We start from the raw sequence: 576716 nt of genomic DNA on the forward strand, positions 1-576716 counted from the left end.
ACTCATGAGTGCTCATAAGTTCTGAGTATTGGATTCAACCCGCGCTCATTTGAATCACTTCATGGATTTTATCACGAGTGATCATGAGACGATAATATCTTATATTCTTCAAACCTAGAGATATGAGTTGTTACTATGAGTTGGTTATACATTGATTGCACGAAAACGCATTTGGTAACTCGATGTTATAAAACGTGCCTTTGTGTATGATTCAACAAGTAGTAGAACAAGCCATATGAGTCGAAGTTTATCCATTCCTTTTACCTTCGGGATAAAAGCGATATATGTGGGCCCCTCGATGATTTAGCGATGACACATGTGAGTGCTTGGCCAAGCCAGGACTGATTTGATTTGTTCAATCAGTTAGTCATCATAAATCGAAAATCGGGAAACAACAAATGGACAGAGAGAATTATTATAATCCATGTCTCAGTCCATATGATATCTAGAATGGAGGAATATATGATCCCTTATCTAATGGAGAAGTCATTGACAAGGTCAGAGTTCCACAGCGGCTTTAAGAGCTACGATTGCCAGTTAGGTTTTGAAGTCATACTCAATAATAGTTTTAGACTTATCCAAGTGGGAGACTGTTGGATTAATGTCTAAGTCCATAACTATATTTGGTATGTACTTGACCCGACCCGGCATGGTCCATTTGGGTTGCACTTCACAGGCACAATTTATATGGATAGTTTTTTCAGAATAATATATTTATGATTTATATTAATATATTATAAGTTCTAATATATTAATATGGAATCATATTATTTAATAGTATTGATCAAGAATTAATTTAGAATTAATTAAGTGATAAAAAAGAACTAATTAAATATGGACTCTTATATATATGGAATGGGCCAAGTTCATTTAGGTTGGGCTAAGCTTTCATGGATGGTCCATGGAGCTTTTAACCAATGGATCCTATGTAAATGAAAGGTCATGGGTATTAGGGTTTACATGGATGTAACCCTAATCCTCCATAATATATAAAGGGGTCCTTGGCTCACAAAATTGGCACAAGTGTGTGAAAATAAGAGTGGGCCGATTTTAGTGTGCATACATATTCTCTCAAGTTCTTCCAAGGTGTTTTGGTGATTTGTGATTCTATTTGAGGCTTCCACACTATTGGGGCTAAGCTCTTAAAGCTTGAAGACATCAAGCTACATCAAAAGGTATGTCATCTAACTAGAACTTTGTAGTATAGGTGCTTCATAATATGCTAGTTAGGATGAAACCTTGGAATAGTTAATATTTGCATGTATAATAGAGAAAACATAGATCCAAGGTTTATAGGGTTGCATGTACACCATAGGAGTGTTAGAATGCTCAAAACCCAACAACAATGACATCCCGACGTTTTATATAATGAAACACATTTCTTCAGAAATGCTTTGATAAAATCTTTATCATATTTTCTTTTGGGAACAAATTCCGCAACACTTTCTTTAAAAAGTTACTCTGATTTTATTATAAAGCATAAAGAAAATTGGTCTTTCTGTCTGTGAAATTGGGGATGTCACACCAACCACACATAAACCTTGTCGACATATACATAGAAGATAAGCATACATATAACTAGTCAATAGACAATTAGAGAGATCTTACAGATCACTAAGCATAGCATCATCCTATGTAACAAGATACAGATCTAATAGATCACTACAACATACCAAAAAACGATAAACCAGGATAACAATCCAATGAGCTGGCATTGGTGCTTTCGACCCGAAAGTACAGTGAGGAAAACTCACCTCACAATCTGAACAGAAGTTAATGAGGTCCCGACTCCGAATCTCAGCTCTCTAACCGACACCAATTCCCAACAATGGCCAATTTCCACCAAAATCCCAAAATAGCCTCAATGTCAAACTTGGTCAAAGTCAAGTGGCCAAACCAACTAGGTCAACTGAGTCAACAAAACCGAGTCAACTCGACCGAGTCAACTCAGGGTGCGTACGTATGGCGTACTCTGGAGGTATGTTGGGCGTACATGCAACCTTGCAGTTGACCATCATCGGGGTGGTTGACCTCGTATGCAGGGCGTACTCCGAGTACGTAGGGTGTACGCTCGCAAGTTCTAAACTCCATTAAGAGCTTAATAGCTTAATCTCTTACGTCCATAATTCAAGTCTATGGCTAAAATCCTCCTAAGAGTCATACAGTCTCCAACTTTATGACCTAGCATTTCCAATAAGTGCTAAATACAAGGTCTTATTCCACTAAGACCTTCTAAATGATGCATGAAGCAAAATTAACCATTTGGAACCCATTTTTTTACTTAAGACCCCTCCTAGGGTCTGAAAGGACAACTCAAAGGTCAAGAACATGCCATATTCGAGATCTAATGTTTTGGGACCAAAAAGTTCCATAAAGACATCCAAAACTAGATCTATATGCTAGAGGAATAAAGTTATAAGCTTTTTACCTTAGAATGGTTGCAAATGATGTAGAAATCCCAGATCCAAGTACTTCACTCCTTCAAGATGAGCTTGGATTTCTTCCTTCTTCTTCTAAGGCACCAAAAACACACTTCTAAGCTTAAAAAGGCTCCTCAAGGTGAGACAAGGGTTGCACAAATGTATGAGAGGGATGGAGGCAGATAAGGTGAATGAAATGAGGCCATAAGAGTGCTTAGATACTAGTCACACCCTAAAAATTAGGGTTTCCTTATTTGGAAAGTACGCCCAGTATATACTGATGTACGCCCAGTGTACACCACGTACGCATGGCGTACTCCAAGGCCAAAATTACAAAAATCTCATTAGGGCTCCTTTTGCACACTTTCTTGAACTTAGGGACCAAAATTCAATATGATTAAATTATAGGGTTGAATTGAGAAGTACCTTAACATCGGGATGTTATAGAAAATATAAGATTTTTTATGTGAAAATATGTTTTTTTGGTATAAATATGATTTTTTTAAAGAAAAAACATATTCAAATTTTTTTTGAGAAAAAAAGGGTTGTAAAAAAACTAAATTTAGGATGCATTCATAACCAAATTTTGAAATCTAGGCCAAAAGGGTAAAAGTTTGACCAAATTTGTAATAAAATTTAAAATCTAAGCCAAAAGTGTAAAATTTGGACCTGATTTATAATAAAATTTGAAATATGGGCCAAAAGTGTAATATTTGAAAATTAGATGACCTGTTGACCTAGTAAAATGGTTAAATTGAATACGATTACTGATTTTTAGGTCTTAATTGAATATATATATATATATATATATATATATATATATATATATAAAGAATTTTTTTGAAGTTTTTCCAAAACGAAAATAAAATACAAGTATGAATTTTTACTAAAATATTTGTTTATTAACTAAAAACCCATATATATCTAAAATTGGTTAAAATTAGTTTAAAGTTTAAACAATATACATGCGTGAGATATGTTAGAATTGGGTTTAACAAGTCGTGTTACAATTTTTTTTTTTGATAAATGTAGATTTTCATGACACAAATTTTTGTGTAATACCGGTTATATAACTATAATTAATTATTAAAGTATTAAGACTGAAGATACTAAAATAAAAATTATATAGTTTGTAGATGAAAACCACATCCATAAATAATTTATCATTTTGTTCTTTGTTAGAGAATGACAAGTTGAATAGTGTAATTTTTCTTAATTGTTATCGTAATCTGAGTATCGTCCTCAAATATGGAAATAAATTGCATGTTCTTGACATTTATTTACTTGAAACACCTCTTGATTTGCTTCCATTTGTAATCTCTGACATAATAAATATGATGGATAAAATATTATTGTGCGTCTTATGCTTCCGTTCTCCAACTCCAGATGGACTTGGAGAATCTCAAAACATATGAAATGCTTGAGTAGCTGAACAACACGTTTCTACAACAATCCAAATAGGAGCCTTTTGATACTTTCAAATCTCTCCATACAAGTAAAATGAAGTTCAATCGGTTGCCATTCATGTTTTGAAAATGAATAGTTACATTTACCGGCTGAAGAGGCTTGGTTGTCCTATGAGCATATACTTGGTTGTCATATTGATTCTTAACTCGTTGTCCAAGTTATATGACAATTGTATCATGAACTATAATATAAAAGGACGGAAGAAATCTATCTCAAAATTGCATTTGATGTTCAAGAAATACTAAGAAGTATATTCCAACTATGCTCTTTGATAATAGAACCACATCTTTATTGAAAGAGAGAAATTACAAGTGTTCTTGATAGAAAATATTAGAGCTACAAATAAGAAGAAGAAGATTAAATACTAGAAAGAACCAAAACCTAATGTGCTAAAGACTTAAAAAGCCCATAAACAAGTAGGTTACCCCCCCCCCCCCTCTCAAACTCACAATGGCACAACAATAAGCATTGAGAGTTTGTCAAACAAAAAATGAAACCAAGACGCCGATAGAGCCTTCATAAAAATATATGCAAGCTGCAAGGTTGATGGACCAAACAAAAACGATATGTTCCCGAGGTATAAGTGATGACGGGTGAAATGTCAATCAATGTCAATGTGCTTCGTCCGCTCATGAAAAACATAATTCTTCACAATTTGTATTAAAATTGTGTTATCACAATGAAGGGGAGTAAGTGAAGAAATGTGAACCCATGTATCTGCAAGAAGCCATCGAAACCAGATAATCTCACATGTAGTCATAGCCATAGCATGATACTCGGCTTCCGTGGAAGATCTAGAGACAACGTCATGTTTCTTGCTCTTCCATGAAATTAGAGACTGTTTAAGAAACACGTAAAATCTAGTGGTGGTTTTACGATCATGACGATCACCATCCCAATCATTATCATTGTAGGCATGTAAATCAATAGATGACGTTGAGGGAAACAAGAGGGTCTGGAATTGAGTGCCATGAAGATATCTCACAGCCCCCCCCCCCCCCCCCCCCAAATGAACATAGATAGGAGTGGTAACGAACTGATTGACAACATGAACAACATGAGATATATCCGACGAGTAACTGTGAGATAAACCAAACTTCCCACAATATTCCGATAAAGATTCAGATCAGAAAAAGAAACACCATTAGTAGGAGACTACCGTGCATTGGTTTCAAGAGGAGTATCTATAGTCTGATTGTTAGAGAGGCCCGCCCATGTAAATAAGTCAGATATATATTTAGTCTGAGAAAGAATATACCCTTTCTTGGACTGATCTACCTCAATACCCAAGAAATAACGCAACAATCCCAAATCCTTCATAGCAAATCGATGAGCTAGATTATGCTTCAAAGACTCAATACCACCATGGTTATCACCAATTATAATCACGTCATCCACATATAAGGACATAAGAATTCGTCCTGCACTCGTGCATTTAATAAACAAAGCTGAATCATGATTTCTTTGGACAAATACAAGAGAGGTAATCACTGTGGAAAATTTCTTAAACCAAGCACGAGGTACTTGCTTGAGACCATACAAAGCAGAGCGAAGCTGATAAATCTCACTCGGCTGGTGCTGAATTCCTGGGGGAGGAGACATATAAACCTCCTCATGGAGGTCACCATTCAAAAAAACATTTTTGACATCTATTTGAAAGATCTTCCATTGTCGAATGAATACAACCACAATCCTAGTATGGACTATCATCATCTTTGCCGCTGGGGAAAAGATCTCCTCATAGTCAAAACCGTACTGTTATGAATACCCTTTTGCTACAAGTTTAGCCTTATACCGCTCAACAGACCCATAAGATTTTTTTTATCTTGTACACCCAATGACTACCAATCGTATGTTTTCCAGGAGGAAGGGAAACCAAATCCCATGTATTAGTCTGATAAAGAGCAGTAAGTTGCTCAGCCATAACATTCTGCCAAAGAGGATCTAATACAACCTCTCTATATGATTCAGGCTCAGACAAATGGTGGATGTTGGCTATAAATGAAGCAAATGATCCTGCGTATTTATAGTAAACACAATCTGGAGGCTTGGTGGACTTGATAGGACGAGTAGACCTCCTGAGGGGTGGTGAAGGTGGGTCTTCAATATCAACTGTCGAAGGGGAAAACTCAGGAACATGAGGAGTTGAGGAATTCTATGAAGAAGTGGGCTTGTGTCACACCCCAAAACCAAGAACGGCGGAAACGTTCAGGGGTGGAGGACGTCATGTGAAGTATCATAACAGTGCAAAGTAGTAAACAAGTAACAACATCATCCATTGCATTAAAAGTAAAGTTTTTAATACATGAGTGTTCTATCATAGTAATAAGACACCAAAATGTGTAATCAAAATAAAAGACGAGTCTTGACTGTGCTCCGTGTTCTCAAAACCTGGTCATCGTACCTGTCTACTGGTGACCTGAGAATACAAGTTATTTTGAAAGTGTAGATCAACATAAAGCTGGTGAATTCATAAGTATTATGGTGTCATTGATTTGAAAAGCTGTTATGAAAGACTTGTAAATATTTGATGAAACATTTAGTATAAGTGTGAAAACCCTAGAAAATCCCATATTTCCTACTAGTATAAAAAGTAGTCTTCTACCAAGACCCGAATGCTTGAAGGTTGCCTTTCTGTATAAATGAAAGTTTTTCCCATGTGCGACTATTATTATAAATATATAGTCTACCTCATCGTTTATGTGAATGTGTCACAAAATAAAAGTAAAAGGGAAATTATATAATCATTTAAGTATTATCCTTTGGTACTAGGTTAAACACGGCAGAGTAATTGCCGAATAGTATTAACCGTAGACATCCGTCGATGTGCGTTTTCCCTTTGTAGCTAACAGCTGGGTGTAGAATGGTTAGTCCCATACATATATAATAGTATCTACACATATAATATGTAATAGTATCTCATCATATAGTATCTACGTAACAGAATCCATGTAAAAGTATCCATGTAATGGTATCCATGTAATAGTATCTCTTCATATTGCATGTAATGTATTAGTATAGACTCATGAATGAACTGATTCTTGTGTAATTCCTTGTAATAGGAATAGTAATTTGTATCCCCTAAACTATACCTATAATAGTTTACTGGAATGTAAATTGAATGTCCAAGTAGGTTTATACACCCTTGCTACACAAGAGTGTTGGAACTGAAGAAAGAATGAAAGCTCTCATAACAATACATATGTATATGAAACATAAGTGTATAGATATGGTTTTTAACAATAAGTTGAAAGAGGTTTTGTATAACATTTAAGAGTTCTAAATAATAAATAATAATGACTTGATGTCATTTTATAAAACATTTCAAAAGTAATTCATTTGATAACAAAGTATAAATTAACTGAAAACCATTGTATTTAACACATTCTGAAGTATGTGAAAATCAGTTGGGTGATAACACAGTTATAAATCACATGTGATTGATTCTATAACTTCATGTTTTCTACTTGTATCCCCCCCCAGTAAAAGCATTTAAAATCATTTAAAAGATTGATTAAGGGGTATGAACTCACCTGTAGTGGGTGGTTGTGTATGAACTGAATGATGTAGGATCCTAAGTGTCAAGTGAAGACTTGTACACACTCAATGATCCTAGTTAACATATAATCACATATATGTATCCAATTAGTCATAAAACAACTAATTAACCAAGTTTAAGACATCCCAAGACATGTAAAACACTTGATTTAAGTGCTATAAGTCATAAGGATTGCATCTAAGGGGGTAGGACCTTGCTATTGAGTTTGGGGTTCAAGGGTAAACTCCCTTGGAGTTTACGGTTTTGTGACCATAACTCATTGAGTTTACGGTCGTAAACCCATGAGTTTACGGCCGTAAACTCATGTTTCTTTGACCATTTTGTGTTTTGAAGCCTTAAAGATCACAAGAAGCATTCCTACTTCATGTTTAAGCCTTAGGAAGAGATTAGGGCACCATTTCACTCCTTTTAGGAGTTTACGGTCCTTAGACCATTTCCCTTTGGGTTTACGACCGTAAACCCAAATGATTGATGGTCTTTTGGTTGTTTTGAGTCCTAAGCACAACAAGGAAGGGGTCTAGACTAGTTTCCAAGGCTTAGAAGGGACTAGGGGACACTTTGGCACCCTTTTTAGGGTTTACGGTCCAAGAATATCTTGGACCGTAAACACCTTGATCTTGTGTTTCTTGGGTGTTTTATTGATGTTTAGAAGTGTAACAAGCTTTATAATACACTAGGGTAGGAGTACTTACTAGGTAGAAGCTTGAAAAGGTGCTAAAAGTCCAAGAACACTAGTGTGTGTTCTTGGTGAAACTTGAAGATCTACACTTTTGGAATGATTTCACGGATGGAATCATGTTAGATCACTAGATTAGGGTAGATATCAACTTATTAGGGCTAGAAACACTTACAAGTTGAAGATCTTGAAGAAATGTTGGATGATACTTGAGAGAGAATTTGGTTTTGGATCTTGAAAATGTGAAAAGTGGTAAAATATGACTAAGTGTCATATTTATACCCCCTTTTAGGGTTTACGGCCGTAAACTCCGAACTATTGGAGTTTTGGGACATTATTGTTGCACAATAAACCCTAGGGCATCCTCTCTCCTGTTATCTCCTGAAGTACTAATCTTAAAATACTCAAACTTATTCCAAAAAGCTTGAAAGTTAGCAGAAACAGTTCTGACTTCTATTGAAGTGAACGGTTGTACAGAATAGAAATTTCAGGTTGTCACATCATCCCCCCGTTAGAAGGAATTTCGTCCCGAAATTAGAGTTTAAGCAAATAAGTAGTTACAAATAACTAAGTAAAAAGACGAGGATATTTCAGTTTCATCTGATCCTCTCGCTCCCAAGTGAATTCAGGTCCTCGCTTGGCGTTCCAGCGAACCTTCACTATCGGGATACGGCTTTGTTTCGTTTGCTTGACCTCCCGGTCCATGATCTCTACTGGTTCTTCCACGAAGTTGAGGCTCTCGTTGATCTCGATCTCGTCGAGTGGGATTACAAGAGTCTCGTCGGACAGACACTTTTTCAAGTTCGAGACGTGGAAAGTAGAATGTACGTTACTGAGTTCGCGCGGTAAGTTAAGTTTGTACGCTACAGGGCCGATTCTGGAAAGAATCTCGAAAGGCCCTATGTACCTTGGATTTAGCTTTCCACGCTTTCCGAAGCGTATCAAGCCCTTCCAGGGTGAGACCTTCAATAGAACACGGTCTCCTACCTGGAATTCCAACGGTTTCCTTCGTTTATCAGCGTAGCTTTTCTGTCGGTCTGTAGAGGCTTTCAATCGTTCACGAATCTGAACGATCTTCTCTGTCGTTTCCCGAATGATCTCCGGACCTGTGAGAGTGCTTTCAGGAACTCGTCCTTTAGCTAACTGGGTATCACCCACTTCAGCCCAGCACAGAGGAGATCTGCACTTTCGGCCATAGAGGGCTTCGAATGGAGCAGCCTTTATGCTCGTGTGATAACTGTTGTTGTAGGAAAATTCGACAAGGGGTAAATGAGTATCCCATGCTTTCCAAAAGTCGATCACACAGGCTCGCAACATATCTTCCAAGGTTTGGATAGTCCTCTCACTTTGTCCGTCGGTCTGTGGATGGTAGGCTGTACTCATGTCCAGCCTAGTTCCTAGGGAACTTTGTAGCGACTGCCAGAACCTCGAAGTGAATCTACTATCTCTGTCTGAGATAATGGATATGGGAACAGCGTGCAGTCGTACAATCTCCCGAATGTAGGTCCTTGTAAGCTTCTCCATCTTGTATGTTTCTTTGATAGGCAGGAAGTGTGCGGACTTGGTCAATCTGTCGACGATGACCCATATGGTATCAAGTCCACCCGTTGTCTTGGGCAACTTGGTTATGAAGTCCATAGTGATCCGCTCCCACTTCCATTCAGGAATCTCAGGCTGTTGCAGTAGACCTGAGGGTTTCTGGTATTCGACTTTAACCTTTGCGCAAGTAAGGCATTTACTTACGAAGGTAGCAATCTCTGCTTTCATGTTAGGCCACCAGTATAGCTTTTTAAGATCCAGATACATCTTATCTGAACCTGGGTGGACGGAATAACGAGTGTTGCGTGCCTCGGTCATGACCAAGTCTCTGAAGCCACCGCGTTTCAGTGTCCAGATCCGATCCATGAGGTATAAGGCTCCGCCACCCTTGACTTCCAAATTCTTATCCATCCCTCTTAGGGTTTCACTCGCCACATTTTCAGATTTCAAAGCGTCGAGCTGAGCCTCCTTAATTTACGTGGACAAGTGTGAATAGATAGTTAGAGTTAAAGAGTTGAATCTACGACCAGAATATTCTTTCCGACTTAGGGCATCAGCTACTACGTTGGCTTTACCTGGATGATAACGAATTTCACATTCGTAATCACTGAGTAGCTCGACCCACCGTCGTTGTCTCATGTTGAGCTCCTTCTGGTCGAATATATGTTATAGGCTTTTGTGATCTGTAAAGATAGTACTTTTTGTACCATACAGGTAGTGTCTCCAGATCTTCAGAGCAAACACAACTGCTCCTAGTTCAAGACCGTGGGTGGTGTAGTTGACCTCGTGTGTCTTCAGCTGTCTCGAGGCATAGGCGATGACCTTACCTCGTTGGATCAGAACACAGCCGAGCCCTTGATTTGAAGCATCGCAATAGACAACGAAGTCTTCTATCCCTTCGGGGAGGGATAGTATTGGTGCGGTGCACAAGGCTCGCTTGAGCGTTTGGAACGCTCTCTCTTGCTTCTCTTCCCAGTCAAAGGCCACGCCCTAGAAATTGACGAATTTCTGTAGGTGTCTTCGGTGCTGACCAGTTCTCAATGGCCTTGATTTTGGAAGGGTCCACGTGAATTCCCTCTTCACTAACTACGTGGCCCAAGAATTCGACTCTTCGAATCCAAAATTCGCACTTGGAGAACTTCGCATAGAGTTTCTCCGATCGTAATGTTTCTAAGACTTGACGAAGATGTTGACTATGTTCCTCCTTACTACGAGAGTAGATGAGTATGTCATCGATGAAGACGATGACGAACTGATCCAAGTAAGGACGACACACCCTATTCATTAAATCCATGAATACTGCGTGCACGTTAGTTAAACCGAATGGCATCACTACGAATTCGTAGTGCCCATAACGAGTTCGGAAGGCTGTCTTGGGAACATCCTCCTCTAATACTCGTAGTTGGTGGTACCCGGATCGTAGATCTATCTTCGAGAAGTAGTTGGCTCCTTGAAGTTGATCAAATAAATCGTCAATACGGGGTAAGGGATAACGATTTTTAATGGTAAGCTTGTTGAGTTCCCTGTAGTCGATGCACATACGAAACGATCTGTCTTTCTTCTTGACGAACAAGACCGGTGCTCCCCATGGTGAGAAGCTTGGCCTAATGAATCCCTTCTGGAGAATTTCGTTAAGCTGACTGGAAAGTTCCTGCATCTCCGCCGGTGCCAGACGATATGGAGATTTGGCTACTGGAGTAGCCCCTGACACTAAGTCGATTCTGATCTCGACTTGGCGTTGTGGTGGTAATCCCGGAAGTTCTTCTGGAAAGATGTCGAGAAAGTCGCGTACTTCTGGGATGTTCTGAATATCTTTCACTTCTTGACTCGTATCGACGATGTGTGCGAGGAATGCATGATATTCCTTTCGCAAGCACTTCTGAGCTTGTATGCACGAAATGATGCGAAGGTTCGTACTAGGTTTGTCGCCGTAGATAACTAGAGTTTCGTTGTTACGAAGGTTAAGACAAACTGCTTTTTCAAAGCACAAGATGTCGGCACGATGAAGACTCAACTAATCCATGCCGATAATGACGTCGAAACTTTTAATCGGGACCGGCATGAGGTCTATCTTGAAAGTATGGCCATCTAAAGTTAGAGTACAACCTACGTAAGTGTAGTTAGTACTTTACGTTTTCCCGTTTGCCATTTGTATAGTGAATGATTTATCTAGTGCACGTGGTTTTTGTTTAAGCAAGTGTGCAAATTTTTGGTTTACGAAGCTTTTCTCCGCTCCACTGTCGAAAAGTATGCAAGCATATGAGTTATCGAGGAGAAACGTACCAGTAACTATTGTAGGATCAGCTGCGGCTTCCTCGTGGCCTATGGCTAGAACTCTTCCTACTCTGCCAGTTATCCCTGCCTTAGGGCAGTTCCTCTTGTGGTGGCCCACTTCGCCATAACCGTAGCAAGCTTGGCCCACACCGGCGTTAGGAACTTGAGCAGTCGGCCTTACTGGAGTCTTGCAGAAACGGGCAGTATGCCCCCTTCTGTTGCAGTTAGTGCACTGCATTTCCCGGCAAGGTCCGTTGTGATGGAAGGTGCATTTGTTGCACCTCAGAAGATTACCGGCATAAGGCTTCGCTGGTAAGGGATTAGCAGGGACAATAGGAGTTACTGTGGTAGCATTGATTGTAACTAGTTGTTGTCTCTTTGAGGATTCTTGCGAAGCCCCGCCTTTCCTCTTGTTCCACCCCTTTTTCTTGTTGTTGTTGTTGTTTCCCTTTTGTTTCTCAGGTGTAGAAATCGTTGGGTTCTGGTGGTTTCCGTGATCTATAAGAGATTGTGCCAGCTCTTTGGCGCTGTCAAAAGTAACAGGCCTGGATGCTAACATACTTGACTGGATCTGGGGCGACAGTCCCCAAATATATCTCTCTATTTTCTTGCTCTCAAGAGCAACCATATCAGGGCAAAGAATTGCCAGATCACAGAATCTATTAGTATAAGTTGATATGTCAGAACCAACCATTTCAAGACCCCAGAGTTCCTGTTCGAGTTTTTGAATTTCCCCTCGTGGACAGTACTCTCTCATCAGCATGGCTTTCAAGTTTTCCCAACTTATTGAATTTTCCACTATTAGAGTCAGTGACTTAACGTGGCCATTCCACCAAGTTAAAGCCCTGTCAGAAAAGGTACAAGTAGCAAACTTGACCTTATTGTTCTCTGGGCAGGCGCAGATTTCAAAGACTGCTTCTGTCTTTTCTATCCACTGCCTTAAGATCATAACCCCTCCAGTTCCATTGAAATTTCTGGGTTTGGCATTCGTAAAATCCTTGTAGGTGCATTCCCGGGGGTGCCCATGGCTCTCGCCATGGTTGGAAGGAGGTGCACCTATTCCCGATCCACTAGGGACAGGAGTATTGATGTGTGACATGGCAGCCGCTACGGCCGCCGTGACAGCTGCTTGGAACATAGCAGCGTCGAACTGAGGAGGTGGTGGAGGTGGTATCGGTGTCTCGTTATTATTGTTACGCCTCAGATTTCTGCGAGGAGGCATCTTTTAACTATAAGTTTAGAAAGATGAAGATATTGATAAGAATTCAATAGGAAAGTTGATGAAAATGACTCATGGACTAACTCTTCATAGTCCAACAGCACGATTAAATGTAGATCTAGAACTAACAGATGATAGCATTTGGATAACAATTTCCATGAGATCAGGTACCTGTCAATATTACTGGAATTACAGATGTAACAAGTTCGGGAAAAATGGCCTAGTAGGAGGCCTTACATCAACCAAGATGGAAAATTTTTACAAGACTACGACCTAATCAAGACCTAACAGGTCTAAGATTTACCAAGATAGGAAATTAGACCAGAGTTTTACATAACTAGGTTATATCCAAAAGAGAAGTCGATGAGATTCTATCAGCGACGAGAACTACTAGAGTGAGTTCTTGATTTCGACAGAAGGCGTTCTATGTCCCTCACACGCCTGTCAGATCTTACTTACTGAGGTCGAAGTTCCCTGACTTCGGCTTGGGTTCCAGCAAGTTCTCTCTGCAGAGCTGCATTGTGGACCAGTATCCTTTCATGAGCAGACTCTAGTTGGCGAATGTGGACTGTGTTAACGCCACAGTTGGCGTCAATCTCCATGACTCAGTCGATAGCGGCTCGACCCTGTTCGGTGTTCCGGGAAATCCTACGAACCATGATGGGTAGGACCCTATTAGCTGAACCTCCCTCAGTGAGGTTGTAGAAGCTTCTGTCTCCATTGTAGGGAAAGGGTTGACCCTGTTCCTGACTCCATCTATTCAAGTTTGTGGCCCACAGAGGTGTGGGTCCTTGAAATGCTAGGCGAGGGTTTGGGTCATGAGCAGCTGGGGGTAGATTGTTGACTTCTGGTTCTGATTCAGAACTATCAGAAAAGCCTTCAGCTTCGTGATCATCCAAAGGAATTGGGTGATCATTCTCTAGCTCTTCTCCGAGCCATCCAACATTGTCGTGGTTAGGGTAGTACGGGTCGCCGTGGGGATGGAATCCAACCATGATATCTACGCGAGAAAAGGGATATAAGAAGAAATTAATAGACGTACTAACTAAGATAATTATAAGATGATCTTTATCAGTTACTTCAATACTTGTTTAGTGCATACCAGTTTTATGTACTCAGGACAGGATAGACCTTCGAATAAGTGACCCTAACTCTAAGCCTACAACCAAACAAGGACAAGAAGTAAAGAAAAGATTCACAGATTCTAAGTCTATGACGTCCTAGATACATATAAACTTAGTGTATCCACTCAGCAACTATTGACCTACTGATAAAGACCTTTTAGTTCTCAAATAAGTAATTATAGTAACACCTTGGACCGTAAACCCTAAAAAGGGTGCCAAAGTCTGCCCTAGCCCTTACAAAGCTTTGGAAACTAGCCTAGACCCCTTCCTTAATGTGTTTAGGACTTGAAAACATCAAAAGACCATAAATCATTTGGGTTTACGGCCGTAAACCCAAAGACAAATGGTCCAAGGACCGTAAACTCCCTAAAGGAGTGAAATGGTGCCCTAATCTCTTCCTAAGGCTTATACATGAAGTAGGAATGCTTCTTAGGACTTGTAAAGCTTCAAAACTCAACATGGTAAAAGTACCATGAGTTGACGGCCGTAAACTCATGGGTTTACGACCGTAAACTCAATGAGTGATGGTCACAAAACCGTAAACTCCAATAAAGGGTCCCCTTGAACCCTAAACTCAATAGCAATGTCCTACAACACTTAGATGCAATCCTTAGGACTTATAGCACTTAAATAAGGTGTTTTACATGTCCTAGGATGTCTTAACTTTGTTAATTAGTTGTTTAAAGACTAATTGGATACATATATGTGATATTATATGTTAACTAGGATCATCGTGTGTGTACAAGTCTTCACTTGACACCTAGCATCCTATACATTCCGTTCATCTAAACCACTCACTACAGGTGAGTTCATACCCCTTAATTAACCTTTTAAATGTTTTTAAATGCTTTTATAGGGGGGGGGGATACAAGTTGAACTATTATAGTTATTATATCAATCACATGTGATTAATAACTACCAAACAAGTGGATTTCTTACTTTTCAAACTGTATTATCAAACTGTTTTACTTCAAACTGTTTTACAAACTCTTTTACATATCAAATACTTTTATTAAACTCTTTTAACTTATATTCTGTGTATCTATATGGATATAATTATATAAGTAGGATTGAAAGGACTTAGGACTGATAGCTCACCTTACTTCCTGTTCCTTGTTTGGTTGTGGACTTAGGGTATTCGGGTTATTTGTCCGAAGGTCGTTTGAATCCTAGTTATATATCATGTATATGTGTATAGATATAAAAGGTTACTTCTTTCATTCAGTTCAATGCCTTTGGGTAGCAAAGGTATACAAACATGTTCATATACACAAACAACATTACTAGTAAACTATAATAGGTATAGTTTAGGAAGATACTATTACTAGAACAATGAAACATACAATGAGTCAGTTCATTCATGAGTAATACATAGTGATGAGAAACAAACATAATACATAGTGATGAGAAACAAACATAATACATAGTGATGAGAAACAAACATAATACATAGTGATGAGAAACAAACATAATACATAGTGATGAGAAACAAACATAATACACAGTTATGAGAAACAAAACATACAGGCCATACATCCCCGAGCTTACCTGTGATATCCAACAATCGTAATACTTTTGTTTTTGTCGTTGTGACACTGATTTTAGTATGAATGCAAGCATGTATACTTAATTAAATATATTATTATTTAAAAGTATAAACTCATGGTCAGAGTATTTTAATCCCAATGTATTTATAGTCTGTATATCTTTTATGGGTTGATATACTCAATTCACTATAACCAAAGCTCTAATACCAATCTATCACACCCCAAAACCAAGAACGACGGAACCGTTTAGGGGTGGAGGACGTCATGTGAAGTATCATAACAGTGCAAAGCAGTAAACAAGTAACAACATCATCCATTGCATTAAAAGTAAAGTTTTTAATACATGAGTGTTCTATCATAGTAATAAGACACCAAAATGTGTAATCAAAATAAAAAGACGAGTCTTGACTGTGCTTCGTCTTCTCAAAACCTGGTCATCGTACCTGTCTACTGGTGACCTGAGAATACAAGTTATTTTGAAAGTGTAGATCAGCATAAAGCTGGTGAATTCATAAGTATTATGGTGTCATTGATTTGAAAAGCTGTTATGAAAGACTTGTAAATATTTGATGAAACATTTAGTATAAGTGTGAAAACCCTAGAAAATCCCATATCTCCTACTAGTATAAAAAGTAGTCTTCTACCAAGACCCGAATGCTTGAAGGTTGCCTTTCTGTATAAATGAAAGTTTTTCCCATGTGCGACTATTATTATAAATATATAGTCTACCTCATCGTTTATGTGAATGTGTCACAAAATAAAAGTAAAAGGGAAATTATATAATCATTTAAGTATTATCCTTTGGTACTAGGATAAACACGGCAGAGTAATTGCCAAATAGTATTAACCGTAGACATCCGTCGATGTGCATTTTCCCTTTGTAGCTAACAGCTGGGTGTAGAATGGTTAGTCCCGTACATATATAATAGTATCTACACATATAATATGTAATAGTATCTCATCATATAGTATCTATGTAACAGAATCCATGTAAAAGTATCCATGTAATGGTATCCATGTAATAGTATCTCTTCATATTGCATGTAATGTATTAGTATAAACTCATCAATGAACTGACTCTTGTGTAATTCCTTCTAATAGGAATAGTAATTTGTATCCCCTAAACTATACCTATAATAGTTTACTGGAATGTAAATTGAATGTCCAAGTAGGTTTATACACCCTTGCTACACAAGAGTGTTGGAACTGAAGAAAGAATGAAAGCTCTCATATCAATACATATGTATATGAAACATAAGTGTATAGATATGGTTTTTAACAATAAGTTGAAAGAGGTTTTGTAAAACATTTAAGAGTTCTGAACAATAAATAATAATGACTTGATGTCATTTTATAAAACATTTCAAAAGTATTTCATTTGATAACAAAGTATAAATTAACTGAAAACCATTGTATTTAACACATTCTAAAGTATGTGAAAATCAGTTGGGTGATAACACAGTTATAAATCACATGTGATTGATTCTATAACTTCATGTTTTCTACTTGTATCCCCCCCCCAGTAAAAGCATTTAAAATCATTTAAAAGATTGATTAAGGGGTATGAACTCACCTGTAGTGGGTGGTTGTGTATGAACTGAATGATGTAGGATCCTAAGTGTCAAGTGAAGACTTGTACACACTCAATGATCCTAGTTAACATATAATCACATATATGTATCAAATTAGTCATAAAACAACTAATTAACCAAGTTTAAGACATCCCAAGACATGTAAAACACTTGATTTAAGTGCTATAAGTCATAAGGATTGCATCTAAGGGGGGTAGGACCTTGCTATTGAGTTTGGGGTTCAAGGGTAAACTCCCTTGGAGTTTACGGTTTTGTGACCATAACTCATTGAATTTACGGTCGTAAACCCATGAGTTTACGGCCGTAAACTCATGTTTCTTTGACCATTTTGTGTTTTGAAGCCTTAAAGATCACAAGAAGCATTCCTACTTCATGTTTAAGCCTTAGGAAGAGATTAGGGCACCATTTCACTCCTTTTAGGAGTTTACGGTCCTTAGACCATTTCCCTTTGGGTTTACGGCCGTAAACCCAAATGATTTATGGTCTTTTGGTTGTTTTGGAGTCCTAAGCACAACAAGGAAGGGGTCTAGACTAGTTTCCAAGGCTTAGAAGGGACTAGGGCACACTTTGGCACCCTTTTTAGGGTTTACGGTCCAAGAACATCTTGGACCGTAAACACGTTGATCTTGTGTTTCTTGGGTGTTTTATTGATGTTTAGAAGTGTAACAAGCTTTATAATACACTAGGGTAGGAGTACTTACTAGGTAGAAGCTTGAAAAGGTGCTAAAAGTCCAAGAACACTAGTGTGTGTTCTTGGTGAAACTTGAAGATCTACACTTTTGGAATGATTTCACGGATGGAATCATGTTAGATCACTAGATTAGGGTAGATATCAACTTATTAGGGCTAGAAACACTTACAAGTTGAAGATCTTGAAGAAATGTTGGATGATACTTGAGAGAGAATTTGGTTTTGGATCTTGAAAATGTGAAAAGTGGTAAAATATGACTAAGTGTCATATTTATACCCCCTTTTAGGGTTTACGACCGTAAACTCCAAACTTTTGGAGTTTTGGGACATTATTGTTGCACAATAAACCCTAGGGCATCCTCTCTCTTGTTATCTCCTGAAGTACTAATCTTAAAACACTCAAACTTATTCCAAAAGCTTGAAAGTTAGCAGAAACAGTTCTGACTTCTATTGAAGTGAATGGTTGTACAGAATAGAAATTTCGGGTTGTCACAACGTGTCATGAACTGGAGGATCAGGCGCCATAGATAAATATCAAGCTTCTATATCCACATCAAAAGGATCAATATACAGAAAATATGACGTCGTTACAATGTGGGCTATAACAGGAATCGAGTAGAAAGCAATATGTTCGAAAAAATTGACATGTCGGGAAAAGCATATAACTTTTGAATCACAGGATCATAGCAATGATATCCTTTCTGTCCAACACCATACCCCAAAAATACACAGCTAGCAGATTTCAGCCCCAACTTGTGCCTCTCAACATGAGGACGAGGAACATAACAAGTACATCTAAAGACTCGTACAATAGAGTAGTCTGGTAGGTGACCATATAACTTCTCAAAAGGAGTCATTCCTGAATTCAATGCAGTAGTGATATGATTAATCACATAAACAACATTTAAGACTGCTTCTCCCCAAAAGGCACTTTGGACCTACGCAAACAAGAGCAATGGGCGGTCTGTCTCAACACTATGACAATGTTCTGGTTCTGTCACACCGTTTTGATGAGGAGTATCAGTTCACGATGACTAGTGTATGGAACTTTCGGAAGAAAGCAACTAAGTAAAATCATTTTAGGTATATTTATCCCTAGGTAATACCTGAACCACTTTATCACAACCGAATGTTGAGTTTTAACAAGAGCTCTAAAATTGTTGAAAATGCCAAGGAAATCAGATTTGTGTTTCATAAGATACACCCCAGTATAGCAAGTATAACCATCTTTAAAAGATACATTATAGGTTGACTCACCCTTTATGGATACTGGTGCAAGACCCCACACATTAGAATGAATAATATCAAAAGGAGCAATAGAACAAGACATACTTTTACTAAAAGCTAAAACATATAATTTTGTTAGTTTACAACCACTACAACAAGAAATATCACAAGTATTCAAATGACCCAAAACACCACTAGATTCTAGAAAATTCAAACATGATACAGACACATGTCCCAAACGAGAATGCCAAAGATGAAACTGAGATGGAAAAGGACTCAAATGAAAAGAAGACAAATCAATGTTGGAGGAAACAACATCGGACACCTTGAGAACCTCCAAAAATGAAGTTTTCCCACCCTATGACCAATCCCTATCACCTTCTGGGTGTGTTGGTCCTGTATTAGAAAAACATAATCAGAAAAGAACACCCAATTACCAGACTTACATAACTGGCTGACCAAAGCAAGATTCAAATTGAGTTTGAGAATGTAATAAACATCAAGGAGAGAAATATGAGGGGCAGAAACAGACCCAACACCCTCAATTGTCATATATGTATCACTAGCAGACATAACAAAGGTAGATGACATGTGTAACAAAGAAGTAAACGATGGCAAATAAGGAGACATGTGATGGGTTGCACCAGAATCTAAAATACAAAAATATGAAGATATACCTGAGATATCAAATGGAGTAAGACTAGAATGAGACATAGATGTAGACATGGCAGCAAAATTGGAGGCCAAATACTCTCTGAAACTCTCAAAACCTTGGGATCCAACGTATAAGGTGGAATGTTTCCAACATAATCAGTGTCAACTAATGGAGAAGAAATAGCAGCAGTGAAATGTGGAGGGCGAGGTGTCCATGGAGGAGCACCAAAGGAATGTGGCTGAAACTTCTTCTGACTAGAACTGTCTGTTGTTCCGAATGAGTATGACTAGATTTATGTTTGTTAACTAACAATGGACACTGAGCTTTCCAATGATTTTTCTATTTGCAGAAGGTACACTCATCATAAGCAACCCTTGGAGTTTGTCGCGACTAATTAGTGGAAACATCAAGCACACCAGGAGTGGAAGTAGGATTGGAGATTGATTTATACAATTTATCTTCTTGTGACTTGGTACGATTTTCTTCAACAATCAGTCCATGAACAACAGAATCCACTGAGGGAAGGGGGTAACGATGAAGAACCGTTCCATGTAAGCCTTCAAAATCGAAAAGCAACACCATCAAAAACTGAACCAAATGTTGTTTTTTCCTCCTATCAATATAAGAATCAAAGTCTTTTAACTCTTTAGATTCAATAAAAGCCAATTGATCCCACAAATCAGACATGACAACATAGAAATCTTAAATACCCATATCATTTTGTTGAAGGGAAAAAATGTCATATTCTAACTGATGTTGCTTAGGAAAGTTAGACTGTATACAGTCTCTCCAAATGATTCCAAACTTCATTTGTTGTGTCATATTTAGCCAATTTCATACCAATAGACTGTGTGAAGTATTTAAGATAATTACATGTTGTATATTCCTATTATATTTGTTCCTAATATCTATGTTAAATGAACAATATATACGTGTTTGATTTGATTTTAAATTGTATATGTCTTTTTATTAGCTATAAATATATTGGGTAAACATAGGTAGATGTAAGATGATATAGATGATGAGAGGTGAAAGATGATATCGATGTTGAGAGATGAAAGATGATATAGATGATGAGAGGCCTTGACTTTAATGATGATCCAGTTGTCTAGCAGATTATAGATGACGACCACGGACTATTGTAGACAGTCCAGTGGAATGCTAGCAAGCTCGCAGCCTGTAGGTGTTTTTGAACTAAGTGTTCATTAGGTGTACTCCATCCCCCCATGGTTTTCTTATTGACATATAGTGCTAAGGAATCCCTTGAGCATTATTGTCTGTTCCGAAGATAATCGTTAGGATAGGTCCCTCAAATTAGATGCTTTAGGGACAGTGAGTGACGATAACGGGAATGGGTAATCGGGTAGAATGATTTTATAAAAATATATAATTAAAAGAATTTAATTATTGTGGGTTGAAAAGCCTATGTGCTCACTAGGCCCCCAAGATTGATCCATTCAGTTTAGTACATTACAGGTAGTGGCACAAGAACACAGATGTGATGACTGGACAAGATATTTATGGATTTTAGGCCAGTAGAATAATAGATGTTTGTAAGGCCTATGTTATTCTCGTTTATGCTTATGTACTGTATTGACGTTGACGTCCCAACATTTTTAATATAAATAAAAATAGATTTCTTCGGAAATGTTTTAATCATATTTTTGGGAACAAATTCCACAATATTATTATTTAAAAAGGATACTCTAACTTTAAATATGTATTAATAAAACAGTCTTTTCTGGCCATGAAATTGGGGATGTCACAGTTGGTATCAGAGCATTAGTTAAAGTGAACTAGGAATTTGTAGGATTTCTAGACTTCAACTTAGAATGCTAAGCGATGATTGTAAGATGAGTGTCTGCTATATTTTAGGTAGTATGCCTGAAATGACACATGAACTAGCTTATTTTAGGTAAGATGCCTAAATTGCTTTTACGTGCTAAATGATTTATGTTATAAGATGCCTTATTTGATTTAGGATGCTATTATTTGTTCGGATCTATGGTCTATTGCTGACCGGATCTAGAAATTTATGTGTTCAGGATTCAAAACATTTAACTACGATATTAGAACTGACATATAACTTTTTGGAGTAATAAGGACATTTATATGTTTATCGCAATAGATATTTCCCCATCTAATTCTCGTCACTGTAGACCGAACGTCTTCTTTGGTGTATAGAACGTCATGGTAAGAACGCGTAGCAGATTAGGAAACCCTAATGGAAATCAGCCTCACGAGCCTCATGTAGTTAAGCATGCACCAGGAGTAATGCATGCACAATATCAACTTACGACGACATGAGTCCAAGCAATGATCTGGGCTATGATTGTTGAGCAAAGGGAAGAGATGAGGCAGCTAATTCATGATAATGAAAGAGAGCCTACAGAACCCGTTGTACAACGAGAGTTGGAAGAAGAATAGTCGGAAGAAGGAAATTACAGTCAGACTATTAGCCAAGTTGAACCAAGAGTGGTTAGAAGGAACCAACCAAATGGAGAAGATGATGGACGTGGTTGCAAGTATAATGACTTCATGGCAACTAAACCACCCAACCTATCTGAGAACCCCACGCCTGTGGAAGTCATGAACTGGATCTCCGAGATGGAGATGGTGTTCGACAGTTGTGACTGCAGTAGGAGATAGAAGACGATCTCCGATATCCGACAGTTGAAGACGTAAGTGTTGAGTTGGTGGAATCTATTGGCAGACTCGATGCCAAGGGGAGAAGCAAAAAGGATGTAATGGGAGGATTTTATCATGCAGTAGAGTGTTAGTGAGTATGCCGCCACTTTCACTGAGAAGATGAAGTTAGTACCTCATTTGGTCCCTACCGAGCTCGCTAAGGTTGAAAATTTTGCTAATGGACTACTGGCAGACTTTGGTCCAATGGTAAAGATAGCAAGGACTTTGGAGGAGGCCATCTGGCAAGCAAGGAACGTGGAGACCCGGATTAGAGAAAATGGTTTAGAGAGGGCGGAGGTAGGAGAGAAAAGAAAGTTTGAAGGATCATTGAGATCCAACAAGAAGAGAAGATTTTCAAAATATAGATCCATTAGTAAGAAGTTTGGAGGTGGAGGAGAAGCAAAATGGTGTGAGAAGTGCAATAAGAAACACTCTGGGAAATGTGGCGAAGAGTTGACCTGTTTCAAGTGCGGAAGGACGGGTCATTATGCCAATGAGTGTACATCCAACAAGAAGATGTGTTATGGATGTAATGAAGAGGGGAATATAGCAAGGGATTGCTCGAATAATAAGGAGGCTACAAAGCCTAACGTGCCACCAAGACCAAAGGCTAGAGCATTCCAGATGACACTGGAAGTAGCTAGGGATGAAGCAGATGTCGCTTCAGGTACTTTTCTCGTAAGTGATTTGACTGCCAATATGTTGTTTGATTCCGGAGCTAATTACTCCTTTATATCGCATAAATTTGGTAGAAGACTAGCGTTGTCTGGAGATAGACTAGATAGTGCTCTAGTAGTAGAGGTAGCTAGTGGAAAATTCGTACCTGTTAGTGAATGCATTAAGAACATCGTCATCAATTTAAATGGTAATATATTCTGTAAGGAATTATTACATATTGAGTTAAACGGCTTCGACATAGTGTTAGGCATGGATTGGCTTAGTGCAAATGACGCCAAAATCAAGTGTAAAAAGAAGATTGTAGCGATCAAACCGAGTGGAAGAAAACCATTTATGGTATATGGGGATAAACGTAGAGTAAATTCTGGAATCATCTCCCTGATGAAAGCCATTAAATGTTTGTCTAAGGGATGTACAACACATCTAGCATTTGTGATCAATGCAAATAAAGAGAAGAAGGAGATGCAGAGGATGTTGGGTTTTGAGCATTCTAACACTTCCTAAGTGTACATGCAACCCTAATAAACCTTGGATCTATGTTTGTCTAAGGTACATGCAAAATATTATTTTCCAAGGTTTATAACCTATCTAGCATGGCATGGGGTACTTTTAAACATAAAAGGACTAGATGAATTACATACCTTTTGTTGATTGTTGATTCCTTGGAGTTTGAGAGCCAAGCACCAATAATGTGAATGCCTCAAATGGAAATCACAAATCACCACAAACTTGGAAAATGTATGAGAGAGTATACTAACACTTAGAAATCGGCCACCACTATTACACACACACACTAGCGTGTTATTTCATGCAACATGAGCTTGTTTATATAGTGTGCATGGTTAGGGTGAAACCCTAATATCCCATGTCTTTTCCTTTCCAAGGATCCATGGGTTAAAAGCTCCATGGATCATCCATGGACTTCCATATAAGCTTAGCCCATTAACAAATGAGTATTAGCCCACACCATATAAATATAATAGCCCATGATTTAATTAGTCTTCCTTTTAATCACTAAATTAATTCATAATTAATTCAAGATTAAAACTAATTAAATAACATGACTTTATATTAATATATTATAACTTATAATATATTAATAAATCGTAAGTATACAATTCTCATAAAATTATCCATAAACAGTTTGGGTGAAGTGCAACCCAAATGGACCATGCCGGGTCGGGTCAAGTATATACCAAATAAGTTATGGACTTAGACACCTTATCCAACAGTCTCCCACTTGGATAAGTCTAATAACTGTATTTGCGTATGTTACTTCAGGAACCAACCAGCAATCGTAGCTCTCGAAAACTCTGTCGAACTATGAAGCGCCATTTTAGATAAGTGATCATATAATCCTCTGTTCTCATGATATCAGCCGGACAAATACATGGAACAATGTCGTTCTTATTGTCCAGCAGTTTGTTTCCCGATTTCCGATTTGTTTGACAAAGAACTAAATTGAACACATCAATTAGGTTCTGACCGGGCCCGGTACATAGGTCAAAACAAGATCATCGAGGAGCCCAGATATCGCTTCTAATCCTCCAAGGACTAGAAGGAACAGATAAACTTCGACTCATATACTTGTTTCTACTACTTGTTGAATTATACACAAAGGCACATTTTATAACACCAAGTTACTGATGCGTTTACGTGCAATCAATGCACAGCCAACTCATAGGTAACAACTCATATCTCTAGGTTTGAAGACTTATATGATATTACCGTCTCACGATCACTCGAGATAAATTCCATGAAGTGATACAAGTGAGCGTGGGTTAATTCCAATACTCATAACTTATGAGTACTCATGAATGTTGTAGCAACCATTGCTATGTCTAAACACGTTTAGCCATCTACAAACTCGATTCATGACAATCTTAATTCATACCTACTTCCAACATATGAACGACTGTGGAGTGTTTAAATAACTTAGTCATTCGGAAAGAATAACCTAGCTATTCTAGAAGTCAAAACATGCAAAGTGAAACACAATAATAATCGAATCCAATATGGTCTCAGAACCCTTTTGAATATAAATAAAACCACCTTTTATTTATCACCATATTGATTACACATTATAAATAAAACCACCTTGTCATCAGTCATTACAGAGGATTCCAAAGGAGATCAACTCTATGGAAACGAACTATCATATTCAAAGTACATTGCTTTGAACATTCTTCTTGCATAAAAGTTTCTAACTTTCTCATAGATTCTTAATATCCAACTCCCAATATGGAAAATTTCCATATTCCTATTTTGATTATCATATCTGAACAAGAGCTACCTCTTTTCAGAATATATCCATATGGTCCTTCCAAAATTTAACACTATACTTCCAACTGTCCCTGAGCAACCAATCTTTGGTGAGCCTCAGACTGTCCTCGACAATTTCTTAATCACTTTAGTCATATCCCGTTCTAGACTTTTCCCTTCTTAATGCCCTAAGCATGTGGAAAATTTAGAAAGGATGAATATTATAGCATATGCAATCGATCCTATATCCGAAGCATATGGGACACGATTCATGATGTTTCTCATAAAGACATGATACCAGACCAGTCTTTTGCTACAATATTTTTTATTTGCCATGTTTTCAAAATTTAACTATGGAGAGGGATGCTGTAATCATAATCGAATTTTTTTTTTTTTTTGAAAACGCAATATATATAGAATTTCTTTAAGTTGAACCATTCCAACATAAAATACATATATATATATCCTTGACTAAAGATGATTAAAAAACTCAATCTAAGCTTTTAGAATTGAAATGAAGTATAATTTCCTCTCCCTTAATTATAGCAAAACAACTTTTTCAACCCCTACAACATTACGAATTGAAACTTTTGTTTCTCTATAATTAACATTGCTAACTTGCAACACTAAGCATAATAATCATGCTCCCACTAACATGATGATTATCAGCATAACACTTATGCTCCCACTAGCTCTGACATATTTCCAGAAATCAGCTGGACTTCTGAAATTTAGATTCGTACACCCTTTCTTAGATAGCTCACATGTGTGTCTAAACAATTTCCAGAACTATGAAAAGGGATTCCGTAATCATAGTCTTAATTGTTTAGACCTTTGCCATTTCTCACAAGTCCATGTTAGTGTGCCGGTTAACCACACACGCTCCACTAACGACTTTGAGAATGCAAACATCACAATTGCTATCTACTTAAAATCTTCTTAGTGAAAGCATTTCCTCACCATCATTTTCATGAATCGGAGAGAAACCTTATGACACTTAGATTTTATGGTGTATGAGTTCCTATCCATGTGAATTTGTCAAAACCATAATCACAAGACAAGGTTAGTAACAAATTCATCCTTACATGGATTGAACTTGTTCAATCTTAATTTCTTGTCATCTGGTAGCACAAGGCCCACCAATGCTTCCAAGTTGTTATGCACACAGTTTAGAACTAACAGAACTCATATGCATAGTCAACTTAATAGGAACAGACACAGAAACAAGAATTATGTCAACTTAATAGGTTTCAAACCTTAAGTCGTGTGCTAGTGATAAAACTCAGGTTTTACTCCTGATTAAATCTTGAAATCCTTTCAGGATCTTTAAGACTCCCACTGTCCTCTTGACATATAAGTTTCCCTAGTCAAGAACCATTCCTTGACAAAACAAATATTCAAGGGATAGTGCAGATTCTTATTAAGATAAACACTTCACACAATTGGTCTTAGTTGGTCTTTGTCTTATCCAAGACATCACAACTTACCAATTTCAAATGTACAGGAGTAGAAAACATTTTACACTACATTTGATAAGTGTTTTAAACCTTACTTTATGTCACTCAATGTTACAATCTTGGATTATGACTCTAAGAGTTGTTTTGGAACGAAGTATGATCCATCTTCTTGATTTTAACCATTCCAACAATTCATGACCCCTCATCTTAGTCATAACAATGCACTAAGATGTCCTTAGAGTATGAATTTGTGATATGGTTTCATAATCATTAAGATGATCATAAAACCATGTATGATCCATCTTCTTGATTTTAACCATTCCAACAATTCATGACCCCTCATCTTAGTCATAACAATGCACTAAGATGTCCTTAGAGTATGAATTTGTGATATAGTTTCATAATCATTAAGATGATCATAAAAACATGATACTAAAGTACTCTCCCATCTTTTCAGATTTGAGAAACTTTTATCTTTCTGCCAAATTTGATTCTTCTCATCCGTTCTGCCATACATTGAAACTTTTCCAATGTTACAGAATTATACTTAACCTTATAAGTATAACCACATTTACTAATCTTTAGTAAATCATGACGAATTGATCTTTGTGGTGGACCTTGACCAGCACACACCCAGTGTACCTAATTCCTTAGTCCTTCAATTGACTCACATATGCATGTGATCAATGAATTAGTCTCAATTTTACAAAGATGAAAATTCTCATTCATCATACAATACAACTTGTATGATTCCAAGTTTCTGTCTAACTGAAGCTTGGGTGATGAGAACCTTTCCTCATTTGGTAAATTTAGACACTACCACAAATGAGATAATCAAACTCATATTTCCAATATTGCTAGAAACATACAAACATCAATTTTCCATAAATGCCATTGTAAGGGGATATAATATAAAATAAACTAAACAAAACTTTTATTTCTTTATAAAATGCGGAAAAATATTCCTTACAATGCAACTTTAAATGAAAACTATGCTATTACATATTTCTTAGCAATCTATCATAGCTTTTAAGTAGTGGCTCAAAAATCCGATCCTCGAACCATGCGATAGAAATCCATCTTCGTGATCAGATTCAACACACTCTTCTTTTAACCTTCCTTTTGCTCGATCCTGCTAAACATCAAGATGCAACCTAGTCACATCATGTAATAAGAATCAACAATTAGGAACTTTAACAAAGTTAGATAGTGGACTTACCTGAAGCCGAGTCAAACATTTTGTCTCTACTTGCTTTCAAATACTTCAGGTATTCAGGGCAGCTTCGCTTCCAATGTCCCTTCTCATGACAATAAAAACATATAGACTCTTTGGGAATGGTACACGAGACAATCACAGACTTAGCCTTTCCCTTTACCTTTTGGTCAACCGGGTTGACCAAGGCCGATCCCCTTCCATTGGGACGAGAAAGCTTTTCTGGACTTCCAATGTTACCGTTGTCCATGTCCATGGAAGTTTGAGAAATAGATTTTCCATCAATGTATGCTTGACCATTGCGCCAAATCATTGCTGATTCAGCAGCAACAAGCAAATAAGAAAGATCTATTAGGGTTATGTCAGGATCTGTCATATGGTAGTCTTTAATAAACTCACCATACGACTCAGGAAGTAACTGAAGAACCCAGTCAACAGCGAACTTCCTTGAAATAACAGCACCCAACATTCTCAACCTGTCTATGTGTGACTTCATTCCTAAGACATGAGTGCACACAGGTCTTCCATCTTTATGTTTCATTTCTAGTAGAGCTTGAGTGATCTTGAACCTTTCAAGTCTTTGGGCGTGTGGGTCAGGGAGAATAAATGGAGGAGGTGGGAGGAGTGAAGCATGATGTTGAGGGACATCATCTTCAAGAGGAAAGCTTGTTTCAAGTGATTTGGGAAGATCATAGTTGTCTGAACCAGACATCTACAATGGGAGAAAATCAAGTTAGTTGATTCAAGTCCTTAATATAACACCCAATATGAAATATTAAGGCTAGGACCCAACACAATATTTTATAACTTGGAAGAGGGATGCCGTAATCCAAGCTATAAAATATTTGAAGGTAGGTGAATGACGATTCACCAATTTCCACCATTAAAAACGAAATAATTTATTAGGTTTTAATTGGATTTGAAACTCCTAGATCTTTTGAGATTCATTGAACTTTTCAATGGCATGTTTCAATCTCGATTGTGCCCTTCAAGTTTTGTGACTGGGATGCCGAGGATCACAAAACAAGGTGTGAATAACCATGCAAACTCACTTGGTACCCTTAATATTATCACCTAATCGATGTGCGGGTTAACCACACACGCTCCACCGATCTATGATAAACATTAAGTCACCCTTCGTGATCCTTACTAGTCCAAGTTAGTGTGCCGGTTAACCACACACGCTCCACCAACGACTTGGTAAGGTACAAAGTGTGAATTTCATGGGTTAGCACCATATTCACATTTTCCTAAAGTAACTAAGATTGGGAATTTATAAAAGGTTTAGTTACTTTATAATATTCATTATACTTTTAATGAGAATTTAAAGTCATTGTCCTACCCGTTCGGCTAACGACCCTCCACCGATCAAGGAAGCGGTGGGTGAGAATGGACACCCATTAAGTTGCCATTTTATAGGCAACAACCTTATACCCCCCTTATAGACCGACTTCGTGAATGAGGCCTACTAACGGTAAAACGACTTGATCTTATACATATATATAATAATTAACCATTAATGTTATAAATAGTATAAGGGTTGAATTTTAACTTTTAAAACTCTAAGGGTTTGGATTTAAAGTTTATTAAAGTGTGTGAAACTTTACAAATTCCAAAACTTGAGGGCAAGTTTTGTAACTATCCAAAACTTTTCATTTCATAACTTATGAATTAAAGGTTCATAAAAATGAAGACTCTTCATTTTATGTAACTTATGTGTTTTAAATGTGTGTTTAAAAGAAGTGACCTTTGGAAATCCATAACTTGAGGACAAATTATGGATTCCATTAAAACACATAAATGATCAAGAATTAATCCTAAACAATTCAGCAAATAATTCCTATCATCTTCTAAATTCATAAGAACATGAACATGATCATCAAAGTTTCAAGAATTATATGAACACATACAAAGCATGAAATTTTGATATAAGCTATTGTAAATGGATTAGAACAACCATTACACCAACTAAAACAAGTTTTAAAACACCAAAACAGTTTAGGGTAATGTTTCTAGTCCATTTCCAGCAGCAAAAGTCGAAAATCTGCATTCTGAGGCTCCTACTCGCCGAGTGCACGAACCTACTCGGCGAGTAGGATGAGTTTACACATGAACTCGGCGAGTCCCCCCATGGACTCGGCGAGTTCATCAGTCAGACAGCAAAAAATCGACTTTTTATCACTATTTTGCATTAAGTATCAAACAAACAAGCCTAGGCTCTGATACCACTGTTGGGTTTTGAGAATTCTAACACTTCCTAAGTGTACATGCAACCCTAATAAACCTTGGATCTATGTTTGTCTAAGGTACATGCAAAATATTATTTTCCAAGGTTTATAACCTATCTAGCATGGCATGGGGTACTTTTAAACATAAAATGACTAGATGAATTACATACCTTTTGTTGATTGTTGATTCCTTGGAGTTTGAGAGCCAAGCACCAATAATGTGAATGCCTCAAATGGAAATCACAAATCACCACAAACTTGGAAAATGTATGAGAGAGTATACTAACACTTAGAAATCGACCACCACTATTACACACACACTAGCGTGTTATTTCATGCAACATGAGCTTGTTTATATAGTGTGCATGGTTAGGGTGAAACCCAAATAACCCATGTCTTTTCCTTTCCAAGGATCCATGGGTTAAAAGCTCCATGGATCATCCATGGACTTCCATATAAGCTTAGCCCATTAACAAATGAGTATTAGCCCACACCATATAAATATAATAGCCCATGATTTAATTAGTCTTCCTTTTAATCACTAATTAATTCATAATTAATTCAAGATTAAAACTAATTAAATAACATGAATTTATATTAATATATTATAACTTATAATATATTAATAAATCGTAAGTATACAATTCTCATAAAATTATCCATAAACAGTTTGGGTGAAGTGCAACCCAAATGGACAATGCCGGGTCGGGTCAAGTATATACCAAATAAGTTATGGACTTAGACACCTTATCCAACAGAGGATACCAGTGGTGTGTGACTTTACAAAAGTCTTTCTTCAAGATCTTCCTGGATTTCCCCGTGATAGACAAGTAGAGTTTATGATGGAATTGTTACCAGAAACCACACCGATAACCAAAGCACCTTACCGATTATCACCAACAGAGATGAAGGAGATAATGATGTAGCTTCACGAGTTGTTTGACAAAGGTTTCATTAGACCTAGTCCATCACCCTAGGGAGCTTCGGTCATATTCGTGAAGACGAAGGATGTGAGTATAAGGATGTGCATAGATTATAGAGACCTAACAAGGAAACAGTGAAGAGCAAGTACCCATTTCCAATGATTAATGACTTGTTTGATCAACTACAGGGTGCAAGCTATTTCTCGAATATCGATATTAGGTTGGGAGATCATCAAATAAAGGTGAAAGAGCAGGATATAGAGAAGACTGCTTTCAGAACGAGATATAGATACTCTGAGTTTTTGGTTATGTCATTTGGACTAACCAATGCTCCAACATCATTTATGGATTTGATGAATAGGGTTTGTAAACCTTTCCTCGATAAATCTCGTATACTCAAAGAGTTAGCAGTGGCATGGAAAACACTTATGCGATGTGTTAGAAGTTTTGAAAAATGAGAAATTGTATGCAAAGTTCTCCAAATGTGATTTTTGGATTTGGGAAGTCCAATTCTTGGGTCATGTGGTTAACCAGGAAGGAATAATGGTTGACCTAGCAAAGATTGAAGTTGTGATGAAGTGGGAATGACCAAAAAGTCCCACCGAGATTCGAAGCTTACTAGGATTAGCTGGATATTACAGAAGGTTTATCCAAGGATTTTCTTTGATAACTGCTCCATCGACAACCTTGATATAGAAATGACCTACATATACATGGAATGGGGAGCACGAAGAAGCTTTTAAAAAACTAAAGAAGAAGTTGTGTGAAGCACCAATTCTTTCTTTACCTGAAGGAGTTGAAGAATTCGCACTTTATAGTGATGAATGTGGAGTTGGGTTAGGTTGTGTTCTAACCTAGCAAGATAAAGTAATCGTCTATGCATCTCGACAACTGAAAGAGCACGAGAAGAACTACCCCATTAATGACCTGGAGTTGGCAGCGGTGGTATTTGCATTAAAGATATGGACGCATTATCTTTATGGCACGAAGTGTAAGCTTTTCACTGATCGTAAGAGTCTTTAGTATCTCTTTGGTCAGAAGGACTTGAATATGAGGCAATGACTCTGGCTAGAATTACTCAAGGACTATGACTACGAGATACTCTACCACCCTGATAAGGTTAATGTCGTAGCAGATGCTTTGAGTAGAAAGATAAACCTGGAAAGGAAAAGGCCAAGAGCGTTGAGGATTGAAATTGTCTCATTGATTGTCAAAAGCATTAAGAAAGCTCAGGAGGAAGCTTTGGAAGGAGATAACCAAAAAGAAGAGCATTTAGGTAAAATGTTGGAATTCGGTATAAACAACCAAGAGTTGAAGGTATTCCAAAACAAGATTTGGATACCTAACATGGGAGGAATGAGAGATCTGCTTATGTAAGAAGCTCACAAGACCATGTACTCGATTCATCCAGACAACACCAAGATGTATAGGGATTTAAAACCTTATTACTAGTGGTCGAAGATGAAGCTTGATGTTACAAAGTATGTGGGTGAGCGTTTGACCTGCGCAAGAGTTAAGGCGCAACATCAGAAACCGTATGGGATTTTGGAGCCGATAATGATACCCATGGGTAAATGGGAAGACATCACCAAGGATTTTGTGACTAAATTACATAGGATGAAGAATGGTCACAACATGATTTGGGTAATCATTGATCGATTCACAAAAAAGTGCATACTTCATAGCGGGCAATAAGAGAAGGTCTATGAATAAGCTTGCAAATGTCTACGTGAAGGAGATAGTAAGACTTCACATTGTTCCCTTAACGATTATGTCAGGTCGTGACAGTCATTTCATTTCAAGGTTTTGGAAAAGACTACAAGAGGAAATGGGTACGAATTGTGTTTGAGTACAGCCTACCATCCACAGACTGATAGTCAGGGTGAAAGGACATTTCAAACACTGGAAGATATGTTAAGAGCATGTACACTGGAATTCCAAGGTAATTGGGATGAGCATCTACCTCTAGTAGAGTTTTCCTATAATAATGGTTACCATTCGGGCATTAAGATGGCACCTTATAAAATCTTGTACGGATGAAAGTTTCATACGAAATCTTGTTGGTTGGAATCCAGAGAGAAGCGGTTTATGGGTCCTGAGATAGTCCATCAGACTGCTGAAAAGCTAAAGGTGATTAGGGAAAGAATGTTAATAGCTTAAGATCGTCAAAAGAGTTATGCTGACCAGAAGCAACGACCAATGACCTTCGAAGTCGGAGATTTGGTGTTGCTTAAATTCTCACCGTGGAAGGGACTTATAAGATTTGGAAAGAGTGGGAAGCTAATGTTGGATTAGTGTCTAAGCCCATAAATATAATTGGTATGTACTTGACCCGATTTGGCATGGTCCATTTGGGTTGCATGGCATCGGAACAATTGGATAGACAAAATGAGAAAAAAAGATACTAGTGATTTATATCAATATATTATAAGTTCTAATATATTAATATGAAATCATATTATTTAATTAGTATTGATCAAGAATTAATTTAGAATTAATCCAATGATCAAAAGGAACTAATTAAATATGGACTCTTATATATATGTGGTGGGCCAAGTTCATTTAGGTTGGGCTAAGCTTTCATGGATAGTCCATGGAGTGTTTTAACCCATGGATCCTATGGAAATGAAAGGTCATGGGTATTAGAGTTTACATGAATGTAACCCTAATCCTCCACACTATATAAAGAGGTCATTGGTTCATGAAATTGGCACTAGTGTGTATACACAAGAGGGCAAAAACGGATTTGGTGCATGTATCCTTATTCTCTAGTTATTCCAAGGGTTCTTGGTGTTGTGTGAACCATTTGAGGTGTCACACTTGAGGCACTAGGATCTTAAGCTCCATGGAATCAAGCTACTACATCAAAAGGTATGTCATTCTACTAGCTTCTTGTAGTATAGTTACTTCTTATTATGCTAGTTAGGATGAAACCTTGGAATATTGAATATTTGCATGTATAATAGAGAAAACATAGATCCAAGGTTTATAGGGTTGCATGTACACCATAGGAGTGTTAGAATGCTCAAAACCCTTCAGTGGTATCAGAGTCTAGGCTTGTTTTCGATTATACTTGATGCAAATTGCCGAAAAAGATGAAAAATCGATTTTTTGGATGTCTGGGCTGTGGACTCGCCGAGTCCATGAAGAAATTCATCCTACTCGTCGAGTAGGTTCATACACTCGACGAGTAGGAGCCTCTGACAGCATATTTTCGAGTTTTAAGGCTGGAATTGGTCTAGAATCATTACCTTAAACTATTTTGGACTTATAAAACCTGTTTTTGATGTGGTAATGATTATGGTAAACCAATTTCAAAGTTATTATCAAAATTTCAAGTTTTATGTGTGTTTATATGATTCTTGAAATTGTTGATATGATTGTTCATACACTTATGAGTTTTGGTAGATCATAGGAATTATTTGCAAAATTGTTTGTTAGTTAATTCTTGATCTAAATGTTGTTTTAATGGAGTCCATAACTTTTTCTCAAGTTATGGATTATAAAAGTCATTTCTTTTAAAGATCCTTTTAAAATTCATAGGTCACATAATTTCAAGAGTCTTTCTCATAAAATAGTTTTATGGACTCCATAACTTGTCCACAAGTTATGGATGTTCAAGAGTCTATTCATTAAAGTTTTTAAAACCTTAATTAAACTCATAAGTTATGAAAATCCAAAGGTTTTTGAATTCATTCCATAAGTTATAAAAATGAAGAGTCTCATTTTTAAATGCTTTAAAGTCTTCCGTAACTTGTCCTCAAGTTATGGAACTTGAAGAGTTTTTTCATTAAAACTATTTTAAACTCATAAGTTATGGAATTGAAAAGTTTTTTAATAGTTCAAAACTTGCCCTCAAGTTTTGGAATTTTTAAAGTTTCCCCTCATGAACACTTTAATTCCAAGTTAATCCCTTAGAATTTTAAAAGTTAAAATTCAACCCTTATACTTTATAGTATTATAAGTTAATAATATATATATATATATATATATATATATATATATATATATATATATATATATATATATATATATATATATATAAGAGCAAGTCAGTCTTACAGTTAGTAGGTCTCATTCACGAAGCCGGTCTATAAGGGGGGTATAAGGTTGTTGCCTATAAAATGGCAGCTTAATGAGTGTTCACTCTTACCCACCGCTTCCTTGACTGGTGGAGGGTCATTAGCCGAACGGGTAGGACAAGGACTATAATTCTCCATTCATTAAAAGTATTAATGATAGATACTAAGTAACTAAACTCTTATAAATTCCTAATCTTAGTTACTTAGGAAAATGTGAATTTGGTGCTAAACCATGAAATTACACTTTGCACTTTGCTTAAGTCGTTAGTGGAGCGCGTGTTGTGAACCTGCACGCTAACTTGGATTTAAAAAGGTAGGCAAAGGGTAACTAATGTTTATCATAGGATCGGTGGAGCGCGTGTGGTTAACCGGCACATCGATTAAGTGATAAATATTATGGGTACAAAGTATATTTGCATGGTTATTCACACCTTGTTTTGTGATCCTCGGCATCCCAGTCATAAAACTTAAGAGGGCACAATCGAGATTGAAACATGCCATTGAAAAGTTCAATGAATCTCAAAAGAGTTAGGAGTTTCAAAACCAATTAAAACCTGATTCCCATTTCGTTTTTCATGGTGGAAATTGGTGAATCGTCATTCGCCTACCTTCAAATATTTTATAGCTTGGATTACGGCATCCCTCTTCCAAGTTATAAAAGTATTGTGTTGGGTCCTAGCCTTAATATTTCATATTGGGTGTTATATTAAGGACTTTAAATCAACTAACTTGAATTTCTCCCATTGTAGATGTCTGGTTCAGACAACTATGATCTTCCTAAATCCCTAGGAACAAGCTATCCTAATGAAGATGATGTCCCATGGTTGGCTCATGGAAATCATACTTCACTTCCTCCAATTATTCTCCCTAACCCACAAGTTCTTGAATAGTTCAAGGTCACTCAAGCCCTATTGGCAAGCAAGGTCTATGTGTGCTCACATCTTGGAGATGAAGTCACATATTGACAAGACGGGAGAGTTGGGTGTCAAAGTCTTGAGAAAATTGGTTGTTCAATCACTTTCTAAGTCACATAGCGAGTTTCCTTTGGGACTACTATGAAACAGACTATGACATGACCCTTAATGATCTTATCTATTTGCTAGGTACTGCCGAATCAGAAATGATTTGGATCATTGGTAAAGCAGATTTGATTAGAAGATCAACTTCCCAAACTTCCATGGACATTGACAATGGTAACATTGAAAATCCAGAAAAGCTTTCTCTTCCCAATGGAAAGGGATCGGTCATAGTCAACTCGGTTGACCAAATCGTAAAGAGAAAGGCTAAGTCTGAGACAGTCTCATGTACCATTCCCAAAGAGTCCATATGCTTATATTTCCAAAGGAAGGGGCATTGGTTGCAAAGCTGCCCTATTACCTGAAAGATCATAAGGTTGGTCAAGTCAAAAAGTTTGACTCTACTTCAGGTAAGTCCACTATCTAACTCTATTAAGTTCCTATTTGGAGATTCTTATTACAAGATGTGACTGGGTCACATGTTGAAGTTTTAAGAATCAAAGAAAGGAGAGGAAGCTTAAAGAAGAGTAATCTGATTCTGATCGCGTAGATGGATTTCGATCGCATGGTTTGGTGATCAGAATTTTTAAGCTGCTGCTTAATATTTGTGATAGATTGCATAGGAATAGATAACAACATAGTTTTTCATATGCATTTGCATTGTAAGGATAAGTTTTTCCGAAAGTTTTAAATAAAATAAAAGTTTTGTTTTTATTTATTTTAAGTATCCTTACAAGGGCATTTATGAAAAATTGTTGTTTATATGATTCCATTGATAGCAACACTGGAAAATGGATTTCATTTTGTCATTTGTGGAAGTGTCATAATTTACCAAATAAGGAAAGATTCTCATCACCTAAGTTTCAGTTGGATAGAAACTTGGAATTATGCAAGTTGTATTGTATATTGAATGAGAATTTTCATCTTTGGAAAATTAAGACTAGTTCCTTGTTCACATGTATATGTGAGTCAAGTGAAAGACTAAGGGATCGAGTACACATTCTTGTGCACTGGTCAAGTCCACCACAAAGATCGATAAGACTATTCGTCATGATTTACAAAAGTTTAGTAAATATGGTTATACTTACAAGTTTAAGTATAATTCTGTAACATTGGAAAATTTTCAGTGTATGGCAGAACGAATGAGAGGAATCAAATTAGGCAGAAAGATAAAAAGTTTCTCAAATCCGAAAAGATGGGAGAGTACTTTAGTATCATGTTTTATGATCATCTTAATGATTGTGAGACCATGTGACATCCCCATTTTCACGGCCAGAAAAGACCTATTTTGTTTATGATTTGTTTAAAAATCATATTAACATTTTAAATAAAAGTGTTGTGGAATTTGTTCCCAAAATAAAATATGATAAAGATTTATCAAAGCATTTCCGTAGAAATGTATTTCATTAAAAACCTCGGGATGTCATGTTCGATACAGATCAAAAGCATAAACAGTACAATATAAGCCTTACTACATTTATTCATATCTACAGGCCTATATCCGTAATCTCTCATCCCAAACATCGCATCTATGCTCGTGCACCATTACCTGTAATACAAGAAACTGAGTGGGTCAGGCTTGGGAGCCTGGTGAGCACATAGGGTTTTCAACCCACAATAAATAAGTTTATTAATTTCATCAACCAACAATAACCCAATTACCCGTTCCCGTTATCCTCACTTTACGTCCCTAAACACCTATCATAAGGGACCTAGCCTAAGGATCATCATCAGGATGGACACTACTGCTAAGGGGGTTCCTCAGCAATAAATGTCCTAAAGGCAACCATGAGGGGGATGGAGTACACCGGTGAACACATCGTTCACAAACACCTACAGGTTGCGAGCCTGCTAGCGTTCCACTGGACTGTCTAGAAGAGTCCGTGGTTCTCATCCACACTCCGCTAGATGACAGAATCAACAACAACAACATCGAGGCCTCTCATCATTTTATCACACATCGTCTATTACATCTACCCTTGTTTTACCCCAACATTTTGTAGATATAAAATACATATACAGTTTAAATTATTTAAAACATGTATAAAAATCTTTCATCAACATAGACAACAAGTATTCAGACAATATGCACACATAGCACGTAATTTATATTAAATACTTCATATCTATGTGTAAGATGAAAGTGACTATGCACTCACCTGTTAGGGTAGTGACTCGGTACTCGGACAGCGCTTCGTTATCTCAAAACAATTTTTCCCTTAACAAAACCTAGTATCAATACCACTAGGGTTTAGTCTAACGTTAACCGTGACTAAATAATAGTCTAACTATTATTATTATATAAGCGTTAAACAATAATTATATAACCCATAATAATAGCTCAAGTACTTATTTAAAGGTCCTAATAATGTTACTATAATTAAATAAAAGCTATATTAAAAATAGCGTAGACATAGCTCACTTACAGCGGGTTTTATAGAAAACCGGGCTTCGCTTGGAGCAGCGTTTCCGAACCGAAAGTCCCTTTTTCTCGGGTCTCCGGGAGCCTTGGGGCTTCCTTCGGGTGCTAGGGGGTTTACCTAGACTTTAGGGGGGGGGTTAGGGGGCTTAGAGAGAGAAACTAGTGAGAGAAAGAAAGAATGAGAAATGTGTGAAGAAAATGAGGGTGGGAGAGGTTCTATTTATAGGGTGAAATATGGCTGAACTTGGCGCCACATGTCACCATCTGGTGGCAAGACTTGGGGAGAAAGCAATGGCCAAGATTCTGCCACGTCACCCATTTACGCACAACACACTTCCGACTTCTAAAATCCGTAACTTTCACATACGAGCTCCGTTTTTGACGTTCTTTATATCCACACGTAGGTAAAAATAAGATCTACAACTTTCATTTTGAATCAGTCGGCTAATTTGTGACATCCCCTAATTTCTCGGCCAGAAAAGACCGATTTAATTTATGCTTTTTAAAATAAAATCAGAGAATTTTTTTTAAAAGATGTTGCGGAATTGGTCCCCAAAACAAAACATGATAAAAGTTTGTCAAAACCTTTCTTTAAGAAATATATAATTTCCTTTTATATCAAAACCTCGGGATGTCATGTTCCGATACAGATCAAAAGCATAAACAAGACATTATAAGCCTTACAACAGTTATTTATAACTACTGGCCTATAATCCAAAAATCACTCATCGTCATCATCCGACTATGCTCGAGGTCCACTACCTGTAATATAAAAAGCTGAGTGGGTCAGGCTTGGAAGCCTGGTGAGCATATAGGGTTTTCAACCCACAATACATAATTTAATATGCTTAAACATCAATCAATCAACCGAATTACCCCAACCCCATTATCTTATTTATTTCTTAAGGGTTTACCCTAAGAATCAACTATCACTCTTTCCTAAGGATTCATCCTAAGGAATAGACACAAAGTCACCTCGTCACCGGGGTTTATACAACGGGCACTAAGTCCATAGCTTCCAAGGTTTATTCAACATATGCTAAGTTCATAGCTCTCATTTATCGAGAGTATTATTTACAGGTATTCCCCCTTGCAATACATGTCAATGGGTTTTCAGAGTACAGCAAATGAACATATACTTCATTACACCTGCAGGTTGCGGGCCTGCTAGTGTTCCACAGACTGTCTAGAATAGTCCATGGTTGTCATCCATACTCTGCTGAATGATGGGGGCCAACATTTTGGCTAAGTGATTCTCTTAAATTTCACCACTCACCCTCAACTCATGATCAATATTACTGATCACCTCCTTTATCCAACTCACCTTTCATCACACCCACTATTTCATCCACCCATGTTTTACCCAACATTTTTCGTAGATAAAAATACATATACAGTTTAAATTATTTAAAAACCTATATAAATCATTCCTTCAACACCCATCTCAAATAAACAAACAATATATATTCACACAGCACGTATTTTATGTAAAATACTTCATATCTATGTGTAAGGTGAAAGTAACTACACACTCACCTGATTTAATGAAAATCGGGCAGCAATTCGTTTCCTAAAACGATCGTTTCTAATAAAACCGGGAGTTTTATTGAGAAACCGGGCTCTGCGAGGGTCGGGCTTCGAAACCGAAAAGATAAATTTTTCGGGCTTCTCGGGCACTTCGTGGCGTATTCCGGGTGTTAGAATCGATACCGGGGCTTCGAGGGAAGTTGAAATGAAAGAAATATTGAAAAAGGGGCTAAAAATGACAAATTTTCAAAGTATACCCGGGAGGTCTCGCACCCTCCTATTTATGGGGGCGAGCCTCCTAATCCAACGGTTGAGAAGCCTCCAGATGGCGAAGATCCGAAGCTCGCAGGAGAGGGCTCGCACGAGGGCTGCACGTACGAAGGGTCTGCTGGCAGCCGCTTAGTGGACCGCGGTCTAGTCCGAAGTAGGGATGGTTCGTGGCACCTGCGAAGGTTTGGACGCACGAGGGAAGAGGCACGCGTCGCACGTCTACTGGTCCGAACCTCGGACTCGAGAAAAGTGTAACACGCCTCGCCAGCTGGCCTCGGTGACTCAGCAGGTTCCGGACACGCGTCGGATGCGAAGTGAGGACACGTGGCCGAAGTCCACGTGTGCGAAATTCCTCGGTTTTGGGGATTTCTCTCGATTTTCGCGCCAAAACTTATAAAATCCATAAATTTCGCATACGAGCTCCGTTTTTGACGTTCTTTATATGTACGCGTAGGTAAAATTACGCTCTACAACTTTTGTTTAGACTTCGTCGGCTAATTTTGAATTTAATTTTATATTTTTGTTTTTAACAGATCGGGACAGGAAATCCGTTAAAAATTCATAACTTCTTCATCCGACGTCCGTTTTCATCAGACTTTTTACCGTTGTCCTACTAAGGACGAGACCTTCGATTCTCATTTAGGTCGTGTTGGCTAAAAATCACCCGATCTAAAATTGGAGTTTTTAACTGTCTACTGCTAAGGTGAAACTTCGAAAAATCATAACTTCCTCATACGAAGTCAGATTTGGGCATTCTTTTTATATCTACTATCGGTTTAACGAACACTACGAGTTTCATTTATATCACTAAGGCTAAAAAGTAGTTTATCAAAAACTCACTTTTTACGGCATTCGGCACCGTGCCGGTTTGTCGCGAAACTTCGACAGGTCATAACTTCTTCGTTATAACTCGGATTTCGGCATTCTTTATATATCCGTAATCCTTATCACGACCACTACAACTTTCTTAATAGATATCGGCTTTATCTAAAATTTAATTTTTGACGCTTATTTTTATTCTTAATTAATTAAACCCTAATAATTAAGCATAAAACACATAATATTCACATAATTCCTTTTCATTTCTTCAAAATGAGTCACAAAGGTTAACCTAGATTATCATGTCAATATTAGTGCCTAGCCTAGAAACACGGGCATTATAATTCTCTCCTACTTAGAATGATTCCGTCCCCGGAATCACACATCAACAAACAAATACGGGTAGCGACTCACCATGTCACTCTCCGTTTTTCCCGAGGTTAGATTTGGCCCATTCGTATGTTTCCAACGCACAAGCATTAAATCAACCATCTTACATTACAACTTCTTAGTCTTACGGTCAACGATTGCCTCAGGTTCTTCCATTAACCTCCTGTTTTCATCCAACCTTAATTCAGAAATGGGAATTATGTCGGGCACTCCTCCCGTGACTTTTCTCAAATAACACACACGAAAGGTGTTATGAATACCCTTTATTTCTTCCGGTAATTCTAGCTTGTAAGCTTGATTCCCGATTCTCAAAAGAACTTCAAATGGTCCAATAAACCTTGGACTCAACTTTCCCCTTCTACCAAATCTTATAAGTCCCTTCCACGGCGAGACTTTAAGTAAAACCGAATCTCCAACTTCGAATGATATCGGTTGTCTTTTATTGTCAGCATGGCTCTCTTGAGCAGCTAACATCCTTTACCTAATCACTTTCAACTTTTCAGCAGTCTGATGGACTATTTCAAGTCCCATAAACTGCTTTTCCCCAGCTTCCAGCCAACATGACGGCGTTCGACACTTTTTACCATACAAAGCGTGATAAGGTGCCTTCTAGATGTTCGAGTGGAAACTATCATTATAGGAAAATTATATTAATGGTAAGTGTTTACCCCAGTTACCTTGGAATTCCAGGGTACATGCTCTCAGCATATCCTCCTAGGTTTGAATTATTCATTTGCTCTGATCATCGGTTTGCAGATGGTAGGTTGTATTCAAACACAACTTGGTACCCAATTCCTCTTATAAACTCCTCCAAAACCTTGAGGTAAAACGGCTATCACGATTAGTTACAATTGTTAACGGAACACCGTGAAGCCTCACAATTTTCTTCACGTAAGAATTCACAAGTTTATCCATAGACCATTTCCCGTTGGCTGCTAAGAAATGTGCACTCTTAGTGAAGCGATCAACGACCACCCAAATCATGTCGTGACCGTTCCTTATTTTGGGCAGTTTAGTCATAAAATCCATGGTAATGTCCTCCCATTTACCCATGGGTATATGTAAAGGTTCTAAGCTCCCATATGGTTTCTGATGTTGTGCCTTAACCCTAGCACAAGTCACACACTCAGCCACATACTTAATAACATCTAGCTTCATCTTCGACCACCAATAATAGGGTTTTTAGATCCCTATACATTTTCGTACTGCCGGGATGAATCGAGTACATGGTTTTGTGAGTTTCTTCCATCAGAAGACCTCTTACTCCTCCCGTCTTAGGTATCCAAATCCTATCTTTGAATACCTTTAATCCTTGACCGTTTGTATTAAACACCAACATTTTTCCCAAACGTTCCTCCTTTCGGTCATTCTTTTCTAAAGCTTCCTCTTGAGCTTTCTTTATACTTTTCACAATAGTCGAGACAACTTCAATCCTCAACGCTCTTGGCCTTTTCTTTTCAAGATTTACCTTCCGACTGAGAGCATCAGCAACAATATTCGCTTTACCCGGGTGGCAAAGTATCACACAGTCAAAGTCCTTGAGTAACTCTAGCCAGCGCCGTTGCTTCATGTTCAATTCCTTCTGATTAAAGAGATATTGAAGACTCTTATAATCAGTGAGAAGTTTGCACTTAGTACCGTAAAGATAATACCTCCATATCTTTAAGGCAAATACTACCGCTACCAACTCCAGACCATAAGTGGGGTAGTTCTTTTCATACTCCTTCAATTGCCTCGATGCATTCGCTATCATTTTATCCCTTTGGGTCAGAACACAACCTAACCCAACTCCAGAGGCATCACTATAAAATGTGAAGTCATCAACTCCTTCAGGTAACGAAAGAATCGGTGCTTCGCACAACGTCTTCTTTAACTTCTCAAAACTTCCTTATGCTTCTCATTCCAAGTATAAACAACTCCTTTATGGGTAAAAGCTGTTAATGGAGTCGCGATCGAAGAAAAGCCTTGGATAAACCTTCGGTAATATCCCGCTAATCCTAAAAAGCTTCAGATCTCCGTAGGAATTTCAATTGTAACCTTCGAGTTACAAAGTAAATCCTTGTCGAGGACTCCTTCTTCTTCTTAGAATAAGTATTTTCCTTCATTTATAGTAACAGACCGATGGGTCATGTTCTAATGATCTTTCATTGTATAATGCGCTACTTAGCCTCAGATCTCCTAGGGACAAATTTCAGAACAAACTAAACCTATCTTCATGTTCTAATGTGATACAATCACAGTTCAACATGTATCATTTCTAACTATCAACTTCTTCAACAATGAGTGCGATACTTCTATTGATCGCTTTGAGCATCTTTCACTTCAATCATTTGGCTTAAGTCAAATGCTACATCGAACTTGGTTCTCGGAACCACGTAACAAACTTATCGCAGTCGGACTCAATTTGATATGACCACTAGGGTCGGAATAACAATCATCTTCTTAGTCATTACCGAAACGATGGTAACGACAGACTAGAATAAGACGGAATCAATTACTAGTTCCTTGGTAACCTTGTGACTTTCCCTGATCCAAGTGTGAGTCCTGTGCTTCCAGTAGTATAGATCTCTACTACTATTCACACCTACTCATACTCGTCCCAAGTACTGTCTCGCAGTCCCCAAGTCCTAAAATCACAAAACAATTTAACACATACGAATGTGTCCAATTAATCATAAAATTTTCCTAGACTCTACTAGGACTTCTTCCATGCGTATCTTCAACGATCAATTCTACTTCAACTTGGTTGGTGATGGAAATTCCAGACGATGGGACAACTTTAAGAATTACACCAACCATTCCATTCATCAGATGACAAAACCAGGGTTTATATTATTTCCTTGAAACGATTACACAAAGGTTCAAGTTTACCCTATACTATGCCTCTAATAGGCTAAACCACTTGTTACTATTCACATTACTACTTCGTAACTTGATCTTCAGGTATCAAGTCTTTCCTTCTACTTCCTAGCGTTATTAATCGCTTCGTCAAGGATATTCTGAAATTCCCTTGGCGTTGGCGGTGCACTTGGCCTTGTTACTTCATTGTTCCTCGGACAGTTCTTAGAAATATGGCCTTCTTCTTTACATATATAACACACCCCCTTGAGAATCGTACACTGATTTGCGTAATGCCCTATTTCTCCACACCTAAAGCACTTCACCTTCCCGTCACAATTCCCAGAGTGTTTATTTTTGCACTTCCCGCACCATTTTCCTTTATCTCTTCTTTTGCCAGACTTTGAGGATATGTTGTTCTTGTTGGGCCTTGAAGACCCCTCAAGTTTCCTCTTTTTGTCAACTTCAACCTTGTTGGCGGTCCTGTCATTGATCATTTCTTCAATAGACTTAGCAACCCTAATAGTTGCCTCAAGAACAGATGCCTGACATACTGGCACAGTAAGTTCATCCTTACTTTGTTGAAGTAAACGTTTTGTTTCTTCCATCTGTTCATCTAACATCATACGCACCATTGCCTGCACCCCAGCCATCGTGATTGGCTCAGGCTGCGGATTATCGTTTCCGAATTCACTTTGCGTACTTGTCATTTCGATCTATACACCAATTGTAGGTGAATTTAGATCTTTATTTTCGATAGACGTTAAATCTTCGTTATTACTCCGAAACGTTTATATGTTAGTTCTAATATCGTAATCATACGTTTAGAATCCTACACACATAAGGTTTCCAGATCCGGTCGGCAACAGACCATAGATCCGAACAAATAATGGCATATATGGCAAACATATAGCATTTAGCACATAAAAGCATTTTAGGCATCTTTCCTAAAATAAACTAGTGCTCGTGTCTAAAATATGGTAGGCACTCATCTCACAATCATCACTTAGAATTCTAAGTTTAAGTCTAGAAATCGTATAATATTTCTTAGTTCGCTTAAACTAACGCTCTGATACCAACTGTGACATCCCCTAATTTCTCGGACAGAAAAGACCGATTTAATTTATGCTTTTTAAAATAAAATCAGAGAAATCTTTTTAAAAGAAGTTGCGGAATTGGTCCCCAAAACAAAACAAGATAAAAGTTTGTCAAAACTTTTCTTTAAGAAATATATAATTTCGTTTTATATCAAAACCTCGGGATGTCATGTTCCGATACAGATCAAAAGCATAAACAAGACATTATAAGCCTTACAATAGTTATTTATAACTACTGGCCTATAATCCAAAAATCACTCATCGTCATCATCTGACTATGCTCGAGGTCCACTACCTGTAATATAAAAAGCTGAGTGGGTCAGGCTTGGAAGCCTGGTGAGCATATAGGGTTTTCAACCCACAATACATAATTTAATATGCTTAAACATCAATCAATCAACCGAATTACCCCAACCCCATTATCTTATTTATTTCTTAAGGGTTTACCCTAAGAATCAACTATCACTCCTTCCTAAGGATTCATCCTAAGGAATATACACAAAGTCACCTCGTCACCGGGGTTTATACAACGGGCACTAAGTCCATAGCTTCCAAGGTTTATTCAACATATGCTAAGTTCATAGCTCTCATTTATCGACAGTATTATTTACAGGTATTCCCCCCCCCCTGCAATACATGTCAATGGGTTTTTAGAGTACAGCAAATGAACATGTAGTTCATTACACCTACAGGTTGCGGGCCTGCTAGTGTTCCACAGACTGTCTAGAATAGTCCATGGTTGTCATCCATACTCTGCTGAATCACGGGGGCCAACATTTTGGGTAAGTGATTCTCTCAAATTTCACCACTCACCCTCAACTCATGATCAATATTACTGATCATCTCCTTTATCCAACTCACCTTTCATCACACCCACTATTTCATCTACCCATGTTTTACCCAATATTTTTCGTAGATAAAAATACATATACAGTTTAAATTATTTAAAAACCTGTATAAATCATTCCTTCATCACCCATCTCAAATAAACAAACAATATATATTCACACAGCATGTATTTTATGTAAAATACTTCATATCTATGTGTAAGGTGAAAGTAACTACACACTCACCTGATTTAATGAAAATCGGGCATCAATTCGTTTCCTAAAACGATCGTTTCTAATAAAACCGGGAGTTTTATTGAGAAACCGGGCTCTGCGAGGGTCGGGCTTCGAAACCGAAAAGATAAATTTTCCGGGCTTCTCGGGCACTTCCTGGCGTATTCCGGGTGTTAGAATCGATACCGGGGCTTCGAGGGAAGTTGAAATGAAAGAAATATTGAAAAAAAGGGCTAAAAATGACAAATTTTCAAAGTATACCCGGGAGGTCTCGCACCCTCCTATTTATAGGGGAGAGCCTCCTGATCCAACGGCTGAGAAGCCTCCAGATGGCGAAGATCCGAAGCTCGCAGGAGAGGGCTCGCACGAGGGCTGCACGTGCGAAGGGTCTGCTGGCAGCCTCTTAGTGGACTGCGGTCTTGTCCGAAGTAGGGATGGTTCGTGGCACCTGCGAGGGTTCGGACGCACGAGGGAAGAGGCATGCGTCGCACGTCTACTGGACCGAACCTCAGACTCGAGAAGGGTGCCACACGCCTCGCCAGCTGGCCTCGGTGACTCAGCAGGTTCCAGACGCGCGTCGGATGCGAAGCGAGGACACGTGGCCGAAGTCCACGTGTGCGAAATTCCACGGTTTTGGGGATTTTTCTCGATTTTCGCGCCAAAACTTCTAAAATCCATAACTTTCGCATACGAGCTCCGTGTTTCGAAGCGATAAATTTTCCGGGCTTCTCGGGCACTTCGTGGCGTATTCCGGGTGTTAGAATCGATACCGGGGCTTCGAGGGAAGTTGAAATGAAAGAAATATTGAAAAAAAGGGCTAAAAATGACAAATTTTCAAAGTCTACCCGGGAGGTCTCGCACCCTCCTATTTATAGGGGCGAGCCTCCTGATCCAACGGCTGAGAAGCCTCCAGATGGCGAAGATCCGAAGCTCGCAGGAGAGGGCTCGCACGAGGGCTGCACGTGCGAAGGGTCTGCTAGCAGCCTCTTAGTGGACCGCGGTCTAGTCTGAAGTAAGGATGGTTCGTGGCACCTGCGAGGGTTCGGACGCAGGAGCGAAGAGGCACACGTCGCACGTCTACTGGACCGAACCTCGGACTCGAGAAGGGTGCGACACGCCTCGCCAGCTGGCCTCGGTGACTCAGCAGGTTCCGGACACGCGTCGGATGCGAAGCGAAGACACGTGGCCGAAGTCCACGTGTGCGAAATTCCTTGGTTTTGGGGATTTTTCTCGATTTTCGCGCCAAAACTTCTAAAATCCATAACTTTCGCATACGAGCTCCGTGTTTCGAAGCGATAAATTTTTCGGGCTTCTCGGGCACTTCGTGGCGTATTCCGGGTGTTAGAATCGATACCGGGGTTTTGAGGGAAGTTGAAATGAAAGAAATATTGAAAAAAAGGGCTATAAATGACAAATTTTCAAAGTATACCCGGGAGGTCTCGCACCCTCCTATTTATAGGGGCGAGCCTCCTGATCCAACGGCTGAGAAGCCTCCAGATGGCGAAGATCCGAAGCTCGCAGGAGAGGGCTCGCACGAGGGCTGCACGTGCGAAGGGTCTGCTGGCAGCCTCTAAGTGGACCGCGGTCTAGTCCGAAGTAGGGATGGTTCGTGGCACCTGCGAGGGTTCGGACGCACGAGGGAAGAGGCACGCGTCGCACGTCTACTGGACCGAACCTCAGACTCGAGAAGGGTGCGACACGCCTCGCCAGCTGGCCTCGGTGACTCAGCAGGTTCCGGACACGCGTCGGATGCGAAGCGAGGACACATGGCCGAAGTCCACGTGTGCGAAATTCCTCGGTTTTGGGGATTTTTCTCGATTTTCGCGCCAAAACTTCTAAAATTCCATAACTTTCGCATACGAGCTCCGTGTTTTGAAGCGATAAATTTTCCGGGCTTCTCGGGCACTTCGTGGCATATTCCAGGTGTTATAATCGATACCGGGGCTTCGAGGGAAGTTGAAATGAAAGAAATATTGAAAAAAAGGGCTAAAATGACAAATTTTCAAAGTATACCCGGGAGGTCTCGCACCCTCCTATTTATAGGGGCGAGCTTCCTGATCCAACGGCTGAGAAGCCTCCAGATGGCGAAGATCCGAAGCTCGCAGGAGAGGGCTCGCACGAGGGCTGCACGTGCGAAGGGTCTGCTGGCAGCCTCTTAGTGGACCGCGGTCTAGTCCGAAGTGGGGATGGTTCGTGGCACCTGCGAGGGTTCGGACGCACGAGGGAAGAGGCACGCGTCGCACGTCTACTGGACCGAACCTCGGACTCGAGAAGGGTGCGATACGCCTCGCCAGCTGGCCTCGGTGACTCAGCAGGTTCCGGACACGCGTCGGATGCGAAGCGAGGACACGTGGCCGAAGTCCACGTGTGCGAAATTCCTCGGTTTTGGGGATTTTTCTCGATTTTCGGGCAAAAACTTCTAAAATCCATAACTTTCGCATACGAGCTCCGTTTTTGACGTTCTTTATATGCACGTGTAGGTAAAATTATGCTCTACAACTTTTGTTTAGACTTCGTCGGCTAATTTTGACTTTAATTTTTATATTATTATTTTTAACAGATCGGGACAGGAAATCCGTTAAAAATTCATAACTTCTTCATCCGACTTTTTACCGTTGTGCTACTATTGACGAGACCTTCAATTCTCGTTTAGGTCGTGTCGGCTAAAAATCAATCGATCTGAAATTTGAGTTTTTAGCTGTCTACTGCTAAACTGAAACTTCGAAAAATCATAACTTCCTCATACGAAGTCAGATTTGGGCGTTCTTTTTATATCTACTCTCGGTTTAACGAACACTACGAGTTTCGTTTAGATCACTAAGGCTAAAAAGTAGTTTATCAAAAACTCACTTTTTACGGCATTCGGAACCGTGCCGGTTTGTCGCGAAACCTCGACAGGTCATAACTTATTCGTTATAACTCGGATTTCGGCATTCTTTATATATCCGTAATCCTTGTCACGACCACTAGAACTTTCTTAATAGATATCGGCTTTATCTAAAATTTAATTTTTGACGCTCATTTTTATTCTTAATTAATTAAACCCTAATAATTAAGCATAAAACACATAATATTCACATAATTCCTTTTCATTTCTTCAAAATGAGTCACAAAGGTTAACCTAGATTATCATGTCAATATTAATGCCTAGCCTAGAAACACGGGCATTACATAATTCTTGACCAATCTTAAATTTAACAGTACGAGGAGATTATATTGTTAAATGTCCGCGTACAATTCATAACTTCTACATACAGACTCCGTTTTCGTCTGTCTTTTTACCGTTGAGTTCCTATTAATGAGATCTTCAATTCTCATTTAGGTCGCGTAGGCCAAAAACCGCTCGATCTAAAATTCGAGTTTCGGGCTGTGCACTGCTACGCCAAATCTTAGAAAATTCATAACTTCCTCATATGAAGTAAGATTTGGGCGTTCTTCTTATGCACGCTCTCGGTTTAACGTATACTACAACTTTGCTTTAGATTACTAAGGCCAAAAAGTCCTCTATCGTAAATTCACTATTTACGTCACACAGTGTCGTGCCGGTTTTGTCGTGAAACTTCGACAGGTCATAACTTCTTCGTTATAACTCGGATTTCGGCGTTCTTTATATTTCCGGAATCCTTGTCACGACCAATACAACTTTCTTCATCGATATTGGGTTTATCTAACACTTTATGTTTTTACGCTTATTTTTATCCTTTATTTATTATATCATTATAAATAAATAATAAGCGTATAAAGGCACATAATTCACATAATACTCAGAGTTACAATAGTTGACCTAGACTATTACATCATATGATAATGCTTAGCCCCGAAACCCGGGCGTTACAATAGTTGACCTAGACTATTACATCATATGATAATGCTTTGCCCCGACTCATCATGTCACTCTCTGTTTCCCAGGTGAGATTCGGCCCATTCAAATGTTTCCATCGGACTAGCACTAAATCGACCATCTTGCGTCGTAACTTCTTAGTCTTACGGTCAACAATTGCCTCAGGATCTTCGATTAGCCTCTTATTCTCATTCATCCTTAACTCTGAGATTGGAATTATGTCGGGAACTTCTCCCGTGAACTTTCTCAAATAACACACATGGAAGGTGTTATGATTACCATATAGTTCTTCGGGTAATTCGAGCTTGTAAGCTTGGTTCGCAATTCTCTAAAGAACTTTAAACGGTCCAATAAACCTTGGACTTAGCTTTCCTCGTTTACCGAATATTATAAGTCCCTTCCACGGTGAGACTTTAAGCATAACTGAATCCCCAACTTGGAAGCAATGGCTTTGCATATGAGTTCTGAGAGTTCTCAATCGGTTGCATAACAACTTGGATGCAATGGCAGGCCCTTGTGCTGCCAGGTGGCACGAATTTAAGATTGCATAAGTTCAATCCATATGAGTTTGGATTTGTCACTAACCTTGTCTTGTGATTATGGTTTTGACAAATTCACATTGATAGGAACACATACACCATAAAATCTAAGTGTCATAAGCTTTCTCTCCGATTCATGAAAATGATGGTGAGGAAACACTTTCACTAAGTAGATTTTAAGTAGATAGCAATTGTGATATTTGCATTCTCAAAGTCGTTAGTGGAGCGTGTGTGGTTAACCGGCACACTAACATGGACTTGTGAGAAGTGGAAAAGGTCTAAACAATTGAGACTATGATTACGACATCCCTTTTCATAGTTCTAAAATTGTTTAGACACACATGTGTGCTATCTAAGGAAAGGTGTATGATTTTGATAAAGTTTTATCAAAGCATTTCGTATCAGGAATCTGAACTTTGGTAAGAAAGTCAATAAAGTATTGATTTCTAGAAGTCCAGCTGATTTCTGAGTACATGTCAAAGCTGGTGGGAGCATAAGTGTTATGCGAATACTCGTCATGTTAGTGGGAGCATGATAATTATGATAAGTGTTGCAAGTTAGCAATGTTAATTATAGAAAAACAAAAGTTCAATTGGGAAAATTTGTTTTGCTATAATTAAGGGAGAGGAAATTATACTTCATTTCAATTCTAAAAGCTTAGATTGAGATTTTAATCAAATTTAGTCAAGTATATATATGAATTTTATGTTGGAATAACTCGACATAAGGAAATTCTATATATAGGGCCATTATTTGCGTTCTAAAATTCGATTATGATTACGGCATCCCTTTTCATAATCTGAATTGTGAGAACATGACAAATAGAAATAGAAATATTATAGCAAAAAGACTGGTCCAGTATCATGTCTTTATGTGAGACATCATGAATTATGTCCCATATGCTTCGGATATAGGGTCGATTGCTTGTACTATAATATTCATCCTTTCTAAATTTTTCCAAATGCTCAGGGCATTAAGAGGGGAAAAGTCTAGAATTGGATATGACTAAAATGATTAAGCAATTGTCGAGGACAATCTAAGGTTTACCAAAGATTGGTTGCTCAGGGACAGTTGGAAGTATGGTGTAAATTTTTGAGAGGACCATATTGACATATTCTGAAAAGATGCAACTCTTATTTAGAAGTGATAGTCAAAATGAGAATATGGAAATATTCCCATAGGTGGAAGTCATTCATTAAATTTGTGTAAGATTAGGAAACTTAATGCAAGAAGGATGTTCAAAGCAATGTACTTTGAATTTGAGACTTCGTTTCCATGGAATGATCTCCATTGGAATACTATGTAATGACTGTTGACAAGTCTTTGTGACTTTGTGCATAATTATTATAAGAGGATCATTGCATATAAGTTTCAAATCTAACAGATTTCGGTAAAAGGTAGGAATTTGGAATTCTTACATTTACGGTAAGGATTTGGGATTGTGAAATGAGAATCATTGGAATTATGTTCAATCGATATATTTCACAAAGTAAAATATCATAGACAAACTTAGTGTGCATTCTTGGTGTATGGCATAACTAATGTTTAGACAAAAATAGTATGCATACTTGGTGTATGGCATGACTATTGTTTAGAAAAACATAGTGTACATGCTTGGAACATGGGACAACTATTGTTTTAATTCAAGTATAAAGTTGATAATTTGAAACAATATACAATGAATGATGTATAATCAATATGGTGATAAATAAAAGGTGTCCTATTTATATTCATAAGTTCTGAGACCATATTGGATTCAATTATTCTTGTGTTTCACTTTGCATGTTTTGACTTCCAGAATAACTAGGTCGTTCTTCCTGAATGACTAAGTTATTCAAACCATCCACATTCGATAATACGTTGGAAGTAGGTATTAAGGCAAGACTGTCATGAAGCTGGTTTGTAGATGTCCAAGGTATTGGACATAGCAAGAGTTGCTACAACATTCATGAGTGCTCATAAGTTCCGAGTATTGGATTCAACCCAGGCTCATTTGAATCACTTCATGGATTTTATCACGAGTGATCATTAGACGATAATATCTTATATTCTTCAAACCTATAGATATGAGTTGTTGCCTATGAGTTGGTTATAGATTGATTGTATGAAAACACATTGGTAACTCGATGTTATAAAACGTGCCTTTGTGTATAATTCAACAAGTAGTAGAACAAGCATATGAGTCGAAGTTTATCTATTCATTTTACCCTTTTCGGGATAAAAGCGATATCTGTGGGCCCCTCGATGATTTAGTGATGACACCTGAAGTGCTTGCCCAAGCCTGGACTGAATTGATTTGTTCAATTAGTCAGTCGTCATAAATCGGAAATTGGGAAACAACAAATGGACAGAGAGAATGATTATAATCCATGTCTCAGTCCATATGATATCTAGAATGGAGGAATATATGATTCCTTATCTAATGGACGCGTCATAGATTTGTTCAGAGTTCGACAGTGGCTTTAAGAGCTACGATTGCTAGTTGGGTTTTGGAGTCATACGCAATCATAGTTTTAGACTTATCCAAGTGGGAGACTGTTGGATTAGTGTCTAATCCCATAACTATAATTGGTATGTACTTGACCTGATTTGGCATGGTCCATATCGGTTGCATGGCATCAGAACAATTGGATAGACAAAATGAGAAAAAAAGGATACTAGTGATTTATATTAATATATTATAAGCTCTAATATATTAATATGAAATCATATTATTTAATTAGTATTGATCAAGAATTAATTTAGAATTAATCTAGTGATTAAAAGGAAATAATTAAACATGGACTCTTATATATGTGGTGGGCCAAGTTCATTTAGGTTGGGCTAAGCTTTCATGGATAGCCCATGGAGTGTTTTAACCCATGGATCCTATGGAAATGAAAGGTCATGGGTATTAGGGTTTACATGAATGTAACCCTAATCCTCCACACTATATAAAGAGGTCCTTGGTTCATGAAATTGGCACTAGTGCGTATACACAAGAGGGCAAAAACGGATTTGGTGCATGTATCCTTATTCTCTAGTTATTCCAAGGGTTCTTGGTGTTATGTGAACCATTTGAGGTGTCACACTCGAGGCACTAGGCTCTTACGCTCCATGGAATCAAGCTACTACATCAAAAGGTATGTCATTCTACTAGCTTCTTGTAGTATAGTTACTTCTTATTATGCTAGTTAGGATGAAACCTTGGAATATTGAATATTTGCATGTATAATAGAGAAAACATAGATCCAAGGTTTATAGGGTTGCATGTATCAGACTATTCAAGGTTCTTCGGAGAGTTAGGAATCAGGCTTATAAGTTGGAATTGCCAGAAGAACTGGACGTTATTCATAACACATTCCACGTGTGTTATTTAAGGAAATTCGCTAGAGAAGTCCCCGATATAATTCCATTTTCAGATATAGGGATTGATGAAGACAAGAGGTTAATGGAAGAATCTGAAGCGATTGTTGACCGTAAAACAAAGAAGTTACGAAGTAAGATGGTTGATTTAGTGCTTGTGCAATGGAAACATTTGAATGGACCGAACATCACCTGGGAAACAGAAAGCGAGATGAATAATCGCTATTCACATCTCTTTGCTGATGCATGATTCTAAGGACGGAATCATCCTAAGGAGGAGAGAATTGTAACGCTCGCGTTTCTCGCTAGACATTAATAAGATGATGTAATAGTTAGGGTCAACCATTATAACTTATTTAATAAAAGTGAAATTATTTGAGTATTGAGTGATTATTTGTAGTATACGTGTTTATAACGCTATAATAAAATCAGAATAAAATACGCATCTAAAATAAAATAATAATTAGGTCGAATACCCTTGATGAAAGTTGAAGTAGCATGATAAGGATTCTAGAGATATAAGGAACGCTTAAATCAGACTATAACCAAGAAGTTATGGTCTGTTGAAGTTTCGCGATTCAACCCGATTTGGCAACGCGTGTCATAAAAAGTAATTTTTTGTTAGGTTACTTTTTAGCCTTAGTGACCTAAACAAAAGTCATGAGAGGGTTTCCCATAAGTTAGAGCCCATAAATAAAGCTCGAAACCGAATAATTAGGGTTTTGATCTACTGCGATTACGCCTCGCGTATCATAACCTACACCATGCGTAGGTTACTAAACCCACCTCTAACATTTTAGCATTTGTGCCCTACGTAAATTTCCTATGCCCTGCATAGAAGCTACACCCTACGTGACTTTCCTACGCGGTGCGTTGGACAAAACCCCCAATTTCCACTTCAACTTCAAACAACCATAACTTCTTTGTTTCAATTTCATTTTCAACGTTCTTTATATGCACAGGAAGGTATTGAAGAGCCCCACAATTCTATCTAATTTCTTTTTTGCTTAGAACATACCAAACTAAAATACTTAATTCATTGAAGAAGTCCGAAACATCACTTTTCCCATTTTACCTTTGACTCCAAAACACAAACCAAGGGCTTGGATCACATAACCATTATTATAAACATCCAATAAGGTCTAAACCCTATTCCCTTGAAGCCCAAGTCCTTTACTTGATCCATTTATTGTCCACAATCCTGAAATAAGAAACTTCTCGAAGCATGATGTCACAACAGACGAACAACAACCGTAATAGAACCGTGCCACAAATGACTGTTACAAAACCTTCTAACAACATATCAAACCTCCGCTCTGATACCATGATAATAGAACCACATCCTTTTGAAAAGAGAGAAATTACAAGTGTTCTTGATAGAAAAGCTTAGAGCTACAAACAAGAAGAAGAAGATTAAATACTAACAAGAACCAAACCTTAATGGGATAAATACTAAAAAAACCCATAAACAAGTGGGCTAATAACATATGGGCTAACACTCTCTACATTCCTGATGATTAGGGAGGATGGTGATAAAAAGAAGTCATATTTGAATGGAAAAGGCACGATTGTTTAGCCAAAGGTCTCTTCAACCGAAAGAAAAAATAGAACACTGATAAGGATGTCAAATGTTAATACCATGATAAGAAAGGCCAATGCAAGAGAAAATGTCCTAACTACATTGTTAAGCTGAATAAAGGCAAGGATAAATAGTCTAGAAAGTCGTGCATATGTCTACCAATCTATGTAATAGAACTGTAACGACGTGAATTGTCAAAACAATTTTTCATTGTCAAACATAACACATCTTATAAAATAATCTGAAAACTCAAATGTACCAAATGTTATCTCAGTAAAACATATCCCAGAATCTCAAATACATAATACTCTATCAGTGTGTACACATCATGCCGGCACCTTCCCGCGATCCTCGCTAGTACCTGAAACACATATCACATAACACGGTAAGCATAAATGCTTAGTGAGTTCCCCAAAATACCACATACAACACATACGCCACTCGAGGATATAACTCGGTATGACCCTCCGGTCGATGTGTCTCAGCGGGAACCTCCAGTCACTTCGCTCGTTGGACCCTCCGTTCTGGTCTAGCTCGTTGGACCCTTCGGCCTGGTCTAAATCGTTGGACCCTCCGGTCCGGTCTAATCGAGGAACCTTTGACCTCGTAAGTCATTGGACCCTCCGGTCCGTTCTATATAACACATAGCATACACATAACACAATGCACATAATCTCAATCATACACATAACACATAAGACCCTCCGGTCTGTACATAAATACCACTCTAGGTAATGTATAGTGAGAAGACTCACCTCGTATGATGTCTAGTAAACTCTCGTGCTCGATATCCTCGATCTAGCCTCTGCCTATTAAATGATAATATCTCTAATCAATACTCTCTTATATTCTCATTTCTAAAGAATGGGTAGAAGACCCTTCAACCCCTCCACGGCCTCTCCTGAATCAGTTTGACCAAGCCTTGAGGTCAACTGAAGTCAACTCCAGTCAACGGTCCATCTTTGACCAGACTCGTCGAGTGCACTCGAGTGACTCGGCGAGTCCATGCGTGTCCACTAGATCCTCCTAAGGCCTTACTCGATTCGTCGAGTTAACCTTTCACTCGACGGGTTACCACTGATCACGAATCGCAGGGCAACCCGATCCGACTCGTCGAGTCCTCTTATGGACTCGGCGACTTTCCTCCATGGCATTACTCATGTGACCTTCTGAGGTCAGATCTATTTCTCTAACTTATAGATTTGGCCTTCTAACACCCAAAAATCACGTAAAGGTCTGAACTTAGTGTCCATGCATGGTGTATCTTGCATTATATACCATAGAAACCCCATTAATGCTCCTTAGCTTCAAAACCCTATGATTACTCGACTAAAGCTTGATACTTTCTGGCTCTCCGGACCTAGAAAGGTCCAGATCTATAACACAACTAGGAAGAGGGATTTGATGCACTCAAGACCCCAAAAATGAAGTGATTCAAGCCCTCACCCCAGAAATGGAATCTACACAATAGGGAAGAAGAGGGTTCGATTTGGTACCTCAGAATGAAGCTCCTTGCTTGACTAACTCAGAACAACAACCTCCTCCGGTCCTTCTTGCTGGAACTCTTCTCCTCCTTCGAAAAATCACACCAAAAAGCTCAAGATAGCTCTTCCTCTCACTCTACACACTCAAACTAGCTAGGGTTCTCTCTTCTGGAAAGGTAGCCGCAATTGAAGGCCATAAGTGCCTTTAAATAGGGCTCAGGTCCAATGATTTAGGGTTTCTGTTCACAGCACGGACTCGTCGAGTCGACTCGCTGACTCGTCGAGTCCATTCATTAATCCTAGTCATCAGTCACGATCCTACTCGGCGAGTTTAGGCGTCAACTCGTCGAGTCCCTCTTCTTGACTCAAAAATAAATACTTAAATTATGATACCTGGAAATCCGGATGCTACAATTCTCCCCCACTAGAATCAGACTTCGCCCTCGAAGTCTCACTCTACAAACAACTCTGGATGCTGTTCCCGCATCTCCGCCTCCGGTTCCCAAGTCAGCTCGGACCCTTTCCGATGTTGCCACTGGACCTGAACCACGGGCACCTCTTTGTTCCTCAAAACCTTGATCTTCCGATCCAAGATCGTGATCGGCCTCTCAATGTAATTCAGACTCGCAACCACCTGAATGTCCTCTAGCGGCACTACCGTCGTCTCATCGGTTATACACTTCCTCAACTGGGATACGTGGAAGGTATCATGGATCTGACCCAACTCCTCGGGTAGCTCTAAATTATATGCTACCTTGCCCACTCTGGCGAGCGATCACCCTGAAAGGACCAATGTATTGGGGCCCCAGTTTTCCCCTCTTCCTGAATTGGGTCACTCCTTTCCAAGGAGATACCTTAAGGAGTACAAAGTCTCCAACCTGGAACTCGAGCTCGGATCGCCGTCTATCCGCATAACTCTTCTGGCGGCTCTGGGCTGTCAGTAACCTCTGTCTGACCTGCTGTATCCGCTCAGTCATCTTAAGCACTATCTCAGTGCTACCCATCACTCGCTGCCCTACCTCTCCCCAACAGATGGGGGTCCGACACCTCCTCCCATATAAAAGCTCAAAGGGAGGCATACCAATACTCGAATGGTGGTTGTTGTTGTAAGAAAACTCAGCCAAAGGTAGGTATGTGTCCCAACTTCCGCCGAAGTCCATAACACATGCTCGAAGCATGTCCTCGAGTGTATGTATCGTTCGCTCACTCTGGCCATCCGTCTGTGGGTGGTAAGCAGTACTGAAGTGCAATATCGTACCCAACTCCTCATGGAACTTCTTCCAGAACCTGGAAGTGAAACGTACATCTCGGTCTGACACAATCGAGGTCGGCACTCCATGCCGCGACACCACCTCTCTCACATATATCTCCGCTAGCCTCTCCGCGGAAGAGCTCTCACTGATAGCAAGGAAGTGAGCGCTCTTCGTCAGCCGATCCACAATCACCCAAATTGCATCAATACCCCTCACGGTCCTCGGCAATTTGGTGATAAAGTCCATAGAAATCTATTCCCACTTCCACTAGGGAACCTCTAGTGGCTGCAACTTTCCATGCGGACGCTGGTGCTCGGCCTTAACCCGACGACAGGTCAAGCACCTCTCTACTACCCACGCAACATCCCTCTTCATACAGGGCCACTAATAATCTCTCTTCAGGTCCAAATACATCTTAGTGGCCCCGGGATGCATCGAAAATCTCGATCTATGCGCCTCCTCCATCAGAGTGCTACGTGCCCCGCCCGCATACAGCACCCAAATCCGACCACGAAAGGTCATAAGCCCTCGGCTATCCATCAAAAACTCGGATACCTGTCCAATCACTCGCTCTATCTTGCGGTTCTCCGGTGTCACAGCCTCTGCATGGGCCTCTCGAATGGTATCCAACACCGGAGTCATCACCGTAATCCTCATACATATATCTCGAATTGGGGCACTCTCCGCCCTGCGGCTCAGAGCATCGGCTACTACGTTAGCCTTACCTGGGTGGTACAGGATCTCACAGTTGTAATCCTTTACCACATCCAACCATCTCCTCTGGCACATATTCAGGTTGGGTTGATCCATCAGATACTTCAAGCTTTTGTGGTCCGTGTATATGGTACACCGAACCCCATACAAAGAATGGCGCCATATCTTGAGGGCGAACACCACTCCCCCCAACTCCAAATCGTGGGTGGGATACCTCGTCTCATGAGGCTTCAGCTGCCTCGATGTGTATGCTATCACGTGCCCTCTCTGCATAAGCACCACACCCAACCCCGATATAGACGCATCACAATACACCACGAAATCCTCCATTCCCTCCGGAAGGGCTAACACCGGGGATTCACATAATCTCTGGCGAAGAGTCTCAAACGAGGTCTGCTGCTCGGCACCCTAAATAAAAGCAACACCCTTCCGGGTCAATCTGGTGAGGGGAACGACAATCTTGGAGAAATCTATGATAAATATCTGATAGTAGCCGGCCAACCCCAGAAAACTCCTGATCTCGGTGGGGGATCTCGGCACCTCCCAACTCATGACAGCTTCAATCTTGGCCGGATCGACCAATATCCCATTCTGATTAACGAGATGTCCCAAGAACTGAACCTCTCGTAACCAAAAATCACACTTGGAGAATTTGGCATAAAGCCTCTCCGATCTCAACACTCCAAGGATCTCCCTCAGGTGCTCCTCATGATGCTCTCTGGATCTCGAATACACTAGAATATCGTCGATGAACACAATCACCGATTGATCCAACATCGGCCCGCATACTCGGTTCATGAGGTCCATGAACGTCGTTGGTGCATTGGTGAGCCCAAAAGGCATCACCACAAACTCGTAATGCCCATAACGAGTCCTAAACGCTGTCTTCTGGATATCCTCATCACGCACCCTCATCTGGTGATATCCATACCTCAAGTCTATCTTTGAAAACCAAGACGCACCCTGCAACTGATCGAACAAATCGTCGATCCTCGGTAGTGGATAACGGTTCTTGACCGTCAACTTGTTCAACTCCCGGTAATCAATGCACATCCGGTGTGAACCATCCTTTTTCTTGACAAAAAGGATCGGCGCTCCCCACGACGAACTACTCGGTCGGATGAATCCCTTCCCTAACAGCTCCTGAAGCTGCGAGGATAACTCCTGCATCTCCGGTGGCGCAAGGCGATAGGGTGCCTTGGCAATAGGTACCGCCCCCGGAATCAAATCGATGAGAAAATCCACCTGCCTCTCGGGAGGCACACCCGGCAGCTCCTCGGGGACAACATCCGAAAACTCTCGCACTATCGGTACCTCACCGAAAGAACTCGGCCTCTCTGCGGCAACTCGTGTATCCATCACATAGGCTACAAACCCTCTACAGCCCTGATGTAGACTCTGCCTCGCTCTGGCAGCCGAACAAAATGCTGACCCAGATCGGGTACCCTCGCCATACACCGTAAGTACTCCTCCAGTAGGGTCTCGTATGGTCACCAACTGTCGCTCGCAGTCTATAACAGCTCCAAATCGGCTCAACCAGTCCATGCCCACGATGTCACAGACATCCCCTATCGTAATCGGTACCAGATCTATCGGGAACTAAATACCGAAAATCTCGAGTACACATCCTCGAATCACATCAGTAGCATAAACCGCTTGCTCGTCAGCTATATAAACTTGTAGAGGTCGACTCAACGCCTATCGTCGGATACTGATGTGCTGGCTAAACGCTAATGACACGAAAGACCGAATTGCACCCGAGTCAAATAACACCAAAGCAGGTACAGAACTCACAAGAAAAGTACCTATGCATACCACAATATAAGCACAATATCTCAAACTCAGTATAAGTAAATAAAAGAATGCATACCAGCCACGACATCGGGCGCTGCGCGGACCTCCTCCACTGTCAACTGAAAGGCTCTCCCGTGAGCCTTCGGTGCCTCGGCCTTCGGTGGTCGGGCCTCGGTAGCTCTAGCAGCAGGTGCAGATCCCTGTGCTGGTCCTGCAGTAGCTGTGGGCACTCGGCCTTCCGATGGCCAATCTGGTTGCAGTGAAAGCAAACTGCAAACCCCTTGGGGTAATCGCTCGCGAAATGCCCCTCCTTGCCACACTTGTAGCACACCCCTGCTCTGCACACTCCCTCATGGCTCTTGCCGTACTTCCCGCAAGTGCGGCCCTTCGGACCTCCAGATCTCGAATCAGCGGGCTTTGCCTGCTTGGCTGCCGGCTGAGACTGTGTCGGCCGCCTATCCCTCCTCTGAGACTCGGCGTCCTCCCTGGCCTAAGTCTCTAGCTCAATCTCCCTCTTCCGGGCATTTTCCTGGAGCTCGGCAAATGTCCGATATGTCGAGTTCGCCGCGAACTCTCGAATGTCTCTCCTCAGTATGCTCATATATCGGCTCATACGTGCCTGTTCAGTGGACACGTGCTTAGGGCAGAACAACGCCCTCTCATGAAACATCAGTGTGATCACAGTCACAGACTCTGTCCCCTACTTGAGGGACAAGAACTCCTCCGCCAACCGTTCCCTCTCAACCGGGGGAGCATACTCATCTCGGAACATGGCGGTGAACTTCTCCCAAGTCACCGCGGTAAGCTCTGCTGTGGTGAAATCAGCCGTCACAAACTTCCACCAATCCTTCGCCCCCAAGCGAAGCTGGTTCAGCACGAACCGTACTCTCAGATGCTCCGGGCAAGAACACGTGTAGAAGCATCCCTCTATGTTAGAGATCCATCTCATTGCGGCTATCGGATCCTGAGTCCCATCAAACTATGGTGGCTTCGTGTTGCTGAACTCTCGGTACAGCAACGAGTCACCTCCCTGTGGCCTCGCCGCAGCGACAGCTGCAGTGGCTGCAGTAGCAGCCGCCTCAGTAACAGCAGCATATCTCTCGTCAACTGTCTCAATCAGTGTGGTCTTGATAGACCCAAACATCTCCGGAATGGCCTCCCAGATCGCCGCGGCCACCTCGTCATGAATCATCCGACGAATCTCCTCGTCGCTAACGCCGCTGCCCTCTGGTGTGTGGCGTGTCCCAACCATGATGTCTCTGAAACACAACACATAAGAAATCAGAGACTCGCTCGAGTATACTCGTACTCGATGCTCAACCCTACTTGTTCCTTAGTACCCTACAGATTGTTACTTGGACTGCTCACTGATCCGGTGTTTCCAGTAGTACGGGCCCTATACTACCTTCCACACCGCATTAGTATTCACCCTAAGTCCTCCTCCTAGGATCCCAGATCACAAGTACACTATATCTCGCTTAACACAGGCTACCCTCCAGTAGACCACTCATAAGCTCCTCGCTGCTACCTACTCACTCTCGCAGTAACTCATAGTAGCAGTAATCTCCTAGGCTAAGGCATCACAAATCACGCCACTCTAGTCCTAGATATGAATACCTAGCCTACTCTAGCATGCATAGCATATCCAATATCTCATAACACATAATATCTCATAACACATAATGTAAGGGTATTTTGGGAAATCACCGTTCGGGCGTTGGCTGATCGTACACACTGCTCCGTTCTGCTTTTCTCAAAAATCTTTTACTCTTTTAGAAAAATTGTTTCTTTTATGAAATTTTTTCTCAAATCCTCAGTTTGAGTTTAGATACGCCCAAAGGTGCATCTGAATCCCTCAAACCAAGGCTCTGATACCAACTTGTAACGACGTGAATTTTCAAAACAATTTTTCATTGTCAAACATAACACATTTCATAAAATAATCTCAAAACTCAAATGTACCAAATGTTATCTCAGTAAAACATATCCCAGAATCTCAAATACATAATACTCTATCAGTGTGTACAAATCATGTCGACGCCTTCCTACGATCCTCGCTAGTACTTGAAACACATATCACATAACACGGTAAGCATAAATGCTTAGTGAGTTCCCCAAAATACCACATACAACACATATGCCACTCGAGGCTATAACTCGGTACGACCCTCCGGTCGATGTGTCTCAGCGGGACCCTCCAGTTCCGTCCCTCGTTGGACCCTCCGATCCGGTCTAGCTCGTTGGACCCTTCCACCCGGTCTAAATCGTTGGACCCTCCGGTCCGGTCTAATCAAGGACCCTTTGACCTCGTAAGTCATTGGACCCTCCGGTCCAGTCTATATAACATAGCATACACATAACACACTGCACATAATCTCAATCATACACATAACACGTAAGACCCTCCGGTCTGTACATAAATACAACTCTAGGTAATGTATAGTGAGAAGACTCACCTCATATGATGTCTAGTAAACTCTCGTGCACGATATCCTCGATCTAGCATCCGCCAATTAAATGATAATATCTCTAATCAATACTCTCTTATATTCTCATTTCTAAATAATGGGTAGAAGACCCTTCTACCCCTCCACGACCTCTCCTGAATCAGTTTGACCAAACCTTGAGGTCAACTGAAGTCAACTCCAGTCAACGGTCCATCTTTGACCAGACTCGTCGAGTGCACTCGAGTGACTCGGCGAGTCCATGCGTGTCCACTAGATCCTCCTAAGGCCTTACTCGACTCGTCGAGTTAACCTTTCACTCGACGGGTTACCACTAATCATGAATCGCAGGGCAACCAGATCCGACTCGTTGAGTCCTCTTATGGACTCGACGAGTTTCCTCCATGGCATTACTCATGTGACCTTCTGAGGTCAGATCTGTTTCTCTAACTTATAGATCTGGCCTTCTAACACCCAAAAATCATGTAAATGTCTGAACTTGGTGTCCATGCATGGTGTATCTTGCATTATATACCATAGAAACCCCATTAATGCTCCCTAGCTTCAAAACCCTATGATTACTCGACTAAAGCTTCATACTTTCTGGCTCTCTGGACCTAGAAAGGTCCAGATCTATAACACAACTAGGAAGAGGGCTTTGATGCACTCAAGACCCCAAAAATGAAGTGATTCAAGCCCTAACCCCAAAAATGGAATCTACACAATAGGGATGAAGAGGGGTTCGATTTGGTACCTCAGAATGAAGCTCCTTGCTTGACTAACTCAGAACAACAACCTCCTCTAGTGCTTCTTGCTAAACTCGCTAGGGTTCTCTCTTCTGGAAAGGTAGTCGCAATTGAAGGCCATAAGTGCCTTTAAATAGGGCTCAAGCCCAATGATTTAGGGTTTCTGTTCACAGCGCGGACTCGTCGAGTCGACTCGTCGACTCGTCGAGTCCATTCATTAATCCTAGTCATCAGTCGCGATCCTACTCAGCGAGTTTAGGCGTCAACTCGTCGAGTCCCTCTTCTTGACTCAAAAATAAATACTTAAATTATGATACCTGGAAATCCGTATGTAACAAGAACTTTAAGTTTTATCATTTTATTTACTAGGTATTTGATACTTGTTTTGGAACTCATATTAGAATAATGAGTAGGGATAGGAAAGACGAAACCAAATAAATGAGATTTGGATTTATACGTTGACAATAAGAAACATGCTCTTAATAATGTTTTGGAATATACAACCTTAAACTAGCAAGTGGTCTTGTTTTGATTTGGCTAATATTAAGGTTCTAAACTAACAACTAACTAGGTGGTCATGGGTTCAATACCTAATGGAGGAGAAAAATTATTTATTTTTTCCTAAAAAAAACGTGTCCCAAACGTGGGGGATTTGTAGTCATATTGATCGTCTACATTCAAAATACTTTCTTCAAATCTCTAACAACATAAACCCTTTTATTTCTTTCGAACTCATGAACACCTAAAATATGTATTTTCATTGTAATCCTTTTTTTTTCCCCATGTTTTCTCCTACTTTTTCTTTAATTTATTAAAGTCGGATAGTTAAGTTTTCCGGATTACTTAGTTAGAACTTAGTTGTTATTAAAAAGATAAACAAATAAATTTTCTGACTATGGATGATCTTATATACATTTACCCACAAATGAGAAACACGATATTTACGTTTGAAAGATAATTTTAAGGGAAATGTTTACAGGCTTTAAAAAAAATCTGAAAAACAAAGTACTAACAGTTTAACTAAACACCAAAAAAGTAATTATTGCCATTTTACGGCACATCCAAACACTCTTTTCAGTCGATAAAAAAAAAATACTTTGTTACATATTAGAAAATCCAATTTGAAGAAAATAAGAAGGAAAGTGATGAAGACTCACGTGTGAAATAATTAGTGCGCTTTTAGGATTTATCAGTTAAAGCTTAGTTCTCATGAAAAATGTCAACAAATAATTTTTCTTACTATAGATGCTCTACACATTTACCAACAAATGAGCAATATTATATTTACTTTTTAAAGATAATATTTAGGCAAACGTTTACCTGTTTATTTTTTCTAAACTAATCTGAAAATCAAAGTAGAATAGTTTAACTAAACATCAAAAACTAATTATCAAGATTTTACGGCACATCGAAACAGTCTCTGGAGTCGATGAAGAATAATTTGTTACAAACATAAAATCCATTTTGAAGAAAATGAAATGGAAAGTGATGAATCAAGACTCACGTGTGAAATAATTAGTGCGCTTTTAGGGTTTAGAAAAGTAAAGTTGAAAAATAGTGTTTGTAGGGTAACATTTAAGTGACTTAACAATTGAGTTATATATATATATATATATATATATATATATATATATATATATATATATATATATATATATATATATATATATATAGGGAATGGTTATTTGGAAAACAAAAAAACCCTAAAAATACATAAAAATGCATAAAAAAAATACCTATAGATCACAAAACATTTTTTTTTACTTTTTTTTTTTGAAAAAATTGCAGGTTTCTAAAGAAATTCGCTGAAAAAAATTTTGAAATTTTTTTTTTTTATTAAAAAATAAAAAATTCAGCGAATTTTAAAAAAAACTGCGATTTTTTATAAAAAAATTTTAAAAAAAGTTTTGTGATGTCTAAATATTTTTTTATGCATTTTTTTTTTATTTTTAGGGTTTTTTGTTTTCCATAGAATCTAAACCTATATATATATATATATATATATATATATATATATATATATATATACACACACACACACACACACAGAGATTCATTTGAGACCATGATAATTTTATGATATAGGAATGCGATCCGAGCAACTTATCTTGTAAATCAAAAAACTAAAAAAAAAAGAATTGTAAAACGCAAAATAAAAAGAAAAATCTGGAAAAAATAATCATTTAAATTATCCAAAAATAAAATAAAAATAAAAACATATCATTTTTTTCGAAATATACGTGAAATATTCTAATTATTTATTACACTATAAATATTCAAATCGAATTTTTAGAATGTTAGAATATCTAATACTTATCCAAATTGTTAGAATTTTAAAATATTCTAATATTCTATTAGAATTGTTAGATTTATTATAATATTATAATATTCTATTATAATTGTTCAAATATTTATAGTTTAATATTTTGCTAGAGTATTCTAATAATCTAAAAATTCGATTTGAATATTTACTGTATAATATTTTACGTATATTTCAAAAAAACTGTAAATCTTTTTAATTTTTTTTTTGTTAATCTAAATGAAGAAACTAATATTTAAAAAAATCAAAAATTTTCATTAGTTTTGCATTTTAGAAATATTTTTTTATCTCTAAAATGGATGGGTAGGATTACGTCCTCATGTCTCACAAAATATGATGGTCTAACATGATCCTAACTATATATATATATATATATATATATATATATATATATATATATATATATATATATATATATATATATATATATATATATATATATATATATATATAGGAATCCGGTAAGGAAACTAATTTCGGTGAGAAGTGCGAGGACAAATCTCGACCAAACGAGTTCATTAAGGGCATTTTTGTCACAAAACAAAATCAGGAAGGTTTGGGTTTAGGCTTATATTTAGGCATGAACGTTAAAATGGATTGATTAGGCTTAAAACATATGCATTGGAGCCCACTACAAGTTACTTCAATTATCAACACCATCATCTTCATAGAGCTTCGATTATAAATCATGAAGCAAAGAAGTTGATCCTAAATTCAACTAATAATCTGAAGATTATGATTTGATCAAGTAAATTTGAATTAGATATAACATATTTTCATCCATTGATCTCATCTGAAACGTTATTCATCATCTTTTCATGGCTCTGTTTTTTTTTCTCCAAAATCGATTTTTGAAATCAGGTTAATTCAGTTAACACATAATTTTGTGTTTTTCTCAAAATAATTAGATTGATGTTTAGTATGAATGAATGTAATTTTTCATGAAAAACATGATTTAAAGTTTTATTCTTTCATGAACTCATGTTTTTTTTATTTTTAGGTTAAAAAAACAAAAATTTTAATTGAAAGCATGTGACATCCCCAAAATCACGGCCAGAAAAGACCGGTTTAATTTATGCTTTTAAAATGATTTCAGAGTAATCTTTTGATTAAAAGAGTTGCGGAATTTGTTCCCAAAACTAAATATGATAAAACAAGATTTACCAAAGCATTTCATAAAGAAATGTATTTTTATTATATAACAAAACTCGGGATGTCATGTTCCGATAAACAGACCAAAAGCATAAACATTACAATACAGACCTTACAACAGTTATATAAAACAATAGGTCTATAATCCAAAAATAACTTGACAAGTCATCCAACTTATGCTCTGGCGCCACTACCTGTAATACAAAGAAAACTGAGTGGGTCAGACTTGGGAGCCTGGTGAGCATATAGGGGTTTCAACCCACAATAAATAATTATATTTAATTCCACCAACCAACAATAACCCAATTACTCATTCCCGTTATTCTCACTTTATGTCCCTAAGACAACTAACATAAGGGACCTAGTCTAAGAATATTTCATCGGGGCGACAACACATGCTTCGGGGGTTCCTTAGCAATATAAGTCAAATAAGGCAACCATGAGGGGGATGGAGTACAACGAATGAACACCCAAGTTCATTAACACCTACAGGTGGCGAACCTGCTAGCGTTCCACAGGACTGTCTAGAAAAGTCTGTGGTCGTCATCTAAACTCCGCTAGATGACTAAATCAAAAACAACATCGAGGCCTCTCATCTTTTTATCACAAGACAACTATCTACCCATGTTCTACCCAACATTTTAGTAAATAAAATATACATTTTTATACATAGTTTAAAACCTGTATAGTATGTTCATTCAAAACACATTCCAGATAAAAGATGAGACACATAAACATAACACCTATTTCATAGAGAATAAATCATATCTATGAGATTAGAAGATAACATCGATACACTCACATAACACATATACTTAGTACGTTAAATCGATACTTGTATAAAATCGTGCATTTGAAAGAGATTATGTACCCCCTTCAAATCAACACCAATATATAAACACATAACACGTATTTCATAGTAAATACTTCGTATTTATGTATTAGAAGAAAGTAACTACACACTCACTTGATCAGAAGATGATCGGACAGCACTACGGCTTGTAGAACTAGTATTCTTCGGTGAAACCAGGATCACTTTACACACCGGGCTTCTCGCGGGCAGAGCTTCGGCTCGGAAACTCTTTTCTTCTCGAGATCTTCGGGCTTCGGGACTTGCTTCGGGTCTCGGGATTATACCGGGGCTTCGGGAGTACTATTTTGCACGTGAATCGAGGTAATATGGGTGAGAGAGAAGAGATTTGGCAACCACAAACGGCTGCCCCTACAAATCTATTTATAGGGCTGTTTTCTCATTTTCCACGTCGTGGGCACTTCTCCCACGTCGTGGGCTTGAACGTCATTGCATGCGTTATCGTCCACTTGATCTGTCAGGCTCCAGAAGGCGTCAGAAGCCCTGCCACGTCGTGGCCACTGTTGCCACGTCGTGGTATCTGACAGTTTTGGGGTTTCGCGCCCCGAACTTCAGAAATTCATAACTTTCGCATACGCACTCCGTTTTCGACGTTCTTTATATCGACGCGTAGGTGAGATTATGCTCTACAACTCTCGTTTAGACTCCGTCGGCTAATTTTGACTTTATTTTTATTATATTTTTATTATATTATTTTTAGTAGGCCGGGACAGGAAAACTCCGTTAGAAATTCATAACTTCTTCGTCCGACGTCCGTTTTCGTCTGTCTTTTTACCGTTGGACTACTATCGATGAGATCTTCGATTCTCGTTTAGATTGTTTCGGCTATAAACCGCTCGATCTCAAATCGAGTATTCGGGCTGCATACCGCTAAGTCGAAACTTCGGAAAATCATAACTTCCTCATACGAAGTCAGATTTGGGCGTTCTTTTTATGCACGCTCTCGGTTTAACGAACTCTACAACTTCCGTTTAGATCACTAAGGCTAGATATCGCTCTATCTTAAATTCATATTTTACGTCATTCAGCGTCGTGCCGGTTCTGTCGCGAAACTTTGACAGATCATAACTTCTTCGTTATAACTCGGATTTCGGCATTCTTTATATATTCGGAAACCTCGTTTCAACTACTACAACATTATCCATAGATATCGGATTTATCTAACATTTCATTTTGACGCTTATTTTCATACTTAATTCAATTAAGACACACAATTAAGCACAAAACACATAATACTCAAACATTTCATCATTAATACTTCAAAAGAGTTACAAAGGTTAACATAGACTATTACATCAACAATATTGCCTAGCCTGGAAACGCGGGCGTTACAAAGCATGATGCTCATCATATTAGTTATATTAATTTAATAAATTCATTGCTTTTATATGGGGTTTGTATGTTTGCAAGAAGATTTAGCAATTTTTTTTAAATTATAAAAGGGTTACCAATTTATATTTGATGGCGCCTTTGCAAATGCTTCATGAAATGCCTAAGAGATTTCATAATTTCTATAGTTGTGCTTGTTTTTCTCAGTTCAATTTGGTGTTTAGTGGGTGTTTTTTGGGTGTGTTTTCTTTCAATGACATGCAAATATACATGTTTATGGTGTTATTTGTCATTTTATTGATGGCTTGATGGTTCAACAATCTCCATAGTCATGCTCATATGTTCTAAAATTTATGTTTGGTGGAGTCTGTATCTTTGTATAACTTTGTTTGTGGTGGCCTCCATTTACTTCTATGGTTGGTTCTTTTAAGACTGTATTTCATAGATCATGATAGAGGGAATATGCTTTCTCTTGGGTTTGTTTTATTGTGATATGCCATCATTGGTGACTTTGGTATCTCAGTATCCACTACAAACTGAGTTCCTACTATTGCTTTTCTATTATTTACTATGAGGGCTTAAAAATGAATTTATATTACTTTTGACAGGTTAATTATGATGGAATGTCCAAAATTCATAGCAATTTTGGCTCGTAAAGTTGCTCTTCTAATCATCATTATATATTAAAGTCAGATGTTATTACTCATGGGGACACCGTCATTTACAAGGTTTTCAAGATGCCTAATATTCATCAAATAGCTTCATAACTGCAAGGGTTCTCAGGATTTTAAGGCGACCTTGTTGTCAAGATTAGGTTATGTATGTTTATGGTTCGAAGTTTCTTAACTTATCACATGTTTGAATCATTTTATTATTGGAACTGTAACATTGTATAGCTTTAGATCATAATATATTGGAATCATAACATTTTTGAATCACATAATTGATTTTGTTATATTGTTTGGAATTATATAAAATCATTTTATTTGTTTATCATCTCATTTGTAGAATTGGATCATATAACATTTGGATCATAGAACTTTTGGATAATAATTTTCTTTTTGGAGCGTAAATTGTTCGAGCTGGATCATTGTAGAGTTTAAGATTATAATATATTTGTAGATTTAAAACCGGAGCATTGTAATGTTTTGGATCATAAAAATTTTGTATAATATCATATTGGATCACAATAATTATTTATTTTTATCTCATTATTTGTAAAATTGGAGCATAAATGTTTAAATAGTATTCTTATGGATCATCTTAATCTAAGGGTTTTGAACATTTGAATGGACAATCCCCTACAAAAATATGTTTTGGATTAAACAAGTATGATTCATGTCAGTTTTTAAGTTATGAATTATATCATATTTAGATAATATACTAAAAATATTTTTTTAATTCATAAGTTGATTCACAAAACTAGATAAGTGATCTATAAAGTTTTTTTGATCCAAAGTTTCTTAGTTTATCACATGTTTGAATCATTTTATTGTTGGAATTGCAATATTTTAGTTTTAGATCATAATATTTTTGAATCGTATTATTTTTGAATCACATAATTTATTTGTTAATTTTTTTGGGATCAGATAAAATCATTTATTTATTTATCTCCTTATTTGTAGCATTGTATCATAAAACTTTTGGATGATAATTTTTGGAGCGTAAACTGTTTGAATTTGATCATTATAGAGTTTTAGATCATCACATATTTGTAGATTTAAAACTAGAGCGTTGTAATGTTTTGAATCACATCTTTGCATCATATCATGTTGGATCACAATAATTATTTATTTTTTATCATATTATTTGTAACATTGGATCATAAATGTTTGGATATTTTTCTTATGGATCATCTTAATGTCATAGTTTGAAACATTTGAAATGACAATGCTCCATAAAAATATGTTTTAGATCAAGCAAATATTGTTCATGTCATAATTTTAAGTTATGGGTCATATCACAATTAAATCTTATCCTAAAAATAATATTTTGGATCATGACATGATTCAAAAAATCATAATCTAGATAAGTTTTCCATAAAGTATTTTTGATCCAATAAAAATAATAGGAAGCAATGAAATTTTAGATCATTACTATCATGTTAAAATGGACAATTATGTTATTGATGACCAATTTTTCAACCTAGGTAACATGATCCACAATTAAAAAGGTCCATAAGAACAAGATCCAAAATATGAGATCCATAACATAAAAATATGTCGTGAATTATAATTTATATTATATACAACTACTGTGTGTTAAATATTAGAAAAATACATTACTAAAAAAAAGTACCGTAGCCAAGTTCACAAAGCCAAATAAGCCTATCCAATTATAATTGTTTCTTAACAACTTAACATGAAAACAACAAAAATATGCAATTAACAACAAAAAGTAAGGATGAAATTGAAATAAAAAGTGTTTATTAACCAAGTTCATAAGAGAACAACAATCATAAAAGTCTGTTTCCTTGAACCCTAACTTGAACTTAATGCAAATGTGCTTCACCATAAATCGTTTTTGTCTTGTAGGTTGTCAAATTATTATAATCCTCCAGAGTTTTCATAAATGTAGATTTGAAAAAATTAAAACCAGACAACACCATCTTAGAAACGTAATTCTTCCCTCTACTCCATGTGCCTCGTCTGAAATAAAACACAGTCAAAATTGTTATTTTTTAAACAAAATATATATTTTCCACTTGAAATCTTAGAAAACACAAAATATAGTAATTCTTATATGATTTTATGTTATGGATCATAATTCATAAAAAGTTGGATTATTTTTAGTTTTGGATCATAATAATTGAATATATATTACTATTTTTTTGATATTTCTACCATTTACTCCATTGGCCTAAAATTATTAGCAAATGGATTTCAAAATAGTAAGAAGCACGAGCATTCATCTTGGTGTAGTTGAATGGTTATTTAAGGGTTTGTTCTAGAACAATAACAATTTTATAAAATAAAAATCCAACTCCTGCATGCCAACTGCAAAAAAAAAAACTAACCACTGGGACCTGAAAATTTATGCCTCATCATAAGATGTATCTTTTGACCATCATACCAGCAACCATGACCACAAGTAGTAACGACAATTATCAGATTCTAGGATTTTAAAATTTAAACATCAACACGATGACCTCAAGCAACAATATGATGAGCTTTAATATTTGAACATTTGAACATCAATGACCAGTATACGTCCACATGAAGACAACATAATATTTGAATTAAAATTATGAACTTCTCAATACTCCTCAAAGCACCAGAGAATCTGGATCAGTGAGAAGCAACATGACATCCTTCCAACACATCGATCCAACACCAAAGATAAACAACACATAACTACTATCAAGTAGTTCACTTAAATCGTATATTTAAAATATTACCTAAGCCTCCAAGAATGTACCAAGTCAAAAAGTATGAGAAACAAAAAGAACCAGAAACCCCAAAGATTTCATTATAGCACGAGTTGACTGTAATTCTCCCAACTAAAACCATATGTGATAATGAGCACTTTAGCCTTGAAAAGCCAGCAACCATGAAGAAGAATGAAAATACTCACACATACACATAAAGAAATCACTCACTAAAACCAAAATCATAGATTTGATCATACGTAAAGTTTTGATACAAACTCTATTTTTATTTTGAAAGTAATATGTTGGTAATTTACCTCTTGAATATGTATCTATCATTTTATCTAACAAGTTAATTTAAGGAAAAAGCAATGATCATTGTCATATGGAGCATTATTGTATTAAGCTTCACATTGATGAATTCAAAATTTTCAAGATGTTATTTCTTTGAAACATTAGGTGGAACATCTTGTGAACATTATTGTATTAAGCTTCACTTTGATGCATTTATCTAAATTTTCATCCATAATATTTTTAAAAACTAAAAAACTGAAAAAAGAATTGATCTTAGTATTCACTCTCATATATATTGAAGGTCAAATCGACAAGAAGATGATACTAGGGCTTCAAAAATTACAAATCGTAACTATATTTAGGGTTTATCATAACAAATTACATTCCATTATAGATTATACTCATTATCACCTGTAAAGTTACCTAACTACATCAAATCAAAGAAAATTAAGCAAATAAACATCAACAAACAAATAGTTGAGATTAAACCTAAACGAATATAAAAAACAGTAGAAATTAAAAACAAAAGCTTACCTGCTTCCATAACTTGAAATTGAACCAAAATGAAGCTTGAGCACGCAGAATTAAAAACGATTACAAGATCAGGTGAAAGCTTACATGAAAACGTACTTTACCATGAGAATTCTCCATGAACTTAGACAAAGAGGGGGGGGGGGGGAGAACATCAGCTTCACTGTTCGTCCAGATAGTTAGAAATTAATTGTAACCAGTATACCTTTGAAACTTTTGCCCAAAAGAGGATGACCACATAAATTTGGGGTTATTTACAAAATCACCACCGTGTCCAGACTAAAAAAATTCTAAAATCAGAAAGAAAAAAAAGCACAACCATTCGGTAGTTGAAAGGCTCATATTTTTCCTGTGACAACCTAGAGAAAACGTCACCAACTGCCGTTAATGTTTAATGATAGGACGTAAAGATGTAATAATGACCACTTTGTAACCACCCAATATATTTTAATATATCCAAAATTTTTGTCCTTAATTACGTCAACCTTTAGGCTAGAAAATAAGTGCGCAAAAAGTTGCGTCATTTTGAGAGCATGTTAGCATATTTTGACTCCTTAAGCCATTGCGATTCTAGAAATATAAATTGGGTAAGAATCCAACACAGTATAGGTGAGATATGACATTTATAGTAAATGAAGATCTACTTAAAACGTCACAACGACGAAAACTACAAGGAGATTGGTTGACTTTTGGAGAAAGTCACCAACTAGACAATCATAGTACTACTTAAAGTAGGAATTATGAGGCAAAGACGCCTACAACGGACGTTATATGAGAAAGTTATGATTTTTATAAAATTATAACGGTAATAAAAACACGTCGAAAAATGAAAGTCAAAACTAGACAAAACGACCAAAAGGAAAGTTGTAGAGAATGACGATACCTACAAGGATATATAAGAGTCGTTGAGAATGGAGTTCATACACGAGAGCTACGGAAATTCAAAATTGAATTTTTACCGTCGTGCGCACTCGCGCGCAGTGCGCCGCCCCAAACCTGATACGTCTGGATACGAGATGATGTGGCACGCTGAGACGACATGTGTCGTCATCGTATGGTTCAAAAAAAAATTAAAATTTAAAAAAAAATCAAAAAACCAACTTTTTTTTTTACTCCAAAATTTCCAAATTTCAAATAATATACCAAAATGTTCATATTTTCATATTTTCATATTTCCAAATTACAATTTTTCTTATTTTCTAAATTGGAAGTACTTGTTTTTCTTAAAATATATTAATATTTAATTAATTTTAATATTTTATTAATAATCTATGGTCCCCGATTAATCCCCGCCAAGACCGATTAATCCCTTAACACTAACCGACCGTCGAGCTACCGTCAAACGATATTTACAACCTTGATATATATATATATATATATATATATATATATATATATATATATATATATATATATATATATGAGATAAATAATATAGATAATAAGTAAAATAGTATAAATACAACGCGAATAACAACGTGACCGACCATGGGAGGCCCCCACGACAAGAGTTAGACGAGACATGATTTATCAACACGCTGATAGATTTTCAGATAGCGCCCGTCCTATAATCGTTAATTCTTAAGTGAGCGAGAGAGATATGTATAGAGATCTATACATGATTGACACTCCCACTTGTGGTTGTTATCTACAACCCGACGACAATTCGTAGCAGGCATAACTTTCTAAACACACAGCGGCATCCGATGAAGAGTCGTGGATTTTCGGGATCAACAGTCATAGCTCGATTATAGGAACTCATCGTAACTTTGTAAAAATAAAACTAGATATCATAAACTAATACTAGGAACCACTCTAATTAAGTAGTGATAGTACACAAAAATTCGAGAAAGCAAGTTTAGGTCAACCAACATCTAACTATCTTAGACTACCACTAGGAACCTACCTATGGAAGTAGTGATATTACTCACAAACTCAAGGAAGTGAGTTTAGGATAAACAAAATAACTAAAATAACCACACACGTTTTATAACAATAAAACTTCTCGACTCACCAACATTATGTTGACTTCTCAAACCACATGTATTCTCAAGAGAATGAACCCGTTTGAAGTAGGAGATAACCCCGGTGATGCATCCATGAATTTATGTGTTTTGCTTTTGTACTTTGCTTTCGTAAGCTACTTGTATCTTGGACAATTATGTAATATCTTTTATTTATTGAATAAAATTCTATGTTGTTTAGTACATCCTATGTATTATTCAACGCATATCTTGGCCTAAATCCCAACATCCTAAAGTCACACAGCCTCGCGCTTCCGCCACCGGCCAGGGGTGTGACAGATCAGTATCAAAGCTACATATTATAGCAAACTAGTAATTCCTTATGAAAGAAAACTATAATCTAGGACTACACTCTGATTAGGTTTAACCTTTTAAGCATAATAATAAGTATTAATATTAATTACCCTACTTCTTGACTACTTATAGGAGAGGTGACTAGTTTGAATTATCACTTGGGTTGTTGGATTTTAGAATGACTATATGCTAAAATGGTCCTACCCTCCGTTACTTCTCATCTGGCTGATCCTTACTTGATAGTCTTGGATTACAAAACCCTAAAGTACACCCAACCCAACAAAGATTAAGAGCGATATAGATACATTCATATAAGTGTACCTACTACCTAACAATACGAACCGACGAAGTCGCAACTCAGGATTTTAGTTTAAAACCCATATTTAGAGTTGGTATAGTATAGCGGCCATACCACGAATAGACCTAGATTGTGAAACTAAGTTTTCTTCTGGTTCGACCGATGCACGACCGAACTTGGATACGGTGGTTGGAAATCTAAATGATTGAGGACTTCTATATTGGATGCATAGGCAAGGATTGCATACTCAGAGGCTTCTCTTAGAGGCTTCTGCGTCTGGGAATTTCTAACTCAACGACATCTATAACTCACGACATAGTGGGGGGACTCAGGATTTATGGGTACAATCTATTCCATACTTATAATTGGATATTATATAGTATTTAATTGATCTTCACATCTCTTATAAACATATTCCTGTTTGATGTCTTATGCAGGTTTGTCGAGAGCATGGTAGGCGATGGATCGTGGATGGCAACTTCCTCATTAGAGGAGGAGCATACAGTATTTGATGACTCGGACCCTGTCGATACCCGGGAGACGAAGGACGGTGATGATATGGAGCCCAATTATACTCTAGCTGAGCACCCATTAGAGCCATGCCTATCATAATACTACACACAGGCTGGGCTAGAGCTTCTTAGTTTCGAGTACGAGCCCGATGAGGACAAGGAGGACACTACCACCTCACCATAGAACTCACCACCCTTCCCCACTCCTTCACATCGGTCTTATAGGAAACCCAAGAGTACTCGGGTGAAGCATACCCTGAGGAAGGTGTTGGATTAGGTGTCTAAGCCCATAACTATAATTGGTATATACTTGAATTGATAGTAACAAAGTCATTTTGGGTTGCCCTCAAAATTAGCAACTGGACAGATGATTTTGGAGAGAGAGGTTGAATTTATTATTTGATTAAGAAATTGAAATAAATAATTTTTTAATATATTATGAGAATAATATATTAATTATAAATAGTAATATTTGATTAATATTTAATCAGAAATTAATGTGAATTAATTTCAGGATTAAAAGAATTAATTAATAGTGTAGGGACTGAATTATAATTGTTCAATAGTTGAGCAAGAGGCAATCTAGAACCCTCCATAAGGGATGGGATGATTTCTTGGAGCCTAAGGGTTTTAGAAGAATCCCTAATGGATAAACTATTAAGTGGATAATTACCCGATTTAAGATTATTTGGGCTTATCTAGGGTTTCCTGATTGCACTATAAATAGGGCTGTAAGCCTATGAATTTCGGCCAACTATTTCTTTGGAAGACCTGACTGAAAATTCCATCCTCTCTCCTCATTCTCAATCATCTTCCTTTGCTAGTGTTGGGTGTGAACCATTAGACGCACGACATTTGTGGCGCTTGCTCTCAAGGCTTCAACAACACAAGATTTTCATTGTTACTACTACATAACAATTGAGGTATGTTTTTCTTAACCCTAATTGTGTATTTTGATTATATACTAGTATACTAGGGTTTTTTACTTTGTTGTTCAATTTGTATGTTCAATTAGAGAAATCGTAGATCAAATTATTTATGGTTGCATGCACTCATAGGATTGTTTGTTATGCCCATAACCCATCAGTGGTATCAGAGCGTAGGTTTAGTTTTCTGTTGAATTGATACAATTGTGAAGTTGAACGAGGAGGAGAAAACAGAATCATCATTCTGTTCTTTAAACACGACGTGGTGTTCTTCCAACACGACGTGTTGGCCTGAAACATGGCGTGTTGATCTTCAAATATGGCATGTTTTGCTGTCAAATCCGATTTTTGTGCCTTATCTGCCTAATCTGCTTTTATTTGATAATTACTTGCTATACTTATCCTCCAAATTCGATCTTTGTGTATCTATGATGATAAATTAAAAGCCTAGAAGGTAGGAGATAAACATTTGACTTAATTAATTATATTTTGTTGATTAATATGATTATTTTACGAGTATAAATAAATCTATATATTAATTGAATTAAATAATTAATTTCAAATAATAGTTGGTATTTTGAAAAGTTTAAAATACATCCATATGGATCTTATTATTATTTTAAATACGTAATTAATTAAAGGACAATTAATAAATTCATAAAATGGTTTAAATTTAATTAAATTAAAAGTTTACTTTATTAAAAGATTAAACCCTTGCAATTGTTAAATGTTTTAACATTCACCTTATACTATATATATATATATATATATATATATATATATATTATTAAAATTTTAATATATATTATACGTATAAGAAACATTAGTCGAACCGCTAGTACGCTTCATTTACGAAGCCGACCTATAAGGGGAGTTTAAGAAATTGGCCTATAAAATGACCGTCATTGGGTATCCACTCTTACCCACCGCTCCCTTGATTGGTGGAGGGTTGTTAGCCGAAAGGGTTGGATATGACATAATCTCATTAAAAGTATAACGATATAAAGTAACTAAACTATTTTAAAATCTCACTCTTAGTTACTTTAGGAAAAATGTGAATTTGATGCTAATCCATGAAATTGCACATTACACTTTATAAGTCGTTAGTGGAGCGTGTGTGGTTAACCGACACACTAATGTGGGACTAATAAAGTTGGTAATAGGTGTCTCGAAAATTATCGTTGATTAATGGAGCGCGTGTGGTTAACTGACACGTTAAAACGAGATGATAAATGACATCGAGAGTGTCAAGCTAATTTGCATAGTTATGACATCTCGTTTGTGATCCTCGGCATCCCAGTCATAAAAATGAGAGCATAATCGAGATTAAGCATGTCATTGAATAGTTTAATGAATCTCAAAAGATCTAGGAGTTTCATGAGATTGAAATTGGTAAAAGCATTACCTACGTAAAATAGATTCGAATTTGATTACGACAACCCCTGTTTAAAGTTCGAATCGAAAATATGGATCTTAACCATAATTTAAATTTATGGGTTAATAGTTAAGGATTAAAATCAACTAACTTGAATTCTCTTTTCTCCTATTATAGATGTCAAGTTCAGACAACAATGGTCTTCCTCTTTCTTCTGGAAATGTTTTTCCCTTATCTGAAGATGATCTTCCACATGTTGATCAAGGTGAAAGAATGTTCCCTTCTTCGAAATTCGAGATCATGCTTCTTCAACTCTTCTTCCTCTTCCTCCAGTGACACTTCCTAAGTCATGCGTTCTTTAAGTTGAAAAGTACGAAGTTCCTCAAGCCCTGTTGGCATGTAAACATCAATATGGAAAGTCTGTGTGTGCGCATATTCTGTGAAATTGTACATTAGAAGATTAGGGATGTTGGGTTTCGTTTTCCCAAAGGAGCTGGCCATTGACTTGGTTCTACTTTTGCTTCCTGAGTCATATAGTCAGTTCAGTAAAGACTACTATATGAGTGACCACGACGTGACTCTAATTGATCTGACACATATATTGATTGTTGCTGAAATAGAAATGCTTAAGAGCACAAGTCAAGCAAATTTTTTTGAAGGATTTGTCTCTCGAATTTCCATGGACATTGATAATGGCAACAATGGTATTCCAGAAAAGGTTTCTCTTCCCAATGGAAAGGGATCGGCCACGGTCAAACCATTTGATCATATGGTAAAGAGAAATGCCAGTTCTGAGATAGTCCCATGTGCTGACCCTAAAGAGTCCCTATGTTTTTATTGGCAATTGAAGGGACATTGGTTGCGAAGCTACCCAGACTACCTGAAAGATGTTAGAGATGGTAAAGTCAAGTCGTATGACTTCACTTCAGCTCTATCCATTATCTAACTCTATTATTTTATATTCCTATTCATAGATTCTTAATACAATGATGTGATGATCACATTTTGATGTTTTGCAGGATCTAAAAGAAAGAAGGAAGCTTAAGAAGAGTAAGCTGAATCTGATCATGAGAGATGTATTTCTGTCGCATGGGTCGATGATCAGATTTTTTAAGCCACTACTTAGGAGTTATGATAATTTAATAGATTGCTTAGGAAATGTCTAGAAACGTTGTTTTTCATTTCCGCATTGTAAGGACAAGTTCAAAATTTTAGTTTATTATTACTAAAAGTGAAATTATGTTTGGTTTACTTTATATTTCCTTGCAAAGGCATTTATGAAAGTTTTGGTTACATTTTATTATGTGCAATATTAATTGTGGATTTGATTTTTATTGTATCGCTTGTGGTATTGTCATAATTAACCAAGTGAAAATGAATTCTCATCGCCAAGTTTCAATTGGATAGAAGCTTAGAGTCATAAAATTTGAATTGTGTGATGTATGAGAATCTTGATCATTGAAAAATTATGATTAATTCGTTGATCACATGTTTATGTGAGTCAAAGTGCAGGACTAATGAATTTAGTCCATTGATATGGACGATTCAGATCTACCACAAAGAATGAAAAAACTCTATTCGTCATGATTTACTGATGTTTCAGTAAATGTGGTTGTGTTTATAAGATTAAGCATAATTCTAATAACTTGAAAGGGTTTCAATAAATAGCAGAACGAATAAGAAGAATCTGTTTGGCAGAAAGATAAAGGTTTCTCCAATCTGAAAGGAAATGAGAGTACTTTAGTATCATATTTTATGTTCATCTTAATGATTGTGGAACCATATCAAAATTGATCCTCGAAGAACATCTTGGTGCAATTGTTTTGACTAAGAAGAGGAATAAGATATTGTTGAAATAGTTCAATCAAGAGATGAGTCATACTTCGTATCCAACCAAGTTTTAGAGCCATACTCTAATTACTACACATCGTATCTTGAAGCTTACTAAGTAGGTTTATAACACCTCATGAAATGTGGAGTAATAATGTTTTCTTACTCTAGGACATTTAGAATTGGAAGTTGTGATGTTTTGGTTAAAACAAAGGATAAATTAAGACCAATTCATGAAGCGTTTCTTGTCACAAGTCCACACTAACTTTTGAATATTTGTTTTTGCTCATCAATGAATGCTCTTTGAGAGAGAAACTTATATGTCAAGAAGTCAGTCGGAGTCTTATTGAGCTTAAAAAGTTTCAGGAGTCAATCAAGAATAAACCTTTTAGTTTTTTCACTAGCACACGACTTGAGGTTGATAACCTATCGTGTTAAGTTGACTCATTCTTATTTCTGTGCACCTTCCAGTTGGGTTGGCAATGCTTATGCATTCTATGGTTCTTATTTGACTGCAAAAGGCAGAGCACGTTGGTCAGTAATAGTACATTGGTCAATGAAAGTGAGTTGCTTTAAAAACGTGGAAGCACTGGTAGGCCCTTGTGCTACCAGATGGCAATAAATTAAGAATAAACAAACTTTAGTCCATGAAAGCTAAATTTGAATTTGGTTTTGTCCTAAACCTTATCTTACGATTGAAGGGTGGAAATGATAGATTCACATGGATGGGAACGTATACACTATAAAATTTAGGTGGTAATAGGTTTCGCTTTAATTCATAAGAATGGTTATGAGGAAACACTTTTGCTAATAGATTTTAAAGATCTGATAAATATCATTTTGGTTGGTGGTTGTGTTAATTGCATTCTCAAATTCGCAGTATGATTACAACATCCCTTTTCATAGTTCGAATTGTGAGAAATGGCAAGGAACTGTTTGAACATTCAGGACTTATAACTATAAGTCCTGAAAGGGCTTAAACACACACATGTGATATCTAATGAAGGTGTATAAGCTTGAGAAGTCTAGATGAAGATTTATCGAAGCATCACGTATCAGAAATCTGCACTTTAGTAAGGAAGTCAAAAAGTATTGATTTCTATAAGTCCAGTTGATTTATGGATACATGTCAAAGCTAGTGGGAGCATAATTGTTATGCTATGTGTTGTAAGTTGACAATTCTATTTGTAGGAAAAGAAGTCTACAAATTTGCAAGTTGCAACGTTTGGAAATTGTTTCGCTATAGAAAGATTTAAGGGAGAGCGAATTCATACTTCATTTCTAATATAAAAGTTTAGATTGAAAGTTTAATAATAACTTAGTATTGGACATATATGAATATCGTGTTGAATTGGTTCAACATAGGAAATTTGATGTATGAAAATATTGTAGCAAGAAACTAGTTAGATATCAGGTCTTTATTTAAGACATTATGATTTGAGTTCCATTTGCTTCGGAAATTGGATCGATTATGTATTCTATAATATTCACTTGTTTTGATTTTTCCAAATGCTTTGGGCATTGAGAGGGAAAAATGACTAGAACCTCTTGTGACTAAAGTTGAACAACTGTTAAGAACATTATGAGTCTATACCAAGGTATTGGTTTCTTGTGGATAGTTGGAAGTATAGTATTATATTGGATAGACTATATTGACATAATTTTGGGTTGAGGTGTTTCTTATCCAGAATGAATGGTCATATGGGGAGATGGAAATGTTTCATTAATGGGAGTTGATGATTAGAATCTACATGTGAGTTAGAAACCTTAATGCAAAGAAGGTGTTCAAGGAGTGTACCTTGAATTTGAGACTTTGTTACCATGGAATTGTTTTAAGTAACAAAGTTTCAATGGAACATTTTGTAATATCGTTGGAAAAGTCTCTGTGACTTTGAAGCCTCAACATCACAAAAGGATATTGCATGTAAGGTTGAACTCTAACACATTCTAAGTAGTGACAAGAATTTAGAATTGTGAAATGAGCATCATTGGATTAGTGTCTGATCGGTCTATTCACAAAGGAAGGTCCATAGAGAGACATAGTATGCATGTTTATAACATGGCATGACTGATGTTTGATTCAAGTGTTTAGCTGATTACTCGAAACATTATACAATGAATAAAGTCTAATTAATATGGTGATTAAATAATACGAGTTTTATTTATATTCAATAGTTTTAAGACCATAGTTAATTAGATTATTATTGTGTTTCACTTTGCATGTTTTACTTCCTGAATAATTATATTATTCAAACATCCACAGTCGATCGTACTTTTGGACGTAAGTAGCGAATTAAGACTATCATGAATTGAATTGTAGATTGTCTATGGGGATTAGACATAGCAATTATTTGTTGTAATGTTTATGAGTACTTGGAAAATAGGGATTTTGAGTATTGGATAAACCCACGCTCAAAGAATTACTGCATGGATTTTATCACAAGTAATTGTGAGACGATAATATCTTATATTATTGAAACGAAGATATATGAGTTGTTTTTTACAAATCGGTTGTGCATTGATATTACACAAACACATCAGTAACTTGATGTTATAAAACGTATTGTTGTGCGTGATTTGATGAGTAAATAGTGCAAGAATATAAGTCGAAGTTTATATGTTCCTTTTTCTATAACGGGAAAAGCGATATTTGTGGGGCCCTCGATGATTTAATGATGATATGTTCAATTGGTAGTTTGATTTTAGTCATCATAAATCAAAAATAGGGAGACAAATTTTGGATAGAGAGATTGATTATAATCCATGTCTCATGTCCTTACGATATCTTGTAGAACGGAGGAATATTTGATCACTTATCTTAGGACACGTAACTGACTGGGTCAAAGTTCGACAACAACTTTGAGAGCTATAATTTTCTAATCAGATTTAGAAGTTATACTGGTAGTTATAGTTATTAGACTTATCCAAGTGGTAGAATGTTGGATTAGGTGTCTAAGCCCATAACTATAATTGGTATATACTTGAATTGATAGTAGCACAGTCCTTTTGGGTTGCCATCAAAACTAGCAACTAGATAGATGATTTTGGAGAGAGAGGTTGAAGTTAGTATTTGATTAATAAATTGAAATGATTAATTTGTTAATATATTATGAGAATAATATATTAATTTGAAATAGTAATATTTAATAAGAATTTAATTGGAATTAATTTCAGGATTAAAAGAATTAATTAATAGTACAGAGACTGAATTGTACTTGTTCAATAGTTAAGCAAGAGGCAATCTACAACCCTCCATAAGGGATGGGACAATTTGTTGGAGCCTAAGGGTTCTAGAAGAATCCCTAATGCATAAACAAGAAAGTGGATAATTACCCGGTTTAAGATAATCTTGGATTTGGGCATATCTAGGGTTTCATGACTGCACTATAAATAGGGTTGTAACCCTATGAATTTCGGCCAACTGTTTCTTTGGAAGACCTGGCCAAAAATTCCATCCTCTCTCCTCTTTCACAATTATCTTCCTTCGCTAGTGGTGGGTGTGAACCATTAGAGGCGCGACATTTTTGGCGCTTTCTCTCAAGGCTTCAACAATACAAGGTTTTCATTGTTATTACTACATAACAATTGATGTATGTTTTTCTTAACCCTAATTATGTATTTTGATTATATACTAGCATACTAGGGTTTCTACTTTGTTGTTCAATTTGTATGTTCAATTAGAGAAAACGAAGATCAAATTAATTAGGGTTGCATACATACATAGTATTGTTTGTTATGCCTATAACCCATCAGAAGGTTGTTGCTACCCACTCACGGAAGAGGGCGACATCCCTACCAGCATTACCGCTGTCAGCAAAGAAATCTTGTGGAAATGCCATTTGGATGCCCCAGATACAAGCATGGACGCATGACGAGGCTATCAGCTCACGGTTCGAGGTGAAAAAGTTATCCACTGTACATCCCCTACCCCAGATACTCCTATCGAGCATGCTATCTCTCTTCTGGTGCCCCACACCACCCATCAGTTAGACTGTATTAGAGCGATGGACACTGAGCTCTTCTTATTGAGTATGGCCATGATGCAGCTCATGGAGTGGGTGTAGTACTTGGAGGAGGAGAGAGAAGTGATGGAGATGAGGACCTTACTCGTGAAGGATCAGCAGTAGGAGGCGTGGGAGGAGGCCCAATTCTATCTCCAGGTGCTAGAGGAGGTGATTAGCCATACAGATCGATTGGTGCTCTGGGTGGAGAGGGTGGAGATTGGATTCTCTCTTTCTAATATATGGCTAGAGTTTGTATATAGATAGTTAGTCCAGTTGATTGCACTTCTTATAGTGCAGTATGGATTTTAGTTTTCTTTTTTTAGCCCTAGCATGATGGATAGGAGGGATATGGATACTTTTCTTTTGGGTTAGGGTAATAGGAAAGCTTACATACATACGTTTTGTAATCTCAAAGCTTTTTCTACCCTAACCACACCCTGTTTTGGTAACTTCGGCATGATAAATGATACATATTATACATACCTAATTGCATGAAATATGTGTTGTTATTGTTGCCTCTATTAACATTAACACTAACACACCACGACCTAATTCTGAAAAATTAACTCATGTCTTGACACTAACTTTAGGAATCTAGAAATTGTACCTCTAAGAATTACCAGATCTATCAAGTTGTTCAAGATGAGCAGGACGCTCAGTTGGCACAAAGTAACCACCCTTAGACCACACGACTGTTGAGGAGATGGTCAAACAAATAATAGATGAGGCACTAGCCGCACATGGAAATCACACAAACTCTGGAACGGGAGGAGAAGGCTCCCAAGGAAACGAGAAAGGTGCACAAAGAGCATGCACCGACAAGGACTTCACGAAGTGCAAACCAAGGACGTTTTATGGGAACAAGGGAGTTGTAGGCCTCACCAGATGGATCGAGAAGACTGAGTCTATCTTTGAGATCAACTCTTGTGTTGAGGAAAGCAAGGTCAAGTTTGCCGCTTGCACGTTTGCAAATGTGGCCATGTCTTGGTGGAATGGTCATGTCAAGACCCTAGGCCTCGCCAATGCCAATGCTCTGTATTTGGAGCAACTAAAGCAAATGCTCATCCAGGAGTACTGTCCTCGTGAGGAGATGCAACAATTAGAGCACGAACTATGGAACTTGACCAAGAGCCATGCCAACATCTCGACCTACACCAATAGGTTCAACGACCTCCCAAAATTTGTGACCCATGAGTACAAGAAATTGGAAAGGTACATATGAGAATTGGTTCAACCCATTCAAGGGTTGGTCACAGCCTCTCGACCATCGACATACGATAGTTCCAAAAGGGTGTCTTATAGTCTAACCAAACAAGAAATAATATGAAGCACGTTGGTCCAAAATACCGACATCCCAAGGTCGAGGGAAAACATGCGCAAATTTGGAAACAGATTCAAGGGTACCTCCAAGCAAGATGAATGAGACTGTCAAGGCTTACGCCATCAATCTGGCCCCAATAACGGCCACAGGCCCCACATCTCAAGGAAAGTACATGGGAAAACACCCAAAGTGCAATTCATGTCACTTCCACCATTTTGGAAAGTGCATGCACTGTAACAAGTGTAATCGCAGAGGGCATATCGAGAAATACTGTCACCTGCCTGCGACTGCTCCTACTGCCACAACCAACCCTGGCATGGCTGCCTTGACAGATAATCGAGCCTACTTTGAATTTGGGATTGTTGGGTACATTAAAAGAAATTGCACAAAGCTAAGGAATGAGGGGGGAAATGGTAGAGGAAGAGCGTTTGTGATTGGCATGAAGGATTCCATTTAGGACTCCACTGTTGTGAAAGGTTCATTTCCTGTTAATGGTTTATACACATCTATACTCTTTGATTCCGGTGCTAAAAGAAGTTTCAATACACCTAAGTTTAGAAACAATTTAGGCCATAAGTCTAAGAACTTAGATGAGCCTTATATAGTAGAAATGGCAAATGGAGAATCCGGTAGTACTAAGCAAATACCAGAAAACTACCTTATATCTCTCTCAATAACCACTCTTTTCACGTCAACCTTATGCCTATGACCATCGGTAGCTTCGATGTCATAATCGATATAGATTGGTTATGGTCGCACCGAGTGGAGATTTTATGCTACGACAAGGCAGTGCAACTACCCTTACCCAACGAGGAATCCTTAATGATCTACAGAGATAAGATCAGCAAAGGTCTTAGAATCATCTCTTGCATGAAGGCGAAGAAGTACCCTCAAAAGAAATATCACGCTTTCTTGGCCCACAGCGTAGATAAGAGGGGTGAGAAAAAGGAAATAAAGGATATACCCCAAGTATGTTATTTTCCCGATGTATTTCTGGAGGATTTTCCAGGAATACCGCCAATTCGTGAAGTCGAATCTCGAATTGACCTAGTCCCGGGGGCAGCTCCAGTGGCAAAATCAGTCTACCGATTAGCCCCTTCAGAAATGAAAGAGTTTTCTAGTCAACTCCAGGAGCTTTTGGATAAAGGCTTTATAAGAGCGAGTTACTCACCCTGGGGAGACCCAGTGTTATTCATCAAAAAGAAGGACAAAACCTTTAGAATGTGCACCGATTACTGACAACTGAAGAAATTGACGATCAAGAATAGATATCCACTCCCAATGATTGATGATATGTTCGATCTACTACAAGGATCCAACTTCTACTCAAAGATTGATTTGAGGTCTGGGTACCATCAACTTCGAGTGCAAGCAGAGGACATTCCGAAGACGGTATTAAGAAATCGTTATGACTAATACGAGTTCCTAGTTATGCCTTTTGGCTTAACTAATGCCCCAACAGTCTTCATGGATCTAATGAACCGTGTCTGTAAACCCTACCTTGACAAATTTTTGATCGTATTCATCGATGATATATTGATATACTCACGAACAGAGGAAGAACACAGTCAACACCTTCAAATCATTTTGGAGTTGTTAAGGAAGGAGAAATTGTATGAAAAATTCTTGAAGTGTGAATTTTAGATCAGAGAAGTACATTTCCTAGGACACGTGGACTGCGATACAAAGTTCGAATGGAAAGATAGAAAATCATATTCATCTGTTGGCGTTGTGGGTGCTTCCCAATTCTTTATGGCTTTATAAAAAATTATCAAAGATAGCAAAACCCCTCACAACACTTACACAGAAAGATACAAAGTTCAAATGGAAAAAAGAAAAAGAATATGCGTTTCAGATGTTGAAACACATGTTGTGTAGTGCACCAATTCTTTCACTTCCAAAAGGAACCGAAGACTTTGTTGTCTATTACGACACATCACATCAGGGCATGGGATGCGTACTCATGCAAAGATACAAAGTCATTGCTTATGCCTCATGCGAAATTAAGACTCACAAGAATAATTACACCACCCATAACTTGGAATTGGGAGCTGTAATTTTCGCCTTAAAGATCTGGCGACACTACTTGTATGGAAAAAAGTGTCATATACACGGACCATAAGATTCTTCAGCACATCTTCAACCAAAAGAAACTCAACATGAGACAACGAAGATGGATTGAGTGGCTGAATGACTACGAGTGTGAGTTTTGATACCAGTTGGGCAAAGCTAACGTAGTAGCCGATTCCCTAAGTAAAAAGGAACGAGTCAAACCTCACAGAGTGAAAGCGCTCACTCTAACTATCCGCTCAAACCTTTCTGACCAAATTTGAGAAGCCTAAGTAGAGTCAGTTAAATAAGAAAAAAAAGGCAGAAGAATGGTTACGGGGCATGGAGAAACAATTCGAGTCCAAATAAAATGGAACCTTGTGTTTCATTGACCGAATTTGGGTACCAAAATTTGGCGACATCAGGAGTCTGGTACTGAACGAAGCTCACAAGACAAGATACTCAGCTCACCCAGGATCTGATAAGATGTATCTTGACTTAAACAAAAGGTACTGGTGGCCGAACTTGAAGGCAGACACCTACGTGAGAAAGTGATTGACCTGCGCTAAGGTCAAGGCAGAATACCAGAAACCATCAGGTTTATTGCAACAACCCAAAAGTCCTAAACGAAAATGGGAACAAGTTGCCATGGACTTCATCACAAGGCTACCCAAGACGCCTAGCGGTTATGACACGATTTGGGTAGTAATCGATCGTCTGACTAAGTCCACTCATTTCCTACCCATCAAGGAAGCAGACAAAATGGAGAAGTTAGCCAAAACTTATTTCAAGGAGATAGTCCGGCTACATGGTGTACCAACATTGATCATTTTAGATAGAGATAGCCGATATACGTCCCAGTCCTGGAAAACAATACAACAGGAATTAGGAACCCATACTAGTACAAAACTACGCTATGGCGTTAGTTTTTGAAAACCGGGTCTTCTCAGTTTTCATATTTCTCGTCACTAAAGGTCATAAAATAATTCACATGATTGTTTCCACGACAGTTTATTGAAAACGAGTCACCATTGTACATCAGACTTCACACATTCGTGTCGGTTTTACATAAAAATTGTGACAATTAGTGTGACGGCCTAAAACGGTAGGCAAATGTCCTCTTTTTATAACAGTGCAGTTATTAAGCGAGACAAAAGGTGTTCATGTTTAATTTTAAGTGATTCAAATTTTATATTGAAATTTGTAACCTGAAAAAAACCCGGGACAAGTCCTGCCACGGTAAAAAACCATGGCCAAATGTCATTTTTTAGAACAAGTTTTTTTATGTTATTTGTACATTTACCTTGTGCCAGGTATTAAGTGAGACGTAAAGACATAAGGTGATAAATACATAAGGTGTCGAAGTTTCATTTTAAGTGATTCCCTCTACTTATTTGGTTTAGAAAAATATTAATATGTGTTTTGGATTTCATTTTGAACCTCAAATTAATGGACATTTAGGTGGTGGAAAATTAGTTTTTTAAAAAGTGTATGAATTAGCTTATGAAAAAAACATTTATCACTCTGTATGAAAAAACACATCACTATAAGTACTTTATCCTTACCATTTAATTGCTTGTGAGTAAGTAAACGTTCATAATATTCACGATATAATATTAAACATGTCACTAAAAGTGATCAATAATCATAATAAAAGAAATAACATGTTAGTATTGATCATTTTTGGTGACATCTTAATTTTTTAATTGTAGGTGTATGTAAACCATTGTAATGATAAACCATTAAACATGCTAGTAAAGATAGCTTATCCTTACAACTTAATTATATTTGTGTCTCCAAAAGTCTACAATGGCCGCGATAATATTTATAAACGGTGACCGTAAATGAACATTTAACTAGGAAAAAAATCACTACAAATTTATTATTCATAACGGTTATCAATATAAGATAGAGATATATCCAAAAACACCCTAGCATATAATGATGGGTGTGACCTATAAAAATGGGTTTTCATGAGTTATACTCACTACAATTGAATGCAGCATAACTTATCTTCAATGACGTGACCTTTCCTCTCAAGTTCTTCAAAAAAAACCTTGATATAAAATGTCTTTAATGACATGTTTTTTACGTAACTAAAGCCCAGTTTTGTACTAGTGCCAACTTGATATTAGTACCGTCTATCACCCGCAAATCAAATGGTCAAAGCGAGAGGACAATACAAACCTTGGAAGATATGCTCAGAGCATTTGTGATAAACTTTGGATATGCATCAGATACTCACCTACCGTTAGTTGAGTTTCCTATAACATTAATTATCACGCGAGCATAAAGGTTGCACCATTTGAAGCACTTTATGGGAGAAAGTGTCGTTCACAGTTGTGTTGGGAAGAAGTCGGTGAGACCCAAATACAAAGAAACACACAGGGAACACATTGGTAACTGGATCCGAGATTATTCATGAAACAATCAAGAAGATCGTGAAAATTAAGGAACATAGGACCTTTTTAGATCCTTGCCAAAATAGGCTCAGTAGCTTACCGACTCGCTCTACCCTAAGAGCTCAACAGTATACGCAATGGCTTCCACGTTTCAAACCTTAAAAAATGTCTCTCTGAAGACACTCTAGTTGTACCTCTCGATGAAATCCACATCGATACAAAACTTAATTTCGTTGAGGAACCAGTCCAGATCATGGATCACGAAGTCAATAGGCTTAATCCAAGCCGCATTCCCATAGTCAAGGTACGATGGAACTCTAAGTGAGGACCATAGTATATGTGGGGACACGAAAATCAAACAAGGAGCAAGTATCCCCTTTTATTTGAAAACTCCTCAACTACACGCTAATTTTGGGGCAAAATTTCTTTTAACGGGGGGAGGATGTGACAACCTAGAGAATACTTCACCAATGTAACATACACGTTTAGTTATCGTGTTTTGTAATTTAAAAGTGAATAATATTATGAAATATTATGTGATTTTTAATGTTGAGTTCTAACAGATAGTTTTTACTAGAATTGAAGTAAAACTATGTTTAGAATCACTCGGAAAATATTGGAAGTCTTATGAGATTTCAATATAATGTCAAATATTGAAATTTAACGAAAATATAAAATTTGAAATAAGTAAAATTTGATTATTGAAAGTTGTAAAAAATCTCGTTAGAAACATTTAGGCGAAAACCTCATCGAAATCCGAGTTATAACGAAGAAGTTATGACTCCTTGAAGTTTCGCGACAGAACCGACATGACGCCGAATGACGTAAAAAGTGAGTTTTCGATAAACTAATTTTTAGCCTGTATGATCTAAATGAAAGCCGTAGTATTCATTAAACCAAGAATTTTCATAAAAAGAATGTCCAAATCAGACTTCGTATGAGGAAGTTATGATTTTTCTAAGTTTCGGTATAACAGTAGACATCTAAAAACTTGAAATAAAGATCAAGTTATTTTTAGCCAATGCAACCTAAACGACAATCGAAGGTATCGTCAATAGTATTACAACGGTAAAAAGACAGACGAAAACGCACTTCGGATGAAGAAGTTATGAATTTTTAACGGACTTTTCCTGTCCCGGCCCGTTAAAAATTTAATATTAAAAGTGAATTCAAAATTAGCCGACAGAGTCTAAACAGAAGTCATAGAGTATAATCTCACCTACGCGTGGATATAAAGAACGTCAAAAACGGAGCTTGTACGCAAAAGATATGAATTTTTGAAGTTTTTAAATAAAAATAAATGAAAATTCGAAGCCTTATCCGAAGGGTACGCCCAACGTACTTCGTTTCGTACGCCCAACGTACTTCGCACGTATGCAACCCGGAGTCAGCCACGTCGCCGGTCTTCTCATGCGAGCCATGTATCAGCCATGTTCGAGCCCGGGTTCCGATCAGATAACTCATCGCATGTACGCCCCGCGTAGATGGCCGCCTCGCAGTACGCTCAACGTACAGAGGACTTACGCTCAGCGTAGTCAGCACCTTCGGTCCCCTATAAATAGAGACCAAGGGTCTCCGGTTTTATGTTACATTCTCTTATATCTCTCACTCTCTAAACCCCTTTTTACCCACTTTTAACACCCCGAAGCTCCGCTATCATTCCCGACACCCGAAGCAAGCCCCGATGCTCCGAAGTTCCCGAGAAAATTATATTTTCAAGTCGAAACTCTGCCCGAGTAAGGCCCGTTTTCAACTAAAATCCCCAGTTTCGTCACAGAAAGTCATATTTAGAGCCGAAGTGCTGCCCAAATTATCATTAAATCCCCGGTTATTTCACGATGAGTTCAATATAGGGACAATTGTATGCTATGTCTTATACGTTCAATGTGCTTTCCCATGTTATTATGATAATGAGCTATACCTTTGACCACGAAGTGTATGACATAAGCATCACTTGGGTACTGGTATGTAGCCTTTGGCCATGAAGTGTATGACATAAGCATCACTTTGGCATTAGCAGAATACTAAGATAGGGCTGAAAGCCTGTGTATTCTAGCAAAATGATATTCTTAAATTGTATTTTCTGCGCACTTGGATTGAAGTCTTATTGATGTATATCAAGTATTGAAATTGTTATGTCTCATTGATTACAACTCTTTGAATCAGCTTATTCGTTGATATGGAAAGCTTGTCATATGATGCTCATTTGCCTTTCTTGTTTCTTATCTCTCTTTACTTCTGTCATATTGATATGTATATGGCATAATGTTATATTGTAACTGTTATTGAACTCACTAAGCGTCACCAGCTTATCCCTTTCAATGTTTAAACTATTGCAGGTGATAAGCATCCAATATAGTTTTATATTGGTAGAAGATGTAGAATAGATAATATTATAACTTTTGTATTGTATTCCTGGGAAAATATGTAATATATAAAACTTTTAAAAATGTTAATAATAGGTTTGTATCCATTCTATGTAAATAAACTATCAATATAAAATATTGTTTTATGAATATGCATGTAACAATGTTTTTTTAGAAATACGAAAGTTTAGAAAGTTCAGGTTCTTTCACTCATGGTATCAGAGCAATAGTTTAAGTGAACTAAATACCACAGATTGGTATTTAGACTTAAACCGTTGGAAGTTCAATATATGAACGGATTCATTAGGAATATATGGATACAAACCAAACGAAAGATTTAAGTAAAGTATTAGGTAATAATAAATCCTAATATTCTAAATACAATTTTGCTCTAAATTTTCAGAAGAATGGCTGAACAGGAAGGTAGCTATACACCAGAAGTGGGTGGAGATTCTAAACCTGGTGAAGTAAATACTCCAGTATCCCCTCGAGAGGAACGACTCCTGGGTAAACTTACTGGTATTATTCGGCAGACTCTCGAAGAACACAATAAGAATAATGATAAAGGCAAAGAGAAAGCCACTGGAGAATCTTCAAAAGGGGAGGTGAAGCGTCCCTCGTTCAAAGATTTCAAGAGTAGTGGTGCTATGTAGTTTTCAGGTGCCATTAATCCTATTGTTGTTCTAACTTGGATTCAGAACACAGAGAAAGTATTTCGTATTTCTCATGTGGATAATCAGGACAAGGCAAATTATGCTTCTGCAATGTTCACCGGAGAAGCCCTGGTCTGGTGGGAAGCAACATTCAGTTATTCATGGAAGGTTTACGATATGAAATTCTCGATTTTGTGAGCAATCGGGATGTTCTATCCTTTGACAAAGCTGTTGAGTATGCTCAAAAGCGCGAGCATGACTTGGAGATACGTGGTGTCACTCTTTCTGTTTCTAAGCATCCACGTATCGATGGAACTGTTCCTGTTTCGTCTATTCCACCAGCTCAATCTATTCGTGCTGATTCCGGTAAACAAGTGCAATCTCAAAATACCTCTCGTGGCCGCGGTAGGTCACAATCTTTTTCTCTACAGTCGCCATTGTGTCGAAATTTTGGAAAGAATCATCCGGTAGAATGCAGACTAGAAAAAGGATCAGTGGTCTGTTTTGCATGTGGAGAAATAGGCCACAAGAAGCCCGTTTGTCCAATGAAGGATGTTACTGATGGGTTTTTGAGCATTCTAACACTCCTATGGTGTACATGAAACCCTAGAAACCTTGGATCTATGTTTGACTGTGATACATGCAAATAATTATTTTTCAAGGTTCTTATCCTATCTAGCATGGCATGGGGAACTTGAATCAAATAAAGCTAGTAGAATTACTTACCTTGTAGTTGTAGTTGATTGCTTGGAGTTTTAGAGCCTAGCACCAATAGTGTGGATGCCTCAAATGGAAATCACAAATCACCACAAACTTGGAACTTTGAGAGAATAGTAATCACCTTCTTGAAATCGGCCCTCTTACTTTACTCACCACAACTCGTGTGATTTCAAGAACCAAAGCTTCCTTTATATAGTGTGGTGGATTAGGGTTACATTCATGTAAACCCTAATACCCATGTCTTTTCATTTCCATGAGATCCATGGGTTAAAGCTCCATGGAGTATCCACGGACTTTCCATGCAAGCCTAGCCCATTCCAAATAAGCATTAGCCCACACTATATAAATACAAGAGCTCATATTTAATTAGTCATACTTTTGATCTCTAAATTAATTCTAGATTAATTATAGATCAATACTAATTAAATAATATGATTTTATATTAATATATTAGGACTTATAATATATTAATAAATCATAACTTATACTATTCTCAAACGATTACCCATAAATTGTTCGGGTGAAGTGCAACCCAAATGGACCATGTCGGGTCGGGTCAAGTACATACCAAATATAGTTATGGACTTAGACACTATATCTAACAGTCTCCCACTTGGATAAGTCTAATAACTATAGTTGCAAGTATGACTTCAGGAACCGATCAGCAATCGTAGCTCTTTAAACTCTGTTGAACTATGAAGCGCCATTTTAGATAAGTGATCATATAATCCTCTGTTCTAGATATCAGCCGGACAAATACATGGAACATGGTCTTGCTTATTGTCCAGCATTTGTTTGCCGATTTCTGATTTGTTTGACATAGAACTTAACTGAACACATCAATTTAGTTCTGACCGGGCCAGGTACATAGGTCAAAACAAAATCATTGAGGGTCCCAGATATCGCTTCTAATCCTAGAAGGAACAGATAAACTTCGACTCATATGTTTGCTCTACTACTTGTTGAACTACACACAAAGGCACGGTTTATAACATCGAGTTACCAATGCGTTTTCGTGCAATCAATGCATAACCAACTCATAGACAACAAATCATATCTCTAGGTTTGAAGACTTATATGATATTACCGTCTCACGATCACTCAAGATAAATTCCATGAAGTGATACAAGTGAGCGTGGGTTGAATCCAATACTCAGAACTTATGAGCACTCATGAGTGCTGTAGCCCCGCTTTGTCTAACATCTTAGACCTCTACAAGCCAACCCATGACAGTCTTGATTCATATCTACTCCCAACATATGACCGACTGTGGAGAGTTTGAATAATATGATATAAACCATAACATAATTATTCTGGAAGTCAAAACATGCAAAAAGAAATAATAGTAAACGATTGACAAGAGATAGCAACACTTTACTCATAAATAACAGCTTTTATTTATCATCAAATGTCAATTACATTTTACAAATTTCAAGATTATCTAACTACTAAAACTAATATCATCCTTCAGCCCTATGTTCCGAGCATGCTGAAGATGCTTAGCCCGAGTCAGTCCCTTCGTGAGGGGATCTGTTGGGTTCTCATCCGATGATACCCTCTTTGCCACAAGGATTCCTTCTCTATTCGATGTCTAATGAAGTGATATTTTCTGTCAATGTGTCTGGATCTCCCATGATCTCTTGGTTCCTTGGCTAAGGCAACCGCACTATTGCTGTCACAGAAAATCTCCATTGGCTCCTTTATAGCTGGTACAACTCCAAGGTCTCCGATGAAGTTCTTTAGCCATATAGCCTCCTTTGCTGCCTCGCTTGCTGCTATATACTCTGATTCACAAGTGGAATCAGCCACTGTCTCCTGCTTGGAACTTTTCCAAGTAATTGCCCTTCCGTTTAGAGTAAAGACCCAACCCGACTGAGAGCGGAAATTATCCCTGTCAGTCTGAAAGCTAGCATCACTGTACCCTACAACTCTCAAGTCCTCACTGCCACCGAGGGTAAGGACCCAGTCCTTAGTCCTCCGTAGGTACTTGAGGATATTCTTTACCGCAGTCCAGTATGCCTTGCCAGGGTTCCCCTGATACATGCTAACCATGCTTAAAGCAAAGGCTACATCAGGTCGAGTACACGTCATAGCATACATGATCGATCCTACAGCTGAAGCATAAGGTATTCGACTCATTTCTGCTATCTCAGCCTCAGTACTAGGGCTTTGTGTCTTACTCAATCTGGCGTTACTCTGGATGGGTAACTTTCCTTTCTTGGAGTTATGCATGTTGAACCTTTTCAACATTTTTTCCACATAGGTGCTTTGACTAAGTCCAATTAGTCTTTTACTCCTGTTTCTCAAAATCCTTATCCCTAGGATATAGGCAACTTCTCCAAGGTCCTTCATAGCGAAACACTTCCCAAGCCAGGACTTTACTTCCTGCAGGGTTGGGATGTCATTTCCTATGAGTAGTATGTCATCCACATACAGTACCAAAAAGCTGACTATACTCCCACTAGCCTTGATATAGACACAAGATTCATCTTCACTCCTTGAAAAGCCAAATTCTTTGACTTTCTCATCAAAGCAAAGATTCCATCTGCGAGGTGCCTGTTTTAATCCATAAATGGATTTCTCGAGCTTACACACTCTACTGGGGTACTCTGTACTGACAAAACCCTCTGGCTGAACCATGTAAACATCTTCAGCCAACTTTCCATTAAGGAAAGCGGTTTTGACATCCATTTGCCATATTTCATAATCATGAAATGCAGCAATGGCTAACAGAACCCTAATAGACTTAATCTTGGCCACTGGTGAAAAGGTCTCATCATAATCAACTCCCGGAGTTTGAGAATAACCCTTTGCAACCAGTCGTGCCTTATAAGTGTGTACATTACCATCCATGTCGGTCTTCTTCTTGAAGATCCATTTGCACCCAACTATCTTACGATCAGGTACATTGTCAACCAAGTTCCAAACTTCATTGTCATACATGGACTATATCTCGCTATCCATAGCCTCTTTCCATTTAGCAGCCTCAGGGCCTGCCATAGCTTCCGTGTAGCTGTTAGGCTCATCCAGATTTACCAGTGTGTTATCACTGATAAGTGTCTCACCTTCTGCAGTAATATGAAAACCATAATAATGCTCAGGTGCATTCCTAACTCTGGTGGAACGCCTCAGAGGTATAGATTATTCAGTCGGCTCAACAGGAGTTTCCTCCTCAGGTTGAGGGGTAGGGTTTGAGGTTCCTTCACCACTTGACTCTTGAATTTCCTCAAGGTCAATTTGCCTCCCAATGTCTCCTTGGCTCATGAATTCTCTCTCTCGAAAGAATCCTCTTCTTTCTACAAAGACCACATTATCACTGGGTCTGTAGAAGATGTAACCAAAGGATTTCTGTGGGTACCCGATGAAAATACACCTTTCGCTTCGGGGTTCGAGCTTATCGTGAGTCTCGCGTCTCACGAAAGCCTCGCAACCCCAAATCTTGATGTGGTCTAGATTGGGAACTTTTCCAGTCCACACCTCGTGAGGTGTTTTGGCAACCTTCTTTGTAGGGACTAGATTAAGGATATGGACGGCAGTCTCTAAGGCATACCCCCAAAATGAGATTGGTAGCGAAGCTCGACTCATCATGGAACGAACCATGTCCAACAAGGTCCGATTGCGCCTCTCAGCTACACCATTCAACTGTGGTGTCCTAGGAGGTGTCAATTGTGAGACAATCCCACATTCCTTAAGATAGTCAAGGAACTCAGTACTAAGATACTCACCACCACGATCGGATCGAAGCATCTTAATGTTCCTGCCCAACTGATTCTCCACTTCTTGCTTAAACTCTTTGAATTTCTTAAAGGTTTCTGACTTATGCTTGATTAGGTAGACATATCCATATCTACTAAAATCATCAGTAAAAGTCACATAGAACCGATTAGCATCTCTTGTGGCGGTTCTGAAGGGTCCACACACATCCGTGTGTATGAGGTCCAACAAACCTTCACCCCTAGCACAAGTGCCAGTAAAAGGTGACTTTGTCATTTTACCAAGCAAACAAGATTCACAACTATCATCTGACTTTAGGTCAAATGACTCCAAGACTCCATCCTTTTGGAGTTGGCCTATGCGTTTCTTGCTTACATGTCCAAGACGACAATGCCATAAGGATGCTTTATCTAAGCTAGTGGAAGAGTTAATACACAATACATTATTTCCTAGATTATCTACAACAGATACAGTTTCATACACGCCATCACAAGGTAATGCTTTAAAATAAAGAACATTATTAAAGAAAGCATCAATACTACCATTATTATTATCAAAATAAAAGGTAAAACCTTGTTTATACAATGCATGAAAGGAAATAACATTTCTTGCCATTTCTGGCGAATAATAACATTTATTCAAATCTAATGTAAACCCACTATTTAGGACTAAGGAATAAACTCTTATCTTGGTGACAGGTGAAGCTTTCCTGTTTCCCATGATCAAGTTTATCTGTCCCTGCTCCACATTCTCACTTCTTTTTAGTCCCTGCAAATCACAACATATGTGAATACCACAACCTGTATCAAGGACCCAAGACATAGAATGAGGTGAGTTATTAGACAATATAGTGTATATACCTGCATGGTTGGGTTTTACTTTCCCATCCTTCAAATCTTGCTGGTACTTTGGGCAGTTTCGCTTCCAATGCGACTTTTCATTGCAATAGAAGCATTCAGCCTCATTTGGGTTAGCAGAAGGAGTGACAAAACCTTTCTTGGTTTTGCTTGAAGAGGAGCCTTCAAGGGTCTTACCCTTGGTACCCTTAGAAGGGTTCTTTCTCTTCTTCCCTTTGCCATGCCCGATTGCCAAGACATTGGCCGCAGTTGGAGTAGGAGTAGGAGTAGTAACAACCGACTTACCCTTTAGACCACTTTCGGCGGTCTTCAAGAGTCCTTGAAGTTTGCTGAGGGTGACTTCTTCCTTGTTCATGTGATATGTCAAGTGGAATTGATCATAACACGATGGCAAGGAGTGCAAAATGATGTCTATTGCTAACTCCTCAGGGAAGTTCACATTCAGCTTCAGTAAACGGTCCACATACCTTTGCATTTTCTGCATGTGGCCCGTGATGGGTTCACCATCCTTCATTCGGGTTGTTATCATGGAGGAGATTATTTCATATCGCTCTTGACGAGCACTTTGATGGTAGCGGTCCATCAAGTCCTGGTGCATCTCAAAAGGATAATAGTCCTCATAGGACTTTTGGAGTTCGGCTGTCATGGTGGCCATCATGATGCATGCTACTTTTGTAGCATCTCTTTCATATACCTCATATTCAACAAGTTCTTCAGGAGTAGCAGTTGGCTCGGGTACCTTCAGCTCCTTGTCGAGAACATATTCTTTGTTCTCATACCGAGTGACCATCCTGATGTTTCTGATCCAATCTGTAAAGTTGGACCCATCAAAGATGACTCTCCCACAAAGATCCATGAGAGAGAAGGAGCTAGTCGGGTTTTAGCCAGAAGCATTGTTATTGGAAGACATTTGAAAAGAAGAGGGAATAGATTAGATTAGATATAGAGATAGTCCTTAACAAAACACCCAAATGTAATAGTAAGGCTAGGACCCAACACAATATTTTATAACTTAGAAGAGGGATGCCGTAATCTAAGCTATAAGATATTTGAAGGTAGGTGAATGACGATTCACCAATTTCCACCATGAAAAACGAAATATTTAATTAGGTTTTAATTGGTTTAGAAACTCCTAGATTCTTTGAGATTCATTGAACTTTCTTCAATGGCATGTTTCAATCTCGAGTGTGCCCTTCAAGTTTTGTGACTGGGATGCCGAGGATCACAAAACAAGGTATGAAGTAACCATGCAAATTACTTGGTACCCTTAATGTATTACCCCTCAATCGATGTGTCGGTTAACCACACATGCTCCATCGATACTATGATAAACATTAAGTCACCCTTTACCTACCTTGTTAAGTTCAAGTTAGTGTGCCGGTTAACCACACACGCTCCACTAACGACTTAAACAAAGTGTAAAGTGTAATTTCATGGATTAGCACCTTATTCACATTTTCCTAAAATAACTAAGATTGGGAATTCAATAAAGTTTAGTTACTTTAGTATTATCATTATACTTTTAATGAGAATTTATAAGTCCTTGTCCTACCCGTTCGGCTAACGACCCTCCACCGATCAAGGAAGCGGTGGGTGAGAGTGGACACCCATTAAGTTGCCCTTTTATAGGCAACAACCTTATACCCCCCTTATAGACCGGCTTTGTGAATGAGGCGTACTAGCGGTAAGACGACTTGATCTTATACATATATAAATATTATTAAACTTATAATATTATAAAGTATAAGGGTTGAATTTTAACTTTTAAAATTCTAGGGGTTGGAACTAAAGTTTTTAATATGACTTTACATGTTCCAAAACTTGAGGGCAAGTTTTGTAAACTTTCAAAACTTATCATTTCTCATAACTTATGAGTTAATGGTTATTAAAAATGAAGACTCTTCATTTTTTTAACCTATGTGTTCTTTTAATGGTTATTTATAAATGTGACTTTTGGTTATCCATAACTTAAGAACTAGTTATGGACTCCATTAAAACACATAAAGATCAAGAATTAATCTAATCAATTATTAGCACATAATTTCTATGATCTTCTAAACTCATATGTTTATGAATGTTCATATCAAAAATTTCAAGAATTGTAAGTACATATACAAAACTTGAAATTTTGATAAAAACTTTTGAACAAAACTTCGATTTTCAAGTTTTTTTTTTTTTTTTTTTTTTTTTTTTTTGCATCAAGTATCAAATAAACAAACCAGGCTCTGATACCACTGATGGGTTTTTGAGCATACTAACACTCTTATGGTGTACATGCAACCCTAGAAACCTTGGATCTATGTTTGACTATGATACATGCAAATAATTATTTTTCCAAGGTTCTTATTCTATCTAGCATGGCATGGGGAACTTGAATCAAATAAAGCTAGTAGAATTACTTACCTTGTAGTTGTAGTTGATTGCTTGGAGTTTTAGAGTCTAGCACCAATAGTGTGGATGCCTCAAATGGAAATCACAAATCACCACAAACTTGGAACTTTGAGAGAATAGTAATCACCTTCTTGAAATCGACCCTCTTACTTTACTCACCACAACTCATGTGATTTCAAGAACCAAAGCCTCCTTTATATAGTGTGGTGGATTAGGGTTACATTCATGTAAACCATAATACCCATGTCTTTTCATTTCCATGAGATCCATGGGTTAAAGCTCCATGGAGTATCCATGGACTTTCCATGCAAGCCTAGCCCATTCCAAATAAGCATTAGCCCACACTATATAAATACAAGAGCCCATATTTAATTAGTCATACTTTTGATCTCTAAATTAATTCTAGATTAATTATAGATCAATACTAATTAAATAATATGATTTTATATTAATATATTAGGACTTATAAAATATTAATAAATCATAACTTATACTATTCTCAAACGATTATCCATAAATTGTTCGGGTGAAGTGCAACCCAAATGGACCATGCCGGGTCGGGTCAAGTACATACCAAATATAGTTATGGACTTAGACACTATATCCAACAGTTACATGTTATGTTTGTGGTATTACTGGCCACAGGAAGCGCTTCTGTCCTACTCTTACTAGTCAGGTGGCGGAGAGTCAAGCTTCTATTCAATAACCGGCGAGAAGTCAAACTCCTATTCAACAACCAAAGAGTACTCCAACTAAAAAGGAGGAGGTGCCAAAAGCTAAGGGCCGTGCATTCCAGATTACCACATAGGGGGCATGCGAGGACCCAAATGTTATGACGGGTACATTTCTTGTCAACTCTAGACCTGCTCACATCTTATTTGATTATGGTGCCTCAGATTCTTTTGTGTCCATGAATTTGCGCATTCTTTTCAAATTGCTTGCTATGCACTCGCGCAACCATTTCACGTAGATACTGCGGGAAGTATATCATTACTTGCTGATAAAATCTATAGGAATTGTGTCGTAGAAATTGAAGGCTATAATTTTCTTGCTAATTTGATTCCTATATCCTTTCCCAACTTTGATATTATTCTCGGCATGGATTGGTTGTCAAAGAACCACACAGAACTCTTGTGCTACGAAAAGATAGTACGCATTCCTATTGAAGGAGAAAATCCTATTTATGTCTACGGTGAACAAAGAAACTTAAAAATAATCTCTTTCCTAAAAGCTCATAATTTCATAATGAATGGGTGTTCTTTGTATCTAGCCTACACAGTTGATATCTCAAAAGAGGAGAAGAAAACTGTAAACGATGTTCTTGTTGTTTACGAATATCCTAATGTTTTCCCCGAAGATTTGCCTGGATTTCCACTGGACAGGCAAGTAGAATTCCGAATTGATCTTGTGTCTGGTGCTGCTCCAATTGCAAAGACTCCTTATCGTCTTGCGCCAACTGAGATGAAAGAAATGATGATCCAACTGCAGGAATTACTTGACAAAGGCTTTATTCGACCGAGTACCTCTTCTTGGGGTGCTCCAGTGTTGTTTGTCAAGAAGAAGGATGGATGGATGCGAATGTGTATTGATTACCGTGAGTTAAATAAGGTGACTATCAAGAACAAATACCCACTACCTCGCATTGACGATTTGCTCGATCAACTTCAGGGTGTTAGCTATTTCTCAAAGATTGATTTGAGATCTGGCTATCATCAGTTGAAAGTGCACGAGCAGTATGTACCGAAGACTACTTTTCGTACTCGTTATGGGCATTTCGAATTCCTTGTCATGCCATTTGGTCTGACAAATGCTCATGTCGTATTCATGGATATGATGAATCGGGTATGTCGTCCAATGCTCGATAAATCTGGCATCGTATTCGTTGATGATATTCTAATCTATTACAAGTCTGAATATGATCACTCTATTCATATTCATGAAATATTAGAACTTCTTCGAAAGGAGAAATTATATGCTAAATTCTTGAAGTGTGAATTTTGGCTTCGCCAAGTTCAATTTCTCGGTCACGTGATTTCTGGTGACGGTATATCCGTAGATCCTACCAAAATCGAAGCCATTCAGAATTGAGAAGCGCCTCGTAATGCTTCTGAAATTTGCAGTTTCTTGGGTCTCGCGAGGTATTACCGGAGATTCATTAAAGATTTTTCGCGTATAGTTGTACCTCTCACAAGTCTCACACGAAAGGAAGTAAACTTCGAATGGGGTGAAGCCCAAGAAAAAGTTTTCTCAACTCTAAAAGATCTTTTGACTCATGCTCCGATCTTATGACTTCCAGAAGGTGATATTGATTTTTCTGTGTATAGCGACACTTCAAGATTAGGACTAGGTTGCGTGTTGATGCAGCGTGGTAAAGTGATAGCCTATGCCTCAAGACGACTGAAAGAGTATGAAAAGAATTATCCCACTCATGACCTCGAACTCGCTGCAGTGGTATTTGCCCTAAAACTTTGGAGACATTACCTTTCGGGTACACAATGTCAATTGTATACCGACCACAAAAGTCTCAAGTATATATTCAGTCAGCAGACTTTGAATATGAGACAACAACGAGCCATGAAGCTGATCAAAGACTATTGTAACGCCCGCAGATCCGGACTAGTCAATTTAGAGACGATGAGTATCAAAAATGAGTTTTGATGGAAGATTATTTAGAAGGATTAATCTTAACCAAGTTGTAGTATATGTTACAAGGGTTCCGTACATATAAAGAACGCCGAAATCCGAGTTATAACGAAGAACTTATGGCCCGTCGAAGTTTTACGGCAAAACCGGCACGACACCGGGAGACGTAAATAGTGAATTTATGGTAGAAGACGTTTTAGCCTTAGTGATATAAACAAAATGTGTAGTATACGTTAAACCGAGAACATACAAAAAAAGAACGCCCAAATCTAACTTCGTATGAGGAAGTTATAAATTTTCTAAGATTTGACATAGCAGTGCACGGCCCGACACTCGAATTTTAGTTCGAGCGGTTTTTGGCCTACGTGACCTAAATGAGAATTGAAGATCTCATTAATAGGAACTCAATGGTAAAAAGTCAGACGAAAACGGAGTCTGTATGTAGAAGTTATGAATTTTATGCGGACATTTAACAGTATAATCTCCTCCTACTATTAAATTTAAGATCGGTCGAGAATTAGCCGACGGAGTCTAAATGAAAGTTTTAGATCTTGTTTTTACCTACGCGTGAATATAAAGAATGTCGAGAGTAGATCTTGTATGTTAAATATATGGACGAAACTTGGTCCCTACTCTTCGAGCACGATAAATTCGATACAGTTTTGTAAATCTGAGATAGAATGAGAATTAGCTGACGGCGTCTAAATGAAAGTTGTAGTACTCGTAAATACCAACGCGTGGATATAAAGAACGTCAAAAATGGTGTTCGTATGAACGAGTTACAAATTATAATAGCATATTTACGTATTAAAATAAAGTATAAATCATATATACGTACATATATATATATATATATATATATATATATATATATATATATATATATATATATATATATATATATATATATATATATATATATATATATACAAATGTATATATCATTAGAAAGGTATCGACGATGTGGTTATTATAAGACTAGTGTTGAGTACTTTCGACATTAGTTTAGTACAAATATTGTTAAATCTATTTAAAATAGTATTATGAAGGGGTGTTTAGTTGTTTATATAACTATAAGGTCATTAAGTAATTATGGAGGGTAGTTTTTGTAAATTCAATTACTATAAATAAGAGGCTTGGGCTCTCATATTTCTTGCACCATTCTCTTGATTCAAGAGTCTTTCTTTTCTTATCCCCCCGAGTATTTCGGTCCCTCGTGATTCGACTTCTCTTTCTGTAGTTTTAGTATAGTAAGGTGAGCGCTGAAGCGCTGCACGAATCTTTCTTAGAAAGATTCAGCAATGAAGTTCTGCGACTGCAGAGCCTGACTCCTAGCTAAAACCCCCTTGTTTCGTCGAAGGAAATTATTTTAAAGTAAACGAAGCGTTGTCCGAGTACCGAGTCACCACCTTATCAAGTGAGTGCATAGTCGCTTTCATGAACATGATTTTAACACAAGTATTAATTAAAGTATTAAATATATGTTAAAGAGTTAATGTGTGAGTGCATAGTCCCTTTCATGAACATGATTTTAATATAAGTATTAATTAAAGTATTAAATATATGTTAAAGAGTTTATGTGTGAGTGCATAGTACCTTTCATGAACATGATTTTAATACAAGTATTAATTAAAGTATTAAATATATGATTTTAATACAAGTATTGATTGAAGTATTAATTATATGTTTATGTGCGAGTTAGTTGATGTTGCCTGAAATACGTGTTAAAGAACATACCTGATTATATATCATGATTTAGGATAAATAGTAAACCTAAATTAATTATGAGCAATATTGGGTAGTATTTTTCTTACGAGTACGAGTGAGTTATACTCAGAGAATAGAACTTTAGTATATGTCATTGATCCAGGAGCATGGATTACACGTAGTCATTGTCCCTAGTACGAGAATATGGATTGGACATAGTCAACTGTCATTAATCCGAGAGTATGGATTAAGACATAGTCAGTTGTCCTTAGTCCGGGAGTATGGATTAAGATATAGTCAGTCGTCCTCAGTCCGGGAGTATGGAAAGGACATAGTCATTCGTCGTTAATCCGGGAGAATGGATTTACACATAGACACTTGTTGCTAATCCGAGAGTATGGAATGGGCACAATTATTGATCCGAGAGCATGAATTAGATCCAAGTGTATGGGTTAAGTAAGAGGTAAAATTTAAGGTCCGAGAGTATGGATAGTCTTGTTGTAAGGATTAACGGGGTGGGGTAAGAGTTGCTTATATATATGGTGAAATTGTATATTTTGTGAGTTTTAAATTATATATATGATATAACATTGTGGGATTGAAATCCCTATGTACTCACCAGGTTTCCCAACCTGACCCACTCAAGCTTATTTGTATCACAGGTGTCGATACAAAGTTACATTACAGTGAGAGATTAAAGAGATGTAGATCAATAGTGTAAATGAATGTAAGTTCTGTTTATGCTTATGTTTCTGTATTGACGATGACATCCCAAATGTTTTAAAATGAATAAAAATACATTTATTCGGAAATGCTTTGATAACGTATTTATCATGTTTTACTGGGAACAAATTCCGCAACATTTTCACTAAAAGAGGTACTCTGATTTTTATAAAGCATAAACAAAATCGGTCTTTTATGGCCGTGAAAATGGGGATGTCACAGTTGGTATCAGAGCATTAGTTTAAGCGAACTAGGAATATGGATTTATTTCTAGACTTAAACTTAGAATGCTAAGCAATGATTGTGAGGAGTGTGTCTAATAAAATTTAGGTAATACACATGAATAGACACAAGCACTAGCTTATTTAGGGAAAATACCTACCATGCTTTTATGTGCTAAATGATTTATGATATGCATTATATGATCGGATCTATGGTGTTTTGCCGGCCGAATCTAGAAACTTTATGTGTTCAGGTTTCTAAACGTTTAATTACGGTATTAGAACTGGCATATAACTTTTCGGAGTGATAGGGAGATTTACACGTCGATCGTAAATAAAATCTTTCCTATCTTAATTCTCGTCATTACACACCGAACGTCTGAATTGGTGTATAGATCGAAATGGCAAGAACCCGAAGTGGAGTTGGGAACGCGAACGGAAACAGGAATCAACCTCCAGTGATTGAGCAAATACCTATTGTGGTAGCCACTCCTGAGCCCATCACGATGACCGGAGTACAGGCAATGATCCAAATGATGTTGGATCGTCAAATGGAGGAAACCAGATGTTTGCTTCAACAGAATCAAGAGGAAGCTACAATACCAATCGAACAACCCGAACTGAATGATGGGCAGTCAGAAGGAGGGAACTACAGTGGGACCGTTGGTCAAGCTGATCCGCTAGTAATTAGGAGGAACAATCAAGATGACGGAGTCGAGGGGAATGGATGCAACTACAAAGATTTTCTGACTTGCAAGCCATCAACCTTCACCGGTAAGGAAGATCCGATCGGAGTTATGGATTGGATCTCAGAGATGGAGTTGGCTTTTATGACGTGTGGTTGCAGAGGCAAACTACAGACCACATTTGCGGTGCGCCAGTTCAGAGGAGGCGCGATTCGTTGGTGGAACACTCTGGGGAAGACTTTAAGCCCCAATGATCCCCTGCAACTGACGTGCGCAGAGTTTTTGGTGCAGTTCAAACGCAAGTACTGCTCGGCCCAAAACCTGCTAGAGCTAGAAAACCAATTCCTAACCCTGAAGAAAGGAAGCATGTCTAGTAATGAGTACACCAACAACTTCATAGAGAATATGGAGTTTGCCTTGCGTCTTGTCCCAGACGAGCTGACAAAAGTCGACAAGTACGCAAAGGCACTTCCCTGGGAGTATGCGGTGCCGGTACGTCAGGCACCTACTATATAGGAAACTATCTGGGCTGCCAAGTCTGTTGAAGATATGATCAAGGGAAGAGTCACCAGCAAGGTTGAAGTTGGCGATAATAGAAAGTTTGAAGGATCCACAAGGTCCGACAAGAAGAGAAAATTCTCAAAGTCTGGAAAAGGAGCACAATGGTATGACAAGTGCAGAAGGAAGTGTTGGATTAGGTGTCTAAGTTCATATCTATTCATGGAATGTACTTGACCCGATTAGCAAGGTCAATTTGGGTTGCATTGTGACACCCCGAAATTTCTATTATGTACAACCATTCACTTCAATAGAAGTCATAACTGTTTCTGCTAACTTTCAAGCTTTTTGGTGTCAGTTTGAGTGTTTTAAAGTTAGTACTTCAAGAGATAACAGGAGAGAGGATACCCTAGGGTTTATTGTGCATCAATAAAGTCTCAAAACTCCAAGAGTTTGGAGTTTACGGCCTAAACATGGTGTTTACGGCCGTAAACCCCAAGGGGTATAAATATGGCACTTAGCCATTTTATTCACTTTTTTCACATTTTCAAGAACTAGAAATCCAATCCTCTCAAGTATCATCCGATTTTCCTTCTTGATCTTCAACTATGTAAGTGTTTCTTGCCGTAATTAGTTGATATCTTACTTAATCTACTGATCTTACATGATTCCATCCGTGAAATCATTCCATTTGTGTAGATCTTCAAGTGTTCTTAGTTTCACCAAGAACACACTAGTGTTCTTGGACTTTTAACACCCTTTCAAGCTTCTACATAGTAAGTACTCTTACCTTGGCTTGTTATAAGGCTTGTTACACTTCTTAATCATCTAGAAAACACAAAGAATCACAAGATCAAAGGTGCTTACGGTCCAACATGTTCTTGGACCGTAAACCATAATGAATGGGCCATTGTGTGCCCTAGTCCCTTACCAAGCCTTGGATACTAGTCTAGATCATATCCTTAAAGTGCTTAGGACCTTAAACATCAAAAACATCAAGGACCATTAGAGTTTACGGCCGTAAACTCATGGAGAAATGGTCCATGGGCCGTAAACTCCACAAAGGAGTGAAATGATGCCACAATCACTTTCCTAGGGCTTAGACTTGAAGTAGGATGCTTCTTTATGACTTATAAAGCTTCAAAACACAAAATGTTAGAAGTACCATGAGTTTACAGCCATAAACTCATGGGTTTACGATCGTAAACTCCAAGGGAGTTGGTCCCAAAACCGTAAACTCCAAAAGAGTTTACCCTTGGACACTAAACTCAAATGAAAGGTCCTACAACCCTTAGATGCAATCCTTGATACTTATAACACTTAAAACAAGTATTTTACATGTCTTAGGATGTCTTAACTTGGTTAATTAGTTGATTAAATGACTAATTGGATACATATATGTGTTATTATATGTTAACTAGGATCCTTGTGTGTGTTCAAGTCTTCACTTGACACTTAGCATCCTATACCATCCGTTCATCCAAACCACTCACTACAGGTGAGTTCATAGCCCTTAATCAATCTTTTAAATGATTTTAAATGCTTTTATGGGGGGGGGGGGGAATACAAGTTGAACTATTATAGTTATTATATCAATCACATGTGATTAATAACTACCAAACAAGTGGATTTCTTACTTTTCAAACTGTGTTATCAAACTGTTTTACAAACTCTTTTACATATCAAATACTTTTATTAAACTCTTTTAAACTTATATTCTGTTAAATGTGTATCTATATAGATATAGTTATTTAAGTAGGATTTAAAGGACTTAGGACTGATAGCTCACCTTACTTCCTGTTCCTTGTTTGGTTGTGGACTTAGGGTATCGGTTGTTTGTCCGAAGGTCGTTTGAATCCTAGTCATATATTATGTATATGTATATAGATATAAAAGGTTACTTCTTGCTATTCAATACCTTTGGGTAGCAAAGGTATACAAACATGTTCATACATTCAAACAACATTACTAGTAAGCTATAATAGGTATAGTTTAGGGAGATACTAATACTATTACTAGTACAGTGAAACATACAAAGAGTCAGTTCATACATGAGTCAATACCATACAGAGAGAACATAACATACAGATAGAGAATACTATGATGAGAAACAAACAATACCATACAGAGAGAACATACATACATGCTAGACAAAGAGAGAACACACAATACAACTAGCACATACATATACTAGAACATTACTACAGTTATGTGAGCCACGTAACGGGGAATGGCATCACCTGTCATGGCCCGTTCTGTATCCAGAATCTCCTTAAATGGAGAGCGTTGATTTTGTGTATAGATCTATACTGGATTGACTATCCTACACCTTGCTGCTCGCTACAGTGGGACTTGTAAGTCTACGGGTGCCAAACGTCATTTCTTCCGACGTCTTACATCGTCGTGTTTATAGTCGGTAGTATGGTACAGGCTGATCACATGGTACTTTAAATAACAATTGGTTTAAGGTAGTTAGTACAGCAGTAGTTACTTAATACAACACTACAGTATTATTTCATTTTCCCATTACATTCACTTTGTGATCTTCACACAATAAACAGTAATGTAAAAACTATATTTTTGTTTAATGATAGTCAGATTTGGAAAAATACATACTCTTACAAGAGACACACACACGACCACTAGATGCCTTGGTAGAAGGCTACTTTTAGTAGGAAACATATGGTTTTCTAGGAGAATTCAAACACTTACAAACATTTTTCAAACTTATACATTATATACTTACAAACACTTTCATACAAACACAGACACTAATATACTTATGATCTCACCATCTTTAAAGCTGATAAACTCTTTCAAAATAACTTGTATTCCCAGGTCACCAGTAGACAGGTACCGGTGCCAGGTTTTGAGAAGATGGAGCTCGTTCAAGACTCATCTTTTATTATGATTCATATTTTTGGTGTCTATATAACTTGACAAAACACACTTGTATTAAATTATATTATTAATGCAATGGATGATGTTGTTGCTTGTTTACTACTTTGCATTCTTGTGATACTGTACATGACGTCCTCCACCCCCGAACGATTCTGTCGTTCCGGTTTTGGGGTGTGACAGATTGGTATCAGAGCATTGTTTATAGTGAATTGAGTATATCAACCTATAAAAGATATACACACTATAAATACAATGGGATTAAAATACTCTGACCAAGAGTTTATAATTTTAAATAATAAAATATTTAACTAAGTATACATGCTTGTATTCATACTAAAATCAGTGTCACTAGGACAGAACAAAAATATTACGATTGTTGGGCAGCACAAGTAGACTTAGAGACATATAGTCAAAGCTGGGAAGATATAGCCTGATCAACTATATTATCCGAGGATTGACTAGCATGTGCCTAAGTGTGGTTGTGAGGTTGCAACAAGTCTAAAAACTTACCAACACTACCACAACGAAAACACTAGAACAAAACATAAACTTAAAATACTATAGGAGTATTTTGTGTTACTATAATTACTTATCTGAGAACTAAAAAGGTCTTTATTAGTATGCCAATAATTGCTGAGTGGATACGCTAAGGTTATATGTACTAGGATGTCATAGACTTAGAATCTGTGATCTTTTCTCTACTTCCTATTCCTTGTTTGGTTGTGGGCTTAGAGTTAGGGTCACCTATTCGAAGGTCTATCCTATTTTGAGTACATATAACTGGTATGCACTAAACAAGTATTGGAGTAACTGATAAAGATCCTCTTATAATTATCTAGTTAGTTCGTCTATTAATTATTTATTTATCCCTTTTCTCGCGTAGATTTCATGGCTGGATTCCATATCCCCGGAGATCCGTACTATCCCAACGAAGGAAATGTTGGATGGCTTGGAGAAGAGCCAGAAGATGATCACCCAATCCCTTTGGATGATCACGAAGCTGAAGGCTTTTCTGATGGTTCTGACTCAGAACCTGAAGTCAACAACCTACCCCCAGCTGCTCAAAACCCGAACCCTCGTCTAACATTTCAAAGACTCACACCTTTGTGGGCCACAAACTTGAACAGATGGAGTCAGGAACAGGGCCAACCCATGCCCTACAATGGAGACAGAAGCTTCTACAACCTCACCGAGGGAGGTTGAGCTGACAGGGTCCTACCCGTCATGGTTCGTAGGATTTCCCGGAACACCGAGTAAGGTCGAGCAGCTATCGACCGAGTCGTGGAGATTGACGCCAACTCTGGCGTTAACACAGTCCGCATTCGCCAGCTAGAGTCTGCTCATGAAAGGACTCAGGTCCGCAATGCAGCTCTGCAGAGGGAACTTGCTGAAACCCAAGCTGAAGTCAGAGAACTTCGAACTCAGCAAGGAAGATCTGAAAGGCGTATGAGGGACATAGAACGTCTTCTGTCGGAGTCAAGAACTCACTCTAGTAGTTCTCGTCGCCGATAGAGTCCCATCGACTTCTCTTTTGGATATAACCTAGTTTATGTAAAAACTCTAGTCTAATTTCTTATCTTTGTAAATCTTAGACCTGTTAGGTCTTGATTAGGTCGTAGTTCTGTCAAAATTTTCCCATCTTGGTTGATGTAAGGCCTACTTCTAGGCCATTTTTCCCAAACTTATTACATCTGTAATTCCAGTATTATTGACAGATATCTAATCTCATGGAAATTATTATCCAAATTCTATCATCTGTTGGTACTAGACTTACATTCAATCGCGTTATTCAATTGTGCTGTTGGGCTATGGAGAGTTAGTCCATGAGTCATTCTCATCAATTTTCCTATTAAATTCTTAACAATATCTTCATCTTTCTAAACTTTTAGTTAAAAGATGCCTCCACGCCGATCAACAAGACGCGATCCTCCGATAACTGCAACACCACCTGCTCCTCAAATCGATACGGCGACTCTGAATGCTGTTGTAGCTGCGGCTGTGGCTACAGCCATGGCTCAATATCACTCTTCTGGTTCCACTGGAGGAGGAACCCCTGTTCAATCTACTCTTGGTGAAGCTCCTGTGCGCTTGAGAGAGTGCTCCTATAAGGACTTCACTAACTGCAAGCCCAAGTCCTTTAGAGGGACTGGCGGAGTCATTACCCTCTCGCAATGGTTTGAGAAGACCGAATCGGTTTTCGAAATCTGCTTCTGTCCAGAGGGGAGCAAGGTCAAGTTTGCTGCTTGCACCTTTGAGGAGAAAGCCCTGACATGGTGGAATAGCCATGTCAAGTCACTATCTCTTGTGGTGGCTAATGCCATGGGCTGGGAAGCTCTGAAAGAGCTAATGATCGAAGAGTACTGCCCGAGGGGCGAGATCCAAAAGCTGGAGGAAGAATTGTGGAGCCTAACCATGAAGGGCTCCGACATAGTCTCCTACACCGCCAGATTCTGCGAGCTGGTGGCCCTCTGTCCCAACATGGTTCATACAGAGGGAAAGAAGATTGAAAGATACATATGGGGGCTGGTGCCTCCATTCCAGGGGAATGTTTTGGCTTCAAACCCCACTACATTCGATAGTGCCAAGCGATTGGCACAACGGCTTATTGACCATGGGGTTCGTACCCCGGCCGCAACAACAACCCTGGCCATCTCAGAACCTTCCAAAACCGCTGATTCCAAGCGGAAGTTCTGGGATGACAAAAAGAAGAAGAAGGCTGCCAAAAAGCAGCAGGTCGTGGCAGTTCATGCTGCGATAGCACCTGCCGCTGCTGCTCCGGTAAAGCAGTACGCTGGAAGTTTGCCGAAGTGCAACAAATGCAACTTCCACCACACAGGAGCCTGCCGGGAAATGCAGTGTTCGAACTGCAACAGGAAGGGGCACACCGCCCGTTTCTGCAAAGCTCCGGCGAGGCCACTCAACCAAGTCCCCGACACTGGTGTGGGCCAAGCTTGCTACGGTTGTGGCGAGGTGGGCCACTACAAGAGGGACTGCCCAAAGGCAGGGAATGCCGGTAGAGTGGGAAGGGTTCTGGCCATAGGACATGAGGAAGTGGTTGCCGACCCTACAGTGGTCACTGGTACGTTTCTCCTCGATAACTCTTATGCATGCATTCTGTTTGATAGTGGAGTGGAGAAGAGTTTCATGAACCAAAAATTTGCTTATTTACTTAAGCAAAAATCACGAGCACTTAAAGAACCGTTCACTGTAGAAATGGCTAATGGAAAGACGGAGAGCACTAGCAGTATATTCATAGGGTGTACCCTAACTCTAGATAGCCATTCGTTCTCAATCGACCTCATGCCGGTCTCAATTAAAAGTTTCGACGTCATTATCGGCATGGATTGGTTGAGTCTTCATCGTGCCGACATCATGTGTTACGAAAAGGTTGTTCGCCTTAATCTGCCGTCAGGTGAAACTCTAGTAGTTTATGCCGACAAACCCGTCACAAACCTTCGTATCATCTCGAGCATTCAAGCCCAGAAGTTCTTGCGAAAGGAATGTCGCGCATTCCTTGCTCATGTGGTCGATGTGAGCCAAGAAACGAAACACATTCAGAGCATTCCAGTAGTACGTGACTTTCCCGATATCTTTCCAGATGAACTCCCAGGATTACCTCCGCAACGTCAAGTTGAGTTCAGAATCGACTTAGTTCCAGGGGTTACTCCCGTAGCCAAATCGCCCTATCGTCTAGCACCTGCAAAGATGCAAGAACTATCTTGTCAACTTAACGAACTACTCAGCAAGGGCTTTATAAGAAAAAAGCTTCTCACCCTGGGGAGCTCCAGTCTTGTTCGTCAAGAAGAAAGACGGATCGTTTCGAATGTGCATCGACTACAGGGAGCTCAACAAACTGACCGTCAAAAATCGTTACCCTCTGCCTCGTATTGACGATTTATTTGACCAACATCAAGGGGCGAACTTCTTTTCAAAAATCGACTTAAGGTCCGGATATCACCAACTACGAGTGCTAGGAGAGGATGTCCCGAAGACAGCCTTCCGAACTCGTTATGGGCACTACGAATTCGTGGTGATGCCGTTCGGATTAACAAACGCGCCCGCTGTATTCATGGATTTAATGAATAGGGTGTGTCGTCCTTACTTGGATCAATTCGTCATCGTCTTCATCGATGACATACTCATCTACTCTCGTAGTAAGGAGGAACATAGTCAACATCTTCGACAGGTTTTAGAAATGCTGCGTTCGGAGAAGCTCTATGCGAAGTTCTCGAAATGCGAATTTAGGATCCGACGAGTCAAATTCTTAGGGCACGTGGTTAGCGAAGAGAGAATACACGTGGACCCTTCCAAAATCAAAGCCATTGAGAGCTGGTCAGCACCGAAGACGCCTACTAAAATTCGTCAATTTCTAGGCCTCGCTGGCTACTCTCGCAGGTTCATTCAGAACTTCTCCCGCATTGCGAAACCTCTTACAACACTGACCCAGAAGGGCGTGGCCTTTGACTGGGAAGAGAAGCAGGAGAGAGCATTTCAAACGCTCAAGCGAGCCTTGTGCACCGCACCAATACTATCCCTCCCCGAAGGGATAGAAGACTTCGTGGTCTATTGCGATGCATCAAATCAAGGGCTCGGATGTGTTCTGATGCAGCGAGGGAAGGTCATCGCCTATGCCTCGAGACAGCTGAAGATACACGAGGTCAACTACACTACCCACGATCTGGAGTTAGGAGTAGTTGTGTTTGCTCTGAAGATCTGGAGACACTACCTGTACGGTACAAAAAGCACTATCTTTACAGACCACAAAAGCCTACAACATATATTCGAACAGAAGGAGCTCAACATGAGACAACGACGGTGGGTCGAGCTACTCAGTGACTACGAATGCGAAATTCGTTATCATCCGGGTAAAGCCAACGTAGTAGCTGACGCCCTAAGTCGGAAAGAATACTTTGGTCGTAGAGTCAAATCATTGACTATGACTATCCATTCACACTTGTCCACACAAATTAAGGAGGCTCAGCTCGACGCTTTGAAACCTGAAAATGTGGCGAGTGAATCCCTGAGAGGGATTGATAAGAACTTCGAAGTCAAGGGTGGCGGAGCTTATTATCTCATGGATCGGATCTGGACACCGAAACAGGGTGGTTTCAGAGACTTGTTCATGACCGAGGCGCACAACACTCATTATTCCGTCCACCCAGGTTCAGATAAGATGTATGGATCTTAAAAAGCTATACTGGTGGCCTAACATGAAAGCAGAGATTGCTACCTTCGTGAGTAAATGCCTTAGTTGCGCCAAGGTCAAGGTCAAATACCAGAAACCCTCAGGTCTACTACAACAGCCGGAGATACCGGAATGGAAGTGGGATCGGATCACTATGGACTTCATAACCAAGTTGCCCAAGACAACGGGTAGACTTGATACCATATGGGTCATCGTCGACAGATTGACCAAGTCCGCACACTTCTTGCCTATCAAAGAAACATACAAGATGGAGAAGCTTACAAGAACTTACATACGGGAGATTGTACGATTGCACGGTGTTCCCATATCCATTATCTCGGACAGAGATAGTAGATTCACTTTGAGGTTCTGGCAGTCGCTACAAAGTTCCTTAGGAACTAGGCTGGACATGAGTACAGCCTACCATCCACAGACTGACGGGCAAAGTGAGAGGACTATCCAAACCTTGGAAGATATGTTGCGAGCCTGTGTGATCGACTTTGGGAAAGCATGGGATACTCATTTACCCCTTGTCGAATTTTCCTACAACAACAGTTATCACACGAGCATAAAGGCTGCTCCATTCGAGGCCCTCTATGGCCAAAAGTGCAGATCCCCTCTGTGATGGGCTGAGGTGGGTGATACCCAGTTAGCTAAAGGACGAGTTCTTGAAAGCACTCTCACGGGTCCGGAGATCATTCGGGAAACGACAGAGAAGATCGTTCAGATTCGTGAACGATTGAAAGCCTCTAGAGACCGACAGAAAAGCTACGCTGATAAACGAAGGAAACCGTTGGAATTCCAGGTGGGCGACCGTGTTCTATTGAAGGTCTCACCCTGGAAGGGCTTAATACGCTTTGGAAAGCGTGGAAAGCTAAATCAAAGGTACATAGGGCCTTTCGAGATTCTCGCTATAATCGGCCCAGTAGCTTACAAACTTAACTTACCACGCGAACTCAGTAACATACATTCTACTTTCCACGTCTCGAACTTGAAAAACTGTCTGTCCGACGAGACTCTTGTAATCCCACTCGACGAGATCGAGATCAACGAGGGCCTCAACTTCGTGGAAGAACCTGTAGAGATCATGGACCGGGAGGTCAAGCAAACGAAACAAAGTCGTATCCCGATAGTGAAGGTTCGCTGGAACGCCAAGCGAGGACCTGAATTCACTTGGGAGCGAGAGGATCAGATGAAACTGAAATATCCTCGTCTTTTTACTTAGTTATTTGTAACTACTTATTTGCTTAAACTCTAATTTCGGGACGAAATTCCTTCTAACGGGGGGATGATGTGACACCCCGTAATTTCTATTCTGTACAACCATTCACTTCAATAGAATTCAGAACTGTTTCTGCTAACTTTCAAGCTTTTTGGTGTCAGTTTGAGTGTTTTAAAGTTAGTACTTTAAGAGATAACAGGAGAGAGGATACCCTAGGGTTTATTGTGCATCAATAAAGTCTCAAAACTCCAAGAGTTTGGAGTTTACGGCCTAAACATGGTGTTTACGGCCGTAAACCCCAAGGGGTATAAATATGGCATTTAGCCATTTTATTCACTTTTTCACATTTTCAAGAACTAGAACTCAAATCCTCTCAAGTATCATCCGATTTTCCTTCTTTATCTTCAACTATGTAAGTGTTTCTTGCCCTAATTAGTTGATATCTTACTTAATCTAGTGATCTTACATGATTCCATCCGTGAAATCATTCCATTTGTGTAGATCTTCAAGTGTTCTTAGTTTCACCAAGAACACACACTAGTGTTCTTGGAATTTTAACACCCTTTCAAGCTTCTACATAGTAAGTACTCTTACCTTGGCTTGTTATAAGGCTTGTTACACTTCTTAATCATCTATAAAACACAAAGAATCACAAGATCAAAGGTGTTTACGGTCCAACATGTTCTTGGACCGTAAACCCTAATGAATGGGCCATTGTGTGCCCTAGTCCCTTACCAAGCCTTGGATACTAGTCTAGATCATATCCTTAAAGTTCTTAGGACCTTAAACATCAAAAACATCAAGGACCATTAGAGTTTACGACCATAAACTCATGGAGAAATGGTCCATGGGCCGTAAACTCCACAAAGGAGTGAAATGATGCCACAATCACTTTCTTAGGGCTTAGACTTGAAGTAGGATGCTTCTTTAAGACTTATAAAGCTTCAAAACACAAAATGGTAGAAGTACCATGAGTTTACAGCCGTAAACTCATGGGTTTACGACCGTAAACTCCAAGGGAGTTGGTCCCAAAACCGTAAACTCCAAAAGAGTTTACCCTTGGACACTAAACTCAAATGCAAGGTCCTACAACCCTTAGATGCAATCCTTAATACTTATAGCACTTAAAACAAGTGTTTTACATGTATTAGGATGTCTTAACTTGGTTAATTAGTTGATTAAATGACTAATTGGATACATATATGTGTTATTATATGTTAACTAGGATCCTTGTGTGTGTTCAAGTCTTCACTTGACACTTAGCATCCTATACCATCTGTTCATCCAAACCACTCACTACAGGTGAGTTCATACCCCTTAATCAACCTTTTAAATGATTTTAATTGCTTTTATGGGGGGAATACAAGTTGAACTATTATAGTTATTATATCTATCACATGTGATTAATAACTACCAAACAAGTGGATTTCTTACTTTTCAAACTGTGTTATCAAACTGTTTTACTTCAAACTGTTTTACAAACTCTTTTACATGTCAAATACTTTTATTAAACTCTTTTAAACTTATATTCTGTTAAATGTGTATCTATATAGATATAGTTATATAAGTAGGATTTAAAGGACTTAGGACTCATAGCTCACCTTACTTCCTGTTCCTTGTTTGGTTGTGGACTTAGTGTATCGGTTGTTTGTCCGAAGGTCGTTTGAATCCTAGTCATATATTATGTATATGTATATAGATATAAAAGGTTACTTCTTTCTATTCAATACCTTTGGGTAGCAAAGGTATACAAACATGTTCATACATTCAAACAACATTACTAGTAAGCTATAATATGTATAGTTTAGGGAGATACTAATACTATTACTAGTACAATGAAACATACAAAGAGTCAGATCATACATGAGTCAATACCATACAGAGAGAACATAACATACAGATAGAGAATACTATAACGAGAAACAAACAATACCATACATAGAGAACATACATACATGCTAGACAGAGAGAGAACACACAATACAGCTAGCACATACATATACTAGAACATTACTACAGTTATGTGAGCCACGTAACGGGGCATGGCATCACCTGTCATGGCCAGTTTTGTATCCAGAATCTCCTTAAATGGAGAGCATTGAGTTTGTGTATAGATCTATACTGGATTGACTATCCTACACCTTGCTGCTCGCTACGGTGGGACTTGCAAGTCTACGGGTGCCAAACGTCATTTCTTCCGACGTCTTACATCGTCGTGTTTATATTCGGTAGTATGGTACAGGCCGATCACTTTAAATAACAATTGGTTTAAGGTAGTTAGTACAGCAGTAGTTACTTAATACAACACTACAGTACTATTTCATTTTCCCATTACATTCACTTTGTGATCTTCACACAATAAACAGTAATGTATAAACTATATTTTTGGTTAATGATAGTCAGATTTGGGATAATACATACTCTTACAAGAGACACACACACGACCACTAGATGCCTTGGTAGAAGGCTAGTTTTAGTAGGAAACATAGGGTTTTCTAGGAGAATTCAAACACTTACAAACATTTTTCAAACTTATACATTACATACTTACAAACACTTTCATACAAACACAGACACTAATATACTTATGATCTCACCAGCTTTAAAGCTGATAAATTCTTTCAAAATAACTTGTATTCTCAGGTCACCAGTAGACAGGTACCGGTGCCAGGTTTTGAGAAGATGGAGCTCGTTCAAGACTCATCTTTTATTTTGATTCATATTTTTGGTGTCTATATAACTTGACAGAACACACTTGTATTAAATTATATTATTAATGCAATGGATGATGTTGTTGCTTGTTTACTACTTTGCATTGTTGTGATACTGTACATGACGTCCTCCACCCCTGAACGATTCCGCCGTTCCGGTTTTGGGGTGTGACATGCATGGCATTTCAATATTTTGATAGACCAAAATGAGAGAAAGGACACTTAAGGATTATTAATATATTATAATTTCTAATATATTAATAATATTATTTAATTAGTATTGATCAAAGAATTAATTTGGAATTAATTAAGTGATCAAAAAGAGACTAATTAAATATATGGGGTTGATTGTGTAAATCATCTATTCTTGTATAGTGGGCTAATGATCCATGGTGTGTATGGATTGGGTTAAAACACATAAGGTGCTCCATGGATAGTTCATGGAGGTTACAAACCCATGGATCATGGAATATAGAAATCCATGACAATTAGGGTTTACATGGTGTAACCCTACTTGTGCCACAACTATATAAAGAACCCTATGCAAGCAAAATCGGGCACTACTTGTACAAGTGAGAGGGAAATCCGATTTTGAGGCTTAGTGAACTTATCTCAAGGTTATTCCAAGTGTTGTAGTGTTGTGTGAGAAATTTGAGGCATCACACTTGAGGTGCCAGACTCACAATGTTCTCAAGGAATCCAAACTACAAAAGGTATGTTCTTCTTCTAGCATTTATGTTTAAAAGTTCCCCATGCTATGCTAGATAGGTTAAGAACCTTGGAAAATCAATTTTGAATGTATCTTAGTAAAAAATAGATCCAAGGTTTCTAGGGTTGCATGTACACCTTAGGAGTGTTAGAATGCTTAAAACCCAACAGTGGTATCAGAGCCTAGGCTTGTTTGTTTGATACTTGATGCAAAATTGTGAAAAAACTCAGTTTTTTCTGCACTCTGCAGCATGAACTCGCCGAGTCCATGGGGGGACTCGACGAGTCCATGTGACATCCCCAATTTCACGGCCAGAAAATACCGATTTCATTTATGCTTTTTAAAATAAAATCAGAGTAATCATTTGATTAAAAGTGTTGCGGAAATTGTTCCCAGAAAAACATGATAAAAATGTTATCAAATCATTTCCGAAGAAATGTATTTTATTCACTAAAACCATTGGGATGTCATTTTCAATACAAAAACATAAGCATAAACAAAACTTACATTCATTTACACTAGTGATCTACTTCTCTTTTAATCTCTCAGTGTAAATCAACTTCGTATCGATACCTGTGATACAAACAAATTGAGTGGGTCAGGCTTGGAAGCCTAGTGAGCATATAGGGTTTTCAACCCACAATAAATAATAAACTTATTAAGTTCTCAGTCAACAATAAATTTATTAATTTCATCAACCAAAAATAACCCTAATTACTCATTCCCATTACCCTCACTTTACGTCCCTAAAACAACTATCACAAGGGACCTAGCCTAAGGATTTTCACTACGGGTGACAACATTGCTTCGGGGGTTCCTCAACAATTTATGTCAAATAAGGCAACCAACGGGGTGACAACATTGCTTTCCTCTGCAATTTATGTCAAACAAGACAACCTAACATAAAACAACCAATAAGGTGACAACATTGCGTTCCTCAGCAATTTATGTCAAATAAGACAACCAATAGGGTGACAACATTGCTTTCCTCTGCAATTTATGTCAAATAATACAAACACCGGGGTGACAACATTGCTTTCCCTCAAACGATTGTTTCTAATAAAACCGAGAGTTTCCTAAAACGATTGTTTCTAATAAAACTATACACTCACTTGATTTAATGAAAATCGGGCAGCAATTCGTTTCCTAAAACGATTGTTTCTAATAAAACCGAGAGTTTTATTGAGAAACCGGGCTCTGCGAGGGTCGGGCTTCGAAACCGAAAAGATAAATTTTCCGGCTTCTCGGGCACTTCGGGACGTGTTTCGGGTGCTATAATCGATATCGGGGCTTCGGGGGATGTTGGAATGAAAGAAATATTGAAAATGGGGTTATAAATGACAAGTTTGCAAAATCTACCCGGGAGGTCTCGCAAGCCTCCTATTTATAGGGGAGATCCAAAGGTCGGCCGAGAGAAGGGAGTCAGCACCGAGGACACGAGGCAGCAGGAGGCTCGGACACGTGGCTCGGACAGGTGGCGCGCATGCGAGGTGCCAGCGCTTCGGATGCGAGGAGTCACTGTACACGCGTCAGATGTGCGAGGGCCGAGACTTCGGTCGAATCCGGAAGCGACACGTGGCTACTGTTCATGCGATGGAAGGCGACACGTCTCAGATGACTCAGCAGATTTCGGACACGTGGCACATTTTAGGCGAGGGTGACGTGGCCGAAGCCACCTATGCGAAATTTCTCGATTTTTGTGCAAAAACTTCTAAAATCCATAACTTTCGCATAAGAGCTCTGTTTTTTACGTTATCTATATGCACGCGTAGGTAAAATTACACTCTATAACTTTCGTTTAGACTTCGTCGGCTAATTTTGATTTAATTTTTATATTATTATTTTTAACAGACCGGGACAAGAAATCTATTAAAAATTCATAACTTCTTCATCCGACGTCTGTTTTCGTCTGTCTTTTTACCGTTGTACTACTATTTACGAGACCTTCGATTCTCCTTTAGGTCGTGTCGGCTAAAAATTACTCGATCTAAAATTCGAGTTTTTAGCTGTCAACTGCTAAGCCGAAACTTCGAAAAATCATAACTTCGTCATATGAAGTCAGATTTGGGCGTTCTTTTCATGCACGCTCTCGGTTTAACGAACACTACGACTTTCGTTTAGATCACCAAGGCTAAAAAGTAGTTTATCAAAAACTCACTTTTTACGTCATTCGGCACCGTGCCGGTTTTGTCGCAAAACTTCGACAGGTCATAACTTCTTCGTTATAATTCGGATTTCGGCGTTCTTTATATTTTCGGAAACCTTGAGACATACACTAAAACTTGGTTAAGGTTAATCCTTCTAAATAATCTTCCATCAAAAAGTCATTTTTGATGCTTATCGTCTCTAAATTGACCAGCCCGGATCTACGGGCGTTACAGTCCATGAGTAAATTCATCCTACTCGTCGAGTAGGTTCATGCACTCAACGAGTAGGAGCCCCAGAATGCAGATTTTCGATTTTTTCTGTTCGAAATGGACAAGAAACATTACCCAAAACTTTTTTGGTGTTATAAAACTTGTTTTAGATGGTGTAATGGTTATGCGAATCCATTTTCAATGGCTATTATCAAATTTTCAAGTTTTATATGGTTTATTTATGATTCTTGAAATTGTTGATATGAACATTCATGAACTTATGAGTTTAGAAGATCATAGGAATTATTTGTAACTTGCTTGTTAGTTTAATTCTTGATCATTATGTGTTTTAATGGAATCCATAATTTGTCCTCAAGTTATGGATTACCAAAAGTCATTCTTTTAAAGTCCATTATTAAACACATAGGTTACATAAAATGAAAAGTCTCTCATTTTATTAGTCCATTAACTCATAAGTTATGAAAGATGAAAAGTTTTGAAAGTTACAAAACTTGCCCTCAAGTTTTGGAATATGTAAAGTCTCTTTAAAAACTTTAGTTCCAACCCCTATAATTTTAAAAGTTAAAATTCAACCCTTATACTTTATAGTATTATAAGTTAATAATATATATATATATGTATAAGAGTAAGTCAGTCTTACCATTAGTAGGCCTCATTCATGAAGCCGGTCTATAAAGGGAGTATAAGATTGCTGCCTATAAAATGGCAGCTTAATGGGTGTCCACTCTCACCCACCGCTTCCTTGACTAGTGGAGGGTCGTTAGCCGAACTGGTAGGACTCCTTTCATTAAAAGTATTAATGATAAATACTAAGTAACTAAACTATTAAGAATTCCCAATCCTAGTTACTTAGGAAAATGTGAATTTGGTGCTAACCCATGAAATTACACTTTCCACTTTGCTTAAGTCAGTTGGTGGAGCGTGTGTGGTTAACCGACACACTAGCTGGATTTAACAAGGTAGGCAAAGGGTAACTTAATGTTTATCATAATATCGGTGGAGCGCGTGTGGTTAACCGGCACAACGATTGAGGGGTAAATATTAAGGGTACCAAGTATATTTTCATGGTTATTCACACCTTGTTTTGTGATCCTCGGCATCCCAGTCACAAAACCTGAAGGGCACACTTGAGATTGAAACATGCCATTGAAAAGTTCAATGAATCTCAAAAGATTTAGGAGTTTCAAATCCAATTAAAACCTAATAATTTATTTCGTTCTTCATGGTGGAAATTAGTGAATCGTCATTCGCCTACCTTCAAATATTTTATAGCGTGGATTACGGCATCCCTCTTCCAAGTTATAAAATATTGTGTTGGGTCCTAGCCTTAATATTTCATATTGGGTGTTATATTAAGGATTTAAATCAACTTACTTGAATATCTCCCATATTAGATGTCTGATTTAGACATCTATGATCTTCCCAAATCTCTTGGAACAAGCTTTCCTAGTGAAGATGATTTCCCGTGGTTGGATCATGGAAATCATACTTCAATTCATCCACCTTCTCCAATTATTCTCCCTATCCCACAAGTTCAAGGTCACTCAAGCCTCATTGGCAAGCAAGGTCTATGTGTGCTCACATCTTGGAGATGAAGTCACATATTGACAAGCCGGGAGATTTGGGTGTCAAAGTCTTGAGAAAGTTGGTTGTTCAATCACTTTCTAAGTCACACAGTGAGTTCCTTTGGGACTACTATGTAACAGACTATGACATGACCCTTAATGATCTTATTTATTTGCTAGGTGCTGCTGAAGCAGCAATGATTTAGAGCTCTGGTAAAGCAAACTTGATTAGTAGATCAACTTCCCAAACTACCATGGACATTGACAATTGGTAACATTGGATATCTAGAAAAGCCTTTTCTTCCCAATGGAAAGGGATCGGCCATAGTCAACTCGGTTGACCAAATGGTAAAGAGAAAGGCTAAGTCTGAGATAGTCCTGTGTACCACTCCCAAAGAGTCCATATGCTTATATTGCCAAAGGAAGGGGCATTGGTTGCGAAGCTGCCCTATTTACCTGAAAGATCATAAGGTTGGTAAAGTCCAAAGTTTGACTCTACTTCAGGTAAGTCCACTATCTAACTCTGTTAAATTCCATTTGGAGATTCTTATTACTTGATGTGAATGGGTCACATGTTTAAGTTTTAAGAATCAAAGAAAAGAGAGGAAGCTTAAAGAAGAGTATGCTGATTCTGATCGCGAAGATGGATTTCGATCGCATGGTTCGGTGATTAGAATTTTTGAGCTGCTGCTTAAGAGTTGTGATAGATTGCATAGGAATAGATAACAACACAGTTTTTCATATGCATTTGCATTGTTAGGATAAGTTTATCCGCAAGTTTTAAATAAAAGAAAAGTTTTGTTTTTTATTTATTTTAAGTATCCTTACAAGGGCATTTGTGAAAAAATTGTTATTTATATGATTCCATTGATAGCAACATTGGAAAAATGGATTTGATTCTGTCGTTTGTGGAAGTGTCATAATTTACCAAATAAGGAAAGATTCTCATCACCTAAGTTTCAGTTGGATAGAAACTTGGAATTATGCAAGTTGTATTGTATATTGAATGAGAATTTTCATCTTTGGAAAATTAAGACTAATTCCTTGTTCACATGTATATGTGAGTCAAGTGAAAAACTAAGGGATCGAGTACACATTCTTATGCACTGGTCAAGTCCACCACAAAGATTGATAAGACTATTCGTCATAATTTACAAAAGTTTAGTAAATATGGTTATACTTACAAGTTTAAGTATAATTCTGTAACATTTGAAAAGTTTCAGTGTATCGCAGAACGAATAAGAAGAATCAAATGAGGCAGAAAGATAAAAAGTTTCTCAAATCTGAAAAGATGGGAGAGTACTTTAGTATCATGTTTTATGATCATCTTAATGATTGTGAGACCGTATCACAATTCATCCTGTAGGGACATCTTAGTGCATTCTTATGGCTAAGAAGAGGAGTCATGAATTGTTGAAATGGTTAAATCAAGAAGGTGACTCATACTTCGTTCCAGAACAATTCTTAGAGTCATACTCCAAGATTGTAACTTGAGTGACATATCTTAAAGAAAGGTTCATAACACTTGTCAAATGTAAGAGTAAAATGAGTCCTACTCTTGTACATTTGAAGTTGGTAAGTTGTGATGTTTTGGATAAAACAAAGACCAACTAAGGCTAATTGTGTTAAGTGTTTGTCTTGATAAAGAATCCGCACTATCTATTGAATATTTGGCAAGTGAGTCTTATATGTCAAGAGGACAGTGGGAGTCTTAAAGATCTTGGAAAAGCTTCAAAGATCTATTCAAGAATAAAGACATGTAGTTTATCACTAGCACACGACGTGAGGTTTATAACCTATCGTGTTGACATATTCCTAGTCCTATGCCCATTCCAGTTAAAGTTGGCTTTTCATATGAGTTCTGAGAGTTCTCAATTGGTTGCATAACAACTTGGAAGCAATGGCAGGCCCTTGTGATGCCATGTGGCTAGAAGTTGAGACTACACAAGTTCAATCCATATGAGTTTGGATTTGTCACTAACCTTGTCTGGTGATTATGGTTTTGAAAAATTCACATGGATAGGAACACATACACCATAAAATCTAAGTGTCATAAGGTTTCTCTCCGATTCATGAAAATGATGGTGAGGAAACGCTTTCACTAAGTAGATTTTAAGTAGATAGCAATTGTGATATTTGCATTCTCAAAGTCGTTAGTGGAGCGTGCGTGGTTAACCGGAACACTAACATGGACTTGTGAGAATGGCAAAGGTCTAAACAATTGAGACTATGATTACGACATCCCTTTTCATAGTTCTAAAATTGTTTAGACACACATGTGTTCTATCTAAGGAAAGGTGTATGATTTTGATAAAGTTTTAGCAAAGCATCTCGTATCAGAAATATGAACTTTGGTAAGAAGGTCAATATAGTATTGATTTCTAGAAGTCCAGCTGATTTCTGAGTACATGTCAAAGCTAGTGGGAGCATAAGTGTTATGCTAATAATCATCATGCAAGTTGGAGCATGATAATTATAATAAGTGTTGCAAGTTGGCAATGTTAGTTATAGAAAACAAAAGGTTTCAATTGAGAAAAAGTTGTTTTGCTATAATTAAGGGAGAATGAATTATACTTCATTTCAATTCTAAAAGCTTAGATTGAGGTTTTAATCATCTTTAGTCAAGGATATATATATGAATTTTATGTTGGAATGGCTCAACACAAGGAAATTCTATATATGGGTCCATTATTTGCATTCTAAAATTCGATTATGATTACAACATCCCTTTTCATAATCTGAATTATGAGAACTTGGCAAATAGAAATAGAAATATTATAGCAAAAGACTGGTCCAATATCATGTCTTTATGTGAGACATCATGAATCGTGTCCCATATGCTTCGGATATAGGATCGATTGCATGTGCTATAATATTCATCTGTTCTAAATTTTTCCAAATGCCCAGAGCATTAAGAGGGAAAAGTACTAGAACTATATATGACTAATGTGATTAAGCAATTATCGATGACAATTTAAGGTTCACCAAAGATTGGTTGCTCAGGGACAGTTGGAAGTATAGTGTTAATACTTGAAGGACCATATTGACATATTCTGAAAAGAGGCAACTCTTGTTCAGGAGTGATAGTCAAAATGGGAATATGGAAATATTCCCGTAGGTGGAAGTTATTCATTAAATCTGTGTAAGATTAGGAAACTGAATGCATGAAGGATGTTCAAAGGAATGTACTTTGAATTTGAGACTTCATTTTCCATGGAGTGATCTCTGTTGGAATACTCTTTAATGGTTGTTGACAAGTCTTTGTGACTAGTGTGCATAATCATTACAAGAGAATCAATGCATATAAGTTTAGAATCTAACAGATTTTAGTAAATGGTAGGAATTTGGAATTATTACATTTACGATAAGGATTTGGGATTGTGAAATGAGAATCATTGGAATTATGTTCAATCGATCTATTTCACAAAGTAAAGATCATAGACAAACTTAGTGTGAATACTTGTTGTATGGCATAACTAATGTTTGGAAAACATAGTATGCATACTTGGTGTATGGCATGACTAGTGTTTAGGAAAAACCATAGTGTACATGCTTGGAGCATGGGACAACTATTGTTTTAATTCAAATATAAAGTTGATAGTTTGAAACAGTATGCAATGGATAATGTGTAATCAATATGGTGATAAATAAAAGATGTTTTATTTGTATTCATAAGTTCTGAGACCATAGTAGATTCGATTATTCTTGTGTTTCACTTTGCATGTTTTGACTTCCGGAATAACTAGGTCATTCCTCCCGAATGACTAAGTTATTCAAACCATCCACAGTCGGTCATATGTTGGAAGTAGATATGAATCAAGACTGTCATGAAGCTGGATTATAGATGTCCAAGGTATGGGGCATAACAAGAGTTGCTGTAACATTCATGAGTGCTCCTAAGTTCTGAGTGTTGGATTCAACCCATGCTCGTTGGTATCACTTCATGGAATTTATCTCGAGTGATCGCGAGGCGGTAATATCATATAAGTCTTCAAACCTATAGATATGACTTGTTGCCTATGAGTTGGTTATACATTGATTATACGAAAACACATTGGTAACTCGATGTTATAATACGTGCCTTTGTGTATAATTCAACAAGTAGTAGAACAAGCATATGAGTCGAAGTTTATCTGTTCCTTCTTGGATTAGAAGCGATATCTGGTCCCCTCGATGATTTTGTGTTGACCCAAGTACCGGGCCCGGTCAGAACTATGTTGATGTGTTCAATTAAGTTCTATGTCAAACAAATCGGAAATCGGGAAACAAACTGCTGGACAATAAGTAAGACATTGTTCCATGTATTTGTCCGGCTGATATCTAGAACAGAGGATTATATGATCACTTATCTTAAATGGCATATCATCATCATCTCAGTTCCGTGAGACCTTGAAAGAGCTACGATTGCTGATCGGTTCCTGAAGTCATTCTTGCAGTTATAGTTATTAGACTTATCCAAGTGGGAGACTGTTGGATTAGGTGTCTAAGTTCATAACTATTCCTGGAATGTACTTGACCCGATTAGCATGGTCCATTTGGGTTGCATGGCATTGCAATACTTGGATAGACCGAAATGAGAGAAAGGACACTTAAGGATTATTAATATATTATAAGTTCTAATATATTAATAATATTATTTAATTAGTATTTATCAAAGAATTAATTTGGAATTAATTAAGTGATCAAAAAGAGACTAATTAAATATATGGGGTTGATTGTGTAAATCATCTATTCTTGTATAGTGGGCTAATGATCCATGGTGTGTATGGATTGGGTTAAAACCCATAAGGTGCTTCATGGATAGTCCATGGAGGTTACAAACCCATGGATCATGGAATATGGAAATCCGTGACAATTAGAATTTACATGGTGTAACCCTACTTGTGCCACAACTATATAAAGAACCCTATGCAAGCAAAATCGAGCACTACTTGTACAAGTGAGAGGGAAATCCGATTTTGAGTCTTAGTGAACTTCTCTCAAGGTTATTCCAAGTGTTGTATTGTTGTGTGAGACATTTGAGGCGTCACACTTGAGGTGCTAGGCTCACAAGGCTCTCAAGGAATCCAAACTCCAAAAGGTATGTTCTTTTTCTAGCATTTATGTTTAAAAGTTCCCCATGCTATGCTAGATAGGTTATGAACCTTGGAAAATCAATTTTGCATGTATCTTAGTAAAACATAGATCTATGGTTTCTAGGGTTGCATGTACACCTTAGGAGTGTTAGAATGCTCAAAACCCAACATGAAGCACATTGGGAGATGCTCTAAAGAGATGACCTACTTCAAATGCGGGAAGACTGGTCATTATGCATGCGAATGCACCACCAAGAGAGAAGTTTGCTTTAGGTGTGGTGAAGAAGGACACTACAAGCAAAACTTCCCAAGGAGAGAAGAAGCTGCAAAGCCAAATGTGCCGCCAAAACCGAAGGCAAGAGCATTCCATATGATCCTAGACGAAGCAACTGACAATGCAAGGAATCAGGAGTGAGGATGGATATCCTAAGATCAAGTTATATTATATTAAGGTGTAGCCTATTAGAGGCATATTATAGGATGAACTTGAACACCCATGTAATCCTTTCAAGGAATAATATAAAACCTTCGTTTTACTATCTGATGTGTTAAGCTGTTGTGTGATTTTTTGTATGATGACTTGGAAAACTACGAGACAATACTTGGGACGAGTATGAGTAGGCGTGAATGGTAGTAGAGGCCTATACTACCGGAAACACAGGACTCACGCTTGGATCAGGGAAAGTTACAAGGTTACCAAGGAGCTAGTAATTGATTTTGTTTTATTCAAGTATGTCGTTACCATCGTTTCGGTAATGACTAAGAAGATGATTGTTATTCCGACCCTAGTGGTCATATCAATTTGAGTCCGACTACGCTGAGTATGTTATGTGGTTCAGAGAATCAAGTTCGATGTAGCATCTGACTTAAGACGGAAGATTGAAATAAAAAGCGATCAGTAGAGGTATCGCGAAAAGTTGCTTGTAGCTAGAAATGCTACCTTTTAAGATGGGATTAGAACATGAACGAAAGTATAGTGTGTTTTGGAAGACTCTAAGAGACCTGAGTCTAAGTGTTGCAACATATGATGATAGGTCATTAGAATATGACACATCATTCCATTGTAGTAATAAAAAAAACTTATCTTAAGTTCGTATCCAGTGAGGATCGAGATTGTGACTTGACGTTCATAATTTGGAGTCTAACGTGAGATAGGGAGCAAGTGCAAGATCGAGCACCGCCTGCAGTCGAGAAGTCCAAGAATTAGATACTCATTCGAAGGAACATAGAATTACAATTATTACCTAGGATAAAGATATAACGTACAGAGTCATTATACAACCCTGTTTCGTTGATGATTCTGGGACGTAATCATCCTAAGGGGGAGATAATTGTAACGCTCGTAGATCCGGGCTAGTCAATTTAGAGACGATGAGCGTCAAAAATGAGTTTTGATGGAAGATAATTTAGAAGGATTAATATTAACCAAGTTTTAGTATATGTTACAAGGGTTCCGTACATATAAAGAACGCCGAAATCCTAGTTATAACGAAGAAGTTATGACCCGTCGAAGTTTTACGGCAAAACCGGCACGACACCGGGAGTCGTAAATAGTGCATTTACGGTAGAAGACTTTTTAGCCTTAGTGATCTAAACAAAATGTGTAGTATACGTTAAACCGAGAACATACAAAAAAAAAAGAACGCCCAAATCTAACTTCGTATAAGGAAGTTATGAATTTTCTAAGATTTGGCATAGCAGTGCATGACCCGAAACTTGGATTTTAGTTCGAGCGGTTTTTGGACTACGCGACCTAAATGAGAGTTGAAGATCTCATTAATAGGAACTCAACTGTAAAAAGACAGACGAAAACGGAGTGCGTATGTAGAAGTTATGAATTTTACGCGGACACTTAACAGTATAATCTCCTCCTACTATTAAATTTAAGATCGGTCGAGAATTAGCCGACGGAGTCTAAATGAAAGCTTTAGATCTTGTTTTTACCTACGCGTGGATATAAAGAATGTCGATAGTAGAGCTCGTATGTTAAAGATATAGACGAAACTTGGTCCCTACTCTTCGAGCGCGATAAATTCGATATAGTTTTGTAAATCTGAGATAGAATGAGAATTAGCTGACGGCATCTAAATGAAAGTTGTAGTACTCGTAAATACCAACGCGTGGATATAAAGAACGTCAAAAATGGAGTTCGTATGAAGGAGTTACAAATTATAATAGCATATTTACGTATTAAAATAAAGTATAAATCATATATACGTACACACACACACACACATATATATATATATATATATATATATATATATATATATATATATATATACATACATACAAATGTATATATCATTAGAAAGGTATCGACGATGAATTATTATAAGACTAGTGTTGAGTACTTTCGAAATTAGTTTAGTACAAATATCGTTAAATCTATTTAAAATAGTATTATGAATGGGTGTTTAGTCGTTTATATAACTATAAGGTCATTAAGTAATTATGGAGGGTAGTTTTTGTAAATTCAATTACTATAAATAAGAGGCTTGGGCTCTCATATTTCTTGCACCATTCTCTTGGTTCAAGAGTCTTTCTCTTCTTATCGCCCGAGCATTTCGGTCCCTCGTGATTCGACTTCTCTTTCTATAGTTTTAGTATAGTAAGGTGAGCGCTGAAGCGCTGCACGAATCTTTCTTAGAAAGATTCAGCGACGAAGTTCTGCCACTACAGAGCCCGAATCCTAGCTAAAACCCCTTTGTTTCATCGAAGAAAATTATTTTAAAGTAAACGAAGCGCTGTCCGAGTACCGAGTCACCACCTTATCAAGTGAGTGCATAGTCTCTTTCATGAACATGATTTTAATACAAGTATTAGTTAAAGTATTAAATATATGTTAAAGAGTTTATGTGTGAGTGCATAGTCCCTTTCATGAACATGATTTTATTACAAGTATTAATTAAAGTATTAAATATATGTTAAAGAGTTTATGTGTGAGTGCATAGTCCCTTTCATGAACATGATTTTAATACAAGTATTAAGTAAAGTATTAAATATATGATTTTAATACAAGTATTGATTGAAGTATTAATTATATGTTTATGTGCGAGTTAGTTGATGTTGCCTGAAATACGTGTTAAAGAACATACCTGATTATATATGATGATTTAGGATAAAGAGTAAACCTAAATTAATTATGAGGAATATTGGGTAGTATTTTCTTACGAGTACGAGTGAGTTATACTCAGAGAATAGAACTTTAGTATATGTCATTGATCCGGGAGCATGGATTAGACATAGTCATTGTCCCTAGTCCGAGAGTATGGATTGGACATAGTCAACTGTCATTAATCTGAGAGTATGGATTAAGACAGAGTCAGTTGTCCTTAGTCCGGGAGTATGGATTAAGACATAGTCAGTCGTCCTCAGTCCGGGAGTATGGATAGGACATAGTCATGCGTCGTTAATCCGGGAGAATGGATTTACACATAGACACTTGTCCCTAATCCGAGAGTATAGAATGGGCACAATTATTGATCCGAGAGCATGAATTAGATCCAAGAGTATGTGTTAAGTAAGAGATAAAATTTAAGGTCCGAGAGTATGGATAGTCTCGTTGTAAGGATTAACGGGGAGGGGTAAGAGTTGCTTATATATATATATATATATATATATATATATATATATATATATATATATATATATGGTGAAATTGTATATTTTGTGAGTGCTAAATTATATATATGATATAACATTGTAGGATTGAAATCCGTATGTACTCACCAGGTTTCCCAACCTGACCCACTCAAGCTTATTTGTATCACAGGTTTCGATATGAAGTTACATTACACTGAGAGATTAAAGAGATGTAGATCACTAGTGTAAATGAATGTAAGTTCTGTTTATGCTTATGTTTCTGTATTGACGATGACATTCCAAATGTTTTAAAATGAATAAAAATACATTTTTTCGGAAATGCTTTGATAACGTATTTATCATGTTTTACTAGGAACAAATTCCGCAACATTTTCACTAAAAGAGGTACTCTGATTTTTATAATGCATAAACAAAATCGGTCTTTTCTGGCCGTGAAAATGGGGATGTCACAACTATGACTCTGAAATCCTGTATCATCCCGGAAAGGCTAATTTAGTTGCCGATGCACTTAGCCGGAAGGTTTATCATAATAGTGTGTGTTATGTTATTTCCCACACTACCGTAAGATTCACCATTCTTGATGAACTAGAGAAATGTCAAGTAGAAGCCTTAAAGCCAAAAATTATGAAGAAGGAAGGGATGGTGCATTATGCTGATATTTTACTTGATGATCCACGTGGACTGAAAATATTTAAGACTCGGCTATGGATTCCAAAGATTGGTGGATTAATACATAAGATTTTAGATGAAGTCTGTAAGTCTAAACTGTCAATACATCCTGGTACAAGTAAATTGTACTATGATGTTCGAGCTGATTATTGGTGGCATGGATTCAAGAGAGACATTGGAAGATACGTACACGAATGCTTAGTATGCTTACAAGTCAAAGCGGAACATCAAAAGCCATATGGGCGTCCAGAAGGTATTAATGTCCCTATGTGGAAATGTGAGGAGCTGTCCATGGATTTTATTACCAAATTGCCAAAGACTGCTAGACAGCATGATGACATTTGGGTAATTGCCGATCGTCTAACTAAAAGCGCCTATTTTCTCGCCATGCGTGAAACAACTCCTATGGATAAATATGCACAAGTATACTTAGATGAAATCATTGCAAGACATGGCGTGCCATTAAAAATTATTTCGATCGTGATACCCACTTTACTTCTCATTTCTGGACGAGTATGCAACGTGAATTAGGATCTCAGATCGCTCTCAACACAGCTTATCATCCCCAGATAGATGGTCAGACGGAGAGAACAATCCAAACAGTAGAAGATATGCTCCGTGCATGCGTCTTGGAGTTCGGTGGTAACTGGGATAAGTACTTACCTCTTGTCGAATTTTCATATAATAACAGTTACCACGCTTCAATCAAAATGCCACCATATGAAGCACTATATGGACGTAGATGCCGTACTCCATTATGTTGGCGTGAAATAGGACAGAAAATCCTTGGAGGCCCTGAAATGATTCAATACACCACTGATAAGATCCAAATCGTACGAGAAAGAATGAAAGCGGCCCAGGATCGACAGAGTCTTATGCGGAAAAGAGAAGATGACCCATAGAATTCCAGGCGGGTGGTTTCGTAATGTTGAAGGTGTCCCCGTGGAAAGGCATTATGCGGTTTGGGAAGAAAGGAAAACTAAGTCCTAGATTCGTTGGTCCTTTCAAAATCATACAGAGGATTGGTAAACAAGCATACCGCTTAGAATTACCTGAAGATTTGGCAGGTATACATGATGTATTTCATGTGAGTTATTTGCGTAAATGTTTAAGCATATATGATGAAGCGGTTCCGTTATCCGAGGTGAAATTGGATAATAAGTTAACATATGTAGAAGAGCCTGAAGAGATCATAAACGAAAGAACAACTAATCTACGTAATAAAGAAGTGGAGTTGGTGCTTGTTAAGTGGAAACACCATCGAGACCCAAATTATACTTGGGAAAATAAGAATGAGATAAGAACGAAATATCCCCATTTGTTTAAATTGTTGTAATTTCGGGGACAAAATCCTCAAAAGGAGGAGGTATTTGTAACATACACGTTTAGTTATCGTGTTTTGTAATTTAAAAGTGAATAATGTGACATCCCCTAATTTCTCGGCCAGAAAAGACCGATTTAATTTATGCTTTTAAAATAAAATAAGAGTAATCCTTTTAAAAGATGTTGCGGAATTTTTTCCCAAAACAAAACATGATAAAAATTTATCAAAACCTTTCTTTAAGAAATATATATTTTCATTTTATATCAAAACCTCAGGATGTCATGTTCCGATACAGATCAAAAGCATAAACAAGACATTATAGGCCTTACAACAGTTATTTACAACTACTGGCCTATAATCCAAAAATCTCTCATCATCATCCGACTATGCTCGAGGTGCACTATCTGTAATATAAAAAGCTGAGTGGGTCAGGCTTGGGAGCCTAGTGATCATATAAGGTTTTTAACCCACAATAATAATAAATTTATTAAATTCATCAACCAACAATAACCCTGATTACCCATTCTCGTTATCCTCACTTTACGTCCCTAAACACCTAACACAAGGGACCTAGCCTAAGGATTATCATCGGGATGGACACTACTGCTAAGGGGAATCCTTAGCCGTACATGTCCTAAAGGCAACCATGAGGGGGATAGAGTACACCAATGAACATATAGTTCACCAACACCTACAAGTTGCGAACCTACTAGTGTTCCACTGGACTGTCTAGAAAGGTCCGTGGTCGTCATCTATACTCCACTAGATGACTACAACAACAACAACAAAAACAACAACATCGAGGCCTCTCATCATTTTAAACACATCGACTATTTCGTCTACCCATGTTTTACCCAACATATTTGTAGATAAAAATACATATACAATTTAAAACTTGTATGAAACATCTATTCAACAGTCATCTCAAATAAACAATTAATATAATTACACATAGCACGTATTTTATAGAAAATACTTCATATCTATGTGTAAGATGAAAGTGACTACACACTCACTTGATTTAAGGATAATCGGGCAGCACTTTGTTTCCTAAAACAATCGTTTCTGATAAAACCGGGAGTTTTAATGAGAAACCGGGCTCTGCGAGGGTTGGGCTTCAAAACCGAAAAGATAAAATTTTCTGGGTCTTCGGGCACTTTGGAACGTATTTTGGGTGTTTGGTATGATATCGGGGCTTTGGGGGAAGTTAAAATGAAAGAAATATTGAGTTTAGGGTGTAAAATGGCAATTTTCTAAAATATACCCGGGAGGTTCGCACCCTTCTATTTATAGGGGCGAGCTTCGGATCCGAGGGCTGAGAAGCGAACACGCGGCAGCAGATGCGAGGGGGCAGGTGGCGCGCATGCGAGGCTCGGATACCTGGTGATGCGAGACCGAGACACGGAGATGACACGAGGCGGCTTCTGATTGGCCGAGCCTTCGGTGCGAGGAGGATGCGACACACGTCGACAGGTGGCCTTGGATGACTAAGCTACTTCGTAAACGCGTTTGTTGACTCACCGAGATCGGACACGGGGCGGGTTCCGAGCGAGGGTGACGTGGCCGAACACCAGCCATGCGAAATTTCTCGGTTTTAGCATTTTTCTAGATTTTTGTGTCCCAATCTTCTAAAATCTATAACTTTCGCATACTGGCTCCGTTTTTGACGTTCTTTATATGCACGTGTAGGTAAAATTATGCTCTACAACTTTCGTTAAGACTCCGTCAGCTAATTTTGACTTTAATTTTAATATTATTATTTTTAACAGACCAGGATAGGTAAATCCATTAAAATTCATAACTTCTTAATCTGACGTCCGTTTTCGTCTGTCTTTTTACTGTTGTACTACTATTTACGAGACCTTCGATTCTCGTTTAGGTTGTGTCGGCTAAAAATCACTCGATCTAAAATTCGAGTTTTTAGCTGCCTACTGCTAAGCTGAAACTAAGAAAAATCATAACTTCCTCATACGAAGTCAGATTTGGGCGTTCTTTTCATGCATATTCTCAGTTTAACGAACACTACGGCTTTCATTTTTATCACCAAGGCTAAAAAGTAGTTTATCAAAAACTCACTTTTTACGTCATTCGGCGCCGTGCCGGTTTTGTCGTGGAACTTCGACAGGTCATAACTTCTTCGTTATAACTTGGATTTCGGTATTCTTTATATATCCGGAATCCTTGTCGCGGCCACTACAACTTCCTTCATAGATACTGGGTTTATCTAATATTTATTTTCGACACTTATTTTTATTCTTAATTAATTAAATCCTACTAATTAAACATAAAACACATAAGTCACATAATAATCACATAATTCCTCTTCATTCCTTCAAAATGAGTTACAAAGGTTAACCTAGACTATTACGTCAATATTAATGTCTAGCCTAGAAACACGGGCGTTACAAATTAATATTATGAAATATTATGTGATTTTTAATGTTGAGTTCTAACAAATAGTTTTTACTAGAATTGAAGTAAAACTATGTTTAGAATCACTCGGAAAATATTGGAAATCTTATGATATTTCAATCTAATGTCAAATATTGAAATTTAACGAAAATATAAAATTTTAAATAAGTAAAATTTTATTATTGAAAGATGTAAAGAATCTCGTTAGAAACATTTAGGCGAAAACCTCATCGAAATCTGAGTTATAACGAAGAAGTTATGACTCATTGAAGTTTCGCGACAGAACCGACATGACGCCGAATGACGTAAAAAGTGAGTTTTCGATAAACTACTTTTTAGCCTATGTGATCTAAATGAAATTCGTAGTATTCATTAAACCGAGAATTTTCATAAAAAGAACGTCCAAATCTGACTTCGTATGAGGAAGTTATGATTTTTCTAAGTTTCGGTATAGCAATAGACAGCTAAAAACTTGAAATAAAGATTGAGTGATTTTTAGCCAACGCAACCTAAACGAGAATCGAAGGTCTCGTCAATAGTAGTACAACGGTAAAAAGACAGACGAAAACGGACTTCGGATGAAGAAGTTATAAATTTTTAACGGACTTTTCCTGTCCCGGCCCGTTAAAAATTTAATATTAAAAATGAAGTCAAAATTAGCCGACGGAGTCTAACCAGAAGTCATAGAGTATAATCTCACCTACGTGTGGATATAAATAACGTCAAAAACGGAGCTCGTACGCAAACGATATGAATTTTTGAAGTTTTTAAATAAAAATAAATGAAAATTCGAAGCCTTATCCGAAGGGTACGCCCAACGTACTTCGCACGTATGCGACCCGGAGTCAGCCACGTCGCCGGTCTTCACATGCGAGCCATGTATCAGCCACGTCCGAGCCCGTGTTCCGATCAGATAACTCATCGCATGTACGCCCCGCGTACGAGGGCTACGCCCCGCGTAGTTGGTCGCCTCGTGGTACGCCCAGCGTACAGAGGACTTACGCTCAACGTAGTCAGGAGCTTCGGTCCCCTATAAATAGAGACCGAGGGTCTTCGGTTTTATGTTACATTCTCTTATATCTCTCACTCTCTAAACCCCTTTTTACCCACTTTTAACACCCCGAAGCTCCGGTATCATTCCCGACACCCGAAGCAAGCCTCGACGCTCCGAAGTTCCTGAGAAAATTATATTTTCAGGTCGAAACTCTGCCCGAGTAAGGCTGGTTTTCAACTAAAATCCCCAGTTTCGTCACAGAAAGTCATATTTAGAGTCGAAGTGCTACCCAAATTATCATTTAATCCCCGGTTATTTCACGGTGAGTTCAATATAGGGACAATTGTATGTTATGTGTTATATGTTCAATGTGCTTTCCCATGTTATTATGATAATGAGCTATACCTTTGACCACGAAGTTTATGACATAAGCATCACTTGGGTACTAGTATGTAGCCTTTGGCCATGAAGTGTATGACATAAGCATCACTTTGGCATTAGCAGAATACTAAGATAGGGCTGAAAGCCTGTGTATTCTAGCAAAATGATATTCTTAAATTATATTTTCTATGCACTTGGGCTGAAGTCTTATTGATGTATATCAAGTATTGAAATTGTTATGTCTCATTGATTACAACTCTTTGAATCAGCTTATTCGTTGATATGGAAAGTCTGTCATATGATACTCATTTGCCTTTCTTGTTCCTTGTCCCTCTTTACTTCTGTCGTATTGATATGTATATGGCATAATGTTATATTGTAACTGTTATTGAACTCACTAAGCGTCACCCGCTTATCCCTCTCAATGTTTAAACTATTACAGGTGATAAGCATTCATTATAGTTTTATACTGGTAGATGATGTAGAATAGATAATATTATAACTTTTGTATTGTATTCCTGGGAAAATATGTAATATATAAAACTTTTTAAAAATCTTAATAGTCGGGTTGTATCCATTCTATGTAAATAAACTATCAATGTAAAATTTTGTTTTATGAATATGCATGTAACAATGCTTTTTTAGGAATACGAAAGTTTAGAAAGTTCAGGTTCTTTCAACCAACCACCGTTAATATTTAATGATAGGACGTAAAGACGTAATGTAACAATTGGTAAAAATTGGTCAGAGTTCGGCAGTCAAACCACCGCAAACCGTTATGTATTAATGACCAACTGTTTATAATTTTATGATTATAATTTATATTAAAGATATTATCTTCTTTATTATTTTTAGAACATCTCAAACTGCTCAAACATTTATCGTTGAAAATCAAATCGAACATAGCCAAATATTAAATTTATTGGTGACGTTAATTTTTTTTTTTGCATAAAGTATATATGAGAATTATGGATAAGATATTTGAGTAGATTATGCTCTTCTGATTTTATTGATATAAAGAACGTTCAATACGGAGGTCGTATGAAAAAGTTACACCTCTTTAAAGTTATAAAATTCAGTATTTATCTGATTTTCTTGAAACAGATTGTGCACTGCTTCGTTGTGAATAACTACGAACCTCGAAAATCACTTTTGAGCACGTTTTTGAATTCAGACTACGGTCTATTATTTTACAATATTTTTAACCTCGACCAAAACCAGATTCGTAAAATCTGTCGAATCTGATCATATTAATCGCGAAACTTTAAACTTGAATTCACAGGCGTTTGGTGTATAGAATTGAATTTCGTCTGCATATTTATGGAATCACCACGACCAAAGAAAAATTTCACGAAACAAATCGATGGCAAAAGAATTGTGAAATCGGGATTTACATCACAAAATAAATTATATATATTTAACTCCCAAAATATCTACCATAAACACCATAAAGGCTATTTTGATTGGTGCAGGGGAAGCTTCAAATTGAATAAAAAAGAAAACCCTTTTTCCTCCTTGGACTTTCTCTCTACATCCCGTACTCTCTCTCTCTCTCTCTCTCTCTCTCTCTCTCTCTCTCTCTCTCCTTAGTGTCATAGGAAAAACGAGACTGGAGGGATGAGGTTGTTGCCTCCGTTTCAGGGTCCATCACAACCCCACTCCGTCTCCCACAGATTGTGTAGCACCACCACTCCATCATAGATTACCTGATGTTGCTTGTCCCTTCGTGTTTTTTTCCGGCGACAAGAAAGGAAAATAGTTGAAAGAAGGCACCGGAGGTGGAGTTGAGATTCCGACCACCGTGAAGACTACAACCCCCTCCTCCTATCTGTTTCGTCGACTGAATCACCCAAACACGCCCACCTGTTTTCGTTCTGTTCTCCTCATTCTTTAGTAGAATCAAGCACTGATGGTGCTCTCAATTGGTCGACTGCCGACGCTGTATCTCTTTTCGGTTCGATTGTTGCCAGAGACGAAGACGTAGAGACCAAAGAGAGCCCCTGGAGATTGACTCCTCCCCTACTCACGATCAACTAAACCCCACCAGAACACCTAATTTGTTGATTTCGTTTGTACTTCTCCTTCCTGATCAGATGAAGATTGAACCCACGAGGGTCGCCGGAGGTCGACGCCTGCCCATCCTCATGATCTCTCAGCCACAACGGAGTCCCCATCGAATGCCTTCGTGTTTTTCGTTCCTGATCAGTTGAAGAGAAGAAGATGACGACCCTTCTCCAATTTTTTGTGTGTTTGACCAAACCAGTCCCTCCATTAAATTTAAAAGAGCAAAAATGACCCTTATTTGTATTTGTTGGTTAAACAACCCCATTTTTGTAACACCCGATTTATTAAATAAATAAAGAAATAAATTGATAAGTGTATAGTAGCCCTAAAATCAATAATTATATAGCAAGGTGTTGGTATCGAGGGTTAATTGTTACAATTTTAGAAGTTGGGGGTTAAAAGTGCAAGTTATGGATTTAATTTGAAAATGATTTCAGAAGTCAGGATGCGTTTGGTAATTAATGGATTTAAATTGAAAAGATTTGAAGGCTTAGGGGGGGCTGACTGGTAATTTAGGGATCTATTATGAAAGGAATTTATAGAATCAAGGTTTAAAAGGTAAATTGTAGCCTAATCTTGAAAAGAAAATGGGAAAGAGGGACCCAAGGTGTATATCTGATGAAAGTTGAAATGAGCGGGACTTAGAGGGTGTTTGGCAAAGCTTAAAAAATGAGCTTTTTGACTTATTACTGGTTTGATACCAGTATAAGTTAAAAAAAGTGTTTGGGTAAAAAACAACTTATAGCTGTTGGTAACCTCTAATAAGTTAAAAAGTGATAAGTAACCTACCCCTTACTTATTAAAAACTCCTTATTTCACCAAATAAGTTATAAGTACAAAAGTCATAAGTTTTTTTAAAGAAGCTTTGCCAAACACCCTCTTAATCTAGTCCCCACCCCCACGTCGCATCTCCAAATCCTAAGAGACCATTCTTTCCAGCCGCCGCCATGAACGAATATGCACCATCGCCACCTGCTTGGTTGAGTCCGACCACCTTGCTACGCCTCCCCTACTTTGTCGCCGAGCACCACCCCCATAGCCCCTACTGCCGGTGACACCGTGAACGGCCAGGAGGGTCACCGAGACCGGAGTGGAGCTGTGAACAGCGAAGAATAGGTTGCCCAAGGTCAAAATATTCCAATAAGACCATCTTCAAGCTCTCTCTTCGCTACTCTGTGCCGTTTGTGCGTGTGCAACGTCAGATGCGCCACTGCTACCGCCGACAACTTTTGGCCTCCATTTTGACGACATTCCGGCAGCGTCATCCGCATGGAAGGTGGCTGGGCGGATGTATGATTGGAATATAGGTTGATGTCGGTGTTGTTGTTGTATGAGTTGCTTTGGGCCGGAAAACCCACCACCACCACTGCCACCATTTCTGCCGCCACCAGCCACCGTGAAAGGTGGTTGTGTGTGTTATTGTGTGTGAGAGAGTGTATTTTGTGGTTGTGAAGCTGTATATGCGATTTTTGGCAGGAACCACCACCACCACCATTAGAAATGGTGGCTATCGCCGCCTGTCGCCATGAACCGCTGCCGACCACCGCTGTCCGAGGTGGAAGTGGGTGGTGCCCGGGCTAGTGGAACCCTAATTGGCCCAATTGCTTAACTTTGGACTGGGTTGGTTCGTCGGTGGGCTTGAAAACCCTAATTAGGGTTTAGAAAACCCTAATTTTAGAGAATGTTGGTTTGAACCTATCGGGACCCGTGTGTGGACCAGTGGACTGAAGTTATGACCTATGTTGAATTCATCGTATGATGGCTTAATGGAATAATGGACTTAATGAGTTAAGTGAGAAACACTTAACCCTAATTGTCATTTCATGTGAAACCCTAATTTCACTTGGGCCTTGAGTTGGGCCTTTCCATTGGGCTTTGGTAATTGGGTTATTAATGAGCCATCCAAGAATAATCATATGGACTAGAATATGTTGATGGGCTTTAGAGTAAGGCCCATATGAAGGTTTGGGCCCAATTTGGAAAATTGGGCCATAGATAGGCCATAGTTTGGGCCTTGATGATTATATGATATTGGGCCATTAGAATGTCAAATGATTGGACTGGACTAAATGGTTGGGCCTTATGGTAAGACCATGTAAAGGTTTGGGCCCAGTTTGGAAAATTGGGCCATATGTTAGGCTTTAAGCCATAGTTGGACTTTTGGGCCTTTGGATTGGGCCTTTGGCTTGAATCAAGCCAAGTTAGGGGTAGAGTAGTCTTTTACCCCCAAGCATGGACTTATGGTTATGTATTGGAACCCAATTATTAATTGGGTGTTATTTTGATGATTGAAAGTTCGAGAACCTGTAATCCAACAACTAGAGTTTTGTCTACGGGACTTCAGAAGTGTGAGGTGAGTTACCTTCCAGTAGGGGTGAGTCTAAGGCACCAATGCCGGACCATCAGTAGGCGAATATGTTTGAGATGATTATCTTTGTGATAATTATATGGTTTTCCAGTATCTAATATGCTTTATGTGCTAGGATGTTATAAGATATGTGTTAGTAGTAGGGTGATGTAGTCCCCAGTTACCGGTTGAAAGATGCCGAAGGGGTAGACAGTACCCATGCATGCCTAGCAGTATGATCATGATATGTTATTATGTGATAGTGGTAGGGGTGAAATAGTCCCCAGTTACCGGTTGAAAGATACCGAAGACAGTTACCAGTTGAAAGGTACCGAAGGGGAGGTTACTCCCCGGTTACCGGTTGAAAGATACCGACGGGGAGCCCAGCTCCCAGTTATGCCAGACAGATACCGGTTGGAAGATACCGAGGGTTAGGCATTATCTGGTATGTGGTATGACGGAGGAACTCACTAAGCTTCGTGCTTATGGTTTTCAGTTTTGGTTTCAGGTACTTCGTTTTCAAAGGAAAGGAGCCGGCTCGATCGCAGCGCATCACACTATATTTTCCGCACATGAGATCTTTGGGATTACACTCTGATATGATTTTATGATAATATGATTTGATTATTGACACTTTGGTTTTAAAATGAGATATTATTATGAATGTTTTTATACTGTTGGTGTTATATAATAACTAATTAAAAATGAAATATTTGGTCTTGAATTTTGGGATGTTACAAGTTGGTATCAGAGCCTTGGTTTGAGGGATTCAGACATACTTTTGGGTGTGTCTAGACTCAAACTAAGGACTTGGTATGAAAATTTTCATAAGTAAAATCAATTTACAAAAAGGAGTTCGAAAAGAATTTGAAAAGAGAAATGAACTTTAAAAAGAACAATGTGTGTGATGCGTGCAATCAGCCGAGATCAAGTAAGTTTTCCCCAATATACCCATACATGTTATGTTATGATATGATATGATTATGAGAACTGCATGCTAGATTAGTAAGGATCTAGGAAGGATGCGTTATATTCCTACTGTATGTGTATGAGAACTGCATGCTAGATTAGGGCTGAGGATCTAGGAAGGATGCCTTATATGCCTACTGTATGTGTATGAGTACCGCATGCTAGATTAGGGCTAAGGATCTAGGAAGATGCCTTATATGCCTGATGTGTGTGCTTAACGAGCTGGATGATAGTACTGATCAGTCAGTGATAGGATAGCCTGTTTAGGTTATGCTTGATTGTATGAGCCTTAGAATATCATGCCAATATAGATTACAGATAAGAGGATAGAATGATTTGATTAGAAAATGTTGGTTAGATTTTCCATTGTCTGAATGTTGCTTGCTCTGTGCTTTGTGGGAATCTTATTAATGTAAGCTAGCTATATAGTGAATATGCTAAGTCACATGTGGTACAGGCTGGATAATCTCAGAGTGATAGATTTGACCCTATTGTACAGCTCTTGTTTGAGTCCAACCGTTCTAGGGATGGGTCTTTTACTCGAAGGATTATCTGATCTCTGTTGCAATAGGTTAGACTTATCCAAGTTGGAGACTGTTGGATAAGGTGTCTAAGTCCATAACAATATTTGAGATGCACTTGACCCGACCCGGCATTGTCCATTTGGGTTGCACTTCACTCGAACAATTTGGATAATCTTTTGAGAATAGTATGTTTATGATTTGTTAATATATTATAAGTTATAATATATTAATATGAAATCATATTATTTAATTAGTATTTGATCATAAATTAATTTAGAATTAATTTGGTGATAAAAAAGGTGACTAATTAAATATGGGCTCTTGTATTTTATGTAGTGTGGGCTAATACTCATTTGGAATGGGCTTAGCATGCATGGGAGTCCATGGATAGTCCATGGAGCTTTTAACCCATGGATCCTTGGAAAGGAAGAGTCATTGGTATTAGGGTTTACATGGATGTAACCCTAATTCCCCACACTATATAAAGGAGTCTTTGGCACTTGATTTGGCACTAGTTGTGTGTGAACAAGAGTGGTGGCCGATTTCAAGAGTGTGCATTATTCTCTCAAGAGTTTTCCAAAGTTTGTGGTGATTTGTGATTTCCATTTGAGGCATCCACAGTATTGGTGCTAGGCTCTCAAACTCCAAGCAATCAACCACCACTAAAAGGTATGTCATTCTACTAGTAATTTTATGATTCAAGTTCCCATGCCATGCTAGTTAGGATGTAAACCTTGGAAATTCTTATTTGCATGTACTTTAGAGAAAACATAGATCCAAGGTTTATAGGGTTGCATGTACACCTTAGGAGTGTTAGAGTGATCAAAACCCAACAGTGGGTTCATCAATGACTTTTCGGCAGGCAGGAAGGCATATATCATCCTTGATAACCCAAACAATAGTAGAGAACCGACCCAAGATCTTACATATCCAAACTCACTTACAATTCCAAAGCAATACGGATTCCCAACATCCAACTAGTAGCACTAGAAGATGACATACCCGCAACATCTGGAGGAATCCTGATCACATTCTGCTGACATGACCAACCTTGCTACACTTGTAGCAGCCTAAACCCTTGGAATGTCAAACTCCCTTGTGTACTTTCGCGCACGTGCTGCACTGACTCCGGCCCTGCTGGCCTTTCACCCGATGATCAGAAATCTTGGGTCTCTCCCCGGGACCCCCTGCTACATGCACCTGGCATGACCCTCTCTTCTCAAAGTGCTCCAAATCGATCTCGCATCCTCGGTCTTAAAATTCATATCCTCCATGGTCTGACACCCTGTCACGCTCACTAGCTTACTTGCCAATGGCTACGCTGCGACAACTAGAACATCCTCTTTCCCCAAACGGTGTCACGAACTTTTCCCCGAAGCTTCTCAGATTCTCCAAGACTCTCACCGATTCGATTATGGATCATGTGCTTTCAGTAGTAAGGGCCCAATACTACCTTCCACACCTATCCATACTTTCCTCAGCAATCCTCTTGAATCCTCCAAGTCACTTCCTCAAACTGGCACACCCAAGTCTAACAGTCTCCCACTTGGATAAGTCTAATAACATATTTGCAGATATGACTTCAGGAACCAACTGGCAATCGTAGCTCTCAAAAGTCTGTTGAACTATGAAGCGCCATTTTAGATAAGTGATCATATAATCCTCTGTTCTCAAGATATCAGCCGGACAAATACATGGAACAACGTCGTACTTATTGTCCATCAATTTTGTTTCCCGATTTCCAATTTGTTTGACATAGAACTAAATTGAACACATCAATTAGGTTCTGACCGGGCCCGGTACATAGGTCAAAACAAAATCATCGAGGCACCCAGATATCGCTTCTAATCCTCCAAGGACTAGAAGGAACAGATAAACTTCGACTCATATATTTGTTTCTACTACTTGTTGAATTATACACAAAGGCACGTTTTATAACATCAAGTTACTGATGTGTTTTCGTGCAATCAATGTACAACCAAGTCATAGGTAACAACGCATATCTCTAGGTTTGAAGACTTATATGATATTACCGTCTCACGATCACTCGAGATAAATTCCATGAAGTGATGCAAGTGAGCATGGGTTTATTCCAATACTCAGAACTTCTGAGCACTCATGAATTTTGTAGCAACAATTGCTATGGCTAAACACCTTTAGTCATCTACAAGCCCAATTTATGACAACCTTAATTCATACTTACTTCCGACGTATGACCGACTAGGGAAGTTTGAATAACTTAGTCATTCGGAAAGAATAACCTAGTTATTATGGAAGTCAAAACATGCAAAGTGAAACACAAGAATAATTGAATCCAATATGGTCTCAGCACTTATGAATATAAATAAAACACCTTTTATTCATCACCATATTGATTCCACATTATTCTGTTTCGATTTATCAACTTAACACTTGAATTAAAACAATAGTTGTCACATGCTCCAAGCATGTACACTATGTTTTCTAAGCAATAGCCATGCCATACTCCAAGTATGCAAACTATGTTTGTCTATGATCCATACTTTGTGAAGTAGATCAATTGAACACGATTCCAATGATGCTCATTTCACAATCCCAAATCCTTACCGTAAATGTAAGGATATCAAATTCTTGTCATTTACTGTAATCTGTTAGATCTTAAACTCATATGCATTGTTCCTCTTGCAATGACTATGCACAAATGTCATAGAGACCTAACAACAGACATTACAAAGTATTCCAGTGGAGATCAATTCCATGGAAACGAAGTCTCACATTCAAAGTACATTCCCTTGAATATCCTTCTTGCATAAAATTTTCTAACTTTCTCATAGATTCTTAAAATCCAACTCACAATATGAAAAACATTTCTATATTCCCATTTTGACTATCACTTCTGAATAAGAGCTATCACTTTTCAGAATATGTCAATATGGCCTTTCCAACATTATAGCAAATGTGATCGATCCTATACCCGAATCATATGGGACACGATTCATGATGTCTCACATAAAGACCTAATACTAGATCAGTCTTTTGCTACAATAATGTTTATTTGCCATGTTTTCAAAAATCGACTATGAAGAGGGATGTCGTAATCATAATCGAATTTGAGAACGCAATATATATAGAATTCCCTTATGTTGAACCATTCCAACATAAAATTCATATATATATCGTTGACTAAAGATGATTGAAATCTCAATCCAAACTTTTAGGATTGAAATGAAGTATAATCTCCTCTCCCTTAATTATAGCAAAACAACATTTTCCAAGAAAAACTTTTGTTTTCTATAATTAACACTACTTATCATAATTGATTATGCTCCCACTAGCATAATAATTATTTAGCACAACAATTATATTCCCACTAGCTTTGACATGTACTCAGAAATCGACTTCTAGAAATCAATACTTTATTGAATTTCATCACCAATGTTCAGACTTCTGTAACGAGATGCTTCGACAAAACTTTATCTAAGCTTCTCAGACTCATACATCTTTCCTTAGATAGCTCACATGCGTGTCTAAACAATTATGAAGAAGGATGCCGTAATCATAATCTTTAGACATTTTTGCCATTTCTCACAAGTCCATGTTAGTGTGCCGGTTAACCACACACACTCCACTAACGACTTTGAGAATGCAAATATCACAATTGCTATCTACTTAAAATCTAATTAGTGAAAGCGTTTCCTCACCATCATTTTCATGAATCGGAAAGAAACCTTATGACACTTAGATTTTATGATGTATGTGTTCCTATCCATGTGAATTTGTCAAAACCGTAATCACAAGACAAGGTTAGTAACAAACTCAAAACCATATGAATGGAACTTAATCAATCTTGATTTCTTGCCTCTTGGTAGCACAAAGGCCCACCATTGCTTCCAAGTTGTTACGCACACAATGGAGAATTCACAGAACTCACATACATAGTTAACTTTACCGGAATAGGCACAGAAACAAGAATTTTGTCAATACGATAGGTTATAAACCTCAAGTCGTGTGCTAGCGATAAACTGTAGGTTTTTATCCTTGATTAGATCTTGAAACTTTCAAGACCTTTAAGACTCCCACTGTCCTCTTGACATATAAGTTTCTCTTTGACAAGAACCATTCCTTGACAACCAAACAAATATTCAAGAGTCAGTGCGGATTCTTATCAAGATAATCACTTCACACAATTGGTCTCAGTTGGTCTTTGTTTTATCCAAGACAACACAACTTACCAATTTCAAATGTTCAAGAGTAGAAAACATTTTACTCTACATTTAATAAGTGTTTAAAACCCTTCTTTTATGTCACTCATGGTTACCATCTTGGAGTATAACTCTAAGAATTGTTTTGGAATGGAGTATGATTCATCTTCTTGATTTTAACCATTTCAAGAGTTCATGAATCCTCTTCTTAGCCATACAAATGCACTAAGATGTCCTTAGAGAATCAAATTGTGATATGGTTTCATAATCATTAAGATGATCATAAAACATGATACTAAAGTACTCTCCCATCTTTTCAGATTTGAGAAACTTTTATCTTTCTGCCTAATTTGATTCTTCCCATTCGCTCTACCATACATTGAAACTTTTCCAATGTTTCAGAATTGTACTTAACCTTGTAGGTACAACCATATTTACTAAACTTTAGTAAATCATGATGAATAGTCTTATCGATCTTTGTGGTGGACTTTGATCTGCACACACCCAATGTACCCGATCCTTTAGTCTTTCACCTGACTCACATAAACATATGGTCAGGGAATTAGTCTTAACTTTCCAAAAATGAAAATTCTCATTCATCACGCAATACAACCTGCATGATTCCAAGTTTCGGTCAAATTGAAACGTGGGTGATGAGAATCTTTCCTTATTTGGTAAATTTAGACACTACCACAAATGAAAGAATCAAATTCATTATTGCTAGAAACATACAAACATTAACTTTCCATAAATGCCATTGCAAGGAGATATAAAATAAAGTAAAACAAAAATTTTATTTATTTATAAAATGCGGAAAAAACTTTTTCCTTACAATGAAACTTTAAATGGAAACTATGCTATTACATATTTATTAGCAATGTATCATAACTCCTAAGTAGTAGCTCAAGAATACGATCTTCAAACCATGCGAATGAAATCCATCTTCGCGATCAGATTCAGCATACTCTCTTTTTAAGCTTCGTTCCCTTTGCTTGATCCTGCAAAACATTAAAATGCTACCCAGTTACATCATGTATTAAGAATCAACAATTAGGAACTTAACAGAGTTAGATAGTGGACTTACCTGAAGCAGAGCCATACATTCTGACTAAAGATCTCAGGTAGTCAGGGCAGATTCGATTCCAATGTCCCTTTCCTTGGCAATAGAAACACATAGGCTGATCCGAGCCAGCACATAGAGCAGTCTCAGAAATGACCTTTCTCTTATGATCATCACTTTTGACCATGGACAATTCCTTCCCTTTAGGAGAAGGAATCATTTCTGGAATGTCCATGTCAGCTTGGGAGGCAGACCTTCCACTCAAAGTTGCTTGACCATTGCGCCAAATCATTGCTGATTCAGCAGCAATTAGCAAATAGGTAAGATCTATTAGGGTCATGTCGAGATCTGTCACATAGTAGTCTTTAACAAACTCACTATATGACTCAGGAAGTGACTGAAGAACCCAGTCAATAGCCAACTTTCTTGGGAACCCGACACCCATCATCCTTAGCCTGTCAATGTGTGACTTCATCTCCAAGACATGTGCACACATTGGCTTTCCATCCTTGTGTTTACTATCCGATAGGACTTGAGTGAGTTTGAACTTTTCAAGTCTTCGAGCTTGTGAGTCGGGGAGAATAATTGGAGGAGGTGGAGGAAGTGAAGCATGATGTTGTGGGACATCATCTTCAAGAGGAAAGCTTGTTCCAAGAGATTTGGGAAGATCATACTTGTCTGAACCAGACATCTACAATGGGAGAGATTCAAGTTAGTTGATTTAAAAAATCCTTAATATAACACCCAATCTGAAATATTAAGGCTAGGACCCAATACAATATTTTATAATTTGGAAGAGGGATGCCGTAATCCACGCTATAGAATATTTGAAGGTAGGTGAATGACGATTCACCAATTTCCACCATGAAAAACGAAATAAAATTAGGTTTTAATTGGTTTGAAACTCCTAGATCTTTTGAGATTCACTGAACTTTTTAATGGCATGTTTCAATATCGATTGTTCCCTCTCAAATTTTGTAACTGGGATGCCGAGGATCACAAAACAAGGTGTGAATAACCATGCAAATTCACTTGCTACACTTAATATTATCACCTAATCAATGTGTCGGTTAACCACACGCTCTCCACCGATCTATGATAAACATTAAGTCACCCTTTTCCATCCTTACGAGTCCAAGTTAGTGTGCCGGTTAACTACACACGCTCCACCAACGACTTGGTAAGGTACAAAGTGTAAATTTCATAGGTTAGCACCAAATTCACATTTTCCTAAAGTAACTAAGATTGGGATTTATAAAAGGTTTAGTTACTTTATATTCATCATTATACTTTTAATAAGAATTATAGTCCTTGTCCTACCCATTCGGCTAACGACCCTCCACCAGTTAAGGAAGCGGTGGGTGAGAGTGGACACCTATTCAGCTGCCATTTTATAGGCAACAACCTTATACCCCCCTTATAGACCGGCTTTGTGAATGAGGCCTACTAACGGTAAGACTGACTTGCTCTTATACATATATATATATATATATATATATATATATATACATATATATATATATATATATATATATATATATATATTATTAACTTATAATACTATAAAGTATAAGGGTTGAATTTTAACTTTTAAAACTTTAAGGGTTGGAACTAAAGTGTGTGAGACTTTACAAATTCCAAAACTTGAGGGCAAGTTTTGAACAATTCAAAAACTTTTGGATTTTTCATAACTTATGAGTTCAGGTTAAAAAAAACTTTTAATGAAGAGACTCTTGGACATCCATAACTTGAGGACAAGTTATGGAGTCCATAAAACTATTTATGATGAAAAGACTCTTCAACTTGTGAAACTTATGGTTTTGAATGGACTTTAAGAGAAAAGACTTTTGGTAATCCATAACTTGAGGACAGGTTATGGATTCCATTAAAACACATCAAGATCAAGAATTAACTAACAAACACTTTGCAAATAATTCCTATGATCTAGCAAAACTCATAAGTTTATGAACATCCATATCAACAATTTTAAGAATCATATGAACACATACAAAACTTGAAATTTTGATAATAGCGTTTGAAATTGGATTAACATAATCATTACAATATCAAAAACAGGTTTTATAAGTCCAAAACAGTTTAGTGTAATGATTCTAGTCCAATTCCAGCTAAAAAACTCGAAAATCTACACTCAGGGCCTCCTACTCGTCGAGTGCATGAGCCTACTCGACGAGTAGGATGAAGATATGCTTGGACTCATCGAGTCCCCCCATGGACTCGGCGAGTCCACTGTCCAGACAGCCAGATTTTTCGATTTTTGAACAGTTTGCATCAAGTATTCAAGAAAACAAGCATAGGCTCTGATACCACTGTCGGGTTTTCAGCATTCTAACACTCCTAAGGTGTACATGCAACCCTATAAACCTTGGATCTATGTTTTCTCTAAAATACATGCAAATAAGAATTTCCAAGGTTTACATCCTAACTAGCATGGCATGGGAACTTGAATCATAAAATTACTAGTAGAATGACATACCTTTTAGTGGTGGTTGATTGCTTGGAGTTTGAGAGCCTAGAACCAATAGTGTGGATGCCTCAAATGGAAATCACAAATCACCACAAACTTTAGAAAACTCTTGAGAGAATAATGCACACTCTTGAAATCGGCCACCACTCTTGTTCACACACAACTAGTGCCAAATCAAGTGCCAAAGACTCCTTTATATAGTGTGGGGAATTAGGGTTACATCCATGTAAACCCTAATACCCATGACTCTTCCTTTCCAAGGATCCATGGGTTAAAAGCTCCATGGACTATCCATGGACTCCCATGCATGCCAATCCCATTCCAAATGAGTATTAGCCCGCACTACATAAAATACAAGAGCCCATATTTAATTAGTCACCTTTTTGATCACCAAATTAATTCTAAATTAATTTATGATCAAATACTAATTAAATAATATGATTTCATATTAATATATTATAATTTATAATATATTAACAAATCATAAACATACTATTCTCAAAAGATTATCCAAATTGTTCAGGTGAAGTGCAACCCAAATGGACCATGCCAGGTCGGGTCAAGTGCATCTCAAATATTGTTATGGACTTAGACTCCTTATCCAACACCCATAGGGGGACGCATCTTGCAGAGTGGGTTCCCCGTGTACCATTATCATTCCGGGTCTTCTTCAGGATCTGGGTGGGGTATTATTTAGAGGATATTCGGTCAGGGTTAGAGCGATAGTTCTCCAGTGAAGTTAGCGTTCAGTAGTTCTATCATAGTTCATGTATGGTTGACAATTGTCTATGGATGAACTTTGGAGTTCAAGGCACTATCGTTGTCAGGGAAGGACTGGTAGCATGAAGTTAGTGGAGTCAGTTGCGAGTGTTAGACGCATGGGTGTTCGGTCATTGGATGTTCAAGAGAATTGTATTTTCGCATGGACTGTGTTCGGGTAGAGTTCAGTGGTTCTACAAGATTGGAAGTGGGAACGAGGATTCGTCAGCCAGAGTGGAGATTATGGCCTTCAGTTGAAAGCATGGGAGATGGACTGAGGTGTCAGACTGGACCGCATTTCTAGAGCACTCTTCAAGATTTCAGAGGATGGGCGATCTTAAGGTTTGACTGGTAATTGATCGTTAGCATTGGTAAGCTCAGATTGTCGACATTGGACTATTATGAAGTAAGAAGGATTGTGAATCCTTCAATTCTCACGTACCATGAAGACTTAGTTGAATCTATGTGGGGAAGAGACTTTTTGTAAAGTTCTCCAAATGTGAGTTCTGGTTGCGCGAGGTGCAATCTCTTGGGCACCTTGTCAACCAGAAGGGTATTCTGGTTGATCTGGACAAGATAGAGGTCGAGATGCAGTGGGACATTCCAAGGTCTCCAATTGAGATTCGGAGTTTCCTGGGTCTAGCAGATTATTACCGGAGATTTATACGAGACTTCTCCGAGATTGCGGTTCCTTTGACCTGACTAACCAAGAAGTCCTTGGCCTTTCGCTGGGGGCCTGAGCAGCAGGAATCCTTTGAGACTCTCAGACAGCAGGTTTCGGGAACCAGGTTAGAGCTCCAGTTAGGACTCAAGTTCAGTTGTGTGTTAGGTCGAGTGCATGTTCGACCAGTATGGAAAGTGTTGTAAGACTACGGGGGCAGCCGTAGCATTCACTAACAGTCAGATAGTATGGAAAGTGTTGTAAGACTACGGGGTAGCCATAACATTCACTAACAGTCAGATAGTATGGAAAGTGTTGTAAGACTACGGGGGTAGCCGTAGCATTCACTAACATTCAGATAGTATGGGAAGTGTTGTAAGACTACGGGGGTAGCCGTAGCTTCCACTAATAGCCAGTTAGCATGGAAAGTGTTGTAAGACTGCAGGGGTAGCCGTAGCATTCACAAGAGATTGAGATAGTGTGAAAAGCGTTGTAAGCCTGCGGGTATAGCCGTAGCATTCACTAGGTTGGTAAATAGCATTAGCGTGTTGTTAGAACGCGAAAGGAACAGTAGTACCCATCAGTTCGGGTGCAGCAGTGAGGATATGGAAATCCACAGATTGGATTTCGGAATTACCCAGATGGATTAGATCTGGTTGAGCCAACGATACGACCGTTGGAACGCCACTACGTATATGAGATCAAGGAAGCAATGGACTGCTTAAGGTCGTTCGTGATATAAGGCTACCATTGGTTAGGTAGCAATCACTTTTAGCATTGGATTTGATGACGACAGGATTCGACACATGGACCCGATCGGTTGGATCGAGTGGTTGTTAGAGCCATAGTGGTAGGATAACTAATGGAAACTTTTGACAGACAAGGATTTCGTTCAGAAGTTGCGTGGAACGACTGCTTACGGGTCTTTTGGGCTCCGCAATCAGGACGGGACCCGGTATTTCAGATGATTGGCGAACGAATTGAGACCCAGAAGGTCTTGGTAGCTTTTGGGAAGCAGCCATGTGACAGCATGTTGCCTTGAGCGGTATTAGTGTTTCAGGTTTGCAGGTGCAGACGGAGAAACTGATTGGTTGGGAAGTGATAAGACACTCACAGCGGGATTATCTGAGCCTTGGCCAAGTATAAGTGATCTGCATGGATAATTGGGTCTGTGACCCTGTTTTATAGTGGGAACCTCGAGTTATCAGAAGTTGAGTAGTCAGTTGAAGGATAAGTGGACTGGTTTCAACGATAATGATTCAGTATGAGTGGTCTGTCAGGGATTCAGACCATCTCGAGACAACATAATTCATACGGAGTAGATGTGATATTGTTGCGAGGAATTCATTTATTTGCGGATTTTAGAACCCTACGATGTTTGGTCACGGTTACCCTGAGAAGGTTACGGTGTGCCCAGGATTGTGGCCATGTTACTTGACTAGTTTGGCGTGTAAGGAATGGTAAGAAATGATTTCGAGGACGAAATCTAATTTAAGTGGGGGAGAGTTGTAACAACCCATTTATTAAATAAATAAATAAATAAATTTATAAGTGTATAGTAGCCCTAAAATCAATAATTATATAGCAAGGTGTTGGTCTCGAGGGTTTATTGTTACAATTTTAGAAGTTGGGGGTTAAAAGTGCAAGTTTTGGATTTAATTTGAAAAGGATTTCAAAAGTCAGGGTGCGTTTGGTAATTAATGGATTTAAATTGAAAATATTTGAAGGCTTAGGGGGGGGGGGGCTGATTGGTAATTTAGGGATCTATTATAAAAGGAATTTATGGGATCAAGGTTTAAAAGGTAAATTGTAGCCTAATCTTGAAAAGAAAACAGGAAAGAGGGACCAAAGGTGTGTTTCTGATGAAAGTTGAAATGCGCAGGACTTAATCCAATGCCCACCCCCACGTCGCATCTCCAAACCCTAAGAGACCATTCCTTCTAGCCGCCGCCATGAACGAAGATGCGCCACGGTCACCTGCATGGTTGAGTCCGACCACCTAGCTACGCCTCCCCTACTTTGTCGCCGAGCACCACCGCCACAGCCCCTGCTGCCGGTGATACCGTGAACAGCCAGGAGGACCACTGAGACCGGAGTGGAGCTGTGAACAGCAAAGAATAGGCTGCCAACAGTTAGAATATTCTTGTAAGACCATCTTCCACCTCTCTCTTCTTTCCTCCGTCCCGTTTGTGCGTGTGCAATGTTAGATGCGCCACTACTGATGCCGGTGGCTTTTGGCCTCCATTTTCATGACATTCCGACAGCGTCAGCCGCATGGAAGGTGGTTGGGCGGATGTATGACTGGAATATAGGTTGTTGTTGTATGAGTTGCTTTGGGCCGGAAAATCCACCACCACCACCACCTCAAGGTGGCGGCTTCCGCCACTACCACCGTTTCTCCCGCCACCAGCCACCGTGAAAGGTGGCTGTGTGTGTGTTCTTGTGTGTGTTTTGTGGTTGTGAAGCTGTATATGCGATTTTTGGTAGGAACCACCACCACCACCATTAGAAACGGTGGCGGCCGCCTCCTGCCGCCGTGAGCCGCTGCCGACCACCATTGTCCGAGGTGGCTGTGGGTGGTGCCCGGCCTAGTGGAACCCTAATTGGCCTAATTGCTTAACTTTGGACTGGACTGGTTCGTCATTGGGCTTGAAAACCCTAATTAGGGTTTAGAGAACACTAATTTTAGAGAATGTTGGTTTGAACCTATCGGGACCGGCGTGTGGACCAGTGGACTGAAGTTATGACCTATGTTGACTTCATTGTATGGTGGCTTAATGGAATAATGGACTTAATGGGTTAATTCCTTAATGGGTTAAGTGAAAAACACTTAACCCTAATTGTCATTTTATGTAAAACTGTAATTTCACTTAGGCCTTCAGTTGGGCCTTTCCATTGGGCTTTGGTAATTGGGTTATTAATGAGCCATCTAAGAATAATCATATAGACTAGAATATATTGATGGGCTTTAGAGTAAGGCCCATATGAAGGTTTGGGCCCAATTTGGAAAATTGGGCCATAGATAGGCCATAGTTTGGGCCTTGATGATTATATGATATTGGGCCATTAGAATGCCAAATGATTGGACTGGACTAAATGGTTGGGCCTTAGGGTAAGACCATATAAAGGTTTGGGCCCAGTTTGGAAAATTGGGCCATATGTTGGGCTTTGAGCCATAGTTGGAGTTTTGGGCCTTTGGATTGGGCCTTGGGCTTGAATCAAGCCAAGTTAGGGGTAGAGTAGTCTTTTACCCCCAAGCATGGACTTATGGTTATGTATTGGAACCCAATTATTAATTGGGTGTTATTTTGATGATTGACAGTTCGAGAACCTGTCATCCAGCAGCTAGAGTTTTGTCTACGGGACTTCAGCAGTGTGAGGTGAGTTACCTTCCAGTAGGGGTGGGTCTAAGGCACCAATGCCGACCCATCAGTAGGAGAATATGTTTGAGGTGATTATCTTTGTGATAATTATATGGTTTTCTAGTATCTGATATGCTTTATGTGCTAGGATGTTATGAGATATGTGTTAGTAGTAGTAGGGTGATGGAGTCCCCAGTTACCGGTTGAAAGATGCCGAAAGGGTAAACAGTACCCATGCATGCCTAGCAGTATGATCATGATATGTTATTATGTGATAGTGGTAGGGGTGAAATAGTCCCCAGTTACCGGTTGAAAGATACCGAAGGGGTAGACAGAACCCATGCATGCCTAGCAGTATGTTTATGATATGCTATTATGTGATCAGTATGTTTATGATATGTTATTATGTGATCAGCATGTTTATGTTATGTTATTATGGGATCAGTATGTTTATGACATGTTATTATGTGATAGTGGTAGGGGTGAAATAGTCCCCGTTTACCGGTTGAAAGATACCGAATGGGAGGTCATCTCTCGGTTACCGGTTGAAAGATACCGAATGGGAGGTCAGCTCCCGATTATCGGTTGAAAGCTACCGAAGGAGAGGTTAGATCCCAGTTACCGGTTGAAGGATACTGAAAGGTAGGTTAGTCCCCGGTTACCGGTTGAAAGATACTGACGGGGAGCCCAACTCCCAGTTATGCCAGACAGATACCGGTTGGAAGATACCGAGGGATAGACATTATGTGGTATGTGGTATGATGGGGAAACTCACTAAGCTTCGTGCTTACGGTTTTCAGTTTTGGTTTCCGGTACTTCGTTTTCAAAGGAAAGGAGTCGGCTCGATCGCAGCGCATCACACTATGTTTTCCGTACATGATATCTTTGGGATTACACTCTGATATGGTTTTATGATAATATGATTTGATTATTGATACTTTGGTTTTGACATGAGATATTATTATGAAAGTTTTTATACTGTTGGTTTTATATAATAACTTAATAAAAATGAAATTTTTGGTCTTGAATTTTGGGATGTTACAATTTTGTATCGAAAGACCAAATCAGTCCCTTTGGTTTCTAAAAATTAAACACAACAACCCTTGTTGAGTTATTTAATCAAAACAAGTCCCATTTGAAATAGTCATTTCAAAAATAGTCCATTTGAGTAATCCATTACAAAAATTGTCCCTTGGTGTTAAATAAATTACAAAAAACACTTTTAAATGTAAAAGAATTCAAAACAAGTCCCTTTGGTTAAAATATTACTAAAAATAGTCCTGGACTTTGTATTAACTCAAAAGACATCAAGATGCGGTTATTCACGAAAAGCTTCACCAAAACGAACCTAGATCGAGATCACGCATTGAATGTGAGTTTCTATGGAGTCCCCAGTTACCGGTTGAAAGATGCCGAAAGGGTAAACAGTACCCATGCATGCCTAGCAGTATGATCATGATATGTTATTATGTGATAGTGGTAGGGGGTGAAATAGTCCCCAGTTACCGGTTGAAAGATACCGAAGACAGTTACCGGTTGAAAGATACCGAAGGGGTAGACAGAACCCATGCATGCCTAGCAGTATGTTTATGATATGCTATTATGTGATCAGTATGTTTATGATATGTTATTATGTGATCAGCATGTTTATGTTATGTTATTATGGGATCAATATGTTTATGACATGTTATTATGTGATAGTGGTAGGGGTGAAATAGTCCCCGTTTACCGGTTGAAAGATACCGAATGGGAGGTCATCTCTCGGTTACCGGTTGAAAGATACCGAATGGGAGGTCAGCTCCCGATTATCGGTTGAAAGCTACCGAAGGAGAGGTTAGATCCCAGTTACCGGTTGAAGGATACCGAAAGGTAGGTTAGTCCCCGGTTACCGGTTGAAAGATACTGACGGGGAGCCCAACTCCCAGTTATGCCAGACAGATACCGGTTGGAAGATACCGAGGGATAGACATTATGTGGTATGTGGTATGATGGGGAAACTCACTAAGCTTCGTGCTTACGGTTTTCAGTTTTGGTTTCCGGTACTTCGTTTTCAAAGGAAAGGAGTCGGCTCGATCGCAGCGCATCACACTATGTTTTCCGTACATGATATCTTTGGGATTACACTCTGATATGGTTTTATGATAATATGATTTGATTATTGATACTTTGGTTTTGACATGAGATATTATTATGAAAGTTTTTATACTGTTGGTTTTATATAATAACTTAATAAAAATGAAATTTTTGGTCTTGAATTTTGGGATGTTACAATTTTGTATCGAAAGACCAAATCAGTCCCTTTGGTTTCTAAAAATTAAACACAACAACCCTTGTTGAGTTATTTAATCAAAACAAGTCCCGTTTGAAATAGTCATTTCAAAAATAGTCCATTTGAGTAATCCATTACAAAAATTGTCCCTTGGTGTTAAATAAATTACAAAAAACACTTTTAAATGTAAAAGAATTCAAAACAAGTCCCTTTGGTTAAAATATTACTAAAAATAGTCCTCGACTTTGTATTAACTCAAAAGACATCAAGATGCGGTTATTCACGAAAAGCTTCACCAAAACGAACCTAGATCGAGATCACGTATTGAATGTGAGTTTCTATGGCCCCTCTTTTACAGTTTTAATATTGGGGGATAATATATGTATGTCTATTAAAGTTTTGATGATCATCATATTTTATACACATAATAGCATCATACTTTATTATAGGTCAAAAACTTATTAAATAACAATCTAAAATGTTATAAACCATTAATAAACTATACAAGTTAAAGTAGATTGCTAAAATATAATATGTTTATAGTTTTTCGTGATTATTAATATGAATATTAAGAAAAATTAAAATATTACAAGTAGAATGCTATAAATGACATAATTATCCCTCGTTGTGATATATTAATTAATAATATTAAAAATCACAAGATTTTTTGAAAGATTGTATGATAACACACGTTAAGATTAAAAGCCATAAAAATGACGATTTTATATGTATAAGTTAAAGTAGATCATAGAGGCATGAAAAGATATAAAAATGTCCAAAAATATTATTTGCGCTTAAAATGAAAGTACATTGTTATAATTGGTGGAAAAGTCAAATTTATGAAATTATTTAATTAATAGTTAAGGATATCCAAAAATTAACTCTTAATATATATAAGTTAGGTAAAAATGAATGTAAAATATATTAATATATTTTTATATTAATTATAAAAATATAACTCATTTTCACTAAGTTATGAATTTGTATTGCAATAAATAACATTATCGACTTCAAGACTTAAGAGTTGTTATTTGCGAAATATTGTATTGTATTGTTCACGTGAATTATAAATATCATAGAAACTGTTGGTTTCATGTTGGTTGAAACAAGGAAAATATTATATAAGCAATCATTATGCTGCCCAAATTTCGTCATAACAGACAATAGGAAATTTGGAAATCCATTAAGTCTTATGAATCCTAAATACTAAAAGACTTAAATCAAAGTCATTCCTAAACATCAAAAAATTATAAGTATTCAAGAGTCTTGTATCGAAAATTTTAGGATTAGGATGCCTAGATATATTGCTAGGATCCATCACACCCACGAGACGTTTTATATGAGTTACGTTTGTTCTAAAAGCTTTATGAGTTAAGATCATTTCCTCGGCTGCATGGGCTATGTTTGTTACCACACTAAGACCGTACATATTAGCAAAAATCCCTCTGTATCATAAATGTTAATTCGTATGGAACGTGGAATGTCGAGTATAAGTTTTGTATCACATACTTATATGGGTTGGCATCCCACAATCGGATGCTAGCTACAACCATCGGCCGACGAGTCGAGCATGGGCGTTGACATTTCCTTCACTAATTATCTCATCACATCATCAAAAATATGGTGTGGGCTTTCAACACAATCTTTCAGTGTTGGTGCATAGTTGTTTGTCACAGTTCGGTTATGAACTCATTATCGATTCCGAATTTGCCTTGTTACCATGTAGAATCGATATTAGGTTTATACAGGGTTCTTGTTTACCTATACTAGTTGAAAGAGATTGTATGTAGTTGGATAGATCAAGACTCAAAACGATAAGTCTCAATACCAGAAATTAAGTTGTATAACACTTAATTAATATCATGACACGACTGATTAAGGTTTAATAAATTACAATTAATAAGTTATTTAAATAAATCCTTTGTTTTTATACGAAAACACAATATTTATGTGGGAGGAGTTTGTCCCTCTAGTTAAGTGTCGATTTCCAAATTAAGTAAGATAATACTTAAATAATACCACGACACGATTTTTCAAAGTTTTTAAATTTGAAACTTAAGAGTTTTACATATAAACTATACAAACACTTGTACAAGATTTCTATAGTAAATTTTGACATTTTATGACTTCACAAAGGGTGGTATGAATTTACTTTATATAAATTGGTATTCAAAATCCTTATATGAAATGCATTTTGGTCATGGGAACTGTAAAGTTTGATATAAGTTTGTTTTACTTATGTGTATTTTGCCAAACTTTGTACTTTTAGATTTGAGCGAATGGTATGTATAAATGAGTCCGAATACATTTTTATAACTCAATTATTTTATACTATTGATAGAAAAGTACGTATTTATAAAAGTTGGGTTACCAGATAAATTTTATAAAACACTTTTGGTTATAAAAATACTTTGTGTCAAAACCTGTAGAACTCACCAACAATTTTGTTGACGTATCTTAATGCATGTATTCTCAGGTTATTTAGTAGGTCAGAAGCGTTCGCTCTGAAGGCTCTTCGTTATCTTTACTACACCCTTGTAAACGCCGAATTCTTAGACGTGTGTCTCGATTTAGCAGTGGTCTTGTCAATATAATTTATATTTCGATATTAATAGAAGATTATATTTGTACTATTCAATGTATGTTTAATAAGTGTGATTACTGATTTACGTCACGCACCTCAGCGTTTCCGCCAACGGCTGGGGGTGTGACATGTTATAAGGACAACCTTGTAACGCACCCAATATATTTTGATATATCCGAAAATTTCGTCCTTAATTACATCAACCTTTAGGCTAAAAAATAAGTGCGTAAAAAGTTGCGTCACTTTGAGAGCTAGTTAGCATATTTAGACTCCTTAATCCACCGCGATTCTAGAAATATAAATTTTTTAATAATCTAACCTAGTATGGGTGAGATATGACATTTATAGTAAATGAATATCTACTGTAATTAAAAGGTTACAACTACGAAAACTAAAAGGAGATTGGTTGACTTTTGGAAAATGTCACCAACTAGACAATCGTAGTACAACTTAAAGTAGGAATTATGCAGCAAGGAACACTTAAAACAAACGTCATATGAAAAAGTTATGATTTTTATAAAATTATAACGGTAATAAAAACACATCGAAAAACGAAAGTCAAAACTAGACAAAACGACCGAAAGGGTAGTTGTAGATAATGACGAGACCTACAAGGATATATACGAGTCGTTGAGAATGGAGTTCGTATGCGAGAGTTACATAAATTCGAAATTGAATTTTTACCGTCATGCATGCTCGCTGAGATGCCGACACATCTCCCCATCGTACGGTTCACGCCCATTTGCACAGCGTGCACTCCAAAACTTGCTATAAATAGCATGTTTCGACAACTCATTTTCCTCACCCATCTCTTCGATTCTGTCTCTCTATATCGTTTTCACGTTCCATTGCCCCGATCGAGTCTCGAAGTGCCAACTTGTGGTTTCTACACTACACCAACATTTTCATACTCACAGGTGAGTTTCAAGACCCCATTATCCAAATATTTGGGGGGGGGGGGGAATACATGTCTAAAATGAAAATTTGCGTAGTTATTGCCATAACACGCTGTTGCGAGCGTATTAAGCAAATAAAATTTTCACTGCTGGTTGCACTAAAAATATAGCATAGGGAAGTAGGATCGAATCCTCAGGGACACAGTCTAACGGTCAATGTCTTTTTGGTTCAAGCACATTCTAGTCGATACAAAAATTATAAAAGGGGGATTTTAAATTAAACTAAAACTAAAATTGTAGTGAAAATAAATTAAACGAAAATCAATAATAAAAACGATTTCAGTTCTGTTGCGACTTTCTTAATCATGCAATCAGTTCAGATCTGGTTATTCAGAATGCGTTCTATCTAAGCCGGTACTGAGAAAAACTAACAAGCTCTAGTATAATATCTTTTACGTGAATTAGTTAACCAAAACAAGCTCTTAATTAAATCATAAAAACAAATTTAAGATATGTGTAAAATTTCTAGCAATACTCGATACTTCTCACAAGCTTGGAAGCGTAAATGCATGATTTTTATAGTTTGTATCATAGTAAAATCACAACATGGAACCAATATGATACTTGTCACTTATTACTAGTTGACAAGAACAATTACAGATTCTATTAACTGATTAACTGGAATGATAAAACCCTAGATAGGTGATCAAACTAACAAGAATTAAAATCAAACGTTCATTAAGCTCGAAAATGAAAAATCTAGATGAATTTATGTGTGTTTTTGCATAAACAAGTATAGGTAAGCACACGTATTCTCCCCCAAAGCATATAGAAAATTAAAAGAGGGGCCGTAACACTCACTTTAATATGTGATTGTCGGTTTATTTTGAGATACTTCACGCGAAAACCACAACTTGACGCTTCTAAAACAAACCACCGAGACTACTTGTGTTACCTATTTAACCAAAGGAAAGTTTTGGGATTATTTAATAAATGTGGGGATGTTTTGTAATTTAACTAAACCATAAGGGTTGATTTACTAAAATAAATATATTGAATGAGATCGATTTTGTAATCTAATCCTAAAGGAGGTTTGTTTTTAAAATATTTGGAATGGAAGTTTGAGGTGGGTTAATTTTTGTAAAAACCTAAGCAAGGGAGGGGTTGAAGTGTTTATTTTAAATCAATGTTTGGGGTGTGGGATTTATTTTGTCAAGAAATTCTATTGGAGGTGTGGTTTTAAATAAAAACAAGAAGTTTGAGGAGGAGACTTTCATGCAGGAAGAAAAAAAGAAACACAAAAAAAAATGATTCTTGGTCCTGGTCTGGTCACGATCAAAAGAAACACGAGGAACAAAAAAACGGTGGTGGTGGAGACTTACGATGGCAACAACAAGCAGGAGGTAACGATGGGTGGCAGTGGGTGGCGGTTTTTGACGATGACAGTGGGGTGGCGAGCTATTTTTCGGCAACTTTGTTGCCCTGTTTCTGTTTCTATTTTGCGACAAATGACAAGAGGGGGAGGGGTTGGAGTGGTAGCAAGCCGAAGGGGTGTTTGGGAAGGCTGTTGGTCGGCAAAACAGCAAGAGAAATGGAGGTGGCTGGCGGTGGTTTATGGTGGTGGAAAGGTGGTGTTGTGGTTGTTTTTTCTAAACCAAGAAGGAGAAGTGGACAGGGGAGGTAGAGCTGGTGAATTTGAGTGATGAATGACGAATGAGAACCCAAAGCTCTCAATTTATAGTGAAGGAAGCCCCTCACAAGCCATGCACCAGATTGCTTTGAAATAAAGTCCAACACATCACCCACACCATGCTTTGTACAATTAGAGGAGTGTAAGCAACCAAAGAGAGGGAATGGGCTATCCCACGTAGGCAAGAGGAGGGAAGACAAGAAATTGCGGATTTTAGAGTCTCCTAGCATGTAACGCTCGTGTTTCTAGGCTAAGCATTAATAGTATGATGTAATAGTTAGGGTTGACAATTGTAACCTATTTTGAAGTAATGAAGAGGAATTATTTGAGTATTATGTGATTTATGTGCGTTATACATGCTTATAACGATGTAATAAAATACTAATAAAAATATGCGTCAAAAATAAAATATTAGATAGACCCAATATCTATTAATAAAGTTGAAGTAGTCATAACAAGGATTGCGGGGATATAAGGAACGCTGAAATCCGACTTATAACAAAGAAGATATGACCCGTCGAAGTTTTACGACAAAACCGACACGACACTGTGTATCGTAAAAAGTGAGTTTGCGATAAAATACTTTTAGCCTTAACAATGTAAATGATAGTCTTAGTATATGTTAAACCTAGAGCGTGCATAAAAAGAATGTCCAAATCTGACTTCGTATGACGAAGTTATGATTTTTCTAAGATTTAGCATAGCAGTGCACAACCCAAAATTCGAATTTTAGATCGATCGAATTTTATCCTACACAATCTAAATGAGAATCGAAGATCTCGTTAATAGGAGCTCAATGATATAAAGACAGACGAAAACGGACGTCGTATGACAAAGTTATGAATTTTTAACGGATTTTATATGTCTGAGTCTGTTAAAATATAACTTTAAAAATAAATTCAAAATTAGCCTATGGAGTCTAAACGAAAGTTGTAGATTACATCGCCACCTACGCGTGGATATAAAGAACGTGAAAAACGTAGCTCATATGCGAAGGTTACAAAATTTAGAAGTTTAGCATAGGCTGATGCGAAGGTGACACGTGGCCGAATCCTGGCCCTTGCTTTCTCCCCATGGTCTCACATGCGGAGCTGAAAGTTGGCCCTCGTACACGCATTGTAGCACTTCGGACGTCCCGTGAGATGAGTACGGCCATCGTACTCAGAAGTTACGCCCCGTACACTCGCATCCTCTAGCCTATAAATATGTGCGAGGTTCTCCTCATTTCCTTACACATTTACCCTTCTTTCTCTCTCAATACTCCCAAACTCTCCCTCCCCTTCCCGAGTACTTCCTAAGTGCTAGAGGAGAGTCCAAAAGCGCCAGAAGGCTCCAAGAAGAAGAGCTTTCGACTCAGAACTTCTGCCCTTACAGAACTCGGCTCCTAGCCAAACCCCCTTGTAAGTGAGTTATGCTTACCCTACTTTAAGTATAGCTTATGTTTAAGTTGAACATCGTTATTATGAAACTATAAGCAATATAAGTGCTAAGTATTATAAAATATAAAGTGTTATTATAATATCTTTTAACTACTTGCGGTACGGGGAATCTTGTTTGAAGGGCCGCATCGGGTTGTTGGATTTTAGAACAGCTTAAATGCCAAAATGGTCCTGGCCTGCGGTGTTTCATATCTGGCCCCTGTCTGTACATAGTGGTTGGAAAGTATTGTTTAACACTTATATAATACAAGAAAAACATTATTACTTAGACTAATAATTAGTCGCAATGAAAATTAGACGAAGATCTAGTGATAATGATACTAGGTTTCGTCGAAGGAAAATAAGATTGTTAGAAGCAAAGCGCTGCCCTAGTTTGAGGTCATCACTTTAACAAGTGAGTGCATATTTACTTTCATCTTACACATAGATATAAAGTATTTAAAATAAATTACGTGCTATGTTTGCATATTATCTGTGTACTTGATATTTATGCTGGATGAACAAAATATACATGTTTTACTTGATTTAAACTGTATATGTATTTTATACCTATAATTATGATGGGAAAAGATGGGTAGATGAAATAGACGATGAAAGAGGAAACAAAATTGATGAGAGACCTCGTTGTTGAGGATGATCCTGTCATTTAGCGGAGTATAGATGACGACCACAGACTATTCTAGACAGTTTAGTGGAACGCTGGGATGTTCTCAACCTGAAGATGTTTTTCAACTAAGTGTTCACCAGGTGTACTCCAAACCCCTCATGATTGCCTTATTTGACATATATTGCCGAGGAATCCGCTAAGCAGTGTTGTCATCCCGATGAAAATCCTTAGGCTAGGTCCCTTGAATTAGATGCTTTAGGGATAAACAATGAGGATAACGAGAACAAGTAATCGGGATGATTGATTGATGAAATTAATAAACTTAATTATTATGGGTTGAAAACCATATGTGCTCACCAGGGTGCCAAGCCTGACCCACTCAGTTTTTTGTATTACAGGTAGTGGAACAAGAGCATAGATGCGATGATCTGATGGGAGATTATGGATTATAGGACAGTCGAAATGAATAGAATGTTCTAAGGCCTATGTTGGTGCTATTTTGGCTTTTGATCTGTATTGACAATGACATCCTGGGGTTTTTAATATAATGAAAATACATTTCTTCGGAAATGATTTGATAAATTATTTATCATATTTTTGGGAACAAATTCCACAAATATTTCTTCAAAAGTATACTATGAGTTTCAAATAAAGCATAAACAAATCGTTTTTTTCTGGCCGTGAAATTGGGGATGTCACAGTTGGTATCAAAGCATTAGTTTAAGCGAACTAGGAATTTGTAGGATTTCTAGACTTAAACTTAGAATGCTAAGCGATGATTGTGAGATGAGTGTCTACTATATTTTAGACACGAGAACTAAAAACATCGTCATCGACTTGAACGGAAATAAATTCCAGTGACAAATTCATTCATGTTAGCGATTGCATTAAAAATATCGTAATCGACTTGAATGGGAATAAATTCCACGAGGAGTTGTTGCCCATTGAGTTGAATGATTTGGACATCGTACTGGGAATGGATTGGCTTAGTGCGAACGATGTTGATATACTATGCAAGAAGAAGATGGTGAGAGGAAACCCACCTGGAAAAGAGTCATTTATGGTGTACGTGGACAAACGTAGAGTGAATTCTTGAATCATTTCCCTGATGAAAGTCAGAAAGTGTTTGTCTAAAGGATGCACCTCATACTTGGCATTTGTGATTGATGCAAAGAAGGAGATACAAAGAATACCAATGGTTTGGGACTATCCGGAAGTCTTTCCCAAAGATATTCCTGGATTGTCCCCTGATAGACAAGTACAGTTTCGAATAGAATTGTTGCCAGGATCGACACCACTAGTGAAAGCACCATACCGATTAGCACCAACAAAGATGAAGGAGCTTATGATGAAACTTTAGGAGTTGTTGGACAATGGTTTCATTAGACCTAGTTCATCAACCTGGGGAGCTGCAGTGTTATTCGTAAAAATGAAGGATGGAAGCATGAGGATGTGCATAGACTATAGAGAGCTGAACAAGGCAACAGTGAAGAACAAGTATCCATTGCCTGGGATTGATTACCTATTCCATCAACTAAAAGGTTCGAGCTATTTCTCAAAGATCAATCTTAGGTCAGGATATCATCAGCTGAAGGTGAGAGAGTAAGATATTGAGAAGACCGCATTCAGAACTAGATATGGACACTATGAGTTCTTCGTTACGTTATTTGGACTAACCAATGCTCCAGAAATATTTATGGATTTGATGAACATGGTTCGTAAACCATTCCTCGATAAATCTGTGATACTGTTCATAGATGACATTCTGATTTACTCAAAGAGCCAACAGGAGCATGGAAAGAACTTAGGAGAAGTATTAGAAGTTTTAAAGACAGAGAAGTTGTAAGCAAAGTTCTCCAAATATGATTTTTGGATTCGAGAAGTCCAATTCTTGGGTATGTGGTTAACAAAGAAGGGATAATGGTTGACCCAAAAAAGATTGAAGATGTGATGAAATGGGAACGAACAAAAAGTCCTACCGAGATTCGAAGCTTTCTAGGATTAGTTGGATATTACCGAAGGTTTATCCAAGGTTTTTCTTCGATAGCTGCTCTATTGACAGCTTTGAGCCATAAAGGAGCTACCTATAAATGGAGTGAGAAACATGAAGAAGCATTCGAAAAATTAAAGAAGAAGTTGTGTGAAGCATTAATTCTTTATTTACCTGATGGAGTTGAAGACTCCGTAGTCTATAGCGATGCATCTGGAGTTGGGTTAAGTTGTGTTCTGACCCAAAGGGATAAAGTGATAGTATATGCATGTTGACAATTCAAAGAGCATGAAAAGAACTACCCCACTCACGATTTGGAGTTGGCAGCGGTAGAATTTGCATTAATGATATGGAAGAATTATCTTTATGGAATAAAGTGCAAGCTCTTAACTGAATATAAAAGTCTCTAGTATCTCTTTGATCAAAAGGAATTGAATATGAGGCAACAACGCTGGCTAGAGTTGCTCAAGGATTACGACAGTGAGATACTTTACCACCCTGGAAAAGCAAATGTCGTAGTTGATGCTCTAAGTCGAAAAGTAAAGTTGGAAAGAAAAAGGTCAAGTGCCTTACGAATAGAAGTTGTCTCAACATTTGTGGAAAGCATCAAGAAAGCTCAGGGAGAAGCTTTAGAGAAAAATGACCGAAAGGAAGAACGTTTAGGAAAAATGTTGGTATTCGATACAAATAGTCAAGGATTGAAGGTATTCGAAGATAGGATTTGGGTACCTAAGATGGGAAGAATAAGGGATCTTCTCATGAAAGAAGTTCACAAGACCATGTATTCGATTCATCCCGACAGCACTAAGATGTATAGGGATCTGAAACCTTACTACTGTTGGCCGACGATGAAGATCGATGTTGCGAAGTATGTGGCAAAACATGTAACATGTGTGAGAGTTAAAGCACAACATTAGAAATCGTACGAGAGTTTAGAACATTTACCTGTACCCATGGGTAAATGGGAAGACATCATTATGGATTTTTTTTACTAAGCTGCCCACGACGAAGAACGCTTACGACATGTTTTGGGTAGTCGTGGACCGTTTCACAAAGAGTGCACACTTCATAGCAACCAATGGGAGGTGGTCTATGGATAAGCTTGCAAATGATTATGTGAAGGAGATAATAAGACTTTACGCTTTACCATTAACGATTGTATCGAATAGTCATAGTCGTTTCACATCAAGATTTTGGAAGAGTCTACAAGAGAAAATGGGTACAAAGTTGTGTTTAAGTACAACCTAGCATCTGCAGACTGATGTTCAGAGCTAAAGAACAATTCAAACTCTGGAAGATATGTTAAGACCATGTACCCTAGAATTTCAAGGTAACTGGGTTGAGTATTTACCCATGGTAGAGTTTACCTACATCAATAGTTACCATTCGAGCATTAAGATGACACCTTATTAAGCTTTGTACGTACAGAAATGTCATACGCCGTCTTGTTGGCTTGAGGCCGGAGAAAAGCAGTTTATGGGTCTCGATATAGTCCATCTGACTGCTGAAAAATTAAAAGTGATTAGAGAAAGGATGTTGGCAGCTCAAGATCGCCAAAAGAGTTATGCTGACAAGAAGCGACGACCGATGACATTCGAAGTTGGAGATTCGGTTTTGCTCAAAGTCTCACCATGGAATGGACTTATACGACTTGGAAGTAAAGGATAGTTGAGTCCAAGGTTGATTGAACCATTCAAGATTCTTCAGAGGATCAGGAACCAATCTTACAAGCTGGAATTACCGGAAGAACTGGATGGTATTCATAACACTTTCCATGTGTGTTATTTGAGGAAGTTTACGGGAGAAGTTCCCGATATAATTCCACTTTCGGAGTTAAGGATGGATGAGAATAAGAGGTTAATCGAAGAGCCTGAAGCAATTGTTGAACGTAAGACAAATAAATTATGACGCAAGATGGTCGACTTGGTGGTTGTGCAATGGAAACATACGAATGGGCCGAACCTCACCTGGATAACAAAGAGTGACATGATGAGTCACTATCCACATCTGTTTGCTGACGCTTAATTCCAGGGCGGAATCACCCTAAGGAGGAGAGAATTGTAACGCCCGTGTTTGTAGGATAAGCATTAATAGTATGATGTAATAGTTAGGGTCCACAATTGTAACATATTTTGAAGTAATGAAGAGGAATTATTTGAGTATTATGTGATTTATATGATCTATGTGCTTTATACTTGCTTATAACGATGTAATAAAATAATAATAAAAATGTGCGTCAAAAATAAAATATTAGATAGACCCAATATCTATGAATAAAGTTGAGGTAGTTGTAACAAGGATTTCGGGGATATAAACAACACTGAAATCCGACTTATAACAAAGAAGTTATGATCCGTCGAAGTTTTGCGCCAAAACCGGCACGACGTTTTGTAGTAGTCATAACAATGATTTTGGGGATATAAGAAACGCCGAAATCCGTTTTATAACGAAGAAGTTATGACCCGTCGAAGTTTTGCGACAAAATCAGCATGACACTGTGTATCGTAAAAAGTGAGTTTGCGATAAAATACTTTTCATCCTTAATGATCTAAATTATAGTCGTAGTATACGTTAAACCAAGAGCGTGCATAAAAAAACGTCCAAATCTGACTTCATATGAGGAAGTTATGATTTTTCTAAGATTTAACATAGCAGTCCGCAACCCGGATTTCGAATTTTATATCGATCGATTTTTATGCGACACAATCTAAACGAGAATCGAAGATCTCGTTAATAGGAGATCAACGATATAAAGACAGACAAAAACAGACGTCGAATGACAAAGTTATGAATTTTTAACGGACTTTATCTATCTAAGCCTGTTAAAATATAACTTTAAAAATATATATTCAAAATTAGCCTATGGAGTCTAAACGAAAGTTGTAGATTACGTCGCCACCAACGCGTGGATATAAAGAACGTGAAAAATGGACGTCGTATAAGAAAGTTTCAAATTTTAGAAGTTTAGCGTAGGCTGATGCGAAGGTGACATGTGGCCGAATCCTGGGCCTTGCTTTCTCCCCATGGTCTCGCATGCGGAGCTGACAGTTGGCCCTCGTACGCGCATCGTAGCACTTCGGATGCCCCGTATACTAAGTACGCCCATCGTACACGGAATTTACGCCCCGCGCACTCGCATCCTCCAGCCTATAACTATGTGTGAGGTTCTCCACATTTCCTCACACCTTTACCTTTCTTTCTCTCTCAATATTCCCAAACTATTTTTCCCCTTCCCTAGTACTTCCCAAGTGCTAGACGAGAGTCCTGCAGCGCCAGAAGGCTCCAAGAAGAAGAGCTTTCGGCTCAGATTTTCTGCCCCTGCAAAGCCCGACTCCTAGCCAAACCCCATTGTAAGTGAGTTATGCTTACCCTACTTTAAGTATAGCTTATGTTTAAGTTCAGTATCGTTGTTATGAAACTATAAACACTATACGTGCTAAGTATTATAAAATATAAAGTGTTATTACAATATCTTTTAACTACTCACGGTACGGGGAATCTTGTTTGAAGGGCCGCATAGGGTTGTTAGATTTCAGAACAGCTTAAATGCCAATATGGTCCTGCCCTCCGGTGTTTCATGTCTGACCCCTCTCTGTACATAGTGGTTGAAAAGTATTGTTTAACACTTATATAATACAAGAAAAACAATATTACTTAGCCTAATAATTAGTCGCAATGAATATTAGACTAAGATCTAGTGATAATGATACTAGGTTGCGTCGAAGGAAAATAAGATTGTTAGAAGCGAAGAGCTGCCCGAGTTTGAAGTCATCACTTTAACAAGTGAGTGCATAGTTACTTTCATCTTACACATAGATATGGAGTATTTAAAATAAATTTATGTGCTATGTGTGCATATTATCTGTGCACTTGATATTTATGCTGGGTGAACAAAATATACATGTTTTACTTGATTTAAATTGTATATGTATTTTATACCTATAATTATGATGGGTAAAGATGGGTAGATGAAATAGATGATGAAAGAGGAAGTAAAATTGATGAGAATAATTGATTTTTAAGATGATTTAGTCATCTAGCTGAGTATGTATGACGACCACAGACTATTTTAGACAGTCCAATGGAATGCTGGCATGATCTCAACCTGTAGGTGTTTTTCAACTAAGTGTTCACTAGGTGTACTCCATCCCCCTCTTGGTTTCTATATTTGATATATATTTCTGAGGAATCCCCTAAGCAGTGTTGTCATCTCGATGAAAATCCATAGGCTAGGTTCCTTGAATTAGATTCTTTATGGACAGAAAGTGAGGATAACGAGAACGGGTAATCGGGTTGATTGATTGATGAAATTAATAAACTTAATTATCGTGGGTTGAAAACCTTATGTGCTCACCAAGCTCCTAAGCCTGACCCACTTAGTTTCTTGTATTAAAGGTAGTGGCACAAGAGCATAGATGTGATGATCTGATGAGAGATTATGGATTATAGGCCAGTAGAAATAAATAGAATGTTGTAAGGCCTATGTTGTTTCTGTTTATGCTTTTGATATGTATTGACAATGACATTGCAAGGTTTTTAATACAATGAAAATAAATTTCTTCGGAAATGCTTTGATAAATTCTTTATCATATTTTTGGGATCAAATTCCGCAAATATTTCTTCTAAAGTATACCTTGATTTTCAAATAAAGCATAAACAAATCGGTCTTTTCTAGCCGTGAAATTGGGAATGTCACAGTTTGGTATCAGAGCATTAGTTTAAGCAAACTAGGAATTTGTAGGATTTCTAGAAGTAAACTTAGAATGCTAAGAGATGATTGTGAGATGAGCGTCTACTATATTTTAGACACGAGCACTAGCTTATTTTAGGAAAGATTCCGACCAAATCTATATTTTAGACACGAGAACTAGCTATTATTTGATCGGATCTATGGTTTATTGCCGACCAGATCTAGAAACTTTATGTTATCTGATTTGTAAACGTTCGACTACGATATTAGAATTGGCATGTAACTTTTCGGAGTAACAAGGAGGATTAAACGTCTATCGTAAATAAAGATCTAAATTCACCTACTTTGGTGTATAGATCAACATGGAGAGAACTCGACGCGGATTCGGAAACGCTAATCACCGACCTGTGATTGAACGTGCACCGGAAGTAGTAGCTGCACCTAAACCAATCACAATGACAGGAGTCCAAGCAATGATTAGGGCTATGATGGCCAAACAAAGAGAGGAGATGATACAGATGTTGCATGATAGGTATGAACCTAATGAACATGTTGAATAGATTGAACTGGACCTTGAACAATCAGATGAAGGAAACTATAGTCAGAATGTTAGTCAAGCTGAGCCACGAGTGGGTAGAAGAAACCACCCGAATGGAGGAAATGATGGATGTGGGTGCAAGTACAAGGATTTCATGGCATCCAAACCACCGAGTCTTTCTGTAAGCCCAACGCCGGTAGAAGTTGTGGATTGGATCTCCAAGATGGAGATGATGTTTGAAAGTTGCGACTGCAGCAACAAACAGAAGACCAGCCTCACGATTACACTGTTAAAGTCATGACTACTGAGCTGGTGGAAGCTACTAGCTGATACCATGCCCAAGGGAGAAGCTAGCAAGATGTATTGGGAAGACTTTTTGGTGCAACTGAAATTGTAGTACTTCTCTGAGCAGGATCTTCTGGAGATCAACAACGAGTTTCAGAACCTAAAGAAGGGAAGAATGAGCATCACCGAGTATGCTGCAAGTTTTACGGAGAAGATGAAGCTTGTTCCTTACCTAGTTCCGACTGAACTCTCCAAGGTCAACAAGTTTACTAATGGATTGACAGCGGACTTTGGTCTGATGGTCAAACAAGCAACCACTTTGAAAGCCGCCATCTAGGCAGTTAAGAATGTTGAGATCCAGATAAGGGAAAAGGGTCTAGAAAGAGCTGAGGTAGTAGAGAAAAGGAATTTTGATGGATCTACAAGGTCCAATAAGAAAATCAAATTCTCGAAGTCTGGTTCTAAGAAGTTCGGAGGAGGAGGAGGTGAAGCAAGATGGTGCGAGAAGTGCAAAAAGAAGCACTTTGGAAAATGCAACGGGGAAGTGACTTGTTACAAGTGTGGGAAGACTGGGCATTATGCCAATGAGTGCACATTTAACAAGAGGGTGTGCTATGGGTGTAACGAAGAAGGGCATATTGCAAAGGACTTCCCAAAGAAGAAAGAGGAAGCAAGGCCTAATGTTCCGTCGAGGCCAAAGGCATGAGCATTCCAGATGACCCTGGAAGCAGCAAAGGATGCAACATATGTCGCTTCAGGTACCTTTCTTGTAAATGGATTGCCCGCTAATGTATTGTTTGACTCTAGTTGTAGAATTTTCCAATGGCAAATTCATACCTGTTAGCGATTCCATTAAAAACATCGTCATCGACTTGAACGGGAATAAAATCCACGAGGAGTTGTTGCCCATTGAGTTGAACGGTTTCGTACTGGGAATGGATTGGCTTAGTGTGAACGATTCCGAGATACTATGCAAGAAGAAGATGGTGAGAGTAAACCCACATGGAAAAGATTCATTTTATGGTGTACGTGGACAAACGTAGAGTGAATTCTGGAATCATTTCCCTGATGAAAGCTAAAAAGTGTTTGTCCAAAGGATACACATCATACTTGGCATTTATGATTGATGAAAAGAAGGAGAAGAAGGAGATACAAAGAATACCAGTGGTGTGCGACTATCCGGAAGTCTTTCCCGAAGATCTTCCTAGATTACCCCTGATAGACAAGTAGAGTGTCGAATACACTTGTTGACAGGATTGATACCACTAGCGAAAGCACATTACCGATTAGCACCAACAGATATGAAGGAGCTTATGATGCAACTTCAGGAGTGTTTGGAAAACATTTTAATTAGAGCTAGTTCATCAACCTGGGGAGCTCCGGTGTTATTCATAAAAACGAAGGATGGAAGCATGAGGATGTGCATAGACTATAGAGAGCTGAACAAGGAAATGGTGACGAACAAGTATCCATTGCCTAGGATTGATGACCTGTTCGATCAACTGCAAGGTTCGAGCTATTTCTCAAAGATCGATCTTAGGTCAGGATATCATCAGCTGAAGGTGAGAGAGCAAGATATTGAGAAGACCGCATTCAGAACAAGATACAGACACTATGAGTTCTTAGTTATCTCATTTGGACTAACCAATGCTCCAACAACATTTATGGATTTGATGAACATGGTTTGTAAACCATTCCTTGATAAATCTATGATAGTATTCATAGATGACATTCTGATTTACTCAAAGAGCCAGTAGGAGCATGGCAAGCACTTACGAGAAGTATTAAAAGTTTTAAAGACGGAGAAGCTGTACACAAAGTTCTCTAAATGTGATTTTTGGATTCGAGAAGTCAAATTCTTGGGTCATGTGGTTAACCAAGAAGGGATAATGGTTGACCCAACAAAGATTGAAGCTGTGATGAAATAGGAACGACCAAAAAGTCCTACCGAGATTCGAAGCTTTCTGGGATTAGCTGGATATTACCGATGGTTTATCCAAGGCTTTTCTTCTATAGCTGCTCCATTGATAGCTTTGACCCATAAAGGAGCCACCTATACATGGAGTGAGAAACGTGAAGAAGCATTCATAAAGTTAAAGAAGAAGTTGTATGAAGCACCGATTCTTTCTTGACCTGATGGAGTTGAAGACTTCACAGTCTAAAGTGATAAATCTGAAGTTGGGTTAGGTTGTGTTCTGACCCACAGGAATAAAGTGATAACTTATGCATCTCGACAATTGAAAGAGAACGAGAAGAACTACCCCACCCACGATCTTGAGTTGGCAGTGGTAGTATTTGCATTAAAGATATGGAGGCATTATCTTTATGGCATGAAGTGCAAACTCTTCACTGATCATAAAAGTCTCCAGTATCTCTTTGATCAAAAGGAATTTAATATGAGGCAACGACGCTAGCTAGAGTTGCTCAAGGACTACGACTGTGAGATACTTTACCACCCCGGTAAAGCAAATATCGTAGCTTAAGCTGTAAGTTGAAAAGTAAATCTGGAAAGAAAAAGGCCAAGAGCGTTAAGAATAGAAGTTGTCTCAACAATTGTGGAAAGCATCAACAAAGCTCAGGGAGAAGCCTTAGAGAAAAATGACTGAAAGGAAGAACGTTTAGGAAAAACGTTGGTATTCGGTACCAATAGTCAAGGATTGAAGGTATTCCAATATAGGATTTGGGTACCTAAGATGGGAGGAATAAGGGATCTTCTGATGGAAGAAGCTCACAAGACCATGTACTCTATTCATCCCGGCAGCACTAGGATGTATAAAGATTTGAAACCTTACTATTGGTGGCCGACCATGAAGCTCGATGTTGCAAAGTATGTGGCAGTGTCACACCCCAAACTGAGAACAACAGAAACGTTCGAGGGTGGATGACTCCATGTACAGTATCATAACAATTGAATATAAATGATCAAATCCATAAATGATCATATTGATAATTAATAAGTTTACACTGTATTCAAATCATTGTTTGCTTGACATTAAATACATGTGACAAAAATATGTGATGTGACGCTGCCACGCCCCATCTATAAAATCCTTATGAGTACCTGATTACTGATTTCCAGAGAATACAAGTAGTTTTGAAAAAGTTTCAACAATTAAGTTGGTGAGTTCATAAGCGTTTGTATGAGAAAAATCTGCCATTTTTCCTTTAATGATGAAATGGTGTGATTCCAGAAAATCTAATATTTTCTTGTAAAGTGAATTGTAGTATTAGAAACCCTATGACCGTAAATGTATAAGCATTGTTGTACTCGGACGTAGTATAATGTAGTTTTAATATTTATAAAACCATTTGAAGGTATGTTTCCAGAAATGTAAGTTGCACTGTACTGGAAAATAATGTACTGTAGCTGTATCTATGTAAAACACTTTGAATGTATGTGTGACATCCCCAAAATCACGGCCATAATTTATGCTTTTAAATAAAATCAGTGTAATCCTTTGATTAAAAGAGTTGCATAATTTGTTCCCAAAACAAAATATGAAAAGAATTTATCAAAGCGTTTCATAAAGAAATGTATTTTCATTATATAGAAAAACCTCGGGATGTCATGTTCCGATACAGACACAAAAGCATAAACAACACATTATAAGCCTTACAACACTTATATACAACTACAGGCCTATAAACAAAAGAACTTGATGATTCATCCATCTTATGCTCTCGCGCCACTACCTGTAATACAAATAAAACTGAGTGGGTCAGGCTTGGGAGCCTGGTGAGCATATAGGGTTTTCAACCTACAATAAATAATTATATTTAGTTCATCAACCAACAATAACCCAATTACCCATTCCCGTTATCCTCACTTTATGTCCCTAAAACAACAACTATTACAAGGGACCTAATCTAGGATTTTCATCGGGACGGACATTTCTGCAAAGGGGTTTCCTTAACAATAGATGTCCTAAAGGCAACCATGAGGGGGATAGAGTACACCGGTGAAAACATCGTTCACAACACCTACAGGTTATGAACCTGCCAGCGTTCCACTGGACTGTCTTGAAAGAGTCCGTGGTCGTCATCCATACTCCGCTAGATGACTAGATTAACAACATCAACATCGACATCGAGGCCTCTCATCATTTTATTTCATCACACACCAACTGTCTACCCATGTTCTACCCAACATATTAGTAGATAAAATATATACATTTATATACAACTTAAAACCTATACAAAACATCCATTCAACAACTAGTTCAAATAAACAAATAATATATAAACACATAGCACGTATTATATAAAGAATACTTCATATCTATGTGTTAGAGGAAAACGAATATACACTCACTTGATACGACAGTGATCGAACAGCACCTCGTCTCTTAAAGTAAACATTTCCAATACAACCGGGACGTTTTTCTTGAAAACCGGGCCTTTCGCGGGCAGAGTTTCGGCTCGGAATCTTTACTTCTCGGGATCTTCGGGGCTTCGGGACTCGCTTCGGGTCTCGAGATGATACCGGGGCTTTGGGGGTATAAATTGCACGTAGATCGATGAAATAAGGGTGAGAGAGAAGAGATTTGGCAACCACAAACGGCTGCTCTTTGTGATCTATTTATAGGGTGAAGTCTGCCCAAAGGCAGGGCGTTCCTCAAACGAACGCAGGGCGTTCCCTTCGAACGTGGTGCGTAGGAGCGGGGTTCCGATCCTATCTATTATCCGTTGAGTCAGCATCGACGTGGCCAATCCGGAGCCAAGCACTGAACGCGGTGCGTTCCCCATTTGAACGCGGGGCGTTCCCTCCACGTTATGCGTGCCTCGAACTTCAAAAATTCATAACTCTCGCATACGATCACCGTTTTCGACGTTCTTTATATCCACGCTTAGGTGAGACTACGCTCTACAACTTTCATTTAGACTTCGTCGGCTAATTTTGAATTTATTTTTATTATATTATTTTTAGTAGGCCGGGACAGGAAAACTCCGTTATAAAATCATAACTTCTTCATCCGACGTCCGTTTTCGTCTGTCTTTTTACTGTTGGACTACTAACGACGAGCTCTTCGATTCTCGTTTAGATTTTTTTGGCCAATTATCACTCGATCTCGATTTCGAGATTTCGGGGTGCATACCGCTAAGTCGAAACTTAGAAAAATCATAACTTCCTCATACGAAGTCAGATTTAGACGTTCTTTTTATGCACGCTCTCGGTTTAACGTATTCTACAACTTTCGTTTAGATAACTAAGTCTAGGTATCGCTCTATCTTAAATTCATATTTTACGTCCTTCAGCGTCGTGCCGGTTCCGTAGCGAAACTTCGACAGGTCATAACTTCTACGTTATAACTCGGATTTCAACATTCTTTATATATTCGGAAACCTTGCCACGACCACTAAAAGTTGCTTCATAGATATCGAGCTTATCTAATATTTTAGTTTTTACGCTTATTTTTATTCTTAATTCAATTAAGCCACATAATTAAGCATAAAACACATAATACTCAAATAACACATTCTTATTATTTCAAAATGAGTTACAAAGGTTAACCTAGACTATTACAACAACATTAATGCCTAGCCCAGAAACACGGGCGTTACAATTCTCCCCACCTTAGAATGATTTCATCCCCGGAATCACACATCAACAAACAAATGCGGATAGCGACTCATCATGTCACTCTCCGTTTCCCAGGTGAGAATTGGCCCATTCGCATGTTTCCAACGGACAAGCACTAATTCAACCATCTTACATCGTAATTTCTTAGTCTTTCGGTCAACGATTGCCTCCGGTTCTTCAATTAACCTTTTGCTCTCATCAACCCTTAATTCAGAAATTGGAATTATATCGGGAACTTCTCCCGTGAACTTCCTTAAATAACACACATGGAAAGTGTTATGAATTCCATTCAGTTCTTCGGGTAATTCTAGCTTGTAAGCTTGGTTCCCAATCCTTTGAAGAACTTTAAACGGTCCAATAAACCTTGGACTTAGTTTTCCCCTTTTACCAAACCTTATAAGTCCCTTCCAACGTGAGACTTTAAGCAAAACCGAATCTCCAACTTCAAAAGTCATCGGTCTTCTTTTCTTGTCAGCATAGCTCTTTTGACGATCCTGAGCTGCTAACATTCTCTCCTTAATTATTTTCAACTTTTTAGCAGTTTGATTGACTATCTCCGGTCCCATAAACTGTTTTTCCCCAGCCTCAAGCCAACAAGACGGCGTACGACACTTTTGTCCGTACAAAGCTTGATAAGGTGCCATCTTAATGCTCGAGTGGAAACTATTATTGTAGGAAAATTCTACCAAAGGAAAATGTTCATCCCAGTTGCCTTGGAATTCTAGGGTACATGCTCTCAACATATCTGCAAGTGTTTGTATTGTTCGTTCGCTCTGCCCATCAGTCTGTGGATGGTAAGTTGTACTTAAACACAACTTGGTACCCAATTCCTCTTGTAGACTTTTCCAAAACCTTGAGGTGAAACGGCTATCACGATCCGATACAATCGTTAACGGAACACCATGAAGCCTCATAATTTCCTTCACGTAAGAATTTGCAAGCTTATCCATAGATCATTTCTCATTGGCAACTATGAAGTGCGCACTCTTAGTGAAGCGATCACCGACTACCCAAATCATGTCGTGACCATTCTTTGTTTTGGGTAGTTTAGTGACAAAATCCATAACAATGTCTTCCCACTTACCCATCGGCACAGGTAAAGGTTCTAAACTCCCGTATGGTTTCTGATGTTGTGCCTTCACTCTTGCACATGTCACACACTCAGCCACATACTTTGCAATATCAAGCTTCATCGTCGGCCACCATTAGTAGGGTTTTAGGTCCCTATACATTTTAGTGCTACCAGGATGAATCGAGTACATGGTTTTGAGAGCTTCTTCCATCAGAAGATCTCTTATTCCTCCTGACTTAGGTACCCAAATTCGATCTTGGAATACCTTCAGTCCGTGACTATTTGTATCGAACACTAACATTTTGCCCAAACGTTCCTCCTTCCGGTTATTCTTTTCAGAAGCTTCCTGTTGAGCTTTCTTTATTCTCTCCACAATTGTCGAGAGAACTTCTATTCTCAACGCTCTTGGCCTTTTTCTCTCAAGGTTGACTTTCCGACTGAGAGCATCAGCGACAACATTTGCTTTACCGGGGTGGTAAAGTATCTCACAGTCGTAGTCCTTAAGTAATTTTAGTCAGCGTCGCTGCCTCATATTCAATTGTTTATGACTAAAGAGATATTGGAGACTCTTATGATCAGTGAAAAGTTTGCACTTTGTGCCATAGAGGTAATGCCTCCATATTTTTAGAGCGAAAACTACCGCTGCCAACTCCAAATCATGAGTGGGCTAGTTCTTTTCATGCTCATTCAGCTGTCGAGACGCATATGCTATCACCTTGTCTCTTTGGGTCAAAACACAACCCAACCCAACCCCAGACGCATCGCTATAGACAGCGAAGTCTTCAACTCCATCGAGTAAAGAAATAATCGGTGCCTCGCATAGCTTCTTCTTTAGCAACTCGAATGCTTCTTTGTGCTTATCACTACAAGCATAAGTAGCTCCTTTGTGAGTCAAAGCTGTTAGTAGAGTAGCAATCGAAGAAAAGCCTTGGATAAACCTTCGGTAATATCCAGCTAATCCCAAAAAGCTTCGGATCTCCGTGGGACTTTTCGGTTGTTCCCACTTCATCACAGCTTCAATCTTTGTTGGATCAACCATTATTCCTTCTTGGTTGACCACATGACCCAAGAATTGGACTTCTCGAATCCAAAAATCACATTTGGAGAACTTTGCTTACAGCTTCTCCTTCTTCAAGACTTCCAACACTTCTCGCAAGTGTCTGATCATGATCCTCGTGGCTCTTCGAGTAAATCAGAATGTCATCTATGAACACTATCACAGATTTATCAAGGAACGGATTACAAACCCTATTCATTAAATCCATGAATGCTGCGGGAGCATTGGTCAGTCCAAACGACATAACCAAGAACTCGTATTGTCCATATCGTGTTCTGAATGCAGTCTTCTCGATATCCTGCTCTTTCACCTTCAGCTGATGATATCCTGACCTCAGATCGATCTTCGAAAAATAGCTTGAACCTTGAAGCTGATCGAACAGGTCATCAATCCTCGGCAATGGATATCTATTCTTTATCGTTTCCTTATTCAGCTCTCTGTAATCAATGCACATTCCCATACTCCCATCTTTCTTCTTTACAAATAACACCGGAGCTCCCCAGGGTGATGAACTAGGTCTTATGAAACCTTTGTCCAATAACTCCTGAAGTTGCATCATCAGCTCCTTCATCTCCGTTGGTGCTAATCGATAAGGTGCTTTTGCTATTGGCATGGTTCCTGGAAACAAGTCGATACAGAATTCTACTTGTTGATCAGGCGGTAATCCAGGAAGATCTTCGGGAAATACTTCCGGATAATCACACACCACAGGAATGCTCTGCACCTCCTTTTGCTCCTTCTTTGAATCAATCACGAATGCCAAATATGATGTACATCCTTTGACCAAACACCTTCCGGCTTTCATTAGAGAAATGATTCCAGAATTTACTCTGCGTTTGTCCCCATACACCATAAATGACTCTTTCCCTGGCGGGTTTACTTTTACAATCTTCTTCTTGCATAGTATTTCGGCATCATTGGCGCTAAGCCAATCCATTCCCAGCACGATGTCGAAACCATTTAACTCAATAGGCAATAATTCCTCGTGGAACTTATTCCCATTCAAATCAATTAAGACGTTTTTCATACGATGGCTAACAAGTATAAACTTGCCACTAGCAACTTCGACTAATAAAGCATTATCTAGTCTATCAACAAGCAAAGCTAGTTTTCTACCAAATTCATACGAAATAAAGGAGTAGTTGGCTCCAAAATCAAATAAAATTTGGGCAGGCAATTTGTTTACGAGAAAGGTACCTGAAGCGACATCAGCTTCTTCTTTAGCAGCTTCCAGTATCATCTGGAAGGCTCTCGCTTTTGGCTTTGGGGGAATGTTGGGTTTTGCCGCCTCCTTCTTTTTCGGACAGTCCCTCGAGATGTGCCCCTCCTCACCACACCCGTAGCAGACTTTCTTGGTAAGGGTGCATTTGTTGGCATAGTGCCCTGGCTTTCCACATTTGAAGCATGTGGCTTCCCGGCCACATTTCCCATGATGCTTCTTCTTACATTTGTCGCACCATTTCGCTTTGCCTCCTCCACCTCCTCTCGAACTAGACTTTGAGAATTTACACTTTTTGTTGGACCCCGAGGGTCCATCGAACTTCCTCTTCTCAACAACCTCTGACCTCTCCAGACCCTTCTCCGTGATCTGAGTCTCAACATTCTTAGCAGCCCAGATGGCGGCTTTCAATGTGGTTGCTTGCTTAACCATTGGACCAAAGTCCGCTGGTAATCCACGGGCAAACTTGTTGATCTTTGAGAGTTCAGTTGGAACTAAGTACGGAATAAGCTTCATCTTCTCCGTAAAACTTGCAGCGTATTCAGCAACGCTCATCTTTCCCTTCTTCAAATTCTGAAACTCGTTATTGATTTCCAGAAGGTCCTGGTCGGAGCAGTATTGCAGTTTCAGTTGTTCCACAAAGTCTTCCCAAGACATTTTGCTCGCTTCTCCCTAGGGCATAGAGTCAGCTAGTAACTTCCACCAGCTTAATACCCCAGACTTTAACAAAAGGATCGCAAGAGTGGTCTTCTGCCTGTTGATGCATTCGCAACTTTCAAACATTGTCTCCATTTCGTAGATCCAGTCCATAACTTGCACCGGCGTCGGGCTTCCGGATAGACACGACGGTTTGGATGCCATGAAATCCTTGTACTTGCATCCTCGTCCATCATTTCCACCATCCTGGTTGACTTGCCTAACAATCAGTGGGTTGGCTTGACCAACAGTCCCACATAAGTTTCCTCCTTCCGACGAACCTCCATTCACTTCGGGCTCTTCAACTTGAATTGAAGGTTCTTCACGATTTTGTTGAAGCAGACGTCTAGTTTCTTCCATCTGACGATCCAACATCGTCTAAATCATCAATTGTACACCAGCCATTGTCATTGGCTCAGGTGCTGCTGCTACAACATGTATTTACTCGATTACAGGTGGTTGGTTCCTGTTTTCGTTCGCGTTTCCAACTCCGCTTCTTGTTCTTGCCATTCTTGATCTATACACCGAATAAGGTGAATTTAGATCTTTATTTAGGATAGTCGTTTAAATCATCCTTATTACTCTGAAACGTTTACATGTTAGTTCTAATATCGTAGTCGTACATTTACAATCCTAAACACATAAGGTTTCCAAATCCGGTCGGCAACAGACCATAGATCCGAACAAATAACAACATATCAGGCACAAAACATTTTGCACATAAAAGCATTTTAGGCATAATTCCTAAAATAAGCTAGTGCTCACATCTCACAATCATCGCTTAGCATTCTAAGTTTAAGTCTAGAAATCGTACAAATTCCTAGTTCGCTTAAACTAATGCTCTGATACCAACTGTGACATCCCTAAAATTACGGCCAAAAAATACCGGTTTAATTTATGCTTTTAAATAAAATCAGATTAATCCTTTGATTAAAAGAGTTGCGGAATTTGTTCCCAAAACAAAATATGATAAGAATTTATCAAAGCATTTCATAAAGAAATGTATTTTCATTATATAGCAAAACCTCGGGATGTCATGTTTCGATACAGACACAAAAGCATAAACAACACATTATAAGCCTTACAGCAGTTATATACAACTACAGGCCTATAAACAAAATAACTTGATGATTCATCCATCTTATGCTCTCGCCCCACTACCTGTAATACAAATAAAATTGAGTGGGTCAGGCTTGGGAGCCTGGTGAGCATATAGGGTTTTCAACCCACAATAAATAATTATATTTAGTTCATCAACCAACAATAACCCAATTACCTATTCCCGTTATCCTCACTTTATGTCCCTAAAACAACAACTATTACAAGGGACCTAATCTAGGATTTTCATCGGGACGGACATTATTGCAAAGGGGTTTCCTTAACAATAGATGTCCTAAAGGCAACCATGAGGGGGATAGAGTACACCGGTGAACACATCGTTCACAACACCTACAGGTTATAAACCTGCCAGCGTTCCACTGGACTGTCTAGAAAGAGTCCGTGGTCGTCATCCATACTCCGCTAGATGACTAGATTAACAACATCAACATCGACATCGAGGCCTCTCATCATCTTATTTCATCACACACCAACTGTCTACCCATGTTCTACCCAACATATTAGTAGATAAAATATATACATTTATATACAGCTTAAAACCTGTACAAAACATCCATTAAACAACTAGTTCAAATAAACAAATAATATATAAACACATAGCACGTATTATATAAAGAATACTTCATATCTATGTGTTAGAAGAAAACGAATATACACTCACTTGATAAGACAATGATCGAACAGCACCTCGTCTCTTAAAGTAAACTTTTCCGACACAACCGGGACGTTTTTCTTGAAAACCGGGCCTTTCGTGGGCAGAGTTTCGGCTCGGAAACTTTACTTCTCGGGATCTTCGGGGCTTCGGGACTCGCTTCGGGTCTCGGGATGATACCGGGGCTTCGGGGGTATAAATTGCACATAGATCGATGAAATAAGGTGAGAGAGAAGAGATTTGGCAACCACAAACGGCTGCCCTTTGTGCTCTATTTATAGGGTGAAGTCTGCCGCGAACGCAGGGCGTTCCCCAAACGAACGCATGGCGTTCCCTTCGAACGCGGTGTGTAGGAGCGGGGTTCCGATCCTATATCTTATCCGTTGAGTCAGCATCGACGTGGCCAATCCGGAGCCAAGCACTGAACGCGGTGCGTTCCCCATTTGACCGCGGGGCGTTCCCTCCTCGTTATGCGTGCCTCGAACTTCAGAAATTCGTAACTCTTGCATACTATCTCCGTTTTCGACGTTCTTTATATCCACGTGTAGGTGAGACTACGCTCTACAACTTTCATTTAGACTTTGTCGGCTAATTTTGAATTTATTTTTATTATATTTATTTTAGTAGGCCGGGACAGGAAAACTTCGTTATAAAATCATAACTTCTTCATCCGACGTCCGTTTTCGTCTGTCTTTTTACCGTTGGACTACTAACGACGAGATATTAGATTCTCGTTTAGATTGTTTCGGCCAATTATCACTGGATCTCGATTTCAAGATTTCGGGCTGTATACCGCTAAGTCGAAACTTAGAAAAATCATAACTTCCTCATACGAAGTCAGATTTAGACGTTCTTTTTATGCACGCTCTCGGTTTAACGTATTCTAAAACTTTCGTTTAGATAACAAAGGCTAGATATCGCTCTATCTTAAATTCATATTTTACGTCCTTCAGCGTCGTGCCGGTTCTGTCGCGAAACTTCGACAGCTCATAACTTCTACGTTATAACTCGGATTTCAGCATTCTTTATATATTCGGAAACCTTGCCACGACCACTACAACTTCCTTCATAGATATCGAGCTTATCTAATATTTTATTTTTACGCTTATTTTATTCTTAATTCAATTAAGCCACATAATTAAGTATAAAACACATAATACTCAAATAACACATTCTTATTATTTCAAAATGAGTTACAAAGGTTAACCTAGACTATTACAACAACATTAATGCCTAGCCCAGAAACACGGGCGTTACAGTATGTATCCAAAAATGTAAGTTGTACTGTAAACTAGTGTATGTAGTTTTATTATTAAATAAACCTAGTTGAATGTAAGTTGGCCCCGTAAACCAAATGTATTAGTTAATACCCCATGTGAGTTATTATAACCATGCTAGTGACTAGTTGGTCTGCTACGACATTCTTCAGGCGTCGGAATGATACAACATTTGTCACCCCTGACCTGCCGGTCTAACTGTAGCTAATAGTTTAGGTGCTGGATTGTCAGTCCCGTATAGATCTATACACATGTGTCATGCCCTACCTCGAAGAGACACTGGTTATAATACATGACTTTTGTAGGTACCATGATTGGTACATGAAGACGTGTCTCACAAAGTCGTATTGACGGTTTACGGGTAGTGTAATGAAAACCATTTTTTATATGGAAGTATTATCCTTCCATAGTAGTTACGTAGTGTAAAATAATTATGCCTTTAAATAATTATTTTTGTATTGTATCCCGAAATGGAAAAATAGCGTAAATGACCCATAAACTGTACCTATTATAGTTTATAATGTATGTTCCGTTGAAATGAAAACCTTTGTATTTTTAGCAAACTTTGCATGTGAAAGTTCATAAGCTTGGTAGTAATGTTATTTCATGCATTTAGTATTTTTACATAAAATGTAAGAAAACATAATTAATGATTTGTATATTAACACAAGTTCTCTTCTGTTTAACTTGTATCCTCCACCTAAAAACATTAAAATCTCAAAAAAAAAGTAAGGGTATGAACTCACCTTGAGTGTGATTGTGGTTGTATAGGGAGGTGATGGCGGAGATCTTCAGGTCAAAAACACTTGAAATTGGTTGTATCCTATGAGTTTTTAACACATAGTAATGTGTATGAATGAGATGAACAATCATGAAAGGTGTTTGTAAAAACACTAGATTAATATAAGAAATACTTACACCAATTCTTCAGAACACCTTGAAGTGTGCTTCCCTAGAAATGGTTGAAGGTGTTACTGGGGAGAAGTGTATGAAGGTTTGAAGACGTTTCTTTGAGAGAAATGGAGGAAATTTTGAAGATGTAAATGAGAAATGGGGAGGTGAATTCGGCCTAATATATAGATGAGGAAGTGAGAGTGATGTGATGTTTGCATTTGTTTGTATATTTTATCTTATTGGGAAAAGGATCACCCAATCACATTGCAACATCATTGGATCAAATTGGTTATTTCGGCCAAGGCATGACCGAAATCACCTTGTACACCACCGAAATCACATGTGATTTCGGTCTAGGTATGATTTCGATCTTGCTTTATTTTGGTCTTAGTATGAATTCGGCCATGACATGAGATTTCAGTCCATCACAACCGAAATCTCATGGTTTTTGATTCCCAAAACCGAAAACTTTTAAGCAAGGCATCAATTCATTCTTTACGACTTATCTATTTGACTTTTGTTGACCCAAAACTACCAATTGTCACAGACAGAATATGTAACATGTGCGAGAGTTAAAGATCAACATGAGAAACCGTACGGGAGTTTAGAACCTTTACCTGTACCCATGGGTAAATGAGAAGATATCACCATGGATTTTGTGACTAAACTGCCCAGGACGAAGAATAGTCACGGCTTATCTATTTGACTTTTGTTGACCCAGAACTACCAATTGTCACATTATCCCCCCGTTAGAGGGAAATTTGTCCCTAAATTAGTTCTAGAGTGGGTATTCATGAGCTAGGGAAAATATGTGGGTACTTCTATTTCATTTGATCTTCTTCTTCCCAGGTGTGTTCAGGTCCTCGCTTGGCATTCCAACAGACTTTCACTATGGGTATGCGGCTCTGTTTCATCCTTTTGACCTCTCTGTCCATGATTTCCACAAGTTCTTCTACAAAGTGTAGACTCTTGTTTACCTCGATTTCATCGAGTGGGATTTCAAGAGTCTCATCGGACAGACACTTCTTTAGGTTGGACATGTGGAAAGTGGGATGTACGTTACTGAGTTCTTGTGGTAGTTAAAGTTGGTAAGCCACCGGCCGATTCTTGCAAGGATCTCAAATGGCCCGATATACCTTGGATTCAGCTTCCCAGGTTTTCCAAAACGCATCATTCCCTTCCAGGGTGAGATCTTCAATAGTACGCAGTCACCAATGTGGAACTCCAAGGTTTTTCGTCGTTTATCTGCATAACTCTTTTGCCGATCCCAGGACTCCTTTAATCATTAACAGATCTGAATGATCTTTTCCGTAGTTTCTCATATGATCTCCGGTCCGGTGAGTGTGCTATTGGGCATTCATCCCTTTGCTAGCTGCGTGTCACCCACCTCGGCCCAGCACAGAGGTGATCTGCACTTGCTTCCGTAGAGGGCTTCGAATGGCGCGACTTTGATGCTAGTGTGATAGCTGTTATTGTAGGAGAATTCGACGAGTGGTAAGTGGGTATCCCAGGCTTTACCGAAGTCTATCACACATTCTCTCAACATGTCTTCCAGTGTCTGAATGGTTCTCTCTCTTTGGCCGTCAGTTTGAGGGTGATAGGTGGTACTCATGTCGAGTTTGGTTCCCAATGACTTTTGTAGTGACTGCCAGAACCGTACAATCTCTTTAATGTACGTCCTGGTTAGCTTCTCCATCTTTTTAGTCTCTTTTATTGGTAGGAAGTGTGCGGATTTGGTTAACCTGTCAACGATCACCCAAATGGTGTCAAGACCACCCGTCGTCTTGGTCAACTTGGTTATGAAGTCCATGGTTATCCTCTCCTACTTCCACTTGGGTATCTATGGTTGTTGTAGCAAACCTGAGGGCTTCTGGTATTCTACCTTGACCTTAGCGCAAGTCAGGCACTTGCCCACATAGGTAGCGATTTCTTCCTTCATGTTTGGCAACCAATAAAGTTTCTTGAGGTCCAGGTACATCTTATCTTAACCGGGATGAACGGAGTATCTAGTCTTGTGAGCCTCGTTCATGACAACATCTGTGTACCCACCGAAGTTTGGTGTCCAACTCCGATTCATGAGATAACAAGCTCCGTCACTCCTGACTTCCAGGTTTTTATCCATTCCTCTCAAGGATTCACTTGCAGCATTCTCGGGTTTCAAGGCTTCCAGTTGAGCCTCTTTAATCTGCGTGGACAGGTGTGAATGGAAGGTTATGGTCAATGATTTTACTCGGCGGACAGAGTATTCCTTTCGACTTAGGGAATCTGCTACTACCTTGGTCTTTCCTGAATGATAGCGAATCTCGCATTCGTAGTCATTTAGTAGCTCTACCCATCGTCGTTGCCTCATGTTGAGCTCCTTTTGGTTGAGAATGTCCTGGAGACTCTTATGATCCGTGAAGATTGTGCACTTCGTACCGTAAAGGTAATGCCTCCAGATCTTCAGTGAAAATACTACTGCTCCCAGTTCGAGGTCATGTGTGGTGTAGTTGACCTTGTGAGTCTTAAACTGTCTCGAGGCGTAGGCAATGAACTTTCCTCGTTGAATAAGTACACAACCTATCCCTTGCTTGGACGCATCACAGTAGACTACAAAATCTTTCGTCCCTTCTGGAAGAGATAAGATTGGGGCACTGCATAGGGCTTGCTTTAGTGTCTGGAAAGCAACTTCTTGTTTCTTCTCCCAGTTGAAGGTTACACCTTTCTGAGTCAAGGTGGTGAGTAGCTTTGCGATACTGGAAAATATTTTTATGAACCTACTGTAGTAGCCAGCAAGGCCTAAGAATTAACGGATTTCTGTTAGTGCTCTTGGTGTTGCCCAGTTTTCAGTCGCCTTGATTTTGGAGGGGTCCACGTGTATCCCTTCCTTGCTGAACACGTGTCCTAATAAATCCACTTTTGGAATCCAAAATTCGTATTTTGAGAACTTCGCATACAACTTCTCTGCCCTTAACGTTTCCAAGACTTGACGTAGGTGCTAACTATACTCTTCCTCACTTCGTGATTAGACTAGTATGCCATCCATGAATACTATTACGAATTTGTCTAAGTAAGGTCGGCATACACGGTTCATTAGGTCCATGAACACCGCATGTGCATTTCTCAATCCGAAGGGCATTACTACGAATTCATGGTGACCATAACGAGTTCTAAATGCGGTTTTGGGGATGTCTTCCTCCTGGACTCGCAGCTGATGGTACCTGGATCTCAGGTCAATCTTTGAAAAGTAACTTGATCCTTGCAGTTGGTCGAAAAGGTCTTCGATTATGGGTAGAGGATACCGGTTCTTGATGGTGAGTTTATTTAGTTCTCGGTAGTCAATGCACATACGGAAAGATCCGTCCTTCTTCTTTACGAACAAGACCGGTGCTCCCCAAGGTGAGAAGCTTGGACAATTCCTGTATTTCTGCCGATGCTAAACGGTATGGTGATTTGGCTACGAGGGTGGCTCCAGGAATCAAGTCGATTCTGAACTCAACTTGGCGTTCGGGTGGTACTCCTGGAAGGTCTTCGGGAAATATGTCAGGGAAGTTGCAGACTTCCGGAATGTCCTTGATGTTCTTTTCTTCCTTCTTCTTATGGACAATGTGAACTAACAAGGCATGATATTTCTTGTGTAAGTACTTCTGAGACTTGATGCGAGAGATGATTTGGAGGTTCGTGCCGGGTTTGTCACCGTAGATGACCAAGGTTTTGTTATTCGGCAGGTGAAGGCGAACGACCCTTTCGTAACACATAATGTCGGCATGGTGAGGACTTAACCAGTCCATGCCAATGATAACATCAAAACTCCTTATTGTAACCGACATTAGGTTGATTTGGAAGGAGTGATTGTTTAGAGTTAGAGTGCATCCTTTGTATATGTCATTTGTGGTTTCGGTTTTTCCATTAGCCATTTCTATGGTAAATGTTTCATTAAGTGTTTGAGGTTTTTCCTTGAGAAAGTGTTCAAATTTATGAGTCACAAAACTCCGTTTCGCACCGCTATCGAATAGTATGCATGCATATGTGTTATTAAGGAGGAACGTATCGGTAACCACCGTAGGGTCTTGCATTCCCTCTTTGTGACCCACCGTTAGCACTCTTCCCGTTCCCCTAGTGTTTCTGTTGTTGGATTTCGGGCATTCCCCCCCCCCCCCTGAAATGTCCCGTCTCCCCACATCCATAGCATGCTTGGCTTACTACGGCATTGGCGGCTTGAGTGGTGTGTTGGGCAGGCGTCCTACAGAAACGGGCGGTGTGCCCCTTCTTTCTGCAAATTGTTGTAGTACATTTCTCGGCAGGCCCCGGTGTGATCGAAGTTGCATTTTTTACACTTTGGAAGGGTCCCAGCATATTGTTTGGCGGGTGCTGGAGTGGCAGGGACAGTAGCGGCGTGGACTGCCACAATTTGTTGTTTCTTTGTGGGCTCTTGCGTTGGCTGGCCCTTTTTTTTGTTCCAGAACTTTCTCTTATTGTCTCCCCGTTTCGGTTGTTCGGTCGTGGGGGTTATGATGCCCTGACGAACTCCCTGGTCGACAAGAGTTTGTGCCAAACGCTTGGCACTGTCGAGGGTGCTCGGGTTGGAGGATATGACCATCCCCTGGATCTGAGGGGATAGCCCCCAAATGTAACGTTCCACTTTCTTGGCCTCTGGGGTGACCATTCACGGGCACATAGTTTCCACTTCGTTAAAGCGGGCAGTGTATGTGGCAATATCAAAGCCCTTCATGGCGTGTTCCCACAGCTCTTGTTCCAGTTTCTGAATTTCGCTCCTTGGAAAGTATTCCTCGAGCATCATAGCTTTCGGGTCCTTCCAACTCATAGCGTTGGTTATAGCTAGAGTCAAAGTTTTAACGTGTCCGTTCCACCATGACAAGGCCGAGTCCGCAAATGTACATGCCGCATATTTGACTTTGAACTCGTCCGGGCATGCACAGATTTCAAATATGGACTCGGTCTTTTCAAACCATCTTGTCAAAGTAACGGCTCTATCGTCGCCATGTTAGGTCATGGGCTTGTAGTTCATGAACTCTTTGTAGGAGCATATTCGTTAGTGCCCTTGGTTTTCACCTTGATTGGAACTGTTAGTCCCGTTTCCGCTTTCGTTGCCGTTAATACTGATTTGGGCTACGGCGGCAGCCACAACGGCTGTTATAGCAGACTGGAACATAGCAGAGTCCATCTATGGAGGTGGTGGTGGTGGCGGTGGAGCTGATGTATTGTTAAAGCGCCTGTTAGATTTCCGTGGTGGCATTTTCCTGCCACAAAGTTAAAGATGAAATGATGATGAGTTTTCAATAGTGGTTATAAGTCGGGTATCATCTTTTTACTTCTAAGTGTTTTATGTTCCGAATTTAGTGTATTTTATAAGCGATTCATGATTTTTTTATAACAAATACAATAATAATTAAAGCTATATTAAACTATAGTTCAATACATATCGATTGAAGGCAAACGGGCAACAAGCTACGCCGCTAGCCCTTTCTGGATGGCAAAACCAATTCTTTTGAAAACAACATTTGTGGATCTAGGAGATATGACATTAGAATGCATGACCCGTTGGACTCTATTGAGGAGCTCCACCACCTCTGGTGCGAGAAAACCAAATGTATCGAATGCAAAAGGAACAAACACATGTTGATTTTCTATACATACATTCTCGTGCTTTACCACTTTGCACGCAGCGGCTTTCAAAGCGGCATGCCCAGATGTGAAACCCCCGCTCCCCAAACCAACGAGAGGAGAGACCCCAATAAGGTCCACACACACATGCTTCCCTCCTATCCATCCAAAGACCAAAATGTCAGCCGGTCTAAGTGTAGACCTTCCATCCTGCGGGTCCGTCAAAAAGTTCACTGGCGCTTCTTTCTTCACAGAAATACCAGCACGCGACAAGCATCAAAGAGAACATCCCGAACCACATCATGTCTATACTTGAAACCAGGGAGCTCTCTACAATGAACTGCGTGTTCCCCAAAGGTATCCAAACATGCCTTGCGACAAACTGGGCATATCTCATCAATTGGGAATATGGGAATCATGAGGTGGTAATGAAGGATAGTTCTGTAACACCGTAAAATTTAAAACAAATTTTCACTTTTAAAAGTGTAATTTCATTCATAAATATTCTCAAATCTCAATGTATCACATATCAAATCCATAAAAACACAGCCCAAGATCAAAATGTATAAAAACTCCAATAGTGTGTACTGATCTTGCCGGCGCCTTCCCGCGATCCTCACGGGTACCTGAAACACATAACACAAAACACTGTAAGCATAAATGCTTAGTGAGTTCCCCAAAATACCACATATAACACATATTAGCCACTCGAGGATATAACTCTGTTGGCCCACTGGCCCTAACTCTGTGGACCCTCTGGTCCTAACTCTGTGGACCTTCCGGTCCTAACTCTGTAACTCTGGAATACACACATCATAAATAACATAGAAATAATGCAGTGCAACACATCACATACATAGCATACAAGATACTCTGTCACATAAATCTATTTACCACTCAAGGTAAAGTATAGTGAGAAGACTCACCTCGGGTAACTCGGTAAATCTCGAACTCGGAAATACTGATCTAGCCTCCGCCTAATCACATAAAATAATTACTCTAACTAATACGACTCTCAAAGGCTAGACTATTCCCTCTCTAAGTTCTCTCAAGAGGGTAAAAGACCATTTTACCCCTCCAATGGCTCAATAGTCCAAACATTCACTAGACTCTAAAAGTCAACGGTCAACTTTGACCAGACTCGTCGAGTGCACATAGGTGACTCGGCGAGTCCAAGCGTGTCCTCTGGGTCTTTCTAAACCTCACTTGACACGTCGAGTGAACCTTCCACTCGACGAGTTACCATTGGTCATGAATCGCGGGGTAACCCGACTCGACTCGTCGAGTCCCCTTATGGACTCAGCGAGTCCCTTCCATGGCGAAACTCAAACGACCTTCTGAGGTCAGATCTGCTTCTCCAACTAGTACATTTAACCTTCTAGCACTCAAAAGTCACGTAAAGGTTCAAACTTTACGTTCATGCAACACATACAAAGCCATGAATGGAGAAATATCCCTTAAAATGATAACCTACTCTCAAAACCCTCATGAAATAGCATAAAGCTGGAAGGTTGGGACTTTTTGGACCTCTCATGGTCTAGATCTAGCATCTACACCACTTTGGGGCATCACATGCTTCAAGATCCATCTCAAAAAGATGCAAGGAACCCTAGATTCAAGAAATATATCAAATACACGAATTGGGAAAGGATTTGTACCTCCAGAAGCGAGTCTTAGTCTGAACAATACAGATCCAAGCTCCACAATCGATCTAGCTTGGTCTTTCCCACTCCTTATAGCAAGATTACACCAAAAGGATGAAGAATTAGCCTTTCCCTTGCTCTCTAAGCTCTCTTCGCTCTTTAGCGTTTCTCAGGGGAGTAAGTGGCTAAAAATGAAGGCCATAAGGACCTTTAAATAGGGCACAGGCCCAATGATTTACGGTTTTTGTCACCGGCACAGACTCGTCGAGTCACCTAGCCGACTCGTCGTGTCCATTCATTAATCCAGCCAGCGAATCGCGACCCTACTCGACGAGTCTTGGCGTCAACTCGTCGAGTCCCTCCCTTTAACTCAAAATCAAAGATTAAAATAAAATACCTAGGAATCCGGATGTTACAATTCTCCCCCACTAGAATCAGACTTCGCCCTCAAAGTCTTACTCTGCAAACAACTCTGGATGCTGCTCCCGCATCTCCAACTCCGGCTCCCAAGTCAGCTCGGACCCTCTCCGATGTTGCCACTGGACCTGAACCAGGGGCACCTCCTTGTTCATCAAAACCTTGACCTTCCGATCCCGGATTGCGATCGGTCTCTCAACATAATTCAGGCTCGCATCCACCTGAATATCCTCCAGCGGCACCACCGCCGACTCGTCGGCTATACACTTCCTCAACTGAGACACATGGAAGGTATCATGTATCTGGCTCAATTCCGCAGGTAGCTCCAAACGATACACTACCCTGCCCACCCTCGCGGTCACCCGGAACGGACCAATGTACCGGGGTCCCAACTTGCCCCTCTTCCTGAGTCGGATCACTCCTTTCCAAGGAGATACCTTCAGGAGAACGAAGTATCCCACCTGGAACTCAAGCTCGGACCGTTGCCTATCCGCATAACTCTTCTGGCGACTCTGAGCTGTCAACAACCTCTGCCTGACCTGTTGTATTTGCTCTGTCGTCTGAAGCACTAACTCAATGCTACCCAACACTCACTGCCCGACCTCTCCCCAGCAGATGGGAGTCCGACACCTCCTCCCATACAACAACTCAAAGGGAGGCATACCGATACTCGAATGGTGGCTGTTGTTATAAGAAAACTCAGCCAACGGCAGATACGTGTCCCAACTTCCTCCGAAGTCCAACACACATGCCCTAAGCATATCCTCGAGCGTCTGAATTGTCCGCTCGCTCTGACCGTCCGTCTGTGGGTGGTATGCGGTACTGAAATGCAGCCTCGTACCCAACTCCTCATGGAATTTCTTCCAGAACCTGGAAGTGAAACGCACATCTCGGTCCGACACGATCGAGATCGGTACTCTATGCTGCGATACCACCTCTCTCACATACAACTCTGCCAGCCTCTCCGTAGAAGAGCTCTCACTGATAGCAAGAAAATGAGCGCTCTTCGTCAGCCGGTCAACGATCACCCAAATTGCATCGACACCTCTCGCAGTCCTCGGCAATTTGGTGATAAAATCCATGGAAATTTGTTCCCACTTCCACTGGGGAATCTCAAGTGGCTGTAACTTGCCATGCGGTCGCTGGTGCTCGGCCTTAACCCTGCGACAGGTGAAGCACCTCTCCACAAACCACGCAACATCCCTCTTCATACAGGGCCACCAATAGTCTCTCTTCAGGTCCAAATACATCTTAGTGGCCCCGAGATGGATCGAAAACCTCGATCTGTGCGCCTCCTCCAACAAAATGGTACATGCCCCGCCCTCAAATGGCACCCAAATCTGACCCTGAAAGGTCATAAGCCCTCGGCTATCGGCAGTGAACTTAGATACCTGCCTGATCACCCGTTCTCTCTTGCGGTTCTCCGGTCTCATGGCCTCTACCTGGGCCTCCCGAATGGTGTCCAACACCGGGGTCATCACCGTCAACCTCATACAAACATCTCGTATCGGGGCACTTTCCACCCTACGACTCAAGGCATCGGCTACAATGTTAGCCTTGCCCGGGTGATACAGGATCTCGCACTCATAATCCTTTACCACATCCAACCATCTCCTCTGGCGCATGCTCAGGTTGGGCTGATCCATCAGATACTTTAAGCTCTTGTGATCTGTGTATATGGTACACCGAACCCCATACAAATAGTGACGGCAGATCTTGAGGGCGAACACCACAGCCCCCAACTCCAGATCGTTAGTAGGATACCTCGTCTCATGAGGCTTCAGCTGCCTCGATGCGTATGCTATCACATGCCCTCTCCGCATCAGCACCGCACCCAATCCCGATATCGACGCGTCACAATACACCACAAAATCCTCCATCCCCTCTGAAAGGGCTAACACTGGGGCTTCGCATAATCTCTGGCGAAGTGTCTCGAATGAGGCATGCTGCTCCGGGCCCCAACTGAAAGTCACGCCCTTCCGGGTCAACCTGGTGAGAGGAACAGCAATCCTGGAGAAATCCTTGATAAATCTCCGATAATAGCCGGCCAACCCCAGAAAACTCCTGATCTCTGAAGGGGATCTCGGCACCTCCCAACTCATCACAGCCTCAATCTTGGCCGGATCGACCAATATCCCATTCTGGTTGACGAGGTGTCCTACGAACTGGACTTCTCGTAACCAGAAATCGCACTTGGAGAATTTGGCTTAAAGCCTCTCCGATCTCAGAACTCCGAGGATCTCCCTCAAATGCTCCTCATGCTGCTCTCTGGATCTCGAATACACCAATATATCATCAATGAACAAGATCACCGAACGATCCAACATCGGCCTGCACACCCTGTTCATGAGATCCATGAACGCCGTCGGTGCATTGGTGAGCCCGAAAGGCATCACCACGAACTCGTAATGCCCATAACGAGTCCTGAATGCTGTCTTCTGGATATCCTCATCACGCACTCTCATCTGATGATATCCATACCTCATATCAATCTTGGAGAACCAAGACGCTCCCTGCAACTGGTCGAACAAATTGTCGATCCTCGGTAAGGGGTAACGGTTCTTGACCGTTAGCTTGTTCAACTCCCGGTAATCAATGCACATCCGGTCTGAACCATCCTTTTTCTTGACAAAAAGGATCGGCGCTCCCCACGGTGAGCTACTCGGCCGAATAAACCCCTTCCCCAGTAGCTCCTGCAGCTGTGAGGATAACTCCTGCATCTCTGGTGGCGCAAGGCGATATGGCACCTTGGCGATAGGTGCTGCCCCCGGAACCAAATCGATAGGGAACTCTACCTGTCTCTCGGGAGGCACTCTCGGCAACTCCTAGGGAAAAACGTCTGGGAACTCACACACTATCGGGACCTCATCGACCGACCTCGGGCTCTCTGCATCTACTCTCGTATCCACCACATAAGCCACAAATCCACTACAGCCCTGCTGTAGGCTCTGCCTCGCTCTAGCGGCCGAACAAAATGCTGACCCAGAATAGGTACCCTCGCCATAAACCGTAAGAACTCCCCCACTAGGGTCTCGTATGGTCACCAGCTGTCGCTCGCAGTCGATAACCGCTCCAAATCTGCTCAACCAGTCCATGCCCACAATGACACAGACATCTCACATCGCAATCGGGACCAAATCAATCGGGAACTCAACGCCGAAGATCTCGAGTACACATCCTCGAATCACATCCGTGGCATACACCGCTCTCTCTTCAGCTATGGAAACTCGCAGAGGTCGACTCAACGCCTCTCGACGGATACTGATGTGCTGACTAAAGGCTAATGATACAAAATATCGACTCGCACCCGAGTCAAATAACACCAAGGCAGGTACAGAACTCACAAAAAAGTACCTACGCATATCATAATATAAGCACAATATCTCAAACTCAAAATAAATACATGAAAGAATACATACCGGCCACGACATCGGGCGCTGCGCGGACCTCCTCCGCTGTCAACTGGAAGGCTCTCCCTCGTGCCTTCGGTGCCTCGGCCTTCACCCGCTGAATCTCGGTAGCTCGTACAGTAGCAAGGGCAGATCCCTACGATGCTCCCTGTGCTGACCCCCGCAGCTGCGGACACTCGGCCTTCCGGTGTCCGGTCTGGTGGTAGTGGAAACAGACTGCAAACCCCTTGGGGAAATCCTTGGCCATGTACCCCTCCTTGCCACACTTGTAGCAAGACCCTGCTCTACAAATCCGCTCATGACCCTTGCCGCACTTGCCACATGTGCGGCCCTTCTGGCTCCCTGATCTCGAATCGGCGGGCTTGGCCCGCTTGGCTGCTGGCTGGGACTGTGCCGGTCGCCGATCCCTCCCCTGAGACTCCGCCTCCTCCCTAGCCTGAGTCTCAAGCTCTATCTCCCTCTTCCGAGCATTCGCCTGAAGCTCGACAAATGTCCGGTACGACGAGTTCGCCACGAACTCGCGGATGTCTCTCCTCAAAATACTCAGATACCGACTCATGCGTGCCTGCTCGAAAGACACGTGCTCAGGGCAGAACATCACCCTCTCATGGAACATCCTGGTGATCACAGTAACAGACTCAGTACCCTGCTTGAGGGTCAAGAACTCCTGGGCCAACCGTTCCCTTTCCACCGGGGGAACATACTCATCACGAAACATAGCGGTGAACCTCTCCCAGGTCACCGCGGCAAGCTCTGCAGAAGAATAGTGCGCTATCACAAACTTGCACCAGTCCTTCGCTCCCAAGCGAAGCTGGTTCAGCGCGAAACAAACTCTCAGATGCTCCGGACAAGAACACGTGTAGAAGCATCCCTCGATGTCAGAAACCCATCTCATCGCAACAATCGGATCCTGCGTCCCGTCAAACTCTGGTGACTTCGTGTTGCTGAACTCCCAGAACAGCAACGCATCACCACCCTGAGGTCTAGCAGCAGCAACAGCTGCGGCAGCTGTAGCGGATGCAGCCTCAGTAACCGCTGCGTATCTCTCATCAAAGGTGTCAATCAATGTGGTCTTAATAGACCCAAACATCTCCGGAATCTCTGCGCGGATAGCCGCAGCCACCTCCTCGTGGATCATCTGACGAAGCTCCTCGTCACTCACACCGCTGGTCTCTGGTCTGCGGCGTGTCCCAACCATGATGTCTCTCTGAAATACAACATAAAAAAAAACCAGAGACCCGCTAGAGCATACTCGCACTCGATAACTCAACCCTACTTGCTCTTCAGTACCCTAAGGATTCTTACTTGGAATGCGCACTGATCCGGTGTCTTCAGTAGTACGGGCCCAATACTACCGTCTACACCACATTAGTATTCACCCCAAGTCCTCCTCCTAGGATCCCAATACCAAGTACTCTACTCTCACTATGCATAGGCTACTCTCTAGCAGACCTCTCATAAGCCCCTCACTGCTATCTACTCACTCTCAAGCATCTCCCACCAGCAAAACCCCTAGGCTAAGGCATCACGAATCAGGCCACTCTAGTCCTAATAAGAATATGTAGCCTACTCTAGCATGCATAACATATCATATCATATCTCATAAGACATAATACAAGGATATTTTGGTAAATCACCGTTCGGGCGCTAGCTGATCGTACACACTGCTCTGCTCTGCTCTTTTCAAAACCTTTTATTCCTTTAAAAATTTTGTTTTATTTCGAAAGATTTCTCAAATCCTCAGTTTGAGTTCAAATGCGCCCGAAGGTGCATTCGAATCCCTCAAACCAAGGCTCTGATACCAACTTGTAACACCGTAACATTTAAAACAAATTTTCACTTTTAAAAGTGTAATTTCATTCATAAATATTCTCAAATATCAATGTATCACATATCAAATCCATAAAAACACAGCCCAAGATCAAAATGTATAAAACCTCCAATAGTGTGTACTGATCATGCCGGCGCCTTCCCGCGATCCTCACTGGTACCTGAAACACATAACACAAAACACTGTAAGCATAAATGCTTAGTGAGTTCCCCAAAATACCACATATAACACATATTAGCCACTCGAGGCTATAACTCTGTGGGCCGACTGGCCCTAACTCTGTGGACCCTCTGGTCCTAACTCTGTGGACCTTCCGGTCCTAACTCTGTAACTCTGGAATACACACAGCATAAATCACATAGAAATAATGCAGTGCAACACATCACATACATAGCATACAAGATACTCTGTCACATAACTCTATTTACCACTCAAGGTAAAGTATAGTGAGAAGACTCACCTCGGGTAACTCGGTAAATCTCGAACTCGGAAATACTGATCTAGCCTCCGCCTAATCATATAAAATAATTACTCTAATTAATACGACTCTCAAAGGCTAGACTATTCCCTCTCTAAGTTCCCTCAAGAGGGTAAAAGACCATTTTACCCCTCCAATGACTCAATAGTCAAAACATTGACTAGACTCTAAAAGTCAACGAAAGTCAACGGTCAACTTTGACCAGACTCGTCGAGTGCACATAGGTGACTCGGCGAGTCCAAGCGTGTCCTCTGGGTCTTTCTAAACCTCACTCGACTCGTCGAGTGAACCTTCCACTCAACGAGTTACCACTGGTCATGAATCGCGGGGTAACCCGACTCGACTCGTCGAGTCCCCTTACGGACTCGGCGAGTCCCTTCCATGGCAAAACTCAAACGACCTTCTGAGGTCAGATCTTCTTCTCCAACTAGTAGATCTAACCTTCTAGCACTCAAAAGTCACGTAAAGGTTCAAACTTTACGTTCATACAACACATACAAAGCCATGAATGGAGAAATATCCCTTAAAATGATAACCTACTCTCAAAACCCTCATGAAACAGCATAAAGTTGGAAGGTTGGGACTTTTTGGACCTCTCATGGTCCAGATCTAGCATCTACACCACTTTGGGGCATCACATGCTTCAAGATCCATCTCAAAAAGATGCAAGGAACCCTAGATTCAAGAAATATATCAAATACACGAATTGGGAAAGGATTTGTACCTCCAGAAGCGAGTCTTAGTCTGAACAATACAGATCCAAGCTCCACAATCGATCTAGCTTGGTCTTTCCCACTCCTTATAGCAAGATTACACCAAAAGGATGAAGAATTAGCCTTTCCCTTGCTCTCTAAGCTCTCTTCGCTCTTTAGCGTTTCTCAGGGGAGTAAGTGGCTAAAAATGAAGGCCATAAGGACCTTTAAATAGGGCACAGGCCCAATGATTTAGGGTTTTTGTCATTAGCACAGACTCGTCGAGTCACCTAGCCGACTCGTCGAGTCCATTCATTAATCCAGTCAGCGAATCGCGACCCTACTCGACGAGTCTAGGCGTCAACTCATCGAGTCCCTCCCTTTAACTCAAAATCAAAGATTAAAATAAAATACCTGGCCAAGACCATCAATAGGGATAGTTAGCAAAATATCCTGAGCATGAGGCGCTTGCAGACACTCAAAGACTGCTTTCTGTCTGACAGTCATGTCGAAGTCGACTTCCATATCTTGGACGATTTTTCTAAAAAGGGCACACGCCAAAGCTTTTTGGGATTTAGGGGGGGGGGGGGCGGTGTCCTTATTAGTGAAACCGCTACAGTCAAATCCCGGAATCGTATCGCGAAGACGAGTCATAGCACATAGGTAATCCGAGTCCATACCACATACGCCACTGTCACGTAAGATGTGGTCTTGTAATGCCCAAGATTGGGCCCTCGAGGCTACAAATGCGTATGAGGAAACCTCGTAGGCCGAGTACAAATCCAAACCACTGAAACGAATAGGTAAGGAAGCCAAGCGCCACTGAATGTCTCCAAAGAAGGGGCCTCGACATACCACCATATCCTCGATAGAGCTGTGCAATCCTTTGTCAAAGAATAACGCTGCCTCTTATATGTGTACCGGCTGGCATGTCCTTAAACCAAAGAAAAAATTTGCAATGCCCATACATGATCGAAGCAAAAGGAGCTCACTCTGCGGGTCACATAGTTGTGGAAGAAGGCCCATCAAATCAACAACATTGACCGCTCTCTTCATGGCCAGCCCGCTAATAAACCCAGTGTCTCTGCTAACAGGCCCCCCAAGGAGCTTCACCCCCAAAGAAGGTCTCCTTATATCCGTTGGGAATAAATCGGCACGAAGCTTCCTACCATCACAGGAGGGCCAAAAAATCTCCGTTTTCTTGATGTTCAACTCAAGACCCAAACCTGGACCATGCAACCGAATTATGTTCAGCATTCTAGCCACCTCCTCTGAATCCCCAATGATAGTCCCATCATCTAGATACCAATCATGGAGAAGGAGCTTACAATTGTCTCTAATCTTGTGCACAAGCGGGTGCAAAACGAGGGCAAAAAGAAGAGGGCCCAAGGGGTCACCTTGCTGCACCCCAATGGCAGACCATATATGTTGGTCTCCGATATAAAGTCTCGCTGCTTGCCCATACAAGAAATTCAACCACTAAGAAATGGAAGGGCACATCTTCTTAACCTTGTGGAGCAATGCTGATCGATCCACCAGGTTAAAGGCATTCGAAAAATCCACAGTCAGCATTACAAGAGACCCATCAGCATGGTGTTCACTCAACACCCTATTGGCACTGTGTAACACAACCTCAGCACCACCACATACACCAACCCCGAACTGAAAATCATTAAGATACTTGGCCATTTCTTTACCCACACCTTTCATTGCAACCTTGGAAACCAGACGTCTCCATATAGTGCCTACTACAATCGGACAGATCCCGTTGTCAGGTTTAAGTAGAGGCATGAGAGGAGAGGATGCAACAAACTCTGCCAAAATGGTTGGACATCTTCCCGCTAACCATAAATTAACAACTGAAGTGATAGCATGTGTGAGATCTGTGGCAATAGCAGACCCTTCTCCACAAAGGGCGTCTAGTAAGTGTTGAGCCCTCAAGCCATCTCTCCCGCAAGAAGTTCCTTTAGGGAAGGATTTGATGCAACCAAATACACAGTCAAAGTCTGCTACAAGGGGAGGTTTAGAAATTATGGGGCTCGGCATGGATGGGGGTGGTCTGAAAGGGTGTTTGTCCTCCAAAGCTTTAATAGTATCATCATTATATGGTGCAACACCCGAAGAGCATAGCACTTTCACTACTGCGGTAAAATGACCATCTGCAACCTTACGGGGCACTGTCTGATGTTGGTGTTACTTGATGTAGCCTCCTTCTGAAGGATGCCTCCACCCTGTCTCATAGCTCCAAGCTCAGAATTGTCTAACATATTTTGAACTAACTTCGTGATACCACCCTCTTTTCCCACGTACCCAAGGATTTCAGGATGGAGCTTTGCTGTAAGGATTTTCTATTCCCAGATCTACATTTTTGTCTATTTTTGGGTCTAAACACCTGCAGTGTGCATCGTGGAAGAAGTAACAAACACATACATGCCTCAACCGAGCCAGGTTGGGCAATCACCTTGTAAAGAGCGGTCTTCAACGCCTGAGAGAAAGCAAGACGACAACTATGGGGGATACTTTTGAAAGTAGTGATAGGCTCTTTAAAAACACGATCAAGGAGCGCAACATCAAAAACCAAACATCCAAGAGCATTTGTCACCGACTCTTTAGTTGAAGGCTTTAGAATACCGACAATATAACGACTCGAGCTGTCATCCCCTGTAACAAACCTTGCACGACCATCCGGGTGATGACAATAACGGCTAAGATCCTGCAAATTCATACACTTCCCACACATCCATTGACCAAAGGCCTTCAAAATTTCTTCCACTGCCATAAATAAACCAACATCACTAGAAAGAGCTTCACGTAACACACTTTTACGGTCTTCAGTAGGTAAATGATGCCTTTGATGTGTGAAATCATACGGCCAATCCCCTTACTTCCCACTTTACCGTTTGGGCAACAATGGAAGCTTCTGAACGGGCACAGACAAATATCACTCGAACTTGTGGAAGAAGAAGCCATACAAGAGAACAAGCCTCGAGATGAAGCTAAAACTATGAAGCAATATTTAATAAGGAAGGGAAGGAAATAGCACACCAACAAAATGTTGGTGTGCACAAGAAGCATCCAAACTAAGCAAACTACATTATCGTGAACAATAAGGCTGCAGCACGAGAAAAACTGGTTTAGGCATTTTATAAAACACTTGGTGGGCAGAAAAATTGGCTTCTTAGAATTTCATCTTCTTCCATTGAAACATCAACCCAAAATCTCAAATTTAATGAAGATAATCCTCAAAGCATGCCTTACTTAATCCCACCAACAATTCACTGGTATCAAATTAATTCACCAAATTAAATACATAATTAATTGGTCGTTGGTTATCCAAGTTCACCTTGGATTGATATCTTATGTCGGCCAAGTAGTTGAGCTCTAATTCGAAAATTTGATTCGGAGTTCTGGCATTTCTGGCATTTCAACTTCTAAGAGTCGGAGTCGTTTGGTAATTGGAAACTCGCATTCGCCATTGTCGATTTCAAACGTATTAGTGAGTTTGATGTCAAATTCTGGAAGTCGGAATCTTGATCAGTGAAGTCAATCACAGAAAAAACATCAATTTCTTGATCAACTCAAGAAGCTTCGAATTCTGGATGTTGAATTTGGGATTGATTTGCACATGAAGCTTCAGGGAACAAGACGATGAACAGCGTTCTCCTCCTTTTTTAAAATTTAAAATTTCATGACTGAAGTCTACCATAGTAATTAAACATTTTCAATCAATTTATGAATTTTACTAGTAACATTCCAACGAAATAAAATGCATGCCAATTTCATTGATATATTTTAGTACATAGTGTTTGGAAATTTTGACCTTTTAAGCAGGCCTACAATACATCAATGTAAGGAAAAATTTTGACAGCATATCGTCCCCTTGAATAGTGTAATCACTTATTCGTAGGGTTGAACTTACATATAGGAAGGAGTAGCACCAACGCTTACTCGTAAAACCTAATCTATAACAAAATTTCGAGTAGTAAAAGTACTACTCGTGCTACGTGGTATCCTATGGGCCATAGGAAGAAGTCATGAAGGTCTGCATCTCCTCCAATCGGTGCTCATCCTCGATAACCCGTCTCTCCATTATGGTCTGACATTCCCGAAACTCCCTCATCTCGGCTCGGGTCGCGGTAATCTCATCCTAGAGGGTCTTGGTGTGATCCCGAGTTTGATCAATATCTTCGTCCGGACGACGAAGATGGACAGCGGTGACTGCGGTGGTGGCACCAATCTCCATGATCTAGTCGGTGGATGCCCTTTTCTGCTCACCTTGGCGAGCAATTGAACGTATTATGACACGGAGAGCCCTATCTGTTGAACTCCCTCTGTCGAGGTTGTAGAAGCCTCGCTCCATACCATAAGGAGGGCGTTGGCCTTGTTCATGGCTTCATCTCCTCAAATCTACTGCCCAACGAAGCGTCGAGCCCTAGAAATTCCGTCTGGGAGCGGGGTTTCGGGCGGCATGGGGTGGATTGTAGACTTCGGGTTCTGTGTCGGAGTCTTCCTCGACTTCCTCTTCGTCTTCTTCCTCCTTTGGATCCTCTTCGGGTTATTCCTCCACTATTTCCTCAAGATCCTCTTCGGGATCCTCTTCGATCCACCCACCATTTCCTTGGTTAAGGAAATAAGGGTCTCCGGGCATGTGAAATCCTGCCATGACGTCTGTGCAAGAATAGAGATATGAGAAATACATGAAAGGCTTAAGTGTATGGTTCTATAATATTATAAAATACTCCTATAGTACTTTATACTTGATGTTTGATTCTAGGGTTTCTTGGTATATAGGGTTGGTAAGTTTGAGATTCGTTGCTCACCACGACCATTGCTAAACACATGTTAGTCATATCTCGTATAAATATAGTTGATCGGGTTATATTTATCACAGATATAATTTCATAACTGTCTAGGCTTAATCGTAGTGTTCAGCTTATCATAATACTTTTATATGGTTCTTATTACGACACTGTGTCTAGTATGTATGCATGTAAATATCAAAATATCATTATATTTTAAAAGTATATTTCTTAGTCAGAGTGTTTTAGCCCCCATTGCGTTTATAGTCATATATCTTACATGGTTTGACATACTTAGTTCACTATAAACAATGCTCTAATACCAATCTGTCACACCCGCAAACCGAGAACGACGGAAACTTCAGGGGGCGGATGACTTCATGTACAATATCATAACAATAGAATATAAATGATCAAAGCCATACAACCATCATATTAATAATTAATAAGTTTACATTGTATTCAAATCATTGTTTGCTTGACATCAAATATTGGTACAAAAATATGTGATGTGACGCTGCCACGCCCCATCTGCAAAATCCTTATGAGTACCTGATTACTGATTTCCAGAGAATACAAGTAGTTTTGAAAAAGTGTCAATAATTAAGTTGGTGAGTTCATAAGCGTTTGTATGAGAAAAATCTGCCATTTTTCCTTTAATGATGAAAGGGTGTGATTCCATAAAATCCAATATTTTCTTGTAAAGTGAATTGTAGTATTAGAAACCCTAAGACCGGAAATGTATAAGTATTTTTGTACTCGGACGTAGTATTTTTGCACTGTACTGGAAAATAATGTACTGTAGTTGTATCTATGTAAAACACTTTGAATGTATGTCTCCAGAAATGTAAGTTGTACTGTAAAATAGTGTATGTAGTTTTATTGTTAAATAAAACTAGTTGGATGTAAGTTAGCCCCGTAAACCAAATGTATTAGTTAATACGCCATGTGAGTTATTATAACCATGCTAACGACTAGTTGGCCTGCTACGACGTTCTTCAGGCGTCGGAATGGTACGACATTTGTCACCCCTGACCTTCCGGTCTAACTAAAGCTTATAGTTTAGGTGCGGGATTGTCAGTCCCGTATAGATCTATAGACAAGTGTCATGCTCTCCCCCCAAGAGACTCTGGTTATAATACAAGACTTTTGTAGGTACCATGATTGGTATGTGAAGACGTGTCTCACAAATCCGTATTGACGGTTTACGTTTAGTGTAATGAAAAACCATTTTGTATGTGGATGTATTATCCTTCCATAGTAGTTACGTAGTGTAAAATAATTATGCCTTTAAATAATTATTTTTGTATTGTATCCCGAAATGGAAAAATAGCGTAAATGACCCATAAACTATACCTATTATAGTTTATAATGAATGTTCCGTTGAAATGAAAACCTTTGTATTTTTAGCAAACTTTGCATGTGAAAGTTCATAAGCTTGGTAGTAACGTTATTTCATGCATTTAGTATTTTTACATAAAACGTAACAAAACACAAGTAACGGTTTGTATATTAATACAAGTTCTCTTATGTTTAACTTGTATCCTCCCCCTAAAAACATGAAAATATCGAAAAAAGTAAGGTTATGAACTCACCTTGAGTGCGATTGTGGTTGTATAGGGAGGTGATGGGGAAGATCTTCAAGTCAAAAACACTTGAAATTGGTTATATCCTATGAGTTTTTAACACATAGTAATGTGTATGAATGAGATGAACTATCATGAAAGGTGTTTGTAAATACACTAGATTAATATAAGAAATACTTACAACAATTCTTAAGAACTACCTTGAAGTGTGCTTCCCTAGAAATGGTTGAAGGTGTTACTGGGGAGAAGTGTATGAAGGTTTGAAGACGTTTCTTTGAGAGAAATGGAGGAAATTTTGAAGATGTAAATGAGAAATGGGGAGTGAATTCGGCCTAATATATAGATGAGGAAGTGAGAGTGATGTGCTGTTTGCCTTGGTTTGTGTATTTTATTTTATTGGGAAAAGGATCAACCAATCACATTGCAACATCATTGGATCAAATTGGTGATTTTGGCCAAGGCATGACCGAAATCACCTTGTGCACCACCGAAATCACATGTGATTTCGCTCTAGGTATGATTTTGTTCTAGCATGATTTCGGTCTTAGTATGAATTCGGCCATGACATGAAATTTCAGTCCATCACATCCGAAATCTAATGGTTTTTGATTCCCAAAACCGAAAACTCTTAAGCAAGGCGTAAATTCATGCTTTATGATTTATCTATTTGCCTTTTGTTGACCCAGAACTACCAATTGTCACAGGCAGAAAGTGTAACATGTGCGAGAGTTAAAGCACAACATGAGAAACCATATGGGAGTTTAGAACCTTTACTTGTACCCATGGGCAAATGGGAAAACATCATCATGGATTTTGTGACTAAACTGCCCAGGATGAAGAACAGCCACGACATGATTTGGGTAGTCATAGATCGTTTCACAAAGAGTGCACACTTCATAGCAGCCAATGAGAGGTGGTCTATGGATAAGCTTGCAAATGCTTACGTGAAGGAGATAATAAGACTTCACGATTTACTATTAATGATTGTATAGGGTCGTGACAGTCCTTTCACATCAAGATTTTGGAAGAGTCTATAAGAGAAAATGGGTACAAAGTTGTGTTTATGTACAGCCTACCATCCGCAGACTGATGGTCAGAGCTAAAGAACAATTCAATCATTGGAAGATATGTTAAGAGCATGTACCCTAGAATTTCAAAGTAACTTGGATGAGTAGTTACCATTCGAGCATTACGATGACACCTTATCAAGCTTTGTACGGACAGAAGTGGCGTACGCCGTATTGTTTGCTTGAGGCCGGAGAAAGCAGTTTATGGATCTCGAAATAGTCCATCAGATTGCTGAAAAATTAAAAGTGATTAGATAATGGATGTTGGCAACTCAAGATCGCCAAAAGAGCTATGCTGGCAAGAAGCGACGACCGATGACACTCAAAGTTGGAGATTCGGTGTTGCTCAAAGCCTCGCTGTGGAAGGGACTTATATGATTTGGAAAGAGAGGAAAGTTGAGTCTAAGGTTTATTGGACCATTCAAGATTCTTCAGAGGATTGGGAACCAAGCTTACAAGCTGGAATTACCGAAAGAAATGGATGTTATTCATAACACTTTCCATGTGTGTTATTTGAGGAAGTTTATGGGAGAAGTTCCCGATATAATTCCACTTTCGGAGTTAAGGATGGATGAAAATAAGAGGTTAATCGAAGAGCCTAAAGCAATTGTTGACCGTAAGACAAAGAAATTACGACGCAAGATGGTCGACTTGGTGCTTGTAAAATGGAAACATACGAATGGGGTGAACCTCACCTGAACAGAGAGTGACATGATGAGTCGCTATCCACATCTGTTTGCTGATGTGTGATTTCGGGACGAAATCATCATAAGGAGGAGAGAATTGTAAAGCCCGTGTTTCTAGGCTAAGCATTAATAGTATGATGTAATAGTTAGGGTCGACAATTGTAACCTATTTTGAAGTAATAAATAGGAATTATTTGAGTATTATGTGATTTATGTGATTTATTTGCATTATATTTGCTTATAACGATGTAATAAAATAATAATAAAAATATGCGTCAAAAATAAAATATTAGATAGACCGATTATCTATGAAGAAAGTTGAAGTAGTCATAACAATGATTTCGGGGATATAAGGAACGCCGAAATCCGTCTTATAACAAAGAAGTTATGACCCGTCGAAGTTTTGCGACAAAACCGGCACGACGTTGTGTATCATAAAAAGTGAGTTTGCGATAAAATACTTTTTAGCCTTAGCGATCTAAACGATATTCGTAGTATACGTTAAACCGAGATTGTGCATAAAAAGAATGTCTAAATCTGACTTCGTGTGAGGAAGTTATGCTTTTTCTAAGATTTAGCATAACAGTGCACAACCCGGAATTCGAATATTAGATTGGTCGATCTTTATCCGACACAATCTAAATGAGAATGGAAGATCTCATTAATAGGAGCTCATAGATATAAAGACATATGAAAACGGACGTCGGATGACAAAGTTATGAATTTTAACGGACTTTATCTGTCTAAGCCTGTTAAAATATAACTTTAAAAATAAAGTCAAAATTAGCCTATGGAGTCTAAATGAAAGTTGTAGATTACGTCGCCACCTAGCGTGGATATAAAGAACGTCAACAACGGAGTTTGTATGCGAAAGTTACGAAATTTAGAAGTTTAGCATAGGATGATGAGAAGGTGACACGTGGCCGAATCCTGGCCCTTGCTTTCTCCCCACGGTCTCGCATGTGGAGCTGACAGATGGCCCTTGTAGGCGCAATGTAGCACTTCGGACGTCCTACATACTAAGTATGCCCAACGTACACCGAAGTTAAGCCCCGCACACTCGCATCCTCCAACTTATAATTATGTGCAAGGTTCTCCTCATTTCCTCACACATTTACCCTTCTTTTTCTCTCAATACTCCTAAACTCTCCCTCCCCTTCCCTAGTACTTCCCGAGTCCTAGAGGAGAGTCTCGGAGTGACACAACGATCCGAGAAGAAGAGCTTTCGGCTCAAAAGTTCTGCCCCCGTAAAGCCCGACTCCTAGCCAAACCCCCTTGTAAGTGAGTTATGCTTACCCTACTTTAAGTATAGCTTATATTTAAGTTGAATATCGTTATTATGAACCTATGAACAATATAATTGCGAAGTATTATAAAACATAAAGTGTTATTATAATATCTTTTAACTACTTGCGTTAGGGGAATCTTGTTTGAAGGGCCACATAGGGTTGTTGGATTTCAGAACAGCTTAAATGCCAAAATGGTCTTGCCCTCCGGTGTTTCATGTCTGGAGCCTATCTGTAGATAGTGGTTGAAAAGTATTGTTTAAAACTTATATAATACAAGAAAAACAGTATTACTTAGACTAATAATTAGTCACAATGTATATTAGACTAAGATCTAGTGATAATGATACTAGATTTCGTCGAAGGAAAATAAGATTGTTAGAAGCGAAACGCTGCCCGAGTTTGAAGTCATCACTTTAACAAGTGAGTGCATATTTAATTTCATCTTACACATAGATATGAAGTATTTAAAATAAATTATGTGTTATGTGTGCATATTATCTATGTACTTGATATTTATGCTAGATGAACAAAATATACATGTTTTACTTGATTTAAACTGTATATGTATTTTATACCTATAATTATGATGGGCAAAGATGGGTAGATGATGAAAGAGGAAACAAAATTGATGAGAGACCTCGGTGTTGAGGATGATCCTATCATTTAGCGGAGTATAGATGACGACCACGGACTATTCTAGACAATCTAGTGGAACGCTGGGATGCTCTCAACCTGTAGGTGCTTTTCAACTAAGTGTTCACCAGGTGTACTCCAAACCCCACATGATTGCCTTATTTGACATATATTGCTGAGGAATCCGCTAAGCAGTGTTTTCATCCCAATCAAAATCCTTAGGATAGGTCCCTTGAATTTGATGCTTTAGGGATAAACAATGAGGATAACGAGAACAGGTAATCGGGATGATTGATTAATGAAATTAATAAACTTAATTATTATGGGTTGAAAACCCTATGTGCTCACCAGGATCCCAAGCCTGACCCACTCAGTTTCTTGTATTACAGGTAGTGGCCCAAGAGCATAGATGCGATGATCTGATAGGAGATTATGGATTATAGGTCAGTCGAAATAAATAGAATTTTGTAAGGCCTATGTTGTTTCTATTTATGCTTTTGATCTGTATTGACAATGACATCCCGGGGTTTTTAATATAATGAAAATACATTTCTTCAGAAATGATTTGATAAATTGTTTATCATATTTTTGGGAACAAATTCCTCAAATATTTGTTCAAAACTATACTCTGATTTTCAAATAAAGCATAAACAAATCGGTATTTTCTGACCGTGAAATTTGGGATGTCACATAGCAAGTACAAGATGATGTCATAATTCACAAAAGTCCTAAAAACAATATTTGTTTTGTGATTCGAGATCCTGACATTGAATATTTGTTTTCGAAAGTATCGTATAATATAGCCAAGTTCAAGGATTCCAAAAACCCGAACGGATTTATTTTCGAGTTGTAAAACTTTGGGAAATTGCGTTTTAAGTTTCGCATCTAAATGACCCGAAACGCTCGATTTTTTGACTTTTGCAAATATTTTTGCTAAAAATATTTCAAGTATAATTTTCAATATTAGACCACAGCCTGAGTCAAAAAACGCTCTAGGAATTTCTATCTGAGATGTGCAAGTGCCTCAATGAATTGATTCAATTTTAGCATTTGAAAGAAAATCAGTGTTTTACTGGTTTGTTTTCTTATAACTGACGTAAATTTTGCATACAAAATCCGTTTTGGATGTTCTTTATATTTTTGGAAATATGGGAACATGTACTATGAGACTAGAATGTTTGCATCGCTCATTACTGCTTAATATGAATTTTCAGTTTTTCAGACGCATTAACTGAGATTGCAGTTTGAGCCGTTTGATTCGTTTGAAAGTTTACACATTTAAAGGTAAGATACCATCTGGTATCTTATAATAGTTGAAATGGAATCAGTTATTTTACAAAATATGCACTAAAACTCAATGTGTCAAATTACAAAGAGATTTACTGTGAATTGAGTGTTCATAGTTTTAGACCTAAATTTCGGGATGTCACAACTTAGAACCGATTTAATAAGCATGAGCCGGCCACTAATAGAAAGCAACTTAATTTTTCAAGAAGCTAATCTCTTACGAAATATGTCAATAATACCATCCCAAATTCTAACTCTAGTCATAGCCCCACCCACCGAAATCCCAAGATACGAAAAAGGGAAAGAAGTTGCACAAACCCAGTAATCGAATCTAAAGAAGAAACTTATGCATGAATACACCAACACCCAATAGACCAGATTTAAAGAGATTAGTCTATAAACCAGAGACCATATAAAAACATCTAAGAATGGTAATGAGATCCTGAACATTCCTCTCATCCCACTCTCCCAAGAACAAGGCATCATGTTCATAAAAGAGATGCAAGAGAACCATATTCGAGTCTCCCACACGAGTATCCCGAAAGAGCCTTGAAGTAACCGCATCCTCCATAGCCACATGAAGACCTTCCATAGAAATAATAATTAAAAAAAAGAGATATCAGATCTCCCTGCCTCAGCCCTCTAAATAGATGAATTTCTTTAGTGGGGCTCCCATTAACAAGAATAGAAGATCTTCCATTTTAAATAACCCAGTAATCTAATTTCGCCACCTTTCACCAAATCCGATAAAAGCCATAATCTGATCCAAATAGTCCAAACTAATAGAGTCGTATGCCTTGTCAAAGTCAACTTTAAAAATGAGAAGCTTCTTCTTTTTCTTCTTAAACCACGAGATCATCTCATTCACCATAAGAGGTCCATCTAAAATTTTGATGACCCTTAAGAAAAGCAGATTGCTCCATACAAATTACATAGGAAGAACAAATGCAAGGCATTTTGCTAACAACTTAGCAATAATTTTGAATTGCATTCCAATAAGACTAATGGGTCGGAAATCCTTCACCAATAAAGGATTATCAATCTTTGGGATAATAGTAATAAACAAGGAATTACAACCCATAGGAATAATAGGTCTGTAAAAAAAATCTCCACAAAAGCAATTACATTATTACCCCTAAAACATCCCAAAAATGTTTAATAAACTTTAACAAAAATCCATCTGACCCATGTGCTCGATCCCCACCACAATCCCAAACTTCCTCTTTAATCTCTTCAACAGAAAACGGTTTTTCTAGAAGCTCGACATCCTCAGGCAAGAGTGAAGAAAACCAATTACTTCTAGCCACCATGAGAATATTCTGGAAGTTGTTGAATTTAGAAGAATAAAAATCAAAGAATTCCTTTTTAACTTCAACCGGATCCGTCATCTCAACAGAAATACCACAAATAACATTTTATGCCTTTTTCTTCTCAACATACTATGAAAAAAATCCCGAGTTCTCATCTCCTTCGACCGACCATTTAATCTTTATTTCTTGAGTCGCATCATAGGACTCAAGTTTCTCCATATTAGCAACCTACCCATGGATATGCTTTCTTTCATTCAGAAAATTAACCGAAGAATCCCCGTCATCAATTACTTTTAGCTTAGACACTAACTCAAACTTCTCTTTTCGAGTAGACTTAGCCCGAAAATGCCGCTCATGAATCCTATTTTTAATGAATTTAAGTTTATTTTTAAACAAAACAAACTTACTCCACGTATGATTAGCAACAAAATCATCACTACACCCACACACAACACCATCCAACCCATCCATAACAAGCCAAGAATTATAAAATTTAAAAGGAGTGGGGCCGTAATCAACCTTCTAATCATGAAGCAAAATAGCATAATGATCAGACCACTTTCTATCCAACACTGTCACTTGCAAACCCTAAAATCTATCAAAAATCCTCTCCGACACCAAAAACCGATCATGTTTACTAAGTTTGACAGTTGTAAAATCAACCCTAGTAAACTTTTTGCCGGTCATCGGAATATCCACCACATCTATATCATCTATAAAGTCTTTAAAATCTAAAGCTAAAATGTAACAAAAAACCGAACCAAATCTCTCTTCTTCGCTTCTAACAACATTAAAATCTCCAAAAATAATATAATTACCCCCATGGCGTCGAATAAACGAGGAAATATAACTCCACAATCGATGTTTCCCCTCCAAATCTTGAGGCGTATAAACATTCACTATATAACACTCCATATTAAACAAAACCCACATGCCACCAACGATAACCGCATTATTAGGAGAAACAACATTATGTTTAGAAAAAACATTCGGGTCCCAAATAGATAAAACTCCTCTCGACCATGAGCATTACTAAAAACACAATCAAAAGTACTATTCCCCACACACTCCGTACTCTAAATAAATTTAACTGACACGTCCTTGTTTATTGGATACCCAAAAACGAGACACCATGGTGAACACAAATCGACCTCACCCAATTCCTTTTACAAAGAGTACGAGTACCACATAAATTCAGAGATAAACAATTCATTGATGAACATGTATTACACCAATACTAAGCCAAAATTTGCCTAATCTTTTCCTTATTGCCATCCATATCATAACCATGTAAACTTCTCATTTCAACATATTGCTTCATAATGTCAGCAATATCCTCCACATTTGTTGGAACATGTTTTTTTAGAAGCTTCGATGACCCATGGGAACTTGATGAAATTGATTTAAAATTATTAGAGATGGATCAGAAATATTAACCCACCTGAAACCACGGGTTGCAAGAAAGATTCAGATTGATTACTATCCTCACCACCCACCGGAACAGCAGCCTCTCCCGGTACTGAACCTGGAGCAGTCGGAAAGACAACTGATTGAGTCGGTGCTGCAGGAACCGCCAGAGTCAAAAAAACATTAGCTGCCGGAAACGAATCAACAACAATAGAAGGAATTTGGAACCGCGAGATTTACTGAATTGAATAGACATAATTGAAGTCGTGCATCTACCTCCAGCACACCATTAGATGAACAAATTATATTGACCGACAATGTCATTAAGTTAGTTTGTAGTCACACTGAACTAATTGATTGATTTTCATAATAACACCGATATAATGGAAATTTTATGAAATCTTGACGAGTTTTAATGTGCATATGCTTGTATCGTTCCTGTTAAGGTTATAACTTTTGGTAACAAGTATGATGCAATTTTGGCAAGACATTATATAATGTTAAACATCATATATTATATTATGTAACAAAAATGATGAATTTTTGGTAACAAGATATATTTTAAGTTAAGCATCATATTATTTTTTGAAGCAAACTACAAATCAATTATTTTCATACAAACACTAATATGTCATTTTCTTTTATTTGCATTCATCATACCAAAATGATACAGGAACTTAGCATACCTATAAAAGCTATGAGAATGCCCGAACATGATTAGTTTTAAACAACGTAAACATAACCAAAACACCAAAATTGATGAAACCCACATAAAAACAAATCAACACCCTTACTCACATGAATTGTTAGGTAGACTTTTGTGCTAGTCAAAATACCTAATCTTCATATTTATCACGAAAATATGGGCAACCGAAGTAATGCGCATATAAAAATTTTTATCACTACAAGAAACAAATTTTTTTCTTGAATACTAATCTAGCAAACACGGTTAATTTCTTTGTCAGCATACGTAGGTTTGCCGGAATTAGTTGTCACTAAAAGATTTCCAACCCTCGAGTGACCTTTCAATGATAAATATAGTCCAATATCTTTTTAAAGAGAATTAGATAAAGGGGATTTCAAGAATCCTATGCTCTACTTCACAATATTTCAATAAGCATATGGCACACTGGTCATTTATATGTGGGGTCTAGAAAAAAAATCTTACATTTTCTAATAAAAACCTTCTTATGTGAAAAAGCTATATAATCACATAAAAAGAAAAAAACTTTTTGCTATTTTTCATATTGATACATTCTTGGTGATCTTTTCGGTTATTAACAATCGTTAACTTCAAAATTTTGGTAGTCACTTGAACAATCTTAACCAAACAATTTGATCGTTTTGCTATCACATATGCAGTAACAATCCCATTTTGTTTCCCATACAAATTGAATAGAGAACCTAACAAAAATATGCATATTTCTTAATTATTTATTTAATGATTGTTAAAATTAACTGATTTTCAAAACTACACATATTTTGCAAAACCCACTGTAATATGGCCTTATTGGAAGGGGCGTGGTCCCCCTATCTAAATTTAAATGAGAAAATGATATATAAAGGTAATTATGTTTCAAAATCGTTTAAAAAATATCATCTAAACTTTGTATGTTTAAAAAACACCATTTAAATAAAAGTTTTGGACAAAAAACACCAACAAACAAAAGACTTTGTACAAATATCACCTAGTGGTAACCGGCTCTTGCAGATTCACTATCGGTTACCTAGATCAAACAAGAACACCCATGTCGCACCATATTCTTCACAACCAACACCTATCATCAGACCACCTTTTCCCTCCATATCCACCTTCTCTTAAAGATTCAACCACCAGAGACACATAACCGCCAGAATCATCACCATCTCCACCTCGGACTACACAGTAAAACCATCACAAAATACGCACCACCATAACCAACTTCCACCACTATTTACTAGCATAGACCATGAAATCGGAACTTCCACCTCAATCACTGAACCTCAAAAAGACAACAAACCATACCTATCACCTTAGCCGAGAACAACAACCACCGCCACCTTTATACAACATCATCATCTCAATCTACCACCCCAAACCACTGAAACCACCGTGAAACACTAACCACCAGAAACGATACCACATTGTAACAACCCAATAATAGTGATAAAATTTCATTTTAAAATCAATAGTTTCAAACATCAAGTTGTTTCAAAACATCCACAATATACAATAGCAAAATTATCAGAGTAATAATATAAAAAAAGTGCGGAAATCATGAGGGGGGATGTTGTGCCATCACGTCACGCTCTTCCCTTTAGTAATCGAAGTACCTGAAACCATAAACATAAACTGTAAGCGCGAAGCTTAGTGAGTTCCCTAAAGTACCACATATCAAAGATACAAATAAAGGCCCTGCCCTGGGGTATATTTCAACCCGAACGTGCCATAGTGGGCCCTGCCCTAGGGTATATTTTATCCCGAACATGCATTAGTGGGCCCCGTCCTGGGGTATATTTCATCCCGAACATGCCATAGTGGGCACTGCCCTGGGGTATATTTCAACCCGATAATATGATAGTGGGCCCCGCCCTGGGGTGTATTTCAACCCGATCATACAATAGTTGGCCTCGCCCTGGGGTGTTTTACAACCTGATCACATAAACAAATATATATCACATAGCAACTAGCATTCTACATAGCCGAATAATGGGCCGACATTGGTGCCTTCGACCTATACATACAGTGAGGAAACTCACCTCACAGTCCGATGAGAAAAACTGAAATAGCAAGCTGCTTTGAAATCAACTCTACCAGTCACCTTTATGAATACAGTAACCAAGACTCAGAATACATATTAAAATACCCAAAATACCCCTAAGTCAAAGCTTGGTCAAAATCCACGTCAAAGTCAACCGAGTCAATCGGTTCAACTCAGTGAGTATGTTGGGCGTACTCAACACGTACGTGAGACGTACTACTTGCGTGACCAACCATCGAAGGGTTGACCACGTACACACGACGTACTTTTTAGTACACCCAGCCTACGCGACTGCCACCTACTCAACCCATTAAGTGCTTAATGCTTAAGCACTTTCCTCTAAAATCTAGATCTAGACCCTAAAAGGTGGTCTTCACCATAAAGTTTCCAACTTTATGGTTTTGCATGGCTATTAAGACCTTAACATCAAAAACCCTATCTTCTTAACCCGAAAAGATTACCTAGATCATGCATGGCAAGAAACTAATGTCCAAGATCACATTTTGATGACTTAACACACCCTAAAACATCTGAAAGGACAACTCAAACGTCTTGGAGTATTCCATACTCACAAGAATCAAGATTTGGGACACAAAGGTGCCATCTTTAAGCTAAAAATAGATCTAAATGCAATACTCATCATGGTTGGAGCTATATACCTCCATAAGGTGCATAAGGGAGTGTGGATGTTGGATCTAAGGCCTTGAGCGAAGCACCACAACTTCTAGGTTCCTCCTTCACCACCAATAGTACCAAAATGGCACCAAAAAGACTCTTCAAGCTTTACAATATACTCACACACTTTAGGGTTTCGAAATGAGTTCAATGAGGAATGGAGGTTGGAGTTAAGGAAGGATATGGGGGATATAATGGTTCTTAAATAGGGCTCAAACCCAAAATTTATGGGTTTGCACCCTGACCACGTATGCCCAACGTACGCAACCCATGCCTAAAAATTACGAAATTTCCATAAGGGACTAACTTTGCAAACCAATCACCAACCAAGGGTCAAAAAGGAAATACATGGAAATCAAGATGTTACAACTCTCCCTCACTTGAACTAGACTTCGGCCACGAAGTCTGTTGTCACGAATGAATCAGGGTAGTGCTCACGTATCTCCGGCTCGGGCTCCCATGTACATTCAGAACCCCTCCGATGCTGCCACTGAACCTTGACCAGAGACACTTCTTTATTACACAGGGCCTTCGTCTTCCTAACCAAGATCGTCACTGGTCTCTCCGCATAACTCAGGCGATCATCAACCTGAATATCATCCAAGGGAACAACCGCAGACTCATCAGCTACACACTTCCGAAGCTGATAAACATGGAAGCTGTTGTGGATCTAGCTGAGCTCCTCAGTAAAATCCAACCATTATGCAACCTTGCCCACCCGGGTGGAAATCCTGAAGGGTCCAATGAATCTGGGGACCAACTTGCCCCGCTTCCGAAATCGGATGACACCTTTCCAAGGTGACACCTTCAGAAGCACCAAATCTCCAACCTGAAACTCGAGGTTCGAATGACACCGATCTACATAACTCTTCTGCTGGCATTACGCTACTCGCAACCTATCATGCACCTGCTGAATCAACTTCGTGGTCTTGAGTACCAACTCAATACTACCTATGACCTAATGCACAACCTCCCCCCAGCAAATCGGGGTCCTGTACCTCCTCTCATATAACATCTCAAAAGGTGGTTGGTCAATACTGGCATGATAACTGTTGTTTTAGGAGAACTTGGCCAGTGGAAGGTAAGTATCCCAACTCCCTCCAAAATCTAATACACAAGCTCGGAGCATATCTTCGAGCGCGTGAATTGTCCGCTTGATCTGGTCGTCAGTCTGGGGGTAGTATGTTGTACTAAAATGTAGCTGAGTACCTAACTGCTCATGAAACTTCCTCCAAAACCTGGAGGTGAAACGAACATCCCGGTCAGAAACCACCGAAACAGGCACCCCGTGCCGAACTACTACCTCCCGAATGTAGATGTCAGCTAACTTCTCAGCAGATATACTCTTGGAAATCGATATGAAATGTGCACTTTTGTTCAATTTATCAACAACAACCCATATAAAATCAACTCCACATGGTGTCCTTGGCAGCTTTGTGATGAAATCCATGGTAATCTCTTCCCACTTCCACATGGGGATGGGTAGTGGCTACATCTTGATGCGGGGTCTCTAATATTCGGCCTTGACTTTCCTACAAGTTAGGCACCGCTCGACAAACCATACTATTTTCGTTTTCATACAGGGCCACCAATAACTCAACTTCAGATCCCTATACATCTTGTGGCCCCCAGATGGATTGAAAAATTTGACTTATGTGCTTTTTCCAGAACTGTCAGTTTCACTCCACCAGTTATCGGAACCCAAACTCTACCACACCGAGTCAATAACCCCCGTCTGTATTTGAAAAATAAAGGAATATGCCCTCTGATTCGCTCGGTCTTCCAATTATCCTTTTTCAATCCCTCCACCTGAGCCTTTTTGATCAAATCCAACAAAGGTGATGTAACAACCATACTCAAACAAAATTTCCCTAATAGGAGAATTTACGGCCTTACAACTCAAAGCATCGGCCACTACATTAGCCTTCCTAGGGTGGTATATGATCTCACAATCATAATTCTTTACCACATCCAACCATCTTCTCTGCCGCATATTCAAATTCGGTTGATCCATCAAGTACCTCAAACTGTTCTAGTGAGGGTAAATAGTACACCTAACCCCATACAGATAGTGCCTCCAAATATTGAGGGCAAAAGCCACAGCCCCCAACTCCAAATCATGTGTATGGTAATTCGCCTCATGAGGTTTCAACTGCCTTGAAGCGTAAGCAATCACATAACCCCTCTGCATAAGGACAACTCCCAAACCCGAAATAGAGGAATCACAATAAACCACAAAATCATCCAAACCCTCGGGAAGCGTGAGAATCGGGGGCTTGCATAATCTCTTCCTCAAAGTCTCAAAAGCTAACTGCTTATAAGCCCCCCCACCAAAAAACCACATTCTTCTTCGTCAAGCGGGTCAATGACACTGGAATCTTGGAGAAATCCTAGATGAATCTCTAATAATACCATGCGAAGCTCCATATCTCAGATGGGATCCTTGGGACCTCTCATCGCATCACGGCCTTGATCTTGGCCGGGTCGACCAATATACCCCTCTAGTTGACGATGTCCCCCAAGAAGTACAACTCGCACAACCAGAACTCACATTTGGAGAATTTAGCATAAAGCCTCTCCCCCATTAGGGTATCCAACACCTCTCATAAATGCTCTTTATGTTGCTCCTTGGTCTTGGAATAGACCGGAATATCATCTATGAATCCTATCACCGACCAATCCAACATCAGCCAGCAAACTTGGTTCAGGATATCCATGAACGTTGTTGGTATTTTAGTGAGCCTGAAAGGCATCACCACGAAGTCGTAATGACCATAGCGAGTCCTGACGGCTGTCTTCTGCACATCATCATCCCTGCCCCTCATTTGATGGTAACTTGGTCGAAAATCAATCTTGGAAAACCAAGATACACCCTAAAGTTGGTCAAATAGATCATTAATCCTCGGAAGTGGATAACGGTTCTTCACCATTAGCTTATTCAGCTCTCGGTAATCGATGCTCCCCACGGGGAGCTACTCGGCCGAATAAATCCCTTTTCTAGCAGCTCCTGAAGCCGTGTAGACAACTCCTATATCTCTAGTGGTGCCATGCGATATGGTGTCTTGGCTAAGGGAGTCGTTCTAGGAACCAGATCAATCTGAAACTCAACTTGCCTCTCGGGAGGCACTCCTGGGAATTCCTCAAGAAATACATTAGGGAAATCCTGAACAATGGGCACCCCACACAACTTCATCGTTCCCTCAACTCGAGTGTCAGCAAGATAAGTTAGGAACCTAGAGCAACCCTACTGAAGATATCTCATGGCCCTCGCAGCTAAATAGAGAGCCGACCCATATGAAGCTCCCTCGCCAAGAATAACCATTTCTCCCCGACTTGGGGTTTGAACTCTCACTAGTTGTTACTCACAGTCAACCATGGCCCCATTGGGGCCCAACTAAACCATCCCAATGATAACCTTCGATCCTCGCAGCATAATCGACACCAAATCAATAGAGTATCTCTCAGTAAGCATATTCAGAATGCACCCACGACGGACCCTCGAAGCACTCACAGTATGGTCATCGGCAATCTCAACCTCCAACGGGAAATGGAGAGTCCCGAGAGCATCTCAAAACTTCTTGCTAAAGAAAAGAGATACAAAGGATCGGGTAGCACCCGAATCAAACAGAACATGAGCAGACATACCAATGACCAAAAAGGTCCGTATACAAGATCAAATATAATCATGAGCTAAAAAAATAAGGAAAGCAACACAAGATAAGACTAAGTCACATACCCATAACCATATTCGGTGTTACACGGGCCTCGTCGGTGGTCAGCTGAAATGCCCCGCTCTTCACCATAAGTGCCTTCACATTGCCTTAGGGGCCATCAGTAATCCTAAAGGTGGCTGGTGCAGGCGTCACCACTTCTCCTCCTGACAGTATCGGACAATAGGCCTTTTTTGTTGGATTAATGTATAAGTCCATAACTATAATTGGTAAGACTTGACCCGACCCAGCATGGTCCATTTGGGTTGCATGGCATCATGCATTTGGATAGACTATAATGAGAGAAATAACACTTAAGGTTGGTTAATATAATATAAGTTCTAATATATTAATAAGGTTATTTAATTAGTATTGATCAAGAATTAATTTGGAATTAATTAAGTGATCAAAAGGAGACTAATTAAATATATGGGTTGATTGTGTAAATAATTCATTCTTATATATGTGGGCTTGTGATCCAAGATTCCTTATGTTGGACTAAGTCCATGGGGTGACCCATGGATACTCCATGGAGGTTAAAATCCATGGAGCATAAGGAATGGGTAAAGTTATGAGTTACATGGTGTAACCCTAATAGCCACCATATAAAAGAATCCCATGGCTCAAGAAATCGTGCACTAATGTGTGAGTGTGAGGGCTAGACGATTTCAAGGAGTGTTCAAGTTTCTCTCAAGTTATTCCAAGTGTATTTGGTGTTGTGTGAACCATTTGAGGTGTCACACTTGGAGCACTAGGCACTCAAGCTTCATGAAGACATTCTACATCAAAGAGGTATGTATTCTATCTTGTTATATTTATTATTTTGTATGCTAGATTAGGATAATACCTTGGATGTTCATAATTGTATGTATAATAGAGAAAACATAGATCTAAGGTATTTAGGGTTGCATGTACACTTAGGAGTGTTAGAATTCTCATAACCCAACAGTGGTATCAGAGCCTAGGCTTGTTTTCTTGTTATACTTGCAAAAGTAGCTGAAAAAATCGAGTTGGATGCATATATTCGATTGTTTTGGCTGGAATTGGACTAGGAACATTACCCTAAGATGTTTTTGGACTTATAAACTTGTTTTTGATGTGGTAATGTTCATGCTAATCCAATTTCTAAGATAATTGTCATAATTTCAAGATTTGTATTAGTTTGTATGTTCATGCTAATTTCTTGAAGATTGATGATTTGAATTATCTTGTTCTTATGAGGTTCTTAGATTAATAGAAAAGTTGTGTGAAATAGTTGTTTTCAATCCATTTTAATCTAAGAGTTGATTCCAAAGTGTGTTTTTGTAACTTGTCCTCAAGTTATATGAAAAGTCACATTTAAGAATCATAAAACTCATAAAAGTTGGCAAAGGTTACAAAAATGAAGAGTCTTGTCCTCATTAAATGGTTTTATGACTCCATAACTTGTCCTCAAGTTATGGAGGTTCAAGAGTCACTTCATTAAATGATAAAATGTGTAACCTTAATTAGTTCCATAAGTTACAAAAATAAAGAAAAGTTACATTCTTTTATTAGTTTAAAGTCTTCCATAACTTGTCCTCAAGTTATGGAACTTGAAGAGTTTTTTTAATTAAAACTACTTTAAACACATAAGTTATGGAATTAACTAGTTTTGAATATTTTCAAAACTTGCCCTCAATTTTTGGAATTTGTAAAGTTTTCCCCATGAATACTTTAATTCCAAGTTAGCCCTTAGAATTTTAAAAGTTAAAATTCAACCCTTATACTTTATAGTATTATAAGTTAATTATAAATATATGTATAAGAGCAAGTCAGTCTTTCCGTTAGTAGGCCTCATTCACGAAGCCGGTCTATAAGGGGGGTATAAGGTTACTGCCTATAAAATGGCAGTTTAATGGGTGTCCACTCTCACCTACCGCTTCCTTGACTGGTGGAGGGTCGTTAGCCGAACGGGTAGGACAAGAACTATAATTCTCCCTTCATTAAAAGTATTAATGATAAATACTAAGTAACTAAACACTTATAAATTCCCAATCTTAGTTACTTAGGAAAATGTGAATAAGGTGCTAATCCATGAAATTACACTTTGCACTTTGTTTAAACCGTTAGTGGAGCGTGTGTGGTTAACCGACACACTAACCTGGATTTAACAAAGTAGGCAAAGGGTAACTTAATATTTATCATAGTATCAGTGGAGCTCGTGTGGTTAACCGGCACATCGATTGAGGGGTAAATATTAAGGGTACCAAGTATATTTGCATGGTTACTTCACACCTTGTTTTGTGATCCTCAGCATCCCGGTCACAAAACCTGAAGGGCACACTCGAGATTGAAACATGCCATTGAAAAGTTCAATGAATCTCAAAAGATCTAGGAGTTTCAAATCCAATTAAAAACCTAATTACATTATTTCGTTTTTCATGGTGGAAATTGGTAAATCGTCATTTACCTACCTTCAACTATTTTATAACTCGGATTACGGCATCCCTCTTCCAGTCATAAATAGGTTGTTGGATCCTAGCCTTAATATTTCATATTGGGTGTTATATTAAGGACTTTAGATCAACTATCTTGAATATCTCCCAAAAGATGTCTAGTTCAGACATCTATGATCTTTCCAAATCTCTTGGAACTTTACTTCCTCCACCTCCTCCAAGTATGCTCCCTAACCCACAAGTTCAAGGTCACTCAAGCCCTAATGGCAAGCAAGGTCTATGTGTGATCACATCTTAGAGATGAAGTCACATATTGACAAGCTGGGAGAGTTGGGTGTCAAAGTCTTGAGAAAGTTGGATGTTCAATCACTTTCTAAGTCACATAGTGAGTTCCTTTGGGACTACTATGAAACAGACTATGACATGAACCTTAATGATCATATCTATTTGCTTGGTGCTGCTGAATCAGCAATGATTTGGAACGATAGTAAAGCAAATTTGATTAGAAGATCAACTTCCCAAAAACTTTATGGACAGTGACAATGGTGACACTGGAAATCCAGAAAAAGCATTTTCTTCCCAATGGAAAGGGATTGGCCATAGTCAACCCGGTTGACCAAATGGTAAAGAGAAAGGCTAAGTCTGAGATAGTCCCATTACCAAAGGGTCCATATGTTTATTTTGCCAAAGGAAGGGGCGTTGATTGCAAAGCTGCCAAATTTACCTAAGGATGTTAAAGTCAATAAGTTTGACTCTACATCAGGTAGAGCCCATTATCTAACTCTGTTAAGTTCTATTCTGAGATCCTCATTACATGATGTGACTGGGTCACATGTTGATGTTTTAAGAATCAAAGAATAGAGAGAAATCTTAAAGGAAGTATATGTTGATTCTGATCGCGAAGGTGGATTTCGATCGCATCAGAATTTTGAGCAAGGAATAGATAACAACAATTTTCCATGTGGATTGTAAGGATAAGTTTTTCCGCAAAGTTTTAAAATAAAAGAAAATTGTTTAATTTTATTTATTTGAAGTATCCTTACAATGGCATTTGTGGAAAATTGTTGCTTATATGATTCCACTGACAGCAATATTGGAAAATGGATTTGATTCTTTCATATGTGGTAGTGTCTAAATTTACCAAATCAGGAAAGTTCCTCATCGCCCAAGTTTCAATTGGACCGAAACTTGGAATCATGCAAGTTAAATAGTATGATGAATGAGAACTTTCAAGCATTGGAAAATCAAGACTAATTACTTGTTCACATGGATGTGTGAGTCAAGTGAAGGACTAAAGGGATCGAGTACACATTCTTGTGCACTGGTCATGTCCACCACAAAAGATCGATAAGACTATTCGTCATAATTTACTATAGCTCAGTAAATATGGTTATACTTACAAGCTTAAGTGTAATTATGAGACATTGAAAAAGGTTCCAATGTATGGCAGAGCGAATAAGAAGAATCAAATTAGGCAGAAAGATAAAAGTTTTCTCAAATCTGAAAAGATGGGAGAGTACTTTAGTATCATGTTTTGTGATCATATTAATGATTTAAGAACCACATCACAATTGGTCTTCTAAGGACATCTTAGTGCATTCTTATGACTAAGAAGAGGAGTCATGAATTGTTGAAATGGTTAAATCAAGAAGATGAGTCATACTTCGTTTCAAAACAAGTCTTAGAGTCATACTCCAAGACTATAAGTTGAGTGGCATATCTTAAAGAAAGGTTTATAACACTTGTCAAATGTAAGAGTAAAAGTGTCCTACTCTTGTACATTTGAAGTTGGTAAGTTGTGATGTTTTGGATTAAACAAAGACCAACTAAGGCCAATTGTGTGAAGTGTTTGTCTTGATAAAGAATCTGCACTATCTCTTGAATATTTGGCAAGATAGTCTTATATGACAAGAGGACAGTGGGAGTCTTAAAGATCCTAAAAAGAATTTCAAGAACTAATCAAGAATAAAACCTGAGGTTCTTCACTAGCACACGACTTGAGGTTTATAACCTATCACGTTGACATATTCTGTGTCCATTCCAGTTAAAGTTGGCTTTGCATAGGAGTTCTGAAAGTTCTCAATTGGTTGCATAACAACTTGGAAGCAATGGCAGGCCCTGTACTGCCAGGTGGCAAGAAGTTAAGATTGCATAAGTTCAGTCCATATGAGTTTGGATTTGTCATTATCCTTGTCTTGTGACTATGGTTTTGACGATTCACATGGATAAGAACACATACACCATAAAATCTAAGGGTCATAAGGTTTCTCTCCGATTCATGAAAATGATGGTGAGGAAACACTTCCACCAAGTAGATTTGAAGCAGATGGCAAAAGGTCTAAACAATTGAGACTATGATTACGGCATCCCTTTTCATAGTTCTGAAATTGTTTAGACACACATGCATGCTATCTAAGGAAAGATGTATGATTTTGATAAAGTTTTATCAAAGCATCTCGTATCAGAAATTTGAGTACATGTCAAAGCTAGTGGGAGCATAAGTGTTATGCTAATAATCATCATGTTAGTGGGAGCATGATAATTATTGTTAGTGTTGCAAGTTAGCAATGTTAATTATAGAAAACAAAAGTTTCAATTCCTGAGGCTGCAGGGATTGAAAAAGTTGTTTTGCTATAATTAAGGGAGAGGATATACTTCATTTCAGTTCTAAAGGCTTAGATTGAGACCTTAATCATCTTTAGTCAAGAATATATATATGAATTTCATGTTGGATTGGTTCAACTTAAGGAAATTCTATATATTGCGTTCTCAAAATTCGATTATGATTACGGCATCCCTCTTCATAGTCAAATTTTGAAAACATGGCAAATAAAAATATTGTAGCAAAAGACTGGTCTAGAATCATGTCTTTATGTGAGACATCATGAATCGTGTACCATTTGCTTTGGGTACAGGATCGATTGCATGTGCTATAATATTTGTCATTTCTAAATTTTTCCAAATGTCCAGAGGCATTAAGAAGGGAAAAGGTCTAGAATTGGATATGACTAAAATGATTAAGCAATTGTCGAGTACAATCTGAGGTTTACCAAAGATTGGTTGCTCAGGGACAGTTGGAAGTATAGTGCTAATTTTGGAAGGACCATATTGACATATTCTAAAAATAGGCATCTCTTATTCAGAAGTGATAGTCAAAATGAGAATATGGAGTTGTCTCCATAGGTGGAAGTTATCTGTGTAAGATTAGAAAACTTAATGCAAGAAGCATGTCCAAAGCAATGTACTTTGAATATGAGACTTAGTTTCCGTGGAGTTGATCTCCATTGGAATACCTTATAATGACTGTTGACAAGTCTTTGTGACTTTGTACATATTCATTACAGGAGGGTCAGTGCATATAAGTTTAAAATCTAAACAGATTTCGATAAATGATAGGAATTTGAAATTCTCACATTTTTCGATAAGGATTTGGGAGTGTGAAATTAGAATCATTGAAATTATGTTCAATTGGTTTATTTCACAAAGTAAGGATCATAGACAAACATAGAGTGCATACTTGGTGTATGGCAAAGCTATTGTTTAAGAAAAACATAGTGTACATGCTTGGAGCATGGGACAACTAGTGTTTTTAATTCAAGTATAAAGTTGATAAAACCGAAACAATGAATAATGAGTAATCAGTATGGTGATAAATAAAAGTGTTTATTTATATTCATAGGGTTTGATACCATATTTGATTCATTTATTCTTGTGTTTCACTTTGCAAGTGTTGACTTCCAGAATAACTAAGTCGCTCTTCCTGAATGATTAAGTTATTCAAACCATCCACAGTCGGTCATATGTTGGAAGTAGATATGAATCAAGACTGTCATGGGTTGGTTTGTAGAGGTCCAAGTTGGTGGACAAAGTGGTGCTACAACACTCATGAGTGCTCATAAGTTCTGAGTATTGGATTCAACCCGCGCTCATTTGAATCACTTCATGGATTTTATCACGAGTGATCATGAGACGATAATATCTTATATTCTTCAAACCTAGAGATATGAGTTGTTACTATGAGTTGGTTATACATTGATTGCACGAAAACGCATTGGTAACTCGATGTTATAAAACATGCCTTTGTGTATGATTCAACAAGTAGTAGAACAAGCCATATGAGTCGAAGTTTATCCATTCCTTTTACCTTCGGGATAAAAGCGATATCTGTGGGCCCCTCGATGATTTAAAGATGATACATGTGAGTGCTTGGCCAAGCCAGGACTGATTTGATTTGTTCAATCAGTCAGTCATCATGAATCGGAAATCGGGAAACAACAAATGGACAGAGAGAATGATTGATAATCCATGTCTCAGTCCATATGATATCTAGAATGGAGGAATGTATGATCCCTTATCTAATGGACAAGTCATTGACAAAGGTCAGAGTTCATCGACAAGGTCAGAGTTCGACAGAAGCTTTTGAGAGCTACGATTGCTGATCGGTTCCTGAAGTCATACACAATAATAGTTTTAGACTTATCCAAGTGGGAGACTGTTGGATTAATGTCTAAGTCCATAACTATAATTGGTAAGACTTGACCCGACCCGGCATGGTCCATTTGGGTTGCATGGCATCATGCATTTGGATAGACTATAATGAGAGAAATAACACTTACGGTTGGTTAATATAGTATAAGTTCTAATATATTAATAAGGTTATTTAATTAGTATTGATCAAGAATTAATTTGGAATTAATTAAGTGATCAAAAGGAGACTAATTAAATATATGGGTTGATTGTGTAAATCATTCATTCTTATATATGTGGGCTTGTGATCCAAGATTCCTTATGTTGGACTAAGTCCATGGGGTGACCCATGGATACTCCATGGAGGTTAAAATCCATGGAGCATAAGGAATGGGTAAAGTTATGAGTTACATGGTGTAACCCTAATAGCCACCATATAAAAGAATCCCATGGCTCAAGAAATCGTGCACTAATGTGTGAGTGTGAGGGCTAGACGATTTCAAGGAGTGTTCAAGTTTCTCTCAAGTTATTCCAAGTGTATTTGGTGTTGTGTGAACCATTTGAGGTGTCACACTTGGGGCACTAGGCACTCAAGCTTCATGAAGACATTCTACATCAAAGAGGTATGTATTCTATCTTGTTATATTTATTATTTTGTATGCTAGATTAGGATAATACCTTGGATGTTCATAATTGTATGTATAATAGAGAAAACATAGATCCAAGGTATTTAGGGTTGCATGTACACTTAGGAGTGTTAGAATGCTCATAACCCAACATTTTTATGGTCGGTCTGATTGCAATGGAAGCAAATCAGAGCACCCCTGGGGCAGTCCCTACTCATGTGGCCTGGATGACCATAACTGAAATATCTTGAACCGATCGCACGACTTGCCCCACTGTGCTGCTTGCCGCACTTTCCTTAACAGCCCCTACCCTGCTCGCCTCTGGTGCGTGAAGCGGAGGTCTTGGGGCTCTTATCCTGGCCCACTGTTGTATGCGTCTACTCCGGCTTGTGCTTCGTCCAAAGCTCTAGCTCAATCTCTTGCTAACGGGCCTTCTTAATCATATCATGGTATCTCGTCTGCATCATCTCCACATTTGTCGTGTACTGAGGAACCAACAGAGCCCTTTCCCTGTAATTTGGAAGTAATCTCCGCCACAATCATAGTAATTTGGCGAAGGTTCTGGAACTCCCTCACCATTTGTTGCACCTCGATAGCTGGTGCAAACTCCTTCTAGAACCTCAAAACAAATCCTCCCAGGTTATGAATGCCACTGCCACCGACCCTACAGCTTGGCTAACCTCCTCCCACCAGTCTCATTCTCGGTCCCTCAACAGGAAAGATGTAAATACCACATTTTCCCCCCTCGGGGAAAAAACTCATCCGCTGAGCATTCTCCATGTCAGCGATCCAGCATCGGATACTGATGGGGTCCTTACCCCAATGAACTCGGGAGCTCCAAAGGCTTTAAACTCCCAGAATGAGGGAGTTCGAGCTCTTATCTTCGTCACAACAATCTCAGCTCGAAAAGACCTAAGCCTCTCATCCATCAGCTCCATAATCCCCTCCATGATGGTACCGAACATCACAGGAGTGGCATCCAAGATACCGCAAGTAACCTTAGCATCAATGAACTAGCAGAGCCTCTCATCAATTGGTTTTGTGCCTAAGCCATAAAATGAACCATAACCAGAGCCAAAGCCTCCTTAAGTAGTCATCACCATCCTCTAAATGAAACAAAAACATATAAACAATCAGCATAAGACTAAAGGGAAAATAACCCTATACAGGTCTCCTTAGAGTCCACATGTCTGCTCTCGTCTCAAGTACAGATCATGTGCTTCCAGTAATACGGGCCCAATACTACATTTCACACCTATTTGTACCCTCCTCAAGAGTCGTCCCAAATCCTCTAAGTCACCACACTAGAACCATGCACCATCTCTATGATAACCGCATACATATCCTAGACTTTCCTAGGAATCCACAACTTCCACTGCTCGCAATACCAAGAACCTCAAACAATACCGTTGGTTTCCTTATGCATGCAAGTTATACACAAATGGAATCATATAGACTATCAAATGATGATCCTACCCTAAGTCCACAACCAAACGAGGAATAGGAAATGATAAAAAACCAATCATTATATAGCTATATGATCCTATTTGTATACAACTTTGAAAGCATACACTTAGCAATTAATTGAGCCAATATCAATTCCAAGTAATACATAGCATCCAATCCTCCTAAGGTTGTTAAAATCTCGATTTTGATCTTACGATCTTACGATTTTAAGATCCTACAAGAGAAAAACGAGCCCGATCACACTACGATCCCAATCCTACCTCTTTAGTTTTATTATATAGCTGAATATCAAAAACTTGTTTATTCATACTTTAAATCAAGCGTCACAAGTTGCAAAAAGTCTTCTAGAACATCACCATTTTATCAAATCGCCTCGAGTTAGGATGTTTTATTTTTAATGTTTGTGGTTTGTAACAACAAAAATTATGGGTGATGGTTAAGAAGTTAAATTTAATTACACCATCTTCCAAACAAATCTGAATATGAGTTCATTTTGGTAGGATCTTACGATCCCGATCCGATCTTACGATCATGATTTTGAAAAACGTAAAACAATTTTAAGTAGTATCTCGATTTTTACAACCTTGATTCTATCATATGATTCCTGAGGTGTCCTTAGCCCTAATCTAGCATGAATTTTCGTATCAAGCATACTAATCATAATACATAGGTATGGATAATCTTGGGAACCACTTACTTGAGCTCGGCTGATTGCACGTATCGCACCCCCTTTTAATAAATAAAAATATTTTTAGAATTTCAATTTCGTCTTTCTCTAAAAAGATTATCATTTCCTAAGTTTGAGTTATGACACACCCGAAAGTGTGCCTGAATCCCTCAAACCAAGGCTGTGATACCAACTTGTAACAGTCCAATAACAGTGATAAAACTTTTCATTTTTAATTCAATAGTTTCAAACATCAAATGTTTCAAAACATCCACAATATACAATATCAAAATTATCAGAGTAGTAATATCCAAAAAGTGAATAAATCATGAGGGGGGGGGGAGTTGTGCCATCACGTCAGGCTCTTCCCTTTAGCACTAGAAGTACCTGAAACCATAATCATAAACTGTAAGCACGAAGCTTAGTGAGTTCCCCAAAGTACCACATACCAAAAATACAAATATGGGCTCCCCTAGGGTATATTTCAACGTGAACATGCCATAGTGGGCCCCGCTCCCGGGTATAGTTTGACCCGAACATGCTACAATGGGCCCATCCTGGGGTATATTTCAACCTGATAATATGATAGTGGGCCCCGACCTGGGGTGTATTTCAACCCGATCATACAATAGTGGGTCCCGTCCTGGGGTGTATTTCAACCCGATCACATATGAAAACATAACATGACATCTAAGCATCCTTGTGAGCAATTAAGATCTTAATAACCAATGTACTCATCCAACATCATTGTAAACTCAATTGAATGTTGTTAATTACTTAAAAGCATAACTAAACTCATTATAAAGTACCTAATCCAACCTTGGAATCATGAATTCCATTCTATATTCCCAAATTACCCTTATTGCCAAATAATCACTAGGACACTTATAGATCAAGAGATCCTTCATGTTTATGTTTCCATTTCATCTCTAAAGTGTCAATCCATATCCATGAATGTCATTCACCTCTTAGATGTCAATCATCATTTAGTTATCCTTAGATTTCCCAAAATGTCCTTATGGCCAATTATTCCATAAATTCAACTATAGATTATTAAATCTTTCATGTTCTCGCACTCAAATCATATTGTTAGTATCAACTCATTTTTATGGGTATCATTTACTCATCAAATGCTCATTTACAATGGATCCACCCCAAATCCCTTTTAACCCAAGCTTATACATGATTGTACCATCATGGATTAGTTTGATCATTCCATTTGGATTTGTTTTTGTTAAACATCATCTAGGTCATAGAATCCAATCCCATTTCATTATCCATTGCAATATCCCCAATTTGGGTTTTCTAGGGTTCATGGAGCTTTTTACCCAAATCATCAAATCCATCAACGAGATGATTGGATTGAGATTAGAACCATGGAAACCAATAAATGGAGGTTAGAAAACCAAAACATAATCAATATATCCTTTAAATTTCGACATTGTATTTTCCCCAAACCTTGAGTTCGAAAAATAGAGCAAGAGGAAGAGATTTTATGCCTTGTAAACCCTTGTTATGATCACTCCTTGTTCCAATGCATCAATACTTGTTTGGTTTGAACCCTAATTATGAAGGAGGCATGAAATCGCCACTTTTGGGAGCCCTTAAGCTCAAATTTTCGTTCATATGGCTGCACAAGTGAATACTTCTCTTATTTCCCTCAATTTTACACATTTGAACCCTATAGTTTTCCCATTTTGGCTAAAATTCACCAAACCCCAATATTTGTGATTTGAACTTATGTTTTGACATAAGAAGTCCTCCCACATCTATTATATAAGTTTTATAGTCCATTTAATTAATTGAGTCAACCCATTTGAAACATCCGAAAAATACAGTTAAAAAATTTTGTTTTAAAACTTATAATAAAACCATAAATCATCCATCATCATAAAGAAAATCAAGAATCATGTATCTCAAAACATCATGTCAAATACTGTATCAAAATCATATGAGAAATATATCAGAGTCTAAACATCCCAGGCTAAAATTGTGGTGTGTGCCATGCGATCATCCCGAGCCCTACACCTTGTTAGTGGAAGTACCTGAAACCAAAACTGAAAACTGTAAGCACGAAGCTTAGTGAGTGTCCCCAAACTACCACATACCATACACATAACATGCAACGAAGAGATACGGACCCCGACCACTCTCATGGAGATTCGGGCCCCGCCCACACTCTACTGTCTAAGAGAATCGGGCCCCGCCCACACTCCGCTATCTAGGAGATTTTGGGCCCCGCCCACACTCCGCTGTAGAACATACATACAAGTATCACACAGACAACAAGTATATCTACTTCTATCAAATAGTCATATAACTATACTCAAATAATACTATGAGATTCAGTCCCCGCCCACACTCAACTACTATCATATCACATATACGGGCCGACCTTGGTGTCGTAGACCTGTTCCTACTGAAGGAAACTCACCTCGTAAGGCTGAATGCTGAAAACTCGAGGGAAGAATCTCTGACTTTTGCTCTGGCGACTCCCCGGCTATCAATTTCATAATAACACTTAATTAAAATCCAATAATTCTTCCAAGGGTAAAATGACCATTTTACGCCTGGTCAAAGTCAATGCTTGGGTCAAAGTCAAAGTCAAGGTCAACTCCCAGTCAACCCAACTCGTCAAGTTATCTCCTAACTCGTTGAGTTCTTTGCTATCCAGTATTGTGATAAACTGAGTCAGCTTGTCGATTCCCTTCACAGACTCATCGAGTTCTACCTTGTAAATCATCGGGACAAAACAACTTAACTCATCGAGTCCCTCCTTGGACTCGTCGAGTTCTTCAGTTTCCGAGTCCTAATCATGCCCAACTCACTGAGTCATCTCCTAGACTCAACGGGTTCACTCAAAACCAGAAAAGGTTAGGGGACCACTACCCGACTCGCCGAGTCGCATGAACAACTCGACGAGTCCCCCAATGTTAAATCCATATAGTCGATTCTAATCAATTCCAATGCCTCCAACTCATAGATCTGGACTCCTTAGACTATCATTACACGTAAAGTTGCTAACTTTAAGTGCATGCATGGTGTTATGAAGCTAAAACACCCACCACAAGCTACAAATGGAGGTCTAAGTTACGGAATAGGGCCATGGCTGAATAAAGGTGGCAACTTTGAGTTTCTAAATCTCAAGAGTGCCCATATCTGAAGTCCTTCCATCACTAATAGTTAAAATCTCGGAAATGACCTTGGAAATGGCCCAAAAGTGACAATATGCAAGCTCAAATGAAGATCTAATTGAATAGAAGCCAATGTATAAGCTTTATACCTCTATCAAGACAGAAATGAATCCTAAGCTCTGGATCTTTAGCCTTCCTCCTACAACTCCAAGTCCTTGCTTCCTTCTTCTAGCTTTAAATCACAAAAATGGCAAGAAAATAGCTCAATATCACTCAAGGTTGATTAGGGTTTTAAGATTATGGTTTGGAGGTGATAGAGGCTGGGATGGAGGCCAGATATGATGCTTAAATAGAGTGCAAGTCCTAAAGATTAGGGTTTCATCTTGGCCGTCCTACTCGTCGAGTTGAGACACATGACTCATCGAGTAGTTTATTTAAAACCCGCGCATAATCTGTCTTCTACTCAACGAGTTAGGGCGACCAACTCGTCGAGCCCTTCTCATAAAATGAATAAATAAATATTTAATGCATACCAGGGATCTGGGTGTTACAATTCTCCCCCACTTGTATTAGACTTCGTCCTCGAAGTCTGCTGCATCTGAAAACAACTTTGGGTAGTGGTCCCTCATCTCCTCCTCGGACTCTCAAATCCACTCTGAACCCTTGCGGTGCTGCCACTGCACCTTCACTAGCTGAACAACCTTGTTCCTCAAGCTTTTCGTCTTGCGATCCAGGATCGCCATCGGTCTCTCAATGTGGTGCAGGCTGTCGTCAACCTGAATGTTCTCCAAGGGTACAATCGCTGAATCATCCACTAAGCACTTCCACAACTGGGAAACATGGAAAGTGTTATGGATCTGACTGAGCTCTGATGGTAGAACCAAGCGATAAGCCACCCTGCCCACTCGGGCTATAACCCGGAAGGGACCAATGTACCTGGGGCCCAACTTGCCCCGTTTCTGGAACCGAATGACACCCTTCCAAGGTGACACCTTCAGGAGGACCATGTTGCCCACGTGGAACTTTAAATCTAAACGTCTCTTGTCGGTGTAGCTCTTTTTCTGACTCTGAGCAGTCTGGAGCCTGCTCCAATCCTCTGCTGCATCCGCTCTGTAGTATTGAGTACTACCTCGGTACTCACCATGACTCTCTGACCGACCTCACCTCAATAGATTGGGGTCCTACACTTCCTCCCGTATGGCATCTTGAAGGGAGGTTGGTCTATGTTGGCGTGGTAACTGTTGTTATACGAAAATTCCGCTAACGGAAGATACGTATCCCAAATGCCACCGAAATCCAAAACACATGCGCGTAGCATGTTCTTGAGAGTCTATATCGTCCTCTCGCTTTGTCCGTCTGTCTAAGGGTGGAAAGCGGTGCTGAAGTGGAGACGGGTACCCATCTCCTCGTGGAACCGCTTCCAAAATCTGGAAGTGAAATGGACATCTCGGTCTCACACCACCGAGACAGGCACTCCATGTCGTGCTACTATCTCACGCACATATATCTCGGCCAACTTCTCGGACGATATGCTCCCCTGGATCGGGATAAAATGAGCGTTCTTGGTCAACCGATCCATGATGACAAATATGGAATCTACTCCACGTACGGTCCTGGGAAGCTTGGTAATGAAATCCATGGTGATATCCTCCTATTTCCACACGGGAATGTCTAGCGGCTGCATCTTGCTGTGTGGTCTCTGGTGCTCAGCCTTGACCTTCCTGCAGGTCAAGCACATCTCCACATACCATGCTACGTCCTGCTTCATGCAGGGCCACCAGTAATCAGGGCGAAGATCCTGATACATCTTTATCGCCCCAAGATAGATGGAGAACCTCGACTTATGGGCTCCATCCATCAGAACCTGCCGTACTCCGCCCCAGTACGGAACCCAAACCCTCCCATGCAGGGTCAACAAACCTCTCGCACTTCTGGCGCTCTTCCTTCAGGCCCTCAACCTGCGCCTCCCTAATATGCTCCAGCAGTGGAGTGATCAATGTCATCCTCAAACATATATCCCTAATCAGAGCTGCCACCACTTTGCAGCTCACGACATCGGCCACCATATTGGCCTTGCCCGGGTGGTAAAGGATCTCACAGTCATAATCCTTTACCACATCTAACCACCGACGCTGCCTCATGTTCAGATTCGGCTGATCCATGAGGTACCTCAAACTCTTGTGTTTCGCGTAAACGGTACAACGGAACCCGTAGAAGTAATGTTGCCAAATCTTGAGGGTGAACACTACAGCCCCCAGCTCTAAATCATGCGTCGGATACTTAGCCTCGTGAGGCTTCAGCTGCCTCGACGCATAGGCTATCACATGACCCCTCTGCATCAGAACCACACCCATGCATTTACTCAACGCGTCACAATAAAATACGACGTCATCAACTCCCTCGGACAGAGTCAAAATCGGTTCCATGCATAATTGCTGTCTGAGAGTCTCGAAGGCTGCTTGCTGCTCAGGCCCCCAGCGGAATGTCACCGACTTCTTGGTCAGTCGAGTCAAAGGAACAACAATCTTGGAGAACTCCTGGATGAATCTCCTATAATAACCTGCTAAACCAAGAAAACTCTGAATCTCATTTGGAGACATCGGAACCTACCACAGCATCACGACCTCTATCTTGGCCGGATCGTTCAGAATGCCCTTTTGGTTGACAAGATGCCCCAAAAACTGCACCTTGTGCAACCAGAACTCGCATTTGGAGAACTTTGCAAAAAGTCTCTCCCTCCTCAATCTCTCCAGCACCTCCCTCAAGTGCTCCTGAGTCTTGGAATAGACCAAGATATCATCAATGAAAACCATCACAGACTGATCCATCAATGGTCTGCACACCCTATTCGTGAGGTCCATAAACGTGGCTGGAGCATTGGTGAGACCAAACGGCATCACCACAAACTCATAATGACCATAGCAAGTCCTAAAAGTTGTCTTCTGGATATCCTCGTCCGTGACTCGCATCTGGTGATAACCCGAACGTAGATCAATCTTGGAGAACCAAGATGCACCCTGTAGCTGGTCAAACAAATCATCAATCCTTAGGAGGGGATAACGGTTTTTTACCTTTACCTTATTTAGCTCCCGGTAGTCTGCACATCCGATGCGACCCATCCTTCTTCCTCACAAATAGGATCGGGGCTCCCCATGGCGAACTACTCGGTCTGATAAATCCCTAGTCTAGTAGCTCTTGCAGCTGCGTAGACAACTCCTGCATCTCAGGAGGAGCCAACTGATATGGTACCTTGGCTATCAGAGACGCACCAGGGACTAGGTCAATCCTGAACTCTACATGTCTCTCCAGAGGTATCCCAGGTAAACCCTCTGGGAATATGTCCGGGTACTCTCGCACTACCAGTACACCATCCACTATCGCCTTACCCTTATCTCGGGTAACCATCACATAGGAGACATAACCCACGCAACCCTGCTGAAGGTAGCGCCTCACCCTCGCTGCTGAGCATAGAGTCAATCCACCCTACGGCCTCTCACCCTATATCACTAACCCTCCCCCACTAGGATTCTGAATCCTCACTAGCTGTTGCTCGCAGTCGATCACTGCCCCATTAGGGCTCAACCAATTCATACCCACTATAAACTTTTTCCCTCGCAGAGGAATATGGACCAGGTCCACTAAAAAATGTTCATCAAATAACTGTAGTGTACAACCTCTGTGAACCCTCGCAACCCTAACAGTCCTATCATCTGCTATCTCTACATCAAGTGGAAAATCCAACTCCCCCTGAGCTCCTACGAATCGCTTGTTGAGAGCGAGCGACACTAAAGATCGGGTTGCACCCGAATCAAACAGTACCAAGGCTGATATACCATTCACTTAGAACGATCCTATAACAAACACATAAACATAAGCAATAATCAAGATAAATAAAGAGATAAGGAGAAGATACATACCCGTAATTGTCGAGAGAAAAACTTAGAGACACACTTGAACAAACGTTAGAACAAGTAGTATTGTGGAATAGTTAATCTCGAAGGATCTAAAAGCTCAACAATAATATTAATAAGTTAGAGAGTTAGTTGCGGAAAAGTAAAGTAATAGAAATGACAGCAATGATTATATCAAGTATACACTTAAGTTGATTCATAACATGGAATGCATTCAAACCAAGTTAATAAGGAAGATCAAACTTAGTGATTAAGTCACAGAAGACTTGCTCCGGAGAGAGGTTATAATCAGTTATGTTCTAGTAAGAATTGAGAGTAAGAAGTGATGCGTAGATAGAGGGATAGAAAAGATAACTTCAGAGAAGTGTATTCAGAATAGATAGATGCGTGTTTTTTGAATACAAAGAGAATGAGCTCTATTTATAGAGACTCATGATGTATACTAGATTACCTCTCTAAGAGTAGCCATGCAAGGCATACTGGACAAAAGAGAGTGTTACAATAAAAGACAAGTAAAGTAATCTAGTTAAGTGATTGCGGTAGGAAGAGACTCCAGTTGTGGTTGCTGATGAAGAAGTTGACTGCGGGTGCTGGATGGTTGCGGTAGCTGAAGAGGTTGCGGTAGCTGTAGTTCAAGAGGGTCACTTTTTATGATTCAACAGTAATGACATCAAGAGCTGCTCGTGCCTCCTCTGCTGTCAACTGGAAGGCTCTACTCTTTTCCACTGGCATCTCTTTCCGGCCCTAACGGTCGTCTGTAATCCTCAATGTAGCAGGGGCAGGTGCCACCACCTTCCCTGCTACTGCCAAACTCAGACACTGGGACCTCTTGTGTCCCCTCTAATTGCACTGAAATAAAATCATATCATATGATGTGATGGTGGTGGTAGCAGTACAATCCTTGCTGACATGCCCAGTTCGGCCGCACTTGAAGCAGCTCGAACTACCAGCCCTACACGGCCCATCATGCCCCCTGCCACACTTGCCGCGGAGGCTTCGACCCTGCTGGCCCTTCCCTCGGGAATCTACCTTAGGCTTTTTGCCCGAACCCTCCACGCCAGACACAAACTCTGGCTTCCTCTTCATCTCCATCTCTAAATCAATATGTCTCTCACGAGCCCTAGCAATCATGTCCTCCAGCGTCTTGCAGCTCGAGCGGCTCACAAACTGGCGGATGTCACTCCACAACATCTCATGATATCGGGCCTTCTTTATCTCCTCTTCCGCCATATACTGCGAAACGAGAAGGGCCCTCTCTTTAAATTTGGCGGTGATCTCGGCCACAGTCTCTGTCGTCTGCTCCAAATCCTAGAACACCCTCGCTAACTGTTGCACCTCTATCACAGGTGCAAACTCGGCCCTAAACCTGGTCGAAAAGTCACCCCAGGTCATCGCATCCAAAACTGCATCATCTCCAATGGCTCTCCCAACCTCCTCCCACCAGTCACGTGCCCTATACTTCAGAAGACATGACACAAGTCTAACCTTGTCCCCCTCAGGACATCTGCTGGTGCGGAATGCGTTGGCTACATCCACCAACCATCTCGTACTCGCAATGGGGTCCCGAGGCCCATGGTAATCGGGAGCTCCACAAGCCCTGAACTCCCTGAAAGTCATTGTGCGCGACCCCATCATGTTCGCCACTTTAGTGCGGAAAACTCTCAGCTTCTCATCCAGAAGCTCCAAAATACCCTCCTTGACCGAAGCAAATATCACATGAGTCTGCTCTAAAATGCTGCACGTGATCTCAGACAAAATAAACTCCCTCATCTACTCGGTTCCAGAACCCGAACCTTATCCCTCACCAGTACCTAAAGTGCCAATCGGCCTAGTGCGTAGCGTCACCATACTGAAAATACACCATAATAAACATCAATATACTCATCATATCTTGAGGGATCTAACATACTACAAGTTCCCTTGATTCATCCCAGCCTTCCTTGATTCGAGTACAGATCCTCTGCTTTCAGTAGTACGGGCCCATACTACCTTCCACATCTATCCGTACTTTCCTCAAGAACTGCCTCGACTCCACCAATTCCCTTCTACTACTACTGTTGATATCATACTAAACTCGTCCTAGGCTTGCCCTAGGGAAATCACCAACCCACTCTCCGCTATCAGTTGCATAAGAAGTTCTTGCTACCTCCCCCTAACTAGCTCGTGAATAATATTACATATCGCTAAGACTAGATAATTCTTCGAATGAGAGATCCTACCCTACAACGGTTGGACTCAAACAAGAGTTGCGTAATAGAGCTAGACCTAACCTTCTGAAATTATTTAGTCCTTGAAATATGTAATGTAACATATTCATTTACTAGTTAGTAAAAGATAACTAGAACTTCTAAAAGCAGAAAGAAAGCAGCATTCGAGCATCGAGTAAACATAATCAAGTATATCTCTCTCAGGCTATCCCTGACTTATTTGTACTAGCATTCAGTTCATAAAGCTGAGATACATATAACAGACACATAAGGCATCCTTCCTGGATCCTTAGTCCTAATCTAGCATGAAATTCTCATGAAGTTCATACACATATAATAGGCACATAAGGTATCCTTCCTAGATCCTTAGTCCTAATCTAGCATGAAATTCTCATAAACATATCATCAGATAACTTTTATGGGTAATTTGGGAGTACATACTTGAGCTCGACTGATTGCATGCACCACACCCTTTTTCTCTATTCAAAGTTCTTTTCTCGTTTAAAAATTCTTCTCGTAAAAAAAATAATTTTCTTTTGAAAATTTTCTTACCAATTCCTTAGTTTGAGTTCAGAAACACCTGAGAGTGTGCTCGAATCCCTTAAACCAAGGCTATGATACCAACTTGAAACATCCCAAAAATACAGTCCAAAATTTTCGTTTTAAAACTTATAATAAAACCATAAATCATCCATCATCATAAAGAAAATCAAGAATCATGTATCTCAAAACATCATGTCAAATACTGTATCAAAATCATATGAGAAAAATATCAGAGTCTAAACATCCCAGGCTAAAACTATGGTGTGTGTCATGCGATCATCCCGAGCCCTTCCCCTTGCTAGTGGAAGTACCTGAAACCAAAACTGAAATCTGTAAGCACGAAGCTTAGTGAGTCTCCCTAAACTACCACATACCATACACATAACATGTAACTAAGAGATACGGGCCCCGCCCACTGTCATGGAGATTCGATCCCTACCCATACTCTGCTGTCTAGGAGATTCGGGCCCCACCCACACTCTGCTGTCTACGAAATTCGGGACCCCGCCCACACTCTGTTGCCTCAGAGATTCGAACCCCGCCCACACTCTACTGTCTAGGAGATTTGAGCCCCGCCCACACTCCGCTGTCTAGGAGATTCGGGCCCCGCCCACACTCCGCTGTAGAACATACATACAAGTATCACACAGACAACAAGTATATCTACTCCTATCAAATAGTCAAATAACTATAGTCAAATAATACTACGAGATTCAGGCCCCGCCCACACTCAACTACTATCATATCACATATATGGGCCGGCCTTGGTGTCGTAGACCTGTTCCTACTGAAGGAAACTCACCTCGTAACGCTGACTGCTGAAAACTCGAGCGAAGAATCTCTGACTTCTGCTCCGGCGAGTCCCCGACTATCAATTTCATAAAAACACTTAATCAAAATCCGATAATTCTTCCTAGGGTAAAATGACCATTTTACCCCTGGTCAAAGTCAATGCTTGGGTCAAAGTCAAAGTCAAGGTCAACTGCCAGTCAGCCCAACTTGTCGAGTTATCTCGTAACTCGTCGAGTTCTATGCTATCCAGTCTTGTGATAAACTGAGTCAGCTCGTCGAGCCCCTTCACAGACTCGTCGAGTTCTACCTTGTAAAGAATCGGGACAAAACAACTTAACTCATCGAGTCCCTCCTTGGACTCGTCGAGTTCTTTAGTTTCCCAGTCCTAATCATGCCCAACTCGATGAGTCATCTCCTAGACTCAACAGGTTCACTCAAAACCATAAAAGGTTAGGGGACCACGACCCGACTCGCTGAGTCGCATGAACAACTCGATGAGTCCCCCAATATCAAATCCATACAGTCAATTCTAATCAATTCCAATGCCTCAAACTCACAGATCTGGACTCCTTAGACTAGCATTACACTTAAAGTAGCTAACTTTATGTGCATCCATGGTGTTATGAAGCTAAAACACCCACCACAAGCTACAAATGGAGGTCTAAGTCACAGAATAGGGCCATGGCTGAATAAAGGTGGAAACTTTGAGCTTCTAAAGCTCAAGAGTGCCCAGATCTGAAGTCCTTACATCACCAAGAGTTCAAATCTCGGAAATGACCTTGGAAATGGCCCAAAAGTGACAATATGGAAGCTCAAATGTAGATCTAAGTGAATAGAATCCACGGTATAAGCTTTATACCTCTATCAAGACAGAAATGAATCTTAAGCTCTGGATCTTCACCCTTCCTACTGTAACTCCAAGTCCTTGCTTCCTTTTTCTAGCTTTAAATCACAAAAATGGCAAGAAAATAGCTCAAGATCACTCAAGGTAGATTAGGGTTTCGAGATTAGGGTTTGGAGGTTATAGAGGCTGGGGTGGAGACCAGATATGATGCTTAAATAGGGTGCAAGCCCTAAAGATTAGGGTTTCATCCTGGCCGTCCTACTCATCGAGTTGAGACTCACGACTCGTTGTGTAGTTCACTTAAAATCTATGCATAATTTGTCTTCTACTCGACGAGTTAGGGCCACCAACTCGTCGAGTCCTTCTCTTAAAATGAATAAATAAATATTTAATGCATACCAGGGATGTGGGTGTTACACCTTTGGTCAACTCACTTAACTAACTGGACACTTTTGGACCTTTAACTTTTGAAAGGTTACTATCTTTGCTTTTAATTGTTTAAACTCCATTTATTTATTTAGCTTATTAATTAAAGAACCTAGTCTTAAATTTTAGGATGTTACAATTCACATGTTTATGTGAGGCAAGTGAAAGACTAATGGACATAATGTTGATATGGACTATTCATATCCACCACAAATAACGATCACTCTATTCTTCATGATTTATTGATGCTTCAGTAAATATGTTTTTGTTTATAAGATTAACTAATACTGATGCTTCATGATTTACTAATACTTTGAAAAGATTCAAAGAGTAGCAGAACCAATAAAAGAATCTATTAGGCAGAAAAATAAAAAGTTTCTCCAATCTGAAAGGAAAGGATAAGTACTTCATGATTTACTGATGCTTCATGATTTACTAATACTTTGAAAAGATTCAAAGAGTAGCAGAACCAATAAAATAATCTATTAGGCAGAAAAATAAAAAGTTTCTCCAATCTGAAAGGAAAGGATAAGTACTTTAGAATCATGTTTTATGATCATCTTAGTCATTGTGGAATTATATCTCAATTGATCCTCGAAGAACATCTTGGTGCAATTATATGACTAAGAAGAAGAATCAGATATTATTGGAAATAGTTTGATCAAGAGATGAGTCATACTTTGTTCCAAATCAAGTTTTAGAGCCATGCTCTAGTAACTATGAATCATATCTTGAAACTCATTTCAATCTAAGAAGGTTGAAATCACCTCGAAATATGTGGAGTAAAAATGTTTTCTTACTCTAGCACATATAGAATTGGAGTTGTGATGTTTTCGTTAATCGAGAAACAAAAAATAAACTAAGACCTTTTCTATGAAGTGTTTTCTTGTCGAGAATCCACGTGAACTTTTGAATATTCGTTTTAGCTTGTCAACGAATGTTCCTTGAAAGAAAACTCATATGTCAGGAAGTAACGGGAGTCGTATTGATCTTGATAGTTTCAAGAGTCAACAGACAATAAACCTTTTTTTTCACCAGCACGCGACCTGAGGTTGATAACCTATTGTGTTTAGTTTGACACATTCTTATTTGTGTGCACTTCATGTTGAGTTGACAATGCTTATTGTAACGCCCGCAGATTCGGGCTAGTTAATTTAGAGACAATGAGCGTCAAAAATGACTTTTTGATGGAAGATTATTTAGAAGGAGTAATCTTAACCAAGTTATAGTATATGTCACAAGGGTTCCGTATATATAAAAAACGCCGAAATCCGAGTTATAACGAAGAAATTATGACATGTCGAAGTTTTACGGCAAAACCGGCACGACACCGGGAATCGTAAAAAGTGAATTTACGATAAAATACTTTCTAGCCTTAGCAATCTAAACAAAGTCGTAGTATATGTTAAACCGAGAGCGTGCATAAAAAGAACGCCCAAATCTGACTTCGTATGAGGAAGTAAGGATTTTTCTAAGATTTGGCAAAGTAGTGCACAGCCCGAAATTCGAATTTTAGATCGGTCGATTTTTAGCCAAAATAATCTAAACGAGAAATGAAGATATCATTAACAGGAGTTAAATGATAAAAAGACAGTCGAAAACGGAGCTCGTATGCAAAAGATATGGACGAAGCTTAGTCTCTACTCTTCAAGCGCGGCGAATTCGATGCAGTTTTGTAAATCTGAGATAGAATGAGAATTAGCCGACGTGGTCTAAATGAAAGTTGTAGTACTCGTAAATACCAATGCATGGATATAAAGAACGTCGATAATAGAGCTCGTATGCGAAAGATATGGACGAAACTTAGTCCCTACTCTTCAAGCGCGATAAAATTCGATACAGTTTTGCAACTCGGAGATAGAATGAGAATTAGCCGACGAGGTCAAAATGAAAGTTATAGTACTCGTAAATACCAACACGTGGATATAAAGAACATAGAAAACAGAGCTCGTACGCGGAAGATACTGACGAAACTTAGGGCCTACTCTACGAGAAAACCCCTATAAATAAGATATGAACTCTTCATATTTTCTTCACACCATAAGCCTTTCTTTCTCTCTCTAACTTCTCTCTAGAATCCCTAAACCCCCCCCCCTAAAGCCTAGGAAACTTCCCTAGCGCTAGAAGAAATCCCCGGAGCGCTCGACGGCTCCGAGAAGAAAAGCTTTCGGCTCGGAAACGCTGCTCCAGCGAAGCCCGGTTTTTAATAAAAACCCGCTGTAAGTGAGCTACGCCTATACTATATTTAATATAGCTTTTATTTAAATATAGTAATGTTATTAGGACCTTATAATAATATTTGGGCTATTATTGTGGGTTATATAAGTGTCGTTATAATATCTTTTTAACCACTCGCGGTATGGGGAATCTGGTTTGGAGGGCCGCTTGGGTTGCTGTATTCAGAAGTGTTATATGCCAAAATGATCCTGCCCTCCGGTGTTTCATGTCTGGCCTCTGTCTATACATATTGGGTGAAGAGTATTATTTAACGCTTATATAATAGTAATAATATCTAGACTATTAATTAGTCTCGTTGAACATTAGACTAAACTCTAGTGGTAATGATACTAGGTTTTGTCAAAGGAATTGTTTTAAGATTGACGAAGTGCATAATCACCGCCTTAACAGGTGAGTGCATAGTTACTTTCATATTACACGTAGATATGAAGTATTTTATATAAATTACGTGCTATGTGTGCATATTATCTGTATACTTGCTATCTATGTTGGATGAACGATTTTATACATGTTTTAAATGATTTAAAGTGTATATGTATTTTATATCTACAAAATGTGTTGGGTAAAACATGGGTAGATGTAATAGTTGTTGTGTGATAAAATAAAATAATGAGAGGCCTCGATGTTATTGATGATCTAGTCATCTAGCGGAGTATAGATGACGACAACAGACTATTCTAGACAGTCCAGTGGAACACTAGCAGGCTCATAACTTGTAGATGTTTTTGAACTACGTATTTACTAGGTATTTTTGAACTAAGTGTTCACCATATGTTTTGAACTAAGTGTTCACCATACGTTTTGAACTACGTGTTCACCAGATGTTTTGAACTACATGTTCACCATATGTTTTGAATTGTGTGTCCACCAGATGTACCCTGTTGTATAAACCCTGGCGACTATACGACTTAGTGCCTGTTGTATAAACCATGGAGACTATGCGACTTAGTTCCTATTAAGTAAACCCTGGCAACGATGGATTTCGTGCCGATTCCTTAGGATGATCCTTATGAATGAATGAACGAGGAATAGCTAAATCTTAGGGTAGATCCTTAAGACTAAAGAAGATAATGGGTATGGGTAATTGGGTTGATTGTTTGATGTTTAACATAATAGTTATATTATTGTGGGTTGAAAACCCTATGTACTCACCAGGTTTCCCAACCTGGCTCACTCAAGCTTATTTGTATCACAGGTGTCGATATGAAGCTACTTTACACCGAGGGATTTAAAAGAGATGTAGATCACTAGTGTAAATGAATGTAAGTTCTGTTTATGCTTATGTTTCTGTATTGACGATGACATTCCAAATGTTTTAAAATGGATAAAAATACATTTCTTCGGAAATGCCTTGATAACGTATTTATCATGTTTTTCTGGGAACAAATTCCGCAACATTTTTATTAAAAAAGATACTCTAATTTTTATAAAGCATAAACAAAATCAATCTTTTCTGGCCGGGAAAATGGGGATGTCACACTTATGAGTTCTATGTTTTTCATTTAACTGCAAAAGCAAAGCACGTTGGTCAGTGAAAGTACATTGATCAATATGGGTGAATTGCTAACAACATGGAAACACTAGTAGGCCCTTATGTTGCTAGAGGGCAAGAAATTTAGAATAACAATGTTCAATCCATGAAGGAAAGCTAAATTTGAATTTGGTTTTTTCCTAAACCTTGTCTTATGATTGTTGGTTGGAAATGATAGATTCACATGGATATGAAGTTATGCACCATAAAATCTAGGGGACAAAGGTATCGCTCTAATTCATGAAAATGATTATAAGGAAATACTTTCGCTAACAGATTTTAAAAGATCGAGATGGATATTGGTTGTGTTAATTGCATCCTCAAATTCACAATATGACTACGACATCCCTCTTCATATTTTAAATTGTGAGGAATGACATGGATTTGTTTGAACTTTTGAGAGATATATCTATCAGTCTTGAAGGGTTTAAACATATAGATATGCTATATCAATTAAGGTGTATAAGCTTAAGAAGTTTAGTTGGAGACTTATCGAAGCATCGTGTAACCAATATCTGTACTTCTATAAGAAAGTCAAGATTATTGATTTCTAGAAGTCTAGTTGAATTCTGGGTACATGTCAAAGCTAGTGGGAGCATAATTGGTATGCTATTATTGCAAGTTGACAATACTGTTCCTAGGGAACAATGTCTCCAATTTGCAAATTCCAAAGTTTAGGAAATGTTTCGCTATAGTAGACTTAAGGGAGAGGGCACTCATACTTTGTTTCGAATCAAGGTTTAGATCATATAGTTTAATAGGACTTAGTTAAATATATATATATATATATATATATATATATATATATATATATATATATATATATATTAATATCATGTTGAATTCTTTCAATATAAGAAATTCGATATATGGAAATATTATAGCAAAAGACTAAACAAATATCAAATCCTTATGTGAGACGTAATGAATCGAGTCCCATATGCTTCAGATATAGGGTCGATCATATATGCTATCATATTTAATAATTCTAAATTTTCCAAATGCCTTGAGAATTATAAGAAAAAGGATTAGAATTTTGTGTGACTAAATTTGTTAAACATCTGTCAAGAACAATCTAAGGTTTTACTGAAGACTAGTTACTGGTGGACAGTTAGAAGTATGATATTATGTAGGAGGGATCATAGTGACACGTTTGTGGATTGAGATGATTCTTGGTCAGAATTGATTGTCATGGAAGTATGGAAATGTTTCCATGATGGGAGATGCTTGTAAAATCTACATGCGACTTGGAAACTTTAATGCAAGAAAGGTGTTCAAGGAGTGTACCTTGAAATTGAAACTTCATTACCATGGAATTGTTTCTAGTAACAAAGTTCTAGTGGAATGTTCTAAATATCGAAGACTCAGTCTTTGAGACTTTGAAATCTTGATATCACTGGAGATCAATGCTAGTAAAGATGGAATTCTACCACATCTTGGATATTGATAAGAATTTGGAACGATGAAATAAGCATCATTGGAGTAATGTCTAGATGACCTGTTCACAAAGAAAGGACCATAGAGAGGCATAATATGCATGTTCATAACATGGCATGACTAATGTTATTTAATTCAAGTGGTTAGTTGATTACTTGAAACATTATACAATGAATAAATTCGTAATTATTATGGTGATTAAATACTAGAGATTTATTTATATTCAATAGGTATGATACCATAGATAACTAGTTTATTATTGTGTTTCACTTTGCATGTTTTACTTCTTGAATGATTTGATTAATCAAATTCCACAGTCGTTCATACTTTTTGAAGTCAGTAGTAAATTAAGACTATCATGAATTCAATTGTAGATTGTCCATGGGGATTAGACATTGCAATAAGATTGCTACAATGTTCATGAGTACTAAGAAAAATGGAGATTTTGAGTATTGGATAAATCCACGCTTAGAGAATTACTTCATGGATTCTATCACAAGTAATTTTGAGATGATAATATCTTTTATTCTTGAAATGGAGATATATAAGTTGTAATTTACAAGTTAGTTATGCATTGGTATTGCGAAAACGCATCAGTAACATGATGTCATAAAACGTAGTGTCATGTATGATTTGGTGAGTAAATGATACAAGTACATAAGTCAAAGTTTATTCGTTCCTTTTTCTTTATTAGGAAAAGCGATATCTTTGGGGACCTCGATGATTTTTTGTTGACATATGAAGTGCTTGGCCATGCCCAGACTAAATTGATGTGCTCAATAAGTAGTCCGAATTCAGTCCCCATAAATCGAGAAATCGGGAAATAGAATCTTTGACTATGCGATTGATTCTGATCCATGTCTTATGTCCATATGATATCTTGTAGAACGAAAGAATAACTGATCACTTATCTTAGGGCCAATGTCTGACTAGATCAGAGTTCGGCAATGACTTCGGAAAACACTCTTTGTTGCTTGGTTATAATTACAACCATGGTTATAGACTTATCTAAGTGGGAGACTGTTGGATTAAGGTGCTTAGTTGGAACTAGTATGAGCAACCAGTCCAAACCTAGTTTGCAACTGGAACCGGTTTAGACTAATAACGAGAACCGATAACTAGACCGGTTGGACTATACCAGTTTCGGTGTATGTGCCATCTTTCAGTTCATGAAGACTCGGTTGGAATTGACACATGTTCTTATGAAGTTGGTACAACTAGTTAATCATTTAAGGCCAAATTATTAGAATAATACCAAATCAACCAGCAAAAATTAACCCAATATATAAAGAAATAAGGTTTTTATATAGTCTAAAATGAAGTACAAATAGTAAATTCAATGCTAAATAACATAAATTTAACTTTGATATTCTTTGTTTTGGAACCCGTAGCTAAATTAACATGTAACCAAATAAGGTGTTTATACAGTCTAAAATGAAGTAAGCACAGAAAACTATGTGTTGAAAAAAATTATGACATTTCGACTTCAAACGAATGAGTTATGACAATTTAAAGAAGATGAAACATTGAGTAGGTACGAGGTCAACCTAAAACACCTCTCATATGGGCTAGTTGAAAAACTATTCAATGGCAACATAGAAGACGACCACAGCTGCCAGGTCATAAGGATGTAATGCAAACTATCCAAACAAGTTCATAACGATGTAATGGGAACAATCCAAAAAAGTTCAATGCTAATATATGGATAAAAACAACTTAAGGGACTAAATATGAACAAAACCTAAACTATGTTACCTACACCAACTAGTCAAAAGGATGTAATGTGAACAGTCCAAACAAGTTCAATGGTAATATGTGAACAAAAAATAACTTCAAGTACTAAACGTGAACACAACTTAAACTATATTACCTTTCTAAGCCATCATCTCATTTGACAATGGATAATTGGGGGAATCGAAACAAAAAGACACAAATTTTCCTTTGCTTTTATTATTGAATATTTTGTTAGATGTTTTGGCTTTGTATTTTTTTTAGTATAAACTTAATTTTATATTGTGGTAAATGCGGAGTTAGTTAATAAATAACTACATGCTAAGTATTTTATTATTAGAACTTTGGAAATTGCAATGTACAAAATAAATCCTCTCTATTAATAAATCTTTTTCAAATTCTAACAACATTTTTCAAGAAAGTATTGCTCTTGGAGAAGTTCAGAACGTTTCATATTAGCATTAAAAATCCACATTTCCACAACTTTTAACTTTTTCTAACAATCACTAACATTTTTTGGATTTCTATTGCCAGGACATCTCTACTCGCAGTAATTACCCGAAACCTTTCTGAGTTCCTATCTTGGTCTTCTTCAACACATTCATTACTTCAAAAATCTAACTTGACATATTAGATTGAAATGTTCTACCACTAGAAGTCTAGATAATATATATGGTCCGACATTAAGGACTACATTAAGAGTGAAACAATAACATTCTTTGTCTCCCTAATCATAACCACCTTTATAGTTATTGAAGGAGGTTGCAACCGATTTCTTTTTCAAGGACTTCTTGGATGACCTCATATTTATTTTGATAACAAAGAGATAGGAAAAGAAATAATTTAGTCAGAATTATGTTATAGTTTTAACGCGTTTATATAGTAGTTGGATAATGTGTCTGGTGAGAGTGTTAGGTGGGATAATTAACACTACTGTTAGAAGAAAAGAGTGTGAGATAGGAAAGTTAATATCAATATTAAGTGGAAACTTATAGAGAAAAAAGTTAGATGAGAGTGTTAGGTTGGAAATACCAATGTCGGTTCATGGTTTCATATGGAATCCATTTCGTAGGGGCACATTATGACTTATACATGGCCATTTCGCAGGTTTCATAGTGTCGTTTACCCATTGTGTATGGTCAATTATGAAAAGAGAAAACGCTATCGTTTTGAGCACTTTTGCATGTTCCTCCGCATTTCATAGTGCTCTCCTGCAAAGAGGTTGGTTAGACAGGCATCTTAATTGTTCTATTTTTTTATGAATTGCGTAATAAGATATTTTCTCATTTGATAATATCCATCTTGGATTATGTAACCGATGCAACTTAAGAGCATCTCCAATCAAAGTTTTTTAAGATATTAATTATTTAAAATCAACCAGATAAGGCTTTTTCCCAATGATAAAATTATGGATCATATATATATGTCACACCCCCGGCCGAGGCGAAGGAACATGTCGGGTTGTGTGACTTAATTCATGTATCACAGATAAACTGAATATACATCACAAGTACAACAATAAACAAAATAACATTTGTATTCCATCTTTAAAATTAGACCGCTTGAAATCCATGACTATTCTGTCGTCTGAAATACTTAATTATTGATTTCCTGAGAATACATGTAGTTTTGAGGGTCAACACAAGGTTGGTGAAAGTTACAGGTTTTCTGCCAACAACAGTAATGATACTTTTAAAAGCATTCAAAAAGTATTTTCTTTATAAGTAAACCATATTTAAAACTGTGTTTCTAAAGAGTCTTTGAATATATTTTGAAAACCAAAAAGTGTATTTGTATAAGTAAATCTATGCTTAAATTTGTTTTGAAAGAATCAAGTCTATTGGTTGTAGTGTGGGAGAGAGAGATTCGAGTTAATGTTTATAGTAAGTTCTATAACCGAGCTATGTAACTGAATGTACCCTGCTAGAACGCTTCATTGGATGTTGTAGTAACGATTGTAGACACTTATCACCCGCTTTGATTGATCGGTCGCGGTTGTAGCTAGCAATCGCAAGTGGGGATGTCAACCACGTATAGATCTATACATATGTATCTCGCTCCACAGATAAACATTTATAGTAGTGTGGGTATGGTAAGCGTTTAGACTTCAGCTAATGAATAGTGTCTCACTATAAAGCCCTTAACTAAGGTAACAATAGCTCACAACCCTAAATTAAATGTGGATAAGTTACTAGGCATAATAATTTGTAGAAAGTTTATAAAAGCCGACCATGTTTGATGTATACGTAAAAATGTACTTGTTTTTATAAGGAGGTATGTTTATGTATAAACTTTATGTATTTAAACTTATAAATATACATGCATGGTAATAGTTTGAATCTTTGAAATACTACAAGGGTGATAATGCTTTATGACATACAATGTCACATAAAATCATAAGTTTTGTAGTATCTAGCATATGTTCTTAAAGCATGTTGTTTTATTTTAAACAATATAACATATGTATATTTAATAAGTTTGAACACTATTTTATGAGTATATATATATCATGTTATTAGTTAAAAAAACATTTTTGTAGTAGGATGATACGTTGTCTTGACTTGTTGTATTATTAAAAAAACAATTAAAACATATGTAATATTGAGCTTAGCAATTAGTTTATGTGTAAATAATATGTTACTTTGACAAGATAACATTTATAAACTAGTATATGTTGGTAAGTGATATTCATGAATAATATATATCTAGCACATGTTTTCTCCCCCAAATAGTAATAAAAACCATTAGAATGGGGCTGTAAACACTCACCTTAATGCGTGAATATGGTTTAGATTCGTTGGTGTGATGCTTGTCATGAGAAACCGCAACTTAACTCCCTTTTGAGTTTAAAATAACCCAACGGGGCTATTTTTGTTACATAGTTAACCAAAGGGAAAGTTTTGGTATTTTTTAACAAATGTGGGGATGTTTTGTAATTTAAGTAAACCATAAGGGTTTATTTGCTAAAATAAATAAATTGAATGGGATCGATTTTGTAATCTAATTCCAAAGGATGGGCTGTTTTAAATGTTTGGAATGGAAATTTGAGTATGGGATTGATTTTGTAATCAATTTCCAAGGAAGGGGCTAAAGTAATTAATTTAAATCAAAGTTTGGGATTTGGATTTATTTTGTCAAGAAATTCCTTGGAGGGACCATTTTAATTTAAAAAATTAGAAGTTTTGAGTTTGATCATCTTCCTGATGATCGACGCATGCATGGAAGGAAAAAAAAGGTTTTGGGTCTTGATCTTGGTTGATCACGAATGGAAGAACAATAAGAAGAAAAATATAAGATGCTGATGGGGATACTCACGGTGGCAACAACAAACAGGGGGGAGCAGTGGGAGGTTCAACAATGGCAGTGGGTGGCTTCGCTGCTTCCGCTACCTCGTTTCTCTTGTTCTGCCGACAGTAGATGTCGAAGGGGAGGATAAGGGAGGTAAGGTAGGTTGGAGGGGTGTTTGGGAGGGCTTTTGATTGACCAAAACAGTAGGAAGAAGGGTGGTGAAATGGTGGTTCGGTGGTGTTTTCTTAGTGATGTAGTGGTGTAAACCAAGAGAAAGAAGAAGATTAAGGGAGAGTGAGAGAGAGGGAATGTTGTTGATGAGTTTGTGATGATAATAAGAAGCTAATGTCTTCATTTTATAGTGCTAGAAATGTAACACCGTAAATTTTCAAACAAAATTTTCATTTTTAAATCACATAAAACTCAATGTCACATGTTCTTAAAAACTACAATGTATCAAATGTCAAACACGAGTCAACAAAACAACTGATAATATCCTCGAATCCACAACATAATCTGCAACAAGTGTGTACAATCAAGCCAGCGCCTTCTCATAATCCTGAGAAGTACCTGAAACACATATCACACAACACTATAAGCACAAAGCTTAGTGAGTTCCCCAAAATACCACAAACACAAATAATAAGCCTCTTATGGCTATAGCTCGGCATGGACCCTCCGGTCATGCATCTCGGTGAGGACTCTCCAGTCTCACGGCTTAGTGTGAACCTTCCGGTCATGTGTCTCAGTGAAGACCCTCCGGTCTCACAGCTCGAGTCGGACCCTCCAGTCATGTATCTCAATGAAGACCCTCTGGTCTCACAACTCGGTTTGGACCCTCCGGTCCTATCTCAATAATGCACAGAATAATATATCATATATCACAAAGACAAGATCCATAATATCACATAACATTGTATAAGCACATAGGACCCTCCGGTCGATAACTCAAATAAGACCCTCCGGTCACACAGCATTACCACTCAGTTAAGTATAGTGAGAAGACTCACCTCGTAAATAAGCAAGTAGATCTAGTACCCCACAAACAGTCTAGACTCCACCTACATAACATAATTATCTCTAACAAGAAATTGTAATAACCACCAAGCTAACTCTTCCACTAGGTCTCAAAAGGGTGAAAAGACCATTTTACCCCTCCACGGACTCCAAAGTCCACAATGGACCAAACCCCAAAAGTCAACAGAAGTCAACACTCGAGTCAACAATCCATGTTGACCCAACTCGGCGAGTGCACCTATGTGACTCATCGAGTTCCTCCTGACCTCAGAAGAATCGTAAAACTCCAACTCAACTCGTCGAGTTGTCTCACCAACTCGTCGAGTTGTAGCGCGTTCAAACTATCGGGGAAACCTATGCTGACTCGTCGAGTTGTGTCATGCACTCGTCGAGTCTCTCTAGACCAATTCTCATTTCGACGATTTTAACCAGAAATAATGTCCCAAACTCTAGATCTAGCCTCCCAAGGCTGAAATACCACGTAAAGCTGCAAGCTTTACGTCCATGCATGGCATCTAGGGCTCAAAATGCCATAATAAGCTCTATATGGTGTCTAATGCTTAAAAGCTTGTCTCTAGCTTGATAAAGCTTGGATCTTTGGACTCAAGGGACCTCATTCAGTCCAAATTTGATGTTTCAACCTCATGTCATGCTAAAATGACTTAATACCCAAAAGATAGATGGGAGAAAGCCCAAAAACTCCCTAGAAAGAGATCTAGCAAAAGAAATGATCAAGGTTGTAGCTTTTTACCTCCAAACAGAAGCTAACACTGAATAACACTGGCTCCAAAAGTCCCTCCTCGTTGCAAGCCTTGATGCTCTCCAACCTCCTTCCAAAAGTGCACTAGAACACACAAGATTAGCCTCTCTTTCTCTCACACAAGGATATAGCTCGATTAGGTTTCTCACAGAGTGTTAGGGTGATAAGGAAGGCGGAAATGAATGCTTAAGGTCCTTTAAATTGGACACAAACCCTGAAAATTAGGGTTTTCTCACTCAGCACCTACTCGTCGAGTTGGGGGTCCTCCAACTCGTCGAGTAAACTCTAAAAATCACGCGGCCACTAACTCCTCTACTCGGCGAGTTGGGGCATCCAACTCGTCGAGTTGCTCTAAAATACGAATGAAAATTTAATTAAATATTATACCTGGGAGTCGGGATGTTACAATTCTCCCCCACTAGAACCAGACTTCGCCCTCGAAGTCATTCTCTGGAAACAACTTTGGGTACTGGTCCCGCATCTCGGACTTCGGCTCCCATGTCCACTCGGATCCCTTCCGTTGTTGCCACTAAACCTGAAACAAAGGCACCCCTTTGTTCCTCAAGACCTTCACCTTCCTATCCAAGATCGCTATCGGCTTCTCAATGTAGTTTAGGCGCTCATCATCCTGAATTTCCTCTAAGGGGACCATCGCTGTCTCATCTACTACACACTACCTCAGCTGGGACACATGGAAGGTGTTATGAATCTGACTCAACTCTGCAGGAAGCTCCAACCGATAAGATACCTTACCCACTCTAGCGATCACTCTGAAAGGACCGATGTATCTAGGGCCCAGCTTACCCCGTTTCCTGAATCGGATCACCCCTTTCCATGGGGATACCTTCAGGAGGACAAAATCTCCGACCTAAAACTCTAGCTCTGAACGGCGCCAGTCGGCGTAACTCTTCTGACGACTTTGGGCCGTCAGTAACCTCTATATGACCTGCTAGTTCTGCTCTGTCGTCTTGAGCACTATCTCAATGCTCCCCATCACTCTCTGCCCTACCTCTCCCCAACAGATGGGAGTATGACACCTCCTTTCATCCAAGAGATCAAAGGGATGCATACCAATACTTAAATTATGGCTATTGTTGTATGAAAACTCAGCCAAGGGCAAGTAAGTGTCCTAACTTCCTCCGAAGTCCATAACACATGCACGTAGCATGTCCTCAAGCGTCTGAATCATCCACTCGCTCTGCCCGTCGGTCTGTGGGTGGTAAGCGGTGCTGAAATGTAACCAGGTGCCCAACTCCTCATGAAATTTCTTCCAGAACCTGGAAGTAAAATGCACATCCCGATCTGACACTATCGATGTTGGCACCCCATTTCGTGCCTCTACCTCTCGCACATAGATCTTGGCTAACTTCTCTGCAGAAGAGCTCTCACTGATAGCTAGGAAGTGAGCACTCTTCGTTAACCTATCTACAATCACCCATATCGCATCAACACCTCGCGTGGTCCTCGGTAATTTGGTGATAAAATCCATGGAAAATTGTTCCCACTTCCACTGGGGAACCTCTAAAGGCTGCAAGACGCCATGTGGACGTTGGTGCTTCGCCTTGACCTGACGACAGGTCAAGCATCTCTCGACTACCTATGCCACATCCCTCTTCATACAGGGCCACCAATAATCCTTTTTCAAGTCCAAATACATCTTGGTGGCTCCCGGAGGGATCGAGAATCTCTACATATGGGCCTCCTCCATCAAAATACACCGAGCTCCACCCGTATACGACACCCAGATCCATCCCTGATAGGTCATAAGCCCACGACTATCGGTCTCAAACTCAGAAAATTGCCCAATCACCCGCTCTTTCTTACGGTTCTCTGGTCTCATGGCCACCACCTAGGCTTATCGGATGGTATCTAAGACTGGAGACATCATTGTCATCCCCATGCACAAGTCTCGGATCGAAGCACTCACTGCTCAGGGACTCAGGGCATCGGCTACCACATTAGCCTTTCCAGGGTGATACAAAATCTCACAGTCGTAGTCTTTCACTACATCCAACCATCTCCTCTGTCTCATATTCAGGTTGGGCTGATCCATAAGGTACTTCAGGCTCTTATGGCGCCAAATATTGAGGGCGAACACCACCGCCCCCAACTCCAAATCATGGGTAGGATGCCTCGTCTCGTGAGGCTTCAACTACCTCGATGCATATGCAATCACGTATCCCCTCTACATCAACACGGCACCCATACCCGATATAGATGCATCATAGTAAACTACGAAGTCCTCCACTCCCTCAAGAAGGGTTAACACTAGAGCTTCGCACAATCTCTGGAGAAGAGTCTCGAATGAGGCCTGCTGCTTAGGCCCCCAAGCAAAAGTAACACCCTTCCTGGTCAATCTAGTAATAGAAATGACAATCTTGGAGAAATACATGATAAATCTCCGGTAGTAACCTGCCAGGCCAAGAAAACTCCTGATCTCGGATGGGGACCTCGGCACCTCCCATCGCATAACTGCCTCAATATTGGCCGGGTCGACCAAAATCCCATTCTGGTTAATGAGATGTCCTAAGAGCTGGACCTCTCGTAACAAGAAATCACACTTGGAGAATTCGGCATAAAGCCTCTCCATCCTCAATACTCCAAGAATCTCCTGAAGATGCTCCTCGTGCTGCTCTCTGGACCTCGAGTATACCAAGATGTCGTCGATGAACACGATCACCGACCTATCCAACATGGGCCTGCACACCCGGTTCATGAGATCCATTAACATTGCTAGTGCGTTGGTGAGTCTGAAAGGCATCACCAGAAACTCGTAGTGCCCATAACGACCTATCCAACTGTTAGCTTGTTCAACTCCCGGTAGTCGATGCACATCCAGTGTGAACCATCCTTTTTCTTGACAAAAAGGATCGGCGCTCCCCATGGTGAGCTACTCGGTCAAATAAAACCCTTCCCCAATAGCTCTTGAAGCTGCGAGGATAACTCTTGCATCTCAGGCGGCACAAGGTGATAAGGTGCCTTGGCAATAGGCGCCGCACCCGAAATCTAATCAATTCGGAACTCCACCTGCCTCTCGGGAGGCACACCCGGTAACTCCTCGGGGAAAACATCCGGAAACTCACACACAACTGAAACATCAGAGATGTAGCTCGACCTCTCAGTGGCAACTCTCGTATCCATTACATATGCTAGAAAGCCTATACACCCCTACTGTAAACTCTGCCTCGCCCTGGCGGCAGAACAGAAAGCTGATCAAGATCTGATCCCCTCGCCATACACAATAAGCACTCCCCCACTAGGGTCTCGTATGGTCACCATCTGACGCTCACAATCAATCACCACCCCAAATCGGCTCAACCAATCCATGCCCACTATGACACAAACATCCCCCATCGCTAGCGGCACCAGATCTATTAGGAACTCAACACCGAAAATCTCCAATACAAACCCCAAGAATACATCAGTGGAAAAAAATGCATGCTCGTCGGCTATAAAAACCCTCATTGGTCGACTGAACGCCTCACACCTGACACTAATGTGACGACTAAAGGATAAAGACACAAAAGATCGACTTGCACCCGAGTCGAATAACACCAAAGCAGGCACAAAACACACAAGAAAAGTACGTATATGCATCACAGTATAAGCATAAACAAATCTCAAAATAACGTGAATAAAGGAGATATGTACCATAAACAACATCAGGCGTTGTGCGGACCTCCTCCGCAGTCAGCTGGAATGCTCTCCCACGAGCCCTCGGAGCCTCGACATTTCCTGACCGACCCTCAGTAACACGTAAAGCAGTAGGAGCAGAAGACTGGGCTACTCCCTAAGTGAGCTGAGGACACTCGACCTTCTTGTGTCCAGTCTGGTTGCAATGAAAGAAAACCGAAAATCCCTTGGGGCAGTCCCTAGCCATGTGCCCCCTTACTACATTTGTAGCAAGTCCCTACTCGGCAAGATCCATCGTGGCTCTTGTTGCACTTGCTACAACTGCGGAACTTCTGGCCTCCTGATCTTGAATCAGCGGGCTTAGCCCGCTTGGTCTCCGGCTGCGACTGTACCGGTCTCGTATCTCTCCCCTGCTGCTCTCCCTCCTCTCTAGTCTGAATCTCGAGCTCAATCTCTATCCTCTTGGCATTGGTTTGTAGATCAGCCAATGTCAGGTATGACGAGTTCGCCACGAACTCCCAAATATCCCTCCTCAAGATGCTCAAATACCGACTCACACGTGCCTGCTTGGGGGATACGTGTTCAGGGAAAAATAGCACCCTCTCATGAAACATCCTTGTAATCTCTGTCACTGACTCTGTTCTCTTCTTGAGGGACAGAAACTCATGTGTCAAACGTTCCCTCTCCACCTGAGGAACATACTCATCTCGGAATAACTTGGTGAATCTCTCCCAAGTCACTGCAACATGATCTGCAGGGGTAAAATCAGTAGTCACAAAATTCCACCAGTCCTTCGCTCCCAAGCGAAGCTGGTTCAGGGCGAACCGGACTCTCTGATGCTCTGGACATGAACATGTTGGATTAGGTTTCTAAGTCCATAACTATTTTGGTATGTACTTGACCCAATTATGAGCATGGTCCTTTTGGGTTGCCTTCACCATAGCAACTGATATGATGAATTAAGGTGAAAGAGGATTAATTATGATTTAGTAATATATTATGTGAATAATATATTAAAAGATAAATCATACTGTTTAATTAATATTGATCAAGAATTGATTTAGAATTAATTTTGTGGTCAAAAGAGATTAATTAAATAAAGGGGACTGATACTGTAACTATAAGATAGTTACAATGTTGGGCTTAGGATCCATAAGGAAGCAATGGACGAATTCTATATGAGAGTCCATATAGAAATCGTCAAAAAGGCCTTCTGGAAGGATCTTTGGGCTGCTTAAGGACTAAGCAACTGGATTAGGGTTTCCAAGTTGATAACCCTAGAAGCCTAACTATAAAAGGAACCCTTAAGGCCACCAAAATCGTCCCTAACCTTCTGGGAGATCCCTTGGACGAATTTTGTGCCTCTTCCTCCCTCTCCTAAGTCATCTTGTGGCTAATGGTGTTTGTGACTCCATTAGAGGTGAAACACTTGGGGCACTAAGCTTTCAGAAGTCAAGATCAAGAAGGTTTGTGATTGTTATTGCTACATAACAATCAAGGTAAGATCTAAACCCTAATTATATGCTAATTTCAATTATAATATGCTAGATCTAGGGTTTATGAGCTTTGGATGATTATTTCATGTACAATTAGAAAAACTAGATGCAAAGCTTTAGGGTTTGCATGTGCACCATAGGATTGATGTAATGCCCAAAATTTTTGTTTTTGCTTTCTGCCTGATCACCACGAGGTGGTGAAAATCACCGCGAGGTGGTGGGCCATCACGAAGTGGTAAAATCACCACGAGGTGGTGTTAGGTCAGATGGCATTTTTTCGGATTTTTGGCCTTAATTAGGTTAGGATAATTACCATAAGTTGTTTTAATTGATTAAAATCATTTTTTCTAATATGTTAATGAATATCCCCATCTAATTGAAGGATAATTGTTAAATTTTAAGATAATTACAAGATTATATGATATATTAGTTATTTGTAAAATTTGATTTGTTTTATCTTGCCAAATTAAATTAGATTAGGTCAAATTTAGATAATGGTAAAATTATATGATTATTTTAATTATTTTAAATTTGATCTAGAAAGTTTTGAAAAGTTTCAAAACTTGCCCCCAAGTTTTGGAATTTAAAATTTGATTAAAAAGTTTTAATTTTGAAAAGTTAAATTCTAAAACCCTTGATATTTTGAATAGTTCAAATTTCACCCTTATGGTTTTGTTAAATTAATTAAGTGTTTAATTAAAAGAAAAAATTAATAGTACCATAATGACATGGTTTAAATTAAGAGTCTAATTTATTAATAGATTAAACCATCTAGTATTTTAAATGTATAAAATACACCCTTATACTATATATAAAATTAAACGTCTAATATGTTACATATGTATAAGTAAAAAGTCAGTCTTACCGTTAGTAGGCCTCATTTACGAAGCTGGTCTATAAGGGGTGTTTAAGGAAGCGACCTATAAAATGACCGCCATTGGGTATCCACTCTTACCCACCACACTCTTGACTAGTGGAGGGTCGTTAGCCGAACGGGTAGGATAGGACACAAACTTCCATTATAAGTATAATGAAATACGAAGTAACTAAATGCTTTTATAAATTCCTAAATCTTAGTTACTTTAGGAAAAATGTGGAGTTGGTGCTAATCCATGAAATTGCACATTGCACCTTGTTGGTCGTTAGTGGAGCGTGTGTGGTTAACCGGCACATTAATATGGGACCAATAATGGACGGCAATGGGTAGCTCATAGATTATCATAGATCAATGGAGCGTGTGTGGTTAAACGGAACATTGATTAGGTGATAGACATCTTCGAGAGTACCAAGCTAATTTGCATGGTTATCCACACCTTGTTTGTGATCCTCGGCATCCCAGTCACAAACATGAAGGGCATAATCAATATTAAACATGCCATTGAAAAGTTCAATGAATCTCAAAAGATCTAGGTGTTTCAATTCATTTAAAACCTAATTTTCTTTTTCGTTTTTCATGGTGGAAATTGGTAAATCGTCATTTACCTACCTTCAAATGCTTTGCAAATTGGATTACGACATCCCTCTTCCAGTTTGTAGAATATTGTGTTGGATCCTAGCCTTGATATTTCATTTGGGTGTTATATCAAGGATTCTTATCAACTAACTTGAATTTCTCCCGTTTTGTAGATGTCAAAATCTAACAACTATGGTCTTCTTGAATCCCTTGGAAAAAGCTTTCCACACGAAGATGATGTTCCACGATTAGACCGTGGAAATGGAAATCATGCTTTACTTCCTCCACCTCCCCCAATAATTCTCCCTAACCCACGTGTTCGAAGACTTGAAAAATTCAAGGTCACTCAAACATTTTTGGCAAGCAAACATGAAGATGGAAAGTCTATATGTGCTCACGTCGTAGGGATGAAGTTGCACATTGACAATTTGGGAATGTTGGGTGTCGAAATCTCAAGGAAGTTGGATGTTGACTTGGTTCTTCAATCACTTCCTAAGTCGTATAGTGAGTTCATTGATGATTACTATATGAAAGACCACGACGTGACCCTCATTGATCTTACCTATTTGCTAATTCCTGCTGAATCAGCAATGATTTGGCGCACTGGTAAAGCAAATTTGACCGGTAAGTTAACTTCCATGGACATTAACAATGGCAGCATTGGAAGGCCAGAAAAGTCTTCTCTTCCCAATGGAAAAGGGATCGGCCAAGGTCAAACCGTTTGACCTGATGGTAAAGAGAAAGGCTTTCCCATGTGCTGTTCCAAAAGAGTCCATTTATTTCTACTGCCAAGAGAAGGGGCATTGGTTACGAAGCTGCCATACTTACCTGAAAGATCGCAAGGATGGGAGAGTCAAGATGTATGACTCTGCTTTAGGTAAAATCCACTATCTAACTCTATTAAGTTCTTATCTGTAGATCCTTGATACATGATGTGATAATATTGTATTTTGATGTTTTGTAGGATCGAAGAAAAGAAAGGAAGCTTAAAGGAAGAGTGAGCTAAGTCTGATCACGAAGAAATGGATTTCGATCGCATGATTTAAAGATCGGATTTTTGAGCTGCTGTTTAAGAGTTAGGAAAAATTTCTTAGAAATGTTTAGTAACATAGTTTTCATTTGCAATTGCATTGTAAGGACAAGTTTTTCCGTGTTTTTATAAATAAAAAAAATTTGCTTTTGTCTTATTTATATTTTCCTTGCAATGAAATTTGTGAAAATTGATGTTTGTATGTTTCTATTGTTAACAATATTGAAAAATGGATGTGATTCTTAGTTATGTTATTTGTGGTAGTGTCAAAAAATTTTACCAAATAAGGAATGATTCTCATCACCCAAGTTTCAATTGGACAGAAACTTGGAATCATGCAACTGGTATTGTATGATGAATGAGAACCTTCATCTTTGGCAAATTTAGACTAATTCCTTGTTCACATAAAGATGTGAGTCAAATGAAGGACTGGGGAAACTAGTACACATTGATGTGTAATGGTCAAGTCCACCATAAAGAACGATGAGACTATTCGTCATGATTTTCTAAGAGTTTAGTAAATCTGGTTATACTTACAAGATTAACTGTAATTGGAAAAGTTTCAATGAATAGCAGAACAAATAAGAAGAATCAATTAGGCGGAAACATAAAAGTGTCTCCAATCTGAAAAGAAGGGAGAGTACTTAAGTATCGTGTTTTATGATTGACTTAATGATTATGAAACCGTGTCATAATTGATCCTTTAAGGACACCTTAGTGCACTAGTATGGCTAGGAAGAGGAATCGTGAATTGTTAAAATGGTTAAAGCAAAAGGTGAATCATATTTCGTTTCAATATCAAGTCTTAGAGTCACACTCCAAGATTGTAACTTGAGTGTCATAGTCTTAAGTAGGTTTATAACACTTATCAAATATGGGATAGGAAAAGTTTTCTTATTTCTGCATATATTGGTAAGTTGTGATGTCTTGGATAAGACAAAGACCAACTAAGACCAATTGTGCAAAGTGTTTGTCTTGACAGGAACCCGCACTAACCCTTGAATATTTGTTTTGTCAAGGAATGTTTCTTGACAAAGAGAATCTTATATGTCAAAAGGTCAGTGGGAGTCTTAAAGATCTTGAAAAAGTTTCAAGAACTAACCAAGAGTAGACCTATTGTTAATCACTAGCACACGACTTGAGGTTTGCAACCTATCGTGTTGACATAATTTTGTTTCTGTTCCATTCCAGTTTAAGTCAACTATGCATGTGAGTTCTATGAGTTCTCAATTGATTGCATAGAGGCAAGGCACCCTGATTAATGGAAAGTACATTGATAGGTAATGGTGAGCTGCTCAAAGATTTGGAAGCAATGGTGAGACCTTTGATAGCAAGAAATTAAGGATGAATTAGTTCTATCCATATGAGTTGGATTTGTCACAAACATTGTCTTATGATTATGGTTATGACAAATTCACATGGATAGGAACACATACACCATTAAATCTAAGTGTCATAAGGTTTCTCTCCAATTCATGAAAATGATTGTGAGGAAACGCTTTCACTAAGAAGGTTTTAAGGAGTTAGTTGTTGTGTAAATTGCGTCCTCAAATTCGATTATGATTACGACATCCCTCTTCATAGTTCGAATTGTGAGATTTGGCAATTAGTTTAAACATTTAAGACTTATTGCTATAAGTGATGAAATTGTTTAGACACACATATGAGCTATCTAACAAAAGGTGTATGAGTTTGAGAAGCTTAGATAAAGGCTTATCAAAGCATCTCGTATCAAAAATATGAAATTTCATTAAGAAATTCAATAAGTATTGTTTTCTAGAAGTTCAGCTGATTTCTGGATACATGTCAAAGCTAGTGGGAGCATAAGTGTTATGCTGGTAAGGATATAATCATCATGTTAGTGGGAGCATGATTATTATTTTAAGTGTTGCAAGTTAGCAATATTAATTATAGAAAACAAAAAGTTTCACTTTGCAAAGTTGTAGGGGTTGAAAGGTTATTTTGCTATAATTAAGGGAGAGAATATTATACTTCATTTCAAATCTAAAAGCTTAGATCGAGAAATTTTAATCAAATTTAGTCAAAAGATATATATGAATGTTATGTTGAAAAGATTCAACATAAGGGAATTCTATATGTGACAATATTATAGCAAGAAACTGGTAAAGTATCACGTTTTTCATGAATCGTGTGCCATACACTTTTGGTATAGGATCGATTGCATATGCTGTAATATTCGACCGTTCTAAACTTTCCAAATTCCTAGGGAATTAAGAGGGAAAAAGGACTAGAACCAGAAATGACTAAAATAATTAAACAACTATTGAGGACAATCTAAGGTTCGCTAAGGGTTGGTCCTTGAGGGCAGTTGGAAGTATAGTAATGGATGGAGCATATTAACATTATTATGAATAGATAGGACTCTATTTAGAATGAGTTGTCATATAGAGAATATGGAAATGTTTCCATAAATGGGAGTTGGATATCAAGAATCTATGTCTAGATTGGAAACTTTTATGCAAGAAGTATGTTCAAAGGAATACCTTGAATGTGAGACTTCATATCTATGGAATTGCCTTGTAACAATCTCGAGTAGAGCAGTTTGTAATATTATTGGCAAAGTCTTGGTGGCTTTGGTGCTGGGACATTACGAAAGGATCGTTGCATAAAATGTTAGAATCTAACATATTCTAATAGTGGCAAGAATTTGGTATTCTTACACTTATGATAAGGATTAGGAGTTGTGAAATGAGCATCACTGGTAATGTGTTCAATTGATCTATTTCACAAGGTAAGGACCATAGGTAAACATAGTGTGCATGCTTGGAGCATGGGACAACTAGTGTTTTAATTCAAGTAGTAAGTTGATTACTCGAAACATTATACAATGAATAATATGTAATCAATATGGTGATTAAATAATAAGTTTTTTATTTATACTCACAAGTTTGAGACCATATTGGATTCGATTATTCTTGTGTTTCACTTCGCATGTTTTGACTTCCAGAATAACTAGGTTATTCAAACATCCACATTCAATCATACTTTTGAAATAGGTAATGAGGTAAGACTGTCATGAATCTGACTGTAGATTGTCTAAAGCGTTTAGACATAGAAAAAGTCTGCTGCGGTGTTCATGAGTGCTCCTGAAATAAAATTTGAGTATTGGATTAAACCCACGCTCACTTGAATTACTTAATGGATTTTATCACGAGTGATTAGTGAGACGATAATATCTTATATTCTTGAAACGGAGACATGTGAGTTGTAGTTTGCAAGTCGGTTGCACATTGACATATGTAAACACACCACTAACTTGGTGTTATAAAACATATTGTTATGTGTGATTTGATGAGTAAGTACAAGCGAGCATTTGATTCGAAGTTTATCCATTCCTTTTACCCTAAGAGGGATAAAAGCGATATCTGTGGGGCCCCTCGATGATTTAGTGATGACACCCTAAGCGCTTGGCCAAGCCTGGACTAAGTTGATGTGTTCAATTGTAGTCTGTTGTCAATCGTCAAAAATCGGAAATCGGGAAACAACACATAGACAGAGAGAATGACTATAATCCATGTCTCAGTCTATACGATATCTAGAATGGAGGAATATATGATCCCTTATCTAAAGGATGCGCTTCTGATAAGATCAGAGTTGACATCGGCTTTTGAAAGCTACGATTGCTAATCAGGTTCTGAAGTCGTACTTGCAAAATAGTTATTAGACTTATCCAAGTGGGAGACTGTTGGATTAGGTGTCTAAGCCTATAACTATTTTGGTATGTACTTGACCCAGTTATGAGCATGGTCCTTTTGGGTTGCCTTCACCATAACAACTTATAGGATGAATTAAGAAGAAAGATGATTAATTATGATTTAGTAATATATTATGTGAATAATATATTAAAAGAGAAATCATATTGTTTAATTAATATTGATCAAGAATTGATTTAGAATTAATTTTATGGTCAAAAGAGATTAATTAAATAAAGGGGACTGATACTGTAATTATAAGATAGTTACAATGTTGGGCTTAGGATCCATAAGGAAGCAATGGACGAATTCTATATGAGAGTCCATATAGAAATTGTCCAAAGTGCCTTCTGGAAGGATCTTTGGGCTGCTTAAGGACTAAGCAACCGGATTAGGGTTTCCAAGTTGATAACCCTAGAAGCCAAACTATAAAAGGAACCCTTAAGGCCACCAAAATCGTCCCTAACCTTCTGAGAGAGCCCTTGGACGAATTTTGTGCCTCCTCATCCCTCTCCTAAGTCATCTTGTTGCTAATGGTGTTTGTGACTCCATTAGAGGTGCAACACTTGGGGCACTAAGCTTTCAGAAGTCAAGATCAAGAAGGTTTGTGATTGTTATTGCTACATAACAATCAATGTCAGATCTAAACCCTAATTTTATGTTAATTTCGATTATAGTATGCTAGATCTGGGTTTTATGAGCTTTGGATGATTATTGCATGTATAATTAGAAGAACTAGATCCAAAGCTTCAGGGTTTGCATGTGCACCATAGGATTGATGTAATGCCCAAAACCCATCAGAACACGTATAGAAACACCCCTCAATGTCAGAGATCCATCTCATGGAAGCGATCGGATCCTGCGTCCCATCAAACTCTGGTGGCTTCATGTTGTTGAACTCACTGAACAACAACGAGTCACCTCCATGTGGCCTCGAAGCAGCTAGGGCTGTGGTGGCTGCGGCAGCAGCGGCCTCGGTAACAACAATATATCGTTTATCAAACGTCTCAATTAGGGTGGTCTTGATAGACTCGAACATCTCTGGTATAGCCTCCCTGATAGTTGCAGCCACCTCCTCATGTATGATCCTGCGGATCTCATCGTCATTGGTACCACTGCCCCCGGGGTTGTTGCGGGTAACCACCATAGTGTCTCTGAAATACAAACATGAAAATCATCAGAGAATAGCTCAAGCCCTCTCGCAATTACCCACCCCTACATGCTCCTTAGTATCCTAAGGTTCTTACTTGGGTCGCACACAGATCCAGTGCTTTCAATAGTGCGGGCCCAATACTACCTTCCACACCAACATGTAGTCGTCACAAGTCCTCCTCCTAGGATCCTAATTCACAAGTACTCTATCCCTCACGGATATCAAACTACTCTCTCGGTAGATTCCTCGATGCTCATCTAGGTATCTCCCCTAGATTACTCACAACTCCCTCTAAAATATTCCTGCTATTTTTCCCTACTTAGTACACACACATAGCAAATAGCAGATATGATCAAGCAATAGCATACCCTAGGCTAAGGCATCATGAATCAGGCAACTCTAACTCTAATTTCTGAAATACCTAGCCTATCCTCTAGCATGCAGCTCTAATATCTCATAATATAAACAAGTAATGGTATATTAGGAAACCACCGTTCGGGTTCTGGCTGATTGTACACACTGCTCCGTCTCGTTATCTCTTAAAAACTCTTACTCATTTTTAGAAAAATCATTTCTTTTTAGAAAATTTTCTCAAATCCTCAGTTTGAGTCCAGACATACTCGATACCAACTTGTAACACCGTAAATTTTCAAACAACTTTTTTATTTTTAAATCACATAAAACTCAATGTCAAATGTTCTCAAAAACCACAATGTATCAAATGCCAAACACGAGTCAACAAAACAACTAATAATATCCCAGAATCCACAACATAATCTGCAACAATTGTGTACAATCAAGCCGACGCCTTCCTGCGATCCTGAGAAGTACCTGAAACACATATCACACAAAATTGTAAGCACAAAGCTTAGTGAGTTCCCCAAAATACCACAAACACAAATAATAAGCCCCTCATGGCTATAGCTCGGCATGGACCCTCCGGTCATGCCTCTCGGTGAGGACCCTCCGGTCTCACAGCTCAGTGTGAACCCTTCGGTCATGTGTCTCAGTGAAGACCTTCTGGTGTCACAGCCCGGTTCGGACGCTCCATTAATGTATCTCGGTGAAGACCCTCCGGTCTCACAACTCGGTTTGGACCCTCCGGTCCTATCTCAGTAATGCACAGAATAATATGGCATATATCACAAAGACAAGATGCATAATATCACATAACATTGTCTAAGCAAATAGGACACTCCGGTCGATAACTCGAATAAGACCCTCCGGTCACACAACATTACCACTCAGCTAAGTATAGTGAGAAGACTCACCTCGTAAGTAAGCAAGTAGATCTAGTACCCCACGAACAGTTTAGACTCTACCTACATAACATAATTATCTATAATAAGCAATTTGTAAAAACCACCAAGCTAACTCTTCCACTAGGTCTTAAAAGGGTGAAAAGACCATTTTACCCCTCCATGGACTCCAAAGTCCACAATTGACCAAAACCTAAAAGTCAACGGAAGTCAACACTCAAGTCAACAGTCCTTGTTGACCCAAATCGATGAGTGCACCTATGTGACTCGTCGAGTTCCTCCTGTCCTCAGAAGAATCGTAAAACTGCAACTCAAATCATCGAGTTGTCTCACCAACTCGCCGAGTTGTAGCGCGTTCAGACTATCGGGGAAACCCTTGCTGACTCGTCGCGTTGTCTCATGCACTCATCGAGTATCTATAGACCAATTCTCATTTCGACGATTTTAAGCAGAAATAATGTCCCAAACTCTAGATCTAGCCTTCCAAGGCTGAAATACCACGTAAAGCTGCAAGCTTTACATCCATGCATGGCATCTAGGGCTCAAAATGCCATAACACGCTATATGAGGTCTAATGCATAAAAGCTTTTCTCCAGTTTGATAAAGCTTGGATCTTTGGACTCAAGGGACTCATTCAGTCCAGATCTGATGTTTCAACCTCATGCCATGCTGAAATGACTCAATACCCAAAAGATGGATGGGAGAAAGCCCTAAAACTCCCTAGAAAGAGATCTAGCAAAAGAAATGATCAAGGTGGTAGCTTTTTACTTTCAAATAGAAGCTAATACTGAAGAACATTGTATCCAAAAGTCCCTCCTCATTCAAAGCCTTGATGCTCTCCAACCTCCTTCCAAAAGTGCACTAGAACACACAAGATTAGCCTTTCTTTCTCTCACATAAGGATATAGCTCGATTAGGGTTTCTCACAGAGTGTTAGGGTGATAAGGAAGGCAGAAATGAAGGCTTAAGGTCCTTTAAATAGGACACAACCCCTGAAAATTAGGGTTTTCTCACTCAGCACCTACTCGTCGAGTAAACTCTAAAAACCACACGACCATTAACTCCTCTACTAAGCGAGTTGGGGGATCTAACTCGTCGAGTTGCTCGGAAATACGAATGCAAATTTAATTAAATATTATACCTGGGAGTCGGGATGTTACAAGCAAGCTTGCAAGATTATCAAAGCTCCATACATCTTTAAGTTAGACAAACACCCATCATAGCCATGCTTGTACTATGGGGAAAGAGTGTGCACAATCAAGGAAGGTGGTGAAGGTCTTATGCACGTGGGTAAAGGGTAAGGAGGGAGGGAAATCTGATTTCATACTCCTACAAGTACATGTGGGCCCAATATGATGTCATGTTTAGCAAAGAGTCCCAAAAATAATCTTAGTTTGGTGTATCAAGATCCCGACATCGAATATTTTTTTCGAAAATGGCGAATGATAGAGCCGAGTTCAAGGATTCCAAAAACCCGAACGAATTAATTTTTCGAGTTGTAGAACTCCGAGAAATCGTGTTTAAAGTTTCACGTCTAAATGACCCGAAACGCTCAATTTTTCGAATTTTGCAAATATTTCGCTAAAAATATTTTGAGTGTGGAATGAAATATTAGACCATAGCCTGAGTCCGAAAACGCTCTTGGAATTTCCATATGAGGTGCGCAAGTGCCTCAACGGATTAATTCGATTTTAGCAGTTTAAAAAAATCAATATTTTACTAGTTTGTTTTATTATAACCGTCGTATCTTTTACATACAAACTTCGTTTTGGACGTTATTTCTATTTTTGGAAACAGTGGAACATGTTCTAAGAAATTAGAATGTTTGGTTCGCTCACAACTGCTTAATACGAGTTTTTAGTTTTTCAGACTTATTTTGTCAAGAAATTACTATGTATCTCTTACTTCATTTTCATTTTCAAGTTTAGTATATATAGCCCAATAGTTGTTCAATAAAAAGACATAATGTAGAAGGAAGATAAAAGTGAATGTCATAAATATTTCGAAGTAAATCAAGTTATGTGTTAAGTTTAAAAGTCTTGGATCATGATTACAAATGTAAATATGAAACAAAGTGACATAATATGATGAGGTTTAATAACTAAGCTTACAAAATGACAAGTGTCAAAACTAATGAAAGATGGACATGTGACAAAATGGATCTTCATTTATTATAGTAGATTAATTAAATAATTTTAATCTCCCATTTTAAATAATAAGTTCGTAATAGTTATTTTTCAAAACGTATCATCAAATGTTGTGCATCAAAAGAAAAGCGAAATACGGGTTGTAGATTGAATAATAATTGTTTTAATTTTGTGACCGTAATTAATATTGATTTTATCAAATGATATCGATAATTTGTTTTTATACATATTATATGTGCTTAAAAAATAACAAATAAGGAAGTTTCATAAAATATTTCTCAAAACTAAGTGCCAATTAGTTACTAAAAAAATGTTTAATGATCGAATAAAATTTAAGTCCATAGTTTTTTGTCTGATAAAGTGAATAATGGTAAAAGTTATAAGTTTTCGAATAAAACTAAGTGCCAATTAGGTACATGTCATCTTTTGAAACAAAGCAATTTTGGTGCTTGTGGCATGAAGTACTTTCTTGGTGTTATTCTATCTTTGACCCTTCAAAGTTGCCTAAAAACTCAAGCAATACCTCACAAGTACTACATACCATACAGAGTTGGAAGGAATAGGGGCTGGGTGGCCATACTGTGGATTATGGAGGCCCCCCCTAGCCTCATCCCAACTGCCCCAGTATTTGTAGGGTATACCTCCAACAGTTACACAACATATCCTTTCAATTTCCCTCCACATGCATCATGTTAAATTAAAGAGAAAGATGTGAAAACCTTTAAAAGATTGTGAGAGTGACAGTACTGAATTCACGAGGGTGTGGGTTCGGCTCACCCCTGTATCCTGCAAAGTTAACATCTTTCAAACCAACCGACTGCATGCCTTGACCCATGACCCACGACTTGACACCCACCACCCATCGGGTCGGTTTGTCCCATGAACGTAATCAATTGTCATAAATTGATAGATAAAGCATGCAAGAAATCACTGAATAACAGATCAAAAGTTGATTCACAACTAAGTGTAAGGATTTTAAGTTGGCCCTATTTCAAAAAAGTTTATGATCAGTTTGTCAGTCTAATGCTTATCATAAGTAATATTGGAAACAGAAATTTTATTCCAATAACGTCTTTAAATCCTTTTGAAAAAAAAATCCCTTCAAATTCTAAATAAGACAATTTCTATTGCTATGACAATTAAAAAAAATCAAGGACAATCGTTATAAAAGGATGGTTTGTTTTTCAAAGATCATGTTTTTACAGATGAACAATTTTATGAACTTATCTAGAGTTCAAAGTATAGAAAGATTAAAATTGTTAATCTTGGATAAGGATGGTATATACCTACACCATTATTTTTAATTTGTCATATAACAATATCATTTCCATGATTTATTGTATTTTTTTCATTCTATTCAAATTTATATTTTATTGTATAAAATTATGACTTTATTGAATGTCTACACATACATGATGAAGATCGGATATTTAGAACAATGTATAAATTAATTTTAACTAATTATTATGAACTTATAGACCAAACTTTTATGTTATGTAATTTAATAATTTTTTTACAAATTTTTGATTTTCCATTACAATTAATTATCAATAGTGTTTTTTTATTAACCGTGTAAACCACGGATATTGACCTAATTAGTTATATGTATGTATGCATGTGAATATGTGGTTTTCAATGTATGCATGTGCATAACCGTATATAAATACAGAATATTCAGGATTTTTTTTCTAAATACAAAAAAGGAAAAGCGTATATGATTGGAAACTTTTAACAGGAACAAAAATGAGTTGGGGCAAGAGTGATTGAAAATGGCAAGTCTTTTTATAAAGTTATCATAGCAAATCTAATAATAAGTGAAAAAACACTCAACAGATTCCTTTTAAAAGCTCCAAAATGGGCCTCCCATCAATGGAAAATGAATAAAACATCTGTTGAAACAAAATTAAGGCGAAAGAAATTAACGAGGATGAATTGTTTGCCCTTCTTTAAACCATGTATGCTTATTATCATATTTTTTTTGGAAATTATGTGATACGTCTTAAGAGACTAATCAAAACAACATAATTATAATAAAATCACCATCATGATTCAGCATTGGATCTATGTTTATCGATATTACAACAACAAAATTAAACTCCAAGAAGGATGAATGATTTTGCTTAATTAGATTTCATTTGTTGTTTTACAACCCAAAGTAGACAATCTTCAAGCAAGGATTTGATCACCAACAAGCTACACTACTTTATTTTGCCTTAGCTACTTCGAATTCTCGGGGAACAAGTGTTGGAAAAAGTAGGGTTTGTAGTGGAGATTTGGATACCATTTGGATCGTGAGAACACTTTCCGAACTGATATTTCTACCTTATGTCTGGGTTGCAAGAAATTCAGCCTAGGATAATCCAAGAGGACACTTACGATTCTAGGCACAGAAGTCGTAATCCAAATTACTAGAAGGATTATGTGTTTGTTGAATGAAAACGAGAGCTTAAGAATTTCATGTGTCTTTTTTCAAAGAGAAGAGTCGTTTATATAATAAATGAGATTAGAGTTTCTCTTAGGGTGGGCCGTCATGGGTTGCTTTGGAAGCAAGCTAGGGGAATCGGATTTTTAATGAGGATTTAGGGTTTCCAAAACTAACAAATTTCGTTAGTTTTACCATAATCAGCGGGACCCCAGCCAGGGGCTCTGCCCCTTGGACCCCGCTAGGGGCGCTGCCCCCGGACCCCCGACTTGTCGTCGAACCGGCTTCTAATTCGATCTTATACATGCGTTCACTCCGCACAAACTCGTACATATATTAGAGTACAAATTATGAAACCCCTTAGCTTACATGTTAGTTCCAGTTACATAAAATGACAAGGTGACACTAAAATCACCAACAAACAAGAAAATCGAAGCCCTAGCTTGGAGGCGGGGCCGGTCCATTGGTTTAAAGAGAGAAATGTTGCTTTCATAGTTTCCCTTATTGGTGCAACACGATTTAGTAAATGCCGTATCTATTTCTATAAGGGTTCTTTTGAAGAGGTAGTTTTAAACTCTACATATATATCTTACAAGGTATTTGAAAGAACCCCTTTCTTGACTTTCATATTTTTGAAAGACCCAAACTTTCATACTTGAAAATATAGTTACTCCAAAACATGCTACATGCATATTTATAAAATAATATTTTACATTGATAAAGTGATTACAAAAGATTGGATACAAACCGACTATGTTTTAAGATTTTACATAACTACCCATGATATTGTAATTTTATACAAACATAAACAGAAGTACAAAAGTACTATTACAAACTATTCTAAGTCTTCCAACTATACTGGGTGCTTATTGCCTGCATTATATTAAAACATTGGGAGGGGTAAGCGATAACGCTTAGTGAGTTCAATAATAGATACAATATAACGTTATGCCATATATATACTTCAATATGGCAGAAGCAAAGAGAAACAAGGAACAACAAAGGCATAATGCGAAAAGCTTTCCATATCAATCAATGTGACATAACAATTTCCATACTTGATATACAATCAATAAAGTTTCAGCACAAATGGCACAGAAAATACTCAGGAATATCATTTTGCTAGAATATTTAGGCTTTCAGCCTTATCTTAGCATACTGTCGAAGCCAAAGTGATGCCTATGTCGTACACTTCATGGTCAACGGTACATACCAATACCCAAGTGATGCTTATGTCATACACTTCGTGGTTAGAGGTACAGCCTTGCTATAGAAATAGTAGAAATAACAACTCGAGATGATACATGGAAAAGCACATAGCACATATAACACATAACATACAATTGTTCCTATATATTAGACTCACCTTGAAATAATCGGAGGTCAAAATAATAATTTGTGCAGCATTTCGGCTCTAAATATAACTTTATTCGTCGAAAACTGGGAGATTTATTGAAAATCGGGCCCTGCGAGGGTTGGGCTTCAAAACCGAAAAGATAAATTTTTCGGGCTTCTCGGGAATTTCGGGGCGTGTTTCGGGCGTTGGAATTAATCTCGGGGTTTCGGGGGAAGTTGATTTGCAAGAAATATTGATTTTTGGGGTAAAAAGTGGCAATTTCCAAAGTTTACCCGGGAGATCTCGCAGCCACTATATATAGCTACGAGGGTCGGATCCGAAGCGAGGAGGGAGAGGCACGTATGCGAGGCTCGATACACGCGGCAGAAGGGCGAGGCTTCGGTCGGACAGCTGGCTCACAGATGGCAGCTTCGGATTGGACCCAACTTCGGTCCAATGGGCAAGCTCCACGAAGGTTCGAGGGTCATGTGCGGTGTGTCTCATGCTAAGGTGTCCGAGGCTTAGTGGACCGCAGACTTGGTCCAATCAGAAGGCGACACATCGAACCTCGTTCCTATCAGGAGGTGACACGTGGAGGCTGTTGAGGTTCTAAAAGAAAAAAAAACATCAAGAACGAAGCTTTGCGAGGAATGGAAAAGCAACTTATACAAAAAGATGACGGAACGCGACACTTTATGAACCGAATTTGGACGCCTAAGTTCGGTGGAGTCAGGGACTTGGTCTTAGAAGAAGCCCACAAGTCCAGATATTCCGTACATCCAGGCTCTGACAAAATGTACTTAGATTTAAAAGTACATTATTGGTGGCCAAACATGAAGGCAGAAATTGCTACTTATGTGAGCAAATGTTTGACTTGTTCTAGAGTAAAGGCAGAACATCAAAAGCCTTCAGGTTTTCTTCAATAACCGGAAATACCTGAATGGAAATGGGAGCATATATCAATGGACTTCATTGCTAAGTTACCTAAAACTCCTAGTGGGTTCGACACTATTTGGGTAATAGTCGATAGATTGACTAAGTCCGCCCATTTCTTACCAATTAAGGAGAACGAAAAGATGGAGAAGCTGACTAGAGTTTATCTTACAGAAATTGTCAGATTGCATGGAGTTCCAAATTCTATTATTTCTGACAGAGATAGTATATTCACTTCACGGTTTTGGCAATCTCTACAAAAATCCTTAGGAACACGTCTAGATATGAGTACAACTTACCATCCACAGACTGATGGTCAGAGTGAGAGAACCATTCAGACTTTAGAAGATATGCTCCGAGCATGTGTAATAGAATTTAGAAATGCGTGGGATACTCATTTACCGTTAATTGAGTTTTCCTACAACAATATTCATCACACCAGCATCAAGGCTGCACTGTTTGAGGCTCTTTATGGACAAAAATGTCGTTCCCCAGTATGTTGGGTAGAAGTTGGAGATAAGCAGATGGCCAGAGAACGTACAGGCGATACCTTACGTACTGGATCATAAATAATCTACGAGACAACTGAAAAGATCGTGCAAATTAAGGATCGATTAAAGGCTGCACGTGATCGTCAAAAGAGCTATGCTGACATAAGACGTAAGCCTTTAGAATTCCAAGTTGGAGATAAATTAATGTTGAAGGTCTCTCCTTGTAAAGGCGTAATTCGATTCGGGAAACGAGGCAAACTAAACCCACGGTATATAGGACCTTTTGAAATTCTAGCAAGAATTGGTTCTGTCGCATACCAACTCAAGTTGCCTCAAGAGCTAAGTAATGTGCACGATGTTTTTCACGTATCAAATCTCAAAAGATGTCTTTCGATGACACTCTTGTTATACCTCTCGAAGAGATACAAGTCAATACGAAACTCAACTTTGTAGAAGAACTTGCTGAGATCATGGATCGAGAAGTCAAACGATTAAAGCAAAGTCGTATTCCCATAGTGAAAGTTCAATGGAACTATTTACGAGGACCTGAATTTACTTGGGAACGTGAAGATCGGATGAAAGAAAAATACCCCCAACTGTTTGACAAAACTCCGTCCCGACTTGTCGGACGGGAGGTATTCCATTTTATAGGTAACAACCTTATACCCCCCTTATAGACCGACTTCATGAATGAGGCCTACTAACGGTAAGACAGACTTGATCTTATATATATATATATATATATATATATATATATATATATATATATATATATATATATATATATATATATTATTAAATTATAATATTATAAAGTATAATGGTTGAATTTTAAACTTTTAAAATTCTAGGAATTGGAATTAAAGTATTAGTGTGTGAAACTTTACAAATTCCAAAATTTGAGGGCAAGTTTTGAAACTCTTCAAAGCTTTTCAACTCCATAACTTGTGAGTTTAATGGCCTATTAAAAATTAAGACTCTTCATTTCTATAACCTATGAGTTCTTAACTACTCTTTTAAAGAAAAAACCTTTGGTAATCCATAACTTGAGGACAAATTATGGATTCCATCAAAACACATACATCATGGATTTAATTAATCATAATAATCAAATAAAGCATGCATGATCATATTCAAACTCATAGAATAAATCAATTCATATCATCAATCTTCAAGACATTAAGCATAATCATATTAACTATTCTTGAAATTATGACAATTACCTTGTAATTAGATTAGGATAATCATTACCATATAAAAAACAGTTTAAATAATTCAAAACAACTATAGGTAATGATCCTAACCCAATTCTGGCCAAAAAACTCGAACAACATGTTGTCTGCTCATCAGACTCGTCGAGTGCAAGTCCAGACTCGCCTAGTCCAAGGCCAAAAGCATCAACTAGTCGAGTCTGTTCATGGACTCACCGAGTTGAGCAGTTAGACAGCAATTTCAGCTTTGCAAAATCACATATAAGCAACAATATAATAGAATACAAGCCTAGGCTCTGATACCACTGAAGGGTTTTGAGCATCCTAACAACCTTAAGGTGCACATAGAACCCTAGATTCTTTGGAACTATGCTTTCTCTATTATACATGCAAAATTGACTTCCAAAGCATTTTCCTATCTAACATGCAATTGTAGGTTCTTGTATAATAAAACTAGATAGAAATACATACCTTTTCTTGTAGTTGATTGCTTGGAGCTTTAAGAGCCTAGCACCAATAATGTGAATGCCTCAAGTGGAATCATAAATCACCACAACAACTTGGAAGTTCTTGAGAGATTATACTAAGCTCACAAAATCGGCTATGCTTCAAGTCTCACACACTAGTGCCGATTTCTAGAGCCTTGGACTTCTTTATATAGTATGGAGGATTAGGGTTACATCCATGTAAACCCTAATACTCATGACCTTTCATTTCCATAGGATCCATGGGTTAAAAGCTCCATGGACTATCCATGGACTTCCATGCAAGCTTAGCCCATCTTAAATAATCCATTGGCCCATACTATTAGAATCCATATTTAACTAGCCTCTTTTGATCACTAAATTAATTACAAATTAATTCTTGAGCAATACTAATTAAATAATATGATTTCATATTAATATATTATAACTTATAATATATTAATAAATCATAAATATACTATTCTCGAAAGACTATCCGTACAAATTGCTCCGGTGAAGTGCAACCCAAATGGACCATGTCGGGTCCGGTCAAGTACATACCAAATATAGTTATGGACTTAGACACCTTATCCAACATACATAACATATTGTTCATCATTCTTTAAGAATTTAGTTATATTGTTCAAAAATGAATGTGTCAATTTCACTGTTTAAGAATTATTCTAACTGTAGTGGTACATATCATTAGCTTTTGATGAAAAGGGTTAAGCTGGCATTCTGTCAGAATTTGCATAAAAAGGGTTAAGCTGGGGATTTTTTTTCATATTAGAATGCAAACACATGTTCATTCTATGAGAATATAAATATTACATAAAACATGTGTTGCTAGTAATTCTGAAAGAATACATTTATACATGTTTTAGAATGTTTATGCATATAAAAAAAGACTATGATTTAAGTGCATTCTGTAATGTATTCTGATAGAATTTATTTATATATATGCATTCTGTTAGAATGTTTTTTGAGAATGTTTGTTAACAACAAGTAATTTTGTTTAACTGGTAATACTAACGAGTAATGTATCTTATTCATTCAGAATTGCATGAAGAAGGAATTCAATATTGATCATACAAGAGAAATATTTGGAATCGAGTTCAACAACAAGTATATATGCGAAGATCAAGTGGATTCTATGGACCACTGAAGAAGATCAAGTGTATTTGTTCAATAATTGTATATTAAGACTGCTATTTTTTAAGAATTTTAATCATTTTTGATGATATTCTGTTAGAATATGTATAAATATATTAAAATGCATAAGGATATTAGTCTGTAAGAATATATATGAATTTGTATTTTATCTCGGATGTGTATTAAGAATAAAATCATAGACCCAACTTGGATGTATATGAATAATAATCTAGAATTTTTAAATCAGGTTAATTATCAAAAATATCTGCATTGGAAATATATTCTGCAAGAATAAAATCGAAAACATATTTACTAGTTTATGGTTGGCATTCTGTCATTCTGATAGAATAAAATCAGATTTTTAAATTTGAATTAATTTAAAATATTCAGATTTTTAAAAATAAAAGAATTAATTATCCCTAAAAATTCAAAAATTTCATTTTTTAATATAGGTTAATTGACTAAAATGCCCTTATGCTGAAATTTGTGTAATTATATGGTACATGTTACCCTATTGTAATATCATAGACTCTCAAATCATGACATTTGATTTTATTTCATCCGATGGTCCAGATTTGTGCATTCTGGCACACAATATATATATATATATATATATATATATATATATATATATATATATCGTTTATAGAGTATGAAATAGAGTAAAATCTCATAATTCATAATGAATGTGTTTTTGTACATAATAATTTATGTTTTATAAAGTTGTACGATATAACATTTTAAACTACAAACTATTATATATAGAAAAAAATTTCTAATTATATTTAATATATCAATTAAAATTTGTCTAGAATACATAGTTATCATCAATAGAATAAATAAATTTAATCATACTAAACTTCTGGTAGGATTTAGTGACATTTTAATAAATTTAATCATACTAAACTTCAGGTAGGATTTAGTGGCATTTGACATTTTATCTTCTCATTTACATTTATCTCAAATGTAGAGTATGTTGTAGATTTCATTTATTTATTGATTAAATGACTGGAAGAAAGATAAAAAAAAAAAAAATTAAAAAAAAAATGAACGATGGCCTCCGCTATAATTAATGCACATAAAAGACTACTATATTAATTATCCAGTATTTTATTTAATTATAAATAATTGCATAAATCTATATATTCATCTCCAAGATCAGTTTCATGCTAAATTCAAGATTTTTTTAAACTAAAATGATGATCTTAATGAGTGTCAAAACTAAAAGAATATTCGCTTGTAGATTGTCCTTATGAGGCTTATGTTTTGACAACTTGTATCTGGATAGCTAGGTCTTTTATGTATATCTTAAAAAACGTTCTATTACACCTCTTATGATAACTAGCTAGGGTTTAGGTTCCCTTAAGTGAGATATGCTACTATTTTATGTTATATTTAATAAAGAGGTGGAAACAATATATATCTTGGTCTTGGACAAGACAAAGGGAATAAAAGAATGCTCATAACATGTCAATAATTGAGGTGTTTGGTTATATTCATAGATGGGTCCAATAAATATATCATGAAGTTGCCATTTAAACTAACTCTAGACAAAACAACTCATTTGTTGAACATAACTTCAATGAGGAATGAAGTCCTAAAATGGTTTTATCTAATAATTTTCGCATCTTAACTGAGAAAAATGTATAATAAACATTGCTATAATGTTCATAGTTGATATTTCTATTGTCCAGAAGGAATGTCAATTTCCTACATTCTAACTCATAATTTGAGTCCCGAAGCACCTAATAGTGTTCACTTCTATCCGGAAGAGAAAAAAACTCCTAATACGATCGATCATACAAAAGAACAAAATCCATAGGTACCGGAAAGGATTTGAATCATAGAATTCATACAATTGATAGTTTTGAAGCAGAAATAACAGGATTGGTATAAATTATAAAATGTACAAAATTTATGGATTGGGCCGTGAAATGTTTTGGCCAGCCCAAACTCCTTGTACAGTTGTACCTACCAAAAGATTTTTGTATTTTTTTTTTCCCATTTTTATAAGGGTAATTTTTGAAAAAACAATATTTATATTTTCTGTTATTTTTATTTAAAAAGTTATTATAAAATTTTCATTTTTTTTAAAACCCATTGATAAATTATTAATTTTTGTTTAGTCATTATGTACGTACTAAATCGACCAAGAACATGTAGAATTGAGTTTTTAAGGGGTATTTTCGTAATTGATGTTTGGATTCAATAAGACCCATCATCACATTCGTTAATTTGTATGTATTATATCTATTAAGGAGTGTGTTTAGGGAGAAATTTACGATTGTGTCTAAAGGCAAAAGAGTATAATCATATATCTAATTTTTGTTTAGACAGATAAATATAATTTTAATTCGTATAAACTATCTAACTTTTTGTCTCACCAATTCCATAAATTTGATATAAAATAAACACATATATTATTTGCTTTACTGTAAGATGGTAACCAAACTTGTGTATTAGTCGAACAAAAACAACGAGTTAGAAATGTGTGTCCCAACCATGATCCAAGAAAGAAAGTGTACATGTTTATGAGTTTCAACAAGTGTCTGTATTAACATCGATGTTTTCCACTAAACATGTGCGCACATGGGTATGTCCAACCAATGGCTCCTAAACTCTTAAAGGTGGTCAAAACAAAACTAGGTCCACGTGGACCCTTCAATAGAAGGAATACTTGTTACTTTGTTGTGGATCTTCAATCTTCAAGACCTATAAGATCAAGAGAAGCCTTTTAGAAGACATCGTTTGTATCAATGCAGATGGTTGTATATATTGTTTGATTGATTGCTAGCCCAATGTGTAGCCTCTAATCTCGGTCCGGTTATGGTCCATGTCCTGTATCTTTATTTTCTTGAATCAATGTGATATTTGATGTTAGGAAATGTACCGATTTAAATGGTATCCCAGTCAAATTTTAGATTCGTCAAAATCTCGTCCAATGTTTTAAAAACCGGTTTTTTAGTTGAACCGGTATGGCGACCGGTTCCCGGTTCGACCGCCGGGTCAACTGGTTTCTATCTTTTTTTTTCTTATTTTTCTACACATACATACATACATAAATAAATCATGAATATGACCTCTACAAGTTCAAACATTAAAAAATATGCATAAAAATAAGTTATAGATAAATCTAAATACATTAAAAAAACACATAACTATAAGTTTTACATCAATTTACATAAATCATAAAGAAAATAAAGTATAATACCGAAACAAAATATAGTTTTAGATAAATATAAGTGCATCAAAAAACATCATAACATTTACCATATGTTTTTATTTAGAGAAATCTAAATAGATATGAAAACTCCACCAAAGTTTATTATTGAAAATAATTTTTTTCCATGTATTTTTATTTAGTTTAACCGGTTTTTTCAAAAAACCGGCCGGTTCTATCCGTTTCAGAAATTGGTGTAAAACCGGTGATAGTTGAACCGCTCCCTTTCCCGGTTCCCGGTCCAACCGGTTCGACCGGCCGGTTCAAACCGGTTTTTAAAACACTGATCTCGTCTTTTTCTCCTCTCCCATGTCTCCATCACAAGTGGTCCTAGGTACCTTGCCCGACGCCGTCTTGCCCCTCCTTTGTTGCTCTCTCTCTCTCTCATGACCTCCTCCGACCCAGATTATTAGACATAAACAACATTAAGGCTTTTGTACCCTTGATTCTTGGACATGATGAACTAAACTATGATGCATGGAGACAATTGTTCGAGAGCCACTGTGAAAGCTTTAGAGTATTAGTGGAACCATTATGGCTAACAAAGACAATGACACCGAATGGAAAATAAATTATCTCTTCAAGATGTGGATTTATAGGACCACCTCAAGCTATTGATTCAGATGATTCGTAAAAAAAATGTCTCTACCCGTTGATGTTTTGTTAATCTTGTAAAATCAATTTCGCGATAACAAAGACGTCCCTGCAATCCAACTCGGCAACGAACTCTTTAACATTGTCATTGTTTCACCGACTAATGTTAAATGATCAAAACGGTTGCAGAACTTCTTTCCGGTATTGACTTACCGGTTGATGAAAGGAATATTGTGACTTACATGATCAATGATTTGAACAACAAGTTTGAGAGTGAGTTTATCAGAATTACACCATTGTATCCCTCTTCTGTTGTTTCTTCATGCACAATCAATGCTCCTTCGAAAAAGAGCAATGCCTCTCCCAATCTCAATTTCTCTCTATATCACATCATGATAAATCATCATCATCGATTGTTTTTCATTTTTTTCTCCACCAATCAAAATAACAATTAGTCTTCTCTTAAGAAAAGTCAACACAATAATTGTATGAATGACCGTCAATAACGCATCCATCATTCGAACAGCCAACTACCTACCAATCACAACCACAAATCGTTGCAACAACATTTATACTTGCACCAACATCCTAATCTTCTTCTAATATCGATGGTAGCCTCGTGGAAAATTTATGATTATAGATGGGGTTGCCACACCTGATCCACCTCCATGGCCACTATCTGGACGACCGACCTAATCTACTATCCTGGTAGACAAACCACAATGGTTTCATCTCCTCGTGACAGTTTAAGTCTTTGTTGTTGATTTGTCGATAAAGCCACCCTGGAAATGGTTCCTAGGCTACACAACTGGTCAGGAGACCAACCTCTAACAAGCTTTCAACGTCCTCTTTATCGATTCTAATGTCCACAAGTGGTAGATAGAGACTAGGGGCCCATCACATATCGAATTTCATACTAGTAAACTTTGATACCATTTTATTATGAGCATTATCCCATCCATATTCATCAGTGTGAATCCTCTCTACTCCTCACTCAAACAATATATTTTTTCTTGCCACGCCGCTTTCATTCCCTCAATTTACATAATCTCATAATCAAGTCGAACATCATCAAAAATATGGTATATGTTTTAAGTCTGTAGAAGATAGTAAATGTTTAATTTAATTTGGTGATTTTGGGTTTACGGTGGTGGATATTACGAATCAACCTCTCATCCTCCTCAGATGTGATAGCTTGGGCGATGTCTACCCTAGTGTCTTCATGTTTCTTATTTCACATTGTTTTATTTAACATGTCGAATGTTTCTTACATTTTACATGTTAAATGTAAATTGTAGAATTCACTACTCGGTACCTGTTTGGCCGATTACCGAATAGCGAGTACTCGGGAAGTACTCAGATTCGGTAATTCATATAGAAATATTTTTAGTGAAATTATATACGTCAAAATCATAAGCTAAAATCATAAGTTTATTGAAATATATAACAAAATTAGATACATATGAATAAACAAAAACTGAAAAAACACACAATGGTCTCACTTCGTGAATAATTATTGAAAATTTAAGGTATATATGTAATAATAATCACATGTGTGTGTGTTAAATAAGAAATCATTAAGTATATTATATATATATATATTAATCATCAACTTGTCGGAGTTTTACAACATGACTTGCTTCAGTAAGGGGCCGAACGGGGAGTACTCAGATTCTATAACTCGCATCGATAAGGGTCCGAGGAGGGAGTACTCGGGCGAGTAATCGGCTAATTCGACGACTTTTACAACACTATATATATATATATATATATATATATATATATATATATATATATATATATATATATATATATATATATATATATATATATATATATATAAACTACGTTTATATAAATGGACTTCTAAAGGTACAAAAGATGTACACACATATAAAGCATACTATATGAGTTTCTAACTATTTTTTTCTCTCAAAAAATATTATTTCCATATAAATAACAATTTGAGAATTAAATACAAGTATTGATAATATTTATTAGTAATCAGATTCTAATTAATCAATAGGTGATAACTTGCTATAAGGTGTGACCCTATAAGATCATATATCATTAACAAATATCATTCTATAATATTGAGCATATAGATCTTTCAATTTCCAAGTTGGACAAGACTCATCATAGATGTATATAGATAAACTGTTGGGTTTCATTTTTTCTTAAAACAAAGCTATAAAAGCTATGAGTTTAGCAACGGAAGCATTAAAACTAGAATAATAATAAAACTATTTTATACCCTCCAAAGATCAATTTGCAATCATGGAAATATAAAAATAACCATATAGGAGAAAAGAACTTCAACATTTGAAGACTTTCATTCCACACGGGAGGTTGTAAGTTGATGAAGATGGCAAGAACACAAAGGAGAGTTCCTCTACAAGTATGAACCGAGCAAGGTTAAATCATTGCAAGATGCTAGTCTTCGCTTGAATTAAGTACTTATTAAGACATTAAGAACTAATACCAAATTAGTCTTAAGGAAAAGCAAATTATAAGGATCCAATTTTAGGAGTATGATAATCAATGCGCAAGGAAAAGGTTTGAAAACTCAAACCTTGAGTTAATCTTCAAGATCAATGTCTGCTCTTAATATGGAGTTCCAGTCGAATCTGGTAAACCAGTTAGGACTTGAAGATAAATATTCAACAAAGTGTTCAAGTAATAAATGAAGTAAACTTGAGTATAATCAATGCAAATATATTTGAAGAATAAGAAGAATGTTATGAAAGAACTTTGACTTGAAGGAAAGTGAAAGTGATGTGAAGATAATATTTGCTATTCTTGGATTAACACTTGATTCGTTCACATCTCTTAAAATGGAGAAACATTTAATCCTTATATAGTACATGAGGAAACAAACTGGAAAACATTCTTAACACTAGACAATAATCAGTGTTTGACAAACTGGTATCTAAAAGATACATATAAATAAGTCCTATAAACTGTTACATCAAAGATAAGACAAAATGCATTAAATGTGTGAACATACTTTGGATCTCGGAACATCTTGATCTCGGAACTGATCTTCAATCCTAGAACTTCAGCAAATCCCGGGCTCAGTTGACATCGGAACTTGATTGCTTGGGATTGCTAGAGGTTCACTTTTCATGTTTCAATAATCTCCCCCTAAGTGAACTTAGCAATCATCTCAGCTTAGTTGGATTCTTCGGTAATGAACAGGTAGGCTCTGTAGAGCCATTTTCGGACATCCAGGTACCATTGGAGATGGTTGATGAATTTTTCTTCATGTGCTCCGGAGCATCGGACTTTGCTGCATTGGCAATGAATGTTTGGAGGATCTTTGAGGGAACAAGGTGTTTGTCAAGAACTCGAAAGAAATCCTTTTTGTTGGTCTTATTTTGCAAGTAGACATATCCGAGTTCTGGATCCTCAATAGGTCCTTTTGCCAAAATTTGTGCTTCAGGCAGTTCATAGTTGATCTTGGCCAAAATCTTTTCAGTTCCGAACAGATGTGCAAATTCGAAATCACATTGACAGAACTCAACGACATAATCTTTGAGGAAGTTCATTGCGACACTATAAGCAGTGATGATCATCTGATCATTCTTACAACTTCGGAAGTGAGCGAAAATAGTGAGAACATCATTCAGCTTGATGGAAGGGAAGTCTGCATCCATGATGGTGATGGTGGTTGTTTATTTACGATTGATGTAGTATCTGTACAACATGCAGTTCATGTCAAACTTGCTCTGAACCTTTCGTCTGAACCCAACAATTTTTATGATTCTCTTCCGAGACCACACTTCCTTTTGAGGTCGTACATTGACGGGGTAGAATGTCTTCAATCTCTCTCACTCAGGTCTGATGATTGTTTAAGGATCATCAGTGAGATGGAGTGGAGCGAACTTGATGTAATACCTTCTGAAGGGAGAGATTGGGAGATCGATTTGGTCTGAATCTTGTATGGGTAGATCAAAGTACATGAATGGCACAATGTCTTGGTCATTAATTATCAATTCTCGAAAGAGAGGGGATATGCCCAACATCGGATTGGGGTTGTCTTTTAAAGCTTGGATCTGACTGCTCTCTTCAAGTGCTTGATCAATTTGAGCTTGTGGCTAGCCTTCAAATTTCTTGAATGTCCTTTCAGGGTTGTGAGGCTTCGAGGCAAGATTTTTCCCTTTTTCTTGATGTTGCTTGTTCAAGTCAGAAATGAATTTTTGAATATTCTCTATGATAGTGAACTGTGGTGAAGGAGGAATCAGAGGCTCTTCCGGAATGTTATCAAGTTTCCAAAGAGGAGAACCTTCATCAATGGGAACTACTCTTGGAGAGGGTATCAGAAGCAACATAGATTGGGTAGCTCAAAATACGTCGACATTGAGCTTAGTCTGTTCTCTAGCCAATTCACGGCTTCGTTGAAGAACGCCTACCAATGATGATGGTCAGGTAACAGTGGACCATATCATTTTCTCTTCCTCTGAAATAACTTTAGCTGAAAATTTTCTAGTAGATTGAATTCCAACCACAACATTGGTGATGTACTCAACTTGTTCATCATCTTCTACATCATCGACTTTGGATGGGGTGTCCATGGACAAAACCTGAATGTCATTGTCATCAGATTCATCTCGGAGGCTGAACTCTGAGGCAGGTTTCCACTGAAGGGTATGATCTTTTCTGCTTGGTCCTTCTTCCCCTCTTGCATCGGATGAACCTGGGCCCGAGGCAAGTCGATCTGTAGCTTGGACTTCAGACAACCTTTCGAATACCTTTTGGAAGCTCATGTTGAGTTACTTCGTGAGAGCATCGTAGGATTCGGCAGTTGGAGCTTGGGCTTTTAGATGATCAAATAAGGATGCAAGGATGGCGGGCATTTCGTCGAACTTGTTGTTCGGAACATCGACAATGTTCCAACAAGCTAGGATTAATTTGATGAGGACCTATTTCATGATGAGATTAAGTTCATGCTTCTTTTTAATTTCCTTCTCCAACCTCTGGATATGATTCTCATGCCGGAAATGGGTTTGCTTGATTAGTTCATTGGTGGCACTGATCATGTCTTCGTGGATTTTGAGCATGCTAGAGGTGGTGTCGATGTGTTGATCCAGGCTGGAGTTGTATTTCTACTCAAATTCTTCCAAAGTTTGTTTAAAACGTAGGGAGATAATCTGATCGAGTTGTTCTGCCCTTTCTGCTTCAGAGGGCCCAGGTTGCTTCGTCTAGGACAAAGACTTGAGAATGACGTCAAGCTTGGAATCGAGGCTTGAGACTTTTACATCAATTTTGGAATCTAACTTCGCCACAGTTTTTTCAAGTGATTCTACCTTGGAGACAGTTGCAACAATGTTGTCTCGGAGTTCCAACAAGGCGAATGGATCAGCTATGTTCTCATATGATGATCTAGTGTCTGAGGTGGAACTCTCAGACTTTTTTATATCAACACTTTTGTTGACAGGAGGTTCGGAAGGAGTTGGATCATTTCCTATTTGATTTCCTTTGGGAGGAATTGCTTCTGTTTCACTTGCAAGCGTTTCCTGGACCAGGTCATCTATCTGTATTTCTTCATCAACATGCTCCGATGAAGATGATATCAGTCTGAAATCATAAACATGTCTTGATGATGAAGGGTTTGCGGTGAATGAAATGAGGAGAGGATCACAGGAGCGCCAACGGATGTGCTGTCATCATCGAACATGAACTCTGTGGAAAGTTCTTCGTCTGGGTGAGGATGAAAAGAATCAAAATGTGGAGATTTTGGAGGATCGTCTAAGACTTCTCCTGATTCAAATTATTGATCCATGACCTTATCTGTAGGAGCAATAAATGTTTGGTTGCTCTGAATGGCTTGATTTATCATGGAGATGAGAAGTGACTCCACTTGAGAACAAGTGAGCTCTAGATGTCTCATGTGAGCCCTGTTGACAAAATCAATCCAATCTGCATCGTTAGAACCTGGTTGTCCTTTATCTGAGCCAGGTATCAGACCAGTTATGGCTCTTGAAGTTGGAGGGATAGCCCCAACATTAGAGAGCTTAGGATCTGAGGCAGGGGCCTCTGATCGTGCTTTTATGGAAGAAAGAGGGATTTACGAGATGACTCGTGAGTGTGTTCCAAGGGGTGCAAGGAACTCTTTTCAATATCGACATAACCTTTTTGGAAAGGTGAGGGTGGATCATGTGGTGACTCCCCATGTGTGTGTGTGTGTGCATGTGGTATTGAAGCTCCGAAAGGTACTTCAGAAGAGTGGCCTGGGGGGGGGGGTAAGCGGATGACCCGAGTCATTCGGAATGTTACTAAGTGATACCTGTTGAGACGAAGCATTGACTTTTGCTCTCTTTTTTGGTTTTAGGTTTAGTAAGAGATGTTTTGCATTTAGTTGCCTTCTTTTTCTTGCCAACAATCGATACTGGTTTGACCACATTTGAGGGTTGTTCAACAGAGACTGGGGCAGACTGTGTTGGGTCATACACAGTCGAAGTCTCTAAATGATATTTCAAGAAAAGAGACTCGGATGGAAGAGTGTTGATCGGAATTGGTTCTTGTCTCTCTCGGTAGAATTGCTGAAGTGTAAGAGCCCAGAACCTCGGATTATAAATTTCTTGTCGCTTTCTCTTCACGTAAAACTTCTGAAAGTCTTGCCATATGACCTCGGTTAAATCAATAACGTTGGTCCTCCCTGAGTAGATGATGTAAACCACATAGAGCCAGTCTTTGCTCATTGTATCAATACCTCCGTGTTTTCCTGAAAGACCTCGAAGAATGAGGTACATGAGTACCGTCCAAAGGCCAAGAACAACTGATTTCTTGAATTTCTTGGCCTTAAACTCTTCTGTATACCCGATTTAGTTAAGGAACATTTGAAACTCTTCAGTCGTTGGTTCTTACACTATAAAACCCTTGGGGTTTTCTAGTATTCTAGTCTCCTTGAGGAAGGTTTGTTTCGACATAGGAACAATGCGATCGCCTGTGATTTTTGTTTCCAGAACTCCATCTTGGTACTTGATCCTCTCGAAGGCAGTATGAACGATTCAAAGAGGTATTTGGGCATTTGGGGTTTTAGTGAGAGTTATGCGATAGGATGGTGTGAGATAAACTCAATCACCACTCTTATGGATTCGTCATAATCTATAGGATCAAGCGAGAAAAGTTGAGTGGTTTCGCGAAGAATGGGTTCAAATGAGGAAGATGAGGTAGAACCTTTTGAGGATTTCTTCTTTGGAACTAATTTTGAAATTTATGTGGCATTTTGTGAAGAGGAAATTGTTGTAGGCTGAGAGCTCGAAGAACAGGTTTGCAGAGAGAATATTGGAGAAGAAGGTGATAAGAGCGTAAAAGAGGAACAGTTGGGATTTGGAATCCTTATATAGTTTGGATATTCGGGTCGGGTTGTGAAAATGTGTAATGATTATACCCGATTGGTAAACAAATCGCATTAAATATGTTTCCAAAAATGGCATGCATTTGACCTGCAAGGACGAAAGATGCGATGGCAATACATGCAGAATTGAAAACCGTCGTTTCAGTTGAGGTGATGTGCACTTTATCGAGACGTGTGCAAAAAGCGCAATTATTTAGGATTTAAGGATAATCATTAAAAATAACCGTTAAATCATTTAAGAAAACATTTCAGGAAATTTTTTTAATGAAATAAACCTTTGAATTTCTCTTTAAAACGGGTGATCTCGGAACAAGGAAGTTATGAGATAGATTGTCATAAGATGCTTCGAGGAGAAAATTAGAACACTTGTACATGATATAGAGTTCGAGATTGCATAGACTCAGACTGAATATCATAGGTAAAATGTATGAAGATCTTAGAGGAGATTTTTTAAACAGATTTGAGATTCCGAGACATGAAGAGTCATAGCTCGGACAGAGGTAAGAGGTGAATGCATATTACCATTTCTGATTTGTATTCCAAGGTGAACTTCATAACACACTTTAAGATAGATTCCGTGACGATATGAAGGCAAAATACCAATGTGAATATATTGGTCATGAACTTCAAAGGATAAGGAAAACTGGAAAACTTAAAACTAGAAGAAGAGGTTAGACAAAAAAACACGTAAATTGATCCTATTTATGCCGAGAGGAAATGATTCTGAGATGAAAAAGATTTTAACTTCAAAATTAATTCACTTTATGATGTTTCCATCAGAGAGTACAAGCCTCTGGGAAGAATTCAGGATCAGGAAACATCATACCCATGTTGTTCAGAAACCCATTGAATTTGGTTTCGTCTAATGCCTTAATAAAGACATCACCAATTTCATCGTCAGATGGAACAAAAATAAGTTCAGTGTTTCCTTTTAAAACATGATCTTTAATAAAATGGTACCAAATATCGATGTGCTTCGTCATGGAGTGCTGAACTAGATTGTGACAAATTGCAATGGCACTTTGAGAATCATAATAGATTGAAATCTGTTGAAATTGATAACCATAGTCCAAAAGATGGGATTTCATCTAAAGAATTTGGGAAGTGAAACTAGCAGCATCAATGTATTCCGCTTGGGCTGTTGAAAGAGCAATGCAATTATGTTTCATAGATGACCAGCTAACCAGTCTTCCACCCAAAAATTGACAGCCACTAGAGGTGCTTTTTCTGTACAACTAAAGACCCTATAATTTGAATCAGAATATGCTTGAAGGAGGAAACTCTCATTTGTTGGATACCAGATTCCGAGACTCTTTGTACCTTTGAGGTATCAGAATATTTGATTAACCGCCAAAAGATGAGATGTCTTTGGATTGAATTGAAATCTGGCACATAGGCATGTAGAGAACATGATGTCCGGACGAATTGCTGTTAGGTAGAGTAGCGATCCAATCATTCCCCTATACTTCTTTTCATCAACAACAATACCTGATGGGTCCGAGAAGATCTTGTGTCCGAAACCCATAGGAACCTTTTCAGAGGCACATTTTTCCCTTGAATATTTCTTGAGAAGCTCAGAAATGTATTTTTCTTGGTGAATAAAGATTCCTCTGTTGGGTTACTTTACTTGGAGACCAAGGAAGAAACTTAATTCACGATTCATGCTCATTTGGAATCGACTAACCATTAGCTTGACAAAATCAACAACCATTGATGAATTCGTAGATCCAAAAATGATATCGTCAACGTCGATTTGGACTAGCATGAGATGTTTTCAATTTGATCTTCGGAATAGAGTAGGATCGTGAATTCCTCTTTGAAAAACAGGATGCTTGAGAAAGTCGGTGAGAGTCTCATACCAGGCGCGAGGAGCTTGCTTGAGGCCATAAATAGCCTTTTAGAGTTTGTAGCAATAGTTCAGATAAGAAAGATTGATAAAACCAGGGGCTGTTGGAGATATACTTCAGTTTCTAGTTCACCGTTAAGAAAATTACTTTTGACGTGCATTTGGTAAACTTTAAAGCCTTTATGAGCTGCATAAGCAAGAAAGATTCTGATGGCTTCAAGAAGAGCAACAAGAACAAAGGTCTCATCATAATCAAGTCCTTCAATCTGAGTGAATCCTTTGACCACCAATCTTGCTTTGTTTCGGATGATAACTCCAACATCGTCTAGCTTTTTTCAGAAAACCCATCTCGTACCAACAATAGGGTGATCCTGAGGAGGATGGACGAGAGTCCACACTCATTTCTATCAAATTCTTCTAACTCTTCTTGCATGGCTGTAATCCAGTCAACATGTTCTAATGCTTAATTGATGGATTTTGGTTCAAACATTGAGTTAAATGGTGATAAATGACATTCATTTTTGATGTAAGTAGCAGAGCGAGTTTGAACACCAGTATTGAGATCCTGTGCAGCGGAAGCTCTTGTGCAACGGATGATCTTACATCAATAGTGGGGTTATGTTGCTCCCCCTGAACAGTTTAAATTTGAGGATGATGCTCCCCCTGAACTTCTGAACAGGAGATATCTACATCGTCTTCGTTCGGAAAGTCCAAGAAGTTGGCATCACCTTCATTGTTGTTCGGAATAGGATCGAATTCGGCGAATTGATCTGCTGCATCTTGGAATCCTTCAACATTTGATTCAAGAGAGGGAAGACCATTCTCCCCCTCAACCTGATAAGGTTGAATTGGATGGGAATCAAATGGAGGAAAAGTGGGAGTCGGACCAGATACATTTTGGGAAATTAGAGTTGTAGTTGATGAGGACGGTCTTGATCGAGTTCCGAATCAAGAGTTATTTCTGATGGTAGGAACAGGGCTTCAAAGTCAACTTCATGGATAATTTGAGGACTCAAACATCCTGGAAATGGAGCATCGGACTACATGATGTAGGTTGTGACATGGGCTGGGCTAGAATTCCGAACATAGTTGTCATTGAAGGTGACATCAAAGCTTTCTTCAAGAACACGAGTCTGACGATTCATAACTCTGTATGCTTTGGATTTTGCTGAGTATCCTAAGAAGATTGCTTCATCGGCTTCAGGTTGAAACTTCGTGAGTTTATCCTGATTGTTGTTGATAAATCACCTGCAACCAAAGACATATACGAATGAGATACTCAGCTTACGGCCATTTATGGCTTCATACTGTGTCATGTTGAGGTGTCGATTGATGATGCTTCAATTTTTAGTGAAGCAGGAAGTGGAAACGACTTCAGCTCAGAGATCAAATGGAAGATTTACAAAGTTGAGCATTGATCGAGCAGCTTCAATGAGAGTTCTGTTTCTTCTTTCAACCACACTGTTTTGTTGAGGAGGGTAGGGAGCAAAGAAATTGTGGTCAATGCCTTTATCAGAAAGGAATTTCTCAATGATAACATTGGTGAATTCCGAGCCATTATCACTTTGCATTCGTCTTACAGGTAATTTGACAAGAACTTCAATTCTTTTGATAAAGTTGATAATTTCGGAGGCTGTCTCAGATTTCAGCAATCACAAAAATGTACTTTTTTTTATGTGGGCGTTCTATAGTGGAGGGTCCATGAAGATAAATATGCAAAAGTTCTATTGGTTCCGAAATTGATTTTTCAATAATAACAGGACGACCTTTCTTCGATTGCTTCCCATATTCACATGCAGCACATAAGTGATCATTTTCAAACTTGAGGAGTCGCAGACCTTTGACCATTTCATCGGAAACAAGATCATTCATATATTGGAAGTTTAGATGAGAAAGCCTCCGATGCCATAACCAACTGACGTCAGGAATGACTTTTGAGAGTAGACAGAGTTAAGGCTTGCCAATGATCATGTTGATATCTGGAGGATACATATTCTTGTTGCGATTCAATTTAATTACACATTCTTTCCGATCTTCTGTCATGAAGTAGCTATGCTTTTTGCAGAACTCAACTCTTCAGTTAGAGTTAGTGAGTTGAGCCACACTAATCAAGTCGTGCTTTAGTTCAACTACGTACACCACATTTGAGAGATAGAAATTGCCTTTGGTGAGGATGTCATAACCTCAGATCTGAGAATTCGAGTTGTTGTCATACGTCACATAACCAACATTTGGTGAGAGTTTGAGATCACGCATAAAGTCTTTCTGCCACGTCATGTGCATAGAACAAGCACTATCAATATACCATATTGTATCTTGTTCCGAAGCACAAAGTGCCTGCAAAATTAGTGCATTTTGGAGTTTTTAGGCTCTGAGTTAGTTTTTGGGACTTTGACAGGGGCTTTAGTCTTAGGTTGTGACTTGTGAGCAATGGTAATCTCGGAGGGTTGGTTCCAAGATACTTTTGGAAAGAAGCAAAAAGCCATGGTCTTTTCATTGATTCGTAAATCATATTCAACAACAGGTTGTTTGGGAACAACTTTTCTCGGACCAACAGTTTTTGGAATTGTAGGAATCAAAGTGTCACTTGAAGTTACAGTTTCTTTTTCAACACTTTTAACTTTCCACTCAAACCTTTGTTTTGAATCATTTGAAATTTTTTGAGTAACAGTGTTCTTAGCAACACGTTCTTTGTTTGCTACTTTTGATGGCACATTTAGTTTTGAAAGCTATTGTGGTTTGAAAATTGTGCCATCAGATTTAGCAATGAATACAGAGGAAACTGTCCAAGAAGAGTTAGTTTTGGTGGGACGAGTATCAACAACAATCTTTTTTGGAATGGGACTGACAACCTTGTTTGAACAACCGAACTAGGAAGATTGGATGGCCTTTTAAGAATATTAACAGACGCAAATGTGTTGTGGTTCCTAGTGGATGGGCTAACAGAATGAGATACTTTCTTCTTGGAATTCTCAATGAATTTGGAATCATGTATTGACCTAATTTCCTTTTTGAGGGCATTTTTGGCTTCTATCTTAGGATCGGCGACATCTTTACTATTTAAAAAAGGTTTCTTCCTGGAGTCAGATAATCACTTGGAAGCTTGGCCAGCAGATGGGTTGTTAAACATAGGCTTGATTGGAACAAGGGTTGTTTTTTAAATCAATTGAGAATTAGAAACACAAGAGTCATATGAATAATCACCTAAGATTTCTTCTTCAACGCCACCATCTAAAGATTCCGAAACAAAATCTGATCTATCAGAGTTAGGTCCAGTTGTCTTTGGAATTATTTACTCAATAAACAATTGTTAGGAGGACTGAGGTTCGGAATCTGAACTACAGTATGTGTGATGCTAGGGAATGATTCTGAGGTCTGATTATGGTCCAGGTGTATCAGAGGCGGAAGAGGCGTGAAATCGGGACATTTGACAACTATGGGTTGAAACTCAGGAGTCAGAGACTAAAACTGGTCTGAGGTCTCAGGAAGGGGTGACAATGGTGAGATAGGGGTATCTGAATTTTTGTGGTTTGGAATGTCTCCCATAAAACTTAGATTTTGTAACTCCTTCAAGGGACGACCAATGGGTTTCAAAAACTCGCTTCTGAGACGAGGTGCTTTGGACCAAGGATGATGAAAATTATGAATCATCCATTCAGTTGCTTTAATAATATCTATGTCATGATGTAAAGCATTAATATTGGCATTCAGATATTTGTTATCCTAAATTAAAACATTCTTTTCAGAATAAGTGATTTCACATTTGTCTTTAAGAATGATACATTCATCTTGAGACATTACAAGCTCTATCTCTAATGATTCTATCTTAATCTTCCTATCCTCGAAACGTACTTTAAGATGAGTCAGTTCACTTTCCATCTTATCACTCACTTCTATGGCAGACTCATAGGCTTTATAGATGATAGTCATATCTGATTGGATCTGGGTTAGATATGGTTCACAAAGAGATAAATAAAAATTATTATCAGTAATCATAGATTTTACCTGTTGGACGATGCTTCTGTCGGATGAATCGTTGGTTGCCATGTAGCCAACGTTTGGCTTAACATCTTCATCATCTCTTTCTGATCATGATGACCAGTAGCCTTCATCACATTCGATCATTTGTCTAGCCATAAGACACATGTTTGTTCCAGTGCTCACATCATCCTCATCTCTAGATGACCAATACCTTCAACATTTCTTGTCACAGTGGTGACGAACACTTTTCCAGTTACAACCATCTCCTCGTCTCGGCGGGCGTAGTATGCAGAATCCTTGATCTTTGGTTTATGTGTGGCTTCAGCCATACAACATTTAGAAAATTGATTTCCATGACCACACTTGTGACAAACTATCTTGGGTTTGTCTGACTTTGGATTATCGCGAGATTCCTAGGGATGACTTGGTGTGGAAATATTGGGTTTATAAATAGATGGATTCTCTGAAGGTTTGTGAAACGGTTGAGGATTACTCTAGTGAGGGGCTTGGAAATGGTTATGATATGGTTTGTGAGTTGGATTTCATGGACGCTTGTATTTCATGGACAGTAAAGGACACTCTTGTTCAAAGAGAAGTTCAGATTCCATCGCTTCAGGATCGAGGTCTCCATCAAACTAATAGTTGGAATTAGTAGGAACATGTAAAGTTGGTGGAATGGGTTGAACATATGGAATGGGAGGGATAACAAATTTGAAAGGGTCCGAAGCGGAGGGGTTCGAGACATGAGGATCAAAAGAACTAACAAGAGCTAGAGGACCTCCTGAGAGTTCTCTCAATGTTTGTGCAACATTTGATTCATGTCCTTGCAGCTCATCAAACAACTGGTAAAGCTTTAGCTTCTTAAGAGATCCATTACTCTGAAGACACGATTTGACGTTTCCCCATCCTTTACTAAGACTATTGATGAATTTTATATTGTATTCTTGCGGAGTTCGAGAATCCCATGAGCTACCATGTTGTTGATGACGATTCGGTACCTATTTGAGGCCGAGGAAAATGATTTTACTGGAGTAGTGGTGAAGATATCGAACTCGTTGACAACTGAAGTCAGATGCTTATCCTTCATGTTTTCTGATCCCTAGAACATATATTGGAGAGTGTCCCAAATCTCTTTAGCAGATTTGCACAACTTAATCTGCTCAAAGAGAGAAGGAGGGACACCGATCACCATACCAGAAAATGCAACTTGATCTGCAGGCAGTTTCTCGATATCGGTAGTAGTAAGAGGTGTTGGACGCTGTTCTTATTGACCCAAGAGAGTTGCAGCGACATCTCTCATAGTTTGTCTGACCGAACATGTGGAACTTCTTTCACGGATCTCCATATTTCTTCACTTTTTTCCTTACCAAGTAAGAATCTTTCCTTTCTGACTTTCTAGTGATCAACTATCCGTGGGGAACGAGAAGGGCAACCCATGCTATTTGCTATTTGCATTCAATACATTTATTGAGAATTAGGAGCAGCCATTGAAGTTAAGATATGAGAGTAGTAGTGGTATACAGAAGAACTTTTATCCTGAACACGAAAATGATTGAAATACCAAGGTAATTTCAAATCAACTATAATCCGTTCTTATGGATTCAAAGGCCAACCACCCAAACAAATTCTGATCTATCAGAGTCAGGTCCAGTTGTCTCTGGAATTATTTCCTCAACAACACAATTGTTAGGAGGACCGAGGTTCGGAATCTGAACTACAATATGTGTGATGCTAGGGAATGATTCTGAGGTCTGATTCAGGTCCAGGTGTATCATAGGCGGAAGAGGCGTGAAATCAGGACATTTGACAACTATGGTTTGAACTCAGGAATCAGAGACAAAAACTGGTCCGAGGTCACATTAAGGGGTGAAAATGGTGAGTCAGGGGTATCCGAATGTTTGTGGTTTGGAATGTCTCCCATAAAACTTAGATTTTGTAATTCCTTCACGGGACAAGCAATGGGTTTAGAAAACTCGCTTCCGCGACCAGGTGCTTTGGACCAATAATGAAGAAAATTATGAGTCATCAGTTCATTTGCTTCAAGAATATCTATTGAAGGATTTAAAGCATTAATTTTGGCATTCAGACATTTGTTATCAGAAATTAAAACATTCTATTTAGAATAAGTGATTTCACATTTGTCTTTAAGAATAATACATTCATCCTGAGACATTACAAGCTATCTCTCTAATGATTCTATCTTAATCTTCCTATCATCGAAACATAATTTAAGACGATTCGATTCAATTTCCATCTTCTCACTCACTTCTATGGCAGACTCATAGGCTTTATAGATGATGGTCATATATGATTGGATCTGGGTTAGATATGGTTCAGAAAGAGATAAATCAAAGTTATTCTCAATAATCATAGATTTTACCTATTGAACGATACTTCTTCCGGATGAATCGTTAGTTGCCATGTAGCAAACGTTTGGCTCAACATCTTCATCATCTACTTCTGATCCTGATGACCAGTAGCCATCATCGCATTCGGTCATTTCTCTAGCCATAAGACACATGTTTTTTCTAGTGCTCATATCGTCCTCATCTTTAGATGACCAATACCCTTCAACATTTCTTGTCACAGTGGTGACAAAAGCATTTCCACTTATAGACATCGCTTCGCCTCGGCGGGCATAGTATGTAGAATCCTTGACCTTTGTTTTATTTGTGGCTTCAGCCAAACAATCTTTGGCAAAGTGATTTCCATGACCACACTTCTGACAAACTAGCTTGGGTTTTCTGACTTCAGATTATTGCAAGATTCCGAGGGATGACTTGGTGTAGAAATGTTGGGTTTATAAACAGGTGGTTTCTCTGAAGGTTTGTGAAACAGTTGAGGATTACTCTGGTGAGGGGATTGGAAACGGTTATGATATGGTTTGTGAGTTGGATTGCATGGAGGCTTGTATTCCATGGACAGTAAAGCAAGCTCTTGTTCAAAGATAAGTTTGAAGTCCATCACTTCAGGATCGAGGTCTCCATCAAACTGATAGTTGGAATTAGTAGGAACAGATAAATCTGGTGGAGTGGGTTGGACATATGGAATGGGAGGGATAACAAATTTGAAAGGGTCCGAAACGGAGGGGTTTGAGACTTGAGGATCGAAAGAACTAACAAGAGCTAGCAGACCTCCGCGACAAAACCGGCACGGCGCCGAATGACGTAAAAAGTGAGTTTTTGATAAACTACTTTTTAGCCTTGGTGATCTAAATTAAAGTCGTAGTGTTCATTAAACCGAGAGCGTGCATAAAAAGAACGCCCAAATCTGACTTCGTATGAGGAAGTTATGATTTTTCTAAGTTTCAGCTTAGCAGTAGACAGCTAAAAACTTAAATTTTAGATCGAGTGATTTTTAGCCGACACAACCTAAACGAGAATCGAAGGTATCTTCAATAGTAGTACAACGGTAAAAAGACAGAAGAAAACGGACGTCGGATGAAGAAGTTATGAATTTTTAATGGATTTTCCTGTCCCGATCTGTTAAAAATAATAATATTAAAAATAAATTCAAATTTAGCCGACGGAGTCTAAACAAAAGTTGTAGAGCATAATTTTACCTACGCGTGCATATAAACAACGTCGAAAACGGATATCGTATGCGAAAGTTATGGATTTTAGAAGTTTGGGACACAAAAATCCAAAAAAATGCTAAAACCGAGGAATTTCGCATGGCTCAACTTTGGCCACGTCACCCTCGCTTGCAGCATGCCGCATGTCCGAATTGATGAGTCATCTGAGGCCAGCTGTCGACCCGTGTCGCACCCTCCTCGCACCGAAGGCTCGGCCAATCAGAAGCCTCCACCTGCCTTCCCCGTTTCTCGGTCTCGCATCACCCGCATGTGCAAGCCTCGAATCCGACGCCTGGCGCCCTCGCATGCGAGCCACGTGCCCCCCTCGGTCTGAAGTTCACCCTATAAAAGGGAGGTGCGAACCCTTCTGGATAATGTTAGAAATTCTCCTATTTTTCACCCTTACACCCTCTTTTAAGCTATTTAACATCCCCCAAAGCCCCGATATCATACCCAACACCCGAAACACGTTCCGGAGTACCAGAAGAGCCCGAGAAATTTATCTTTTCAGTTTGAAGCTCAACCCTCGCAAGGCCCGGTTTTTCATTAAAACTCTCGGTTTCATCGAAAACGAAGTGCCGCCCAATTATCATTAAATCAAGTGAGTGTGTAGTCACTTTCATCTTACACATAGATATGAAGTATTTTCTATAAAATACGTGCTATGTGTAATTATATTGATTGTTTATTTGTGATGACTGTTGAATAGATGTTTTATACAAGTTTTAAATTGTATATGTATTTTTATCTACAAATATGTTGGGTAAAACATGGGTAGACGAAATAGTTGATGTGTGTTTAAATGATGAGAGGCCTAGATGTTGTTGTTGTTGTTGTTGTTGTTGTTGTTGTTGTAGTCATCTAGCGGAGTATAGATGACGACCACAGACCTTTCTAGACAGTCCAGTGGAACGCTAGCAGGTTCACAACCTGTAGGTGTTGGTGAACTATATGTTCATTGGTGTACTCCATCCCCCTCAAGGTTGCCTTAAGGACATGTATGGCTGAGGAGTCCCCTTAGCAGTAGTGTCCATCTTGATGATGATCCTTAGGCTAGGTCCCTTGTGATAGGTGTTTACGGTCGTAAAGTGAGGATAACGGGAATGGGTAATCAGGGTTATTGTTGGTTGATGAATTTAATAAATTTACTATTATTTGTGGGTTGAAAACCCTATATGCTCACCAGGCTCCCCAGCCTGACCCACTCAACTTTTTATATTACAGGTAGTGGACCCCGAGCATAGTCGGATGATGATGAGAGATTTTTGGATTATAGGCCAGTAGTTGTAAATGACTGTTGTAAGGCTTATAATGCACTGTTTATGCTTTTGATCTGTATCGGAACATGACATCCCGAGGTTTTGATATAAAATGAAAATATATATATTTCTTTAAGAAATGTTTTGATAAACTTTTATCATGTTTTGTTTTGGGGACAAATTCCGAAACATCTTTTAAAAAGATTACTTTGGTTTTATTTTAAAAGCATAAATTAAATCGGTCTTTTCTGGACGAGAAATGTGGTGATGTCATAAATACGTATTGGAGAGTGTCCCAAATCTCTTTAGCAGATTTGCACAACTCAATGTGCACAAAGAGAGAAGGAGGGACACCTAACACCATCTCGAAAAATGCAACTTGATCTGCATGCAGTTTCTCGATGTCGGTAGCAGTAAGAGGTGTTGGACGCTGTTCTTCTTGACCCAAGAGAGTTGCAGCGACATCTCTCATTGTTTGTGTGACCAGAGTATGTGGAACTTGTTTCACGGATCTCCATATTTCTTCACTTTTTTCCTTACAAAGTAAGAATCTTTCCATTCTGAATTTCCAGTGATCATACTCTTCAACAACTATCAGTGGGGCACGAGAAGGGCAACCCATGATATTTGCTATTTGCATTGAAAACATTTGTTGAGAATTAGGAGAAGCCGTTGAAGCTAAGATATGAGAGTAGTAGTGGTATATAGAAGAACTTTTATCCTGAACACGGAAATGAATTAAATACCAAGGTAATTTCAAATCAACTATAATCTGTTCTTATGGATTCAAAGGACAACCACCCAAACAAAATCTGATCTATCAAAGTCAGGTCCAGTTGTCTCTGGAATTATTTCCTCAACAACACAATTGTTAGGAGGACCGAGGTTCGGAATCTGAACTACAATATGTGTGATGCTAGGGAATGATTCTGAGGTCTGATTCAGGTCCAAGTGTATCAGAGGAGGAAGAGGCGTGGAAACAGGATATATTTGACAACTATGGGTTGTGTGACAACCCGAATTTTTTTTCTTTATAAGTCAAGCCACTCAACCTTAAGTCAGACTCACTCCTGCTATCTTCTAGCACTGTTTGGAGTCTGTTTGAGTGTATTAAGCCCAATACATTCAAGGAATGAATGTTAGAATGTACCTGCTAGAGACACTGTGCAACATTCAAGTCTTAAAACCACCAAAATGGAGTTTACGGCCATAGAGTTTGTGGCCTGGCCGTAAACTCACCCTTATATATAAGACACTTAGCCATTTTCTCATTCTTTCCTTTCCTTGGCCTAAAACTCCCCAAATTCTCTTAAGTATCATCGAGTTCTTCATCCTAGATCTTCAAAACATAAGTGATTCTTCCCTATACCTGATATCTAGTTAAGATTCATGCTTAGAACCTTGAAATCATCAAGAATGTAAGACCAAAAGGAGTTTACGGACAAGCAATCTTCCTTGGCCGTAAACCCCTATAAAGGTTCAATTTGAGCCTTAAACTCTCCCTAAGGCTTGGATTTGAGGCTAGAACACTCCCCTGTACTTTGCAAGACCTTGAAACATCACGAAACTCATCATCTATGTGAGTTTACGGCCCAAGAGTAAACACCCTTGGCCGTAAACTCCAACTATGGCCAAGTCTTGGACCTTAAACACATCTAGGCCTTTGCTAACCATTAGAACACTTGAGCCCTTGAAACACCTTACCTTGAAGACCCAATAAGACACCCTTTAGAGTGTTTACAGCCATAAGGGTTTATGGTGTGGCCGTAAACACCTCAACACACTCCAATAACTTGGTCTTTCTCTTCCTTGTGTAGAGCAATGATCCCTCAAATTTCCCTAGCCTTCAAACACCATCTTATGTATGTTTGACCATGAGTTTACAACCGTAAACTCCCTTGGCCGTAAACACATGCCCGTAAACACTTAATAGTGACCTTAAACACCCCTTAGATGAATCACATGTGATTCCAACACTTAGTCAAAGTGTTTTCCTAGTCCCGGAAGGTGTTTCCTTTCATATAGTTGATTATAAACACTATATTTATGCCAATACATGTCATTATATGTCATTTAGGACTAGTTGTGTCTCGGGACTTCATTCGTGGAACTTCTCATCCTTACGCACACATTCGTTTGAATCACCCACCTAGGGTGAGTTCATACCCCTGTAATCAATCTTTTAATTCATTTTAAATGCTTTTAAGGGGGGGGGGGGGGGGAATACAAGTTGAACACAATGACAATTGTGTAATTATTTGTTATAAATATCTTTCAAAAGATTGCTTATGTCCTTTATAAGTGATCAAACCATTTCAAAAACACTATTAAAGTTATGTTATTTATTGATTTATAAAACTTTGTTTTAATAAAATCATCATAACTTGGTAGATAAACAAGTCTTATTTCAAGGAAATAACAATTCAAATAAACATACTAGTAAACTATAATAGGTATAGTTTAGGGGTTCAGTTCATTCTATAACAATTACAAAGGGTCATTCTATAACAAGTACAGAGAGTCCATACTATAACAAGTACAGAGGGTCATTTTATAACAAGTACAGAGAGTCCATTCTATAACTAGTGCAGAGAGTCCATACTATAACAAGTACAAAGGGTCATTCTATAACAAGTACAGAGAGTTCATTCTATAACAAGTACAGAGAGTTCATACTATAACTAGTGCAGAGAAGAACATACTATAACCATAACAGTAGAAACATTCTATGGAACAGAGTAATACGTTATACCGAGTTTCAATGATAACGGTACAAATTCAACGTACCAGGGTTAGCGAACTTCAAGTATGACACCTATGTTATACCGAGTTTCAATGATAACGGTACAAATTCAACGTACCAGGGTTAGCGAACTTGAATTATGACACCTACGTTATACCGAGTTTCAATGATAATGGTACAAATTCAACGTACCAGGGTTAGCGAACTTGAAGTATGACACATACAGTTTACTGAGTGGTTACTAATAAAGGTACAAATACAACATACTGGGGTTAGTAAACACGAGTATGATACAGGAATTATTTATAAAGGTACATCTACAAAGTACCGGACAATAATAAATAAAACACATGAATATATACAAAACTCACAGTAGTTTCGAGTGAGGCGTTAAGAGTACGGGATTTCATTACTTCTTGTAATTTTCCAAATATTAGAACAACGCCTCATACATTATTCATAACATGAACATTCAGTTAGAAGGTGACTTATGATGCTAACTTTATGATTTCTCGGTAGATACATCAAGGATATATATTAATTGAGTTCAACAAATAGTAGAATGTGTGTTTTCCGCTTCATTTCCTGTTCCTTGTTTGGTTGTGGGCTTAGAGTAGATGCACCCAGTCTACTATCTATTCAAACTTAACTATATATATATATATATATATATATATATATATATATATATATATATATATATATATATATATATATATATATATATATATTCCGTATACACCAAGAAATCATAAGGAGTACCAAGTATAGGTCAGGTCATAGTATACAAATTCAATACATCGTTTTCTAGTACAAAACATACTTTTAGATAGAACATTGAGTAAACTAAACTAGAAACTTAACAATGAAAGGTTTAATCCATTTTATTAAACCAATACAAATTAAAGGACCTTAAGTGGTTAATTTTGTAATACCTTAGTTTACATATCAGTGTTATATATAATTAACTATCTGCTTGATATTAGTCTATATATAACAAGTATAATCTAAGTGACTGTACAAAGAACTATTGTGATTACCATTTTTATTCATAAAGAAATGAGGGTTTTCCTACAAGATGTTTTCATTAACAGAAAGGAACTATTACAATTAACTCCGTGAATACCAAAGGAATGAAGAAGAGTTATATTCAGTAAAGATCCAACAAACAATGGAATGTGTGACTTCCGCGTCATTCCCTGTTCCTTGTTTGGTTGTGGGTTTAGGGCAGATTCCCACAATCGATTGTTTTTTTTATCTGTATTCAATATAACTTATATTCATTTAGTATACATAGAAATGATTGTAGAGTCATTTATACTTATCTTTCCACACATCAGAAGATATAGGGTCTTCTAAGGAACATGCGAACTTTTCTAAAAAGAGCTTTCAACTTACTAATACAACATCTAAGTACTTATGAACTCACCAACTTAAATGCTGATCTACGCTTTCAAAATAACTTGTATTCTCAGGAAAATAGTAGACAGGTTCGCATGCTGGGATTCAGAAGATGGAGCATAGTAGCTTCATGGTTGTTTATTACTTTGATTACTATGATGCATGTCTTGTGCTACTAAACATGACGTCCTCCACCCCCGAACGTTTCCGCTGTTCCGGTTTGGGGGTGTGAGAGATTGGTATCAGAGCATTGCTTATAGTGAACTAAGTATATCAAACTATAAAAGATATACAAATATAAATACAATGGGGACGAAGTGCTCTGGATAATAATATATTTTAAAGGTATAGAAATACCTTATAAAAGTATACATACATGCTTTTATACATACTAGAACAAGTATCACAAGAAGAACAGAACAGAAGTATTTAAAAGTTGAACACTGCGGTCAAACCTGGACAGTTATGTAATCACATCTGGAATCAATATAGCCTGATCAACTATATTCATTTGAGATATGACCAACATGTTTTTGGGAGTGATGTAGTGTTGCAACAGCCTTAAAACTTACCTAACTCTATTCAAGGGATTTCTAGATCAGAACATCAAGTTAAAATACTATAGGAGTATTTTATGATACTATAAGACAACAACAAGTTTAAAACATATCAAGTCTAATACATTAAAATACTATAGGAGTATTTTAGGCACTATAACTAACTTATGTGAGAACTTAAAAGACCCTTCTGGTAGGTCTATGATTCTGGAGTGTATGCTTTCAAAGTTTTATATAATTGAGATTTTATAGACTTAGAATTTGTGATCTATGCTTCACTTCCTGTTCCTTGTATGGTTGTGGTTTTGGAGTAAGATCACTTATTCGAAGGTCTATTTAATCTTAAATTATATACAACTTGTATACATTGCACAATTATAGGAGGACCTGGAAAGGATCACCCCATAATGTTACACTTAAACTCATAAGTTCTTTAGACATTCTTATTCTCTCACGACAAACCCAGATAGATGTAACCACTTCCTCATAGCGGTCAGCAGAAGAGTCAAGGAGGAACAATACACAGATTTATGAGAAGTTTTTTAGAGAAGAATCAGCCAGAGAAACTAAAACATCCTATACGTCACACTAATAAATAATAACCATAATTGACTTAGTGAGTTAGTGAATACACCACTCACACTATGTGTTAAGATTATTACTTTTCCTGTAAACCTTTAACATATATTCAGTTCACAAAAATTCATTCAAGGATAACCACTTCCGATTCATGAAGTTTATTTTATATATAGACTTCCATTATGAATTGTTTTTCAGAACCTTGAGAAAGTCAGAACCAGATACACTAGGAAACAAGGATAACTTAGTTCAAATATTATTCGTACAAAACCCACTTCTACTTACTATCATGGACATATCTTAGAAATGTTGACAGAAACATTGATAGTAGTCCAACAAAGTGTGAAATTGTTTAAGTACATTTAAGTTGATGGGATACATCTAGTGATGACCATCATTACTCACGGGATCATTCTTCGCCATGCAACAAAATTATGTCTTCATAAGGAGGAAACCAACCAACAGGCGAGACACCAATTCTGCATATAGACTCCGCTACTTTTCAGGCTGCAGTCACAGCTGCTGTGATAGCCATCATGGCACATTTCAATAACACCAGCGGAAGCGGAAGCGGTGTCGGTCATGCAAATCGCAGTAAAAATCAAGGGAAACAACGAGTGTCGGTTAACAAGGACACCCCAGACCATAAACCTAAGAACAAGAAACGAAAGTTTTCGGATAAAAAGGGGAAAAAGTCGACTCAAGACTCTAACAAGAGATGACAGCCTGTGACTACCCCTGTGATCACAACAGTAGTCTCAATATCTGGCACTTCATCTGCCACTACAAACCCCGTCAAACGATATGCAGGAAATCTCCTAATGTGAAACAAATGCAACTACCACCATCATGGAGTTTGTCGAGAGATACAATGTAAAAATTGTAACAGGAAAGGGCGCACTACCCGTTTCAGCAGGGCACCAGTACAACCAATCTTCCAAGTAAAACAAGCTTGTTTCAAGTGCGGCGAATCTGGACACTTCAGAAAGGAATGTCCAACAGAGAGAAATGACGAAGGAGTTCGCTTCTGTAGAACTCCGACTCAGCACATCACTTCAACCACCGATGCTAGTATAGTTTAGGTATGCCATACATGTGGTGAAGTGGGACATGACAAGAAAGACTGCCCAATAGAGAAAGGTGACAGAGGAGAAGGAGGAATCTAACAACTTGACATAAAGGAGTAACGAAAAACCCTGCTTTTGAAATTTTTGGTATGTTTCTTAAAGTAAAATTTCTTCAAAAAAATTTATATTTATATAAGATTAAAACTTGGGGGAAAATATTTAAAAGTAATTATAATAACTCATTCGTCTGAACAAGTCACAGTATTCACAAGAGAACTAAAGATCCGTTCAGGGAAGCTATAATGGCTTAGTTTGTACATCAGAGTTGTGCATAACTAAGATTTTGCAGACTTAGAGTGAGTAATTCTGCCTTAATTCCTGTTCCTTGTCTGGTTGTGGACCTGGGGCAGAGTCGTACATTCGACCGTCTTACTAATCATAATTACATACGACTTGTATACACGAAGTAATGATAGATGGACTGAGTATGAATCCTATCATGAATGGTATGGCAAAGTTGCCAGGTCTTTGAGTAGGTATTCTGCCAATCAGAGGAGCGCAACCCCATTAGTACTGCTAAGAAAGCTAATTTCGGGACGAAATTCCATCTAACGGGGGGATGATGTGACAACCCGAAAATTTTTGCTTTATAAGTCAAGCCAATCAACCTTAAGTCAGACTCACTCCTGCTATCTTCTAGCATTGTTTGGAGTCTGTTTGAGTGTATTAAGCCCAATACATTCAAGGAATGAATGTTAGAATGTACCTGCTAGAGACACTGTGCAACATTCAAGTCTTAACACCACCAAAATGGAGTTTACGGCCATAGGGTTAGCGAACTTGAAGTATGACACCTACGTTATATCGAGTTTCAATGATAACGGTACAAATTCAACGTACCAAGGTTAACGAACTTGAAGTATGACACCTACGTTATACCGAGTTTCAATGATAACGGTACAAATTCAACGTACTAGGGTTAGCGAACTTGAAGTATGACACATACAGTTTACTGAGTCGTTACTAATAAAGGTACAAATACAACGTACTGGGGTTAGTAAACACGAGTATGATACAGGAATTATTTATAAAGGTACATCTACAAAGTACCGGACAATAATAAATAAAACACATGAATATATACAAAACTCACAATAGTTTCGAGTGAGGCGTTAAGAGTACGGGATTTCATTACTTCTTGTAATTGTCCAAATATTAGAACAACGCCTCATACCTTATTCATAACATGAACATTCAGTTAGAAGGTGACTTATGATGCTAACTTTATGATTTCTCGGTAGATACATCAAGGATATATATTAATTGAGTTCAACAGATAGTAGAATGTGTGTTTTCCGCTTCATTTCCTGTTCCTTGTTTGGTTGTGGGCTTAGAGTAGATGCACCCAGTCTACTATCTATTCAAACTTAACTATATATATATATATATATATATATATATATATATATATTCCGTATACACCAAGAAATCATAAGGAGTACCAGGTATAGGTCAGGTCATAGTATACAAATTCAATACATTGTTTTCTAGTACAAAAACATACTTTCAGATAGAACATTGAGTAAACTAAACTAGAAACTTAACAATGAAAGGTTTAATCCATTTTATTAAACCAATACAAATTAAAGGACCTTAAGTGGTTAATTTTGTAATAACTTAGTTTACACATCAGTGTTATATATAATTAACTATCTGCTTGATATTAGTCTATACATAACAAGTATAATCTAAGTGACTGTAGAAAGAACTATTGTGATTACCATTTTTATTCATAAATAAATGAGGGTTTTCCTACAAGATGTTTTCATTAACATAAAGGAACTATTACAATTAACTCCGTGAATACCAAGGGAATGCAGAAGAGTTATTTTCAGTAAAGATCCAACAAACAATGGAATGTGTGACTTCCGCCTCATTCCCTGTTCCTTGTTTGGTTGTGGGTTTAGGGCAGATTCCCACAATCGATTGTTTGTTTGATCTGTATTCAATATAACTTATATTCATTTAGTATACATAGAAAGGATTGTAGAGTCATTTATACTTTTCTTTCAACACATCAGAAGATATAGGATCTTCTGAGGAACATGCGAACTTTTCTAAAAAGAGCTTTCAACTTACTAATACAACATCTAAATACTTATGAACTCACCAACTTAAATGCTGATCTACGCTTTCAAAATAACTTGTATTCTCAGGAAAATAGTAGACAGGTTCGCACGCTGGGATTCAGAAGATGGAGCATAGTAGCTTCATGTTTTGTTTTGTCAATTACTTTTGGAATCTATCTTTTGTGAATCACATACTTTGAAAACACTTTCTTTTTAATGAAATGGTTGTTTTTTACTTTGATTACTATGATGCATGTATTGTGATACTAAACATGACGTCCTCCACCCCCGAACGTTTCCGCCGTTCCGGTTTGGGGGTGTGACAGGTTGAACTCAGGAATCAGAGACTAAAACTGGTCCGAGGTCTCAGGAAGGGGTGACAATGGTGAGTCAGGGGTATCCGAATGTTTCTGGTTTTGAATGTCTCCCATAAAATTTAGATTTTGTAACTCCTTCACGGGACGAGCAATGGGTTTAGAGAACTCGCTTCCGCGACCAGGTGCTTTGGATCAAGGATGAAGAAAATTATGAGTCATCGGTTCAGTTGCTTCAAGAATATCTATGGCAGGATGTAAAGCATCAATTTTGGCATTCAGACATTTGTTATTAGAAATTAAAACATTCTTTTTAGAATAAGTTATTTCACATTTGTCTTTAAGAATGATACATTCATCCTGAGACATTACAAGCTCTCTCTCTCTCTAATGATTCTATCTTAATCTTCCTATCATCGAAACATAATTGAAGACGATCCGATTCAATTTCGATCTTCTCACTCACTTCTATGGTAGACTCATAGGCTTTATAGATGATGGTCATATCTGATTGGATCTGGGTTAGATATGGTTCACAAAGAGATAAATAAAAATTATTATCAGTAATCATATATTTTACCTGTTGAACGATGCTTCTTCCGGATGAATCGTTGGTTGCCATGTAGCAAACGTTTGGCTCAACATCTTCATCATCTACTTCTGATCCTGATGACCAGTAGCCTTCATCGCATTTGATCATTTCTCTAGCCATAAGACACATGTTTGTTCCAGTTCTCACATCGTCCTCATCTCCATATGACCAATACCCTTCTGTGACAACCGTCAAATTTCGGTCAAGTCAAAGTCAAACAAAGTCAACAAGTCAAACCGGTCAACTCCAATAACCCTTGTATGTTAGGGTTTACGTTATGTAATCACTATACAATTCGCTATTTTAATGAGAAATCATCATTTGGAAAGTTCATGTGTTTGATTTTCCTTAGCCTTAACAGTGCTAAACAACGAACCAAAGCGATAAAACACTATTGCACAATCATCGAGATTGTGTACGACACTAAAACACGGTGTAACGGGGTTTACGAACCTTGCGTTGTGAAGCCGGACACTCAAATTAATCACAAACGAAACCTCTCTAAATCGTTTTCACTCTATCTCTTTCTATTTGAAATCTCTCCCAAATCTCTCTCAAAAGTTACTTTAACTTTTTGTAATCATTTGGGTCATATCGACCCTTAACCGGGTCAAAAATCGCTTGAAACGGGGTAAAAACGGGTAAAATAGCCTTAAGGACCTGGAACTGAAGCTTCAGGACCGAAGCCTCTCATCCGAGGCCTCGGATCCGAAGCCTCTCATCAGGACCAAAGCTGAAGCCTCTCAGGAGACCGAATCCGAAGCCATCAGACAGCGGCCTCGCATGCGAGGGTCCGAATCTGGCCTCCATGCGAGGGGTCTCGCAGACGGCCCCTTTTTACCGGTTTTTCGACTACGACTTCGTTTTAACTCCGTTTTTCATTATTTTAACGTGAGATTTTCACCCAAAACTTTATTTTATAAACTAAGGCCCCAAAATATATAAATCTCCAGGGTTTTTATAAAAATATATTAAAAGAATTAGTGGTTGAACTAATTATTGAGGGAATATTTGCTTTTCCTTAATTTATGGCAAAAGCAAACCACCACCACCTCACTCTATGATCATCCACTCTTTCCCACTACTCCTTGTCACCTTAGTGGACCTTTACACCCAATCTCCAGCTCTTCCCACGTTCTAAGAGCTGGAGGATTGATCCTCTCTCCTCATTCTCCATAAAGTCCTTTCATTCTACACTTAACAACCAAAGAACACTCTCCAAAATTCTCTCATCTTTTCTCTCAACTTCAAGGCTTTCTCCAGGGATTTCTTTCTTCAATTAGTAAGTATCTTCATCATTCATATAATTATTACACTCCATTATACTCAAATCAATGATATCTTACACAAATTCCATCTTATTCGGTGTTAGATTCTCGAATCATCAAGACATCTTCTTAGTGTTCTTGGGTTGAATACTTCCTCTCTCTCACTTTCATCTACTGAAACCACATAAGGTGAGTTCATACCCCTACATTTACATGTTTTTCTTAAGTTTTAAGGGGGGAATACAAGTAAAATCATCAAGAACACAATTAAACTTTTTCTATCAGATTACATCAGAAAAGATGAACTTCGATCACAGACTGTTTTGGTCAACTTAAATATTTTAGTTTTCAAAACTGTTCCAGGTGCAAGTAGTTCAAACTCTTAGCTTTAAAATGGCTACTTGCACATCTCCATATGATTTTTCTACAATTTATGGTGATTTATACAAAACGGCCTGTCATTTCAGAGGCAAACCCGGACCAGTCTGTGATTATGAACATTTTCACCTCTGTTAGAGATCACTAAAAATCATGATAAAATTTACGAACAAACTAGACTCATATTCCAAACTCTCAGAATTTGCAGATTTGGATTTAGAGCTTTGATGATTTTTCTATAAATTTTCTAAGAACAGTAACAGAAACTGTATTCAACGAAAAGTTGCTGTCAATTTCATTTCACCTTGTAACATGTTGAGCAAGGTGTATATCTTTATGTGATTATATGTTATTGCAATATATGACATTTTATCTTAATATTTAGACACACATCAGTTTACAAATGGATTTGGACATATAAAATATAAAGAATAACAAGTGATTATAATCAAAGTACAACCGATACATTCAAACATTTAATAAACTATTTTGAATATAGTTTGCATACATTACTACCTACTACCCTTGGTTGATAAACTATAATAGGTATAGTTTATGATACATTACATAACACATACATTTAAAAAGGGTACATTTATACAAAGGATATTTTCATTAAGCAAGGTACGGCCATACGGTACCAAGTTTTCATAACACGTAATTCCGTTAATGACTTTGTGAGACATTTACTTCAAATTACCATTAAGTCCTGTATTGTAACCAGAGTCTCCTTGAGGGAGAGCGTGATAGTTGTGTATAGATCTATATTGGGTTTGACAAACCCACACCTAAACTGCATGCAACAGTTAGACCGATAGGTCTGGGGTGACAAATGTCATAACATTTCCGACGCCTGAAGAACGTCGTTTTAGGCAACCTTGGTCATAGTATGGTTATAATAAACTCACATAAAGTATTAATAAACATTGGAATTTACGGGAACTTCATTAAAATTTAACGAGTTTATGTCGATTTAAACTTGCATTGTTTTACTATAAATATGACAAATTACTTGTACATTTCGGTCTTTGGGTTTTAAGACTACATTTACACATTAAGGAAAATATTGGATTTTCTAACACAAATACTACTTTTACAAACGAAAGGCTTTTAATAATACCAAACAAAAGCTTATGAACTCACCAACCTTTGTGTTGACACTTTTTCAAACAACTTGTATTCTTAGGAAATCATTAAACAGGTAACCAAGTGCTTTTGAGGATGGGGCGCTAAGGCGTCTACTATTTCATATTTTGTCAACGTATTGTAATTGATTCGTAAACATGTAATTCATACAATGATGTAACTTTTTTTAATTATATATATGTTGGTTGTGTTTGCTTCAATTACTATTACAATTGTTGTTATGATACTATACATGAAGTCCTCCACCCCTGGACATTTCCGCCATCCTTGGTTTGGGGGTGTGACAGATTGGTATCAGAGCACAGTTTATAGTGAATTAAGTATATCAAACCACATAAGATATACAAACTATAAACACAATTGGGACTAATAGTCTCTGATTTGTGCATTTTTCAAATAAATATACTCTTAGAAAATAAATGATTTTCTTGATTAAAGTATACATACATACATTACATGCTCGCATGGTATCATAACTAGCGAAAACATAAAGCAAAAGAAGAAGAGTTGAACATTTTGAGTATGCGTTAGTATATGTGGATTAAATCTGGGAAGGATATAGCCTGATCAACTATATCTGTCCGGGAATTGACTTGCATATACCGGGGGATGGTCAGGATGGGCAACAAATCTAACAAACCTAATAACAGACTACAAAGGATACTTTAAGAACTCAAAACTAAACATTTACAAATACTATAGGAGTATTTTGTGTTACTATAATAAATTATCTGAGAATTAAATAGGTCTTTATTTATAGATCAATAGCTGCTAAGTGGATGCGCTAAGGTCATATGTAACTAAGATGCTATAGACTTAGAATTTATGTATCTTTGTTTCACTTCCTGTCCTTGTTTGGTTGTGGTCTTGGAGTTAGGGTCATCTATTCGAATGACTATTATATCTTAATCACATATGACTGGTATGCACTTTGCAACTAATTAAGTAACCGATAAAGATCATTTTAAAATATAATATATTAATTATGTCCCAACTAAATTAGTATATGTGAAACTTTTACAAACAGTCTTATACTTGGAAACAAGGAAACTCAAATAAAATATTTTATACTTTCATTTTACCTCATAACCCAATGTATTGGGTCAATTAAAAGTATAAAATCGTATGTATCGTAAACATACCGGAAAACAACGTAATAATATACTTTATGTATAAAAGATTTCTCTTCCTATAAATATACTTCTACTAAAAGTACATTGGTTTACGACTTATGACAGAACCATGCCGCCAAGGAGAAGACCAAGACCTTCCGGCAACACAGCAACACCTCCTCCGCCGCTGCCTCCACAGTTTGATCCTGTGATGTTCCAGGCTGCAGTAACAGCAGCCGTAGCGGCCGCAATATCGCAGATAGGGACAAACGGAGCTGGTGGTTCTGGATCGGGTGCTACAAACTCTAACCACGGAGACAGTACGTGGCGTACAAGAGAGTGTTCCTACAAAGACTTCACCAATGGCAAACCCGACAACTTCAATGGGAGCGGGGGAGTCATCACTTTAATGCAATGGTTTGAAAAGATTGAAGTAGTCTTTCAAGTGTGCTCTTGCCCCGAAGCGAGCAAAGTTAAGTTCGCAGCCTTCACTTTCACCGGCCGGGCCCTTACTTGGTGGAACTGTCGGATTAATTCACTTACTCTCGAAGTGGCTAGCTCCATATCCTGGGCAGAACTAAAAACCTTGATGATGAAGGAGTATTGCCCGAGAGGTGAAATTCAAAAGCTGGAACAAGAACTTTGGAACCTCAGGATGACGGGCTCCGACCTTGAAACCTACACCACCCGATTCAATGAATTGGCTCTCCTCTGCCCAACAATGGTTACTCCGGAGGAGAAAAAGGTGGAGCGATACCTTTGGGGACTGTCTCCCCAAGTGCAAAGTAGTGTCCTGGCTTCAAGGCCAACTACTTTTGACAGTGCCAGGGAGCTGGCACAACAACTTGTTGACCACCGAGCCGGTCATAATACTACAACCACCACCACTGATCAATCAAAAGGGGGAAACAACAAAAGGAAGTTCTGGAACCAAAAGAAGAGCCAACCAGCACAGGACCCCGCTAAGAAGCAACAAACTGTTGCTGTCCATGCTGCCACTAATGCTGCCACTACTGCACCACCGAAGCCATATGTTGGAACCCTACCCAAGTGCAACAAGTGCAACTTTCACCACAATGGTGCTTGTAGGGAGATGCACTGTAACAACTGCGACAGGAAGGGGCCCACTGCTCGTTTCTGTAAAGCGCCGGCTCGACCAATCAACCAAGTCGCCAGTACGGGGGCAACCCGAACCTGCTACAACTATGGAGACGCAGGTCACTTCAAAAGAAACTGCCCCAAAGCACAAGCCCCTAATGCTGGTGGAGTAGGAAGAATCCTGGCAATAGGACATGGGGAAGCAGTTGAGGATCCCGCGGTGGTTACCAGTACGTTTCTCCTCAATAACTCTTATGCATGCATACTATTCGATAGTGGAGCGGAGAGGAGTTTCGTGAGCCACCAATATAAACAATTACTTGAACAAAATCCCCAATCACTAAAGGATACTTATGTAGTAGAAATGGCAAATGGGAAAGTAGAACGCACTAGCGATATATACTCAGAGTGTACTCTCACTCTAGACAACCATACATTTAAAATTGACCTGCTGCCGGTCACCATAAAAAGCTTCGACGTAATCATCGGGATGGATTGGTTAGTTCCTCACCGTGCCGACATTCTATGTTACGAAAGGGCCGTTCGCCTCAATCTACCAAATGACGAAACCCTTCTCATCTATGGTGACAAACCTAGTGCGAATTTACAAATCATCTCATGCATCAAAGCCCAAAAGTATCTCCGGAAGGAGTACCACGCCTTCTTGGCCCACGTAGTAGACAAGAAACAAGATGTGAAAGACATCAAAGACATCCCCGAAGTGTGTAACTTCCCGGATGTGTTCCCAGAAGATCTGCCTGGTGTACCACTCGCACGACAAGTCGATTTCAGAATTGACTTAATACCCGGAGCTACCCCCGTAGCCAGAGCTCCATACCGCCTCGCACCAACAGAAATGCAAGAGTTGTCCAGTCAGTTGAATGAGCTTTTGAGCAAAGGGTTCATCAGACCAAGCTTCTCACCTTGGGGAGCACCAGTCCTTTTTGTAAAGAAGAAGGACGGATCCTTTCGCATGTGCATCGACTATCGGGAACTAAACAAACTCACCATCAAGAACCGATATCCTCTACCCCAAATCGACGACCTTTTCGACCAACTCCAAGGAGCAAATTTCTTCTCAAAGATCGATCTAAGGTCAGGTTATCATCAACTACGAGTTCAAGAAGAAGATATTCCCAAAACTGCATTCAAAACTCGCTATGGGCACTACGAGTTTGTGGTGATGTCCTTCGGTTTAACAAACGCACCTGCGGTATTCATGGACCTAATGAATAGAGTGTGTCGACCCTACCTAGACAAGTTTGTAATCGTATTCATCGACGATATCTTGATCTACTCGCGAAGCGAAGAAGAGCATCGCCTACATCTACGCCAAGTGCTAGAGACACTAAGAGCGGAGAAGCTTTATGCTAAGTTCTCTAAGTGTGAATTCTGGATTAGAGAAGTGGATTTCCTTGGCCATGTGGTAAGTGAGAAAGGCATACATGTGGATCCCTCCAAGATCAAGGCAATCGAGAATTGGTCAGCACCCAAGACGCCAACCGAACTTCGACAATTCCTTGGGCTTGCTGGCTACTACCGAAGATTTATACAAAACTTCTCCAAGATTGCGAAACCACTCACCACCTTGACGCAGAAAGGTGTGATATTCAAGTGGGAAAATAAACAAGAAACTGCTTTCCAAACGTTAAAACAAGCCCTATGCAGCGCACCGATCTTGTCTCTCCTAGAGGGAACCGAAGACTTCGTAGTGTACTGTGATGCTTCGAATCAAGGCCTCGAATGTGTGCTCATGCAGAGAGGGAAGGTTATCGCGTATGCATCAAGACAGCTTAAGACACACGAGGTTAATTATACTACGCACGACCTGGAATTAGGAGCAGTGGTATTCGCTTTGAAGATCTGGAGACACTACCTCTACGGCACGAAATGCACTATCTTCACTGATCACAAAAGTCTTCAACATATCCTCAATCAGAAAGAGCTCAACATGCGACAGAGGAGATGGGTAGAGTTGCTGAATGACTACGAGTACGAAATTCGTTATCATCCGGGCAAGGCCAATGTAGTGGCTGATGCTCTAAGCAGGAAGGAGTACTCGGGCCGCCAAGTAAAATCCTTAACAATGACGATCCATTCCCATACGACCATACAAATCAAGGAAGCTCAACTAGAAGCTTTGAAACCAGAAAAGGTGGCAGGAGAGACGTTAAGGGGAATGGATAAAAACTTAGAAGTCAAGGATGATGGAGTACGTTATCTCATGAATCGAATCTGGACACCGAAGTTCGGTGGACTCCGAGACGTCGTCATGAATGAAGCACACAAGACTCGATACTCCATCCATCCCGGGTCAGATAAGATGTATCTGGACCTCAAGAAATTATACTGGTGGCCGAACATGAAAGCTGAGATTGCTACCTATGTGAGCAAGTGTCTGACTTGCGCCAAGGTCAAAATCGAATACCAGAAACCATCCGGGCTATTACAACAGCCGGATATACCTGAGTGGAAGTGGGAACGAATAACCATGGACTTCATAACCAAGCTGCCTAAGACATCGGGCGGGCTTGACACCATATGGGTAATCGTAGACAGATTGACCAAATCAGCACACTTCCTACCGATAAAAGAAACCGACAAGATGGAGAAGCTGACTAGAACGTACATCAAAGAGATTGTACGACTTCATGGTGTGCCGATATCCATTATCTCCGATAGAGATAGTAGATTTACCTCACGGTTTTGGCAGTCTCTACAAAAATCATTGGGAACTAGGCTTGACATGAGTACGGCCTACCACCCACAAACCGACGGACAGAGCGAACAAACCATTCAAACATTGGAAGACATATTAAGAGCTTGTGTGATAGACTTCGGTAAAGCATGGGATACCCATCTACCGCTTATCGAATTCTCCTACAATAACAGCTATCATACTAGCATCAAAGTCGCTCCATTCGAAGCTCTTTACGGTCGCAAATGCAGATCACCCCTGTGTTGGGCTGAGGTGGGGGATACACAACTAGCTAGAGGGCAAGTCTCTAATAGCACCCTCACTGGCCCTGAAATCATAAGGGAAACCACATAAAAGATCGTTCAAATTCGAGAAAGACTGAAAGCGTCTCGCGATCGGCAAAAGAGTTATGCAGACAAACGACGCAAACCCTTGGAATTCCAGGTGGGTGATCGTGTACTACTAAAAGTTTCCCCTTGGAAAGGAATGATACGATTCGGCAAACGCGGGAAACTAAATCCAAGGTACATCGGGCCATTCGAAATCCTTGCTAGGATTGGGCCAGTAGCATACAAACTTCGATTACCTCAGGAACTCGACAAAGTATATCCCACATTTCACGTGTCGAACCTAAAGAAGTGTTTGTCTGATGAGACACTCGTAATACCACTCGACGAAATCGAAGTTAACGAAAATCTCCACTTCGTGGAGGAACCAGTCGAAATCATGGATCGGGAAATCAAACGAACGAAACAAAGTCGTATTCCCATCGTGAAGGTCCGTTGGAACGCTAAACGAGGACCAGAATTCACCTGGGAACGCGAGGCTCAAATGAAACAAAAGTATCCACATCTCTTCCCAAACTCTTGAAATCCCAGTCAAAATGAAAATTTCGGGACGAAATTCCTTCTAACGGGGGGATGATGTGACAAACGTCAAATTTTGGTCAAGTCAAAGTCAAACAAAGTCAACAAGTCAAACCGGTCAACTCCAATAACCCTTGTATGTTAGGGTTTACGTTATGTAATCACTATACAATTCGCTATTTTAATGAGAAATCATCATTTGGAAAGTTCATGTGTTTGATTTTCCTTAGCCTTAACAGTGCTAAACAACGAACCAAAGCGATAAAACACTATTTCACAATCATCGAGATTGTGTACGACACTAAAACACGGTTTAACGGGGTTTACGAACCTTGCGTTGTGAAGCCGGACACTCAAATTAATCACAAACGAAACCTCTCTAAATCGTTTTCACTCTATCTCTTTCTATTTGAAATCTCTCCCAAACCTCTCTCAAAAGTTACTTTAACTTTTTGTAATCATTTGGGTCATATCGACCCTTAACCGGGTCAAAAATCGCTTGAAACGGGGTAAAAACGGGTAAAATAGCCTTAAGGACCTGGAACTGAAGCTTCAGGACCGAAGCCTCTCATCCGAGGCCTCGGATCCGAAGCCTCTCATCAGGACCGAAGCTGAAGCCTCTCAAGAGACCGAATCCGAAGCCATCAGACAGCGGCCTCGCATGCGAGGGTCCGAATCTGGCCTCCATGCGAGGGGTCTCGCAGACGGCCCCTTTTTACCGGTTTTTCGACTACGACTTCGTTTTAACTCCGTTTTTCATTATTTTAACGTGGGATTTTCACCCAAAACTTTATTTTATAAACTAAGGCCCCAAAATATATAAATCTCCAGGGTTTTTATAAAAATATATTAAAAGAATTAGTGGTTGAACTAATTATTGAGGGAATATTTGCTTTTCCTTAATTTATGGCAAAAGCAAACCACCACCACCTCACTCTATGATCATCCACTCTTTCCCACTACTCCTTGTCACCTTAGTGGACCTTTACACCCAATCTCCAGCTCTTCCCATGTTCTAAGAGCTAGAGGATTGATCCTCTCTCCTCATTCTCCATAAAGTCCTTTCATTCTACACTTAACAACCAAAGAACACTCTCCAAAATTCTCTCATCTTTTCTCTCAACTTCAAGGCTTTCTCCAGGGATTTCTTTCTTCAATTAGTAAGTATCTTCATCATTCATATAATTATTACACTCCATTATACTCAAATCAATGATATCTTACACAAATTCCATCTTATTCGGTGTTAGATTCTCGAATCATCAAGACATCTTCTTAGTGTTCTTGGGTTGAATACTTCCTCTCTCTCACTTTCATCTACTGAAACCACATAAGGTGAGTTCATACCCCTACATTTACATGTTTTTCTTAAGTTTTAAGGGGGGAATACAAGTAAAATCATCAAGAACACAATTAAACTTTTTCTATCAGATTACATCAGAAAAGATGAACTTCGATCACAGACTGTTTTGGTCAACTTAAATATTTTAGTTTTCAAAACTGTTCCCGGTGCAAGTAGTTCAAACTCTTAGCTTTAAAATGGCTACTTGCACATCTCCATATGATTTTTCTACAATTTATGGTGATTTTTACAAAACTGCCTGTCATTTCAGAGGCAAACCAGGACCAGTCTGTGATTATGAACATTTTCACCTCTGTTAGAGATCACTAAAAATCATGATAAAATTTACGAACAAACTATACTCATATTCCAAACTCTCAGAATTTGCAGATTTAGATTTAGAGCTTTGATGATTTTTCTATAAATTTTCTAAGAACAGTAACAGAAACTGTATTCAACGAAAAGTTGCTGTCAATTTCATTTCACCTTGTAACATGTTGAGCAAGGTGTATATCTTTATGTGATTATATGTTATTGCAATATATGACATTTTATCTTAATATTTAGACACACATCAGTTTACAAATGGATTTGGACATATAAAATATAAAGAATAACAAGTGATTATAATCAAAGTACAACCGATACATTCAAACATTTAATAAACTATTTTGAATATAGTTTGCATACATTACTACGTACTACCCTTGGTTGATAAACTATAATAGGTATAGTTTATGATACATTACATAACACATACATTTAAAAAGGGTACATTTATAGAAAGGATATTTTCATTAAGCAAGGTACAGCCATACGGTACCAAGTTTTCATAACACGTAATTCCGTTAATGACTTTGTGAGACATTTACTTCAAATTACCATTAAGTCCTGTATTGTAACCAGAGTCTCCTTGAGGGAGAGCGCGATAGTTGTGTATAGATCTATATTGGGTTTGACAAACCCACACCTAAACTGCATGCAACAGTTAGACCGATAGGTCTGGGGTGACAAATGTCATAACATTTCCGACGCCTGAAGAACGTCGTTTTAGGCAACCTTGGTCATAGTATGGTTATAATAAACTCACATAAAGTATTAATAAACATTGGAATTTACGGGAACTTCATTAAAATTTAACGAGTTTATGTCGATTTAAACTTGCATTGTTTTACTATAAATATGACAAATTACTTGTACATTTCGGTCTTTGGGTTTTAAGACTACATTTACACATTAAGGAAAATATTGGATTTTAACACAAATACTACTTTTACAAACGAAAGGCTTTTAATAATACCAAACAAAAGCTTATGAACTCACCAACCTTTGTGTTGACACTTTTTCAAACAACTTGTATTCTCAGGAAATCATTAAACAGGTAACCAAGTGCTTTTGAGGATGGGGCGCTAAGGCGTCTACTATTTCATATTTTGTCAACATATTGTAATTGATTCGTAAACATGTAATTCATACAATGATGTAACTTTTTTTAATTATATATATGTTGGTTGTGTTTGCTTCAATTACTATTACAATTGTTGTTATGATACTATACATGAAGTCCTCCACCCCTGGACGTTTCCGCCATCCTTGGTTTGGGGGTGTGACACCTTCAATATTCCTTGTCATAGTGGTGACGAACGCATTTCCACTTACAGCCATCGCTTGGGCTCGGTTGGCATAATATACAAAATCCTTGATCTTTGTTTTATGTGTGGATTCAGCCAAACAATCTTTGGCAAAGTGATTTCCATGACCACATTTATGACAAACTGTCTTGGGTTTTCTAACATCAGATTATTGCGAAATTCCAAGGGATGAATTAGTGTAGAAATGTTGGGTTTATAAACAGGTGGGTTCTCTTAAGGTTTGTGAAACGGTTGAGGATTAATCTGGTGAGGGGCTTGGAAACGTTTATGATATGGTTTGTGAGTTGGATTCCATGGATACTGGTATTTCATGGATAGTAAAGCAAACTCTTCTTCAAAGAGAAGTTCGGAGTCCATCACTTTAGGATCGATGTCTCCATCAAACTGATAGTTGGAACTAGTAGGAACAGGTAAATCTGGTGGAGTAGGTTGAACATATGGAATAGGAGGGATAACAAATTTGAAAGGGTCCAAAACGGAGGGGTTTGATACTTGAGGATTGAAAGAACTAACAAGAGCTAGTGGACCTCCTAAGAGTTCTCTCAATGTTTATGAAACATTTGATTCATGTCCTTGCAGCTCATCAATAATTGATAAAGCTTCAGCTTCTTCAGAGATCCATTACTCTGAAGACACGATTTTACGTTTTCCCATCCTTTACTAAGACTATTGATGAATTTGAGATTGTATTCTAAAAAATTTCGGACAATCCCATGAGTTGTCATGTTGTTGATGACGATTCAGTACCTATTGGAGGCCGAGGAAAATGATTCTCCGGGATTAGTGGTGAAGGTATCGAACTTGTTGACAATTGAAGTCAGACGCTTATCCTTCATGTTTTTTGATCCCTCGAATAGATATTGGAGAGTGTCCCAAATCTATTTAGCAGATTTGAAAAACTTAATTTGCTCAAAGAGAGAAGGAGGGACACCAAACACCATCTCAAAAAATGCAACTTGATCTGCTTGCCGTTTCTCGATGTCGGTAGCAGTAAGAGGTGTTGGACGCTGTTCTTCTTGACCCAAGAGAGTTGCAGCGACATCTCTCATAGTTTGTGTGACCGGAGTATGTGGAACTTGTTTGACGGATCTCCATATTTCTTCAATTTTTTCCTTACAAAGTAAGAATCTTTCCATTCTGAATTTTCAGTGATCATACTCTTCAACAACTATCAGTGGGGCACGAGAAGGGCAACCCATGATATTTTCTATTTGCATTGAAAACATTTGTTGAGAATTAGGAGAAGCCGTTGAAGCTAAGATATGAGAGTAGTAGTGGTATATAGAAGAACTTTTATCCTGAACACGGAAATGATTGAAATACCAAGGTAATTTCAAATAGACTATAATCTGTTCTTATGGATTCAAAGGTCAACCACCCAAACAAAATCTGATCTATTAGAGTCAGGTCCAGTTGTCTCTGGAATTATTTCCTCAACGACACAATAGTTAGTAGGACCGAGGTTCGAAATCTGAACTACAATATGTGTGATGCTAGGGAATGATTTTGAGGTCTGATTCAGGTCCAGGTGTATCAGAGGTAGAAGTGGCATGAAATCAGGACATTTGACAACTATGGGTTGAACTCAGGAATCAGAGACTAAAACTGGTCCGAGGTCTCAGGAAGGGGTGACAATGGTGAGTCAAGGGTATCCGAATGTTTGTGGTTTGGAATGTCTCCCATAAAACTTAGATTTTTTAACTCCTTCTCGGGACGAGCAATGGGTTTAGAAAACTCTCTTCCGCGACCAGGTGCTTTGGACCAAGGATGAAGAAAATTATGAGTCATCGGTTCAGTTGCTTCAAGAATATCTATGGCAGGATGTAAAGCATCAATTTTGTCATTCAGACATTTGTTATCAGAAATTAAAACATTATTTTTAGAATAAGTGATTTCACATTTGTCTTTAAGAATGATACATTCATCCTGAGACATTACAAGCTCTCTCTCTAATTATTCTATCTTAATCTTCCTATCATCGAAACATAATTTAAGACGATTCCATTCAATTTCCATCTTCTCACTCACTTGTATGGCAGACACATATGCTTTATAGATGATGGTCATATCTGATTGGATCTGGGTTAGATATGGTTCACAAAGAGATAAATCAAAATTATTATCAGTAATCATATATTTTACCAGTTGAACGATGCTTCTTCCAGATGAATCGTTGGTTGCCATGTAGCAAACATTTGGCTCAACATCTTCATCATCTACTTCTGATCCTGATGACCAGTAGCCTTCATCGCATTCGATGATTTCTCTAGCCAAAAGACACATGTTTGTTCCAGTGCTCACATCGTCCTCATCTCCAGATGACAAATACCCTTCAACATTTCTTGTCACAGTGGTGACGAACGCGTTTCCACTTACAGCCATCGCTTGGGCTCGATGGGCATAATATGCAGAATCCTTGATCCTTGTTTTATGTGTGGTTTCAGCCAAACAATCTTTGGCAAAGTGATTTCCATGACCAAACTTGTGACAAACTATCTAGTGTTTTCTGACTTCGGATTATTGCGAGATTCCGAGGGATGACTTGGTGTAGAAATGTTGGGTTTATAAACAGGTGGGTTCTCTGAAGGTTTGTGAAACGGTTGAAGATTACTCTGGTGAGGGGCTTGGAAATGGTTACGATATGGTTTGTGAGTTGGATTCCATGGACGCTTGTATTTCATGGACAGTAAAGCAAAATCTTGTTCAAAGAGAAGTCCGGAGTCCATCACTTCATGATCGAGGTCTCCATCAAACTGATAGTTGGAATTAGTAGGAACAGATAAATCTGGTGGTGTGGGTTGGACATATGGAATGGGAGGGATAACAAATTTGAAAGGGTCCAAAACGGAGGGGTTTGAGACTTGAGGATCGAAAGAACTAACAAGAGCTAGCAGACCTCCTAAGAGTTCTCTCAATGTTTGTGCAACATTTGATTCATGTCCTTGCAGCTCATCAAACAACTGATAAAGCTTCAGCTTCTTCAGAAATCCATTACTATGAAGACATGATGTTACGTTTCCCCATCCTTTACTAAGACTATTGATGAATTTGAGATTGTATTCTAGTAGAGTTTGGACAATCCCATGAGCTGTCATGTTGTTGATGACGATTCGGTACCTATTAGAGGCCGAGGAAAATGATTCTCCGGGAGTAGTGGTGAAGGTATCGAAATCGTTGACAATTGAAGTCAAACTCTTATCCTTCATGTTTTCTGATCCCTCAAATAGATATTGGAGAGTGTCCCAAATCTCTTTAGCAGATTTGCACAACTTAATGTGCTCGAAGAGAGAAGGAGGGCCACCGAACACCATCTTAAAAAATACAACATGATCTGCATGCAGTTTCTCTATGTCGGTAGCAGTAAGAGGTGTTGGACACTGTTCTTCTTGACCCGAGAGATTTGCAGTGACATCTCTCATAGTTTGTGTGAGCGGAGTATGTGGAACTTGTTTCATGGATCTCCATATTTCTTCATTTTTTCCTTACAAAGTACGAATCTTTACATTATGACTTTACAGTGATCATACTCTTCAACAACTATCAGCGGGGCACGAGAAGGGCTACCCATGCTATTTGCTATTTGAATTGAATACATTTGTTGAGAATTAGGAGCAGCCACTGAAGTTAAGATATGAGAGTAGTAGCGGTATATAGAAGAACCTTTATCCTGAACACGAAAATGATTGAAATACCAAGGTAATTTCAAATCAACTATAGTATGTTCTTATGGATTCGAAGGACCACCACTCAAGCTCTGATACCAATTGTGAGTACGATAATCAATGAGCAAGGACAAGGTTTGAAAACTCAAACCTTGAGTGAATATTTAAGATCAACGTCTGATCTTAATATAGAGTTCCAGTCGAATTTGGCAAACCAGTTAGGATTTGAAGATAAATATTCAACAAAGTGGTCAAGTAATAAATGAAGTAAACTTGAGTATAATCAATGCAAAGATATTTAAAAACAAGAAGAATGTTTATGAAAGAACTTTGAATTGAAGGAAAGTGAAAGCGATGTGAAGAGAATATTTGCTACTCTTGGATTAACACTTGAATCGTTCACATCTCCTGAAATGGAGAAACATTCACTCCTTATATACTACAAGAAGAACGTAGTACAAACTGGAAAACATTCTTAGGACTGGACAATAATCAATGTTTGACAGACTGATATCTAAAAGATACATATAAATAAGTCCTATGAACTGTTACATCAAAGATAAGACAAAATGCATTAAATGCGTGAACAGACTTCAGATCTTGGAACACCTTGATCTCGGACTTGATCTTCAATCTCGGAACTTCACCAAATCTCGGACTCAGCTGACATCGAAACTTGATTGCTTGGGATTGCTAGAGGTTCACTTTTCACGTTTCAACAAATTTTAGACAAAAACTTGCAAGAGAATGATAGGAAAGAGAGAACCTAACTCTCGTCAATTATAAAAGAGAAATAGAGGAAAATGATCAAAATTTTTTACTAGCTACTGACTCATTTATATACTAACCTATAGATATAATACACCTTAGTTCTCATAAATGAAAGCATGTATTTTATGAAAAGGATGGGGAAAAAGAGAAAAGGAAACACTCAACCTCTCCCACTCCACCCTATCTCATGTCAATAAGGAAGGTGGTGGGAGGTTGGTTTGTGTTTTAATCCATTTTTTACTAGCATATATATATATATATATATATATATATATATATATATATATATATATATATATATATATATATATATATATATATATATATATATATATATATATATATATATTATAAACACATAAAAACTACTTTTATATAAATAGATGTCTAAAGGTCCAAAAGATGTACACAACATATAAACCAGCCTATATGATTTTCTAATTGTGTTTCTCCCTTAGAAAATATTATGTCCGTAAATAGTAATTTCAGAATTAAATACAAGTATTGATAATATTTATTAGTAATCAAATTCTAATAAATAATCAATAAGTGATAACTTGCTATAAGGTGTGGCCCTATATGATCATATGTCAGTAGCAAATATCTGTCTATAATTATTACCAGGCATATAGATTACAATCTCCCACTACCACAAGACTCATCATAGATTGATATAGACAGTCGTGAACGTCTAACAACATTTTGTTGGAAATAGTGTCTAATATCATTAACTATTGTTTATATTTCTAAATAATAACAGGTTCTTTTTTGGTTGCCGTGAAGTTACAAATGAGGAATTAAAAGAAACATACATAAGGAGAGAATATGTTTATTAGTTTTTTATGATTAATAAATCAATCAGAAACTATTTTGGAATTAAATAATTTAAGTGGTTGAATAATAATTAGTTAAAAGATCGACTAATTGGAATATTCTAGATCATTAAGGGAATAAGGGAAATTTGAAATTCTCCATCCCATATTGGATGAGAGAAGATTTCAAATTGTATCTCCATTCCACATGGGATGGGAGATGAAACTAAGGAAATAATCCAAAGTTATAAATAGCGATTTAGGTATCTCATAATTCCTTGCACCTTGGCTTGAATATTTCGCCAATTCTCTTCTTTCCTTCTGTGGGAAGATTTCGAAACCCTCTTAGGGTTTGTTGAGATCTTTCTCCTAGTTTTCTCTTAGTTCTCTATTTGGTTTCATTGAGTGTGATTTCAATAGAGGGATTCTAATTTGGGTTCTCTCATCAAAGCAACATGATTGGATCAAGAAGCTTAATGAAGGGGTCAAGAAGATCAAGATCGAGCCGTACAAGAGGTTAGCAATTCTGTCTTTGTTATTAGATTTACATTTTTAAAGTAGGTTGCTATAATCACTAAAACCTAGATCATAGGTTGCATGTACACATATGTATTGTGTTTTTGTTTCCGCTGCTTTGATCGTATGTATAGATGCATAGAAAACCTTATAATGGTAATAGAGCATCTAGTTTTTAATTATATGCATTGATTGAAATCGAAATCAAGAAACCCTGACAGTCATAGTTTGCGACGCGACCTCTCTTGGACATGGCGCAATTCGCCATATTCCAGATTTTTAGATTTTTGTTTTTTTTTTGTATATTTTGATTTTAAGATAAAGCTTCTTATTTTAAATATTATTTAAAATGGTTTAAATCTAAATATTTGAATGGATAAATCTAAATACTATTTAATTTAATTCAAAATATTATTGAAATAAAAATCTAAATCTGGATATTTAATTAATTAATTTTGAATATTGTTTAAATTAGAATTTAAATTTGAATATTTAGTTTTAAATATTATTTAATTAGAGAATTTAAATTTGAATACCTAAAAGATTGAATAAATTTTTAAATATTGTTTAATAAATGTTTAAATTAGAATATTTAAAAGGATTTAATTAAAACATTAAATATTATTTAAAATATAGAAAAAAAATTAATATTTAAAAGGATAACGATCAAATTTAAAATGTTTAAATTCCCTACATATCATAATAGGATTATTATATGTAAAATAAAATTTTACAAATATGTGCCCTCACATGTTTAGCAGAAACATTATCATCATGATCACCTAATCTGATGTTATAAGAGAGGTTTAAGGAGGTCTCTTCGGTTCTGGATGATGTCACACCCCCGAACCGTCGGAACGGACGGCGGAAACGTCCGGGGGCGGGCGACGTCATGCGTAGTATCACAAATATCGTATCATAGCAATCAAAGTAAACACAACCAGTACATTTCAATATGAATATTTACATTTGTTTGAAAACATAGTTTGTACATATCATTATATTCAAGAGAAATAAAAGGTAAAGACTGGACTTCAAGATGCTCTGCCTTCTCCAAAAGTGAGCGAAGGTACCTGTCTATCGTTGCCCTGAGAATACAAGCGATTTCGAAAACGTATCAGCATAAAGCTGGTGAGTTCATAAGCATGTTTTTGTATTGAAAACTAGTCACTGAATTTGTAAAATTGATTTCTTTTCTTTATAAGTAAATATCGTTTGTATCGAAAACCTTTTTTATCGAGTTCCGAAATATGTATGCATGCTTCCCAAGAAAATCCAATATTTTCTAACATGTTCGTCGGGTACGGAATGAAAGTATGTTTCGTTTGAAAACTCTGGTTACCATCAGTAAGTAAGTAGTTTTATTACTCAAATAAAACCAAGAATTAGATCGCTGGAATACCCTCCAGTAAGTAGATAGGTAGTTTTAAAAATAAAACTATTGAAGAAGTAATCCCGTAAACAAAGGTTACTTATACTTATTGTGAGTCGGATAACCATGCTGATATGACACGTGACCTCCTTGACGTTTCTTCAGACGTCGTACGTTTACAAAATTTGTCACCCCAGGCGTGCCCGCCTAACTGTAGCTAACAGTTCAGGTGTGGGATTGTCAGTCCCGAATAAATCTATTCACAAATTTCACGCTCTCCCTCCAGGAGACTCTGGTTATACTTCCGGAGAGGATTTATTGGTACCCAGAAGGGCATAACGAAGATAGGTCTCACAATCCTATATTAACTAGTTTACGTGTAGTTCGGTTGTTCTCGAGTTCGAAATCGTTGGTAAACAATGTAGAGTATAATAATTATACAAAATAATTATTTAGTAAGATACTCTCGTTATTCGTGTGGATAAAATAAATCTGTCATAGTTTACATGTTTGACTTTGCATGGAGTTTGATTCTGTAAAACCGGTAATGAAATCCCCAAACTATACCTATTATAGTTTGATTGATAAGTTATGTTCATGTACTATTCGGAAAACTATGCAATTATACTTTAGAAAACGTCCCTTATGCTCCGCATATTACAAAAGGGATAAAGTATCTGAATGTTTAACGTAAAACCATTGTAATCGCATCAGTTTTTAAGTTGTGAAAACCTTTATGTTTGGCTTGTATTCCCCCCCCCCCTAAAAACGTTATAAAACTTATAAAAGCGTAGGGGTATGAACTCAGTGTTTATCGTAGGATCCGAAAGCACAATTGGTAACGAGTGTTGTATATCAATCGATGTTTCGTACTCGAGTGGATCCTAATAACATTTAGTAACACATACACGTGTTAGAATTAGGGTGTTTCATGAGTAAACGTGACGGAAAACATCCTAAAGACTTGGAAATGCTTGTCGGGACCATATACGATCAAACAAAGGAGGTGTATGGCCATCTGAGTGTGTGTGCGGCCGAGGTGTGCGGCCAGGCTGTGTGTGCGGTCGTACATGGGAGTATGCGGCCGTACAGAGGGGGTGTGTGGCCGTACACAGGTGTGTGCGACCGTACACTCCTCTTTTGTGCCCGAAATGTCGATTTTTAGGTGTTCTAGTGCTAATACCAAGTACAACTAGCAAATGGAGGCCAAACTCTTCACTTTAGAGAGTCTTTAAGGTGTGTACGACCACCTTATGAAGGTGTGCGGCCGTACACCTTCAAAGGATGAAGAACACGAAGAACACTATGAGTTTTAGGCTTAGATTCAGGTTTCTTACGAATATAACAAGCTGAATGATGAAGTAGTTCACGTTTTTGAGGCCTTTAGAGTGTTCTTGGATGAAGTTTTTAGAGAGAGAAAGTAGAGAGAGAAAGTAGAGTCCAGCCAAAGGAAAGGAATGAGTGAAGGGGGTCTCCTCCTTTATATATAGGATATATAGGAGGGTGTACGGTTGGAGGGTGGGTGTGCGATGTGTACGGCCGTACACTCCTCCCGATAGGGTGTATGGCCCGAATGTTGTACTACGACTTGGTATTACTCGACCTAGAACTCAACCTTTGATTATACGAGGCTTAGTTAAATGGTGTTAAATGATGATAAGATCGAGTTTAATATTGATAACGTTAACTGATCTTACAAGTTAGAAGTTTTGGGTTGTCACATCATCCCCCCGTTAGAAGGAATTTTGTCCCGAAATTCGAATATAGAATACAAATCATGAATTAGGGAAAGAGATGCGGCTACTTCCATTTTATCTGATCTTCGCGCTCCCAAGTGAAATCAGGTCCCCGCTTGGCATTCCACTGAACCTTCACTATCGGGATGCGACTTTGCTTTGTTCGTTTGATCTCCCTATCCATGATTTCGATTGGTTCTTCCACAAAGTTTAGATTCTCGTTGATTTCAATCTCATCGAGAGGAATAGTAAGAGTCTCGTCGGATAATCACTTTTTAAGGTTCGAGACGTGGAAGACAGGATGAATGCTACTAAGCTCTTGAGGTAAACGGAGTTTGTATGCCACGGGACCGATCCTGGCAAGGAGCTCGTATGGTCCTATGTATCTTGGATTTAGCTTTCCACGCTTTCCAAAGCGTATCATGCCTTTCCAGGGCGAGACCTTCAACAGGACACGGTCTCCAACCTGGAATTGCAAGGGTTTTCGTCGTATATAGGCGTAGCTCTTTTGTCTATCTCGTGATGCCTTCAGTCGTTCTCGGATTTGTACGATCTTTTCCGTGGTTTCGCGAATGATTTCTGGACCAGTGAGAGTGCTGTCAGGGACTTGTCCCTTGGCTAGCTGCGTGTCGCCTACCTCAGCCCAACACAGAGGGGATCTGCACTTGCGACCGTATAAGGCTTCGAACGACGCAGCCTTGATGCTGGTATGGTAGCTGTTGTTGTAGGAGAACTCGACCAAGGGTAAATGGATGTCCCATGACTTACCGAAATCGATGACACATGCTCTCAAACTGTCTTCCAAGGTCTGAATGGTTCTCTCACTCTGCCCATCTGTCTGAGGATGATAAGCTGTACTCATGTCCAACTTAGTTCCAAGAGCTTTCTGCAGGGACTGCCAAAATCTCGAAGTGAACCTGCTATCTCGATCGGAGATAATGGCCACAGGTACACCGTGTAGTCGGACTATCTCCTGGATGTAGATTCGTGTAAGTCTCTCCATTTTGAAGGTTTCCTTGATCGGCAGGAAGTGGGCGGATTTAGTCAGCCGGTCGACTATTACCCAGATGGCGTCGTACCCACTCGGAGATTTGGGTAATTTGGTGATGAAATCCATGGTAATCCTCTCCCACTTCCATTCGGGAATTTTCGGCTGTTGGAGCAAACCTGAGGGATTCTGATATTCGATTTTTACTTTGGCGCAAGTCAGACACTTGCCCACAAATGTAGCGATCTCTGCTTTCATGTTTGGCCACCAATATAGTTTCTTGAGATCGAGGTACATCTTATCCGAGCCTGGATGAACGGAGTATTTGGTCTTGTGAGCTTCGTTCATGACAACCTCTCTGTAACCTCCGAACCTTGGGGTCCAGATCCTGTTCATGAAATAGTAGCCTCCGTCTCCCTTGATTTTTAGTTTCTTATCCATTCCTCTTAAGGCTTCATCCGTGACGTTCTCTGGTTTTAAGGCTTCCAGCTGAGCCTTTCTGATTTGTGCGGATAAGTGGGAATGGATAGTCATGGATGATGCTTTCGCACTGCGACTTGGGTACTCTTTGCTACTAAGAGCATCCGCCACCACATTGGCTTTGCCGGGATGGTAGTGTATTTCGCACTCGTAATCGCTGAGTAGTTTAACCCAACGCTGTTGTCGCATGTTCAACTCCTTATGATCGAAGATGTGCTGCAGGCTTTTATGGTCAGTGAAGATAGTGCACTTGGTTCCGTAGAGATAATGTCTCCATATCTTCAATGCGAAGACCACTGCTCCCAACTCCAGGTCGTGCGTTGTGTAGTTGACTTCGTGTGCTTTCAGCTGTCTCGAGGCATAAGCAAAAACTTTCCCCACTGCATGAGCACACAGCCCAAACCCTGATTGGATGCATCGCAGAAGACAACGAAATCCTCCGTCCCTTCGGGCAGAGACGGGATAGGTGCGCTGCATAGGGCCTGTTTCAAAGTCTGGAACGCAGAGTCTTGCTTCTCACTCCAACAGAAAGGTACACCTTTCTGAGTCAGAGTGGTTAAGGGTTTGGCAATTCTGGAGAAATTCTGAATAAATCTGCGATAATAGCCAGCGAGACCCAAGAATTGGCGAATTTCTGTGGGTGTCTTTGGTGCTGACCAGTTCTCTATCGCTTTGATTTTGGATGGGTCCACGTGAATGCCTTCCTCGCTTACCACGTGACCTAGGAAGGTTACTTTTCGAATCCAGAATTCGCACTTGGAGAACTTCGCATAAAGCTTCTCCGCCCTTAGAGTTTCCAGCACCAATCTCAAGTGCTGTTTGTGATCTTCCTCGCTTCTGGAATAGACAAGTATATCGTCGATGAATACGATGATGAACTTGTCCAGGAAAGGACGACACACACTGTTCATCAGGTCCATGAACACTGCCGGTGCGTTGGTTATACCGAAGGGCATTACTACGAACTCGTAGTGACCATATCGAGTCCGGAATGCTGTTTTAGGAACATCACCCTCATGGACTCGTAGCTGATGGTACCCTGATCTTAGATCTATTTTCGAGAAGTAGCTGGCCCCTTGAAGTTGGTCGAAGAGATCATCGATTCGAGGAAGAGGGTAACGGTTTTTGACAGTGAGCTTGTTCAGCTCTTGATAATCGATACACATCCGAAAGGATCCATCCTTCTTTTTCACGAACAAGATCGGGGCTCCCCAGGGTGAGGAACTCGGTCTAATGAATCCTTTGCTGAGCAGTTCATTGAGCTGACTAGATAGCTCCTGCATTTCTACTGGTGCTAGGCGATATGGAGATTTAGCTACGGGGGTAGCTCCGGGGACTAAGTCGATACGAAACTCGACTTGGCGTTCGGGAGGGATTCCCAGAAGCTCCTCGGGAAAGACATCAGGAAAGTTGCAGACTTCAGGAATGCTCTCAAGGTCCTTAACTTTCTGTTTTTCGTTAACAACATGGGCTAGGAATGCATGACATTCCTTTCGCATAAGTTTTTGAGCTTTGATGCACGAGATGATACGGAGGTTCGAACTGAGTTTATCGTCGTAGATTATGAGAGCTTCACTAGAGGGAAGGTTGAGACGAACAAGTTTTTCGAAACAAAGGATATCAGCACGATTGGGGCTCAACCAATCCATGCCGATGATAACATCAAAGCTTTTTATGGAGACTGGCATAAGATCGATGGGAAATGAATGATCGTTCAGGGTAAGAGTACAACCGCGGATTATAACATTAGCGCTCTCCTTCTCACCGTTAGCCATCTCGACGGTAAATATTTCGGTTAAGGGTTGAGGTTTATGTTTAAGGAAATGCTTGAATGCATGACTAACAAAACTTCTTTCAGCACCAGAATCGAAAAGAATGCATGCATAAGAGTTATCGAGGAGGAACGTACCCGTCACAACGGTAGGGTCAGCCACGACCTCCTCTTGCCCCATAGATAGTACTCTCCCGGTGTTGCCAGTTGTTGCTGCTTTAGGGCAGTTTCTCTTGTAATGCCCGACTTCCCCACAGCCGTAACATGCTTGACCCACACCTGCTCTAGAGGCCTGATCGGTTGGTTGGACTGGATTTCTGTAGCCTCGAGCCAGGTGGCCCTTTTGACCACAGTTGTTGCATAGCATCTCATGACATGGACCAGGGATGCGGTGATGATAACTGCACTTATTGCACCAAGGGAGGGTACCAGTATACCTGTTGGTAGGTGCTTGAGTTGCAGGAGCAGCGACAGGGGTAGTAGTAGCGTGAACTGCTACCGTATGTTGCTTCTTTGAGGGCTCCTGCGAAGACTGACCCTTCCTCTGTTTCCAGAATTTTCTTTTCTCACCACTCCCTTTAGCCAGTTCGGGAGTGGCTGTTACTTCATCGAGATCGACTCCATGATCGATCAGAGTCTGCGCCAGGCACTTGGCGCTATCAAATGTAGTTGGCCGTGCAGCCAAGACATTTCCTTTGGTCGGCTGGGTCAGTCCCCAAATGTATTTTTCAACCTTTTTGCTTTCCGGAGTGACCATCCCCAGACAGAGAAGTGCTAGGTCTTCAAACCTAGATGTGTAAGTAGCAATGTTGAAACCCTTCATCTTTAGGTTCCAGAGTTCGTGCTCCAGTTTCTGCATTTCGCCCCGTGGGCAGTACTCAGCAAGCATGAGCTCTTTCAAGCTCTCCCAACCCATAGCATTTGCTATTGGCAGGGTTAAGGACTTGACCCAACCATTCCACCGGGTCAATGCTTTGTTGGTGAAAGTGCAAGCGGCGAATTTCACCTTATTGGCTTCAGAACAAGAGCATATTTCAAAGATAGACTCGATCTTTTCGAACCATCGAGTCAGGGCAATAACACCTCCAGTGCCGTCGAAAGATGTGGGTTTTGCGTTCATGAAGTCTTTATAAGAGCACTCCTTCTGGTGTCCTTGACTCCCTTCAGGATGTGTACCACTTCCCGGTCCACCAGATCCACCAGGATTCATATGTGACATTGCGGCAACCACAGTAGCAGTAACAGCCGCTTGAAACATAGCGGGATCAAATTGAGGAGGTGGAGGAGCTGGATTTGTTGGGGGATCGTTGTTCTTTTTGCTGGGTCTTTTCTTTGGAGGCATCTTGTTCTAAAAATGAACAGGAAGAAGAGGGTGGTAAGTCCTCTGAATCGAATGAAGAGATATGAAGCAAGAATATATATCTCAATATGATAACTAGAGTGTTCTACTAAGCGATAAGCAAGGAAGAACTACCAATGCAATTTAGTTATCGCTAAAAGGAATGAGTAGCAACACTTGGAAGTGAATTTCTGCGATGAATTTGACTCTAGTAAAATACTCCTATAGTATTTTAAGGTTGACTGTTTTGTTCTTTCGATGACTTGTTGTATGGATACTTGGTAAGTTTTAGGCCTGTTGCAACACCACAATTACTCCCAAGCACATGTTGGTCATGTATCGAATGAATATAGTTGACCAGGCTATATTGACCCTAGACATGATTACATAACAGCCCAGGTTTAACCGCAATGTTCAACATCCAAATACTTTTGTTTTGTTCTACTCATGAGACTGTTTCTGGTACGTAGGTATACTTGTATACTTTTTGTAAAAATACTTATATTTTGGAAAGTATACTTTTAGTTCAGAGCACATTAGCCCCTTAGTGTTTATAGTTGTATACCATGTAAGGTTCGGTATACTTAGTTCACTATAAACAATAGCTCTGATACCAATCTGTCACACCCCCGAACCGTCGGAACGGACGGCGGAAACGTCCGGGGGCGGGCGACGTCATGCGTAGTATCACAAACATCGTATCATAGCAATCAAAGTAAACAAAACCATTACATTTCAATATGAATATTTACATTTGTTTGAAAACATAGTTTGTACATATCATTATATTCAAGAGAAATAAAAGGTAAAGATTGGACTTCAAGATGCTCCGCCTTCTCCAAAAGTGAGCGAAGGTACCTGTCTATCGTTGCCCTGAGAATACAAGCGATTTCGAAAATGTATCAGCATAAAGCTGGTGAGTTCATAAGCATGTTTTTGTATTGAAAACTAGTCACTGAATTTGTAAAATTGATTTCTTTTCTTTATAAGTAAATATCGTTTGTAACGAAAACCTTTGTTATCGAGTTCCGAAATACGTATGCATGCTTCCCAAGAAAATCCAATATTTTCTAACATGTTCGTCGGGTACGGAATGAAAGTATGTTTTGTTTGAAAACCCTGGTTACCATCAGTAAGTAAGTAGTTTTATTACTCAAATAAAACCAAGAATTAGATCGTTGGAATACCCTCCAGTAAGTAGATAGGTAGTTTTAAAAATAAAACTATTGAAGAAGTAATCCCGTAAACAAAGGTTAGTTATACTTATTGTGAGTCGGATAACCATGCTGATATGACACGTGACCTCCTTGACGTTTCTTCAGACGTCGTACGTTTACAAAATTTGTCACCCCAGGCGTGCCCGCCTAACTGTAGCTAACAGTTCAGGTGTGGGATTGTCAGTCCCGAATAGATCTATTCACAAATTTCACGCTCTCCCTCCAGGAGACTCTGGTTATACTTCCGGAGAGGATTCATTGGTACCCAGAAGGGCATAATGAAGATAGGTCTCACAATCCTGTATTAACTAGTTGACGTTTAGTTCGGTTGTTCTCGAGTTCGAAATCGTTGGTAAACAATGTAGAGTTTAATAATATACAAAATAATTATTTAGTAAGATACTCTCGTTATTCGTGTGGATAAACTAAATCTGTCATAGTTTACATGTTTGACTTTGCATGGAGTTTGATTTTGTAAAACCGATAATGAAATCCCCAAACTATACCTATTATAGTTTGATTGATAAGTCATGTTCATGTACTATTCGGAAAACTATGCAATTATACTTTAGAAAACGTCCCTTATGCTCCGCATATTACAAAAGGGATAAAGTATCTGAATCTTTAACATAAAACCATTGTAATTGCATCATTTTTTAAGTTGTGAAAACCTTTATGTTTGGCTTGTATTTCCCCCTGAAAACGTTATAAAACTTATAAAAGCGTAGGGGTATAAACTCACTGTTTATCGTAGGATCCGAAAGCACAATTGGTTACGAGTGTAGTATATCAATCAATGTTTCGTACTCGAGTGGATCCTAATAACATTTAGTAAAACATACACATGTTAGAATTAGGGTGTTTCATGACTAAACGTGACGGAAAACATCCTAAAGACTTGGAAATGCTTGTCGGGACCATATACGATCAAACAAAGGAGGTGTATGGCCATCTGAGTGAGTGTGCGGGCAAGGTGTGCGGCCAGGCTGTGTGTGCGGTCGTACATGGGACTGTGCGGCCGTACAGAGGGGGTGTGCGGCCATACACAGGAGTGTGCGACCGTACACTCCTCTTTTGTGCCCGAAATGTCGATTTTTAGGTGTTCTAGTGCTAATACCAAGTCCAACTAGCAAATGGAGGCCAAACTCTTCACTTTGGAGAGTCTTTAAGGTGTGTATGGCCACCTTATGAAGGTGTGCGGCCGTACACCTTCAAAGGATGAAGAACACGAAGAACACTATGAGTTTTAGGCTTAGATTCAGGTGTCTTACCAATATAACAAGCTGAATGATGAAGTAGTTCACGTTTTTTAGGCCTTTAGAGTGTTCTTGGATGAAGTTTTTAGAGAGAGAAAGTAGAGAGAGAAAGTAGAGTGCAGCCAAAGGAAAGGAATGAGTGAAGGGTGTCTCCTCCTTTATATATAGGAGGGTGTACGGTTGGAGGGTGGGTGTGCGGCCGCACACCCATGTGTACGGCCGTACACTCCTCCCAAGAGGGTGTATGGCCCGAATGTTGTACTACGACTTGGTATTACTCGACCTAGAACTCAACCTTTGATTATACGAGGCTTAGAAAGTATCATTACACCTTTAAATGGTGTTAAATGATGACAAGATCGAGTTTAATATTGATAACGTTAACTGATCTTACAAGTTAGAAGTTTCGGGTTGTCACAGATGAGGTCGGTTTTTAAATGCCCTTCTACTTACCATCCTCACCGCCTGTTTGCATTTTGAGATTGGAGTTACCGAAAGGGTTTGATTGGAAAACTGTGAAAGTTAAAAAGTATTAACGAAAGTTTTAAAATGAATGAAAGTTTGTTAAATCAAAATCCCAGTTTATTAGGAATAGTGAATAGTTTCTAATCCATGATAAATGCACATTATTCCTTACTATTTATTTATGGAGTGTGTGTGGGTAACCGACATATAAATTTGATATATAAGAAAAAAAGGATGTGACACCTATGGTTGTGGTTTGTTGGTGGATCGTGTGTGGGTAACTATCATATTAATCTGATAACACAAGATAATCAAGGGGTAATGTGGGTTTTTGTATGGTAGGTTCACCATCTTATTTTTGAGACTTCGGTATCCTAGTCACAAATGGAATATGTGCAATTAACTAATATTAATGAATCTGGAAAGATCTAGGAGTTTCATGGAGATTGAAACTAACAAAGAGCTTTGCCTACCTAGATAACTTTATGGTGTGTTTACGATATCCCTTTGCACATCGTGAAGCCATATATGGATTGAAACTACCCCATAAGTAATCCTCCTCATCAAAGGCCAAACTCCTAAGTTGTCTGCACCAATCATAAGTCATAAAAGACAAAAGTCACAAGTGTTAGCATTGAGTGAGTTCATAAAGGTTGCATATAAAACATACAAACCCCAAAGTGGTCAATCATTCATTTTACAATGAACATAAAAATGAGAAACAAATACCACTTAGTAAACAACCGCATATCATAATCATTTAATCGCATGTTCAAATGCATACATGCATAAATGTTCAACGATATTTTTACTACATAACATATATGCACAACCGTATAACATATAAACAACCATATATCATATAAACAATCACATTTCATATACGACCAACCTTTCATTATTTATTCAACAGTTTACTAGATAACCAACAAATTGTTACATATCCAACCTGTTACTATATAACCAACCTTTATATATATATATATATATATATATATATATATATATATATATATATATATATATATATATGTATGTATATATGTATGTATATATATATATATGTATGTATAGATACATATATATATATATATATATATATATATATATATATATATATATATGTATATATATATATATATATATATATATATATATATATATATATATATATATATATATATATATATATTCAACTTTTTATTATATCTATCTAACCGTATGATAGACAAGTGACCCTTGGTGTTACCTAACCCAAGAGAAACACCCCATTCACTACTTGTGTGCACGACAAGAACTTCACGGTGTCGTTCAGGATCGGTACAAACGGTTCCAATTCTACCAATACAACTCCCGATTCCCACATGATTATTGATCCGGCCACAACATAAATACAACACCACTCTAGTTCTCGTATACTAGGGTGCACATGAACCACATATCCGACGACCATCTAGAAATATCGTGCAACTCACAACCAATACAGATTAAGCTCTTTCAACCGTATAGTCTTTCAAGGCTCTACCCATAATACCCTTATGCCCCACAAAAGCAATTATACATTAACTTGGCATGCTACTCATACAACCTTAACAAACAAGAAAACATGTAATAAATTGCATCATACTGTCAACATTTTATAGCATATGACTACCAATTCTTTAAACATCATAATCACAAGCAATTACAATCAAAACATAACATGTATATAACAAAATCAATCGAATCCAAAGCATAACCAATACAAGAAGCATACAATATATGTGCCAAAATTTTATCAAAATCACTATCAACAGTAACACAATTCTACTTTGCATCAACAATCCACTATGAGATGTAGTTTTCGGTTATGCGCTAAGGTTAAGGAAATTAGCGACTCACTCCCAAAAACAAGCTTGTTATATGCATCAAATTCATCAAAGTGAAAGCATCATAGCAAATAACTCATAATATGGAAATAGAACAGAGCATACGGTAGCATTACAAATATCATATCATCATCAAGCATAGTTAATGACAAGTTCATCCTAATGTGAATCAAATCACCATTTACGGATTGTACATTTCAATTATGCACCTAAGTGAGTAAAACTACAAACTAACCTCGAGTAGCAGAGTGAACCTCTAAATGTCGCCATGAAACTCATTCATACCAAGTCACCTTACAACACTCTTATAATAGTAATCAAGACTAAAAATCCCTATTATATACCCTAAACATACTGACAAACTTCTCGATCAAATTTTGACCCGAAATAACAGCCTGTTCAAGGCTGTTTTAACATAAACAAAGCCTGCAAAAGGTGAAATATTTTTCCATATTTTAGTATTTTAGTATTTTAGCTTTCCAAGGACTACTTTTACAAGTCTATACAATTTTTCTATAATTTTCTATAGATTTTACAAAACTGCATATTAATGTAGCTAATTCCGGACCAATATGTGAAAATAATGATTTTCACCTTATTTAGATTCAAGATCAAGTCAAGGGAAACATTAGGGAAATACTAGATTCAAATTTGGACTTTGAGAATTTATGGATCCTAAATCTAACTCCCGGTGATTTTTCTAAAATTTTTACAAAACATGGACAAAATAGGTATTTTTATACAATTTCCCAGCTTTGACTTTTAAGGGTTAATTGACATCTTAATTTATTAAGCCATAACAAAAATGGCTTCTAAGCAGGAAATTAAGTTATTAACAATAGTAACAATTCATTAAGTCAAAGGAAAATTCCAACTTCAAACCATGACTCAAAGAACAATGCTTTTAAGGGAAAAACAAAGTATGATGCTAATAAGAGAAAACACAATTTAGGTTTTGGTTTTATACACCATTAAGCTACATATCAAGACACATGATAAGATATCTTTTGGGTGAACTTTATACATGATTTTGTATGAATTTCAAGGTCATAATTTCAGCCCTTAAAATATGGTTTTAGAGCATAAAATACAAGGTAACACAAGTAAGAATTATAAAATCTTTCAAGCTAATTGTTGGCATCATCTTATGAGAAAATCATCCTTGTAATAAACCACATAAAAAAGACCTTGTTAGGATTAAAACCCTAATTGAGATTTGATGAACAAGATGCGGAAAATAAGAACAAACACAAATATGTAGATTATGTCTTATGATCACTCAATTTGTTCAATATGAGGAATAAATTACACTTTCAGCATAGACTAAAGAATCTAACACTACATAAGAAATCTCACAACGTGGCGGCTACATTTTGCCTCACTCTTAACCCTAATAATGAATAATACATGACTATTTATAGGGAAAAGACAAGTCTTGGGCTTTTAACCTACACTTCATCAAGGGGCCCATTGTCATCATCCATGGAGTGCTTTGAAAACCTACAATCTCCCCCACAAAGTATGGAATGGATGACAATGCTTTAACTTCCAAAACAAGCATCTAGAAAATAAAAAGATATGCAACAAGGAATATATGAAGCAATCCACGAATCTTGATTCTTCAATAGTCTTCAAACACGGGCTCTAGGATATATAAACCAAGCACTGAAGTAATGTCTTTAAACTTCATTTTCGAATGTAATCCCAAAAAAAACTTCATGAAAACGAAACCCGCCATAAAAACCCATTTCAGAACAAAGAAACCGAATCACTTATTGTCTTTGAAGAGCTCCCCCTCCAAGTCACAATGATCTTCAAATAAGCTAATGATATAAGCCATCAAAAAATATCATGTAACAACCCAAACTTTAAGATTCGTAATGCCACTTGATCGAGAAAATACTAGAAGTCAGAGATATAACAAGTCCTTAGCAGAGCTCGATAAGGAACTTCCGCTGTAAATGATACTTCTCTGTAAAAGCTTTAGCAGAGCTCGATGAAGAACTTCTACTGTAAAAGCTACCTTCATAATTCTACCACAAGCTTTATAAAAAATCTTCAACTTTGAAAAGTCACAAATCCAATTTTGAATGGCCATACCAAATTCTCCCCCGATTTATAATCGAAAACATGATTATAAAGCCTTTAAATGGTCATGAGAATGATCTTGAATGGATAAATAATTATCGTGCTCCCCCGTGACAAAATGATATACACAATAAATTATAAAATCCGAAAAAGTCGTGAAAATTTGACATTATCACGAAAAACGTCTTTCCGAACCGCCAAGACTTGATGGAATCTTTATTTTTCTGTTCACGAAAAAAATATGTGCGTTAAAGAATTCAAAACTGTTCACCAGCCCTTAAAATTGCAAACTTTTCGAAAAATGGGCTGAAATTGTCACTTGCTGAAAAACAGGGGCTGGAATGGTAATTCTGCATCAATATACCCCTTTATTTGTAACAATTTCTGGGATTGGTCCAAAAATATCAAACTGTGAAAACAACAGGGACCAAAAGTACCAATTCGCGGGAGTTATAGGGACCAGATATGAAACATTAAAGCATTTTCTTCCCCATTTAGACGCCTGATAAAAGGGATGCAGCGACTGGAACAAATGCGAGACCCCAAAATTAATACCCGCAAATCATACTTTCGTTCCAAGTACTAGGATCGTTTGAGAGATGTGAGATGCGAATCGACCATTCGATCCATGTACACCTTAAGGTAATCTCCACAAAAACGAAACCAGGTTTGTTCCAAGCTTCATGAAGCGAATCCGATTCCATCATCTTTCGCTTCAATTGAACAGACCATAAGCGAAATGTGAATCATCAAGCGAAACCAGGTTCACTTTCGGTCCTCCCTTCTTTCGTTCCAACCATTAACAAGCGAACCCAAGTTCGTTGTTCCAGGTTCGGTCCTAATTCATCAGCATTACCCCAAGGCGAATCTCCATTCTTTCGTTCCAAGAGCTACCAACCGAACTCAAGTTCGTTCCAGGTACATTCCAAAGCCATTGATACAAAAGCGAACTCAAGTTCCAATAGCTTAATTTTGACTTTCCTTTGACTTAAGTTCTTCCCGATTGAGTCCCAATTTCATTCACAGGTTGCTGAGACGAATCCGAACACAAGTTCGCTTATTGTTCTCACTCTACATTCGCTTCAAGTTTTAACAAACAAACCCAATATCGTTCTAGGCTTGTTCCAAGTCCGTCGATCAAAGCGAATCCACGTCAACAAACGTTAGAGCTAGCCCAGAAATCAATTCCAAGTCCTTTCACTCCGAATCAATCTTACAGATGTTCGTTCGATCGTTCGCATGTAATGCAATTTTGACTTTCGTTTGACTGTTGTTCTTCCCAATTGAGTTTCGATTCCAAACATCACTCTACTGATTGCGAATTCATTTGTTTTGATTATATGAAGCTCCGGAAGTAAAACCCATTTAGCGATTGTGAATCTGTCTTCAAATCAATTCCGATCAACAACCCAACTGCGAGCACTTGGTCCCGAACACAAGTGCGCATTTAACGATTGTGGAAGTTACGAATCTGAGATTAGTCAAAAATCCAACAACGAACCCATTCGTCCCTAATCGATCAAACACAGGTTTGTATCCGATTGCAAAAATATGTTACGATTCCAATAAGGTTCGCAAGTGAGATATTCACAAAATCTCAATTTTGACTTTTTTTTGTTTGACCAGTGTTCATCCGTTCGTTAACAGTTTATCGCATAACTCCAAAGATTTGCATTCAACAAACATACAATCGATTCTCCAAAGATCGATTTCACTCAAGGATCACCAGCAATTTCCAAGTTTCGACATGAATCAAATTAATAATCATGAAATCAAATTGACGATAAGAGCTGGAACGAGAAAATTGATGAAAAACAAGATCTTGGATTATGATAAACAAAAATCGATTCTTGAGAATTGATGTTCACACGTTGAAACCATTAACCTCAGACGATTAACAAAAAATCATCAATTGTAGATTTAGAATCGAATACTGAATGAATGAAATCAATTGCAAGTGACGCATACAGGATCTTGAGATAAAATTGGATATTAGGATCATAAACAGTGGAATGGACAAGATTTTGGGCCATAAAAAAAAATTATACGCATGGATCCAATTAGGTCAAAACAAATAACTAAAATCGATTGATTTTTGGATTAAGCGAGCAAACAGATCCAATATGAACAGAAGAACAAATCAGATTGAAATAATACCAGATGAACAGTAGATGAACATCATAAATTTCCATGAACAGTAACTTGAACAGAATTTTGATTCCATACCGCCAAAACACCAATAATCCTCAATATATGTGCAGAAAATCACCAAATCAAGAACCGATACTTCAAAGATCAATATATCTTCAAAGACCAGCTCTGATACCACTTGTTAGGATTAAAATCCTAATTGAGATTTGATGAACAAGATGCGGAAAATAAGAACAAACACAAATATGTAGATTATGTCGAATGATCACTCGATTTATTCAATATGAGGAATAAATTACACTTTCAGCATAGACTAAAGAATCTAACACTACATAAGAAACCTCACAACGTGGCGACTATATTTTGTCTCACTCTTAACCCTAATAATGAATAATACATGACTATTTATAGGGAAAAGACAAGTCTTGGGCTTTTAACCTACACTTCATCAAGGGGCTCATTGTCATCATCCATGGAGTGCTTTGAAACCCTAGAGACCTTTATGGACTATTTCTGAGAGTCCTAAGGAGACTTCAAAACATGTCTTTTAGGCAAAAAATCACACATGGGAACCCACAATATTTGAAGTGAAAAAGACATGATCATTAACACAAAAGGAAAACCAATTTGGCTTCATAGTTTTAACCAATTCACTGACTATTGAAACATGAGCACACAAGTAATAAGAATTCAAGAATCATTCCATTTGAAGAGCTATTTTGTAGCTACAATTGAATCTGTAATCAAAGTCACCGACCACCTTTCATCCACACTATCCATCCCCTCGCTACTTCTCTCTCTTGCTCGTTTCCAATTCTTCTCCTTTTCTTGTCCATTGCCGAGCACCAGAAACCAATTGGATCGAGCAACAATGCCCCTGAAATCGTCGACATCCATTCACTTCTTTCCCGTCTCCTCCCTTGCGATCTTTCATACTTTCTCCTTTTTTTCTTCCTTATGATCGATGTTATGACACACATAACCAATTGGAATGGCAATTTGATCACATGTATACCCCAGGGAAGAAAAAACGATCAGACATAGCCTCTTTAATCCGTTGATCCCATTCATTGAGATTTAATTATGATTTTATTTAAATTAGCCCATATACTTTCAGCCTTGCCCCCTATAAACCCCAACCCTAAGTAACATAACATTTTAGGTTTCTCTCATTGACAATTTAGCACCTCTAAATGATTTATACATTTTAATGAATTATATAAATACCCTATTTCTTTCCCAAAATCATTTAATTTAATTATATACTCGTTGAATATATCTTTTAATTATTTAGGTATTAATTTACACCCTTTTATTTAAATTATCTCAATTTATAAACATAAAAACTATAAATAATTTACAGGAATAATGATTCGATTACCGAAAGCTAACGTCGTTAATAGAAAATTTTTTAGGTCGTTACAATACCATTGGGACATTACTTCCAATCCTTGACTATTTTACTAACGATAAAGTATTGGCATTCACAAGAATGCACAGTGACTAAAAGGGAGTAAAAGGACCGAAACAAGGAGAAGAAATTTGTCTATACAAAATTCGTAAGATTGTTATGGCTTATTTGGAATGGGTTTAATGTGTTTAAAGGAAATTCATGAAATCCATGAAAATAGTATAACTCAAAAGGTAATTTGAATATTAGAATGAGATTTAATATTGTGGAATCATATTTTTGAAAATGAGAATTGCATTGCCAAAAATATAGTTAGATAGGATTTTGGAATTCATTTGAGCGCAAGTCTTATGATAAATGTGAGATTTGTTTGTCAGGAAAGATGATAAAACCATTATGTAATAGTATGAATATGTGTTGGAATTAGTTTTAGAAAATGGTCCGTTCAGATTATCCACAACATGTACTAATTCGAATACATATAAAAGTTAGGATAAAATGTATTTGTGAGAGTCGTTGTATTAAACACATACATGGACCGTTCAGAGAAACCACAATACATAGTAAGACCAATTTTATATGAACATATTTATCTGGTCAAACACTATGTTTGGAAGCTTTCAGGTGGTAAGAGCTTTCACAAAACAAAGTTAAGAATCAACTGGGCAGAAGGATTAAATACTCATATTCAATAGGGATGGTGAGCATCTTAGTCAAATCCATATCGATCATCTAAGGAATTTTGAAAAGCTTTAATAAGTTGTCTCCACCTAGAACACTATCACATGGTGTCTAGTTAGAAAGAAAGGCTAAACATTGTTTGATTTGGTACTTGATGAGTCGTATTGTGATTAATAGAACAGTCAATGGATTGTACCATGAATAGTGTTGCAAGTGCCCTTAGTCTTATACCAACTAATAAGGTTTCTAAGAAACTCTGTAAAATGTGGAGTAAGGGTTTATCCCACATTAGCACATATGGAAGTCTACGATTATGATAATTACATAATTTGTAAAGTGTTCAATAATATAGGACTTGATATAAAGATGTGTTATCTTGTTGGACATCCCAATAAGTATTTTGGATAATTGTTTTACAAACCTTTTGAGAACAAAAGTTTTTTTGCTAGAAGGGGAGTCCTTCTTAAGAGGGAGATGTTATCCAAAAGAGCTATCAGAGCCATACTGATCTTGATAAGTTTCAAGAGTCAACAAACTAAAACCCTGCATTTGGACTTAACTTTTAATTCGAGTTTGAAAGAGCTATTAAGAAAACTGACATACCTATAACTCTTCCTAATAGAATTAATAGTGGATTTCATAGACCCGGTTATATAGAATCTATATTACTAAGGAATATGAGCCACTGGTAGATAACAATCAGAGTATGCTTGATATCGGAAGCTATGTAATGCCCTATAAGGATGAAAGATAGGAGGAGGATATGTAGAGTAAGATCCAGTCTATGAATGTTTAATAACTTGGATGATCAAACACTTGACCTTAAAACCGTAAGTTTTTGTGGGTCTTCAAGAAGATAACATACATAAATGAGATCTAACACATTTTCAAATCAAGATAGGTTGTGTAGAATATGTAAGCTTAGGAAGTTCATTTATGAACTGAAACAAGCATCTCACAAGATAGAATCATTGCTTTAATGATATAACTCAAAGAGTTTGAATTTTGACAAATGAAGGTGGACCATAAGTATGTCAAAGCCAGTGGCATCAATTGGGATCTTTGTTTCAGTGAGAAAGTTCAATGAGTTTGACTTTTGAGAAACGAAGATGAGCCACATGTATGTCAATGCTAGTGTAATTACTGCTTTCACCCTTGTAATGTAAATGCATAATATATAATTCATAGGAAACAATGTTCTAACATGAAAAATGTATAAGTTTGGCTTTGTTTGAATTTTTTTTTTCGCTTTAAGACACATGGGAGAAACATCACACGTAAATGATTTATGGAGACAGATTTGGGTAATTCATTAGGTTAAGCCAAAGTACATGAACTCTTGAAGAAACTTGAAATAGTTCATAATGTATGTCATGACATTGAGCATTAGTATTCAGCTAGAAGAGATGAGTCGTGTCCCACATGCTTTTACTTATGGGATCGATAATGTATGCCATGAAATATACTAGATCTAATGACTCGTATGACTTGACCATGACAAGTCAAATTAGATCGATTTGGAAAGAATCGATGAATCAAAATCAAGTACATTTTGTAGTGTCTTAGAAGGACAAATGAGATGATCTTAGTGTGGAAGAGATCAATGTAAAGGTTACACTGATGCTAAGTATCGCACTAATAAAGATGATTTCATACGTAGTCGATGAAGGGTTTTTGTGACAACCCAAAATTTCTATCTTGTACTTTCAATCAATTCAATCAAAGACAGACTTGTTTCTGCAATCTTTTAGCATTGTTTAGAGTCTGTTTGGGTGTTCTAAGCCTAGTATATTCAAGAATTTGGTATTAGGAAGTATCTGCTTGAGTCCATTGTGCCTTAATCAAGCTTTAAACCCCTTTAGAGGAGTTTACGGCCAAACCTTCATGTTTGGGACATAAACTCATGAGTTGGCTGTGAACTCATGCTATATGCATGAGTTTACATCATTTTCCTCATTTCTCTTCCATTTCAAGTTTAGAAACCCAAGTTCTCTCTCAAGTATCATAAGATCTTCATCTTGATCTTCCAAAAATGTAAGAATTCTTTCCTTTGATTTGTTGACACTAAGCTTTAACTAGTACAACCCTTTGATTTCATCCATGAAATCATTCCATTTTGATAGATTTTCAAGTGTTCTTCATTTCACCAAGAACACCAAGAACACACACTAGTGTTTTTGGACTTTAATCACCCTATCAAGCTTCTATATTGTAAGTACTCTCTCCTAAGCTTGTTATATGCAAGAAATACTTGAAGAACACTTAGAAAACATCCAATTGACAAGAACAAAGGGAGTTTACGGCCAAGGCAATCTCCCTTGGCCGTAAACCCATTAAATGGTGCATTTGTTGGCCTTAGACCCCCCCTAAAGGCTTCTAAATCCTTGAGTACCTTCCTTTGTGTGGTACTTACTAGTTATGCTACTTGAAAACATCAAGAAATCAAGAACAAAAGTTGTTTACGGCCAAGGCAATCTCCTTGGGCCGTAAACCCTAATTAAGGGTGCAAATGAACCCTAATTTCTTCCTAAGCGTTGAAACTAAGTCTAGAACACCTCGAGGAAGAACATAGGACCTTAAAACACAAAATGATACATATTACCATGACTTTATGGCCGTAAACTCATTGGGCCATAAACCCGTAGGCCGTAAACTCATATGGTGTTACCATTTGGGCCGTAAACTCCTATATGAGGCCTTACAACCCTTAGATACAACCCTTTATACTTCTAGCACTTGAATCAAAGTGTTTTCCATGTCCTAGGGTGTCTTTACTTACATAATTAGTTGTTTAAACACTAATTATAAACATAAATGTGTCATTATATGTTCAATAGGATCAGTGTGTGCTCAAGTCTTCACTTGACACTTAGCATCCTACACCAATCTTACAGTTGAATAACTTACAACAGGTGAGTTCATACCCCCCACATTTTCATAGTTTTTACTGTTTTAAGGGAAGGGGGATACAAGTCTAACACAAAGATATTGTGTTATAACAAATGATTTCAAATGGAATACAGTTATCAAAACAAATGGTTTCAAACATCTTATCAAATCAAGCGGTTTTAAGTGATTATTTCAAAAAGACATCAAGTCACTAAAATGGATTTCAAAATATGAAACTTCTTTTATATGTTTTATAAACTTATATTTTTCCCCAAAAATCATACTAGTATACATATATTTATATAAATAAGATTTAAAAGACTTAGGGCTGACAACCCACTTTGGTTCCTTTTCCTTGTTTGGATGTGGGATTACAAGTATCCGTTGTTTGTCCAAGTGTCATTTAAATTTTAGTTATATATATTTGTATATGTATACAAGTATAAAAATTTATTCAATTAGATTCATTTACCCTTTGTACATGTTGAGCAAAGGATCCCATACATGAATACTTGTTATCAAATCAGAAAGTACATATAAATTATAATAGGTATAATTTATGATACACAGATCATTAATTCACGATATTAGTATACTAGAGTACATGGTTTTACAAAAACAAAGGTTTAATTCAAAACTATTCCAGGGTATACATTCTTTCAAATACATGTTAAGAGTACTAATTCAAGGATATACTATCAATCATTTACTTCAGAATGATTGGGTTTTCATAACTGTTATACATGTAACGTTATATGCTTTTATGAGTCAAACAGTACAATTAGTGTAATTCATTTTAAACTATGCAGTAAAGTCCTGATATTATAACAAGAGTCTCCAGCAGGGGATCGAAACAATGGGTGTATAGATCTATATTGGGATTGACAATCCCGCACTCGGACTGCTAGCTACAGTCAGGCATACACGCCTGTGAGTGACAATTGTTGTCATCAACTTTCAGCGCATAGATAGCGTTGGGTCAGGCCATCTAGTTAGCATGGTTATAATAACTCATTTAAAATATATTAACAATACGTTAGTGTATAATTAACTAAACTTAAGTACATTTTCAAACTACTAGTTTACAAGATACAGTTTACAAGATACAGTTTACTAGATACAGTTTACAAGATACAGTTTACAATATTTAGTTTAAAAGATACAGTTTATGAGATACAATTTATGAGATACAGTTAACAAGATACAAGTTTACATAAAGATTACAAACACAGAACATTGGTTTACAAATAGAACAGTTTTATACAAATACAACTATGTTTCTTATACAACAAAAAATATAGGATTTTCTGGAAACAGTTTACATATTCAAGAAAACAGAAAACATTCTTACAAAACATAAATACTTATGCACTCACTCAACTTTATGTTGATACTCTCTTTTCAAATTACTTGTATTCTCAGGGAACCCGTAGACAGGTACACCCGAGCTCTTGAGAGGATGGAGCAGTTTATGTTTTATCTTTATCTTTTATACAACTTTTTGGTTTCAGTATACAATGTGAAACACATGTAAATATTTATACTTTTTAATACAATGGTTGTTTGTACTATGATTACTATATTACATGTGTTGTGATACAACAAATGAAGTCCTCCACCCCCGGACGTTTCCGCCGTCTGGTTTGGGGGTGTGATAGATTGGTATCAGAGCAATGTTTATAGTGAATTCAGTATACCAATTCATAAAAGATATACAAACTATAAATACATTTGGGGCTAAGAGCTCTGACTACAAGTATACTTTTAAAAATTTAAGTATTTTTACAAGAAGTATACTAACACTCATACCTACAAGTACAGTATCACAGTCATAAGAACTTAAAAGTATTTGGATGTTGAACATTACAGTCAAACCTGGACAGTTATGTACTCATATTTGGGATTAATATAGCCTGATCAACTATATTGATTTGAAATATGACCAACATGTGTTTGGGAGTGATAGTGGTGTTGTGGCATGTCTAAAACTTACCATACATACTCAGAAGAACTTTAGAACAGAACATAAAGATTAAAATACCATAGGGGTATTTAGGCACTATATACTAGTAACAAACATGTGAAAACAATAGAACAAATTAAGGGTAGAACTATAAATATTACGGGTATATTACAATTATATATAATTAAAGTTATATAGACTTAGAATATGTGATTTAGCTTCATTTCCTGTTCCTTGTTTGGTTGTGGATTTAGAGCCGGGTCATTTAATCGAAGGTCGAATATAACCAAGTTATATAAATTTAATATGCACTTTATAGTTATAGTAATATCTAGGACAAGTTGTACTTAGTACATTATTTGTTAATTATAGGTCTTTCTTGTTGAAACTTATCGTTACTAACTATATTCTATATCTCTTATCCCTATTATCGCTTAGATAAAAATGGCTGAGATGAGGTTTCATCCAAATGATACTCGTCGCCATTAGGAAGTACTCTACTCGTTTCCTATTCACTCTTTTGGTTATAGTTAAGTCTATGGTTAGGTTTTAGTGTTATTTTTCAGGGTTTTTCAGTAAGACCACGAAAATTTTATTTTCAATGGGTCTGTTTGATGTCGATGTTTTTCTCAGAATTTGGTGTATTGTAGATCTGTATAGGGTCAAGTTTTCCAGACTTACGTATTGAATATGCCAATTTAATCGACATGCATTTTCGTACTCTTGAAAAATAACCATTCAATTTCATATTATTCAGCTACAAGTTGTACTTGTCATAGACTTCTATTTCCAATTCATTCTAAGACTCATGTCGAACTATATGTTTTAGTTCAGAGATATCAGGATTCATATTCACCCTTGATATCTTATCATCATTGTATCTTTTGACTTTATAGACACAGATGCCTCCTCGTAGGAATCCAAGACGTCAAAATACTGATGAACCACCGGTACCACCTCCGCCACCACCTCCTCAGTTCGACCCCGCTATGTTCCAAGCGGCGGTCACGGCGGCTGTAGCTGCTGCTATTGCTCAGATTAATACTTCTGGTGCTGGTGGGTCTGGAGCTGGTACAAATCCTGCTAACCAGGGCGAAGGTCATGGGCACTCGCGAGAGTGCACTTATAAGGAGTTTTCCAATGCCAAACCCAGGACCTTTAATGGAACTGGTGGAGTTATGGCATTAAGGCAATGGATAGAGAAGACAGAAGCAATTTTCGAAATCTGCTCCTGTCCTGAGAGCAGCAAAGTCAAGTTCGCTGCTTGTACTTTTCTGAAAGAGATTTGACGTGGTGGAATGGTCACGTTAAGTCACTTACTCTAGTAGTGGCTAATTCGATCAGCTGGGAGAACTTCAAAGCTATGCTTATGCGGGAATATTATCCGCGAGGCAAAGTCCAAAAACTTGAGCAGGAACTCTGGGGTCTTTCAATGGTTGGTTCTGATATATCAACCTATACTAGTAGATTTTGTGATCTGGCAATTCTGTGCCCGAAGATGGTTGCTCTAGAGAGCAAGAAGATTGAGAGATATATTTGGGGACTGTCGCCCCAAATTCAGTCAAGTGTGTTAGCTTCAAGGCCTGTTACTTTTGACAGTGCTAAAGAGCTGGCATAATTTCTTATCGATCATGGAGTCCATCAACCTTCAGTGGTTGCTAGACCAGAACAACCAAAGGGAAAGAACAACAACAACAATAACAACAACAACAACAACAAGAAGGGTCGGAACAAGAGGAAGGGAAAGTTTTCACAGGATTCCTCAAAGAAACAACAACTAGCTACAGTCAACGCTGCGACTATACCCACTGTTGTTCCTGTTAATCCAATACCAGCTAAGCCATATGCTGGTAATCTCCCTAAGTGTAACAAGTGCAATTTTCACCATAATGGAAATTGCAGGGAAATGCAGTGTCGTAACTACAACAGGAAAGGGCATACTGCCCGATTTTGTAGAGCACCACCCCAACCACTTAACCAAGTACCTGCGGCTGGAGTTGGTCAAGCATGTTATCAGTGTGGTGAAGTAGGACATTTCAAGAGAGATTGTCCTAAAGCTGGAAATGCTGGTGGAGTCGGGAGAATATTAGCCTTGGGCCGGGAAGAAGCTGTGGCAAATCCCGCAGTAGTTACGGGTACGTTTCTTCTCAACAACACTTATGCATGCATTCTATTTGATTGTGGTGCTGAGAAGAGCTTTGTGAGCCATAATTTCAAACACTTGCTAAAACAAAACTCTCAACCATTAAAAGAAACATTCACGGTCGAAATGGCTAATGGGAAATCCGAATCCACCAACGATATATACATAGGATGTACTCTTACTTTGAATAACTATTTGTTTCCTATTGACCTTATGCCGGTCTCTATCAAGAGTTTCGACGTCATAATAGGTATGGATTGGTTGTGTCCTAACCGTGCTGACATCCTATGTTATGAAAAAGCCATTCGTCTGAATTTACCAACTAATGAAACTCTTGTTATTTACGGCGACAAACCTGGAACGAACCTCCAAATCATTTCTTGCATCAAGGCACAGAAGTACCTTCGCAAAGAGTACCGTGCTTTCTTAGCTCATGTTGTAGACAAAAAGAAAGAAGTGAATGATATCGCGAAAATTCCTGAAGTCTGTAACTTTCTCGACGTTTTTCCCGATGATCTTCCAGGAGTACCTCTCAAAAGACAAGTCAAATTCCGAATCGACTTAATTCCAGGGGCTACCCCTGTAGCCAAATCTCCCTACCGTCTTGCACCTTCAGAATTGCAGGAATTATCCAGCCAGCTTAACGAACTTCTTAATAAAGGTTTCATAAGACCAAGCTTCTCACCCTGGGGAGCACCGGTTTTGTTCGTAAAGAAGAAGGATGGATCATTCCGTATGTGCATAGACTACCGCGAGCTGAATAAACTTACCATTAAGAATCGATACCCTCTGCCTCGCATTGACGATCTGTTCGACCAACTTCAAGGTGTGAGCTACTTCTCAAAAATAGACTTAAGATCTGCGTATCACCATTTACGAATTTTGGAGGATGATATTCCTAAAACCACGTTCAGAACTCTTTATGGTCATTATGAGTTCGTAGTGATGCCATTCGGATTAATGAATGCACCTGCTGTGTTCATGGATCTAATGAACAGAGTGTGTCGTCCATTCTTGGACAAATTCGTTATAGTCTTCATTGATGACATTCTTACTTATTCAAGAAGTGAAGAGGAACATGGCCAACATCTTCGTCAAGTTTTGCAAACTCTTAGAACAGAGAAACTCTATACGAAGTTTTCAAAATGTGAATTTTGGATTAGAAAGGTTGAATTTCTAGGTCACGTGGTCAGTTCTGAAGGAATACACGTCGATCCTTCCAAAATTAAGGCTATTGAAAACTAGTCAGCACCCAAAACACCTACAGAAATCCGTAAATTCTTAGGTCTTGCTGGCTATTATCGCAGATTCATCCAGAATTTCTCTAGAATAGCTAAACCTCTCACCACCTTGACGCAAAAGGGGGTAACTTTTAGCTGGGGAGAAAGACAAGAAACAACGTTTCAAACGCTGAAGCGAGCTTTGTGTAGTGCACCAATCCTATCTCTTCCTGAAGGGACAGAGGATTTTGTAGTATACTACGATGCTTCTAATCAAGGACTTGGGTGTGTTCTTATGCAAAGAGGAAAGGTGATATCTTATGCCTCAAGACAGTAAAGACACATGAAGTCAATTATTCAACACATGACCTTGAACTAGGAGAAGTAGTATTTGCTTTGAAGATCTGGAGACATTATTTATATGGCACGAAATGGACAATATTCACGGACCATAAAAGTCTCCAGCATATCTTCAATCAGAAAGAGCTGAACATGAGACAACGACGATAGGTGGAGCTACTGAACGACTACGATTGTCAGATTCTTTATCACCCTGGTAAAGCTAATGTAGTAGCTGACGCCCTTAGCAGAAAAGAATACACGAGACGCCAAGTAAAGTCGTTGACCATGACAATCCATTCACATCTGTCCACGCAGATCAGAGAGGCTCAACTAGAGGCCTTAAAACCTGAAAAAGTGACAGGTGAATCATTGAGAGGAATGGATAAAAACTTCAAAGTCAGGGATGATGGATTTTATTGATTCATGAATCGAATCTGGACACCTAAGTTTGGTGGATACAGAGATGTAGTCATGAATGAAGCTCACAAAACTCGATACTCTATTCATCCAGGTTCAGACAAGATGTATCTGGACCTTAAGAAACTGTACTGGTGGCCTAACATGAAGGCTGAAATCGCTACCTTCGTGGGCAAGTGTCTTACTTGCGCCAAAGTAAAGGTAGAATACCAGAAACCTTCAGGTTTATTGCAACAACCTGAAATACCAGAATGGAAGTGGGAGCGGATTACAATGGACTTCGTAACCAAGTTACCCAAGATATCGGGTGGTTATGATACTATTTGGGTAATTGTCGATAGATTAACAAATCCGCGCACTTCTTACCGATCAGAGAAACTGACAAGATGGAAAAGCTAACAAGAACTTACCTTAAAGAAGTCGTTAGACTGCATGGTGTTCCAATATCTATTATTTCCGACCGAGATAGTAGATTCACTTCCCACTTCTGGTAGTCTTTACAAAAATCTTTGGGAACTAGGTTGGGCATGAGTACAACCTACCATCCTCAGACTGACGGACAAAGTGAGAGGACGATTCAAACTTTAGAAGATATGTTACGAACTTGCGTGATAGAGTTTTGTAAGACATGGGATACTCATTTACCCCTTGTCGAATTCTCGTAAAATAATAGTTATCACACTAGCATAAAGGCTGCTCCTTTCGAAGCTCTCTATTGCCGTAAGTGCAGATCCCCTCTGTGCTGGGCTGAAGTGGGCGATACGCAGTTAGCTAGAAGTCAAGTTCCTAACGGTGCCCTCACTGGTCCGGAAATCATTCGTGTAACCACAGAGAAAATAGTACAAATTCGGGAGCGACTTAAAGCTTCCAGAGATAGACAGAAAAGCTACGCTGACAAAAGAAGAAAACATTTGGAGTTTCAGGTTGGTGACCGCGTCATGTTGAAGGTCTCACCTTGGAAGGGCATGATACGCTTTGGAAAGCATGACAAGTTGAATCCAAGGTATATAGGACCATTCGAGATTCTTGCTAGAATTGGTCCCATAGCTTACAAACTCCGACTACCTCAAGAACTAAGTAACACACATCCTGTTTTCCACGTCTCGAACTTGAAAAAGTGTTTGTCCGACGAGACTCTTGTTATCCCACTCGACGAGGTCGGCGAGAGCCTCAACTTTGTGGAAGAACCTGTAGAGATCATGGACCGAGAGGTCAAGCAAATGAAGCAAAGCCGTATCCCGATAGTGAAGGTTCGCTGGAATGCCAAACGAGGACCTGAATTCACTTGGGAACGTGAGGATTAAATGAAACTGAAATATCCTCATCTTTTCGTTTAGTTATTTGTAACTACTTATTTGCTTAAACTCTAATTTCGGGACGAAATTCTCTCTAACGGGGGGATAATGTGACAACCCGAAATTTATATCTTGTACTTTCAATCAATTCAATCAAAGACAGACCTGTTTATGCTATCTTTTAGCATTGTTTAGAGTCTGTTTGGGTGTTCTAAGCCTAGTATATTCAAGAATTGGGTATTTGGAAGTATCTGCTTGAGTCCATTGTCCCTTAATCAAGCTTTAAACCCCTTTAGAGGTGTTTACAGCCAAACCTTCATGTTTGGGCTGTAAACTCATGAGTTGGCCGTGAACTCATGCTATATGCATGAGTTTACATCATTTTCCTCATTTCTCTTCCATTTCAAGTCTAGAAACCCAAGTTCTCTCTCAAGTATCATAAGATCTTCATCTTGATCTTCCAAAAATGTAAGAATTCTTTCCTTTGATTTGTTGATACTAAGCTTTAAATAGTACAACCCTTTGATTTCATCCATGAAATCATTCCATTTTGATAGATTTTCAAGTGTTCTTCATTTCACCAAGAACACCAAGAACACACACTAGTGTTTTTGGAATTTAATCACCCTATCAAGGTTCTATATTGTAAGTACTCTCTCCTAAGCTTGTTATATGCAAGAAATACTTGAAGAACACTTAGAAAACATCCAATTGACAAGAACAAAGGGAGTTTACGGCCAAGGCAATCTCCCTTGGCCGTAAACCCATTAAATGGTGCATTTGTTGGCCTTAGACCCCCCTAAAGGCCTCTAAACCCTTGAGTACCTTCCTTTGTGTGGTACTTACTAGTTATGCTACTTAAAAACATCAAGAAATCAAGAACAAAAGGTGTTTATGGACAAGGCAATCTCCTTGGGCCGTAAACCCTAATTAAGGGTGCAAATGAACCCTAATCTCTTCCTAAGCCTTGGAACTAAGTCTAGAACACCTCAAGGAAGAACATAGGACCTTAAAACACAAAATGGTACATATTACCATGAGTTTACGGCCGTAAACTCATTGAGCCATAAACCCATAGGCCGTAAACTCATATGGTGTTACCATTTGGGCCGTAAACTCCTATATGAGGCCTTACAACCCTTAGATACAACCCTTTATACTTCGAGCACTTGAATCAAAGTGTTTTCCATGTTCTAGGGTGTCTTTACTTACATAATTAGTTGCTTAAACACTAATTATAAACATATATGTGTCATTATATGTTCAATAGGATCAGTGTGTGCTCAAGTCTTCACTTGACACTTAGCATCCTACACCAATCTTACATTTGAATAACTTACAACAGGTGAGTTCATACCCCAACATTTTCATAGTTTTTACTGTTTTAAGGGGGGGGGGATACAAGTCTAACACAAAGATATTGTGTTATAACAAATGATTTCAAATGGAATATAGTTATCAAAATAAATGGTTTCAAACATCTTATCAAATCAAGCGGTTTTAAGTGATTATTTCAAAAATACATCAAGTCACTAAAATGGATTTCAAAATATGAAACTTCTTTTAAATGTTTTATAAACTTATATTTTCCCCAAAAATCATACTAGTATGCATATATTTATATAAATAAGATTTAAAAGACTTAGGGCTGATAACTCACTTTGGTTCCTTTTCCTTGTTTGGATGTGGGATTACAAGTATCCGTTGTTTTCCAAGTGTCATTTAAATTTTAGTTATATATATTTGTATATGTATACAAGTATGAAAGTTTATTTAATTAGATTCATTTACCCTTTGTACATGTTGAGCAAAAGGATCCCATACATGAATACTTGTTATCAAATCAGAAAGTACATATAAATTATAATAGGTATAATTTATGATACACAGAACATTAATTCACGATACTAGTATACTATAGTACAAGGGTTTACAAAAACAAAGGTTTAATTCAAAACTATTCCAAGGTATACATTCTTTCAAATACATGTTAAGAGTACTAATTCAAGGATATACTATCAATCATTTACTTCAGAATGATTGGGTTTTCATAACTGTTATACATGTAACGTTATATGCTTTTATGAGTCAAATAGTAAAGTTAGTTTAATTCATTTTAAACTATATAGTAAAGTCCTGATATTATAACCAGAGTCTCCAGCAAGGGATCGAAACAATGGGTGTATAGATCTATATTGGGATTGACAATCCCGCACTCGGACTGCTAGCTACAGTCAGGCATACACGCCTGTAACTGACAATTGTTATCATCAACTTTCAGCACATACATAGCGTTGGGTCAGGCCATCTAGTTAGCATGGTTATAATAACTCATTTAAAAGATTTAACAATACGTTAGTGTATAATTAACTAAACTTAAGTACATTTTCAAAGTACTAGTTTACAAGATACAGTTTACAAGATACAGTTTACTAGATACAGTTTACAAGATACAATTTACTAGATACAGTTTACAAGATACAGTTTACAATATTCAGTTTACAAGATACAGTTTACGAGATACAGTTAACAAGATACAAGTTTACATAAAGATTACAAACACAGAACATTGGTTTACAAATAGAACAGTTTTATACAAATACAACTACTTTTCTTATACAACAGAAAATATAGGATTTTCTGGAAACAGTTTACATATTCAAGAAAACAGAAAACATTCTTACAAAACATAAATACTTATGCACTCACTCAACTTTATGTTGATACTCTCTTTTCAAATTACTTGTATTCTCAGGGAACCCGTAGACAGGTACACCCGAGCTTTTGAGAAGATGGAGTAGTTTATGTTGTCTTTATCTTTTGTACAACTTTTTGGTTTCAGTATACAATGTGAAACACATGTAAATATTTATACTTTTTAATACAATGGTTGTTTGTACTATGATTACTATATTACATGTGTTGTGATACTACAAATGAAGTCCTCCACCCCCGGACGATTCCGCCGTCTGGTTTGGGGGTGTGATAGTTTTGAGCATTCTAACATTCCTATCGTGTACATGCAACCCTAAATACCTTGGATCTATGTTTTTCTCTATTATACATGCAAACTTGAACTTTCCAAGGTATTACTCTAACTAGCATACAATCATTGATACTTGGGTAATATAAACAAGTTAGAAGACATACCTTTCATGTAGCTTGATTCCATGGAGCTTAAGAGCCTAGTGCCTCAAGTGTGACACCTCAAATGGTTCACAGAACATCACCAAAATCTTGGAATAACTTGATAGAAAATGTTCCTATGCTCAAATCGGCTATCCCTTATATGTACACACACTAGTGCCAATTTCTTGAGCCATGGGGTCCTTATATATTATGGCTATTAGGGTTACTCCATGTAACCCATGTCTTTCCATATTCTTCATGCTCCATGGGTTAAAACCTCCATGGAGTATCCATGGGTTACTCCATGGGTTTAGCCCAACATGAAGAACTATGGATCACAAGCCCACATATATAAGAATGAATGATTTACACAATCAATCCCCATATATTTAATTAGTCTCCCTTTGATCACAATATTAATTCCAAATTAATTCTTGATCAATAGTAATTAAATAATATGATTTCAGATTAATATATTATAACTTATAATATATTAACAAATCATAAATATCCTTTTCTCCCAAAATTCTATCCAAATTGTTCCGATGCCATGCAACCCAAATGGACCATGCCAATCAGGTCAAAAAATTACCAATTATAGTTATGGACTTAGACACTAATCCAACAGTCTCCCACTTGGATAAGTCTAAAACTATTATTGCGTATGACTTCAAAACCCGACTAGAAATCATAGCTCTTAAAAGCTGCTGTCGAACTCTGAACAAATCAATGACGCGTCCATTAGATAAGGGATCATATATTCCTCCATTCTAGACATCATATGGACTGATACAGGGATTATAATCATTCTCTCTGTCAATTTGTTGTTTCTCGAATTCCGATTTATGACGACCGACTAATTGAACAAATCAAATTAGTCCTGGCTGGGCCAAGCACTTCGGGGTGTCATCACTAAATCATCGAGGGGCCCACAGATATCGCTTTTATCCCTTCAAGGGTAAAAGGAATGGATAAACTTCGACTCATATGGTTGTTCTACTACTTGTTGAATCATACACAAAGGCATTTTTTATAACATCGAGTTACCAATGCGTTTTCGTACAATCAATGTATAACCAACTCATAGGCAAGAACTCATATCTCTAGGTTTGAAGAATATAAGATATTATCGTCTCATGATCACTCATGATAAAATCCATGAAGTGAGTCAAATGAGCGTGGGTTTAATCCAATACTCATAACTTATGAGCACTCATGAATGTTGCAGCAACTCTTGCTATGTCCCATACCTTGGACATCTACAATCCAGCTTCATGACAGTCTTGATTCATATCTACTTCCAACATATGACCAACTGTGGATGGTTTAAATGACTTAGTCCCTAGTTATTCTGGAAGACAAAACATGCAAAGTGAAACACAAGAATAATCGAATCCAATATGGTCTCATAACTTATGAATATAAATAAAAACACCTTTTATTTATCACCATATTGATTACCCATCATTCATTGCATACTGTTTCAAACTATCAACTTTATACTTGAATTAAAACAATAGTTGTCCCATGATCCAAGCATGTACACTATGTTTTTTTATTAAACTGTCACACCCCAAAACCGAAACAGCGGAAACGTTCAGGGGTGGAGGACGTCATGTACAGTATCTGTTGAGTCTTATTGTGTTGCGTCATGGGCCTGTGTTTTATATCCGGATTGGGCCTGTCCATCCGTAATTAGCTTGTAGGGTTAGACTATAAATAATGCATGCATGTATGCATTAAAAGGTTAACGTTCCTGATTATTATGGATTATTGTTTTGTAACCCTAAACACCTCTACAGTCGAAGTTCTTAATCGAGCTCTTCTGAGGTGTTAAAGCATTAATCATACGACACATTAAAAGCATTCTTGTGTTCATAATTACGTTCTTAATTGTTTGTCTGCATAGAATCTATCGATCCTAATTGAACTTTGTTTCAACAATTGGTATCAGAGCAGGTGAGTGTGTGATCAATACACATTCCTTCTGTATTCAGAATTCATTAGGGTTTCCGCTTTTATCGTATAAATAGAAGCCGTCTTCTTCTTATCGACGACAACTCTGTTTCTGATAAAACCCTAATCTCAAGTTTACAGGTCTGATTCTAGCAGCTCACCATGTCTCACGAAGATTCGCAAACAAATCCAATCAACATCTCAAACAACATTGGATCTACTACCAGGATTCCCATTGTTTACACTCAAGATTATGAAGTATTGGCGCATCACTTTGAAGATTACGTGGTTGGATCTGAAGACAATGGCTATCTCATCTGGGAAGCTATCACACTTGGGCCGTTTGTTCACTCAGGAACGAACACGACAGTTAAGTCCCAAAAGGAATATAACAAGTTGGTGGCGGATGTAGACAAGATGCCACAAGATGATAAGGATAAGTTGTTGTGTAATGTGAAGGCCATGAGAATGATCAGATTCGCCTTGCAGTCTGACACTTTTCGGTTAGTTGGTTTATGCACGACGGCCAAAGAAATCTGGGATAGGTTGAAAAAACTTTATTCAACCGATGAAGATCTAGAACACTCTATTCAAACCTTGCTGCTGTCAGAATTCGGAGTTTTCGAACAGAAACCAGAAGAAAAACTGATACAAACTTTCGATTGGTTCAATCATCTCCTTAGTAAGATGATCAAGCATGGAATCGAAAGAAAGTTGATCGAGCAGAAGGTAACCTTCATGAACGGTCTGAGACCAGAATGGATGGTTGTGGTTTCAACAGTGAAAGCACATGAACAGTTTAAATCTTACTCACTAGCGAAACTTGTGGGAATACTTAAGTCCCATGAAAGTGTAGTAACTAAAGAGGCGAAGGTAGTTTCTGGTGTGGGATCGCTGGCTCTTGTCTCAAAAGGAAAAAGCATTGCAGAAGAAGAAGAAGAGTCGGATATGTCTGAGTGTGACCTTACAAGCGAGAAGTATGCTATGATGGTCACCAATCCAAAGAAGTTTGCACGAAGAAAATTTCCTGTCAACAAGAACCAAAACTGGCAGGGAAGTTACAATTCTGAGAAGGTGAAAGATGAAGCGAAAAATTCTTCTCAAAAAGTTGAAGACAAGAAGGAGAGCAAGCTTGCAGGAGACTCTGGGTTCGACTGCAATTACTGTCACGGCAAGAACCACTTTGCCAAAGATTGCATGCTGAGGAAAATGGCTGAGAAAAGGGATGGTGAAGACGATGAGGCGTACTACATGCGCAAGTTGGAAGAGATCAAGAAAAAGAAGGCAACTAACAATTCTATGAATGCCTTGATTGTGCAGGAGAATGCAGATGAAGATGAGTTCGGTGGCGTTGAAGTCTGGTCAACCGATTATGAAGATGAAGAGGTGAGAAAGCCCACTCATGGAAGAGCTTATGTGGCAAAGGATGCAGGTTCGGCTGGAAAATGTTTGATGGTCACAGCAGGTGTATCAACCGAAAGTGCAAGTAAGGAGCCGAACCTAACTGAGGACAAATGCTTTGCAGCCAAGCCCGTGAGCGAGAAGATCAACGACTGTGATCGACTGATCAAAAAGGTACAATCAATCCTTGAATCACTTAAATTCCAGTAACAAATTATGAAGAAGAATTAAATGAATTAAAATTTAAATTTTCTAACTTAAGTGGTAGTCTCATGCAAACTCGCTTAGCGAATTCTAACCTAACTGACCAACTCAGCAGGGTGTCTTCAAAAAGTGAGGAGAGAAGGATGTGGATTGAGCTGAAGGAGGCGAATATAAATAGGGCTAGGGATGAAAGTATTTATTTGCAAAGAGACAATTTAAAGTTTTTAAAACAAAGGAATGTATTTGTTTAATTGATAAGCGCTTATATACTAATATTGCTCAATTGCATTTAAGTTGTGAGATAGGGAAAAAGATTCATAAGATGATCTTACCCTTCCTTGAATTTAAGGAGGATGAGGTCATTGCTGAGTGTGAATCAATAGTGTCCTCAGAAGAGACATCCATCCATTACAAAATCGGACTAGACAAGATAGAGACCTTTCTTGACTCTAAGGAACATAAATGTATGCTCAAAAATCTTTTAGATGAAAATGATAGGTTAAAAATAAAGTCCGAAACTATTCAATCATTTGACTCGTCTAACGCTAAATTAATTTCAGAAAATAAAATGAACTTAGAAAATACGTCTGAATTTGATGAGGAAAGTGAGATGAGCGAAATCTCATTAGAAGACGTAGTTGATTGCTCTGAGTTTATGAAAAGCGAAACCGAGAATAAGAAACCCCTCATATCTGAAAATTCGGTTGAATTCGCTCGCCTGTCAAGAGACAAGTCATAGAAACTCAAAGAGAAAGCCATGGTTTATCAAAAGGTTCAAACTGTGCCGAATCAAGTCTATGTAGTTACCGGTGTCACTGCAAAACAAACAGCAGAATTGAAAATCTTGGTCGACAAATACAATGCTGAAGGGTGTGACGATTACTTCTAGTCAGCCCCTATTGACAACACAGATGAAACCATAGGCTTATCTGAGCAAACTTCATGGAGGGTTAAAGGAAGATATGTTGCTGAACCCATAAACAAACCCTCGAGTTTCGAGAAACCAAGCACAAGTGGAACAAAAGAAATCCCTGAAGAACCAATGAAAGAACCGACTGCTCTAACTAAGACAACCGAAACTCAGAATGAGAAGCCAAAGGCTAGCTTTAATATCCACAAATCTCAGAAGGTGTTAGCTGAACAGAAACGACAAAGAAATCAAAGATACATGAAGAATCTGAACGAGCGAAAACGCCATTGGCAATCTGAAAATCCCAACTACGTACCTCCTAAGAAAGAATCACTTGACAAAGGAAAGGAAAAGCTAAATGGAAAAGAAAATTTCAGTCCAAATTCCTACTATTCCAAATCTCAGAACCGAACATCTACTTTCGGTCCCAAAACTAGAGCTCAGAACCAAAAATCAAGTTTCGGTCCAAACGTCAAGACCAACAACCAAACGCCTACTTTCTAGTATCAAACATCTACTTTCGGTCCCAACAAAGGCACTCAGAACCGAAAGTCAAGTTTCGGTCCCAAGTCTAGTTTCGGTCCTTCCAACTCACAAAGCAAATCAAATTTAGTAAAGGACATCAAAGGAAAGGGAAAGATTGAATCTGATTCTAATTTCAATAATAAGAAAAAGTCAGCTAACCCTGGGATTCTAAAGAGAACACTAAAACCATCTAACAACACACCATCAAAAACATCAAAAATTAAACAAGATAAAACCAAAATCAAGGTGTACACCATCAAAATAAAAGATCAATCAACTCTAGTTAAACGAACTTATTTGGTTGATATTTCTACTGCAATTCCTTTTTCTGTAAAAGACTCACCAGGACCCAAGAAACTTTGGGTTCCTAAATCTGCTTGAATTCGCAGGTGATCAGTGACGAGCAGTTCGATGATGAATGGTATATAGACAGTGGCTGCTCGCGTCACATGACAGGAAGGAAGAAAGAGCTGAGGGAGTTTCGATCCCTAAAGGATGGTGGATGTGTGAAGTATGGCAATAACTCGTATGGAACAATCAAAAGATATGGTATGATAACCAACGGAGACTTCTCGATTCGAAAAGTTGCGTATGTGGAAGGATTGCAGCATAACCTCATCAGTGTGTCACAATTAGTTGTGGGAACATGTTTGAAGGTTTCATTTGATGATGAGGGCTCTGAGATAATTGAGAAGCAATCCAAAAAGGTTCTGTTAAAGTCTGAACGCAAGGGAGAGATGTATCCTTTAAATCTCAAGCCAATTAGAGGAAAACCAGCAATATGTCTGCTATCAAAGGCGAATACTAATGAAAGCTGGTTGTGGCATCGTCGTCTATCGCACCTGAACTTCAAAAACATTAATAAGTTGGTGCTTGGTGATCACGTTCGAGGCCTTCCTCTTCTCAAGTTTGACAAGGAACATCTGTGTGCAGCGTGTGAGATGGGCAAACAAAGTAGAAAGAGCCATCCTACACGAATCAATACAACGATTGTTGAAGCTCTTGAACTTCTGCACATTGACTTATGTGGACCTTCGGCTATCGAAAGCTTCGGTGGTACTAAGTTCATTCTTGTCATAGTAGATGATTTTTCTCGCTTCACCTGGGTTTTCTTTCTTAAACAGAAATCAGATGCAACTCCCAAGCTGAAGACGTTCATCAAGCAAGTGGAAGTACAGCCGCGAAAGACAGTGAGGAATATCAGAAGCGACAATGGGCTGGAATTCAAGAATAAAGATTTTGAGGATTTTCTGGCAGACAAGGGGATATCTCACAACTTTTCAGCCCCTTATACTCCACAACAGAATGGGATTGTTGAAAGACGAAACCGTTCTTTATGTGAAGCAGCCAGGACTATGCTCAGCTTCGCCTCTCTTCCACTATACTTTTGGGCTGATGCAGTTGCAACCGCGTGCTACCCTCAGAACAAATCTTTACTCAACAAAAGATTCTCAATCACTCCATATGAGATCTTAAACAATCGAAAGCCCAACGCCAAATTTTTCCACGTGTTCGGTTCAAGGTGTTTCATCTTTAATTCAAAGGAGAACCGAAACAAGTTTGACGTCAAAGCAGATGAGGGAATTTTTCTTGGTTATTCACTCACTTCAAAAGCTTACAGAGTTTTGAACAAACGCTCCAAACGAATTAAAGAAACATATTATGTAACCTTTGACGATAATTACATGAAGAAAGTTCAAAGGAGTGAAAGTGCCTTAGGTGAAATATTTCCTGAATCAGGACAAGTCTCGGTTCCAATATCCAACTTGTTTGACGAGTACATTCGGTTATTTAATGAACCAGAGAAAGCAGCACACTCAGAGGCGAAAGCAGCAGACAACAAAATTGACAATCTTAAAAAGATCATAGATGAAGCTGCCAAAGAAATGGAAAGTGAACCTCCTAAACCGACAGGTGGTCAACCCTCAACTGACCAATATTCAAGGGGGAGAGTTCATCAGCACCAAAGACAACTGAAATATCTTTCGAGGGGGAGAATCCTATTCCATCCCTAACTCATAAAGATCCAGGCGAGGGGGAGCATACAGCTCCAAACCCGCCCCATAATAGTCCAATCGAGGGGGAGAATCCGACGTCCACAAAGGATGACAACTCTGGCCCTGACACAGGTTACACTTCGCCAGTCGAGGGGGAGAAAGACAATACAACTGACGAAGGTGATCAATCAGAACTTGAAGAGGAAGTAAATGCAGAGTTGGATCCAGCCAATGACCCAAATTATCCTCCATTAGTGAAATGGACCAAGGATCATCCCAAAGCACAAATCATTGGTGAATCATCTGAGAAAGTTCTCACTCGTTCTCAATTGAAAGCGAAACAAACTGCATTATTCTCTAAAGTTGAATTCTGTATGTTTAATTCGTTTGTCTCCAAAGTCGAACCAAAAACAGTTAATGATGCACTTGATCATTCTGATTGGGTTCAAGCAATGCAAGATGAGCTTCATGAGTTCGAACGAAATCGAGTTTGGAGACTGATTCCCACACCAAAGGATGCTTCGGTGGTTGGCTTGAAATGGGTCTTCAGGAATAAATTGGACAAAGAGGGGAACGTTATTAGAAACAAGGCTCGGTTGGTAGTTAAAGGATATTGCCAAGAGGAAGGGATAGATTATGAGGAAACCTTCGCTCCAGTAGCTAGGTTGGAATCAGTTAGAATCTTCCTGGCATATGTTGCTCATAAAAACTTCGAAGTTTTCAAATGGATGTAAAATGCACTTTCTTGAATGGAGAACTAGAAGAAACAGTGTATGTTGAGCAACCTCCCGGGTTCATGAACAAGAAATTCCCTGATCATTGCTATGTGTTGGATAAAGCTGTATATGGTTTAAAGCAAGCACCAAGGGCCTGGTATGAAACTTTAACTCGCTTTCTGAAAATGTCAAAATTTAAGCAAGGTTCGGTTGATCCAACCTTCTTCCGAAAGAAAGAAGGCGAACATCTAATGATAGTTCAAATTTATGTCGATGATATCATCTTCGGCTCCACGAATCCTAGCTTGACAGCTGAATTCAGGAAGTTGATGGAGACTAAATTTGAAATGAGCGCAATGGGTCCGATTAATTTTTTCCTTAGTTTGAATATTAGACAGGGACCAGAAGGTATCTTTATCAACCAGGAGGCATACACAAGGAATTTGCTGACAAAATTTGGTATGACGGGAGATTCAAAAGTGAAGGTTCCTATGGCGTTTGACACTAAGTTAACACCTTCTCTGGAAAAACCTGCTGTTGACATAACACTATATCGACAAATGATAGGGTCCCTAATGTATCTAACAACTAGTAGACCAGACATTATATTTTCTGTTTGTTATTGTGCCAGGTTTCAAGCTAATCCAAGAGAACCTCACATGGTGGCGGTGAAAAATATTTTCCGTTACTTGAAGCGAACCTCATCTCTCGGTCTCTGGTACCCTGCTAGATCTGGATTCTTCATTCAAGCTTTTTCTAATGCTGATCTTGGAGGATGTGGTCTAGACCGAAAGAGCACCACAGGTGGATGCCAATTCCTTGACGGTAAACTTGTTAGCTGGCAGTCCAAGAAGCAAACCTGTGTGTCACTTTCAACAGCCGAAGCTGAGTATATAGCTGCAGCATCTTGTACCTCTCAAGTAATATGGATTCAAAGTCAACTAAGAGATTATGGGCTGAGTATGAAGAAGATTCCTCTCTATTGTGACTTAGAAAGTGCAAAAAGGATTTGTCACAATCCAGTGCAACACTCTAAGACTAAGCATATTGCACTTAGATATCATTTCATCAAGGACCACGTAGAAGATGGGAACGTGGAAGTACATTTCGTTCGGTCCTCTGATCAACTGGCTGGCATATTCACTAAAGCCTTACCTGAAGCGAGTTTCAATAAAATTTTACAAGGCTTGGGAATGATGGAAGCAGAGTCGGTACCGAATCCTCAAATCTCTTACTAAAAATTAGACAAGCGAAATAGAGCGAACGCTCGGTCTATATCGGTTCCGGATTTTTCGGGAACCAAAATGAACTGAACGCTCGGTCTATTTCGGCTCCATATTTTTCGGGAACCAAAATGAACCGAACACTCGGTCTATTTCGGCTCTGGAATTTTAAGGAACCGAAATGAACCGAACGTTCGACTTATTTCACTTCATTCTTTTAAGATAAGGTTTCGGTTGTACATTGTGTTTATTATTTTAACTTTTTTTAGGGTGTTTTGTGCTACTTTATTTTCTTTTTCTGTTTTTATTATTTTCCAGAAAACTTCAAAAATCCAAAAATATTTTCTTTTTCTGTTTTTATTATTTTTCAGAAAACTTCAACAATCCAAAAATATTTTCTTTTTCTGTTTGATTATTTTTCAGAAAATCTCAAATCTTCAAAAATATTTTTTTTCTTTGTTTGGTTTGTTTGATTGTTTTGTTTGTGTGGTGTGTTTGTTTGCTTGTTCTTTTAATTAGGTCACAAGTATACCAGTACAACAGAATTTGGAGCTAAGGTAGGTATGATCATTTCCATATGAACTAGTTAAGAGTCCCTAGAAGCATGCTGCTGCATGTTGACCAAAGCCTCTACGACTTAGAGCAAGGCCTTAATGATTCGATCTATACATATCGTTTCTTCCCAATCAGGCTGATAAAATCAACTCAAGTCAAGAGCTACCTTACTCTTCTCAAATGAGTTAAGAGTTTTTCTGCTTAGTCATGTCTTTATAGCAGAAGGTACTTTTGGTTCTTTAGCCACCCTCCTTATATTCTCCATCAACTTTCGGTTCACCACTGTAACCCTTGAGACTCTCGGTCTTTACCACTGAGGTTTATGGTTGCATAAAATCTGTGTTTGTGATCTTAGATACGTACACCACGTGCTGAGTGAAACCCACAATCCAACACCAACAATGAATTGACGGTGAATTATAATATTCAAGATCTTACTGGTTACCTAATGAAATCTCATTTTTATTTTTGAGTGATCTTTTATGAAATTGTCTAACACCAAGGCTTTTCTTCCCAAAAAGATCCAGTTTATTTTTGTTTTTGAGATTTCCATCACTTGTATAGTCACTAAATCTTATATCCCACCTACTTGTTCAACAGACCACATCGGTCTCACAAGTACTTCTTCCAATGTTCGGTCTTATGTTAAGAATCGATGTTCTGTTGAAGATAAGCCACCCTAAGCCTATAAATTAAAAAGAAGCCTTTCAATGTTTCTCTACAAACACTTGATCGTTATTTCTCGGGAACCCACCCAAGCACTTCAAGTCTCTCTTGACTTTGAAGGAAGCGATTCTTGCCCGGAATCACCTGCTTTCTGTCTTCTAATAGACATCACTCACATCCAATACACATTTTGCTTTATTTCTATATTTTTTGTCACACTATTGCACGAAAATTTTTATTTTCCAACATTCTGGTTACTGTTGGTTCAATTTTTGTTTCTCTTTTGGAGCAACAGGGGTTATCCTAAATCTTGGAGAGAAACTGAATTTCAAACGACGAATTGAGGATAAGATTTTGGGAGCGTGAATTTGAACGGTCTTTATACCCACGCGTGCTGACGTATACCTATGAGTAACCAACCTGTCACATCGTGCTTTTTCAGGCGACGTTTTGGTGATCGCGTCATTGTCATGATGATTTTTCTCTCTCATGCCAACGGTATATAAAGGGTTTCTAATCTTATTTGTCTTTTACCAGCAACAAATTCTCTCAAATTACAAGGCAATTTGAAACATTTCATCTTCTTTCTTCAATCAACAATGACGACTTCTTCATCGGCTCACGATCAAACTGCTTCATCCACATTGCTCTTGATCAAGCCAAATTAGAATATGATCATTGAACTCAATCCTTTTCTGTACGATGCGTATATGCTGCAAGTGGTTGAGTGTTTGAAGTATTCACCTTTGGTTCTAGCCCTAACGCAGGTGGAATCCGTTCCTATGTCACTCCTCTCGCAAGTCCACACTACCGCTTCGTATGATAAAAACAAGGAACGAATTTACTTTCAAATCTTCTCTCATAAGGCGTCGATTTCGAAAGGAAGATTTTGTTCGCTGTTATAACTTGCTGTGGATTCCTCTGTAATCTCACCGGACTTCATTACCATAACTCAGTTGTTCTCAATGCTCTACGAGATGGGCTATACCGATGTACTAACTACGGTTACAAAGGTTAAGAAGTCATGCTTACCGCCCCAATGGAATGGTTTACTTACTCTTCTCATCAAGAGTTTGGCAGAGAGGAGTGGTGGGTCTGATGGTACCAGTAAGGGTTTCCTAACCCTTCTCTACGGCCTTTACAATGGTCTCAATCTCGATTATGGGACGATTATCTGGTCTCAAGTGGTGCAAAGCCTCAACACTTCAACGAGGCACTCTGAAATCTCGTGTGCACGCTTCTGGACTCTCATTACACAAAGGGCGATTGATTCTTTGCAGATTCCGGTCATGAAGGATGCTCTAGTTGCGTCTGTGGCCACGTTCGACACCAAGAAAACCATTATCTCTGATCCTAGAAAGTTTCCTCATATTGGCTCTATCCTAGAGACAATGTACAGATGTGTCACCATTGAGAGCAAGGTCATGGCTGATTATCACCAAATTCCTCCTAAGGAACCGAGAGTCTTATCTTCTGAACAACAGGCTGCCTTGGAAGCTGTGGAAAAGCCTGGCAATTGTGGAAAAAGGGCTACTACCAAGACAGGGACAACTGAGGATGATAAGTCTAAACCTGCCAAATCAAGGAAGCGAAAGTCTGAGAAAGGGGATTCTTCCAAGCCTAAGAAGTTCAAGAAGATGGCCAAGAAACCCAACAGTCCCTCTCCTTCCGGTTCAGAAAACGATGAAGAGGAGGAAGAAGAAGAAATTCATCATGAATCACCGAGAGGTAACACTCCTCCCCGATCTCCTACTCCAACCGAATCTCTTCATAACAAACTTCCATAACCACCTCCATCACCGAAACAGACAGTTCCAATTTCGGTTGCTCCTATTCCACCACCTACCACATCTCCAACAACACCTTCTCTATCACCACCACCACCAGTTCATTCTATTCCTATTTTTACAACTCCCTTATCAACTCCTATAATTTCCCAATCCACTTCCACTACAATCCCTGAACCAACAGTAAGAGTCAACGTATCTGATACGGGGGCGACTACTGAAACAGAACCTCCAGTTACTTCCACACCACTTTCACCCTCACCTTCAACCGGTTCTGGTGCCACTCTCGGTGGTGCTAATGATGAGTTTGATTCAACATACTAAAGTCCCTATAGGCTTCCTACAGATGATGATGATGATGAAGCTCCAGTCACACGACAACAACTGCAAAGCATTAATGAGAAGCTTGATAAATTGCTTGATGACAACAAGTCCTACAGTGGAGTTGTGCTAAAGGCTTTCATGGATACTGCTCTTGAGCAATATACTGAGTCAATTGACAAATCCACCCAGGCTGTTAATGAGTCTACTTCTTCTTGTAAGAAGGCCACTACTGACGTTGCTGAACTTCTTCATAGTACTCAAATCTTTCTTGAGTCACTCAAAGGGCATGCTGATAACAATGCAGCTAAGGTGAATGTCTCTGTGGATTCCTTATCCCAGTCCCTTCAAGAAGAGCACACAAAGTTTGAGGCTATACGTTCTTCAATACAAGCAGAGAACACTTTACTTATCAGTTCTGTGAATTCTCCGCTTGAATCTCTTCACGCTGATTTAGCAAAAGAAAGTGCTTTAAAGGAAGATCTTGCTCGTCAAGCCTCCACAATTGAAGTTCAGGAGGTGTAGCTTGCTCAAGCTGAAAAGGAAATTTCTTTGTTGAAGACTGAAAGAGCTGTCTTTCGTTGTTGTGCTGGAGATGTCAAGGATATGCTTACCAATATTCTTGGTGCTCATGATCCTATCCTTACTCTCATAATCAGAAATCATCTGACATCAGAACTTTTTCCTGCCCTTGCAATGTTACACGAGATGAAGGGTGTTTCGGAGAGATTCAGTGCTCCAAAACAAGGGGGAGAAAGTGCTCAACCGAAAGTTAAAACCGAAACAGAATCTGCTCAACCGAAAGTCAAAGTTACAACCGAACTGAAGGGTAATGAAGCTTCAGGTTATGGTTCTCAAGCTAAGAAGAAGGAGATTGATGATAACAATAGTGACGAATCTGATGAGACTATTGCTGAGGCCCTTAAACGAAAGAAGAGGGATAAAGAGTTGGATGAAACCTTGAGGGTTGCAAGGGAAGCAGATGAGAGGGAAAGGAGGAACAAGGAAGAAGAAGAAGCTTTAAACTGCAAGAAAGCCTTGTTTCCCTTGTGGACAAAAGAAGCACTTATCAATCAGGCTATAAAGTTTCCAAGTGTTTACTGGTTGGAACCTGTTGCTTCGTTTGATTGTGTCAATTCTAAGGACTCACAGTTCGACATGCCAATAACACGAAAGGCATTCACGTTTCATTGTTTCGATTCGACTGCTGAAGTTCCTTTTCCTCATCCAAAAGTTGATCGTGAGCTTATCGACTTTTATCTGAAGTATGGTCAACCGCAGTACTTGACATGGAGCGCACAGAAGATAGTTACTGTCAAGGTACTAAAACCTACGCCTGCGGGGAAGTTCATAAATGTTAATTTTAAAATCACACGAGGATCAGCAAACTCGGTGTCGATTATTTCCCTGGCAGACCTTCCAAATCTAAATCCTCATGACTGGATCCTATTGTTTAACATTCTGCTCACCAATCCGAAGGAATATGAGCCGATACTGGATCACTTGAAGAGGATGTTGGCTTCTTACATCCATGAGGTTGCTGCTATGGATCAGGAGATAGCGAAAGTAATGAACAAGAAACCGACTATCAAGCCAACACCGAAACCAGGAGATGTGAATAAGATGAAGATGGGCCAAATCGATTCTACACATCTTACTGTGATGTTTACAAAAGGCGAAGCACACAAATTTTTATTCGCTCTTGTTGATAAACATTTGTTTTCAACAGACTGCTTGGAGCACATTATCAACATTATTCATCTGTGCAAGCAGAACTCAGAGACAGACACGAAGAACTTCATAGACATGCTTCGGTTGTACATAACGTTTCGTCATCATCTATTGGCTATCATACCGAAGGTGTTCAAGACAATCAAGAAGTCTTCTGTAGCTAAACCGAAGTGAGCTTTCGGCTCCATTGACGCAAATGGGGAGATTGTTGAGTCTTATTGTGTTGCGTCATGGGCCTGTGTTTTGTATCCGGATTGGGCCTGTCCATCCGTGATTAGCTTGTAGGGTTAGACTATAAATAATGCATGCATGTATGCATTAAAAGGTTAACGTTCCTGATTATTATCGATTATTGTTTTGTAACCCTAAACACCTCTACAGTTGAAGTTCTTAATCGAGCTCTTCTGAGGTGTTAAAGCATTAATCATACGACACATTCAAAGCCATTCTTGTGTTCATAATTACGTTCTTAATTGTTTGTCTGCATAGAATCTATCGATCCTAATTGAACTTTGTTTCAACAGTATCACAACAATGCATAGTAGTAAACAAGCAACAACATCATCCATTGCATTAATAATATAATTTAATACAAGTGTGTTCTGTGAAGTTTAATAGACACCAAAAATATGAAACAAAATAAAAGATGAGTCTTGAACGAGCTCCATCTTCTCAAAACCTAGCACCGGTACCTGTCTACTGGTGACCTGAGAATACAAGTTATTTTGAAAGAGTTTATCAGCTTTAAAGCTGGTGAGATCATAAGTATTTTAGTGTCATTGCTTGTATGAAAGTGTTTGTAAGTACTTGATGTATAAGTTTGTAAATGTTTGTAAATGTTTGTACTTCCTAGAAAATCCTATATTTTCTACTAAACGTAGCCTTCTACCAAGGCATCAAGTGTCCTGTATGTTTGTTTCTTGTAAAAGTGTGTGTTTTCCCAAGTATGACTATCATTAACCAAAAATATAGTTTTACATTACCGTTCATTGTGTGAAGATCACAAAGTGAATGCAATGGGGAAATAATAAAGTATTGTAGTGTTGTATTAAGTAACTACTGCTGTACTAATTACCTTAAACCAATATGTTATTTAAAGTAACATGTGATATGCCTGTACCATACTACCGACTATAAACACGACGATGAAAGACGTCGGAAGAAATGACATTTGGCACCCGTAGACTTGCAAGTCCCACTGTAGCGAGCAACAAGGTGTAGGATAGTCAATCCAGTTTAGATCTATACACAAATTCAACGCTCCCCATTTAAGGAGATTCTGGATACAAAACGAGCCATGACAGGTGATGCCATTCCCCGTTACGTGGCTCACATAACCGTTGTAATGTTCTTGTATATGTATTGTATGTACTAGCTGTATTGTATGTTCTCTCTGTCTAGTATGTATGTATGTTCTCTCTGTATGTTATCATTTGTTTCTCGTTATAGTATTCTCTATATGTATGTTATGTTTGTTTCTCATCATAATGTTCTCTATCTGTATGTTATGTTTGTTTCTCATCATAGTATTCTCTATCTGTATGTATTGACTCATGTATGAACTGACTCATTGTATGTTTCACTGTTCTAATAATAGTATTGTAACTTCCTAAACTATACCTATTATAGTTTACTAGTAATGTTGTTTGTATGAATGAACATGTTTGTATACCTTTGCTACCCAAAGGTATTGAAATGAAAGAAGGAAATTTAATATCTATATACATATACATAATATATAACTAGGATTCAAACGACTTTCGGACAAACAACCGATACCCTAAGTCCACAACCAAACAAGGAACAGGAGGTAAGGTGAGCTATCAGTCCTAAGTCCTTTCAATCCTACTTATATAACTATATCTATATAGATACACATTTAACAAAGTATAAGTTTAAAAGAGTTTAATAAAAGTATTTAACATGTAAAAGAGTTTGTAAAACAGTTTGAAGTAGTTTGATTGATAACATAGTTTGAAAAGTAAGAAATCCACTTGTTTGATAGTTATTAATCACATGTGATTGATATAATAACTATAATAGTTCAACTTGTATCCCCCCCCATAAAAGCATTTAAAATCATTTAAAAGGTTGATTAAGGGGTATGAACTCACCTGTAGTGAGTGGTTTGGATGAACGGATGGTATATGATGCTAAGTGTCAAGTGAATACTTGAACACACACACGGGTCCTATTTAACATATAATGACACATATATGCATCCAATTAGTCAATTAATAACTAATTAATCAAGTGAAGACACCCTAAAAGATGGATAACACTTTGATTCAAGTGCCAGTAGTACCAAAGTGTTGCATCTAATGGGAGTATGGCCTTACATTTGAGTTTATGGCCACAATGGTCATAACACTTGAGTTTACGGCCCATGGTCATTTCCCCATGAGTTTATGGTCGTAAAATCTTGGTATTATGTACCATTTTGTGCTTAAAGGTCTTACAAGTCATGATTTAGCATCTTATGGTCAAGTCCAAGCCTTAGGAAGTCATAGTGGCACAATTGCACCACTTCATAGAGTTTACGGCCCATGGTCATTTCCCCATGAGTTTACGGCCGTAAACTCCATGTGTTCTTGATCGTTTTGATGTTTAAGGTCCTAAACTCTTCAAGGAAGTGATCTAGACTTGTATCCAAGGCTTAGGAAGGGACTAGGGCTCACTATGCCCCCTTTATTAGGGTTTACGGCTCAAGAACATGTCTTGGCCGTAAACACCTTATGATCTTGTGTTTCTTGATGTTTTCTAGTTGAATAAGAAGTGAAACAAGCCTATATCAAGCCAAGGTAAGAATACTTACAATATAGGAGCTTGTAAGGGGGTTCACGGCCCAAGAACACTAGTGTGTGTTCTTGGTGTTCTTGGTGAAATGAAGAACACTTGAAGATCTAAGAAAATGGAATGATTTCATGGATGAAATCATGTAATATCACTAGATAATGAAAGAGATCAACTAAACAAGGAAGGAAACACTTACCAATCTTGAAGATCTTGACAAAAATTCGGATGATACTTGAGAGAGAATTGGTTCTTGACTTGGAAATGGTAAAAATGGCTAAAAATGACTAAGTGTCATTTATATACCCTTTAGGGTTTACGTCCCTAACACTATTTTTGGGCCGTAAACTCTAAACTCTTGGAGTTTTGTCACTTTAATGTTGCACAATTAAGCCTAAAGTATACTTCCTCTAATTATCTCTTGAAGTACTAGGCTTTAGAACACTCAAACTGACACCAAACAACATAAAAATTAGCATAAACAAATCTGACTTCTATTGAAGTGAATGGGTGTACAAGATAGAAATTTCGGGTTGTCACATCATCCCCCCGTTAGAAGAAATTTCGTCCCGAAATTAGAGTTTAAGTAAATAAGTAGTTACAAATAACTAAGTAAAAAGACGAGGATATTTCAGTTTCATCTGATCCTCTCGCTACCAAGTGAATTCAGGTCCTCGCTTGGCGTTCCAGCGAACCTTCACTATCGGGATACGGATTTGCTTTGTTTGCTTGACCTCTCGGTCCATGATCTCTACAGGTTCTTCCACGAAGTTGGGGCTTTCGTTGATCTCGATCTCGTCGAGTGGGATTACAAGAGTCTCGTCGGATAGACACTTTTTCAAGTTCGAGACGTGGAAAGTAGGATGTACGTTACTAAGTTCGAGGGGTAAGTTGAGTCTGTAAGATACAGGGCCGATTCTAGCGAGAATCTCGAAAGGCCCTATGTACCTTGGATTTAGCTTTCCACGCTTTTCGAAGCGTATCAAGCCTTTCCAGGGTGAGACCTTCAATAGAACACGGTCGCCCACCTGGAATTCCAACGGTTTCCTTCGTTTATCTGCGTAGCTTTTCTGTCGGTCTCTAGAGGCTTTCAATCATTCACGAATCTGAACGATCTTCTCTGTCGTTTCCCGAATGATCTCCGGACCCGTGAGAGTGCTGTTAGGAACTCGTCCTTTAGCTAACTGGGTATCACCCACCTCAGCCCAGCACAGAGGGGATCTGCACTTTCGGCCATAGAGGGCCTCGAATGGAGCAGCCTTTATGCTCGTGTGATAATTGTTGTTGTAGGAAAATTCGACAAGGGATAAATGAGTATCCCATGCTTTCCCAAAGTCGATCACACAGGCTCGCAACATATCTTCCAAGGTTTGGATAGTCCTCTCACTTTGTCCGTCGGTCTGTGGATGATAGGCTGTACTCATGTCCAGCCTAGTTCCTAGGGAACTTTGTAGCGACTGCCAGAACCTCGAAGTGAATCTACTGTCTCTGTCCGAGATAATGGATATGGGAACACCGTGTAGTCGTACAATCTCCTGAATGTAGGTTCTTGTTAACTTCTCCATCTTGTCTGTCTCTTTGATAGGCAGGAAGTGTGCGCATTTGGTCAATCTGTCGACGATGACCCATATGGTATCAAGTCCACCCGTTGTCTTGGGCAGCTTGGTTATGAAGTCCATAGTGATCCGCTCCCACTTCCATTCTGGTATCTCTGGTTGTTGTATCAGACCTGAGGGTTTCTGGTATTCGACATTGACCTTGGCGCAAGTAAGGCATTTACTCACGAAGGTAGCAATCTCTGCTTTCATGTTAGGCCACCATTATAACTTTTTAAGATCCAGGTACATCTTATCTGAACCTGGATGGACGGAATAACGAGTGTTGTGAGTTTCGATCATGATTAAGTCTCTGAAACCACCGTGTTTCGGTGTCCAGATCCAATCCATGAGATATAAGGCTCCGCCAGCTTTGACTTCCAAATTCTTATTCATCCCTCGCAGGGATTCACCCGCCACATTTTCAGGCTTCAAGAATTCGAGCTGAGCTTCCTTGATTTGTGTGGACAAGTGTGAATGGATAGTCATAGTCAAAGATTTGACTCTACGACCAGAGTATTCTTTCTGACTTAGGGCGTTAGCTACTACATTGGCTTTACCCGGGTGATAACGAATTTCGCATTCGTAGTAACTGAGTAGTTCGACCCACCGTCGTTGTCTCATGTTGAGCTCCTTCTGGTCTGTAAAGATCGTGCTCTTCGTACCGTATACGTAGTGTCTCCAGATCTTCAGGGCAAACACAACTGCTCCTAGCTCAAGATCGTGAGTGGTGTAGTTGACCTCGTGTGTCTTCAGCTGTCTCGAGGCGTAGGCGATGACCTTACCTCGCTGCATCAGAACACATCCGAGCCCTTGGTTGGATGCATCGCAATAGACTACGAAGTCTTCTATTCCTTCTGGGAGGGATAGTATTGGTGCGGTGCACAAGGCTCGTTTTAGCGTTTGGAACTCTCTCTCCTGCTTCTCTTCCTAGTCAAAGGCCACACCCTTCTGGATCAAAGTCGTAAGAGGTTTGGCAATTCATGAGAAGTTCTGAATGAACCTGCGATAGTAGCCAACGAGGCCTAGAAATTGACGAATTTCGGTAGGCATCTTCGGTGCTGACCAGCTCTCAATGGCCTTGATTTTGGAAGGGTCCACGTGTATTCCCTCTTTGCTAACCATGTGCCCTAAGAATTCGACTCTTCGGATCTAAAATTCGCATTTCGAGAACTTCGCATAGAGCTTCTCTGAACGCAACGTTTCTAAGACTAGCCGCAGATGTTGACTATGCTCCTCCTTACTACGAGAGTAGATAAGTATGTCATCGATGAAGACGATGACGAACTGATCCAAGTAAGGACGACACACCCTATTCATTAAGTCCATGAATACTGCAGGCACGTTGGTTAATCCGAACGGCATCACCACGAACTCGTAGTGCCCATAACGAGTTCGGAAGGCTATCTTCGGAACATCCTCCCCTAGCACTCGTAGTTGGTGATATCCGGATCTAAGATCGATTTTTCAAAAGAAGTCCGCCCCTTGCAGTTGATCAAATAAATCGTCTATGCGAGGCAGAGGGTAATGATTTTTGATGGTTAGCTTGTTGAGTTCCCCGTAGTCGATGTACATGCGAAATGATCCGTCTTTCTTCTTGACGAACAAGACCAGATCTCCCCAGGGTGAGAAGCTTGGTCTTATAAAGCCCTTGCTGAGCAGTTCGTTAAGTTGACCGGACAATTCTTGCATCTCTGCAGGTGCTAAACGGTAGGGCGATTTGGCTACTGGGGTAGCCCCTGGAACTAAGTCGATTCTGAACTCGACTTGACGTTGCGGAGGTAATCCTGGGAGTTCTTCTGGAAAGATATCGGGAAAATCGCGTACTACTGGAATGTTCTTAACGTCTTTCGTTTCTTGGCTCACATCTACAACATGAGCAAGGAATGCGCGACATTCCTTTCGCAAAAATTTCTGGGCTTGAATGCTTGAGATGATACGAAGGTTAGTGTCGGGTTTGTCGCCATAAACTACCAGAGTTTCGCTAGACGGCAGATTAAGGCGAACAGCCTTTTCGTAACACATGATGTCGGCACGATGAAAACTCAACCAATCCATGCTGATGATGACGTCGAAACTTTTAATTGAGACCGACACGAGGTCGATCGAAAATGAATGGCTATCTAGAGTTAGGGTACATCCTATGTATATACTGCTAGTGCTCTCTGTCTTCCCATTAGCCATTTCTACAGTGAACGGTTCTTTAAGTGCTCGTGATTTTTGCTTAAGTAAATGAGCAAATTTTTGGTTCACGAAACTCCTCTCCGCTCCACTATCAAATAGTATGCATTCATAAGAGTTATCGAGGAGAAACGTACCAGTGACCACCGTGGGGTCAGCAACCGCTTCCTCGTGGCCTATGGCCAGCACCCTTCCCACCCCACCGGCATTCCCTGCCTTAGGGCAGTTCCTATTGTAGTGGCCCACCTCGCCACAACCGTAGCAAGCTTGGCCCACTCCTGCGCCAGGGACTTGGTTGATTGGCCTCGCCGGAGCTTTGCAGAAACGGGCAGTGTGCCCCTTCCTGTTGCAGTTTGAACACTGCATTTCCCGGCAGGCTCCGATGTGGTGGAAGTTGCATTTGTTGCACTTAGGCAAACTTCCAGCGTACTGCTTGACCGGAGCAGCAGCGGCAGGTACTATCGCAGCGTGTACTGCCACAACCTGCTGCTTTTTGGCAGCTTTCTTCTTCTTCTTGTCATCCCAGAACTTCCGCTTGGAATCAGCGGTTTTGGAGGGTTACGAGATGGCCAGGGTTGTTGTTGTTGACGGGGTACGGACCCCATGGTTAATAAGCCGCTGTGCCAACCGCTTGGCACTATCGAATGTAGTGGGGTTTGAAGCCAGGACATTCCCTTGAAATGGAGGCACCAACCCCCAGATGTACCTCTCTATCTTCTTTCCCTCTGTGTGAACCATGTTGGGATAGAGGGCCACCAGCTCGCAGAACCTGGCAGTGTAGGAGACTATGTCGGAGCCTTTCATGGTTAGGCTCCACAGTTCTTGCTCCAGCTCTTGGATTCCGCCCCTCGGGCAATATTCTTCGATCATTAGCTCTCTCAGAGCTTCCCAGCCCATGACATTTGCCACTATAAGAGATAGTGACTTGACATGGCTATTCCACCATGTCATGGCTTTGCCTCGAAGGTGCACACATCAAATTTGTCTTTGCTTCCTTCCGGGCATGAGCAGATCTCGAAGATCGACTCCGTCTTTTCGAACCATTGCGAGAGGGCAATGACTCCGCCAGTCCCTTTAAAGGACAATGGCTTGCAGTTGGTGAAGTCCTTATAGGAGCACTCTCTCAAGCGCACAGGGGCTTTACCATGGTTAGAATAAACAGGCTTTCCAGCACCGCTGGTGCTGGTAGAATGATATTGAGCCATGGCTGTAGCCACAGCCGCAGCTACAGTAGCATTTAGAGCTGCCGTATCGATTTGAGGAGCAGGCGGTGTTGGAGTTACTGAAGGATTGCGTCTCGTTGATCATCGTGGAGGCATCTTTTAACTATAATTTTACAAAGATGAAGATATTGATAAGAATTTAATAGGGAGAATTTGATGAGAATGACTCATGGACTAACTCTCCATAGCCCAACAACACAATTGAATAGTATGATTGAATGTAGATCTAGTGCTAAAATATGAAAGCATTTGGATAATAATTTCCATGAGATTAGATATCTGTCAATAATACTGGTATTACAGATGTAACAAGTTCGGGAAAAATGACCTAGAAGTAGGTCTTACATCAAACCAAGATGGGAAAATTTTGACAGAACTACGACCTGGTTATAACTTAACAGATCCAAAGTTATCACAACGATAGGAAATTATACTAGAGTTTTTACATAAACTAATTTATATCCAAAAGAGAAGTCGAGGAGACTCTATCTGCAATGAGAACTACTAGAGTGAGTTCTTGATTCTGACAAAAGGCGTTCTATGTCCCTCATGCGCCTTTCGGATCTTACTTGCCGAGCTCGAAGTTCCAGGACTTCGGCTTGGGTTTCAGCAAGTTCTCTCTGCAGAGCTTCATTCTGGTTCTGAGTTCTTGCATGAGCAGACTCCAGCTGGCGGATGCGGACAGTGTTGACTCCAGTGTCGGCATCAACCTGCAGGATTTGATGGATAGCCGCTCTACCCTGCTCATCAGTACGAGCAACCCTACGGACTAGAATAGGCAAGATTCTGTCTGCTGAGCCTCCCTCCTCGAGTCATAGAAGCTTCGGTCTCTGTTGTAATGTAACGGCTGACCTTGCTCGTGACTCCATCTGTTCAAGTTTGTTGCCCACAGAGGTGTGGGGCCTGGAAATGCTAGACGAGGGTTAGGATTTGGGTTTGGGTTTTGAGCTACTGGAGGTAGGTTGTTGACTTCTGGCTCTGAGTCAGAACCATCAGAAAAGCCTTCAGCTTGGTGATCATCCAAAGGGATTGGGTGATCATCTTCTGGCTCTTCTCCCAGCCATCCTGCATTGCTGTTGTTGGGATAGTACAGGTCTCCGGGAAGATGGAATCTAGCCATGATATCTACGGGAGAAAAGGGGTAAAGAAATAATTAATAGACAAACTAATTAGATAATTATAAGATGATCTTTATTAGTTACTTCAATACTTGCTTAATGCATACCAGTTATATGAAAGCAAAACAGGATAGACCTTCGAATAAGTGATCCTAACTCCAAATCCACAACCAAACAAGGAACAGGAAGAAAAGCAAAGATCACAGATTCTATGTCTATGAGATCCTAGTCACATATAACCTTAGTGTATCCAATTAACAATTATTGACCTATTAATAAAAACCTTTGATTCTCAGATAAGTAATTATAGTAACACAAAATACTTCTATAGTATTTTAAGTTTATGTTCTGTTCTAATGTTCTCATTGTAGTATTGTTGGTAAGTTTTTAGACTTGTTGCAACCTCACAACCACCCTTAGGCACACGCTAGTCACTACTCGGATAATATAGTTGATCAGGCTATATCTTCCCAGGGTTGACTATATGTCTCTAAGTCTGATTGTGTTGTCCAACAATCGTAATACTGTTGTTCTGTCCTAGTGACACTGATTTTAGTATGAATGCAGGTATGTATACTTGGTTAAATATTTTATTATTTAAAAGTATAAACTCTTGGTCAGAGTATTTTAATCCCGTTGTGTTTATAGTTTGTATATCTTTTATGGGTTGATATACTCGGTTCACTATAAACAATGCTCTGATACCAATCTGTCACACCCCAAAACCGGAACGGCGGAAACGTTCAGGGGTGGAGGACGTCATGTACAGTATCACAACAATGCATAGTAGTAAACAAGCAACAACATCATCCATTGAATTAATAATATAATTTAATACAAGTGTGTTCTGTGAAGTTTAATAGACACCAAAAAAATGAAACAAAATAAAAGATGAGTCTTGAATGAGCTCCATCTTCTCAAAACCTGGCACCGGTACCTGTCTACTGGTGTGACAACCCGAAACTTTTCCGTTATCCTTACTAAATTTCCGTTAATCAAATTTGGATTCTTATCTAATTCCGTTAAATTTGATAGTTTGGGAAGGACTTTACGTTTAAATAAATCTTTTCGAATTTATTTCCGTTCACGTAAGTATAATTTTTAGTCTAACGGAATATTCTAAACTCAGTTCGATCGACTTCCATATTTGAAAACGAAGTTTTCTAAGTCGAAACATAGCATTCGGGCCAAACGACTCTTCAAAAGGAGTTTACGGCCGCAAACCCGGTTTACGACCGTCAACTCTGTTTACGGCCGTAAACACTGTTTACGACCGTAAACCCTCCCCCACCTCCTGACCGTAAACTCACCCTATATAACGGATGAGTGGCCTCCATTTCTCACTTTACACACTCCAGAAGGCTTTCTCTCTCTACTCTCTCTCTACAAACTTCGATTTTTCTCAAAGATCCTCAAGAATGTAAGTGATTCTTCACCTTGATTATGTTTCTATCTCATTTCTAGTGGCAAATCCATGTTCTTAGCTCATAAATCTCATCATTTTTCTAGATTTTCTCTCTCACCAAGAACACCAAGAACACACACTAGTGTTTTTGGGACTCTAACCGCCCTTTCAAGCTTCTATTTCGTAAGTACTCTACCCTTAGCTTGTTGGATACAAGAATCACTTGTTAACATCTAGAAATCGTGACCAGAAGGGTGTTTACGGTCAAGGCAATCTCCGTTGACCGTAAACTCTATTTAAGTGGCACAAAGTTGCCACAACACCCTCCTAAACATAGAAACTAAGCTTAGAACACTTCCAGAAGACTAGAAAGGGCCTTGAAACACCGAAAATCGCACTTCTCGTCGAAGTGTTTACGGCCGTAAACACTTGGACCGTAAACACCTTTTACGACCGTAAACACTTGGACCGTAAACACTTGGACCGTAAACACCTTTTACGACCGTAAACACCTGGACCGTAAACCCCTTTTACGACCGTAAACTCATGGACCGTAAGCCCATGAACCGTAAACTCCTTTTTCGACCGTAAACTCCCCATTTTCAATCACATGTGATTCTAACACTTAGTTTTAAGTGTTTCCTAGTCCCTAAGGTGGTTTCCTTCCATAACAAATAGTGTTATGCCCTCACCTAATGTATATATATGAACTTCTTCATGCTAAATAGGATCCGTTTGTGTCCAAGGCTTTTATTGACACTCAAAAATTCCCAGCAACTTACACTCGGATCCCACGTCAATCTGTGAGTTCATACCCCTATACTTTTCCGAATTTTTCATGTTTTCAAGGGGGGGAATACAAGCAAAAAGTACAAGGAAACTTGTGCTCAAATATATTATTTTGTTTAAAATAATTATATGTTAAGTATGCTTTTAATACAGAAAACTGTTTTACCACTCGATTAAGAAATCAACTCGTAGAAACAGTTTTCAAATATAAAGCAAGGAACTTGTGAATCTTATCATAATATGTATTGTCTCATAAAGGATTCATGCAAATCATAAACAAGATTTTCGTACTATTACTTGTAAATTTGTTAGGCTAAGTTTGAGACATGTCCTTGGTAACACTCCCCCGGATTCGTGAGTGGAGGACTACGACTTATAACCAGAATCTCTTGGAGGGAGAGCGTGACTATTGTGTATAGATCTGTATGGGACTGACTATCCCGCACCCTCGCTGCTAGCTACAGCGGAACCGGGAGGTTCAGGGGTGACAAAGTCTTAAAAAGATACTTGCCCCCGTTCGTGCCTTATCCAGTCAAAGTACGGTTATGGCACTCACAACTTAGGTAACGAGAATTTACTTTTCCAATATACTCCTCTGGGTGTAACCAGAGCTTCGAAAATACGGCTAATATACTCCTCTGGGTGTATCCAGAGCTTCGAAAATACGGCTAATATACTCCTTTGGGTGTAACCAGAGCTTCGAAAAGAAAACTACTGTCCGAATATGGTAGATACTCGCGTATGGATAATCAACTATCAACCCTTAAGAAAATATGGGATTTTCTGGAATAACTTAATCTTTCATAAATAGTCTGTTTAATGTGTAACTAATGGATAATCAAAACTCTTTCATAAGAAAATATGGGATTCTTCTTGGGAAACAACTTTTCAAAGAATCAAGGAAACATTCCTTTCACCAGAATTTACCGCTTATGAACTCACCAGCTTTATGCTGATATTTTAAAACTGCTTGTATTCTCAGGGCATCAATAGGCAGGTACTTTTGCCAACTTTTGGAGAAGATGGAACATCCTGAAGTCACATCTTTTACTTTTGCTATATATACTGACATGTATAAACCATGTTTTTAAACATTGTAAATATTCTTATTATAATGTAATGGTTGTGTTTACTATGCTTACTATGATACAACTGTTGTGATACTACGCATGACGTCCTCTGCCCCGGAACGTTTCCGCCTTCGGTTTCGGGGTGTGACAGATTGGTATCAGAGCTATTGTTTATAGTGACTAAGTATACCTAACCTTACATGGTATACAACTACAAACACTAAGGGGCCTAAGTGCTCTGAACTAAAAGTATACTTTTAAAATATAAGTATTTTTACAAAGAGTATACAAGTATACCCGTATTCCAGAAACCGTGCCATAAGTAGAACAAAACAAAAGTATTTTGGATGTTGAACACTGCGATTAAACCTGGACAGTTATGTAATCATGTCTAGGGTCAATATAGCCTGATCAACTATATTTATTCGAGACATGACCAACATGTGCTTGGGAGTGACTTTGGTGTTGCAACAGGCCTAAAACTTACCCAGTATCCCTATAACTTAAAATACTATAGGAGTATTTTAAGTCAAAGCTGAATACTTAGTAGAAATTCATTCCAAGTGTTGCTACTCATTCCTCTTAGCGATAACTTACTTGCATCAGTAATCTTTCTTTGCTTATCGCTTAGTAGAACACTCTAATCATCATATTGAGATACATCTTGCTTTATATCTCTTGATTCGATTCCAGAGGACTTACCATCCTCTTCTTCATGATTGTTTCTAGAACAAGATGGCTCCTCGAAAAAGACCTAACAGGAGGAATGACGACGCTCCACCACCACTACCGCCCCCTCAGTTCGATCCCGTTATGTTCCAAGCAGCTGTTACTGCTGCTGTGGCAGCCGCGATGTCACAGATGAACCCTGGCGGATCTAGTGGTAAGGGAGGTAGTATGCATCCCCAACATCATGAAGGTGGTCAGGGACACCAGAAGGAGTGTTCCTATAAAGACTTCATGAACGCCAAACCCACATCCTTCGACGACAAAGGAGGTGTTATTGCCTTGACTCAATGGTTCGAAAAGATCGAGTCCATTTTCGAAATCTGTTCCTGTTCTGAGGTGAATAAAGTAAAATTCACCGCTCGCACTTTCGCCAACAGGACACTGACCTGGTGGAATGGTCGGGTCAAATCCCTAACCCTACCAGTGGCAAATGCTATGGGTTGGGACAGCTTAAAAGAACTTATGATAGCTGAATACTGCCCACGGGGCGAGATGCAGAAACTAGAGCAAGAACTCTGGAACTTAAGGATGAAGGAATCCGACATTGCTGCCTACACTTCTAGGTTTGAAGACCTAGCGCTTCTTTGTCCGGGAATGGTCACCCCGGAAAGCAAAAAAATTGAAAGATACATATGGGGACTGACACAACCCACCAAAGGAAATGTCTTGGCTGCTAGGCCAAACACCTTTGACAGCGCTAAGTGTCTGGCGCAAACTCTCATAGATCACTTCCAGAAGACTAGAAAGGGCCTTGAAACACCGAAAATCGCACTTCTCGTCGAAGTGTTTACGGCCGTAAACACTTGGACCGTAAACACCTTTTACGACCGTAAACACTTGGACCGTAAACACCTTTTACGACCGTAAACACCTGGACCGTAAACCCCTTTTACGACCGTAAACTCATGGACCGTAAGCCCATGAACCGTAAACTCCTTTTTCGACCGTAAACTCCCCATTTTCAATCACATGTGATTCTAACACTTAGTTTTAAGTGTTTCCTAGTCCCTAAGGTGGTTTCCTTCCATAACAAATAGTGTTATGCCCTCACCTAATGTATATATATGAACTTCTTCATGCTAAATAGGATCCGTTTGTGTCCAAGGCTTTTATTGACACTCAAACATTCCCAGCAACTTACACTCGGATCCCACGTCAATCTGTGAGTTCATACCCCTATACTTTTCCGAATTTTTCATGTTTTCAAGGGGGGGAATACAAGCAAAAAGTACAAGGAAACTTGTGCTCAAATATATTATTTTGTTTAAAATAATTATATGTTAAGTATGCTTTTAATACAGAAAACCGTTTTACCACTCGATTAAGAAATCAACTCGTAGAAACAGTTTACAAATCTAAAGCAAGGAACTTGTGAATCTTATCATAATATGTATTGTCTCATAAAGGATTCATGCAAATCATAAACTGGATTTTCGTACTATTACTTGTAAATTTGTTACGCTAAGTTTGAGACATGTCCTTGGTAACACTCCCCCGGATTCGTGAGTGGAGGACTATGACTTATAACCAGAATCTCTTGGAGGGAGAGCGTGACTATTGTGTATAGATCTGTACGAGACTGACTATCCCGCACCCTCGCTGCTAGCTACAGTGGAACCGTGAGGTTCAGGGGTGACAAAGTCTTAAAAAGATACTGGCCCCCGTTCGTGCCTTATCCAGTCAAAGTACGGTTATGGCACTCACAACTTAGGTAACAAGAATTTACTTTTCCAATATACTCCTCTGGGTGTAACCAGAGCTTCAAAAATACGGCTAATATACTCCTCTGGGTGTAACCAGAGCTTCGAAAATACGGCTAATATACTCCTTTGGGTGTAACCAGAGCTTCGAAAAGAAAACTGATGTCCGAGTATGGTAGATACTCGCGTATGGATAATCAACTATCAACCCTTAAGAAAATATGGGATTTTCTGGAATAACTTAATCTTTCATAAATAGTCTGTTTAATGTGTAACTAATGGATAATCAAAACTCTTTCATAAGAAAATATGGGATTTTTCTTGGGAAACAACTTTTCAAAGAATCAAGGAAACATTCCTTTCACCAGAATTTACCGCTTATGAACTCACCAGCTTTATGCTGATATTTTAAAACTGCTTGTATTCTCAGGGCATCAATAGGCAGGTACTTTTGCCAACTTTTGGAGAAGATGGAACATCCTGAAGTCACATCTTTTACTTTTGCTATATATACTGACATGTATAAACCATGTTTTTGAACATTGTAAATATTCTTATTATAATGTAATGGTTGTGTTTACTATGCTTACTATGATACAACTGTTGTGATACTACGCATGACGTCCTCCGTCCCGGAACGTTTCCGCCTTCGGTTTCGCGGTGTGACAACTGGTGACCTGAGAATACAAGTTATTTTGAAAGAGTTTATCAGCTTTAAAGCTGGTGAGATCATAAGTATTTTAGTGTCATTGCTTGTATGAAAGTGGTTGTAAGTACTTGATGTCTAAGTTTGTAAATGTTTGTACTTCCTAGAAAATCCTATATTTTCTACTAAACGTAGCCTTCTACCAAGGGATCAAGTGTCCTGTATGTTTGTTTCTTGTAAAAGTGTGTATTTTCCCAAGTATGACTATCATTAACCAAAAACATAGTTTTACATTACCGTTCATTGTTTGAAGATCACAAAGTGAATGCAATGGGGAAATAATAAAGTACTGTAGTGTTGTATTAAGTAACTACTGCTGTACTAATTACCTTAAACCAATATGTTATTTAAAGTAACATGTGATATGCCTGTACCATACTACCGACTATAAACACGACGATGAAAGACGTCGGAAGAAATGACATTTGGCACCCGTAGACTTGCAAGTCCCACTGTAGCGAGCAACAAGGTGTAGGATAGTCAATCCAGTTTAGATCTACACACAAATTCAACGCTCCCCATTTAAGGAGATTCTGGATACAAAACGAGCCATGACAGGTGATGCCATTCCCCGTTACATGGCTCACATAACCGTTGTAATGTTCTTGTATATGTATTGTATGTACTAGGTGTATTGTATGTTCTCTCTGTATGTTATCGTTTGTTTCTCGTTATAGTATTCTTTATCTGTATGTTATGTTTGTTTCTCATCATAGTGTTCTCTATCTGTATGTTATGTTTGTTTCTCATCATAGTATTCTCTATCTGTATGTATTGACTCATGTATGAACTGACTCATTGTATGTTTCACTGTTCTAGTAATAGTATTGTATCTTCCAAAACTATACCTATTATAGTTTACTAGTAATGTTGTTTGTATGAATGAACATGTTTGTATACCTTTTCTACCCAAAGGTATTGAAATGAAAGAAGGAACTTTAATATCTATATACATATACATAATATATAACTAGGATTCAAACGACCTTCGGACAAACAACCGATACCCTAAGTCCACAACCAAACAAGGAACATGAGGTAAGGTGAGCTATCGGTCCTAAGTCCTTTCAATCCTACTTATATAACTATATCTATATAGATACACATTTAACAAAGTATAAGTTTAAAAGAGTTTAATAAAAGTATTTAACATGTAAAAGAGTTTGTAAAACAGTTTGAAGTAGTTTGATTGATAACATAGTTTGAAAAGTAAGAAATCCACTTGTTTGATAGTTATTAATCACATGTGATTGATATAATAACTATAATAGTTCAAATTGTATCCCCCCCCCATAAAAGCATTTAAAATCATTTAAAAGGTTGATTAAGGGGTATGAACTCACCAGTAGTGAGTGGTTTGGATGAACGGATGGTATAGGATGCTAAGTGTCAAGTGAATACTTGAACACACACACACAGATCCTATTTAACATATAATGACACATATATGCATCCAATGAGTCAATTAATAACTAATTAATCAAGTGAAGACACCCTAAAAGATGGATAACACTTTGATTCAAGTGCTAGTAGTACCAAGGGGTTGCATCTAATGGGAGTATGGCCTTACATTTGAGTTTATGGCCACAATGGTCATAACACTTGAGTTTACGGCCCATGGTCATTTCCCCATGAGTTTACGGTCATAAACTCATGGTATTATGTACCATTTTGTGCTTAAAGGTCTTACAAGTCATGATTTAGCATCTTATGGTCAAGTCCAAGCCTTAGGAAGTCATAGTGGCACAATTGCACCACTTCATAGAGTTTACGACCCATGGTCATTTCCCCATGAGTTTACGGCCGTAAACTCCATGTGTTCTTGATCTTTTTGATGTTTAAGGTCCTAAACTCTTCAAGGAAGTGATCTGGACTTGTATCCAAGGCTTAGGAAGGGAGTAGGGCTCACTATGCGCCCTTTATTAGGGTTTACGGCTCAAGAACATGTCTTGGTCGTAAAGACCTGATGATCTTGTGTTTCTTGATGTTTTCTAGTTGAATAAGAAGTGAAACAAGCCTATATCAAGCCAAGGTAAGAATACTTACAATATAGGAGCTTGTAAGGGGGTTCACGGCCCAAGAACACTAGTGTGTGTTCTTGGTGTTCTTGGTGAAATGAAGAACACTTGAAGATCTAAGAAAATGGAATGATTTCATGGATGAAATCATGTAAGATCACTAAATAATGAAATAGATCAACTAAACAAGGAAGGAAACACTTACAATCTTGAAGATCTTGACAAAAATTCGGATGATACTTGAGAGAGAATTGGTTCTTGACTTGGAAATGGTAAAAATGGCTAAAAATGACTAAGTGTCATTTATATACCCTTTAGGGTTTACGGACCTAACACTATTTTTGGGTCGTAAACTTCAAACTCTTAGAGTTTTGTGACTTAAATGTTGCACAATTAACCCTAAAGTATACTTCCTCTAATTATCTCTTGAAGTACTAGGCATTAGAACACTCAAACTGACACCAAACAGCATAAAAATTAGCAGAAACAAATCTGACTTCTATTGAAGTGAATGGTTGTACAAGATAGAAATTGCGGGTTGTCACATAAACACTAGTCATGCCATACACCAAGTATTCACACTATATTTGTCTAAACATTAGTTATTCCATACACCAAGTATGCATACTAAGTTTGTCTATGAACTTTTACATTGTGAAATAGATCGATTGAACATAATTCCAATGATTCTCATTTCACAATCCCAAATCCTTACCGCAAATGCAAGAATTCCAAATTCCTGCCATTTACCTAAATCTGTTAGATTCTAAACTTATATGCACTAATCCTCTTGTAATGATTATGCACAAAGCCACAAAGACTTGTCAACAGACATTATAGAGTATTCCAATGGATATCATTCCATGGGAACGAAGTCTCAAATTCAATGTACATTGCTTTGAACATCCTTCTTGTATTAAGTTTCCTAATTTACACATATTTAATGAATAACTTCCACCTATAGGAACATTTCCATATTCTCATTTTGACTATCATTTCTGAACAAGAGTTGCCTCTTTTCAGAATATGTCAATATGGTCTTTCCAAAATTAACACTATACTTCCAACTGTCCCTGAGCAACCAATCTTTGGTAAACCTTAGATTGTCCTTGAAAATTGCTTAATCAAATTAGTCATATCTAGTTCTAGTACTTTTTCCCTCTTATTGCTCTAGGCATTTGGAAAAATTTAGAACAGATAAATATTATAGCACATGCAATCGATCCTATATCCGAAGAATATGGGACACGATTCATGATGTCTCACATAAAGACATGATACTAGACCAATATTTTTGCTATAATATTTCTATTTCTATTTGCCAAGTTCTCATAATTCAGATTATGAAAAGGGATGCTGTAATCATAATCGAATTTTAGAACGCAAATAATGGACCCATATATAGAATTTCCTTATGTTGAGCCATTCCAACATAAAATTCATATATATATCCTTGACTAAAGATGATTAAAACCTCAATCTAATCTTTTAGAATTGAAATGAAGTATAATTTCCTCTCCCTTAATTATAACAAAACAACTTTTTCCCAATTGAAACTTTTTGTTTTCTATAATTAACATTGCTAACTTGCAACACTTATCATAATTATCATGCTCCCACTAACATGATGATTATTAGCATAACATTTATGCTCCCACTAGCTTTGACATGTACTTAGAAATCAACTGCACTTCTAGAAATCAATACTTTATTGACTTTCTTATCAAAGTTCAGATTTCTGATACGATATGCTTTGATAAAACTTTATCAAAATCATACACCTTTCCTTAGATAACACAAATGTGTGTCTAAACAATTTCAGAACTATGAAAAGAGATCCCTTAATCATAGTCTCAATTGTTTAGACCTTTTCCATTCCTCACAAGTCCATGTTAGTGTGTCGGTTAACCACACACGCTCCACTAATGATTTTGAGACTGCAAATATCACACTTGCTATCTACCTAAAATCTACTTAGTGAAAGCGTTTCCTCACCATCATTTTCATGAATCTGAGAGAAACCTTATGACACTTAGATTTTATGGTGTATGTGTTCCTATCCATGTGAATTTGTCATAACCACAAGGGGAGGTTAGTGACAAATCCAAACTCATATGGACCGAACTTGTGCAATCTTAACTTCTTGCCACCCGACAGCACAAGGGCCTTCCATTGTTTCCAAGTTGTTATGCAACCAATTGAGAACTCTCAGAACTAATATTCAAAGCCAACTTTAACTGGAATGGGCACAAAAATAGGAATATGTCAACACGATAGGTTATAAACCTCAAGTCGTGTGCTAGTGATAAACTACATGTTTTATTCTTGATTAGACTCTTTCAAGATTTTTTAGACTCCCACTGTCCTCTTGACATATAAGACTCACTTTACAAATATTCAAGAGATAGTGCAGATTCTTTAACAAGACAAACACTTCACACAATTAGCCTAAGTTGGTCTCTATTTTATCCAAAACATCACAACTTACCCAATTTCAAATGTACAAGAGTAGAACACATTTTACTCTTACAATTGACAAGTGTTATTAAACCTTCTTTAAGATGTGTCACTCAAATTACAATCATAGAGTATCACTCTAAGACTTATTTTGGAACGAAGTATGACTCATCTTCTTGATTTAACCATTTCAACAATTCACGATTTCTCTTCTTAGCCATAGGAATGCACTAAGATGTCCTTAGAGAACTAATTGTGGTATGGTTTCTTAATCATTAAGATGATCACAAAACATGATACTAATGTACTCTCCTATCTTTTCAGATTTGAGAAACTTTTATCTTTCTACCTAATTTGATTCTTCTCATCGTTCTGCCATACATCGAAACTTTTCCAATGTTTCAGAATTATACTTAAACTTGTAAGTATAACCATATTTACTAAACTTTGGTAAATCATGATGAATAATCTTATCGATCTTTGTGGTGGACTTGATCAGTGCACAAGAATGTGTACTCGATCCCTTAGTCCTTCACTTGACTCACATATACATGTGAACAAGGAATTAGTCTTAATTTTTCCAAAAATGAAAATTCTCATTCATCATACAATACAACTTGCATGATTCCAAGTTTCTATCCAACTGAAACTTGGGTGATGAGAATCTTTCCTTATTTGGTAAATTATGACACTACCACAAACGAAAGAATCAAATCTATTTTCCAATATTGCAATCAATGGAAACATATAAACAACAATTTTTTCCACAAATGCCATTGTAAGGATATTTAAAATAAATAAAATGAAACTTTTCTTTTATTTAAAACTTGCGGAAAAATCTTATCCTTACAATGCAAATGCATATGAAAACTATGTTGTTATCTATTCCTAAGCAATCTATCACAACTCTTTAAGCAGCAGCTCAAAAATTATGATCACCGAACCATGCGATCGAAATCCATCTTCGCGATCAGAATCAGCTTACTCTTCTTTAAGCTTCCTCTCTTTTCTTTGATTCTTAAAACTTCAACATGTGACCTAGTCACATCATGTAATAAGAATCTCCAAATAGGAACTTAACAGAGTTAGATAGTGGACTTACCTGAAGCAGAGTCAAACTTTTTTACTAGACCTTCTCTTAGATCTTCCAAGTAGTTAGGGTAGATTCGCAACCAATGCCCCTTCCTTTGGCAATAGAACCATATGGACCCTTTGGGAATGGTACACTGGACTATCTCAGACTTACCTTTCTCTTTACCATTTGGTCAACCGATTTGACTATAGCCGATCCCTTTCCATTGGGAAGAAAAAGCTTTTCTAGATATCCATTGTTACCATTGTCAATGTCCATGGTAGTTTGGGAAGTTGATCTACTAATCAAATTTGATTTACTAGAGCTCCAAATCATTGCTGATTTAGCAGCACCAAGCAAATATATAAGATCATTAAGGTTCATGTCATAGTCTATTTCATAGTAGTCCCAAACGAAACTCACTATGTCACTTAGAAAGTGATTGAACAACCAACTTTCTCAACACTTTGACACCCAACTCTCCCGGCTTGTTAATATGTGAATTCATCTCCAAGATGTGAGCACACATAGACCTTGCTTGCCAATAGGGCTTGAGTGACCTTGAACTTGTGGGTTAGGGAGAATAAATGGAGGATGTGGAGGGAGTGAAGAATGTTTTCCGGGACATCATCTTCATTAGGAAAGCTTGTTCCAAGAGTTTTGGGAAGATCATAAATGTCTGAACCAGACATCTTTTGGGAGATATTCAAGATAGTTGATTTAAAGTCCTTAATATAACACCCAATATGAAATATTAAGGCTAGGACCCAACACAATATTTTATAACTTGGAAGAGGGATGTTGTAATCCAAGCTATAAAATATTTGAAGGTAAGCGAATGACGATTCACCAATTTCCACCATGAAAAATGAAATAATTTAATAGGTTTTAATTGGATTTGAAACTCCTAGATCTTTTAAGATTCATTGAACTTTTCAATGGCATGTTTCAATCTCGATTGTGCCCTCTCAAATTTTGTGACTGGGATGCCGAGGATCACAAAACAAGGTGTGAATAACCATGCAAATATACTTGGTACCCTTAATTTTTACCACTCAATCGATATGCCGGTTAACCACACGCGCTCCACCGATACTATGATAAACATTAAGTTACCCTTTGCCTACCTTGTTAAATCCAGGTTAGTGTGCCGGTTAACCAAACACGCTCCACTAATGACTTAAGCAAAGTGCAAAGTGTAATTTCATGGGTTGGCACCAAATTCACATTTTCCTAAGTACCTAAGATTGGGAATTCAGAATAGTTTAGTTACTTAGTATTTATGATTAATACTTTTAATGAAGGGAGAATTATAGTCCTTTTCCTACCCGTTCGGCTAACGACCCTCCACCAGTCAAGGAAGCGGTGGGTGAGAGTGAACACCCATTAAACTGCCATTTTATAGGCAGTAACCTTATACCTCCCTTATAGACCGGCTTCGTGAATGAGGCCTACTAACGGTAAGACTGACTTTGTTCTTATACATACATATATATATATATATATATATATATATATATATATATATATATATATATATATGTATATATATATATATATATATATATATATATATATTATTAACTTATAATACTATAAAGTATAAGGGTTGAATTTTAACTTTTAAAATTCTAAGGGCTTAACTTGGAATTAAAGTATTCATGAGGGGAAACTTTACAAATTCCAAAACTTGAGGGCAAGTTTTGAACTATTCAAAAACTTTTCAGTTCCATAACTTATGTTTTTAAAGTAGTTCTAATGAAAAACTCTTCAAGTTCCATAACTTGAGGACAAGTTATGGAAAACTTTAAAAAATTTAAAAAATGAGACTCTCCATTTTTCATAACTTATGGAAATCTTAAGAGTTTTAATAATCATAAATGTGACTTTTCATATAACTTGAGGACAAGTTACAAAAATACATACTATGAACAACTTCTAGATTAATTTGGATTGAAAACATATTATCACATAACTTTTCTATTAATCTAAATAAAACTCATAAGAACAAGATAATTCAAATTAGACACTTTTCATGTAATTAGCCTAACCATTAAACTAATACATGTCACATGCCGGCCGTCGGCGGAAACAGCGGGCGGTGAAACATCATTTCTCGTATCATATTTATCAACTTCCTAAAAACACATGCATTTTAAAATTCGTCAACATAAATTTGGTGAGTTCACAGGCTTTGACTCCATATAAAAATAATACATTTTCCAAGTTCAAAAGTATAGTTTCGAAAGTATCATTTTGACTCTCCAACATTTAGTATATATATTAGGTATAATGGTTTACTTATTAAATAAGTGATATATCGATACTTCACTTGAACCTAAGGTATAAGTATGGGGAAACTTATACTTAACATTAATACTTGTATAGCGACGAAGCATAATGTTTCTAACAAGTTGCTACCATGAGTCTGTAACCGCTGCTTGACAACAAAACCTCTGACAAAACACACTCATTATTTACCATGAGAAACAACACACTCATGATTTACCATGAGAAACAATACCACGCGCTTCATCGACGCCGGAACAATAACAAATAAAAGGAACGGATCGTCACTCGCTTGTCTTGGGTTGTAATTAAAAAACCACGAGTGGGGTCGTCAACCCGTATCTTATTCATACACGACTTCCTCGCTCACACGGGATTAACGGTTACAGGTCAGAGGACTTCCACTAAGATCCCCAATCTTAGTTGATGAATGAGGTATCTCATGTAGATTTTGACGGCGTTCTATAGTCCTAACAACAAAAGCATTTTCGTGTCTAAAACCCTAAGTTATTAGACTATGCTTTTAAACATTACTCCTACCTTCATAACATTTAGGCAGTATAACAGCTATAACTTGAGGTAAAACTAGGTTTTATCTTGACATAAAATCAACAATAACATACATATTTTATCTTGACATAAAACCAACAATATCATATAACATACTTAACAAACAGTATATATAACTTACGAGTATAACTCTGGGTCTATCACACCACATAGTATAAATAGAACTTCGAAGTATAACTCACAAGTTACATGACACACACACACACACACACACACACACACACACACACATATATATATATATATATATATATATATATATATATATATATATATATATATATATAATGCTCGAGTATAATTTCGAGTATATATTAGTATACTTCTATAATACTAACATGCTAACAAGTTTAACATAGTTGTGTGATTTCAAAATATCATATATACTTTAGGTATATACGAGACAAACCAACTATATTCCGGTTAATATAATTATATATGTTGATACGAACATACTATCATATAGACATAATAATAATGTATGTACAATATTTAGCATGCGTTTTCCCCCGAAAATATTAGAAAGTGGGGCCGTGAAACTCACCCTAGTAGCGTGATTTTATGTAATCTAAGTAGAAACGGTCAGCGGTACGAGGTCGTCGGGGCTCGGGATGCAAGAGGGCTTCAGCAAAGGAGAAAGGAGAAAGGGAAATGGTGTAAGGAAGTGTCAAGGTCGGACTTGCTATTTATAGGAAGATTTTTGGCCTCTCACGTCGTGATCCATATAGTCTCACGTCGTGAGCCATGACTGGTCATCCCGTAGACTTGCCATTTGCGTCCCTAGCTTCGGAAGGTGGCCATGTGACTCCTCACGTCGTGTGTTTGGATCTTATCCCTTCGTAGCCTCATCACACACCTTCTAGATTCCGAAATGTAGCAAAATGAATCCCCACGTTGTGAGTTTTTGTGCTCACGTCGTGACTTCAGTTAAATTAGGGCTTCTGACAGCTGAATCTTCGGAAGGTCGTAACTTTCACATACGAACTCCATTTTTAACGTTCTTTATATCCACGCATAGGTATCTACGAATACTACAACTCTCTTTTAGACTCCAATAGCTAATTCTAAGTTTATTTTTAATTCCTATTTTTATAGAGATTTATAGTGTTCGGTTTATCATAACTTCTTCACACGAAGTCATATTTAGACGTTCTCTACATTTTTGGAATCGTATGGATGTCTACTTTGAGTTGTATCATAAATTATGTATGAAAGTTAATACTTTAACATGAATTACATAGTAAGTTTATCACATTACTAGTTTAACAAAATCACATTACATGATTGACATAATCACATGTGATTGTTATTGACCTATTTTGACTGGTGTTATATTCTGCCCCGTTAGAATAATTTCGTCCTGAAATTTATCTTGTGGATGGGGTTTTGTTAAATGGTTGGGGGGTATTTTTGTTTCATCTGATATTCACATTCCCAAGTAAATTCAGGTCCACGTAGAGAGTTCCATCGAACTTTCACTATGGGAATACGACTTTGTTTTAATCGTTTGGTTTCTCGATCCATGATTTCGACATGTTCTTCTACAAAGTTGAGTTTGGTATTGACTTGTATCTCGTCTAGAGGTACAACAAGAGTGTCATAGAATAGACATCTTTTGATATTTGACGCGTGAAAAACATCGTGTACATTGCTTAGCTCTTGAGGTAACTTGAGTTGGTATGCGACAAAACCAATTCTTGCTAGAATTTAAAAAGGTCCTATATACCGTGGGTTTAGTTTGCCTCGTTTCCTGAATCGAGTTACGACTTTCCAAGGAGAGACCTTTAGCATTACTCTATCTCAAACTTGGAATTCCAAAGGCTTACGTCTTACGTCAGCATAGCTCTTCTGACGATCACGTTCTGCCTTGAATCAATCCGTAATTTGCACGATCTTTTGAGTTTGTCTCGTGGATTATTTTTGGCTCGGCACATAAGGTATAAACTATATGTTCTTTGACCAATTGTGTGTCTCCAATATCTCAGTGCAAAAACTATAACTCCCAATTCAATGTCATGGGTAGTGTAATTATTCTCATACACCTTTAGTTGTTGTGATGCGTAGGCGATAACTTTTCCTCTTTGCATCAACACACATCCCAATCCTTGATTTGATGCGTCGTGGTATTCGACGAAATCTTCTGTTGGTGTCTTTGGTGCTTCTCAATTCCTGATTGCTTCAATATTGGAGGGGTCAACATGAATTCCTTCGTTGCTAACTACATGACCTAAAAATTGTACTTCTCTAATCCAAAGTTCACATTTGGTGTACAACTTTTCTTTTCTTAGTAGTTCCAAGATTATTTGCAGCATGGGTGACAATGGGGTGGTTTAGGTACCCTAAGGTTGTGCATGATTCGGGATCTGCATGTGCTGAAGTGAAGGGTGGATTCTTCTCTTGTGGATTTAAGATATTGTGTGAAATTATTTTTTGGAAAGTTGCTCATTTCTCTTTAACGTATGTAGTGGTTTCGGGAGGTGTTCGACTGTCCATGAGGTACTGCAATAGTTGTGTTTCAGGCTGCTAGAATCTCTGTTCGAATTGGCTTATGAGTCTGGCTTTGGAACTTTGAATGTTAACGGTTGCAGGTGTTGGCGTTCGAGCGAACTCAGTCTTTGTCGAAGGAGCTAGGTTTGTAGGACCCACAAGGGGTTACTTCTAGAATGGAAGCATGAAATGGTTTCGAGGATGAAACCTAATTTACTTGGGGGAGAATTATTACAGCCGTTTCCCGAAGAAGGTTGGAAAAGACTTAAGGAATCAAATAAGGTTTTTGGAGAAAATGCTCTGTCACGACGTGGGGGATGGATGCCCACGACATGGCGTGAGGATTAATATAATGCGTGTTTGTAGAGATGCCATGACGTAGCATAAATTGGCCATGTTGTGGCAGCCGCTGCAGAACATATTCGAGACTTTTACAGTTTCCCTCTTATATAAACACCTTAACTCCCATTTTAGGTCATCTCATTCAGCCTCCATCTCTCCATTTCAAAACCCTAGCCTTCTTTCCTTAATTTTGAGCTTGGTGCTTGTATCTTGAGGTTGGTTGCCTCTTTTGGTGAAACTTGGAAAAGATGGTAGTTCATTTTGGTGTAAGGAAGCAAGGAGCAAGCTTGGATCCAAGATCTTCTTCACATTTCTGAGTTATTTTAGGTAAAAATTTCATACCTTGACCATTGTTCTTCTTTTTTCAAGTATGAGCCCATTTTTGGATGTTTTGGTCCCATTCTTGGGTGCTCTTGGAGTTTGACGAACTCCAGAGCTTCATGTGGTGCTCATTTGGCGATGAACTTCTAAGCTAGTGATAAAAAGGTCTTAGCTTAAGTTTTTTTAGCCCCATGTTTGAGTTTTGGTCATATTAAGGACTTAATGGAACCTAGGTTTAAGATCTTGTCTTATAGCGAGGTCCTAATGGATAAAGTTGGAAACTTAATCCATTAAGTCAGTATGGAGAAGTAGATCTGGAACTATGAGCTTAGATCTGAAATAATTAAACTCTTAATGAGAAAATTGGTAATTTTAAAGTGGCCACAACATGGCGAAGGTAGCCACAACATGGCAAAGTCAAAAATCACGATTGTCTTGTTCTATCATTTCCACGGCATGGCCAAGGTGGACCACGACATGGAAATCTCCTACATGTTGACTATTTGACCTTGTGAACCCACGACGTGGCCAAGGAGGGCCACGACGTGCTGTTAACTTCGACCAAGTTTGACCGTTGACTTTTGTGACAAGTTTGACTTTGAGTCAAACTTGAGGGTTTTGGAATATTGATTATGATTCTACCTGGTTTGGTGAAGCGCGTCATAGTGTTTTAGGGTTCTTCATTCAACTGAGTTTTCCTCACTATACCGATGGGTTGAAGGGACGAATGTCGACGCTCTAGTTTAAGTTATCATTTAGTAGAATGATGTCACTGGGTTGTATGTAGTCATGTAGGATAGAATGATGACTCTTGATCTAGGCTTTCCTGCTTGTTCCTTGTTTGGTTAGGGCTCTAGAGTAGGATCATCTGTGTGGGTGTCTCTCTCACCTTTAGGTACATATGGTTATGCATTTATTGGATCGTTGGTTATGTGTCCTTATATATAGGACATTGTTGTGTTGTAGTGATCTGCTAGATTTATGTACATATATCCTTGTTCGATAGGATGCACCAGTAGTGGTATGTTTGTTAGAATACCGGTAGGTTGGTTATGTCCTAGTGTAGTGCACTAGGAGTTGTACGTAGTCATGTAGGATAGCCTAAAAACTCTTGATCTAGGCTTTATTGCATGTTCCTTATTTTGTTGTGGCTCTAGAGTATCATCTGTTCGGGTGGCTATCTCACCTCTGGTTACTTATGGTTATGCATTCCTTAGAGGTTAGATAGTAGTTGAGCAGTGTGCTATGAGAAGTATAGTCGGTGGTGGTGAACTGTATGATTGATAACTTCCTATATTATGTGCCAACTTGATCCTAGGTTGTTTATTTGTCGACATATGGTGGTGGGATAGGTTAGGGAAGTCATGTTGTGTGTTGTAGGCCAAGATACCTGGTGCGGGCCAGTTGTAAACCGTAGGCACGATGACTAGAGAAGAGCGCTTGGGTTGAGGAGGGAGTCCAACAAACCTTAGGTATTCTTGTCCGATTACTGATTGGACTCATTGCATGTTGGCATTCCAGTCCGATGACTCATTGGGCCAGGGTATTCCATTCCAATGATTGTGGGCCCATCATGCATGCTAGTATGATTGTTGTATGGGGTATTTTAGGGGAAACTCACTAAGCTTTTTGATTACTCAGTTGTTTATGTTTTTAGGTTCTATCGATGATCGTGGGTAGGCGAAGGAGGATTGTACACACTCACCAGCAGCATTGGGGATTCGTGTTTCTTATATCACTCCGATTTTAAATAAATGTATTTTGGAATAAATGATTTTCTTTTTAATGGGTTTATAATTACGAAGTTTTACCTTATTTAAAATGAATATTTTTGGTTATGAAAATGGAACGTTACAATAACATTTCAACTCCTATCATACAGCTATTGCATTTAATCAAATTTGACAATTTTCTACTCTTTCTTGAATCAAACAAGGATTATTTCCCCTTTGTTATCTTAATGAAATTGTATTCCATTATTTGAGGATATAAGAAATTTTCTGATTAGTTGTTGCACTTGATATTCCAGCCAGCTCCAGCTACATGTGATAATGTAGTCAAGTCAATATTTGACTACATTGATCGTCTCTTCTCATTGGAGCGACCAAGAAAGATTTTTTACATGACATTAAGTAAATATATGAATTTTCAATCTTTTAAATTATCATCCAAATTGAAATACCTATCAGCTGTATGCACTTTCAAATTTTTGCAGATAGTGTGGCCCCCAAAGCCAAAATGAATGAACTAAGATCTCCTTGATTTAGGGATGCTAAAGATGCCGCATAAGCAGTAAGATTCTTTTTTCTTTCTTTTATAATATCTATCAAAGTGGTTGAGATAATAACCAAATCAAGTAGTGAATCTAATTTTGTGTCATTTAGGAAGATGACGAGGAGAGATTGAAAATTGATTTTGAAGCTCAAGGAGCTGCACTTGCTTCTAAAGAGATGCTTGAAACATGTGATTTAAATGTCATAACTCCTGGAACTCAATTTATGTCTATAAAGGTTTGTTAATAATGTTACTATGCTACAAATATGAAACAACCAAAGTGTTTCTGTATTTAGTTTGTCATTATTTCAATTCTAGTTCCTTTCCTTATTCATTTTTTGGTAATTCATTTGAAGGTCATTCTTTCTGATTCAAATGTTCTTGGTAAGGGAGAACACAAAGTAATGTCGTTTATTCGGTTACAACGAAATATTCCTGGTTTCGATCCAAACACGCATCACTGTCTCTATGGACTTGTGAGTTGAGTTGTATTAAGTTATTTACCTAATTTCCCTTCTCGACTTCTCCTTCCTTATCATTTTCAATGAGGTATGAAGTTTATTTTGATAGTATGTAGATCTTATTACCCTTTCTCTATCCACTCATGAGGTTCACTTTCAATATTGACAGAGGTTAGCGGATAATGTATAGTGGAATCTATGATTTATGGTCATTGGTTTTTACCAATCTAACCTTAAAAGCTGGGCAGCTGATCACACTACATGGGCAGTAAGAGAAATGTTTCCAATATATGCAAGTTGATGATTTGGTACCTGAGTGTTGTGGGTCTATAGGCAACCATGATAATGCAAATGGGAAGCGTATAAATGATATTTAAATTCACTAGAATAAATATCAGTTCCTCAACATATGGGTGTTAAGAGAATATTTACAATATGATTCCAAATGCTCCTTTTGAAGTCAACCTGGAAAGATTAGTGGATGATTTAAAGATTCCCCTAAAAACCAATTCATCAATCACATGACACATTTTTATAATTTCACAATCATAACACCACTTTTGTGCATGTGAATGTTGTAAAGTTCAACAAATATTTATTTGTTGTTGTATCACCAGGGTATTATCGTTCCTTGCGTGCCTGGGGTTGTAGATCTCACAACACTAAGCCTATTTAGGTTCTGGTTTCTTTCCTTTTCCTGCATTTACAATCCTACTAAGTTATTTTATATTTATACTGTCAAAAGTTGATGAGAGTTTGAATTGATTGATAGATCATCAACACCTTTCTAGATAATGTGATGTCTGTATGTTTAACAATAACTTAATTATTATTGGAAGTGTTGATCGAATTGTACACACATTTAATATCCGAATTGGTGGTATGTATGTCATATGGGAATAGTCATGATTATGAAATGGAAAACTTTAATTTTTTACTTCACATCTCTTTTAACCAAAAGAATGAATGATTCTTCATTGTTTTATAATCCTCAAATTAAAAGTGTTTTACTGATATCAATTACGTCCAGACCCATTCAACCTAACGCCAACGGTGCCGGGGGGGGGGGGGGTGGGGGGCTTCCTCTTGTTATTTATTAATCCATTCAATATTGTTTATCATCAATTCTGATACATTGAAAAGTTTAGATGTACTGCAGAATGAATAAGAAGAGTCAAAATGGGTAGAAAGATAAAAGTTTCTCCAATCTGAAAAGAAAGGAGAATACTTTAGTATCATGTTTTTTGATCATCCTCATGATTGTGGAACCGTGTTGCAATTGATCATCTAAGGAAACCTTAGTGCATTTGTGTGGCTAAGAAGAGGAATCGAGAATTGTTGAAATGGTTAAATCAAGAAGATGAGTCATACTTCGTTCCAAAATATAATTTTAGAGTCATACTCTAGTTACTTCAAGTTGTACCTTGAGTAACATGTTCTAAGTAGGTTTATAACGCCTCATGAAATGTGTAGTAGAAATGTTTTCTTACTCTTGCTCATTTGAAATTGGTAGTTGTGATGTTTTGGTTAAAACAAAGATCAACCAAGACCAATTACATGAAGTGTTTTCTTGATAAGAACTCACACTAACTCTTGGATATTTGTTTGTCAAGGAAAGTTCCTTAACAAAGAATCTTATATGTCTAGAAGTCAGTGGGAGTCTTAATGGTCTTGAACAGATTCAAGAACTAATCGAGAATAAACCTCTTAGTTATCACTAGCACATGACCTGAGGTTGATAAAATATCGTGTGAACCTATTCTTGTTTCTATGCCCATTCCAGTTAATTTGACTATGCATGTGAGTTCTATGAGTTCTCATTTGACTGCATAAGGAAAAGCGCCTTGATCAGTGAAAGTACATTGATATGTATGGGTGAGTTGCTCAATAACTTGGAAGCACTGGTAGGCCCTTGTGCTACCAGATGGCAAGAAATTACGATTAAGTAAGTTCAGTCCATATGAGTTTGAATTTGTCATGATCCATCTCTTATGATAGTGGTAGGAGATGACAAATTCACATGGATAGGAACACATACACCATAAAATCTAAGTGGTAAGAGGTTTCTCTCTACTTCGTGAAAATGATTATGAGGAAACGCTTTCACTAGTAGATTTTTAAAGGATTAATGTCCTTGGGGATAGCAGTTTTGATAATTGGGTCCTCAAATTCGAGTATGATTACAACATCCCTCTTAATAGTTCGAATTGTAAGAAATGGAAATTAGTTTGAACATTCGGGGCTTATTGCCATAAGTTCTGAAAAGGTTTAGACACACACATGAGCTATCTAATGAATGGTGTGTGAGATTGAGAAGTCTAGATAAAGACTTATCAAAGCACCAAATATCATAAATCTGAACTTTGGTAAGAAAGTCAATAAGTATTAATTTCAAGAAGTTCAGCTGATTTCTGGGTACATGTCAAAGCTATTGAGAGCTTAATTGTTATGCAAGTAAGAACATAATTGTTGTGATAGTGGGAGCATGACAATTATGCAAGGTGTTGAAAGTTAGCAATGCTATTTATAGGAAACAAAGTTCTAAATTTACAAAGTTACAGAATTTGGAAACTGTTTCGCTATAGAAAATTTTAAGGGAAAGGGCATTTATACTTCATTTCGAATCTAAAAGCTTAGATTGAAATTTTAATCAAAATTAGTCATTGTCATATGTCACACCCCGAAACCGATGGCGGAAATGTTCCGGGGTGGAGCGACGTCATGTGTAGTATCATAACCAATGAACATAGTAAGCATAGTAAACACAACCATTACATTACATAGAAATAATTACATTCGTTTGAAAACAAAGTACTACAAGTTTTCATAGATACATTAGTTAGAACAAAAGTAAAGACGAGTCTTCTATATGCTCCGTTTTCTCCAAAAGATTGACAAGAGTACCTGTCTAATGAGAACCTGAGAATACAAGCAGTTTTGAAATATCAACATAAAGCTGGTGAGTTCATAAGCGTATTTTGTGAAGGAAAAATCGTTTATTTAATCCAGTGATAAATAATTCATTTCCTTTTTGTAAAAACTTACTGTAATATCGAAAAGCCATCGTTACTGAGTTATGAAATACATAGGCATGTTTTTCCCAGAAAATCCCATATTTTCTAACATGTAAGTTGATTTGAATAAGAGATGAAAAACCATAAGTTATGACCCTGGAATTACCATCCAATACGAAAGTAGGTAGTTTTAATACATAAAACTATAGATTAGATCCCTGGAATACCATCCAGTAGGTAGTTTTAATACATAAAACTATTAGATTAGATCCCTGGAATACCATCCAGTGTGAAAGTAGGTAGTTTTAATACATAAAACTATAGTTGAAATAAAGTAAGAAAAATCTGTAACCAAGTTGGTTTGTTAAATACGTATTGTGATCCGTATAACCATACTGATATGACCCGTGACCTCCTTGACGTTCTTCAGGCGTCGTTCGATTTACAAAATTTGTCACCCCATGCGTGCCCGCCTAACTGTAGCTAGCAGTTTAGGTGTGGGATTGTCAGTCCCGAATAGATCTATCCACAAATTCCACGTTCCCCCTCCAGGAGACTCTGGTTATACTTCCGGTGAGGATTTATTGGTATCCCGAAGGATATAACGAAGATAAGTCTCACAAGCTAGTATTTACAGATTTTCGGATAATTCAATCGTTTTCGAGTTTCGAATTAGTTTGGAACATAGTAGAGTATAAATAATTAAATACAACATAATTATTTAGCATGATACTCTAGATTAGACATAGATAAACTAAATCAGACATAGTTTATATTTTTGATTTTGCATGAAATCGAAATTCGTATAACAAGTGATAAAGATCCCAAATTATTCCCATAATAATTTGCATAGTTTGATAAGTTTTTCCCGATTAGATTCGAAAGGTTTGATAAGTCCCATACAGTTTTAGGAAAACTATGTAATTATATTTAGAAAGTATCCCTTATGCTCCGCATACTACAAGAGGGATAAAGTATCATAAGTTCATCGGAGATTCGTATAATTACATCAGTTTTTAACTTATGAAAACCTTTAGGATTTGGCTTGTATTCCCCCCTGAAAACATGAAAAACGTGGAAAAGGTGTAGGGGTATGAACTCACCTGACGAGAATGTGCCGAGTAGGATGCTAGAAGGCAACTTAGGACTTGAACACACGCAAGGGTCCTAAGTAACACGAGGTGATACACAATTGTATCTAATTAGTCATTATACTACTAATTAAACAAGTAGACACACTCAATGCAAGAAAACACTTGATTCTAAGTGTTAGGAATGATATGGGTTGCATTTTAAGGAGTGTATGACCTAGTTAGGAGGGTTTATTCTTCAAGTGTAAACCCTTGGGGAGTTTACGGTTTCTAGACCATATCCCCCATGAGTTTACGGCCGTAAACTCATGGGTGTGGTGGTTTGATTGATCCAAGGCCTTATCTTGCACATAGGGAGGATCTAGGGTTGATTCAAAGGCTTAGGAAGTGATTGGAACATGAAATGACCTAGGGAATGGAGTTTACGGTCCATGGACCACTCCTTGGGGAGTTTACGGTCGTAAACTCATGGGTTTACGGCTGTAAACCCATCCTTGCCCATGTTTGTCCATTTTCCAAGTGTTTTGGTGGTTTGTAGGCCATTCATGCAAGTTCTAGACTCAAATACAAGCCATGCAAAGTGTTTGGGGCATTAACACACCCTTGGAAGGTGTTTACGGTTTTGGGAGATGTTCCCAAACCGTAAACTCAAGTTTATGCACATTTGGACATGTTTTAGGGTTCTAAGATCATCCAAGCAAGTTTCAAGGCCATTAGACATGCATTGGAAGGGTTAAGGAGCATCAAAACCCCATGAAAGGGTGTTTACGGTTCTTGAACATTCAAGAACCGTAAACTCATGTTCATAGCCAAAAAGTCATGATTTTGAGGTTCTAACTCCATGCATGTAAGAATCTAAGCATTAGAAGAGGTTTGGAAGGGTTTTGGGGCTTCAAAACCCCCATTGAGGGAGTTTACGATTTTGGGAGGTTTCCCAAACCGTAAACACATACTATTTGATGCATTTGAGAGTTTAAGACATGGATTTACATGCATGCTAGGATAAACAACTAGTTAGGAAGGATCACTTACCAAATTGGAGCTTGAAAGTGAAGATCCTTGAGAGAGTTCGATTTCTAGAGAGAGAGTAGAGAGAGAAAGTTGAAGTGTGGGAAAAGGCTCAAAAGTGCCGACTCATCCTTTATATATGACTAGAGTTAGTGACCCGGTGGGAATACACCCAATACGGACATTAAACGGAGCTTAATATTTTACCCGGGTAATTAACCACTACTCGTATTAGTCGTAGTCTAGAAAATTCTCAAAAGATTATTTAGAGTGTTTTCACTCAAATAAATATTTCGTTCCGACACATACGAAGTCATAATAATTCTAAATGAATTACTTAATTTGAAAGTTAACGGAAAAACAAAAAAAAACAAAATAAATAAATAAATAAATAAATTTTATTAACGGCATGGGTTACGTTAACGGAATATCTTTCGGGTTGTCACATTATCCCCCCATTAGAGGAAATTTCGTCCCGAAATTTAGAATTTAGATACAAATCATGGGATTGGAAAGAGATGCGGGTATTTCGTTTGCATCGAGTCTTCGCGTTCCCAAGTGAATTCGGGTCCTCGCTTGGCATTCCAGCGAACCTTCACTATCGGGATGCGGCTTTGTTTTATTCTTTTGATCTCTCTATCCATGATTTCGATGGGTTCTTCCACAAAGTTCAGGTTTTCGTTGATTTCGATCTCATCAAGAGGAATCACAAGGGTCTCATCGGAGAGACACTTTTTAAGATTTGAGACGTGGAAGACAGGGTGGATATTGCTAAGTTCGTGAGGTAATCAGAGTTTGTAAGCTACGGGACCGATCCTGGCTAGGATTTCGAAAGGTCCTATGTACCTTGGGTTAAGTTTTCCACGCTTTCCGAAGCGTATCATGCCCTTCCAGGGTGAGACTTTCAACAAGACACGGTCTCCAACCTGGAAATCTAAGGGTTTTCGTCGTTTATCGGCGTAGCTCTTTTGTCTATCTCGGGAGGCCTTAAGTCGTTCTCGGATTTGTACGATCCTTTCGGTGGTTTCGCGGATGATTTCGGGACCAGTGAGAGTGCTGTCAGGGACTTGTCCCTTGACCAGCTGCGCGTCACCCACCTCAGCCCAGCACAGAGGAGATCTGCACTTGCGGCCGTAGAGGGCTTCGAAAGGCGCAGCCTTGATGCTGGTATGGTAGCTGTTGTTATACGAAAATTCAACCAAAGGAAGATGAGTATCCCACGATGCGCCGAAGTCGATGACGCAGGCTCTCAACATGTCTTCCAAGGTTTGGATGGTTCTCTCACTTTGTCCATCTGTTTGAGGATGGTAAGCCGTGCTCATATCCAGCTTAGTTCCAAGAGCCTTCTGTAGTGACTGCCAGAACCTATAAGTGAACCTGCCATCCCGATCGGAAATGATGGACATAGGTACACCGTGTAGTCGGACTACCTCTTGGATGTAGATTCATGTGAGTCTTTCCATTTTGAAGTTTTCTTTGATAGGAAGGAAGTGAGCGGATTTGGTTAGTCGGTTGACAATTACCCAAATGGTGTCGTACCCACTCGGAGATTTGGGTAGCTTGGTAATGAAATCCATAACAATCATTTCCCATTTCCATTCAGGTATTTCGGGTTGATGAAGTAGACCGGAGGGTTTTTGATATTCGACCTTCACCTTGGCGCAAGTCAGGCACTTGCCCACGAAGGTAGCGATTTCGGCCTTCATGCTTGGCCACCAGTACAGTTTCTTGAGATCCAGGTACATCTTATTCGAACCTGGGTGTACAGAGTATTTAGTATTATGAGCTTCGTTCATGACAACCTCCCTGAAACCTCCGAATTTTGGGGTCCAGATCCGGTCCATGAAACAATAGACTCCGTCGCTTCTGATCTCATGATTCTTATCCATTCCTCTCAGGGCTTTGCCTGGTACGTGCTCTGGTCTTAAGGCTTCCAACTGGGCCTCTTTGATTTGCGCGGATAAGTGGGAATGGATAGTCATAGTCAGTGCCTTCACTCTACGACCTGAGTAATCTTTCCGGCTGAGGGCATCTGCCACCACATTGGCCTTGCCGGGATGGTAGCGGATTTCACACTCGTAGTCGTTGAGTAGTTCAACCCATCGCTGTTGTCTCATGTTTAGCTCCTTCTGGTCGAGGATGTGCTGTAGACTTTTATGGTCAGTGAAGATGGTGCACTTAGTTCCGTAGAGATAATGTCTCCATATTTTCAATGTGAAGACCACTGCTCCCAATTCTAGGTCGTGAGTTGTGTAGTTGACTTCGTGTACCTTCAGTTGTCTGGAGGCATAGGCGATGACCTTGTCTCGTTGCATTAGAACACAACCGAGACCTTGATTGGACGCATCGCAGTAGACAACGAAGTCTTCCGTCCCATCGGGAAGGGACAGGATAGGTGTGCTGCACAAGGCTCGTTTCAGTGTTTGGAACGCAGTGTCTTGCTTTTCACTCCAACAAAAGGTCACACCTTTTTGAGTTAGAGTGGTTAAGGGTTTGGAAATTTTGGAGAAATTTTGGATAAGTCTGCGATAGTAGCCAGCGAGACCCAAGAATTGACGGATTTCGGTGGGTGTCTTCGGTGCCGACCAATTTTCTATCGCCCTGATCTTGGAAGGATCCACGTGTATGCCCTCCTCGCTTACCACGTGACCAAGGAAAGTAACCATCCGGATCCAGAGTTCACATTTGGAGAATTTCGCATACAGTTGCTCCGATCTAAGAGTTCCCAACACTAACCTCAAGTGTTGTTTGTGATCCTCTTCGCTTTTGGAATAGACAAGTATGTCGTCGATGAATACGATAACAAACTTGTCCAGAAAGGGACGACACACCCGGTTCATCAAATCCATGAACACTTCTGGTGCGTTGGTTAGACCGAAGGGCATAACTACGAATTCGTAGTGACCATATCGAGTCTGAAAGGCTGTTTTAGGGACATCACCCTCATGGACTCGCAGCTGATGGTACCCTGATCTTAAATCGATTTTGGAAAAGTAGCTAGCTCCTTGAAGTTGATCAAAGAGGTCGTCTATTCGAGGAAGAGGATAACGGTTTTTGATTGTGAGCTTATTCAGCTCTCGGTAATCGATACACATTCGAAAAGATCCATCTTTCTTTTTCACAAACAAGATCGGGGCTCCCCATGGCGAGGAACTTGGTCTGATGAATCCTTTACTGAGCAGCTCATTGAGCTGACTAGATAACTCCTGCATTTCTGCCGGAGCTAATCGATAAGGGGATTTGGCTACGGGGGTAGCTCCGGGGAATAAGTCGATACGAAACTCGACTTGGCGTTCAGGAGGGATTCCTGGGAGATCCTCTGGAAAGACATCGGGAAAGTTGCAGACTTCGGGGATGCTCTCGAGGTCTTTAACTTCTTGCTTTTCGTTAACGACATGGGCTAAGAATGCACAACACTCCTTCCGCATGAGTTTCTGGGCCTTGATGCATGAAATGATGCGAAGGTTTGAACTGAGTTTATCCCCGTAGATTACAAGAGTTTCATCCGAAGGAAGATTGAGACGGATAGCTTTTTCGAAACAAAGGATATCTGCATGATTGGAGCTCAACCAGTCCATGCCAATGATGACATCAAAGCTTTTTATGGAGACTGGCATAAGGTCAATGAGAAATGAACGGTCGTTTAAGGATAGGTTACAACCTACGTATATCTCGTTAGCGCTCTCTTTCTCACCGTTAGCCATTTCGACGGTAAATTTTTCGGTTAATGGTTGAGGATTGTTTTTAAGAAGGTGTTTGAATGCGTGACTAACAAAACTCCTTTCAGCACCAGAATCGAAAAGAATGCATGCATAAGAGTTGTCGAGGAGGAACGTACCCGTGACAACGGTGGGGTCAGCGACTGCCTCTTCTTGTCCCATGGTTAGAACTCTTCCGATGTTGTTGGTTGTTGCTGCTTTGGGGCAGTCCCTTTTGAAATGCCCAACCTCCCCACAGTTGTAGCAGGCTCGACCAACACCTGCTCCGGAGGTTTGAGTAGTTTGCTGAACTGGTTTTCTGCAGTCTCGAGCCAGATGGCCCTTTTTACCACAACTGTTACAGTGCTTTTCACGACAGGGCCCGGAAGCACGATGGTGGTAACTGCACTTATCGCACCAGGGAAGAGTACCAGTGTATGCACTGTTAGGGGTTTGAGTTGCAGGAGAGGCGACAGGAGTTGTAGCAGCGTGGACTGCCACAATTTGCTGTCTTTTCGAGGGTCCTTGCGAACCTTGACCACTTCGTTTGTTCCAGGATTTCTTCTTGTTTTCACCGCTCCCTTTAGCCGGCTCAGAAGCGGTGACTATTTCCTCGGGATCGTCGCTATGATCAATCAGAATTTGTGCCAGGCACTTGGTGCTATCGTAGGTTTCCGGCTCTGCAGACAAAACATTTCCCTTGGTTGGCTGGGTCAGCCCCCAAATGAATCGTTCGATCTTTTTGCTTTCCGGGGATATCATTCCCGGACAAAGGAGTGCTAGGTCCTCAAACCTAGAAGTGTAGGAAGCAATGTCGGAACCCTTCATCGTTAGAGTCCAGAGTTCGTGTTCGAGTTTCTGCATCTCGCCCCGTGGGCAGTACTGGGCTATCATGAGTTCCTTCAGTTTGTCCCAACCCATGGCATTTGCCACTGGTAGGGTTAAGGACTTGACCCGGCCATTCCACCAGGTTAATGCTTTATTGAGGAAAGTGCAAGCGGCGTATTTCACTTTGTTGGCTTCGGAGACTGCGCAAATTTCGAATATGGACTCAATCTTTTCGAACCATTGAGTCAAAGCAATAACACCTCCCTTGTCGTCGAAAGATGTGGGTTTTGCGTTCATGAAATCTTTATAGGAACACTCTTTCTGGTGTCCCTGACCACCTTCCTGTAATTGAGGATGCATACCACCTCCCTGACCACCAGATCCACCGGGATTCATTTGTGACATTGCGGCAGCCACTGCAGCAGTGACAGCTGCTTGAAACATGATAGGGTCAAATTGGGGAGGAGGCGGTGGTGGTTGGGTGTCGTTGTTTCTCCTGGTAGATCTCCTTCGGGGAGGCATCTTGATCTGAAATGACCAAGAAATGGGAGGATGGAATTTAGAGATATGAAACAAGGATATATCTCATAATAGTTTTTAGAGTGATCTACTAAGCGATAGGACAGGAAAGTTACTTAAAGTAAGTAAACTATCGCTAAGGAAGGAATGAGTAGCAGCACTTGGAATGAATTTCTATGATGCTTTCTGTTTTGACCAAAATACTCCTATAGTATTTTGAGTTGGATGGATATTCGGTAAGTTATAGGCCTGCCGTACACCACAGTCACTCCCAAGCACATGTTGGCCGTGTCTCGAATGAATATAGTTGATCAGGCTATATTGACCCTAGACATGACTACATAACTGCCCAGATTTAACCACAGTGCACAACACCCAATTACTTATGTTTTGTTCTCTTCGCGACACGGATTTTGGTACTCGGGTATACTTGTATACTTTTATAAAAATACTTGTATTTTAAAAGCATACTTTTAGTTTAGAGCACTTAGGCCCCTTAGTGTTTATAGTTGTATACCATGTAAGGTTCGGTATACTTAGTTCACTATAAACAAGGGCTCTGATACCAATCTGTCACACCCCGAAACCGATGGCGGAAACGTTCCGGGGCGGAGCGACGTCATGTGTAGTATCATAACCAATGAACATAGTAAGCATAGTAAACACAACCATTACATTACATAGAAATAATTACATTCGTTTGAAAACAAAGTACTACAAGTTTTCATAGATACATTAGTTAGAACAAAAGTAAAGATGAGTCTTCTATATGCTCCGTCTTCTCCAAAAGATTGACAATAGTACCTGTCTAATGAGAACCTGAGAATACAAGCAGTTTTAAAATATCAGCATAAAGTTGGTGAGTTCATAAGCGTATTTTGTTAAGGAAAAATCGTTTATTTAATCCAGTGATAAATAATTCATTTCCTTTTTGTAAAAACTTACTGTAATATCGAAAAGCCATCGTTACTGAGTTATGAAATACATAGGCATGTTTTTCCCAGAAAATCCCATATTTTCTAACATGTAAGTTGATTTGAATAAGAGATGAAAAACCATAAGTTATGACCCTGGAATTACCATCCAGTACGAAAGTAGGTAGTTTTAATACATAAAACTATAGATTAGATCCCTGGAATACCATCCAGTAGGTAGTTTTAATACATAAAACTATTAGATTAGATCCCTGGAATACCATCCAGTGTGAAAGTATGTAGTTTTAATACATAAAACTATAATTGAAATAAAGTAAGAAAAATCCGTAACCAAGTTGGTTTGTTAAATACGTATTGTGAGCCGTATAACCATACTGATATGACCCGTGACCTCCTTGACGTTCTTCAGGCGTCGTTCGATTTACAAAATTTGTCACCCCAGGCGTGCCCGCCTAACTGTAGCTAGCAGTTTAGGTGTGGGATTGTCAGTCCCGAATAGATCTATCTACAAATTCCACGTTCCCCCTCCAGGAGACTCTGGTTATACTTCCGGTGAGGATTTATTGGTATCCCGAAGGATATAACGAAGATAAGTCTCACAAGCTAGTATATACAGATTTTCGGATAATTCAATCGTTTTCGAGTTTCGAATTAGTTTGGAACATAGTAGAGTATAAATAATTAAATACAACATAATTATTTAGCATGATACTCTAGATTAGACATAGATAAACTAAATCAGACATAGTTTATATTTTTGATTTTGCATGAAATCGAAATTCGTATAACAAGTGATAAAGATCCCAAATTATTCCCATAATAATTTGCATAGTTTGATAAGTTTTTCCCGATTAGATTCGAAAGGTTTGAAAAGTCCCATACAGTTTTAGGAAAACTATGTAATTATATTTAGAAAGTATCCCTTATGCTCCGCATACTATAAGAGGGATAAAGTATCATAAGTTCATCGGAGATTCGTATAATTACATCAGTTTTTAAGTTATGAAAACCTTTAGGATTTTGCTTGTATTCCCCCCTGAAAACATGAAAAACGTGGAAAAGGTGTAGGGGTATGAACTCACCTGACGAGAATGTGCCGAGTAGGATGCTAGAAGGCAACTTAGGACTTGAACACACGCAAGGGTCCTAAGTAACACGAGGTGATACACAATTGTATCTAATTAGTCATTATACTACTAATTAAACAAGTAGACACACTCAATGCAAGAAAACACTTGATTCTAAGTGTTAGGAATGATACGGGTTGCATTTTAAGGAGTGTATGACCTAGTTAGGAGGGTTTATTCTTCAAGTGTAAACCCTTGGGGAGTTTACGGTTTCTAGACCATATCCCCCATGAGTTTACGGCCGTAAACTCATGGGTGTGGTGGTTTGATTGATCCAAGGCCTTATCTTGCACATAGGGAGGATCTAGGGTTGATTCAAAGGCTTAGGAAGTGATTGGAACATGAAATGACCTAGGGAATGGAGTTTACGGTCCATGGACCACTCCTTGGGGAGTTTACGGTCGTAAACTCATGGGTTTACGGCCGTAAACCCATCCTTGCCCATGTTTGTCCATTTTCCAAGTGTTTTGGTGGTTTGTAGGCCATTCATGCAAGTTCTAGACTCAAATACAAGCCATGCAAAGTGTTTGGGGCATTAACACACCCTTGGAAGGTGTTTACGGTTTTGGGAGATGTTCCCAAACCGTAAACTCAAGTTTATGCTCATTTGGACATGTTTTAGGGTTCTAAGATCATCCAAGCAAGTTTTAAGGCCATTAGACATGCATTGGAAGGGTTAAGGAGCATCAAAACCCCATGAAAGGGTGTTTACGGTTCTTGAACATTCAAGAACCGTAAAGTCATGTTCATAGCCAAAAAGTCATGATTTTGAGGTTCTAACTCCATGCATGTAAGAATCTAAGCACTAGAAGAGGTTTGGAAGGGTTTTGGGGCTTCAAAACCCCCATTGAGGGAGTTTCGGGTTTTGGGAGGCTTCCCAAACCGTAAACACATACTATTTGATGCATTTGAGAGTTTAAGACATGGATTTACATGCATGCTAGGATAAACAACTAGTTAGGAAGGATCACTTACCAAATTGGAGCTTGAAAGTGAAGATCCTTGAGAGAGTTCGATTTCTAAAGAGAGAGTAGAGAGAGAAAGTTGAAGTGTGGGAAAAGGCTCAAAAGTGCCCACTCATCCTTTATATATGACTAGAGTTAGTGACCCGGTGGGAATACACCCAATACGGACATTAAACGGAGCTTAATATTTTACCCGGGTAATTAACCACTACCCGTATTAGTCGTAGTCTAGAAAATTCTCAAAAGATTATTTAGAGTGTTTTCACTCAAATAAATATTTCGTTCCGACACATACGAAGTCATAATAATTCTAAATGAATTACTTAATTTGAAAGTTAACGGAAAAACAAAAAAAAAATAAATAAATAAATTTTATTAACGGCATGGGTTACGTTAACGGAATATCTTTCGGGTTGTCACATCATATATGAATATTATGTTGAAATGATTCAATATAGGAAATTCTATATGTGGAAATATTATAGAAAAAGACTGGTCAAATATCATGTCTTTATGTAAGACATTATGAATAGTATCCCATATGCTTTGGGTAAAGGATCGATTACATATGTTGTAATATTCACTTGTTCTGATTTTTTCAAATGTCTAGTGCATTAAGAGAAAAAAAAGGACTGGAACCAGATATGACTAAGGTTGTTAAACAACTGTCAAGGACAATCTCAGGTTTACCGAAGATTGGTTGCTTGTGGACAGTTGGACATGTGGTAATGGATGGACCATATTGATATAATTCTGAATAGATAGAATTCTATTGAGAATGGATTTTCATATGGCAATTATGGAAATCTTTCCATAATGGGAGTTGAATGTTAAGAATCTATGTGTAAGTTAGAAACTTTTATGCATGAAGGATGTCTAAGGAATGTACCTTGAATGTGAGACTTCATTTCCGGGGAATTGTCTTGTAACAATCTCAAATGGAATGCTTTGTAATATCATTGGTTAAGTCTCTATGACTTTGGAGCCTCGACATTACAAAAGGATCATTGCATGAAAGGTTAGACTCTAACACATTCTATTAGTGGCAAGCATTTTGCATTCTTACACTTATAAGGATCAGGAAATTGTGAAATGAGCATCATTGGAAATGTATTCAATTGATCTATTTCACAAAGGAAGGACCATTGATAAACATAGTGTGCATGCTTGGAGCATGGGATGACTATTTTTTAATTCAATTTTTGAGTTGATTAGTCGAAACAGTAAACAATGAATAAGGTCTAATTGATATGGTTCTTAAATAATAAGTGTTTTATTTATATTCAAAAGTTTTCAGACCATATTATATTAGGTTATTCTTGTGTTTCACTTCACATGTTTTACTTCCCGAATAATAAGATTATTCAAATATCCACAGTCGATCATACTTTGGAAGTAAGTAGTGAATTAAGAATGTCATGAATTCGACTGTAGATTGTCTAAGTCCTTAGGCATAGCAAATGTTTTCTACAATTTTCGTGAGTACTCCTGAAATAGTAGTTGAGTATTGGATTAAACCCACGCTCATTTGAATCACTTCATGGATTTTATCACGAGTGATTGTGAGATGATAATATCTTATATTCTTGAAACGGATACATATGAGTTGTTGTTTGCAAGTCGATTGCACATTGATAATACGTAAATGCATCAGTAACTTGATGTAATAAAATGTATTGTTGTGTGTGATTTGATGAGTAAATTGTACAAGCATATGAGTCGAATTTTATCTGTTCCTTTTACCCTAAATGGGATAAAAGAGATATCTGTGGGCCCCTCGATGATTTAGTAATGAAAATCTAAGAGCTTGGCTAAGCCTGTATTGATTTGATTTGTTCAATTAGTCAGTAGTCATAAATCGGAAATCGGGAAACAGAACTTGGACAGAGAGAATGATTATAATCCATGTCTCATGTCCATAGGATAACTTGTAGAACGGAGGAATATTGTAACATCCCAATTTTCAAGTCCAAAAATTTCTTTTTAATTAACCGACTTATAAAAACATTCATAAGAAAATACTGTGAAAACACATCATCTTATAAATAATGAATCATGTCTGAAAACCCAAGTCATAAAGTAATAACATATCAGAGTACAATCCCAGAAAACTCCATGCGGAAATCATGTGTGTGTGATGCGATGCTACGCCGCCGGCTCCTTCCCCTTAGACGAAGAGGTACCTGAAACCAAAACCAAAACCGTAAGCACAAAGCTTAGTGAGTTCCCCCATTATACCACATACCAAGCAATATCATCGGTATCTTTCAATCGGTAACCATCATCGGTATCTTTCAACCGGTAACCCTCGTCGGTATCTTTCAACCGGTAACCATCATCGGTATCTTTCAACCGGTAACCATCATCAGTATCTTTCAACCGGTAACCATCATCGGTATCTTTCAACCGGTAATCATCATCGGTATCTTTCAACCGGTAACCATCGTCGGTATCTTTCAACCGGTAACTGGGGACTATTCCACCCCCTACCACTAGCATACAACAGCAAGGTACAAACACGCAGTCAGGCATATCCGGGTACTGACCTACCCTACGGCCCTAGGGGCCGCTGTCAGGGAACCTAATCCCTACAATACACGTAACATATCATGAAGATAATACTCGTGACCAAAGCACATAACCAAACCAAGATAATTATCACAAAGACAATCATCTTTCGAATACTCCTCTTTGGTGGGCCGGCATTGTGGCCTTAGACCCACCCCTACTGGAAGGTAACTCACCTCGTACAAGAAGCTACTGATAATCTGTGCGGGAAACCTCCGTCCGCTGCTGCTCCGGAAATCCTCCGGCTACAATCCCCACAAACACTCAGTTAGAAACTGATATCTACTCTTAGGGTAAAATGACCATTTTATCCCCAACCAAGTCCAAGTCAAAGTCAACTTCCAGTTGACCCGACTCGCCGAGTTGGGCCGTCAACTCGTCGAGTCCCTTCCTGTTACTCGTCCTTATCCACGACTCGACTCGTCGAGTTTGGCAACGACTCGACGAGTTCCCCTTCCTTACGAACATCAATGAACCTTCATCCGACTCGTCGAGTCGGATGAACACTCGTTGAGTTCACCTTCAACTGATGAACAAGTCCTGACCTTGACTCGCCGAGTTGTATGAACAACTCGTCGAGTTCATCTTCAACCTTAAGAAGATTGCCTTGGACTCATCGAGTCTGTTCTAACACTCGTCGAGTCCTATGAACTCCAGGTCTAAAATTAAGTCCAATGCATTGGGTCACTCTTTCTGTCTTGTTACAACCCTTCTAACACCCAACTGAGTCCTTTTGACCCTCAATAGATATGGGACTCAAAGTCTTGGACTCATCGAGTCCCAAGAACGGACTCGCCGAGTCGATGACATCCACACACTAAATCCTCGATTTCTGAGGTACAACACTTGACCAAAAGGTAGATCTGGGCTCCTACAATCGTTCTAGCACGTAAAGTTACAAACTTTACGTGCATGCATGGGACTTTGAGTCCAAAAGGTCCTACAACAAGCTCTTGGGTTGCATGGAGTCTTTCTTGGGCGTAAAAGCACCCACTTTTTGCCTTGTGACCCCTTTAAGGACCTAGATCCGAAGCCTTGTCCCCAACCACGCTTGCATTCATGGTTGGCTACCTAAAATGGCTTTAAAAAATGCCCTAAATCTCCACAAAATGGGATCGAGCAAATGAACAAGCAAGTTAGCAACTTTATACCTTCTGATGGCTGAAGATGAAGCACAAACTCGAACCCTTCTGGTCTCCTCTTGTTTCCTCAAGGCTTTCTCCTTCCTTCTTAAGACTATCAACACCAAAATCCACCAAAATGGCTTAGATTGGTTCAACAACGGCTAGGGTTTTCTATAGAGGGTTTTTGGGAGCATAAAGGGGCGATGGAGGCTGGATAAGGTTGTTTAAATAGGGTGCAACCCTCAGATTAGGGTTTTGTCCATACAGAGCCTACTCGTCGAGTCCGGGACCCGACTCGACGAGTCCATCACTTAAATCCCGCGTCCCATCCCGCTTCTACTCGGCGAGTTGGTCCTTCAAATCGCCAAGTCCAAGGCCAAAAATGCAAAAGTACTTAAATAAAATACATACCAGGAACTAGGTGCTACAAATCTCCCCCACTTATCTTAGACTTCGTCCTCGAAGTCTGCTACTCGATCCTGGAATAGCTCTGTGTAATGCTCCATCATCTCATCCACCGGCTCCCAGGTCCATTCTGAGCCCATCCGGTGCTGCCATTGCACCTTCACGAGCTCCACCTTTTTGTTCCTCAGATCCTTCGACTTCCGGTCGAGAATTGCTACAGGCCGCTCAATGTAATTCAGGCTGTCATCGACCTAAATATCCTCTAGTGGTACCACCGCCGAGTCGTCCACCAAACATTTCCGTAACTGGGAGATGTGAAAAGTGTTATGAATCTGACTAAGTTCGGCTGGGAGATCCAACCTATAGGCCACCTTGCCCACCCAGGCTATAACCCTGAAGGGTCCAATATACCTGGGACGCAACTTGCCCCGTTTCCTGAATCGGATGACGCCCTTCCATGGCGACACCTTCAGGAGAACCATATCCCCGACCTGAAACTCCAGGTCCGATCGGCGCTAGTCATCATAGCTTTTCTGCCGACTCTGCGCAGTCTGAAGTCTGCTCCTGACCTGCTGAATCCGTTTAGTCGTCTTGAGCACTACATCGGTGCTCCCCATGACCCTCTGGCCAACCTCGCCCCAGCATATCGGGGTCCTGCACTTCCTCCCGTACAACATCTCGAAGGGAGGTCGATCAATACTCGCATGATAGCTATTCTTATACGAGAACTCTGCCAACGGAAGGTAGGTATCCCAGCTACCTCCAAAGTCTATAACACATGCCCGCAGCATATCCTCTAGCGTCTGGATGGTCCGCTCGCTCTGACCATCCATCTACGGGTGAAAGGCGGTGCTAAAATGCAGACGAGTACCCAGCTCGTCATGAAACTTCTTCCAAAACCTGGAAGTAAACCGGACATCTCTGTCTGAAATCACCGACATTGGCGCCCCGTGCCGCGCCATCACCTCTCTGATATAAATGTCGGCCAGCTTCTCGGCCGAGATGCTCTCCTGAATCGGAATAAAATGAGCGCTCTTGGTCAATTGATCGACGATGACCCAAATCGAATCCACCCCTCACGCGGTCCTAGGAAGCTTTGTGATAAAATCCATCGTAATATCCTCCCATTTCCACAGCGGGATATCCAACGGTTGCATCTTGCCGTGTGGCCTCTGCTGCTCGACCTTGACCTTCCTGCAGGTCAAGCACCGTTCCACGTACCATGCTACGTCCCGCTTCATGCATGGCCACCAATAATCAGGACAAAGATCTCTATACATCTTCGTCGCTCCGGGATGGATAGAAAATCTGGATTTGTGTGCCTCCTCCATCAGGATCTGGCACACGCCTCCATGATAAGGGACCCACAACCTATGGTGAAGAGTCAATAACCCTTGGCTATCATAGTCGAAGGAGGAAACCTGCCCCACAATCCGCTCGCTCTTCTGATGTTCCTCCTTCATGGCCTCCTGTTGGGCCTCCCGAATCTGCTCCAACAGCGGAGTCACCACCGTCATCCTCAGACAGATATCCCTGATCCACACTGCCTTGCGGCTAAGCGCGTCGGCCACCACATTGGCCTTTCCCGGGTGGTAGAGGATCTCACAATCATAATCCTTTACCACATCAAGCCACCGACGCTGCCTCATATTCAGATTTGGCTGGTCCATGAGATACCTCAGGCTCTTATGGTCCGTGTAAATCGTACAACGAACCCCATAAAGGTAATGACACCAAATCTTGAGGGCGAACACAACAGCCCCCAGCTCCAAATCATGCGTCGGGTAGTTCGCCTCGTGAGGCTTCAGCTGCCTCGAAGCGTAAGCAATAACATGCCCTCTCTGCATCAATACTGCGCCCAAGCCCGAGATGGACGCATCACAGTACACGACGAGATCCTCCATGCCCTCTGGCAGGGCTAAGATTGGCGCCTCGCACAATCTCTGTCTCAATGTCTCGAATGCAGCCTGCTGCTCAGGCCCCCAACGAAAGACCACGACCTTCCTCGTTAGCCTGGTCAGGGGTAAGGCTATCTTGGAGAAATCCTGGATGAATCTCCGATAGTAGCCGGCTAATCCCAGGAAACTCCAAATCTCAGATGGAGACCTCGGAACCTCCCATCTCATCACGGCCTCCACTTTGGCCGGATCTACCGAAATCCCGTTCTGGTTGACAAGGTGCCCAAGAAACTGCACCTCGCGCAACCAGAACTCACACTTGGAGAACTTAGCATACAAGCTCTCCCTCCTCAAAGTCTCCATAACCTCTCGCAGATGCTCCTCATGCTGCTCTCGCGTCTTGGAGTAAACCAAGATATCATCGATAAACACTATCACAGAACGGTCTAACATCGTTCTACACACGCGGTTCATGAGGTCCATGAACGCGGCAGGAGCGTTGGTGAGCCCGAAAGGCATCACCACGAACTCATAGTGGCCATAACGCCTCTGAAACGCCGTCTTCTGTACATCCTCCTCTCTGACCCTCATCTGATGATACCCTGAATGCAAATCAATCTTGGAGAAACAAGATGCTGCCTGTAGCTGTTCAAAGAGGTCATCAATCCTCGGGAGTGGGTAACGGTTCTTCACCGTTACCTTATTCAGCTCCCTATAGTCTATACACATCCGATGCGACCCGTCCTTTTTCTTCACGAACAGAATCGGGGCTCCCCAGGGAGAACTACTCGGTCTAATGAATCCCTTGTCTAACAGCTCCTGCAGCTGTGTAGACAACTCATGCATCTCGGGAGGAGCCAACCGATAAGGTGCATTGGCTATCGGAGCCGCACCAGGGACTAGGTCGATCCTGAACTCCACCTGTCGCTCCGGAGGTATCCCAGGCAGCTCCTCAGGGAATACGTCCGCGAACTCTCGCACCACGGGCACATCGCCCACCGTCGCCCTACCCGCCTCCCGGGTATCCATAACATAGGCGACATAACCTGCGCAACCCTGCTAGAGGTAACGCCTAGCTCTCGCTGCTGAACATAAAGCTGGTCCTCGTTGTGGCCTCTCGCCCTGAATCACCAACTCTCCCCCACTTGGGGTCCTGATCCGAACCAACTGTTGTGCACAGTCAATCACTGCCCCATTGGGGTTCAGCCAATCCATACCGATAATAACCTTGTTCCCCCGCAAAGGTATGGGAACCAGATCTACCAGATAACGGTCCTCAAACAGTCGTAGGACGCAATCTCGGTGAACCTCCGACGCTCGTACCGACCGGTCGTCCGCAATCTCGACCTCCAGAGGGCAATCTAGCATGCCCGAAGACTCGGGAAACTTCTTGCTAAGCGCAAGAGAGACAAATGATCGGGTGGCACCCGAATCAAACAATACCTGAACTGGGATACCGTTCACATGGAACGATCCTAAACAGTGCACATACATAACATATCAAGATCACAGCGCCATAACATAAAAGCATAAGAAAGGAACCATACCCGTCACTACATCAGGTGCAGCGCGTGCCTCCTCGGCTGTCAACTGAAATGCTCGGCTCCGCACCACTGGAGCCTCTGTCTTGGCCTTCCGGCCATCTGCAACCCGCGCTGTCGTTGAGACCGGCGCCACTGCTGGCGCCGCTGCTGACGCTGCTGACAATCTCGGGCAGTTGGCCTTTTTATGGTCCCTCTGATTGCAATGGAAGCAAATCAGGTCTGTCATCTGTACCGCAGGAGTAGGGGCGGTGCAATCTCTGCCAAAATGCCCAACGTTGCCGCACTTATAGCAGCCTGAACCCGGCCCAGTGCGGCAAGCTCCCTCATGTGACCGACCGCATTTCCCACAGCGGTCCCGCCCAGACTGGCCCTTCGGCCTACCATCGGATCCCTTGGGCTTCTTCCCCGAAGCCCCCGTCGTCAGCCCCTCCGCTGCCTTCCTTTTCTGGATGTGCTCCATATCAATCTCCCTCTCCCTAACCCTGGCAATCATGGAATCCAGGGTAGGGCAAGCTGAGAAACTGACATGCTCCCGAATGTCTGCTCGTAACATATCATGGTAGCGGGTCCTCCTCATGTCCTCATCACCCGCATACTGGGGCACCAGCAATGCCCTCTCCCAGAACTTGGCGGTAATATCCGCCACAATCTCCGTAGTCTGTCTCATGTCCAAGAAATCCCTGGCCAGCTGCTGAAGCTCCACAGCTGGCGCAAACTCCGCCCTGAATCTGGTCACAAAGTCTGACCAGGTCATAGCCTCAACAGCCGAGGCTCCCAATGAGTCCCCAACAGACTCCCACCAATCTCTAGCTCTGTCCCTCAAACACCCTGCTGCATATCACACCTTCGACCCCTCGGGGTAGAAGCTGGTCAGCTGCGCAGACTCGATGTCTGCGATCCATCTCCTAGCAGCAATGGGGTCTTTCACCCCATGGAAATCTGGCGCACCACTCCCACGGAAGTCCTTAAAGGACAGTGTGCGCGTACTCGTCTGGCTAGACGCCATATCACTCCTGAATGCTCGGAGGCGATCCTCCATCAGTTCAACAATCCCTTCCTTGATCGAACCGAAGATAACCGGCGTCGCATCAAGGATACCCCTCGTGATCTCGGACGCGATGAACTCGCGTAACCCATCATCAACCTGCTCGGATCCTACACCCGAGCCCGATCCTGATCCTGATCCGGAACCTCCTGCTCCATGTCGTGTGGTCACCATGCTGAAAATAGACGCATAAATGTCAGGATCATACATACTTCCGAGAGGCCTAACACACTCTCTAAGGTTCCCGGTTCCATCTAGGCCCTCCTTGATTCGAGCATGGGTCCTCTGCTTGCGGTAGTACGGGCACATACTACCTTCCACATCTACCCGTACTTTCCCTAAGGATTGCTTCGACTTCACCAAGTCCCTTTTACCGATACCCTTTCCACTGACCTCATCCTAGGCTTCCCTAGGGCACTCTCCGACCTACCCTCCGCCATCAGCTGCACTAGGAGTCCCCACCACTTCCCCCTAACTAACTTGCGGATACTGTTACACATCCGTTCATTAGCTAGTTGAAAATGGCCAGAACCCCCATAGCACAAAGCAAGCAACATTCGTGCATTGGGTAACCAATCAGGCATAACCTACACAGGCCATCCTACTACTGACTAAACAGTCCTAGCATACAGCTCATACAACAGGCATATAAGGCATCCTCCTAGATCCTTAGCCCTAACTAGCATGCAATTCTCAGAATCATATATCAGACACACAAGGCATCCTCCTAGATCCTTAGTCCTATTCTAGCATGCAGTTTTCTGAATCAAAACCATATAGCATAACATATCAAGTATGGGTATCTTGGGGAAAACTTACTTGAGCCCGGCTGGTCGCATGCATCACACACTTCGTCTTTCTTAAAATCCTCTCATTTAGATTTTAGAAAACTATTTTCCTTGTAAAAACCTTTTAGCCCCTCAGTTTGAGTCCAGACACCCCTGAGGGTGTGTCCGAATCCCTCAAACCAGGGCTCTGATACCAACTTGTAACATCCCAATTTTCAAGTCCAAAAATTTCTTTTTAATTAAGCGACTTATAAAAACATTCATAAGAAAATACTGTGAAAACACATCATCTCATAAATAATGAATCATGTCTGAAAACCCAAGTCATAAAGTAATAACATATCAGAGTACAATCCCAGAAAACTCCATGCGGAAATCATGTGTGTGTGTGTGATGCGACGCTACGCCGCCGGCTCCTTCCCCTTAGACGAAGAGGTACCTGAAACCAAAACCGAAACCGTAAGCACAAAGCTTAGTGAGTTCCCCCATCATACCACATACCAAGAAATATCATCGGTATCTTTCAAACGGTAATCATCATCGGTATCTTTCAACCGGTAACCCTCGTCGGTATCTTTCAATCGGTAACCATCATCGGTATCTTTCAACCGGTAACCATCATCGGTATCTTTCAACCGGTAACCGTCATCGGTATCTTTCAACCGGTAATCATCATCGATATCTTTCAACCGGTAACCATCGTCAGTATCTTTCAACCGGTAACTGGGGACTATTCCACCACCTACCACTAGCATACAATAGCAAGGTACAAACACGCAGTCAGGCATATCCGGGTACTGACCTACCCTACGGCCCTAGGGGCCGCTGTCAAGGAACCTAATCCCTACAATACACGTAACATATCATGCATATAATACTCGTGACCAAAGCACATAACCAAACCAAGATAATTATCACAAACACAATCATCTTTCGAATACTCCTCTTTGGTGGGCCGGAATTGTGGCCTTAGACCCACCCCTACTGGAAGGTAACTCACCTCGTACAAGAAGCTGCTCATAATCTGTGCGGGAAACCTCCGTCCGCTGCTGCTCCGGAAATCCTCCGGCTACAATCCCCACAAACACTCAGTTAGAAATTGATATCTACTCTTAGGGTAAAATGACCATTTTACCCCCAACCAAGTCCAAGTCAAAGTCAACTTCCAGTTGACCCGACTCGCCGAGTTGGGTCGTCAACTCGTCGAGTCCCTTCCATTTACTCGTCCTTATCCACGACTCGACTCGTCGAGTTTGGCAACGACTCGACGAGTTCCCCTTCCTTACGAACATCAATGAACCTTCATCTGACTCGCCGAGTCGGATGAACACTCGTCGAGTTCACCTTCAACTGATGAACAAGTCCTGACCTTGACTCGCCGAGTTGTATGAACAACTCATCGAGTTCATCTTCAACCTTAAGAAGATTGCCTTGGACTCGCCGAGTCTGTTCTAGCACTCGTCGAGTCCCATGACCTCCAGGTCTAAAATTAAGTCCAATGCGTTGGGTCACTCTTTCTGTCTTGTTACAACCCTTCTAACACCCAACTGAGTCCTTTTGACCCTCAACAGATATGGGACTCAAAGCCTTGGACTCGTCGAGTCCCAAGAACGGACTCGCCGAGTCGATGACATCCACACACTAAATCCTCGATTTCTGAGGTACAACACTTGACCAAAAGGTAGATCTGGGCTCCTACAATCGTTCTAGCACGTAAAGTTACAAACTTTACGTGCATGCATGGGACTTTGAGTCTAAAAGGTCCTACAACAAGCTCTTGGGTTGCATGGAGTCTTTCTTGGGCGTAAAAGCACCCACTTTCTGCCTTGTGACCCCTTTAAGAACCTAGATCCGAAGCCTTGTCCCCAACCACGCTTGCATTCATGGTTGGCTACCTAAAATGGCTTTAAAAAAAGCCCTAAATCTCCACAAAATGGGATCTAGCAAATGAACAAGCAAGTTAGCAACTTTATACCTTCTGATGGCTGAAGATGAAGCACAAACTCGAACCCTTCTGGTCTCCTCTTGTTTCCTCAAGCCTTTCTCCTTCCTTCTTAAGACTATCAACACCAAAATCCACCAAAATGGCTTAGATTGCTTCAACAACGGCTAGGGTTTTCTATAGAGGGTTTTTGCGAGCATAAAGGGGCGATGGAGGCTGTATAAGGTTGTTTAAATAGGGTGCAACCCTCAGATTAGGGTTTTGTCCACACAGAGCCTACTCGTCGAGTCCGGGACCCGACTCGACGAGTCCATCACTTAAATCCCACGTCCCATCCCGCTTCAACTCGGCGAGTTGGTCCTTCAACTTACCGAGTCCAAGGCCAAAAATGCAAAAGTACTTAAATAAAATACATACCAGGAACTAGGTGCTACAAATATATGATCACTTATCTAAAGGACGCATTACTGATAAGATTAGAGTTTGACAACGTCTTTTGAAAGCTACGATTGTTAGTCAAATTCTGAAGTCATACTAGCAATAATAGTTATTATACTTATCCAAGTGGGAGACTGTTGGATTTGGTGTCTAATCCCATAACTATAATTGGTATGTACTTCATTTCATATGTAACATGGTCCTTTTGGGTTGCCATCACTCATGCAACTTGACAGGATGACAAGTGGAGAGAGAATATGATTAATTATATGAATAATAAATTGGTGCTCCAAATGATTTTATTAATATATTATAAGAATAATATATTATTTAGAAATCATATTATTACATGGTAATTAATCAGAAATTAATCCGGTATTAATTTTGGTATTAAAGGAACTGATTAATAATTGAGGGGCTGTTTTGCAAATCATTGATAGTTGCAAAACTATGTTGATGGACTCCTGAGAGTGGAATGGACGAAACTTATGGGTAAGGCCATAAGATTTCGTCCAAGGTCTCTAAAGAGGGAGTCCATGGGTTGCTTAAGCCTTAAGCAGGAATTCAGGTTTCCTCCAAAAACCCTAGCAGCCTACATCTATAAAAGGAACCCTCTACTATGGGATTTTCGGCCTATGCAAACATTCTAAGAGAACCCTAGCCGATTTTCTCATCTCTTCTACTCATTCTTTGCATTGGGTGTTTGTGACTCCATTAAAGGTGCAACACTTGGGGCACTAAGCTTTCAAGAGTCAAGGTGGTTCTTGTTATTAATACATAACAAGTGAGGTAATCATCTAACCCTAATTTATACATGAAATTCGCAATTTTATGCTAGTTTATAGGGTTACTGCTTTGGTGTTCATTTTTGTATGTTCAATAGAGAAAAACTTAGATCCAAAGCAATTAGGGTTGCATGATCACATAGGAATGTAGATATGCTCAAAACCCATCACTTATTGTAACATGTGGCCTGCTTACATAATGAATAAATTAGAAGTGAATGCCATTTAATATTAAAATAAATTGAGCATGGTCACTTAGGAAGGCTTGTAGTGTAATCCTTGAATGACGAATTAATAATATATTAATTAAAACATGAATAAACATAGTACTGGGATTAATGGGGAAACAACCTAGACTTAGGTGTGTGTACCCTATCCGGATTCTTGTGAGGGCCTTATAGGTTGGAAGATAGCTAAAGGATAAGAGCTTAAGAGAATAGTGAAGCTGAGTGGTTTTTCTAGACCACCACTCAGGACATGGTCCATGGTTGTAGGGATTAGAGAGATGTTGGCATAGTGATGGTGTTATATCAAATATCATATTTAAGTGGGAATCCCTAGTGATGGGGAACAACGAATATTTAACACTCTTGAATGACAAATAAGTATCACATTCAGAGTAGTGAACATAACACATTGGGGGCAATGTTACAGGTGAGAGTGGCCCCTCGCTTAGTAGTGAACGGATCTTGCTTTTCGGCTAGTGATGGACCTACGGGTAGGTGTCTACCTTTCGGAATAGTGATGGATCCAGGGAGGGAATAGTGATAACTAATATTTAATAAATATAAAAAGATGAATAATAAAGGTAGACCACAAAGAAAGCTCATATGATGAAAATGTGGCGTATGTGTTGATGTGCAATGTGTATAATTGTATTCATGTTATGTGACGCATATTCACCCATTTCGGGATATACATATTTCTTAGCATTGTATTTATAATTGATTCACTTAGAAATTGTTGAAACTTGTTTCTTTGCTTGTTGCTTTTGCCTTCCATTGTTACAGGTAGCTTGATTGGTGGATTGGTAAGGATTATGGGTTTTGGCTAGTTACACTCTAGGTGATGTTTTAGTGATGATACCTCCTTGGATATGTTTTGAGTTTTCATTCACTTATAGTTTTGCAAACTGATATATTGATGTGGTTTGTTTTTGAAATGTTTTGGTGGCATTGGTGATGTTTTGATATAAACGTAAAATAAGACTTTCGCTAATATAATCTGTTTAAAAAGTGTTTAAAATAAAAAGAAACACTACTAGAAAAACTACCTTTCATGACACACAATGTGTGTCATAAAAGAATACACGAAGATCCATGTCATTGAAACCCTTTTCATAAAGGAAGACGACACACATTTGCGTGTCATAAGCTCACGACACGCAATTAAAGTCCATGTCATAAAGAAAAAGATGACACACATTTTTTAGTGTCATAACTTTAACTGTTTAAAAAAATTATAAATTTTTGATATATTTACTAATTTTCAAATTAAATAGCATATTTAAAGTCTCATAATACAAAATAAAATACTATACACAAGAAAGATAATTCATTGCACAAAATATCAGATGTCAAATACGGATAATCATTCCAGTAGTAACCAAATCTAATAAATTACTAATATTGGATAATATTTATTATAGAAAAACAAAAAAAAAATTAAAAGGAACTTGTGAGTAAGTTCTCCTTTGATTGTCTCATTGGTAGCTTTAAGCCTTGCAACTTCACCACACAAATACAAGAGATTATCAACTATTCATATTAATACAAGCCCCTCAAAAGAGCTATTGACATGGAAACTTGAATTAGGAAACCACTTTTTTTCCTTTATTATGTTACTTCTTTCAACGCCACATAATATGCAATATGCACATATAAATATATATATATATATATATATATATATATATATATATATATATATATATATATATAAGTATCCAGTAGATTGATTATTACCTACTATTATCAATTAAGTAGGTTATAATTACATTGAATAAAGAGAAGAATAGGTGGAACTGGAATGAAATAAGTTCAGAAGAACACTACAATAGTAAGTTAGCAAAAAGTAACAACCACATACAAAACTGAAGAGTTTAATTTCATGAGGTACCTGATCGTGATTACAAAGGACTTCTAACCATGAACACATTCTATACAAGCATACCAAGTAGCCTCCCAGGCTTTCCTTCAAAAATCTGCGAACATATGGGATGAGGATGACACTAATATACGATTTTGGATTTGATTTTATTAAAATAAGAAGTGAAAAGTACACTAACCTAATTTCCCTAAATGCAAAATCATCTTCATTTTCACGTTCAAATGGAACAGCTACAATATAAATCACCTTCATACAAATAATTATTTCTTATGGTATGGTCTTAACACTCTCAATTTGCACTAAATGATATGTTTAAGACTTCTAGCATACAAAGGATTCCTAAATGGAATTACAACATCAATAACTTTACATGCCCAGGTTATAATTAACTCATAACATTTAGTTTATTACATCACCCAAACTCAATTATACAAGAACACAAGTATAAGTGCATTCTATCTTTCCAAACAAGTGCTTAGACCACCACAAGGAACGACTCACCTCTAATACAAGTTATATGGAGCTAGGAACAGAGGAAAATGACCTTCACACAGGTACTCTAACACCCCTAAAGGAACACCCAAAGAATTGATCATAAAATAAAAATTATTCTCTCCAGACATGTCTCACATCATGACTAATAGTGTGTCATGTCATGAGCTCAATGTTCATCATGATTTTGGCCCGATCAGTTTCAGTTGTCACATCGTGACACCAAGATGTCCACATCGTGATCATAATAACTGTTAAGATTTAACTAGTCAATTGCTCTTCGTGATGACATGGAAAATGGATGCTTACGTCATCTCCAAGAATCAGACGCTACCACAAACATTCAAAGTTACGTCATCACGACGTTGCAAGTGGGTGCTCATGTCGTGAGAACTCGACAGTTACAAATTTTTGATCATCGATTGATAAACTTAATCTTTTCAGTTTGGGTCTGATCAAAACATCTATTGGGATGATCTTAACCCCTCATGACCATATCTAAGTGACTAGAATGATAGGGACAAGTGGGACTAACTAATACACCAAAACAAAGAATTTTGCATCATTCATGGTTTCTTATTGTATGTGATTTGTTAACAAAAAAATGAATCATAGATAGATGTTCTTATATTTTGGAAATCCAGAAATGAATCACCAAGAGGATGCTAAGAAATAAGCTTCAAGAATTCCATCAAAATTCCACAAGATTCACCAATGACTTCACCTTCCTTCTTCACTTCAACTGATCACCACCAAAAGCAAGAAACCTAGAACACTCACTTAACAAGATGGAATCTTAGAATAGGGTTTGTTGGCTACATATGTATGATTAATCCCGGATTAGTGTTAAGTGGTGTATAAATACAAGCCAATCTTTCATGTTAAGCCCTCAAAGTGTGTAAAAATGACTTTATGACCAATATACATGATCAGGTTACCATATATTACACTTAAGACGCCAAACGATAAGTTAAATAAATAGAAAGGTAACATAAAATGAAAATATAATGGAACTAACCTCATCGGAAAAGTTGGAAAATTCGGGTCATTTCATTAGAAGAACCTCCAACCCTATAAACTTCCCCAAGTTCAATAACACCTTTTCCTTTTAGTTTAGAGGGGGAAAACCTTCCCTTTGTAAAATTTTTGTCCTACAAAATGAAAAAAAAAATTGAAGTGAAAAGAAATGGTTGATCAATATACTTAATGTAAGAGCCTACCCTAAGAGATTAACAAGGATTATTTAGGGATTTACAATCCATTGATAAATTTATATAAAGATCTCCAGAGAACAACAAACTACCCAATCAACCTAAACATAATAAGTTTAATTACTATAATAAATTTCAATACTTTTTAGTAACTCAATGAAAAGTAGATACAATAGGAGTATTAAAAAGTCCAAAGCTTTGATCCATCAAGGAAAATGCAATTTAATTTGCATACAATCAGGAAAAGAAGTCAACTGGAAATTATAGGAAATCAAATAGAAAAACAAAAAAGACAAGGAAAAGAAGTCAAGGAACTTACAAGATACGACAAAAAGAGTAGTGGTGAAGCCAGAGAGGAGTTGTCGATAAGGAAAGCAGCAGGAGTGTCGATTTCTCAATCAAAACTTCTAAATTAGAAAATAACAAAACAAATTCAAGATGTCGATTATAAAATTGATATCGAGAACAAACAATAAGAGACAGGAACGATAACAACAATGAACAATATGGGAGGATTAAGGATATTACATGTACAAGGTGAAGGAGGAGAAAGACGAGAAGAGTCGACATGTATGATGAGACGATGAACACAGAGACCACGATGGAGGCGTAAGAGCCTAGTACGATGATAAGCAAGATGACTCGATAAAGGCGTGTTAGTGATAAACATAAGAAATGAAGAATCCAAATAAGAGACGACTAGGAAGGAGAGATGTGAAAGCATAAAATGAATGAAAAGGGAGATGGTTATGGGAAAAATCTTTTGCCTTGACCAACCATTGTTTTTTACAAATTTGCCAGAGAAGGTTATGGGAAAAATGAATGAAAAGGAAAATGATGAAAGAGATCTTAAGCTTTGAGAATTTTAGGTACACGAAAGAATTTTGGGTGTGGAATGAACCCTAAATCGCCAAGGTGGAGATTTCTAATTTTTTGGTTTCCTTTTCCCTCTAGTTGCTAAGTATCAAAATGTATGTTACATAAAAATAATATAAAACGAAATTTAATTTTAGGACACACAAAAATGTGTATCCTAAATCCTTCATGCATAGAAAACCCTTCAGTTGTAACATATAACAACATCCTCACCACTAGTGTACATATAAATTTTAGGATCTACATAATGAATTAGTGGTTGTCTTGGTGTTTCGTATACAACATATCCAGTGACACTTGGAGAGATAAAAAAACACATCCGTAATTGTGTTTGATTCTCACTAGATCCTTTTCCTCTTCCATAAGATCGATTCTCACTAGAGTCTTTTTCACTACAACAGATCTCCACTAACAATTGATTATTGATTGATTAATTACATTGTATTGAATAGTTAGAGCCTCTTCCACTGGAGCATCACTACCAGCTTTCAGATACACATGTACAACATGTAAGACCTAACATTAAGGATACTCGAAAGATAAAATAACATTAGGTGTGTCTCCAAAACAATTCTTTAGTTTGATAAAATAGAAAAATTAGAAAATTTTATATTTTCTAGAAATTCTATATTGTAGTTCTTAAGAAAATGCTTGATATATTGATTTTGATCCTTAAATAACTGTCACAACCCACTACTACAAGAAATAATGAAATACTCAATCGAATTTAAAGTCGTGGTCTTTTTCTAAGGGAAATGTCATCACACAAGTTTTTTTTTCTAATTTTGTATGTATCCAAAATAATAATTTATAATAAAAAAATGTCAAAAAAATGTGAAATCATAATTCCACAGAACGCATGTTGGATTTTTGTAGTATGAAAAAAATACAATTATCTCCAGAAGGGCCTCTAATTTCGCAAGTACAACCTCAAAAAACCCTTTTTGGCAGGATGAGAAATTGAGTGCGTATGTAAGACCTGCGAAAATGGATTTCCTATGTGGGCGCAGAGGGTTTCAAAGGTCTCACATAGGTGTGCTTGTTTAGATGGATCAGTTTTATCTGATATGATCAAATGAATCCAAAACGATTTCGGTTTTCTAAAACATGGATCCTAATAGTCAAAACTAAATTTTAATTCCACCTGATCAAGCTAAATTGCAATTCGGGCGGATCAGCTTTTACAATTTAGATTTTAAGAGGTAAATCATTTAAAAAATATATAATTTGAATATTAGCCACCTCTATAAAAGAAACTAAACAATATTTCATTATGAATTATATTTATAAGAAACTTCTAAGAAAAATAGATTATAGTTTTTATTTCATTAACAAAAAAAACTTTTGACAAGTATATATATATATATATATATATATATATATATATATATATATATATATATATATATATTACAAAAACACATTTGTGAGACATAATTAATCTTAATTTCCCTTACTATCTACAGGGTCATGCTAATGGATGGGGCAACATGGACGACGGCCTAGGGCCTATAAATTTGTAAGGCCTCATTTGTATTTACCTTATTATGTTAGTATATAAAAATAACATGATATATCAAGTGTTATGGGTATAACGTTCCACTTACAATTTCTATATCTTGAACTTGTACTAACATCGTGGGCAACCCCAAAATCTTGGATTTAATAAATATCTTAAACTGCCATCATGTTTCTTGTGATATCCTGTGCAAGGATTTAGAGCTTGACTAAAAAGGAATAGACTAGGTCAAAACACACGTGATCAATGCCTCATGTGTAACATCCATAAAATTCATAAAAATTTCAAACTTTTTAGACAAACCAAAAGCCATTCATTGTTTACAAATTGTTTTAAAAATAATCCAATATCAGAGTTTTCCCAGAAATCACAACATGAAAAACGAGGAGGTGCATGATCAAGCCTTCGCCATCCCGCGATCATCCGAAGTAGGTGAAACAAAATCCACAACTGTAAGCACAAAGCTTAGTGAGTTCCCCTAAAATACCCGCTCAATAATAACACACATATAATAACAACATACTATGGGTCCAATCAACCATCGGGTTGGAATACCCCAGGCCCCTCAACGATCAGGTTGGAATGAAAACATACTATGGATCCAATCAACCATCGGGTTAGAATACCCCACACCCCTCAACCATCGAGTTAGAATGCCCCTGTTTGTTGGCTTAAGCACAAAGTAGTAAAGCCTTAACCACCAATCACACATATGTATATATAGCAGATAATCACATAACAGTCTACAGACAGTGAAACCGATCTACAGATCACTAAGCATAACAACATCCTATCTACCAGGATACCGATCTAACAGATCATAATAGCATAGAAACATCATATCTAGCAGGATACCGATCTAGTAGATCATAACAGTAACAAATCAGGATAACAATCCAAAGGGCCGACCTTGGTGCCTTCGACCCTTGAGTATAGTGAGAAAACGCACCTATCAAGTAGTGCTGAATCAAGAAGATCAAATCCCAACTCTCAGCTCCGATCTCGACATCCTACAACCATCATGTGCCTCACTTTACTAAAGTCCCAAATTACCAAAATACCCTTAAAGTCAAGCTTGGTCAACCATGGTCAAAGTCAACAGTCAACAGTCAAGGTCAACAGTTCATGTTGACCCAACTCGTCGAGTGAATCTAGCAACTCTTCGAGTTCCTTCAGTGTTCAGAAAATTGGGAAAAACCCTAGCCAACTCGTCAAGTTATCTCGTCAACTCACCGAGTTCGCTCAGTATCCAGAAGGCGGGAAAACCCGATCCAACTGGTCGAGTTGGCAGGGCAACCATTTTCCTAGCCTTAATCCATTCAAACACTTCCACGCGAAACCAAAGTCCCAAACTATAGATATGGTCCCTTAGGACTTGAATACCATATAAAGTTGCTAGCTTTACGTCCATGCATGGCATCAAGAGGGATAAATCACCCAAACAAGGCCTATCAAGGGACTGAAAACATGAAGGAGGGCCAAGACTTGATAAAGTTGGTGAATTTAAGTCTATGGAGGCCATGAGATGTCCAGATGTGAACCCATGGCTTCATAACATGCTCAAATCCAAGAATGGTCCCAAAATAAGCTAATAATGGCCGTAAACTCTCAAAAGAATAGATCTAGCAAAAGGATAGTCAAGGTATCGACTTTATACCTTAGAATGACTGCAACAACAATGGAAATCTCGGATCTAAAGCTTCTCCATTCAACTTTGCATCACCAACTTCAAGCTCCTTCAAGAAAAGCACCAAAGAATACTCTTTATGCTCACACACTCAAAATAGGGAAAGAGGCACGATTAGGGTTTTCTATGGACTAAGGGAACGATGAGGGAGGCTAACAATGGTTCATAAGTTCGTTAAATAGGGTGCAAAACCCTAAAATTTAGGGTTTCATTTTCAATCTTCAACTCCTTGAGTTGGGACCTTCCAACTCGTCGAGTAGGTCTTATAATTCACGCAACCTTCTTAGTTTCTACACGACGAGTTGGGTCCTCCCAACACGTAGAGTAGGCTTTCTAAAGTGCATAAAATCCCTGGAATTTCATCCTAGGAAATCAGGGTGTTACAACTCTCCCCCACTTAAATTACATTTCGTCCTTGAAATCGCTCCTTATTAATACTTATAACAGATGACCAACCCGAATGGTATCAATCGGAAATTCTGTGCACATAATAATTTTCCCAAGGTGACCGAACTTCTATCCTGAGGATAGTATCCCAACCTGCAGTTCATGCAAGCCCCTTCTACCTTTCTCATCACACATCCCAATCTTGACCACATTACCACATCCAGAGAAAACTCACCACTCTGAAGAAGAACCACCAATGATCTCATGCAAAGACCCAACCATATATATATATATATATATATGTGTGTGTGTGTGTGTGTGTGTGTGTGTCCAGACTTGGGTACCGAATTTTCCCGACTCCCGAACCAACATACATATAACAACCAGTTCTAAAGCATGAACACTCACACCTGGTCCAATCAGCCTTAGGATGGAATACTAGGTATGTCTACGATGGGTCATACCCTCGCATCATGAACATCTTTGGCCGAATCAACCCTCGCATCATGCACATGTTTGGCCGAATGAACCCTCGAGATGGAATACCAAAAATGTCAGGTCCAATCGATCATAGGGTCCGGTCATCCTCGGGATGGAATACCCTAGATTGAAATACCATTATATACATAACTTGGGTCTAAACTCTTAACCCGAGATCCAAGGACCCACCATTGCATTTCACCCAAAGTCTTCTGATTCATTGCAACCCTTCACTAATCCTGGATAAAAAGATTTCCTCAACCGCCGCTGAGACTACCAGTCTCACACCCGTTCCACCCACCAGGTTTCCAGAATACAGACCTTGCATAGATACACTCGTGATTCCCAACGCGATTTTCTAACAAAAATCCCATTTGTAAATGGCGACTCAAAATATCTTCTTGTAGACTTTACCTAAAACCGATGAGCATCCAATTATAAATCTACCCCCAGTCCCAGACTGGAGATAGTACTAGATACCTACATGAATGATCCTCAAAACTTATCAATTGTGAACCTCACTCAGAACCCAAGCATACGATCTACTAATACCTTAATAATTTCGACTCTATGCTATGCCATTTCTAACCACTACTATGATGAGCAAGGATGATCAACCAAAACTTCCGTGTCATAAACATTCCTATCAGCTCAGGTGTACTCTCACCTGATCAAACATACGGAACATCATAAAGAGCTATATGGCTCGCGACCTCATAAGAAATTTCAAATCTTGAAAATCAGATCCCAACAGCCGCTTGCCAACAACGAGAAATATAATGCATACGTTGCACAGGGGTTTTCTGATACCGGAATGGTATTCCCACAACCCCGACTACTCCTTTTATCTAACTTTTAGATTTGTGGGTCTTCTGATTCCATCATCGCATCAATATTGGGAGTATCATAAACAAGAAAATGAATAATCCTGCCCATTAGGCCCACAACATGAGTATGGAATGCCATCTCCGTCCTTATACCAACCTTGTCGGTATTACATCGTTTGTCTAACACCCTGGGCCTAAAATACTCACCTCCTTCCATTGCCCTGGAGGGACCTAATCAATGTTTCTCACAACATCAAACAAGCACAACAATGCTGAAACCCTACCATGCACTATTCACTTATAGAATAAGTTGCTACCCAAGCAAAATCTTACGAAACCATGGTCGCACATGACCCATGAATAGGATGATAGTTGAGCTCTAGATTCAATTTACAGACTATAACCCCGACCTAACCATGCACGTAAGTCAAACTAAACCCCAATGCCACCTTGAACACCCACGGATACACACGAAGAATCACCACCATGCATATACTTATGGAACCCTAACCTCATGTTTGATCTCCACGAAACCCCATACTTGATCTAGACTAAATAGATTCTACTAATACAAAACTAGTTCAAGAAGACTTCCAAGGTTATCCCGAAGGTCACCAAAGACCCGAGTCTGATACGAATCAGAATTGTACTTCACCATCGAGGGTAAATATACCCCAAGGACTGAGGAACCATAAATACACTGCGTAGGGGAATTGGTGTCACATTCCTAGCTTCTTAACTGTCGTCCCGTGAACCCTTTCAGAGAATTCCAGCTGAAGACGAACTCAATCACAAATGGCCTCGAACACCCCGACACCTCAACCAGGGAACCATAAGCCCACCTGGAGTTGATCATTCCCTCTTCTAGGGAGGTTCACCGATTAACGCCTGCCCAACCACTCTAGAATCCGTAATTCGAACAGCTACCGATAAAACCTTCAATGGCTGACGCTCAATCTGAGAATCCCTAATTCTCCCCCACTTAGAACACTAACCACCACCCACTGGTGGTGAAGCCAAAACATAACTTAACCGTCCTAACTTGGTATTACAATACTTAACCCTAGAATGAATAACCTACACTAAATAATCCTCCAGGTACAGAAGAAACAAACTTCAAGAGAAATTTGAATTCCAGCTGAATAACTATGAATTTCCAAATCATAACTACTTACAAAACATAAGAAACTACCTAATTTTTGATCCAGAAATACCTTCCTTGCTTGCACTCCAATTACAACCTAATACCTAGCTTTCCCATTCCCCTGACCCTCCTATGTCCTAATGACTAATGCGGAAAGTATATAAAAGTTCACAATATAATCACAAACAATAAGATAAGAGATAAAGACATACCAGTCACTACATCAGATGTTTTCTTGGCCTCCTCAGCAGTGAGCTGGAAGGCACCTCCCCGAGCCCTCGGGGGCTCTGCCCTACTCTGGCTCCAGTACGTGATCCTCAAGGTAGTCGACGCTGGAGCCGACGCCGGCCTGGCGGCTAGCAGGGGAGACTGGGCCTTCATATGGCCCACCTGATCACAATGGTAACAACGTCTGACACCAGAAACTGGAGTCTGCTGCCTATAATCCTTCACGATATGACCCTCCTTGCCATACTTGTGGCATCCTGAAGAAAATCGACAAACCTCATCATGCACTTTGTCGTACTTCCCACAAATGTGATCCCTATGACTCCCCTGCTTGGAGTCAACGTCCCTAAACCATTTCGATGCAGGCTATCACTGCGTCGGGGCCTGCCTCTGCTCCCTCAACTGAAGCTTAATCTCCAGCTCACGCCGCCTAGCAGCCTCCTGTAACTCCAGAAAAGTATCACATCTCTGAGTGGACACGAACTTCCTGATGTCCATCTTGAGCTTGCTCAGATATTGGGTCATCTAAGCCTGCTAAAAAGAAAACTCTGGGAAAAACATCGCCCTCTCAGTAAACATCCGGGTGATTTCCATCACCGACTCTGTACCCTGTCTCAACTCCAAGAACTCCTGAGCCAACCTTTCTCGCTCAACCCTAGGAATGTAGCGAGTGCGGAATATCTCCCTGAACTGATCCCATGACATTGCAGCCCTCTGATCATCGGAGTATGATCCTGTAACAAGTCTCCACATTTCCTTCGCTCCGGACCTCAAGAGGTTCAGAGCGCATCTGACCTTCTGGTCAGCATGGCATGAACAAGTGAAAAAGAATCCCTCCACATTAGATATCCACCTCATGACCATAATCGGGTCCTGAACTCCATCAAAAGTTGGGGGCTTCGTATTATCGAAGTCCCGATACTGAAACACCCGTCCCGGCCCAACACCCACAGCCGCCACAGCTGAAGAGGCTGCAGCAACAGCAGTCTCAGCAATAATTGTGTATCTGTCGTCAAAATACTCCATCATTGCGGTCTTCATAGAACCAAACATCTCTGAAATCTGACCGCAGACAATCTCAACCACCTCCTCACGGATGATCTCCCTGATGTGATCCTCTATCAATGCTAGCCTATCCTGACTGCCAACTCCCGATCCTGACCCGAATCCGGTCTCAAATCGTCTCGTAGTCACCATACTGAAAATATACCGGGAACGTGTCAGACCTTCCATACCATAATAGGGAACCAACTCTAACGAAACCCTAGGGGTTATGACTTCCTTGCTACGGGTATGGGTCCTGTGCTTTCAGTAGTACGGGCCCATATAACCTTCGACACTTACCTATATTTGTCTCAAGGATCATCACATCGCCCTCACAATATACACAAGCATAGACGAGTGATCAGTCCTCACTTCCTTTAGAAAGGCTAAACATCTCTCAACTGGCCGACTGACCCCGTACAACTTATCCATGAAACTTCCACCAACTCTGCAACACTCGTGTATGCTAGCCACAAATAACGTTGGACCCTATGGACATTCAAATATCTAATCCTACCCTAATCCCTTCATCAAAAAAGAACAGCAAATAAGGCCAAATCGAACTTTCTCAAACTATAAGATCTTAGTTATGTATAACCATGATGCATACACTAAGCAACTACAATAATTATGTCAATTTCATATATGGAAACCCTTAGGCTATCAGGCATCATATAATCAGGAAATTCTATCATGCAATTCCTGAAGATCCCGAGCCTATCATTAGCATGTTGTTCTAACATATCACAATATGAAATAACAGAACGGTATTTTGGGGTCTACTTACTGGCTCCAGCTGATCATACACATCGCATCCTCCTTTAGTACATTTAAAACCATTTGAAAGTCATTTTGAAAATCTTTTCTTTAGTTTGAAACTGGATTCACATGAGTGTTCCTCCAGTTCACTCAAACCAAGGCTTTGATACCAACTTGTAACATCCATAAAATTCATAAAAATTTCAAACATTTTAGACAAACCAAAAGCCATTCATATTTTACAAATTGTTTTCAAAATAATCCAATATCAAAGTTCTCGCAGAAATCACAAAATGAAAAACGAGGAGGTGCACGATCAAGCCTTCGCCTTCCCGCGATCATCCGAAGTACATGAAACAAAATCCATAACTGTATGCACGAAGCTTAGTGAGTTCCCCCAAAATACTCGCCAAAAAATAACACACATATAATAACATCATACTATGCGTCCAATCAACCATCGGGATGGAATACCCCAGACCCCTCAACCAACGGGTTGGAATGCCAACATACTATGGGTCCAATCAACCTTCGGGTTGCAATACCCCAGGCCCCTCAACCATCGGGTTGGAATGCCAACATACTATGGGTCCAATCAACCATCGGGTTGGAATACCCCATGCCCCTCAACACATATGTACATATACCAGATAATCACATAACAGTCTACAGACAGTCAAACCGATCTACAGATCACTAAGCATAGCAACATCCTATCTACCAGAATACCGATCTAACAGATCATAACAGCATAGAAACATCCTATCTACAAGGATACCGATCTAACAGATCATAACACTAACAAATCAGGATAACAATCCAAAGGGTCGGCCTTAGTGCCTTCGACCCTTGAGTATAGTGAGGAAAACTCACCTCACAAGTACTGCTGAATCAAGAAGATCTAATCCTAACTCTCAGCTCCGATGTCGACTACCTACAACCACGATGTGACTCACTTTGTTAAATTCCCGAATTACCAAAATACCCTTAAAGTCAAACTTGGTCAATAATGGTCAAATTTAACAGTCAACAGTCAAGGTCAACAGTCTTGTAACGCCCGGTTCCTGGTATGTATTTTAATAAAGAATTATTCATTTTTGCAAAGAGACTCGATGAGTTGGAGGTCCCAAACTCGTCGAGTAGGAATGGGAGAAGTTTGGACGCGGGACTTGAAGTCTACTCGTCGAGTCGAGAACCCTCGACTCGACGAGTAGGTCTGCCAGAGTGAAACCCTAATTTTTAGGGTTTACACCCTATTTAAACACGTTATCTGGCCTCAACTACAACCTCCATCACCCCCAGACCTTAGTCACGGAACCCTAACCCATTGTGAGTGTTCTTGAGCCATTGTTGTGTGTTCTTGGTGATTTTGAAGCTTAAAAAGGAAGAGGAAGCTTGGGGTTTCAAGAGGAAGAAAGTAGATCCAGAGTTGGTGCTTCATTTCCAGTTCATTTGAGGTATAAAGTCTATACCTTAACTATTCATTTGCTTGATCTTTTCATGAGGTAGTTTAGGGCTTTTTGGAGCATAATATGGAACCAATCAAGTATTCAATCATGCTTTAGGGTAATAACTTCAGATCCAGAGCCTTTAAGGGACTCCACGGCATAAAGGTGCCAACTTTATGGCCACGGGAATCCCATGAATCATAAGAACCACTTTTTAGGGCCTCTTGAGCTAGATAACCCATGCATGAACGTAAAGTTTGTAACTTTACGTGTTGTATTGACCCCATGAAGCTAGATCTACGGTTTGGATGCATTAAACCCGATTAAAATTGACTGTTTGGATTTAGAAGAATATGGGGGGCTCGACGAGTTACTCATGAAACTCGGCGAGTCAGGTCGTGGTTCCCCAACCTTTTCTGTTACTGAGTAAACTCATTGAGTCTAGGAGATGACTTGGTGATTTGGAGATGTTTTAGGCTAGAAGATTGAAGAACTCGATGAGTTCATGGAGGAACTTGGCGAGTTATGAGAAAAATACCCCGACTATGTATGAAGGAGAACTCAACGAGTTCAAGGAGGGACTCGGTGAGTTGTGGGTAAGAGCTCCTGATTATGCTTTGAGGATAAACTCAACGAGTTCATGAAAGGACTCGACAAGAAGGATTAGGATTTTAGGGTTTTATGGATTATGAAACTCGACGAGTTGATGGACCAACTCGGTGAATTGAGTCAACCAGGATGTTGACTTTGACCAGGGTGTTGACTTTGAATTTGACTTTGACCATTGTCCACAATTGAACCTTAAAGGGGTTATTAGTATGAAAGAGTAATTAAAGGAGACTATTATGTGTAGGAGCTTGAGAGGAGTTGATCCCAACACCGAGGACAGTTCAGCTACTTCACAACATTGAGGTAAGTTACCTTCCAGTAGAAGTGGGTCTAAGGCCACAATGTCGGCCCACTAGTAAGATTTGGTTGTTAGATGATTGTTGTGATAATTATCTGGTATGTTATGCTTTATGTGCTAGTATGCTATGATGTTATGTGATAATGGTAGGAGGGGTAGGATAGACCCAAGTACCGGTCGATAGGGCCGAAGGGGCATGCCAGCACCCAGATAAGCTAGGCAGTATATGACTTATATGTTTATGCACTAGGATGCTATGTGGTAGGACTAGGGATGAAATAGTCCCCGATATTGGTCGAAAGGACCGCAAGGGTACGCCAGCACCCTAATAACCTACGCGAGGTACCTGTCGATAGGACCGAAGGGGTAGGCCAACACCCTGATATGCTAGGCTAGGTACCGGTCGACAAGACCAAAGGGGTTCACCAAAACCATGATATGCTCGGCCAATTACAGTTTGAAAGAGACCGAAGGGGTAGCTAGTACCCGAATATGTTAGACAATATGTGTTATATATGGTATGTGGTATGATGGGGGAACTGACTAAGCTTTGTGCTTACGATTTACAGTTTTTGTTTCAGGTCCTTCTTCTTCGAAGGGAAAGGAGTCGGCACTGTAGTAGCACATCACACCATTATTTTCCACACTATAATGGTCTTGGGATTGTACTATAACATTGTTACTATCGTATGTCATGCTTTTGAGACATATGATATATGGCTTTTATGAAATGAAATAACTCGATGATGTTTTCTTTAAATTGTTTTTATGAATCGTTATATCAAAAATGAAAATTTTGGTTATGATTTTTGGGATGTTACAAGTTGGTATCAGAGCCTTGGTTGGAGGGATTCGGACACACATTCATGGGTGTCTGGACTCAAATCGAGGGTTTGAATGATTTTTACAAAAAAAAAAAGTTTTTTTTCTAAAATTTAAAATAAAGAGTTTTGAGAAAGAACAAGGTGTGTGATGCGTGCAATCGGCTGACCTCAAGTAAGTTTTCCCCAAGATACCCAGACATGTTGATATGATATATGATATGAGTATGAGAATTGCATGCTATATTAGGGCTAAGTATCATGGAATGATGCCTTATATGCCTGCTTTATGTGTATGAGAACTGCATGCTAGATTAGGGCTAAGGATCTAGGAAGATGCCTTATGTGTCTGCTATATGTGCTTATGCTAGAACTGATTAGTCTGTAATATGATGGCCTTAATAGAATATGTGTGGTTGGGTTACTTAATGCCCGAATGCTGATTGCTTTGTGCTTTTAAGAGTTCTAATTATCTTTAATTAACTAGTAAACGAATACGTTAAGTTACATATTATGAGGACTAAATAACTTCAGAAGGCTAGATCTAGCCCTATTTTGCAGCTCTTGTCTGAGTCCAACCGTTGTAGGGTAGGACCTCTCATTCGAAGAATTATCTGGTCTTAGTAATATGTAATGGTATTCGTAAGCTAGTTGGGGAAAGATGGCCGAGACTTTTTAAGCAGCTGATAGCGGAGAGTAGGTCGGAGAGTTACCCTAGGGAGAGTTACCCTCGGGTTAGCCTAGGGCCGGAGCCGCTGTGGGAAATGCGGCAAGACTCATGAGGGGTTTGTAGACTGGGATCATCGGGCTGCTGTAAGTGCGGCTAGCTTGGGAATTTTGGTAGGGATTTCACTTCCCCCACCCCCACCTTTCAGACATCAGACCTGATTTTCTTTTATTGGAATTAGAAGGTCTACAAAAAGGCCAACTGCCCGAGATTGACAGTAGCAGCGCCTGTGGCGCCGCCAGCTCCAACGACCCTACGGATTTTGGATGGCCGACAAGGGAAGACAAATGCTCTAGTAGTGAGGAGCCGAGCCTTCCAGTTGACCGTCGAGGAGGCATGTGCCGCATCGGATGTGGTGACGGGTATATTTTCTTCTCACTAACTCTTATTACATGTCGGTTATGATATTTATGTGTTGTGTTTATGTGTTATATTTAGGATCATTCCATGTGAATGACATCCCAGTTCAGGTGTCTCTCTTGCTCTTAGAAAGAGGTTTTTTGAGTCTTCAGGCATGTTAGATTGTCCTTTAGAGGTCGATATTGCTGATGACCGATCTGTCTGGGCATCAAAGGTTTTTAGAGATTGCGCTTTGAGATTCTATGAAGAGCGTTACCTCGTGGATTTGGTTCCCATTCCGTTGTGTGGGAAAAAGGTTATCATCGGCATGGATTGGCTGAGCCCTAATAGGGGCAGTGATCGACTGTGCGCAACAGTTGGTGCATGTCAGGACCCCAAGTGGGGGAGAGCTGGTGATTAAGCACGAGAGGCCGCAGCGTGGACTAGCTATATGTTCGGCAGAGAGGGCTAGGCGCTACCTTCAACACGGTTGTGCAGGATATATCGCCTACGTTATGGATACCCAGGAAGCAGGTAAGGCAACTATGAGCGATGTACCAGTGGTGCCAGAGTACCCGGACATATTTCTAGAGGAGCTTCCTTGGATATCTCCAGAGAGACAGGTGGAGTTCAGGATCGACCTAGTCCGTGGTGCGGCTCCGATAGCCAAGGAACCATATCGGCTGGCTCCTCCCAAGATGCAGGAGTTGTCTACACAGTTGTTGGAGCTGTTAGACAAGGGATTCATTAGGCTGAGCAGTTCGCTCTGGGGAGCCCCTATTTTGTTTGTGAAGAAGAAGGACGGGTTGTATCGGATGAGTATAGACTATCGGGAGCTGAACAAGGTGACGGTGAAGAACCGTTACCCACTCCCGAGGATTGATGATCTCTTTGACCAACTACAGGGTACATCTTGGTTTTCCAAGATAGATTTGTTGGATTAGATGTCTGAGCCCATAACTATTATTGGTATGTACTCGACCCGAGAGTAGCATTGTCCATTTGGGTTGCACTTTACCGAAACAATTTGTGTGGATAGTCTTTTGAGAATAGTATATTTATGATTTATTAATATATTTTAAGTTATAATATATTAATATGAAATCATATTATTTAATTAGTATTGATCAAGAATTAATTTGGAATTAATTTAGTGATCAAAAAGAGACTAATTAAATATGGACTCTTATATATATATAGAATGGGCCAAAGTTCATTTAGGATGGGTTAAGCTTGCATAGATAGTCCATGGAGTTTTTAACCTATGGATCCTATGGAAATGAAAGGTCATGGGTATTAGGATTTACATGGATGTAACCCTAATCCACCATACTATATAAAGAGGTCCTTGGCACTTGAAATTGACACTAGTGTGTGAACAAAGAGGGCATACCCAATTTGGACAAGTGTATACTATTCTCTCAAGATTTCTAATTTGTTTTTGGTGATTTTTTATTCCATTTGAGGCTTCCACACTATTGGGGCTAAGCTCTTAAAGGTTCAAGACTTCAAGCTCCATCAAAAGGTATGTCATCTAACTAGACTCTTGTAGTAATGTTGCTCCATTATATGCTAGTTAGGATGAAACCTTGGAATATTCAATACTTGCATGTATAATAGAGAAAACATAGATCCAAGGTTTATAGGGTTTCATGTACACCATAGGATCCAAGGTTTATAGGGTTTCATGTACACCATAGGAGTGTTAGATTGCTTAAAACCCATCAGTGGTATCAGAGCCTGGGCTTGATTTTCACTTATACTTGATGCAATTGCTGAAAAAATCGATTTTCTGCTGTTCTGGGCTGGGGACTCGCCGAGTCCAATGATGGAATCGCCGAGTCCATGTACAAATTCATCCAACTCTCCGAGTTTGTTCCTACACGTGACAAGTCGGAGCCCCTGAGTGCAGATTTTCGTTGTTTTTGGCTGGAATTGGATTAGAATCATTAGCCTAAGCTGTTTTTTATCTTATAAACCTGATTTTGATGTGGTAATGATCATTCTAATCCAATTCAAAAGATAATTGTCAATAGATTCATGTTTTGTATTAGTTTAATGGTTAGGCTAATTACATGAAAATTGTTTCATTTGAATTGTCTTGTTCATATGAGTTTAATCTAGATCATTGTTTTTCTTGGCATGTTTATTTGTTTATTAGATGATCTAAATGACCTTTAATGGATTCCATAACTTGTCCTCAAGTTATGGAAAACCAAAAGTTTTTCTTTAAAAGAGTTTTTAAAGCCAAAGATATAGAAAGTTGAAGAGTCTTTTTCCATAAATTGTTTTATGACATCCATAACTTGTCCTCAAATTATGGATTTTCAGGAGTCTTGTCATTAAAAGCCATATTAAACTCATATGTTATGGATTCCAAAAGTTTTTTGAATTGTTCAAAACTTTCCCTCAAGTTTTGGAATTTGTAAAGTTACACTTTTGAATACTTTAGTTCCAAACCCTAGAATTTTAAATAGTTTAAAGTTCAACCCTTATACTATTATAATATTATAGGTTTAATATTTATATATATGTGTAAGAGTAAAAGTCAATATTACTGTTAGTAGTCCTCATTCACGAAGCCGGTCTATAAGGGGGTATAAGGTTACTGCCTATAAAATGGCAGTTTAATGGGTGTCCACTCTCACCCACCGCTTCCTTGATTGGTGGAGGGTCGTTAGCCGAACGGGTAGGACCAGGACTATAGTTTTCATTAAAAGTATAATGATAAATACTAAGTAACTAAACACTTATAAATTCCCAATCTTAGTTACTTAGGAAAATGTGAAATTGGTGCTAACCCATGAAATTACACTTTGTACCTTACCTAGTCGTTGGTGGAGCGTGTGTAGGTAACCGACACACTAAGATGGACTAGTAAGAGTGGCAAAGGGTGACTTAATGTTTATCATATATCGGTGGAGCGCGTGTGGGTAACCGGCACATCGATTAGGTGATAAAATTAAGGGTACCAAGTTAATTTGCATGGTTATTCACACCTTGTTTGTGATCCTCGGCATCCCAGTCACAAACTTGAGAGGGCACAATCGAGATTTAAACATGCCATATAAAAGTTCAATGAATCTCAAAAGATCTAGGAGTTTCAATCCAATTAAAATCTAATACCTATTTCGTTTTTTATGGTGGAAATTGGTGAATCGTCATTTGCCTACCTTCAAATATTTTATAGCTTGGATTACAGCATCCCTCTTCCAAGTTATAAAATATTGTGTTGGGCCCTAGCCTTAATATTTCATATTGGGTGTTATAATAAGGACTTAAATTGACTAACTTGGATTTCTCCCATTGTAGATGTCTGGTTCAGACAACTATGATCTTTCCAACTCTCTTGGAACAAGCTTTCCTAATGAAGATGATGTCTGACGATTGGATCATGGAAATCATACTTCTCTTCCTCCACCTCCTCCAATAATTCTCCTTGACCCACAAGCTCGAAGACTTGAAAAGTTTAGGATCACCCAATCCCTATTGGATAGTAAACATAAAGATGGAAAGCCTATATGTGCTCATGTCTTGGACATGAAGCTGCATATTGACGGGCTAAGGATGTCGGGTGTCGTCTTCCCAAGGAAGTTGGCTATTGACTGGGTCCTTCAGTCACTTCCCGAGTCATATAGTGAGTTCGTTAAAGACTACTATGTGACAGATCACAACATGACCCTAATTGATCTTACCTATTTGCTAATTGCTGCCAAATCAACAATGATTTGGCACAATGGTCAAGCAAATCTGATTGGAAGGTCTACATCCTAAATTAACATGGACATCCCAGAAAAGATTACTTCTCCTAAAGGAAAGGAATTGGGCATGGTCAAAAGTTTTGATCATAAGAGAAAGGCCAAATCTGAGACTACTCCATGTAAGCCTGTGTTTCTATTGCCAAAGACAAGGACATTGGAATCGAAGCTGCCCAGACTACATGAGAAGATTAATCAGAATGTATGGTTCTGCTTTATGTAAGTCTACTATCTATCTCTGTTAAGTTTCTAATTGTTGATTCTTAATACATGATGTGACCATGTTGCATTTTGATGTTTGGCAGGATCAAGCAAAGGGAAGGAAGCTTAAAAGAAGAGTATGCTAAATCTGATCGCGAAGATGGATTTCAATCGCATGGTTCGAAGATCGGATTTCTGAGCTACTGCTTGAGAGTTATGATAGATTGCTAGGAAATATGTAATAGCATAGTTTTTCACTTATAATTGCATTGTAAGGAAATGTTTTTCTGCATTTTATAAATAAATAAAATTTTGTTTTGTTTTAATTTATATCTCCTTGCAATGGCATTTATGAAAAATTTATGTTTGTATGTTTCTAGCAATATTGAAAATATGAATTTGATTCTTACACTTGTGGTAGTGTCTAAATTTACCAAATAAGGAAAGATTCTCATCACCCAAGTTTCAATTGGACCGAAACTTGGAATCATGCAAGTTCTGTTGTATGATAAATGAGAATTTTCATCTTTGGAAAATTAAGACTAATTCCTTGTTCACATGTATATGTGAGTCAAGTGAATGACTAAGGGATCGAGTACATATTCTTGTGCACTGGTCAAGTCCACCATAAAGATCGATAAGACTATTTGTCATGATTTACTAAATTTTAGTAAATATTGTTATACTTACAAGTTTAAGTATAATTCTGAAACATTGGAAAAGTTTCAATGTATGGCAGAACGAATGAGAAGCATCAAATTAGGCAGAAAGATAAAAGTTTCTCAAATCTGAAAAGATGCGAGAGTACTTTAGTATCATGTTTTATGATCATCTTAATGATTATGAAACCATATCACAATTGATTCTCTAAGGACATCTTAGTGCATTCCCATGGCTAAGAAGAGGAGTCATGAATTGTTGAAGTGGTCAAATCAAGAAGATGAGTCATACTTCGTTCTAAAACAATTCTTAGAGATTGTAACTTAAGTGACATATCTTTAAAAAAGGTTTATAACACTTGTCAAATGTAGAGTAAAATGTTTTCTACTCTTGTACATTTGAAATTGGTAAGTTGTGATGTTTTGGATAAAACAAAGACCAACTAAGGCCAATTGTGTGAAGTGTTTATCTTGATAAGAATCCGCACTAAATCTTGAATATTTTTTTGTCAAGGAATGGTTTTTGGCAAGAGAGTCTTATATGTCAAGAGGACAATAGGAGCCTTAAAAGATCCTGAAAGAGTTTTCAAGAACTAATCAAGAATAAAACCTGTAGTTTGTCACTAGCACACGACTTGAGGTTTATAACCTATCGTGCTGACATAATTCTTGTTTCTGTGCCCATTCCAGTTAAAGTTGTATATGCATGTGATTTGTGAGAGTTCTCAATTGGTTGCATAACAACCTGGAAGCAATGGTAGGCCCTTGTGCTGCCAGGTGGCAAGAAATTAAGACTGAACAAGTTCAGTCCATATGAGTTTGAATTTGTCACTAACCTTGTCTTGTGATTATGATTTTGACAAATTCACATGGATAGGAACACATACACCATAAAATCTAAGTGTCATAAGGTTTCTCTTTGATTCATGAAAATGATGGTGAGGAAACGTTTTCACTAAGTAGATTTTAAGTAGATAGAAATTGTGATATTTGCATTCTCAAAGTCGTTAGTGGAGCGTGTGTGGTTAACTGGCACACTAACATGGACTTGTGAGAAATGGCAAAGGTCTAAACAATTGAGACTATGATTACGGCATCCCTTTTCATAGTTCTAAAAATTGTTTAGACACACATGTGAGCTATCTAAGGAAAGGTGTATGATATTGATAAAGTTTTATCAAAGCTTCTCGTATCAGAAATCTGAACCTTGGTAAGAAAGTCAACAAAGTGTTGATTTCTAGAAGTCCAATTGATTTCTGAATACATGTCAAAGCTAGTGGGAGCATAAGTGTTATGCAGGTAAGATAATAATTATTATGCTAGTGGGAGCATAATTAATTATGGTAAATATTGCAAGTTAGCAATGTTAATTATAGAAAACAAAAGGTTTTAATTCGTAAAGTTGCAGGGGTTGAAAAGGTTATTTTGCTATAATTAAGGGAGAGGAATTCATACTTCATTTCAAATCTAAAAGCTTAGATTGTGAGATTTTAATCAAATTTAGTCATGAATACATTATTTGCATTTTAAAATTCGATTATGATTATGGCATCCCTTTTGATAATTCGAATTATGCGAACATGGAAAATTATAAGAAATATTGTAGCAAAAGTCTAGTCAAGTATCATGTCCTTATGTGAGACATCATGAATCGTGTCTTGTATGCTTCGGATATAGGATCGATTGCATGTGCTATAATACTTCTCCGTTCTAAATTTTCCAAATGCCTAGGGCATTAAGAGGGAAAAAGGAAGAGAAACGGATATGACTGAAATAATTAAGCAATTGTCGAGGACAATCTGAGGATTACCAAAGATTGGTTGATCATGGACAATTGGAAGTATGGTGTAAATCTGTGGAAGGACCATATTGACATATTCTGAAAAGATGCAACTCTTGTTCAGAAGTCATAGTCAAAATGGTAATATGGAAATGTTTCATTGGTGGAAGGTATTCAATCTGTGTGAGATTAGAAAACTTAATGAAAGAAGGATGTTCAAAGGAATGTACTTTGAATTTAAGACATCATTTCCATGGAATTGATCTCCATTGGAGTGCTCTGTAATGTATGGTGACAAGTCTTTGTGAATTTTTTGCATAGTCATTACAAGAGGATCAATGCATATAAGTTTACAATCTAACAAATTTCGGTAAATGCCAGGAATTTGGAATTCTTACATTTACGATAAGGATTTGGGATTGTGAAATGAGCATCATTGGAATCATGTTCAATTGATCTATTTCACAAAGTAAGGATCATAGAAAAACATAGTGTGCATACTTGGTATATGGCATAACTATTGTTTAGAAAACATGGTGTGTATGCTTGGAGCATGGGACAACTATTGTTTTTAATTCAAGTGTTAAGTTGATAAATCGAAACATTATGCAATGAATAATGTGCCATCAATATGGTGATAAATAAAAGGTGTTTTATTTATATTCATAAGTTCTGAGACCATATTGGATTCGATTGTTCTTGTGTTTCACTTTGCATGTTTTGACTTCCCGAATAACTAGGTTATTCAAACTCTCCACAATCAATCATACTTTGGAAGTAGGTAAGAATCAAGACTGTCATGAATTGGGCTTGTAGATGTATAAAGTGCTTAGACATAGCAAAATTTGTTGCAACATTCATGAGTGCTCCTGGAATGAGATTCGAGTATTGGATTAAACCCACGCTCATTCGAATCACTTCAAGGATTTTATCACGAGTGAATCATGAGATGATAATATATTATATTCTTCAAACCTAGAGATATGAGTTGTTGATTATGAGTTGGTTGTACATTGATTGTACGAAAATGCATCAGTAACTTGATGTTATAAAACGTGCCTTTGTGTATGATTCAACAATTAGTTAGTACAAGCATATGAGTCGAAGTTTATCCATTCCTTTTACCCTTGGATGGATAAAAGTGATATCCGTGGGCCCCTCGATGATTTAGTGATGACACCCCTAAGTGCTTGGCCAAGCCTGGACTGATTTGATTTGTTCAATTAGTCAGTCATCATAAATCGGGAAATAACAAATGGACAGAGAGAATGATTATAATCCATGTCTCAGTTCATATGATATCTAGAATGGAGGAATATATGATCCCATATCTAATGGACACGTCATTTGACTAGGTCAGAGTTCGGCAGCGGCTTTAAGAGCTACGATTGCTAGTCGGGATCTTGGAGTCATACTTGAATAAGTGTTTTAGACTTATCCAAGTGGGAGACTATTGGATTAGATGTCTAAGCCCATAACTATTGTTAGTATGTACTCGACCCGAGAGTAGCATGGTCCATTTGGGTTGCACTTCACCAGAACAAATTGTATGGATAGTCTTTTGAGAATAGTATATTTATGATTTATTAGTATATTATAAGTTATAATATATTAATATGAAATCATATTATTTAATTAGTATTGATCAAGAATTAATTTGGAATTAATTTAGTGATCAAAAAGAGACTAATTAAATATGGACTCTTATATATATAGAATGGGCCAAAGTTCATTTAGGATGGGCTAAGCTTGCATGGGTAGTCCATGGAGTTTTTAACCCATGGATCCTATGGAAATGAAAGGTCATGGGTATTAGGGTTTACATGGATGTAACCCTAATCCACCATACTATATAAAGAGGTCCTTGGCACTTGAAATTCACACTAGTCTGTGAACAAAGAGGGCATAGCCGATTTGGACAAGTTTATACTATTCTCTCAAGCTTTCTAATTTGTTTTTGGTGATTTGTGATTCCATTTGAGGCTTCCACACTATTGGGGCTAAGCTCTTAAAAGTTCAAGACTTCAAGCTCCATCAAAAGGTATGTCATCTAACTAGACTCTTGTAGTATTGTTGCTCCATTATATGCTAGTTAGGATGAAACATTGGAATATTGAATACTTGCATGTATAATAGAGAAAACATAGATCCAAGGTTTATAGGGTTGCATGTACACCCTATGCAGTTAATATCGGCGATTTCCAGGTGATTTCCAAGTGGGATATTGGTTATCGGTACCTTTCAAAATATTGATGTCAAATATCAATCAAAAATATTGGAACCGCAAAAATCGGTGATATTTACCGATATTTAACTGATATTCACCGATATTTCCAGGTGATTTCCAGGTGGGATATCGGTTAAGTAATTTTAGTTACTTCTGTTAGTGTTAAATCATTGTATTAAGTTATATGGTCTTAACTTATCTAAACCTACTTTATGTTAAGTGCTTAATTGTTAGTTTTAAGTCATAGACTCATGGTTTTAAGTCTTAACTGATCCTATTGTTGTGTAAATTGTTAAATACTTAATTGTTAACTTGCTAGTTTCTACAGGTTTGATCATCTTGTTATGTTAAGTACTTAATTCTTAACTGGTGATGAAGATGATGATGATGATATTAGAGTTGATGTGGAAGATCTTTATAAAATAATTAGAAGCCTTGGTTGATGTGGACTTGGAGGAAGATTCCATGGCTTACGTATGATTATGCTTGAAACATTGACACTTTTGAGTTTTGACTTTTGATATTACTATTATATATGTCTTATATATATATATATATATATATATATATATATATATATATATATATATATATATATATATATATATATATACAAATTATGGATGATATAAAAATACCGATATCCCACCGATATCTCACCGCGATAACCTATATCTCGAATATCGGCCCTCGACCGATATTTGATTTTGGACCGCTATAACTGCCAAGTGTACACCATAGGAGTGTTAGATTACTTAAAACCCGTCAAGATTTGCGTTTAGGCTACCACCAGATGCGAGTAAGAGATGAGGATGTGCAGAAGACTGCTTTCCGGACTCGCTATGGCTACTACAAGTTCGTGGTGATGCCCTTCGGGCTCACCAATGCTCCTGCCGTATTCATGGACCTCATGAACCACGTATGCAGACCGATGTTGGATCAGTCTGTGATAGTCTTTATAGATGACATCTTGGTGTACTCCAAGACGCAGGATCAACATGAGGAGCACTTGCGAGAGGTGTTAGATACCCTGAGGAGGGAGAGCTTGTACACCAAGTTATCCAAGTGCGAGTTTTGGTTGCGCGAGGTGCAGTTTCTGGGGCACCTTGACAACCAGAACATGATTTTGGTTAACCCGGCCAAAGTGGAGGCCGTGAAGAGATGGGAGGTTCCGAAGTCTCCATCTGAGATTTGGAGTTTCCTCAGATTAGCAGGGTATTACCGAAGATTCATACAGGACTTCTCCAAGATAGCAGTACGCTTGACCCGACTAACGAAGAAGAATGTTGTATTTTGCTAGGGGCCTGAGCAGCAGACAACGTTCGAGAAACTGTGGCAGAGGTTGTGCGAGGCGCCAATCTTATCCCTGCCAGAGGGCATGGAGGATTTTGTAGTATACTGCGATGCGTCCATTTTGGGTATGGGCGCGATGTTGATGCAAAGAGGGCACGTCATCGCCTACGCCTCGAATCAGCTGAAGCCTCACGAGGCGAACTACCCGATGCATGATCTGGAGTTGGGGGCTGTTGTCTTCGCCCTCAAGATGTGGCGACATTACCTCTATGGGGTCCATTGTACCATTTACACGGATCACAAGAGTTTGAGGTACCTCATGGATCAGCTGAATCTAAACATGAGGCAGCGTCGGTGGCTAGATGTGGTGAAGGATTACGATTGTGAGATCCTTTACCACCCGGGGAAGGCCAATGTTGTGGCCGATGCGCTTAGCCGCAAGGCAACCCCGATCAGAGATATTTTCTTGAGGATGACGGTAGTGACTCCGCTTTTGGAGCAGATCCGGGAGGCCGAGCAGGAGGATATGAAGGAGGAACATCGGAAGAGAAAGCGTATTGTGGGTCAGGTTTCCTCCTTCAACTATGATAGTCGTGGGTTGTTGATACTCCATTGTAGAGTGTGGGTTCCGTATCATGGAGGTGTGCGCAAGGTTTTGATGGAGGAGGCATACAAATCTAGGTTTTCTATCCATCCCTGGGCGACAAAGATGTATAGAGATCTTCATCCTGATTATTTTTAGCCCTGCATGAAGCGGGATGTAGCCTGGTACGTTGAGAGGTGCTTGACCTACAGGAAGTTCAAGGCCGAGCACCAGAGGCCTCACGGCAAGATTCATCCTTTGGGTATCGCTATGTGGAAATGGGAAGATATTACTATGGATTTAATTACAAAGCTTCCCAGGAACGCACAAGGGGTGGATTCGATTTAGGTGATCATGTATCGGTTGACCAAGAGTGCTCATTTCATCCCGATTCAAGAGAGCATTTCGGCCGAGAAGCTAGCCGACATCTACATTAGAGAGGTAGTAGCCCATCACGGAGTGCCAGTTTCCATGATTTCTGACCTAGATGTGCGATATACTTCCAGATTCTGGAAAAAATTTCATGACGAGTTGGGTACTCGTCTGCATTTTAGCACAACTTTTCACCCTCAGACGGATGGTCAGAGTAAACGGACCATCCAGACCTTCAAGGACATGCTGCGAGCATGCGTATTAGACTTTGGTGGTAGTTGGGATACCTACCTTCCCTTGGCAGTGTTTTCCTAAAATAATAGCTACCACGCGAGCATCGACCTCCCTCCCTCCGAGATGTTATAAGGCAAGAAATGTAGAACCACGATATGATGGGGTGAGGTTGGACAGAGGGTTGTGGGGAGTACCAAAGTGGTACCCAAGACAACAGAGAGGATCCAACAGGTCTGAAGCAGGCTTCAGATTGCTCAGAGTCGGCAAAAGAGCTACGCCGCCAGACGCCGATCGGACCTGGAGTTCCAGGTCGGGGATATGGTTCTCCTGAAGGTGTCACCTTGAAAGGTGTCATCCGGTTCAGGAAGCTGGGCAAGTTGGTCCTCAGATACATTGTTCCTTTCAGGGTTGCAGCTCGGGTGGACAAGGTGGCATATAGGCTGAATCTGCCAGCCGAGCTTAGTCAGATCCACAGTACCTTTCATGTCTCCCAGCTGCGGAAGTGCCTGGTAGATGACTCTGCGGTGGTACCTCTAGAGGATATTCAAGTGTACGAAAGCCTAAACTACATCGAGCGGCCAGTAGCCATCCTCGATAAGAAGATGAAGGATACGAGGAACAAGAAAGCCGAGTTGGTGAAGTTGCAATGGCAGCACCGCAAGGGCTCAGAATGGACTTGGGAGCCGGAGGACGAGATGAGGGAGCACTACCCCGAGCTATTTCCAGATGCAGAAGACTTCGAGGACGATGTCTAAAGTAAGCGGGGGAGATTTGTAATGCCCAGTTCCTGGTATGTATTTTAATAAAGAATTATTCATTTTTGCAAAGAGACTCATCGAGTAGGAATGAGGGAAGTTTGGACGCGAGACTTGAAGTATGCTCGATGAGTCGAGAAGCCTCGACTAGACGAGTAAATCTGACAGAGTGAAACCCTAATTTTTAAGGTTTGCACCCTATTTAAACATTTTATCTGGCCTCAACTATAACCTCCATCACCTCCAGACCTTAGTTACGAAACCCTAACCCATTGTCAGTTTTCTTAAGCCATTGTTGTGTGTTCTTGGTGATTTTGAAGCTTAAAAAGGAAGAGGAAGCTTGGGGTTTCAAAAGGAAGAAAGTAGATCCAGAGTTGGTGCTTCATATCCAGTTCATTTGAGGTATAAAGCCTATACCTTGACTATTCATTTGCTAGATCTTTTCATGAGGTTGTTTAGGGATTTTTGCAGTATAATATGGAACCATTCATGAATTCAAGCATGCTTTGGGGTAATAACTTCATATCCAGAGTCTTTGAGGGACTCCATGGCATAAAGGTGCCAACTTTATGGCCATAAGAATCCCATGCATCATATGAACCACTTTTTAGGGCCTCTTAAGCTAGATAACCCATGCATGAACTTAAGTTTGAAACTTTACGTGTTATATCGACTCTAGGAAGCCAGATCTACGGTTAGGATGCATTAAACCGGATTAAAATCGACTGTTTGGATTTAGAACATGGGGGGCTTGACGAGTTGCTCATGAAACTCGGCGAGTCGGGTCGTGGTCCCCCAACCTTTTCTGTTACTGAGTAAACTCATTGAGTCTAGGAGATGACTCAGCGAGTTGGACATGTTTTGGGCTTGAAGATTGAAGAACTCGACGAGTTCAAGGAGGAACTTGGCAAGTTATGAGAAAAATGTCCCGAATCTGTATGAATGAGAACTCGATGGGTTCAAGGAGGGACTTGGCGAGTTGTGGGTAAGAGGTCCCGATTATGCTATGCGGAGAACTCAACGGGTTCAAGGAGGACTCCACGAGTAGGATTGGGATTTTAGGGTTTTATGGATTATGGAACTCGACGAGTTGATGGACCAACTCGGCGAGTTGAGTCAACCAGGATGTTGACTTTAACCAGGGTGTTGACTTTGACTTTGACTTTGACCATTGTCCAGAATTGACCCTTAATGGGGTAATGAGTATGAAAGAGTAATTAAATAAGACTGTTATGTGTAGGAGTTTGAGAGGAGTTGATCCAAACACCGAGGACAGTTCAGCTACTTCACGACATTGATGTGAGTTACCTTCCAGTAGAAGTGGGTCTAAGGCCACAATATCGGCCCAATAGTAAGATTTGGTTGTTAGATGATTGTCTTTGTGATAATTATCTGGTATGTTATGCTTTATGTGCTAGTATGCTATGATGTTATGTGATAATGGTAGGAGGGGTAGGATAGACCCAAATACCGGTCGATAGGGCCGAAGGGGTATGCCAGCACCCAGATAAGCTAGACAGTATATGACTTATATGCTTATGCACTAGGATGCTATGTGGTAGGGGTAGGGAGTGAAATAGTCCCCGATACCGGTCGAAAGGACCACAGGGGTAGGCCAGCACCCTAATAAGCTAGGCGAGGTACCGGTCGATAGGACCGAAGGGGTAGGCCAGCACCCTGATATGTTAGTCTAGGTACCAGTCGAAAGGACCAAAGGGGTAGGCCAGCACCCTGATATGTGTGACAAGCCGAAAATATTTGCCTTGTATGTTAAACCATTCAATCCAACAGTGTGTCAGACTCGTTTCTACTATATGTTAGCCTTGTTAGAGTCTATTTAAGGGTTCAAAGCTCAGTACATTCAAGCATTGAGTATAGGATTGAGTCGCGTAAGTTCTTATACTTGAATTTAAACCATAAACTCCTTCATGAGGAGTTTACGGCTACATCACATGAGTTTACGTCCGTAAACTCAAGGTGGCCATAAACTCTTGTCCTTAAGGATGATATTCCTTCACCTTTCCTCATTATTCACCATTTCAAGTCAAGAAAACCCGAATTCTCTCTCAAGTATCATCAAGAATTACTCCATTTCTCGTCCAAATCGTAAGTGATTCTTTCTTTCATTCCTTGATATCCTTCTCAATCTAGTACACCCCTATGATTTCATCCATAAAATCATCTCTTTTGGTTAGATCTTCAAGATCATCAACTTTCACCAAGAACACACACTTGTTCATGGTGACCGTGAACTCCATAAAGCCTCCCAAAAGGTGAGTATTCCTTCCATACACTTGCTATCTACTAGAAGCTCCTTATTTACATCCTTGAAATCAACCAATTTCCTAGATCAATGAGAGTTTACGGCCAGGAGCATCTCCCTTGGCCATAAACCCTTGTTAAGGCTACTAGTTTGGCCATAAACTCTTCTTAAGGCTAGGAATGGGTCTAGAACACTTCCTTGATGCTTGAAAGAACTAAAATATCCCTTTGGCACAAGACCTCATGAGTTCACGGTTGTAAACACATAGGGCCGTAAACCCTATGGCCGTAAACACATAGGGCCGTGAACTCATCTCTTTGGCCGCAAACTCCCTTAGATGAATCACATGTGATTCTAACACTCGGTCCAAGTGTTTCCTAGTCCCTCAAGGTGTTTCCTTGCATGTTAGTTGCTTATAAACACTATATTCATGCCATATATGTCATTTAGGACTCGTTTGTGTCTTCGGACTTCATTCGTGGAACTTCTCATCCTTACGCGCACATTCGTTTGAATCACCCACATAAGGTGAGTTCATACCCCTATAATCAATCTTTTAAACTGATTTAAATGCTTTTAGGGGGGGATACAAGTTGAACACAATGATAATTGTGTAAATGTTTGTTATAAACATTTTTCAAAAGATTGCTTATGTCTTTTATAAGTGATCAAAAGATTTCAAAAACTCTTTTTATGTTATGTTACTTTATAATTTATAAAACTCCGTTTTTCAAGTACAATCATAAGTTAGTAAATAAATGAGTCTTTTCAGTAACAATTCAAGTAAAATACTAGTAAACTATAATAGGTATAGTTTAGGGGTTCAGTTCATACTAGATGCTAGAACATACTATAAAGAGAATCAGGGAGGTCGATACAATACACGATAACATAGAGAACATACTATAAAGAGAAACAGGGAGGACGATACAATACAACAGAGAGACATACTATACACTATAACAGAACGAACATGCTAAATGCTATAGCAGAAGAACACTACAGGATATAATTATACCAGTAATCACTAACTCATTGTTCTAAACAAAAGGTGATAGTAAATTGGGAATACATGATCATATAACTTTAATGTGAATTTACACGGCCTAGCAACTTGTTTGCGGAAGTCGCGTTTGGTCCCCAGAATCTCTTGCAGGGAGAGCGTATAGTATGGGTACTATTCATCACATTATGACCTTAATAAAACAAACATGTTTTAAAGGTAATCAGTATTTCAGTATGTCAATTCAAAAGACAACTGTGTACTTACATTTTCCCATTACTTTCATATTGTGACAGTTCCATTTGAAAGTTAATGCAAACTATTTTCACGTTAAGATAGTTATAAACTAGGGAAAACTTACATCTTTTCAAACGTCAAACAGAACAGTTGAGTCTATTACAATCAGTAGTAAGGGGCCTATAATGCTAACTGTATGATCCCTTAGTGTATGCATTCAGGGATATGTATTAATCGGATCTAACAGGTAGTAGGATGTGTGATTTCCGCTTCATTTCCTGTTCCTTGTTTGGTTGTGGGCTTAGAGCAGATTCACCCAGCCTACTATCTATCCGATCTTAGCTATATATATATATATATATATATATATATATATATATATATATATATATATATATATATATATATATATATATATGTTTCGTATACACCAAGTAATCATAAGGGGTACCAGGTATGGGCCAGGTCATAGGACACTAATTAAATGCACCGTTTTCTAGTACAAAACATACTTTTCAAATAGAACATTTGGTATACAAAAGTAGAAACTTCCCCAGCAAAGGGTTTAATCCATTTTATTAAACCAGTATAACTTAAGGGACCTTAGGTGGTTAATTCTATAATACCTTAGTTTAAACATCGGGGTTATATATAATTAATATCTGATAGGTAGTTGGATGTGTGCTTTCTGCCTCATTTCCTGTTCCTTTTTTGGTTGTGGGCTTAGGGCAGATTCACACAATTAACTATCTGTTCGATATTGGATTATATATAACTAATATAAACTAAGTGATTATAGAAAGAACCACTATGGTTACCATTTTACTAAAAGAAATAAGGGTTTTCTTAAAGACTGTTTACATCAAATTAAAGAAACTATTACTGTTAACTCGGTGAGTACCAGGTGAATACATTGGGGTTATATACAACAAGGATCTAACAACCAATGGGATGTGTACCTTTCGCCTCATTTCCTGTTCCTTGTTTGGTTGTGGGCTTAGGGCAAATACACACAATCAATTGTTTGTTTACTCTGGGTTTTATATAACTTGTATCCATTTAGTACTCATAGAAAGGATTGTAGAGTCATTTTTACTTATATTTCATTAAAGCAGGAAATAGAGGATTTTCTGGAGGAACAGGCGAACTTTTCTACAACTTACTTACTAGTTACTACAAATTTCTTACAACTTACTTACATCACTAAAATCTTATGAACTCACCAGCTTAAATGCTGATCTTCTCTTTCAAAATAACTTGTATTCTCACGAGACCGGTAAACAGGCACGCGCACTGGGATTCAGAAGATGGAGCAGTATAGCTTCATGTCTTTTTGTTATTTACTTTTTGTCTATGTTATGTGAACCACATACTTTGTAAACACTTTCTTTCTAATGAAATGGTTGTTTATTACTTTGATTACTATGATGCATGACTTGTGATACTAAACATGACGTCCTCCACCCCAGAACGTTTCCGTCGTTCCGGTTTTGGGGTGTGACAGATTGGTATCAAAGTATACATACGTGCTTATACCTATATATATACTAGAACAAGTATCACAAGAAGAACAAAACAGAAGTATTTAAAGGTTAAACACTACTGTCAAACCTGGACAGTATGTAATCATAGCTAGGATCAATATAGCCTGATCAACTATATTCATTCAAGATGTGACCGACATGTGTTTGGGAGTGATGTGGTGTTGCAACAGTCTTACAACTTACCTAACGCTAGTCAAGAGAATTCTAGATCAGTACATAGAGTTAGAATACTATAGGAGTATTTTATGATACTATAACACGATAACAAGTTTAAAACATACCAAGTACATTACATTAAAATACTATAGGAGTATTTTAGGCACTATATAAATAACTTATGTGATAACTTAAAAGACCCTTACGGATAGGTCTATAATCTTGCAATGTATACTTCGAAGGTTTTATATAATTGAGATTTTATAGACTTAGAATTTGTGATCTACGCTTCACTACCTGTTCCTTGTTTGGTTGTGGTTTTGGAGTAGGATCACTTATTCGAAGGTCTATTTAATCTTAAATTGTATACAACTTGTATAGATTGTGTAATTATAGGAGGACTCTGTAAGGATCACCCCATAATGTTTCACTTAACCTCATAGATTCTTTAGTCACTTCCATTCTAGCACGACAAACCCAGATAGATGTAACCACTTCCTCATAGCAGTCAACAGAAGAGTCAAGGAGGAACAAGATCAAGTTCATGAGAAGTTTTCAAAGAAGGATCAACCGAAGTAACCAAAACGTCTTATGTGTCACACTAATAAATAATAATCTTGGTTAACTTAATGAGTTAGTGGAGACACTGCTCACATTATGTATTAGGATTATTTTCTTGCATGCAGCTGGTAATAGTTATATAGGTCACAGATATTCATTCGAGGATAGCCATTTCTAATTCATAAAGTTTATTAGGTATAGACTCTTTTATGAATTGTTTCCAGAACCCGATACACTCAGAACTAGGATAACCATGTCTTTCAGCTTTTGGCTTATACCCGCTGCTATAGACTTATTCCATCTCATCTTTTTATTATTTTAGCAAAGATGCCTCCTTGCAGATCAAATAGACGCACTACTCCGATAACTCCAGCTCAAACGCCACAATTCGATCCTGCTGCTCTCCAAGCAGTGATATCCTCCGCAGTGGCAACTGCCCTAGCTCATTTCGGCGAAAGTGGTACCTTCGGATCTGATAGCGGTACCCACTTAACCAACCCCGAAGTTACTCACGGACACCCAAGGGAGTGTTCGTACAAGGACTTCATGAACTGCAAACCCAATTTCTTTAATAGAAATGGTGGATTCATCGCTCTGATGCGATGGTTCGAGAAAACAGATTCGGTCTTCGCAATATGTTCGTGCCCAGAGGGGAGCAAAGTGAAGTTTGCTGCCTGCACCTTCTCAGACAGAGCCCTAACATGGTGGAATAGCCATGTTAAGTCACTGAACCTATCATTGGCTAACTCAATATGTTGGGAAAACCTAAAAGAGTCAATGCTGGAAGAATATTGCCCGTTGGGCGAAGTTCAAAAGTTGGAACAAGAATTATGGGAGCTCACGATGGTCGGCTCACACATAGTGGCCTACACTGACAGGTTTACCGACCTGGCAGAACTATGCCCCGGGATGGTTACCCCGGAGAGCAAGAAGATAGAAAGATACATTTGGGGTCTAAATGCCCCGATCCAAGGAGATGTGCTGTCTTCTAACCCAGCCACATTCGATAGTGCCAAACGTTTGGCACAGCGACTCATTGACCATGGAGTCTGCCATGGTGTGGAAGTCCCCATTCCCGAGCTATCAAAGGGAGAGGACTATAAACGGACGTCGGGGAACAAGAGGAAGAAGAAGCGAACAACACAGGAAACCCCGCAGGAGCAACAAACGAGTACTGTGTACGCCGCCACAACACCTGCTACTCTAGCACCTGCCAGTCGTTATGTTGGAACTCTCCCGAAGTGTGATGGTTGTAACTACCACCACACCGGAATATGTCGGGAAATTCAGTGTCTGAAGTGCCACAGAAAGGGACACATAGTTCGTTTCTACAGGGCACCGACTCAACCGATCTCCCAAGTCCCCGGAGCTGAAGAAAACCAAGCCTGCTATGGCTGTGGTGAGACTGGACACTACCAGAGGGACTACCCGATAACACAGAACTCAGGAGCGGATGGACGAATTCTGATGATCACCGCAGGAGGATCAATCCCGGATTCGCCAGCGAGCAGCGGTACGTTTTCGAAATAGTAATTACTTTAAAAATTAATTTATATTTATATAAGATTAAAACTTGGGGAAATCACTTAAAAGTAATTATAATAACTCACTTTTAGAAACAAGTCACAGTATTCAAGAGAACAAAAAGATCCGTTCAGAGAAGCTAAGATGGCTGAGTATGTACATCAGGGTTGTGCATAGCTTAGATGTTGCAGACCTAGAGTGAGTGATTCCGCCTTAATTCATGTTCCTTGTTTGGTTGTGTATTTGAGGCAAAGTTACTCATTCGACTGTCTAATTCATCTTAATTATTCATAACTTGTATATCCCAGGCGATCGTAGTGGTACCGAGGAGGATCGTAGTATAAAGTATCTACACTAGTTATCAAAGCACTTTCACAATATGTACTCGCTCATCGCGGTACGATAGGTAGAAGTGTTAACATCAAGGGGAAAAACAGAAAGCACTAGAACGTTTACAAAGAGTACATTGTCGAGCACACTAGGAGTACATCATCGTATTACAGACGTTTCTTTCAAATCGGCCAAACTTTTTTCAGTAAAGAGTCTGTTTCTATCATTCTTCATGAGTTGGCGTGGTCCTCACCATACTAAGTTCATATGTCTCTATTTCCTCGACCGTTAAATTCACGAAACCTTCGTCATTTGTAACGACAGTCCGTCCTAGACCTCAGTTTTGTCCTCCGTATTCTAAACCCCGAAGTACTCGTATGAAGAGTACTTTGCCCTCCGAAGCCTTGCCACTGTATGTTCAACAGACCTTCCCGAAATACCACTCGTCCAGCCGACCAAGTTCAAGCGCAGAGGCTAAGGACGAATACAGCCCACCTATCACTATTTAGGGTATACGCGAGGGTGGTATATGATTATGATTACGTAGATTTAGTATGTGTGCTTCTGCCCTATCTCCTGTTCCTTATTTGGTTGTGGACCTGGGGCAGAGTCGCACATCCGACCGTCTTACTAATCCTAACTATATACGACTTGTATACACGAGGTAATGATAGATGGACCAAGTATGAGTCATATCATGAACAATAGAGCAAAGTTTCCAGGTCTACGAGTGGGTATTCTGCCAATCAGAGGAACACAACCCCAGTAGTACTGCTAAGAAAGCTAATTTAGGGACAAAATTCCATCTAACGGGGGGATGATGTAACAACCCGAAAATCTTTGCCTTGTAAGTTCAACCATTCAATCCAACAGTGTGTCAGACTCGTTTCTGCTATCAGTTAGCCTTGTTTAGAGACTGTTTAAGGGTTCAAAGCTCAGTACATTCAAGCATTGAGTATAGGATTGAGTCGCGTAAGTTCTTAGCCTTGAATTCAAGCCATAAACTCCTTCATGAGGAGTTTACGGCCACATCACATGAGTTTACGGCCGTAAACTCAAGGTGGCCGTAAACTCTTGGCCTTAAGGATGATATTCCTTCACCTTTCCTCATTATTCACCACTTCAAGTCAAGAAACCCTGAATTCTCTCTCAAGTATCATCAAGAATTACTTCATTTCTCGTCCAAATCGTAAGTGATTCTTTCTTTTATTCCTTGATATCCTTCTCAATCTAGTACACCCCTATGATTTCATCCATAAAATCATCTCTTTTGGTTAGATCTTCAAGATCATCAACTTTCACCAAGAACACCAAGAACACACACTTGTTCATGGTGGCCGTGAACTCTATAAAGCCTCCCAAAAGGTGAGTATTCCTTCCATACACTTGCTATCTAGTAGAATCTCCTGATTTACATCCTTGAAATCAACCAATTTCCTAGATCAATGAGAGTTTACGGCCAGGAGTATCTCCTTTGGCCGTGAACCCTTGTTAAGGCTACTAGTTTGGCCATAAACTCTTCTTAAGGCTAGGAATGGGTCTAGAACACTTCCTTGATGCTTGAAAGACCTAAAAAACATCCTTTGGCACAAGACCTCATGAGTTTACGGTCGTAAACACATAGGGCCGTAAACCCTATGGTCGTAAACACATAGGGTCGTGAACTCATCTCTTTGGCCACAAACTCCCTTAGATGAATCACATGTGATTCTAACACTTGGTCCAAGTGTTTCCTACTCCCTAAAGTTGTTTCCTTGCATGTTAGTTGCTTATAAACACTATATTCATGCCATATATGTCATTTAGGACTCGTTTGTGTCTCGGGACTTCATTCGTGGAACTTCTCATCCTTACGCGCACATTCGTTTGAATCACCCACATAAGGTGAGTTCATACCCCTATAATCAATCTTTTAAACTGTTTTAAATGCTTTTAAGGGGGGAATACAAGTTGAACACAATGTTAGTTGTGTAAATGTTTGTTATAACATCTTTCAAAAGATTGCTTATGTCTTTTATAAGTGATCAAAACATTTCAAAAACTCTTTTTAAGTTATGTTACTTTATAATTTATAAAACTCCGTTTTTAAAATACAATCATAACTTAGTAAATAAATGAGTCTTTTCAGTAACAATTCAAGTAAAATACTAGTAAACTATAATAGGTATAGTTTAGGGGTTCAGTTCATACTAGATGCCAGAACAGACTATAAAGAGAATCAGGAAGGTAGATACAATACACGATAACATAGAGAACATGCTATAAAGAGAAACAGGGAGGAAGATACAATACAACAGAGAGACATACTATACACTATAACAGAACGAACATGCTAAATGCTATAGCAGAAGAACACTACAAGATCTAATTATACCAATAATCACTAACTCATTGTTCTAAACAAAAGTTGATAGTAAATTGGGTATACGTGATCAGATAACTTTAATGTGAATTTACACGGCCTAGCAACTTGTTTGCGGAAGTCGCGTTTGGTCCCCAGAATCTCTTGCAGGGAGAGCGTATAGTATGGGTACTATTCATCACATTATGACCTTAATAAAACAAACATGTTTTAAAGGTAATTAGTATTTCAGTATGTCAATTCAAAATACAACTGTGTACTTACATTTTCCCATTACTTTCATATAGTGACAGTTCCACTTGAAAGTCAATGCAAACTATTTTCGCATTAAGATAGTTATAAACTAGGGAAAACTTACATCGTTTCAAACGTCAAACAGAACAGTTGAGTCTAGTACAATCAGTAGTAAGGGGCCTATAATGCTAACTTTATGATCCCTTAGTGTATGCATTCAGGGATATATATTAATCGGATCCGACAGGTAGTAGGATTTGTGCTTTCCGCTTCATTTCCTGTTCCTTGTTTGGTTGTGGGCTTAGAGCAGATTCACCCAGCCTACTATCTATCCGATCTTAGCTATATATATGTTCCGTATACACCAAGTAATCATAAGGGGTACCAGGTATGGGCCAGGTCATAGGACACTAATTAAATGCATCGTTTTCTAGTACAAAACATACTTTTCAAATAGAACATTTGGTATACAAAACTAGAAACTTACCCAGCAAAGGGTTTAATCCATTTTATTAAACCAATATAGCTTAAGGGACCTTAGGTGGTTAATTCTATAATACCTTAGTTTATACATCAGGGTTATATATAATTAATATCCGATAGGTAGTTGGATGTGTGCTTTCCGCCTCATTTCCTGTTCCTTGTTTGGTTGTCGGCTTAGGGCAGATTCACACAATTAACTATCTGTTAGATATTTGATTATATATAGCTAGTATAAACTAAGTGATTATAGAAAGAACCACATTCGTTACCATTTTTACTAAAAGAAATAAGGGTTTTCTTAAAGAATGTTTACATCAAATTAAAGGAACTATTACAGTTAACTCCGTGAGTACCAGGTGAATACACCGGGGTTATATACAACAAGGATCTAACAACCAATGGGATGTGTGTCTTCCGCCTCATTTCTTGTTCCTTGTTTGGTTGTGGGCTTAGGGCAGATACACACAACCGATTGTTCGTTTATTCTGGGTTTTATATAACTTGTATCCATTTAGTACTCATAGAAAGGATTGTAGAGTCATTTTTACTTATCTTTCATCAAATCAGGAAATATAGGATTTTCTGGAGGAAGATGCGAACTTTTCTACAATTTACTTACTACTTACTACAACTTTCTTACAACTTACTTACATCACTAAAATCTTATGAACTCACCAGCTTAAATGATGATCTACTCTTTCAAAATCACTTGTATTCTCAGGAGACCAGTAGACAGGTACGCGCACTGGGATTCAGAAGATGGAGCAATATAGAATCATGTCTTTTTGTTATTTACTTTTTGTCTATGTTATGTGAACCACATACTTTGTAAACACTTTCTTTCTAATGAAATGGTTGTTTATTACTTTGATTACTATGATTCATGACTTGTGATACTAAACATGACGTCCTCCACCCCAGAACGTTTCCGCCGTTCCGGTTTTGGGGTGTGACAATATGCTAGGCCAGTGACCGGTTAAAAGAGACCGAAGGGGTAGCTAGTACCCAGATATGTTAGTCAGTATGTGTTATGTATGATATGTTGTATGATGGGGGAACTCACTAAGATTTGTGCTTACGGTTTACAATTTTTGTTTCATGTCCTTATTCTTCGAACGGAAAGGAGCCGGCACGTTAGTAGCGCATCACACCATTATTTTCCGCACTATGATGTTCTTGGGATTATACTCTGACATTGTTACAATATTATATCATGCTTTTGAGACATATGATCTATGGATTTTATGAAATGAAATAACTCGATGATGTTTTCTTTAAATTGTTTTTATGAATCGTTATATCAAAAATGAAATTTTTGGTTATGATTTTTGGGATGTTACAAGTTGGTATCAGAGCCTTGGTTTGAGGGATTCGGACACACCTTCAGGGGTGTCTAGACTCAAATCGAGGGTTTGAAATATTTTTACAAAAAAAGAGTTTTTTTTCTAAAATTTAAAATAAAGAGTTTTAAGAAAGAACAAGGTGTGTGATGCGTGCAATCGGCCGAGCTCAAGTAAGTTTTCCCCAAGATACCCAAACATGTTGATATGATATATGATATGAGTATGAGAATTGCATTCTAGATTAGGGCTAAGGATCTAGGAAGGATGCCTTATATGCCTGCTTTATGTGTATGAGAACTACATGCTAGATTAGGGCTAAGGATCTAGGAAGATGTCTTATGTGCCTGCTATATGTGCTTATGCTAGAACTGATTAGTCTGTAATATGATGGCCTTAATAGAATATATGTGGTTGGGTTACTCAATGCTCGAATGCTGCTTGCTTTGTGCTTTTAGGAGTTCCAATTATGTTTAATTAACTAGTAAACGAATACGTTAAGTTACATATTATTAGGACTAAATAATTTCAGAAGGCTTGGTCTAGCCCTATTTCGCATCTCTTGTCTGAGTCCAACAGTTATAGGGTAGGACATCTCATTCGAAGAATTATCTGGTCTTAGTAATATGTAATGGTATTCGCAAGCTAGTTAGGGAAAGATGATCGGAGCTTTTTATGCAGCTGATGGTGGAGAGTAGGTCAGAGAGTTACCCTAGGGTGAGCCTAGGATGAGATTAGTGCAGCGAGCAGTAGCAGTAGAAGGGACTTGGTGAAGTCAAGGCAATCCTTGGGGAAAGTACGGATAGATGTGGAAGGTATTATGGGTCCGTACTACTGAAAGTAGAGGATCCGTATGCATGTCAATGTGGGATAAGATAGAACCAGGGAACTTGTAGAGTGTGTCAGACCTCTCGAGGTTATGTATGACCCTGAAGATTATGTGTTTTGTTTCAGAATGGTGGTGATTACGCGTCACAGAGCAGGAGGTTCAGGGTCTGGGTCAGGATCAGGTTCGGGTTCGGGTTCCGAGCCAGTCAATGAGGAACTATGCGAGTTCATCACGTCTGAGATCACGAGAGGCATCCTAAAGTCGACCCCAGTGATTTTCGGGTCGATCAAGGAGGGGATCATTAAGCTGATGGAGGATCGCCTCAGGGCGTTCAGGAGCGACATGCCGTCTAGCCAGTCAGGTACACACACACTCTCCTTCAAGGACTTCAGGTGATGTGGTGCGCCAAACTTCCACGGGGTGAAGGACCCCAGTGTTTCCAGGAGGTGGATTATAGACATCCAGTCTGCACAGTTGATGAGCTTCTGCCCTGAGGGTTCGAAGGTCCGGTATGTTGCAGGCTGTTTGATTTGTTGGGAGACCCATCCATTGAGGCTATGACGTGGTCGGATTTTGTGACTACGTTTAGGGTTGAGTTTGTGCCAGTGGTGGAGATTTAGCAGCTGGCCAGGGAGTTTCTTGACATGAGAAAGACTAACGAGTCAGTGGCGGAGATTACCGCCAAGTTCAGGGAGAGGGCCTTAATGGTGCCTCAGTACGCGGGGGACGAGGAGATGCGGAAGATCCGGTACTATGACATGTTGAGAGCTGACATCAGGAAACATGTCAGCTACTCAGCATTCCCCACTTTCGAGGACATGATAGCCAGGGCGAGAGTGAGGGAGATTGATATAGAGCACATCGGAAGAGGAAGGCGGAGGCTGGGCAGGTTATTGGGGTTTCGGGGAAGAAACCCAAGGGATCCGACACTAGGGTGAAGGACCAGCAGGGCCGGAGCCGCTGTGGGAAATGCAGCAAGTCTCATGAGGGGGTTTGTAGACTGGGATCATCGGGCTGCTATAAGTGCGGCTAGCTTACGCATTTTGGTAGGGATTGCACTGCCCCTACCCCCACCTTTCAGACATCATACCTGATTTGCTTTCATGGCAATCAGAAGGGCCTAAAAAAGGCCAACTGCCCGAGACTGACAGCAGCAGCGCCTGTGGCGGCGCCAGCTCCACCGACTCTGCGGATTACGGATGGCCGACAAGGCAAGACAGATGCTCTAGTAGTGGGGAGCCGAGCCTTCCAGATGACCGTCGAGGAGGGACGGGTATGTTTTCTTCTCCCTAACTTTTATTACATCTCGGCTATGATATTTATGTGTTGTGTTTATGTGTTATATTTAGGATCGTTCCATGTGAACGGCATCCCAGTTCAGGTATTATTTGACTCGGGGGCTACTCGATCATTTGTCTCTATTGCTCTTAGCAAGAGGTTTTCTGAGTCTTCAGGCATGTTAGATTGTCCTTTAGAGGTCGAGATTGCTGACGAACAATCTGTCTGGGCATCAGAGGTTTTCAGAGATTGCGTTTTGAGATTATATGACGAGCGTTACCTCGTGGATTTGGTTCCCATTCCATTGCGTGGGAAAAAGTTTATCATCGGCTTGGATTGGCTGAGCCCTAATTGGTGTAGTGATCGACTGTGTGCAGCTGTTGGTATGAGTCGGGACCTCAAGTAGGGGAGAGTTGGTGATTAAGCGCGAGAGGCCGCAACGTGCACCAGCTATGTGTTCGGCCGTGAGGGTTAGGCGCTACCTTCATTACGGTTGCTCAGGATATGTCGCCTACGTTATGGATACCCAGGAGGCGGGTAAGGCAACTATGAGTGATGTACCAATGGTGCGAGAGTACCCGTATGTATTTCTAGAGGAGCTGCCTGGGATACCTCCGGAGAGACAGGTGGAGTACAGGATCGACCTAGTCCCTGGTGCGGCTCCGATAGCCAAGGCACCATATCGGCTGACTCCTCCTGAGATGCAGCAGTTGTCTACAAAGTTGCAGGAGTTGTTAGACAAAGGATTCATTAGGCCGAGTAGTTCACCCTAGGGAGCCCCTATTTTGTTTGTGAAGAAGAAGGATGGGTCACATCGGATGAGTATAGACTATCAGGAGCTGAACAAGGTAACGGTGAAGAACCGTTACCTACTCCCAAGGATTGATGATCTCTTAGACCAGCTACATGGGCATCTTGGTTTTCCAAGATAGATTTTCATTCAGGCTACCACCAGATGCGAGTAAGAGATGAGGATGTGCAGAAGACTGCTTTCCGGACTCGCTATGGCTACTACGAGTTCGTGGTGATGCCCTTCGGGCTCACCAATGCTCCTTCCGCGTTCATGGACCTCATGAACCTCATGAACCGCGTATGCAGAACGATGCTAGATCAATTTGTGATAGTCTTTATAGATGACATCTTGGTGTACTCCAAGACGCAGGAGCAGCAGAAGGAGTACCTGCGGGAGGTGTTGGATACCCTGAGGAGGGAGAGCTTGTACGCCAAGTTCTCCAAGTGCAAGTTTTGGTTGCACGAGCTGTGGTTTTGGGGGCATCTTGTCGACCAGAACGGGATTTTGGTTGACCCGGCCAAAGTGGAGGTCGTGAAGAGATGGGAGGTTCCGAAGTCTCCATATGATATTCGGAGTTTCCTCGTGTTAGCAGGCTATTACCGGAGATTCATATAGGACTTCTCCAAGATATCAGTACGCTTGACCCGGCTGACGAAGAAGGTCGTTGTATTTTGTTGGGGGCCTGAGCAGCAGACAGCGTTCGAGACACTGAGGTAGAGGTTGTGTGAGGCGCCAATATTAGCCCTGCCAGAGGACATGGAGGATTTTGTAGAATATTGCGATGCGTCCATTTCGGGTTTGGGCGTGGTGTTGATGCAGAAAGGGCACGTCATCGCCTACGTCACGAGGCAAGTGAAGCCTCATGAGGCGAGCTACCCGATACTCAATCTGGAGTTGGGGGAGGTTGTCTTCGGCCTCAAGATTTGGCAGCATTACCTCTATTGGGTTCGTTCTACCATTTACACGGATCACAAGAGTTTGAGGTACCTCATGGATCAGTCGAATCTAAACATGAGGCAGCGTCGGTGGCTAGATGTGGTGAAGGATTACGAATGTGAGATCCTCTACCACCCGGGGAAGGCCAATGTTGTGGCCGAATGCACTTAGCCGCAAGGCAGCCCCGATTAGAGATATTTGCTTGAGGATGACGGTAGTGACTCCGCTTTTGGAGCAGATCTGGGAGGCCGAACAGGAGGCTATGAACGAGGAACATCGGAAGAGCGAGTGTATTGTGGGTCAGGTTTCCTTCTTCGACAATGATAGCCTCGGGTTGTTGACACTCCATCGTAGAGTGTGGGTTCCATATCATGGAGGTGTGCACAAGGTTTTGATGGAGGAGGTGCACAAATCCAGGTTTTGTATCTATCCTGGGGCGACAAAGATGTACAGAGATCTTCGTCCTGATTATTGGTGGCCCTGCATGAAGCGGGATGTAGCCTGGTACGTTGAGAGGTGCTTGACCTGCAGGAAGGTCAACGCCGAGCACCAGAGGCCTCACGGCAATACGCATTCGTTGGATATCCCTATGTGGAAATGGGAAGATATTTTTATGGATTTCATCACAAAGCTTCCTAGGACCGCACGAGGGGTGGGTTCGATTTCGGTGATCGTGGATTGGTTGACCAAGAGTGCTCATTTCATCCTGACTTTGCAGATCATTTTGGCCGAGAAGCTAGTCGACATCTACATCAGAGAGGTAGTACCCATCACAGAGTGCCAATTTCCGTGATTTCTGACCGAGACATGTGGTTTACTTCGAGATTCTGGAAGAAATTTCATGACGAGTTGGGTACTCGTCTGCATTTTAGCACAGCTTTTCACCCTCAGAAGGATGGTCAGAGTAAGCGAACCATCCAGACCCTGGTACGAGCGTGCGTATTAGACTTCGGTGGTAGCTGGGATACCTACCTTCCCTTGGCAGAGTTTTCCTACAATAATAGCTACCACGCGAGCATCGACCTCCCTCCCTTCTGTAACACCTGGTTTAATTTGGAAAGGTTTTATGCATGGACTCAGCAAGTTGGGAGACCAACTCGTCGAGTAGGGTCATCGTATCATGGAACGTGGAACGGGACATACTCGGCGAGTCGACGGGTTGACTCGGCGAGTCCGATCTGTTTATAGAAAACCCTAAATTTGGGGTTTGCCCCCTATATAAACGTCATTATCCGCCCCAGTAGCCTCCCTTAGCACCATAGAAGAACGTTTACGGACGCACACCCTCTTGAGAGTGAAGCAAGATCAATTGGGAGCTTATCCTTGGGATTTTAGGGAGGATTCCAAGCGTGAAGAAGAAGTATCAATGGGAAAATACTAGATCTAGCATCTAGTTCGTCTTGGGCATTGATTTGAGGTATGAATCAGTTACCTTAAGCATAAATTCTATTTGAGAGTTGTGACCAACTTTGAGGAAGTGGAAGCAAGCTTAGATATCGACATACCACAAGGATATGGTTCCAGATCTAGACCTCCTTAGGTCCCAAACATCATAAAGTTGCACCCGTTATTGAGCCCCTTTTCTCTCCATGCATGAAAACCTTGTTTGAAGGTTAGTTTTGGTGATTATGGCCATGTGAGGCTTTGCATGCACGTAAAGTTTGCAACTTTACGTGTTATCCACACTAGAATAGTATAGATCTGAAGTTTGGGACCTTGAGTCCCACTGGAAGAGGCCGTAAACATAATGGACTAATAGGGACTCGACGAGTCGTGAAAGAGACTCGGCGAGTCGAGAGGGTTTCTTGTTCACGTCCAGGGGTTTACGGCCAAGGGTGTACGGTTGGTGGTTTATAGCCGTAAACATCAAGGAACTCGACGATTCCCTCGGGTGACTCGGCGAGTCGATGAGTTAAGCGGGAAGCCGACAAGTGAATGATTGTACTCGACGAGTCAAGGTCAATACGGACTGTTGACCTTGACTATAGACTTTGACTTTGACCCTCGGGGTATTTATGGGATTATGTTGAGTTATTTATTCATTGATTATAGGCAGTTGGGAAGAGAAGCATAGAGTATACTTGAATTCAGTTGCCGATTCAGCTTTGTGAGGTGAGTTTTCTCATCATACCAATGGGTCTAAGGCACCAAGGGCAGCCCATTTTGTGATAGTTGGTTTACTTGTCATGTAGAGGTGTGATATGTATGTGTGCATGATATGTGGTAGATATAGCATTCGTAGCTAGCGGTAGAGATAGCCTTACGGCTAATGGTAGAGATGGCCTTATGGATAATGGTAGAGACAACCTTTATGGTTGATGGTAGAGATAGCCTTTTTGGCTTACGGTAGAGATAGCTCATGGCTAATCGACATGTGATATGTGGTAGAAGTAGCTTTATAGCTAATGTGATATGTGGTTTGTGTGGGGTATGCTCTGGGGGACTCACTAAGCTTTCAGCTTACCGTTTGTGGATTTGTTTCGGGTAAATCGGAGCCCAAGGTTAAAGGCAAGGCGTGATGATGCGGCGTGCGCTCTATCTCTCTTTTCCGATCTGGTTTGAGGGACACTCTGATGTTTTGAAAATAATAATGTTGTAATGTTTGTGGTTTGAAAACAATTATTGGAACCTTTACATTTTATGGAAAATTGTTGACTAATTAAAAATGAAAATTTTCTTTGTAAAATTTGGGACGTTACAAGTTGGTATCTGAGCCTTGTTTTGAGGGATTCAGACATACCCTCGGGTGTGTCAGGACTCAAACTAAGGAAATGGTAAATTGTTTTCAAAAATGACATAAAAAGATTTTGAAAGAAGGAAAATATGAGAGTGCAACGCGCGTGATCAGCCGAGCCAAGTAAGTAAATCCCCAATATGCTAGTCATGCTATTTGATATTTGAACTTCGATGATCATGTGGAATTTGCTATGTGTATGTTTTTAAAATTATATACAGTTAGGAGCTTATAGCCTTAGAATGATCGATTTGGCTTTATTTCATGTTCCTTGTTTTTTTGTGGTCCTAGGGTAGAATCTTTTATTTGAAAGTCCATTTGATCCTCTTCTGTGTATAATTTCCATGCATAAAGGCAACCTGTTATGATTGGTCTGTTTGATGTGGCTAGAGAAATCTTAGAACAGTCTACGATTTGGGTTATGCGGTGGTTGGTAGTATATGGTTTATTTGGGACGAATTGGAGTTATCATATTGAGTCTTGGGGAAAGGTACAGCTAGGTGTGGAAGGTAGTATTGGGCCCGTACTACTGGAAGCATAGGATCGGTACCCGAGCCAATGTTAGATCTGACGACTTCAAGGAGGACCGATGTGGAGAGATCCGTTTTATGGAAATCCTGATCGTTATGATTTATGACATTTCAGTTCAGCATGGTAGTGACACGTTTCGGGACGGGAGGATCAGGATCGGGATCCGGATCCGGGAATGGATCAGGTGACACTACAGACGGCATAGATAGGAGGCTGCGCGAGCTTATTACAGCCGAGGTTACCCGGGGCATCCTTGACGCTACTCCAGTCATTTTTGGGACGGTCAAGGAGGGCATAATGGAGATCATGGAGGAGAGACTCAGATCATTCAGGACTGAGATTGATGCGGGCCAGTTGGGGGCCCGAACTCCCTCGTTCTGGGAGTTCAAGGCGTGTGGGGCGCCGGAGTTTTTCGGGATCAGGGACCCCATTATCAGCCGACGCTGGGTGGCGGATATCGAAAAAGTCTAGCGCACAAGTTCTTGCCCGGATGTGGCAAAGGTTGGGTTTGCTTCTTGCATATTAAGAGACAGAGCCCGGGATTGGTGGGGCGAGGTTACTAGATAGGTGGGACCAGTCGGGGTGGCGGAGATGATGTGGGCTGAGTTTGTTCGGCGGTTTGATTTGGAGTTTGCGCCACCCATTGAGGTGCAACGATTAGTGCGAGAGTTTCATGAGTTGCAACAGACCACTGAGACTGTGGCGGAAATCACCGCCAAGTTTCAAGAACGAGATTTGTTGATTCCGCAATACGCTACCGATGAGGAAATAAGGCAGACCCGATATCATTCCATGCTAAGGGATGATATTTGGGAGTTTGTGAGCTTTACGAGGTGTAAGACCCTGAATGGAATGGTGGAGAAGGCCCGGGAACAGGAAATGGAGCTGGAATCCCGCACGAAGCGGAAGCCTGAGCAGGCTTAGGCAGCAGTAGGACAGGCTAAGAAGCCTAAGATGTCAAACACTTCCAGCAAGGGTCAGCAGGGTCGGGGCCGATGTGGCAAGTGTAGCCGGGTACACAGTGGAGCTTGTCGTATCGCAGGCTCGGGATGTTATGCATGTGCCCAGTAGGGCCATAAGAGCAGGGACTGCCCCGCGAAGGGCTTAATCTGTTTACACTGCAACCAGACCGGCCATAAGCGGGTCAACTGTCCGAAGTTGCAGGGAGGAGGAGGAGCGGTGGCGGCACCTGCGCCCGCCACAATGAGTATTACCGATGGCCGCCCTGTTAAGGTGGATACTCCAGCGATAAAGAGCCGGGCATTTCAGATGACTACCGAGGAGGCACGGGCAGCGCCAGACGTTGTGGTTGGTACGTATTCATTCTTCTCTACTCCATGGATCTGCTTCTCTTATGTGTATTATAATCTTGTATAGGGACCTTTTGGTCAATGGTACGTCTGCCCACGTCTTATTTGATTCGGGTGCTACCCGATCGTTTGTATCTCTTGCGCTTAGCAAGAAGTTCCGGGAAGCGCCGGGAACTTTAGATTCCCCACTCGAGGTGGAGATTGCAGATGACCGCACCATTAGTGTTGCGAGGGTGTATCGGGACTGTGTCCTGAATGTGCTTGGTAAGAGATTCCGTGTCGACCTAGTCCCGATACCGTTAAGAGGGATGAAAGTGATTATCGGAATGGATTGGTTGGGGGCCAACGGGGCCATGATTGTCTGTGAGCATCAGTTGGTGAGGGTTCGAACCCTAAGTGGGGTAGAACTGGTGATACATGGTGATAGGGCATCGCGGGGGCCGATCCTCTGCTCGGCTGCGAGGGCTAGGAGGTTCCTGCAGCAGGGTTGTTTAGGATTTCTGGCATATATCTTGGATACAAGGGTAGAGATCACGAAGGATGTAGGTAGTGTCCCAGTTGTTCAGGACTTTCGGGATGTTTTCCCCGAAGAGTTACCAGGGGTGCCTCCGGAGAGGCAAGTGGAGTTTTGCATCGATTTGGTGTTGGGTTCCGCTCCAATAGCAAAGGCGCCATACCGGTTGGCACCACCGGAGATGCAGGAACTCTCTACGCAGCTTCAGTAGCTGCTAGACCGAGGGTTCATTCGTCCGAGCAGTTCCCCGTAGGGAGCACCGATTCTTTTCGTGAAAAAAAAGGATGGATCGCATAGAATGTGCATCGATTATTGGGAGTTGAACAAGCTAACGGTGAAGAACCATTATTCGTTGCCAAGGATCGATAATTTGTTCGATCAGCTGTAGGGTGCGTCTTGGTTTTCCAAGATTGATCTTCGGTCGGGATACCATCAGATGAGGATTCGGGATGAGGATATACCGAAGACGGCTTTCAGGACTCGGTATGGGCATTATGAGTTTGTAGTGATTCCGTTTGGGCTCACCAATGCCCCAGCAACATTCATGGATCTTATGAACAGGGTGTGTAGACCGATGCTGGATCGGTCAGTGATCGTTTTCATTGACGATATCCTGGTCTATTCTAAGACCAGAAAGCAGCACGAACAACACTTAAGAGAGGTGTTGGAGACCCTAAGGGCGGAGAATTTGTATGCCAAGTTCTTCAAGTGTGATTTCTGGCTACGAGAGGTACAATGTTTGGGGCATATCATCAACCAGGAGGGTATTTCAGTTGATCTAGCCAAGGTTGAGGCTGTAATGCGGTGGGAAGTACCGAAAAATGCATCATAGATTCATAGCTTCTTGGGCCTAGCAGGTTATTATCGGAGATTTATCCAGGACTTCTCCAAGATTGTTGTGTCATTGACCCGTCTGACCAAGAAGAATGTGACGTTTCGGTGGGGTACGGATCAGTAGTTGGCCTTCGAGACCTTGAGGCGGAGATTGTGCGAGGCTCCGATCCTTGTTCTACCATAAGGATTAGATGATCAGGTGGTGTACTGTGATGCATCGATTTCAGGGTTAGGTGCGGTACTGATGTAGAGAGGACACGTGATAGCATATGCCTCACGGCAGTTGAAGCCGCATGAGGAAAATTACCCTACTCACGATCTGGAATTGGGGGCAGTGGTGTTTTCCCTCAAGATCTGGAGGCATTACTTGTATGGAGTGTGGTGTACCATTTACACCGACCATAAGAGTCTGAAGTATTTGATGGACCAACAGAGCCTCAACATGCGACAAAGAAGGTGGTTGGACGTGCTAAAGGACTATGATTGCGAGATTCTATACCACCCAGGGAAGGCCAACGTACTGGCCGATGCCTTGAGCCGTAAAACTGTAGGTTCCCCGATGGGGAGTGTGTGTTTGAGAATGATGGTGATCTCTCCATTGTTGGAGATGATCAAAGAGGCTCAAGTTGAGGGAGTAAAGAAAGAGAATTGGAAGGTAGAGAGGATTCAAGGACAATATCCTTTGTTTGTTAAGGATAGTCGTGGTCTCTTGACGCGGTGTGGCCGGGTGTGGGTACCGGTAACCGGGGGAGTAAGACAGAAGATATTAGAGGAAGCGCATAAGTCCAAGTTCTCTATACATCCAGGAGCTATGAATGTATAGGGACTTGAGGCTGAGTTATTGGTGGCCATGCATGAAGCGGGAAATCGCTTGGTTTGTAGAGCGGTGCTTGACTTGCAGGAAGGTCAAGGCCGAGCATCAGCGGCCTTATGGTAAGGTCCAGCCGCTACCCATTCCCATGTGTAAGTGGGAGGATATCACGATGGACTTCATTACGAAGTTTCCAAGGACGGCGAGGGGTGTGGATGCCATCTGGGTGATTTTTGATAGACTGACGAAGAGTGCCTAATTTATTCTGATATCAGAAAGTATATCCGCAGAGAAGTTGGCGGATATTTACGTGAATGAGGTAGTGGCTAGACATGGGGTTCCTGTGTCGGTAGTCTCTGATCGTGATGTTCGGTTCATATCCGGGTTCTGGAAGAAATTCCACAAGGAGCTGGGCACTCAGCTACATTTTAGCACGGCATACCACCCCCAGACCGACGGTCAGAGTGAGAAAACGATCCAGACACTGGAGGATATGTTGCGGGCATGCGTGTTGGATTTTGGAGGGAGTTGGGATACGTATCTCCCACTGGCAGAGTTTTCGTATAACAACAGTTATCATGCCAGTATCGATCGAGCTCCGTTCGAGATGTTATACGGTCGAAGGTGCAGGACCCCGGTTTGTTGGGATGAGATCGTACATCGGGTCATGGGAAGCACTGAAGTAGTGCTCAAGACTACTGGGTTGATTCAGCAAGTGCGCGACCGGTTGCGGGTCGCGCAGAGCTATCAGAAAAGCTATGTTGACTGCCGGCGAACAAATCTTGAGTTTCAGGCGTAGGATTTCGTGTTGCTAAAGGTGTCGCCCTGGAAAGGGATCATCAGGTTTTGGAAGAGGGGCAAGTTGGGGCCTCGGTATATAGGCCCCTTCAGGATCACGGCCCGGGTGGGCAAGGTGGCATATCGCTTGGATATGCTAGAGGAGCTTATCCAGATTCACAACACATTCCTGTCGCAACTTCGGAAGTATGTCACAGATGAGGTTGCGGTTGTCTCGTTGGGTGATATCCAGGTGGATGAGAACTTGAACTACATCGAGAAGCCCATTGCCATCTTGGATAGGAAGACGAAGGTTCTCCGAAATAAGGAAGTAAGACTGGTGAAAGTGCAATGGCAACATCGGAAGGGTTCTGAATGGACTTGGGAACCGGAAGAGGAGATGAGAGAGCATTACCCCGATTTGTTTGAGTCAACGGACTTTGAGGACGAAGTCTAGTTCAAGTGGGGGAGACATTTAACACCTGGTGTAATTTGGAAAGGTTTTATGCATGGACTCGGCGACTTGGGAGACCAACTCGTCGAGTAGGGTCGTGGTATCATGGAACGCGGAACGGGACAGACTCGACGAGTCGACGGGTTGACTCGGCGAGTCCGAGCTGTTTAGAGAAAACCCTAAATTTGGGGTTTGCCCCTATATAAACGTCATTATCCACCCCCAGTAGCCTCCCTTAGCACCATAGAAGAACGTTTACGGTCGCACAACCTCTTGAGAGTGAAGCAAGATCAATTGGGAGCTTATCCTTGGGATTTTGGGGAGGATTCCAAGCTTGAAGAAGAAGTATCTAGGGGGAAACACCAGATCTAGCATCTAGTTCGTCTTGGGCATTGATTTGAGGTATGAATCTGTTACCTTAAGCATAAATTCTATTTGAGAGTTGTGACCAACTTTGAGGAAGTGGAATCAAGCTTATATATGGATATACCACAAGGATATGGTTCCAGATCTGGACCTCCTTAGGTCCCAAACATCATAAAGTTTCACCATTTATTAAGCCCCTTTTCTCTCCATGCATGAAAACCTTGTTTGAAGGTTAGTTTTGGTGATCATGGCCATGTGAGGCTTTGCATGCACGTAAAGTTTGCAACTTTACGTGTTATCCACACTAGAAGAGTATAGATCTGAAGTTTGGGACCTTGAGTCCCACTGGAAGAGGCCGTAAACATAATGGACTAATAGGGACTCGACGAGTAGTGAAAGAGACTCGGCGAGTCGAGAGGGTTCCTCGTTCACGGCCAGGGGTTTATGGCCAAGGGTTTATGGCTAAGGTGTACGGTTGGTGGTTGACGGCCGTAAACATCAAGGAACTCGACGAGTCCCTCGGGTGACTCGGCGAGTCGATGAGTTAAGCGGGAACCCGACGAGTGAATGATTGTACTCGACGAGTCCAGGTCAATACGGACTGTTGACCTTGACTATAGACTTTGACTTTGACCCTCGGGGTATTTATGGGATTAATGTGAGTTATTTATTCATTGATTATAGGCAGTTAGGAAGAGAATCATAGGGTATACTTGAATTCAGTTGGCGATTCAGCTTTATGAGGCAAGTTTTCTCACCATACCAATGGGTCTAAGGCACCAAGGCTGACCCATTTTGTGATAGTTGGTTTACTTGTTATGTAGAGGTGTGATATGTATGTGTGCATGATATGTGGTAGATATAGCATTCGTAGCTAGCGGTAGAGATAGCCTTACGGCTAATGGTAGAGATGGCCTTATGGCTAATGGTAGAGACGGCCTTATGGCTGATGGTAGATATAGCCTTTATGGCTAACGGTAGAGATAGCTCATGGCTAATCGACATGTGATATGTGGTAGAGGTAGCTTTATAGCTAATGTGATATGTGGTTTGTGTGGGGTATGCTCTGGGGGACTCACTAAGCTTTCAGCTTACCGTTTGTGGATTTGTTTCGGGTACATCAGAGCCCAAGGGTAAAGGCAAGGCATGATGATGCGGCGTGCACTCTATCTCTCTTTTCCGATCTGGTTTGAGGGACAATCTGATGTTTTGAAAATAATAATGTTGTAATGTTTGTGGTTTGAAAACAATTATTGGAACCTTTACGTTTTATGGAAAATGGTTGACTAATTAAAAATGAAAATTTTCTTTGTAAAATTTGGGACGTTACACCTTCAAGATGTTATATAGGAGGAAATACAGAACCCCGATATGCTGGGGTGAGGTTGGACAGAGGGTCATGGGGAGTACCGAAGTGGTACTCAAGACGCCAAAGAGGATCCAACAGGTCTGGAGTAGGCTTCAGATTGCTCAGAGTCGGAAAACAAGCTACGCCGACAGACGCCGATCGGACCTGGAGTTCCAGGTCGGGGATATGGTTCTCCTAAAGGTGTCACCTTAAAAGGTGTCATCCGGTTCAGGTAGCGGGGCAAGTTGGGCCCCAAATACATTGGTCCTTTCAGGGTTACAACCCGAGTGGGCAAGGTGGCATATAGGCTGGAGCTGCCAGCCGATCTTAGTCAGATCCACAGTACCTTTCATGTATCCCAGCTGCGGAAGTGCTTGGTAGATGACTCTGCGGTGGTACCTCTAGAGGATATTCAGGTGGACAAAAGCCTGAACTACATCGAGCGGCCAGTAGCCATCCGTGATAAGAAGACGAAGGATCTGAGGAAGAAGAAAGTCGAGTTGGTGAAAATGCAATGGCAGCACCGCAAGCGCTCAGAATGGACTTGGGAACGGGAGGACGAGATGAGGGAGCACTACCCCGAGCTATATCCAGATGCAGCAGACTTCGAGGACGATGTCTAAAATAAGCGGGGGAGATTTGTAACGCCCGGTTCCTGGTATGTATTTTAATAAAGAATTATTCATTTTTGCAAAGGGACTCGATGAGTTGCAGGCCCCAAACTCGTCGAGTAGGAATGGGAGAAGTTTGGACGCGGGACTTGAAGTCTACTCAACGAGTCAAGAAGCCTCGACTCGACGAGTAGGTATGCCAGAGTGAAACCCTAATTTTTAGGGTTTGCACCCTATTTAAACACGTTATCTGGCCTCAACTACAGCCTCCATCACCTCCAGACCTTAGTCACGAAAACCTAACCCGTCGTGAGTGTTCTTGAGCCATTATTGTGTGTTATTGGTGATTTTGAAGCTTAAAAAGGAAGAAGAAGCTTGGGGTTTCAAGAGGAAGCAAGTAGCTCCAGATTTGGTGCTTCATTTCCAGTTCATTTAAGGTATAACGTCTATACCTTGACTATTCATTTGCTATAACTTTTCATGAGGTATTTTAGGGCTTTTTGGAGCATAATATGGAACTATTCATAAATGCAACCATGCTTTGGGGTAATAACTTCAGATCCAGAATCTTTGAGGGACTTCATGCCATAAAGGTGCCAACTTTACGGCCACGGGAATAACATGCATCATATGAACGATTTTTTAGGGCCTCTTGAGCTAGATAACCCATGCATGAACATAAAGTTTGTAACTTTACATGTTATATCGACCCTAGGAAGCCAGATCTACGGTTTGGATGCATTAAGCCCGATTAAAATCACTGTTTGGATTTAGAACATGGGGGACTCGAAGAGTTGCTCATACAACTCGGCGAGTCGGGTCGTGGTCCCCCAACCTTTTCTGTTACTGAGTAAACTCGTTGAGTCTAGGAGATGACTCAGCGAGTTGGACATGTTTTGGGCTTGAAGATTGAAGAACTTGACGAGTTCAAGGAGGAACTTGACGAGTTATGAGCAAAATGTCCCGACTCTGTATGAAGGAGAACTCGACGAGTTCAAGGAGGGAATCGGCGAGTTGTGGGTAAGAGGTCCTGATTATGCTATGAGGATGAACTCGACGAGTTCATGAAAGGACTCGACGAGTAGGATCGGGATTTTAGGGTTTTATGGATTATGGAACTCGACGAGTTGATGGACCAACTAGGCGAGTTGAGTCAACTAGGATGTTGACTTTGACCAGGGTGTTGACTTTAACTGTGACTTTGACCATTGTCGACTGTATCTAGCAACTTGTTGAGTTCCTTCAGTGTTCAGAAAACCAGGAAAAAGCCTAGCCAACTCACCGAGTTATCTCATCAACTTGCCGAGTTCGCTCAATATCCAGAAGGTGGGAAAACCCGATCCAACTCGTCGAGTTTTCCTAGCCTTAATGCATTTAGACGCTTCCAAGCAAAACCAAAGCCCCAAACTATAGATCTGATCCCATAGGACTGGAATACCACGTAAAGTTGCTTGCTTTACGTCCATCCATGGCATCAAGAGGGCTAAATCACTCAAACAAGGCTTATCAAGGGATTTAAAGCATGAAGGAGGGCCAAGACTTGATAAAGTTGGTGACTTTGAGTCTATGGAAGCCATGAGATGTCCAGATCTGAACCCATGGCTTCATAACATGCTCAAACCGAAGAATGGTCCCAAAATAAGCTAATAATGGCCATAAACTCTCAAAAGAAGAGATCTAGCAAAAGGATGGTCAAGGTATCGACTTTATACCTTAGAATGACTGCAACAACAATGGAAATCCCGGATCTAAAGCTTCTCCCCTCAACTTTGCACCACCAACTTCAACCTCCTTCAAGAAAAGCACCAAAGAATACTCTTTAAGCTCACACACACTCAAAATGAGGAAAGAGGCATGATTAGGGTTTTCTCTGGACTGAGGGAATGATGAGGGAGGCAAACAATGGGTCATAAGGTCTTTAAATAGGGTGCAAAACTATAAAATTTAGGGTTTCATTTTTAGCCTTCAACTCGTCGAGTAGGTCTTATAATTCATGCGGCCTTCTTAGTTTCTATACGACGAGTTGGGGCCTCCCAACTCGTCGAGTAGGCTTTCTGAAGTGCATAAAATCTATACGACGAGTTGGGGCCTCCCAAATCGTCGAGTAGGCTTTCTAAAGTGCATAAAATCCCTGGAATTTCATCCCAGGAAATCGGGGTGTTACATCATGAATGTTGAAGACCATCATAACAGGCGGGCAAAGAAAGTATCAAGGAGGATCCTAATAATGTTAGAATTTTAGTTATTATTGTTATGTATATAAAGCCTAAGTGATCAACATTCACACACACACACACACACTCTCTCTCTCTCTCTTTCTCTCTCTCTCTCTCTAACTACCACTTTCTCTTTGATTCTCTCGATACTTAAGCATATTTACATCATTTCTAAGATCAATTAGCACTTGTAATTTAATTTCGATTTAATATAAGTTCTAAGGCATGTAATTTCAGCACATTCTAAGGTTTTATGTCGAAGATCTAAAATGATTAAGGGTTTTCCTCATAATTTGTTGTGTTGTTGCATTTACTGTGATTTACTTATTGTTTTTTGATCGTCATCACCTTATTCTGTTATTTATTTGATTGTTAATCTGTTTTCATTATCAAAATTATCACGGTACTTTGTGGTATCTGTTGGATTAGTGTCTAAGCCCGTAACCATATTTGTCAAGTACTTGACCCGATTGTGCATGGTCCTTTTGGGTTGCCTTCACCAAAGCAACTTGACTGGAGAAATAATAGAGAAAGAGGTTATTATGATTTATTAATATGTTATAAGAATAATATATTAAAGGAGAAATCATATTTGTTTAATTAATATTGGTCAATAATTAATTAAGAATTAATTTTGTGATCAAATGAAATTAATTAAACTAGAGGGGCTGAATTGTAATTATGTGATAGTTACAAAATATGGTAATGGTTATCCTAAATATGGGTTGAACGAATTCAAGGAGATAAGGATCCTTGAAATCGTCCAAAGGATAAAGGATAAGGGATTTCAAGGCTTATCTTATTGTTACTTGGTGGGCAAGCAACTAGATAAGGATAATGACTGAAACCTTAATCTCTACACCTATATAAAGACCCCTAAGGCTCATGAATTCGTCCATGCCTTCCCAAGGGGTCCTAGGGACGAAATTCTATACCTCTTCCCTCTCTCTATTACCTCTCCATTTGCTCTTGGTGTTTGTGAGCCATTAGAGGCACTACACTTGTGGTGCTTGCTTTCAAAGACAAGAAGATTCAAGATTTAAGTTGTTATTACAATATAACAACAAGAGGTATGTAATCTAACCTTTTTGGTTAATTTCGAAAATAGTAAGCATCATTAGGGTTTTATTATGTGTTCATAATGTTGTATAACTAATAGTGATAACATAGATCCAACTCTAGGGTTGCATGCACACATAGGATTGTTTGTACAAAACCCATCAGTGGTATCAGAGCCTGGTTAACTTGTTTTCAATTAGTATTATTCAGTTGTATGAACTTGACATATTAGGGTTTATTACCAATAAACCCTAGGAGGCTAGGATTTTCGAGATTAGGGTTTGCAAACCCTAATTTGCAAAAGTTTGAATAAGATTTTCAACCCCTTTCCTTAAACCTTTAAATTTCGAAATCTAGGGTTTGTCTTAATCCCTTGATTTTCGAAATTGGCCTCCTTCCCAAGATAAGATCCTAAATTTTAGGGATTTGGATTATCCCATATCTTGTAATTATCCTTTAATTGTTATATATGGTAATTAAAGATTTTGAATTATCCTATCCCATGATTTTCGAATTTTAGAGGGATTAAAAGGATTAGGATAAATTAATTGTTTAATTGGTAATTATCCTTCATGATTTAGATAATCCCTTATGATTTAATAATTTAAATTAATAGTTTAATTCAAGATAATTATTAAATCAAGAGTTTTAATATTTAAAATTTTAATTTAAATAGTATTAAATTTCAAAAATTTTAAAGTGATATTAAAACCTAATTGTTTTGAAAAGTTTCAAAACTTGCCCTCAAGTTTTGGAATTTAAATTGTTTGATTAAAAGGTTTAATTTTGAAAAAGTCTAAATTCTAAAACCCTAATTTTGAAAAAGTTCATATTACACCCTTATGGTTTTATTAAATTAGTTAAGTGTATAACTAAAAGAGAGTTAATAAATCCATAATGATATGGTTTATATTTAATTAAATTAAAAGTGTAATTTATAAAATTAAACCACCTAGTATTTTAAAAAGTGTAAAATACACCCTTATACTATATATATAACATTGAAAGTCTAATATTATATATGTATAACTAAAATGCTAGTCTTACCGTTAGTAGGCCTCATTCACAAAGCCGATCTATAAGGGGGGTATAAGGTTATGGCCTATAAAATGGCCGTTTAATGGGTGTCCACTCTCACCCACCGCTTCCTTGATTGGTGGAGGGTCGTTAGCCGAACGGGTAGGATAGGGCAAACCCTTTCCATTAAAAGTATAATGAAGTATAAAGTAACTAAATGTTTTTACAAAATTCCCAATCTTAGTTACTTTAGGCAAAAGTGAATTGATGCAATCCCATGAAATTACACTTTGTGCCCTTGCGAAGACGTTAGTGGAGCGCGTGTGGTTAACCGGCACACTAAATGGTTCTAAGCAAAGGTAGCAAAGGATGACTCATTGTTTGTCATAGTTCGGTGGAGCGTGTGTGGTTAACCGGCACATCGAATAGGTGACTGTAACATTGGGGGCACCATGTAAGTTTGCATGGTTATTCACACCCTGTTTTGTGATCCTCGGCATCCCAGTCACAAATCGAGGGGCATATCGAGATTTAAACATGTCATTGAAAAGTTCAATGAATCTCAAAAGATCTAGGAATTTTCAATAGATTTAAAACTTAAATTTCTTTTTTGTTTTTCAAGGTGGAAATTAGTGAATCGTCATTCACTTACCTTCAAATGTTCTGCAATTTGGGTTACGGCATCCCTCTCCCAAATTGTAGAGTATTGTGTTGGGTCCTAGCCTTAATATCTCATTTGGGTGATTTATTAAGGATTCAATCAATCAACTAACTTGAATTTTTCTCCCGTTTTGTAGATGTCAAAGTATGACAACTATGGTCTTCCCAAATCCCGTGGAACAAGCTTTTCACATGAAGATGATATTCCACGATTCGATCGGAGAACAAGAGATCATGCTATTATTCTCCCTAACTCACAAGTTCAAAAGATTGAAAAGTTCAAACTCACTCAAGTCCTTTTGGCAAGTAAACATGAAGAAGGAAAGTCAGTGTGTGCACACGTCCTAGAGATGAAGTCACACATTGATAGGTTAAGAATGTTGGGATATGTTGTGTGTGAGGAGCTGGCTGTTGACTGGGTCCTTCAGTCACTTCCTGATTCATATAGTGAGTTCGTAAGAGAGTACTATATGATGAACCACGACGTAACCCTCATCGATCTCACCTATATGCTTATTGCTGCTGAATCAGTAATGATTTGGCGCACTGAAAAAGCAAAGTTGATTGGTGAATCTGCCTTCCAGACCTCTATGGATATAGGCAATGGCAACGAGAGGCATGCCATGATCAAAAAGTTTGATCATAAGAGAAAGGCAAAGTCAGAAGTAGTTCCGATGTGCTGTGCCAAAGGAGTCCATTTGATTTTATTGCCAAGAGAAGGGACATTGGAGACGAAGCTGCCCTAACTACCTGAGAAATCTAAGAGATGGGAGAGTCAAGATGCATGGCTCTACCTCAGGTAAAATCCATTAACTAACTCTTTTAAGTTCCTATTCTAGATTCTTAATACATGATGTAATAAGATTACATTTTGATGTTTTATAGGATTGAAGAAAAGAGAGGAAGCTTAAGGGAAGAAGTGAGCTGAATCTAATCGTGAAGAAATGGATTTCGATCGCATTGCTTGAAGATTAGAATTTTGAGCTACTACTTGGAGTTAGAATAGATTGCTATGAAATATGTATTAACATATTTTTCAATTAAATTGCATTGTAAGGACAAATTTTTCCGCAATAAAATAAATTTTGATTTTATATTATTTATCCTTGCAATGGCGTGTATAAAAAAATTGATGTTTGTAAGTTATTAGCAATAATGGATTTGATTCTTAATTGTATTATTTGTGGAAAGGTCAAGAATTTACCAAATAGGGAAAGTTTCTCATCGCCCAAGTTTCAATTGGATAGAAACTTGGAATCATACAACTTGATTGCATGATGAATGAGAAATTTCATATTTGGAAATTTAGACAAATTCTTTGACAAAGTGTCAAGTGTAGGACTAGGAGATCGAGTACACAAAGTTGTGTGTTAATCAAATCCACCACAAGAGTAACAAAGATATTCGTCATGATTTACTAAGGTTAAGTAAATATGATTATACTCATAAGATTAAGTGTAATTCTGAGTTGATTGAAAGAGCTTCAATCAATAGCAGAACGAATAAGAAGAATCAAGTAAGCAGAAAGATAAAAGTTTCTCTATTCTAAGAAGAAGGGAGAGTACCTTTTATTATGTTTTATGATAGGTCTTAATGATGAAGAACCATATCTCAATTAATCCTCTAAGTGAGTCTTAGTGCAATTGTATGTCTGAGAAGAGGAATCAAGAATTGAAGAAATGGTTAAATCAAGAAGTCAATCATACTTCGTTCCAAAAACAAGTCTTAGAGTTAAGATTGTGACATTGAGTGACAAGTCTTAAGAAGGTTTATAACATTCATCAAATGTGGAAAGTTGTGATGTCTTGGATAAGACAAAGACCAACTAGGACCAATTTTGTGAAGTGTTTTGTCTTGATAAAAGCTACACTAACTCTTGAATATTTGTTTGTCGAGAAATGTTTATTGACAAGAGAATCTTATATGTCAAGGAGTCAGTGGGAGTCTTAATGGTCTTGAAAGGTTTCAAGAACAAATCAAGAATAAACCTTATCATTCATCACTAGCACACGACTTGAGGTTTACAACCTATCGTGTTGACACTAATTTTATTTCTGTGCCATTCCAATCGAGTTAATTATGCATGTGAGTTCTACGAGATCTCAATGGATTGTATAGGGGCAAGACACCTTGTTCAATGGAAAGTACATTGAAACGAAGGGGTGAGCTGCTCAATAACTTGAAAGTAATGGTGGGACCCTTGATGGCAAGAAATTAAGAAGAACAAGTTCTATCCATAAGAGTTTGGATTTGTCACTAACATTATCTTGTGATTATGGTTATGACAAATTCACATGGATAAGAACGAATACACCACAAAATCTAAGTGTCATAAGGTTTCTTTCATTCATAAGAATGATTGTAAGGAAACGCTTTCACTAAGAGAGATTTTGAAGATAGCATTATGTAATTTGGGTTTCTCAAATTCAACTATGATTACGACATTCCTCTTCATAGTTCCAATTGTGGGAAATGGCAAATGGGTCTGAACATTTTAGACTTGTTGATATGAGTCCTAGAATCGTTTAGACATATACATATGAGTTGTCCAAGGAAAAGTGTATGAGTTTGAGAAGCTTAGATAAAGTCTCATCAAAGCATCTAGTATTAGAAATATGAACTTAAGAAATTGTTTTCTAGAAGTTCAGCTAATTTCTGAATACATGTCGAAGCTAGTGGGAGCATAAGTGTTATGCTGGTAAAGAAATAATCATCATGTAAGTGGGAGCATGATTATTATGGTAAGTATTGCCAGTTAGCAATATTAATTATAGAAAACAAGAGTTATACTTTGCAAAGTTGTAAGGGTTGAAAAGTTGTTTTGCTATAATTAAGGGAGAGAATATTGTGCTTCATTTCAAATCTAAAGCTTAGATTGAGAAATTTTAATAAATTTAGTCAAAGGATACATAGTGTCTTCTTAAACTTCGATTATGATTACGGTATCCTTCTTCATAGTTCGAATTGTAAGAACGTGACACATAAAATATTATGGCAGAAGATTGATAGAGTATCGTATCTTTTTGTAAGACATTATGCATCGTGTCCCATACGCTTCGGGTAAAGGATCGATTGCAATTGCTATAATATTTGACCATTCTAAAATTTTCCAAATGTCTAGCGCATTAAGAAGGGAAAAGGACAAGAATTGGTATTGACTAAGATAATTAAACAACTATCAAAGGACGACCCAAAAGTTCGCTGAGGATTGGTCGCTTGTGAGTAGTTGGAAGTATGGTATTGAATGGATCATATCGACATTATTATGAATAGATAAGATTCTATTAAGAATGAGTTATCATATGGTAAATATGGAAATGTTTCCATAATTGGGAGTTGGAAATTAAGAATTTACATGATTAGAAAATTATATGCAAAAGGAAGTTCAAAGGAATGTACTTTAAGTGAGAGACATCACATCTATAGAATTGTTCTGTAACAATTTTGATAGAGTACCTTGTGATTTTGTTGGCCGAGTCTTTGTGATTTTTGTGCCGTGACTTCACAAGAGGATCATTGCATAAAATATTAGAATTTGACATATTCTAAAAGGTGGCAAGAATTTGGTATTCTTACACTAATTATAAGGATTGGGGATTGTGAAATGAGTTGCATTTGAAAAGTTTCAATTAATCTATTTCACAAAGTATGGACCATAGGAAACCAAAGTGTGCATGCTTTGAGCATGGGACAATTGTGGTTATGATTCGAGTTATAAAGTTGATTATCTGAAACATTAAACAATGGATAATGAGTAATCGATATGGTGATAAATAAAAGGTGTTTTATTTATACTCAAATGTTTGAGACCATATAGGATTAGTATTATTCTTGTGTTTCTCTTTGCATGTTTTGACTTCCAGAATAATTGAGTTTATTAAGAATAATCGAATTATTCAAACGGTCCGCAGTCGTTCATATGTTGGAAGTAGGTATGAATGAAGACTGTCATGAATTGGTTTGTAGATTGTCTAAAGTATATTAGACATAGCAAAGGTTTGCTGCAACGTTCATGAGTGCTTATGAATATGATTTTGAGCATTGGATTAAACCCACGCTCACTTGGATCGCTTCATGGATTTTATCACGAGCGATTGGTGAGACGATAATATCTTGTATTCTTGAAACCGAGATGTGTGAGTTGTATCTTGCGAATCGGTTACACATTGATAATATGTAAACGCACCAGTAACTTGGTGTTATAAAACTTATTGTTGTGTGTGATTTGGTGAGTGAGTGCAAGCAAACATTGAGTCGAAGTTTATCCGTTCCTTTTACCCAAAGTGGGATAAAAGCGATATCTATGGGCCCCTCGATGATTTAGTGATGACAAACGTAAATGCTCGGCCGGGCTAGGGCTAATTTGATTTGTTCAATTAGTCAGTCGTCGTAAATCGGAAATCGGGAAACAACACATAGACTGAGAGAATGATTTCAATCCATGTCTCACGTCTATACGATATCTAGAATGGAGGAATATATGATCCCTTATCTAAAGGACAGGTTACTGATAAGATCAGAGTTTGACAGCGTCTTTGAGAGCTACGATTGCTAATCGAGTTGTACTTACATTTGTGGTTACTAGACTTATCCAAGTGGGAGACTGTTGGATTAGTGTCTAAGCCCGTAACCATATTTGTCAAGTACTTGACCCGATTGTGCATGGTCCTTTTGGGTTGCCTTCACCAAAGCAACTTGACTGGAGAAATAATAGAGAAAGAGGTTATTATGATTTATTAATATGTTATAAGAATAATATATTAAAGGAGAAATCATATTTGTTTAATTAATATTGGTCAATAATTAATTAAGAATTAATTTTGTGATCAAATGAAATTAATTAAACTAGAGGGGCTGAATTGTAATTATGTGATAGTTACAAAATATGGTAATGGTTATCCTAAATATGGGTTGAACGAATTCAAGGAGATAAGGATCCTTGAAATCGTCCAAAGGATAAAGGATAAGGGATTTCAAGGCTTATCTTATTGTTACTTGGTGGGCAAGCAACTAGATAAGGATAATGACTGAAACCTTAATCTCTACACCTATATAAAGACCCCTAAGGCTCATGAATTCGTCCATGCCTTCCCAAGGGGTCCTAGGGACGAAATTCTATACCTCTTCCCTCTCTCTATTACCTCTCCATTTGCTCTTGGTGTTTGTGAGCCATTAGAGGCACTACACTTGTGGTGCTTGCTTTCAAAGACAAGAAGATTCAAGATTTAAGTTGTTATTACAATATAACAACAAGAGGTATGTAATCTAACCTTTTTGGTTAATTTCGAAAATAGTAAGCATCATTAGGGTTTTATTATGTGTTCATAATGTTGTATAACTAATAGTGATAACATAGATCCAACTCTAGGGTTGCATGCACACATAGGATTGTTTGTACAAAACCCATCAGTATCTTGATAACTTTTTGAGTATCTTAAGCTGTATTACACTAATTCATGTGTTGAATCACTCTAACACTATTTTTGTCTTAAATACATTTAATTTCATTAAGAAGTAAAATACTTTGATTAAATAGTTCTCTGAACTAAATAATTTTTTACCCATGATTGGGCACAACCAAGATCTTTGACACATTTCAAGATCTTAAGTACTTTACTTTTACTCACCTTATTTCAAACATCACGCCACACTTATTAATTTGGTTACAAAATTAGTTTGTTAATTTTTGACCAAGACATCATGTATAGTGGTTGAGTGGAAAATGAAAGAAAATAGAGTCAAAACAAACTCTATAGTAAAGACTTAGGGACATGCAATTCTTCTAGAATAATCATCGTATTGAGCCCCTCACCACCATCGATCGAAGGACTTATAAATCAGTTCTGATTTTTTCAACGGTTACAAAAAAAATCAATTCATATTAAATCAATTCAAGTTTTTTTTACACAACCTTCTGATTTTGGATTTCAATTAATGTTTTCTGATTTCTGATTTCAGTCTTTTTTAATACATCAATTATGATATTTGATTTCACGCATCCCTAAAAAATCAATCTTCTATTCGTCTTAATATGATTCCACATAGCCACACTGATTTTATTTCTGATTTCCGATGCGACTTAATCTGAAATCTGATTATTATAGATTGTAAGATTTGTTCTTTTTTTTCACTTTTTTCATGTTAGTTTTCTGATAAAAGGTTAATTTATGTTTTCCTTTCTGTTTTTTGTGGATAACCTGAAACCCTAACATCACAAGTTTTGAAATTCTTGTTGGAGTCTAGAAAAAGATTCAAAAATCGTTATACTTGTTGTTGGAAAACGATTGTGGAAATGATTTAACATCACAAGTTCACAACTAAGTGTTGTCGTTTCCTTACATGCTATTTTTTTTATTTTGTTTTAGTTTAAAATAATAACATGTTGCCTATAAAACATTTATCTGATAGTGAGAAACAAAAATAAGAAACTAATATCATTACAAAAACGATCTAAGGAAAAATTTATAGCAAGGGTCTATTTAAAATAATAAAAAAAAGCACCCTCCTTTAATATTTTATTTATTGTAAGGGCATATACAACCCTACACAAAAACTCAATTTTTACACCATTTTGGTTTCATCTCCCATTTCAATCACCCTACACAAAAAATCGAGTTTTACACCATTTTGGTTTCATCTCCCATATTAATCCATTTCTCACATCATTTTATGTTAAATGAATAGTATAATAGCAAATTTGATGTTATACTGTTCATTTACAACAAAATAATACAAAACTATCATGTGACATTTTTAGTCCTTTTTTCTAATCTTTATTTAGTTTTAATTATATATTAACTTGCTATTAAATAATTATAATTATAAAAGCTAATCTAAATATATAATACATGTTATATATCAAATTGATATTAATTAGTCATCGATATAAAACTTAATTTTAAAGTTTTAAATTTATACAGTTTTAAATCAACAAATTTTATTTTAATAAAATACCATCTATTTCGAATTAATAAAATACAAATAATTAATTTGGTTATAATTTTGTAATAAATATATTTTATGAAGTCTTTTAAAAAATGCACATAAATATGTTAAGAACTAATTAGTTGAAGGTGCGTCTAATATATTTATATAAGTTCAAAAAGAAATATAATTTAGAATATATTTTTTTGTGTAAAAAATTATGTAGGGTTTGAGATGTTCTAAAGGCCTAGTTTTTGAATTTTATTGGGGCCGTAATTTAGCTTGGAATGACACTCGTTATTTCCAAAGCAAAAATCACTAAACACATGTCAAATTAATACTTTGATATCATAATCTAAAATAAGCATCTATATACTTTTTCCCTTGATCTCACAGATTTTATCTTTTATAATTTTAAAGTTAGATTATTAGTAATTTAAAGTTTATGATTTCTGTCTATTACTATATTTTAAAGTTGCTTTTTTTGTTTTATATATATATATATATATATATATATATATATATATATATATATATCGTTTTTGCTTTTATTAATTTATTTAAAATATACTTTTAATTCTTATTTTCGTCCGTCTCCTGCATACATAATTTTTCAGGCGAAAAATTTATTTTGATACTTTGTGGTTTACTTAATATGATATAATCATTACCGTGATATATATATATATATATATATATATATATATATATATATATATATATATATATATATATATATATATATATATATATATAAAATATACTTTTAATTCTTATTTTCGTCCGTCTCCTGCATACATAATTTTTCAGGCGAAAAATTTATTTTGATACTTTGTGGTTTACTTAATATGATATAATCATTACCGTGATATATATATATATATATATATATATATATATATATATATATATATATATATATATATATATATATATTGTTAGCATTTGTAAATCGCATTCTATATACTCATTGCAAAAAAGTTACCTCGTTCATCAAAGTTTACACAATTTCTTGTTATAGTTTTCGTTTTTATTAATTGCAAACAAGTTTTTCACAGCAACGTACGGGGTGAATTAAATACTAGTTAAGATATTATATTGGATTAATGTTTTCAATAATTTAATAAATTTATAAATAATTAAAGACATATTAAAAATAAATAACATGTTATTCGGAGGTTTTTTTTTACAATATTCGGTTATTTTTTTATAAATCAAAACGAACTCAAAATTTAAAATAATAATTTGGTTTTACCGAAAAACTAAAAATCAAATATCTTAGCCAAATAGCTCAGTTCAAAATTTTCAAATAATCAGTTCGATTTTATAAAAAAAGTGAATAGCCATGAATCATGGTCTCAAATGCGAAATCATCCGTTCCTATGAAACTCCCTTCTATGATTTTTGCTTAAATTAATATTTTTCCCATTTCACAATACTTTAACTAATTTCAAAGGCATCACCTACGGAATTTGTAGTTATTCTCGTTATGTTGTCTTCAATTTTATAAAATACTTATATGCTTTGGTGGTTTTGTCTTTTTCTCACATTTTACTGCAAATTTACCTTGAAACGTCCAATCAAATGCGTAGTGCATGTCTTCACAAGAAGGTTCTATATATTTTTTTCAAAGAAAAAGAATATATTTAACCTTTACCATAGAAACAATTCTTATGTACCAATGAGGGTAGAAACGAAACCACACTAAAGAGAATAAGTAGGAATGATAACGTTGCATGCATTATCAATCTAATTCTTTTATTCTTTTCGAACTCGATTCTGATATTGATTTATTGTTCATATTATACGGTTCATTTTTGTTGTGCATATATTCCACAATTTATGTCCTATTAGAGAAATTTGTACTTGCCTTTGTTTTATTTTCTATCTATTACTTTTCATATACACATGCGATGTAATTTGAATTAAAAAATCCTCAACCATAAACATATAGGTAGTGTTTGTTTTTTGTGTGCATATCTACGTGACCTCTTCTGTCTGCGCCGCGCAGAGCACACGCAGACATTAACTTTCGCAGACTGTTTGTTTTTTTGAAGACTGCAGACCTAAAAATGTTTGCGCGCCCTCTTCTTGGCGCAGATGTGGACCAGAGTCTTCTAACATCTTCAGACATCTTCTAGCCTAAAAAAACATATATATCTTTATTTTTTTTAAGTTTTTTTTTTAATTTATATTTTTCCAACTTTATTAATGATAAACAATTTGAAAAAAAAATTACAAACTTAAAAAAAAACGTTCGACGATACAAACATGATATTTTTGACAAATTTATAAATAAAGATTTATTACAATAATAGTCGTTGAAGTTGTTTATATAAATATGAAAAAAAATCATAATATATTCTTATATTTTTTTGCCAAATTTTGTAAAACATTATTTAATACAGTATCGTTAATTTCTCGAGAAAATATTTATGGTACGTTTTTAATGGATTTAATTGAAAAAATCGAAGTTTATTTCCATCCATTTATGTATCAAATTCTTTGATCACTAATTATAATATTTAGTTATAACTTTACAACCAAAGTTGGTTTTTATCAAATATATACGTTAATTCATACCATTTTTATTTTTATTTTTTATACAATAATACATAAAAGTTGATCTAGATTCGTTAATTATTTATAACAAAATCATAAAAATATTAAAAAATCACTTTGAAGTTTAAAAAAATCAGTTTATTTAGATTTCAATTTATTTTAGTAGCCCGCAGATGTTAAAAAAACAAACAGTCTTCTTTTTTCAGACTGCAGACGTTTGATCCACCTCTTCTACTGCAGAGGTCTACAGATGTGGTCCGCAGACTGCAGACATTTTGCCTCAGAAAAAACAAACAGCACCATACTCTCGTGACCATACCAAATAGGTTATTTTCGTCTAGTTTTTATTGTTAGTAGGAGTGTAGGATTGGGTCGGTTTTGGGGTAAAACCAACGCAACTCATTTATTTTTGGTTTTTTGGTTTTGGAATCCAATGGGTTCGGTTTCTCGGTTTATGAATTCAACCCAAATTTTCATGGGTTTGGAATTTAAACCCATATGTTTTAGGCTTAAACCTATTTTCTAGGAAATGTAAATAAACTAATAAAATAATTCATATTTTTTTCCAGCCATTTAAAACAACCAAAATCAACAAAGTCAATTACATAGTTAAAAGAAATATTAAAACTATCAAGTTATGAAGGTCGTAACTAAAAATGAAAAATCTAAGTAACATAAAAATAGTTTATTACAACCAAAAGTCAATAATATGAAAACAACATCAGAAGTCAAAACGCCAATCTTCAATCTCGATCTATGTGAATAGCATTAGCAATTCCAAATTCATCTACAAACCAAAAAAGATTAGTATTGAGTTATAAACTTATAATTATGCAAAAATAAATACCAAGTTCTCTTCCCGCCAACTTCTCTCACATTTCTTCCACATATGTAGTTGTCATGTTTTTAAATTGAATATCAATTCGGGTAGAGCATATCTAATCTTGGATGTAAATCAAACATTTCACGGTCGCGTCTGTAAGGGAGCTTCTAGTTGCATCAATCATCCTCCTCCCAACACTAAATGTCGACTCTGATGCAACGGTAGAGATCGAAATTCCTAAAATATGACTCGCCCACTTGACAAAAGTACAAGAAACTTTATGGAATTAAGTTACAACCAACTTAAAATATGAAAGTCTTTCACGCTCTTGTCCATTCCATCTCACAAATAAACTTCAACCTCTATTTTATTAACCACTTGCCCAAGTTGTTCCATAAACCTTGCAAAATCATCTCCCAAATCAACTTCGGCTCCACCATCAAAATAACTAAGCGTCTATGTAGAAGATGCACCTTTTGTCTTTTCATATCTTTCTCTCTATGTGTTTTCTTGAAGTGTTCAGACAACTCCACTAATGTCTTTGCTAAGATGGAGAAGTCGAGAACTGCTCAATGTATCTAATTATGGCAAACAAATAAAGATTTAGGGTTTAGGTAGCGGCCATATTTTATTTACTTAATTTTTATGGTATATATTGTTGGATAATTATGGGCCCACTTCATAAATATGTACGATATATTATTAAATCCAATTATTATTGTAAGAATATAAATTGTTGATGGACCGATTTATAGAATATTAACTTACCTTGTGGGTTGAGTTCCCGGTTTAACTCAAGATCCTCAAGATCCCTTCCATCTCTCACATTAGGGTATATCTCCATCTATATATACATGTGATGAGGAGCAATCAAGACACATGAATACACATGTAAATTCGTTTAGGGTTTGTTGGGGGATTTTAGAGAGAGCTCTTGAGATCAACTGGAAAACCAACCCTAGTTCTTCAGATTCGAAGATTATAATGAAATCAGGTATGTAATCGTTCTTCAGGTTTTCTTTTAATCAGATTCGAGATTAAAGATCAAAAGTTTATGCTTCCGCGTTTAAGTTTTTGGGTATTAAAATTACCAACAATTGGTATCAGAGCCAACTCGAATCTTTTATCAGAAACTTGGATTGGTTTTAGTTCTTTTGATTTTCGAACTAAAACATACCTTTAAGATATATGTTATTTTACTCTTCTCGATCCTGCCGACATTTTATTTCTTAAAATCAGACGGCTTGATATGGTGATTTGTATGTATTTCTTTGTGTGTATATATCACGAACATTAGTGATTTAGCAATCATGGGATATAGCTTGACGTATTTTATGTTTTGGTTTTGGCAATATTAGCTTGAAAGCTTTTCTTTTACTGTGTGTTCTCATAATATGAGACAATACAAATTATGAAGCAGCCAAACCATGATATATTATTATCATAATAAAATATAATAACACATGGTTTGGAAACAAATAAACTATAGTTTACTCAAGATTATTCATGTGTTCTATTTGTAATTATGATATTTGCAAAAGTTACGAAATCGGTAATTTTAGTACCATTAAATTTATGTATGGAAAAGGCTTTTAGCATATTCGTTTTATCTCTTAAACAAATCTCTTGCAGTTTTGTAAAGATTATTTTTTTTTATTATTATTATATGTGTTAAAAGCCTGGAAGAGATTTGAGAATTAATATATATTAAGTAGTTATATCCCATGCACTAAACCCCATTTTTGGCGTTTTATGGGGCTTATCGGAGTAATTTCTCGATATGGTATTTTTTTTTTAAAAAATAACATTTGAAAAGATAAAATAATTCGTCTAAAGAGTTTTTGGGGTGTTTAAAGAAATGGCTGGACCTGATCAATTTCTATCAGGTGATAGATTAATTTGATAATAATATGTGAAAATTAATATACATTAAAATATATGGTTTCATAAAAAAGAAACCATATATTTTTGATGGAATACTTGAATCTTTTGGCTTATGAACATCATTTTTTTTGTTAATGATTGACATAATATTGTTACCAAAGTAACCTCTATTATTTTAATCAATTTGGTTATACGATATTGCTTATGTGAATTGTGTTCCGCCTAAAGGTATACCTTATACACAATGTCACACATTGACAAATATTTTAGGTTTTCAATAAACTACAATTATGACATGTTTATTTATTTTCATAGTAAATTAATTAACACAATATATTACCAAAGTGATCTCTTTTGTGAAAATTAATTTACAAAGAACTTAAATTTTATGGTTTGTGTTTATTAATGCGAATATTAATCGACCCAAAGGTAGGTTAATATTTGGCCGGATGAACACATGTTTGATGATAAATATGAGACAATATTTAGGTTACATGTCATTAATAAGTCAATCCAAAGAATTAATTGACATGATATATTGTCAATTTGTATTATCAAAATTTATAGTTTATGTGTTTATTAATGCGGGTATTAGCCGACCCAAAGGTAGACTGATATTTGACCGAATAAACATATATGTGGTGATAAACATGTGACGATTTTTTGGTTCCATGTGATTAATAAGTCAATCCAAAAAGGGGCTTGTTAATTGACATGGTTTATTGTCAATGTTTATCTTTAAAACAAGGATATCTCTAGCAAGTTAGTATTATTGTCCAAAGACTTGATATTAATGTTGTGTCGATACCTTGTAAAGATGTCACAAATTGAATTTTTTTATTATGGTATATGGATTAATGAGCATAAAAATAGATTTGCTTATGTTCTCAAAACAACAAATTTGAATTATGGTATTATATCTGCTAACATTGATCACATTTATGATTAATTTACTCAATGAGATTAACTTTAAGGAATGGATTGAGGGCATTATGTTAGTTCTCAACTGCATGGATATTGACCTTGCATTTTGGATAGAGCAACTTTCTTTGAGGATGTTGAGTTTGGGGGAGAAACAAGGCTAAAACATTGTCCTTAAGGAGGAATCAATCTTGATTCCTATTATTGCTTTCGATAGTATGCAGATTATGAATCAGTGATCGATAATGTTATTCAATCTCCTATTCAGAATACACAAACTCAACAACCTCAACTTTGGACATCCTATACGTGGTACCACATTTTTCATCAATTTTTTTTATCTCTTTTGTCTTTGATACAGTAGATGATTTTGTGTATCACAAATTAAGTGGGAGTAAATTTATCTTTATGGTTTTGGGCAGATATCTACGCAACTCAAGTTTGGATCATAAGAAAGCAACCAAATGGATTTTGAGATATCTATATATAACAAAAGGCTATATGCTCAACTATAGGAAATTCAGATGTTTTGGAGATCATTTTTATTAAGAATCTGATTTTATTAGATGCCAAAATGGTTACCGATCCATATCGCGATACTTTTAAATTTTTGCATGATGAGCCATTTCATGGAATAGACTTCGGTAGCTTCTTCCATAATGGCATCATAATTTGTAGCGTGGAATATGGTTGCGGAAATTTGTCACGAGGCTACACATTATTGGTATTGAAAGACCACTAAAGTTGTGATAATAAGTCAGCAATATTATATTCCAACAACAAAATTTCTATTAAGTCAAAGCATATTGACATCAAGTTTCCTTCTGTTAACACAATAGTGCAAAATGGAAATATACATAGCACATATGAACAAACTCCATGAAAGCGGATCCGCTCATAAAGGGATTACCTCCCTAGGTCTTTCATGAGCATAATACACACGTTGGTGTGATATTTGGTTTTAGTGGGAGTTTTATGGTGCTTTATGTTTTGTTTAAGAACAATTATGTTTTTCTGTACAGAATTAAGAATTCGGTTAACTCCATTATTAGTTGCACTTATTTGAAGTTTGATCTCACTTCAATCTAAAGAGGAACTCGTCGGAAATCTATTTAGATTTTAAAACCACACATCATGTTTAATCTATGTCGTTAGTTATATATGTATATGTGACCATTGATAGGTTTAGTTATGTAAATTGTAACGGAGACCGCTTTGATCCTATACTATTATGATTAGTGGACGAGATTGTTTAAGGGTACCAATGTTATAATAACATTCATTAAAGCGCTTATACAGTTATACGTACATTTATATATTCGTGGTCCAGTGGGAGATTGTTGGATAATTATGGGACCACTTCATAAATATGTACGATATATTATTAAATCCAATTATTATTGTAAGAATATAAATTGTTAATGGACCGATTTATAGAATATTAACTTACCTTGTGGGTTGAGTTCCCGGTTTGACTCAAGATCCTCAAGATCCCTTCCATCTCTCACATTAGGGTATATCTCCATTTATATATACATGTGATGAGGAGCAATCAAGACACATGAATACACATGTAAATTCTTTTAGGGTTTGCTGGGGGATTTTAGAGAGAGCTCTTGAGATCAACTGGAAAACCAACCCTAGTTCTTCAGATCCGAAGATTATAATGAAATCAGGTATGTAATCGTTCTTCAGGTTTTCTTTTAATCAGATTCGAAATTAAAGATCAAAAGTTTATGCTTCCGCGTTTAAGTTTTTGGGTATTAAAATTACCAACATATATTAATAATAAATATTAAATAAACAGAAATAAATATATTAGGTCGGTTCTTGGATAGGCTCATTTGCCTTTTTAATGGTCAGTTCGGTTATTGGGCCGGTTTATGTATCACCATAATCGAAACCAAAACTATTTTTTTTGTTTTTGAATTCGGAATCTAAAACTGATGATTTTTGTTTGGTTTGGGTTTCATCGTTTTTTGGCTGTTTCTCGGTTTTCAGGTTCAGTTTTATTAACCCCTAATTGTTATTTTTTCCGAACTACTAAAATATAATGAAGAAAGTTAGCAAAAAGCTAAGAAAAAATTACAAAGGAATAGTCAGGATTGGATTTAACATCCATGAAACAAGACTTATACTAATACATCTATTCTGATTCACAAATCAAATGTAGGAATAGTCAATAAAGCTATCACCCAAAAATTCCTTTCAACTGTATCATCGCTAAACAAAATGCCATTTCGAAATTTCCACACCAAAGACCACATTGTTGTGACTATGGCATCAAGCGCTATTTGTCACATATTGGAAAGCCAAATGCAATCAATCCATTGGAACACCCCCTCTAGATGCATCAAATCTGGAATGCAAATATCACACCACATTTCTATAATTTGCCAAAGATCGTTTTCCACATGACACGAAAGAAAAAAGTGTTGATTATTTTCCATTTCATAATTATAAATGTCACAGATAATCATCGGAACATCTAATCCTCTATCATCTAAAATCATTCGTGTGGGAAGGAGGTTAAGGCACATCCTCCAAAAAAATTATTTACAATGGAAGATAAACATTTATTACACTTTGTCGACATGGTACGATTAGGGATGGAATGATCATCTATACATCTTCTAACCTACGCCATCGAAAAAGTGTCATCTACACCCAACTTCCAACCCCGTTTATCTTTGTTATCCGAGAAGTTACAATCCATAATTAAAATTCGTAATTGTTGTAGATAAGACAAAAGCGTGCCGACAATGATCGGCCTACACTAATCCTATTCCTAAGTAACCCCATTCCATCTTTGTCTCACGATACAATTGTTGTTCGTTTGTAGAGCAAATAATCTAGGGAACTTCAATCTCAAAGGGTTATCTCCAATCCAGTGGTCATGCCAAAACATAGTACACATACAATCACCCCTAATTATTAGGGTATAAATGTTAAAATTTGACTGCTAAGTTGTTTTCTACCGCTTTCTAGTTTTAGTTGAATGTTTTGGTTAGTTTTTTTTAATATCAATTTATAAGAATAATACATTTTTATTACTTTTTTTTGTATAACTTTACATGCAAATTAAAGAAACTCTATAGGATGATTATTATATATTTGTTATGAAAGGATGTTTATCAGAGTTAACAAGAACACATAAATTTAAAGAAAATCTTGTTTCAGATCGTATTATCGGAATGGGTACAAGTACAAGTTACAGAGAGAATATGCTCAATGCGTAAGGATGAAAAAGTTACAACCGACTTATGTACCTACTATATTTATAGATACAGAGAGAATATGCTCAATGCGTAAGGATGAAAAAGTTACAACTGACTTATGTACCTACTATATTTATAGAGTACTCACAGATGCAAAATCTATACGAAGACTTCGACATTGAAAGCGAATATACATAAGTGCCTAGTAAAATACATACATATCGAAGTCATGAAGAGCTTCAATATTTACAATCAGTTCGCTACTAGGACACTACCTAAGCTTCAATATATCGCAACAACTAAAATCTACATTCTCCCCCTTTGTGATCAATATCGAATCTTCAGACTGAGGTTAGTGTCGTTATCACTTGTAACAAAACTCTTTTAATCTCCATGTACCAAACGATGATCTTTCTTATCTCCACCATGTCTTCATTCGAATTCTTCTTACAATTGTCGATGTGAAGAAGAATACTTGAACGATAGAGATTCGAATATCTTTCAACATCGTTTGTACGAAAAAAGAATTTATTTTTCCCTCCCTTCTTATTCTTACCTTGGAAAACAACTCCTAGCGGTTGATTGGCGATTTCTCAATCTTCATAATCATCAATTTTTAATTTTCCTTTCAACAATGCCTTGGAATTTTCGACTTCTTTTTGAAGACAGTGGAGATATCAACATTTTTTAATGCTAGATGAGCAAAATAACAGTCCAAATAGCTTTTGATGTGGCCATACCCAATGATGTACAAAGCTTTGTCTTGAACTTGGGATTTACTCAAATATCCCAACATCTTCTTAATCATGATAAGATGAATTAGATTCATCTAGGGAAATTCGGCAATGGTAAAGTCAAATAAAATTTTGTTTTCCCGGATAACACTATATCGATAGTTTTGTAAGACTCCTTCACACAAAGTATCAAGAGTTATTGATATAATCTTGACAGTCTTAACCAGAGATCACACATCTTCTTCATTCTTTCCTAGAACCGCATTGAAACGAATCTTCAAATTCTTAAACTCTTTAGGATCATTAAAATTCTCAAGAAGCTTGAACTGAGCAAAAATGAACATTGAATCATTGACTAGAAAATCCAGTTGATTGAAATTTGTATCTTCAATGGCATAGATTTTCCATGGTATTTTGACAAAATCATCTGCTTCGCCAAAAGTTGCACTTTCAATCGTTTTGTAACACCAAACCTTGCTAGGATCTCCCATGTTAAGTCCTAGTGGATCATTCGCTCTCATCCTCGTGATGTTATTCAGCTGCTTCATTCTTTCCATCTCAAACTCTTAGAGTTTCTTTTTCTCTTCTACTGTTGGCTACACTTGTACACCTTTTCCCTTTTCTTTTGGATTAAAAGAATTTGCACCAAGTTTGATTGTCGAAGAATAAGAGCCTCCTTCATTTGTATTCAATCCCTTCTTCGATTACAGCTTAGATGTATCAACTTCGACATTTGGAGTAACAGTTGTTGTTGTCGAAGATGTCATAATGGCTTTCATTGGTAGTGAAGTTGGGATTTGAGTAGGAAACACCTTCCCAACTACTTTTCCATTATCCTCTCCACTATCTTTTGATGAGCCACCGCCTTATTTACCCTTGTGAGACGTTTATAAACGGGCTTGGAGCATTTGTGGGTAATCGAAGAACCAAATCAAGGATAAGAGCAAGTTCCGTTTTAAAACATGACTTCACTGATAAAACAACAGAAGAGATTTTCTCTTGTGATATCGAAATTGTTGACAGAAAATCAAACTTCGATAATCTTTCATCAAACCCAATAAGCGAGTTTTCAACACTTGTTAAAACTTTATCATCAGATTCCTTCTTAAGCTTCAACTCGCCAACATATTGCTTACTGAAGGCTCTAATATCTTCAATCAAAGTTCTAGTTGCTCCTATAAGGACATCGAAACTATCTTTAATTCTCAAACAAAACTTATCCAACTTCATCACTTCATTTGAAAATGAATCAACAAAATGCTTGATCTTCGATTCAATAGACTCTTTCGAAGAGTTCACAAGATTCTCGTAAATTTCATGTCGCTCACGAGCAACATTCTATAACTCTTTGACTTCATGCTTGTAAGAACTAGATTGACCAACAAGACGTTCTTCCAAACTTGTAACAACATTATCTATCAAAGTCCTTGTTCGTGACTCTTGGCACGTTAACAGAAACTCAAATTCTTCACCACTTACAGAGGACTTAACAGCAGTATCATTTAAGAAGTGAAGAATATTATTGATTTTAAGTTATTGTTGAGTCTATAGTTAAGGATTTTCTATTGCATGTCTCACATGATAACATTGTCATCAACATTATCTTCTTCGTGATCAAAGGCTAACTCAGCAAAGTCAACCATTTCATCTTCATTGTTTTTCGGCGTCTGTTGATCTATTGATTTTGAAGAGAATAAAGAAGTTATTAGTTCCTTGATGATTCCTGCAAATGTAGGAGAAACAGTAGGAACAATTTTTGGTATGATAGTCGAAGTTAGTGATGGAGACGAAGGTGGTGATGGTGGAAGATTTGAAGGTTTGATAGCAGATGTCAAATTCTCGTCACCCATAGTAACATTTGATTTCTTATTAGATAAGTTCTCACTGATGTTTGAAGACCTACCCTCCTCCATATTGAACTCGGAAATAGGACCTTTGCATGGATAAACACAAGTTCGCTCAAGAAGCGAAGTTAATATTGGTTCACCGGAATCGATCTTTGTATCCACATCGATTACGTTTACAGTGACATCAGGATTGCTTGTCTTCTCGATATTCAATTCAATATTCGTATCCTTTCATGGTGAAACATTGAATGTGAGATAATCATTACCAAAAACCTCATCTTTTGTCTCTTCTTTATCATGATCTGCTTCAAAAGTATTTCTTTTTGAACAAGCAGTGGTAGAAGGCTCTTCTATTGTACGAGCTTTTAACTTCTTAAAACCTTTCAACAACCCATCATCTGTTCGTTTCCTTTTCTTTTGTGTCTATTCATCAGTAATTTCTTTTATAACAACTCTAGAGTATGTAGATTTTGATGGGTTTTGAGCAGAACATCATTCCTATGGTGTACATGCAACCCTAATGCTTCGGATCTAGGTTTTCCTCAAGTTATACATGCAAAAAATCTTCCAAAGCATAAACCCTAATCTAACATGTCTAAGAAAGAAATTCATATGTAAATAAGGGTTTAGAATTTGACCTTACTTGTTATGTAGCAATAACAAGAACAATCCACAAAGTCCTTGACTCTTGAAAGCTTAGTGCCCCAAGTGTTGCACCTCTAATGGAGTCACAAACACCACTAGCAACAAGGAAGAATATGAGAGAGAGGAGAAGCTTCAGAAACGTCCAGGGTTCTCTAAGAATGCATTGGCACGATTTTGGGGAGCCTTGGGGTTTCCTTTTATAGTTGAGGCTTCTAGGGTTATCAACCTGGAAACCCTAATTCCCTTGCTTAGGACCTAAGCAACATATTGATTCCCATCGGACAAGCTTTGGACGAAATCTTTATGGACTCTCATAGAGATTTCGTCCACCTTATACCAATAAGGTCCATGAGACCAAACTATAAATATTACTGATTTACATAATCAGTTCCTCTTAATTTAATCAGTCTCTTTTGATCATCAAATTAATTCCAAATTAATTTATGATCAATACTAATGAAATAATATGATTTCTCAATTAATATATTATTCTTATAATATATTAATAAATCATGATTAATCATCTTTCTCCGTAATTCATCCTATCAGTTTCTACGGTGAAGGCAACCCAAAAGGACCATGCTCATAATCAAATCAAGTACATACAAAAATAGTTATGGGCTTAGACACCTAATCCAACAGTCTCCCACTTGGATGAGTCTAATAACTATTATTGCGTACGACTTTAGAATCTGATTAGCAATCGTAGCTTTCAAAAGTCACTGTCGAACTCTGATCTTATCAGCAACGCGTCCTTTATATAAGGGATCATATATTCCTCCATTCTATATATCGTATGGACATGAGACATGGATTATAATCATTCACTCTGTCCATGTGCTGTTTCTCGATTTCCGATTTATGACGACTAACAACATACTACAATTGAACACATCAACTTAGTCCAGGCTTGCCCAAGCGCTTTGGGGTGTCATCATTAAATCATCGAGGGGACCACATATATCGCTTTTATCCCTCTTAGGGTAAAAGGAACGGATAAACTTAGACTCAAATGCTTGCTTGTACTTACTCATCAAATCACACACAACAATATGTTTTATAACACCAAGTTCCTAGTGCGTTTACATATGTCAATGTGCAACCGAATTGCAAATTACAACTCACATGTCTCCGTTTCAAGAATATAAGATATTATCATCTCACAACCACTCGTGATAAAATCCATGAAGTGATTCACGTGAGTGTGGGTTTAATCTAATACTCAAATCTTATTTTAGGAGCACTTATGAGTACTGCAACAGCCTTTTGCTATGTCTAAAACGCTTTAGACAATTTACAGTCAGATTCATGATAGTCTTACCTCATTACGTACTTCCAAAGTACGATAGACTGTGGATGTTTGAATAACCTATTTATTCTGGAAGTCAAAACATGCAAAGTGAAACACAAAAATAATCGAATCCAATATGGCCTCAAAAATTTTGAGTATAAATAAAACACATTTTATTTAATCACCATATTGATTACACATTATTCATTTATAATGTTTCGGATAATCAGCATGATACTTGAATTATAACAATAGTCATCCCATGCTCCAAGCATGCACACTATATTTACCAATGGTCTTTACTTTGTGAAATAGATCAATTGAACACATTTCTAATGATGCTCATTTCACAATTCCTAATATTATTTTAAGTGTAAGAATACCAAATTCTTGCCACTATTAGAATATGTTAGATTCTAACATTTTATGCAATGATCCTTTTGTAATGTCATAGCACCAAAGTCACCAAGACTTTACCAATGGAATTACAAAGTGCTCTATTGGAGATTGTTTCAAGACAACTCCATAGATATGAAGTCTCACATTCAAAGTACATTCCTTTGAACATCCTTCTTGCATAAAAGTTTCTAATCTACACATAAATTCTTAATATCTAACTCCCATTAATGGAAATATTTCCATATTTTCCATATGAAAACTCATTCTAAATAGAATCCTATCTATTCATAATAATGTCGATATGGTCCATCCATTATTATACTTCCAACTGCCCAAGTGACCAATCCTTGGCGAACCTTAGATTGTTCTTGACAGTTGTTTAATTATTTTAGTGATATCCGATTCTGGTCCTTTTTCCCTCTTAATGCCCTAGGCATTTGGAAAATCAAAACGGGCGATTATTACAGCATATGCAATCGATCCTATACCTGAAGTGTATGGGATACGATACATAATGTCTAACATAAAGACATGATATTTTACCAGTCTCGTGCTATAATATTGCTATATATAGAATTTCCTTATGTTGAATATTTTCAACATAACATTCATGTATGTCCTTTGACTAAATTTGATTAAAATTTCTTGATTCAAGCTTTTAGATTTGAAACAAAGTATAATATTCTCTCCCTCAATTATAGAAAAACAACTTTTCAACTTCTGCAACTTTGTGAATTGAAACTTTTGTTTTCTATAATTAATATTGCTAACTCGCAATACTTAACATAATAATCATGCTTCCACTTACATGATAATTATTTCCTTACCAACATAACACTTATGCTCCCACTAGCTTTGACATGTATTCAGAAATCAGTTGGACTTCTAAAAATAAATACTTATCGACTTCCTTAACCAATGTTCATATTTTTGACACGAGATGCTTCGATAAGCCTATATCTAAGCTTCTCAAACTCACACACCTTTCCTTAGATAACTCATATGTGTGTCTAAACAATTCTAGAACTTATAGCAATAAGTCCCAAATGTTCATAGCCTTTTTCCATTTCTTACAATTCGAGCTATGAAGAGGGATGTCGTAATCATAATCGAATTCGAGAATGCAAATACCACAATTGCTACCTCCTTAAAATCTTCTCAGTGAAAGCGTTTCCTCACAATCGTTTTCATGATGTGGAGAGAAACATTACCACTTAGATTTTATGGTGTATGTGTTCCTATCCATGTGAATCTGTCATTATCATAAGACAAGGTCTAAGACAAATTCAAATTCATATGTTTTTGTACCTTTTGCATTCGATACATTTGGTTTTCTCGCACCAGAGGCGGTGGAGCTCCTCAACAGAGTCCAACGGGTCGTGAATTCTAATGTTATATCTACTAGATCCACAAACGTTGTTTTCAAAAGAATTGGTTTTGCCATCCAGAAAGGGCTAGTGGCTCAGTTTGTTGCCCGTTTTCCTTCAATCGATATGTATTGAACTATATTAGTTTTTGGAATTAATTTGTTAATTAAAAGGTAAAAAAAATTCATATGAACTGAACCTGTTCAATCTTAATTTCCTGCGTCATGGCAGCACAAGTGCCCACCATTTTTTCCAAGTTGTTGAACAACTCACCCATACAGATCAATGGACTTTCATTGACCAAGGTGCTTTGCCTTATGCAGTCAAATGAGAAGTCATAGAACTAACATGCATGGTCTGGAATAGGCATAGAAACAAGAATATGCTAATACGATAGGTTATAAACCTCAAGTCGTGTGCTAGCGATTAGCAATAGGTTTATTCTTGATTAGTTCTTGAAACCTTTCAAGATCATTAAGACTCCCACTGGCCTCTTGACATATAAGATTCTCTTGTCAAGAGACATTTCTCGATAAACAAATATTCAAGAGTTAGTGAAGATTCTTATCAAGAAAAAACACAACACACAATTGGTCTTTAGTTGGTCTTTATCTTTTCCAAGACATCACAACTTACCAATTTCAAAATGTGTTACTTACTTAAGGCATGTTACTCAATACACAATCTTGGAGTATGACTCTAAGACTTGAACTTTCGGAACGAAGTATGATTCATCTTCTTGACTTAACCATTTCAACAATTCCTGATTCCTCTACTTAGCCATACAAGTGAACTAAGGTGTCTTTAGAGGATCAATTGTGACACGGTTTCATCATCACTAAGTTAATCATAAAACATGATACTTAAGTACTCTCCCTTATTTTCATATTGGAGAAACTTTTATCTTTCTGCCTAATTGATTCTTCTTATTCGTTCTACTATACATTGAAACTTTTCTAATGATTCAGAATTACACTTAATCTTCTAAGCATAACCATATTTACTAAACTTTTAGCAAATCATGACGAATATTCTTATCGTTCTTTGTGGTGGACTTGACTAGTGCATAGCAATGTGTACTTGATTCTTTAGTCCTTCACTTGACTCTTTGTCAAGGAATTAGTCTTAATTTTCCAAATACGAAGGTTCTCATTCATCACACAAAATAAGTTGTATGATTCCAAGTTTCTGTCCAATTGAAACTTGGGCGATGAGAATCTTTCCTTATTTAGTAAATTTCTGACACTATCACAAATAACATAATAAAGAATCACATCCATTTCAATATTGCTAATAATAGAAACATACAAACATCAACTTTCACAAGTGCCATTGGAAGGAAATATAAATAAGATAGAAATCAAAATTTATTTTATTCATGAAAACGCGGAAAAACTTGTCCTTACAACGCAATTACAAATGAAAATTATGTTACTAAATATTCCTAAGCAATCTATCATAACTCCTAAGTAGCAGCTCAAAAATACGCTCATCAAGCCATGCGATCAAAATCCATTTCTTCGCGATCGGACTCAACATGCTTCTTCCTTTAAGCTTCCTTTCTTTTCTTCGATCCTACAAAACATCAAAATGCAATCTTATCAAATAGTGTATTAAGAATCTATAAATAGGAACTTAATAGAGTTAGATATTGGACTTTACCTGAACCAGAGCCATACATCTTGACTCTCCCATCCTTGCGATCTCTCAGGTAAATAGGGCAGCTTCGTAACCAATGCCCATTCTCTTGGCAGTAGTAACAAATGGACTTTTTTTGGATTAGCACATGGGACAATCTCAGATTCAACCTTTCTTTTTAACATCCGGTCAAACGGTTTGACCTTGGCCAATCCCTTTCCATTGGGAAGAGAAGACTTTTCTGGACTTCCAATGTTACCATTGTCAATGTCCATGGAAGTTTGGGAGGTCGATCTACCAGTCAAATTTACTTTACTAGTACGCCAAATCATCGCTGATTCAGTAGCAATAAGCAAATATGTAAGATCAATGAGGGTCACGTCGTGGTCCACCATATAGTAATCCTTGATGAAATCACTATATGATTCAGGAAGTGATTGAAGAACCAAGTCAACAGTCAACTTCCTTGAGACAACGACACCCAAAATTCCCAAGTTGTCAATATGCAACTTCATCTCTAATACGTGAGCACATATTGACTTTCCATCTTCGTGTTTGCTTGACAATAGGGCTTGAGTGACCTTGAACGTTTCAAGTCGTCAAACACGTGGTTCAGGGAGAATTATTGGAGGAGGTGGAGGAAGTGAATCATGATTTCCACTTCCATAATCCAATCGTGGAACATCATCTTCAAGTGGAAAGCTTTTTCCAAATGATTCAGGAAGACCATAGTTAGAATTTAACATCTACAAAATGGGAGAAATTCAAGCTAGTTGATTCAATCCTTAATATAACACCCAAATGAAATATTAAGGCTAGGACCCAACAAAATATTCTACAACTCAGAAGAGGGATGCCGTAACCAGTTGTAGAATATTTGAAGGTAGGTAAATGACGATTTACCAATTTCCACCATGAAAAACGAAAATGAAAATTAGGTTTTAAATGAATTGAAACTCCTAGATCTTTTGAGATTCATTGAACTTTTCAATGGCATGTTTAATCTCGATTATGCCCTTCAAGTTTCTGACTGGGATACCGAGGATCACAAACAAGGTGTGAATAACCATGCAAATTAGCTTGGTATTCTCGAAGACGTATATCACCTAATCAATGTGTCGGTTAACCACACACGCTCCATTGATCTATGATAATCTACGAGCTAACCATTGCCATCCTTCATTGGTCCCATATTAGTGTGCCGGCTAACCATACATGCTCCACTAACGACCAATAAGGTGCAATGTGCAATTTCATGGATTAGCACCAAATTCACATTTTTCCTAAGGTAACTAAGATTTAGGAATTTATAAAGGTGTTTAGTTACTTCGTATTTCATTGTACTTATAATGAAAGGTTGTGTCCTATCTTACCCGTTCGGATAACGACCCTCCACTAGTCAAGGGTGTGGTGGGTAAAAGTGGATACCCAATGGCGGTCATTTTACTGGCCGCTTCCTTAAACACCCCTTATAGACCAGCTTCATGAATGAGGCCTACTAACGGTAAGACTGACTTTTACTTATACATATATAATACATTAGACTTTTAATTTTATATAGTATAAGGGTGTATTTTACACATTTAAAATACTAGATGGTTTAATCTATTAGTAAATTACACTTTTAATTTGATTAATCTTAAACCATATTATTATGGATTCATTAATTTTCTCTTTTAATTAAACACTTAATCAATTTAATAAAACCATAAGGGGTGATTTGAACTATTCAAACTACGAGGATTTTAGAATTTAATATTTCAAAAATTAAAACTTTTTAATCAAATTTTAAATTTCAAAACTTGAGGGCAATTTTTGAAACTTTTCAAAATATCTTTTAGATCAAATTTGAAAAATAATTAAATATCATATAATTAATAATTATCACATAATTTGACCTAATCTATTTTACTTACAAGATACTTCAAATCAAAATACAAAATAATTAATATTTATCTTATAAAACAAGTAATTATCTTAAATTGACAATTATCCATTAATTTGATTAGGATATCAATTACTATAACAGAAAATCTGATTTTTAATTTGAAAAAACAATTTATGGTAATTATCCAAATCAAATTAGGGCAAAATTCTGAAATTCTGCTGTCAGACTGTGTTCACCTTGTGAGTCTGGTCCAGAATCGAAATTCGCAATTTTTCAGCTTTGAAAACTTAACTTTTGCATCATGTAATAGAAAAAGTATCCTAGGCTCTGATATCACTGATAGGTTTTGAGCAGAATATCATTCCTATGGTGTACATGCAACCCTAATACTTTGGATCTAGGTTTTCCTCAAGTTATACATTCAAATAATCTTCCAAAGCATAAACCCTAATCTAACATGTCTAAGAACGAAATTCATATGTAAATAAGGTTTTGGAATCTTACCTTACTTGTTATGTAGCAATAACAAGAGCAATCCACAAAGTCCTTGACTCTTGAAAGCTTAGTTCCCCAAGTGTTGCACCTCTAATGGAGTCACAAACACCACTAGCAACAAGGAAGAATATGAGAGAGAGGAGAAGCTTCAAAAACGTCCAGGGTTCTCTAAGAATGCATTGGCACGATTTTGGGGAGCCTTGGGGTTCCTTTTATAGTTGAGGCTTCTAGGGTTATCAACCTGGAAACCCTAATTCCCTTGCTTAGGACCTAAGCAACATATTGACTCCCATTGGACAAGCTTTGGACGAAATCTTTATGGACTCTCATAGAGATTTTGTCCACCTTATAATCGGTCCCCGTTAATTTAACCAGTCTCTTTTGATCACCAAATTCATTCCAAATTAATTTCTGATCAATACTAATTAAATAATATGATTTCTCAGTTAATATATTATTCTTATAATATATTAATAAATCATGATTAATCCTCTTTCTCCATAATTCATCCTATCAGTTGCTATGGTGGAAGGCAACCCAAAATGACCATGCTCATAATCAAATCAAGTACATACCAAAATAGTTATGGGCTTAGACACTTAATCCAATAGATTTCGACTTCAACTTTTTTGACTTCTTAACAACATGGTTAGGAACAAAAACCTCTTGAATAATCTCCTTAACAACCTTCACAGAAATAGTTAGAACTTCTGTCTCAGAATCACTTGAAAGTTTCTTCTTAGAAACATGTTTTGTTGCCTTCCCTGAAACACTTGGATTCAATGATTGCTTCCTTTTAACAACTGGAGAACCTTTAGTTGATCCTTCTATCACCTTAAAGGTGGCATTCCTTATAATAGGACCAGAAGAAGTAAGGTGCATAGCTGCTTTGTATTGAATCAATAACTGATTCACATCAACTACTGGTTGGAGCATGGCATCATCAATCTTTCCAACAAATGGAAATACAACAGGATCATCAATAGAAACTTTAGGAATTTTGAAATTGAGAATTGAGCAACCTCAACATCATTAAGAAACAAAATTTCTACTTGATTATATGCTTCACAAAGAATGAGACTCCAAAAACGAGCACGGGATATCTCAATAGTCTTCTTCGAGTGTTTAACAGATGAAGCAAACTAGGCCCACAATAATGAAGCATAATCAACCTTTATCTTGTAATATAAACTAGCCATAATAGAATAGAATTGAAGTGTCGCCTTGTCTAGACCACAACTCCTTCTAGTTAAAAATCGAAGAGTAATTCCAAATAAAAAACTCCATATGCTTGGAAGATTTGACTTCTTAAAGCTACTAATAAGAGAAATCAGAGGTTAATAGACCATTTCATTAAAAATTTGACGTACCCGATCGTTTGTAGGAACTTTAAACGACCCTTCTGAAGGTAAATGAAGAATTTAGGCAAACTGCTTCTTGTTCAATCTTTTGTTGCCTTTCCATTCCAATTAAAATGTTACAATCTTCGTCGTCTTGTTGTAAATAGTTGTAGAACCAGCAAGTGATAACCACTTCATTGGAATGGAAAAAGAAGTCGTCAAAGCTTGTGCTAGAATAGAATAATTCATACACTGAACCAACATCTTCAACTCTTAGGATAATCCTCAATCGATGGATTAAAGCACATGTTGTGAATTTAATCTTCATATTAGGCAAAAAAGCTTCATCTTCAGTTGTGTTGAATTGATCGAAAATGATATTTTCAATAGACATGTTGATCGAGAAGAGAATTTTGATCATGATTAGAAAGTAGGGTTAGGGTTCTTGCGGAAATGTCGGGAATCAGAAAGATTGCATTGTATCACCAAGTTGTCTTTTATGACCGATGTCAAATTAAAATTCAAATCAAGAGCCAATGAATAATTACCATGTGTAAAGTAAGTAACTGAAACGACATTAACCCCATTCTCCACGTGTACATGTAATGAGCACTTTTTCTCGATCCACGATAAAGCAAATTGAACATCACATCCCACCAGTTACTTCTTCATCACAAATAGAATCGAACAGTCACCAAGCTTCAACATTTCCACGAACCAAACTACAACAATTAAGGTTGGGCCTCATTCACTTATGGAATTGATAAATGAAATCATAAGCCAGACTTTGCGAAATATGGGTATAGGTTGGTAATACCCAAAACCTCGAGGATTTCAGTGCCATTGTGGTCCAAATGAAAAGATAGAATCAAAATAAGAAAATTTTGGATAAAGTGTGATATCAAAGAAAATTATATATAAAGGTAGTAAGATCCTGGGCAAAGATACTCTTCCTTTGATATCAAGAGAGAAATCAAAGTGCTTCTATGGTTTCTCGTGAATTACAATCGAATACTTATAGAGAAGTATCGAAGTGCGTCTTTTTACAAGTATCGAACGTATTCTTAATTTTTCAAACAAGTTCGCAACTTAAGATAAGAGGAAAACATTGTAAGAAAATATGTGTGTGATCAGTGTAATCAGCATCAGGTACGCTTTGAAAAAATTTAGGTGACTAAAGATCGAAGTAAATGTTCAAATTGATTTCTCATTTCATAAAACAAAAATATTAAAGAGTTGGATCTATTGGGAAGAAAATACTTGAGATTATATTTCATTAAGATCACGTATAAGAGATAAAAATGAGATCTTGAACATTTGAAAAGGTATATCAAAACATCAGGTATCATTCGTCAAATCTTTGTAAAAATCCTAAACAATAAATTGTTCACCGTCAATTCCTTAAGGTGTAAGGTTTGTTGGGTCTCACCCTCATCATGGAAAAATGATTTATGATCATAAAAACAGATTTTTGGCACACATGCATCCTAGTTGTTTGGAAGAGATGTCTTGGGATATGATCATGTTGTGTGCAATTTGTTAGAAATTTTGGGTGAAAAAAAATTGGATAAAAGAATTCATTGTACCTCTGCGAAAATCATGACCATACAGTCATCTTTTAACTCATTTTGAGAAGAGAAAGGTAGCTTGAGAACTGTTGTTAATACAACCTTATTGGGAAGAAATATTTAGAATAAAAATTTCATTAAGGATTCATAAATAATGAGTCACTGAGCCTTTAGACAACATGATGTAGGAATGGCAACCGGGGGGGGGGGGGGGGTTCGGGGCTGGGCATGGTCTCCCAAACCCGCCCCATTATCTTTCGGGTTTCTTATCGGGGCGCCCCCTTGGGTTTCGGGTATCTTATCGGGTTTACAACAATTCATAACGAAAGCTTTATTCCGTTTTCAGGTATCCCGATGTCTTATAAAAAATACATTTTCTATCATCTCTTGTAAATTAAAAATATGATGCATCACTTTAATAAAATAAAATGGACATTATATTAAAAAATTATTTGATTTAAGTTTAGTGTTGTTCGTCAAAACATAAAAAAATGATCATTCACACTAGATTGTTAATAACTAAAAAGATTGTCCGCAATAAGTATTTTATCTTTGAACGCGCGCAATTAACATCTAAAGGTTTCAAACATTATATATATATATATATATATATATATATATATATATATATATATATATATATATATATATATATATATATATATATATATATATATATATATATATATATATATATATATATATATAATCGGGGAGGGGCGGGGCGGGGCGAGAATAACCCACTCCCTGCCCCGAACCCGATAAAAAACCCGATAACGACCCATTACCCGACCCGAAATGATCGGGTTTCGGGTTTCCCCATCGGGTTCGGGTTTTTTTTGTCATCCCTAACATGATGCAACATGCTTCCAAGGATAATTAACTAGTCATTAAGTATCAAATGATACCTGATCCCTGATTAGCTTCGCTTATGCATGCTTATGAACAACATGTGTTACAATGAAAATCTCAATCAAGGAAAAAAATAAAAAATATAGAAAATATTTTTGTATTTTTGCATTTTTTTGAAATAAAGGACAAAAATAAAGAAAATATTTTTGAATTTTTGATTTTTAGAAAATAAAAGACAAAAAATAAAGACTTGTTTTTAATTTTTTATTTTTAGAAATAAAAGACAAAAATAAAGAACATATTTTTGAATTTTTGAATTGTATTATGAAAATAAGGAAAAGAATACCTTCGCTAGTCCCTCGATTTGATAACGAATAATCCTACAAAGGATCCATGAGTAATCCTTATTTACTCCTTCGTTAGACTACAAGTAGACATTCATTACCCTATTGCAACTCCTTCGCTAGAAAATCAAAGAGACCTTCGTTACTCCTTCGCTTGTTGGCAACAATCGTTGAACGATTCAGAGTAAATGTCGAAAACGAAGCGTATCGAAGCAAAATAGCACTTCAAGAATCACAAAATAAAGGAATTTTCTTCACGTTAATCATATAGTCCTGCAATTGACTTTGAATCCAGATCCAAGTGAGCATAATCAAGTATTTCTTCAGTCTCTGAAAATTGTTTTGCAACAGATAAAATTTCATTAACATAATCATTTTCGTTACCTGGACAGCCATTATCATCTTCGATACATGTTCGACTTGGATCCCCCTGAACACATGGATTAGCTACGTGTTGCTCCCCCTCAACATCAACATTCTAAGGTAATGGTGTAAGGTCCTGAAACGGATCTTTACCAATGATCAAGCAACAAACAATCAAAAGCAATCTGAATAGGAGTAGAAGAAGAAAAGAAATCAAGCTTGCACACGTTTATTGCAGAAAACGTCTGGTACAACTCGACAGAATAAACCGTGAACTCTATGACATCAACAACCTTACAAAGACCTACAACTCCTCTATTTATACAAGACTTGGGCCGGAAACAGAGTTTACGGCCGTAAACAGGCTTACGGCCGTAAACTCACTCTAGGGCCGTAAACTGCTAAACAACTCCCAAAACACAATAAAGACTCATAATGAACTATTACAATGAAAGCCTAGACCAAACCATTAACTGGACCCTTCAATCTCCCCCTTGGTTTGGTGCTAGCTTGGACTTAGTCTTTATCAACCACCAGCACATCTGATTTTCCCATAGCTCCATTCCACATCTCCTTTTGAATAATATCAGCAACCATTGCAGTATACTCCTTAGCAGCAGACTCAAAAAGGTCTTCAGCCACCTTGATCTGATGATGAGAGAGCTGATGTATATCCCACTTTCCAAACTGTAGCAGATCCCTCTTGTCATATAATCGAATACAATCATGCTCAAGTTTGATGACAGCAGAAGCTGTAGTCTCATCAAACACCCAGTATTGCATGGATTTTAGAGATCCATCTGGATGGTTTTGAAGGATTGGAATCTGCTTTACTTGATTAGTAGCGGGCCACATCACAGACCGAAGAGGCTGATTGGTTTTGGGATCAATGACACTTGGGTATATCTTGATAATAGACTCTGCAGTCTTCATTGAGGGAAAGCCCTTAGCCACTTGATCTTCCAAAAATGACTTGAACTGAGTCACCTTGGGTTCATTTGACGGATTTGCAAAAGGAGCCTTAGACAATTCCGTAAGATCAACCCTGGTCCAAGAGTGAAAATCGTGAACATCTTTGTACAGTTCAGTATTGCCACTCTTTCTTCTCACGATCCACATGTTCATAGTGTCATGGAATCCCTACGAGATAATCCCTGACCTATCACCATATACGTCTTTGAAGCGATTTTCTACTAGATCCGTAAAGGTGATGTTTGGTTGACCCCCGGGAGCATTCTGATCTGAGCTCCTGTTGAACAAAAATTGACCCTTTTCAGCAGACTTGGCCAATTTAGCACGTTTTAATGCCAATACATTCGGAGCCTGCAGTGGTTCTTTGTCGAACCGATCAACAATCCTGGTTGTTCTTGTAGGAGGAGGAACTACGGGAGCATCTTGATTGGGAAGATAGACCCTTGGCTAATCGATAGATGACTTGAATTTATCTCCAAGTTCTTCTTCCAGCTTCTTCTTCAAGTCATAATAGCTGGCAGTCAACAAACCAAAATGCGTCTGAAGATCAGTGATCTGCTTCGTCTTCAGAGCTTTATCTTCAAGAAGTTCGGCAACTTGAATATTGAGCTTGGCATTCTCAGTTTGAAGGTCTGCAACCTTCATATCCAACTCAATATTTTTCTGATTCAAATCAATATTTTTCTGATTCAGTGCACCAATCTCCTTCTGAAGTCCAAGTATTGAAGGATTCTCTTCTCCTGAGCTGCCATCCCCAATAGATATTCCTTTGCCACGTGAGGAAGGCGTTGTGAATTGTTCTTCGGCCAAATGCATGGCTAGCGTCACAGAACCAGCGTCATGGTCTGGCCTGGGAGGAGAGAAATTTGTGGGGAAGGAGGAGCCACCAGCTTCATAGAAGGTGCTAGGACCTTCACTGACAGGTTAAGATGAAATGATGGCGGGAGTAGTTGTTGGTGGAGTTGTAAAGCTTTGAAATACACCCGAATCAGGAATTCCCTGTCTAGGGTCAAGTCTTCTTCTCTTTATTGGAGGTTGAGAGGCCTGAGTGGTTGTGCGATCACTTTCCAATGGCTCAGATGTAGGTGGAACAACATCAAGGGGAGGAATCCCTGACACCGTCACCATAGGAATTGTTATTTCCGCCATTGGATTGGTAAGAGGAGGAGTTGCTTTGAGAACGTCTTCATTCTCCCTTATGTCTATTGCTGTATGAGCAACTTCATCGATATTGTCAAGTATCATGTTGAGGGTTTCACCAGTTAGGAAGTCTTCATTGCTACCAAAATTTAATGGAATTTCATCCTTATCGAAACCGGTAAGATCAATGTCTTCGTATAAGCCAGTCTCTGTTCCACCCTTTGAAGACTCCTCATTATAATCACTTTGAACATGAACTGTGACACCCAAAATTTTTTTTTTTTTTTTTTTTTTTTTTTTTTTTTTTTGCAACAATTTTAAACTTTTAAAACCCATCTTAAATTAAATTAAAACAACTGAAATAGTCATAACATAATCCATCAGCTTAATAACCATATAAAATAAGTGCGGAAGTAATAATAATAATAAGGTCCCAACAAAATAACTAGTAGCGATGTCCCGATGCTCCATGTCAAGCCTTAGCCTCTTTAATCTTAACACCTGAAAAGTTATAAGGGAAAAACGTAAGCACAAAGCTTAGTGAATTCAAACACAGACATTGTACCAACATTCATATTTACTAGCCCTAATCCATTTTCCAATTATAACGATAAAGACAAAGAACGAATCAATGTCTATATTACGAGAAGGACTTGTAGGTTTGAACCGCACCGGGAAGATCCCGTATCATTTGGCCCTAATCACCGCACCTCACGAAGAGTATTACGTTGGTGATCTTACCTACCCACCGCACCGGTAAATCCGTATCCTTTGGTGGTGTCCCCATATCCATAATTAGTTACATACAGTGCACATGTACGAATTAAAACAATACTTATATAGCATGCTTTTATAATAAATTCAAATAATCACACACGAGCTAACTAGCAAACACAATCATCAATACAACGGTGTGAGAGAACTCACCTTGAGTGAGTATTAAGGATGGCTAACAATCAAATAATGCTACCAAGCTTGAGCAAACTTCAAAACCTCGCCTAAGAAGGACTAAAGGTTAGAAACGAGAAGTAATGAAGCTATGAGTTGAGAAAAGAGTAATCACAGCAAGGTCTCTAAAACAGACCTGCTGTTCAAAACGGATTTACTCCAAAATCTAAAATAGAAACATAGCTTTAACTAAATTTTATAGGAAACTATGATTGCTCAGGATTCCATAACTATAAAGAACTCATTCTAACTCCAAAAGATGAATTAAATATGAATTTTACAAAATGGTGTATCACTTCTGTCTCCAACAATACAGTCAAGTGATGTTGGCCAATTCTACCCAACTTGTGAGTAGAATTCGTCCAAAAGAAAATTAAGAGAAGTAAAGGACATACAAGTGAAAGTCTCAGAGTTGGAATTGAATGAAAAGTATCTCTCAAACTCCAGATATAAAATTCACATTGTGGACAATCACAGCACTAGCAAAAGCTGGTGACTGCCCACTGACCTGGAGTGTGGATCAATTCTAACCAATTTATAATTGGAAATAACACCCCATATTCTCCAGATCTTAAATTCATAATATAAGGAACATATAGAAACTTGGAATCACTCTGGATCCTTTTCCAAGCCTTAGAAATGATGAAAACAAAATGACATATCAGAACAGACCCGGATCAGACCTAACAGCAAAGATGCCATTCTTTCACATAGATAAAGCCCTTATCAGTGAGGTTGGCCTTCTTAAGAAAGTTAGCCAACTCAATGTGTGAACTTTTGGAACTGGTTTGGGGTCCGTTTGAGTTCTAGAGCTCCAGATATGATTTTTACAAAATGACTACAGATCTGATGGAAAACAGAATCGTAGCCACCCGTGATTCCTTTTTGGCTTATCCATCCTTCTCCTTTTGAAACACATTTTAAGATGTGTTCATCATCCCAATTCAGTCCCCATGATAATGGTGGTACTAAAAAGGGTTAGGGATCATTAGGATTTCATTTAGCCTCAAGGATGTAATAATAATCAACATGAAAATAAACATAAGCACATAAAATCATCATTCTCCCTTTTAGGGTTTCCATGATCTTTTGCCACATGTAATCCCCTAGATCCATCATCCACCATATATGGGGTGAAGATAGGATCTTGAGATGATGTATAACATACAACTACAAATAAAATAAGAAGGAGAAGAGGTGAAGATGAAATCATAAAACTAGAACAAGGTTATGAATCAAGTTGTAAGAAAGGATAAGGAGGTTCATACCAATACGAATCAAGGGTGGAAATGAACAAGAATTAAGCTCCAAACAACAGCCCCTTGGCTGCTCTTGATCCCAAAGAGAGAGAGAAGGATGGCGTGAGGGCAGTGGCGGAGCCAGGATCAAAGTAAATGGGTATCCCAATTTTATTTTTAAGGTAACCCAAAAACTTTTTCCGGGGTACTTGGGCTTCCCCGATTCAATTTCGGTTTTCTAAACCCAAACCTTAATCGAATCTTTAGATAACCTCAAGTCTTGTTATATAAACATGAAGTTGAAGTATATTTTGATACTTGAATCGATGTGGGATTCAAAGTAGATATCAAATGAAGTATGAGGATAACAAGCTTATATAATAGACAAAAATGGTTGAGTTTACATATGTTTGGCGATGTGGGATAGAATAGGCCCATAGCCTATGGACTTCAATAAAAGGAGTTTACAAGATGATCAAAAGAGTCCAATAACATAAGAAAATCAGACATTGGTTAAATAAATTAACCCAAGGTTACAAGAATAATTGAATTAAAATAACTAAACGTATCGAGAAAAATCGGGGCGTTACAACTCTCCCCCACTAAGAACGGACTTCGTCCTCGAAGTCAACACCTAAAAACAGATCCAGATAGTGAGCCCTCATCTCGCCTTCCGGTTCCCAAGTCCATTCCGAACCCTTCCTATGTTGCCACTGCACCTTAACCAGGTTTATAGTCTTGTTGCGGAGAGCTTTCGTCTTTCGTTCTAAAATAGCGATTGGTTTCTCAACATAATTGAGACGCTCGTCAACCTGTATGTCCTCCAGTGGTATCACAGTGGTCTCATCAACAAGGCATTTTCATAACTGATACACGTGAAACTTATTATGAATTAGACTAAGCTCTTCAGGCAGCTCTAAACGGTAAGCCACCTTTCCCACACGGGCTATGACCTTGTAGGGTCCAATGAGTCGGGGTCCGAGCTTTCCCCGTTTTCGAAATCGAATCACACCTTTCCAGGGGGAGACTTTGAGCAACACATAATCTCCCACCTGGAACTCAAGATCGGAGCATCTTTTGTCGGCATAACTTTTCTGACGACTTCTCGCTGTAACCAAATGATCCCGAATCACGTGGATTTTCTCTGTAGTCCGAAGCACGATATCGGTACTCCCAAGTACCCTCTGCCAAACCTCACCCCAACAAACGGGCGCCACGAATCATATCTAACAAAGACGACACCATCGTCATCCGGAGACACTTAGATCGAATCGGTTCGGCAAATTGTTTACGACTGAGAGCATCAGCTACAACATTAGATTTACCGGGGTGGTAGTGAATTTCACAATCATAATCTTTTACCACATCCAACCATCGGATCTGCCTCATGTTCAAATCCCGCTACTCGAACAAATATTTCAGACTCTTATGGTCAGTGTATATGATACACTTCACTCCATAGAGATAGTGTCTCCAAATCTTAAGAGCGAACACAATAGCCCCAAGCTCCAAATCATGAGTGGGGTAGTTTCGTTCGTGGGGTTTCAGCTGTCGGGAGGCATAGGCTATCACCCTGTCCCGTTGCATTAACACAACACCAAGACCCTGAAGCGATGCATCACAGTAAACCACCATATCCTCAACCTTATCAGGTAAGGCCAAAATCGGAGCATCACACAATCGCTTCCTCAGCTCATCAAACGCAAATTGTTGCTCCGGGCCCCAAACGAATTTCACTGATTTCTTGGTCAATCGGGTGAGTGGCAAGGCGATTTTAGAGAAATTTTCAATGAACCTACGATAATAACCGGCTAAACCCAAGAAACTGCGAATTTCAGAAGGTGTTTTTGGAATCTCCCATTGTTTAACCGCATCAACCTTGGCTTGATCGACCTTAATACCGTGTTTGTTTACCACATGCCCCAAGAACTGAACTTCTTCTAACCAAAATTCACATTTTGAGAATTTCGCATAAAGCCTTTCTCTTGCCAGAGTTTCCAGAATCTCCCGAAGGTGTTGCTCATGCTCCTCTTTGGTCTTAGAATAGACCAAGATGTCATCAATGAACACTATGACCGAACGGTTAAGCATCGGGCTACACACCCGGTTCATGAGATCCATAAACGCCGCGGGTGCATTGGTGAGCCCAAAAGGCATCACCACCAACTCAAAATGCCCATAACGAGTACAGAATGCTTTTTCTCAATGTCTTCTTCACGAACCCGCATCTGATGGTAACCGCAACGTAAATCAATCTTGGAGAACCAAGACGCTCCCTGAAGTTGATCGAAAAGATCGTTAATACGTGGAAACGGGTACCTATTCTTTATCGTGTACTTGTTTAGCTCCCTATAATCAATACACATTCGCTGGGATCCATCTTTCTTCTTCACAAAGAGAATAGGAACACCCCATGGCGAGCAGCTTGGCCATATAAACCCTTTATCACTTAGTTCCTAAAGTTGATCTTGGAGCTCTTTCATCTCAGGTGGTGCCAAGCGGTAAGGAGATTTAGCTATCGGAGTCGCACCCAACACCAAATCAATGCGAAACTCCACTTGCCGAATAGGTGGCAAACCAGGGAGTTCCTCCGGAAAGACATCACTAAAGTCGGAAACGATAGGAACGTCGTCTAGTGCTATAGTAGAAGAGCAAGAAGCGATGGCCACGCGGGGAATGTCCCCCTGAATGATAAGTTCTCCACCTCTAGGGTTTTGAACACGAACTTGCTTCTTACGACAGTGGATTTCCACATCACACGCATCAAGCCAATCCATGCCTATGATAACGCAGAGCTCTCGCATCGCAATAGGGATAAGATCAATGGGGAATTCAACTCCAGAAAACTCGAGATTGCAACCCCGATAAACATCGGTGACATAAATAGTGCGGTTGTCGGCAACTTCGACAACCATTGGGTGAGCCAATTTTCCGATACTACGCCCCAAACAATTAATAAACATGCGAGATACAAAAGGATGGGTAGCACTGCTATCAAACATAACAACATCGAGCTCGGAATCTAGCAAATAAGTGCCTGCCACTGTCGCTGTAATCACCGACTCCTCCGCAGTCATCTGGTGAGCACGACCTCGTGTCACCATAGTGGGTCCCTTAGAGGACGATGCAATTGCAGGATTTGTACCCCCGTCTCCTTTACCAGTCTTCAACTTCGGGCATTCGGGCTTCTTGTGTCCCGTCTCGTTGCAGTGATAGCAGACGGGAACAGCAGAAGTAATATGAGGTGCTGCACTCGCAGGGGGATCCCTACAATTCTTCCAATGATGCCCTGGCTTTTTGCAGTTGTAGCATATCAATGGATTTTTCTCGCCCTGAAGACGTCCTATACTCATACCTTGACTTACTACCCTGCTTTCGCTTTTTCTGGGCATCTCTGGATGTCTTGGAAGAGGTGTCATTGGCCTCCCTCTTGGACTGGGTCTGCAACTCGATTTCCCTCCTCCTCGCTGCATTCATGATCGCGGATAAGGTCGAGAACTCCTGCATGCTAACAAATTCCCGAATCTCGGTACGTAGGATGGCCATGTACCGGCTGACCAACCAGGCCTCGTTCCCAGCAAACAAGGGGCAAAAAGATAGCATCTCCAAGAACTTGGAGTTCAGTTCGCTAACGGACTCGGTAGTCTGCTGTAAGGCCATGAACTCTTGCTGCATCCACTGCTGCTCCACCTTAGGCACATATTGTGCCTCGAACCTCTCCACAAATTGGGCCCAAGACATGGTCCTCACTTCTTCTTCGCTTAATAGAGCGGTGATGGTGTTCCACCATGTCTTTCCCCTTTTCTGCAGCTGATTCATGGCGATCACAACTTTGTACTCGTCCGGACACCCAACAGTCATGAAGGCGCCCTCACCATCTGACACCCAGTGCTTAGCAGCAACTGGGTCGGATTCACCGTTCCAAAGAGGAGGGCTACACTTGCTGAACTTCTCGAAGTAGTATGTCGAATCCCGAACGGGCGGAGCCGGTAACGCTCCCCCGGGAATAGCTGCGAGGCGCTCATCCAGAAGAGTACCGACTTGGTTGATTATGTCATTGGTCACACCCGGGATTAGTTCGTTGAAAGCGTTATTGAATTCCTCAACGACAATATCCCTAACTTGCTCCATTTGGAGCTGATTAAGTCGAGCAGGCGGAGCCATTGGTATCCACAGAAGAAGGAAAATCTTAGAAACAATTCAGCCTAGATATTTCTAGGAAGACAAAACACTCAGCTTGCCGAAAATTTTTCAACCTTGCCCCGACCCGAAACCGGCACCGATGTTTCAAATAGTAGGGGCCCTTCTACTACCTTCCACACAAGTTCCAATTTCGCATTTGCGTCTAGTTTCAAAATTTCCAGTTCGCTCTAGCCGTTAATTTTACAAATCTCTCACATGTTAACACTAAATAAGTGTGTAATCTAACATTTTAAGACTAATAGAATCCAATTCATAGTCAACAATTTAACATAAACATTTAACATAAGAAATAAGGCTTACTTGGCTGGCTGACTGGCACACCGCGACATCTTCCACTACTAGTCTTCAGAAGGTTTGAAAAATATTTAAAAAGAAAATAAACTCTTATAGAGCCTCAAATTTGAGTCTAGAACATCCACAAGAATGCCTAGTTCCCTCAAACTGTGGCTCTGATACCAACTTGTGACACCCAAAATTTTTTTTTTTTTTTTTTTTTTTTTTTTTTTTTTTTTGCAACAATTTTAAACTTTTAAAACCCATCTTAAATTAAATTAAAACAACTGAAATAGTCATAACATAATCCATCAGCTTAATAACCATATAAAATAAGTGCGGAAGTAATAATAATAATAAGGTCCCAACAAAATAACTAGTAGCGATGTCCCGATGCTCCATGTCAAGCCTTAGCCTCTTTAATCTTAACACCTGAAAAGTTATAAGGGAAAAACGTAAGCACAAAGCTTAGTGAATTCAAACACAGACATTGTACCAACATTCATATTTACTAGCCCTAATCCATTTTCCAATTATAACGATAAAGACAAAGAACGAATCAATGTCTATATTACGAGAAGGACTTGTAGGTTTGAACCGCACCGGGAAGATCCCGTATCATTTGGCCCTAATCACCGCACCTCACGAAGAGTATTACGTTGGTGATCTTACCTACCCACCGCACCGGTAAATCCGTATCCTTTGGTGGTGTCCCCATATCCATAATTAGTTACATACAGTGCACATGTACGAATTAAAACAATACTTATATAGCATGCTTTTATAATAAATTCAAATAATCACACACGAGCTAACTAGCAAACACAATCATCAATACAACGGTGTGAGAGAACTCACCTTGAGTGAGTATTAAGGATGGCTAACAATCAAATAATGCTACCAAGCTTGAGCAAACTTCAAAACCTCGCCTAAGAAGGACTAAAGGTTAGAAACGAGAAGTAATGAAGCTATGAGTTGAGAAAAGAGTAATCACAGCAAGGTCTCTAAAACAGACCTGCTGTTCAAAACGGATTTACTCCAAAATCTAAAATAGAAACATAGCTTTAACTAAATTTTATAGGAAACTATGATTGCTCAGGATTCCATAACTATAAAGAACTCATTCTAACTCCAAAAGATGAATTAAATATGAATTTTACAAAATGGTGTATCACTTCTGTCTCCAACAATACAGTCAAGTGATGTTGGCCAATTCTACCCAACTTGTGAGTAGAATTCGTCCAAAAGAAAATTAAGAGAAGTAAAGGACATACAAGTGAAAGTCTCAGAGTTGGAATTGAATGAAAAGTATCTCTCAAACTCCAGATATAAAATTCACATTGTGGACAATCACAGCACTAGCAAAAGCTGGTGACTGCCCACTGACCTGGAGTGTGGATCAATTCTAACCAATTTATAATTGGAAATAACACCCCATATTCTCCAGATCTTAAATTCATAATATAAGGAACATATAGAAACTTGGAATCACTCTGGATCCTTTTCCAAGCCTTAGAAATGATGAAAACAAAATGACATATCAGAACAGACCCGGATCAGACCTAACAGCAAAGATGCCATTCTTTCACATAGATAAAGCCCTTATCAGTGAGGTTGGCCTTCTTAAGAAAGTTAGCCAACTCAATGTGTGAACTTTTGGAACTGGTTTGGGGTCCGTTTGAGTTCTAGAGCTCCAGATATGATTTTTACAAAATGACTACAGATCTGATGGAAAACAGAATCGTAGCCACCCGTGATTCCTTTTTGGCTTATCCATCCTTCTCCTTTTGAAACACATTTTAAGATGTGTTCATCATCCCAATTCAGTCCCCATGATAATGGTGGTACTAAAAAGGGTTAGGGATCATTAGGATTTCATTTAGCCTCAAGGATGTAATAATAATCAACATGAAAATAAACATAAGCACATAAAATCATCATTCTCCCTTTTAGGGTTTCCATGATCTTTTGCCACATGTAATCCCCTAGATCCATCATCCACCATATATGGGGTGAAGATAGGATCTTGAGATGATGTATAACATACAACTACAAATAAAATAAGAAGGAGAAGAGGTGAAGATGAAATCATAAAACTAGAACAAGGTTATGAATCAAGTTGTAAGAAAGGATAAGGAGGTTCATACCAATACGAATCAAGGGTGGAAATGAACAAGAATTAAGCTCCAAACAACAGCCCCTTGGCTGCTCTTGATCCCAAAGAGAGAGAGAAGGATGGCGTGAGGGCAGTGGCGGAGCCAGGATCAAAGTAAATGGGTATCCCAATTTTATTTTTAAGGTAACCCAAAAACTTTTTCCGGGGTACTTGGGCTTCCCCGATTCAATTTCGGTTTTCTAAACCCAAACCTTAATCGAATCTTTAGATAACCTCAAGTCTTGTTATATAAACATGAAGTTGAAGTATATTTTGATACTTGAATCGATGTGGGATTCAAAGTAGATATCAAATGAAGTATGAGGATAACAAGCTTATATAATAGACAAAAATGGTTGAGTTTACATATGTTTGGCGATGTGGGATAGAATAGGCCCATAGCCTATGGACTTCAATAAAAGGAGTTTACAAGATGATCAAAAGAGTCCAATAACATAAGAAAATCAGACATTGGTTAAATAAATTAACCCAAGGTTACAAGAATAATTGAATTAAAATAACTAAACGTATCGAGAAAAATCGGGGCGTTACATGAACAGATGTCAGCTCATGCTCCTCAGCTACTTGAGCATTAGGAGCTGGAGTTTCTTCTTCTTCAGCACGATCTGACACTGTAATAACATCACCTTCTGAAATTACTCGCTCAGAAGAAGTGGGCTCAGATGACACTTTGTCTGACGTTCCATGAGATTCGGAGGATTCATTTATCTCAGCAAATTTTCCGAATTTCACAAGAGGATGTAATCCTTGGAAGATGACTTTGCCCTTGCGATTCTGCTTAATGAGACCAACCGTGTGGGGACCTAACGATTTCATATCAAGGGTTTCTCCCTCTTTGACCATATCTGGGAACTGAATGTCGATGAATAGTTGGATGAACCTGGGATACATCAAGAAAGTATCCCGGTGGATTGCATTAATGTTGACTACAAATTCATCCAGTATGAACTTTGAGAAATTGAAGTGGATCCCAACAGCTAGAGAAACGAATGCCCCAGTGTTCCTCATAGATATCTCATCAGAACCTGACCTTCTGCCTGAGATACAGCTCACAAAGACATGAGCTAGGAATCTCCAGTATGGAGGTAGAAGCTTCTTCATAGTAGGGGGAAAGATGCCTTCGTACCCCATTTTCTTCTAAATCTTCTGCACATCCTTAATCCCGATATCAGTGGGAAAGTCAAGTTGATCGTCAATCAAAAGCGCTTCTCTGACAAACTGCTCAGTAATTACAATCTGGCAGCCCTTCACAGTAGCAGTGACAGTAACTGCACCATCGTCGTCTCTAGTCATTTTAGTTGTCTGCCAGAACTCCCTGATTATTCTTTGGTAGACCACTGGGTTCACAGTTAGAGTAGAAGCGAGGCAACATTCTCGCAGTTTGTGAATCATTGATCCGAACTCTCCATCAACTGCCGGAGGATCTGCCAGGATGATGACCAGGTTGTGCATATCAGCAAACTTCAAACTCGTCATTTGTCTACACTAAAACACACCAAGTAAGAAAACAGGAGTATTTGAGAAATTAGAGTTTTAAGTTTTCTTGATTAATCAATTCAATTGTTGACCCCTTTTAAAAATTAACTTTGACCAAAAAATTGGAGTTTACGGTCAAAAATGGTCAGAGTGTGTTTACGGTCAAAATTGGGAGTTTACGGTCAAGATTGGCCAAGGGGGTTTACGGTCAAGATTGGCCAAGGGTTTACGGCCGTAAACCCATGGCCGTAAGCTCCTGGCCGTAAACGGAGTTTACGGTCGTAAACTCCTGGCCGTAAGCTTGGGCCGTAAACGCCGAAAACAGAAAACCCTCGATTAAACCCCCAAAATCAGTCGAATCGACTAACAAACTGCATTCCCACGGTCGATTTCATCATACCTTGAAGATGAACGGAGTGATTTCGCAAAAACACACAAAAACATTTCGAGAGGAGAGAGAGTATGAGAGGTTTACGGTCGGATGATGAAGGGAATGAAGGGTTTCCGGCTGTAACCTCTCATTTTATACCTTTTTCGAAAAATACCTGTCCTCCGCACACTATAAGGCACAGTCCAAATTCCAGATGATTTATCAAAAATAAAACATTTTGAGGATTTAAAAATTAAAATTAAAAACAAAATTAAAATTAAACTAAAATAAAATTAAAAATAAAAAAAATTTCTAAAATTTAAGAATTTAAAAAATTTAAATTTTTTACAATTATTAAAAATAAAATAAAAAAAAATAAAAAAAATAAAATAAAAATAAAATAAAATTGAGATAAGATAAACGCAGACTAAAATTTATCTCAACAATCACTAAGTATAATTTTTTTTTGTGACACAGGGATCAAAGTTGTTAGACAGCCTTAATCCACTTGTCGGTACCTTTATCTTCATGTCTTTGTCTGATCGATCGCCGGTATTGTGGTCCACTTAAACACGAAAGTTTTATAATAAATTTGGACAATCTAAGTAGGACAAGTCATTTCGATCCTTAATTCTTAATAAAATTTCCTAGGGACCATTTAGCTGACGACGACCAGGGATATTGTTGTCCACCTAAATTAAGCAGCGAGATCTACAGACAATCTGTAAATGTTCAGTTTTAGTTGTACCAAAACATGTTTCCCTCTTCCTGATATGCTCCAGTAATCAAGGACTTCCAGAATACTCCTTACATCGGGTGAGCAGACAATTATTAAGAGAGAAGATGGATTTAGAGTGCATATGCTATACACCCAGGTCGGATCTTTTCCAATCACGCAGAGGGTGAAACATATGACTAACTGAAGTTTTAGAGGGATTGAGAAGAGAATGATGCATATACTGTGTACCAGGTCGGATTGTAAGTCACGCAGAGGAGACAATATATGTCGCACCCCCAAACCAGAACGACGGAAACGTTCTGGGGCGGAGGACTTAAGGTAAGTATCACAACACATGTAACATAGTAATCAAAGTACAAACAACCATTGCATTAATAAGTATAAGTTTTACATAAGTGTTTAAACATTACATATTCAAACACTAAAGTAGGTACAACAGAAGACAAGAGTCGCGGTACGGTACTAGGTAGTCTTCTCAAAAGCTTCGGGAGTGTACCTGTCTACTGGATTCCTGAGAATACAAGTTATTTGAAAAGAGTAGATCAGCATTTAAGCTGGTGAGTTCATAAGTATTTTAGTCTTTATTAAGTATACCCTAAGCTCTTTGAATAAGTTCACTGGTTTCTCCAGGAAATCCTATATTTCCTGAGGTGATTAACTGATAACCTCAATAGTTTCCCTCTATAATTACCTAGTTTATACTGATTATACATAACATAATATTGAATTGACAGTTAAATGGGTGTATCTGCCCTAAGCCCACAACCAAACAAGGAACAGGAAGTAAGGCGGAAGTCACACATTTCACTGTCAATCGGACATTACTTATGTACAACTCTGATGTAATATCTAAGGAATTATAGAATTAACCACTAGTTTACAAAGATTGAATGACTAAGTTTCATTTGATTAGTGGTTTAAACCCATAAACCGTTTCCTTTGTATAAGTGGTTTAATCCCATAAACCGTTTCATTTGTAAAAGTGGTTTAATCCCATAAACCGTTTCATTGGTAAAAGTGTTCTTAGTTATATCTTTTCTACAGTAACAACCTTAGTATTAATCATGGAGAGTATTCTATTATCCATAATACTGCCTTGTGGTTTTAAATGTTCAAAACCAGAAGTACAATACTTGATTTCATGATATATAGCTCTCACTGTAAGTAAAAGCTACTGAAGGTATATCTGGTCGGGATGTAATTAACTTTTCTTACTGTTATAAGAGAAGTATATTACTTTGTAATTCACTCGTTGTTTTATCCATGTGAGTCCTATTAACCATACTAATATGACGGAAATGCCTGCGGCGACGTTCTTCAGGCGTCGGAACGGTATGATATTTGACACCCTAGGCCTGCCGGCCAAACTGTAGCGAACAGTAAAGGTGCGGGATTGTCAGTCCCATATAGATCTATACACAAATTCACGCTCTCCCTACAAGAGATTCTGGCTAATAGTTCAGGACTTAAAAAGGTCGTACTTAGATAAGCACACCGTGAAGGGTCTCATAAATTTATTGTTTCAACGAGATTTCCGATGTATTATTGTTATTACCCGATGAATGCTAACTCTGGTACTTTGTATCGTACCCTTGGTTAATGCAAACCCGGTAAGATGTATTATTACCTCGAGTTTGCTAACTCGGGTACTCTGTATAGTACCTTTGCTAATGCCAACCCGGCAGAATGTATTATTACCCGTGATTGCTAACTCTGGTACTCTGTATATCGTACCTTTGTTAATGCAAACCCGGTATGATGTATTATTACTCGTTATTGCTAACTCTGGTACTCTGTATATCGTACCTTTGTTAATGCAAACCCGGCATTACCACGTGTTTGCTAACCCAGGTACTCTGTGTCGTACCTTTGTTAATGCAAACTAGGTATGATGTATCTTTACTTCTTTAATATGTTATTCGTATATTAAAGGTATTATACATATCTTGGTATAGTTGAATGAATTTTGGTAATTTCCTTGGAAAGTATATAGTTGTAATTCATACTTGTATCTTTAGTTTTGAATGATAAATTATACCTATTATAATTTATATGTTCTATCTGATTAGCATGGTTTCTCATGGATGAACACCTTTGCTTAGCCTGATACAAAGGTGAAGATACTAAAAGGAGTAACCTTTGGTACTCATATATGTATAATATATATATATAATTAAGAAGGAAACGACCTTCGGACAAACAATACAACCCTAATTCCACATCCAAACAAGGAAAAGGATATAAGATAATTCATTAGTCCTAAGCCCTTCAAATCTTATTTATATATTTATACATATATAAACATGATTTTGGCATTTATACTTTGAAATAGCTTATAAAACATTTTTCAAAGAATTTAACGGAGTTTTTACATGACTTTAAAGATTTAACATGGCTTCACGTTATTTTGGAAGTATTTGATAATTCTTAAAAGCATACAGAATCATTTTGTGTGATTATTATCACATACAGTTATTAACACAATTTAATATTGTGTTAAACTTGTATCCCCCCCCCCCCCTTAAAAAGTATTTAAAAACCATTGAAAAGGTAAATTATAGGGGTATGAACTCACTTTGATAAGCGGTGATTTGGGCAGCGTTTCGTTTCCCGTAAAGAGTTTATTTAACGAGAATCCGGCTCAAACCGGGCAGAGTTTCGACAGGAGAGAGGATGAATTCTCGAGAATTCCGGGGCTCTGGGGCTTGCTTCGGGCTTTAGACGCGATACCGGGGCCTTCGGGGGTCGTGAGAAAATCGAGGGGTGAAATGGTGCAAAATGGGTGAAAAATGGGGTGAAAAACTCTTCTTATGCGAGGAGGCTCGCACCCTTTATATAGGGGTGCGAGGGTTCGGCTGAGGAGGACATGTGGCGAAGCGAGGGTGAGTCAGCAGCCACGCGTCGGTCAGCAGCGAAGCCATGTGCGAGGGTTCGGACAGCAGTCTCGCAGTGGCAGTCTCGGATTGGACCATTCTTCGGTCCAGTAGAAAGAGGCCACGTATGTGAAGGAGGGTGTCCGAGGGGTGTCTCCGGGGCATCTCATGCGAAGCTGTTCGCTTCTAAGTGGACCTCGGCTGCGGTCCAATCAGGAGGTGCCACACATGGGTTCGGTCCACTCAGCAGCTGCCACGTGCGAGGATGACGTGGCATGCGAAATTGCCCGGTTTTTCCCATTTTTTCTTTATTTTTGTGCTAAACTTGCGAAAATCATAACTTTCGCATACGAGCTCCGTTTTTGGCGTTCTTTATATGCACGCGTAGGTAAAATAATACTCTACGACTTTTGTTTAGACTTAGTCGGCTAATTTTGACTTTATTTTTAATATAATTATTTTAAACAGACCGGGACGGGAATCAGTTATAAATTCATAACTTCTTCATACGACGTCCGTTTTTGTCTGTCTTTTTACCGTTGTACTACTACCGACGAGATCTTCAATTCTCGTTTAGGTTGTGTCGGCTAAAAATCGCTCGATCTTTATTTCGAGTTTTTAGCTGTACACTGCTATACCGAAACTTAGAAAAATCATAACTTCCTCATACGAAGTCAGATTTTTCCGTTCTTTTTATGAAAGTTCTCGGTTTAACATAAACTACAACTTTCATTTAGATTGTTAAGGCTAAAAAGCCTTTTATTGAAAATTCAGTTTTTACACTGAACAGTGTTTTGCCGGTTTTGTCGCGGATTTTCGATTGGTCATAACTTCTTCGTTATAACTCGGATTTTAGTGTTCTTTATGTTTTTGGAAACCTTGTTACAAACTCTACCACTTGGTTTATCCCAATTACGATTATTGATCAATTTATTTTTGACCAAAATTTGACTGGTGTCACAGTATATGACTAACAGACAGAAAGAATTGCATAGATAGAAGATGCAGAGAGATAGAGTTGCATATGCTACATTCCAGGTCGGATCTTTCGATCACGCAGAGGAGGCAACATATGACTAACAGATAGAAAGAAAGAATATAACCTTCTACAGACCTAACTTATCGGAATTCACCAGTCACCCCATCAATACCGGGATTAAGGACATAATCCGCACATCGAGGAAAATTTAATCCACAGTTCCAGATACGAGTTCTTTTAATGTAACTAGTAGATTCCTGTGTATATCTCCCTGCTCAACCTATCCGAGCGTCGTATTGTCAGGCTAAACGAATTTAACTAGGTCGAGATTTGTCAAGTCTATGAATTCCTTAAGTTCAGATCTCCCTAGTCAAGTCCATCTAGTTTCTTTCGTGTCTACCAGCGCATCAAACCCAGAGCATAAACAATTAATTTTTGGTACTTTACGCAGACTCAGATTGCATGTTATCACTTGATAATATCACTTCCCTGTACAACATCCACAAGCAAGACTGTCAGTAACATATTTTTGATTTTTATTATTTGTTTTATAATGTTTTTGGATTTTTTAATGTTTTCTGAAAAAAGTAAAACAGAAGCACAATATTTTTGGGTTTTTCATATTTTCTGAAAAAAATAAAACAAAAACAAAATATTTTTGGATTTTTTTTGTAATTTTTCAATTTTTTTTGTTTGGTTTTTTTTGTTTATTTCTCCCCCTAAATTTGTGCATGGGTGAGAATGAAATCACTAAAATGCGCAAATTTAAAACTAATTCAACAAAAAAAATTTAATCCTCAAAACGAATCATTTTTAAAAATCCCACAAGCACATCGAATCGAGCTTTGTTAAAAGGCTTGGTGAACAGATCCGCCACATTATTAGCAGTGGGAACTTGTTCCAGCCGGATGAGCGAACGCTCATAACAGTCTCTGATAAAGTAAAATTTGATGTCAATGTGCTTGGTTTTTGGAATGTTGGACATGATTTTTAGCAATCTGAATGGCTGCCTCATTATCAGAAGATTGGGGTTTCTAGATAGTTCAAACCGTAATCCAACAGCTGATGTTGGATCCAGATAACTTGAGAGCAACAAGCAGATGCAGAAACGTATTCCGCTTCTGCTGTTGAGGTTGAGACTGTATGTTGTTTCTTGCACTGCCATGACACCAACCTATCGCCAAGAAATTGGCACCCTCCTGATGTGGATTTCCTGTCAAGCTCACAGCCTCCATAATTACTGTCAGCAAAAGCATATAAATCAAATTCAGAATTCTTCGGATACCAAAGACCCAATTTTGGGTTGCCTTTGATATACCGAAAAATCCTTTTGACAGCAATAAGATGTGAAAGTTTAGGATTAGCCTGATATCGTGCGCATTGACACACTGCAAACATGATGTCTGGACGACTTGCAGTGAGATACATCAACGATCCAATCATCGATCTGTAGTGTGTCTGATGTACGGACTCGCCATCAGTATCTGGATTCAGAAGAGGTCTTTCGGCCATTGGTGTTGAAGTAGGTTTTGTGTCTTGAAACCCGAACTTCTCAAGAATATCCTCCACATACTTAGCTTGATGTAGCAGGATTCCGGTTGAATTTTGTTTGACCTGAAGCCCCAGAAACATGGTCATTTCGCCCAATGAACTCATCTTAAACCGCTTTTTCATCACGCCTTCAAACTCTTTGCATAGTTGTGGACTGGTAGACCCGAAGATAATGTCGTCAACGTAGATCTGTACTAGAATCTGATCATTACCAACGTGCTTGATGAATAAATTTTGATCAATGGTGCCGCGAGAGTATCCATGCTCGAGCAAGTGCTTTGTTAGTGTCGCATACCATGCTCGAGGAGCTTGATGTAACCCATACAACGCCTTGTCCAACTTGTAGACATGATTAGGAAACTTTGAGTTAACGAACCCAGGGGGCTGATCAACGTAGATTTCTTCCTTCACCTTGCCATACAAGAAGGCTGTCTTAACATCCATTTGGTAGACCGTGAAGTTTATGTAGGAAGCATATGCGAGAAAAATACGAATAGCCTCCAAGCGAGCCACTGGTGCATAAACCTCAGTATAGTCAAGACCCTCGACTCGTCGAAACCCGCGAACCACCAACCTTGCTTTATTGCGCACTATTACACCAGAATCGTCCTGCTTGTTACGATAGACCCAATGCGTGTCAAGAGTCCTTTTGCCCTGTGGTAACTCAACCAATTTCCAAACCCCTAGCTTTTCGAATTGATTTAGCTCTTCATGCATAGCATCTACCCAGCTGGGCTCATTCAAAGCCATTTCAACGTTCTTGGGCTCTATTTGAGATATAAAGCAAGAGTAGAGACATGCATTGACATCTCCACTCTGACTTCTGGTTTTAACTCCATCACCCAGCTGACCAATGACGTTTTCGATAGGATGATCGCGCTGAATTCTCGAAGGTATCTCTTGGTCGATATCATTGAATGAAACGGGAAGAGTGTGAATGTTGAAACCTCCATCATTTGCTGATTGATCCATATGAGATGAATCTGATGAATCGGATGAATCTGCTACAAACTCATTAGCAATTGCTTTAGGAAAGAGTAGTTCCATAAAAGTTGGAGTGATAGCGGAAGCATCTCTAGACATGAACTCTCTTTCAATAGGGGTAAGAGGTGTAGCGTCAGCATCAGGAGTTTCTTTTTGAACTTTAGACTCTGGACTATCAAGTCGAACAGATGACTCCCCCTCAGGTGGAGCAAAGGGCTCCCCCTCAGGTGGAGTAGAGGACTCCCCCTCAAGCGGTACTGTTGGAGGTCTGTGAACAACTTCTTCGTCTTCGTCTTCGTCTTTGGAAACAATCTTCGAATCAGAGGAGGACCCACATGAACCATTTGAATACACATTTAAGGATTTAAAAAGCGATGTGTAATCAAATAATGAGTCGGGGCCCACTCGAGCGTCCGTTTCATTCTTCTCCAACCAGCGCACATCATAGGATTCGACAATCTGCTTAGTCTTCTTGTTGTAAACCCTATATGCGGTGCGTGCAGCATATCCTACGAAATAACAATCATTGGCTTTGACATTGAATTTAGGGTTGGATTCCAGGTGAAGAAGGGTGCAAGGGCAGCCAAATACACGGAAATGAATGACTGAAGGCTTGTGACCGTATAGAATCTCGTACGGTGTCTTCATCTGAGCTTTGTTGATTAAAACGCGATTCTGCACGTAGCAAGCCATGTTAATCGCCTCATCCCAAAAGAAAACAGGTAATTTAGAATCACAAAGCATTGTCCTTGCAGCGTCTTTTAAAGTTCTATTTCTCCTTTCAGCAACACCGTTTTGTTGAGGCGTGTGAGCAGAGCTGTATTGACGCACGATCCCCTTTTCTGCGCAAAAATAATCAAGAACTGCATTCTTGAATTCAGTTCCAATGTCAGTACGGAGCGCCTTCACCTAGTTGTTTGTTTGGTTCTCAATCATCACTATGAACTTCTTTATCAGATCAGCAACCCCAGCTTTGTTGGATAAGAAGAAGACCCACTTAAAACGAGAGAAATCATCGATCACAACTAAACAGTACAAACTTCTGTTGATGCTCAGGACGTTGACCGGACCAAATAAGTCCATATGCAATAATTGGAGGACCTGACTGATTGAGTTGACTTGCTTTGGCAGGTGTGGTTTTCTATGATGTTTTCCTTGGGCACAGGACACACACTTTTCAAATGTAATAAAGTCTCTGACAGGTAAGCCTCAGACCATCTCATTCTTAGCAAGGCGATTTAGGTTTTTCGCGTTAGCATGACCGAGTCGTCGGTGCCACAGCATTGCGTTTTGTTCGGAGACTTTTGAAAATAGGCAAGTGACTTGTTCAGGTATGTTACTGTTCATGTCAATAATGTAAGCATTCCCATCCTGCTTAGATTTGACGAGAATCCACTCTTCCGAGATGACAATGCCTGGCTTGAGAATCATGCACTCTTTATCGGTAAATGGGTAGAATAGCCTTTGTCGCAAATTTGGGAAACACTCAACAAGCTATGCTTTAACTCGGGAGCAAAGTTGACATTCTCAAAACTTAGCACTCCATTTGTAACGGTTCCTCTCTGATTGATCTTGCCACCATCTCCGCCCGCGAAGGAAACATACCCCCATTAAAATATTGAATGTCGCTCAATTGGGAGATGTCTCCTGTCATATGCCGGGAGCAGCCGCTGTCGACGTACTAAGGTGTGACGACATTCCTCCGCAACTGTCCCTGCAAAATAAGCAGGGTCATTTAGATTTGGGAACCCAGGTCATCACTGTCCTAGGTTTCCTTTTTGCTTTCTCTGATTGATCTTTTAAAGTTTTCAATTTAGGATCCTCATTTCTAATCATTTCAGAGGATGTTGATGATTGATTGGAAGTTGATTTGGGCATCCATTGGTAGTTTGGTTTTCTAACAGTCACTGGTGAAATGCTTTTTTTATCAGTTTGCACTGAGCATCTGGATGTTTTATCAGAAGAGATAGAAGATCCAGAACTACTCTTTGACGAAACCGATCTTGGCGGAGCCTTGTTCGATTTTGGCAAACTGTTTGGGACTTTGTTCTTAAAAACCTTTTTATCCTTTTGAAAAGCAACCCTTTTTCTGCTTCGATCATCTTTCTAATCATCATTTCGAGAACGAGTTCTTGAGGACTTTCTAATTAAAGACCTTCCTCTAGATTCGTTCTCTCCTCTTGGCGACATATAGTTCACAAAGATCCTATTTTGACAATTCCTAGCTATATGACCACCAACACCACAATTAAAACAAATCTGTTTATTATTTGAACTTGTACTGCATTTCTCAGATTTATTTTCTTGACAGACACTCTTACTCTTCTCAGAAGAACATGCATGAAAAATAGGTTATGAGATAAGTGAGGGTGCCTCAGATGGTGTGACTTGTGGAATTGATGGGTTTTCATGAGAAGCACAAGCATCAGAATTACCAAACAATTCATCAAACATATCAAAGAAATTAAATTCAACAGTAGCAGATGTGGAAGCATCACAAGAAACATTCTCAGTTTTAATATCAGAAACAATTTTTTTTTCATTCGAAACAAAAATATTAGAATCAGAAACAGAAACAGATTCTCCAACTTCTTGCTTTGCCTGATCTAAGGATTGATCTGCAGGGGAAGTAGAAACGTTAGTACTTTCACCATTAATAAATCCTCCTGAAACGAAACAAGATGGCTTACCATAAACCATGAATGGTTCGTTGGCAATCTCATCTTTGGATAGGGGTTGATACTGATATGTATGATTATAAGGAGGAGGTACACTATCGTATCCTAAACCCTTTTGCTGGTTTCGTTTGAACTGCATGCAATGATCAATCATGTTGGAAACTACCTCGCTTGATCCAACAAATTTTCTAAAATCAAAATGTGCAGTTTCAAATTGTCTCTTTAATGTATCAAGCTCAGTAATTAACTCATCATTTTGTCGCTTAACATAATCATAAAGTTCACATTTTTCACTGTATTCTGTCTGAATTCTTTTAAAATCTTTAATTTTTGTTTCTAACTGGGCCTTAAGGGGTTTTTGTCCTTTCCTGAGTTGATAGCCCTCATATCTAAGGTCCTCTACTTCTCTACGTAATAATTGAATTTCATCATGAAGAAGTTTAACATATTCATTACATGCCTGAGAACAAGAAGGTAGATTTACCTTACTTTTCCTAGGCTCAGAAGTAGAAGACACCATCAAAGCAAACTGCAGCTCCATCATTTCTGCTTCAGGATCAGCTGCATCATTCTTCAGGGGAGCATCATCAATTTGAGCTAGGTGAGCGTTTTCTGGCCCTGAAATATTCAGAGCCTGAATCTGGTCATCCCAGTCAAATGACTGAGCAACCATAGTAGTCTCACCATTAACTGCAGCACCTGCACGATTGTTTCCCACTGCAACCATTGTCCTGTTATTGTTCGTTCTACGATCTGGTTTTGGACACTCACGAGCAAAGTGACTCGGCTCGTGGCAGTTGAAACATCGCAGCATGCCCTTGTTGAATCCCACCTTCTTGTCAGCATTCATGCCTCATTTGTTCTTCCCTGTCTTTTTAGCAAACTAATTGGCCCTGAAAACAGCCATAGCAGTTTGCCATGTAATGTCCATCTCTTCCATGTCTTCTGGATGAATCTGATCCAGATCAGCAAATGACAGCTGAGGTGGAAGCTCTCCAGCTACAAAAGCATTGTAGCAGTTAACAAGCCCTGTGGCCAGAGCCAGATTTTCATCAGTGTCTTTCGTGTTTGAGGAAGAAGCTACAACTGGCACATTTGGAGGGGGAACAGCTTGTGGAGTGACAAATGGCTGGCTTTGAGAATGAGGAATGGATGGTGCAGCAGCGAAGGTCTGAATCTGAGGTTGTTGAGCAGCAAATACTTGACCTGAGGAAGACATGATTGATGAGAGAGCATTGTTAGAGGAGATTCCGAGATTTACAGTTGAGTACGAGTTCACATGGTTAATCTCTCTCTGTTTGTCATCAATATCACAAGCTTTGATGATCGCCATAGTTTCAGCAAGAGTGAGGCGATTCAGATCCTTGGTCTTCTTAATCACAGCAACATTCATGTCCCATGACCTTGGAAGAGCATTCAGAAGCTTCTTGTTAATCTCTGACTTGGTCAAGAAAATCCCAGATATATTCATGTTAGTAGTGAGAGTTGTGAACCGCTGCAGCTGCGCCTCAAGAGTCTCTCCGGGAATTTAGTTGAACATATTGAACTTTTGTCGCAACATGTCCTGGCAACTCTCCTTCATATCTTCATTGCCTTCATATACCTCAATTAGGGCTTCCCACAAATCTTTAGCTGAAGTATACTCTCGGAAACCTTGAGCAATATCAGGAGATAATGCCATGGTTAGAGTGGCTAAAGCCCTTTCCTGCTCTTCAACCTTTTCAAACTCTTCATCTGTGTAGTTTTCAACAGCTTTGTCAATCACCTTTCCTCCAACCGTCATAGTGATTCGAATAGGGCCCTTGATGATGCTTCTCCAGACTTTAAAGTCCTTCATTTTAATGTACTTTTCAATCCTGTATTTCCACTCAGGAAAACCATCTGCAGACATTAATCTTGGAATACACGTAGTAGTGCCCATGACAATATCAAGTTCGTGAAAATGAGTTTGACTTTGAGATTCCATCAGAAATTAAGGCAAAATAATATCAGAAAGGAGTTTACGGTTGATGTGTTTACGGTTAGGTGTTTACGGTTGAGTGTTTACGGTTGAGTGTTTACGGTTGAGTGTTTACGGTCGTAAACGGAGTTTACGGTCGGGTGTTTACGGTCGGGGTGATTACGGTCCAACTGTTTACGGTTAATGAAGATTAGTTTACGGTTAATAAAGACGTTACGTTTACGGTCCAAGAACACAGTTTACGGTTGAAGAATGTTCTTCAGTTTACGGTCGTAAGTTGGGTTTACGGCCGTAATCTCTAGGCAGTAAACTCCCAGAAAAAGCGTTTTTGGATTAGATTCAATCTTCTTAACGACGAAAGCACCAAATCCAATCTCGAATCAGTAAATAATGTCAGTCTAAACAACCGTAAGTTCGATTGAATGAAGCTTGACACCGGTTTTGCTCTGATACCAATTGTAAGGTCCTGAAACAGATCTTTACCAATGATCAAGCAACAAACAATCAACAGCAATCTGAATAGGAGTAGAAGAAGAAAAGAAATCAAGCTTGCACACGTTTATTGTAGAAAACGTTTGGTACAAATCGACAGAATAGGCCGTGAACTCTATGGCATCAACAACCTTACAAAGACCTACAACTCCTCTATTTATACAAGACTTGGGCCGGAAACAGAGTTTACGGCCGTGAACAGGCTTACGGCCGTAAACTCACTCTAGGGCCGTAAACTGCTAAACAACTCCCAAAACACAATGAAGACTCATAATGAACTATTACAATGAAATCCTAGACCAAACCATTAACTGGACCCTTCAAATGGCTCCCCCGTACACTTGAGGTTGTGTTGTCAAGTGCTACCCCTAAACTTCAATAGATGTCGAAGTTTGACCCTATTTTACATGAGTTGTTGGTGTCGAAGATGAAAATTCATTTGTGCATCCATCAGTAATATTCAAGTCATCAAAATGCTTCAATTCTTCATGTACTTGATTTTCTGTGATATTGACCTTAGCATCAATTGCTCTGTCAGGAATACAAAAAAGCAAATCAAAGTCAATATCAAAAGTAAGCATTTGTTGTTTTCCTTGCTCACAAACTACGCACAAAGAAAAATTATCAAATTTTAGAACAAGTAAACCTCGAACAAGATCATTTGTAACAAGTTTATTCAAATTTTTGAAATTAAAATGGGAAAGCTTTCGATGCCAAATCCGACTGAGATCAGAAGTGGCCTTCGATAGTAGGCAAATAGAGTGAATATATTATCCTTCCTCTTCGACTTTAACAAGACTTCCTATGTATCCTTATTTGAAATCACACTTTGTTCTTCATCAAAGAGAACTTGATTCCCAGTTCCAACAACAAGTTAAGAAAGTCTGATAAGGTTGTGTTTTAAACCTTCGACACAAGTGAATTTATTCATAGTAAATTTTCCATTCGTCACATTTCCATAACCTTTGACCTTGCATTTTTATTATTTCCAAACTTCACAACTCCAACATTCTCGACTTTCCTAAAATCTCTAAGGTTCTAAGTGACACGAGAATCCACTATCAATGTACCAATTTTCATCATATTGGTCGTCGCATAGAACCTGAAATCATTGAGATAGATTTAGGTCCCCAAGGCTTTTTGGGTCTTGTGGACATTAGTGTGAAAAGTTGTGTATAATTTCGAATTAAAAATCCAACTAAAAACCTTTTTTTTGATTTTGTCAATTAAATCAACCTCATCAGTTTATGGCACAGATGTAAAATCATTCAATATCGAAGAATCAACTTTGATTTTCTCTTTTTCAACCTGACATACAGAAAAATCATCTTTCTTGTTTATTTTAACTTCTTTCCATTTTGATGGCTTCGAAAATGATTCTTGAGATGAAGTACTTCCTGTAACGTCCCATTTTCACAACCAAAAAAAGTTTCATTTTTATGAAGGTAAAACTTCCCAATTACAAATCCTTTCTAAGAAAAAAACCATTTATTCCCAATTACATTTATCAAAAAGAATCAGAGTATTATAATAAACATGGAATCATCAATGCTACTGATGAGTGTGTATAGTCCCGCCTTTGCCTTCCCATGCTCACCGATAGAACATAAAATATAAACAACTGGGTAAGAAAAAAGATTAGTGAGTTTTCCCCAAAATACACCATACAACAAACATACAAGCATGCATAACAGGCCCACAATCATCGAAGTGGAATACCATAGACCAATTGGTCATCAAAATGGAATGCTAACATGCAACGGGTCCAATCAGTCATCGGACTACAATACCCAAGGTTTTTTGGCATGTCGCCTCAACCCAACCGCTTTTCCCGAGCCTCCGAGCCTATGGCTAGCAGCTGGCCCACACCAGGTATCTTGGCCTACAACACACAACAAGACCGCCTCAATCTCAACCATTACCATATGTCATCATATAAACAAAACAAGGATCAACTAGACGTATAATACAAGCAATATCAATCATACAGTTCGCTACTGCCTACTAGATCTCTCATAGCACACTGCTCGCTACCATCTAACCTCCATGGAATGCGTAACCATAAGTAACCAAAGGTGAGATAGCCACACAGACAGATGATCCTACTCTAGAGCCACAACCAAACAAGGAACATAAAAGAAAGCCTAGATTAGGACTTCTTAGGCTATTCTACATGACTATGTATAGTCCCTAAGACACCACACTAAATGATAACCTTCCTACCGGTACTCTAAGCAGTATACCACTACTGATGCATCCTACCACGCTAGGATATATATATATATATATATATATATATATATATATATATATATATATATATATATTTATATATTACAGATCACTACAGTATAGCAACATCCTATACACAAGGATATGTGACTGAATCTGCAAGGAATGCATAACCATAAGTAACCAAAGGTAAGATATACACTCGGAGAGATGATCTTATTCTAGAGCCACAACCAAACAAGGAACATGAAGGAAAGCCTAGATCAGAAGTCCTCATTCTATCCTACGTGACTACATATAGTCCCTAAGGCATCATTCTAATAAATGATAACTAGAACTGGTGGGCCGGAATTAGTGCCTTTGACCCACATGTAGAGTGAGGGCAACTCGCCTAAAATGAAAACCACAGAACACTGAGACACACTCCCCTTTCTGCATTGCTTGCTCTCATGAATCCACTAATCGCAAAAACTAGGTAAAATCTTAATCCACAGTCCAAAGCCCCTAATTTTGACCCAAAGTCAAACATGGTAAAAAATTCAACGGTCAACGGAAGTCAAAGGAAGTCAAAGTCCAAGCAGGCTGAGTATGCCTAACGTACTCCAACCTACACTCATCGTACGCGATTGAAGCCTAGTACGTCCATCGTACTTCTAGGTATGCCTAACATACTCAAGCTGCTTCCAATATTTCCATTAAGCACTTTTTCTCTCAAGACCTTTCGTACAACACTCAAATCTAGCCCTAAATGACATCCTAAACAATAAGGTTTCCAAATTTATGTCCTTGCATGGCTAGAAAGGGTCCAAATCCAAAACCCTAACTTATCATAAGATTCTAAGCTTCATAACTCATGCATGAATGGAAGAACAAGACCAAGATTGCATTTTTATGATTTAACACCCTCAAATACACCTAGGAATGCTCCTCAAAAGTTCTGGAACAAATCACACTCAAATGGAGCAATTTGTGGGACAAAAAGGACATAACTTTTGTTGGATTAGTGTCTAAGTCCATAACTATTTTGGTATGTACTTGACCCGATTGTGAGCATGGTCCTTTTGGGTTGCCTTCACCATAGCAATTTGTAGGATGAATTAAGAAGAGAAAGGTTTAATTATGATTTATTAATATATTATGAGAATAATATATTAAAGGAGAAATCATATTGTTTAATTAATATTAGTCAAGAATTAATTAAGAATTAATTTAGTGGCTAAAAGAGATTAAATAAATATAGGGGACTGGATTGTAATTATTGGATAGTTGAGTTATTGGGCTAGGGAATGTTAAAGGAACAAGGGGTGAACGAAATTATGATGGGACCCCATCATATTTTCGTCCATGGCCTTATTCCCGAAGGTTCCAGGTGCTGGTTAGAGTTTAAGCTGTCCATTAGGGTTTTGACTGAAACCCTAGCAGCCCACACAAGTATATAAAGGATCCCTATGGCCCCAAAAACGTGTGGATCTGATTCCTAAGGGTTCTTAGAAGAATTTTGGGTGCCTCTCTTCTTCTCTTCTTCATCCAGTTGCTTAGTGGTGTTTGTGACTCCATTAGAGGTGCCACACTTGAGGCACTAAGCTTTCTGAAGCCAATCAAAGCAAAGATTGATTGTCATTGCTATATAATAATCAAAGGTAATTACTAAACCCTTATTTCAGTTCTTATATGATAGATCTAGGGTTTATAGCTTTGGATATTCAACTGCATGTTCATTAGACAAACTAGATCCAAAAGCTATTAGGGTTTGCATGTACACCATAGGAATGATGTAGTGCTCAAAACCCATCAGTGGTATCAGAGCCTAGGGCTGTTTGTTAGTGAATTTGATGCTTATTTGATCGAAAATTGGCTGAAAATCGAATTTTTTGAGGTTTTTCGACTTGACTCGCCGAGTCAACTGGCTGACTCGCCGAGTCCATAGTGAACTCGACAAGTCCAAGCCTGACTCGACGAGTCAACGAGTCAGATGGAGCTGATTTCGGGATTTTGACCTGTTTTGGCTGTGGATAATTATCTAAAACGTTTTTTATTAATAAAATCCGATTTTTATCAATATTTGAAGATTATCCTTGCCAAAATAGAAGATAATTGTCAAAATTTAGATAATCGTTTGTTTTATTAGATAAAGATTGATTATTTGTAATTTAGATTTGAATTATCTTGTGAAAAAGTTTCAATATTCCCCTTTAGGTTTTATAGTTTAAATTTGAACTTAAAGGTTTTGTTTTTGAAATTTGAATAGTTGAACCCTAATGTTTTGAATGGTTTCAAAACTTGTCCTCAAGTTTTGGAATTTAAATTTTTGATTAAAAGTTAATTTTTGAAATATTTAAATTCTAAACCCTAATGATTTGAAAAGTTCAAAACTTGCCCTCAAGTTTTCGAATTTAAAAGTTGATTAAAAGATTAATTTTGAAATGTTAAATTCTAAAACCCTCGTATTTTGAAAAATTTCAAATTACACCCTTATGGTTTTATTTATTAATTAAGGTTTATAATTAAAGGAGATTTTATAAACCCATAAAGTTTTGGTTTACATTTAATTAAATTAAAAGTATAATTTATTAAATTAGACCACCTAGTATTTTAAAAGTGTAAAATACACCCTATACTATATATAACATTAAAAGTGTAATATTATATATATCTATGAGTAAACAGTCAGTCTTACCGTTAGTAGGCCTCATTCAAGAAGCTGGTCTATAAGGGGTGTTTAAGGAAATTGCCTATAAAATGGCGATTGAATGGGTATCCACTCTTACCCACCGCACTCTTGACTAGTGGAGGGTCGTTAGCCGAACGGGTAGGATAGGACGAAACCTTCCATTACAAGTATAATGAAGTACAAAGTAACTACATGCTTTTACAAATTCCCAAATTCTAGTTACTTTAGGCAAAATGTGAAATTGTATGCTAATCCATGGAATTACACTTTGTACCCTTGTCAAACGTTAGTGGAGCGTGTGTGGTTAACCGACACACTAATTTGGGATTGACATTGGTGGCGAAGGGTGGCTCGATGTTTATCATAGATCAATGGAGCGTGTGTGGTTAACCGACACATTGATTAGGTGATAGTATCATTGAGTGCATCACGTAGATTCGTATGGTTATTCACACCTTGTTTGTGATCCTCGGCATCCCAGTCGCAAATTTGAAGGGCATCCTCGGCATGCCATTGAAAAGTTCAATGAATTTCAAAAGATCTAGGAGTTTCAATTCATTTAAAACTTAAAAAAAAAATTTCATGGTGGAAATTGGTAAATCGTCATTTTCCTACCTTCAAATATTCTGCAACTAGATTATGGCATCCCTCTTCTAGGTTGTAGAATATTGTGTTGGGTCCTAGCCTTGATGTTTCATTTGGGTGTTACATCAAGGACTCTTATCAACTAACTTGAATTTTCTCCCGTTTTAAAGATGTCTAAATCTTACAATGGTCTTCCCAAGTCCCTTGGAACAAGCTTTCCAAATGAAGATGACGTTCCACGATACAATCAAGGAAATGAGAGTCATCCTTTACTTCCTCCACCTCCTCCAATTATTCTCCCTAACCCACAAGTTCAAAGGCTTGAAAAGTTCAAGCTCACTCACGCCCTATTGGCAAGTAAACACGAAGATGGGAAACCTGTGTGTGCACACGTCTTGGAGATAAAGTCACACATTGACAGGTTAAGGATGTTGGGTGTCGAGATTTCAGGTGAGTTGGCTGTTAACTGGGTTCTTCAGTCGCTTCCTGAATCATATAGTGAGTTTGTCAGAGAGTACTATATGATGGACCATTACGTGACCCTCATTGATTTGACCTATTTGCTTATAGCTGCTGAATCAACAATGATTTGGCGTGCTGATCAAGCAAATTTGTCTGGTGAATCAAACTCCCAAACTTCAATGGACATTGAAAATGGTGACATTGGAAATCCAGAAAAGGTAAATTCTGAGATAGTTCCTTGTATCATTCCAAAAGAGTCCATTTTCTTCTATTGCCAAGAGAAGGGGCAATTGAGACGAACCTTCCCTGTTTACCTGAGAGATCTGAGAGATGGGAGAGTCAAGACGTATGGCTCTACTTCAGGTAAAATCCATTAACTAACTCTATAAGTTCCTATTCTTTGATTCTTAATACATGATGTGATAAAATTACATTTTGATGTTTTGTAGGATCGAAGAAAAGAAAGGAAGCTTAAGGAAGAAGCGTGCTGAATCTGATCGTGAAGAAATGGTTTTCGATCGTATGGATTCCAAGATCAGATTTTTGAGCCACTACTTTAGAGTTAGGATAGATTTCTAAGAAATATGTAATAACATAGTTTTCAGTTGAACTGAATTGTAAGGACAAATTTTTCCGCAATAAAATAAAATTTGATTTTATCTTATTTATTTATCCTTGCAATGGTGTGTATGAAAAATTGATGTTTAATTGTTTCTATTATTAGAAATAATGGATTTGATTCTTAATTATGTTATTTGTGGAAATGTCGAGAATTTGACAATTAAAGGAAGATTCTCATCGCCCAAGTTTCAATTGGACAGAAACTTGGAATCATACAACTTGGTTGCGTGATGAATGAGAAACTTCATATTTGGAAATTAGACTATTTTTTGACAAAGTGTCAAGAGAAGGACTAGGAGATCGAGTACACTAGGTTGTGCGTTGATCAAGTCCACCACAAGAGTGATAAAGATATTCGTCATGATTTACTAAAGTTTAGTAAATATGGTTATACTTATAAGATTAAGTATAATTCTGAGTTGATTAAAAGAGTTTCAATCAATAGAAGAACGAATAAGAAGAATCAAGTAGACAGAAAGATAAAAGTTTTTTCATTCTAAGAAGAGGGAGAGTACCTTTTATTTTGTTTTATGATAGACTTTAATGATTAAGAACTATTTCTCAAATGGTCCTCTATGTGAGTCTTAGTGCATTTGTATGTCTAAGAAGAGGAATCGAGAATTATGGAAATAGTTAAATCAATAAGTCAATCATACTTCGTTCCAAAAATCAAGTCTTAGAGTCATACTCCAAGATTGTGACTTGAGTGACAAGTCTTAAGTAGGTTTGTAACACTTATCAAATGTATAATTTCTTATTCTTGTACATTTGAGATTGGTAAGTTGTAATGTCTTGGATAAGACAAAGACCAACTAGGACCAGTTGTGTGAAGTGTTAAACATGATAAGAAGCTACAGTTACTCTTGAATATTTGTTTGTCGAGAAATATTCTTGACAAGAGAAACTCATATGTCAAGGAGTCAGTGGGAGTCTTAATGGTCTTGAAAAGTTTCAAGAACAAACCAAGAATAAACCTAGTTGATCATCACTAGCACACAACTTGAGGTATATAACCTATCGTGTTGACATTATCTTGTTTCTGCGCCATTCCAGTTGAGTTAATTGTGCATGTGAGTTCTATGAGTTCTCATTTGAATGCATAAAGACAAAGCACCTTGATCAATGGAAAGTACATTGATATGTAGGGGTGAGTTTCTTGGAAGACATGGTGGGCATTCGTGCTACCATGAGGCAAGGAATCGAGTTTGAACGAGTTCAGTCCATATGAGATTGGATTTGTCGCGAACCTTGTCTTACGATTATGGTTGTGGCAAATTCACATGGATAGGAACACATACATCATAAAATCTAAGTGTCATAAGGTTTCCCTCCTTCATGAAAATGATTGTGAGGAAATGCTTTCACTAAGAGAGATTTTAAGAAGATAGCAATTGTGAAAATTGTATTCTCAAATTCGATTATGATTACGACATCCCTTTTCATAGTTCGAATTATGAGATTTTGCAATTGGTCTGAACATTTGGGACTCAGTAACATAAATTCTGAATTGTTTAGACACACATGTGAGCTATCTTAGGCAAAGATGTATGAGCTTAAAAAGCTTAGATAAAGGCTTATCAAAGCATTAGGTATTAGAAAGATGAACTTAAGGAATTCAATAAGCATTAGGTACAACATTTATTCCTTCTATATATGAATGAGAGAGGAGAACTTCCAAATCTAAAGTTGTTTCAAGCTTCCAAGCACTATCATTACTTTCTTCTTCCTTCAAAGGCACCCAAAAGCACACTTTTTTGCTAACAATGCTCAAAATAGGGTTAGGGTTTCAACGGAGGATGTTGGAGAGATGGAGGTTGAGAATGGAAGAGGTTTTGAAGAGTTAAGGTGCTTAAATAGGGCTCAAAACCCAAGATAGTAGGGTTTGGGATTTGGCTGTGTACGCCCAGCATACTCCATGAGAGGTGCTTTTCTTTAGCAGCTAGTACGCCTAACGTACCTAGAGTACGCCCAACGTACTACCATTCTTCCAATTCAACACAAATGTCAAACCACCACAACTTCTTCGATGCAACTCGGATTTTGGCACTCTTTATATGCACAAAAATGTATTGAAGAGCCCCACAATCTAATCTAGTTATCTTGGACAAAAAATTCTTGAACTAAAATCAGTATTTAATGCAAGAAACCCGGTCTATGACTTTTCCCTTTTTATCCTTCAGCCCAATACAAAATTCAAGGGCTAGATCTTACAACCATCATTATCACCTCCCAAAATGTCTAATATTTACCTCCTTAAGGCCCAAAGCCTTTACACAATCGATTTACGGCCCACGACCCTGAAATAGGAAATGATAAGAAACAGGATGTTACTGTTGGGTTTTAGTATAGTACAACATCCTATGGTGCACATACAACCATAAATGCTTTGGATATATGTTTTCTCTAATTATACATACAATATTGTTTCCAAAGCATTAAGCCTACAACTAGCAAACAATTGGCATAAACAACATAAAACACTAATTAGAAGTTTACCTCTTTGTGTAGCTTGTAGAACTTGTTATATTTGGCCTTTAAGAACTTAGTGAACCAAATGATCCACCTCAAATGGTTCACAACACACCTTAGACAAAGGATGACTTTTGAGAGAGTTCATGCACACTAAATCCGGTTATGGCTCTCCAAGAACACTCTAGCAAAACTTGTGCCACCAATTTTAGGCTATAGGGTTTCATATATATAGTGTAGGAATCCAAGAGTCATAGGTAAACCCTAATCCATACACTTGGGCTTATTATCCATGATCCATGATTCAAGTGGGCTAACTCTTTATGGATTCATCCATAAACTTAGTATGTCATGTATCATAAGCCCAAACCATATATACATAACTAATTTACATAATTAGTTCTTATTAATTTAATTAGTCTCTTTTGATCACTAAATTAATTCCAAATTAATTCTTGATCAATACTAATTAAATCATATGATTTCATATTAATATATTAGAACTTATAATATATTAATAAATAATAAATAACCTATTCTCAAAAGTCCATCCTATCAAATTGTCGTGGTGATATGCAACCCAAATGGACCATGCTACTCGCGGGTCAAGTACATACCAATTATAGTTATGGGCTTAGACACCTAATCCAACAGTCTCCCACTTAGATAAGTCTAATAAGTATTATTTCAAGTACGACTCCACAACCCGACTAGCAATCGTAGCTCTTAAAAGCCGCTGTCGAACTCTGACCTAGTCAATGACGCGTCCATTAGATAAGGGATCATATATTCCTCCATTCTACAATATATCATATGAACTAAGACATGGATTATAATCATTCTCTCTGTCCATCTGTTGTTTCCCGATTTCCGATTTATGACGACCGACTAATTGAACAAATCAAATCAGTCCAGGATTGGCCAATCAGTTAGGGTTTGTCATCACTAAATCATCGAGAGGCCCATAGATATTTCTTTTATCTCTCTAAGGGTAAAAGGAACGGATAAACTTCGAATCATATGCTTGCTCTATTTACTCATCAAATCACACACAATGATACGTTTTATAACACCGAGTTACAGGTGCATTTACATATCATCAATGTGCAACCGACTTGTAAACTGCAACTATATGTCTCCGTTTAAAGAATAAGATATTATAGTCTCACAATCACTCGTGATGAAATCCATGAAGTAATTCAGATGAGCGTGGGTTTAATCTAATACTTGAATCTTATTCCAGGAGTACTCATGAACAATGTGGAAAACTTGTGCTATGTATAACACCTTAGACAATCCTACAGACGCATTCATGACAGTCTTGCCTCAATACCTACTTCCAAAGTATGATCGACTGTGGATGATTTGAATAACCTAGTTATTCGGGAAGTCAAAACATGCAAAGTGAAACACAAGAATAATACTAATCGTATATGGCCCCAAAACTTTTGAGTGTAAATAAAACACCTTTTATCTAATCGCCATATTGATTACTCATTATTCATTGTATAATGTTTCAAATAATCAACTTAATACTTGAATTAAAACAACAGTTATGCCATGCTCCAAGCATTCACACTATGTTTGACTATGGTCCTTTCTTTGTGAAATATATCAATTGAACACAAATGTAACTCATTTCACAACTCCAAAACCTTGACTGTAAACGTAAGAATACCAAGTTCTTGCCATTTACTATAATCTGTTAGGTTCTTAACTTATATGAAATGATTCTCTTGTAATGACTATGTACAAAAGCCACAGAGACTTGGCAACAAACATTACAAAATATTTCAATGGAGAGCAATTCCATGGAAACGAAGTCTCACATTCAAAGTACATTCCTTTGAACATCCTTCTTGCATTAAGTTTTCTAATCTTACATAGATTTTATTATTAACTTCCACTTATGGCAATATTTCCATATTCCCATTTTTACTATCACTTCTGAAAAAGAGTTACCTCTTCTCAGAATATGTCAATATGGTCCTTCCAAAATTCAAAATATACTTCCAACTGTCCATAAGCAACCAATCTTTGGCGAACCTTAGATTGTCCTTAACAGTTGTTTAACCACTTTAGTCATATCCAGTTCTATTCCTTTTTCCCTCTTAATGCCCTAGGCATGTGGAAAAATTAGAACACGAGAATATTATATCATATGCAATCGATCCTATACATGAAGCATATGGGACATGATTCATAATGTCTTACATAAAGACATGATACTTGATCAGTCTTTTGCTACAATATTTCTATTTGCCATGTTCTCACAAATCGAACTATGAAGGGGGATGCCGTAATCATAATCGAATTTGAGAACGCAATCAACATTTCCATATATATAGAATTTCCTTATGTTTAACCATTCCAACATAGCATTCACATATATATCCTTGACTAAATTTTATTAAAATCTCAATCTAAGATTTTAGATTTGAAATGAAGTATATATTCCTCTCCCTTAGTTACAGCAAAACAACTTTTCAAACCATACAACTTTGTGAATTGAAACTTTTGTTTTCTATAATTAACATTGCTAACTCGCAACACTTAACGTAATAATTGTGTTACCACTAGCATAATAATTACATTCTTATTAGCATAAAACTTAAGCTCCCACTAGCTTTGACATGTACTCAGAAATCAACTGGACTTCTAGAAATCAATACTTATTGACTTCCTTACCAAAGTTCAGATTTCTGAAACGAGATGCTTCGATAAGACTTTATCTAGGCTTCTCAAACTCATACACCTTTCCTCAGATAGCTCACATGTATGTCTAAACAGTTTTAGCACTTACAACAATAAGTCTCAAATGTTTAGACCTTTGCCATTTCTCACAATTCGAACTATGAAGAGGGATGCCGTAATCATAATCGAATTTGAGAATGCAAATAACACAATTGCTATCTCCTTAATATCTACTTAGTGAAAGCGTTCCCTCACAATCATTTTCATGCATTGGAGAGAAACCTTATGACACTTAGATTTTATGGTGTATGTGTTCCTATCCATGTGAATTTGTCATAATCATAATCACAAGACAAGGTTAGTGACAAATCCAAACTAATATGGACTGAACTTGTTCAATCTTAATTTCTTGCCACCTGGCAGAACAAGGGCCTACCATTGCTTCCAAGTTGTTATGCAAACAATTGAGAACTCATATAACTCACATGCATAGTCAACTTTAACTCGAATGGGCACAGAAACAAGAATATGTCAACACGATAGGTTACAAACCTCAGGTCGTGTGCTAGTGATTAACAACATGCTTTACTCTTGATTAGTTCTTGAACCTTTTTCAAGATCTTTAAGACTCCCACTGACCTCTTGACATATAAGATTCTCTTTTATCAAGAAACTTTACTTGACAAACAAATATCCAAGAGTTAGTGCGGTTACTTATCAAAAAAAAACAATTCACACAATTGGTCTTAGTTGGTCTTTGTCTTGTCCAAGACATCACAACTTACCAATTTTAAATGTACAAAAGTAGAAAACTGATGAGAATAATATTCTCTAAGATCGATAGATTCAAACAGATATCAATAAGAAAATAACAAGTAATAGAAACCAATAAACACCACGATTAATTAAACGAGTGTCGAATGATTAATATGCTCCACCTCAGAAGAATTCAATGAGAATTGCTACTGTAGAGGTGTGCTAGGGTTACAGTACAATATCTGTTTTAAATGATAATCAAGAAGCGTAATCAATATAATGCATGCATACATTATATATACTAAACCCTAAAAAAAAAACACGGCTGGACAGGCCCAGACCGAGTATATAAATGGACCGAACTAATAAAGCCCAATGGTGCAACCCATAGACTCAAAAATCTCCCCCTTTGCGCTAATTGAGGCGAGAGATCACTTCGGTTGAGTAACGGTGATTTTCTTCACAGTCTTGAGCAGCTTTGGTATGATGGCAAGAAGAGTTTGACAAAAGTTAATGTACCACCAAAGCATATCTGAAAACATCTTCTTATCGGCTTCACTGTTCTGATTGCACCTGTTTATGATATCGAGAATATGATCCAAGCAAGAAGTAGAGAACACGTGTTTATCAACGAGAGCGAACAGGCATTTTTGAACTTCGCCCCTGATGAACATGACTATTTGAAACTGTGGGTCGATTTTTCCCTTCATCATCACGTTGATGTCGCTTGCCTTTCCTATTGGCTTGATAGTGGGCTTCCTTCTCAAGGCAGTGGCGATTTCCTGATCCATCTTTGCGACTTCAAGAATATAGCACACCAGTATTCGCTTGATATGATCGATGATAGGCTCGTACTCTTGTTGATTAGTCAACAAAATATTTTTCAGGAGAATCCAGTCATGAGGATTCAAATTTGGCAGATCAGCTAAGGAGATCATGTGAACCGAACTGTCTGAGCCTCGGGTCACCTTGCATTTGACATTGATAAACTTCCCTGCTGAAGTGGGTTTCAATACCTTGACTGTTGTGATCTTCTGTTTACTCCAAGTCAGGTATTGCGGTTGAGAGAACGTAAGATAGTATTCGATCAGGTCTCGATCAACCTTCGGGTCAGGAGAGGGGATGGCAATTGTTAACTCAAAACAATGAAAGATGAATGCCTTTCGGGTGATTGGCATATCAAATTGTGAATCCTTGGAATTGTCAAGATCGAATGAAAGGAACGGTTCGAGCCAATGTGTGCTTGGAGATTCAATTACCTCCTTCAGAAGCTTTTCCATAGTCCACAGAGGGAAAACATAGATTTCCTTCGTTCTAATGCATCTTTCGCTTCTTTTTGTTTCCTCTGCCTTTCAACTTCTTCCTTTGCTTTACGAAGCTTTTCCTCAAGCTCTCGATCATTTGGCTTGATTTTGAGGTTTTTGGTTTTGGAAGCTTTTTGTTCGATTTCAACCACATCTTCGATTTCAACATCATCATCATCATCAATTTTCTTCTTTCGTTTGTCCTTCATACTGCCCGAAGCTTCATTACCCTTCGGTTCAGCAGTGACTTTTGGTTGGGTGATGGGTTTGCTTATTGGAGGTTGTTGTGGTTGATCCTGGCTAATCTCTTCTCCCCCTTGTTTCGGAGGGACAACGGGCTCTGGAACACCTTCAATTCTACTTAGAATGTCTAGAGCAGGTCTCAATTTCTCATCCAAGTGGCGTCGAACCGAGATTATAAGGACCGAGTCATGTGCGTCCAGAAGATGTAAAAGAATAGAATGCACATCACCAACAGAGCTTTTGACGATTGCTCGCTCAGACCTAAGTTCATCAATTTCCTTGTTCGCCATCTTGAGCTTCAAGTTCTGAGTTTTAAGCTAAGCAGTTCGACGATCCAACTCATCTATTATCTTGCTTTCCACAGCTAGTTCGGCTTCGAGTTGAGTAAGACATGCATAAACTAATGTTTGAAGCTCGGTGTTGGCAGACTTGATAGCTTGGCGTGTCTCCTCAAAGTGCTTCTTTTCAGCTTGAAACGAGCTGATAAGATTATCAACAGAAGCATTCACCATTTGAGCATTCTTCTGAGCTACAGCCTAAAGAGAATCAAGAAAAACTTAAGCATCAGAAATTAGTTTTTCGACGTTTGCGGTCGCTTGCTTGCAATATTTGGTGGATTCTTCAACTGCAGTAGAAGCTTTCTGGCATGTGGAATTGGAAGCATCTATAGCTTTGACAGCACTGGAAATGGAAGTGTCATGCTCCTTTACAAAAGTTGCCAACTGAGCCTTGATTGCTGCTTCAGAGTAGGCATTACTTGGAGTAGAAGAGGAAGAAGAATGAAATTGATCAAGCTTGTTATCCAGATCCTTTATATGCCTCTTCTTGACAAGAGCGTCATCATCATCATCGCTCTGTACTCAATATGGGCTAAAATAAACACAATCAAATTCCACTTCTGCTCCTCCAAGAATAGGGTCAGATTCGTATGAGGAAGGTGGGGATAGAGGTTTTGAGGTAGTTGGAGGTTTAGATTCTGAAGTAGGTTTAGGTTCGGTTGTAGTAGTAGTAGTTGTGGTAACTTCGGTGAATAAAGCGGTAGCAATGGGAATTGAAGTTGTAGTTGAAGATGAGATGGGAGGTGGGAATGTAGCAATGGTAATAGGAACCGATTGTGTAGGAGAAGGATGAGGTGAGTTTCGGTTACCTTCATGAGATGGTGAGGATGGAGGCGAATTACCTTGAACCGAACTCTCGTGTTGAGAAACTTCATCATCACTAGACTCTGGTTCGGGCTGTGGGTCAGATGGAACACAGTCAGAATCACTTAAAGAATGAGCCTTCGCCTTGTGTGCCTTCTTCTTAGTCTTGCGTTTCTTTGGAGCAGAAGGGGCTGCTTGTTCAGACTTTCTCTTCTTGGGATTAGAAACTTTAGAGAATTGACCTTCCTTCTCCCCTTTTCTTTCAGGCTTCTTCCCTCTTTTTGCTGCTTTATCTGCGGCGTCTAGCGAGATTTTCATTTCTGGTGTAAGCTTCCCTGGTCCTGTAGGGGGTAGCTTCTTGTACTCAGCTATCACTTTGCTTTCACTGGAAACACACTTGTACATGGATTCCGGAACCGAACCAATAAATATAAACTTCGATGGATCAGAAACAATTATCTTCGTCTTGTGGAAAGTATCAATAGACGACATCAGCGAGTATGCCATTGTTGGAATTTGAAACTTCTCCATCGCCCATTGAGTAACACGAGTCCAAAACCTAGCACAAGAGATTTCAGTGTAGCGTGAAGTAGAACTAATACTTTGAACCATTTGAGACCATAAGATAGATCCAAAGTCCATGTTGACCCCATGGTACACACCGTAGAGAAGGGTCATGAACGCCTTGCTCGCTCCATCAGAACCTGCAACCCTCTCCGATAAACCCTTAAAGAGGAGGGTAAAAAGACCATTCCACTGAGATGGAAGGCATGATTTCTTGAACTTTGTGAGAGTGGTGAGAACCTCAGTGTACCCCATATCATAGAACAATGTGAAGAGTTGAGTGGTGGTAATGGAATCATGGTTGATCATGGAATCGTCGATAGCAATCCTTAACAGCAAACAAAACCTAGCTTTTGAAATCGACGTCTTTTGATTGAAGATCTCAAAGAAAATTCTCTCATTAACTTTATCGTAGACAACAGTTGAGTAGACCTGAGAAAGTAGCGACATAGGAACATACTCCACGTTGGTTAGGGCAACTACAAGTGGTGAATATTTGAGGCATTCAACTACTTGCAGCATGTAGGGATCATACTGGAAAGGTGAGAGATCAATGATGAGGTTTTGATTTGGTTTAATGGTGAGAAGAGAGGACTCGGCAGTTTGTTCATGAACAGAAGAGGAATCTGCCATTGTTGAACCTTGAAGAAAGAGATGAACAGTAGAGAGAGAATTCGTCGTATAGTGCTTGAGAGGATTTGTAAGTGGTAAGAGCGTAAAAGGAAGTTGATAAATCTCTTTATACGATTACCATGAGAGAAAAAAATATGAAGGTATGATTGTACGATCTGCTGATGTATCGCCTGAAAAAGCGCGATTTGACAACTGTTACCCCGAAAAGTGTGTTATGCGTATCAGGCGGCGTGAGAAAGAAAACGATTGAAATTCATGCGCCTTTTAGATATTATCCTTTCATCTCCTATTTGAATTTTGAAACGATCCAAATTCCCGTTGAAATGTTAAGTCATCCTTTCGCTTCATATAAAATTGCCCTTCGCTCCCAACATAGTGTACCACCATAAAATTTACAACCGAAGCAGCAAATCTGAAAAATTGCCATTAGTACCACGAACAAGAATTGGGAAAATTATAACGATCTTCGTGCAAGAGTATGCCAATAGAAAAGAAATAAAGCAAAGTATTTGTGGGATTTAAGTGATGTCTATTTAGACACGAAACTATGGATCCCGGGCACGAATCTCTTCCTTCAAAGTCAAGAGAGACTTAGAAGTGTCTGTGAGGTTTCCCGTTGAAATACGATCAAATGTTTAATAAGAAACATTGAAAGGAATCTTTTCAAATTTAAGCTATAAGGGGTGGCTTAGCTTCAACCGAACTTCAGTACTTGACATAAGATCGAAAGTTGGATGAAGTACTTGTGAGACTAGTGTGGCTTATTAAACAAGTAGGTTAGAGAATATATTCAGTAACTTGGTGAGTTTTGTAGAAATCTCAAAAAAAAAAAAATAAACTGGATCTTATGGGAAGAAAAATCTTGGTGTCAGACAATTTCATAAAGATCGTACAAAAATTAAAAAGAGATTTCTTGGTACCAATAACTAATAGTAGTTTCGTTAATACTTGGGTGAAAGCTAGAATAGTTGATTGTTCACCGTCAATTCATTGTAGGTGTTGGATTTTGGGTTTCACTTAGCACGTGGTGAAACAAAGCTAAGATCATTAGCACAGATGTTGTGTAACCATAAACCTCAGTGGTAAATTCTGAGAGACTTAAGGGTTACGATTATGAACCAAAGTGTGATGGAGAAAAGTGATAAGGAGGTTAAATAACCGAAAGTACTCTTCTATTAAAGACGGACCAAGCAGATAACTCTTAACTCAATGTGAGAAGAGTAAGGTTGCTCATGACTTGAGTGAGTTTATCAGCCTAATTGGGAATAAACGATTTGTATATATCGAATCAGTAAGGCTTCACACAAAGTCTTGGAGGCTTCGGTCGACATGCAGCAGCATGCTTCTAGGGACATTTAGCTAGTACATAGATAAAGAGTGTTATACATGTCCCAGCTCCATCATTTGAATGATCCATGATACCTTTTAGTGATATTTTTGGTATTTCTAATTTTTATAAAAAGCAACAAGAACAAAAAAATATTTTTGGATTTTATGAATTTTCTGAAAAAGAAATAAAAACAGAAAGGAAAATATTTTTGAATTTTATGAGAAGAAATGAATTAAGAAAAGATATACATAGTGTACAAGGTATACAACCGGAACTTCACCTAAAATTAGTGAAGCGAAATGGACCGAACGTTCGGTTCATTTCGCTTCCCGAAAAATCCGGAGCCAAAATAGACCGAGCGTTCGCTCTATTTTGTTTGTTCAATTTTAATGAGGCGAAAGTAGTTTCGGTACTGATTCAGCTTCCATCATTCTTATAGTTTCGGTATTTATTTCCTCTTCCAATTCTGATTGAGTATCCGAATCATCATTCGTGTTATGATTCTCCCCCTCGAATAACGAAACAAACTCAACACCCGGTGCAGAATTCTCCCCCGCGATTGGACTTACATGGGTCATTGTTAGAGATGGGTTCTCCCCCTGGAATGGTAAGTCAGGTCGCCTTGGTGTAGATGAACTCTCCCACTGGAATGTAGAACATCTATGAGTTGGTTCGCTCGAGCTTTGGGGTTCGCCTTGATCTCGAGGTTCGCTTGGACCTGGCTGTTCGGTTGGTCCTTGATGTTCGCTTTACATTTCTTTTGCTGCTTCATCGATAATTTTCTTCAAGTTGTCGATCTTGTTGTCAGCTGCATTTGTCTCAGAATGAATTTCTATCTCTGGTTCATCAAAGAGCAACATGTATTCTTCAAATAGATTGGAAATTTGAAACCGAGACTTGACCTGATTTTGGAAAGATTTCCTCCGTTGGTCCTTTTCTTGATTGAAGTTTCTTCATGTAATCATCATCAAAGGTGACATAGTAGGTTTCTTCAAATTTCTTTGAACGTTTATTGAGAACCCTATATGCCTTTGAAGTTAGCGAGTAACCAAGAAAAATCCCTTCATCTGCCTTTACATCGAAGTTGTTTCGGTTCTCTTTGGAGTTGAAAATAAAGCACCTTGAACCGAATACATGGAAGAACTAGACATTTGGCTTGCGATTATTCAAGATTTCGTATGGAGAGATGGAAAATCTCTTATTGAGGAAGGTTCGGTTCTGGGTATAGCAGGCAGCAGCAATTGCATCAGCCCAGAAGTACAGAGGTAGAGAAGCGAAACTGAGCATGGTTCGGGCCGCTTCACACAACGAACGGTTTCTCCTTTCAACTACGCCATTTTGTTGTGGATTATAGGGAGCAGAGAAGTTGTGAGACACTCCCTTTTCAGCGATAAATTCTTCAAACTCTTGGTTTTTTAATTCCAGCCCATTGTCACTTTGGACATTTCTAACCACCTTTCGCAATTGAAGTTCCACTTGCTTTATAAATTCTTTGAGCTTTGAAGTCGCCTCTGATTTCTGTTTAAGAAAGAAAACCGAGGTGAAGCGTGAAAAGTCATCAACAATTACTAAAATGTACTTACTACCACCGATCCTTTCGATAGCTGAAGGACCACACAAGTCGATGTGTAGAAGTTCAAGTGGTTCGATGATCTTTGTGTTGACAATTTTGGGATGACTCTTTCGGCTTTGATTTCCCATATCGCATGCTGCACACAAGTTTTCCTTATCAAATTCGAGAAGTGGAAGTCCTCGTACATGATCACCGATAACCAACTTGTTGATATCCTTAAAGTTGAGATGTGAGAGCCTTCGGTGCCATAGCCAACTTTCGTCAGAGTGTGCTTTCATTAAAAGGCATACAACTGGTTTTCCTCGAATTGGGTTAAGATTTAGAGGGTACATTTCTCATTTTCGCTTGGATTTTCACAGGACAGTCTTCGTCTTCTTTTCAACAATCTTCGAACCTTCATCATCGAACGAAACCTTCAAGCCAGTTCCCACAACCAGTTGAGAGACACTGATGAGATTGTGATGCAATCCCTCTACATATGCTACCTTCCGGATAGAGAATTCACCGTTTGTGATCATTCTGTAGCCTTTGATCGTTCCATATGAATTATTCCTGTATTTGACACATCCACCATCCTTAAGGGCCCAAAACTCCCTTAGCTCTTCCCTCCTTCCTGTCATGTGACGTGAGCAGCCACTATCAATGTACCATTCGTCGTCAAACTGCTCGTCACTTATAACCTGCAAAAATCAAGCAGATTTAGGAACCCAAAGTTGCTTGGGTCCACGTGAGCCTTTTACAGAACATGGAATAGCAATAGAAAGATCAACCATATAAGTTCTTTTTATTAGTGTGGTTTCGTGTTTCCTTTTGATGGTAAATACCTTGAGTTTTTTTAAATCAAATTGAGGATTTTTGTTTTGATTTTTAACAAACTTATTTTCATGTTTCCTAGGGTTAGCTGACGTTTTCTTTGTCAGCGTTTTGTCTTCCGAGACGAGCCTCCCTTTTCCCTTGCCATCCTTGACATCCTTGTTACGATTCTGCTTTGGTTGAGAATGAGGAGGATGAGGTTTAGGACCGAAGTTAGGCTTTTGGTTCTTGTCACCACTTGATCTGGGACCGAAACTAGGCTCTCGGTTTGCTTGCTTGCAGGATTGGCAGTGACTGCATGGACCTTTGTTTGTCTGAGGGCTTACTTTCGCCTATGGATTCGATACCCTGTGAATGTGATTAGCGTTTTGAGAATTCCAAAACTGCTTTCTCTCTTTGAGATTCTTCTGGTACCTTCTGTTCCTTTGACGTGTCCGCTCAACAAGTTGTTTTTGCGATTTGTGAATGTTTGCTTTTGGTTTTCGTTTATCTTCACGAGCTTCGCTTGGAGATGATTCTCTTGATGCCTTTACCGGTTCGCCTTGAATTTCTTTAGTACCACTTGTACTTGTCTTATCAAAGCTTGAAGGCTTGTTAAGAGGTTATGCCACATATCTACCATTGAATCTCCATGAGGGTTGCTCCGACAGACCTACTGTTTCGTCTGCATTGTCAATGGGAGCTGACCAGAAGAAATTATCACACCCATCAGCGTTGTCTTCATCAACTAAAGAAGTTAGCTCTACTGTTTGCTTCTTGGTAACTCCAGTGGTGGCGTATACTTGATTCGGTACTGTTTGCACCTTTTTATATACAACCACCTTTTCTTTAAGGACTTTGGACTTGTCCTTGGACATACGAGCAAACTCAACTGAGTTTTCAGATATGAGTGGTTTTGCCATTTTGGGTTCTCTTTTGGGGAATTCAGAGCAGTCAAGCACATCCTCTACAGAAAATTCACTCATATCACTGTCCTCGTCAAATTCAGAAGTATTTTCTACATTTATCTTGTTTTCTGAACTCAACTTGGTACTCAACGAATCAAATTTATGTATGGTTTCGGTCTTGATTTTCAATTTATCATTCTCGTCCAAAAGATTTTTAAGCATGTTCTTATGGTCTTTGGACTTGATAAAGGACTCGATTTTGTCCAGACCAATCCTATAGGCGTCAGATATGTTATCTGAAGAAACAATATATTCACAGTTATAACCATTAATATCAACTTCGTCCTCCTTTAACTCCAGGAAGGGAAAAATCATTTTGTGAATCTTTTTGCCAATTTCACACTCTAAATGCAATTGAGTGATATTAGTATATAAACGTTTAGCAATCAAGCAAAAAATGTGTCTTTGTTTCAAAAGTTTCAAGTTATCACGTTGCAAATAAATAACTTCATCTCTCGCCCTAACTAACTTAACTCCGTCTTCTCTATCCACATCCTTCGCTCCTCATTCTTGGATGTCACTCTGATAATTTGATCGGTTAGGTTAGCATTTATGAGGTGTGTTTGCATTAGACTGCCACTTAAACTAGAAAATTTGAATTTTAATTCGTTTAATTCCTTTTCATAGTTTGTTATAGGTATTTTAAGTGATTCGAGAATGGATTGTACCTTCTTGATCAACTGATCGCAGTTGTTGATCCTTTCGCTCACAGGTTTGGCATCAAAACACTTATCTTGAGACATGATGACCTTTTTCAGATATCTGCTAAGAATCAGACTTGTAAAGATTGAATAGGGTTTTATCAAAAGCAAGAAACAATGTCAATGAAGAGATGACGGCTCCTACAGATTCGATAAAAGCGGAAACCCTAAAAATATTCTTCCAACAGAAGAGATGTGTATGTATTACACAGTCTCCTGCTCTGATACCAATTGATGAGAATAATATTCTCTATGATTGATAGATTCAAACAGATATCAATAAGACAATAACAAGTGATAGAAAATGATAAACACCACGATAAATCAAACGAGTGTCGAATGATTAATATGCTCCACCTCAGAAGAATTCATTGAGAATTGCTACTGTAGAGGTGTGCTAGGGTTATAGTACAGCATCTGTTTTAAATGATAATCAAGAAGCGTAATCAATATAATGCATGCATGCACTATATATATATACTAAACCCTAAAAACAAAACACGGCTGGACAGGCCCAGACCGAGTATACAAATGGACCGAACTAATAAAGCCCAATGGCACAACCCATAGACTCAACAAAAACATTAGACTCTACATTTGATAAGTGTTATAAACCTTTCTTAACATTATGTCACTCAAGGCACAATCTTGGAGTATGACTCTAAGACATGTTTTTGGAATGAAGTATGACTCATCTTCTTGACTTAACCATTTCAACAATTCACGATTCCTCTTCTTAGCCATACAAATGCACTAAGATATCCTTAGAGGATCAATTGTGATATGGTTTTCCATAATTATTAAGATGATCAGAAAACACGATACAAAAGTACTCTCCCATCTTTTCAGATTGGAAAACTTTTATCTTTCAGCTTAATTTGATTCTTCTCATTCGTTCTGCCAAACATTAAAACTATTGCAATGTTTCAGAATTACACTTAAACTTGTAAGCATAAACATATTTACTAAACATTAGTAAATTATAACGAATAGTCTTATCTCTCTTTGTGGTGGACCTGACCAGCGCACAACCAAGTGTACCCAATCCCCTAGTCCTTCACCTGACTCACATATACATGTGAACAAGGAATTAGTCTTATTCCCAAAGATGAAAATTCTCATTCATCACACAATACAACTTGCATGACTCTAAGTTTCTATCCAACTGAAACTTGGGTGATGAGAATCTTTCCTTATTTGGTAAATTTTAACGCTACCACAAACGAAAGAATCAAATCCATTTTCCAATATTGCTATTAATGGAATCATATAAACAACAATTTTCACAAATGTCATTGTAAGGAAACTTAAAATAAGATAAAATAAAAAAAAATCTTTATTTATAAAATTTCCGAAAAACTTTTCGTTACCATGCAATTACAAATGAAAACTATGTTGTTATCTATTCCTAAGCAATCTATCACAACTCTTCAGCAACAGCTCAAAATTATGATCACCGAACCACGCGATCGAAATCCATCTCTTCGTGATCAGAATCGGCTTATTCTTCCTGTAAATTTCCTTTCTTTTCTTCGATTCTCCAAAACATCAAAATGAAATTACATTACATCATGTATTAAGAATCTCCAAATAGGGACTTAATAGAGTTAGATATTGGACTTACCTGAAGTAGAGTCAAACTTTTTGACTTTACCATCCTTACAATCTTTCAGGTAAATAGAGCAGCTTTGCAACCAGTGCCCCTTCTCTTGGCAATAGGAACAATTGGAACTTTGGGGAATAATGTACTGAACTATCTTAGACTTAGCCTTTCTCTTTACCATTTGGTCAATTAACTTTACCATGGCTGATCCCTTTCCATTGGGAAGAGAAAGCTTTTTTGGACTTCTAATGTTACCATTGTCAATGTCCATGGAAGTTTAGGAAGTAGACTTTCCAATCAAATTTGCTTTACCAGTGCACCAAATCATTGCTGATTCAGCAGCAACAAGCAAAAAGGTAAGATCGATAAGAGTCATGTCGTGGTCTGTCATATAGTAGTCATTAATGAACCTGATATATGACTCAGGAAGTGAATGAAGAACCCAGTCAACAACCAACTTCCATGAGACTTCGACACCCAACTCTCCCATCCTGTCAATATGTAACTTTATCACCAATATGTTGGCACATACAGACTTCCATCTTTGTGTTTTCTTGCCAATAGGCCTTGAGTGACCTTAAACTTTTCAAGTCTTTAAACTTGTGGGTTAGGGAGAATAATTTGAGGAGGTGGAGGAAGTGAAGTATGATTTACAGTCTCATTAATGCACGACAAAGGGATTAATTTTTCACCTTGATCGCCATGTAGGATATCATCTTCATTCGAAAGCTTTTTCCAAAAGGATAAGGAAGACCATAGTTGTCAGAACTACACATCTATGAGGGAGAAATTCAAGTTAGTTGATTTAAGTCCTTAATATAACACCCAAAACGAAATATTAAGGCTAGGACCCAACACAATATTCTACAATTGCGAAAAGGGATGCCGTAATCCGGTTGTAGAATATTTGAATGTAGGTAAATGACGATTTACCAATTTCCACCATGAAAAACGAAATAGATTATCAAGTTTCAATTGGATTTGAAATTCCTAGATCCTTTGAGATTCATTGAACTATTCAATGACATGTTTAAATCTCGATTGTGCCCTTCAAGTTTGTGACTGGGATGCCGAGGATCACAAAAGGTTTGAATAACCATGCAAATTAGCTTGGTACACCCAATGTTACATATCACCTAATCAATGTGCCGGTTAACCACACACGCTCCATTGATCTATGATTAACATCAAGTTACCCTTTGCCACAGATTGTCAGTCCCAGATTAGTGTGTCGGTTAACCACACACGCTCCACTAACGACTTAACAAGGTGGAAAGTGCAATTTCATGGGTTAGCACCACATTCAAATTTTTCCTAAAGTAACTAAGATTGGGAATTTAATAAAAGTTTAGTTTCTTTATAATTATCATTATACTTTTAATGAAAATTAATGTCCTATCCTACCCGTTCGGCTAACGACCCTCCACCAGTCAAGGAAGCGGTGGGTGAGCGTGGACACCCATTAAACTGCCATTTTATAGGCAGTAACCTTATACCCCCTTATAGACCGGCTTCGTGAATGAGGCGTACTAACGGTAAGACTGACTTGTCCTATACACACACACACACACACACACATATATATATATATATATATATATATATATATATATATAATTATTAAACTTATAATAATATAATAGTATAAGGGTTGAATTTTAACTTTTAAAACTCTAGGGTTTGGAATTAAAGTATTCAAAAGTGAGACTTTACAAATTCCAAAACTTGAGGGCAAGTTTTGAAACCTATCAAAACTCTTGGTTTCCATAACTTATGAGTTTAATGTGGTTTTTATGAAAAAAAAAATTCAAGTTCCATAACTTGAGGACAAGTTATGGAAGACTTTAAAACCATTTAAAATGACTCTTAGAACCTTTCATTTTCCATAACCTATGAGTTTTAATAACCTTTTAAAAGAAACTTTTCATTTTCAATAGCTTGAGGACAAGTTATGGATTTCATTAACGCAATTAGATCATATTTTTTAACTAACAAAAATTATCAAATAGTTTATTCATGATCTAACTAAACTCATAAGAACAAGATAATTTATATCATCAATCTTCAAGAAATTAGCCTAATCATATAAACTAATACAAATCTTGAAATTATGACAATTATCTTTAAATTGGACAAGCATGATTATTACCTTATGAAAAAACATATGGTTCAAAAAACAGTTTGGGGTAATGATCCTAATCCAATTTCTGGCCAAAACTCGAAATTCTACACCCTGGAGCACCTACTCGACGAGTTCATGATCTGGACTCGCCGATTTCATGCTTTACTGAGTGGACTCGTCGATTCTGTTCAAGGAGTCGGCAAGTTCATCAGGCAGAATGCAGAAAATCGATTTTTCAAGCTTTGAAAATTAAGCAATGCAAAACGACCCTAGGCTCTGATACCACTATTGAGTTTTAGTATACTACAACATCCTATGGTGCACATACAACCCTAAATGCTTTGGATCTATGTTTTCTCTAATTATACATGCAATATTTCCAAAGCATTAAGTCTACAACTAGTCAGAAGTGTACCTCTTTGTGTAGTTTGTAGAACTTGTTGTATTTGGCCTTTAAGAACTTAGTGCCCCAAATGTTGCACCTCAAATGGTTCACAACACACCTTAGACAAAGGATCACTTTTGAGAGAGTTGATTATAACGCCCGTAGATTCGGGCTAGTCAATTTAGAGTCGATAAGCGTTAAAAATGACTTTTTAATAGAAGATTATTTAGAATTAATAATCTTAACCAAGTCATAGTATATGTTACAAGGGTTCCGTACATATAAAGAACGTCGAAATCCGAGTAATAACGAAGAAGTTATGGCTCGTCGAAGTTTTTCGGCAAAACCGGCACGGCACCGGGAGACGTAAATAGTGAATTTACGATGGAGGAATTTTTAGCCTTAGAAATCTAAACAAAAGTTGTAGTATACGTTAAACCGAGAACATACAAAAAAAGAACGCCCAAATCTGACTTCGTATGAGGAAGTTATGAATTTTCTAAGATTTGGCTTAGCAGTGCACAACCTGAAACTCGAATTTTAGATCGAACGGTTTTTGGCCTACGCGACCTAAATGAGAATTGAAGATCTCATTAATAGGAACTCAACGGTAAAAAGAAAGACGAAAACAGAGTCCGTATGTAGAAGTTATGAATTTTACGCGGACATTTAACAGTATAATCTCCTCGTACTGTTAAATTTAAGATCGCTCGAGAATTAGCCGACAGAGTCAAAATGAACGTTGTAGATCTTATTTTTAAATACGCGTGGATATAAATAACGTTGAAAACAGAGCTCTTATGAGAAAGTTGCGGGGTTTAGAAGTTGGCAGGGTGCTGCTGCAAAAGGGGTGATGTGGCACAATCTTGGTCATTGCTTTCTCCACAAGGCTTGCCACTAGATGGTGACATGTGGCACTAATTTTAGCCATATTTCACCCTATAAATACAACTCATTCCACCCTCATTTCTTCACACCTCCACTCTTCTCTCTCTACTCTCTCTCTAAACCTCCCAAAACTCCCCTAGCGCTAGAAGAAAGCCCCTGAGCGCTCGACGGCTCCGAGAAGAAGAACTTTCGGCTCAGAAGTTTTGCCCCTGTAGAGCGCGACTTCTAGCCAAACCCCCTCATAGGTAAGATACGCCTACCTAATTTTTAATATAGCTTTTATTTAAATATAGTAACGTTATTAGGACCTTATAATAATTATTTGAGCTATTATTATGGGTTATATAAGTGTCGTTATAGTATCTTTTTAAGCACTCGCGGTACGGGGAATCCGGTTTGAAGGGCCGCCTGGGTTGTTGGATTTCAAAAGTGTTATATGCCAAAATGATCCTGCCCTCCGGTGTTTTATGTCTGGCCCCTGTCAATACATAGTGGTTGGAAAATATTGTTTAAACGCTTATATAATAATAATAATAAGACTAATAATTAGTCACGGTAAATATTAGACTAAAATCTAGTGGTAATAATATTAGGTTTCGTCAAAAGAAATTATTTTAAAGTAAACGAAGCGCTGTCCGAGTACCGAGCCACCACCTTATCAAGTGAGTGCATAGTCCCTTTCATCTTACACATATATATGAAGTATTTAATATACATTACGTGCTATGTGTGCATATTGTCTGTATACTTGCCGTCTGTGCTGGGTGAAAGATTTTTATACATGTTTTAAATGATTTAAAATGTATATGTATTTTATATCTACAAAATGTGTTGGGTAAAACATGGGTAGATGAAATAGTTGTTGTGTGACAAAAACAAAATGATGAGAGGTGATATAGACCATGAGATAAGGGTGAGAGGTAAACCATGAGAGAATCCTTTTACCCATGCGTTGGCCCCGTCATTCAGCAGAGTATGGATGACAACCACAGACTATTCTAGACAGTCCAGTGGACACTAGCAGGCTCGCAACCTGTAGGTGTTTTGAACTGTGTGATTACCAGCTATACTCTAAAAAAACCCCTTGACATGTGTTGTGAGAGGAGTCTCGGAATCGATACTGTCGATAAAAGAGAATAACCCTGGCGACTATGAGACTTAGTGCCTACTGAGTAAACCATGGCATCGATGGACTTCGTGCCGATTCCTTAGGATAATCCTTAGAAATGAATGAACAATGAATATTTGATTCTTAGGGTAGATCCTTAAGAGTAAATAAGATAATGGGGATGGGTAATTGGGTTGATTGATTGTTTGATGATTAAACATAATAATTATATTATTGTGGGTTGAAAACCCTATGTACTCACCAGGTTTCCTAACCTGACCCACTCAAGCTTATTTGTATCACAGGTGTCAATATGAAGCTACTTTACACTGAGAAATTTAAAAGAGATGTAGATCACTAGTGTAAATGAATGTAAGTTCTGTTTATGCTTATGTTTCTGTATTGACGATGACATCCCAAATGTTTTAACATGAATAAAAATACATTTCTTCGAAAATGCTTTCATAATGTATTTATCATGTTTTACTGGGAACTAATTCCGCAACATTTTTATTAAAAGAAGTACTCTGATTTTTATAAAGCATAAACAAAATCGGTCTTTTCTGGCCGTGAAAATGGGGATGTCACAGTTGGTATCAGAGCATCAGTTTAAGCGAACTAGGAATAAGGATTTATTTCTAGACTTAAACTTAGAATGCTAAGCGATGATCATGAGGAGTATGTCTAATATATTTTAGGAAGTACACCTGAATAGACACAGGCACTAGCTCATTTAGGGAAGATGTCTAAATTGTTTTTATGTGCTTAATAATTTGTGATGCTTTATGCTATCGTTTGATTGGATCTATGGTCTATTGCCGACCGGATCTGGAAATTTTATGTGTTCAGATTTCTAAACGTTTAATTACGATATTAGAACTGGCATATAATTTTTTTTTTGAAGTAATAAGGAGGAATACGCGTCTAAACCTTCCTCTATCTATATTCTCGTCTCGATACACCAAACGAATGCTTTGGTGTGTAGAACATCATGGTGAAGACTCGTAGTGAATTGATTAAATGGAGGAAATGAGAAGGCTTACGATATTGAATGGTACCTATCGGAAGATATCGTAAGAATGATATCTTGCCTTTAGAACGCGTCTAAGAAATAATATGTCTAG

At 38.5% G+C, this 576716-nt stretch overlaps 1 long non-coding RNA gene across 1 annotated transcript; it reads right to left on the bottom strand.

The window, feature by feature from the left end:
• Positions 1-283972: 283972 nt before the first annotated feature.
• On the bottom strand, positions 283973-285764 carry LOC145109685 (uncharacterized). Its single transcript, XR_013709139.1, has 2 exons — positions 285096-285764; positions 283973-284249 (listed from the first exon to the last, which is right to left on the bottom strand). It is a non-coding gene; the product is annotated as an uncharacterized LOC145109685 (long non-coding RNA).
• Between the last annotated feature and the right edge of the window lie 290952 nt (positions 285765-576716).

This window comes from Lactuca virosa, chromosome 4 (genome assembly GCF_052849685.1).
Source record: "Lactuca virosa cultivar CGN04683 chromosome 4, Lactuca_virosa_CGN04683_v6, whole genome shotgun sequence".
Lineage (NCBI taxonomy): Eukaryota > Viridiplantae > Streptophyta > Magnoliopsida > Asterales > Asteraceae > Lactuca > Lactuca virosa.